Source organism: Ceratotherium simum, chromosome 13 (genome assembly GCF_057802395.1).
Source record: "Ceratotherium simum simum isolate JZ-2026a chromosome 13, ASM5780239v1, whole genome shotgun sequence".
Classification (NCBI taxonomy): Eukaryota; Metazoa; Chordata; class Mammalia; order Perissodactyla; family Rhinocerotidae; genus Ceratotherium; species Ceratotherium simum.
In genome coordinates, this window is record NC_141912.1 from 51,055,458 (window position 1) to 51,632,173 (window position 576,716).

General features: G+C 39.7%; 2 protein-coding genes and 1 long non-coding RNA gene across 5 annotated transcripts; 2 read left to right on the plus strand and 1 right to left on the minus strand.

Moving 5' to 3' along the window:
- Positions 1 to 35,857: 35,857 nt before the first annotated feature.
- Positions 35,858 to 466,899, minus strand: PKHD1 (PKHD1 ciliary IPT domain containing fibrocystin/polyductin). 2 transcript variants are annotated; one of them, XM_087438704.1, is made up of 66 exons: positions 466,848 to 466,899; positions 465,231 to 465,308; positions 464,449 to 464,593; positions 461,888 to 461,996; positions 458,298 to 458,355; positions 454,835 to 454,913; positions 453,477 to 453,551; positions 452,412 to 452,476; positions 451,870 to 451,909; positions 450,923 to 450,993; positions 447,898 to 447,999; positions 446,971 to 447,066; positions 444,453 to 444,594; positions 441,438 to 441,552; positions 440,149 to 440,427; positions 438,997 to 439,086; positions 438,814 to 438,904; positions 437,669 to 437,811; positions 436,215 to 436,345; positions 435,249 to 435,424; positions 432,380 to 432,518; positions 429,938 to 430,065; positions 427,426 to 427,610; positions 426,394 to 426,516; positions 425,047 to 425,152; positions 424,278 to 424,553; positions 417,311 to 417,441; positions 414,842 to 414,977; positions 410,383 to 410,578; positions 409,601 to 409,668; positions 406,581 to 408,188; positions 404,577 to 404,720; positions 399,181 to 399,400; positions 392,920 to 393,070; positions 346,832 to 346,988; positions 327,877 to 328,089; positions 303,578 to 303,788; positions 303,018 to 303,175; positions 300,548 to 300,739; positions 297,780 to 297,905; positions 295,293 to 295,334; positions 294,905 to 295,035; positions 285,490 to 285,602; positions 284,061 to 284,166; positions 278,637 to 278,771; positions 272,852 to 272,987; positions 270,249 to 270,495; positions 258,573 to 258,750; positions 256,967 to 257,162; positions 245,693 to 245,758; positions 239,229 to 239,357; positions 207,757 to 207,894; positions 194,764 to 194,877; positions 192,200 to 192,287; positions 170,570 to 170,724; positions 169,037 to 169,189; positions 163,580 to 164,458; positions 162,718 to 162,886; positions 160,992 to 161,149; positions 89,232 to 90,246; positions 78,528 to 78,663; positions 77,449 to 77,536; positions 65,325 to 65,432; positions 58,056 to 58,214; positions 54,316 to 54,438; positions 35,858 to 39,070 (listed from the first exon to the last, which is right to left on the minus strand). In XM_087438704.1, the coding sequence occupies exons 1-66, from the start codon at positions 466,897 to 466,899 to the stop codon at positions 38,616 to 38,618; spliced, it is 12,222 nt and encodes a 4,073-aa protein (XP_087294830.1). In that variant the 3' UTR covers positions 35,858 to 38,615. The 2 variants fall into 2 exon arrangements, with proteins under 2 accessions (XP_087294830.1, XP_014638035.2); XM_014782549.2 differs by lacking the exon at positions 295,293 to 295,334.
- LOC147915726 (uncharacterized) lies at positions 71,890 to 118,561 on the plus strand. Of its 2 annotated transcripts, none has more exons than XR_015554157.1 (6): positions 71,890 to 72,040; positions 108,444 to 108,618; positions 110,089 to 110,375; positions 111,895 to 112,139; positions 112,447 to 112,589; positions 117,389 to 118,561. It is a non-coding gene; the product is annotated as an uncharacterized LOC147915726 (long non-coding RNA). The 2 variants fall into 2 exon arrangements; XR_015554156.1 differs by lacking the exon at positions 71,890 to 72,040 and adding an exon at positions 107,064 to 107,209.
- Positions 466,900 to 554,725: 87,826 nt separating the features above from the next.
- Positions 554,726 to 557,569, plus strand: IL17A (interleukin 17A). Its single transcript, XM_014782866.2, has 3 exons — positions 554,726 to 554,752; positions 555,872 to 556,074; positions 557,332 to 557,569. The coding sequence occupies exons 1-3, from the start codon at positions 554,726 to 554,728 to the stop codon at positions 557,567 to 557,569; spliced, it is 468 nt and encodes a 155-aa protein (XP_014638352.1).
- Positions 557,570 to 576,716: the final 19,147 nt, after the last annotated feature.

The window sequence follows — 576,716 nt, forward strand, 5'->3', positions numbered from 1 at the left end:
CCCCATGAGCACTCTCTAATAAACCTCCTGTTGACAGATCTCCATCGTTGCCAGGGAACGTGACTAGCAATGGTACCAAGAGTCTGAGGAAGCAGATGCTGACATGGGATTCTGGAGCTGGCTCACCTGCCAGCCAGTGGGCATGAGTTCCCCATCACTGGTGGAAGGTAGAGCACGGATAACTTGGCACAAGGCAGCAGTGCAATTGTTAAAACTTCCACCTGAGGTGAATTGCAGTGGTATAATGGTGGAAGGAAATATGCTAGTGGGTGTAATGTATTAGGTGTTTGAGAAATACAGAGAAAACAGTAATTAGAGGCACAATGAAATTTAGTATGTTTTGCTGGAGATATTTGATTCTTTGGAAAACAAATAATGGAAGGCTGAGAGTGATTAATCAGACATGAAAGGCCAGCTGTGAAAGCCAGAAAACCCACTTGGCAACATGTAAAGATATGTCTACCTCATAAAGTTGAAAAGCACAGCAAACTGAGGACCAGCTCAGGATTTAATCATAAGAGTAGCAGAACTCCAGAATCCTGAGCTGGTCTGCTATGCCAAGGTCAGGGCCCTGATTAGGAAGGAGTGGGATCTTGAGATGAACAATAGAGATATGTAGCATTATGCGCTGAAAATCACGAATCCCTAAATTCCCCTAAACCAAGATTTCTCAACTTCTGCACTGTTGGCATTTGGGTCCAGATAGTTCTTTGTTTGGGGTTAGAGGGTGCTGTTCTGTGCATTGTAGGCTGTTTACAAGCATCCCTGGCCTCTCTCCACTACATGCCAGTAGCTGGTAGCCCCTCTCTCTGTTTGTGACAATCAAAAATGTCTGTAGATGTTGTGGATTGTCCCCTAGGGGGAAAAACCTCCCCAGGTTGGGAACCGGTGCTGTAAACCCTCTGTACTGGCAGGACTGGCCTTATCCTCCCTGTTAGAGACTAGCACTCCACCTTTGCTTGAAGATAGCACAGAGATCTCCAATTTTCAAATCAAGAAGTGCCCCACTCAGAATGTACTCTCACCTCCCTTCATGACCCCTAAACCAATGGTTAAGTTTAAGTCATATTCTAACTCAGCTGGGGAAATGTTGGGCCTGCTAAGGGCAGTAAAGGACTATACTGCAAAGAAGCTAGAGGACCTAGCCATCATGTACCAGCAGAACCCTAGGGAGCTCATGTAACACTGGATCCCAAGAATGCTGGATTAAAGCTGGCAGAACATGAAGTTGGATAAGGAAGAGTTTATTGATATGGGAGCACTCTCCCACAAAAGAGGATGTAATATCCTGGCAAGGACCCCAGGAAATGGTGCCAACATGTTGCTAGAATGACTTATGGAAGCTTCATCCAAAGTGAAGTATAAATGCCATAATTTCCATGGCTTATGGTGGACCAAGCAATCAAAATCTCTGAGAAGTGAGCATGCTATAGTGCACTTACTATGTAAGGCTACAAAATTTCCTAGATGATCATGATCCCACAGGAGGATCCAGGGGGATGCTTCATTTGTCAAAATAATAGAAAATATGCCGATGAGATGGGCACCAGCATCACTGAGGGCCTGACAGTAGGAGATGGGAGATGTTACTCTAGAACCGGACTCAGTGATAGTAATGGGGGTGACCGGCTCCAGCAGTAATATAGGCCAGGTGGTGACACAATTATCACAATGAGACTTGGATCACCTGGATATCCCACAGACATCATATGAGTCACTTCACTGATGGCATCATGCTGGTTGGACTGTATGAGAAGGAAGTGGCACATGTAGTAGTACACATGTACTCCGTGGGGTGGGAGATAAAGCCTGAGTATCCACAGGCCAGCTGCACCAGTGAAACGTTTAAGCATGCAGCAGTTTGGAACATGCAGGAACATCTCATCTAAAGCAAAGCACAAATTATTGTATTTCAAAACTCCCACCATGAAACATGAAGCAGAATGCCTGGTAGGCCTCATTGGGTTTTGGAGGCAGCATATTCCACACCTGACAACTCCTCTCCAGCTTATACACTGGTGACATGATTTGAGCTGGGCACTGAGCAGGAATAGCTCTGCAAGTGGCCCTGTTGCTTGGGCCACATAACCCAGCAGGCCGTATGATCTTGGAGATAAATATGGTAGGAAAGATGCCATGTAAGTTTATAACAAGCCTTCATGGAATCACAATATGGACCCCTAGTGTTCTGAAACAGGGCAATACTACCTACGTTGAAGAACTATACACCTTTCAAAAATCATCTCCTAGTGTGCTACTGGAGCCTGGTTAGGAAGGAGCACAGGACCTGTGGAATACCTGGTGACCATACATCCAGAATTGCCCATCATGAGCTGGGATCTGTCAAAACCTCTAAGTCATATGGTTGTCCAGGCCCAGTGGCAATCCATAATAATGTCATAATAATAATAGGATCAAACACAAGCAGAACCAAAGGGTGCAAGTGAGCTGCACGAGCAGGCAGCCCAGACTCTCCTGTTATCTATCACTGTTACATTGCACCTTTCCCTCAGCTCATACCTCTGGCTGCATGGAGTGTATTCCCTTATGATGAGCTGACAGAGGAGAGAAAAAGCCAAGCTTGGTTCTTGGATTAGTTGGCTTGGTATGTGGATGCAAACTGAAAATGGACTGCTCTACACTGCTGCCCCAGGGGTGGCCTTAATAGACAGTGGTGAGGGAAAATCCTCCTAACGGATGGTCCGCCTGGCCATCCACTATTCTGTGGACTCTAAGGGAGCAGGAGCCAGCCTTAGTGGTCTAGTGGTTAGGGTTCGGCACTCTCACTATCAGAGCCTGGGTTCGTTTCCGGTCAGGGAACCACACCACCCATCTGTCGGTTGTCATAGTGGGGCAGCTGCGTGTTGCTGGGATGCTGAAAGCTATGCCAGTGGTATTTCAAATACCAGCAGGGTCACCCATGGTGGACAGATTTCAGCAGACCTTCTGGACTAAGAGACACTAGGAAGAATGACCTGGCCATCCATTTCCAAAAAAATTGTCCCTGAAAACTCAATTAATAGCGGTGAAGCATTGTCTAATATAGCGCCAGAGGTAAGAGGATGGCGTGGAAAGATCAGACAGGGTTCTGCTCTGTGGTACACAGGGGCACTAGGAGTCAGAATCCACTCCATGGCACTAACAGCATGGGGGCAGGGACCTTGTCTACCTGCCTCACCACTGTATTCTAAGTACATAGAAGTTTACTCACAGAGAAAGAAGTACTCAATAAATATTTGTTGAATGAATGTGTCTATTCAATAATATCGATTGAGCACATACTCTGACCCAGGAACATAACAAATATTTGGTGGCTTCTTAATTAAGACTCCTTGCCATTGTGCCTGGCACAACAGGTTGCCAATCTAGAAACTAGGAAATGTGAAGAACCAGTAAAACAAAGCAATGGGTAGTTCTTGAGTCTTTACCTGAAGAGATAATTCATGCATGAATAGCCAAGATTGGGGAGGATGCAACATTACAGTATCCAGTTACAGAAATATGGGGGAAAAGAGTATTACCTGACACTATCTTACATTCATATTTTTATAATTCTAAAAATTACAAAACATTTCATTTATTTTGAGCTAGATGCGTGTACTGCCCTTATACTTCTTTTAGAAGGAAAATTACTTTTCCCAGTCATTATTCCAGTACAACCACTTGTATAACCCAAGAATTTATAGATTTCTCCTGAAATGAATTGAATTTAGTTCAATGAACATGCAGAAAAGACAATGCAACAAAACATGTAACTTAAATCAGGTAATAGTCTGGAGACTGGTAGAATCCAATCAGATTGGTTTATTTGTGGCAAATGTTGTGATAGTTCGTACCCCGCCCATAGATTGTAATATGGATAATGTGCACATATATGTACAGCCTCGCCCTTGCAAAACTTCTGTTCAGAATTCCGTATGTACAAATAATACTATGACCGGGCAATCACCCTGCTTGGTATTTACTCGAATGAATTGAAAACTTATGTCCACACAAAAACCTGCACAAAAATGGTTATAGTAGCTTCATTCATAATTGCCAAAACTTAGAAGCAACCAAGACATCCTTCAGTAAGTGAATGGATAAATAAACAGTGGTAAATCCAGACAATGGACTATTATCAGCACTAAAAAAAAATGTGCTATCAAGCTATGAAAAGACATGAAGGAATCTTAGATGAATAGGGACCTTAAACGAATATTACTGAGTGAAGGAAGTTAATCTAAAAAGGCTACATACTGTATGATTCCAGCTATATAACCTCCTTGGAAAAGGCAAAACTATGGAGACAGTAAAAAGATTAGTAACGCCAAGGCTTAGGGGATTGGGAGAGATGAATAAGTGGAGTACAGAGGGTTTTTAGGTCAGTGAAACTATTTTGTATGATACCATAATGGTAGACACATGTCATTATAAATTTGCCAAAATCCATACAATGTATAACACCAAGAATGAGCCCTAATATAAACTATGGACTTTGATTATAATGATATGTGAGTGTGGGTTCCTCTGTTGGAACAAATGTACTACTCTGATGCAGGATGTTAATAATGGGGAAGGCTGTGCATGTGTGGGGCCAGGGAGTATATGGGAATGCTCTGTGCTGTCAACTCAATTTTGCTGGGAACCTAAAACTGCCCTAAAATATAGCATCTATTAAAATAAGAAGAGGAAGAAGACTTAGCTGGTAGACTACTCTTTCTCATTTATCAATAGGACCACTTTATTAATAAGACTTTTTTAAAAAAGCATAAAACAACTAGATCTTGACTCAGGAAAAAAAAATTAATTTGCTCTATGGACACTTTGGGTTCAAGGGCAGGATGTTACCTAGGCCTAATAAGGTACTGGGGCAGAAAACAAGAAAACTACCCGGAATGTAGGCAGGCAATCTCTTTCTGCAACTAGATAACTGTGTGACATTGTTCAAGCTAATGAGATGTAAGCAGAAGTAGAAGTCAGGGGGTGGTGACCTCAGGAAGCTGTTAACGAAAAAACTCTAATGGCATGGACCTTTTTCCTTTCTGCCTAGAATATATCACCATGCCTGGAGATGGAGTAACTATCTTGTGGCTAAGAGGATGAGATCCACATGCTAAGGATGGTGGAGCAGAAAACTAGAAGAATTATGGGTACCTTACCAGCCCAAGACTGCCTATCTCTGCACCTCCTATTATGTGGAAAAATAAAAAAAGCAAACCACAATAGTTGAGTTTCTGTTTTATGCAGCCAACAGAGTCCCTAATTGATACAACATCTACTGGATCTTTCTTTCTTGGTAGATGGACGTTCTCTGTTGCTGTAGTCACTGGAGAAAGATGGCTACCAACGTATTTGCAGTTTAGATTATCTCAGTTGATGCTAACAGTCCAGACTGAACTAGAATCTCTCAGACTCAAGGTGAGCTTCATTAGAGAAAGAATATGATTAGCCTGGCTGTTCCAAGCAATTATATGCAGGGGCAGGATACCTATACCAGTATAGCTGCCAGGGCCCTGTCTCCGAGGGATTTCTGAGGAAAGGGTTGATCACGAACAAAGACAGCCCAACCGTGTGAATTGTTAGCACTTTATTTAGACACAGTGAATTCAACCACAGTACCTGACTCTCCTAATCACTTCTATTATTCATGTACAGATACAACTGTGCCTGATGATTTAAGTTCTTCTTAGCAGGGAGCATTTGTGGGTGAAAAGAACTTTTTTGGAAATTGAGTTGAGATCAGATATGCATATAGCAGGGTCCTTGGTTTGGCATCCATTTTTCAGAATGTCTGTGTGCACATGTGTGTGTTTTGATTTATACATAATCAAGGAGCTAAATTCAGTCAGGATACAGTCATGCATTGCTTAACAATGGAGGTATGGTCTGAGAAATGTGTTGTTAGGTGATTCCGTTGTTGTATGAACATTATCAAGTGTACTTCCAGAAAGCTAGATGGTATAGCCTATTACAACCCAGTTATATGGTACTAATTTTATGGGGCCACCATCGTATATGAGGTGCATCATTGATCAAAATGTCATTGTGTGGCACATGACTGTACTGTCTATACTATCTACCCTTCAGATGTGTGCCACCTGTATGCAAGAATTTGAAGATACTAGCAACATAATACATGGTTTGGTACTTATAATTTACCTAGGGAGGCAGGTTATAGACACAAAAGTAATTAATAATGTAAAGTTCTAGTTTCTCAACCCCAAATATGTGATTTAGATCATAGTTGTTATAAGAGATCAGAGGCAGAAGAGAAGATGGCTCCTTGTCATTAAAATTTGTTTGAAAAATGATAAACCAAGTTTTATCCCAAGTTTACGTATATGTTATAGACAAAAGAAAACTAAATGTGAATTTTCTCCATTCAACTGCAGAGTTAGTGTCTCATAGAAATCTTCTAAACACTTACAGATGTAAAAAGGAGTCACTCAGCATGCTGTCTTTTGCAACATACAGTGAAAGGGCACCCGGTACTCTGCAACTGTTTGATACCACTGTAGTACCTGAGCATAGACCAGGCAACCTAAACTTGCTATATGTCTATGAATATGTTAAATGAAATAACATCACATATCAGATGCACTTCACAATATCAGGGGCTCCTGGATTTATTCTGTGAGATGTACTTTCTATCACTGATGTTCACAGAAACATTATAGTGGTGGCTACTCAACATTTCATTTTTATATATTTTAAAGACTTTTTTTAGAATCCAAAGACAATGATCCCAGTATCATCTTTCTTTAATCAAAATTTTGATAGAAATTCTTTAGGAATCATTGTCTAAAATTTAGAATATCCTTCAAAATATTATATCCCCTGTTAATCATATTTTATTCACACATTCAGTGAATATTTATTGAGTGCCTAATAAATACCAGGCACAATCCTAGGCACTAGGAATGTGGTAGGAAATAAGAAAAATGAGGGTCCCTTACTCTAGCAATTTACAAATTAACGGAGAAGATTGACCTTAAGTAAAAATTCCAAATATAAGAAATGCTCTGAAAGAGAATGTACACAAACTATGATAGAGCGACCTAAAGCTAGTCATGTGGGAGGAGGACAGTAGTAAACATTTACACTCTTTCCCCATAACCCACATTTGAAGTGCTACATTATCAACCTTTGAAGCTATCTCTGGTCAGGGTAAGATCAGAAAATGCTAAGTTCCAAGAGCATTTTCACTTTTTGGAATGGTAACTTGAGCCTTTGCCAACATCACACCAAAAATAAATAAATAAGCAAGAGAACCCATCTATATGCAGCTGTATCGAAAATTGTATTCCATATGTGACAACATATTATTAAAACAGCAAAATCATAGCTTCCATCTGCCTGTTGAGATGCACAGCGTCACTCTTTTCCGTATAATGTTAGACTTTATTGCATTTGTCGGCAGCATATTCCATCTTAATATTTGATAAATAGATATAGGAGGAATTGTTTCGAGTGACAATCCTGTACTGCTTCAGCTGTTCACCTTCTTTCTGAAGCAAATTCTCTATCCTCAAACTAATATCCCCCCAAAAGAAAAATCAATTTAAAATGACTGTGAAAATGTGTTTATTTTTCTACCCTCAGGATTAAAAAGCTGAGAAATGATTAATAATAATTTGTCTGGAAAGATAATGCAGGCATTTTAGGGGGAGTCATGATTTTGCATCTTTAATTTTCATCAGTTCTAACATTTTATCATTAAAACTGCATGAATATATATAAAGAGAGATAAAAGAAAATGAGAGAGGTGGTAATACCTCATATCTCTTAGGCGGTATTTCCTCTGTTTCAGATTTCTACGTTGTCTGACCCCATTTCAGTCAATTTTCCATAGCCTGCCTGTCTCATATCCGCTGAGGGAACACACTAGTGCTGTGTTTATGCTAATTTTATGCTCTCTGAGTTGTGTCTGTTATTCAAAGCAGTTGAAGCAGTTATTGCCAGTAATCTTATTTCTGTGGGAGCCCCAGGGCAGACGAGGCCTCAAAATCAGGCCTGCAGACCGAGGCGAAGCCATCACAGCCTGCTGGTAAATGGCAGTTCTTTCCCTCCGAATCTGATATCAGTTACTTCGCAAACACAGTAATAAAATGAAACAAATCAGATTTTCAAGTAAATAAACCAGACTTCAGTGGGAAGCAACAATGGTCAGGGCAACAGGAGTTTAATAAGTGATACATAGGGGAAATGCAAAAGCACTCTGGCCTGTTCCTCCAGCCTCTTCATTTTAAAGCAGACCCCCAACCTCCTGAATGCTGAAAAAAGAAGGTGGTTTTAACCCAACAGCAAGAAAAGGGGAGGAGAGTCAAGCAAAACAAGCAGTAAGTCGATGTTGACTTTTTTCTTATCTAAAATCAAGCAACAATACTGGAAATTGTATTATTTGCTATTGAAGAGTGGCTAGGGATGTATAAACAAAAGATTTACAAAGACAAATGGACTTGTCTGCTCTCCTCACACATAAAAACTAACAGCCTTTAAAAAACTCAACAAAATGGAAACGAAGTTAACCAGTGTAGTTTCCTGATGAAGGGACATTTGTTTTCCAGTAACACAGTGGTAACATGGGGGCTTTGACACAGTAAGAGTGGTGACCAAGGTCTTTTTGCCAGATCAAAGAATCATGGACTCAGGAGATAATTCATTTTTGGCAATTTCTTGTTTTCCAAAATGTTCTTAACTCCCTTCATTCTAAGCTACCTCACCACTCTGTCCCCCTTCATTGTTATCACTCGTTTTTGTAAACAATTAAAATGGCTGATCAACAATAAACAGTAAAATGAGGAATGTCTAAAACTAAGTGGTATGACAGAATTCTTCTAGAAACCAATGGTATATATCTTTGACGAATTTGGATCCAGTGTTATGTTGATAAACTTACATTTGTTTTATTTTTCTTTAATCTGCAACAACTTGCCCCAGTCCTGCCCAACAGCCAACTCATTCATTCATTCATTTATTCATTCATTCATTTGGCAAACATTTACTATCTGCCTACTTTATACCAGGCATTGTGATAGGAATAAGGAATATAAACTCAGATTCCAGCGGGGAAGGAAATATACAGTATTGTAACACTGCTCATTCACCTAACTGCATGAACGAGGCATGTGGAAGACACTCTGGGGACACACAGAAGCACTGGTGGTTGGAGATGGGCTTTTTGAGAAGATGACCTCTGAGTTGAATTTTGTTAGAAGAGTAGAAATTTACAAGTTAGGAAAGAAAGAAGAAAGTATTTTCTAGGTAGAGGACTGAATGAATTTTGTTGGAGAATATCAGAGAGACCCAGTATGAATGGGGCACGGTTCAAGGAAACGACGAGGAGAAAAAAGTCTAGGAAACTAGATTTATGAAAGTTGGTATGTTAGTTATAAAGTTCCTACTGCCAGTGCACTTATGGGCTTTACACAGGGCGGTGACATTTTCAGATTTGGTTTTATAAAGATCACTTTTCCAAGCAGTATGAAAGACAGAAAAGAAAGACTTTGGTTGGAAACAGAAAGGCTATTGGTAAACAAAAAGGGAAGGCTAAAAACACAATGGAATCAGAGGAAAGAGGTAAAGGAAGGGAGGGATTGATGAGATATTTATGAAGATGTCTAGTTCCACATGCCATATTGAGCACAGGATTTTATCTCTACTTCTTCCAGAAAGACCATTAAAATGACAGTAAAGGAAGAAAATATCTAAGCCTCCACCGAAACAAAGATAACAGGAAAGGAGATGACAACAGATGAAAAATGTCAAGAAAATCTTGAAATGGGAAAGTAGATGTATGTATATAACTGAATTAGCAGAGCAAAGAAAGCTAAAACCTGACTTCTGTGGGGAAGCCAGCTGGTTTGATACCTGCTACAGAACCCTGAAAGATCTAGGAGTTGGAGTCACAAGAATCTCTGAAAGATAAACTGTGGTATGTGGTTGAAAATGAGGAGGATTGGTTGATAGTATGTAAAGGAATAGTTAGACCCTTAGATTCTTTTCCCCACCCCAACAGAATACAGAGAGTTTACTCTCCAGAGAGGTTGAATCAGAGCAAATTTGGTTCAGGCATACAAGTGGATGCAATAAAAAGTTGCATCCTAGAGGCTGATAATTTCTTAGCGTACTTTCCCTGTTCAGCTCTCAGAACAATAGCATCTGTGCTTATAAATCACAAGCAAAAATCAGTAGTACTTCTTTTTAGAGAAACTGTCACCATTCGAAATGAAAAAAAACCTACAGACACTACTAACGTGTTAGGGTCTTCAATACAATAGTCAAATCCCAGGCTGATCAACCTACAGTGAGCCCCACTGAGCTCACCCATGCGCACAGGGCTGCCATTTTTCAGTGCTTCATTTTAAATATAAATTTACAAAGACTACCAGAATTTTAAGCTAGACCTCCAACATACCAAAACAAACTAAAAATGAAAAATAGAAATAGAAGGAGAGAGAACTGAAGAAAAGTGTGTCGGTGTGTGTGTGGATGTGTGTATGAGTGTGTGTATAGAGAGAGACATTAATCTCCTAGGAGAACTAAGAAAGAAAGTTAGTACCTTCATGTCTTCATGAGACATGAACAGGATACTATCAATAAGAAATATTCTAAGAATAAGAAAGGTCTCAGAAATTAAAAATATGAGAGCAGAATTAATTTAAAAAATAATACAAAGTTTAAAGGGTATAATAGAGGAATAGCCTCAGAAAGTAGAAATAAGACAAAAAGAGGGATTTAAAAAAAGAAGAATAAAGTAAAATTGGAGAATTTATATTGGACATCAAATATCTAAAAAAAAAAAAAGAGAGAAAAAAAAAAAAAGAAGGAAAGAAATTACCAAAGAAGTAATTCATGAAAATTTGTCAGATCTGAAATTCATGAGCTTCCAGATTGAAAGGGTCTGTTGAGCGTTTAGTGTAACAAATGGGAAAAAAAGATTCACACTGATACATTTCAGAGTAACATTGATGAAGTGATTTTAAAAACTTCCTGAAAAAACAAGTGAGAATAGAATAGCCTCAACTTCTAAACTTTAACAATGAAAGCTAGAAGGCAGTTCAACAGCTTCAAAATTCTGAGATAAGGTGATTTCCAATCTAGAATTCAATTCCTACTCAAATTATAAACTAAATGTGAATGTAGAATAAACATATTTTCTGATACATGAGATGTCAGAAAACTGACCTCTCCATGCAGCCTCAGAAAGTCGTTAGAGAATGTGCTCCAACAAAACAAAGGATTAAACCAAGAAAGTGGAAGAGGTAAGGTCCAGGAAATAGAAGATCAAACACAAGGGAGGAAATGTGTATCATTGTTCCAGGATAATAGTGTAGATATGGCCCAAGGACTATAACTGTGCTGGTCTCTAGAATAATTCAGATTGGAAGAAGGGGACAAGGCTTCAGAAAGAGTGGTGCCAAAATATGTGGAAATGAAAGATATCTGATTGTTTGAATTTAGTGATGGTATTTTACAGTTTTATTGGAAAGTTTAGGGCTAGTTTAGTGACAGGACCATAGAAAACCAAACAAAGAAAACAGACAATTATTAATTTTTAGATAAGTGGTAATAGCACAACAAATATTTACTGCAAATTATAATAATAATAACCATGTCAGAGTGTTAGTTTGAAGACAGGAAGTAATACAACAATACTAATAATTAAGTTCCATTTAAGTGCTTATAATGTGCCAAGCCCTCTGCTGCATGCCTAATTTAGAATAGTTCATTTAATCCTCAAAGTAACTCTGTGAAATGGATACTATTACTGGCTTCATTTTATAAATAAGACAACTAAGGTAAAATGCCTTATCTAGATTTTTCCTTGGAAAAATTTACAAAGCCTTCAATCATTTTTTTTTGCAAAAATTACCCTCTTTGTGGGTACATGCTACAAAATTCAAATGTGAAGGATGTTGAATCATACTATTAAATAATTTTATTAGAAAAATTATACCAAAATACAAATAATTAATAACTTTAAGAATTAGTATGCTACTGCAATTGTAACATATTTTATAATTTATAAGATAAACACGTTTTCATAAAATAATAACTGTATTGTTAACTTAGTCCTAAATCAAATTTACTTCTGTACTCAGATTTATTATGCCACATTGGATAGATTTCATAATATGATTTTTAAAAAATACATGTATTTCAGAGTCTTAGTAATATTGCTTCTTTAGAGGACCTTAGAAGTGGATATGGGCTAGGCTTCAAGATATACAGTGCTCAAGACTCAACTCTGGCTCCCACGCCCAAGCAATGTGAAATGAAAAATATAGTTAATATTTATTGAGTGCTCAATAATGCTCAGTATTATGTCAAGTATGATACATTTATTACCTTAGTAAATGGTGGGCTTGAAGGCAGTAAATGAAGGCTTCAGAGATTATGCATTATTTGTTTGAAGGTGAGTTAGTTCTTATAAAAGAGTTTGTATGTGAATGGTGAACTTTTAATAAAAGTTGTTAACCATCACAAAGTCCTCATTTTTGAAACAGAAGTAACAGATCATCTTAATTGAACTCTGAAAATAAGCACGGGCTCATGTGATATTGGTCTAAAAGATTTAAAAATAGGTATTTTATAAATTAAATACTGTGTTGAAATGAAATCCACTCCTTTGTCTTTTAAAATGTACTTTATTTTATAATTTAAATTATCATATAATAAAATTAACTTTTTTGTGCAGTTCTATGAATTTTAACACATGAATGTATTTGTGAAAACACCATCACAATCAGGACACAGAACAGTTCCATCACCCCAAAAAACTTCCTTTTGTTCTATCTTCATAGTTGCGTCCTCTCCCAGCCCAATCTCTGGCAACTACTGATCTGTTCTCCATCACTATTGTTTCACCGTTTTGAGAATGTCATATAAACGGAATCAGGCAGCACGTGACCTTTTGAGACTGGCTTCTTTCATTCTGCATAATGACCTTGAGTTCCCTCCATATTGCACGTGTTAACAGTTGGTTCCTTTTTATTCCTGAGCAATATTCTCTTGTATGGATGTACCACAGTTTGTTTATTCATTGATTGAAGGACATATAGATTTTTGTCCAATTTGGGCAATTATGAACAGAGATGCTATGAACATTCATATATAGATTTTTGTGTGAACCTAAGTTTTCATTTCTTTAGGGTAAATATCCTGGAGGGGAAGTTTTGGATCATACAGTAAATGTATGTTTATTTTTATAAGAAACTGCCAAACCATTTCTATAGTGGATTAACTATTTTTTATTCCCAGTGGAAATGTATCAGATTTTCATTTCCTCTACATCCTTACCAGCACTTGGTATTGTTAGTATTTTTTATTTTAGCTATCTGAGTGGACGTACAGTGGTTTTAATTAGCATTTCACTAATGGCTAATGATGTTGAACATCTTCTCATGTGCTTATTTACCATTCCTTTGTTCTTTTTTTTTAGAAGTGTCTAATCAAGCCCTTTGTCCATTTTTGAATTAGATTGTTTTACTGTTGTGGAGAGCTCTCTGTTGTATTCTGAATACAAGTCCTTTGCTGGATATGTGACCGCAAATATTTTTTGTCAATCTATAGCATGTCTTTTAATTATGTTAATAGAGTCACAGAGCAACTTTTTAGAATTTTGATGTAATTCATTTATCAGTATTTTCTTTTATGGATTGTGCTTTTAATGTCATGTCTAAGAAATTTTTCTCTAACCTAGGTAATGAAGATTTTATCTTAAGTTTTCTTCTAGAAATATTATACTTTTACATTTCATTTCAAGCATCTACGATCTACTTTGAGTTACATTTTGTATAAGGTATAAGTTTTAGGTCAAAGTTTACTTTTTTAAAACCCACTTATGCCAACAGGATTTGTTGAAAATTCTATTATTTCTTGATTGACTTGTCTTTTCATGTTTCACAAAAGCAAATGACTGTATTTTTATGGACGTATTTCTGGATTCTCTAAATTGTTCCATTGATTTTATGTCCATGCTTTTGACAATACAGTCAGCCTTACATATCTGCAAATGAGAAACCAGCAGATGCAAAGGACCAACTGCATTCATTGTACTACACCATTTTATATAAGGGACTTCAGCATCCAGGGATTTTGGTATCCATAGGAGTTCCTGGAAACAATGCCTGGCAGATACCGAGGGATGAAAGTAGCATACTATCTTGATTACTATAGCTTTATAACACAGTGGTGTGATTTCTTTAACTTTATTCTTTTTTCAAAACTGTTTTAGTGATTCTATTTCTTTTGCCCTTCCATATAAATTTTAAAATCCTCTTGTCTGTATCTACACAAAATCCTTCTGAAAACTTTGATTGATACTGTGATAAATCTATAGATTAATTTGGGGAGAATTGACACTATTATGATGAGTCTTCCAAGCCAGGAATATCTTATGTCCCTCCATTTAGTTAGGCCACTTGTTTTTTTCTTTCATTGACATTTTGTAGTTTTTGGCATACAACGTTTGTACATGGCATGTTAAAATTATACCTAAATATTTAATTTTCTAGGAGTTATTGTAAATGTTTGTTGAGGAGGTCATTGAGAGGACGTGACCAATGGTTGACCCCAGAACTGGACCCCGGCAATTGGAGGCTCCTGACCCCCTCCCCTGTCTTTGGAATGTACGTTCTGCTCACCATCAGAGCCGTTTTCAAGGGTGTAGCCTTGAGAGAGCAACATGTTGTTGAGCTCATTGGATAGTATCCATGAATGAACCCAGGTAAGGCCTGTATGTAAACTTCTAAGATTCTGGCGGACAGGTATAGAGATCTACTCATCGTGCAGCCACCCGAGACAAGACTTGTATATAAGTTCCCTTGTTTATTAAACCTGCCATCTACCAATCTGGAGTAGTCTGCCTCTTTCTTCTGTCTCTCCTTGCCCTCCTGTATGGGGGCCAGTTTCAGATTTCACCTGGGAAACTGCCAAAACTTGCTGTTTCCAACCAACAATATTATAGTTTTCGTTAAATTTTGTTTTCAAACTGTACATTGCTAGTATGTAGAAATATGATTGATTTTTGTGTGCTAACTTTGTATCCTATGACTTTGTTAAACTCATTTATTAATTCTAGAAATTTTTTTTGAAATTGCCTTGGGTTTTACAACATACGCAATCATGTTTATGTGTATAGAGACAGTTTTATTTCTTCCTTTCCAGTCTGTATGCCTTTTACTTCTTTTTCTTGCCTTATTTCATTGACTAAGAGTAGCATAGAAGTTTTAAGAGTAGAGATCCTTGCCTTGTTCCTGATATTTGGGGGTAAATCACTCAGTCTTTCACTATTAAGTAAAATGTTTCCTGGAGGTTTTTGGTAGATACTCTTCGTCAGGTTGAGGAAGTTTCCTTATAGTTCTAGTTTGAAACTAGTTTTTATCATGAATAGATACCGTAGTTTGTCAAATGCTTTTTCTGTATCAAAGAATATGATCACATGGTTTCTCTTACTTATATTGTTAATATGGTGAATTATATTGATTTGTTTTTGAATGGTTTTGAACCAGCCTTGTATTCCCAGAACAAACTCAACTTGCTCATGGTGTATTATTTTCTTTACATTTTGCTGGATTTGATTTGCTGATATTTTATTGAGGATTTCTGTATCTACATGCATGAGGGCTATTGATCTATACTTTTCTTTTCTTGTAATGACCTTATCTGGTTTTGGTATCACAGTGATGCAGGTCTCATAAAATGAGTTGGGAAGTGTTCCCTCCTCTTCTATTTTCTGGAAAGTGTTTTCTAGAGTTGTTATTGTTTCTCCTTTAAATGTTTGGTAGAATTGCCGGTAAAACTATTCGGGCTTGGAGGATTCTTATTCAGGAGATTTTATTGAACAAATTCAATTTTATTAATTATTATTGGACTATTCAGATGATCTATTTCATCTTGGGTAAGTTTCAGTAGTGTGGATTTGGAGAAATGTGTCCATTAGACTGTGTTTTTGGGGGAACTGGTCCAATGAGCATTGAGTTGTTTGTAGTATTCTCTTACTAACCTTTGTAATATAATATGACACAATAAATACAATACAGTGCAACACAATGGAGTCTGTAGTGACATCCCCTCTTTCGTTCATTATAATGGTATTTTGTGTCTTATCTCCTTTTTCTTTGCCGGTCTTGATAGAGATTTATCAATTTTATTTTTCTTTACAATGAATCAATTTTTGCTTTCATTGATTTTTCTCTATTTTTTTCAATTTTCAATTTTATTGCCTTCTGTTATCTTCTTTGTTATTTCCTTCCTTCTACTTCATTTGGGTTTATTCTTTTCTTCTTTTTCCAATTTCCTAAAATAAAAGTTTAGATTACTGAGTTGAGACCTTTTCTTATTCTATTGTAGGCATTTAATTCTATAAATTTCCTTCTAAGCACTGCTTTAGCTGTATGTCAGAAATTTTATTAAGTTTTATATTCAATTTCACTCACTTCAAAATATTTTATAATTTCCTTTGAGACTTCCCTTTTTGCCCCATGGATTATTTAGAAGTATGCTGTTTAATGCCCAAGTGTTTGGAGATTTTCTTGTTATCTTTGTATTTTTTATTTCTAAGTTAATTCCATTATGATGAGAGATCATGCTTTGTTTGATTTCAGTTCTTCCGGGTTTGTTAAGATTAGTTTTATGACCCATCTTGGTGAATATTCCATGTATACTTGAAAAATAATGTGTATTCAGCTATTGTTGGATTCAATGTTCTACAAATGTCAGTTAGATCCAGTTAGTTGATGGTATTGTTCAGTTCCGTATTCTGTCTAATTTTCTATCTACAAGTTCTATCTACTACTGAAAAAAGAATGTTGATGTCTCCAAATATAATGATGGATTTATCTATTTCCCCTCTCAGTTTTGTCAGTTTTTGCTTTGTCTATTTTAAGGCTCTGTTGTTAGGTACATAAACATGTAGGATTGTTATGTTTTTTTGATGAATTAACCCTTTAACAATATGTAATGACTCTCTTTTCCCCGGGTAATTTTCTTTGCTCTAAAATCCAGTTTGTCTGATATTAAGATAGTCATTCCAGCTTTCTTTTGATTAGTGTTTGCATTGTATATCTTTTCACACCCTTTTTTTTCTTTACAATGCTTGTATCATTATATTTGAAGTAAGTTTGCTCTAGACAGCATATAACTTTGTCACGCTCTCTTCAATTTCTTAAAAAATGTTTTTTCTCTGTTGTTTAGATTAGATAATTCCTATTGATCTACTTCGAGTTCACTGACTCCTCTGCCATCTCCATTCTGCTATGGAGCCCTTTGAATAAATTTTACTTTGGTTATTATACTTTTCAGTTCTAAAATTTCTCTTCGGTTGTTCTTTTTTATCCCTATTTCTTTGCTGATCCTTACAATTGTAATATTTAATTCAAGTGTTTGCAATTGCTCATTTGTATATTTTATAAAGTTGTTTCTGTCAGATAATTCTAACATCTGTATTACCTCGTTGTTGGTGTCTGTTGATTACATTTTCCCACGCACATTGTGATTGGTTCTTTGTAGGCCTAGTAATTATTTTTTTGTGAAAACTGGACATTTTAAATATTATGTTATGAGACTCTGAGTGTTGTATAAACCAGAGGGAAAATGTTGATGTTTTAATTTTAGTAGCAATTGACCTTTTTAGGTTTAGACCACACATTCAATCTTCCTGCCATAGGCTGTGGTTCCAATGTCTCTTCTGTTATCAAAGCTTTTCAGCGCTATTCAGATGAGTCCTGTGTGTGTGCCAGTCTTGGACATGGGCAAAGGTCTACTTTTTAGCCCAATTCTCAAAGTCTTTTTTATGCTAATAAGGATCAGATATAGCATGTACAAGTTGCAGGTGAGCCCTTGAGTTCATGAAGAACTTTATGGGGTTACTTTTATAAGCTCTTCCCTATTTCCCATATCACAGTACTTTCCAGTTCTCTGGGTCTCCCTTTCCAGTTCTCTGGCCATAAACTGCCCACTTCCATGATTGCACCATGTCTGGTGCCAATCTTCAGGAGGACACACAGAGAGAAACCACACAAGATGACCATCATTTATTGAATGATTAGGGAAATAATAATAATGTTATAGGGTCTATTAAATAAAGCCCTCTTGTCTCAATTTCTCCCAAGGCATTAATATGATAGATATAAGAACCTATTGAATGTGAGGCATTTACCCACATGCAGAATTTACAAATGAAAAGTATCATATCCAATTTCATGACTCTTGGGCTTCTATACCAGAAAACCCTTGATCTCAAGAAAATGAAAGGCTAAGGAGAGACATGTGAGTTGTTTTCTTTAGAGAAAGCTATTCTCATTTCATGAGGCCAAATTTAGGGAGGGACAGGGCTGCTAACTGTGAAAGTGGCTTTTAGGGGACCACTTGGAAAGCCTGAAATATATATCCTTCAGGATAACATGGAGGATTGGAGCCTGATTTGTGCCTAGGAGAGTTGTAGTGGCCTATGTCAACATTACAATTCACTTGCATTTGCAAAGTTTGACAATGTATGCATTAGTATTTCCTGTGCACCAGATGTTGGCCACATGGGAGAAAGAACCAGCTTAGAGCTTTTTCAGTTCTATTCTTCCAAGAGTGAATACATTTTAACAAAGAGAGTCTGTGTAGCATGAAATTATGAAAAACTAGGCACTGAAGAGGGAGCAGGGAGTCACAGGGAAGACATTACCCATGAAAATAGAAATGTAGGGTAGAGGAGGTTTCCCAAAGCAGAAGGCTCTGAAGATCCATAGACCGTCCCCTTGTTAGGAACTATGAAGGGTCTGAGATTTTACAAGCTCATGAGTTCACTTTCCACAGTTTCATGGATGCTGGCAGAAGATGCAATACTCCTGGGTCAGACACCAAGGACTTTATTATTCACATCAGTAACAACACCCAGAACATCAGCATTTTCTTGCACTGGTTCCCGAAGCCCCAGTTTCCACAGAAAATTGTAAAAAAATGGTCAACTACAAAGTGACAACTACATGAGCAGTGGGTTGCATTACAGAAGAGGAACCCTGAGCTCATAGAATCTAAATCTTTTATACTGGACAGTAAACACGCCTATTGTTTTCTCTGGAGGGAGATACTATTTCTGTCTTCCAAGTCTGTTCACTGTACAAGCACCCTTGAAAAGATACTCTAGAACAAAGGCAGTCAGTGCCTCTGTTCATGAGATGTTCAAAAATGGAAGACACCAACCAAGAATTGTCTTCTAACACCATAAAAAATCAGCTATAAAAATCTACATAAAAGAGTGGCCCATGGACAGTAGAAGTCAACATCCAGTAGTACCTGTTATCTGGCCAATAGGTACTTTCCTGTCTTTCTTTAAGTATCACTTTGATCATAGCAGCTCTTAAAAGCAAGAAGGGTTAAGCAGAGTAAGAAAGAGGAAGCCAACCACACAAGGCAAACTGTCCACCAATACAGTCTAGCTGGAGGTAGGGAAGACTCTCACTTTTTAATGAAGTTCAAGGGTAGACTGGTATCTTGAACGGGACGCTTTTATTTTTTGAATAAAGGCTCTGTTTTATCATAAAGTGAACACAAAACTATCTAATACTTGTGGAAGGACAGAAAAATCATCTGGTCTGCTGAATTTTTGTCTAGTGGCAGGGGAAAGGTTTTCTCCAGCCCATAAAGTTTAAAAGGGTGGTAAAAGATGAATATGAGTTACCTTTTGATTATCACCACCTTCCATATTGTTCCATTTATTGGTTACAAGAATAATAATAATGACTACCATTTATTGGTTACAAGAATAATAATAATGACTACCATTTATTGAATGTTACCACCCTTCAGGCATGTTCTTGTTCCTTTACATAGGTGAAGAAATTTATAACCATCCACACGGTAGTAGCTGCTATTATGCCCATTTAACAGAAGAGAATAGTAAGGCATAGAGAAATTAAGCAACTCACCCGAGGATGCAGAGCTAGTAAGTGGTGAAGATTCACCACCCCAACTACTGATTCCAGAGCCTCCTTTTCTGACCAGTAAGGTGGTTGGTAGAACCTGCCTGTGTTAAGCTAAGCATGTGTGTAAAGAACCGACTGAAGAAGATGGGGAGGGAGCAAAGCTGCTTTATGGTTGAATCCATATAAAATTTAAGGAACACTCTAATGATTTTTGAAAGCCATCACTAAAACTATGCGAGTGGATAGGTAGAAGGCTCACTAATCACGGATTTTTAAATTGTCATTTTGCTTCGTTGTGGAATGTAATGATTTAATCTATTTAGATTTTATTTTTTATCTCTAAGACAGGGGTATTAGAGGGAAATTCTTAAGTTCCTTACAATTCTCTAAACCCATTAGTCTTGTGTTGTGAATCTGGGAAGGCAAATCAAAACACCTGTGACCTCAAAACTTTGTACACAAAGGGAGAGAAATATACTTAGATAAATACAACAGAAATAGAGAAAGTATGCAGCTATGTAAATGGATGGTATATATGTATTATGTTGTAGAATGAGGAAGTTGGCACAGTTTCAGGAAAGAATAAAATATACTTTAGTTGAGATATGATCTTGTCCCAAATGGACATCATTTTGGAAATACATTTGGGTAATAAAATTCATGACATTTTCCTCCAGAAATAAATTTTGGATCATGTGCGAGTTGAGCACACAAATCAAAAAGACGAGAGTGAGAGTTTAAGAGGCCGGAGGTTCTGCAGCCTTGAGGAAGCCACAAGAACACCCGGGCCTGTCTACAGTGGAACAAACGGATCATCATCATGCCATAGACTTCAGAGGAGCTAGTCTCGAGAATGATTTGAGTTCCCTTTAACCAAAGCATTGGTGTCTTGGGAGGTTCATGGTCTTAAAGTCAAGAGATCCAAATTTATTCAAAACTCAGAACTAGCACTAATGTCTCAGTCAGGCAAATCACTTTACATTTCTGAGCTTCAATATTCTCAGGAGCAGAAATTAATAACAATGTTGTCAATAATTATAGTAATAAAATACCTCAAATTGTATAACATAGGATTAATAATAGGCACTCTTTCTATTAAATGAGTTTAATTCCCACAGTGGATCAGCTTAGGTATTGTGATTTACAAAGCTTTTAAAAGTCATTATTATAATTATTTCTCTTTACAGAATATAAAATGATACAGTACCTTTTAAAAAGGTACTTTTTTAAAGCTTTATATTGAATCAAAATGCTTGTATTCAAAAGAAAGTATAAACTATCTGGTGTCCCGGGACTGGGAAGGCAGAAAAGTGAATATCAGGCAACATAATCATTATAATTTTGTTTCTAAGATGTACGGCCTTTAGTTAACTCTACTACGTTGCTTATCTGAAAAATGGGAATCAAACTATTTTGTTACTATATTTTCCTCATTGGAAAATATTTTTATCACTACAAGTTATAATTGTTATTTTTACAATTATTAATACAAAGCATTTTTTTTGAAGAAAACTATATACTTGTCAATTTTCCTTTAACTTGCATAATTCATTTCAAGAAACTTAATAAGTTTTCAGTATTCATATAAACATTTAGAAAGAGTAACAAGAAAGAAATTCACAGGGGCAATCTAATTATCACCAGCAGCTGTAACCTGTTGCTTTCAAGGCTGGGACTACCATAGAGGCTGCTCTAACCAAATGTTCAAGCATTTAAAAAGCTTCTTTTATCTTTCCTTGTGATTCAAAAGCAAATTACAGAGTAAAAGCCCTATGTAGGATACAAATGTGTTTTCTACCACATAGAAAAAAGTCTTCTTAACCCATCTCCAGTTAACTTTGACACTTTCAAATTACGAGGCTGCTCACCTCTCAAAAGTAATATCATCTCCTAGAGATAAAGATGTTAAGTATTGTGTACCTCATGGTTTTCTTTTCTCTGTTCTATTATCTATCACTTTTAAGAAGGCATCATTACGGGTTGTCTTACCGTACCATGATTGGAATAAATTGGCGTGGCATTTCATGAGAGAATGATCTCCTTCTAACCAAATAGGATCAGTAAAAGAATTCAGATTTGGGCTGATTATATGTTTTAGTTAAAAATCATAATTTATTTTATTTGAAAATCATAATTTAAAATAGCAAGTTGTCACAATTCATTTAGAGGTTTGATTTATACACACATATACAGTTTGCACTGTGCTTCTGATAACAGTTATTTCGTGAAGTGAGAGATTCTTCTGTTGAAGGAGAAATCAAGTTCTATTTCATTCTCTGGTTGCAATAGCTTGTGTCTGTCCCCCTAAGTACATCCCTTTAAGTAAGCTTACTTATGGCATATGAGTGGTAAATGAGCAAAGCTTCTTACAAAAGATTCTATTTATTATGAAGGATGCTCCACTCTCTTTAATGAAAGAATTGTCTTCATTCATACAAAGAGAATGGGGTGAAAGCAGAAAGAGGGTAGAAAGTGAGATGTAAGGCGAAAAAGGTATAAGAGATAGAAATAATTCAGACTTCCACAGATTCTTCTCTTATGAACAACTCAAACAACATGTGAAAACCATAAGAAATCTTGTCTTCCTTTGTTTTATTGAAATGAATTGTGATGTCTTTTTCTGGTAGTCATTAGTCACTTGCCTAACATAAGTCTTAATGATCTGATTTATAGAATTGGAGAATTGATGTTGTTCCTCTCTGGTTCCCTATAATTGTGCCAAAGGTCTGATAATAAAAGTGTTTTGTAGAGTGACTTTTTCCGTTCCCTCCCTCTTTCCTTACAATAAACTTGATTGCCCTTCCTAACCATAATAAAGCAGAAAAACATATATTATTGGATTTATTTTTTAAAAAAGAAACCCCAAATGTTATGTGTTCAAACGTTTCTCCCCTCACGTAGAGGCTTGGGAAGAATTTAGTGGTAAATAAACCCTGCCTCAAACCAGGCAAGATAAAACATAAATCATTGCATTAAAACCTCTAACAAGTCTATCTGCTTTTTGAAATGACTGGGAGATGAAAGTGAGGAGTCTCATTTAAGAACGCCCAGCGGATCAGTTCTGCATTTACATAGCTGTTATCAAAAGCAATTCATTTGGAGATCAAATAGACTGACAGATAGGAAAAGCAGGGGGGATCACCACTGCCTTCAGGCAGCCCAAAGCCAGGATTGCTCCCCAGCACCGCCACAAATATTGAGTCTAGTCAACGCTCATGTTTATTACCCCCTACATCCTCTGCAAGCTGCACATTAATGCACACTTCTTCCATCCATTCCCAGCAAGGCCACTGTAGGGACAAGAATAATAAGAATAATGTTTCCCGACTGGATGTGGTGGAAAAACCCCTCTGTTGTACTTTGGTGAGCAGACCACAGTCATCCTAATTTTGGACAAGGATGACAATGATGGAGAGGAACAAAAGCAGGAAATGAGCAGCCTACCAAGGGGCCTTAGGTTCCATGACCTCTTCATAGTTGGCATGTTCCCCATGACTTTTCCAGAATGGGCATTATGCTCAGTCCTCTCCAGCTGATTCTCCCACAGTGGGGCAAGAGGGAAGCATGTCAGTAGAAAAGGAATTTGCACAGGTGGGCATTTCCAAGGCTAGCATGGGGGAGATCTGTGTAACAGGGCAGAGGCTGAGGTCTCTAGTCCTCTTTTAAATAGAACTTCTGGATTTTTATCTGATTGAAAGATAACGTTAACTGATGAAAATCTGAATAAAACAAAAACAAAGAAGAAAATGAAAAATGCAAATAGAACTATCTTTCAGAGATAACGCCTGTTAACACATACACACGCATATATAAATATGGGCATAAATACGCACACACAAATTTATGTGAGATCAGGCTCTATTTGCATCCCATATGTTTGACTTAATATTAAAGGATAAGGATTTCTTACACAATTATTCTTTGAAAATATAGGTTTTTTTTTTTTTTGTGAGGAAGATCGGCCCTGAGCTAACATCTGTCAATCCTCCTCTTTTTGCTGAGGAAGACTGGCCCTGGGCTAACATCCATGCCCATCTTCCTCCACTTTATATGCGAGGCGCCACAGCAAGGCATGATAAGCCGTGCGTCAGTGCGTGCCTGGGATGCGAACCGGGGAATCCCGGGCCGCCGCAGAGGAGCACCGGCACTTAACCATTTGTGCCACCAGGCCAGCCCCTGAAAATATAATTTTTAATGAATCAAAATATTTTAATTATATGAGTGTACCAATCTTGATTTAATTATTTCTCTTTTGTCAATAAGTTAGGGAATTTGTTGTTGTTTTGGTATATGAGTGCAGTGTGTGTTTTGTCTGGATATTTTACAATAAATTATTTAAGTAAGATTTTTATTTTTGAATCACTTGTAGAAATATATATACATTTTAAAGTCTTTTGATAATGTTCAAATTGACCTCTGTCAAGTTTATACCAACTGATAGCCACACCAATAACGCATGGGAATGCTTATTAGGCTGTATTTTTGCCAGCATGAAGGGTTCTCCCATATACAAAGTATTATAATTTCTTAAAATATTTACCAATTGGATAAATGAAATGTGGCATCACCTTGTTTTAATTTGATCACATTGAAATGAACATTTTTATATGTTTATTTCTGTTTGTATTTTTTCTATTGTAAATAGTGTGCTTACCAGTTTAGTTGGGAGGTTGGCCATGGTCATGTTTTCCTAAACAATTTTAAGAGGCTTTTAATTAAGTATATTAATCTTTGTTTTACTTGTTACAAATATTTTTATCCAGTGACCAAGCTTCAAGGTAGCATTAAATTAAAAATTGAAAAGTGATGTGATAATGAAATAAATACATTATTGACTTTAAGCCATGGTATTTCTTCCAACGGTTTATGAAGCACCATGTGATTATACAATCCTTAGGTTTTAAAACAGTATTACACATGGTAGATGCATAAAGAACTTGTTTTTAACTTGCAGTGTTCAAGAGCAGAATAAAGGAGAAAAAATATTACTGTAAGCTCCTTCCTAAACTCATTTTACACTTAAAAGTCCAACCATTTTGGCATACAATATTTGGGAAAAATGAATATAAAGCTAGCTAATGCCGTTAAAGTGAACCCAGAATAATTTTCCTTCTGTAGAACTTAAGGTGTCAATCAATCAACAAACATTTACTGAGCATCTACTCTCCTCATTGCCTAGAAGAATCATAAATATTTAGAAATATTTATTTACAAATATGTTAAAAGCACAGGTCTTGCCTTAAGCCTGATTTGGGAAAACAATTTTTTCCTATACTCGTGTATTGAACATTCACATTGACTCTGTTACCAAGTCACTGTATTAGGAGCGTGGTGGAGAACTCAATGACACAGGAGACGCGGCCCCTGCTGTCACTATGTTTACAACCTGGTTGGGAACACAGGCATTCTCTAAAATGCCTGCAGCCGCTAATGGCGTAGGCATAGGCTTGTGTTTTAACGAGGCAGCACAGACAATCTCAGGCAAGGTGAAAGCTTCCTGGGGCATGAGAAACTAGAGGTAGGTCTTGTCAGGACCCCAAGATTGTATAGGACATGAATTGTGGAAGGAAAGGAAGGGAAAATTACACAGAAAAAGACAAACATTCTCTCTTGTATTTCTTGAGCTTCAAAACATACCACTTTTGTCTAGAGATCCAATAGGCCCAATGACTTATATCTTTATGCCTGTGGCACCTTTCCTTAAGCTCCTGTACCTCCATCCCAGCAGCACTGAGAGGGAGCCCTAGAGAGGAGTAGATAGAAGGGCTCCACTCTATGAGGTGTCCATTCTCCCTACAACAGGGAGCATCAAGTATATGACGGTGGTGGGTACCACAGTGGTAGATTCCATCCTCAGCTCCCAAATTGTACACTCAGCTGCACACAGGGGTAGGGTTTGTCACTGCTATAACTTTTCCTTCCTAGAGAGGCAATCTCACCCATAAACCTAAATAGCCAGAGAATGTTATTTGTGGTAGACTGAATAAAGGCCACTCAAACGATAGCCACATCCTAATACGTGGAACCTGTGAACGTTACCTTATATAACAAAAGTAACCTGCAGATGTGATTAGGTTAAGAATATGGAAATGAGATTATCCAGCATTATGCAAGTGGCCCCTAAATATAACCAGAGGGGACCTTAGAGAGGCAAGGGATCAGAAAAGCAGTAGGAGATGTGAATCAGGAAGCTGGAGCGAAGTAGACATTGGAGATATACTTTGAAGATGGAGGAAGGTTCACAAGCCAAGGAACACAGGCAGCCACCAGAAGCTGGAAAAGGCAAGGAAACATCGTCCCTTAGAAACTCCAGAAGGAACCAACCTTGACTGCAGTTTGATTTTAGCCCAACAAACCTTATTTCACACTTCTTGCCTCCAAAACTTTAAGGGAAAAAATTCGTGCTGTTTTAAGGCACAAAGTTTGTGGTAATAGCAGCAAAAGGGCACTAATACATTGTCAAAGGTTCCTCTCCTAAAATAGCCTTCTCCTGTAACTGATATTCCACCTTTAGATCTATTTTTATGGGCCCTGGCTTGAGAAATCTGTTAAAATGAAAATACCCCTAGGAGGTGTGATATATTTAACATTACAACATTAGTGTGAATTATTCTAAGAAACTATCTAGAAATTTTGGAAGAAATAGGTCACTGGGTAGGTAAGCTTGATGGGAAGGTTAGAGAAAGGATAGCTCCAGAGCCCTGGGATGAGCTGGTCTGAGCACAGAAGATCTGGAAACTAAGATTGGAGGAAATAAAATAGGACAAAGGTCAGGGCAAACCCCAAAGACATGTGTTAATAATTCCACAGTTTTGCCTTGAGTTAGCCCTGCTTTCATGCCCTTTACACATATAATTTGTACCCATTTCTGAAGCAAAGCACTCTAATTAATTAGCACACAAAAATACTGAAAAGAAAGAATAATTAAGAAATCAAATATATTTAATTAAGCAACCAAAGATTGTCAATTCCAAATACAATAATTCAAGTTAAATTTCACATTACCATATAAACTCGTTTATTGTGTACAAGGGAGCGTGGCATTATTTATTAATTCTAAATATAACATCTTCTCTCCTAGGGGCCAGACCTCTGCTAGGTGAGAAATGTTATAGCTGTTTTGGGAAATGAATGCACTGTTTAGCCCAACACTTGATTTACATTTTGAGATCTTAAATGCAGAAATGCATCTAAGCTGGCGTCTAGAGGCATTTGTTTATGCAGTATTGGTTGTGTTCTTCTAGCACACTCTGAAGTATCTGAAAAGCAAAACTTAAGTTCCTTTGTATTGACTATTTATAGCTGTATCAGGAAGAATTTTTTTAAGCTTAATCACAATTCAAGGAAAGGAGAGGATAAGAATGTCATTTTCTCAGATATCAATAGCAATGCTTGACTTGTGCCCACAAGTATTTTGGAAGCCTGAACTCTATCTGCCAAGTTTGACCAAATCTTGATCACTTGCAGATACAGCTGTAAGTTCATTTAGCTCAAGACTATTGCCCAAAAATAAAGTCTATAACACTAATAATTTATTAGAGTATAAGGAATTACTATTTTATATTATTTATACTGGTAATGTATTAGGGTAACCAATTCATCCTGGTTTGCCCAGGGATTTCTGGGGTTTCCTGGTTTTGACACTGACAGTCCCATATCAGGGGACAACTCCCCAGTCTCAGGTGAATCAGGACGAGTGGTCCAAATACAAATATATTCCTGATGAAATGTCATTTCAGAAATGGTTTTACCCACTAAAGATGAGCAAATTTTAAAAAGTAGATTAAATAAATTACCTTATTTTTTTTAACATAAAGCAGTATTTACAGTTTTCATTTAAATGTATTAAGTGGAATATGGATAAATAGAGTGTACATTTAAGTGATAGTGGTATTTTCAATGTTCATCATTGGCTCAAATTTTAATTTGTTTTATTTTTATTTCAATGTGCAATCAAAACGTGCTGTTTTCATTTTTAAGTTAGTCACACTTTTAAGGCCCCAAATCAAGATTTTCTCTACACACAGTCAGACACCACCTGTCAAAACCCCAGACAAGCCAGTAATTGTCCACATATTCACACCTAGAATGAAGCATCTATATTTCTAACGCTATTTCAAGGCAGTGTATCAGATTTAAGATCTTTATTATCTCTGAGACAGGACAGCATATAGATAAATGTCCTGATGGTCCAAGCTTTCAAAGAATGTCATCATTTATTCTGTGGATATGCATCCCTGCACAGCCACCAGACAGGACCATGCATGACACAGCTAAATACAATTCCGTTTTCCCAATCCCCTTCTCCTTCCCCTTTGCCCCGAATCTTCCCTCTTTTCTTCTCTGCTCCCTCCTTCAAATGTTCATTTTGAAGATATACTTTTCACTGGGATTAAAACATGGTTTGCATTTAATATTTTCATTTACCAAACAGAAAAATATTTTACTAGAAGGGAATAGTATTAAGGAGAAATGATTTTCCGTATGCCCCGAGGCCTGGCATAGACAGGATTTGATTTGCAGTGTTCGGCTGGAATCTGGATTGATACGCAGAGATGAGAGGGGGTGTTTAATAAAATTTACATTTCATTTTCTCACTTGACACCAGTCTCCTGTCACTCATGGAACTGATGGGAATGCCACAAATAACTTTTGTCAGAATCTAGTTGGAGAAACAGACTGGGAAATGAGAAGACAGAGGGAGAGAGGGAAAAAGAATAATCTGGTTTGTTTTCATCTTGTGGTTCCAGTGATGAGAACAAATCCACCTTGGCTGGAGGACCTGAGAGCTGGCCACCTCTACACCAGAAGGAGCGAGTGTGCCAGGAGAAACCTGGGGAAGACGCCTGACATGATCCAGCTGCCCACAGTGGGCAGTTGCGCTGTGGCAGGGGAATCTATCTATTGAATGAGGAGTTCAAGCTTCTGGGGGATTGGAAGTGATTCACATCAGCTGAAAAAGTGACCAGGAGACATCCAAGAGATGGAAGCAAAGACAAGAGGAGAGGACTGAGCTCCCATTTTTTTCAGTGAAACCACAGTGTTTGTATTAGTTTTCTACTGCTCTGTAACAAATTACCACAAATTTAGTAGCTTCAAACAATATCTATGATTTAATATTATTCAGTCATAAAAAAGAAGGAAATGCTACCATTTGCGACAACATGGATGGACCTGGAGAACATTATCTAAGTGAAATAAGCCAGACGTAGAAAGGCAAATAATGTATGATCTCACTTATGTGTGGAATCTAAAATAGCCATACTCATAGACACAGAGAGTTGAATGGTGATTCCCAGAGGCTGGGAGGAGAGGGAAATGGGGAGGTGATGGTCTAAGGGTACAAAGTTTCAGTTATGCCAGATACGTTCTGAAGATCTGCTATACAGCACAGTGCCTATAGCTAACAGTATAGTCTTGTATACTTAAGCTTTTCTAAGAGGGGAGATTTTATGTTAAGTGTTCTTATCACAAACAATAATAGTAATAATAATATTAATAATAATAATGAGGTAGAAGGAAACTTTGAGAGGTGAGAGATATGTGCATGGCCTCAATGGCGGTGATGGTTTCACAGGTGTATACTTATCCCCAAACTCATGGAGTTGTAGATATTAAATGTGTACAGCTTTTTACATGTCAATTACACATCAATAAAATGGTTAAAGACAAACCAAAAAAACACCCACTTATTAGCTCTTAATTCTGTAGGTTAAAAGACTGGGAAGGCTCAACTGAATTTTCTTCTGAGAGTTTCACCCGGCCAAAATCAAGGTATTAGTCAGTCTGGGCTTTTATCTGCAGGCTCTAGGAAAGAATCAGCTTTCAAGTTCATTCAGATTGTTGGCAGAATTCATTTCCTTGTGGTTATAGGACTGCAGTCCCTGCTTCTATACTGACTGTTATCTGGGGGGCACTCTTAGCTCCTAGAGGCTACTTGGATCCCTTGCCAGGTGGCCTGCTCCATTTTTCAAGCAGCAGTGGCTCATAGAATCCCTCCCATGTTTGGAACATCTCTGACATCCTCTTCTGCCCCCAGCCAGAGAAAATTATCTTCTTTTAAAGGGTTCTTGTGATTAGGTTAGGTCTACCCAAATAATTTCCCTATCTTAAGGCCAACTGATTAGTAAGCCTAATCACTACTGCAGTATCTCTCTTGCCACTTAATCATGGATTTGACACCAGGTGGCTGAGATAGTGGAGGTCATCTTAAAACTCTGCCTACCGTGTTGTCCTATGTGTGATCCATGGGTGCCAGCCCAGGGGAGACAGAATGCCATGTTGCCAAGGTTAGCTGGTGACTGAGAAGCCCAGAGATCCAGAAGGCTAGGAAGCAGGGCATTTGATGGGATCCTCTTTAGGGTGGCATCTGAGAATCAGGAGGGCATATAGAGTTGCTATGAATCCCAGATAGAATCCCGTTCGGGGCTTTTTTTGTTAAATCTCAGAAAGAATAAGGGTTATTTGGCACGGGCACTAAGGTCTTATTAAGCAGGTGAGGGCCTACTGAGCCAGAAGACATTTGAGTTACATATTCATGAATGTATTAATCTGTGTCCTTCATAAGAACAAAATGAGACATAGAACTTACAGTTACATTCTATTGATCACAAAAATGGTATCAACACCAGTTTGGCATGTTTCTCAGCACTATCTAACTCAAAGTGGTTCTTTTTTCACTTGACTTGATTTGTCAAGCAAAGGAGGACTCCAGAGAAACAGCCTCTGCAAGCCCTGGCAGAGGGCTTAGGGCTGTTTTGCAGAAAATTCAGTCTTGAGCACTCAATCAATGGTCTAGAAGGGGTGAACATGGTGTGTGTGTAGGCACATCCTCTTGGCTTCATCAACTCCCTGCCTATGTGGAGGAGTGGATCTAGGGGTGGGAGGAGGTCACAGCGGAGCCCTCTAGAGCACAGAGCCTAGGGAAATTCTTCTTAACCGAGTCTAAAGGCAGTATTGGCCTAGGGGTACCATATATCTTTGATTCAAGCGTTTTTTGGGCATATGAAGAAATAAGAGAATTTAGAGGACGTTTACTCTGTGATCTTCCATTATATGAATTAGACTAGGGAAGTAGCATTTAACCCTGCCTTAAACATCACAACAGAGTGATGCTGAAATAATTGTAATATTTACTGACAATTTTTTCCAAGCAACTAGAATTTTTTTCCTAATACCTAATCTCTTCATATATGGTGGGCATCATTCCATCTGGCCCAATCCAAGTTAAAATCACTTCTACCATTTTTTAAATATAATTTCACATGTTTAAAATGGGTATTAATTATTAATTTAGCCTTTTATTTCCTGTATTCAACAGTATTAACTCATTTCACTGAAGACACCATGATCTGGGGATGAGTAACTATTCTAGTCAAATTTATATATTTCCCCCTGCTTGAGATGTCCTCTTTATTTAATTTATTTTAATCCTATCTGTTCTCCTAAGTCTCACTTATGTTTTCTTTCCTTATGAAGCCTTTCTTCCTTTATTACAAATATTATTATCCTCTCTTTGCAGTGACTATTACCTAACATATAAAAACATGTATCTATAGAGATCATTTTCAAAGCATTTAAAATAATGTGCAAAAAAGACCTCATGGTCTTCCATTCGTTCCTAGACAGGAACAAAAGCCAGACTGGTTTCTGACATCTCCTCCAAAACGTTGAAGTCAGAAAATACTGGAATGATGCTTCCAGAGTTTTGCAAAGTAAAGGTTGTGATTCAAATATTTTATATTCAGCCAAGTTGTTTTTAATGTATGAAAATCATTTTCTATGACAAAGGGGCGCAGAAAAGATACATCCCACTTACCCATATATTAGCTCTCAGTTCTGTAGGTTAAAAGGCTGGGAAGGCTCAACTGGATTTTCTTCTTAGGGTCTCATATGATTTTAGATTAGAAACCAAGGTTTGAGCCTTCACTCTATGCTTACCGAGAAGGTGTGTCCAGTGACAAAAGAGAGACTTGAGGAGAAATGGCATCACCAAAGCCAAGAGAGAAGAGTGGTTTAAGAAAGAAGGGAAAGTCTGGGTTAGATGCTCTTGAGGTGTCATGTAAGATAAAGATTCGTTCTTTAGAATTGGCAATACGGAAGTCACTGGCGATGGCCACAAGAGCAGTCTCTGTTCTGTGGAGGGGCCAGAAAGCATATTGGGGGGCCTGGTAGAGTTCATGAAAAGGGAGGAAGTAATGAAATTGTGAACAAAGTCTTTCAAACAATTTGCTGGAATGGTAGGAGAAAATTTGGAAAGAGAGCTAACGGGACCTATAGAATCAAAGAATATTTTCCTTTTGTTTTATTTATTTATTCATTCATTTTTTGTGAGGAAGATCAGCCCTGAGCTAACATCCATGCCAATCCTCCTCTTTTTGCTGAGGAAGACTGGCCCTGAGCTAACACCTGTGCCCATCTTCCTCCACTTTTTTTTTTTTTATGTGGGACTCTGCCACAATATGGCCTGACAAGTGGTACGTCGGTGTGCTCCCGGGATCCGAACCCGGGCTTCCAGCAGCGGAGCGTGCACATTTAACTGCTATGCCGTGGGGCCAGCCCCGTTTTTGTTTTATCTTTGTTTGTTTATTTTTTAATTTTTATATCGTGGTAACATTGGTTTATGACATTATATAAATTTCAGGTGTACATCATTATATTTCGATTTCTGTGTAGACTGCATCATGTTCACCACCCAAAATCTAATTGCCATCCTTCACCGTACACACGTGCTCTTTGACCCCTTTCATTCTCCCCCCACCTCCTTCCCCTCTGGTAACCACCAACCTATTGTCTGTGTCTATGTGTTTGTTTGTTATTGCTTTTTTTGTCTTCCACATATGAGTGAAATCATATGGTATTTGACTTTCTCTGTCTGCCTTATTTCACTCAGTATAATGCCCTCAAGGTCCACCCATGTTGTTGCAAATGGCAAGATTTCGTTGTTGTTTTTTTTTTTTTGTGGCTGAGTAGTATTTCATTGTATATATATACCACATCTTCTTTCTCCATTCTTCCATTGATGGGCACTTAGATTATTTCCAAGTCTTGACTATTGTGAATAATGCTGTAATGAACATAAGGATGCATATATCTTTTTGAATTAGTGTTTTCATGTTCTTTGAATAAATACCCAGCAGTGGAATAGCTGGATCATATGGTATTTCTATTCTTAATTTTTTGAGGAATCTTCACACTGTTTTCCATAGTGGCTGCACCAGATTACATTCCCACCAGCAGTGTGTGAGAGTTCCCTTTTCTCCACATCCTCTCCAATACTAATTATTGGGGAAATGCAAATCAAAATGACAATGAAACATTACTTCATGCCTGTCAGAATGGCTATTATTTTGTTCTGGTTTTAAATGAGAGCTACTTAACTATGTTGGATAGTCATGGGAATAATCCAGTAAATGGGAAGAGATCGATGATGTTGGAAAGAGAGGTGATAATTGGGGCAGTGACATCCTTGGGAATAGAATAAAGATATGTGGAAAAAAATTCTAATGAGAAAATTTGGTATAACTAGACTTATAGCCCAAATTTACAGCACTACTAGAGTTGTCTAAATAGCAGATAAGCATGCAATTTGGGATTTTTTATGTATCCCAAAATTTAAGAAAATTTTGGAACACCTTATTTCTCAGGCCACACCCATTATTTGCAAATTAAAGCTCACAGCCTGTTGACTTAAGGATCTATCACAAAAGTCTGAGCCTCCGGCACCTGCCTAATAAGTGTGCTGCGAGAGCTGCTACCAATAATCAGCGCTTTGTGTTCAGGGTTATAATACTACTTGGTATGGGTTTAGGATAAGTTTTTATGGAGCTAGGCTGGAAGAAGTACACATGTGGCACTAATCTGGGGGGAGAGGGATGCTATCCCGTGAGAACTTCTCAGTGCTATGGGTATCGTGTTGAATCCACTCTTGACTTAGGGTGAACATCTCCTTCCCCAGTGTTTCCTCCATATCAGTGATGGAAAGGCAGCTCTTTTAAGTTTGAATCTTATTGAGAGTTGCTGAGTCCATAGCCATACATAAGTTTTCCTTATAGGCCTTTCATACAGATGGGACCCTAGGTGACATGACCTGCATGACATTCCACAGATACTGTGGTCAGAAAGCAGATTTGGTCACACTCTAACCACTGTCCTCCATGGAACATTCCTCTCCACACTTGGAGACTTTCTGTACTTTTATATCTCCTTGGCCTCTCCTTCTGGTCCATTCATCTTCTACTCTCTACCCTCTTTTCCTTCTCCTGTATATCTATCTTAGTCTTCCTTCAAGGACTAAGAGCATTTCCTATAAGCATTTCCTATCCCTGGATGAGATCTAAAGAGATTGCTAACCTCTAGTCAATGCTAGCTTGGAGAAAATATTTTTTAAAATTTGTTTTGGTAGTAATTTGTCTTTACACAAATATTGAAATACAAAAAGATATAAAATTTGAAGTGCAAATCTACCCATATTCTTTACTCCATTCCCTAAAGGTAACTATTGTTTTCAAAAATGTATTGGCTATCTCTCCATAATTTTTCTATACACAAAGTATAGGTAAAAGCATACTATATACATTGTTTTGTAATTTGCTTTTCTTTTTTTTTAGCCTAATAATATATTCTGAGTAATTTTCTACATCAGTCATTCTATTGGATGGATGTACCATTAAATTGAGAAAATTTTTGGAAAGAAGCAGATATAGTACAAACAAATTTCCAACTTTGCCTTGGACCATTGTAAGCATTTGGCAATTGACAGTTTCTTCATCTATGAAGTGGAGACACAAGTGGGCATTTCTCACATTTTTCAAAAGGAAATTATTTCTCTTTTCCCTTTTTAAAGCTACTAATTTTGAAATAAAATATATGGTGAGAATAATATATGAATCATCATTTTGAGATTAAAATAAGCAATGATATAGAAACAATCAATTCCTCATATCCCAATAAATTCTAGAAAGTCCTACAAACTCATTAAACAAAGCTGTCTCAAAACAGACAAGATTCATGGGCAGAATCTACTCTTTTCATGAATTGTTCCCAGAAAAGAGAACCCCAGTCATTTTTGAGATCTAAAAATAATAAATGCTAGAAGGATATTTGTAAACATCCAAATCTCTGTATTCTACCACTTAAGCCTCATTTAACTTTATAAAAATGTTTTATTTCTTTTTAAAAATTACATTCTGGAAATGTGATTTGTCTATCAAGTATATCTATAATTAGTCACCACGCTATAGTGTGGGTTGAAATCAACTATTCTACACTCAGCAGAGTAATTCCTTCTGCTTACAGCTCTTTCAGAATTGGCATTGAATACATTATAAATTCTGGAAACAAAATATGGAGTAAATGCATGAATTTTAAATGACAGAATTAATTAAAATCCTTACTGTTATTGACATGTACGATTTTATAGAAGCTTGGTTGAATAATATTTGCATGTGATTTACATTCAATTTCCCTATACTCATTTTTGCATAGAGTTTGCATATATTTCAATGTATGGTAATTTCATACATTTGGAGTTAGACTGCTGGACGGAAGGGATTCATTCAACTAAATAATCCTTGAAAGGCCTGGGCCCTGAGCGAGCTTGTGAGACCTCTTGGTACTCAGTAGCCTTACTGGGCAATAATATGGGCAAGTCTGTGGCAGGACACAACCCTGGTCAGATTGGCTCAGTCTGTCACTCTGAGAGAAACAGGAAGTTCTGTTAAAGTCTGGTACCTTCCCTGAACACAATCCTAAAAACTCAAGAGATGGTGGAAACTACCTTAGCTTCCTTCATTCTTCTCTCTCAATTTTAACATCCATAAATACTTACAAATATTTTTGAACTCTCTAGAATTTAGTTTGTTCTATATCTTAGGGGAAAGGAGTCCACCGTATATAGAGAATCAGAAATGGGAGGCAAGAAGAGATTCTTTAAAATAACACAGGAGCAAGACATTTTGCAATTATTTATTTGAATAAAGGGTAAGGTTTATTACTGCTGGGAAATATTTACCGGGTTACCATGTTCTTAGTCTGAATAAGTTCAGGGTTGGCCTATAGCAGTGCTGTATTTAATCGGCTCACCTCCAGACATGAATGAACCAAGAGCTACTCTCTTGGCTTCCAGTATGTACCCAATTCTTCCATTTTTTGATGAAGAAACAGAGGACTGGCTTAACTACAAGTTGGGGGATTCTGGCTAGACTCTGAAATTCCATGCCACATGCTAAAGCCCAGCAAGTTATTCTGGATGTCTGGCTGCTTTTCAGGCCCAAAGAGTCCTTCTGGCCTCAGGTATCCCAGGCTTTCCTGGGGGTAGAATTAATAGGTTAAATATGGTTGTTCCAAAACAGAGGGATAGGATCAAACTTTTCTTCTAGACATATCAGTCTTTTGGCACATGGAGGATGGATAAAAAGATAGTGAAGATTGGGAGAAGAATAAAGAACTAACATCTGGTAGCTGACTGTTTGGGAAGGGTGAGATAGAACATGGAGTCATGGTTGAGTTCTAGACTTCTGGTCTGACTACAGGGATGTTGTGCGTTGTTCTGGGGAAAGCATGAGGAGGAACAGATTTTAATGCTGTGTTAACCTCGTAGTGGCTGTGAGATAACCTTGTTGAAGTTCTCAGTGGGCAGCTAAATATATGGCATAGAGCTCAGGAAAGCAATCTGGGCTGGCATTTGAGTAGTGAAAGAAATACCCAGAGTGAAAGGGAGAATATGTAGACGAACCCTCAGCAGACAGAGCTAAGACTGCTACCATTTCATAATCCTCAAAAGCCTTAACTTCCGAAATGTTTTTGTACGAAAAGATTATAGCTCTTTGAGGACCCAATGTATGCACTAAAGTAAAGATTGCAAACACAAGTGACTTCACAGACCAGGAAGCTTATACAAAAATGAGATAAAGGACAGATTATAGCAGTAACTGTTTGAACTAGAGAAGGTATATTCTGCTGAAGCCATTCAAGAAATTTTTTGTTATCCTTTTAAACACTGATACTACCCAAACAAAATACAACTATAAAGAGGCTTTACTGTGCAGGCAGCCAGCTTGTAACTCCTGAGTAAACTTATAAAGGCCAGATTACCCTTAAATGCCCTCCTTAAACACAGATGGCCTGGAGTGGAATCTCTTGGAGAGCATCAACCTTAAGATCTACTCGTATCTCTCTCAGAATCCCGCATGGTGTCACAGAGAAGGCTGCTTACCACCTCACAAGGCAGCTTTAAGGTTTGAGATGTCCACAAGACACGTAAAGAATGGACAAAGAGGCTGAGAAAGTTCCTACCAACTCATGGTAAACAGTGAGACATACTCTCCCATTGACGCCCTGCAGATGATGACTTTCTGCCAGTACCTCCTATGGGGCTGAACCCAGAACATCATTATTTAAAATTCTGTAATGAAAGAGTGTGTTTCCTTCCTCTGTTCTAATTAAAACATAGGACAGCTTCTTAATCTTTCAGGAAAATCCTCGTTTTTATTTAGGGAAAAGCAGAGAGCAAGTTCTTTCCGGAAATTCTCCTCACCTCTGCTACCTTTACTTTATTCTCTTGGAGCACAAGGCCTTCTGGATCCAGAATGAAGGACACAGTTAGGCTGCTTAAAGTATCCTTTAGTGTGAACACAGATGAGCCCTGTGCAAATGCATGAATTAGGTGAAATTGCCTTTCGCATCCTTACTCAGTTTGTCAACACCAGTTGATTCTCTGCTCTGGTCTCCATTTGAACCCCTAGTACAGCCTAGAGAGGCTGCACACGATATAATAGTCTCTTTCCCCTTCACTGGGCAGCTCTTTGCATTATCTTTTCCAAAAAGCAGTTCTCTGACAAACGAGTTAGTTCATAATCAATCTACTTGGCCACTTGTTTATCTCTAGTCTCCCAACACAGTTTCCTTCCAGTTGTAAATTTGACCCAGTTACTAACAGAAAGAACTATCGAAAAGTATAATTTTGGTTCATGGACAATTTCCTTCCCCAAACTTGTTGGTTTTGTATCTTTGTCCTTAACTAAATCTCTGCAAAGCCCATGAGAATATCAATTTTCATGAGTCGATACTCATGAGGTGAAAACTTGATATGTTTGTTCTACTGTGGGCTCCCAACAATGATTGAATTTAAGCCATGAAGTAAAATCAGCTTATAAAAAACCACGAAGTTGCCTTGTGGTTGGAAGGTAAGCTCTGACAGATCACGGAGCGGGTCTTCTCCTGTCCTTCAAATGTTCCTAGAGGATAAAGAAATGTTTTGCTGTAACACTGCAGAAATAACTGTAGCCAACCAGACTTTTTCATGATCCCTTCCATTAGAGGATCCCAAAGCACTATGGGTGGTCATCCCAGAGGAAGCTTAATAACAACCCCTACTGGTATAAATCAGTATTACACCATTATTAAGATGGTGAAATCAGGAAGATAACTGGCTTAAGTTAAAAACAAGCAAAAATTTAACAAATATTTGGGAACCTATTATTTGACTGGCATTAGGACCAGGATCTATAGTAAATACAAAAGATATATCAGAGACTGTTTCAATCTACAAGCATTTATATGACTATCTTCCATTTTAAAATTGAAAAAAGAGAATTGAGTCCATATTCTTCCTTCTTCGTCTTCAAACAGGTCAGGCCTCATCTCCCCTGCTCATTTTCCAGAAGTATTTTGAACATTCTGACTTTCAGGCCAAATGCCCTCACCGCTCCTCGATCACAGCTGTTCCTGAATAGTTTCTGGAAGTACTGAATGAAGGGAGAATGCCTCAGTGGCACCACAGGAGGCTTTCTTCTCTTGGGAAAGCCCCAATCTGCCACTTTCCTTGTCCAACTGACTCTGCCCCTGCACTTGCTGCCTCTCTCGTCTGATGTCTGGGTAGAGGAGCAGCAGCTGATCTTGGCCTGCTAGCTGGTAGCTGAGCAACTGCTCTCGGGCCTCCTTCCAGTTCCCGGTCTCCTGAACATACACCTGTTGAGCAGCAGAGCCTGGAGCACAGGTGTGTCCATGGGACGTAACTCTGGTAATAGTGGGAGCAGGCACAGCAGCCTCTTCTTGGCTGCCATGCTCCTCTCCAACGGCACGGCGGCTAACCTTCCTTCTGGACACTCCGTTTAGTGACTGGTGGGGCAGCTGGTTCAGCTGGCCCAGCATGACCTTCATCCTCATATCTGTGAGAGAAAAGAGGTAGGACAAAAAACAGATTTAGTTCTCATTCAGTTGATTACACATTTTCCATATTTAGCATTCCTGAAAAGATATTTCCAAATAATTAAAGATTGAGTTATATCAGCTTATCGTTTCCAAATATCTTTGGAAATATATTTTTTCTAAAAAAACCCACTTTATCCCAAGCCCAATTTATACTTAATACTAATTATCTAACAAAAATTTGATAATATTGTTTCCCAGAAAAGCACTTTTATGATGTTGATAAGTCAACAAGGATTTTTCATCACAAGCATGACAGCTAAAATATGAAAACTGGACCAGTCAGGCCTTACAAGTGGGTTAACTCACGCTTGTATTAAGAAACATGAGCTCTAAAAACTCTAAAAAAAGTATTATCTAATACTTTGGCTTTTATGCCAAATTCACAATTTGAATATCTTTGATTTTATAAAAACATAAACATATGTCGAGATATGAGTGTGTATATGTAATTACCTCATTTCCCACCTCTAAGAATTATCTTAAAACACACCCTAGGCCTGAAATATTTTTTCCATCCTCTCTCTCCAAACTCTCTGCCTTCTTTTATTCATCTCCCCAAATATTTCACTTCCTTCAGAAGTATTTCATAACTCATTTTCATAAAACATTGTATATTGAAGGATGTATCATCAATCTATTTTTATAAACAATAAGGTATTATAGTTCAATTTTTTAAATAAATCTATTAAATTATAGTTTTTTTAAAACAAATTAAAGGAAATTCAAGATTATTCTATGTTCATGACACCTTTATTCACTTGCATTCCAATATGTGTTCTTTGAAGAGAGAAAGGTTAATAGTATTTTAAAGTAACACTTGTACAGCACTTATAGTAATCATCATGTTGGGCACTAAGTTACATATATATAATTTAATCCTTAAACAACCCTCTGAAGTAAGTCCTATTATTATCTCCCTTTTAGAGGGGAGGCCATTGAGGTACAGAGAGATTAAGTAACTTCCAAGACTACATACAAAGCAGTGACAGATCTTACTTACTTTACAGAACTCAAGATTTTTGGCTCCAGAGTTTGGACTCTAAGCACCATCCAATACTGTGTAAAGTTAAAGATAGCAATGGAGAGTTAAGAAGAATGTTCGGTTGGATACATGCACGAGAGTACAGCATGCATGCCTGTGAATGTCATCTTGCATGTGCCTTACAGTGAAGAAAAGGTTGAGAACTATCCTTAACTCCTGGGAGATAGGTGACAATACTGTCATCAACATTTCCCTTTCCTGCTTTTTTCACGTCACCACCAAATTCATTAGCCACTCTTTTATATACAATATTAACGCTAATTTATTAACTTTTGTATTATGCTCCTCTCTCAGTTTACTGAGATCTGTCTTGCTTTGAGTTAGGATACAGTAATCATGTCTATATCACACTATATATAAGAGATAGTAGTGGGGCAAACATTCCCAATTTCCTACCTCAATTTAATCTAACAATAAATGAGAACTGAGGTGAGGAAGAGAGAAAGTAATAACAACATAAATTTATGTAATACATTTTGGATTTGGAACAGTAAAATGAGATAAAGTAATCACGCTGTTTATGTTGTTTCCATGACACATCAATTAACATTCTGCCAAACTCATGCTATTCATATCTTCTCTCTCCTTTTCCATGGTTCTTTTGCCTAGCATGAATCTCCCATGGCCACCTAACTATGGGATAATTCTCTTGCTTAGAGCTATGAGAACTTTTAGGTTATCCTAGTTTCTCTTTGGGATCTTCAAACCCTTCCAGAACTGTTCCTTGACAGCTCAAACTACATTGATTTATGTCTCAACACTTGTTGACTGGAGTTTCTCACTTGACTTGTACAACTGCTTCTATTATTGGTCACCTTTCCTTGTATGAAAGTCTTGTCTTTCTTGCGAGGCTTTGAGTGCCTTCAAGGAAGAAACTCTTTGTGCCATCAACCTTGTCCTCCTATTATGCCCAGTTCTATGCCAAGTACTGAGGTTGGTGTCATCTCCATAATTACTGCTCCCACCAGGAAGAAAAGACATAGTTTATCAAGATCAGCAAATAACCAAAGAACAAGAATAATAAATTGTCAGGTAGAAGCAAACTTAAAAAAGGAAAAAACGATTTGAATTTTTTATCCCTTGGGAAAACCAATACTACTTCATACAAGAGGAATCAAACACTACAAGTCACCTATCTTCAATCCATTGAAGACATTGTTATCCTGTTTTCAAGAGACCGTCACTGGAAATCTGTTCCTCCTTGTTCTTCACGTCTGCATCTATTCATAAAAGGCTAACACAAGCGTAGCTTTCCTTTGCAGGCCCAAAAACATTAAAAACCTCCCGTGAATTATTTACATGGTAGCTCCAATCAGCAACACACCTGACAGACTCCCCAGCCAAAATGAAAGTGCACTGTGTAAAGGTGCCCAGGGAGGCTGGCCGCGTCCCACTGTGAGGTTATAGACAGAACTAAGTCAGCACACTTTATATGTCAGCGCCAACATCAGAAAGAATCAGATCTTTTGATCTTAGACCTCCACATGAAGCTTAGATCTCAGACAAATTAGATAAAAAATGAATTTATAGCAGATATGTGTCCTAAGGCATTCCGCTGAATGTTTGGGTTGTAGGGAAGGAAGAACAAAACATATGAATTGGCTTGCCTTCTCTCCACCTCCACCTTGTTGGTGAGTCCCCATTAAAATGGAAAGATAGGATTTCAAATTGCCCTTCCATGCCTCTTCGAGTCCCACTGGTGGGTTTGATCAAGTTTTAGGAAGAATGGGATAAAATATGGGCACATACGTCCCTTCTCTATGAAAAAGAGGCAGTGGTTTTGGGGCCTTCCAGGTTCACCAGTCAGCTATAACTTTTCCAGCTATCCTTAACTTCTTTTGGCTTCCAAAACTTCCTAAGACAACAAATATATGCTGTGCCTGTGATTTATAAAATTGGTGTGGGTACTGGTCACTGGCTTCTTTTGCAATAGGAATATTAACAATGAATCTCCCCTTCCCTCCAACCCCACCCTCACTGTTCATATTTTCTTAGCCAGGTCTCCAAGTGTTACATTCAAAGTTGGGTGACCTGGATTCAGGACAGATGACTCAACATAATCCCCTGGACCTCAGAGCCTAAACAGAGTCTGCAGCAGAAAGAGGGGTGGCTGATCAGCCAACATAAAAATGTGTTTCACCTTGGCTGTCAATATGGGCAACAGTCCTGCCCGCATACTGAAGAAGGTAAATGCAATAAGTAATAAATACTATTACCTATGTCCTTTCTAGATTATTTGTTCCTTTAAGTGAAAAGGTATCATTTATTTGTCATAATGAATGCTTGACAAATCAGGAAGGTATACAAATTTTAAAAAGATAAAGATAAAACACCTTTCATCCCACATTATATCATAAGTGATCTCCATTTCATTATTTTTGTAATACGCTAGCAATGGATATGTTTTAGTAAACCTAATTTAACTCATTAATCCATCTGGAGTTTACTTTGGTGTATTTTTTGAAGGGTGAATCTGTTGATAAATGTTCTAAATAGTCAAATCCACTAGCCCCATTTATAGACTACTGCTCTGTTTTCCTTTATTTTTATTATCTGCTTTATAATATATTACATTTCTATATCTAATATCTATATCTATATCTAATTGAAGTTATTTCCACTAATGTGCCCATATATTCTTGTGTCAGTATTGAATTGTCTTAAAAATAGTAACATAAATATTATCTCCCTGGTTGAGCTACCCATTCTCACTATCATAAAATCAATTTCTTGTAAAAAATTGCCTTTGTATCATTGATCTATATTTTCTGATAAACTTTAGAATCCTCTTATACTGTCTACTCTGTATAAAAATTTTTGAACTGCATTTAACCAAAGTTACTTTAAGAAAAATTGAGATCTTTGCAATATTAGTCAATCTAATTAGAAACATATTGTAATTCCTTATGTATTCAAGTCTTCTCTTTAAACTACTCGTAAAATATAGTTTATTTTTTTCATAAGTTCAACATATCTCTTGTTAAGATTTTTTTACAAGACAGAATATTCTTCGGTCACTATTGTATATTTCAGTATGTTTCCTGACTGTATACCATTGACTTTTATACAACATTATTTTGCATAGGTTGATATTATGTTTGAATAAATTACTTAAGTCATTTATAAATTATAGCAGTTAGTGGTGGAATCTTTTAAGTTATCCTTAAACAATTATATCATCTGCAAGCCTTCATGTATTTTCTCCAACATTGTCCTCTTAATTTTGTTTTCTATCTGTCTACGTTTCTTAGCATTCCAAAATATATATTACGAAATTGTGGTATAAAATTATGGTTATGTATTTTGTCCTCATTTGAGTATTAATTCTTCTAATATGCCATTGTTATATGGGATATTGGATCTTGGTTGCAAATAGTGTTGGAATTCTCCATCTTAGTTAGCAGGCAGGCTCTTATTCCTGGTTATGTTTTGAAGTTTTCTTAAGAAATAGTGCTAGATTTTATTGATGTTTTTAAATCAGGAGATGTTCATATCTCTTTTATTTTATCACATGGACATGCTATTTATTAATATATTAATATAATTAATATAATATATTTCCAAATATAGTTTTACTCTCCTGGGAACTTGGGTCAATTTCTAGTCCTGAGCTCTTTTGCTCTTCTCTGCTTCCAGACACCTTGAGGCCATCCCTCTCCTCCCCAATCCCTGTCATTCTCATAGATTTGTACTTATAAAACATAAAATGGTGGAAGATGAAAACCAAAGACATCACAGAGGTGGAATTGACAAACCTTGGCAGGGGCACAGGGGTAATATGAGAACTAGGAGTTAAAGATAACTCTGAGTAGTCTAGCCTGGAAGACTTGGGGCTAGCAACCAGATTAGGGGAATAAGGAAACAGTTGAGAAGGAATGATACAAAATTGAGCTTTGACAAAGCAAAGCAGGACTGCCTTCCTGGAATTTCCATGAACCTGAGTTTGTACAAACTAGACAGCCAAGGCCTTAGCAAAAGGAATTTGAAACAGTGTGACATGATTTAGGAGCTAGAGGGACTAAACTTGTAACTTAGGATAATGATATTCTTTCTCTCCTTTAGTATCCTCTCCTATCTGTAAATCCTTCAAATATATATTGTTTGTTGTGATTGCTTTACACCTAATTGTTTATTGCCAGGAATTGTTCTTTCATTTTCCCCCAAATATTATTCTTGTGTTCCAACCATATTGGTAACTCATAAAGGACAAGGGACAAGATGTCACTTCCTTTGTAACTATACAGAGAGGAACTTATAAAGTACTAAGTAAATATCAAGAGATAAATACATAATTATTTAATAGGGAGATAAATAATTACATTTGTTAAGTCATTCCAGCAGTGTCTCAACTAAATGTTACAAAGATGAACTGCCAGAGTTTCTCGACATTGGCATTATTGACCTCTTGAGCCAGATAATCTTTGTTGTGGGGTGGTCTTGTACATTGTAAAGTGTTTATGGCATCCCTAATCTCTTCTCACTGGATGCCAGTAGTTTCCCTCACCCCCAAGCTATGACAACAAAAATGTCTCCAGATATTGCCAATGTCCTCTGGAGGTAGAGTGACCCACTGTCACCATTTGTCTGGGACTGAGGGAGTCCCTGGGACACAAGTCTTTGATTTTTAATACTGGGAAAGTTCTGGAAAAACCAGAATGAATTGGCCACACTACGTGGGGGGCAAAATTGCCCCTGGTTGAGGACCACTGGCCTGTGGGACAGAGAGCCATCTATACATAAAAAATTCCCAAAACCCTAAGTGTTACTATGGAGGCACATATTCAGTATTCTTGGAACCCAAAGAGAACAATACTCATTTTCCTTGAGGTAAGAGGGATTGGGGAAGACTTTATGAAAAGAAAGGCATTTCAGTTGGTGCTTAAAAGCTTGAGGAGAAGATAAGCAATGTAATAGGAAGAAATTTTGCAAGCAAATGGGTGGGAAGGTATTAGACAAGTCTCAGGATGAGTGAGCTCTTATGGTGAGTGTGAGCAGGGGGCAGGAAGGTGACAGTCAAGACTAGAAAGAGAGGATGGAGTCAGGTCTTGAAGGGCTTTGAGTCTTAAATACCAAGAAGAAAAGCCAATGATAAATAACATGTACGCAGCACATGCACTATGCCAGGAATTGTTCTGTGATCTTTGTGATATTAACTCAATCTGTACAACAACCCCAAGTGTGCTGCAGTATTATCACAGCATTTGTCCTGATGAGGAAACTAAAGGGCACAAAGAAGATAGCTGACTTGCTTGAGGCCACAAAGCAAGGCAATGGGGGTGGGGCGGAGGGCGGGGGTCAGGATCAAACTCAGACTGTCTGACTCCTGGGTTTCACACTCTTAGCTGTCACATTGTCCTGCTTCTCCAACCAACGATGGGAATTCATTAAATCTTCTGGGTAGCAGAGTGACAAGAGCAGATATGAATTTAAAAAGCTGGCTCAGAGAAGTCAAGATGGCGGTGTAAGCAGACTCTGAACTCACCTCCTCCCACAGATACAGCCAATTTACAACTACTCATGGAAAAATTACCCCTGAGACAGAACTGAAAACTGGATAAGAGGAACTCCTGCAACAAACAACAATCCTAACTGAGGTGGAAGAGGCAGAAACTCCCTTCTGGAGAGAAAAAACACCGCCTTCACAAGCCGCAGTGCCTCATGGCCGCCGGGGAGCAGCCCACAGGTCAGCAGCCCTCCCTGGAGGAGGGGGGCCCTGAGCGGGGGAGCGCCCCCACTGTGGGCGTTTTGTGGACCCAGCACAATCGAGATGAGTGGCATAACATCTGACTTTGCCTGCTACTAAAACACCGGGGAGTAACCCCAGAAAAGCTGGTTCACAAAGAAATCAAAACTGGCTCATAAAGGGCCCCCACGCAAACTCACCCATTTCAGAAAGCAACCTAAAATCACCAGAAGGAAAGGTGTACAGTGCTTTGGTGAAAAGAGACTCCCCTGATAGGCTCTGAGTACATCTCAGTGAGGGGTGAGACCTCTCCAGGGACTGGGACATTGGCAGCAGCCATTGTTGTGGCCTGGTGTGGGCGTGCTGACACAGACGCCATTGGAGTTCTCCCTGGGGCCTGCTAGCCGAGAGTCTGCCCCACCCACTAGAGCACGGATTTAATCCAGCTCAGCCAGGGCAGGCTGCCCACCCTAGGGACTGGCCCAACTCAACAACAAGCCCTCAGGCAACTTGTGGGCCTGCATAGATTGGTGAGTGGATTCTCTGCAGCCTGGTGACTGAGCCCACTTCAGTGGGGCAGGGCGTGCCCAAGGAGCAGGTGCAGAGTGTGGGGTGGTGGTGGAGTGTGTGGGACTCCCACCGTGGAGAGACTGGGTCCACTTCAGGAGGTCGGGGTATGCACACAGGGCAGGACTGTGTTGACTGTGTGTGTGGACCTGTGGGTGGCGGGGCTTGTCAGCTGCAGAAGATTTGTGCTTCTCAAAGACCCACATAGGGGGTTTGCCCCACATTCCAAAGCCCGAAACAATTGGGTGCTCCCGTGCCTGAGGCCAGCCCCACCCAGTTGCAATCCTCAGAGAGCTGACAAGAGACCTAAAGGCTGGAGGCTTATAGCAATCTGGAGGCCTACTCACTTAAAAGAAATACTGGTATTAGAACTTGAAGCCAACTGTGCTGGGGCTCCCCAAACCCAATAAAGAGACTGAAGGGCCCACAAAAACTACAAGCAGCTGAGCATTACAACAGCTGGCGAGGAGCATAACGCAGCCTCCCTGGGCACCTACAGGGAGAGCAAACATGCCACAACAGAAGGACATACATAGCTCACATAGGGGTCACTCCTGGAACATGAGAACTGAGGGAAGCACGCTGCAGGCCTCCTAAGGCATCACTTATATAAGGTCACCTATCCAAGAGCAGAAGACGCAGCTGACCTACCTAATACATAGACACGAGCACAGGGACAGAAGCAAAATGAGGAGGCAAAGGAATACATTCCAAGTAAGGGAACAGGACAAAACCCCAGAAAAGGAAGTAAGTGAAACAGAAATGAGCAACCTACCCGACAGAGAGTTCAAACAAAGAGTGTTAAGGATGCTAACTGATCTGGGGAGATGAATAGATGAACTCAGTGAGAATATCAACAAAGAAATGGAAGATATAAAAAAGAACCAATCAGAAATGAACAATACAATACTGGAAATGAAAAATTCACTAGAGGGACTCAAAAGCAGAGTAGAGGATACAGAAGAACGGATCTGTGAGCTGGACAAAAGACTAGAAGAAATCACCCAAGCTGAACAGGTGAAAGAAAAAAGAATTAAAAAGAGTGAGAACCGTCTAAGGGATCTCTGGGACAACATAAAGTGCACTAACTTCAGTGTTATAGGTGTCCCAGAAGGAGAAGAGCAAGACAAAGGGGCAGAGAATCTAGTTGAAGAAATAATAGATGAAAACTTCCCTAACCTAAGGAAGGAAACAGGCATCCAGGTACAAGAAGCACAGAGAGCACCAAACAAGATAAACCCAAAGAGGCCCACACCAAGACACATTATAATCAAAATGTCCAGAATTAAAGATAAAGAGAGAATCCTAAAAGCCGCAAGAGAAAGAAAAGTTACATAAAAAGGAAACCCCATAAGGCTATCAGCTGACTTCTCAGTAGAAACCTTACAGGCTAGAAGAGAGTGGCATGATATATTTAAAGTGCTAAAGGAAAAAACTTACAACCAAGAATACTTTACCCGGCAAGGTAACCATTCAAAATGGAAGGAGAGGTAAAAAGTTTCCCAGACAAGCAAAAATTAAAGGAGTTTGTCACCAAGAAACCAGTACTACAAGAAATGTTAAAGGGACTGATTTAAGCGGAAAAGAGAAGACCACAAATAGGAAAAATTATCTATTTCCATGATAAGAGAGTAATGGATACAAATGCACAAAAAAGAGGTTAGATATGATATCAAAAACATAAAATAAAGGAGGAAGGGAGTTAAAGAGTAGAGCTTCCAGATGGAGGTCAAACTAAAGAGACCATCAATTCTGTATAGAAAAAGAAAGGAACAGAGAAGGACTACTAAAACACTGAGAAAAAAAAAATTAAAAAATGGCAGTAAGTACATACTTATCAATAGCTACTTTAAACGTCAATGGACTAAATGCTCCAATTAAAAGGCATAGGTTGGCTGATTGGATAAAAAAACAAGACCCATATATATGCTGCATACAAGAGACACACTTCAGACCTAAAGACACACAAACTGAAAGTGAAGGGATGGAAAAAGATACTACATGCAAATGGCAGTGAAAAGAAAGCTGGGGTAGCAATACTCATATCAGACAAAATCGACTTTAAAACTAAAACTGTAAAAATAGACAAAGAAGGGCATTACATAAGGATCAAGGGAACAATCCAACAAAAGGAGATATCACTTGTAAATATCTACACACCCAACGAAGGAGCACCTAAATATATAAAGCAATTATTAACAGACATAAAAAGAGAAATAGACAGTAACACAATAATAATAGGGGACTTTAACACTCCACTTATACCAATGGATAGATCATCCAAACAGAAGATTAATAAGGAAACATTGGCCTTAAATGACACACTAGAACAGATGGACCTAGTAGACATGTACAGAACATTCCATCCAAAAGCCAAAGAACACACTTTCTTTTCAAATGCACATGGAACATTCTCCAGGACTGATCACATATTAAGCCACAAAACAAAATAAATTTAAGAAGATTGAAATAATACAAAGCATCTTTTCTGACCACAAAGGTATGAAACTAGAAATCAACTATAGGAAGAAAATCAGAAAAGCCACAAATTCGTGGAGATTAAACAAAATGCTACTGAACAACGATTGGGTCAATGAAGAAATCAAAGGAGAAATAAAAAAATATCTGGAGACAAATGAAAATGAAAATACGACATGCCAAAATTTATGGGATACAGCAAAAGCGGTTCTAAGCAGGAAGTGTATATATATATATATATATATATATATGTACAAGAAAAATCTCAAATAAACAATCTAACAATGTACCTAACAAGTGCATTCTAAGAAGGAACTGGAAAAAGAAGAACAAACAAAGCCCAAAATCAGTAGAAGAAGGGAAATAATAAAAATCAGAGCATAAATAAATGAAATATAGACTAAAAAAACAATAGAAAAAATTAATAAAATCAAGAGCTGCTTCTTTGAAAAGATAAACAAATTGATAAACCTTTAGCTAGACTCACCAAGAAAAAAAGAGAGAAGGCTCAAATAAGTAAAATCAGAAATGAAAGAGGAGAAATTACAACAGACACCTCAGAAATACAAAAGATTATAAGAGAATATTATGAAAAGCTATATGTCAACAAATTCGACAATCTGGAAGAAATGGATAAATTCTTAGAATCATACGACCTTCCAAAACTGGATCAAGAAGAAATAGAGAATTTGAATAGACCATTCACCAGTAAGGAGATCGAAACAGTAATCACAAACCTCCCCAAAAATAAAAGTCCAGGACCAGATGGCTTCCCTAGTGAATTCTACCAAACATTCAAAGAAGACTTAATACCTATCCTTCTCAAACTCTTCCAAAAAATTGAGAAGGGGGGGAAGCTCCCTAACTCATTCTACGAAGCCGACATTACCCTAATACCAAAACCAGACAAGGACAACACAAAAAAAGAAAATTACAGGCGAATATCACTGATGAACATCAATGCAAAAATCCTCAACAAAATACTAGCAAATCACATACAACAATACATTAAAAAGATTATACACCATGATCAAGTGGGATTTATTCCAGGTATGCAGGGATGGTTCAACATTCGCAAATCAATCAACGTGATACACCACATCAATAAAGTGAAGAATAAAAATCACATGATCATCTCAATAGACGCAGAGAAAGCATTTGACAAGATACAGCATCCATTTATGATAAAAACTTTGAATAAAATGGGTATAGAAGGAAAGTACCTCAATATTAAAGGCCGTATATGACAAACCCACAGCTAATATCATCCTCAATGGTGAAAAACTGAAAGCTATCCCTCTAAGAACAGGAACCAGACAAGGATGCCCACTCGCACCACTCCTATTTAACATAATCCTGGAAGTCCTAGCCAGAGCAATCAGGAAAGAAAAAGAAATAAAAGGGATCCAAATTGGAAAGGAAGAAGTGAAACTGTCACTATTTGTAGATGACATGATTTTATATATAGAAAACCCTAAAGAATCCATCAAAAAACTTTTACAAGTAATAAATGAATATGGTAAAGTCTCAGGATACAAAATCAACATACAAAAATCAGTTGCATTTCTATACACTAACAACGAAGTAGCAGAAAGAGAAATTAAGAATACAATCCCATTTACAATTGCAACAAAAAGAATAAAATACCTAGGAATAAACTTAACCAAAGACGTGAAAGATCTGTACACCGAAAACTATAAAACATTGCTGAAAGAAATTGAAGAAGACACAAAGAAATGGAAAGATATTCCGGGCTCTTGGATTGGAAGAATTAACATAGTTAAGATGTCCGTACTTCCTAAAGCAATCTATAGATTCAATGCAATCCCTATCAAAGTTCCAACAACATTTTTCACAGAAATAGAACAAAGAATCCTAAAATTTATATGGAACAACAAAAAACCCCACATAGCTAAAGGAATCCTGAGAAAAAAGAACAAAGCTGGAGGTATCACACTCCCTGATTTCAAAATATGCTACAAAGCTATAGTAACCAAAACAGCATGGTACTTGCAGAAAAACAGACACACAGATCAATGGAATAGAATTGAAAGCCCAGAAATAAACCCACACATCTATGGACAGCTAATCTTTGACAAAGGAGTCAAGAACAGACAATGGAGAAAAGAAAGTCTCTTCAACAAATGGTGTTGGGAAAACTGGACAGCCACATGCAAAAAAATGAAAGTAGACCATTACCTTACGCCTTTCACAAAAATTAACTCCAAATGGATTAAAGACTTGAATGTAAGACCTGAAACTATGAAACTTCTAGAAGAAAACATAGGCAGTACACTCTTCGACATCGGTCTTAGCAACATATTTTCAAGTACCATGTCTGACCAGGCAAGAGAAACAATAGAAAAAATAAACAAATGGGACTACATCAAACTAAAAAACTTCTGCACAGCAAAAGAAACCATCAACAAAACAAAAAGACAACCTAACAATTGGGAGAAGATATTTGCAAACCATACATCTGATAAGGGGTTAATCTCCAAAATACATAAAGAACTCATGCATCTCAACAACAAAAACTAACCCAATTAAAAAATGGGCAAAAGACCTGAACAGACATTTCTCCAAAGAAGATATACAGATGGCCAACAGGCACATGAAAAGATGTTCAAAATCATTAACTATCAGGGAAATGCAAATCAAAACTACAATGAGATATCACCTCACGCCCGTCAGAATGGCTATAATTATCAAGACAGGAAACAACATGTGTTGGAGAGGATGTGGAGAGAAGGGAACTCTCATACACTGCTGGTGGGAGTGCAGACTGGTGCAGCAACTATGGAAAACAGTATGGAGATTCCTGAAAAAATTAAGGATGAAACTACCTTACGATCCAGCTATTCCACTGCTGGGTATTCATCCAAAGGACTTGAAAACACCAATGCATAAAGATACATGCACCCCTGTGTTCATGGCAGCATTATTCACAATAGCCAAGACTTGGAAGCAACCTAAGTGCCCATCAAGGGACGAATGGATAAAGAAGATGTGGTATACATACACAATGGAATACTACTTAGCCATAAGAAACGATGAAATCCTGCCATTTGTGACAACATGGATGGACATTGAGGGTATCATGCAAAGTGAAATAAGTCAGAGGGAGAAGGTCAAATACCATATGATCTCCCTCATTCAGTAGTAAATAATAACAACAACAAACAAACACATAGAGACAGAGATTGGATTGGTGGTTACCAGAGGGGAAGGGGGAGGGAGGAGGGCAAAAGGGATAATTCGGCACATGTGTGTGGTGATGGGTTGTAATTAGTATTTGGGTGGTGAACATGATGTAATCTACACAGAAATAGGAGTATAATGATGTACACCTGAAATTTATAGAATGTTATAAACCAATGTTACCCCAATAAACAAAAAAATTAAAAAAAATAAAAGCTGGCTCAGAGGGCTCTATATCCATAAACCCTCATAACAGTCAAATACAAGGGACATATGCTTTCCTCCCTTCTTCCCCCATCACAACTCTCTACCACCCCTATTGCATCCACACAATTTTTAGTAAAAGCTTTAACATGGTGAATTTGCAGTCTGAATCTACTGGACAGTGAAAATGCGCAATTCCATCGCTAAACAACATAGTGGTGTGGTGGTGCTTAGTGAATGCAAAGTGCTCGTGAGGGAGACAGCCAATCACTTTATCAGCAAATGCCAAAAGTTTAAAAACACAGAAGGACAGGGAAATTAAGGTGCCATGGAAACAATAAAATAAAACCAAATTTATTTAAAGCTACCAATAATTAGGTGTTTTTAGCTGGTAATAATTTCCAAAGAAAAGCAGGAGATGGCTCATTACTTGCCTTGGAAACAATGCTCTTAAGATTTGGACAAAACTTAGAAGATAAGGAAAGAAATTCGCTATAATCCCCAGGGGAGGATTCGGATAACACACCTTTCTATTTTTAACTTGGATGTCCTAATAAAATGGCCTCTGATACTCCCATCTCTTCCATGTAAACTCTTCCACAGGAGCCCTGTCTCTTGTCTCATTGCTGATAATTTATTAATAAGCCACCACATAAAAAATGCTCCTTAATAAAACAGGCATTGTGGACTGCTTAATGTAGTTAATTTAAGCAGGGCAACTAAGATTCATGTGGATGGCCATATGAGATTAGGGGAGAGATTAGCATCACTGAACAATCACTGAAGAATGCAGCTGAATATTCTGTTCTTCACAGAGCTGGGTTCAGATGAACATTTTCAAACACCTATCCTGAATTTGCTGCAATATTGCAGACAAGAGGCTTCTAGAAGGCAAAATTAAAGTAGTCTTAGATGGAATCTAGAAAGAGTTCCTGTTCCCTTATCTCTGTCTCCATTCTTCACACCTTCACCCACCTACACCCCCTACCACATTTTGATGCAGGTCCAGGGGCTGAAGTATGGCTGGCTAATTTGTTGGGAATTTTTTTTAAAAAAACTTCATTTCCTCCATGGGAAAAAATACAAACAGTCACACAAAGTGATACACACACACACACACACACACACACACACACTTGCCAGAGTTCATTACACTAGTTAGAGGCAGAACAACATTGGACTGCTATTTTTTGATTAAATACGCACTCAGAACCAGTAAGATTTATAGTCCTTTTCAAGCAGAAAATATCACAATAATTGGTTATTACCCAGAAAAAACAGAAATATTCTGCTCTTTAGAGTGGATGTTGCAAAATGTTTCAGACCCACGGAAATTATATGAATATTTTTCATACACCACATCCATACTTGGCAAATCCAGCTCATGCTCTGCCTACTGCTTTCCTATTTTCTGTGTCCTTAGAAGGACAAGGACAAAGCATTGGTCTGAGGCAAATACTTATCTTTTGTCTGCTTGGCCTTAATTCTAATTACAATTTAACATTAACAAGCAAAATCATCTGGTATAATGCACAACGTAAGCAAATAATACATTTTGCTAAAAGTATGGCTAAACAACAAATCAGAGCTTAACAAAGCTGACTCATTTCTGGGGGGTTCTATATTCAATCTAATTTGCATAGTTGGTATTCAGCAACTACATTCTTTTCTTTCCCAAATTCAATAATGTTGCCAACTGGCAGCTATGCAACAGCTAAAGATTATATGCCTAATACTCTGGTTTTCCCTTTCTCTATGTAATGAATTCAAATGTTAAACCAATAATCTTCTACTAAGAAGAAAATATATAAATGTCAACTTGAATAATTGGTTGGTAGTTGAGTGAATCAGCTGGACTTGTGTTTTCCTATGCTGCGGTATAATTTCCTTGAGAAGAAGTAACGAAGACTAAAGAAGGGGCTATAAACTAAATTAATTCAGAAACTGGAAGCCAAGGGGAGGCTCAGGCTAGAGTTCATCCACAATGAGACTCTCTTGTAGGAATCATCCCCATGGTCCAAGCTTACCTTCTCCTATCACGGTGTCTTCTTTTCCAGTCTCTACTTGTGATCCTTGGTGCTTGGATGAGACGTGACTCTTATTCTTTTGAGCATTACTCTGGGATTCAGAAATCTCTTCACTTTTTATTTCTGTTTTAATGAAAAAAAGAAGTGTTTTTTGTTTTTTAAGAATAAAATTGCATTTTTATTTGTAAATGGGCCCTAAGTGTTAACATGTTTCCCCTTTACTCTTCCACAAAATGATTGTGATATACACGCAATAGAATGCATATAATATATTCAGAACTTGAAGAATAACAAAAGAAAATCCCATATACTGACCACCAAATTTAAAGCATAAAACTGTACTGTCCAATATGGTAGCCACCATATAGGGCTATCGAACACTTGTAACGTGACTAGTTCGAATTGAGATGTGCTATAAGTATAAAATACACACCTGATTTTGGAAAAATTAAAATATCTAATATTGTAGTCTAATGTTTTTATATTCATTACATGTCAAAATAAATTTTGGTGTATTAGGTCAAGTGGCTACTAGAAAATTACGTGATGTGCCTCACGTTTGTGGTTCATGTTATATTTCAGTGAAACAGAGCTGGTATAGAATGTTACTGATATTTTTTTTTTTAATATTTTATTTTGAAATAATTACAGATACGCAGGAAGCTGCAAAGAAATGTACAAGGAGGACTCATGCACTTTCACCCAGCTTCCTCCACTGTTAATAACTTGTATAACTATAATATGATATCAAAACCAAGAGATTGATGTTGGTACAATCCACAGAGCTCATGCAGATGTGTGCTTTTGATGGAAGACTTTATATCTTCAGTCTACTGTTGACTGAAGAGATGCTTTACCTTCTATTCACTTATTTATTAAATACGTTAATCAAAAATATATTTACATTCTCACACCAGGCACTTTTCTAGGCAGTGTAAAGACGATGAGTAAGAAAGACCTGGTCCCCGCCCTCAGAGAGCTTTTATTCCAGTTTGGATGGCAGAGGATAAACAAATAAATTTGTAATATAATGGCAGATAATGCTATGCCATGACATATGATGATTTTCTCAAGGAAAACACTTTCGTGAATGAGGTTTGAGCTGAACTAGTTGATTTTTTCGTGGAACACCATTTTACGTTAAAAGTCCTTGAAACAATGATTGAAAGATAAATTATGGTTATCATACTTGGATATTTGGCAGATTTTTTTAAATTGAATGAAGTAAGCCTTCTTTGAATGAACTTCAAAGAAACAACTGACAGTACTTGTTGCCAATGATAAAATCCAAGCTTTCATGGGAAAACTTAGAATTTTGGAAAACTTGTATTAACTATTATGAGCTTCACAGATTTCTAATTCGGGAAGATCCATGTTGATATTAACAAATGTTATTTTTTAAATTGTAGAATGAAATACATCAACATTGAGAAGATATGAATAACTCAGTGAAACAATATTTTCCAAATGGCCAAAGTGTAAGTTTTCAAAATCATTCATGGATAAAAGCTCGATTCAAGGTATAGAATAAACTAGTGGATTTTCATATAACAGAATACGAAAAGTACATTGAGATGTATCTTTAAGTAACTACCTCTTGTCCAGTTTGGGTGCACTAACAAAGAGGAATATCCACAACTGTCTGTAAAGGCTATTAAAATACTCTTCCCTTTTCTACTATGTATCTGTGTGAGGCTGGATTTTCTTCACATACTTCAGTCACAACAATACATTGCAACACATAGAATGTAGAAGCTGTTAGGAAAATCCAGCTGACTTCTCTTAAGGCAGACATTAAAGAGGTTTGGAAAATGACATTCTTTTCACGATATATTTTTTGAAAACATATTTTTTAAGTAAAAAATATGTTAATTATGTTAGCACATAATACATGTATTATTGTTATTTTAAAATTAACTAATAAGTAAATTTTACATTTTCTCTTTTAACTTCTAGTTTGGAAATACTGATAGATACAACAAACATTGGCAGAAGCTCTTCGGGGTTTTCAATAATTATTGAAAGTGTAGCGAGGTCCTGAGAAGAAAATTTGTGAACTGAGACATAAACCATATAGCTGCATCAGAGAATCATCTTCTGTGAAGAAGATGAGGAACAATATATTTTTCTGATTCAAAAGGAATGAATACTAATTTTAGAAGTTTGAAAAATACAGAAAGATATAATACGAATTACTCATACAGAACTGACCACTGTAAATTTTTTCATAAAGTTCCTTCTGATTTCTTTACAATTTTAGTTTTTTGTGTTTTCTTTTTTTTAAAGAAAGTTAGGAGTCTGTGTGCAGTCAGGAAAATGTGGGAATTTAATACAGAGAAATGTGTTCACAGATATTGAAAGGTTTAAAGAGCAAAAAGAGGACACTGAGGGAACTGATATAGCAGTAACTGCAGGAAGAAGCTTCCTCTTGAGGTGGGGGAACAAAAGGGAAGAGATGGGGTGAGCAGAGCTTACTGGGAGGTCCCTCCATGCTAGTGGGCTTAGCTACAAAATGGAGGGTGAGAATTAAATCACCTACTTCACAGAATCACATGAGATTAAAAATTATGGAAAGTCTTTGCTTTTAAACCAGAAAGCACTATACACACACACACACACAGATAAAACTTCAGATTTTAAAACAAAATCCTGTGGTTCAACCAATCACAGACAACACCCAGGACGAGATCCCATTCATCTTGAGAAAGACAAGGAAGCCTAGAGTTTCCTTGTAGTTTGTCCAGTGAAATCACCAGGACAGGCATAGAGGTAGAGATATCAGGCTGAAGCTGGGTTCAAAATAAAGCGTGCATCTAGTGGGGCTGCCTGTCCCCAGCATCTCTCAGAAATCTAAGCTTCTAGTAGTGGCATCATGCTTCTTCCTCTTTCCTTCCTTTATTTTGACTTTCTTTCTTGGCCTCTCCTCATTTTCCCTCTTTTATACTCACTCTTGCTGATCACTTTGGTCTTTTTAGTATCCCCTAGTATCTCAAAGTGTTTCTTTCACTCATTTGACAGTCTGGGGAGTGTGGTGTGGGTGTAGTAAGGAATTTGCCAGAGCCTGATCTGCTCCTCTCTCCTCCACTCAAAGAATAGAGTGGAAAGACCGAAAGAAGCCTCTTTCACAGAATATTTTCTCCTCAGTGATTCTAGCCAAAAAAAAAAAAGATACTTCTGGGAAAATATTCAAGGATATACTTAATTTCTACACTCCTAGAGAAAAAAATACCAAGCACTCTCTTCTGGAAGAAAAGAGGACATTTCTCCCTGATTCTTGAACTCACTTCTTGGAGGGTCACCTGGGCAGTGGAGCACAGTGTTTCAGAGAGTGGGATCTGAAGCCGAGCTGCCCAGTTTCTTCTTGGTTGTGAGACCTTGGGCAAGTTACTTAGCCTTTCTATGTCTCATACTCCACCTCCGTAACACAGACATAGTATTTAGTACCTACTTCATAGGGTTGTTGTGAGGAGGAAATAAATTTATGTATCTAAAGTACTTAGAACCTGGTCCATAGTGACTATTCAATGAATATGAGCTTTCATTATGATTGCTATTATTATTTAAGATTAGGCAATCCTTGTCTCTTCTGTATGAATTGAACAATTTGGCTCCATGTGGTTTAGTATGTTGCAGAGGTTCACAAACATTTATCTTTGGGGGAAGAAAAAGAATCATTAATGTATTGTACATGATGGCATTTTTTCCCAATATTTTCATTCCAAAAAAATATATATACATACTTCTGCTTTTGCTTTTCTTAAACCAACAGCACACCAGACAGCACAGAGCCAACCATGAGACCACTGAGCACGTGGAAGCAGCCAGGATGATTGTCGACCTCTCTGACATAGTCACAGGTAAGATGGCAAAGGGCCTGGACCGAGCCGTGAAATTGGCCCCTGTGAAAAAAAGAAAGTCTCAATAATAACATATTACTAAGATACTATTATAATGAAAATATTGTGGAAAAGGTATGCCTACAGCAGTACCTGGCACTTAGTAGGTTCAATAAATATTTATTAAATTAAATGATTAAACAAACCAACCAATAATAAATCCAAGATTTGGATTTCTGAAGAACTACAAGAATGCAATTCCAACATTAACATACAATTGTTCTTTGCAATTTTGTCCATTACTGATGGGGAATTCTTCCAATTCTCCCCTTTTATTCTCAGACTTACCTTTTTATTCTCAGACTTACCTTCTCCACCAATGCAAAATTTCAGTTTCACCCTATGTTCCTCTGATTAGAACAAAAATGCTCTTAGCTCCAAAATGTCTGCAACTACTTGCTCTGACTTATCTATGCTATTTAAAATATGGCATGTAACACACCAAACAGGGGCTCAGGGACTCCTACTACAGAGCCAAGAGAATTTCTAACGTCCATGAGAATTTCGTTATCTAGAAAACTGGGAGCAAAGCAGTGGCTGATAGACAGAGCCATCCTAGCTATGGAAGACGGGGCAAAATGGGCGACTTCCTTTTCAGAGAGCATCTTTCTAAGAATTCATCTCAAACTCCTCCCCCCTCCTTTTTTTTTTGTGAGGAAGATCAGCCCTGAACTAACATCACTGCCAATCCTCCTCTTTTTGCTGAGGAAGACTGGCCTCGGGCTAACATGCATGCCTATCTTCCTCCACTTTATATGGGACACCGCCACAGCATGGCCTGACAAGCGGTGCATCGGTGTGCGCCCAGGATGCGAACCAGGGCTGCCAGCAGCGGAGCGAGCGCACTTAACTGCTTGCCATGGGGCCAGCCCCACAAACTCTTCCTCTTTTAGTAGACTAAAATTTGGTTCTCACTCCATTGTTATTTTTGAAACAAAGCATAAAAGAATCTAAAAAAACACTTGCCTAGACACACAAAAATCTGTACATAAATGTTTATAGCACTTCTATTCATAATCACCCAAACCTGGAAACAACCCAAAGGTTCTTCAACAGGGGAAGGAATAAACCAACTGTGGTTTATCCATACAAAGGAATACTACTCGGCCAAAAAGAAAAAGAAGGAAAGAAGGAAAGAAGGAAGGGAGGGAGGGAAAGAAAGAGAGAAAGGAAGAGAGAGAGAGAAAAGGAAAGAAGGAAAGGTGGGAGTGAGGGAGGGAAAGAAGGAAAGAAGAAAGAAAGGAAGAAACTCTTAATCTATAATGACTGAGGTGAACATCAAAGGCATTATGCTTAGTGAGAGAAGCCCATCTCTAAAGGGTACATACATAATGTATGATCCCATTTAAATGACCTTCTACAAAAGACAAAACTATACAGATGGAGAACAGATCAGAGTTATTAGTGGTAGTGGCAGAGGAGAATGTGAGGACAGAGGAATAACATAAGGGAGATTTTTTTGGAAAAGTTCTGTGTCCTGACTCTGGTGGTGATTACATGAATCCATACATGTATTTGAATTCATAAAAAGAGATACCATTAAAGATCAATTTTACCGTATATTATTTTTTAATAAATTTTTTTTTAATTTACCCATAATTTTGGAGATGATAAATATGTTCATTATCCAAATTGTGAGGATGCTTTCATGGAAGTGTACATTCATATGAACTTATCAAATGGCATGCTTTAGACATGTGTAGTTTATCATATGTCAATTATACTTCAATACAAAAACTAAAAATTAAAAAAATACTTCCCTATGAATTTTAGTTAGTTATAGCCAGCATTTTTGAGTAGCTCATTCAAAACAAACAAATGCCAAACTCTGTTTTCATCTGAATACCTCAGGCAAAAACAGAGTTTTTATTTTCTCTACTGGAGGAAACACCATGTTTTTCTTTACTGTGCTTTCTTTGGGCTGAACCTGACAATTTGATTGGAAGTCACAGTCAGGTCTTCAGTCTCTTGACTCCTGGCTGACTCAGTCCCAAATCTCCCATAATAAGATTAGCTAGAATGGTTCTCCTGTGTATACATCTTATACTTGAGCCACGTTTGGCTTGTTTGTTATCAATGAGTTGCTTTTTATGGGCATCTTAATAAGCTAAATCTAGCCCAGAGATGGGGGAATGGGTTTTACTAGGGATTCACAGAAGTAAAAATAAAATTCTTCAATCTTTTATCCATTTTCCAATAATTGCTCAGTGATTGCTTACTATATTAAGTGGATAAGTTACTGTTCTCATGCTTCAGATATTTACAAGCCAGTAAATGAAATAAGATACACATACAAATGTTGGTGATACAAATCAGAATGTGACACACCACCTGAATAATGCAAATCAATTGCGTTGGAAGGTTATTTTCCATTCATATGATCAGTAAAAGCGTTCGAGAAGAGGGAATATCTAAGCAGGGCTTTGAAGGTCGAGCAAATAAAGACTGAAAGGAGAAAAGAATAGCTGATGTTTAGGAAATTAATGCTGGGAAATACTTGGAATTGATTGAAAGCATTTTGAGACAAATTTTGGTGGGCATTAGATGTTAGCCAAAAGGCCCTTGACTATATTCTGAAGGCAATAAAGTGTCATAGAAGGGAAAATTCTGAGCTGAGAAGTGGCATGTGCCATGTGAGATATAGAAGATCAGGCCACAGAAGTGTTTAGAACACAAATAATGACAGAGAGGCTGAAGTCAGGGAGGGCAGTTTACAAGCCTGGAGCAGTAATCTGGGTCTAAAAAAGAGACGACCAGCTTTCAAATAGTTTTAACAGCAGAACACTTGTTAAAAATGTAATCTTAGACATAATCTCAATATACTCACGTACTCATAAACAATATGAATATTATTTATTTGTGCTTATGATGTGCCAGGTTTTTCTATACCCTGAGGATATAACGCTGAACTAAGTAGAAGTCTTCTTGTCCCTTTGGGAACTTAGGTTCTAATGGGAGACAGAGCACAGAGGCAACAGACAAACAAGCAGATACACAGATACTCTGATGCCAGGTAGTGCTAAGTTCCATGAAGGAGACTAAAGAGAGGCTGGAAGACAGAGAATAACTGGAGGTGGGAGCAGCGTTGGGGATGGTGTTGTAGACTGACTGATCCAGACAAGGCCTCTCAGAGGTGACATTTGAGAAGAAACCTGAGTGAACTAATGACTGAACCATGTGAATTTCCGCAGGAAGAGTATTCCAAGTGTAGAAATGGCAACTACAATAGAGCTTCTCTGGATTAGGTGGCAGGAGCATGCCTGGCTCCCTCAATCTCTTCCCAGCCCAGCAGCCCCTGAGAAGCCCCTAAGCATGTCGTGGGGCCCAGAAATGGTTGGAGAAACCAGAGCCTAGACCCCAATAATGATAGTGAATGTGGAAAGGCTGCATGGGCAGCAGTAGTACAAACTTATAGAAACCCTTCCCTCTTGACAGTGTCTCAGGAAGTTCAGAAATGGATAAATGGGTTGGATTAGTGAACATATCAGAAAGACTTATGAGGATTCCATACCCACTTGGTCAGACCTATTTAACTTCCCGGTTCCTCAATTCTTTATTTCTAAAACAGCATAGCAATTATAGTCAACAATGCTGTATTATAAATTTAAAAGTTGTTAGGAGACTAGACCTTAATTGTCCTCACCACAAAATGGAAATGATAATTATGTGACGTGATCGAGGTGTTAGTTAATGCTACAGGGGCAATCATATTGTGTCAAATCAACATGTTGCACACCTCAGACTTAACAATGTTATGTCAATTATATCTCGAGAAATAAATATATGTAAAGAATCTATATACATAAAGGAAATGAAATATCTTTATAAGTCTGTGATTTATCTATGGAGCTGAAGAAATGTATGTCTTTGTATACAGTGATTAATGAAAAATTGATTAAAGTGACATATATTTCCATAAAAAGATAAAGATATGGAAAACATTAGAAACTTTGGAAAGACAGATTGCCAATTTCCATGATCTAAAAGCAGGAATCACATCTGCCAATATCTGCCATTTTTGGGCATTAATAAATTCTGTCCTTTTTCTTCATTTTTAAGAAAAATAAATAAATAATATAGACAAAAAAATAATGAAATAAAATAGGAATAATGATGTATTCCTCTCTCTAAGATAGCTGTTCCTCACTCTAAGGGAGAAGAGTGAAAATACTGAAAATGATTGCAAGTTCTCTGCTTGATTTGTGGATGAATGAAATAGTAACAGTATGAACCAATGCTGGTCACATCATTATTTTGAAGCCTGCTAGAAATAAGAAATTTCATTGATCGGCATATCAATGTGTGAATGAGGGCTGCTTTCCCAAATGATTCTGGCACTAGAAACTGATATACCTGGAAACAAGGAGTTACTCTCGGGACCTGTACTGTTAAGAACATAATATCAATGAGTCACAGAAGTGCAGGCTTTTAGTGTTTTCTTTTTATCTTCCATCTATTCTCTTCCAATTTAAACTTTTGTAAATCTCATTCTGGTAGAGCCTCACCTCATAGACCTGGTCTTGAAAATTATGAAGAAAAATTTAAGGAAAAATCTTAAAGAAAAAACTTTTAAATGATTCCTCAGTTAGTCTACTTGACAAGTTATAGGTGGAACCTAAAAGAAAGTCATAGCCTAGCAAATGTGAAACCAAGGCCAGCTCAAAAGCACAAGTGTTACTGAGAAGTTTCTGTCTGCATTGCATTTTACATTTGGTTTTATAACTTATTCCTTAAGGTAACATTGATGAAGTATTTAGTTAGTCCTAGTTAACCACTGAGGAAATTAAAGGGCAAAAGTCTTTTAAATATCCAACAAGTCTGGGACAAAGTATCCAGCTCTGCAGACTCTTTAAAATGTTACTCTTTAAAATATGCCCCTGGGAATCCCATGGTCAATGACACTGACTGAACATGTTTCTCCATGAACCTCAACTTACATGAAGACACCTTCATAAGTGTTAAGAGGATATCTGCCCTACAAAATAATGATAATATTACCCGACCTCAGAAGATATTCCCTTGGTGAAGAAAAATGTTCCAAAACTTGGAATTAAGGGAAAAAAATGATTACAGATCACTCTGGAGCATTTTCAAACAGGCTTATCCAAGTTTTATCAAATTCTCTGGAACATACTTTTGTTTGACTTAAAATTTAACATTAATTAGGGGCCAGTCTTGTTAATTTGCAGAAGATTGGTAAGCTGCAAATGATTTTTGTCCAGTAAAGATGCAAATGATGTTTGTAGACATGTAACCTCAAAGGTTACCGTTTTATTGCCCTGTATCCAATTTGGCAAACTTATTTCAGCTGTTCTTTCCTGGCTATATAATCTATATTTCTCAAATGTTTTTAAACCAGCTTTGCGATCCTGCTGGTTCTTTTATTAATGAGTTAAGTAACTTGTTGACAAGTGCTCATTATATATTCATGACAGCCATATTTTTAACTTTTTAAAAGTATACTAAGACAGTGTGAATTTAAGTTTCATGAGGAAGGACTCATATCAGGCCTCAATTAAATATTTGTTGTTGGGCTTCAGATACCTCACATCAAAACATTTGATTTCCTTTGCTGTTTCCAATAACTAAGAGATTTAAATCCTGTAAAGATTATTTTAAGGTATTTTATAAAACTTTGCATTATCACACTTGTGCATTAACTGCTTCCCAAAGTTGCATGTCTTTTAAATATCAAACTAACTTTCCTGACAAAATTAATAATTGATTATAAATATCTACTTTTCAGGTCAAATATGATGTTTAGTATTTTTAAATCCTTTTAGGTACTCTCTTAGATAAGGAATATTTTCCTAGAAAATCACAGTAATGCATACAATATTTAAATTACTTTTTTCAAGTAGATAACTGTGTCTCTATCAGAATTCAATCCTTTAAAAAGAGGATGTCGGGGGGGGCGGCCGGGTGGCGTAATGGTTAAGTTTGCGTGCTCCACTTCGGCAGCCCGGAGATCGCAGGTTCAGATCCAGGGCATGGACCTATGCATGGCTTGTCAAGCCATGCTGTGGCGGTGTCCCATATAAAGTAGAGGAAGATGGGCAAGGATGTTAGCCCAGGGCCAGTCTTCCCTCAGCAAAATGAGGAGGATTGGCAACAGATGTTAACTCAGGGCTCATCTTCCTCACAAAAAAAAAAAAAAAAAAAAAAGAGGATGTCAGAGCCAGCCTGGTGGCGTAGTGGTTAAGTTCACGTGTTTAGCTTTGGCAGCCCAGGGTTTGCAGGTTTGGATCCCCAGCACGGACCTACCCACCGCTCATCAAGCCATGCTGTGGTGGTGTCCCACATACAAAATAGGGGAAAGATTGGCATGAACGTTAGCTCAGCAACAGTTTTCCTCAAGCAAAAAGAGGAAGATTGGCAACAGACATTAGCTCAGGGCCAATCTTCCTCACCAAAAACAAAAAAAAATAGGATATCAAAATTTGCACTCTCACTACTCCTCTGTAGGAGGAGATTGTCTCTACTCTTTGTAAAAGTGGGAAGTGGTATTTTGCATAGGCTCATCTGGCTTGGAGTTTAATTAACGTGTGATCCACCACAAACTTGTTCAATAGTATTACCCTCTAATAAAGCAAAAATTATCAAACGTATTTCAGAAGAGAGATATTTTTAATGTTTTGTCAAGAAGAACTGGATCATATAAGCAATTTAGACACACCTTATACCCGGATTTCTAAAGCACCAGATATTGAATGAGTGTAGTCACCACTTCCGGGGTGGGGAAACAGTGAATGAGGTGGGCAGGACCGAAAGAGAAGATTTCATAAGACTCAATATCCCATGACTCTATTATAAATTAAAATTTTCCAATTAATAGCCAACCACATGTTATCAAAATAAAAAAAGTAGAATATTCAAAGTAAATTTTAATAATTAGAGGAAAATGTACATTTGGGTTCTTGCTTACCAGGATTCTCCAGAGCCTTAATTTCTATGTGGTCTTGCTTCTCATATCTTAATGATATAACCAAGTGAATTTTTTTTCTGAACAATGATGACTTCTTATTCATGATAGGAGCTATTCCGATTACAAAGGGGAAGGGGCTATTTTTTTTTCAAGAAGCAGATAATAAAAACACACTGTGCCGAAATTACCTGGAGGGGAAATGACAGTAAAAATAAAGTGCCAATTTGACCCAGAGATCAAAACTGCCAAGTTGGAGAAGCTCACATAACCATCTTGAGTTTCTGCCTGAGTACACCCTACAACAAGCACAGAAACAGAAAGTAGATGTTAGTTACCTACTCAAGAGCATTTCTTCAAGTCTTCTCTGTGGATAGGCAATTGGACAACAAAGGAAAAATTTTTTTTTAATTAAAGGGGTTACTAAATCCATCAGGCTTTCCTTAAAAAAGTCTTGGAACCAAATAATTCAGGATAGAATAATAATAATAACAGCTAACAAATGTTAAAAGCTTACTATGCCAGACAGTGTGCTTTATATATATCATTGTAAATAAACTACACCACAACCCTATAATATACGCTATTATCTATATACTAGAGATTAGGAAATAGGCTCATGAAAGTTCGTATTACTTGGTGCTGGGCTTAAAACCCAAATATACTTGATTTCAATTCTTTTTTTTTTTTTTTTTTTTATTGCAGTAACATTGGTTTATAACATTGCAAAAATTTCAGGTGTACATCATTGTACTTCTATTTCTGCATGGACTACATATGTTCACCACCAAAATACTAATTACAACCCATCACCACACACATGTACCGAATTATCCCTTTCACCCTCCACCCTCCCCCCTTCCCCTCTGGTAACCACCAATCCAATCTCTGTCCCTATGTGTTTGTTTATTGTTGTTATTATCTACTACTTAATGAAGGAAATCATACGGTATTTGGCCTTCTCCCTCTGACTTATTTCACTTTGCATTATACCCTCAATGTCCATCCATGTTGTCACAAATGGCTGGATTTCGTCGTTTCTTATGGCTGAGTAGTATTCCATTGTGTATATATACCACAGCTTCTTTATCCATTCGTCCCTTGATGGGCACTTAGGTTGCTTCCAAGTCTTGGCTATTGTGAATAAGGCTGCAATGAACACAGGGGTGCATGTACCTTTGCAAATTGGTGTTTTCAAGTTCTTTGGATAAATACCCAACAGTGGAATAGCTGGATCATATGGTAGTTCTATCGTTGATTTTGAGGAATCTCCATACTGTTTTCCATAGTGGCTGCACCAGTTTGCACTCCCACCAGCAGTGTATGAGAGTTCCCTTCTCTCCACATCCTCTCCAACACATGTTGTTTCCTGTCTTGTTAATTATAGCCATTCTGACAGGCGTGAGGTGATATCTCATTGTAGTTTTGATTTGCATTTCCCTGATAGTTAGTGATTTTGAACATCTTTTTCATGTGTCTGTTGGCCATCTGTATATCTTCTTTGGAGAAATGTCTGTTCAGGTCTTTTGCCCATTTTTTAATTGGGTTGGTAGTTTGTTGTTGAGATGCATGAGTTCTTTATATATTTTGGAGATTAAGCCCTTATCAGATGTATGGTTTGCAAATATCTTCTCCCAATTGTTAGGTTGTCTTTTCGTTTTGTTGATGGTTTCCTTTGCTGTGCAGAAGCTTTTTAGTTTGATGTAGTCCCATTTGTTTATTTTTTCTATTGTTTCTCTTGCCCGGTCAGATGTGGTGTTTGAAAAGATGTTGCTAAGACCGATGTCGAAGAGCGTACTGCCTATGTTTTCTTCTAGAACTTTCACAGTTTCAGGTCTTACATTCAAGTCTTTAATCCATTTGGAGTTAATTTTTGTGTATGGTGTAAGGTAAGGATCTACTTTCATTTTTTTGCATATGGCTATCCAGTTTTCCCAACACCATTTGTTGAAGAGACTTTCTTTTCCCCATTGTATGTTCTTGGCTCCTTTGTCAAAGATTAGCTGTCCATAGATGTGTGGGTTTATTTCTGGGCTTTCGATTCTATTCCATTGATCTGTGTGTCTGTTTTTGTGCCAGTACCATGCTGTTTTGGTTACTATAGCTTTGTAGTATATTTTGATATCAGGGAGTGTGATACCTCCAGCTTTGTTCTTTTTTCTCAGGATTCCTTTAGCTATTCGGGGTCTTTTGTTGTTCCATATGAATTTTAGGATTCTTTGTTCTATTTCTGTGAAAAACGTTGTTGGAACTTTGATAGGGATTGCATTGAATCTATAGATGGCTTTAGGAAGTATGGACATCTTAACTATGTTAATTCTTCCAATCCAAGAGCACGGAATATCTTTCCATTTCTTTGTGTCTTCTTCAATTTCTTTCAGAAATGTTTTATAGTTTTCGGTGTACAGATCTTTCACCTCTTTGGTTAAATTTATTCCTAGGTATTTAATTCTTTTTGTTGCAATTGTAAATGGGATTGTATTCTTAATTTCTCTTTCTGCTACTTCGTTGTTAGTGTACAGAAATGCAACTGATTTTTGTATGTTGATTTTGTATCCTGCAACTTTACCATATTCGTTTATTACTTCTAAAAGTTTTCTGGTGGATTCTTTAGGGTTTTCTATATATAAAATCATGTCATCTGCAAATAGTGACAGTTTCACTTCTTCCTTTCCAATTTGGATCCCTTTTATTTCTTTCTCTTGCCTGATTGCTCTGGCTAGGACTTCCAATACTATGTTAAATAGGAGTGGTGACAGTGGGCATCCTTGTCTGGTTCCTGTTCTTAGAGGGATAGCTTTCAGTTTTTCACCATTGAGGATGATATTAGCTGTGGGTTTCTCATATATGGTCTTTATTATGTTGAGATACTTTCCTTCTATCCCCATTTTATTCAGAGTTTTTATCATAAATGGATGCTGTATCTTGTCAAATGCTTTCTCTGCATCTATTGAGATGATCATGTGATTTTTGTTCTTCATTTTATTAATGTGGTGTATTACGTTGATTGATTTGCGAATGTTGAACCATCCCTGCATACCTGGAATAAATCCCACTTGATCATGGTGTATAATCTTTTTAACGTATTGTTGTATGCGATTTGCTAGTATTTTGTTGAGGATTTTCGCATCGATGTTCATCAGTGATATTGGCCTGTAATTTTCTTTTTTGTGTTGTCCTTGTCTGGTTTTGGTATCAGGGTAATGTCAGCTTCTGTAGAATGAGTTAGGGAGCTTCCCCCTCCTCAAGTTTTTGGAAGAGTTTGAGAAGGATAGGTATTAAGTCTTCTTTGAATGTTTGGGAGAATTCACCAGGGAAGCCGTCTGGTCCTGGACTTTTATTTTTGGGGAGGTTTTTGATTACTGTTTCGATCTCCTTACTGGTGATTGGTCTATTCAAATTCTCCACTTCTTCTTGATCCAGTTTTGGAAGGTTGTATGATTCTAAGAATTTATCCATTTCTTCCAGATTGTCGAATTGGTTGGCATATAGTTTTTCATAGTATTCTCTTATAATCTTTTGTATTTCTGAGGTGTCTGTTGTAACCTCTCCTCTTTCATTTCTGATTTTACTTATTTGTGCCTTCTTTCTTTTTTTCTTGGTGAGTCTAGCTAAAGGTTTGTCTATTTTGTTGATCTTTTCAAAGAACCAGCTCTTGGTTTTATTAATTTTTTCTATTGTTTTTTTAGTCTCTATTTCATTTATTTCTGCTCTGATTTTTATTATTTCCCTTCTTCTACTGATTTTGGGCTTTGTTTGTTCTTCTTTTTCCAGTTCCTTTAGGTGCATTTTTAGATTGTTTATTTGAGATTTTTCTTGTTTGTTGAGATAGGCCTGTATCGCTATAAACTTCCCTCTTAGAACCGCTTTTGCTGTATCCCATAAATTCTGGCATGTCGTATTTTCATTTTCATTTGTCTCCAGGTATTTTTTGATTTCTTCTTTGATTTCTTCGTTAACCCAGTCGTTGTTCAGTAGCATTTTGTTTAATCTCCATGTATTTGTGGCTTTTCTGATTTTCTTCCTATAGTTGATTTCTAGTTTCATACCGTTGTGGTCAGAAAAGATGCTTGGTATTATTTCAATCTTCTTAAATTTATGGAGACTTGTTTTGTGGCCTAATATGTGATCAATCCTGGAGAATGTTCCATGTGCATTTGAAAAGAACGTGTATTCTTCGGTTTTTGGATGGAATGCTCTGTATATATCTACTAGGTCCATCTGTTCTAAGGTGTCGTTTAAGGCCAATGTTTCCTTATTGATCTTCTGTTTGGATGATCTATCTGTTGGTGTAAGTGGAGTGTTAAAGTCCCTACTATTATTGTGATACTGTCTATTTCTGTTTTTATGTCTGTTAATAATTGCTTTATATATTTAGGTGCACCTACATTGGGTGCGTAGATATTTACAAGTGTTATATCCTCTTGTTGGATTGTTCCCTTGATCATTATGTAATGCCCTTCTTTGTCTCTTTTTACAGTTTTTGTTTTAAAGTCTATTTTGTCTGATATGAGTACTGCTACCCCAGCTTTCTTTTCATTGCCATTTGCGTGGAGTATCTTTTTCCATCCCTTCACTTTCAGTTTGTGAGTGTCTTTAGGTCTGAAGTGTGTCTCCTGTATGCAGCATATATATGGGTCTTGTTTTTTTATCCAGTCAGCCACCCTATGCCTTTTAATTGGGGCATTTAGTCCATTGACGTTTAAAGTAGCTATTGATAAGTATGTACTTACTGCCATTTTTTAACTTTTTTATTTTTTTTTCCTCAGTGTTTAAGTAGTCCTTCTCTGTTCCTTACTTCTTCTATACAGAATTGATGGTCACTTTAGTTTGACCTCTGTCTGAAAGCTGTACTCTTTAACTACCCTCCTCCCTCCTTTTATGTTTCTGATATCATATCTAACCTCTTTTTTGTGCATTTGTATCGATTACATTCTTATCATGGAAATAGATAATTTTTCCTATTTGTGGTCTTCTCTTTTCCCCTTAAATCAGTCCCTTTAACATTTCTTGTAACACTGGTTTCTTGGTGACAAACTCCTTTAATTTTTGCTTATCTGGGAAAATTTTGATCTCTCCTTCCATTTTGAACGATAACCTTGCCGGGTAGAGTATTCTTGGCTGTAAGTTTTTTCCTTTTAGCACTTTAAATATATCGTGCCATTCTCTTCTAGTCTGTAAGGTTTCTGCTGAGAAGTCAGCCGATAGCCTTATGGGGTTTCCTTTGTATGTAACTTGACATTCTCTTGCGGCTTTTAGGATTCTCTCTTTATCTTTAATTCTGGACATTTTGATTATGATGTGTCTTGGTGTGGGCCTCTTTGGGTTTATCTTGTTTGGGGCTCTCTGTGCCTCCTGTACCTGGATGTCTGTTTCCTTCCTTAGGTTAGGGAAGTTTTCATCTATTATTTCTTGAAATAGATTCTCTGCCCCCTTGTCTCGCTCTTCTCCTTCCGGGACACCTATAACACGGATGTTAGTGCGCTTGATGTTGTCCCAGAGGTCCCTTAGACTGTCCTCACTCTTTTTAATTCTTTTCTCTTTTACCTGTTCACCTTGGGTAATTTCTTCTAGTCTTTCTTCCAGCTCACTGATCCGTTCTTCTGTATCCTCTACTCTGCTTTTGAGTCCCTCTAATGAGTTTTTCATTTCCAGTATTGTATTCTTCATTTCTGATTGGTTCTTTTTATATCTTCCATTTCTTTGTTGACATTCTCACTGAGTTCATCTATTCTTCTCCCCAGATCAGTGAGCATCCTTAACACTCTTAGTTTGAACTCTCTGTCAGGTAGGTTGCTCATTTCTGTTTCACTTAGTTCCTTTTCTGGGGTTTTGTCCTGTTCCCTTACTTGGAATGTATTCTTTTGCCTCCTCATTTTGCCTCTTTCCCTGTGCTTGTGTCTACGTATTAGGTAGGTCAGCTACGTCTCCTGCTCTTGGATAGGTGACCTTATGTAAGTGATGCCTTAGGAGGCTTCCAGTGTGCTTCCCTCAGTTCTCAATGTTCCAGGGGTGGCCCCTATGTGGGCTACGTGTGTCCTTCTATTGTGGCCTGTTAGCTCTCCCTATAGGCGCCCAGGGAGGCTGAGTTATGCTCCTGGCCAGCTGTTGTAATGCTCAGCTGCTTGTAGTTGTTGTGGGCCCTTCAGTCTCTTTATCAGGTGTGGGGAGCCCCAGCACAGTTGGCTGTAAGTTCTAATACCACATTTGTGTTGCAGTATCTCTTTTAAGTGAGTAGGCCCCCAGTGTGGCAGGTTGTTAGGCTCAGGGCCTTAGAATTGCTGTAAACCTCTAGCCTATTAGGTCTCTTGTCAGCTCTCTGAGGATTGCAGCTGGGTGGGGCTGGCCTCAGGCACAGGAGCACCCAATTGTTTCAGGCTTTGGAAGGTGGGGCAAACCTCCTATGTGGGTCTTTGAGAAGCACAAGTCTTCTGCAGCTGACAAGCCCTGCCGCCCAGAGGTCCACACACACAGTCAACACAGTCCTGCCCCGTGTGAGCGTCCCGACCTCCCCAAGTGGACCCAGTCTCTCCACGGCGGGAGCCCCACACACTCCGCCACCACCCCACACTCTCCACCCGCTCCTTGTGCACACCCTGCCCCGCTCAAGTCAGCTCAGTTGCCAGGCTGCAGAAAATCCAGTCACCAATCTATGCAGGCCCACACGTTGCCTGAGGGCTTGTTGTTAGGTGGGGCCAGTCTCTAGGGTGGGCTGCCTGCCTTGGCTGAGCTGGATTAAATCGGTGCTCTAGCGGGTGGAGCAGACCCTGGGCTAGCAGGTCTCAGGGAAAACTCCAATGGCGTCTGTCTCAGCACGCTCACACCAGGCCACAACAATGGCCGCCGCCAATGTCCCAGTCCCTGGAGAGGTCTCACCCCTCACCGAGATGCAGTCAGGGCCTATTAGGTGAGTCTTTTGTCACCAAAGCAGTGTGCACCTTTCTTTCTGGTGATTTTAGGATGCTTTCTGGAACGGGTGAGTTTGTGCGCTGGCCCTTTAAGAGCCAGTTTTAGTTTCTTTGTGAACCGGGTTTTCTGGGGGTGCTCCCCAATGCTTTAGTAGCAGGCAAGGTCAGATATTATGCCACTGGTGTCGATTGTGCTGGGTCCACAAAATGCCCACAGCTGGGGCGCTCCCCTGCTCAGGGCCCCGCGCCTCCAGGGAGGCTGCGTACCTGTGAGCTGCTCCCGGCGGCCGTGACGCTGGCGGCTTGTGAAGGCAGCATTTTTCCTCTCCGGAAGGGAGTCTCTGCCTCTTCCACCCCAGTTAGGATTGTCCGTTGTTGCAGGAGTTCCTCTCATCCAGTTTTCAGTTCTGTCTCAGGGGTAATTTTTCCACGAGTAGTTGTAAATTGGCTGTGTCCACGGGAGGAGGTGAGTTCAGAGTCTGCCTACGCCACCATCTTGACTCCGCCCTGATTTCAATTCTTAACCACTACTGTATATGGACTATTTTCTTATTAAATGTCTCTCAAGAAAGAAAGTCTATTAGCTTTCCAGGTGGTCACTTCCTAGGCTTTGCCTCTCTTCTATTCAAGGTATCTGTAATTTATCGGATAGCAGAATTAAGCTGCTAGACAAGGACCACAGCAATGCATCAAATCATGACGGATAAAGGCTACCCTGATTTAGCAACTTGGATTGCCTGGGCTATGGTTTCCCCACATAAAATGCAAAACAAAAAGTTTACGTCTTCCAACAGTAGGCTATCCATTTATAAAGTGAAAGAAGGAACTTAACTCAGGATCACATTCACAATGCCATTAATTAGTCTTCTGACTCCACTATCCTCAAATTACTTTGCCAATTAACAGCTGCTACATTTCACTCTGGAAATGTCACCATGATTGGTTTGATGGACACTGAGAAAGCAGAGTGGTCTTAAAGTTTATAAATTGGTTTGAGATCTTTAAGGCTGAAAGGTATCATAAAGATACAATATGCTTAGTGTTAACATTTTTCAATTCAATTGCTCCATCCTTTTTGTGAAAATATTGTCTTTCCTCATGAATTTTGCAGAGCTAACTAAAACTTCCTTTTTCAGAAACATCTTTTCCTTCATCTCTTCAGAGTCCCAAAATAAATAAAATGCCCAGAAAAATGGAAATAAATAAGCCAAGACTCAAATAAATGATAGGCGCCCAAGATAAATGCAGTTTATACTCTTTAAAACCTATATGCATCAAAATTATGGTCAATAAACTCTTGCAAACAATGAACCGCAGAGTACAGATGTTCAACATGAAATCGTTGGCTGCAGTTTTCCTTTGACAAACGTCCTTATTGTTCTCATCTTTGGAGGAATACAAAGCAGCATTTAATCGAAATGTGTCCGTGGAGCACAGTGAGCCTGCCTCGTAGAACAGCCGCCAAACTGCCTAATGGAAAGTACTTTAGCTCCAAATGAGTTTGCTTTTGTGTTAAATACCAGCTTGCCTCGGAGATCTCTACAAAGATTCCCATATATATCTATGATATTCTCAGATTTGAAGCATATGTGCCCCAAAGCTGAGGCGGTTGCTGCCGAGTACAGTACATTACTCCAGGGTTCATCATATCCCTGGAATGGCAAGTGTAAAATATACAAATGCCATTGACAGGCTCCCTGATCAAGCTGGAATAAACAATGGGATGAGATTGGGGTGTTGGGTTTGAAGCAAGATTGAAATTGATGACATGACTACCAGGGACTGCTACCTGAATGTGTTTCTGCAGGGCGTATGGCTTCTAAAATACCTTTTCAGCCCAAATTCTCCCCACAACTATCCCTCTCACCCCTAGCCACACACTAGCAAACTGTTAGATCATTAATGTTGAGACTTTATTTTTTCAAATATTAAGAACATATTTTTGTCTACAACTAAGATCTATAATTAAATACCAAAGGAACTGAAGGACCCTTTAGTAATAATCTTTGAGTATCTATTACTATAATCTATTAACTTTTTGTTAATAGATTATAACATCTTTTTTACTGAGGAGGATCTACTGAGACAAAAGAACATGAACTTAAATTGCAGAATGAATGATTTACACTAGACATATAGATATGGTTTTGTTGTAGCTATTTTTTTCTCCAGAAAATACTTAGAATAAGTTAGGTAATTCATCCCAAATGGTTTTGGTTCCATTCTTTCTGAAGTTAAGGAGAAGTACTTCATGTTGGTTTCAAGACACACTTTCAGTCTCATGAAATAGGGTGTTTTGGTGATGTGGACATTCTCAAAACAGAAAACTATACAAAATTTTCCCCCTATTTTATTTTATTTTCTTTTAATTTTTTGTTTATTGTAGTAACATTGGTTTATAACATTGTATAAATTTCAGGTGTACATCATTATACTTCTATTTCTGCATAGATTACATCATGTTCACCACCCATATACTAATTACAACCCATCACCACACACATGTGCCGAATTATCCCTTTCACCCTCCTCTCTCCCCCCCTTCCCCCTATTTTAGGGTAAAAAAAAAAAATGTGTGCATAGGAGACCACCTCAGCCCATTCCTGATACTTTCCTACTGAATCTCCCAAGCAGGACAATGGTGACAAAACTGATCATACAAAATAGATTATACCAAATCAAACGTGTCAATTATTCATTAGTAAGGAACCTGCCCTTCAACATGTCACCAACAAGTCTCAAAGGGTGCTTTATTACCATGACAGCAGTAACTCTGCATAAATAGCCAATACTTATAACCATATTTCTAGAAAGAGGAGTTGGCAAAAGTTAACCAGATTCCTTGCTTCTTCCCCCATTAGGATATGCAAAAATCCTGGTGATGATAGATGATTGTACCTAAGACATAACTGTTATTCCTCTTTTTTTGTTTCTTTTACCAATACTAAAATATACATTATAATCTTTATTTAATATGCATATTTTGAAAACATTTGTTATTTTCAAACAGCAACTGAGCTAATATTTAGAAAGTCTTTCTAATCTAAAACAGCAACACAATGTTTAGTTCAGAGATTTATTTTGATCCTAGCTCTTGGTTAGAATTATTCGAAACTTCTGAATTCGTGCAGACAAGGTAAATCCATTGGTTGGATTCTTCTAGATTGTCCTGTACAGGTTTTTGAGGAGGGCTGTCTGGGTTATAGGTTTTGGAGTGGAAGTGGATGCTTTCCTTTCTGAGAATATTTTTCATGACCTACCTTAAAAATCATTTTTAATCAGTTTGAATTCTTGGGACACTTTAGTAATTTTCCCATCAAAACTAGTTAGAGGGATTAAAGGGATTTAACAGGTCCACTTTTTCAGACATTATAATCTTTGGCCTGCTACTGGAATAGAGGAGATGATTTCAGAATGCCCCAGTGGACCATCCTGTTCTTGATTATATCAGGTTGATACAAAAGAAATTTCTCTTCACTTCAGAGTAAACCCCAGAGTTGAACATGATTGTCCATGATTGGGACTCCCTCAAATGAGAGGGAAGTACACAATCCCATCCATAACCAGAGGGAGAATCTCTGGGTGCTCTGATGACTATGAGGCTGCTTGTTCTGAGAGGACAGCCCTGTGCATTGAGCATTGAGGATCTCAGGCAAGATCTGCATGTTGAGAGATGCCCCCCTGGGCTGCACACATAGAGGAGGCCCCTAGAAGGAACAATGATTAATAATTTGTGGGGTGGGCTAGAGGGGAGCAGATAAGAGAACAGAAAGTCCTTTTGACTCTCTGAAACACAAATTGTAACGGTCATAAACCAGACACCGATCATTCCTGTTGTCTCCAAACTTTCGTCACACGTACGGAAAGACCTCTGTCTTAACGTGGCCCCAGCAGCCAGTGCTTCCTTACCTTTTCCCGTTTCTCCTCATCAAAACTCTTGCCTTTCGCTCTTTCTCCAGTCTTCCCCCTTTCGGTAAATAACACCAATATCCACCCAGTATATCGAGGTCAAAACCTAAAAGTCATCCTTAAGTCCTGTTTCCTTTACTCCCAGCAGATCCTGTTGATATTACTGCTAAAAGAGACTCTGGATCCACATACTTTGGTCTCCACCATAGTCTCTTGCCTGGCCTTCTGCGATCACTTCCCAACTGGCTTCCTAGATTTACTCTTGCCGTCCTCTAATCCACCCTCCACAGAACAGGGGAGTCTTCTAAACATGTAAGTCAGACCTCCTCACGGCCTGCTTGCAACCCTCCAATGGCTTCGCCTGTCGTGAGCGCCAAGTCCAAACTCCCTCTGTTGTCTGACTCCAGCCCACCTCTCTGACTTCACCTCCTCCCTTTAACTCCCTCAGTCGCTAGACTCCTTTGCCTTCTTTCTGCTTCTCAAACACATTCTCCTTAAAATATTTTCTGTGGATCACATTGTGTACTGTTTTAAAACATAACAACATAATGATTGAACCAATTCATAAGAAAATAACCTGCACTTTTTAAGCTCTAAAACAAAGACAAGACAGACCAGTGGCAGTGGCAGGACTGACCCTTGGGGATTCTGAGTTCCTAACCTGTGACAGCCCACTAGGGGACCTTCTCATATCTTTGAGTTGGTTGTATTCCAAGAGTTTTTTGTCAGAACTTAGAACTCAGGAACCATTTTTCCTATAAAAACCATGCATATCTGCTTGTTTCTTTCTAGGCCAGGCCCCCAAATGCACTTTCTGGGCCTCTCTGAAGAATATGTAATCAAACTTTCTTCGGCCAAGGCTAAGAATCTGCACTTTAAGTAATACCCATTTAGATTTTCATATACACAGGCTCCAGGGAAATTAAATGAAGCTAGCAGTGGTACTGGCATTGAGCAGGAAGGTAAGAGAGGGCAAAGAAAGATGGAGAGGGGACAATGAACTCTGAGGGCCTGCTCTGGGCTAGGTGCTTCACATTTGCCATTGCATTTATTCTTTATAACATTAAGAATGAGTGTTTCTGCTTCCCTACAGAAGCCACATTCTACCTGTGAATTGCTCCCTGGGCCAGTCCATGACGCTGTACCAGAGAACCTGTTGTCTTAGGGGGCCTGAGTAGTCCATAGCAAAGCTGGGATTTGAGACCCAGCTGAAGATTCCATGCCCTTTTCCTTACACCATATTGAGGATACGGGGATGACGAAAATGTTCCTTCATCATGCAAGGGAAGGGAGAGGAGGAGGTGGTTCCTTAGGTATTTACTGCCAGCCCAATCTTCCTTTTCGCAGAGACTGGCATTGTAGACTGGGATGAAGGAGATTTCTTTCAAATTACTGAAGATATTGAGTGTTACCAACCTTGCTGTGAATTCCTAATGGTTGCAAACATCTTCTGTGCAGATGCAGTGCTAACAGGTCTCTGAATGTCACAGATACCTACCTTTCAGCACTGAGTCTGATGTCCCTTCCAGGGAAACAGAAATGGCCCAAGGCTCTGAGGGGGCGCCCAAGGACTCCACTCTCTGATTCTGGAGATAGGAAAAAAGAAAGAAAAAGATGGATTCAGAAGAGAATTTTGTGAAGTTATCTAAAAAAGAATTCAGACAAAATCTTTCATAAAGCACATATTAGGTAGAAATAATAAGCAAAGGAAGGAAATTGATAAATAAATATTTTTTCTCTTGTTAAGAATAATCAAAATTAGCTTAATGAGAGAAGAGAAGAGAGATTACTGCATGAAAATTTAGGGCAGGGCAGTGAAAAGGAGAAAGGAAAGCTAAGTTATAGAAGAGGAGAGCGGCATTATGTGCTGAAGGTTAATAAGGAACGAAAGGTCAGGAGAAGAAAGCAGGGGAGAGTCAAGGAGTGCCAGACTAGATCGAAAGTGACAGGTTTCCTAGTGTGAACCTCAGTCCCACGGCCTTCTGCCCTCTGCAAACATGTCAGGGGATGCATTTTAAAAATAAAGAGTGGAAAGCTGATTTAACTATCACATTGCACTTTTTTTTTTTTCTCATGACTTTAGTAAATACAGAAAACATAAAATAGAAGTGGAGGACATGGACACTGAAATTAGAACTAAGCACTGAAGCCTCTTGTTGATGATTTACTTAACCACATATAAGAGAAATCATTTAAAATAACATAAGACTATAATGCAGATGTGATGGCATAAATGCCTTCATTAGCATATGAAATTACTCCTTCAGATATAGATATACTTCTTTGAGAAGGCTAGATTTCCGAGAAGATATGAGACCTACTTGAAGAATTCGCTTGGGGAGGAAAGGTATCAGAATTATATTTTTACCCTTAATCAAATTCTGGACTTTCATAGCAAGTGGAAGGAAAGTAGGCTGTGAAGGAAAATGAAGAGAGTAGTAACAAGTTCTAAGCGCAGCAAATGTCACGCAGTGGGCACTCTGTAAATATGCATCATGATGATGAAATGGAAAACATATGCTGAATACAAAATGCCACCTGGCTCTAAAGAAAGATTATTACCTGTGAACAAGTTACCTGCTTATCTAGAAAAACCAGTTGTGGTTGTACTACAAGTTCTTTTCCCACTTCTCCATCTGAAGGCTCAACTAGGACTGCAAGAGCATAGGGCCGAGTATATATCAAGTTCCCAGTTTTAAAGCTGCTTGTATTTCTGGCACATGTTAAAAAAAAATAGAATACATCCATGAGATTACAAATATCACTGCAGTAGCTATTTTCCATAATACATTATTACCAGTGAAAATATTCACATTTGCCTTTGTTTCTAGAAACTTAGTAATATACTGTACGGCAAACATGACCTTATAACCAAAGCATAATTATATGTTTATTTTATATGTTTGCTTATCCAAAGTAAAGGATAGACTGGGTGTATGTGTATGTGTGGGGGGAGCGGGGGGGGCGGCAGGGGGGGAGAAGCACAAATTATGAATCTAGGTTTTTATCACAGTTTATTAACATCAGCCCCAAAGCTTCAGAGAGGGAACTTAGCAGACTGAAATACTTAGAAGGTGGGATATGTTCAGTAGTATGCTCGTAAATCAGCTCTCCCCCAATAGGCCCTGATTTGTAGCGTTTTCCAGTTTCCGGAGTATACGTACTCTCACTATGGCTGATTCAGTGGTACCGAGATGACATCACTGAAAAGAATTGGGAAGACATGCCAGAGGGCCAGCTCCTGCACACCACTGTTTTATATGGAAAAGCTCATGGAAACCTCACAACAACCCTTTCATAGTTATATTCTCCACAGTGTGCTTGCACTAACTAGGTTCAATAACCGTGGGATTAATTGATTAATTTATTTTAACTGAATGAAGCCCATAGGGAGAATAATACTTATAAATATATGCTGAGCTCTTACTGTGTACCAGGTACTATTCTAAGCTTCCCACATATAAACCCATTGTATCTTTAAAATGACACTATGATGTAGGTACCCTTATTTACACATGAAGAAACTGAGGTCCAAAAAGGCTGAAGTCACTTGCTAAAGGTCTTACACATAGTAAGTGTGTGGCCAGGGTCTCCAGCAGTTAACCAATGGGCTATATTGTTTTTCACCTCTTTCGAGCACATTGATTGCTGATGTGACTTAGCAGTAAAATGCAATAAATAAAAAATAATAATAAAATGGTTATATAATTCACAATACCTTAAAAGGTCTTTTTCCCAGAGCTTTGGTATTTTTGATAACCAAAGATATCTTCATTAAAAGAACATTATAGATTATATATCTATTGTCCCATTAAGCTTATTGTGTATTACACACCATAACATGCAATTGATTTTTAGCAATTAAATAGAGATATATAGACATCATTTATCACATATATCACCCTAATATAGAGCATCCCTTGGTGATTTATACTCAAAAACAGCCTAGGTCGGGTCTAACAAGGCTTTTATTTTTTAAAAAAAGTATCTTATCCTGCCCTCAATTAAATGCCTGTGAGTCAACTATTTTATTCCCCCACCTTTTACTTATTTTTTTTTTTCTGTGAGGAGAAAAGGATAAAATATTTATCTAAAGTGGAGAGTGAATGTCAGGTAATGGTGACAATTAGTCCTAAAATGAGGCAATAGCGGAAGAGCAAATACACTAGATAACCAACTATGAAGTTTCTCTAGGAAGCAATTTCCCTCTCCCCTGAGAATCCTGGGAAATGGGGACAGAGTGGGAACATGTGGCTCTAACAACCCCCTTTGGTCATCTACCAGCTAAGGCCCTGACCTCTCTGCTAGAATCACTTACTGGGAATTCAACATACACTAGCCTAATCATCATTTATTAGTTTCCTTAGCCTGACTTTTTTTTTTTAAATGGAACAATTTAAATCAGATTTTTAAAATCCATGCTATTAATTCTATCCTTCTATGGGTCCTAGGTTACTGGAAAATTCTAACATTGTTACCAGATCCTATTTCTCCCCTAACCTCTTTCTGAAGTGCTTTCTGATACAGGACAGCATGCAGGCTAGCAGTGTGGGTTAAAGGAACCGAAAGACTCCATCAAAGATCCTGACATAAGTACATTGATGTCTAGAGATGAAGGGATGGGAACCGACTGCCTGAACCCCCGCTGAAAGGCCCGTCCCTGACACACTTTAAAGTTTATTGTGAGCAAACATCTCTTATTAAATGTAAACAGCATGGCACTGGAGGTCAGAGACTTGCTGCTAGAGCGTATCCCAAGGTAATACCACTTTAAGCTCCACATAAACTCTTAAGCAGTTTCTATCCTAAAACCTGACCGTAGGTGGTACAGTTTTTTACGATATGTTATAATAGTGCAATAAATCTGTTAGCTTAAAATCGAATCTCCGTGGCCTTTTAGAGAAATCATCATTAAATGCAGGGTCCTGTTAATGATGCCATCGAAGTGAAATTGTTTAATCTGCTAAGGGGGTGAAAGGTCACCAAATGAATTTTTTATAATACATCAACTTGACACGCAATAGGGAAAACTGTAATAGATAAAGGCAAAGGAAAAGGGCACTGTCTTCTTCTGATAGGTCAATAGCAGCCAAGAGAGTCACTCATCCACTTTCCTTTCACGATGGGGCTCCTTTTGCATTTAATATGGACACCCAATTAATACCTCAGCACCACAGACAACCTCATTTTAGGTGACTTATAGCAATTTCTCCCCCTTCCCTGAAATGAAAGTGATCACAATACATCATAGCATTGTGCGAATTAACGTTAATTGATTCAAGTTACCAAGCAATGATGGGCCACTTATATAATCTAGGCGTTATTGGGTGCTAGAAGGGATGGAGGGAAGATTAGATTCCAGTGTCCGTTGCTGTGACGACGGGAGTCACCTGACGCCTTGTTAGACAGTTGTAAGGTTCTATTGCTGGCCCCAGTGGGGTCGTCAGTAAACTAGAGAGATGTCCAAACATCATTATATGCTGCTCCGATATTAAAGCAAAGGGATTAGCAACTTATTGCAAGCAACCTGGATTTGTCATTGTGCTGTCGTTATCCAATTTCCAAGCGCTAATGTGACTGTAGCCTGCAGGCAGAAGGACCTACAGCCAAACTTTAAAAAATAGGGGAGGAAAGTTCCCTCCAATCCTCCCAGTTTTCACCACTATTTAACAGCTTCCAATACCCAGTCAGGTATGTGAAAGAATTTTTTTTTTCCTTCAATGCTTAAGTGCAGGCTAAAAGAGAAAGATGAAGGGCATATAGAAATATCCCAGTTTAGAAATCACCACTATTCACTTCAAGTCTTGCTTGTCAATCTGCCAGAGCCGAAATGCTTACTCTGGGGAGGTGGGGATTATTTCCATTTGCATGGCAAACCCAGCAAACAAATAAACAAATAAACAAATAAATCCTATTGGTGAAAGCTGGCTGTGGGCAAGACCTCTGGTGGGGTGAGGGTGTGGGTTAGACATACTTCCTCACTTCCTCTTTAACATTCATTTCCTGAAAGCTACTGAGTCAGGTTCCTGTAAAAGAGCCCCATGTTTTGATTAAATGTTTCAGGGTGTCCTGCGCATTTTCAATCATGCTTGCTTTAAATAGGCTAGATAGGGGAGAGTCTACGAGTGCCATTAGAGGACTTGAATTCCAAGGGAGTTTGCCAGATTCTATACCCTGGAAGAAGAAAGTAGTTCTCTAGTCAATTCAGTTTCACATATGTTAACCCTCCTACCATATACAAACATTGTTCAAGGCACTGTCAGGTACACAAAGATAAATAGAACACCACGACCTCTGTCCTTCAGGAACATTCTTCCATATAGTTTGTAAGACAAGAATGACTTTCCTGGCTATCTCTTAGTTGACAAACACCATTTTACTTATATTTCATAGTTCTTATGCTCCCTATTAAACCTAGCCAGATGTCCTTAGTGGTTGTCAACTTCTAAGAGGGAAGAAATGTCTTATGACCTGGTGGTTTCCTTCTGGTACAATAGCATAGTGATTCCAATCCTGGCACATAGTAAGCACCTGATACATGTTACTATAGTAACACTATGAAAAATTAGTACCCACCATGCTCTTCCTCTGTTCTTAGGTCACTAAATGCCTCTGGAAAGCCACCACCTATCTTGGCCTGGCCAACATCAAGTTCTGGTACACTTCTCAATTGGTGTGCTGACTGCCATGCTCTAATACTTATCATTAAACTCCTGTGATTCTATAGAATTATTCATTTCAAAGTGAGATTTGAGTAACCCTAGGTATAGGTTGCAGTGTGCCAGGAGTATATAAAGACATGGAATAAACATGGCACGTCTTCCAACAAGGTCAATTCAGGGTCAAAACCTAAGTACTGTAGTTGGTAAATCACTTAAAATAATGTGTTATAAATCTAGCATGAATATCTTATCTGGGATAATGGAAACTCTGAATACATTTTTGAAGATCATATACAAAATATTCAAAATTTCCTGTTTGTATTGGGGTGCTATAGTAGTCATAGTCTGACCAGGAAAACAGGAATCACTCAAGATCTTTCTGACGGAAGGGATTCAATACACGATATTGGTTGCACAGGTGTATCTGAATAGCAGAGAAGCCAAACAGGTTACATTTCACTATTTGCAACAAATATGTAATTATCATTTATTATGCATGACACTGTGCTAAGGTACTCTTGGGAATATAATAGTAAGTTGAAGCCTTGACCACCTAATAAATATTATAAAGATAAAAATATATTTAAGTTAATTTTATGAAAAACTAGATTAATGGTTAAGCAGGTTCCTATTGAATTAATGATTTCTTTGTAATAGACATAGAATAAGCATATTTAATATAACATATTCTTATTAAATAGTTGCATAAATATTTGTTTTGCCTATCTATTAATTTTAAAACCTATAGATTTTCATATGAGCCATACAAGTTTTTGGACATAATAACTATTCAATTAATGTTTGGGAAATCAAAAACATTGAAATGTAAGCTTTCATGAGTCTGTATTATATTTACCTACAACTTCACCATCTGCACACATAAATCTTAAATTACTTGATTTTAAGGTGGTGTGGTTCAATTTTGGAATTAGAACTACATGTGCATGTGGGTGGGGAACTGTTGGATGCAGATATATCAGCAGCCGCAATGGATTACAGTTAACATCTTGTTTATAAGGAACAGCAGAAAAAATATAAACTGCAGAAGTAGAATCCAAGATTTAGTGTTCTGGGGCCATTTAGTATGAGAACAATAGTCCCTAAGGGCATCACTGCAGAAACAGTGCTATGAAATAAATGATAGTTTTAATGATGACCATGAATCATCAATAAAAATGTGAATGGTCTATGTTATTCCCCATTTGATAAGGCTGGATAATGGTTTTTCTTTTTTTTTAAGTTTAAGAGATGAAAGCTTTTAAAAACTGTAGTGATAAAAGGAATAATTTTTAATTAAATGGAAAGTTTGCTTATGCAGAGCATCTCATTTTCCCACAAAGCCACAAATATGAGATACCATTATGACAATTTTGCCATCCACCTAACTCAACAAAATAATGAATTTGTCTTATAGCGAAAAGAAGAAATGGTGCAGAAACATTCTTTAACGGCAAAGCTATGGTTTTGCCATGAGGAGGAAAGAGACAAGCGGGCAGTATAGGAATCTCTTTCAGGATGAACATCCTGCCAGTCTTGGGAAGACCATCCCCCCATGTTGACAGAAAGATTCTGTCCTCGATACTCCAAACAGCCATTTCCTAGAAAGCAGCTGCCCAGGGGGCATGGAGAGGCTGCACAAAAGAAGATTCTAAATGAGACTGAGTGCCAATAGACTTGTCTCACCAATTGTCTTTCCTAGTTTTCTTCTCTATTCCAAGTTAGGGTGCTCCTTACACAGAGCAAGGGAACTTAAAAAGCTACTAATATAATGGATACGCACACAGAGGTATGCACCCCCACGGCGTCATGCTCACTCTCACTATAACCGTTTTCAAGGCCCAAGGTCCATGGCAATGTCAAAAACAAAGACCTTTCTGTGAGAGAGCATATTAGTTTTCTGTTGCTGCATAACAAATTACCACACACTTAGTGGCTTAAAATAATGCGAATTTATTATCTCTAGGTTGTAGATGAAGAATCCAGAGAGGCTGGGCTGGGTTCACTGCTTATATGAAGGCTCTCAGGAGGAATCCACTTCCAAACTCATTCCGATTGTTGTAGAATTCACGTCCTTGTGGCTATAGAATTGAGGTCCCTGTTTCCTTGCTGGCTGCCAGCCAAGGTCCACTCTTTACTCAGAGTCAACCCATTTTTTTTCTCATGCAGCCCCTTCTGTCTTAAAAGCAGTGACACTTCAAGTCCTTCTCACACTTTGAATCTCTCTGCCTTCCTCTTCTGCCTTCTTTTGCCACAGCAGTAGAAAGCTCTCCTCTTTTAAGGGCTCATATGTTTGATGGGGCCCATCTAGATAATCCTGGATATTTTCTCTAGCTTAAGGTCAACTATGCCACATTAACATAGTATATTCATGAAGTGCTATATGATCATATTCATAGGTTCCCAGGATTAGGGTAGCACATCTTTGGGAGGCCATTTTAGAAATTCTGCCAACCACAAATAACTTTGGCATTTCAATAGCTAAACTTCCATAAAAGATACAGATATATTTAATTTTACAATATGACAAAAAATATTGTTTGGAGTTAGGGTTTTTTTTGTTTCGTTTTGTTTTGTTTTAATGAAGCAGGAGAAAGGGAGGAGGAAGAAGAGAAAGGAGAGAAAGAAATTCAAGAGAGCAAAAATTAAGTGTGTACTGAAAGGAAGGGAAGTAACATAAAATGTGTCTTGCTAGGATTCCAGATAAAAGACAGAATACAGAAATAAGACCCCCGTGGGAAACCCCCAGTTTAAAAAGGGCAAATTGAACAAATGTATATCTCTGTTCCCTCTACTCCACTGAAATTACTTAAAAGAATAAAAATGGTGTCAATCGACAAGGATAAAGAAGGCAGGAGAGGAGAGGACAACTGACACCAGAGCTCAATGAAGCTTTGGAAGATGGAAAACAGGTTCATAGAACTGACTTAGCCAAGCAGAGGAACCTTAAATCCAGAGGCCTCTAGAGGAGGATAAAGACTCGGGTGAGGCCAATTGACTGTGCATTATTTAATTAAAAATTAGACAGCACTCCATTTCAAAGCAGAATTTGGTAGCTTTTTGAAAGCAGGTGAAAAATAAATTGTCCAATATGGCCTCAATTTATTGAAATGCACGCAATCCCATTAAATTCACAAGGGTGAACTTCTCAGGAACATCCTTGATACTTTTCATGGAAAGGCCTGCGTCTCTAGACTAATTTCTACTTTCTCAAGGTCAATTCATTAGCTTGTCAATGGCTCTCCAGTGAGTTCAATGGAAGTCCCAACTGACACTGATCAAAGCTGAAGGAAACAAGGCTGGCCTTGGGGCCTGCGCAGGGCTTCAGGGTTGTTTACCCTACTGAGTAATTCTTAGGACCATGGGAAACATTGCTAACTCTCGTTCAATCCCTTAGGACGTGGCATTTCTCCTTCTGCAGAGATTTATTCAGATATATTTAACAATCAGCCTTTCCTTATCTTCAGAAGATTTGCTTTTTGCCTTTTGTCTAGAAAAATCTCTCTTAAAATATTAGAGAAACAGAGAGAGATGGGGGACTATAACACACCCCAACAGAAAATTGACGGTATAATATACATGCTCAGCAGTTTCTCATTAAATCAGAAATATCTGAGTAAAAAGTGAAAATATGATGGCTATAATGGATGGTGGACAATAAAGGTGATCTTTTCTCTGAAGCTGTCTCACTTCCTCACGATAGAATGACATCTCACACATATGTCTGTGTACATAAAGTTGTGCTGGGTCCACTCTCTTTGCTGGATTTCCTCTGCTGCACCTCCATTGCTTCTACTCTTTGACTTTTCTCTCCTTCTAGTTAGAGGCTAAATATTCACTGAGTCTTTTTTATATATAATATCAAAATCAGTCATTTTGGAATGATGACCTACTAGGAAAGCTCAGTACTTTAAAACCTAAATGAAATTTATCAGTGGACTGGCCCTTTTTCTCCCTAGTCACCAGGACATAGAATATACTTATAAGAACCCAATGGGATCTAAATAAAATTGGAATGAAGGAAAGAAAATACACTTACACATAAGCTAAGATACATTAGTATAATTTTCTTCAGATTTCTGATTCTTGTATTCTCATGCATAATATCATAATGATACTGGCTCAAGACAAGGTTGACATAAGGGAAGCCATATTGTAGAAAAGAAACCCTGTTGTAACCTTGAATGACCTCTGACTAACTAGCTCAGCTGGATCTGCATCCTCCAGGAGACCTAACTGCTCTGTAGATTTTACAACCCCTGCTTTTGCGTGTACCTCCCAGCTGCAATAAGATGATAACTTTGTTCTTTTGAGGAATGTGATGACCCCCAAACAAAAAGTCTATGCTGATAGCCATCACCAATGCAAACCAAAAGAGCTAGTGTGGCACTCCCAGTCTGTAACACCAGAGGGTCAACATTCTTAACCCCTCCCCTGTAACCCACCAGCCTATATAACTGCTGTAAGATTTTGTGCCCCCTTAAGATGGTTCTTTTGGACATTAGTCGGCCATCCTCTCTCTTGCTAGCAAGCTGTAATAAAATGCCCTTTCTCTGCTACTATCTTGCCTCTTGAGGATTGGCTTTTGTCTCATGGCGAGCAGATCGTGCCCTTTGTGTGGTAACAATAATAACGTCAATAAGAGGGCCGGCCCCCTGGCTTAGTGGTTAAGTGCACACACTCTGCTACTGGCAGCCTGGGTTCGGATCCCGGGCGCGCACTGACGCACCACTTCTCCGGCCATGTCGAGGCCGCGTCCCACATACAGCAACTAGAAGGATGTGCAACTATGATGTACAACTATCTACTGGGGCTTTGCAGAAAAAAAAAGGAGGAGGATTGGCAATAGATGTTAGCTCAGGGCTGATCTTCCTCACCAAAAAATGAAAAAAAAAATAACATCCATAACATGGTGAACTTTTGGTGGTTGGTAAAAATATTCAAGATTTAATAGATTGGGAGAAATCATGCAACTAAGGGTACTTGTTAATTCTAAGCAAACAATTCCCAAAGCCCTTCAAATCAACCAGAAAACCCCCAAAAAAACTTCTTGAGCTTTCTTTTTATATCCTCCATAGGTATTAATGTACTGTAGGGAAGAGAAACACCTATCTTCATCGTAAAGACAGGTAAAACATGATACAAAAACAGTAGCTAAGTTTTCATTTGGATACATTTCTCTATGTATAAAAAGGCAATCAATGTATTAGTTGAATATATGCCTCAAGATGTAAATGTATCTCTCTTTGGTTTTGCTTTTCATTTTATAGTGAATCCCACATCAACTGGATATGGTTGTACACAAGTAACTAATACTCATTAAATATTAATTTGCTTATTTATTAGCACTACCATAAATAAGATGGAAAAGCAGTAATAGAATAATCTAAAGGAATATCAATGCTTTAAAATTTTAGCTGGCTATATAGCTCAGAATTTAAATAATTTTGCCAATTCCAGAGACCCAATATCAACTCCAAATGTGCATGGATTTGAGCTTATTTTTCCAGTGGTGGTGACAAATTTACAGGTAATATCCGTGTTTGCACATCTTGAGCCCTCTATAACCAAACAGCATGCATTTGTGACATGATTAGTTTTATATATGTTTGCTAAGCATTATGACAAGATCAAATTGTCTCTCAGTCTGGGGTATTTGGGTTTTTTGATTCCTTTGCATCTGTTAAAAAGTGGAGCCTGGGACTCGAGCAGTCTTGACCTCGTGACAGATGTCTTAGATGAACTTGGGCTGGTCAACTCATATCTTGGCTAACACAATCTATAAAATTGAGAGTAATTTAAACTTGTCTTTCCTTCTTGTGTACTTCACATACTTCTTCATTTACTAAGCACAGGGAAATATTCAGGTAAATTTACCTCTGAATTGTGTATTGAATAGAAACCTGGTGGAGGACTTCAAAATGCCAGCTTGTAGAGTCAGAATAACATAGCCCAAAGGATATCACAAATCACACACAGGTCTGTGCCATAAACAGAGCTGGCAGCAGTGATGCTCCTGCCTCACACAATTTGACAAAGGTATCCTTTCAGGGTTTTATAATCCTAGGTTAAATAAAACCCAATCAGGGTCACTGCTTTAGCCTAGTAAACTCTTGGTCATCCTTCCAAAATTTTCGTAAATGTAAGTCCCTTCCCCACTCCCTACAGGCAGGATTATTATCATCCCCCTCAGTACTCAACTTTTAGCTCATAGCTCTATGTAATTGTGATAGGTAGTGTTTTTGTCCCTCAAGGCAAAGATCATATCTCTTTCACCTTACAAACCCAGAATTTAGCCCACTGCTTAAATTCATTTCTTAAAGAAATGAATGAACAAATGAATTGAAAACAAGCTGCTTTAGAAAAATCTCTTCCTACCTGCTTTTCACCTTAAGGTACCAAAATATAACGTCCTTAACCACCCAGGAAATAGAATAATTATGAAGAATATAGATTTAATAAAGAATTTTAAAATTGAGAATTTGTCTATAAATGGCTTTTTAAGTTTTTTCTTATCTTAAGAAGCAGACAGGTCATGTGATTCAGTGTAAGTAGATTGACATTTGCAATATGCACCCAAGAAATCAGCCCTCATTTGGATATTATTATAATTAGTACTTACCCATAGCCAACGAGTCCCTTTAATTGAGTCACCAACAACCCCCCAATAGTTATATTCAGAACATTCTCTAGTACTCCAGTCTGTTGAGCAATGATAACCTGGTGAGCCAAATTCTGTAATTTGTTACTTGATAAGGATGGAATCAGTCCAGTGCTCCTTACTGATGGCAGATCCCCAATTTCAATGACCATCACTTTTGGGATAGGTTCCATAGTGGTTGGCGGTGGGACCCTATAAGAGCTTGTTTCCATCATGAGAGGTCTACGTTGACCAACTCTATACTGACTGGCACAAGTCACCGTTGGGCAATTGCGCTTTCTCTTTGCTCTACTGTCAGCAATGGCCTTTAAGGTTGCTTCATTGCCAGGCATCTCATGAATAAGTCTGATTTGGTTTTGGTCAACCTGTAAGAAGTCAATTAGTTTTTCAAGGATCATGATTTCCCAGCCTTCTTCTAGGATTGAAAACATCACAGTGAGGGCCAAATGAATGGAAACACCTGAGCGTATTTCAATGGGCTCCTGTCCTTGGAGGACAACATACAAGAGGTTATCCATGATGCTGAAATAGTTGGAACCAATAGCCTCATCCAGCAATGAGGAAGTTGATTGAACCAGAGTGGGAGGAATGAAACTTTCTCCTACGAAAACATGGGGGCTCTGGAGTTCATGGTAGAATACACCTAAGAGAAGCTTGGAGGTACTTTTGTTTCCCAATAGAAAAAAACGCAAAACTTGAGGAGTCTGATCCACAAAGCAGACCTTGGTGATTTCCCTGGTGGGTACAATGGAATAGAAAGTAGATACAGCCCCGGAAGTAGAGCAAGGAGTGTTGGCATTTATACCGCTAAAGGTGTCAACAAAACCACTAGTCACAGATACAACTGGATATAACTTCCTCATTGCCCAAGTGGCATCAACGGTGTCAAGAATTAAGATCACTTGGTCAGTCTGTTTGCAGATGTAGCCTTGTATCAGGGATCGGTACTTGCATTTCTGTTCTTCTCTAAATGTGCCTACAAAATAAAGGAAAATAAACAAGTGACATATGAACCACAACTTTTCAAAGATGATTTGCAACCCATCGCTCTCATCACATTTATAACTTCCTGAAACATTTATCAACATTTAAGTGTGCTAGACACTGAGAATGCAAGAAGTCTTGGGCAAAATATGGAAAGATACATTAAATAATAGCCATTTAATATAATTTAAATGTATATGTTACATGATATATGCTATTTAAAGTTAATGGATGTAATAGCTAAGTGTAAAAAGTATTGAATGAGTAAAATAATTAGGAAAAAAGAATAATCACTAAGGCCTCCATAATGGAAAAAGGATAGGAGAGAAGGCAGTAATAATATTTGAGTTAATGGAAAAGGAGGTAGATTGAGAGGCTGGAACAGAGAATTTATGGAGGTATATTAAAATTGAAGAGGTATATTGTGACTAGATTATGAAAGAAATGTCAGACTATATAATTGTCTCACACTTTCCTTTTCTCTAAACATGAAGAGGAAAGAACTACAAGAAGAGGAAAATAAGAAAGTAACAACTTGAGGAGTGTTGACTTTAAATAGAGCCCAAGCTGAGGATGATTGGAGCTGACAAAAACACTTAAAGAAACAGCATTATCCATTATTTCCACCGTTCCTAATCCTCCAGTCTATGAACCTAGAGTAACACTTGTTCTGAATCCACAGGTATAGTTTATCTCCCAACAAATAAAGAATTCTGTTGATTTAAAATTGATATTCACAGAGCCAGCCCTGACGGCCTAGTGGCTAAAGTTCAGCACACTCTACTTCAGTGGCCAGGGTTCGGTTCCTGGGCACGGAATCACACCACTCATCTGTCAGTAGCCATGCTGTGGCAGCAGCTCACATAGAAGAACCAGAAGAACTTACAACTATACACAACTATGTACTGGGGCTTTGAGGGGGAAAATGAAGAAAAAAAAAAGGAGGAAGATTGGCAACACATCTCAGCTTAGGGTGAATCTTCTCCTGCAAAAACAAACAAAAAGTTTAAAAAAATAATAAAAAAAATAAAATTGATAGTCACAAAATTGGATTGTTTTCTAGATACTTTAATTTGCCTTAGTACAAGTTCATTAAAGTAGCCTAAGGATTGGAAAAAAAATCAAACTATTACGAATGTAGGACGTACTACATTTGAGCACGATCTAGCCTCCTCCTTCATCCGCCTTTCCATATGATATGATTAGAAAACGTGTGCCAAAGTTGCCTATGATATCAATAAATTTCATTACCAAAATGTTGCTTCAGGAGAAGGGCACATGTTTTACTTGTGGCTCAACAATAATAGTGAGAACAACTATGGCAAAATTACAAGGGAAATTGTGAAATGTTTCAAACTGAATGATAATGAAATTTTAGCATTATCAAAATTTGTGGGATTCAGTGAAAACAGTGCTTTGAAGAAAATGTACAATGTTAAATGCTTATATTACAAAAGAAGAATTATCTAAAAGCAATGCCTTCTGGTACTATCTTACAATTTAGAAAAAGAGCAAAGCAAATCTAAAGTAAGTAGAAGAAAGGGAATACTAAATATAACAGCAGAAATCAATAAACTATAAAACAAACAAAAAACCAGAGAAAGTGAACAAAGCTAAAATTTGAGTCTTGTAAAATATCAACAAATTGATTAACCCTTCACTAGTCTGATCAAGATAAAAAGATGGAAAGCACAAATCACCAATTTCAGGAATGAAAGAAGGATTATTACTACAGATTCTACAGACAAAGGTTAAGAGACAACTACAAACTTTATGCCCACAAATTCAGCAACTTAGATGAAATAGACAAATTCCTTGAAAACCAGCACAAGATAAAAACAGAAAATTTGAATTATTTTATGTCTCTTAAAGAAATTGAATTCACTAAATTGAATACTAAATTATTAATTTAAATAGAGATTTAATTATCTAATATAAAAGAATGGCCACTTTTACATAGTGCTCTTTCTCCCTATGGTCATATAATACAGAAATGCTATTGTTAAATCAAGAATTGTCTTCGAAAGCATGGAAGCAGTGTGAAGGGAATTAATTGCATGATCTTAATAGCCATGGAAATTGTGCTTTGAGACCCTGATGCACCAGCTTCGACTACAGGTATACCCTTTTCAAATGAGATAGTGAGGTGGCCTTCCCTCACGGAAAACCCTTGAATCACACTGGTTCCCCTTTTCTAGACTCTACAGCTCACTCTCCTTCTTTTCACACATGTTTTTTCAGTCATGTTGATGCCATTGATTAATCATTCACATTCCATCCAGTTTTATAATCTCTGACTTTGTTCTTCCTTCTTCTCATCTAGGAGACATGACGTCTTTTAGAGTCGCCTCTATGTATTGCTAAATTCTTGGAACTGTCCCTAAATTAAATAATCATTCTCTTAGTTGATATGATTCTCAATCATTCTCCGCTATTAACTAACTATGTGTACTTTGATAAATTACATAAACTTAGTAGGCTGTCCTGAAGCAGTTATTTCTCAAGACAGGGACTATATCTCATATTTAAATTACCACAGAGTTACCTATCTCAAACACAGTAGATGCTCCTTACTGTCTATTAGTTGATTAACATGTAATGTCCTTTTCAAAACTCCTATTCATCAAATACTTTTTATCTATTCTTCCCAAGTGTCTAGTTATAAGATTATTATTCTATAGCTTGAATACATTTTAAACCAACTCATTACAACAATAATAACAGAATATACTACAAAAATTTATTGTGAGAATTTCCTCCTGAATTGATGCTAATAAATGATAACTCAATACTATTTGAGTGAAACCATAAGACTGAAATTATGGCTAATTATATTTATATGAATTTTCTTCTGTTCTTGGATCACAATAATTGATTTGTCCACAAAAAGATTCTGTTGTGAAAAGCATTTTTGTCTTGACTAATTCAATTCACTAAATAAACACACATGTAGGAATGTGAGTTTTTCTTTCTTTACTTCTATTCCTGATGGCAGGTGCCTTCCAAGGCTAAAAATGACAAAAATGGACCATTTATAATGTGATTCAAATACTCTTTTGGAGTAATAAGGAATAGGAGCTATACTAGTAGAACGCATACCTTCAAAGTGGTCCAGTGATAGAGTTCTTTTCATTTATTTATTTATTTTCATACATTCCTCCCAGAAGCTAGTCTACCAAGAAGGCTGGACCCCCAAACCATCTTTGCCCTCAGGACTCTATTCCCTTATTCAGCAGTGAGATTGGACGGAGCAGAGTATGACTGACTACGCGTCTTGGAGGCAGGATCTTGAGAGGGAGAATAGAAAAAGGGAGGAGAGAAGGCTTTCAATCAGGAAGACAGAGAGAAGATTTGAATGTGAGAGTTTGCGAGGGCACAATCTACTAAATATACGTGTTGCAGAGCATAGGTACACCCTGAAGAGTCTAGGACTCAGGCCCAGGGCCCCTGAGCAAACTCAGGAATAAAGGGATAGAGTATGAAGAGTCACTGTCAAATCTTCATAACCTGTTGGAATTCTGTATGAGTTGACTATAAACCCTAGAAACTGAGGCTAGGAATTCAATAAACATTTATTGGAATTCCTTGTGTGACTAACCTGCTAACAGTAAGAAGATTTGGTTACTAACTATATCACCTCTCTCTTCAGTGATAAGGAGTTAGTTGTCTTTTTATTATTATTAAGTACTGTGATATGATTAGGGATTCAACGCCAGGCACATACGGCTACTCAAATATATGTCAATTATTTGTTTGTATAAACTTAGACAGTTATCTTCCTGATTTCAGAGCAACTAGTGCAATGCCAATTACCTACATTGTTTCTATTCCTCATTTATTCCTTTTTTATGTTTTGAAGCTCTGTGTATGAATATCCTACCATGAAAAGGACACATGCTTCTGATATCTGAGACATTTGGTTGGTGACCTACCACTATGACCTTCATGAAGTCAATAATTAGTGTCTTCTAATTTTTTGTGTGTGTGTGTGAGGAAGACCAGCCCTGAGCTAACATCCGATGCCAATACTCCTCTTTTTTTTTTTTTACTGAGGAAGACTGGCCCTGGGCTAACATTCGTGTCCATCTTCCTCTACTTTATATGGGACGCCGCCACAGCATGGCTTAACAAGCGGTGCATTGGTGTGCACCCAGGATCCGAACCAGCAAACCCCGGGCCGCCACAGCAGAGCACGCGCACTTAACCGCTTGCGCCACTGGGCCGGCCCCAGTATCTTCTAATTTAAGCAAAAAGAGTTTCATGAAACATTGGTTATTATAAAATATTCTCCCCATGGCTTCCTTCCCATACTCCCATAAAATGAAGGACACGCCCATCTGATCCAATATAAGTATAAAGAATATTTAAATTACTTCTTTGGTTCAGCTCTTCTTGACAAAATATAAAACAAACAGGACACTTTCTCTCTAAAACCATATACTCTTTACAATTTTTGCTATCCTAGGAATAACACTGTGAAAAAACATCTGTAATAAATAATATATTAATTATATTTTAATGCTATCCAGACTTATGAAAGATACAGTGTTTCTCTAGTGCCTTGTGTCTCAGAAGTCAGAGCTGAAGTTTCTTTGACAATAGTTTGAGGGTGATGACTGGGATGTGACTGTCTCAACCTCCTTGTAAAGGAGATAAATCTGCATACAAGTAGCATTTGCCTACTAGGAAAAAGATGATTTACATAGTAGATACATTGTTATAGTTAACTAGAAAATTCTTCTTTTATAGAGGAAGACAAAAACCAAAAACAAAATAATTCTACTCAACAATTATATAGTCATCTCTGGTAGAACAAGCTTACTTCTAGCAGGAATTTCTACCTTAGAGTTTTAACAATGAGGATTCTATACAAAGGAAATGCCCTATGTGAGCTGAAAAGTAGGTTCTTTTAAAATAATTAATACTTAATTTTATTGAAGTAAATCAGTCTGGCATTCAAGACGAGATTGTGAAAAGCAGCTAATGCGTAACTATGATAATTCAGAGCTTCATAAAATGCACTAGATAAAAAAGTCACGTTGTATTTAGACACAAGCTGAAATTCTGCAGATAAGATGGAACCTATAAAAAGGGAGAGATTAATTAATTAATTAGAGGAAGTGGATGATGACAGAGTAAACTCCTTGCGGGGCTAAGGGAGAATAGAGTCCAGGGCCCTTTGAAAGTGGGTGGGATTTGATAAGTCGAAAGACCCCATCTCTCATGGAGTAGGAAGGAGGACAGAATGTTTATGCAGGTAGAGGTGGGTGGAAGATTGAAGGCAGTCTTATCTGCTGGGATATGTGAGGCAAAACAAGGTCATCAACTGAAAGGTAAGAGTGAGGGTGTGTGTTGGAGGCTAGGATGAAGGGAGAGATGGATGGAATGGTCGTAGACTGAGAAAATGGTGTGAAGCCATTTTGTGCAAAAGGGGTGAACCCAGTCTTTCTGAATTTTAGTGCTTATACAATATTGGGGAACCATTCTATAAAAGTAGATACAAAATTATGAATTCAAAATTAGGAATAAGAGTGAGTGAATATTAGATAAAAATGAAAAAAATCACAACACAATTATAAACACAATTACAAACCTCATAAATACCATAAACATGATAAAATCTAGGGAAAAGTCACCTTATTAATTAATTACCCAACACACTTCTGTATTACTTTTTTATATTTTTTTGTTGCACACTTTTGTGTTGCTTCTTTAGATGACAACAATGTTGTAATATTTTCTATAGAGGGGACAGAAAGATAACTCATCTTTCCTTTAGCCTGGATGATTGACATTTGTTTTCTATCCTGGGAGTTTAGAAGAGTTGCTTTCAGCTTCACAGCTCATGATTAGTAATGTATAAATACTTAGAATTGTCAAACATGGGAAATTTCCTAGAAAGTTTTTCTCAGGTATGAGCTGCAATATTTGAATAAATTTCCACAGAGTAACTTTTATGGCACTGTCACTTGAAACCTTACTTCTCCAACTTTCGCTCTCTTCTCATGCCTTAAGATATAGTCATATCACAGTGTGACCTACAGTCTGGCTCCTGTGTGTCACAGCATGAGCAAGTTGACATAGATGGCTAGCAAGAACTTTACAAAGAAGTGATTGTGAGCCACAAAAACCACACCCTCTTAAACCCACATCAAATGTACATCCAACTCAACTTCCCCTTAGCTAGATCCTAAACGTGTGTGGCTACTCCATTGTCGCCCAACCCCACAGTACTTATGACGAAGAAGAATATAGAGTGGAAAGAGAGTGTTATCTTACCTTTTAGTAAAAATATCTCAATTTTGCAAATTTTACAAAAACATAGGGCTATGAAAACATATTGCTAGGATTCCTTTCAGAGTCTTGCAAGTGGCCCATGTAAGCGAAGACCCTGAAATCTAAACCTCATCACCTTCACAGTAAATCAGCTTGTGTTGTGAAGAGTAGATGAACAAATGCCTTGGATATACCTAGTAAGATGGCATGGACAAATAGGATGCCTGTGTTCATTGAAGGTTGGATATCTTTCTGTGATTGAGAAGAAGAGACAGAGGGTCACAGGTATTAAAGATATTTGCAAAGAACTAATTATAACGAAGCATAGCACAGCTCAGCTGCATAAGGAGGGAAACAAAGTGGGGGTGTACTTATGTAGTCAAAAAATGGCATGTGGCAATGGATTTAATTAATGTGACAAGGAAAGGGTTCTTGAACAAGTGAGCTGCAAAGACATGAGCCATGATTTTAGAGTAGGATGCTTGAGTTCATGATTTTGAAAGTTGCTGGTGGTGACAATTTCAACGCTATGACTATGTCAATAAGTGGTAAAGTAGAAGGTGAAAAAAGCATACTTGAAAAAAAAATAACAACAGCTACAACTAACATTTATTGAGGACTTTCTCTGTGCCAGATATTCTCCTAGAGAAGCCTTGAAGATGAGTTGCGCAGTAACAGTAACTCTGACCCATAATCCGCAGTTACCAGGCCAAGAAGCCAGCCTATTATCTGCAGCAACCAGTCTAGGAAGTCAAATTTCTATCTGTAGCAACCGGTCCAGGATGATCAAACAATAAGCCCTGAAATAATCAGCCCCAAACAGCCAGTACTTGATTGATAACTGCCAGCCTCCCTAGTTTCCTTCCCCATTCCAAGTTAGGACCAACCAGAGAGAGCCAAATATATGCCTCTAACCAATCACATAGGATGCCCCATTTCTAGTTAGCCTGCCTCCTGCTTCCCTGTGCCAACAGCCTCCAACTAGGATACCCTGAAGTCTTCCCTTTGTTCCACCTTAAAGCTTTCCCACTCTCTGTGGGCCTTTGAGTGTCTGCCAAACACAAGTGATGGTGGCTAAATCCCTTGATATAACAAGTTCAGAATAAACAACGTTTGCTTGTTCTCATTTGGGTGGTCTTTGTTTATTTCCACATCAGTTAAGTTTTCAGATGAGTTATTCACCTGGATAAGAGTCATGGTAGAGTGACAGCTTTAGAAGACAGCTAGGTTCCAGTTGAGGTAAAAGGGTTAAAGAATGCTCTATGAACATAGAGAGGAGTTTGCTGAGTCCAACTTCAGAGTTCCACACAGCACCAGGAGCGAGATTTGGAGGAAGGCAGTAAGAGGTTGGATGATCCCATGAATAAATCAGGAAAGAGATGTATATTCTGGAGATAGTAGATAGTGTGTGGTGGACTTGTAGTAGTGACTGAGGCAAGCAGGGATGTTATGCAAAACACCACTGTAACAGTGTGTGGAAATAAGAGACTATCAGAGGGGTCCTGAGGGTTTCACAGTTTTCGTCAATGTGGGACTCTGGGTTACTGCTTAAACAGGTCTTGGGTGGCCAGATGGTGGTCATCCCATGGTTATTTCAACTAATACATAATGGTTGCTTAGGAGAGCTTCAGGTACAGAAATATTTGACAGGAAGTCCATATGCTAAAGGGATTGGTGCCTGGAAGGGGGACAGAATGGGATAAGGGTTAGAACGGCAAAGAGGAAGACTTGATCTCACTACAAAGATGTTTTCAAGCCATAAGGTTGGTGGTCCTTCCTGCCTCTCTTCCTCTCTCCCTCCCTTCCTTCCTTCCTTTCCTTCTTCCTTCCCTAATCTCCTGCACCTAAAACTTCCTAACGGCAAGTTAATTATGGCAAGTTTAATTATCTTTAGTTCATAGATAGAAAAATTGACTCACAGCATTTTTGACTCACATAATCACTTATTAATGAGGAAAAGGAGGAAGAGAAAAGTGTACTTCTAAATGTCCACCTATGCCTCTGGCAAAATGGAATGTAATCAAATAGCTTCATTTTAGGATTGTATTTAGATGTAGGGTCAGCTGTGATGATGAACACCTGTGAGAGAGGTGCTGCAATAATCAGGAGTTCTCCCTACACAATCTATTGATGGGAACTCATGGAAAGCTTTTTGGTTATTTGTCAAATCACATATTTGATGAGAAACCCCTTGCTTTTTATTTTTTATTTATTTTTTTGGTGAGGAAGATTGGCCCTGAGCTAACATCTGCTGCTAATCTTTCTCTTTTTGCTTGAGGAATATTGTCCCTGAGCTAACATCTGTGCCAAGCTTCCTCTAGTTTGTATATGGGATGCCACCACAGAGTGGCTTGATGAGTGGTGCATAGGTCTGTGCCTGGGATCCGAACCAGTAAACACCAGACTGCTGATGTGGAATGTAAACTTACCACTACACCACCGGGCCAGCCCCCATTTGCTTTTTTCTATTACCATTTGGCCTTTTTAATATTTTAGCATACAATCCCAGAAGTACATACAGATAGCCACAAATTTAACGAAGGCAATAGCCTAAAGATTATCAGCAAGCAACATTAACTATTCAGTTTTATAGCCAAACTTGCAATCCTAGTGTTCATAAATAAGAAATTTTATTTTCTTTCTCTAGAACTTACCAATGACTAAGAGACAGGGTGGTTTATCAGTACCTTACCATCTATTTTCCTATTTCATCTTCAGAGTTAATCAATTCTAGTATTTTAATTTTGATGTGAGGCAAAAATAAAGCACATGTAAGCAATGCATTGGGGTTCCAGAGCTTCTAAATGGATGTAGTTCTTAATTGTGGGAGCAAATACACATTAACTACTTAAGACAGAGCTGTGCACACAGCCAGACAGATGTCATTGTCACTCTCCTGGCCGCAGCTGGCAGAAGCCACAGTGACGGTCTGGCTTCCCTTCTAAACAGCGCTCAATCTTTTCTTCCTCTGAATTCCTTTCCCTCCTGCTTCTCTCAGTTGGAGAAGGTTTTGTTTTGAGTAATGATTATCTTTCTCACTTGTTTTTGACTTTTCTTTTCCCACTTCTCCAAATGGCCTTATCTGCCAGTCACAATTTTTGTGGTCTGCAATTCTGATCACTTTTAAATGAAACCCATGCTGGCTTTGGTAATCATAATGTCATTTACAATTTACCACTAAACACGTTTATTCAGTTAGTAGCCCAGTGGAGAAAGAGAACTCCATGTGAACTCACCGTGAAAGGGCTAATCTGATTATTTCCTCATGAATATCCAGGCAGGGGTGCTTGTAAGAGGGGCTGAGAGAAGAGGGAAAAAAAAAAAAAAAAAAAAAACCAGGGTCTGGGCACAGCTGACTTTCATAATAAATGTGAATAGATAAGTGACACAGCCTGTCAGGGGCAGCCGCCCAGTCACCCTAGGGCATTCTTCTCAAAAAGGCAAGAGTGGACAGGACTTAATAAATGCAGAGTGACCAGTGAGTATTGGCTTGGCATCTGCTATTGCATTCAAGATGGAGAAGAGCAGTGATAAAGTCCAGAAGCTCTTCTCTAAGTGGGGAAATTAGATTAAGCAGGTTGTATTTGTGTGTGCACATGAGCACTTGCTCTGTGTATACGTCAACATCCCAAAATACCCTAGACATCCAATGTGCCGTGTCCACGTTTTCCTAGATTGGAAACCAAAGACCTAAAAACCAAGAAAGGAGGCAAGTTAGGTATATCTGGTGGAGGAGGAGAAGGAGGAGAAGGTGTCTGTGTGTGTGTGTGTGTGTGTGTGTGTGTGTGTGTGTACTCAGGTTGCTTCCAGGCTTCTAACAAATATTAACTTTGTGTCAATATTTGTCCTTCCTGTCGTGAAATGAGGATTTTCCACCTCATTTCACGTTTGAAAAAGAAAATATGCCAAAGGGGTCGTCTTTGCTAGGAAAAAAACTAAAAGAAAAGAAAAAAAAAAGAAACAACTCCTATCCTTTATTTAGAAAAATGGATCAGAAGGAAAGAAAAAAAGTATTTTTAAAATAAATGTTTTGACTCAAAGGCACATAGAATCCTTCCATCTTCCCTTTCTCAAGAAAAGAGAAAAATTTATATGTTTAAAATTGAATGAAATACATCAACATTAATGATTTTTTTCCTCGAGGTTAACACCACCATTTCCCTCCATAATTTTTTTAGCCATTTTGTGATAGATTTCACAATTCAAAGTACAGGAGATTTTGAAAAAAACAAAATATATAATCATTCTCTTTTTTTCAAGAAATGAAAAGAAATCATTTACAATTCTTCTCTGTCAAACAAGATTTACACCTTATTATTTCTAATTTAACAAATATAAATGGCCACAGATCAAACAAAGTGAAGACAGCTTGAATTTATCCCCATTTATATATGTTGACATAGACCTTCAGGCTATGAGGAGTGAAACTCCAAAATCTCAAAGATGTGTTCCTAAATACACTAAGGGAGTAACTGAAATCTTGGAAAAAAATATTAAAGAAAAGATATTTTTGCAGATGCGAAATAATAGAGAACTTTCTACTTCTTTAAAATGGAGAATTCTAGCTAAAAATTATTTTTTAAAACTTTAAAAAAACGGGCATGTTATATTTGTAAGGTGAAGGTAAATTGAGAGTGCTGTTCTTATGCACAATAGATTCAATATAGATGACAGAAACACAACCTTGCTATTTTGAAGTCTAGAATTAGAGGTCTTTAAAGTCTACTGAGTGACCACAGTCTGGTAGTTCTAGTCGTTATAATAGAGATCAAGTACATATGTTTGCACATATACCCGTACACACAGATAGTTAGTATTATAAGACAATGTAATTTGAGAAACTTAAAGTTCATTAAATTGAAAATTTTAATGTATTCAAAGTTCAGGTCCCAGAAGTTCAAAATTAAGGCATTTCTTAATTTCTCAGGTTGGCTTTCGTAATTTATTAGCCAGAGGCACTCAGGAGCATAATCTCTTCTGGTATCATTCTTAGTGAGGAAGACAGCCCTCTAACAGCTGGTGATTGGTGTGGGGAAGTGGCTTCCAATGCTTAGAAGTCAAGAGAGGGTAGAAAAGAGATGTCCAACCGTGAAGATGGCTCTACAGGAATGAAGATACTGCCCAGGGACTGGGAGCTGCTAGATGAGGAATACACGCGTGCGTGGGCATAGTGGACTGATGGGCTTTAGGAGCTACAGATTACAGGATCTGTCACAATTTTATGAGCTATCGCACGAAAATTCTTGAACTTTCATTTATTTTCCGTGGGAATATATTTCCAAACTAATCTGAGAAAAATGGAAAACCACATAAAACAAACCATTATATGAGTAAGGATGCCTGGAAGGCTTCTGTGAAAGGCCTTTCTGTCTTGGCTAAGTTCTCTTCATGAGTATTTGAAAATATTTGTTCCCTTTTTATAAAAGTGTTATTTGGAGGGGAAAAAAATGATCAGGAGAGGAAAGTAAGTGAGGAAATGACAATAAAGATGAGGGAGGAGGGTCAGATATGTATCATACAGACCCTTCTTCTGAATCAACCATTTTTCCCTTTTTAAATTTAAAAAACCTTATTTTTATTGCTGAAAGTCCATTCAAACAAATTCTAGAAGACTATTTTGTGTTCTTTTACTATGCTGACATGTCATCACCTATACTTTGCTTGAAATAAATGGCTTAGAAAATGTCTTTGTACTTTTGTTATTTTGTTGTATTATGATTGGACCTACCAACATCAATGGGTATGGTCTCAATTATGACTTTTATTCTCTGAATACTGCATTGAAAACAGCCAAAGCAAATGCAAGTCCAGGAAGTACAGCTTAGCGGATGAGAGATCAAGATTTTGAGTCAGAGAGATTTGCATTGCGTCCTAGCTCTGCCATTTTCTAGCTGCAAAACCACCAGCAAATCACTTCTCTCTCTGACTCAGTTAACTCATTTGTAAAAGGGATTGAGAATAGGACCCAATCCATAGGCTGATGGACACGATTAAATGAGATGATACAGTCGTGAACAAACACATGCTAATAAATATAAGCTGTTAACATTCGCCTTAATCACCAAAGGAGTATTTTTTTAAAGTACTTCTCACTCTCGTTTTGCCTTTTTTGGCACAATCATCATCTCAAACAAATAACATTTGCCTCATAGTCTGAAATAGCACCTGTAAGTGTTGCAAGCATTCATAATAAACAATGTTGAAAGGGACAAGTTACAGGTGAAGAAAATGCTACAATGTGGACACAAGAATCTATGTTTTTAGAAAATATGGGCAAGAAAGAAATCCACACACACATACGTATGTGCACATGCACGCACACAAGTGTCCATAAGCAGGACACCTGTTTTTTTCCACTAATCAAAAAGTAAATAAAAATCTGCAAAATTCAAAATGCTTTCTTCTTTTCATCTAATCTTAACTTTCCCATCACTTCTTTTGTAATACTCTCCACCCCCACTCCACTCTTTCTCTCCACCCTCCTATTTCTTTTTGGCTAGCAAACCTTGCCTGCCAGCTGTGAACAAACTGATGTGCATGGGTAAGATTAAAGGTAGGGGCAGCCAACAGCATTCTTTACAATACAATTTGGACGCACTCTTTCCCCAGAATGATAAACTCGTCACCTCTCCGGCCCTCAGTTTGAAGCTGCAGCAGTAATTCTGTTGGATGCCAAAACTAAAATGAATGTGACTGTGCCATGCCCAGCTCCGAGCTGCGGCTGTAATGAGATTTGAATGGGAAGCCCCGGACACAATAAATCTGCGCCATATGTGACCATTTCCTGTGTCAGTTCCTTTCTCATAACCAGTGGAGATTTTTTTTTCCCTCTCATGACCCCACACCATGACTCTGAAATCTTTCATGGCTGCTTATCGGCCTCAGGCTTTTTACAGCAGTTGTATAAATAAATGAATTTGACAGCAAACATCATAACAGTTAGCCGTAATGTGTGTTTGCCACAAGTGCCTATACAACTCACTGGAGAAATGGCAGAGGAAACAGCTTGTTTTGTTACCTAAACAAAAGTAGTTTCGTTTGATAAGTGGTGAAAGAATTAGTCAAATAAACTTGAAATCCACTAGGACTATTTTTGCTGACTCTCCCCGCCAGTGAAATGTTCCCAGCAGCTCAATGCCCATGACTCACAAGAGATAAATTTCCCCCTTTTATTCTGAGATAAAGATCTGGGCTGAGAATAGAAAATCTTTGACTAATATTTTACATTAATCTTCTTTGCAAGGCCAGAGTGTCATGGATGGGAACTCAGGTACAGCAAAGTGTTTGCAAGGAAGTTTGTGGCAGACAAGCCAAGGAGGACAGTCAGGGGGGAAGGAGAAGAGGTGGAGAGAATGACCCAATGCACTGATGATCTGTGGAAAGCAAACTGGAGCCTATGAGTGCTTCCTTTTCTTTCACATTTTCCTTTATTCCAGAAAGAAAAATCTCTACACCAGACAATTGCTGAAAGAAAGGGAGTTAGCATTTTCCCTGGATCTCCTTAGTCCCGGTACAATGAAGTTGCCTATATCTGGTGAATTTGTGGTCAATTTAGATAAGTACAAAAAGAGCATGGATTTCCCTCAATTCTATGAATTGGCTGTTTATAACGTTTTAAATTTTTCTGCTCCTTCACTAGAATCTCAATGCCATTCCCATTGTCCCACCTGTGAAAGATGTAATAGCACAGTGGTTCTTCTTATGGACTCTGGTTATTTATATGGACGCTGGTGAAAACTGTCTAGGTTCAAATCCTGGCTCTGCTGCTTACTCTCTTGTGATCTTAGGCAAGTAACTTAATTTCACTGTGCTTCTGTTTCCTCCTTTGCAAAGTGGGAAAAAAAAAATGAGAAGTTATCAAACTCAAATAAATGTATTTTAAAAGGCTCAGAATAGCGCCTGGGACATAATAAGTGTTGTTGTTATTATTATTATTATGCCAAACAAAGAAATTGGGTAGTAGTCTCTTTAGAAACACTAGCACTCTTCTCTATGATGGCTTGATATTGGCAGCTAATCAGGGAAGTGAAATTAAAATTTTTTGAGGAAAAAACATAATAGCACCTTCATTTAAGCCAATTACAATTAATTTCAAGGTATAGTACAGCCCTACTTTAAATAAAAATATCATCTGAACCCTGAAAATATTCTTTTAGATGTAGGTTATTTTCACTTTCTTTCTTTCTTTCTTTTTTTTTTTTTTTTTGCTGAGGAAGATTCGCCCTGAGCTAACGTCTGTGCCAATCTTCCTCTATTTTGTACGTGAGCTGCCGCCACAGCATGGCCACTGATGAGTGGTGTAGGTCCACGCCCGGGAACCAAACCCAGGCCACTGAAGCAGAGTGTGCCAAACCTAACCACTAGGCAATGAAGGCTGGCCCTATTTTCACTCTTTTTAAAGTGGTACTCTCTGTCATGGTCAAGTAATCATTGCCTCTAGAATCTTCTCATATTCAACAGAAATATCACTGATTAGGAGAATGAAAGCAGTTAATACCAACCAATGGATCTGAGTTCAGGTATATGTTCTGCTCTCTGTTTTTATCTTTTTAAAATTTAATTATTAAAATGGTTCACTAAAGTGTTTTGTTTGTGTGATAATATGCAAGAAAGTACCTTAAAATTTTAGAAGGTAAGGATTATAATCAATATGCACAGATATCTCAATTTATAGAGAGCCAACTATCTACACAATAGATTCCTAGTGTCTCTGTTTTAACTGACAAATCCACTTAAATATACATTTATCTATATTTAATAAAACTATTTCTGTGGAGAAAAGTCAGAAATATTAATGAATTGAACTGTGTAAAAATAAATGGACTATTTAAGTTTTGTTCTTAGAGCAACACCAGTAAAATTTGAAAGAGGTGTGTCAACTGAAGGTAAGGAACCATTTGACTTCATAAAACAATGATGAACCAGGAGGAGGCAAAATGGAGCCGGTTGTGATTTGGGGAGAGGGCAAGTTTGCTAGAAAACCATGTATGTAAAGTGACATCACCCTGTGGTAAAACAGGGTTAGGTGAGACTCCATGTATAGTGAAATGAACTGAAAACCCTATCTTATCATTGCTCCGTGTGTACAGGCTACACTGCTACCTCTAGGAAACTTCTCAGAAATTGTCCCCCAGGCAAATTCACCATTGAGGAAAGTCATCTGACAAAATGCCTCCCTTGCTACTTCCAAATCCATTCCCAAGATCTGCTTCTAGGATGCATATCCTGACTCACCTTCGGATTCCCGAAGGTGAAGGTTACATGCAATGAATAACTCCAGCTAATTTTGCGCAACGTGGTCACCAAGGCTGAACAAGCACAGAGCTTAGCAGTGTCCTCTTTGATTGACTGGCCACTTCTATTGACTCTTAAATAGCAAATGAACACTGCCACCTTGGAAAGTCTGTTTTTCTGAGTTAAAGAGAAAACTGAGGGGGTAGAGAAACTCTAAAAGACCAGTAGGCTAAATCAAGCATTGTGGAGCTGTGAAAATAACCGCTCAGCTATTTCTTCATTATTTTCCAGGTAAGTGTGTGAACACATAAAAGGCTAGGCTTACCTCGGGAAGTGACAGGCTTGTACTTCCCTATCTTCTCATGGTTGAGTAGAATCATTAGTTAGTCATTATCCATTGAGCAGAGGTAACAAGTGACCCTTTTGGGCAATACAATTTAATTGAAAGAGTTGGCAACCTACAGGCCATAAGCTACTTCCAATGCACTGGCTATTGTTGTAAATAAAGTTTTATTGGAACACAACCTATATTCATTTGTTTATATCTTGTAAACTATCACAAACTCTGCTTTTGCGCTATAATAACAGAGTAGAGTAACTGCGACAGAAAATGTTGAAATATTTAGTATCCGGCCCTTTTCAGAAAATGTTTGCCAAGCCTTGCTTTAAGAGTTCTAATTTTGTCTCTGAGAGAGTGACCAGCAAAATACAAGATGGAGGCTGATCTCTCAGCCAGGGTCCCTGCCAACCGGAGATAGACAAGAAGTGTAAGAAAGAAATAAACTTTTCTAGTTTTAAGCTATTGAAATTTCCAGGTTGCTTGTTATGGCATCATAACCTAGCCTACCCTGGTGGATACAGCATCTTTGCTATTCTCAGATGTATCTTTTTCTCTGAATGTATATAATATATCCTGCTTTAAGGAAGGGAACAGAGAGCATAAAAGGACTCTTTTTCTTCTTCCTGAGGAGACATAGGATGAGGACATGAAGTGTTTGAGATCTCAGTCAACATTTGGACAGAAACTTTTCCTTTCTAAACAAAAATTTTCTTTATATAATTTATCCCACTGTTTGCTTCCTCTAATACCTGAGAATCAATTTTCTCTGTTAAAGCTGTTTGAAAAACTATTCCCGTGAATGTCTGCAAATCTGCCTTCCTTGCTACTGTGATATAAACATGAAATTTCTTCAATACACTGTGCACAGAAGGTTGTTGAAGTAATTAGGGGAAAAGCTTTCCATAAGCCCAGAATTGGCATGCAGAAGTCTTTCAGAATGAGTTCTTGCAGTTGAGCTTTGTAAGTTTTAATAAGGATGAAAAATGCATACAGCTGGCTCATACTTGCTCATTTCGCTCTGTTCAGATCATCTCCTTTAGAGGAAAAAGAAATAGGTCCATTTTTTGGAAGAAAACAACATGGTCCCTTTCCACCTCACAGAAGGGTAAGTTGAGTGGCAGCCTGCCGCTGCTGCTGCTCCTTGAAAGCAGGAAGTGATGGAGAACATAATGAAAGCATCATGTTCATGGTGTTAGCCATTGAAGGGAGAGACAGGGAATCTTGCCAAGAGAAGTACTGTGATGTGATGGATGGAGACATTAGTTGGAAGACGTCAATTTCAATTTATTTTCTTCCTACTCTTGTTGACCTTTGACAACAGACAGACTACCATGCACCTCAGTTTCCTTGTCATGCATACAAAGCAATATACATGGATATTTATCTACAGGGAGATTCCTTAAAAGTTAATTGCACTAATGTCTGGGAAACATGGCAGGGGAAAGTGGGTTGAATGAGGAGACAGCCACCCAAGCAATCTGCTCACTGAGGGCGATAAATATGAGCCGGGGGGAGAGTGGATGCGAATCATGATCAGATTAATCAGATACTGTTCAGTCATTTGAACAAATATTTTGTTAGAATTCTTACAAATAAGATATTGGGCCAGTGGCACCCAGGTAAGCTACTTCCAAGTCATCTTTTAAATTCAATGGCTCCAGTTGAAAACCAGTACAACACAATTTATCAAGTTGAAGGGGTTTTAAATTTTGGAATTTAATTTTGAACAACAAGACATAGCTAGAATACTGAGGTGTACAACTGGCACCAAACATTCAGACAAAATGACTTATTTATAGCAAACACTTGATACAAACTAGGAGGCAAAGTAGTGGCTGGAGCTCTAAGAACAGGTACTGCAACAGATGTCTAAAGATGCCAGCAAACACTATAGAAAACAGAAAATAATAACTGATTAAGCAAAATTTTAGTTATACTCAACCATATGTAAGATTTAAAAATTATAAGCAGTTGTGTATGGTCTGCATATAGGATATTTCAAGATGATCTCTTTGGTTTGGATGAAATCTGGTGTAGAATCAAGAAATCAACAGTCATCCGAGACATTATCTTATCATCTCGAATGTTTATAAATTCTGAGGGAAGAGTGGTTGATGGGGAGGGAAAACAGGAGAAAAAAATCTCATTTTCTAGTTCCTTCATTGAAAAGTTCTGACATTTTAAGCATTGATTTAATGCTATTTATTAAGAATTTATCATTATCCTGATAGTTTTCTAGATTTGGGGAACATGATATTTAAAAATAAAGAGAGATACAGTGCTTGCCTTCATGGAACTTAGAGCCAAGTTTCTAGTAACAAATGTCTTCTCTTTTATAGACAGTGAGCTCATGAGCACTTTGAGTACAGATATCAACCTTACTCATTTTGGCACGTCTATCTCCTCTCCCATACACTGGCATCGGTGCCTGATACACACAGTCAGAGGGAAGTACCATGTGTACACTGAGAGTCATTCATGTTATTCTACTCAATCATCATGACAAACTGAGAGGTATGTTTTTATTGCTTCCATTTTCCAAATAAGGAAACTGAACTTAAAGCTGGACCTGAAGGGCTCCAAAATGGCAAAGCGAGACTTTAGAAGCAGCCTAGATCCCTGAGTCACCACCAAGAGCACAGCTGCCAGGGAAACCACTCAATCTTCTCCAGGTTTAGATATAAGTGAAAAAAAGTTTTCCTTTTGTCAAACAATTGAGATTTAGGGGTTATCTGTTAACTGGAGCTAGTTACTTGCCTCACACAATATCCACGTTTTACAAAAGTAGATGAAGTAAATTTAAAAAGTGAATAAGTACACAGAAGCAAAGAACAAACAAGGCTAAGGTCCCAGTTGATTTAGAAGCAATATTAAGAGGAAAGGCCAGGGCCGGCCCGCTGGTGCAGAGGTTAAGTTCGTGTGCTCTGCTTCAGCAGCCCAGGGTTTGCAGGTTTGGATCCCAGGTGCGCACCTACGCACTGCTTATCAAGCCATGCTGTGGCGGGTGTCGCACATATAAAGTAGAGGAAGATGGGCACAGATGTTAGCCCAGGGCCAACCTTCCTCAGCAAAAAGAGGAGGATTGGCAACAGATGTTAGCTCAGGGCTAATCTTCCTCACACAAAAAAAAAAAAAAAAAAGGAAAGGCCAAATGCCCAGCCTTTCTGACCTAGACCACATCTACCATTTAGGAGCCTCCATTTAAAGAGAGTATTGTTGCTCTCATTGTGTTCTTGGAAGTTCACTGAGACCTGACTACAGATGAGTTCTGCCCCCCTAGGTGATCTCCACTTGGTGGCCAGCTCAAAACTAATTTGGGAGCCAATGACAGCTAAGGATTCAGAGCTTCACTAAACACTGGAATACAAGAGCTCAAGCAGCATACTGCACGCCAAGAAAGAAAGTCAGAAGCTACAAGCAGCTGGTTTGACCTTTGAAAAAATTTGGCGAAAGGGCAAGAGCATATTTATAATTCCTCAGGGATAGCTCATGTGCTTTCCATTGGACCTGCTCTGTGTCAAAGGCCAATTTCCATCCATTATGATACCCTAAGTTAGTTATACGAATATTATGTTTAGAGAAATTCACACACAGGGTCAAAAGCAAAATTAGACCATATCCATCATTGGAGAGTTTATCATTCTACCAATTACAAAATTCTTTTTGCTTGGATTCAAGGCTGATTTCCGTTGAAATACAGGATTTTCCAGATAAAACTAGCCACTAGTCTTTCAAGAATGGCTTTCCAGGTTAATAGGAGCTGCCTCCTGGGAAAAATATCACACCCCATAATGCATCTGGCCAATTCTTTGGTGCCATTCAAATTGTTAGGGGTAAGAGTGGAAGAATTCCTTCCTGTCCTCTGAGACGATCATTTCATGCCCCAAAGCTTCAACCTCATTATTCTTATCTTAGGGCATAATTACAATGTTATTATTGGTCATAAAATTAACCAGATTTTCCTCTCTTTCTTTTCCTCTTCAGCATTTGACTTCCTGACCTTCCACAACAGAAAAGTCTATGGACTGATTATACGCTAAGTGTAGAAGTATTTCCTTTTATTTGTTTTAAATTTTCCCACTGTTCATTTCATTGAGAGAATACTTGTTCTCATATTATGAAACAGGGTAAAGAAAAAATAAAAGAGAAGAATAATTTTTACTACTTCTATGAAATGTGAAAATTGTTACTCTTGTCTTCCAATGCTTCTACAACTGTTCACTTTTGTTATCTCACCATCCAGAGGTCCTACTCTGCATTTACATCAACCTGTAAGTACACGGTTCACCTTATAATCCAAGATCCTTTGCTCATTGCTCCCCTGTACTCTGTGCAAACTTCCTCTCACTATTGTCCAAAGCAATGTCTTTGTTCTAGCTAACCCAAATTGGCAAAAATGTTTCACTTCAAGGGCTGGTTTCCATCCGTGGCAGTGGCTGCCTAAATATTATCTTAGGAAGGATTATGGGGCCATGTAAGGACTCAGTAGGAAAAGTGTTGTGATAGATTAGCAATCTATTGGGGTGAGGGATGATATATACAATGGAGCCTCAACAAAACTTGCTGTCAGGACGAACACCGCTACACCTGCTGTGACAACACCTTGCTCAATAGCACTTAAGTGAGCTTTCCATGTTCCCATAACCAGAATCCCCCCCATATTCCATTATCCAGAATTCTATCCAAATTCCATTCCACCAATCGGCATCTGATAATTTTTAAGCTTCTAAGAAGATTTTTCTCACACTTTTTCTGTGCTGATCGCTGGCTGGCAAAATTCATTCTATAACTTACTCTAAAGTTGAAAATCATAATCACTGGCTGACAAGAATCATTATACAATTTACTCTAAAACTGAAAGTATTGTCCCAGATGGATGGCAGCTTTGGTTGACAACCCCTAAATCTTACCTAGCCTGAATTTAGAAAGGCTCTAGAGATTCAGGGTGAAAAGTCTTTTGAATCATTGATTCATGCTTTCTTTGTAAAGAAGGATGACTGCCCTTCTACTTTATATGTTAAGAGAATTAGACTTGGTGATCTTTAAAACACGCTAAAAGCTGGACTTTGCAAAGAACCAGGGTGCTTTACCTCAGACCTAATCTTCCGCTACTTGTCCTCTCAGTCACCCTGCTCAGACCACTCATCCCATTTGGGGCCTCTGCCAAGGCAGATCTCTCTACTCTTCTCCCACACATTCATGTGGCTCATTTCCACACTTTTTTCTACTTTGCTCACATATTTCCTCTGCCATGAGGACCACCTTGATCAGCCTATCCACACGTGCACTCTGTTGCTTCTTATAATGCTCGACATTTTTAATTTTTGCTCATAGCACTTATGGCTTTCCAACATAGCCGATAATTTACTTATTTTTTACGAGTATTACTTAGTATCTCTCTCCTTTAGAAGGTGAGCTCTATGAAGGCAGGAATCTCTGTCTAATTTTTACACTTATGCACTCCAACTAACTAGAAGAGTACCAGAAACACAGTAGACCCTCAGTAAATATGTGTTAAGTTGAATAAACTTAACACATCAATTTCTTTCCATTATTAACTCTAGAGTTTTTCTGGTTCACTCATATTCAGACTGAATGCTCACGTTCTGTTCATTTGCAGCTAAATTTCCTTTACATATGGAATGTGTATATATTTGAAATCTATAAGGAAATCTTTCTAAAAATGCTTCCAAGAAGGACTGGGTCTCAGGGTTACCATACGTCTTTCAGGCATCAGATATGAACTTACACTTTCTCAGATACTCCATTTTCCCTTGTTTTTCACAAAAGTTGGTGTTCTTGACCTCCTGAAATCCTAATACCACAAAGGAAGATGTAAGATATCTCATTGCAAAAAGTGAATGAGAAGGAGAGGGGCAAAGAGGAGCAGAGAAGAAATAGATGATCTTATTTCCAGTAGTTCTCCTGCCACAGAGAAGAATGAATTAAACATGAGGCAAGAAGGTCACGGAGTTAGGTGTACGAATTTCATCAGATTGCCTGAACTGCAACAAGATTTCAACAAAAATTGGCAGGTAAAGGGACAAAAAGAAAACTTTACATTTGTATCGTACCTTTTAATATCCAAGTAATTATAACTCCTGCTATTATATATTAATAATAGATCTTTTTATGTAACAGATATATTGTATGCATTATATATAGATACATCTATATATATATATATTACATATATTATAATTATAATATTAATATATCTTATATACAGATATATAATATTGGATATTATATCTAGATATCTATATAACAACATATACTATATAAAAACATACAACACACATCTTAACAACATGAAAGATAATCTTTGTTTATATTTTACAGATGATGAAACTGACAAGAGAGGTTAAATAACCACAGACACTCATCTATTCAGTGGCAGAGTCAGCACCTGAAACCCTATTTTATGTGATTTGTCACCATTTTACCTGCCATCATTTGCCATTCGTGACAACTATGAAAGGCAGGTATGGGAGGTGGTATTTCCATTTGCCTGATGAAAAAACCAAGTTTCAGATAGTTTAGTACTTTCCCAAAGATAGAGTGAATTGATCAAAAATACTATTCTCCTGACTTCTTAGTCCAATATTCTTCCCATATCATGTTGCCCTTTGTGTTGGCTACAAAACTAATATTTCTCAAATAATGGGTGGACTTATTAATGAATAAATCAATCAAGGCTTGACTCTATAATCTCTAATGTGGCCCTGAAATTATTTTCATGTTTTCAAACCATGTGGATTAATACTCAAAACTTTTTTGATTAGAACATAGAGGGTGACTAAACTATCAGACTGAATTCTACAAATAGTATTGCCTTGAGGTCCATCCACTTGAATTAACCAAAAAGTACCACTAATTAGCTAGACTAAGCAAGGGCTGGTGCTAGGCAATGTGACCTTCTTATGTCACATGTCACCTGGATTACATTTTCTCTCTGATATACAAGTCATTGGTCACAGCAGGCTGTCAGGATTTGACACCATGGATTTATTTGATGAAGTGTGCAGGAAGAGATAGGTTTGTTAATTTCTAAGCACAATCTTGAGTCATTTTATAACAGTGTTTCCACCTTCACTGAGCGCATCAGTACTTCAGTGTTTCAAGTAAGTAACAGGGCTGTTATAAACACAGCCCCCATTGGGGATAAGGGGATGTGGGGTCTACTGGCAGTTTTGCTAAAATTCACTGTTCTTAACAAGTTGCCTTAGCTCTCAGAACTTCAAACTTTCCATCTTAAAACTGAGATTAGACTAAATAAGTTACCGTTGAGATCCCTTTCAACATTCACCTTGAAAAGGATTTTATCACTTAGAGATCACCATGCTAGTACCCACTCTGATGGCTATACCCCGGGCCTTTTCATTTCTCAGGATCCCTCCATCTCTGACATCTTAAAAAGAAAACACGTCTCTCCAACCAAACCTCTTGCTTTTGTTTTGAAATCTCTTTGTATTTATACTCCTGCTGCACCTATTCCTTTACCTCATTGAGACGTTAGTCTTGGTTCATAAACCCTCTGCTGACTTCCTTCCATTTCTTATCTAATGGCTACTTACTTCCTCATCACTTCCTCAACCCTCTCATCAGTTTCCTCAGTCCTCCCAATCTCTCGTCCCTCATTCTTCTCCCATGTCCATACATAAAATCTCCATCCTTGACTAAGCCATGAATCCACTTCCACCACTAATGCTCCTGGGAAGTTTAAGAATTCTGTATAAAACATAATTGGAAAGAATAAAACCACACATAACTGAGAACTGTGTCATTTGGTGCTATTACAAATACTTTATCTCCAACCTCAACTGAGCCTCCAGTGTTACTCAACTCATCTTCCCCTCACCTCCAGTTAAGTTCTTTTTTGTTCAAGGCTTTAGCTCTCCCAATCCTTTCACTCCCTTACCAAGTCACTGACTTTACAAATAAATTTGGGAACACAGGGAATTATCTCTCCCACTTTTCCCACTAACATTTTCAAATATTCACTCTTCCTTATCTCCTTCTCATCTGACTCAAAGAAGTGGATATCTTTCCTCTTTCCCAAGCTGACTTCTACACGAGTGACATCATCCCTTCTCCTCCTCCTTGAATGTCACAAAATTAGCCTCATCAATTATTGCCCGTTTCTTGGATCTTCAAACTTCTTCCCAGCAGCCAGAAGCATGTTTAAGTTTCCCATATGATAAACACCACTTTTCTTTCCATTTACTCTCGAGTTCCTTGAAAAGATAGGTTTTCTTTTTATTTTGTTTTATGTCATTTATTATTTAATTTCTCATCTTTGAGACAGGTCCCCATCCACTGAAATCTACTTTTTGCTCCAATCAGTCTACCAATACCATTGTTAGTGATGTTATTAGAAACCTAAGCTTCTGTTCCAGTTCTAAGATTCAGTCATTTTTTCCCTGATTTAATTATATTTGACTTAATTATAGCATTTGTTTTTGCTGTTCTTTAAATGCTCTCTTCTCTTTATTCCTAGGACATCATTATCTCCTTATTCCTCTCTTATCTCTGTTTTTCCTCAATTGTTGTTGTTGTTTGGGGGCCCTCCCTCATCCAATCCTTTAAGGGAAGGTGTTCTTCAGGGTTCAGTTCTTTGCCTTCTTTTTATAACACATATGCCCCCAGACAAGCTGACACACATACATGCAAAAACAGACACACACACACACACGCACACACACAAGAGACAGAGAGACAGAGACAGAGAGTGAGAGAAAGAGAATGATTCATGTGCCAATGGACCCCACACTCATCATCTCTCCTACCTGACAGAATTGTGGGATCAACTACCCTCTCTTTCAAGCCATCTTGCACACACCCCAAACATACCCACTTCCCTGCAGCCCCTCCATGCCTCAGTATGAACTATGTGCTCATCACCTACTACTTAAGAATGATGAGATTTAAGAGACCCAGAAAGTCAATAGCTTACTTACCCCTTATCATGTATGCAGGTTTATAGGGAGGGGTCCTATAGACATTTCTAATATTTAAGCACTGACCGTGTGCCTCAGACTGTGTGGAGTGGTTTTATAAGGACTGTAGCAAGTCTAATTATCACAGTCAACTTTAAAAGTCTATGCTTTTCTTTTTTATTTGCTGAGGAAGATTAGCTCTGAGCTAACATCTGTGCCAATCTTCCTCCACTTTATATGTGGTTTGCTGCCACAACATGACTGATGAGTAGAGTAGGTCCGTGCCCGGGATCCAAACGTGTGAACCCAGGCCGCTGAAGTGGAGCGCACTGAACTTAACCACTACGCCACAGGGCAGGCCCCAAAAGTCTATGCTATTTTTATCTCCATCTAAAGATGTGGAGACTGACTAAAGAGAAGTTTAGAAATTTGCTGAACAAATAAGTGACAGAGACAGGAATCCCACCCAGCCCATCTGGTAGCAGAGATGTTCAGTGTGTGATTCAGCCCCCAGGAGACACATGTGCAGCTTCATTTAAGGCCCTGGAAGACTGTGGTATAGCCATTACCTCTTTTGTTAATTAAAACAATAACAACAATAATAATAAAAACAGCAGACTGTGTATTGAGTGCTTACTATGTGATAAACACTGCTTCAAGGGCTTTATAAGCATGAACTCTTTTAATCCTCATAATACCTCCATGGCATAGGTACTATGATTACTTCCATTTTACAGATGAGGGAAATGAGGCAAAGAGGGTTTCAACATGTTTTCCATTTTTAAATAGCTCGAGGAAAGTGAACACCAGGCAGTCTCTTCCAAATCCCATGTCCTTCACCTCTGTAGTATATTCTCTTGCTCTTTTAGCACCTTGTTGTGTTTCTTAAAGTGACATTGAACACTGGTTCCTATGCGTCCCTTCTCCCACCAGCACCACCACCACACCACCTGGCTTTGTCCCAATAATTAATAGCCCTGTTGTTATGATGCTTATTTTTTTCTTTTCTCCCCCTCTCTGTTTTGGCTTGTTAGTTTATAACAATGTCTGCAAATGTTTTCTTTCTCAGTTCCCCCCAAATCCTACCACAATCTGTTTTACTCTGGATAATCTAATGTTACTGATCTTTTTCGCAAGCCACACACTCTCACTACCATCAAAAAAAAGAACCATTTGATACCATTACCAATCTCTCCATATAGTCTTTTAAGTTTAGGGTGACCATATAACTTGTTGTTTAAACCAAAAAACTTTTGAGAGTGGGTGTATTACAATTACGTTAGGACAGCAAGTATGAACTTGGGTTGTCATGGGTGAACAAAGAGGTGTGGTCCCATCACTTCTGACCCCCAGAAGACAATGCAGCTGCACAATCACAGTGTTGACTGGAGAGACTTCCTAGCTAACAGCTTCCCCACTGGCAATGACATCATGGCTTCTTCCAATAGCACTGACTACAGAAGAATTGGAATTCTGCTGGAACCTTCGAATAACAACAAGCACAAAGAAAACAATCTTGCCCAAATTTTAAAACAGAAAATGAAGAATAAAAAAAATAAGTTTTAAGGTTCTAAGTCTATTATAACCAATGGCAAGCAGACAGAACCGAATAAAAATGGACTTAAAAGTACTTAGTAATATTTCTTTAAATCAGCAGGGTTTAAAGAACAGAGACCTCACTTCTTAAAGTCTTTCCAATAAAATCCTCAGTTTAATCTCATTGAAAACACTCGTTTTTTGTTAAACAAACATTATCTAATGAACAAAGGATTTTCACAAAATCCTTTCATATCTTGTTATTCTCAAGTATAAATTAAAGCTTTTAACTTGCCTTATAATACAATCTCAGTCTCAACCCTCTAACTTTTCTCCATAGCATTTAATACTGTTATTTCTGAAACATAAAGAAAAACCAACTTGCCAAAAAAAAAAAGGAAGAGAATATAAAATGAAATCCTGAAGTTCATAATCTGTTAAATTGGTGGTGATTGAGAAATAACTTTTACCTATTCAACCTATTTTTAGGGTTCATTTCTATAGTTCAGCTTGAAATAATGTTGCATTTACCTGAGTCTCAGAAATGAATATTTGAGAACATTTTTTTCATAGGTTGTGAAATCAATAACTGATGGCTATTTAATATCATTGGTTTAAAATACTAACGATATGGGTATGTGTGAATATCTCTGGGAATTACATTAATTATAAATTTCTAGGTTTTGTAGAGGCTATAACGTATATAAAATTCTATTATATAACAGTGAATTCTAGAATGGAAATCTTAATCCCTTCTCTTCCCTGCCCTCCTGTCTTATACATGTTGTACATCTGGATGTGAAGAGCAGAAGAAAAATGGCAAAAACCCAAAGAGAAATTTCAAAGTAGGAAAAGTTTGCCTTTGATGGCTTTTTTGGTTCCTGGAAAAACAACCTCTCCCACTTTTGGACTCCCAAAACTATCCTCTGTTCCTACAGAAGAAGAAAGAATCTGCTATCCTCATTTGAATTTTGATGAAAACTTGTTCTAATAAGCTAGCCCTTCCAGTTTGTATTCACAAGTTTGAACTTTTCAACTCGCAAGTGGATTTAAAAGTCTCTCTTCATGTAAAGGAATTATAAGCACCAAGTTTTAAGCAGTGCTGTGATTTTTAGAAAGGGGTCTTCCTTAGTCTGCAAACCCACAGCACTCTGAAGACTGGTCCGAGCCAGTTCTGCTTTAAGCATTTGGCAGTGAAGGACAGACGCTAAGTTAGCCAAGAACCGTTGCTGGTCTGCAGCCCATAGATGCTTTACTGATCCCCAAGAAAGGGGCAAATGCGGCTGAAGGTTTTAGAAGGACTAGTTCTCAGGAGCCGTAAGATTCATGAAAGGCAACATGAGCACCACCCAACTGAGCAAAAATCTGTCCAAATGTCCAGGACAGGGAGGTACCCGATCCTGTCTGTCCCCCTTGCACTCTTCCCTGAACAACCCACTATATAGATAATCATCTCCTGGTCCAGATACCCTATTATTCAGTATCTCATTATGAAGAGTTTATTTTCAAGATCCAGAATGCAGAGAGAGAAAAATTAACAGGATTTTCTACTCCAAAATCCTTCAAGTTTAAAGGTCAAACAGCTAAAAAGAGGATTAGCAAACTAAAAGATTAGAGATGAAAGAGAGAACTGCAGCCCTGGAGAACTGTCAGTGGGAGCAAGAGAACCCCAGCCAGTGGGACATGAGCTCCAGAAAGTGTGTGCCATTGGTAGGGGGAGACGAGGAAAAACTGATGACTGATCCTTGAAAACTAACTATAACAGAGAAGAGAACAATGCTTAGTCTCACAGGTTAAAAAATGATGCTAGTAATAGTCCTCTTAATGAGCTGCTTTGCATGTGTGCCTAATCAAACATGCTGGGAAATAATTGTAATGCATATCATGAAATTTGTGTTAGATTAACATTGCTAGGTGACGGGTTGTAATTAGTATTTTGGTGGTGAATATGATGTAATCTATGCAGAAATAGAAGTATAATGATGTACACCTGAAATTTTTACAATGTTATAAACCAATGTTACTGCAATAAACAAAAAATTAAAAAAAAAAAAGATTAACATTGCTTTGCAATTGCTTGATTACAATAATAAATACTCTCCCTCTACGCCCTGAGTCTGATTTGAGAAGGCCCTTATGAAAATCCCATCACTACATATTCTGCACCTACCAGGTTAAAGGCACGGTGCTCAATGCTCAAAACACATTCACTTTATAGAGTGGAGGCTGCTCAACCTTGGCACTACTGACATGTTAGACTGGATGATTCTCTGTCATAGGAGCTGTCCTGTGTATTTTAGGATGTTTAGCAGCATCCCTGGCCTCTACCTACTAAATACCAGTAAGTACACCCCTCAGCCCCCAGTTACGACAAATAAAAACGTCTCCAGATATTGCCATATGTAACCCTGAGGGGCAAAGCCATGGCAGTTGAGAAACCACTGCTATGGAAGGATTCTCTACACATACTGTTCTCAGGTAACTTACTGCTCATGTGTCATAGTTGCCTTCTTACCATAAAAACCTCAGCTAGAACTATGCTTATAAACAACAACAAATATTCTCATTGAATAGGATACCTAAACTCCAACTCCTGGGTGTTTGTAAAAGAGTTTGTCTCTCACCTGGCATTCATTAAAAAAAAAATCTTCATTAAGAAGCTGTAAATGCTAAATAAGTTGCTGTTGGCGCTAAAACAATGCCTATACATTTAGCATCGACCTGGGAGATAGGAAGGCAGAAAAAGGTCACATTATATTAGCCAATTAAACTGTTCCATTCTTAAGGAATCAAAGCAATGTATTAGAAAGAAAATGGTTAAAAGCAATTGCCTAAGGAGTTATCAGTTATCAACTATTTGGGAATAATTGGCTCTGAGACCATAGCACATAAAGTACTGACAGCCATATTACAAAGGTCTTTGTTGCTTTTTCTCCTATGAAATCTAGGACTTCTAGAAGTATAAGACCCATTCAATTACATGGGACTTTTATTTAGTCATTCTTGCAGCCTCGTAATAGAGTAGAAAACCAAATCTTGGAGAAATAGGTCAAGTGTATCACCAACATTCCTTACCGTTTGGTATCTAGCTAGTATCGTCAAAATGGTCAAAATAAAATTAGATTTTAAAAATACAAAAGAACTTAGTTGCACTGTATTCTTTATCTTCAGCCCAGGTTTCTCATCTACATCTCATCAATAAGAATCAACACTATGTGAAACAACGGTCAAATGCTTTATAAGGAAGATTTAAACGTCCCTCAAAAGCATCAGATAATTACCTAAGCCAGAAGCAAGACGTTAGACTAGCGGACTAATGATCTGATCTAGGATGGTAATTCCCATGGTTCCTAAGGAGCACAAACATCAATCATGTAATAAATATGTGGTTTCCATTGGACTCCAGACTGGGTGAAAAAAAAATCTCAGCAGTGAGAAAATTGCCCAAGTTTTCCTGGCATATCAATATGCGTGTCCCTTAAAGCAAGGCTATTTCTAACATTACACATTGCTAATCTTTCTTTCAAGTGCTGTTATATTAATTAATGCCAGAATAAGCACCAGAGGGGGAAATCTACATAACTGGACAATAAAGTGATGGGTCCCAGTAAGATCCCACAACTCTGCTTTTGGAATAATTATAGGCAAGTTTCCTTTTTTGATCATACTATTTTATTTCTTTTTTAAAAAAAATTATACTATAGCTGACTTTTCTACCTCTCCATCGCTCAGATATAGCTATGAGCTTTCAAATCCCACGATCGCCAGTTCTGATGTGCCTGAGAAGATACCACCCAACTGTATGTAAGTCTCAGTTGGTTAAACAATTATCTAAATCTTATAGACTGAGGGATTTTTTTATTTTTTTAATTATCAGATGGAAATTTTTTTCTTTTGGTGTACAGTTCTATGAAGTTCAATAGTGTATGGATTTGAGTAACCACCTCCACAATGAAGATATAAAACAATTCCCTCACACCCCAAAACTCCTTGTGCTACCCCATTATAGGAATGTTCTCACCACACTCATTCCTCTGGTAACCACTGATCTTTTCGCTGTCTTTACAGTTGTTCCTTTTCCAGAATATCACTTAGTTGGAATCATACAGTTTGTAACCATTTCATACTGGCTTCTCTCACTCCTGCATGTTTTTGAGAATCATCCAATTTTCATGTATCAATATCAATATGTATTAATAGTTTGTTCCTTCTCACTTCTGAGTAGTATTCTACTGTATGGATATATCACAGCTTGTTTATCCATACCCCTGGTGAAGGACATTTGAGTTGTTTCCAGCTTTTGACCATGACAAGTAAAGCTGAACACTCATCTACAGGTTTTAGTGTGAACATAAGTTTTCATTTCTCTAGGATAATTAACCAGGAGAAGGATTACTGGGGCAAATGTTAAGTATATGTATAACTTTATAGGAAACTGCCAAACTATTTCCGAGAATATCTGTACAATTCTACACTTCTACCAGCAATGTATGAGAGTTCCATTTGCTCCATGTCCTTGCCAGCATTTGGTCCTATGGGCTGACAGTTTTAATCTAAGAATGCTAGAAGGACTTTATTAAAAAATATCTTTATCAACTGTTATAAGATAGGATATGCTTAATATAAAGCAGCTAGCATCCCAGTTGGGAAATAGTATTATTTTATTTTCCAATAAGGTGTTTTGTAGAAAGTACTTTGATCTCAAACATTTGAAATCATAATAAAATGTTTTATTCAATACTATAAGATCCTCTAAAATTGCGTTATGTAATTTGTTAGGGGAGCCGTAATGGCCCTGAACTAAGTGTTTAATTCTTTTTGTATCTATGGTAACTATAAAAATGTTCTCCATGCTTTTTGGGCTGGTACAAGGAAGGACCAGAACCAAAGTGATTAATTCAACAAATATTTAGTGAGAGCTATTAGGCTGGGAATAATTGTGAATAGGACAGCTTTGGCTTCTGTCTTCATGAGGCATACATATATATGGAAAAACAGCAATCATCAATTGCATGAATAATTATTCATCTAAATATGTGCATAGAATATATTATCTGGGAATATTTTAGGAGACAACCTTAGTTTGATAAATGTCACGTACTCACTCATAGAATGTATAAATAGAAATCATGAACTGTGCTTTAATTCTGATTTCATAGTAAATAATGAAATTACCAAATGTTTCTGAGAAATTAGTACAAATTAGAAACTAATCAAAATATAATATGCAAATTGTGAATAAAACCCTCCAATTCCAAGATTCTGGAAAAAGCAGATCCAGAATGCAAACAGGAAAAAAAAACTGTGCACGGTATTTTAAAATATCAAAACTCTTCTGATAAATGGAGAGAGCGTTTGACTGTCATTGACAGCTATAACTCTGTTCCCCTCTCTGGCTGAGGTACGTCTCCAGGCTCCATCTCCTTCCCCTATTCTTTCTTTGCATGCTCTCTCTCATCCAAATTCACAGTTTTTCATCTCATTATTAAGGATCATTCCGCGGGTCTTATTTTCTGTTTCCTCTAGATTGCCGGCTCTGGATCATATCTGCAGCTTCCCAGTGGAAGACAACAGCCCACGAGGAACTGGATTTGTCCCCATCGCAGACTCGTAATTCACTGCACCTCAGCCCCTCGGCTGGGTCATCCAGAGAGGGAATCAGACATTAACAGCTCATGAGTGATTCACTAAGGAATGGATAACACGCCAGAACCATCCTTTCCACATGCACTTAACATTGCTCCCTTTGGTAAAATGCAGTCCATTACCTGAAAGCCGTGTGAAATTTGCGGGGAATTGAAAACCTCGTGCTTATACAAAAGGCTGAGTCATTTTCTAAGAGTTAGGCAAGTAACTCAGAGAGTTCAACTGCTGACAAGATTCTTCAGAAATGAAGCTGACTGAACATAATCAGTTCACCCTAATTGATTGCATACAGTTTTATTACATAACTGATGGTTTTAAACCCTGGCCAATTAGTTCATCAAACAGAGGTTAAATTCTTGACTGATTTATTCAAGCTAAATTTAGGCAGGATTTACAATACAACCTGCCTTATCCAGGCAGCCTAAAATGTACTCTCTTTAACAAGTGAAATTAGTAAGGACTTCCCCATAATGAAAACAGAAAACGACAGAGAAATTTCACTAAAATGTGGATCTGAACTAACCAAGATGTTAACTCTGGTTATCTTACCAGGTGCAATTCCTTTACTACGTAGTTACCTAATTTTGAGATCGTTTAAAATATTTTTATGGTTGGAGTTGGTAATGCTGGATTTGAAATGACTAAATTAGAATCATGCAAAATCAGCTTATTTGGCCTGATGTGTTAATTCAGAGAAATCTCTTAGGCTGTCTGAACTATCACCTCCAGTCCTTCACAGATTTCATCAACTTCTGCCGTTTGGCAGAGACTTAAATCTCTCTGAAGTTTCCAGCATTGATTTCTGAGCATATCCTTCACAGTGCAGCCAAGTCATTTAAAATAATTCTCATCATAAATATTTGTGTTTACATTGCACTATTGGGATTCCATAAATTAAAATTTTAATGGGATAAGGAAAGTCTTATCCTTAAACTGAGCAGCTAGAGAAATAAATCAATTAAACACTTTTTACTAAGCACTCCTTAGGCATTCAGCCCTAAGTCAAGACAAATGAGGTACAAAAGAAGGGTCGGACAGATAGAGTTGAGACACAGAACTCATGATTTCAGTGTCCAGGCCAGTGCTAAAATGTCTCATTAAGGAAATTTTTACAAACTAATTGTTTCTTCAACTTATATGAAGTATTTTATAGAGCAGAAGTCAGCAAACTTTTTCTGTAAGGAACCAGATAGTAAGTATTTTAGACTTTGCAGGCAGAGGCAAAATCAAGGATATTATGTACATACCTACATAATAAGAGAGAAATAAACTTCCACGATTTCTTATTGATGAAATTCAAAACGTTTATCAGATTTACCGTATCTCATACAACGTAATTAGCAGAAGTAATTGCTATATATTTTATCTTCTAAGACCTCAATAAAGAATAGAGAATTTGAATGTACCAAATTTTCTTGGGGACTCGTAATTATTAGAAATCCATTTTTTGCTTGGAGTTGCCTCCAATTAAATAGGTATCAATCGAGTATTTACTATAATTCTGAAATTTGTGCTGGGTGATAAGGACACAAAGAGAAATGGCCCTCTGCCTTCAAAGCACTAAAATTCAAGGGGAGACTGACAAATAGACAAAGTACAATAACGGTATGTAATGAGTACTGCAATAAAAGTGTGTATATAGTGCTACATAAACGTTTGTATAAAGTGCTACAGAAACACAGAAGGAGGACTTATGAAAATACTGTTGAAAGTTCTTCTAAAAATGTACATTTCTCTTCTTGCAGTCTTAGTAATAAGGACATGGATCTTCAAAATATTTAATTGATTGAGAATCCCTGTGTTGCCTCTGAATAACTATTCTGACCAATTTTCATCGTAAGCTTTACAGAGCTGGGTGTTCCAGGTCATTTGCCTGAATCAGAAGGGACAATAAGGATATAGTCAAGAAGTATTTGATTTGTGTGTTTTTACTGCATTTATCACAATAAATTTTCTTTTTTCCTGACAATTAAGATTCTGATAATTTGAGGCCTCTAGTTAATGGAGAATTTTCCCTAGCAGTCTCAAGAATTACAAGAAGGATTGACAAAAACAAATAAACAAACAAGCAAAAACCCAGATTAGTCAATACAAATCCAAACCAGGAGAAAGAGAAGGGAAAACTTTAGTATTATTCTTTTTTATCTTTCAAACTAGTGTACTATACAATAAGTAACAAACTAACAAAGCCACACACTTATTTTATAAATTCAGAAGGAAACCAAAGTCTCACGTCTCCTTTCTCCCAAGGAGGCTTGTGGGTGCACAGTGACCCAAAATGGGGCAACATGTCTGTTTGATGAAGTATTGAAGAGTCTTATAACCTTTGCCTCTTCAGATGTCAATAAGATGACGACTTTAGCATCCCCCTGTACTATACCAGAAGCATGCAGATAGCCCACATTTGGTTTTAATTCCTGGAAAGCTTATCCCACAATAAACATAAATACAAGGATCTAGAAGTCAAGGTGCTCTGCTGTTTGTGAGGAATGCAGGCTATTCATATCTCTGCTCTAGCGATCCTAGTTTGGAGGGTGCCTGGCACATTTCTGAAAAGTTACTTCTACCTCAGAGTTGTGATGGCTATGCCAATACCGATGGGAGGCAGTGGTAACTAGATGAGAAACGATACGTCCTCTACCTTTCTTTATCCTTCTCAATATTCACTTCAGTCAAACACCTGTAGAAAGGGAGTTTACTCTGCAATCTAGCAAGGAGTCTATTTTCTAGCAAGGAGTCTATTTTCTATATAAGTAGATAAGACATAGACCCTCATGAAAGTAAGAGAACGATCCAAAGAACACACTGTCCAAAGGTACAGAGACTTCAAGCAATGTAAAGTGTTTAGTTGTACTGTAAAGGGATGTGGTGTCTGAAGAGGAGGCCAGATGTGATGGAGGTTAGATCACAAAGCACATCAGACCTTATGCTAGCGAACGGAGATTTTATTTTGTAAAATAAATGGAAACCAGTTAACAGTTTTATGCTGACACTTACGTGATCAGATTTGCATTTTAGAAAGAGCACTTCTTCCTTGTGTAGACTGTAGAGTTACAGAGGTTTAGAGCTGTAAAAGGGAGAACAGTATTTACTGCTACAGCTCAGGTAAAGGCTCATGCTAAGGCAGTAGTGAGAAAATGGAAAAGAAGATGATTTAACAGCTGGTAAGAAGATGGACTAGGTAAGCCGTTGTGACTGTAAGCAGGAGGGGGCTGAGAGGACAAAGCCACCAAGGTGACTACTAACTTGGGAAACTGGATGGATAGAGGTGGAGGGCTGAAGACAAGGCATTCTAAAACAGGTAGAATGAAGATGGCTAGGTAGATAGGTCATTGGATATTCAGATCTGGAAGTGGGGTATGAGTCTAGAATAGAGGTCGAGATTTGGGACCTGGGAGTTGCAGGCCAAGGTATTGATAAAACCAGGAAGGGGGAAAAAGAGCAAAAGGAGAATATGGTTGATGGCAGAACTTTAGGGATCACTAACATTGGAGGTATGGGTAGAAGAGGACTCAGATGGAGAACACGAGGAGGAGGCAATGGCTGGCATAGCGGTGGCTCCAAAATTTCTATTTGGAAAGGACTCAGACCAGCAATCAGGTCAGGGGGGGCTTGAACATTCATTTGCATAGCACTTGATACAAGAATTGAGAAAACTCCATTGTCCATATCAAAGAATGGGGGGTGCTGTCGGACATTACATTCCCACCCCAGCCCCACCTTTCAATCACTGTACTACCGAGATCTTGGAGACCCAGGGGAGCACATTGCCTGGAAACTAAAGAAAGTAAGAATTTTAAGAATCAGGGAGCAGACTCAGAGTCAAATTCCCCAAAGATCATATAGATAAGAAGAAAATATTCAGTCAATTTTGCAATAGCTGATGTTGCCAGTGCAATTTCAGTGAAGTAACGGGGGAAGAAGCCACAATGTAGTGCAGAGAGACTGAATGCGAAGCAAGGAAGAGTCAGTGAGGGTAGACTTCTCTTGAAAGGAGTTTGACTGTGAAGAGATGAAGAGGGATATGGCAGTAGTCTCAGGGGGATGCAGGGTCAAAGGGCCTGAGAGTAGTTTGAAGACACAAGTGGAGACCCGTCTCCACAAATTGATGGCTGCCCTTCTCCAGAAAATGTCTCTCCCATTGGGCCCCATTTCCATCTAAAAGTCCACCATGAAAGATTCATTTAGTTGGGCCTTATAGGCTTTCTACTGGCAGCAAGTTTCTATTAAAGAACAAATACCCAAGTAATAACTGGAAATGAGGCCAGGGTAGACGCTTGAAGTAGAAAGGGGAAGTGAGAAGGACAATACCAAAGAAAATTTTGCGTGCCTCAAGTTTTCGCCCAAGCTGGCTCTCAATTCAATCACTAGTAATAACAGAAAATTACACGTGCTCCAGTGGGCAGAGAACACTGATTAACCACTGGTGCTGGTTAGCTGAAGTTATCCTTCATGCTCGACATGCAGAGAGACATCATACATAGATTATCAATTTCTAAGAATAACAATTCAACTTAATAAACTTAATACTAATTTGGATCAAAATTAAATCTATTAGGTGATATAGATAGCACTTAAAAATGTCAAATGCCCCAGGTCAAACTTATGGGGATCAATTGTAATTTTCCTGAAGTACAATTATAGAAGTGAAGAAAGGATGTGGGGAAACCTAAGTCTGACAGTGCCTCCCCCCAAAAAGCCACATTAGCATATTGATTATTTTGAGCTGAAGACAGTTGAGAAGTAGCAGATACAATAAAAGCTCTCTGCACTCCCCCATAAAAGCAGGACATACATTTGTAAAGTTGTTTCCCCTCTCCTCTCTACCAAGAAGGACTGAAGTTAACCATCAGACTCTAGACCCTGATCAGCCCAGAGATGGTACAGAGGAATCTATATAACAAACTTTACGATGTAACCCTTATCTATTATTAGTTTCTCCTTATATTTATCTTCCCCAGATTTGCCACTCCTAGATGCTCAGAGTATCTTTCTTTCTTTCTTTTTTTTTGGTGAGGAAGATTGGCCCTGAGCTAACATCCATTGCCAATCTTCCTCTTTTGTTTGAGGAAGATGTCCCTGAGCTAACATCTGTGCCAATCTTCCTCTATTTTGTATGCAGGATGCTGCCGCAGCATGGCTTCATAAGTGGTGTGTAGGTCCACACCCAGGATCCAAACCCATGAACCCCGGGCTGCCAAAGTGGAGCACACAAACTTAACCACTACGCCACCAGGCTGGCCCCCAGAGTATCTTTCTTTTGTCTTGTCACTTCTCCACACAATTATTGTTCTTTGCTAAGATGCTGTATAAGCTCAGGTTCTAACCACACTTTTTAGTTACTCATCACTGAGTACTCCCATGTGTATGCACGATGTACACATTAATAAACCTCTGTTTGTTTTTCTCTGATTAATCTGTCTTTTGTTGGCCTAAATTCCAGAATCCCAGCCAATGAATCCAAGATGAGTAGAATTTTTCTTCGCTTACACATTCTTCTCTTGATATTTCTTCAACAACTGAAACAACTCACTGGTGTTTGTGTCTAATTCCCTTCCCCATCCCAAATTCTCTTTTCTCTGATCACAGATCCACAGGAACAATATTGTTCTCTCATATATTGAAGGCAGGCTGTTCACAAGTCCCCATACGTGTCCCTATGTGCATAGGAGCAACTGGAGAAAACACTTGCAACCTGTCTAAGAGGTACTGCAGCCCCAAGAAGGACCTTCCTGTCTACTTCCATTGAATGTCCTTGCCCATCCCTGTTAAAGACAACTTCATAAACCATCTCTAATTCTCACCGCACTCCAGGATTGGTCTATGGTAGAAAATTAGCAGCATGACTAGTAAGTGGGAGGAGAAAGAGGAAGAGGAGGAGCAAGTGGAGGAGAGGGAGCCAGTGGACTAGGAGGAGGAGTCATTAAACACCAGAAACCATTTCCTATCTATTCAATCACCGATTCTCCTCTTTAGTCCCCAAACTCTGTCCCATTTCATCACCAATCCACGCACACCTTTTCTCTACAGTCCCATCCCAGGCCAAACTCTTAAAATGAAATGCCTAGGAAAGTGTGAATCTGATTCTCCTCTGAAATGAAAATGAATTTTACTTCAATTCGTTGAAAGCCAAAGAAGTACTGTTAGCTCTTGCATGTGATGTTGCTTTTCCCTAAAGCGGTAGTTGACCCCAGGACCCTGGTTTGTGGGTCTGAACTGTGGCTGAGTTGCTGTAAGTGGAATCCTCAAAATTGTTGCAAACAGAGGATTCATATACTAACCAAAAATTGTGTAGACTGTAAAAATAGTATTTTGACACATAGATTCCCACCTTTTTAAAAATTTACATAGCTGTATGGTGATTACTAAAACATGTTCCTTTAAAAAAATTGCTGAATATATAGTAGCTTTATGTCAACATGTATTTTTCCAATATTGATAAATAATTAAGAAATGATCACTACTGTGACAGTCTGCTAAGTTTTTTGACATTAAAAGTGGGGAGTATCCCAATTTAAAAGATTGGGAGCCACTCTAAGGAAGAATGTTGAACTGAAAATGGCATCTGAAAAGAAATCGACCAACATCTTCACTTATCTTTTCTGCTTTCTTTTGTCTCATTTGAGATCCTCCTATTCCTGTGGAAGGCCAGCTCTAGCCCAAAGGGTGCCTTTCTACAAGTGAGAGCAAGGAACTCCAGTATGACGCAGCCCAGCACCAGGAAGTATGTCTTAGTGAGCAGACAGGCTGGGGAGCAGCCGTGATTGGTCTCACTGGCAACTGTGCATTCTTCCATCTCTGCTCTGAATACTATATCCTCCTGGTTTCTCAAGTAGCCTTGTTCCTGTACCTTTTACTCTACGTCAACTGACTTCTCCTCATGAGCATTAGGACATGTTCAAGATCTCCCCATCCTAGCAAATCCTTTCCCAATTCCCACATCCAGCTTTACCTACCACCCTGTTTCCTTCTATTTCCTCCAGTCTTCTACACCTGCTGGACTTCTTGATAAAATGTCTTACTTTCACCAGCTCTATGTACCCTCACTCACTCCTCAACCCATTGTTGTCTCACTTCCAGCCCTACCACTTCTCTGAAACTGCTTATATCAAGATCACCAATGAAGTCTGTGTTACTAGATCCAATAATTTCTTCTTAAGAGTTATTTCGTTTTCCCTAGTTGCAGCATTTGATACTGTTATCATCCCACCCATCTTAAAATGCTTTCATACCTTGAATTTAGTGGCTATAATTTCCCGATTTTCCTCCTACATGTCTCTCTACTGCTTCTCGTATGCTTTGTGATATTCTCCTTGCCTAGCCATTCCTTCCACATTGGGAGGCTCTTCTCATTCTATACACATAATTTCATTCAGTCTCTTGGCCTTAGTTCCCATCTATATGATGTTCCGAAAATCTTTGAACTCTCATGTGATCTACAGAGCTGTACATCTAACTCCCTATGGGACAACACCACTTGGATGTCTAGCATATATTTCATATTCAGCATGTCTGAAACTGAATTCTTCTTCTTCTCCAAATTTGTTCCTCCTCCAGGGTTCTCCCTCAGTCAATGGCACCACCAGCCATTCAGTTGTTTAAGGAAGAACCTGGAAGTCATCTTTGCCTCCTTTCTCTTCATCATCCTCCATACCCAATCAATCAACAAGTCTAGCCAATTTCTCCTCACAAAATCTCACTTGAACCCACACATTTCTCATGTCATCATCCTGGTCTATGCTGCATCATTCTCTCCTTTGGACTTGGCCACCATACTGGATTCCCCACTTCCTCTCTTGCCCCATCCAATCTATTCTCTACAGAGCAGTCAGAATAATCTTCTAACCATGCAGATCTGATCATGATACTCCTTCATTAAAAATCCTTTATGAATGTGTCTTGACCCTCAGGATCAAGTCCAAAATCCTTAACATGGCTTATAAAACATCCTGGGAACAGATCTCTCACGTCTCAATGTCATCTTGGGCCATTCTCAGCCAGGTTGGACTTTTTTTCATTCTTTAAAGATACAATACAGCCTCTGTACTTTTACACACATTATCCCTCCATCTCATATCCTCTTTCCTACAACTCTTTACCTGGCTAACTCACTCATCTTTCAAATCTCAGGTTGAGTATCACCTGCTCCAAAAGCTTTCCCTAGTTCAAGGGTTGACAAACTATGACCTATGGGCCAAATTTGCCCATGGCCTGTTTTGGTACAGCCTCGAGTTAAGAATAGTTTTAAATTTTTTAACGGATTTTAAAAGAAGAAAAATAAAAGGAGAAAGAGACAGATAAAGAGGAGGAAGAGAAGAAACAGAAAACATACAGGGCCATTAAAGCCCAAAATAGTGAAAACCTAGGATATTTACTATCTGGACCTTTACAGAAAAGTTTGTTTACCCTTGCCTTCGACCATCAGCTTAGGGCCCCCTGCTGTGTGCTCCCTGATACCCTGGACTTCCTTAGTCATCACACTCAAGCTTTCTTACAATTAGCTATTTAATGTCTCCTTTTCACACTAGACTCTAAGCTCTGCAAAGTCAGGTATCATTTCCATCTTTATCACACTATATCCCTGGTATACAGTACATGGTAGAATCTTAGTAAACATTTGTTGAATGAATTACAGTGGAAGGAAAATAAACAACAGCTACCATATTGCTGTGTCCACAGATAGGCCATGGAAGTACTTCTAGGGGCATATGACTCAGACAACCATATATCCCAGTGCTCTCAGGACAAGGATGATTTATGCTTGTCATCCCAGCAAAATTATTAACAGTTTCCCCTTTTCCTCTCGAAAGTGTCCTACTTTGGAGGAGCTGGGAGACTTAAAAAAAGTTCATAGGTCCCACTGCCTGAGACAACAGAAGCTTCCTAAGGCCACTGGAGCACAAACCACAGTGGCCTTTGTATCGAAAGGCAGAACTCTTCCTATGGGGACGAGAATCCTTGCAACACATAGTGTTCAGAAACCAGAAAAATATTAGAAAAATACTGCATTTATGGAACATCATGATTAAAATAGACTTGTTCACTGACTTGGAAATTTGCCTATTATTTTTAACATAGTCATTGTATGAAAAAACAACCCAAAATTTGTAAATAACCAACTTTTGGAAATCAATCTATCTTGAGTTTGGAACAGCCAGTATAACAAAGTTAATGAATACACTGTGACAAGCTTTTTTTTTTGTCCATGACATATACAGGTGAGTCACTCTTTTCTCTTTTGGCATGACTGGGAAATCAGATATTCTAGCTAATCAATATCCAGGCATGATAAAATAAGTTATTTGGAGATATAAAATTTAAGCATTGAAATTAACTTCAGCAATTGTCTGATTCAACACCCTTATTTTATAGATATGAATATGGGGGACAAGAGAGCACATGTTCCTGCAGTGTATAAGGCTCCTGTGGAATCAGTGACAGGCCTGTTTAAATTTTTTCCCATAAATTTAAATAAAATTAAACACAGTTAATAATAAAACATCACATTTATATTTTATCTCTTTTTGTAATGATCTGGAATCCCTTTGGAATCTCCATGCCTGAGATTTCATCTTAAAGAACAGAAGTCTAGATTTCACTTTATGTGTACTGTCATGTCTCACTTAACGATGGGGATACATTCTGAGAAATGTGTCACTGGGTGATTTTGTCATTGTGCGAACATCATAGAGTGTACTTCCACAAACCTAGATGTCATAGCCCACTACAGACCTAGGCTATACGGTACTAATCTTATGAGACCACCGTCGTATATACAGTCCATCATTGACCGAAATGTCAATGCATGGCTATTCATGAATGTTACCTATCCAAAGAAAGGTACGAATCCTACATCTCTTTTAAATTTCCTCTTCACTTCTTCTCTAAATAGTGTTTTGCCACCATTGGTTTGAGCTGCAGGCCAAACTCATCAAATTTATATCTATTATTAATACTACTACTAATAAAGATAGTATTTATTAAATATGTACAATATGCTAGGCACTAAGCTTCTGTGATTTATTTATCCATTAAAACAACCAGATGAGAAAAGTGTCATTAATTTAAAAATGAGAAAACTGGGGCTAGGAGCAAATAACTTGCCCAGGATACAGAGCTGGTGATTCATCCAGATGGGGCCTCAGCTCATATCTTTGAGTTGACTATGAACCACCGCCCTATAATAACCAGTTCCTTAGGAGGCTGTTGGATACTGCTGCGTGCCACTTCAAGCCCTCTCAGTCCAGCCCCATTTTTTATTTCAGCCACTAATGCGGCTCCCAGTTCCAACCAGGAGAAAGCTGACTTCTGCCCCTGGGCCTAATGCTATGGCAGGAGATGAACCACTTAGTATGCATACATGTGCAATCAGGAAGCATTGGAGTTGAGGCTACCTTTGACCAATTGGAGACATGAGCCTATGGCTTCTCTTTTTGCCCATGGGCAGTAGTGAGATACATTTCATATGGGTCCTCAGAAGGCCGCACAAGATCAAGCATCTCCTGTAGGCATCTTAAGTTGCTTCCCTCCTTTGTTTCATTACTGCTGCCCCTACTCCTGCTCCCTGGGATCACCTCCCAAGTAAATAACCTATGTGCAAACTTTATCTCAGGCTCTGCTTTCAGTGGCATCCAGGACAAGAAGAGGCCGTTTCCCCCACCATCTGAAACCATCTTGTCTCTATTCCTGAGCTTTATAGTGCTAATATGCAAGAGCTAACATACTTTATCTGAAGAGGAAATCCCCTGTCTCTGACAGACCTGACTTCTTCATTTCCTGTGAATAGCAGAGCTATCTCCATCGGTAGGGTCTCAGGACCGCATTGAGAATATTTGTCTACCTCTGCTGAAAGCCCTTCTGATTAGTCAGGCTCCTTGAGCTGGAAACATAAGGATTTATAATGAAAAAGAATCACACAGTAAAAACAGAAAGAATGAAAAGAAAACAAACCAATAAAGAACCTATCCTATCATAACATTTGAGATTCTGGTATTTGCTAGCTTTGGAGGGAGTTCAAGATAAATGAAAGAAATGTGTATTTTATTAAATGCTAATATTTAGAAGATGTGGGGGGAAAAAGGAAAGATAAATGCTTCCAATCATATTTGCAAATATGAGTCGTCTTCTAGCCCCTTCAAAACTGTTAGATGTCTGCCTTGCATTTGAGCTACCTACTCAGTTTTGGAAGTAACGCCGGGGACCAACCAGAAAATTGTACGTGGAGTAGCAAAGTTGCACGTGCATCCAGCCAACAGAGATGGGCACCACACTGTGCTCTCAGCCCGGGCTGTAATACAATAATGAGCCCTTTGGAGCCAAGTTGCAGCTGCCCATCCGATTTCCTGCACAGGAAGAGCCTATTGCTTCTGACCCCACATAGATCTGCCTGTAATAAACTCTATCCTTCCCTTGCAACATCTGCTATTGTTAACATGATCTCTGTTTGTCTTGAAGTATAAATAGGCCCCAAATTTCGAGAGTTCAGAATACACTGAACCGTAACAGCATAGCGTCTTCCTTTTCTTCTTGGTAAGAGCCTTATCCCTCCCTTGGGTTTTGGAACTCATTTTAAGAACAACAATGAAATAAAGTGGAGAGGAAGAAGATTTGAGAGGATCAGGAGTACTCAAAGGGGTCAGAAATGAAGAGTTTTCCTGCTTTTGTTTTTCCTATGTTTGCAGTAACACATGTTATGACTGTCCATTGAGCCATTTTCTGTATTCTATTTTCTCCACACTAAAGTTAAGAGTTTGAGTCAAGAGAAGAAACTAATTTTATTATTAATTAGCACCCAAAGTATTTTGCAGTGTTCAAATTTACCAACTTTTTATTTTGCTTGAACAAGACACTTTCTTGTTCCTTATAACTAATGTGCTTGTTTTCAAGATGAGAAAACAGGGGAGCATTGGTCCTTTCCTCTGATGTAGAGTATTGGTAAAGAGCAGACACTGAAGGCCGACAGCCTAGATTCCCAGCTTAGACCTGCCATTAGGTGAATTGACTCCACTCCTCTGAATCGCAGTTTACTCATCCATAAAATGGATGAAATGAGTAATTATTTCACAGTACTGTTAAAGTAGTAAGTGAAATAATGCATGTGAAATGCTTGATAAGTGTGTTTAATAAATATTAGATGATCCTGATTTTCCAGTAGGTCTGATTTTATCTTCCAGTCCAGTTATCTGAACTACCTCAGAGAGAGAGGAATCAGTTCCATATGTGTCTCCAGCTGAGGGGTTAAAACAGACAAAATGCTTAGAAGAATTGCCTAGCATGCTGTAAGCACTTGATAAATGTTAGCTGTTCATCACCATCATCATTAATGTATCATTAATAATTTATAATTATCCTTATTATTGTAATAAGTTCACTGAAAGAGCTGGACTCAGCAGGTGTAAGAAAGGAAATTTAGTCTTTCTTACCATTTCTCATTTAAACTCATGCTGTCAAATGATTTTTCTCAGATCCTGGATGAACCCTAGGTAGATGACATAGCTTTTCTGATTACTTTCACATATGAAAAGTTCTAGTCCAATCCAATGCAATCTAAAATCCTTTTGAAAACTGCTTTCTTCCCTCAGCTTGGGTCTGCCTCAGGCTGAGAAATCTGTGATGGGAAAAAATATGGCTGGCTTTGCACCATTTCCCCATCTGATTCCTCTTCCTCCACTCACTAAGAAGCCTCTGGTTCTCCAGAGCTGAGCTTGGGCCCTGGAGTTGAGAGAGGCAAGAGCAATATAGGACAGAAGAGATCTTCCTTGACTAAGAACATTCATAATCTGGCATTGATGTCCTCTGAGTATTGCAGATGTCTAACACTGCCTTTGAGTCAGGCCCTCCCGTGGGTTCCAGAGAGATTTACACTAAGGATCTGCAGTTGCCTGTCTGGCATGGGTGATGCTTGTTCCTGCTAGCTGCTTAAGATGTATCTGGTAGCCCCTGCTGTCTAGTGTCTACCCCTCAATTGAGGCCACCTCACACCTCTCGGGTGGGTCTATAATAAAATGATGTATGATACACTCCCCTAACAGGCCCATACCTGGTCCACTGTTGGCCAGGCATCTTTGCTCAGCAGGTCTCTTACCTGTAGACTCTTCTTCACATGTCAGACAACGGTCTCTGTCTGAAAACTTCTCCTTGTGGTGCCTTAAAAACCAACTCATTTGGAGAGAGATATGAGGGCAAGCACTATGCTCTGCCCCTCTGTGAGAAGAGATGGAGAATTCATAGCACACTGAAAATTATCTACAATATGATGCTCAGAACAGTCCTCTTCCACCTCCCAATGAATTCTCCTCTTCTCGTACATACTTTGGGGGTACTTGAAGGGCTAGAAAGGCAGAGACTGCATTAGGTTTTAGCCACGTCCCTGGCAAGATCAACATAGATTGTCATAGTTTGCACTATCCAGCACAGTAGCCACTCAGCACATGTGGCTATGTAAGTTTAAATTTTAATTAATTACAATAAAATAAAATAAAATTCAGTTTCTCAGTCTCACTAGTCACATTTCAAGTGTTCAATACCCACATGTGGCTAGTGGCTACCATACTGGATAACACAGACAGAAAATTTCCATCATTGCAGAAAGTTCCACGGACAGAGCTGGAACTCTGGAAACTCATTTTAGAAGGTGAAGGTTTTGTCATCTATTATTTTGTTCTCAAGCCTTGGAGCCTCTCCTGAAGCTACAGTACAAGAGAAAATTTCACATTTCTCAGTTTTTTCTTTTTTTCATATAATCAGTAAGTAGATATATTTTGACATCTGGATTCTGGACTAGGGATGTGTCAAAGCAAATGAATATAAGATCATTTTTCACAATGCTAAAATCTTAGATAAAATGGAAATTATTAGAGTTTTTATGCTCAAGCCTCAAGTCAAAAAAACATCTACTCAACCAGAATAAGCCTCTCCACCATTTCTGCCCCCATGATGAGACACAGAAGCGCATTCATCAAAACTATTATCCTTTATATTTACGGTATTTTATAGTTTATGAGCCACATGAATTATCACATTTTTTTCTAAATGCAATTCTAAAAAGTAGGCAGGACAGGTATTATTGTACCCATTTTACAGACAAGGAAATAGGCTAAGGGAGTATAAATGACCTGCCCAACGTCACAGAGCCAATAACTGGGAAAGCCAAGTATACTCAAGCTCCTTCCACTTCATTATGCTTTTTTCTGAAAGGCAGGAAAAATTACAAAACCAATTCTTACTAACACATAGAGAACGTGGGAATTCAGAACTGAATCCCTTTGAAAGACCTCCACGATTTTGACTGATTACTCATGTATGTGCTTCCAGATACCTAGTATGCCTAGAATTAAGGGCTGTTCTATTAGCAGGATGTTGAGAAGCAGCTGGTCTGATGAGGAACATGAAAGACAAACAGCAGAGGTATTCCATTTCCCTCAATAAAATTGGGAGCTGGATTTTGTTTTCCTTGAGCACATTCCCACTTGGCCTGTTTGCATCTTCTTGTCGTTTACTCAACAATACTGATAGAGTCAATGCCAACCCCTTGGGAGGGCATAAGGAGAAATGTATCACCCAACATGGAGAGACATTTGAACACAGATCAGGGCAATAAATGTAACTGATACTGGTCCTACTCCTCTACAGGGTAGAAGTTTGTTTATTCATTTTTTGTAACCAGACTTAATAAAGAACAGAAAGCATCAAGAAATACATAGGAATGAGAAACACCAAATTCAAGATAGTTGTCTCTGGGAGGGGGCAGGGAAGTGGATTCAATTGGAATCAGGGAAGTGGCTCGAAAGGGCTTCAGTTGTCTTTGTAAGTTTGTAATGTTTTACTTCTAAAGATGGATGGTGGGTACATGGGTGTTCATTATGCTAGTCTTTATACCATTGAATGATAAAATTCCTCAAAATCAATTTTTAATAATAAAAAAGGAAAGTTACTAAAGGCTTATTTGCTGGAACACAGATTATTTTTATAGGCCCCTTCATCTTAAATCATTTGTTGAAACACAATTTTACTCACAATTGTTTAAAATATTTTTATGTAACAAGGCCAACAGAAGGCTGAGAGCTAGAATGTTCTCTGAATAAAGCTGGCTTTGCCCACATGGGCTGACAAAATGAGGTGTAGAATTACAATGACTTTTTTTCTTTTTTCTTTGGTGAGGAAGATTGGCCCTGAGCTAACACCTGTTGCCAATCTTCCTCTTTTTGGTTGAGGATGAGTAGCCCTGAGCTAACATCTGTGCCCATCTTCCTCTATTTTGTATGTGGGATGCCTGCCACAGCACAGCTTGATGAGTGGTGTAGGTCTGAGCCTGGGATCCGAACCTGAGAGCCCCAGGCCGCCAAAGTGGAGCATGCCGAACTCAACCACTGCGCCACCAGGCCAGCCCCTGAAATGACTTTCTGTTCATTTGGCTTGACCATGTCCTCCATATGAGTCACTAGTACACTCCTGAATCCAGGTGGAGGAGCTAAGGGAAGATGAATCAATTACTTGTGAACATTCCAAAAGCATCATCAACTTCAGAAGCTTACAGAAGTGTAAGTATACATAAATACACAAATATAATACAATGGTTCAGGTTTATCGATAGGCAGATAGGCACAAGGGAAGGATGCCCATTCCCATCGCAGGGTCAGGAAAAACTTCATAAATTACCTCTTCAGATGGGTCTCAAGAGCTGAGTATAGTACACGGTACAGCTCCTGTCTGGCTGCCCATCAAGTCTTCGCCATTCTCCCTTCTCCAGGTTATGGACCCTGACCTCTGGCCACAAGAGTGGGTCCATAACCGAGTTCTGGCCAATCATATTCCCCCATTTCTTTGGACCCAGTGATTGGTCTTGAAAGAGGCATAAAGACCAAATAAGAATTATCAGTATTTCCCTAGGCCTGATATACAGACATTGGGAGGAAAAAAATCTCTTTTTCAGCTAGGATTACTAAACTGGGATTAGTGAGGCAATATTCTCTTCCAGACAGAAAAGGTCTTTGCCTTTCGGAGGGAATGGGGCCAAGAGTCACGAGAGCAGAGTCAATCAGAAAGAACAAAGAGAGGGGGCTGACAGCATTGAATCCTTGGTCCCGATTCCTGGTAGTCCTCAAGGCCCAGGTTCTTCTAACTCTTTCTTCAGTTCTCTTAGGGATTGCAATATCCTCCCCAAAGCATAAGCCAAATAGTTATGTGTTGCTTAAGGTTCTCAGGGCAATGATTCACTTACTTGCCTTGATTAATATTTTGAGTAAATAATCACCTGATAGGTAGAGTGGGGAAGTGGATTCTGAGAAGAGGGTGGAAGGGACACAGGCACGAAAGCATGAGGCAGCATTAGAGAAGAAAGTAGCCTAGGTTCAAGGGCACTGGGTCTGTTATGAAATAAAGCCAATGCTGTAGGCAAAGTTCAGGTCAAGAAGACTTTCATTTGCTTTGACCCTCACCACAAGTACCTCATGCGTATCTCATTTTCAAAGGTCAAAATACCTCAGCAAGGTATTCCAGTATAGAAACCTTTGGTTAAATGAAACCTGGCTAAGTAGTTCCTCGCTACTGGCGAAAAATTTCTGCTTCATCTCAAAGCATTAACATTTTAATAGTGACCTGCTCAAGGCAAAAAATTCTTCACTATACTCAATGATCAATCTTTCCTCTTGGAACTTAAGGCTTGAGGGCTGCTGGGTTGAGTAGAAGTTGTAGGAGGGAGAGGAACCACTTCCCAAGGTCCTTCAAATCATGCCATGTGGACCACTGTTGACTTGGCCTACACGCAAATCCCCCTCTCTCTAACTGTGCTCTTGCACTGTGTACGCCTCACTGCACTCATCCAATGACATGGGGCATTCTCCTGCATTCCGATAACCATTAGCACCCTTATTCTATGACACTTACTTCATTTGAAGAATGAAAATGGGGGAAAAAGTTGTCTTTATGCAATTGAATCACAAAATATCGTCACTCACGTTCACAGCCTATAAATGTGGGTCTAGTCACTGTTGCTTAGGAGGCAAAATTTCTAAAGGATACATAGAAATCTTAAAAACTCCTTTTCAGATTATCTATTTGAAGTTTAAGCAATAAGAGTATTACTGGCGGGACTTGAAGTTGAGCACAGAGAGATTATGCTATGTCAGAATCATTAAATAACATCTATTATCTGCCATCTGATCTATAGATGAATAGAGATGGTCTCAATGCAAGTGACTTATGATATTTCCAGCTTCTTTCACATAAAATGAGAAAGAGTATAAATGGAGATATAATCAATTAAAAAGGCATGGAAACAGCATTTCAAGTTGATAATGCAGTTCAGCAAGAGGATGTATGTAAGCACACTGCGTCAAGACTAAGGGAAATTCAAATGCAACGCTCGTGTGTTTGGGGGTTATTTCTTATTTATGTTGTGGAAAATTATCGTCTAAGGACTTGTAATAGGGCATGGAGGTTATACTTTTTTGTGCTTAAGCTGTTCAGATATTTCAATGCTGTATTTAATTCAATCTATAGCCTACACCGGCTTGTGAACACTCTACTTGGCTAAAGTGACCAGCTCTTAATAGATTGATGTTGCTGCTTCATAGAAATATGCAAGAAATGGCCAATTTTAACTGCATCTATGAATACAGATTTCACTTGAATGCCACTCAGATACTAAAGCTTCTGAGATGGGTGATGCTGACTAATAGACAACGTGTCCATTTAGGAGTTAGATTATGTTTTAGGCAATTTTTTTACAGGTAAAAAAAGAAATAACTTAGAGCAGGGTTTCTCACCCTTAACATTATTGACATTTTACGCTGAATAATTCTTTGTCGTGGGGGACTGTGCTGTGCATTGTAGGACCACAGGCTATCATTGAGATCTAACCATCATTGAGAACCACAGGCTTGGAGGATTGTTGTGAGAATCAAAAGAGATAATATTTGTTACTATCCTTATAAAGTACAAATTACTTTACAAATATATCTCCTTATATGATAGTAGAACTAATTTTCCAATCTTTTAATTGGACTAATTATACTATACAATAAATAGCATTACTCTCTTGCAGCAAAAACTTAGTTATGTTCTTGGCAAAATTCATAAACATAGCAAGGGCTAGCAGCTCTTCCAGAGCAGGCTCATTTTTTATTCAGATTTGTATCCCCAGTGTCTATTGCAGTTCCTGACTCATGTCATATCTCCGTAAATCTTTTGTGAATAAAAAAGAAAATCTTAAAAGAGATCTTGCTATGTATACTTTTAAGAATTCTTTAACTTTAGTCAGTCTCAATGAATTACATGTATTTGGCATTTTAAAAGTTAGGAAAGTTTTCAAATGTACATCCATGGAGTCAGGGCAAGGGTGGGGGTGTTACCCAAAGAACAGAACATTCTTAATCAATTCTACTATCAGTCAAATTTTTGTATCTTCTATTAAATATTTTCCAAGTTATCAGAAAATTAGCAAATCTCCACTGCTACAAGAGTAATCCATGTCACTGTCCTTTCTCACCTGGATCACTGCAGTAGAACTGCTAATTCATCTCTGTCTTATCTATTCTTGCAAACCTCCATTTATTCCTCTAGAGTTTTACCAATGCAAAGTAAATTACATTAGTCTCCATTGCAACTCAAATAAAATCTCGTGTTCCTAAAATGTCCCACAAGGCTCCTCAGGATCTGGCTCTTGTCCACTTGTCCAACCTCATCACAGGCTACTTATTTGCATGCTCACCATTATTCAGTCCCTCTGCCCTTCCTTCCTCCAGCGCTCTCTCCTCCTGCCTTGAAGTTTCCACACAAACTGCTCTCTCTGCCTGGAAGGCTTTCCCCTGCTCACATTACCTGGCCAACTCCTACTCAATTTTGGTCTCAGTTTAAATATCTTTTCCAAGAGCAGCCTTCATTGACCCCACCACCACCACTGTTCTAAATCATGATGCACTTATGGCACTCTTACTTTCCTCTTTATAGCATTTATCATATATATAATTATATATTTGTCTATTTATTTACATTTATTTGTCTCTCATTGTTTACTTTCCCTAATAAGACAAGGGAGCAGGAATTATGTCATGTATACCCACCTTTTATCACAATACCTAGCACACAGTAGCTGTGCAATAAATATCTGCTGAGTAAATGGAGGAATGAATGCACGAATCTGCACATCTTAACACTGACTTTCTGAAGGAAAACCTCTGGCAGCAAAGGTAGCATTTCAGGCTAGAAAGGAGAAGGCAGCACGGGTAGGGGAAGTATTGCGGGGTCAGCAAGGCCCTGCAAGAACCAATCCCTGAAGTCACATTTTGTCTGTACCTACTTTCTCCGTCGATGCACAGGACGGGCCCAGCTTCTCCTCTCACTGGATGACACCCGACCCCATCTTTGTCACAGACTGTTTTCCTTAAAGCACCTCAGAACCCAGCAAGTAAGCATACAGTGACAGCATTTGCTCCCAGGGTGGGTAGTCCTACCTTTGTGCCCTCTCATCTCTGTGACAAATATTAGGCATTGCTTATCTGCTTGCACACTTTCAAACAAAGGCCCACCTCAATGCCATGCATTCCCCAAGTTCTGGCTTCAGTTTATTTTTTTTTCTCTTTTCTTTAGCAATCTTATTTGCCCTATTGTTTCACCTACCACCTAATTTCAGATAATTTTCGATTTTATCTCTAGCTGCAATTTATCTCCCAGTCTCTAATCCCAGAGATTCCAGCCACTAGCTGGATATCTGAATAGCTCCTCTCCCACGTAGTGGGCACCCCAAACTCCCTAAAGGCAAAGCTCAAGCAATCGTCCTCTCTGCTATTGGAACCTCCATTCCCCCAGATATGCTGCCTATGGACGAGAGAGTCACTGCTGATTTCCTCTCATCAGTCCCCAACAGTCAGGAGTAGGCAAGTCCTTTCTATGTCCTCTCTTTTGTCTTTCTTTGATCTGTATCATCCTCTCCATTCTGATTGCCATCAGTCTCCTCCAGATCCTCAATGCATTTCCTTTAATCTAAACAATTGAATGAGTATCCTAACCAGTCTTTCCATTTGGTCTATGCTCCAACCCAATCTTCACCCTGCTTCCTGCAGCCTGAGTAATATTTCTAAAGTACAGCTTCCTACAGGCCCCTCCTCTATTCTGAAATCTTCAAAGTCCCCTCAACAGCTACTGAAGTAAATAGAAGTACTTTTGTCTGGCATTCAAGGCTCTCCCAAAATGTTGTCCTACTCTCCCTTTCCTCTAAATGTGTTTCCCATACGACAGCCAAATGAAAATACCCCACACCTTGTGATACCTTGTCCTTTATTCTTGCCTCAAAATGGGAAATTCCTTCTTCCCTCTGTCAAAATCCCACCCATCCAGTCCGCTCAGAGTACTATTCATGTATTTGTAGGTGCTTATCTTATATTGCTTCATGTTATAGTCAGGTACTTGGATTATCACACTAAATTGCTATCTCTTTGAGGGTCAAAGATGGATCTCACTTATATATAACTTCCCAGACAGCCTATACACAGGACGGGCGGGTCATGGGCATTAAGAAAAAAGCATGGGCACTGAATTCAGACAACCTTGGACATAAATCCTGGATTTACCACTTGACATATCATCTTAAACAGAGTCCCTAGACTCTGTAAGCCTCAGTTTCATAATATTTAGAATGATGAAAATGAGGCTTATTTTCCAAGTTATTGTAAAGATGTGATATATAAAGCACCTAACAATGTCTGGCACGTAAGAGGCACCCACAAATGGAAGCTACTGTAACAGTAGTAACTATTACTACTTTGTAAGAAAGAGTCAATATATATTGGTTAAACTAAACCAAAACTAGCATAATAAATCTGTTCCGCCGTCCAGGAGGGTATAATCAAATTGAGGAAAGAAGTCACCACCACGTGCTAACATAATCAACCATTCTAAGCAAGATGTAACATGGATGATGACATCATCAGTAAGTTCCAAGGGCGTCTAAGGAGGAAGAGGTCACTCATTCCGGGAGTGGAGAGGGCATCCCCTTGACGGACACATAGATCCTCAGTAAACTCTTGAGAAATGGAATAGCCACAGAAATAGGCCTATGCTGAACAGTAAAGGGTTACTCTCGATTGTTTTTTCTTTAAAAAAAAAAATGAAGTATGTCTTAAATGAGCCATTAATCTTTTATTTACTTCACTAATTACTAATTTCTTTTTTAATTAACTCTTTATTAAAAGGCATTCTAATACAGGGGGAAATATACTGGCTTGAAAAGGGACTGAGAGTCTGGTCTGATAGGCTGTATGATTACAAAGGAGTCATTTTGCTCCTAGACCCTCCATGATATCAGCTGCAAATAGTAAAATGCCAGAAAGAGTGAGGCGATGAACCCCGTTTTACAACAGATTCAGGAGTGAGTTCATAAAGTAGGTCTAAATGCCCTTTCTCCTTGTGATGAACAGAGAATATCCTTGTACAACCGCCCACAGCATCCATTTCCCATCGTGCACGGCCCTGTCTGGAGAGGGGAATACGGGGCATTTACCAGTCTTTCTAATTACCAGGTGCTAACGGAGACCAGTGCCAGAGTTTATACCTACAAAACGATTGATTATTCAAGAATAATTCAGGTTCAAGTGGAAAAATTTGGAGAGAAGTGGGAAATCAATTGTTGACAATTTCAAATGGTGGTGATAAACCTACTTCCAAAACTGGAAATGAAAATAAAAAAGGATATTTAAAAAAATTGATGATGAGATGTTATTTTGGCTCTGTTGTGAATGTGTGTGGGATCAAGAGTGATTTGGGTGATTCAGGATATTTTCTTTCCCCTTTCTCTTTCATCCCTCTCAAGAGGAGAAAAGGAAAAGAAAATACCCTACGTCACCAAATCTGGACTTTCCAGATTCCAATCTTGGAATCTTGGAATCACTGAATATGTTATTCTGAATAATGGCCCCAAGATGGCCATGTCATAATCATCAGACCTGTGAATGTTGCTTATATGGCAAAAGGGACTTTGCAGATGTGATTAAGGATCTTGAGATAGGGAGAGTACCCTGTATTATCCATCTGGGCTCTAAATACAACCTCAAGTGTCCTCATAAGAAGGAAGCTGAGAAAGGGTTGGCTACAGAAGAGGAGAAGGCAGTGTGACCATGGAGGCAGAAATTAGAGTGATACAGTGACCACGCAAACAGCAAGAGGCAAAATGGATAGCAAAACATTCCAGTCATTCAGTGAAGGAAATTAAGTCAAGCCCCAGCTATGAGGTTGTAGGGAGAAAAGGGTCAGAGAGAAGAAATGCTATAGAAGCACCTTCCATGTCATGTGGCTCAGCGTTTCTTGGTTGGGGTGTTTAGCTATGAAGAAGTTAGAGTAGGTCCAAGGAGAAGGGGAAGTGGTTCACAACTAGTCAGACTTCTGGAAAACAGAGGGGCTTTGTGTGATTGGTGTGTGTTCCTGCTGTGGGAAGGACCCTTCCCCAGGCTGGTGAACGTGCTTCACCCGTTCACATGGTTGGCTTCCCCGCAGTGGTTACTCAGCAACCATTGTGGCAGGATGCGTGCCTACCCATCTGGAATAGGCATCTGGATCTTTTTTAAACAAGACTAAACAATCGCTCCTTGTTTTTAAAAACTTTTCTGTTTCTGTAGCTATTTTCATGTCCAAGGCAAATGAAGAGCCATGTGGAGGCTCAGCAATTGAAACCTTGCCTCTGTTTTGGAAGAAATGTAACTCAACGTGTCCTTCAAAGGAATTTCCTATCAGATACTCCATTATGTCCATATTCCATTTGAAGAAAGGGAGGGAAAGAGGAAGAAAAGGAGAAATACAAAGAAAAAGACAAAAAATAAAACAGGAGCATGGGGACAAGAAAGTCCGAGAAAGACCATCGGGTGCTTGTGCGTGACTCTCTTTCATATGGAATTAATGGTGGTTTAATGGGGTATGAAAGGATGTTTTACTGGAAACAATGAGGAACAATTGTCTAGCTCACGTTTCATTTCACAGGTCATTATTGCATTAAGAAGTAAATCGACCAAGTCCGGTAAATAACAGTCTGTGTATCGCCGAGAGCTTCAAACCAACAATTTTAGCCATCGCCAACTAATATCTCTGTCATTTTAACCCTTGCAGGGTAGTGCTAGGGGGCTAAACAATTATAGTCTTCACCCAACTCTAGCAGGTGAGCATAATTCATTGCCTCTCTAGTCCCTTCTTTTGCAAACCCCAGGAGACCATATTTTAGCATTGTTGTTTTGTTGATGAGCCAGCCTGAGCCCACTGCAGCTCTGGTGGCCTTGAAAAACAACCCCCATTTTAGTGAGTGCTGGAGGCATCTTTAAACATACTGCTTCCTCTGCAGAATTAATTGCTGCAAAATGCAGTGCTCCCTCATCTAAGCTTTTGCAAGCTCCTACTCAGCTATTTGGGTGGGCCATAGATGTATCTGAGAGAGCCAGGGAAAATGAGCTGCTTTCCTTTATTACAGAAGTTCACATTTGTGTCACCAAGCATCATCAGGCACTGGACATTCAGGAGTTTCTAATGCCTAAACTCTGGTTCCCTTAACTTAGGGGCAATTGGTGGATGAAGCAAATGCTGGCTGTATTTAGAAGTGATAGCATAGCAAACAAATATAGCAAAAATAGTTTATCTTAAATGGTCATATTTAAAATACATGTAATAAAATACATATTTCAATGCATATCAAAATAAAATATTTTATTGCTTCAATTTATAACAAAAATGAGACAAAAATCAGGTTAAGAATCATAATGTTACATAATCACATCAACTAAACCAGGTTATACCGATAAGTTTTCCATCGAAACCTGACGTTCATCCTGCAGAGCTGATGTGAAATCCTCCACATTTCTACGATAGCTCTGAAACAAGATAAACTAAGTCTTACTTCTTTCCTGAGAGAGAGGAAATCTTTCAGTGACAGCATCAGTATTCCAACTTAATAGTTCCTATTTCTTCTTCTTTGACCTTCCACGACTAAAACTAAAGCCTTACAAAGAACTATGGTAGGCTAAATAATAACCTCCCAAAGATGTTTATGCCCTAATCCTGAACATGTGAATAAGGCAAAAGGACTTTGCCAATGTGATTAAGGTTATGGATCTCAAAGTGGGGAAATTATCTGAGTAGGCCCAATCTAACCCTACAAACCCTTAAAAGCAAGGAACTTTCTCTGGCTGGAATCAGAGAGACGCAGCCAAAGAGAAGCAGGAGAGATTCAAAGCACGAGAGAGAGACACAATCCATCACCACTGGCTTTGAAGGTGAAGGGAACCACAAGTCAGGCAATGTCTCCAGCCTACAACAAGCAAGAAAATGGGGAGACCTCAGTCCTACAATCACGTGGAACCTAATTCGGCCAAGAACCTGCATGAGATTAGGAGTGGATTCGTTCCTACAGACTCCAGAAAGGAATGCAGTCCTGCCAACATCTTAATTTTGGCCTTGGAAGACTCGAAGCAGAGAAACCAGCCAACTCTACCAGACTTCTGACCTGCAGAACTGTGAGATAATACACAAGTGCTATTTTAAGCCACTAAATTTGTAATAATTTGTTAGAGCAACAATAGAAAACTAGTACAAGAACCAGTTAAGATATGATGGTCAAATGTTCAAGCCATCACCCCAGCCAGAGCCATGATAAATGATGGCAGTGTTGGCAATGAAATAGTGGTCACTAGTATTTACTTAGTGCTTATCCTGAGCCAGGCATGGGGCTAAGTATTTTATATGCATTGTGTCTTTTGTAACTCTAGGATCTGCTCCTTTGCCTCTAAAGTGTTCAAGCAGAAAGAGAATTATGGCCTAGATGTGGAGATTGGCTGGTTTCCACATGGGCACTGCTCAAGGAAAGTTGCATCCTACCAACATCACCCAAAAGGGAAGAGATTATTATCCACAGCCACACAGAAAAATCAGCTTCAACTCCCTTTCTCCATGGCAATTACTTTCAGACACTTATATTCAATTTTTATTAATATTTCTCCTGTGAGGGAGTTAAGCAAATTGGAATTGGGTCCTACAGGGAGTCCCTAATTCCATAGTAGAAAGATTGGCTTCCAGGTCTAGGAAAATTTCTTTTCTTCTGTGTCTCTTTTCTTGACATGCTTTACATAATAACCAACTCATTTTACAGGATTCCCATTTGTTATATAAATGAGTTTTACTATCATTATTCTTATTAAAATAAGTAATACATATACATGATTTAAAAAAATGGCAACTTCACCGTTGTTCCCTCTGAGCAGCAGTACTGAAGATCAGGATAGCAGAGCGTAACAGGCAAGGAGTCTTCTCCTTTTCACTATATATGTTTTACTGTTGTGTTTATTCATTCAACAAAAAGTTTTAGGATAATTTCTTAAAAGTGGAGATGCTGAGTCACAGGTATAGGTCTTTAGATGGTTGCCAGATGCCACAAGGCTACATCAAGTGACGTTCGAGAACAAGGTTGGAGAACTGTTTTCCTACACTGCGAACACTGAGATTATCATACTTTTATCATTTTTTATCATCACACTTCATTATAATTTGCAATATAATTGCTAAAATAATAGTATGAATAGTAATTATAGCGGCAGTGGTCATCACTCTTTTAGTAGTAGTGATGGACACTTTTGTTGAGCTTATGTAAGGGATTTAATCCTTACAGTAATCATCTGAGTATACAACATTAACGTTTCCACTTCCTAAAGGAAGAAACCGAGGCTGAGAGGATAAGAAATGCACTTAGAGGTGCACATCTAGTAAGTGGACACAATCCAGGTAGCTTGACTCAGTGTAAAAGCTCTTAACCTGTGCTTTGATTATGAGAGAAATTGAGCTTTTTGTATGTTTATTGGCATTTGTATTTATTTCTCTGTAAAAGCCATTTTGGAATCCTTTGAATATTTTTTGAGTTGGTTTGCTCCTTCTTGTTCTTAAATATTAGTAAGATTTTTTTTGTATATTAAGGCAATTAGCCCTTTTCTTTGTGAGTTGTAAATTTTTTCCTAGTTTTTCAGTTTAGTTTTTAATAATCTCTGCAGAACTTTTTAATTCTTATACAATCAAATTTATCAAATATTTACATATGTGTCCTAGATTTTTATTCATGCTCAGAAAGATCTCCATAACTCTAAGAGTATATATAACCTCAGAAATATTTTCTGGTAATTCTATAAATTCATTTTTTTCATCTTTAATCCATATAGAATTTACTTTTATAAAGAAAAATATATGAACTCCTAAATTTTTTTCCCTAAGTGATTAGTCAAATGCCTCAACATCATTAATTGAATAATTCCTATTTTCCCATGATTTAAAGATTTTCTTTATTTTATTTTTTTCCCCCAAAGCCCCAGTAGATAGTTGTATGTCATAGCTGCACATCCTTCTAGTTGCTGTATGTGGGACTCGGCCTCAGGATGGACGGAGAAGTGGTGCCTCGATGCGCACCCGGGATCCGAACCCGGGCCACCAGCATTGCAGCGCACACACTTAACCACCAAGCCACAGGGCCGGCCCCCTATTTTCCCATGATTTAAATGTCATCTTTGTTATAAACTAAATACTCAAATGCCTTTGGATCTATTTCTGACCTTTAAAAATTTTTGTTCCATCCATATACCTATTTCTAGGATATTTTTAATGATTACATTCAAACTGTCACAAAATAGTATTAGTTTTTCACATCTAGTGAGTGTGCAAAATATATGGAGAAAAAACTGAAAACTAGATCAAAGAATCTTTCAGCTCCATAATATTGAAATGAAAAAGTCTGAATCATGAACTTGTTTGGTACCCATTGGTAAGGCACAAGTGTTTTATTTATTGATAGGATATACTATTTATTGGTATTTCCTTCCGTTGAAATACACACACACGCACACATATACAAACAACATAAAATAATCAGACAAATAGACAAACATCTATCTGCCTTTAGGCATCAAATAAGCTAAAGTTTGAGCTTCTACCTTCTAAATCTTTAAATACTATTGTACCAAAAGAATGAAAGCAGCAGTGCAGGATTCCTCCTTTATCAAAAATTAAAGAATAGGAACACAGTTTACTATTCAATGAAGTCCTGGAAACAATCCAGGGGGTAGGGAGCTGGAGAAAGAAAGAAAGAAAGAAAAGAAAAGAAAATGCAAAAAAGAAGGAGAAAGGAGAGAGCCGGCATATTATCATGGCAAAAAGTCAAGTCATCATCTAGTTACAGGTATTCAAAAATAGCCCCTCTCATGGAACATTGATATCACTGTTTCTCATGCAACAAAGCGTAGAAATGTGAATAGACTTCTCAATGAAAAGTCATTACCTTGAGTAGTAAAATTCCTGGTCTCAGAAACCCTTGATGCTTTGCTTGGAGGGCTGGGTATTTAAACAGTAGCTCCTCCGAATGGCAGATAATGCAGAGCTAGGCAAGCTTCTTTCTTTTACCGACTGAGTTATATGCCCAGAACAAATTAGGTGGCCCCTAGAATGGTTTCTAATTCTGGGGTTAGTTTCTAATCCTAGAAACCCAAGACGCATCTGATAACCTATACAAATGACTTATAAAAATGGAATTTAACAAAGATGAATAGAGTCTAGCACATAGGTTAAAAAAATCATTTCTCCGTAATATTTGTTCCTCCAGAACAAGGGGAGAAAGATATCCATACGGTAACCATAGCTACATGTAGCTATTTAGCCCTTGGAATATGACGAGTGCAACTGAGGAACTAAATTTTAAATTGTATATAATTTTAATTTATTATAATTTAAAGAGAAAAACAGATTAGTTATTGGAAAATGTTTCGGTATATTGGAAACAATTTGTATAGACGAATCTACCTTTTCAATTGTAAAGTTTATGAAATCTAAGTACAAATCAAATATTTCTGATGAAAATGTAGTTTCTGAATTGAGATATCCTGTAACTGTAAAATACAAACAAAATTTCAGACATAGCATAAAAAAATGCAAAATATCTCAATAATTTTATATTGATTAATCTTGATAATATTTTGAATATATTGGATTAAATAAAATACACTATTAAATTTAATTTCATCTGTTTCTTTTAACTTTTTTAACCTGTCCACTAGAAAATTTACATTATACTTGTGACTTGCATTATTATTTCTATTGGACAATCCTGTTCTGGATAGGTAATGTTCTGGTTTCCACATTTTGGAAAAATCATTGACAAATTAAAGAATGTCAAAAATAATCCAACGTATGTATGTCAACTATACTTCAATTAAAAAACAAAGAAATGTATCAACAAGTATCAAGAATTATAAAAATGTTTATATCAATGGATCCAGTAATTTTACTTCTGGCAACATAAATTCTAAGGAAATAATCACTAAGAAGAGGAAAAACCTATATGTGCAAAACTATTTTTACGGCATTCTCAAGAATAGGAAATAATGTTCCATAATAGAGGAATGGTTAAGTAAATTATGATGCTACCATTTACCGGGTGGAAGGATGATGTGGCTGCCACAAAGAATGATGATTGTGGGGACTATGTAGCTTCCTTTTTAAAAAAAAAAAATGATACTTTTGTGCACCAAAGGACACAAGCAACAGGGCGAAAAAGCAACCTATGGAATGGGAGAAAATATTTGTAAATCATATATCCGATAAAGGATTAATATCCAGAATATATCAAGAACTCCTACAGCTCAACAACAACAGCAGAAAAACAAATAATTTGATTAAAAAATAGGCAAAGGACTTGAATAGACATTTCTCCAAAGATAATATACACATGGCCAACAGACATATGAAAAGATGCTCAACATCGCTAATCATTAGAGAAATGCAAATCGAAACCACAAGGAGATATCACCTCACACACATCAGGATAGCTACCATTAAAAAAAAAAAAAAGAAAAAAACCCAAAGCAGACAATAACAAGTGTTGGTGAGGATGTGGAGAAATTGGAACCCTTGAGCACTGTTGTCAAGAAAATAGTGCAGCTGCTATGGAAAACATATGGAGTTTCCTCAAAAACTTAAAAATAGAACTATCATATGATCCAGCAATCTTGTTTCTGGGTATATATCCAAAAGAACTGAAAGCAGGATTTTGAAGAGACATTTGCACGCCCATATTCTTTGCAGTATTATTCTCAATAGCCAAGACGTAGAAACAACCGCAATGTTCATCAATGGATGGATAAAGAAAATGTGGTATATTTATATACAATGAAATATTACTCAGCTTTGAAAAGGAAGAAAATCCTGACACATGCTACAACATGGAAGAATCGTGAGGACACTATATTAAGTGAAATAAGCCAGTCACAAAAAGACAAATACTGTACGATTCTACTTATATGAGGTATCTAAAGTAGTCAAATTCATAGAAACAGAAAGTAAAATGGTGGTTGCCAGAGGCTGGGGGAAGGGAGGGAAGAAGAGTTGTTTAATGGGTGTAGAGCTTCAGTTTTGCAAGATGACAAACTTCTGGAGATCTGTTGCACAGCAACGTGAATATGCTTATCACTACTGAACTGTACGCTTAAAAATGGTTAAGATGATAAATTTTATGCTATGTGTTGTATACCACAATCTAATTTTTTTAAAGACTCAATAAATATGAAGTGAGTGCTAAAAAAATAAAGCCAGTCTAGAAAGTGAAGATCTAAAAAACAATCTGTTACATATTGACTAACAGAAGGAATTTAGAATTTCTATGCTTGAAAGAGGCATGTTGGGTTATTATAAGATCACTATTTGACTGTCTTTGAATATGTAAAAGGCTGTAATATGGAAAGAATTAGACTTATACTCTGTCACACCAGAAGGCAAACTAGGTCACTGGGTAGAAATCATAGAAAGAAGATTCTAACAATCAAAATTATTCAAAATGTATTAGGCAGTCTTGTAAAGGAGTACACTACCACTTCCTGGGAAAGTTAAAGGTAGAGGTCATCTATGCAATGAATGGGAAGTGGAATATATTGACCTTCCAGGACCCATCCAAATTGAAGATGCTGTAATTTTCTTTCTTTCCAACTGGCATGTATGCCTGCAAACTAATGGATTAATATGAGGCAACATTTCCAATAATGCATTCTGAAGTACACTCATTCCAAGGGACACTAATGTGCAATATGAACAAGTATTCTCTAGTTAAAAAGTTGGAGAAATACTGGATAACATAAATTTAAACAGCATTTTTTAATTTAATTGCAGAACTTATCGGAAATTTTAATTTTTTAATGCCCATGATGACTCTCCAAAATGAAAATAGTCAAAGTTTTCAAAATTTATTTGTCTGTGGACCACATTTTCCACAATCTCCAGAGATTAGTGAGTGGGGAACATTCTTTGAAAATGCTAAAACAAATTATAAATTAAGCATATCCATAAAATTTACTTTGTGGAACAGTTGACTGGCAAACTAAATTTGAATTCTTGACTTGTTCACTCATTTATTCACCCCTTTATTCATTTATTCCCCCATTTGGCAAACATTTACAGAGCATATATTATGATCTAGGGATTAAACTAAAACTTCTAAGATGCTTGCCTTCAAGGTACTCACAGTCTGGTGAGAAGGCAGGCTTGTGACGGCAGTAGAGCATGAGATGTGTTATGATGGAATTGAGTGATAGATAAAGCAAGGGCATGAAGAGGCAGAGACCCAACTGCATGTGGAAGCCAAGGAACATTCCACTGGGCAGCTGCTACCCTGCACCACAGAGGACAGCCCTGTGTCTGCTACTTCTAATCACAACTCTTTTACTTGCCTCTTTCATATATGCCCTTTAAAGCTTTATCCAATGGCCTAGGCTCATGGCAAATTCCGTGTCCTTCCTAGAACCTTTGTCTGTATCCCCAACTATACGTGATCTCTCCAGTGTACTTTGTGCCAATTTTATACCAACTACTTTTCTCCATCTCATAGCCCAGACCTCCTGCCCCATGCATGAGGGCAGGAATGGTGCCTTATCTAACTTGATGTGCCTTCTAGGAGACCCCAAGAGTACATAGTGCTTTGCTCTCACTGGGCACTCCATAAACATTTATCTAAGTTGGAAAAAAAAAAAACCAACGCATTGAGGGAAAAGGGGAAGCTACAGAAAAATTACCATAATAAATTTTTGATCTCATGACCAAAGTTTCTACTCCATACTACTCTATTGTCATCACATAGCCTCCAGTAATTAACACTGGTAAAATGCTTTTCTTGGATGTGACAGAGTCTATTTAGTTTGTACACGGAAAATGGCTACATATATAATATATTATATATAATATATATATGAAGAAGAGGAACTTAAGTGAAGTTTTTTGTGGTTGTTATTACATTGCCTTTTAAAAATGTTACAGTAATTGACACTTATTTTTCAAGATCTATTTGCTACCATGTGAAGTGGAAATATGTGAATTATTGTGTAATTATATCTCTGTACAGCACCCCACCAGATTATTCAGACCACATGATGATAATTATCTAGAAGTGGTTACGAACCCAAACTTTGGAGTCAGACAAATATAGATTTAAATCTTGGTTCTGCACATTCTAGTTGTGGGACCATGAAAAATTAGTTAACTTCTCTAAACTCCTATTTCTTCAAATGCTGAAAGTGGATAACAATCCCTACATGTTAAGGTTGTTGAAAGGATAAATGGGAATTTCTATAAACCACTTAGCATAATGCCTGGCACATGGAATATGTTAGATAAATGGTAACTATTATTATTGCTAGTTGGAGTGGATAATTGCTGGAATAATTGCACAGTCTCAGTTCGCTTTGTTCTGTGTAGACAGAGCTTTGTGTGTGAGAAAATCTGATAGATCTAAGACAGCTAACATCGGAGAATATAGAGAAAGAAGGAAGAAAACTTAGAAGGAGCATTCCCAGTACAGTATAGCAGGGTGTTAAAAACATAGGTTCAGTCCTGAATCTTCTATTAATTAGTTGTGTGACTTGGGCAAGTTACCTAATGTCTCTATATCAGTTTCCACATCTATAAGATGGAGGAATAAGAATATTTATCTCATAGGGGAGATCCTGTTGATGGCATTAAATGAGATAATTCATCTGAAGGTCTTAGCACAGAGTCAGAAACATGGCAGATACTCAACAAGTATTAGATGTTAATGGAAGATTTGAGGAACAAGACAATCACTGGAATAAAATATCTAGATTGAAGAAAGAAAAAGGAAATTGCTCCACTGGATCATATGCCTTTTCACATCATCCTGTATGAATCACACATGAAAATCATTCCAATTCACAGTATGGACTATTTCAAAATGCAATCAAATACTGTTATGCCATTCACTGTGTGGAGACAGGGCCAGTCACGGGGGAGGGAGAGAAAAGGTGAGGGAAAGGTGCTCTCCAGCTCTTACACAGTATCACTGGAAGCTTTATCCTCCTCTGCTTGGGATAGAAATCCCTGCAGCCACATAGCCCAAAGAGTCTAATATTTTCTGAGACTCCACTGTGCCTTTATATTTTAATACCCTGACATCTGGAATCCTAAAAGTCTAATGTTTAACCATAAATATCTGCTGAGATTAAAGAGCTATATACCAAGTTTCAATCTTTGGGGCCTATAATTGCTTGGGAAAAGAGAATGGTATTTCCCCCTCTAGCTAGAAGAAAAAGACCTCTGCCAGCAGAGATACTGGCAGACAAATTTTCTAACAACCGTTTCCTCTCTCCATTCTCTCCTCTCATTTTCTCCCTCCCTCTCCCTTCTCCCATTTTATAATACCATCTTGCTGTCATTCCCAGGACAAATGGGAAGAAAGAGAAGCCTAGAAAGCTTAAAGAAAAGACACATTTCAAGATTTAGCAGCAAAGTGTTGAGAAAATGCTAGCCCCTCTTTGTCTGTTAGGCAGCTGAGCCCCGTCTCCACATTACTACAGCATTCCCATTATTCAGTTAGAGATCACTTCATCACTCCATGGCTGACAGTCAAATGCCAGCTTTATTTGCTTTTTTATCAACCTAATCTTTTATTTTTGATTTGAGGCCAGTCACTGTTAAGGTCTCCACAACGGTTTATAACTTTCTTTCTCAAGAAGCGTCCAAGAAGTAACACAATTTGAAAAATGTTTCTCACCCTTTCATGGTAAAGAATGGGAAACTCGCACCCACCCTGAAGGTGGATTTGGTCAGAAGTCCTGCTCAGACCACAGCCCTTTGCTGGAAATGATGTCAAGGCAAGTGTGGGAAAAGCTTATCACGAGTTTAGGTTTTTAATACGAGTCAATGTAGAATTTAAAAAATAAACTTATCATTGAACCCATTTTTATCCAGTGATGTATTATGAAAGAGACATTTTGAGGTCATTCATCTCACTTCAGTACTAAGAAAAGTAATCTATATTTAAAAAGGTTTAATGTATTCTTATTATTCAAAGACTTAATTTAGAATGTAAATACTCATGTATCTTTTTAGTTGATGTTCTTTTCCTTTTCAGAATATATCCAGTGTGTATATAAGCAAGAATGTTTATGTCTGTTGGTATTTGGCACAGAGAGCTAATTCTTGATTTTTCAAGATAAATTGAAACTGCCCACTTTTCAAATTAAAAATATTAATTGTTGTCTTAACATCCTGTGTATTGAGTTCAAAGGGAGCATATAAGTCAATAGTAGTGATTCTCAAACCTTAGCAGAGCAGAATCACTTAAGGAGGTTTTGTGTGTGTGTGTGTGTGTGCACGTGTGCACAGGTGTGTGCTTTTAAACACAAAGGCCTGGGCCTCACACGCATCTATTGACTCAAAATCCCCCCAACATGCAAGTGAATGTTTAATGTTCTAGATGATTCCAGTGATAAGCCAGCTTTGGGAGCCACTGTTCTATGCACATCAAATTTACCTACTAAACTGAAGAAATTTGGCAGGAGAACAAAGGTTTCTGTTTTGTTTTGTTTGTTTCAAAATTTCCAGTCTGCTGAGGACCAATTCTTGTAAAAACACAATATAAATTATCAGATAAATTACACATATATGATAAAAGCCCCAAGTTTTATTTATTAGATTCAACAGATATAAAATTACTTTGTCAAACTGCTATGTTTCTAAATGATAAATTTCTGTCATTATCTCATTGTAGACTGGTGCAAGAGTTCCTGGGCCATATCAGGTCAGCAGAGCATTCAGGGAGTAGCGCATCTCTATAGCCTACTGTCTTCAGCTTCCTAAGTGCAATGCCTGCTCCCAGTCTTGCTCCCATCCATGTTCCATACGCTCCACAGCAGCTTGTGTGATCTTTCCAGGGAGTGAATAAAATCCTATCACCACCTTTCTTAAAACCCTCCCACACCATCTTATTAAATTACTCTGGCCTATAAAGGAGCTGGCTCCTGGCTGCCTCCAACTACTCGCCTCTCATCAACTACATACCAGTTGCACTGGTCTCCTTTCCACCCATTCCTGAGACACGTTGAGGCCGTTCTTGTCTCAGAGACTGCTCTGGCTGGTCCCTCTCCCTGGAAGGCTCCTCCCTCTGCTCAGAGCAGTGACTCCTTGCTCAGGTCTCATTGGAAAGGTAACTCTATTTCAAATAACAACTTCTTTACATACACACACACAAACCCCCCCGCACACACATACCCCTCAAACTACCTCTCTAGCCCAAAACTCTCTTTTGTCTTCATAGCTCTCATCACTAGTGACATATTTTTATTTATTCATTTATATACATATATACATATCGTTTATATATATACACATATATACAACCCTTCTGAGAAAGGTTTTTCCTGGCCACAGGAAAGAGCAAGATATATATGTGCTCATATGCACATATATGTGTATATATATCTGAATGTATACCTCCACTGGAATATAAATTTGATGAAAACAGGAATGTTGTCTTGTTCACAACTATAGTCCCCATCCTTCAAAAGGCACGGGTAGACAGCAAGTGGCCAAAATGCATTTGCTGAATGAATGAAGATGCCAACTTCAGCACTTAGCATGCAAACAGTGCTCAAGGAATGCTGGCTTCCATTTTACCTCCCTTCTACTTTCTTCATCATGGCTGAGAAATTGCAAAATGTTATTGAAACTAAAGCTCTGATTCCTTTCAGTCCTCTCCCAACAACACCAGTCAGTACTCCACATGTATGAACTGGTCTAGAGGTTAGCCATCCATTTGTAGTCTGAGACAGACAGGAAATGAGTAAGAAGCCTGAGTGGAAAGCTTGAGTATCTATCTAGTCCCCTCTAAATGTGATATTAATTTGAAGACTTGTTATTCTAAATGATTTTGGATTTTTGGATTATCAGATACCTCCATAATCAAAAGAAATCCTTTCCAGAAAAAAACGCAAATGGTTCTTAGAGGATCTCCTGCTCGGATTAGCTGCCTTGCATTCTATTGCCATGCATGTTTCAAAGTTGGCTGCAAATGCAAACTTAAAGATAAGTACAAAACAAAATTAACAGCTCACTTTTCCCCTGGCTACGCACCCTGCCTTATACAGGTAGCAAAACCCACTGGTACAGTATTCCTCACAGCTGCTCCACATGGATAATTTTTGCCTGGACCTATGGATATCTGTCTGAGTGGGTAATTTCACATGTGAACTTATACGTGCAAACAAAAATTGTATTTTTCAAATTAAAAATAAACCTCATAGGTAATGGACTCCAAACTGTTAATAAAATAGAGAAAGAACCTAAGGGTGTGTCAAACTCAATGCCATTTGGAATACATATGAGAGTTGGTTCCAGTGTCTCCATTTCCATCTTTGCTGCACTGCCCTCTCTGTTTTACAAAAGATCATAGATTCTCGTCTCAAAGAGAGAAAATACAAAATAGACATTAATTCTCTTAAGATTAAATTTGTGCTTTTCTCATCCACAAGATTGTGGACAGGAATTGGCAAATAATATAGAAGAAAATGCTTTAAAAAATAAGAGAGACTTGGAATAGGGAAGGAGGGATCTATTCATATTTTGGAAGTCAAAGGAAATAAGTACAATCCTGTTACACCCAGAAGGCACCATTTACTATATGTTGTCTCCTCCACTGCAAAAGGACAAAGATTGTATTTTTAGTGCAGTAAACAGCAGATTCTACTGGGGGAATCCTTGAAGTTGGCACCAATCTCATTTAAAATGTTATAAAGCTTTAAAACATCAGGAGTTTAAGGCAGTCAGTCATATTCACCTTCCTATATACATTCAGCCACTCACATACACGCTCATGCTTGTCCACACAGTGATGGTACATGGTATATAATATTATAATACCTGCTGGAGTTTGACCATTGAATCACATTTCACAACCAAGACAGAGAGTGGTGAAAAATAAAACATAAAGCATTACAACCAGCAGCAAGAACATGTTTGTGCCTACACAGCATATTTACACCATGTGGCAACCACCTAAGAGTTCATCAAAAGAACACTATGATTCACACATGGAGTATTTGATGGACATTTTAGAGCTCCTGTTTGTAACAGACATTTTCAATGCCACACCCATACGTTTTTGGCAATCACCTTCGCACATCAAAGACTGCTACTATAAAAACCTACGAGGCCCTTCTGAGAAAGGATTTTCCTGGCCACAGGAAAGAGCACAACTGGCCTGTGTTCATGGACAGCCTAAGGGCTGGAGAGTGAATGACCCAGAAGCAGCCCTCAGTCAATGATGAGTAGGGATCTGAAGTATAAATACCTTAGCTTTTTCATGGCTTAGCTGGGATAATTTTGCGTCATGTCCCCATGGTCTCCTGGAGTTCCCTACCAGATCTGAACTCCAGCTGACCACAGTGGTAACCAGTTTGATAACATACCCTTTACTGGCTTCACTCCTTTCCCTGTCTTACCTCCCCACTTCTCTCCTTTCCTGAGTTCATGCCCCACATAAAATACCTGGATTCTAAGCCTTGTATCAGAGCCTGCTTCTGGGGCAACCCAAACAAAGACACTATCTTCAATCCTTATTCTTTTTTGAAATGTAATTTTCATTCAGTACTCTGGAACACATATCCCTTGTTACTGATTCCACAGAAATGTGATCCTCATCAAAAAGCACAAGTTTAGAAAAGCCTCACAATTATTCATGTACTTATTTTAAAGTATGAGGATGTTTTCTTGATAGCGTAGACACCTGTAACAGTGGGGGTGATTCTTAAAACAGAATTCTTACTGTTCCTTAAAAACCATTCTTACTACAGAAAGCTATTGGAGTAGATCTAGTGGTAAATGGGACAGTAGCTGCCTATCATTTTTTTTCCTTTTACTATTCTGCACATATTTTCTCAATATATACACTTCCCTGAATTTCATTCGTCTGTGCAAAAATATATTTGCTCATTATAATCAACAGATATAACCAACATATCAAAATGAATATTTACTCAGTATGTTCCATGTACTCAGCACTGACTTTTTAAAACTGTAAAATAAGCTGTAGTCCCCACAGCTTGTCGCTCTATTGCAAAGATAAGCCTTCAACCTATGAAAAAATTTAAGAGAAATACGAAAAAGTGTTGAAGCATGAAATTGTATGATAATTAAAAGACTTATGTAGAAACTCCTCTAAATGCCAAGTGCTATAAAGTAGCAATAGTTCAAATGGAAGAAAGGTGGAAACAAATAAAAAGATACCTAGAAACATCTTGGGTCCGGGATTCCATATCATAGATAAATCCTTAAACCAATGACCTGAAGGCCTCAATTTCTTCTGCGTGTTCTCAAATGGTTTGGGGCAAACGCCATTCATACTCTCTTTGGCTATCAATAATTCATTCACTTGATCAGAACATCAACTGATATTTGTTGAGCATCCCTCAACTATACAGCAATGAACAGGACAAAATTCTTGCCCTCATCAAGTTTGCATTTTCTAAAAGGGCAGATAATAAATTAACAAGTAAACAAGTACATTTATAATAGAATTCCAAGTAATGGAATTCTGACAAAAAGTAAAGCAGGCATAGCAAGGCTAGAGAATAATGGAGGAATAATTATTTTAGATAGGGTGGTAAGGGACGGCTTTTTTGAAAAGTTATTATTTGGACAGAAGAAGCCAGCTCTGAAAAGAAGTGAAAACAGGATATTTCAGGCAGAGGAAATAGCCAATGCAAAGGCCCTGAGGTAGAGATAAGCTTATCATGTTAATGGAAAAATAAGACCATGATGAGTAAGTAAAAAGAATGTCACAGAAGACAGAGTGAGAGAGGTAGACAGGAACCAGACACTATAAGGCTTGTAGTTTGGATTTCATTCTGAGGGGGTTGGAAAGCCATTGGAAAGTTGAAAAGATCACTCCGGCTATTGCGTGAAAAATACATTACAGAGCACAGGAGTGGAAGAAGAAATTTTGATCACAACCCCCCAGAGACAATTAGAAGATGGAGAAAAGGAAGGCAAACTGCATGCCATCTACTCTACCTTCATCTCTAGAGTGAGAGCCTTTAAGTCCTGAAGGAAGAGAAAGGTAGACTCAGAGGCCAGAGGAGCTAGTTCCATGCCAGACATTGTGAAATGCCGAGCACTAAGAGAGCTGCTTCAGGCCCAGGTGACGACTAGTGACGGGACTGTCCTTCTCACCTGCGCACAGAGCTGGGTGTTGGGAATCCATACCTTTGACACAGGCAGTCTCATGGAAGGCACAACAGTGATGTCGTGCCATCTCTTAATCACTCAACGTTCCTTGATACAGGCGAGTTGAGCAGCATGTTAGCACAGGCTCCAACTCTATAACTCAGTTCCTCTCCAGGATATTTTGTTCCCACTAGACAACACAAGCAAACCAGCTCCTTCACACACACGCCCTCTCTACTGCAGGCATCGCGTTCAGATATAACCAACCTGTGTTGAAGAAGGATCCAGTCCACTCGGCCTCGATTTTGGGAAATACAGAAACTGGTGGAGGTAGAGCCAGGGCTCTCCCATCCAGATCCTTAAAGAGATATTTTCTTGGACTTTCACAGTCTGATTCAGGGCAGACCAGTATTCCTAAATCTTTCCTGTGAAGATAGATAGGAAGTACCTCTCTCATTTTGTGATAAGCAGCAAAAAGAAAACATATGCTGTTGGTAGTGCTGACCTTACAAAAAATAAATTCAACAGGATTTAATTATTAATAATGTGTTATATGAACATGAAATAAAACTTTACAGAAAATGTTATTTCCCAGTTATATGGTCAAGAAGGAAGACATTCTTATTAACTAAATATTCTGGATATCTGGATATATAATCTTTACTTAGATTGCTCATTTTCTAAGAAGGAAGATACAATAAAATGCTCCTAACTCTAATATCTATTGAACATAATGTAATCATTTCTTTATGGAATTTTGAGGCCTTGAAGTACTTTAAGATTATCATCATAAATATCAATTATATTTGTCCTATATACAAACAAGGTAAAAATAGATATTCTCATTCAACAAAGATCTATTGAAAACCTACTCCTTACAGGTTGGGAAATACAACAGTGATAAACATAGACACGGTTCCTAGACTTTCAGAATTTGAGTCAGGCGGGGTATATAAACAAGTTATAGGCAATTATTACATTGAATTATAGAGAATTTATTTGATTTCCCCCAGTGTAATACTTTTAGGTACCATTAGTAATAACATCAAATATTTATTGCATTCCAACCACATGTCAGGTATTAATAGTACAAAGAATCAGATACTAATTTCGTTTAACTTCACAACTATTTCATCCCGTAGGTAAGACGTGAACATAAGGAAAATCAAACAGTAGAGGAAAAATGACCAAATAACACAAATTGCATACCTAATAATGTTTAGGCACCAAAAGTGGCTCAGGGATGGGCATCTAAAAGAGATTGGTGTTGGGTCAAACACATAAATTTTCTAATTAGGGTGATTTTTCTTGATTCTTTTTTTCCAAGTAAAGGAGTTTTCTCAATGGGAAAGAAAACGTAACTGATTATCCTTGCTCCTGACTTTCCCATTCCTTTTTATGGCAAAAAAAAAAAAATTCTCTATATAGTTTTCAGATCTTTGAATAAAACTCTAGTTCTTGAACTAGAGTAGTTTTTAGACATATGATCTGATCTGAGCGCCAATATCTGTCTAAGCCACATCATTCAGTTCAGGGATTCCTGACGGCTGACATAGTCTCCTTCTACCCACTGGTCTCTGCACAAGGGCTTCCAAGCTTCCTTCTGAAGACTAGTGACACCACACTCCATGGAAGATTCAAGAATTAGGGTCAATTTTTTTCCAGTGATTGAAAACATCCCAAAAAAGTATCTCTAATAAAGACAAAACAATAAAACAATATCAATAGAACTTGCACTCCATCACTTCCACCCCTTTTATTACCAAGAGAAAGTCATGTGGCTGAGCCCAGATTCAGAGAGAACTGACCTCTGCCTCTTTAGAGAGAGAGACTACAATGATCATATATCAAAGGGTCATTCAATCAATCTTTCCAGAAGGACTTATTTCTATTTCCATTGATGATTTCCTTCTTTTTTAAAACATATTTAAGGATTTGAAGAATTGACAAATATTTCATAAATATGGATTATTATAAATACTAAAGCTGGTACCTGGTTTGTAAAGCAGGAAAGTAGAACTTGTTTTTATCTTTGATCTTTAGCATCCTGGTCCTCTCTGCTGTTATTGGATGCATGATTCCTGTGTTCTCTGCATTGGGCAGAATGCAGACATCTAGGTCATCGCTATAGCAACTCTTCACAAAACCAGAAAACGTGACACCTGAAAATTTTTTTTAAGATTTCATAACATTAGATCATGTAAACTGTCAACCACAAATATAGACTACACAACTAAATATTCTTGTACTAATCTATGTCCAAGAATTAATTTAAGCTATCCAGGGTATTTCCAGGAGTTTACATAAAATTGACTTAAAATATCTGTAATTCTTCAAGACACTGCATGCAAAAGAGCAGAGTATTCCAACACATTAAAGTCTTAATAGCAATACTTTTCATCAAAGGTTTGATTAAAATCCAATGAGGAGTGAGTACAATAGTACAAAAGAGCTCTGATAGAAGATTAACTGCATCGGTTGTGATGTAACTTTGATTTTAAGCCTGGCTGTTCCGCCAACTACTAAACAAATTCAGTGAGGCAGAATTTCTGCATCTCAGTTTCCTCCTTTGTGTAATAGGAAAAATAACTCCTACCTGAAAGAATTGTCATATAATCAAATTAAATAATTGCCGTGAAAACTCTTCAACATGTATAAAGCAGTGACTTTTTAAAGGAATCATTCAGTGTTATTATAAACCACCATTGTGGTTATCAATACCAACAGGTGGTCAATTGGACAGTAAGCACTAGACTATGCCATACACTTTCGTTGATGTAATTTCAGAATACTATTAAAAATTCTATACACAGACGTATGAAACTACGTTGTTTCGATAAGCCCAAACATCCTACCTTGAAGTTTCATGATTCCTGAAACTGAATGGCCATTCCTCACTTTGTGCCATGGTTCCTGAGGCCAGCGATTTTGTTCTGAGGTGAATACAGGCCACAGAATACCAACTCGACCCCCTTTTGGGTTGGAGGGAGCTCGATCTGTTGATGTCGAGTTGGCAGAGGAAGGCTTAATTCTGTCCTGAATGCAGTCAAAAGAGGAGCTAGTGGCCACAATGACTGAATTCTTAAGCACAATCTGTACATTACTGATGGAACTCTGTGGAACAGAAGACACATATACTACCGCTAAAAGACCAACAGCATTGTCTACCAGAGTGATGTTCTCCATCTCCACACTGTTCTCCACATGTAGCATGGCACCATAGTCAAAGTTCTTGAAAGCCAAAAAGCCAGAGATACCAGTACAGTTGTCAAGTCCACTTTCCTTATAGAGATGAAGGCCATGAAGGCTTGAGTGGGCCACATTGGCAGACCAAAGAGCTTCAGGAGAGGAACACCTGTGGCCTCGGATGTGAAAGCCAAGTCTCTCTGATCCTGCCACAACGTTGCCACGGAGGTTGATGTCTTTTGCCTGGTTCACTTTGATTCCTGCCACCCAAACAGTGGACTGTGCTGACTGTGTCATCAGAACCACAAGGTTATTAGAGAGAGAATAGCCCTGACCCACCAAATCAATGCCATGACCAGCAGTGCCAAACACTATACTGTCATTTAAAATGACCCCATGACTGGCAACTGCATGAATGCCCCCACCGCAGCTTTGGTGCAGAGTGGAAGATACAATCCAGGATCCTGCTGACACATTAATGAGTTCAATGGATGAATAAAATGGCGACCCAAAGTTCTGAATTTCCACATTTGAAAGTTGAAGGACACCTGCAAACAAAATACATATTGTCAGGGATTTCCTTCTTCTCCACAAAAGGCAGAAGGATGGTCCATTTATGAGCATCAGGATATGCAGATTTTTCATTAAAATGTAATAGTTTATTCTCAGCACCAGCACAATATTTCAAGCCAGTGAATCTCACTAACAAAATATGACTCTTTACAAATATCACATCAATGCCTGAAAAGGTTTCATGTGCAGTCTGAAGAGTCTGGTGATAGGATGGGGAGAGAGGAAAGGAGAGATCGAGAAAAGAGATGGGCTTTAAGGATGAGCACAGCTAGCTTAAAGATTCCGTGCATTTTTCTGCAGGATTGTGTCAAGGAACTGGATAAGACTGAAGGGAATACGGAATCCTGGCCACTCACCTCAAAGTCATGTCTTTCTCTCTGTGTCTCAGTGACCCCATGTGAAAAGGTCATAGCCATCCCCACAAAGACATCGCATGAAGGAATATAATGGCTAACTCTATAAAATATTTCAAGCATTTCTTAAGCTATAATATAAGTGTAAAATTTACTTCCACTCAATTTATGGCCAGAAACATGATATTCAATAATTCTTGTTGATTAAGACATGATAGAGGCAACAACATATTTTTAAAATCATTTTAAAGACCCTATAAATCTATTCCGTATTTTTATCCTAGCCACACTAAATTCTCTGTTTCATTTTTGCAACAATATTTTCTACATCTTTTACACAGGGAGAGGATAGTGAATTATTTAGTCTTATAGGGAATTTTATTTGGACTGTTTTAAGTGGATATTGTTAACACAAAGTATAAAATACGTCCACTAGATTGATTTAAAAATATGATGGGGGGTCGGCCCGGTGGCGCAGCAGTTAAGTGTGCGCACTCCACTGCGGCGGCCCGGGGTTCGCAGGTTCGGATCCCGGGCGCGCACCGACACACCGCTTGTCAAGCCATGCTGTGGCAGCATCCCATATAAAGTAGAGGAGGATGGGCACGGATGTTAGCCCAGGGCCAGTCTTCCTCAACAAAAAAGGGGAGGATTGGCAGATGTTAGCTCAGGGCTAGTCCTTCTCACACACACACACAAAAATATGATGAGCACTAATATGTCAGTGTGTGTACTCTTGGTAAGACAGATAGTAACGTGATTATAGGAGAAAATGAGGTTATTTTATAACTATAACACCTAGCTCTCCTACAGCACTCATTATGTACCAGGCACTGTTCTGTTTTGTATATATATATATGTAAATTTCCTGCCATCAGACATAGCACACTACTGGGGAAGAGTCATAGAAATTCAGGAAAGAGATAAAATTTAAGTGGTCACTAAATTATCTATAATTTCAAAGCACAGGAAATTTCACTATTTATATATATATCACATCAACTCTTTTAATTTTCACAAAAATCCTATGAGGTAAGTACAATTGTTACCTCCTATTACAGATAAGAAAACTGAAGCAGAGAAGGGTTAAGTAATATACTAGGACTTGGAGCTAGGCATATAGATACAGAGACTATACTATTAGCCCTCACGCAGGCACACGGGAGAGAGAGGGACACACGGTGGAATAAAAGGAGCAGCTTCGCACTCGGCATCAGGTGACTGGACTATAGCCACGTGCCAATAATTAGTCACATGTCCTTAGCCAGGTAGGTCACAACTTTATCCCTCACTTCTTTCCTTTTTTCTTTCTTTCTTTTTTTATTTTTTGAAAAAAGTGCCGCCAAAGGTAAACTATACAGGTAAACTATAAAGTTATTTCTGTCTTTAAAATTGGGGGGAGCTATAATGTTTTAGTAATAATATTTAAAGCTCAAAGGTAGTCCAGCCTAAACTCTCCACCTTCCCCACTCCCTTTTCAAGATGAGAAAGTAGAACCCTTGCAAATCAGCAGCCGTGAAGACCCAAGCCCTTGTGAGAAGGACAGATGAAGTAAAAGACCATGTCTTTCTTTGTGGCCAGACAGACAGCAGGATTCCAATATGCCTAAATTTCTCAAATGACTCTGATTGAGAAGACACTGGCAGATAGTGTGGCAATTGTCATAGGATGATAAAACATCAAAAGCTCTTTGTCTGGTGATATCACTTTTGACATAATTTAAAGTGTCCCTCACCCATAGCGCATAACTGAAAAGGCCATCAAAACTGCCTCCCTAGAACTTTGGCACAGAGGACACTAAATGCTAGTGTGAGTCCACACATAAATAGCTTATTTTGCAGGATGGAAGGCGGTTCTAGAATCCCAGTCAAGGCACTGCATCAGTATTATTTTAATTAATATTTTTTTTATGTCATACTTGCACAGTTATAATTCATAGTTTTAAATTATACAAGATCTTTTTACTTGCGTGCATATTAAACAATGACTGAAAACTAATCAATAGTAAATACTTAAAATGTCTTGAGCCTTTAAATAGAGCATTAAGCCATGATTTTGTTCATAACTATTTTCCTATTTTTCCTTTTGAAAATCACAATTCTGAGTACAACTTGCTGGATTCACTGGTCAGAAGGAGAATGGCAGAGGTCTCTGATTTAAAAGTAGGAATTATAAGTCCTAGCCTCCTTTTCTGCCCTATGACCCTTCAACACCCATAGCTGGCACCCTTGACCTGTACCTGCAGATTCCAGGTCATCCATATTCCTACCTCTGGAGTATGTTACAGAAAAATGCAAGGGTTCTTAATACAGTGTGGGAAACTGGATTGGATTCTGGAACAGAAAAAGGACATTAGTGGAAAAACTGGTGGAATCTTATTAGTGTCTTGAGTTCAATTAATAGTTATGCACCAATGCTAATTTTTTGGTTTTGACAAATGTACCAGACTTATGTCAGACATTAACAGTTGGGGAAACCAGGTGAAAGATACACAGGAACTCTCCCTACTATCTTTGCAACTTTTCTATAAATCTAAAACGATTACAAAATGAAAAGTTTATTTAACAATGGCTTCAGAATCAGGCTTGAATTTGAATGTTACCTCTGCCACTTTCTAGCTGGATGACTTTTCTTACTCTTTGTTTATTTTATTCATTTACATTTATGGAGCACCTAATACACAGCAGTTACCACATAGGAAAACAGGGATGAGATCCAACCTTACCCTCAAGGAGTTCACATGCTCATTATAGAGTTTTACAAACAAGCAGGCAATTTTATTACAGACTCTGTTTCCTCATCTATAAAAATGTCTCTTTCATAGAGATATTAGGATTAAATGAGATAAAATAGGCATGAAAACCAGCATAGTTCCTGGTCCACAAGAAGCATACAATATAGGTTCCTTTCCTTTCCCCAGGGGATGATTTAAGAAAATTTAAGGATCAGCAACATCAGAGGTTCAAGACCAAGTCAGTCTTGCTGCTGGTTCTGCTCTGGTTTGGAGCCCAGTGGTAACAAATGGTAATGTCCCATTCCTCTGACCACGCTCCAGCTTGGCCTGCACCTCAGTTAAAAGGGGCCCTGTCTTGCTCTCCCTCCTGATTCTTCACCTTCATATACTGCAGGACAGTCTCATTTCTACAAGACCAGAACTCAGCCTTTGTCTCAGTCTCCTAGAGCAGGATTTCTCAACCTCAACACTATTGACATTTTGGACCAGATGACCCTTTCTTGTGGGAGGCTGTCCTGTGCATTGTAGGATGTTTAGCATCTACCCACTAGAGGCCAGAAGCTTCCCCAAGTTGTGACAAGCAGAAACGTCTCCAGGCATTGCCAAATGTCCTTAGGAGGGGAGGGAGGGACAAAATCACTTCTGTTGAGAACTGATGGAGTTAGAGCTTATGGAGAGAGAGCCTGTTCTATGGACCAGAAATCCTGAACCTTTTATTTAACGTCCAAACACTGGCCTTTACCATACTGGTGAAACAGATGTGCCAACAAAAAGTGTTCCATGCTCAACATATTTAGGAAGTGATTAGATCCTTTATTCCAGGCCTTCTCAGACCCTTTATCGTATTCATTTACACAATGACTTTCTAAGATGGAGCTACAGTGATAGCCTATCCCCAATTTTTTTGACTAGGAAGCAACTTGGAAATAATATTTAAGGAACACAAGTTTAAGAAATAAGGTACAAATCAGATAATTTTGCAGCATTCCATAAGAGCTAAAGCTTGAAAGAAACGAGAGAGATTGAACTGATCCTTAAAGTAGTCTAGAATATGGAAATCATTTTTATTTAAATTTATACTATTAATTTATGGCACGAGCTGAGGCCTGCCATCAGATATAGCACACTACTGGGAAAGAGTAATAGAAATTCAGGAAAGAGATAAAATTCAAGTGGTCATTAAATCATCTATAATTTCAAAGCAGAGGAAATTGCACATCTGCTGAAGATGTTTTCTTTGAGGTAAAAATGTACATATGTGTTGATTGCTAGTATATTATTTTAAGATCACACTGATAATTAAGCACAGATTCGAACTGAAAATTCGTAGCTTCTCAGAGCACAAAGGAGCCATCTGATTTGAACATTTTGTTTTATAAGTGAAAATTCTCACAGTTGAAACTTCTGAGTGTCCCAGATGACTGGGCTCCAATTGGTAATGCTTAGTAACTTAAAATTTTATTTACCTGAAAATTCTTCTCTGCTGGATTTCCTGAAGTACCCCACAAGTAGTCTCCCCTTACATGATATATCAGGCTGGATTCGTATATTTCGGGTCAAAAGTCCAACCTCAGCAGCCAAAGGAATGTATCGGCCATCCTCCATGACATGGACACTTCCTGAGGCAACAGGAGTTGGGGAAGAAAAAACTTTAAAAATCTATTTTGGAAACCACCAGCTGGAGACCCAGCAAACCTGAGAAATGAAAACACTCCTCTCCCCTTGGAAGTCCTACCAACACTGAGGTCTGCTTTTCCTCGGGCATTCTCCGCAAATGTCAGCTGAGAAATGAAAAGCCCGTTCACTTGTCTCTCTTTGGGATCTTTGAGCAAGAATTCATTTCTCCTCAATAACTGTGGGTATTGGGACAGGCTACTGGTGCAGGGATGTCAGGGCAGACCTGTCCAATTAGTGGGGTCCCCAAGCTCCTTCCTTAAATTCATCGGCATGAGACCACCATTCGGTGGTACATTGTCCAGGACCTCGCTCACGAGAGGGAGGAATCCCAGATCAACTGAGGCAGTGACAGAACAAAACCTGCAATGTCTGAATAAAGGGATAAAGACCAGTAGCAGCGTCCTCTCCTGGTGGGTGTCAAGCTCACTGCTGCCTGAAGGAGCCACCTCAGCTGTGGGAACCGAAGCACCTCACTGGTTTGTTTCACTGCCCTCCCATTTGCATTTCACCTTGCATCTTATTGGCAAGGATTGCTGAACATTTCTCTTTTCTCAGACATTTTTTAAAAAAGAAATCATCCTTGGAACTCTGACTTAGAAATAGCTCCAGATATAGTCCTGTTGAAAATACGTATTTCCCTCTCACGTGTCAGAAACAAAAAGATATTCCCTGATTCCTCTATTTCCATGTTTTATTACTTATTAGCTCTATTTCCCAGGTAAAAATCTATTTATTAGACTGAACCAGGAAACTTATGGTTATTTATTATTTATATGCAATATATTTTAACTGTGTATAGTGTATGAAAATACTCAATACTTTTTTGTGGGGGAAAGATACTTGGCTTTTTTTTTTTTTTGGTAGTAGTAGTAATCCATACAGGAAACGAACTTCATGTCAGAAAGGACACATTCCTAAGTATGGAAAAAGTCATTATTTACAATAACTACCACATTCTAAGTGATTGCACGATTCAATGTGCCAGGAAATGAACTGGAAACAGCTCCCACGAGGTTTATTCTGGCTTAGCCATGAAAATGTCCAGTGACCTTGAACAAGATTCTTAACCATTCTGCTTGCTTCCAGACTTGCCATTATAAATAAAAAGCAAAAAATCCCCATGCATCTAAGTATACTTTTAAAATTAGGCAATAAAATTAATGAAGGAATAGAGATAAAGCCTTCTAGGATGAGTCTAGGGCAGCAGTAAGGTATTAGCCATCCCCTCTTAATGGCGATTGGATCCAAGGTCCCCAGGCAGGTTGCTGAACACTTTCTTTCAGACTCATTCACTTTCCTTAACCAACAAACCAAAGTCTTACCAATGTGCCGGTGTTTGAGCCGTTCATGGAGACTAACATGGTGGCCCTTGACTTCTTTCACGGTGAGGACCTCTGTTTCGTGAGGCTCATAAGAAGAGGAGCTGAGGACAATTTTGTCATGGGGTTGCCAATCCACTTTGTCCTCTACTATAATTCTGTAACAGCATAAAGATGGCATCAAGTACACTGGCAACGTAACACAGATCACCCACTAACTCCAGAGAGAAGAGGAAATCCACTCAACCAACAATCCCATCAGGGAGGCTGAAGAAGAAATGCCAAGTCAAGACAGAGATAAAGGCTTTTGAGAAAAGTTTAATGTTAATGGAGTCAACCTTCTGGCTTATCTGTATACAATACAGGGATAGCAAAGATATTCTGTGGCCAAGGACAAAGAAGGACAAGACAAAGGAACAAAAAAGAGTCAAAGTTCCAGAGTTTAGTATACACCATCTACACATGGTTTCCTAAATGGAAATCTTCATGCTTGATTGGGAAACAGTTTGAATAATAAAGGTATTTCAGAAGGGATCTTTTCTCAACTTTTCTAAAGATCTATAATACCATTTTCAGACAATTTATCATCATGCTTTAAGGCTCATACTTTCATGGTCAGACAGACACAGTGCAAATCCTCGAGTTGTACTTACTAGCTGTATGACCTTGAGAAGTCACATAACTTCTCTGTTTTATATCTTCATCTGAAAAGTGACAATATTTATTAACATGCCACTGTTATTGTGGGGACTAAAGGCATACATTCCTTCAGTGCTCTATGTTCCAAGCATTGTGCTTTCATCATAATATGAAATAATGAGGGGTTTGTTCATTCTTTCTTTTTTTTTTTTTTTTTTTTTTTTTTTAATTTTTGTTTATTGCAGTAACATTGGTTTATAACATTGTAAAAATTTCAGGTGTACATCATTGTACTTCTATTTCTGCATGGACTACATCATGTTCACCACCAAAATACTAATTACAACCCATCACCACACACATGTACCGAATTATCCCTTTCACCCTCCTCCCTCCCCCCTTCCCCTCTGGTAACCACCAATCCAATCTCTGTCCCTATGTGTTTGTTTATTGTTGTTATTATCTACTACTTAATGAAGGAAATCATACGGTATTTGGCCTTCTCCCTCTGACTTATTTCACTTTGCATTATACCCTCAATGTCCATCCATGTTGTCACAAATGGCTGGATTTCGTCGTTTCTTATGGCTGAGTAGTATTCCATTGTGTATATATACCACAGCTTCTTTATCCATTCGTCCCTTGATGGGCACTTAGGCTGCTTCCAAGTCTTGGCTATCGTGAATAAGGCTGCAATGAACACAGGGGTGCATGTACCTTTGCAAATTGGTGTTTTCAAGTTCTTTGGATAAATACCCAACAGTGGAATAGCTGGATCATATGGTAGTTCTATCGTTGATTTTTGAGGAATCTCCATACTGTTTTCCATAGTGGCTGCACCAGTTTGCACTCCCACCAGCAGTGTATGAGAGTTCCCTTCTCTCCACATCCTCTCCAACACATGTTGTTTCCTGTCTTGTTAATTATAGCCATTCTGACGGGCGTGAGGTGATATCTCATTGTAGTTTTGATTTGCATTTCCCTGATAGTTAGTGATTTTGAACATCTTTTCATGTGTCTGTTGGCCATCTGTATATCTTCTTTGGAGAAATGTCTGTTCAGGTCTTTTGCCCATTTTTTAATTGGGTTGGTAGTTTTTTTGTTGTTGAGATGCATGAGTTCTTTATATATTTTGGAGATTAAGCCCTTATCAGATGTATGGTTTGCAAATATCTTCTCCCAATTGTTAGGTTGTCTTTTCGTTTTCTTGATGGTTTCCTTTGCTGTGCAGAAGCTTTTTAGTTTGATGTAGTCCCATTTGTTTATTTTTTCTATTGTTTCTCTTGCCCGGTCAGATGTGGTGTTTAAAAAGATGTTGCTAAGACTGATGTGGAAGAGCGTACTGCCTATGTTTTCTTCTAGAAGTTTCACAGTTTCAGGTCTTACATTCAAGTCTTTAATCCATTTGGAGTTAATTTTTGTGTATGGTGTAAGGTAAGGGTCTACTTTCATTTTTTTGCATATGGCTATCCAGTTTTCCCAACACCATTTGTTGAAGAGACTTTCTTTTCCCCATTGTATGTTCTTGGCTCCTTTGTCAAAGATTAGCTGTCCATAGATGTGTGGGTTTATTTCTGGGCTTTCGATTCTATTCCATTGATCTGTGGGTCTGTTTTTGTGCCAGTACCATGCTGTTTTGGTTACTATAGCTTTGTAGTATATTTTGAAATCAGGGAGTGTGATACCTCCAGCTTTGTTCTTTTTTCTCAGGAGTCCTTGAGCTATTCGGCGGCTTTTGTTGTTCCATATAAATTTTAGGATTCTTTGTTCTATTTCTGTGAAAAATGTTGTTGGAACTTTGATAGGGATTGCATTGAATCTATAGATGGCTTTAGGAAGTATGGACATCTTAACTATGTTAATTCTTCCAATCCAAGAGCACGGAATATCTTTCCATTTCTTTGTGTCTTCTTCAATTTCTTTCAGCAATGTTTTATAGTTTTCGGTGTACAGATCTTTCACCTCTTTGGTTAAGTTTATTCCTAGGTATTTTATTCTTTTTGTTGCAATTGTAAATGGGATGGTATTCTTAATTTCTCTTTCTGCTACTTCGTTGTTAGTGTACAGAAATGCAACTGATTTTTGTATGTTGATTTTGTATCCTGCAACTTTACCATACTCGGTTATTACTTCTAAAAGTTTTCTGGTGGATTCTTTAGGGTTTTCTATATATAAAATCATGTCATCTGCAAATAGTGACAGTTTCACTTCTTCCTTTCCAATTTGGATCCCTTTTATTTCTTTCTCTTGCCTGATTGCTCTGGCTAGGACTTCCAATACTATGTTAAATAGGAGTGGTGAGAGTGGGCATCCTTGTCTGGTTCCTGTTCTTAGAGGGATAGCTTTCAGTTTTTCACCATTGAGGATGATATTAGCTGTGGGTTTCTCATATATGGTCTTTATTATGTTGAGGTACTTTCCTTCTATACCCATTTTATTCAGAGTTTTTATCATAAATGGATGCTGGATCTTGTCAAATGCTTTCTCTGCATCTATTGAGATGATCATGTGATTTTTATTCTTCATTTTATTAATGTGGTGTATTACGTTGATTGATTTGCGAATGTTAAACCATCCCTGCATACCTGGAATAAATCCCACTTGATCATGGTGTATAATCTTTTTACGGTATTGTTGTATGCGATTTGCTAGTATTTTGTTGAGGATTTTCGCATCGATGTTCATCAGTGATATTGGCCTGTAGTTTTCTTTTTTTGTGTTGTCCTTGTCTGGTTTTGGTATCAGGGTAATGTCAGCTTCGTAGAATGAGTTAGGGAGCTTTCCCCCCCTCCTCAATTTTTGGAAGAGTTTGAGAAGGATAGGTATTAAGTCTTCTTTGAATGTTTGGTAGAATTCACCAGGGAAGCCGTCTGGTCCTGGACTTTTATTTTTGGGGAGGTTTTTGATTACTGTTTCGATCTCCTTACTGGTGATTGGTCTATTCAAATTCTCTACTTCTTCTTGATCCAGTTTTGGAAGGTTGTATGATTCTAAGAATTTATCCATTTCTTCCAGATTGTCGAATTGGTTGGCATATAGTTTTTCATAGTATTCTCTTATAATCTTTTGTATTTCTGAGGTGTCTGTTGTAACCTCTCCTCTTTCATTTCTGATTTTACTTATTTGTGCCTTCTCTCTTTTTTTCTTGCTGAGTCTAGCTAAAGGTTTGTCTATTTTGTTGATCTTTTCAAAGAACCAGCTCTTGGTTTTATTAATTTTTTCTATTGTTTTTTTGGCCTCTATTTCATTTATTTCTGCTCTGATTTTTATTATTTCCCTTCTTCTACTGATTTTGGGCTTTGTTTGTTCTTCTTTTTCCAGTTCCTTTAGGTGCATTGTTAGATTGTTTATTTGAGATTTTTCTTGTTTGTTGAGATAGGCCTGTATTGCTATAAACTTCCCTCTTAGAACCGCTTTTGCTGTATCCCATAAATTCTGCTATGTCGTATTTTCATTTTCATTTGTCTCCAGGTATTTTTTGATTTCTTCTTTGATTTCTTCGTTAACCCAATCGTTGTTCAGTAGCATTTTGTTTAATCTCCATGTATTTGTGGCTTTTCTGATTTTCTTCCTATAGTTGATTTCTAGTTTCATACCGTTGTGGTCAGAAAAGATGCTTGGTATTATTTCAATCTTCTTAAATTTATGGAGACTTGTTTTGTGGCCTAATATGTGATCAATCCTGGAGAATGTTCCATGTGCATTTGAAAAGAACGTGTATTCTTCGGTTTTTGGATGGAATGCTCTGTATATATCTGCTAGGTCCATCTGTTCTAGTGTGTCGTTTAAGGCCAATGTTTCCTTATTGATCTTCTGTTTGGATGATCTATCCGTTGGTGTAAGTGGAGTGTTAAAGTCCCCTACTATTATTGTGTTACTGTCTATTTCTGTTTTTATGTCTGTTAATAATTGCTTTATATATTTAGGTGCACCTACATTGGGTGCGTAGATATTTACAAGTGTTATATCCTCTTGTTGGATTGTTCCCTTGATCATTATGTAATGCCCTTCTTTGTCTCGTTTTACAGTTTTTGTTTTAAAGTCTATTTTGTCTGATATGAGTACTGCTACCCCAGCTTTCTTTTCATTGCCATTTGCGTGGAGTATCTTTTTCCATCCCTTCACTTTCAGTTTGTGAGTGTCTTTAGGTCTGAAGTGTGTCTCTTGTATGCAGCATATATATGGGTCTTGTTTTTATCCAGTCAGCCACCCTATCCCTTTTAATTGGAGCTTTTAGTCCATTGACGTTTAAAGTAGCTATTGAAGTATGTACTTACTGCCATTTTTTAACTTTTTTTTTTCCCTCAGTGTTTTAGTAGTCCTTCTCTATTCCTTACTTCTTCTATACAGAATTGATGGTCACTTTAGTTTGACCTCTGTCTGAAAGCTGTACTCTTTAACTACCCTCCTCCCTCCTTTTATGTTTTTGATATCATATCCAACTTCTTTTTTGTGCATTTGTATCCATTACGTTCTAATCGTGGAAATAGATAATTTTTCCTATTTGTGGTCTTCTCTTTTCCCCTTAAATCAGTCCCTTTAACATTTCTTGTAACACTGGTTTCTTGGTGACAAACTCCTTTAATTTTTGCTTATCTGGGAAAATTTTGATCTCTCCTTCCATTTTGAACGATAATCTTGCTGGGTAGAGTATTCTGGGCTGTAAGTTTTCCTTTTAGCACTTTAAATATATCGTGCCATTCTCTTCTAGCCTGTAAGGTTTCTGCTGAGAAGTCAGCTGATAGCCTTATGGGGTTTCCTTTGTATGTAACTTGACATTCTCTTGCGGCTTTTAGGATTCTCTCTTTATCTTTAATTCTGGACATTTTGATTATGATGTGTCTTGGTGTGGGCCTCTTTGGGTTTATCTTGTTTGGGGCTCTCTGTGCCTCCTGTACCTGGATGTCTGTTTCCTTCCTTAGGTTAGGGAAGTTTTCATCTATTATTTCTTGAAATAGATTCTCTGCCCCCTTGTCTCGCTCTTCTCCTTCCGGGACACCTATAACACGGATGTTAGTGCGCTTGACGTTGTCCCAGAGGTCCCTTAGACTGTCCTCACTCTTTTTAATTCTTTTCTCTTTTACCTGTTCACCTTGGGTAATTTCTTCTAGTCTTTCTTCTAGCTCACAGATCCGTTCTTCTGTATCCTCTACTCTGCTTTTGAGTCCCTCTAATGAATTTTTCATTTCCAGTATTGTATTCTTCATTTCTGATTGGTTCTTTTTTATATCTTCCATTTCTTTGTTGACATTCTCACTGAGTTCATCTATTCTTCTCCCCAGATCAGTGAGCATCCTTAACACTCTTAGTTTGAACTCTCTGTCGGGTAGGTTGCTCATTTCTGTTTCACTTAGTTCCTTTTCTGGGGTTTTGTCCTGTTCCCTTACTTGGAATGTATTCTTTTGCCTCCTCATTTTGCCTCTTTCCCTGTGCTTGTGTCTATGTATTAGGTAGGTCAGCTACGTCTCCTGCTCTTGGATAGGTGACCTTATGTAAGTGATGGCTTTGGAGGCTTCCAGTGTGCTTCCCTCAGTTCTCAGTGTTCCAGGGGTGGCCCCTATGTGGGCTACGTGTGTCCTTCTATTGTGGCCTGTTAGCTCTCCCTATAGGCGCCCAGGGAGGCTGAGTTATGCTCCTGGCCAGCTGTTGTAATGCTCAGCTGTTTGTAGTTGTTGTGGGCCCTTCAGTCTCTTTATCAGGTGTGGGGAGCCCCAGCACAGTTGGCTGCAAGTTCTAATACCACATCTGTGTTGCAGTATTTCTTTTAAGTGAGTAGGCCCCCAGTGTGGCAGGTTGTTAGGCTCAGGGCCTTAGAATTGCTGTAAACCTCTAGCCTATTAGGTCTCTTGTCAGCTCTCTGAGGATTGCAGCTGGGTGGGGCTGCCCTTAGGCACAGGAGCACCCAATTGTTTCAGGCTTTGGAAGGTGGGGCAAACCTCCTATGTGGCTCTTTGAGAAGCACAAGTCTTCTGCAGCTGACAAGCCCTGTTGCCCACAGGTCCACACACACAGTCAACACAGTCCTGCCTCGTGTGAGCGCCCCGACCTCCCCAAGCGGACCCAGTCTCTCCACGGCGGGAGCCCCACACACTCCGCCACCACCCCACACTCTCCACCCGCTCCTTGTGCACACCCTGCCCAGCTCAAGTCAGCTCAGTTGCCAGGCTGCAGAGAATCCAGTCACCAATCTATGCAGGCCCACTAGTTGCCTGAGGGCTTGTTGTTGGGTGGGGCCAGTCTCTAGGGTGGGCTGCCTGCCCTGGCTGAGCTGGATTAAATCGGTGCTCTAGCGGGTGGAGCAGACCCTGGGCTAGCAGGTCTCAGGGAGAACTCCAATGGCGTCTGTGTCAGCACGCTCACACCAGGCCACAACAATGGCCGCCGCCAATGTCCCAGTCCCTGGAGAGGTCTCACCCCTCACCAAGATGCACTCAGGGCCTGTTAGGTGAGTCTCTTGTCACCGAAGCACTGTGCACCTTTCTTTCCGGTGATTTTAGGATGCTTTCTGGAACAGGTGAGTTTGTGCGTGGGCCCTTTAAGAGCCAGTTTTAGTTTCTTTGTGAACCAGCTTTTCCGGGGGTGCTCCCCAATGCTTTAGTAGCAGGCACAGTCAGATATTATGCCGCTGGTCTCGATTGTGCTGGGTCCACAAAATGCCCACAGCGGGGGCGCTCCCCGGCTCAGGGCCCCGCGCCTCCAGGGAGGCTGCGTACCTGTGCGCTGTTCCCGGGCGGCCGTGAAGCTGGCGGCTTGTGCAGGCGGCGTTTTTCCTCTCCGGAAGGGAGTCTCTGCCTCTCCTACCTCAGTTAGGATTGTCCGTTGTTGCAGGAGTTCCTCTTATCCAGTTTTCAGTTCTGTCTCAGGGGTAATTTTTCCACGAGTAGTTGTAAATTGGCTGTGTCCACGGGAGGAGGTGAGTTCCGAGTCTGCCTACGCCGCCATCTTGACTCTTCCTCCTGTTCATTCTTTCTTTAACTCACATTGAAAATAATTTTTGTTCAGTCTTTCACTGCCGCCTAGCTTCTCCTCATGAATATATCTGCTTTATTCTCCATTCACAGTCATTACCAACATCAATGGCATAAGTTTATTTTAATTACCTGCCTCTTTTGCTAATGTCCAAATTTTAACAAGCTTTGACAATAGACTCTTCTCTCCCAGTAAATGTTGACAGAGCAACTGGCATGCACCAGACACTATAGTAGGTGCTAGAGACATAATGGTGAATAAAACACATGTCATTTGCATTAAAACAATGACAGCTTAGATTTTTGACTAGTAGACGTCCTTAAAGAGTCTACTGTGTGGGTGGGGAATTCACAGATGTTTACTATAGAATATTAACACCAAAAAAAAGAAACAAACAAATTAAAGGGCCAATGGTATGGATCTGTTATGAACCAAAGATTGCGATGAATTCAAATCTGTGCACCAGAGGTTAGAGAGAGAGAGAAAGAGAGAGATATTCAGAGAGAGAGAAAAAGACTATTGTCAATTGATGCAATTTTAATGAAAGAGTTGAGTCTTACCTTTGTTCTTGATTTGCTATGACATCCTAGAAAACTCACAGGTACAGAATATTAAAGCAACTACCCATTTCTGTTCCACTATAAATTTGACATAATAGATAATATTGCCTCGTAACTGAATTTGTACTTGTCTCTTCTGTGGCTATTCAACTTTTGATATTGTTAGTTAATATTTAATCAAAACATGACTACCTAGCTATGTAAACCCCATAGTGCCTACCAATGTTCTAGGCAAAGAAAAAAAAGAATTATTGAAATTAATAGTTCAAACTTTATATTAAAAACATAAATGAGGGCCTGGCCCTGTGGCCGAGTGGTTAGAGTTCCACGTGCTCCTCTTCAGCGGCCTGGGTTTGTGGGTTCAGATCCTGGGCACAGACCTACCCACCTCACCAGCCATGCTGTGGCAATATCCCACATACAAAATAAAGGAAGATTGGCACAGATGTTAGCTCAGGGCTGATCTTGCTCAAGCAAAAAAAAAAAAAAAAAAAAGAGGTGGATTGGCAGCAGATGTTAGCTCAGGGTGAGTCTTCCTCAGCAAAAAAAAACTTAAGCTGCCCTTTTCCATTAAGGCTTCCAAAACCTTACATGTTCATCACCACTTATTTCTCCTCTATACTCCTGAAGCCTTGGGATTCTATACCTCATAAGGACCGTACACAGATAGCAAGGGAACACGGCATCTTCCACTTCTATGTCCACATAGCAACAGTAGTAACTTCAGAAAAAATCATGGTCCCAGGATCAATAACCTAGATGGTTCTGCTAGTCAAGTATCAGTTTTCCTTAAATTCCAAAATCCACACTTCCCACTCACAGTCTTCCACCATTACAATTACCCTTCAACCATTTCAAGAAATCCTAACTTAAGGACTGCTTGAATCCCAGCTGTATTCCCTGTGTCTGATTAATACTAATAAGAGTCCTATGGCTACAGGGGTGAGGAGAGACCCTTGTTGTTCCGAGCAAAACACACCTAAAACAATAAATAAACAAAAAAATTAGAAGAGCTGCTTGCAACATAACTGGACCTAAATGGAAACCATATGAGAAGAGACAGGAAACTATGAATAATCACTGCAGAAGTCTCATGAAAGATAACTTTTAAAACAACATAAACAAAATATCAGCACAGTTTCCTTTGTTTTGGCATGAACATTTTATCTAGTTTAGAGAAAATATAATACTTTTGGTCAAAAGAATATAATTGCAAAGAACAAAAAAAATGCTTTCAAATTTGATTTAAAAAGTTTTTACAACCATGTATAAGACATTTATATATAAACACCTACGACTTAAATGCATTTGTTAACTAAACGTTGGGGAGGTCTTAATGATAATAACTGCATTTGACCACAGGTTCAGAGTGTCCAGATTCCAAAATGTTTTCCCCACAGGAATAAGATGGCCATAGATTTCTGAAGTCTACTAACATGGAAGCTATTTTTTGAAATTTCAGTTTAAATTTATTTTTTTGTTAGCGCCATTGAAATGTTCTGAGGACCCTCAGACTGCATTGGGCTATGCGAGGTATTGATGAAACTGAATCCTACAATGATGTTGGTAGTGATGACAACAAGAATAGCTGTCATAGAAGTCAATTATTTGTCTACCTTGCCTCCTTTCTCCTTTGTGCCAGGAAATCCACCACGTTTCTTCTGAGAACGGCTCTCCTCAGCCACCATACTAAGTAAGTGACCCCAGCAAGAGCTGTAGACCATAAGCCCACAAACCCTCTACCAAAGTGTGGGCAAGGGATCCAATCTGCCTTTGTTTGTCAAAATCCTTCCCCCAGACTTGATTGTTTTTCAGCTTTATTGTTTTGTCAGTGTTTTGTCAAATTGGTCAGCTTGAATCGACAAATAAAATTGTAAGATGTTTAAGGTGTACACTGTGATGATTTGATAGACATATACATTGGGAAAGGATTCCTCCCATCAAGTTAATTAACACATCCATCACCTCACATATTTGCTCTTTTTGTTTTTAGTGTTATCATCTGACATTATCGTCACCTGGACTTTTGAATTGAAACTAAGGGGAGAGAGTAATTTCCTCTCTGGTGGTAAAACTGGGAAAAGTCCAACAGCGCTGGGGTCGCTTGCACCCTACAAAGTGGGAAAACCCTCTTCAGTAGAAACAAATGAGGTTGAGATAGAGAAATAGGGGAGGTGGGGGAGGGCCTGGCACAATCTCTCTAATGGATTAAGAAAGGTTACTTTTACTTTCAACTAAAAAAATCCTGATTATCACAATAACTACCGTGTCTTGGGGCTTACTTTGTGCCAGAAACTGGCACTTTACATACATTAACTCACTGAATCCTTATAATTACTCTATTAGCTAGGCATTATTATTCTCACATTATATAAAAAGAAACTGGGGCTCGGAGGGGATAATTTACCCAAAACTATACATTCAGTTAATTGTACAATTAGAACTATTTTACTCCACCTGCCCTCAAATTTAAAGCTCTTTTTCATCATAGAATACTATTTCCATCTTGCCTTCCCAACTCATATGCCATTTTCCAGTATGGAGACAACAGCCAATCTGAGATTAGGACCTGCTAGTTCAGTGGACCAGAAGGAATAATCTTCTTTTAGAGGCTACATATGTGATCCAGATTCCTGCCAATAAATGAATAAGGCCACTGACTCTATATTCTAATACTTGAACTAAATTTTTATAGTATAATAATGAGATTTGAGCAATAAGCAAAATAAATTATAGTCATTTTTGAAATTAAAGATTCTCCTTTATTAGACAATATGCCATTGAGCCAAGAGGCTCCATAAGCTCTGATTTCTAGAAAAGACATATTAATTCAACGTAGAAAGCATTTATTAGAAGTCTTCTCTATGTTCTGCTGTGTACTAGATGCTAAGTAATATACCAAATCAATGAAAAACGATATTTTCCCCCTCCTGTAGAAGCCACTTGGAAGAACAGGACACATACTTTAAGCAGCTTAGTACCAGTCACTAGGAAGCATATTGATATTAAAATTACAAATTAGAAAATAACATACCATATTGGTTCAGAGGGTGGGAAAGTCAGTATGTGCTAGAGGGGAGATTGAAAGCCTTGGGGGAGAAACAATGGAATGTTTAAGGATAAGTTTGTTATCAGTGCTACCGAGTGTATTCTGACTCCTAGCAACTCTGTGTACTGCAGGGTGGAACCCTGCCTGGTCTTTTCGCGCCAACCTCTCAACTTCCAGCACTATATCAGATAACGTTCTGCTGCTACTCATAATTTTTTGTAGTTTTTTGTTTTTGTTTTTTGGTGAGGAAGATTGGCCCCAAGCTAACATCTGTTGCTAATCTTCCTCTTTTTGCTTGAGGAAGATTGTCACTGAGCTAACATTTGTGCCAATCTTCCCCTGCTTTACATGTGGGATGCTGCCACAGCATGGCTTGATGAGTGGTGTGTAGGTCTGCACCCGGGATCTGAACCCACAAACCCTGGGCTGCTGAAGCGTAGCATGCAAACTTAACCACGACGCTACCAGGCCAGTCCCATTTCATAGGGTTTTTACGGCCAGTTTTTTTGGAAGTGGGTGGCCAGCTCCTTCTTCCTAGTCTGTCTCAGTCTGGAAGCTCTGCTGAAACCTGTCCACCATTGGTGACCCTGCTGGTATTTGAAATCCCAGTGGCATAGCTTTCTTACAGCATCACAACAACACACAGCCGCCACAGTACGACAACCTATAGACAGGTGGTGACCAGGAATGGACCCAGGCTGCTACAGGAGAGCACCGAATCTTAACCAGTAGACCACTAGGACTCAGATAAGTAGGATAAGTAGGAAATGTAAAGGTAAAGAGGAGATGCATGGGTATTGACCCCTTATTTCATTTACCAAGTATTTGGGGAGCCAGAACAAAAGTTGTTACAGAGAGCCATGTGTGAAGAGCTGAAGTGAGAACGTAGCAGAAAGAAGAGGAATGAGAAATATTCCAAACAAGTAGACGCAAAGAACAGCATCACTAATTTGATATAGGAGATAACAGAATAGATATAATTAATGATGACCTTAGAAATAAAGGTCTGGGTCCCGGTGAAAAGGTTGAGGTAACAAATGACTTGTTCTTCAATTTAGAGCATTTCCTTGTAAATAACAGAGTAAGTTAATAAATTGCTTGAGAAACACAGAAAATAACAGGATGAAGAGACTGGATAACGCTTTATACAAGGTCTTTCTTTAAAAAAGTAAATGACGTAAGGAATAAGAAAAAAATAAAAACCCTTGAGGAAGGTTCCCCATAAACCTACTCTTCTCCCAGTTTCCCTCTCATGGGTAAATTATAACACTTTTGGTTGCTTAGGTCAAAAGTTTTACAGTGATCTTTGACCCTTCTTTCTCTTTTACCCAATCTATCAGCAAATCATGTGGCCTCTGTCTTCAAAGTGTATGTAACCACTTCTTTCCTCCTCCATCGCTGCCACACTGACCTAAGCCACCAGCACGTGTCACCCGAAAGATGGCAATGTTATTGCAACGTCTTAATGGTTAGTCTCTCTGCTTCCACTTCTGTCCCCACTAACAGTCAGTTCTCCACAAAGCATAAATCAGATTAAAACATAAATTGGACCCTCTCCTGCCCCGTTTGAAATCTTCCAATGACCAGGATAAAATCTAAAACCTTTATCATAGGATTGATTGATAAAATAACCATTTAATTTCAAAGAACACATAATCACCCTTGAAAGACTCACAGTAAAATATACACTTAATAGTTGTAATGGGTGAAAAAACAAATTTATTTAAATCTAAGCATAACTTCTTTTGACTTATCTGAAATCCAAAAAAGCCAAGATTTTTGTTCATCTTCCTAAAAGTCAACTGAGGCAAGCAACAATAAAGAGTAATTAAATTGAGAGATAATTTTATATAATAAGAACATAGAATAAAAGAAGACAATTTTTTAAAAATATTTTGCTAAGCTTACTTTGGTTGGTAGTGTAAGAAATGATTCTAAGTTTATAAAGTTAACACGAAATTTTCCTCTGAAGACTTCACCCTAACATTCTTCCTAAAATAAATCAATTATATACAAATAAGTTCAGATCTCTAATTCTGTTGGTGAAAGTTCATAAAGGGGTCCCCATAACAATATATTAGAAAGACTAATTAAACTGACAACATAAGGAAGACTATAGATCAATGTTTAAAGAAATGGTTTGAATAAGGTCTGTAGTTCAGTTAACACTATCCTAATATCCACTTGCTGGATTTGGTATTCCATGGTTATGTAAGGTATCATCAAGGAGTGAAGGGTGTACGGAACCTCTGTACTATTTTTGCAACTTCTTCCAAGTCAAATTATTTTACAAATTTTTAAAAGGTTAAAAAAAGAAAGGCTATTCATAAAATGAATACACTATGATAATTACACATCATTCATATGTGGTACGATTCATTGAGGTACTCCTCCCCAGAACTGATACTAAGACATTTTGTTTTTAATATTTGTAAAACATAGAACACAAGAAATGGAATCAGACAAACCACAAAAATCCAGCTTTAGGAACTTCTAGCTTTATGAACTTGGAAAATTTACATAACTTCACTAGCCTCTGTTTTCATATCTATAAAATGCAGATAATAATACCTAATTTATAGCATTGAGAGATTTAAATGAGATAATGTATGTAAATGCTTGATACAGGCCTGACATATAGTAAGCCTTCACGATAAGAACTCAATAAATCGTAGCTAGTTAATTACTATGGATGGTTTTAATTAATAAAATTGAGTTTCTTTCAAAATAGCCTGTAGCTCAGACTCTGAATGAGGTTTTTAACACATTCTTATAAGAAAAATCCATTCATATGGCTCCTGCCAAATTCCAACCTGCTAACTTCATAATAATTAAAGTTTCTTATTGGTCCCTGTTTGAAAGGCCTCCTTCACAAATCCTTTTCGGTATCAGAAAGGCACTTCAAACTCAATGTTACCAAATCTGGACTCATAATCTTTAACCTAAAACTTAATCCTCTTCTAGTGGTTGGCACCACCATATGTCTACACAAACCAGACACCAAGAAAGCACCTCACATCCAACACGTCACACAGATTTTATCTCCTATCTCTAAATCTGCCCACTTCTCTCCATTGCCACTTTAGTTCCCAACTACAAGTTACACCATCTCTTGCTTGGACCTCCTACAAGATGTCCCTAGATCCATTTTGACCCCTCCCGATGCGTGCATGTACCTAGAATGATTTTTTTAGATACAAAAATGTGATTCTATGTGCTGCCTTTCTCCCACATGATCCCCTTAGAAACCTAAACAGCTGCTCAACGCTCTTAGGGTAAAAACTAAGGTTTTTGATATTAACAATGAATATGGCCCTGACCACTAACTACTCCCTGGAACTCTGTCATGCTTGGTCCCTGCTCTCCAGGTCAGCCACCCTGGCATCTTTTCAAGTTCCTTGTGTTCTCCATTCTTCCTCCCACCATAGAGTCACCTCTCAGCCCTCTGCTTCTCAATCACCTGTGCTGACTCCTCTTCTACCAACTTCTAAAAAGTTAGACTGGCCCCTATCTCATTCCCAGGCTCCAATTTTCTCCTCTACCTGTTGTGTCTTCTTGATCAGGGACATCATCCACTTCCAGGATGACTCCTTGTCATTTTCTCTCTGAGTCTTAAGTTATGTATCTAATTGTCTTCTTGATACCTCCACTGGGTGTCTCCAACTTACCACGTCCCTGCCACCCTCTACTCTGACAAACCTTTTCTTCTCCCAGTCTTCCCATCTCAGTGTACATTTCCATTATCCACCAATCAAAAAACCTGAAGCACTCCCCTCACCTCAACATCCAATTCATGGGCATGTCCAGACAGCACCATCTTCTCTCCATCTCCACTGCCTCCTCCATAGTCCTAGCCACCATGATTTTTGGCCTCAACTGGCCTCCTAACTGATACCTCACTTCTGCTCTTGTCTCCACAATCCATCTTCTATATAGCAGCCAGAGTGGTTTTCAAAACAATAATCAGATTCCATCAGTTCCTCTGTGTAAAACCTTTCGGTGATTGTCCCTTTGACGTCTTATACTTAAAGAAGGTCCCACGCGACTTGGCATCTGTAACATCATACAACTTTGCCCTCTGCTCACTCTGGTCCAGCTATCGTGACCTCCTTCCTGTCCCCTGCCCCCCAAAGGCCACCTCAAGGACAATGCTGGATGACCCTCCTTCATTGAGCACTCTTGCCCATTCTCATCAAATAGCTGGATCCTTCTTACCGTTCAGATCTCAGCTTAAATTTCCCTTCTCCAGAGAGATCTTTCCTGTCCATTCAATTTAAAGGGAACCCCTCACACCCTCCAGCTATTTTTGATTGTACCTCCTTGTTTATTTCCTTACTAGCACATTTTATAATCTGCAACTGCGTTGTTTATATTTCGGTATTTGCTTATTATCTGTGTCTTTCCACTAAGATGGAAACTCCCAGAGGACAGCAGTCTCTTCAAATGTGCCTCTACATCTCCAGTGCTTACAACCACACCTGGTACATAGTAAGTACTCCTCAGATATGTGTTGAATGATTGAATGCTGTTTGCTCTGGCTACAGTGCTCTTCCCACACATACCCTGCCCTCACTTTGTTTAATTAAAGCGCACTCATCTTTCAGTTTCCACCTCTGAAATCATTCTTCAGGGAAGCCTGCTCTCACCTCCGTTACTGCCTCCAGTTCCCATATACATATGTTTTCAGAATCCTATATAGCCCTTCTTCATAGCATTTACCACATACGTAATGTTACATTTACTTTATATTTACTTGACTAACGTCTGTGGGCAGAGACCATGTCGCTTTTTACTTGCTATTGTATCTCTAGGCCGTAGCTCAATGTTTGACATAGGGTAAGGACTCACAAAAATCACATTAAACAAATAAATAATGATGTTAAAATAACTACAAAAGTAATAACTACTCAATGAAGAAAATCTGTACGTAGAGAAAAGCACACCAAAGCAGTAGCTACTAACCGGGATCCTTGTTCTGTTGGATGTTCCTCCAGACACTTCTCTATCCACATATGTGCATACATAAATATTATTTTATTTTATTTTGTTTACAAAACTAGGCTAATCTATAATATTCTTTCCTGCCTGAATGTCTACATCTCCTCCCTTTTGTCAACTTGGGATTCACTCTTTTTCACCTTTGCCGATTTAAAATTTTAAAGTGGTATAAATTATTGTTTTAATTAACATTTATTTTAATTCTAGTAAGGAAGAACATTTTTCCATATGTTTTAGTCAGATGTATGTCTTCTTTTGTGGCTCACGTATTCAAACTCTTTAGCGTTTATTCTTCTGGTGTGTTCATATTTTTTTCTTTTTATTCCTAAGCATTCTTTACATATAAAAAATACTAGCCCTCCATCTGTACTATTATATATTGCAAATATTTTCTAGTTTATCATTTGCCTTTATATTTTGTAATTGACATGCTGAAATACTGATTTTTTTATGCTGTGAAATCTATTATTTCTTACTGTTATAGTTGTTGTATTTCTTGTTACAATCAGACATGTCTTCCCTAGTTAAATATTACGTCATATTTACTTAAATTTTCTTCAAATAATTTTATGGTTTTGCTTTGTTACATTTAACTTTTTTAATCCATCTATAATTTATTTTAGAGTAAAGCATAAAGTGAGAATCTAATCCTATATTTTTCCAAAGCATTGATCAATTATTCCAGAACAAGTTTTCAACCAAATTGAAATGCTAATTTATTCAAATTATAAGTAATAATACATACCTGGGTCTATTGCTAGCATTCTGTTCTGTTTTGGTGCCAATAACAATAAAGTAATTATTCACATTAAAGGTATATATATTTTTTAAGTAACTGGTAATATTTGGCTATCTTCAAGTGTTTATTGTCTCAAAAGATTTAGAATTAATGAGTCAGATTCCAAATGCACATATTTGGCTTGTGGTTAAAGTTGCATTAGGTTTAACATCTTTAAAATACTGAGCCACTCCATTTATGTTATGCATCATCATTTATTCTAATCTCCTTTTATGCCTCCTACTAGAGTTTTATAGTTTTGCTTTTATAGCTCCTGTCATTTTTCTTAAGTTTATTTCTAGATATTTTAAGTTAAAATTTTAAATAAGATTTTACGTTATAATTTAAAACTTTATTGCTCAATATTAAAAAGCTATTGACTTGTGTATTTATTGAATGCAACTGACAGTTTTTTCAGATGATTCTCTAGTTTTCTAGGACAAAATGTATATAATCCACAAAAAAATTGATAGTTTGGATTCCTTTCAATAGTTACAACTAACACATTTTTTCTTGACTCAGTACATCAGCTAAAACTTTGAAAACAATATTTAATGATTGTTGTAATACACAGTAATTTTTAATGTCACTTTGTCCTTAAAATAGAAAGTTGCTTGTTTGAAAGGGATTTTTTTTTTAATTATTTATTTTGTATTATTATTTAAAGCAGTGATTCTCAACCAAGGGCTGAACTACCTTGTTAAGTAACCTTGATTTAAAGGAAGTATCCTGTGGTCTTAATTTGCTGTTTATTCCAAGAATGGAAGCTGAATTTTATTAAATGTATTTCTGTTTTGCACCAAATTGATCATGTTCTTAATCTTTATATCTATTGTTTAGATAAACTAGATTAATGGATTATTTCATTTCAAACCACGCTTTTTACTTGAATAAGTCACACAATCATGGTTTTTTTTCTTCTAACAAATTACTGGATTTTGTTTGTTGCTGTTTTATTTAGGATTTTTGCATTTTATTTACACTTGGCTGTTGCCTCTGTTTTCTTTTGTTGAGTTATCTCTAGCAGCTGTTTTAAAAATTATTTTATGCTTGCTTTCTAAAATTAATTGGAAAGCTTCACATATTTTCCTAAGCTATGGAATAGATTATACAGCATTCAAGTATCTGATATTTGAATGATTGAAAGAACATGCCATAAATTTATCTGAGCCAAATGTATTCTTGGGGATAAATCTTTGATAACTTCATGTCTTTCATTATTATTGGGTCTTCCAGTTTTATTCTTCTTTAGCCAATTATGATAATTTATATTCCTATATATAATTTATTTTTTTAATTTCAAAATGTCACTATATAGATATACACATTTTTATATTACAATTTTAATCTTTTCAGTATCTGTTATATTTGAATTCTCATTTCTGATTTTACATATTGTTTTCTTTGTATGATTAAAGATAATAGAGATTAAACCAGTATCTCTAAAAAAAGAATTCAAGTCTACCAATTTTCTACTTTCTAATTCACCAGTTTCTGCCTTTATCATGCACCAATTGGTTTCATTAGACTTATTGATCATTTTGGTTCTGCTTTCTCAAATTGACAGCTTAGTTTGCATATTTTTGTACTTTCTTCTTCAATGATGAAAGCATTTAATGCGATGGCCTGTTTGGCCATGTCTCATGCAATACTCTCATTATTGTTATTTCCCAAGTATTTTATTGATAAAGTTTTGATCTCCTCTTTGACATAAAAGTTATTTAGGAGACAGTTTATTTTTTCTTTTCTTTAATCTTTCAAGAGACTAAGATTGTTGGTTAGGATGTTGTTTTAATCTCTACATTTATTTTATTGTGATCATATTCTATATCATTTCTGTTTATTAAAATTTATTAAGGTTTTAATCATATATATTCTGGGGTGAAGATATATATATATATACATATATATATATATATATACACACATATATATATATATACACACACACACACAAATTAAATTGCCTTTATTATATTTTTCATGTTTTCTTTATCATTTTTAATCTAATTTGCAAAAACCGAAAGAGTTAAGTAAATGTCTTTCATTACTATTTTTGTTTCTGTTAATTTCCCCATATATTTCTTAGAGATTTACTTTATATATTTTTATATTATTTTATCTGGTGTAAAACTTTCCTGACTATTGGCATCTTACTAAAGATTGAAGTCTTTATTACTATAAAATGTATTTATTGGACCGATTTTATACATTTATTGTGTTACTTACCTTTCTTGTGAATAATTTGGAGGCTCTTGCTTTCATTTTGTTGATATTTCAATTATTTGTTTTATCTAATGCTTAATTAAAAATTTTTTCTGAATTGGTTTTAAGTTTTCCTCTGGTAAAAAAGTTAGATTACATTTTATTATCGAATTTTTTTTCCATATAGTGTCATTTTTAACAAGCATATTTTCTTGTTATAAATCGCAGACTTATTCTTACTTTCCTACTTCTACTGTCTTTTTACAAGTTTTTTGTTATTTTTGTTCTCTTACTATTTCATTTTCTTCTTTTTTTATATTTTACTATTTATTTTATGGTTTCTTTCATTCATCTTTTTCTCTGGTGATTTGGAAAGTATATATCCTATTTTAAATTCTGATAGAATTAACTCATATTTGCATATTTACTTCCTATGGCACTCTTACGTCCCATCTCCAGTTTCCTATGGCTATAGTCCCAGATTTTAAACCCAGATTTTTATGTGAGAATTATGGACTATGACGATTAGTTTATGTGTCAACTTGGCTAGGATACAGTTCCTGGTTATTCAATCAAAAACTAAGGTAGGTGCTGCTGAGAAGGTATTTTGTAAATGTGATTAACATCTACAATCAGTTGACTTTAAGTAAAGATTACCCTCAATAATGTGGGTGGGACTCATCAATCAGCCGGAAGGCCTTAAAAGCAAAATTGAGGTTTCCCCAAGGAAGAAATTCTGTATCAAGACTGAAACATTAGATCCTGCTCAAGACTTTGCAGCCTGCCAGCCTGCCCTACAGATTTTGAACTTACCAACCCCTATAAGCATGTAAGCCAATTCCTTGAAATATATCTCTTCATATATACTACATATATTAATACATACTATTTATATAATATATGATATATATATATATATATATATACCAGTATGATATATACATATGCATATGTATACACAACCTACTGGTTATATATTTTTTATATACATAGAACTCTGTCTAATATATTAACTTTACAAATTTTACATAATTTCGTTTACAAGAACAATTAGAATTTGTCTTATTTTAATAACCATATTTACAGTATTATATTTAACTTATTTCAGTGCTTACTTTTAATATATATGCTTTATGTGCCTTTATATTATTCCTGAATTTATTCTTATTCTCCCATTTTAGATTCAGTTTAATCTCTATTAGAACATTTTTTTGCTTTTTTTTTTAGTTTTACAATGCAAAAGATATCTTTTGTTTGCTTTCACATGTGAATGGCATCATAGCAGGGTGTCCAATTCTTTGGTCATAATCTTTTTTTTCCTCTAAAGGTTTATAGATTTTGCACCACTATCTTCCTACATTCAATGGTGTAGAAAATTCTAAGGCTAGCAAGTTTTATGCGCCTTCTTGTTTTTCTCTTGCTTTTTTCACTGCTTTTCTTGTTGTGAGGAAATGCAGCAATCATTATTCTTTTTTTTTTTTTTTTGTGAGGAAGAGTAGCCATAAACTAACATCCGATGCCAATCTCCCTATTTTTGCTGAGGAAGACTGGCCCTGGGTTAACATCTGTGCCCATTTTCCTCTATTTTATATGGGACACCGCCACAGCATGGCTTGACAAGCAGTGCATCAGTCTGCACCCAGGATCCGAACCTGTGAACCCCCCGGCCGCTGACGTGGAGTGCGCGAACTTAACCACTACACCACTGGGCCAGACCCTAGCAATCACTATTTTTGATATTACTCTGTTCAAATTAAATGTAATTACTCCTTGGTTTGCTATATGTATTTCAAGTATAGTTTTCATGATTCTTTCTGTTGTGGTTATGCTGGGCTCTTATTAAAAACAGCAATTACCTATATGTACTTTCTATATTCTGTTCTCTATTTCTAATACTTTCTCTTTTACTATTTTTATCTTCCAATCTTGTCTTCTGCATTCAGGTAGATTCTATCAGTTTGTTCTTCATATTGCCTATTCACTTTGAGACAGTGGTGATTTCATTCTTTACTGCCTCCAATGTATTATGAACTGTTATCGTGTCTTAAATTCCATAAGATTCTTCATATGCTTCGTCTCTTTCCTATCTTATTTCTGTCTATCTCTTAACCAGCTACCATTTCAACTCAGACTATTGTGGTCTCACCTCATACTTCATCAATCTCATAGAATTCATATTTTAGGATTTATTTACAGCAGTAAACATGTATTATCTAAAATTTACTCCTTAAATAAATGATATTCCACCCCTGCCTCTCACTTGTTTTGTTCTCCTTCTATTAAGTTACAGAGCTTTCTAAAATCCCTTATTTTTCCATTTGTTCATCCTTGAATTATGACTATTAATCTAAAATTTAATTTCATAACACAATAAAACCTCAAGGAGAAGGAAACAAAACAAAAAAGTACATCCCTCATTTACTCTCATTCCTTACCTCTCATTGCCTGATGCGATGTCAGCCCCAAGATGTGTCCAGGATTTCTTAGGATAAGCACTGTGAAGCTGAACTTTCCCATAAACCCCTGAAAATAAAAGGAACAATGGTGGGATAGGAAAATCCTTTGGAGGAATTAAGGCTACATACATAGAACTTATTATAGAGGTTATTGTGCAAAATATGTGGTAAAGAAACTATATATGAAGATGTCTACCTTATCAGAAAAAGAATATTTAAGTACTCAATTTTCAGCAGGTCAAATGTATCTCATATGAGTCTGAAACCTATTCTCTCAAAAGCTATAGAGAAATGATGCTACCCCACATCTAGTAATCCAAAAGCTGGGAAATAGACGACTCTGATGGCTAACTAGTTCTATTTCCACCATTAAGTAACTCCAAACCATTTGCAATTCTGTCGAAGGTTAACTGGTTTTGATGTTTTATGTTATACAATAGATTTTCCAAGGCAAGGGTAATTTTATTTCCTGAGGAAAGTGATTTGGTGCTATTAGCTTTGTTTTCAGTGGTTGGACCTCATATTTTGTTGTATTACAGATATCAAAGGATAGCTCTTTAGCTCCTTTGTTTCAAAATATAATTTATTTCAGACTCATAAATTAAAGTCTTACCAGGGACATGCTTGATGCAGTCCAGTTTTATTCCTTCAGGTCTTTCCTCTTACATGTTTTACTGCCATTTAAAATTCCTCATATTGCAGTAGTCCAAAAATGTTTTGAGCAGGAACCCAAATAGTAACAAAATGAGGATTATGCACTCCTAATGCTTGTATATTTATTTATTTTTAGATAAGATAAATATACATGTATATGAATATATTCGTATATGTTTGAATAGAAGTTCTAGTATTTTCTTCCTGCATCCAAATGGATTGTCTGCATACCCAAGATTGATACACTCCATTCTGCTGCAAATCACTAATCTTGAAATCTAAAGATTTCACAATTTTTAGCAGAAAAGTGTACAAGTAAAAGAAGCAAACATCAGTAAGGCACAAATAACATGCCTTGGATTTTCACACATTGTGAATCCAAACAGCCTCATTTAATTATAACCTAACCAACTGTTTACATCAACATCCATATGTTTTTCCATATTCTAATTCAGAAAAAAGTCAGAAGATAATAAAACTAAAATCAGGATTAATGGAAATGTAAAAAATACTCTCACTTTCAGGACATGCCCTGGAATCAATCTTTTATAATAATAGTCATATATATATATAAGTTTCATAAGATATCAGCATCATCACCATAAACAAATTCCATCTTTTTCACTATTGACTAAGTAAGCTAGGCAGGGGAGAAACATGAAGTAATTTAGAGAAATTTCCAACAACAAAGATTTTAACAAAAACCAATTTATTTCCTTAAATTTGAATTATCCAGAAAATTTAATTGACCAGAAAAGCAGATTTCTTGATCATTCCCAATCATCAAAGGTTTACTGTAAAATGACACCATCCCTTAGTTCTTTCAAGGAGATTATAATACTTAGATTAAAATCTGTCATTTACTTATGCTACTACAAAATTTTAAGCATATAATGAAACAAATATTTTATCTCTTATTCAATTTTGTATCAGAAACAATTTCAAAAGCACTAGTTTGGTCATATGGCTGGAGTCAGTGTTCAAGATAGGCATCCTTGTATACCCCTAACACAAAATTTAATCCAATGTGGCCCTCCAAGGAACAGAGTAGACACCACAGGAAAAAAGAGACAGAATGTTCCTGTTATGATCCATCAAGTTTGTCAACTTGAAAAAATTTAAAAATTCTTGAACTTCATATTCTTAAAAAGATAAAGCAAATATCATGAATGAAAAGTGCTTTGGAAACAATAAAGCACTATCAAAGTATCATATGGCAATGGTTATACAATATGGAACTAGGTTACCAAACTTCAGACCACCCTAACATGATTGTTTCCATTTTACTGAGTCACTGGGATCTTATAAAATTAGTAACGCCACACAGAGAAAGTGAGAAAATACCAGAAATCTGATAAACAGCTTCTTATACCTATCCTTTAAAACTGAGTTATTGTGTGGCTCTTACATCATGGTTGTACAAGGCCAGGCTCAGGTTCTGTGCTCTTATGTAGACCAAGTTTACAATAAGATTTGGTATTACAAATGCAAAAACTCTCAACAGCGAATGTTTCTTAGTAATCTATAGATCTATCAGTTTAAAAATTTTATCAATAACCACATAGTATTTATAACTGATAACATAGACTCTTAGTCCAGACTTTGGTGTCTGATCAATTCAGATATAAATCTAAGTTCTGACCCTATAAAGCTGTATGGCCTTCTGCCTATTGCTTATCTCTGAGTCTTAGTTTTTACATCTGTAAAATGGACCCTGCTTATAGGAGAGATGATAAGTGAAATGATAAACATAAATTATCTAGTGCCTGGAATTTAGTAGATGTTCTTCAAATGGTACTTCTCTATCAGGCACACAAACACACACACACACACACACACACACACAGACACACATTTCCTTTTTAATACAAGCTATATTTTACTCTTACCAATTGTTCCTGGATCAATACGAATTCCACTGAAACGGTCACAGAAGACTCCCTCTGAGGCTCTAAGGAGAATCAGAAGCGTTTGTTCTTTTTCTAAGGGATTTTCTAAAGTACCTGTTTACAAAGAAAAGCATATCATTTAAAAATTAATTTGAAATTAAAAGAGAGAGAGAGAGAGAAATTGTCATTTAATTGCAGGAATGTAAATTAGATGCTATGAAGTAAACTCTATACAAAAGAGACAATGGTCACATAGATGAAACAGAAATAGTGGGAAAAAACGAGATGCAGTAAACCTCTCTGAGGGAGATTGGATTACTATTCAGCAAATACTTACTCTTCATTCTGCATTAGGACGGAGTATACTTTTCTGACCTACTGATAGTTAGCCTGCTCATATGACTCATTTGGCCAATGAAATTTGGGTATAAGTGATAGTAATGCCAGTTCTGAGTTAATGCTTTAAGTTGCTTGGCAGTTTTCACCAGATCGCTTACAATGATGTCCTCTGCCATAAAAGGAGAATGCTTTAAATAACCTCTACTGCCTGAATGAAGAGCAGATCTGAATTGAACACACAAGTCGGAAGCAATTCCAACTGAGTCTAGCATAAATATCTGTTGTTGTAAGCCACTGAAATTTGGGGATTGTTACACACCGTTATTACAGCAAAACCTGGCTGAGAACATTGTCTGGATCACTGGCTGGATCCCCAAATTTCTTTACATGCATTTTGCATTTAATTCTCACAAAAATCCTGAGAAGTAAGTATGATTCTTATTTCAATTTTAAACATTCATACATAATGAGACTTAGAGGTTGAGGGACTTGTCCAAATTTATCCAGCTAGTAAATAACAGACTCTGAATTTGAACAATGGTCTGTTTATGCTAAGTGTTTTATTGAACAAGTAACAGGTTATTTTCTAAGCCTAAATTCTTTCAGCAGCATAAGAACCCAATCCATTCAGGCTATGATACTCATACAGCAGTTGGGAATTACTGGTGACCCTATTCTGTTGATGTCAACAGCAGTTTGGTCACTTTTACAGTATGAGAATTGTTTGGGGAATTTGCTGAAACAGTGCTGGTGAGTATGGACCTAATGAAGGTTATTTTCTTCAGAAAATATATCTTAGAGTCCAGAAAATATTACAAAGACTCAGTTTTTCAAGAAGCGACTGGTGAAAAGATAGTCTCCAAACTCTATACTGAATCAAACAAGTTCACACAAAAGAATCTGCTATCAAATGAGACTTTCCAGTTTAGAAATTCCTGAAAACATAACCAAACATGAAGTTGCCGAATACAGTATGAAGTAGATGGTAAACTTAAAGTTGCCTGGTTGTTAATTTAGTTAAGTGACCCTTCAGGGGGCATAAATCATGCTCCCCGGTTGGCACACCATATACACCTGCTTAGCCAAAAGGCTCCAGGTGAGTTTGCAGCTTGCTGCATACCTGTTTTCATAGGCCAGGCTTCACAGCCATTAGTCTAGAAGGGACTGCTGAAAGTAAGACTCAGAGAGGTAAGCAAATCTGCCTAGTCACACAGTAGGAAGGCAAGGATTAGATCCTACAGCCTGTGTTCCCAGCAAGACACTGAGGTATGCTGCTGCTCCGTGTAGGTAATGCTAACCCTCAGCTGAGCGACTCACGTCTCCTCTTAGCCAAAACCAAGATATGCTAGAGCAGAAAAAAGAGACGCAGGGGAAGGGGAGAATGTTAAGAAAATGTGTGTGGTGTTGTTCTTATCTTGCGGTCAGAAGTCTGTCCAGTAAGCTGTTTTCCAACTGTGATTTCATTTATTTCACGGAGGGTAGTTTAGATTCTTGAGGAAAAAAATGGCCTAGCACTAAACAGAAAAAAGTAGGACAGTTTTTGCCCTAGAGAAATGTATGCAAAGTCCCGCAAACAGAGTTCAGTGTTCCTCTACAATCAGAGATTAAATCAATTATGCAACCCAAAACAGCGGCACGTGTGGAGCTTTCGCCGAAAGTCTGGGCGAAATTAGTCAGCCTGCCGTGATCTTGCGGTATCTGAAATGACCCGAGTTTGGATTCTTTCCTGAGAGGTGGGGGAAGGGAAAGATGGAGGATTAGAGACTGAGTAGAAAGCAGGCAAGAGTGACCTAAGAGAAGGAAATATATGCTATTTTAACACTAAAGTGTGCATCTCGAATTCGTAAAAGCTGGTGAATGGAAAGCCCTAGAGGCTGGCTCCCCGTTTTATTCTCCAAGCTAGCAATCGAGAAAGGGGAGGTGCTCTACCAGATTGGGCTTTGTCCCTAAACGAGAGTAGCCACCTCAGAGAGGGCTCTCAGGATAATGCAGTTCCTCTCTGGTTTTCCTTCTTGAAGCTGCATCGAGCTGCTCTCAGCTGTCACCAAAGACGTTTTCAACCTGGATGAATTTCGATACTCATAATGGAGGGAAAATCCTTGTCATTGTGCTGCCAAGACATGCCAGGTGTTTTTGCATACGTGATTTCATTCAATTCTCACGACTCTATGATGGATATTGTTGAGGTTCTCATGGGGAAACTGAGACAGAGAGAGGTTAACCAACCTGTCGGCAATTACACGGCTAATAAGTGGTAAAGCTGGGTTGAGTACTTAATAAGTCATGTAATTAGTGACTTAATAAGTATCGTCCTAGGACACGTGGACATAGAGGAATAGGAAAGAAGCAAAGGGAAGTCACTATTAGGCAATGCAGGGGAAACAGAGTATGTTCCAGATGCTCAAGTCACCCGGGGAGGTGGAAGAAAATAAGTTCTGGTATATGAAAGATAACCATTACAATGATTTCAGGAATATGGTATAAATGGAGTCTACGAACTTCAAAGGTAAGAAGAAAGGAAAAGGACCTTATGTTATTTTATTAACTAAACGTCTTTGATGGAATCAAGTATAAACCTCATTTACACTTCAGCCCACTCTCTCAACATGACTCCCCACACCCCGTAGCTGAGCCAACCCATGCTGAATTACTCACCATTCCCTCCACTCCCTCTCCTCTATCCACATGAGATTCCTCAGGCTTTTATATCCCTCACCTTCATCCTAATTCCTAATCGTCCTTCAAAACTTGGCTCCACTGTCCCATTTATTTCTAAAAGCCTTCTATGATCTTGAATAAGATATCCCCTTTTGTGTATAAAATGCCCGTGCCCCTTGCTGCAGTAATTCTCCTTCAAGGAACTTGTTTTTAAGAAACAGTATGGAATACGAACAACGATTAATGCCAGAAGTTCTTCACTGTGGTGTTATCTACTTATAACAGCAAATATTTGAAAATGCTTCAGAATAGCAAATAATTGGAAACGCCTTTGCCCACTTAGAATCCCTTCCTTTTCCCCCAGTTTCCTTGACCTGCTCAGTAGCTGAACCTCACCAGTCCCCAGACAAGCCCAAACCCAGCTCAGACGCCACCTCTTCTGGGATCCTTCCCTGTCAATCAAGTCTGGGTTAAGTGGTCCCCTACAGGCTATGACAGCATACCATGTTTTACTTCAATACTTCTAAAACGGTTCTGTGCCTCTTACCCGGCTGCCTCCTCCTCTCAACAGTGGGCTAATTGTTGTTAGCCTCTCAATTATCAACAATTGACATCATATTAAAATAAAAGTTAATATATAATTTATTCATTCACATACTTGCAAAACGTATACAAATCCTTAAAACTTCATAAATAAGGTTGAGTTAATTCACTTCTATGAGCCTCGGTTTCCACAACGATAAAATAGCATGCTAATAGCGTCCATTTTTTGTGTGGGTTAAATGATTTAGCACATGTTAATGACACATGGCACAGTGTCCACATTTAATATAGGCTTTTAAAAATGTTGGCTCGGTAGTAATAATAGTAAAAAATAGTACTAGTAACAATGGAGAAATGAAACATTTCAAAATTAACATTTAAATTTGGAAATTAAGAAAAAGAAGGCAAGCTCTTTCTAGCAAGTAATGTCCTATTACTAAAGCACTAGAAACTAGACATTTCAAAGGTAAAAATATTAGATGATCACTTATTTGAATACGCAGTCCAAGGAACTGCAGGGAATACAATTAAATTCCTCTCAAACAAAGAGTTTTCTAACCAAGAAAACAAATTATTCATTCATTCACTTATTCACCTGTTTGTTCAAAATTATTTAGTTTTTCCGTGCAAAAATAATCAATTAATTAATATTTAATAATTATTTTATTATATAATTAATTATTTAATAATTTTAGAATAATAAATAAATTTCTAAGGAATTTTATGTTTCCGTGATAGAAGTTCGAGTCCAAAATATAGTTTGAGAAATACTGATTTAGAAAATCTTTAAGGAAAGATGATTACTGTAAATACATTTAGTAGAGACTAACTAAAAGCCCAACAAGACAGAAGAATCATTTCTTGTATCAGTGTTTTGCTTAAAAATACATACATATGTTTAAGGATAATGTGATGTTTATCTGTTAGGAAATCAACATTCATCAGAAAATAAACAGATATTTCTGTGCTTAGTCTCATTTTGAAATATGTGTTATTTAACTGTTGGCTGCCAAGGGCTTATAGAAATGGAGTTCAGTATTCCCTGAGCCTGCAAAGAACAAAGCTTTTACGTTTTTGCCCTTATAGTTAAATGAGTACAATATTTAAAAGTCACATCCCTTTGATGTCACCTTTTTATTTTATCAGCTAACTAGTAGTTTGATCAGGGAACTGTCAGTGTAAATAGAAACTGGCTTGTTGACTGATGATCCATATCAGCTAATTTATAAACCATTTATTTGGCAGATATCTATGTGCACTTATATTTACACATTATATGTGTCGTTATTTGTACTATTTTCTAACCATAGTTAACCTAGAAAGAGGATATATGTGTGTGTGTATATATATATATTATTTTTTTACTTAATATATTATTTTTAAACAAACACCATCACAAGATTCTCTCTGGCTACTCAATGAGTCTGACTACTGGGTATTGTGGCTTTAGGCTGGAGGATATGTTTTAATCTACACTTTTCTCTGGTTTGTCTCCTTCTTATTACTTAATCATCCAATGAGCCTTACAGAACTGTCAGTTTGGAAGGCAATAAACTGTGTATGGATTTTTCTTCTTCTTTAGGATTGAGAAAGTCCCAATCATGGAAGCAATGAAAGAAACTTCCATACAGCTAGTACTTCATTTCCTGACAATCAAAGTCATGTGCTAATGATGACCTTAGGCTCCTGGCTACAAATGTGAGACAGGGTTGACAAATACTCATCACTAGCTCTGCAAAACAATATGTGACAAGTTTTAGGATAAAAACCCAGTTCCTAGCATAATTACTGAGTGACTAGGCAGTGCATCATGTGACCTGGTTGTGACAGGCCAAAGGAACAATGAACTGCTGAGTCCTCAGGGACATTGATGTGTCGGGCATGTCGTTGCTTACTTAGGGATCAAGGATGGTTCTATTAAGTTTTAAGGACACAAATTTATTGTTACTAGTTATCCCTCTCTGAAATCTTCCTACAAACTACACAAGAGAATTTTCCATTTGTGATTTTAAAAGTATAAGATTATAACACTCCCCGTTGAGTTGAACATTTGGATCGATAGCATGTTAACATCTCTGATATCTAAGATAACAAGGAACACGTATTAAAACAAGAATGTGTCTCATCTAAGAAGGAACACTGAGGAAAGCTGTTCAGACAGCCATTCATGGGCATAGAAATCCAAACATTCAAAACAATCAGTAACCAATGTTTATTGAACAGGCTTTGAGTCAGGTATTTTAATAGCTTTCTTTGCTTAGACAATCTAAAGATTGAAAACATTTTGGATTTGTACAAGATCACCAACTTTTTCAATGTTTTTTATCCTTATTTTGTCCCTCTCATACAGGAGGAAAAACACTGTAGTCATTTATACACTAACAGAATAATTCCTTCCTCACAGATGTTGACATTTAAGTATAGGGAGACTGAATAACATGTTACAAGAAAAAGATAGTGAGCTGAAAGACAGTCTTAGAGGCTTCCATTCACCTATGTATACACTGATCAGTCACACAGCACATTATCAGAAGCCTATTTTGCCTTAGGTACTAGGGTTACACAATGTTCTAAAGAAGCCTATCATCTAATATAGAGAAGACATTCATGAAAACATACCATTTCATAATAATAGAATGAATGCAATAATGATGATATGAATGAATGGAATGGACCAGAAGAAAAGATACACTGAAACCTACTGAACAAAGACAGGAAAAGCTCATAGTAAATGTAGTCCTTGGCAAAGACTTGAAGGTGTCTATTTAAGGTGACTAAAATAGCCTCTAATCCTCGTCCTGCTCTTTACCAGCTATGAGGCCTTGGAACACATCAATAATCTCTCTGGATCTCAGTTCCCTTATCCATACAATGAGACAGATGATTCACACAATCTCTGAGGTCTATGATTTCACAGTTATAAATCTACTATTGGAGAATTTTCCAGAAATTGTATAAAGAGTTGCTAAACTAGAATTATAATTCAGGTCTCTAGAATTTCCATATTTATGAAAGTTCTAAATGAATTTCTGTCTTGTTAAAGCCATACTCATGAGGTTATCAAAAAGTAAAAATTTCCAGCACAATTTGGACTCATTTGTGTTCTTTAATGCTTTAGAAAGCAACACTGCATAGCTTAAAATCTAGCCTACATCATGAAACTTATGTCTGTTGTTCGCCACACTCATGCCATACTCTCTACCTAGTCTGGCTGCCTTTCTGCCTCACAACTATGTAAAGCCCATTCCCGCCTCTGCCTCGAACTGTTGCACTAGCTCTTCCTTCTGTCTGACACCCTGTTGTCCAAATCTTTGCAAGTCTAGCTCTTTCTTGTCTCTATAGTCTGAGGTCACGTTGATCTTCAGGAAGGTTTCTGCTAACTACCTAATCTATGGTGCTGAGATCCAACCTGGACCTCTCTTCAGCTCACTCTCTATTAAGCTTCCTTCAGAGCATGTATCATCATCTAAAATTATCTTCCCCATTTATTTTACTATTTCATTGCCTGTTTCCCCCAACAAAAGAATGCAAGCAGGAATCTTATCTGTCTTGCCCCCTGCTGAACACTCAAGTCCCAGGAAGAATGCTCAGCACTGAGTTGGCATTCAGTGAAAGAGAAAGCCAGGGAAGGAAGGAGAAAAGGGACAGAGATAGAGATACACCTATAAACGAAACTTTGGAAAATCGCTATATCAGAAGACTTATTTTCACCTTAATATCTACTTATTTGCTACATTTTATCATCCAAAATAAAGTTGATGAAAGCATATAAAGATCTGACGACATCATGCAATATGGACAATTGTTCTTTTTCAAACATGAGATTTAATACATTCAATTGTCCTTAAGATTATATTAAAGCCAAAAAATGAAGTTGTTAAAGAACAGATAAGTGGTGTTCAATTTATTAAAAATTACTGTGCCTCATCAAGAAATGTTGAATTTTTTCTTTGTTCCACATGCAAAGCAACATTTATGTCAAAGCTATCTTTGATGGCCATTATATAAAAAACAAAAAGCCAGGATAAGATGGCCAATTTCCTTTCTTACTTTCTTTGTTCTCCCTGCTGTATCTCACACTACTGACCACTCCCTCTTTCTTGTAAATTCCCTCCTTTATTTCAAGATATCATTTTCTTGTCATTTCATTTTCTTTCTTCCTATACAGCTGTTTCTTTTCCATTCTCCTTGCTGAGCTCAGCTTCTTCTACCACCCTTAAAAGACTGGTTCTCCCCAAAATTTCAGCTCCGGTCATTTATTCTTCTCTGCATCACACTTTTGAGTTCACATTTGGGCTGATGAATCACAAATGTATATATTTAGTGCAGACTTCTCTCGCACTTTTTCATAAATCCACTTGCCCTCTACATGTTCCCATGTACACAGTCCATTGAAATCTAAACTTTAGTTGTATGAGTCTACATATTCAACAAATCACTGTAAGGGCTTACGATGTGCCTGACACTGTTCAAGCACTTTAATAAGTATTAACTCATTTAATTTTCATAAAACTCTATGAAATAAACACTATTATTATTCCCATTTTCGAGGTAAGGAAACAGAGATAGCAGAGATAACTCATGTAATTTACCCAGAATCACTCAACTAACAAGTGATAGAAAGGAGATTCCATCCCAGCACCACCATCAACCCAGATCTCCCAACCTGAAATGGAAGATGTATCCTAAACAACTCTTTCTCAGCTCACATCAAAATTGCCACTAGGTTCCAGTGATTTTTTTTTTTTTTACCTCTTTAGTATTTCTCTAATTCATTCTTCCTCTTTAACTCTAGTGTCTTAGTTCAGTCCTTTATAGTTTCTTTGCTGAAACACCTCAGCAGCCTTCTCACTTTTCACTGTTCACCTCCCAATACATCCCCAACATTGGCAAGAGTCATTGTTCTAAGACCAAATCTAATCATGTCACTTCCCTGCTTAAAACTACCCAGTGATTACCCACTGCCTTCATGATAAAATCCAAATTCCTTAGCATAATATATAAGGCCAAGAATCTTCATGTGCCACTGCCATTCCATACAAATCCGGCAATGCAGACATACACATTTCCTACAATTTCTGGAAGGTGTAATGCTTGTCCACCAATATGTGCCTTTTCAGATCTCTTCTTTTACCTTTAAGCCCCTCTAGGTTGGAAGAGGCGACTCTTCCCTTATGTTCTTACTTGTTTGTCTCCACTATTTTATTGAGACATCTCTTGAAAGCTAAGTTCATGACTTCTATTTCTGTCCATCCAAATTTTCCCATGGTACTCGGCACATGTAGGCATCAGCAAACAAACGATAAAAGGACACACAAGTGAAATACTTTAAGCTTATCTCAAGTGTGTTATCAGACTAATGAGACAACCACTAAACAAAGAATGAAACTGAGTTTGGCATTTGTGATGCAGCTGTAGCCCTGTTAGCAAAGCTTTGATCTTAAACTTCCCCTTCTAACTCTAGCATTATAATTCTACTCTACTAAAAGTCAATTGATACCTTTTGCCAGCACCAGTTGCCTTAAAAGCAGGACCACCAAGAAATATAATTCCACAATGTTGGAACTTGGATCAAATGGCATCATATAGCAGAACTCTGGCAGTGCTCTGTGCCAATGTCCACATCTATTAAGTTTGTTTACTAACTAGTCTTATTATCTATTTCATGTTGGGATTTCTTTAGGGTGTGGTAAAATTTGACAGATGGGTTGAAAGTCTTCCTTCAGGCATAATACACATAGAATTAGGCAGATGGGTTCCAATAATCAACCTTTAAGCCTGGAACACATGGACAGAGCAGGAAGAAAAAGAATACACCATTGTTTGGTAATAGGTAAAAATACAGTTGAGAATGGACAAATTTAAAAATGAGATTTAAAATGTACAAATCAAAACCAGAAAGTGGCACAGTGTCACTTCCCTTCAAAGGTACAAATTTTCAGGCAACAAGTTTTTATTATAGCAATAACCTCAGAAACCTAAAAATAACTTACGGAAAAAGACCAATCCTAGCAATAGAAAATGTCAACCTGAAATAAGTTTTCTAGTAACAAGAATAAGGCTCAGTTTTATTTAATATTTCTATCAGTTAACTGGATGAGGATTTTATAGGATATTAAATAAATGGACAAATGATATTAATCTTGGAGGAAAATATCAGAATCCAAAAGGATTTCTCCAGTGTGTAAAGATGGATTGAAATAATAAAATGAAGAGATAAGTAAAAAAGTATTGCACTTATATCCCCCTAAAACCCAAGAGAAAACTAAATAATCTCTATACAAGTGTACAATGTAGAAAGATGTGTTTGAGGCAGCACATATAAAAAGAGTAAGAATTAGAGTTGACAATATAGTTGGCAGGACCGACAGCATGATATGGCTGGACAAAGAGGTCTGTTTGATCTTTGGCTGTATTAACAGAAGAATCCTATGTGTTACGATAGCTGGAAGCTGACTATGCTGGATAGCTTCCACTGACACCTCCATTTCCAAACTCTGCCCTTCCCTACGCTGCTCAGTGCCCTGGGATGCTGCTGACCTGCATGCGCTACATCAGTGAGGTCTCTTTTACTTAGAGTTCCAGTTGGGTTTGGCCAAATGGTAGCACGAGCAGGAGACAAGAGAGGAAAGAAAGTGAAATCAGGGTCTTCATTCCCATAGGTCCCTCCTGGTACTGAGTGAGTCCCAGCCATACAAGAGGTCATGCCGCTGCCTGGCAACCAAATCCACACATCACATCCCCCTCATTTCTGATTCCAGGAATGACTTCCTTTTCTTGCTTCTTTGGGGCAAGGGGTGGTAAGCACGCTCTGCTGTTACTAGCCTTGGGGTATGCCCCATGCCATTTGGATTTTTGCAAATGGTTCTTTCATTAAAATCTCAAGTTGTCCAATTCAGTATGATGTTTATTTTTTCCAGGCACCCTGACAGATAAACTAACATTTATTAAACACCCACTATTTTCCCAGTGATAGTAGTAGCTGTTATGTTTAGTGGTTTCCACAGCCCTCTGAGGAAGGTTGTGCTGTTGCCATACATTTTACAGATGAAGAAATGGAGGTGCCCAGAGGCTCACTTGCTTAAAGTCAAACAGCAATAGGTGACCAAGCTAGATCTGATCTCAAGCACCTGACTTAGAGCCCGTTATGGTGACTGCTATACTCATTTCACTCTGTTGAGAATAAGTCAGGGCCCACCTGGGAATAGTTCTTTATCCCTGGCTTCATACTTTCAGAGAAATTAAACAAAACAGAGATGCATTTAGAGGCAATGCCGGGAAAAGTGAGGGGATCACATAAGTCTGAGAAATGTGGAGGGAATGCAAATTTGTAAAAACCTTTCCGGAAAGCAATTTGACAATATGTATCAATGACCTTAAAACATGCACTTATCCTTAGGCCCATTAATTCCACTTTGAAAAATCTATTGTAAGGAAATAATCGGGGATATAAATAATGATTTAAGTGCTAAGATGTTCACTGCAGAGTAAGATACGAGGACAAAATCTGAAATAACCCAGATGTTCAACAATAGAAAAATGATTAAATGAATTATTATATACGTAGGCATGTATACATACACACACACACATACTCATATATATTATGGAATATTAAAGCTATCAAAATTGTGTCTTTGAAATATAGTGAATCGGGGAAATTCTCACATTGTTAACATAAGATCCAAAAGATTATCAAACTGTACACCCTACATGTTAAAGTCTGGGTGTGTATGTGTGCATGTACGTGTAGGAAAAAAATGATGTTAAGACAAGATACAAAATATTAACTGTGGTTATCTTTACATTTGGGAATATGAATGTACAACTTTCTATTTGTTCTTCTGTATTTCCCAGTTTTATACAATAGTTTGAAAAATAAAACTTATTGTAGAACATGAATAACTATGATTAAAATGATACAACTATAACTATATAATCATAACAATAACTATGATTAAACTAGTTATGACTTAACTATGGTTAACATAATAGGAACTGCATAGCCTAAGAAAGAGAAGATTCAAGAAAATGCAAATGAGGGGCTATCACGGGGAGGGAGTTTGACACTCATCCTGTGTGGATCAAATAGAAGAACCTGAACCAACAAAAATTGGAAGAAGACAGACTTTTACTTAATAGAAGGAAAAGAATTCTAATGAGATTTTTAAAAGTGGGAACAGATTGTCTCAAATTTTCTGTCACTAGAAGTACTCAAGGAGAGGCTAGACCAGAATTTTTCAGGAATTTTCCTACAGCAATTTAAACCTTGGACAGGTAGTTAGGCCTAGAATTCTCTCCCACCAGAGATTCTAAAATATGAATGCTACTGAACAACAATATCTAAATGTTTCCTTACCATCAGAGATTTATTTCTTTGGGGTGAGGTATTATCATTTCTGGGAATTCTCTTTTAATCTACTTTTTGGGGGCAAAATGGAATGCCTTACTAAGTTCAAAAGTAGTTCGTTTGGCGGCAGGGAATACACGTCTTTTCATCCTTCTACACTTACTGCCTACAACAGTTCCAAGTACACAGTCCACCTGTCACAACTTACGCTTTTTACTGAAGTAAGACAATGTACCAGGCTCATTAATACACTACCCCAGATCCACTCCATCCTGCCTGTCCCTCCGCCTCAGCAACACGCCTCTCTTCCCAGCTGGAAGAGCCTCATCTCCAGGCACCCTTGAGCCTGTGGCCCCTCCACTAGCTGCCCAGGGAGCCACGAAACATAACAAAGACACAGGAGTTAAGTGGTTTGGGGTGGACCAGATGAATTGCTTGCCTTCTCCCCAGCATTCTCTCCTTATTGTCCCAAGATGCGGTGGTTCTTTAAGGCTTCTCTCAAGGCATTTCACATAGCCAAGCAGACAGCCACGTTTCCTTGAGAAGCTGTGGCTACCTTGTGTTTGCTTTCCCTCCCTTTCTCCTTCACTTCTCTTTCCCTTTACTCACTGCACTGTGATCATTTGCCCCAGTAAAGCAAGAACACATAAGCTCTGCTCTCAGGACTGTTTTCCCAAGGGTCTGCACTAAGATAGCAATTGACATTTTATTGTAGTTTAGTTGATGGAAGGATAACAAACCATTCTACGAGATCTTCTTGAAAGAGTGAGCCACACGTAAGTTCTCATCCAAAAAACTAGAGGGGGAATTGATCTCAGCCTGGAGGAGACAAAAGGAAGCCTGAAACGAGCAGCACCATGAAGACCCTTCAGCCAGAAACATGGCCTGATGACTGTGGGTAGACACAGAGAATGACCAACAAAAGCCACCTCCGTCTGTATCTAAATCTTACCGAGGACAAGCTTTACTAGTAAACTCACCCTCTGCCTTAGCCCTCCCCAAACTCCATTAAGCAACCTGCTGGATGATACAGTCATTTCCCAAGGCCGTTCTCACAGAGCTTAATTCCCACTGTGCTCCCAATCCTCGTGCCCTTTACTCACCAACTTTCAGCTCCCCGCCTGCAATGACCATGCACGCCACACTCAGAATGTTGCTTCTGTCCACAGGGAATTCTAAAGTCCCCATCACATAGAGGCCTTTGAGGAATGGAAGATCTGTATCCACCAGGACAGTCCTGTCTGCAGAAGAAAAAGAAACTGCTCAGACATGTAACCAAAACAAGAATGCCGTCTCTCTTCCAGTGATTTACGCTGGGTTTCTCCACGCAATTCAGGTGTGGCCTACGTTGCTACCTATGCCAGGACAGGTGCAGTAACTGGAAAAGCAAATAGCTGGCCAAAGGCTAGGACTTAATAAAGAAGCGTGGGAAAAAAAGTAGGCATGACTAACAAATTCTGCCACTGTTTAGCACACTAAGAGTTATTCCCCAAATTGCTTTTGCCCCAAATAGCGGCCCCAAGGCTACTTTAGTGCAAACGTACAGATGAGCTCCCTATTTTTTGTCCCTGTCTCTTCACTTTGGCTCTAGTTTCAGAGAGAGAGAGAGAGAACCATAGATATGACCTTGGCCTCTGAAGTCAGACAATTGGGATGTGAATCCCAGCTCCGCTACTTACCAGCTGTGTGGACCAACAACTTTACCTCTCTGTGCCTCAGTTATCTAATCTGTGAAATGGGAATAATAAAAATACCGGCTTCATTCACAGGGTTTTTGTGAGGGATAAATGAGTTAATAGATCTAAAGTGCTTATACAGTACTGGTAAGCCATTCTCAATCCCCAATTCTCATCATGCAAAGCAAAGTATCTCAATAAACCCTGGATATTGTCATTATTTGTACTGTGTGTCCATTAGTTTGGCATGCTTGTAGAGCTCATCGGACAACTTAAAACCACTATTCTTCATCTCCTCTTTCATAAAGGTAGATTCCATACAACTTCAGAAGAAAGAATCATAGATTTTGTCTGCAAGTAACAATAGAGTAATACTTGAATAAAAATTCTCATTTAAAACAGTAAATATTTTATGTATGCTCAAGTATCAAGTGCTACTGTCTGAAGCTTAGTAGTAATTCAATACAAATTAAAGATATCAAATAAATGTTTCCGCTTAAATTTCAATACCATAATCACTGGCACATATAAAGATTTTTAAGGAATTTTATGAACATAATCTCAGGTCTTATTCTAGGAAACAATACCCTCTGCTGTTCTCAAGGACCTGCCCCTAACATTAACTTCTAATGAGTTGTCTTTTCTAGTCCCTGCCTACTTCCCTAGCTATAAGACCGCCACACCTTCCTGTGGCAGAGACTATAGAGTTGTAAACCAAACGTTTCCCTTTTCCTCCTGGCTTCATTCTCAGACTACCTTTTCCAGCCTGCTTTGTAGTTAGATGAAGTCATGTGACTGAGTTGTAGCCACTGAAGTGTAGGCAGAATTGAAGTGTGACATCTCTAGGCCTGGTCCATAAATTCTGGCGCTCCCTCCTTCCCCTTGTCTCTCAGTTGGACAGTAGAACAGTGGTTCTTAAGGTATGCTCGTGGTCCAACAACATCAGCACCACTCACTCACCCATCAGAATCAAGCCAAATTCTAGCTCTGCTAGTAAGCCATCCCCAGTTCCCCCATTGGATCCACCACACCCCCTGTGGAAATCTCTCTCTTTCACTCTCCAATGATACCTTGTACATTCTTATTACAGAGCCCTAAAACACATTTTTGTAATTATATACCTAATTACTATATGTAAGGAGGCAACTGTCACTGGGCTGGTCCTCAGTGTAATTATGTCTTTCTCTTCCACTGTTACTCCCATACGGGAAGAGACTATCCGTTTTTAAAAATCCCTAGTGCTTATTGTGGCATCAAAGATAAAGATGTTAAATAAATGTCGTCCAGATCTGTTGAGTTTAGTTCCCTAGACACCTTAAATTCAAAAGTTTATTAGTGACTGATACAAAATGAATAATCAGGCTAAACAAACAAAAATAAATACATATTTCAATTTAATCTCTGGTACTTTTAAAACATCCAAACAAAATAATAAAATATCTAGAGAATGTTCTAGATTTAACTGACATTTTATGGGTTCATGAATTTAATATTACTTCAAAAGCAAAATAGAAATTGTTTCAAGCCAACAAATTAAAAAACAAAAGTGTTATACAAATGGCATTTATCTGTTCCAACCTATGACCCATTCTCCCAGTGCTTGGCTGTTGTGGCTGATTGTACAAAACAATTAAATTGCTTCAATCAGTGTTTTCTCCCATCCACAGAGTACTCACACATACACAAAAGCATGATATTAGGCCTTTTTTTTTAACATACTTCTCAGTTAAAATATGACAATTACGTGGAATTTAAAATTTTCACTTTGCTCTTTATCACATACCCCCTTAAAAGAAATTTTTTCTTTTAATTGCCCTGCCCACTCCAAAATACCAGCAAATTTCCCACAAATCACAGATAGCCTAACTATTATAAGCTCCATGAGAACAGAGACCACGACTGCCACTCTCATTTTTACTTGCTCAGCACCTAGAACAATACCTAGCATATGATAAGTGCTCAAAAATAACATCAAATTATGAGTGCAAACACATACACACACACACCACACATGTAAAATCCAATAGCTATCAGAGGAAAAGTATAGGATGAAGACAAGAGTAGAAACACTGCTCTTATTTCTTTCAGTGCCACCTTTCACTTTGAAATTTCTGGAATCCATCTATTCGCCTTTTCTTCTTTCCTCCTTTTCTTCCCCATGATGTGTCAAATCTCGTTGGGTGGTGGGAATTCAAAGATGAGTGAGACATGTTTCCCAGCATCAGACAAAGACAGATAAACAAATGAACACAACGTGATATACTTGAAATGATAATATACTTTTTCACTCCTCTGATTGACTGGATTGTCTTATTTTTTATTATAAAGAGGTGGATCTCATCTTCAATCCTAGCTACCATGAAATGGAAAGTCTATCAATGTGCCTATTATAACAAAATTCTGCTAAGATAAAATAAACATATGTCCTATAAAGATTTTTATAAAGGAATTCTCCTTGTATCACAATAACAGAGATTACAGTTATGATTGCAAATGACACAGGCAAAAGAATTCATCCTAAGGTAGTCCCTGGAGCAGATCAGCTGTAGGTCCAAACTGACCAACCATCAGCTATAATGATAGCTTGTCAAAGATTTCTCTCTGTTCCAAGTATAGAAAGTTAGGATCAATATGCCACATTCTCTAGAAGTAGCATCCCTTCCATGAAATTACTCAAGACATTTCAGAAAAATCACTCAGAAACAGTTACTTATATAACCCACTTAAAAACACAAATGATAAACCACCTCTAATTTAACTGTGGCCCGATGCTTTTCACCTTGCCTTGACTTGGCCAAGGCTATTCCATCCTACTCTGTCAGTGACCAATCTATCCTACTTAAGAGAATGAGTACTGGCATATGGAGGGAACCATCTGGAATTTCTGTTGCTCGATAGGAGGCTGATGGGGGAACAGATCTGGAAAGAGACTCCAAAAAGAATTAATGAGTACCAGATGTAATTAAAGACTGCTTTTCTCCCCAAAGGAGCTCAGGACCAGCCATGGGGTGGTGCCTTTTGGTTCCGAATTACACCCTCTTTCCACTTGTTCATCCATCAAGCACTAAACATCCCACCATCTTTATTCTAGTATCTCTTGCTAAGCAGTGTTTTGTTTTGTTTTGTTTCCCTGAAAGGGTTGTATTTTGACAATTAGAAGGATAAAGCTTTAGAAATAATATCTGGAAAGTTAACGCTAAGGAGTAACCATCTGAATTTCCCCATGTATCAAATGCAACAATAAAAATAACAACAACAAAGAGGCTTTAGTCTTCTATAAATGCATTAGCTACCCTTAAGACCAGAAAGCCTGAGCCACAGCAAAAGGCAAATGTCTCTGACAGAGGGCTAGGGCTTCTTTTGTATCAGGAATAATCTGACTACCATAGTTACAAAGCATTCCATATAATTTTAACACTTGATTTAAACTCAATTTTTTTTCCAGCAAAGTCCAGGAATCAAGGTCACTATTGTGTAGCATTCCAAGGGCCTGACACTTGCCTAAATCCTGTAGAAATGAGATCAAGGGCGAAGGGCACAGATCCTGGGAATAATGACGGGGTCACATGAACAGGCATAATTCAGAGCAGGCAGACCCACTGCTTGTATGGTATTCACTGTATCAGGCCCCATAACTTAGGTGGTGAAGACAGTTTCCACTACAACCCTGCTATTGTCAGGAGCACAGTCGACACCAACTTTGGACATAGCTCAGACTTCTGAGGGAGAGGGATGGCATGCAAGGGCAGAGCAGAACATACAAGGACTATTTGTAGGCTTGTTATTTTCTTGTACCTTCCATAATTAATGGGTTGGTTTCTACATCCAATCTTGGCCCCAATACTTTCTCATAAATATGTTAACCAATGGAAAAGTAGGTTTTAATGCCATTTGAATCATTATTAAATGATGCAATCTTCCTTTTTAAAAAGAGAATATTTTTAGTTCTGAAGTGACTACTTTAAATATACATATTTACACAATGATTGGTGATGTTTTCTTTCCTTTGTAGTCTCATTTAACTTTTGGTGAATCTAATGATTTATCCAAATATTCTATCTATCACAATTTATGAGGATGGCTGATAGATCCAAAAAAAGTACTCCTAAAATAGAATGCAACTTCTTATACATAAATAGTTCATAGGAATGAAAGGTTAACATGATTGAAAATTAGTGTCAAGTAGGCTAATTTACAGAGATGATGGTATTCGTTTGCCAAGAATTCATTCTCTTGTAGAAAACGCAGAACAAAGAAGTGCTGAAGATAAGGATGTCTTCTTTCTAGAACTAAATTCCTCTCAAAGAGCTGCTAACTTTACAGTCTGCCTTTTTAATCAAATCCACACAGGTGGTTTCTTTATTCTACCCTGCCTATCTTTTTTTTCAAACTGGTCTTAAAAATAGGCAGAAGAGGCAGTTTGCAAAGTGCCCAGAGGCGCATGATTCAAGACTGCAAGCCGGCTTCCTTACACCTTGAAGAAAAACCATCTGCCTGCCTGGTGTGGGGGAGGACAGCTCTCCACATTCTCACCTCATGAGAAGAGTCCAGTTTAAATTTTGGATAATAAATTCTCATCCACTCTCCCCACACACTCTCTTTGTGTCTTTCTCAATCACGTATAGACACGCGTGATTCCCATAGTAGAATCAACATTTTAAATTATGATATTTTAATTGATCAATAAAATGTTTAACATAACAGTGTTTATCTCTTCCTCTACTCTATGCCATCTGCTCTTCAAAAATATTTTGAATCCATTTAATAGGGATGTCTTTAAGTAAAATTACCAACTGTATCAGATCAATCCTGTGAACGCCAAATTCTGAAAGTAAAATACCAGAAGGTGCTGTTGTGTTCATAAAAATAGAAAAGAATCTGTGCCTTCTCTCATTCCAGGCTTTCTTTGTTTTGTTATTTTTTAATCTTGAGATGGTCTTATGCTGCTGTTCTCTCCATAAAACCTCAAAGAATTCAGAGTGGCCAACTTGGTGTTGCCTTTTTTTTTTAAACAACTTTGATATAAAAAATGTTGATGTATAATTGACATACAAAAAGCTGTACATATTTAATTATACTACTTAATGAGTTTGGAGACAAGTATACACCCGTCTAACTATCACCACGATCTATGCCATAAACCTATCCGTCCTCTCAAAAAGTTTCCTCCCACCCTTTTAATTTATTTATTATTATTAATTTTGTGATAAGAACACTTAGCATAAGATCCACCCCTTTAGCAAAATTTTAAGTACTATATAATACATTATTGTTTATTATAGGCACTCTGCTGTACAGCAGGTCTCTAGAATTTATTCACCTTGCATAACTGAAACTTTGAACCCCTTGACTAATACCTGCCCATTTTCCCCCTCCTCTCAGTCCCTGGCAACCCCAAAAATTAAAAAATGGGCAGAGGAATTGAATAGACATTTCCCCAAAGAAGAGATACAAATGGCCAACAGCTATATGAAAATGTGCTCAGTATTATTAATCATCAGGGAACTGCAAATCAGAATCACGATGAGCTATCCGCTCATATCTGTTAGGGCATCTATTATCAAAAAAAAAACAAAAGATAAGTGTTGGAGGAGAAAGGAACCCTGGTACACTGTTGGTGGGAATGTAAATTGGTGCAGCCACTGTGGAAATCAGTATGGAGGTTCCTCAAAATATTAAAAATAGAACTAAATATGATCCAGCAATCCCATTTCTGGGTATATACCCAAATGAAATGAAAAGAGGATCTCAGAGAGATATCTGCATTCTCATGTTCATTGGTATTGCCATTTGAAACAGGTCCAGGGTGCTCTGCTTGCTCAGATGGCTCACATCTCAAAAAACCCCTAGACTTTGCAATCCCCAGAAGACCTCAAAATGAAGAGTATGCATTTATTTTTTCCTCAAGCTTTCAATTGTTTATTTTAACAGGGAAAAAAAAAAACACCCATTAAACTCCTTAAAGATAAGATGCTTGTATTCTATTTGTTTTAAAAATTTGTATTCATTATTTCATAAATGCATAATTGATGCTTCAGAGAGCTTAGAATATAGTATCTGACTAATAAATATTGAGTAAATAACCTCTATTCTACATTTTAATATGTTGTATCAAAATTTGTAATTTCTGAGAAAACTAGTCTATATTTTATGCTCCTAAATTCATAAAGTACTTATTTTATATAAATACAAAAATTACTTCTGTACAGGTTTTTATTGTTCTCATTTCCATATTTTCCATGATGATATTTTTTAGAAATTCCCAAAGCCTTTAAAAGTTTTTTTGTAAATTCCAATAAATTACACTTATTCAATGCAAAGAGTTCTTATTGGGATTTCCAAAATAAGTTCCTTTCCTCTTGAATTAAACACTGTCCCAGAGACCATGAGGGTTCCTAGAACTTTTATTCACAATTCTAAGTATTTCAGCAATAATATCCAGATTTTATAACCTCTGCTGAAAGTCCCAATACTCTAAAATAACTTCACACTATCTGGCAAAGACATTGAAATCCCCATCCTTAGTGTTAAACCCTCTTGTTAATCTAGGGTATCTAGAAGTCCTCAAGAGAAGAATGATATATAAGGAAAAGCATTACCACTGACCGATAAATGGATTCCTTCATCCATTCATTCACATAGCAAATATTCTGGAGTGCCTTGTCAGATACTGATATATGCCAGAGAAAGAAGTACAAATTTAAAAGGCTCCCACTCCACATAGAGAAGTAAATATTTTTATGAGATTGATCAGGTGAGTTTTGGGGGGAAGGAAGAAGTAGACTGAATCCTTTTTAGTATTGGCTTCTGATGCCAACCAAAATAATCATGGCAATGTTTCAACGTAAGGAAGACTGTATCTGTTTCTCCCTTCATTCTAGTGCCCATCCATCCTAGAGAACCCAGTGCCCTCATTTGTTTGTAACTCCCTAATGGCCAGAATCCCACTGATGCCCCCAACTACCTACACTCCACATATAATCAGAGTCTGAATAGTTCTACAGTTCTTGCCATTTCTTAACTGTGCCCCCATTGTCCCCAGGATCCAGTCACTGATACTTGACTAATAAAGAATTAGCGTAGGACAAACACACTGGCCAATTCATCTATTACTGTTTTCCCAAGACATAATCTGGGGCCATGGAATGCTCACCAGATTTGAATTCAGACAGAACTAAGTTTGAATCCCAAATAAACCATTCTTTGGGAAAATTACTTATCTTCTCGGTATTTCTGTTCCTCAAGAGAAAAACAAGAGAAATAACATTTCATGGTGGTGATAATAAAGATTAGGTGAAACACCACATATAAAATTATTCCAGTGCCTGGCACATAACAGATATAATAGTACTAGCTATCACTTGTTTTGTGTATCCAGCATACATACAATATACATATGTGTGTATATATATATATATATATTTTTTTTTTGCTGAGGAAGATTTGCCCTGAGCCAACATCTGTGCCAATTTTGTATGTGGGTCACCACCACAGTATGGTTGACAAGTGGTGTAGGTCCACGCCCGGGATCCAAACCCACAAATCCAGGCTGCCGAAATGGAGCACACTAAACCCAACCACCAGGCCATGGGGCCAGCCCTCCAGCATATATTTTTGACTGTTCACTCTCTACCTATCACTCTGCTGTTTATGAGCCAAAGAGACAAAGTCCTTGCTCTCATGAAACTTAAAATCTTGTGGAGAAAATAGACATTTAAACATAATCACACAGAAAAACTACATAGGCACTAACTGTGCTAAGTGGTAAGAAGGAAAATGCATACTGTTATGGGGATAGATGCTCTAGAGAGAGTAGTATACAGGGAAAAGTGGGAGTGGTCAAGAGCTCCATGCATTCAAAAGACTGAAAAGCAGCATGAGTGCCTGGACTGCAGAATCTGGAAAAGACGGTGAGAGGTGGGGCTGGAAAGGTAGGAAGGAAGCAGATCAGAACAGGACTTTGGAGGCCACATACAAAATTGGAGACTTTATCCAAAGAATGACATTAAGCCAGTAAAGCGTTTTAAGCAGGGAATTACATAACAGATCACTCTGGCTGCAGTCGGGGAGAATGGAGCAGATGAGGGCAAGACTAGTAGGAGAAAAAGTAGGAGACATTCTATGGTTCACCCAGGAGGTGATAATGCATCGATGAGAGTGGTGAGAGGAGAGATGAAGAAAAGCACACAGACTTGAGAAATACTTATGAATAGTATATACAAGATTGGTTAAAGTGTCAAGAACAATTCTGAGCAATCGGTGATGGGAGATGATGCCATGTCCAGGAGGAGGAAACGCTGGAGGAGGGGCAAGTGGGCCACTGGAAACAGCAGACGTGTGGGAGAGAGGACGGGAATAGACGATTCTTCCTGGGTTGCTTCAGTTTGAGATACCTGTAAGTCATCCCAGCAGAGATTTCAAGTTGACAGTTGGACATATAGGTCTGATACTTGGAAAAAGAAAAACATTTTCCTGACTTCAAATACTGTCTATAGGTTGAAGACTATCAAATTTATGTTCTCAGAAATCACCAAGGGAGCAAAGACACAATGAGGAGAGAAGAATCAGTGTATAAAAGTCGACAAGGGCTCAGGGGAATTTTTTTAATCATATGGACATACAAAAAGATGTGTGTGTGCTGTGAGGAAGTATCCTATAGGAGGGAAAGGCTGCAAACAGAGAAAGAAATGAGACAGCTGAGGTACCTGAAAAGCAAGACCCACATAGGATGCAGAGAACACCAGGTGAGACTGACTTTTGAGAGAAGGTCAACACTTTCTCTATTACATCAGGAGAAAAGAAGATAGGGGGACGTGCAATCTACGCGCACTCATCTCCTTTCAAGAGGAAACTGAGGACCCGTACGAAATGTAAACACTGAAATATCCTGCAAAGCTTGTGAACTTGGGGCACAGTTTCAGGTCGCCTCTAAAGCATGTAAACATTAGACTCCACCCACCAATAACCAATCAGAGATGATCTCTATTACAAAACTTATGTGTGAAATAAATCTATGTATCTGGGCATTTGGCTTTGTGTCTCCCTAAGAAACTGTATTACTTTAACTACATCTGAAGGAGATTCTTTAAGAAGTAATTGATGAGAGTTAATATATAAGGATGAGGGACTGCCGTACAGACACACGGAGTAGTTAATGTTATTAATGCATGTGTGTCTGTGCATCCATATATCGAACTAAACAAGTATTTTACATATGGGGTCTTTTTAGCCATCTCTTCATTCTCAAGTAGAGACTGGTTACTTACTCCATCATGGATGAACCTTGAAAACATTATGCAAGTGAAAGAAGCCATTGTGTGATTTCATTTATATGAATAGGCAAATCTATAGAGACAGAAAGTAAATTAGTGGTTGCTTGGGGCTGGGAGGGATGGAGGGATTAGAGAGTTACGGCTAAGGGGTGTGGGGTTTCTTTGGTGGGGGGTAATGAAAATGTTCTAAAATTGATTGCAGTGATGATTGCACAACTCTACGAATATACTAAAAGCCATTGAATTGTGCACTTTAAATGGATGAATTGTATGGAATGTGAATTATACCTCAATAAAGCTCTTAAAAAATGAAGAAGTACTTAATGTACTAATAAAGAACAATCTTCCAATTAGTCGGCCCTCTGTATTTGCGGATGTGGAACCCGCGAATACAGAGGGCCTACTAAGGTACTTGAGCATCCGCAGATTTTAGTATCAGAGGGCATCCTGAAACCAATCCCTCATGGGTACTGAGGGAGGATTATATCTTTTAAAGCAAGGTGCAACACAGTTTGCAATATGTTATCATTTTCATAAAGGAAGTGGTTAAGGAAAAATATATCTATGTATGTATAATTAAAAAAAAATGTATATGTAGCACAGAATATCTGTGGAAGGATACCCAAGGAACTGGTAACATTGTTGTTTCCAGCAAATGAAAGGAGGTGGCTGGAAGACAGGAGTGAAAGGAGAATGTTCAATGATTATTTTCTTGTGCCTGTTGAATTTTGAAGAGTGTGAATGCGTTAATTATTTTTAAATTGTTTTACCTGTAATTGAAATTAAAAACAGAGACTGGTTATACTTTTTATTTGCAACAGGAAAAAGTATAGGCGTGTGTGTGTTTGACAAAGAGAGAGAGATTGAGAGATTCTTTTCCAATTGCAGAGAATCATGAGAGAGAGAGAATGAATAATCAATAATTAATTCAATAATTCCAGAAACTAAGAATATTCAAACACACAAAATAAAGCAAATAGAAGAATCTAACTTAAGCGTATTTCCAGAGACATTTTAGAAACTATATCCATGAAAACAATTAGATGTATTTTTTTAATTATCAAAAAAAATTTTATTCATTAGATTGAGCAAATAGCAAAATGGATAGCGATAGAAGTGTGAACTGGAAAATCAAGCTCATAGATTCTCCCAGGAAAAAAAAAAGAGTAGGGGCCGGACCCATGGCTTAGCGGTTAAGTGCACGCACTCTGCTACTGGCAGCCGGGGTTCGGATCCTGGGCGTGCACCAACGCACCGCTTCTCAGGCCATACTGAGGTCGCGTCCCACATACAGCAACTAGAAGGATGTGCAACTATGACATACAACTATCTACTGGGGATTTGGGGTAAAAAAAAAAAAAGTAGGAGGATTGGCAATAGATGTTAGCTCAGAGCTGGTCTTCCTCGGCAAAAAGAGGAGAATTAGCATGGATGTTAGCTCAGGGCTGATCTCCCTCACACACAAAAAATAAATTAAAAAAAAAAAGAAAGAAAAAAAGAGTAAAAAGATATGAAAATATGAAAAAAAGTTTATAAATCTTAGTAATATGCCCTAAAATGCTAATATCCATTTACTTGAGAGTTTCAAAGAAGAAAACACAAAATATCAGAGAGAAAATTATCAAAGAAGTAATTCATCAGAGTTGAAGAAAGATATATCCTGCAAGTAAAAGGGTCCAGTAATTAAGAGAAAATCCTTAAAGTTTTCCAAAGATTAAAACAAATTACCTACAAAAAATAAAAATAAAATGGATTTCAGACCTGTGTTCTCAAAAACAATAGATGAAATTGTCAAAGTTTTTCAGTTGCTCTATGAATGAATTACTAGATGTATGTTAGCAAACCAAATGCAAATCCAGGAAAGATGTGGTATGCAAAAAGTGGTATGCAGAAAGTCAATTAAAACTTACAGATAAGCGTAAACAACTATAAATGTATAATGTTAAAAACATGTAATAATTTCAACTAAATTCTCATTTGTGAAGTGTGGATGATAACTGTACATATCTAATAGGGTTATTATGAGTTTGAAAATGTTAATGCGTAAAGTATATGTATCGCAAACAGCAAGTGCTCAATAACTATTAACTTGCATAATCTCTTTAATTTGTGCTAATCTGGTGGCCAAAAAAGGATATCTAACTTTTTTAAATTAACATTTTCCTGATTAGTAGTGAAATTGAGACTTATTTCATGTTTATTGGCCATTTTATTCATTCCTCTGTGAATTTCATTTTTCTCTTACATCATATGTGTTTTTCTTCATTAAGAAAAAAATGTATAGGAGCTCTTTATATATTGTAGATAACATCATGTACTGTCATGTACTGTGTATTTCAAATATTTTGTCCTTATGGCTTCAGTTTTAGCTTTGCTTAGAATTTCATTGATGACTGAGAGGTTTTTAATTTTTACTTAACCAAAATTTTTCCATCTTTTCTTTTATGACTTCTAGATCTTCTGTTTCGTTCAGGAAGGCCTTTCACAGAATATATAAAAGAATACAAAAAATACTCTCCCATATTTCCTTTCAATTAATTTATATTTAATAGGGAGCTTTTTAATTTATCTGGCATGGTGTCACTTGATAATACAACAGGAATTTTTTAACATATGGGTAGACAACTTTTCCAACATTATTTATTGGAATTGAAATGCCATACTAACCACCAGGTAAATTCTCATATATCCATGGGTCTGTTTTTGGACTCTGTTTTGTTTCATTCATTTGCATCTCTCTGTTTTTCTAGTTCTAGGACCACACTGTACCACTTTGATTGGTGAGATTTATCTAGAGCAAGCCTCCCCAAATTAACCTCCTCTTGAAAAAAATTCTTGCCTATCAATCATTGTCTATTTGCTTTTTCCTAAAAATGTTAGAATCAGCTTCTCATGTTCTTTTTTTTTTTTTTTTTAATCTAGCTGCAATTTTAACTGGGGTTACTTGAATTTATAGATTCATGTTGTGGAGAATTTTTGCAATATTGTGTCTTCTTGTACTGGTGTGTCATTCCACTTATTCACCAAAGTTTTGAGAGTTTTGGTTTTTTTCATAGGATGTATGAATGCTTTGTTAAGTTTATATGTAGGTATTTTTTCTATCAAAAGTAGAGTCTTTTGTTTGTTACGTTTTCTAATTGGTGATTGTTAGTATATAGGAATGCTATTGCTCATTGTATGTTGGTATTGTTTCCAGCCATTTTACTGACCTTTCTTGTTTAATAGTATTTCACTTGTTTCTTGTATTTTTCTAGTAAAAAACAATGCAAATTTACCAATAATTGTTTTCCTCCTTCTTTCTAATGGTTATGCCCTTTATTATATTTTTTTCTTGTTTTATTGCATTGTCTGTCATCTCCAGTAATAAGAATGATGGTAGGCATTCATGTTTTGTTCCTGACTCTAACAGAATGCAATGAGACTTTCATGGTTATTTATGATGGTTCCTGTGGATTTCATATAAATATTTTATATCAAGTTAAGGAAAATTCCTTCTATTTTTAGCCTAATAATTTTTGTTGTTGTTGAGTAGGCATTAAAATTGATCAAATGTTTTCTCTTTTATATACTGGGAAGCCTTTTGGAAAAATCCTCTTGTTACACCTGCAGAATCCTCTTCATGCCACCTTGTAAACATTTTTCCTTCAGGTGTGAAGTAGATACGTTTGACACACTGTGATTATTAGCATTTGCCCCTAAGCAATACATAAAAATACCTCTGTGCCCCATTCAAGAGGGAGACTGCTTTTTTCCCCCACACCAAAAAAAAAAAAAAAAAAAAAATGCAGGACATGGAATGCCTTCAAAAATCTTGTTCAAAATATCTGCTTAGATTTTATGTTTATTTGCTTTAGATGCTTCCATGAAATAACTTGGAGAAATTTCTCCCTCAAATATGATGAGAGATCTTTGACTGGATACCATTATAAACCCATAATTTCTGTTTTAAGTTTATCTGCTCCTTACTTGGCCCTTCCTATTCCATCCTTCTTTCTGCCCCACTGCCCTAGAATAGTTTTCTCTGCTCACACAAACTTAGCTCCCTAAAATAGACAACACTTCCATCATTCACCCCCATGACTCTGTGGTCTCTGCAGCCTTGGACAGTCTAGGTACTCAAGAGGCCATCCTCAGGTAGAGAGACAGAGTAGTGTAGGTGGAGACTGGCGCTGTATTTGATAAGAAGAGAGAGAGAGTTAAATTTTTTTAAGCCATTCTCTGGCTCTTCACATATTGAACAGTGTGCTTTATTATTATAAAAGCAAATCAAAGTGCAGTCTTGGGGAGAAAAGAAGAGTTCTGATTTTGCCTTAATGAATTATGTTCATAGATTTTTTTCCTGAAGTAGAACCATCCTTGCATTCTGAGGATTAAACCCTATTTAATCATAATTTATGATTCTTCTAAAGTGCAAGTACATTTGATTTTCTAAGACTTCTCATCAATGTCAATTAGATTAGCCTCTAATTTTCTTTCTTTGTGCTTCATCTAATTTTAGAATCAATTCTATAACCTTGAGTATGAATTAGGAAGCTGTCAACCTTTTTCTGGGATCTAAAAGAGTTTACAATATGGTGATTATGTGTTCCTTGAAGGTATTGTTTGCATTTTTTAAGAAGCACTCTGGGTGATTTCAGATGTAGTTAGGCTATGGACTCCACTTTGGAAATCAACTGGCCTGAGAAATTCTCCCACTTGTACAATAAGGTATAAATATTTTTGCTGTTGCATTGTTCATAAAAGTGAAAAATTGAGGAAAAAACTTTAAGTGTTCATCAGTAAGATAGTAGTTCAATGAATCATACTACATTCCTACCCTGGAATACTATGCAGTCATTTAAAAGGCTGCAGTAGATTTCTCCTTACTGATATGATAGTATCGCCAAGATATATTGTTACAAAGTGAATTCCTCTAAACTTCTTATGACAGATATAGTAAAGTGCTCAATTAATATTTTGAAAAGCTATACATCATATAAATAAATACACACATTAAAAAGAAAGCATAATTCCAATTGAGAATAGCAGTTATCCAAGGGAGGGCAAGAAGAAAGGGTTAAAGGGTTCTTTGATATTTTGCTTTGTATGTCTTTATATTATTTTGGACAAGACACATTTCATGTATTATTTAAACTTTTTTTTTTTTTTGGTGAGGAAGATTAGCTCTGGGCTAACATCTGCTGCCAATTCCCCTCTTTTTTGCTGAGGAAGATTAGCCCTGGGCTAACATCCATGCCCATCTCCCTCCATTTTATGTGGGACGCCTTTCACAGCATGGCTTGATGAGCAGTGCATAGATCCACGCCCAGGATCCGAACCTCTGAACCCTGGGCCACCAAAGCGGAGCACATTAACTTAATTACTACGCCACCAGGTTGACCCCTATTTAAACTTTTTTTAAAAAAATAAAATTATAGAAGCCTAATACTAATTGTAAGGATATCCAATAGTCATAGGGAATTGGATGTATGAGGCAAGGAAAGTATTGTTCCTTCATTTGGGTACAAAGCAACATGAAGGAAAGTACAGATGGGCAGCAGGAATGAGACAGATCTGGATTCAAATCCTGGTTCAGTCTTTACTGGCTGGTGTCCTGGGAACATTACTCTAAGCCAGGGTTTCTCAAAAGTGTGGTCTACAGTAGATACCCTACTTCAGTACCAATTGCAGAGTTGGTTCAAACTGCAGATCTCTAGTATTTTAAAACCATCTCATTTGGTTCTTATGCATAGTAAAGTTTGAGAACTTCTGCTCTCAAACTTGGATTCCTTGTGTGTAAAATATGGTGCCAATGTCACAGCACCTTTATGAAGCTTCAGTGAGATAAAATAAATACTAACACAAAGCCTGGCACATAAAAAACTGAACTCACATCATTATCTTATACTAATGGACATATTACCAGTTGTACTACTAGTAACACTATACTGTAATTACTGTGACTATTTTTAAATGAAGGATCTAAATATCCTCAATGTGCCACATCTTTCTATTGCCTTATATTTACATAATTTATTTCTTTTCTTGGCTCAAAAAATTAAATCTGAATACCTCTGCTATTTCCCACATCATTTTTTTGCTGATAATATTTTATGGCCTTCTGATTTTAACCAGACTCTCTGACCATTAGTAATCTGAGATCTTGAAAAGGCCAGGTCAGGGCCGGCCCCGTGGCTTAGCGGTTAAGTGCGCGCGCTCCGCTGCTGGTGGCCCTGGTTCGGATCCCGGGCGCGCACCGACACACCGCTTCTCCGGCCATGCTGAGGCTGAGTCCCACATACAGCAACTAGAAGGATGTGCAGCTATGACATACAGCTGTCTACTGGGGCTTTGGGGGAAAAATAAATAAATAAATAAATAAAATTTAAAAAAAAAAAAGAAAGAAAAGGCCAGGTCAGCAATTGGCACTGAATTTCTGGCATGGTCCTTGTTAATGTGATGTGATTTGGGTCTGCCTATGGTGGGAGATGGTGGAATTAGAATGGGAAAAGAGAAGATACTAAAACAGTAGAGTTTATAAAAATTGTGGTTAAAGTTTTCCTCTCTGAGTGAGGCTTAAAACAAGCATGGTGTGCCAAAAACTATGTTATCAATAAAATCTATTTTCTGAGTACCTGCCAGTCTCCCCCTCCTCTTTGTTACCTGGAAACCTTGGCACGAAGCTACATGCCCCTTTGGTCCTAGTTCTCCTTTGCTCTTAGGGGGAAGAAAAGTCCACATTTCTCACACAGCTTTGGGGAAGAGACTCATAACCATACTTAATGTATAAAAGCTGTAATTTCCATGCAAACTGCTGCTTTCCCAGAAAAATGTAAAAGCCCTCTTTAGCAGTTTAAAATCCTTTAACTGTTTCCTTCCCTTTCCACTTGAACTACAGAGCCAGCTTGCTCTGGTTAAATTCTCTTAAGTGGCACTTCCAGATGAATAAGATAATTTAAGAAGTGTTAGAAGCCTTTTTAATTCAATCAGATTCACAAGATATCATTCAATACACACCAGGTACACACTAGGATACAATACACACTAGGACCTGCAAGACTTACTGCACCTCTCGATTCCCTCTGTGACAAATGATTCCCTCACCAGCACTATGATTTAGGCCTTAACTCTTTGCCAAACAGCAAACCGTGGGCCCTTTTGTAGTCGCCAATGTCATGGCTCTAAGCAGGCACTGAGGTGCTCTCATTTACACTCTTCTTTTTATAGCTTCACCAAAAAGGAAAACAAACAAAAACAGGTGCATCCACATGATGCAAATGAGAAAAGGTAACCTCTGAAACGATTTCACAGCAAACAGAAGACCTCAAGCTGCTCTCTAGCTAAAACCACAGGAGGTGTGTCAACCGCCTAGATGCTACACCACGGGAGGCCTGCAGGCGGGGAGGCAGTAAATCCCCAGAGAGCTCTAAACTCCTGATTGGCAAGCCACACCAGGCCCATCAGGTCCTCAGGTGCTCATCCACGGGAGGCCCGTTAAGTGCTCAGGTGAAAGGTGCAGGGAGGAGGGAGGAGGCAAGCTGTGTGGAGGAGTAGCTTGAATGAAAGGCCACCAGCTCACCAGGGGAGAAAGGAAATGAGAGGCACCTACTGGGAATACTAGAGTTCAGAGAACACCTTTAAGGAAAAGAATGAACCCACTGTTGCACAGAGAATCTTCTTACCTGTGGGAAGTACAACTCACAAAGAGTAAGTTTCTGGCCCAAGAAACCTAAATAAATGCTGTTGTTGGATGATGCTCACGTCAGGTTCTGCAGCAGACCACCCGGGCTCCCGAACACGATCAGCACCTCCTAGTCAGTGGCTAGGAGTCACCTCCTAGCCTCCACCTCCAGTGGAGTCACCACCCTCCACCCATCCCTTGTCTGCCAAGATTCTCAGTGTGACAGTGACGCCTCTCTCTTCAGCTTCCAAAATCTCTAGAAATACTTTCGCAGGGACTGATTGGGAGTCCCTGCATCTTGCTCTTTCATTTGCTCACTCCAGCGTTCGTGGAGTATCTTCCACTGCCAAATCCTGTGTTTCCCACTGGAGATAAACAAAGTCAAATAAGGTATGGTCTCTGCCCTCAAGGCGACATAAAAGTAAATATAATTATGGAATAAGGGTATATGAGAGAAATACGCCCAAGGTGTTTTGGGAACACAGAGAAACGAGAATTAAATCAAATGGGATTCAGGGACAATTTGTGGAAGAGGTGACACTAAGTTGAGTGTTAAAGGACAAAAAGGAGTGAGTGGAAGAGAGTGTTAGGGTGGGGAAGGAGAGGAGAATGGGGAAGGAGAGGTAGGGAAGTCACAGGCTGGAGACAAGCAAGTGCAAATGACGGGGAAGGAGGAATAGTTGGTCCATCCAAGTACAGTGAGTAGATGGGTGGGACAGGCAGCGAGGCAGGCAGGGAAGTGGAGGACAGGGAGGCCAGATCACGAAGGACTCTGGAGTCCAAACAGATGAGTTTGAGCTTTACTCTGAAAGCTTTGGGAAGCCCCTGAAATATTACACAACATTGACACGCAAGACCAAGGCCTTAGGAAAACTAAAACTTGCTGCTTTTGACGATTAGGTTTCTCAGGTTACCATTAAAGTTAGCCTACTTTCAAAATAAAATAGGTACCTGAAGTCAAATTTCTAATTTTATATGTCACTTAATTTTAAAAGCATATAAAGTCATATACACACAGAATGATGTGTACCGTTTATAGCACATATTTTACTAGCAAGTACTTTTAAAGGGGTTAGTAAACACTAATATGGTATTAAAATTCAAATAAATGCCAAATATTCCTTCTCTAGGTGAGTAAAATTTTAATCATATATTCTCAATATTACATATCACAATACTAATACACATATCACACATCACAATACTAATGCAATTTATATTATCTATATAATAAAACATAGACAAAGAGAAAACTTTTAAAGGATGGGATAAAAAATAAATAAAACTAAAGGTTCTAATATTTTCTATCTGCTCTTCAATGTGTTATCTTTCATATCCGATTTTGGAAGCCACTGCATTAGACAGCTAGCAAATGACTAGATCCCCCTTCCCTACCCTCTCACGTACATGCATGTAGATAGATTTCAATATGCCGTTCATTAAAGCAAATCAACTAAATGAAGATAAACAGAGACAAGGAGATGGTGATGGTGATGACATAACACGCCCGGGTGCAGGTAATAGCTGTGTAGCTGATAAGAGATTGAGACAATAGATTAGGACTTGCTGACAATTGACACCCTTCCCTCAGCTCCCTGAGATGATTATGAGGGTTAAAGATAAGACAAATTATGAAGCAAGCTCTTGATCTCCTTTATACTAGAAGAAAAGCAAGCTGGGAGAAGTCAGAGGAGTAGAGGCAAGATATTTCCCCCGAGGAGTGAGAGGGAGTCATGGGGCTTCCTAGATTGCCTCTGCTCTCTCATATTATCAGAACTCTGGGATCTCAGAGACATATTGGTATTTCTAGGGGCTAATTCTCCAGTTGTCCCTCAGGAGGATGTAGGAGTCAGGAACCACTCTACTTCAGAAGCATGTATCTGTATTTCCTTGCCAGAGTAGCATTGCTAAGCTGAAGTCCTATTTATAACATATGTGCCAGCATAGGATCCTGCCCACTTCCCTTTTCCACAGGGTTTTAGTGAGAAAAACTGCCATTGTCGTGAGGATTGGAATTATTAAAAACCTGAACCTGTGGGAGGAAACTCTGCTCTAGCCACTCATTCCCCTAGATCTCTCCAGAAGAAAGCACTTCCACATACTACCACCTGCCCTATGATGGTCTGAGGAGCGAGGAAAGGGGCCTGGTTTGTCAGTGTCAACACTCTGTTTCAGAACTACAGCCATGTCTCCAGAGCAATCACCCCAAGGCGTTCTGCCTCACTATGCCAACAACAATCATTCTTGCTGATCCACCACAGGTCCAGCAATTATGTCATCAATATGAATGGAAGAGAGGGGCTGAGATTTTATCACATTCCATCCGATTCACCATCCATTCATTCACTCACTCACCCACTCACTCATTTAACAAATATGCAGAGAGCATCTCCTCTGTCCTGGAGGTATACTGGACACTGGGAACGCAAAGATGAGAAGTTCCCATCGGTACCAATAACATGCTGACAGCAGAGTGATGCCTGCCATCTGCACTGCTGAGCAAGCCCAGCCAGTCCTGGCACACTGCAGGAAGCTCACCACCTTTATGCAAACCCTCTGCGTGGGCTTTGTAGACACCAGCCCTCCACATGCTACTGCTGCCTGAGAAATGCAGTCAGAGGGGTTACTCCGTTATCGTTAAACCAGACAAAAATCTAGCACAATGTAGGTAAGAGCAATGTTTCTTATCCAGACACTAAATTGCCATCAGGTGATGTTATCATGTAAATAAAGAGAGGCAAACAGATGGCTTCAGATGGGATCAGGGCTTGACGAGCATCAGTGATGTTACAAACGAAGAAAAGGGACGACGAGCCATGAGATACAGAGCAGGCTCTGGAGCGCACACAGCCTGACAAACAGCATCCTGGTCTGCACAATACATCCATGACAAAAGGCAGTCGCATCCCACTCACAGTTTTTTGTTAATCAAGTGCTGTTAATTTCCAAATATGGGGCTATACCTCTAAAACACATATTCCTACCTTTCTCTTTACAGTGGGGTTATCTGTTCATGTCACCAGGACCCTTTATATCACAGCCTTTGGAAGGCTCCATTTTGACCCTCCCACGTGTTTAAATACGGATAGCATAACGAACTAGAGAGACTCAAGGAATCCGGAGGCTGAGATTTGAGTCTGTGCTGTGTTTCTGACCTCTGAGCTCTTTATCAGGCATCCCCCTTTTGGACCTGTTTTCCTCAGCTGTACAATGAGAGACAACTGTGACAGACACCACTAGTTACCTCCCAGTATTTTTTATCTCCTTCCTTAGTAACAAGAACTCCAATTTTTAGCTAAATACATTGTCACCTAGCCAAAAGACTACATTTCCCAGCCTCCTTTCCAGTTAGATATAGACATTTGGTTAAGTTTGGCCAATAAGATGGAAGAGGAGGAAACACGTCCTGCTGCCTAGAAGGTGCCTGCAACGGCTGGAGCTCCAGCAGACATACTGGAGCACAGAGTGGCTTTGGGAATGGACACAACCCGCAGTGGAGCAAGAAGATAAATGGAGTCCAAGTCTGACACCGTGGAAGAGACTTCTTCTATGTAAGAGAGAGATAAACTGCTAATTTTCAGGTCTTCGTTATTCACAGAAGACATAATGTTACCTAATACAACTGGGTATCCAACCTCATGGAGTGGTTGCACGTGTTAGATTAAGTGTGAGAGTACTTCGTACTCAGAGCATTTCCCTAAAACCCTGGCAACATGAGCTGCTCTCTGAATAAAAGAGTTACACGGTTCAATATCCTTGAGAAACAGCACATACTATATTCCTCTCCAAAAATTACGCAATCTGTATTATCATATAAAAGCCTTTGAAAAGACCGGATTCAAAGAAATTTATTTATCTGGTAACCTCAAATTTCCCAAACTCATTTGACTTTGCTTTCTTTCTCCCATGTGATGCTTATAAAGAGACAGTTTCATAGGAAATAATTTGAGAAATTCCGGGTAAATTTATTACTAGTAGTAGTTAATATCTAAATGTTGTTTTTAGCCTTACAATATGTTTTACCTAATTGGATTCACTTCCATTCCAGTCCAGGCCCTCATGGTATATGCTGTCATAACTCTCTAAATGTTTGCTACAGCACAGTTGTTAATTTTATTAGTTTATAATTCTATGTGTGATTACATCTCTGTCTCTCTTACTAGGCAGGAAGTTCCAGGTGGGTACTGGAACTGTTTTGCTCACCATTTTATCCTCAACATGAGGCAAAGTGTCTGGCACATAATAAATCGTGTGCCCAGTAAACAGTTGCTCAATATATGCGTGATGTCTGAACTCTGCTATAACAGCAGGCACATTGTGCAAAGGGCAGTGATCGAATAAGTGTAAACCAATTTTGTAAAAGAAGAGACAATGCTCTCTTTGAGGAGGAGTCTTAATCTCTTTTCGCTCTCTTGGATATCATGTCAGCCAATTAACTCCTCCAGGGCCCATGAGGGATCCTAATGAACTGAACGTTGGAATGCCCATTCTAAGGGAACATTGTTTAATACACATTAGAAATCTTGAGTAATATTGACCTAAAGATAAAATAGGATATTTTTAATGTGTTTTAAAATAAAGGGAAAAAACCTCAGAGTTGTCCGTAAGACCCCATTACTGGGCTCAACTGGCCTGGATGTACAAGATAGATCATGTATGTGGCTGGAAATTGATGTTGGCCACTAGCTAGAGCTTATCTGGGGGTGCCAATCAGTTGAAGAATGTGGCCTTTCCATGTAATTTGGGATTCCCATAGCCCGAGGGCTGTGTTCCAAAAGTGAGCATCCCAATAGCAAGTAAGATATCCAGCCAAAGGTCTTCTCATGCAAGGGTTCTTGTGACCTAGTCTTAGAAGTCCCAGAACTTTGCTTCTACTACATCCTATAGGTCAAGTGACTCAATAAGGACATCCCAGATTCAAAGAGAGGGGAGCGAGCCCCCCACTTCTCCAGGGGAGGAAAAGCAAACATTTACAGGGAGGAGAGGAATTTATGGAGCACTTTTTGAAGAATATCTACAATGACAACATTTAAATTATGACAGTAATTAGAATCAGCCCTAGATATTGTTATTTAATGCTCTAATAAACAAGTATATATATTGTTATATCACAAATTTGATTTTCAGTATTTTGATAGCTGTATCAATATAACTGATTTCTTTTATAATCCTATTTTATTTTATGTATTAAAAATATTATTCTGAGAATTGATCTAGGCTTCAACAGACTGACAAAGGGACCTAGAGCACACAAAAAGTTAAGAACTCCTAGGTTGTGTAAAAGTGTGGTGACCCAAGGGTCAACAGAGAGCCACCTATGCTATTCTTGCCCCTGCTGGCTGGGATGCACCTCTAATGGCCTCGTCACTGGGCAAACTTCTTATCTGCAAAGCTCTGCATAGGAAGAGATTCCAAAAACTTTCTCAAAAAAGTATAATCAACTCAAGGAATGCCAACTATACCTAAACAAATAATTGGGAAATCATGAATTATTTAATTCCACATTCCAAGAATATCTGCATGGAAAACAGCCCATAAAGTAAAGAGAAAAAGAAGTAATTCAATTAGAGCAAGTGAAAAAAGCCCTGCTCACCATTAAGGGCCCCATGGGCAGCTATTCCTTACTTGGCTTGTACTTCCTCAACCCCAATCAGGGGGGTAAAATACATATGCAATCACTCAGGTCCCCTTCTCCTGTAAGAAATGCCTGTGTCTCCTCAAAGAATATTAATTCCATGAGACAAATTTCTTGGGGGAATAAAACTAGGTAAAATATAAGTTCACGCGTTAAAGTCAAGGAAAAATTTCATTAATTCTCAGCCAATATGTTGCAGTGCAAATCACGAAATATGGTATTGGTAAGAACTTTTAAGGTGATTTCTTAGTAGGGTGACCAAGTTGTGCTGGTTTGCCTTGGACTTTCCATGTTTTGTCACCGAAAGTCCTGTGTCCCAGGAAACCTCTCAGTTCTGGGTAAACCAGAGTAGTTGGTCACTCTACTTGCTAATGACTTTAAAGAGATTCGTTCCTAATATCAATATCCTAAAATAAATACCAAAATCTCTGGATGCTGCTTTCATGATTCCGAAGTTGAGAGGACTTAACCAATGTACTCTGATGGACTCCTGCTGCCTGTTCCAAATATGACCTTCAATTCTTACCTCCAGAACCGAACTTATTGTAACAATTGTATACAATCCTCTAAGTACCAAAATATCCCCTGGGTCTCTTACATACTTCATACCTGCCAATATCCCCCTGCCTATATTATGATCTGAAAACCCTGGAGAAGTATGTCCCCTTCTAGAAAATTGCTGTGATACTAATATTAATGCACTATGACAATGAGTGTGTTTCTCAGGTGAGTGAGGACAGAAAAGGGTTTGAAAAACCCTTCAATTAGAGTAAAACTCTAATTAGTTCCAGCAAGTTAGCAAGCCATAAAGAGCATCAGGGTCTACATGACTTCGGGTCCCAAGAGAAGGTTCTAAGCAAGTTCTAATTAGCCCAGAAACAAACACCATGATTGAGTCAAACAGATTGAAAAATTGAGATTAGAGAAAGGGTATCAACCTACTTTTATATATATTTTTATGTCACATCGTTTGTCACTTATAGGAAATACAAATCTCTACTATTTTATTTGAAATTTAATTTTTATGGGGAAAACATATACAATTGTAAAAATACTTTTGAAGAAAAAATTCCAACCCCTGGCACTCTGTCCCAGGCCGTGGTCAGTAGTTAGGGCACTCTTGCTATTCATGTGGAGGAAGCCACTGAATCATGGTCATTGCACCTAGAAGGAACTGCCTAGCCTCTAAACGTGTCTTCCAAATGTAAACCCATTTATGGACAGAAATCTAAAGCATAACAAATAAAGCAACAGGATTCCTTCTTATAGATGTCAGGAGGCAATTTGCAGCACTGGGTTAAAGCAACGAGACTGAAATTCTACCCTTACCCTTGGTACAAAATGTCATATAAGTTTCAGCAATAAAATTAATGCACATCATAGTATTTTACAGTTTATGAAACACTTGCATTATCTCACCTCACTTTAGTTGGGTTAGATAGCCACTAAATTTCCTACCAGCTCAACGATTCTATGTGTCCATATTTTTATATATTTATTAATATTTACTTAATACAAATAAATCCATGTAAAAACACTCAAAATGAAACAAATTGCTAGATAACCATTCGATTCATCAAAGGACTCCATATTGCAAAGGATTTTGCACTTAAATTGCTTTAAATAGTAAGTTTCTATAGTATATTCTTAAGTAATTGGATATATAAAAAGTCAATTTACATTCAATATTTCAAAACTATTTTGGGGAGATCTGTGGAAATACCTGCTCCATGGAGCCTGAGATCCTGATTTTTCCTTTTCGTGGGAAGGACATGGCCTTGATACTCTTTACCATTAAGCAAGGTTCCCTAAGGTATATGTTCCCCTTGAAGAAACTGCCTAAAAGGAAGGAGAATTATACAGTATCTAAAGATCCTTTGATCTTTGGTTTCAGATTTTCTTTTATTTCTTAATTTTTATCTGATAATAATACTGATTAAAGTTTCCATGTGAAAAGTGCCTCTTTAAAAATCATAGTCGTCTGTTTTCCACTATAGTATCTTGAAGAATAGCTTTCCCATTCATGTTCTAAATAAGGTAAAAGATAATTTTGACTGTTGTCCCTGTGGACTTTTAATTTCTGCCATAGAAGAAACAAAATGCTCAAAATATTTGTGGTCCATTCCTCCCCTCACGTCACCACACCCCTCTCTCCCAAAAAGAGGCTCTGCTCATGCATGTAGAAATTTGGCCACAGGTTGAAGCCCAAACACTGTAGTCTGTCTCCATCACAGAGTGAGCAATCCCAGATCAGGGGCCCAATTTGGAGGGCAGAAGAATCCCACTTTCAATCAGTGAAGAAGCAATGCCATAACACCGAGCATTATAGGTAGTAAAGACTAAAGAAACTAAAATCCTTTGACCAGTCTGTCTCCTGGTGTTCTTCAATTTCTGACTCATGTAAGCCAACAGAATCTAAATAAAATCTTCCCAGAGAGGGAAGACAGCACAAATTTACCAGACCCTAAAACACTCAAACCTTTTGAATTAAGTCAGGTACATCTGCTCTTAATTACATACATGCATACACGTTCGCACACATAAACACATACACAGTGGAGATTAAAGACAGCTGCAAATTCTTTGCTATCCCTCCCATTGAGAAGTGGAGCCTAATTCTCTTTCCTTGAATCTAAGCTGGTTTTAGTACCTTGCTTGACCACAACAATGTTGTGGTCATGATATTCCAAGGCTGCTAAGGCTGGCTTGGAAGACATGCAGCTTCCATCTAGGTCTCTTGGACTCACTCTTGGGGAACTCCATCTTAGGCTGTTCTGTCTTGGAATCCAGCTGCCATGCCATAAGAAAGCCCAAGACACTCCACAGAGAAACCCTTGTGGAGAGAAACTGAGGCCTCTTAATTGACTGCCATGAGTGAGCTCCCAGCAAATAACCAGCATCAACTACTAGCTATGTGCGTGAGCCATCTTAGTCCACGCAGGCAAGTTGAGCCTTTAGATGACTGCAGCCCAGCCAACATCTGACTGCAATGCAAGGAAGCCCCAACAAGGATACCCTAGCCTAGCCCTTCCTCACAAAATTGTGAGCAAACTAAAATGTGTGTTTTAAGCTATTAAGTTTCTAAGTGGTCTGCTAAGTAGTGATAGATTTCCAGAACATGTACGCTCCAGCAGCACCATTCTGAGGCCATGCATCATACAAAGAAGTCCACTAACTCAAGCCTACATTTCTTCCCCTGCCCACTTGCTAGTAATCCAGAATGAATGGGGGATGGTTTGTGCGACTTTTCTGTCTCATCCAAATGGGAGAAGACCAGAATTTTGAAAACTTCTCAAGCTGCAGAGACAACACTACTATTTCTAATATTTAGTTTCTAATTGATGTTACAGACCTAAATATCTGCATTACATATATCTTGCCCTAAATTAGTTATAATCTCAGGTAAGAAAATGGTAAATTAAGCTAATAATGCTATATTTACCACATTTTTAGAAATTCTCCTCTCCAAAAATTACTTCTCGATTTATGATCATGTTTATCTCATATCATCAACCTTAATGCCTTGTGACTTAAAAGGAAATGTGTTAAATATTTCCATCTTTAAGCATCACATGGCTTTGATGAACCTCTCTACCATTTAAATTACCCAAGTACTGAAAATCAGGGCAAACAGAAGAACTATTATAAAAGAAAAACAGTACTTTCCCATTTATCTCTTCAAATAAGAACAGTTCAAAGTAATACAGAAAATGGAACACAGTGAATTCTACCGTGCACACACACACACACACACACACACACACACAACATGCTGGAGGCTATATGATATCATATCTGTACTCTTCAAAACAGAATCGTATCATTTGGAATTATAACACATTTTCCTTTCATTAAGCTTGCCCTGTGTGAAAAGTGTGTCATCCTGTCATGGCTGTAACTGCCTCAGAGAAAGCACTGGAAGCATCTTACATAAATCCTCTCAGGTCAGTTCGGGACAAAATATGGAGTACAAGTTAGTAGAATCATTTTGCCCATTGACCAGCTCTCCTTGTGAAGGTTTGAGATTTGCATAGTATCTTAGACAGAACTTGTTCCCACTCTGTAAGAAGTCTAGACCATCTTAGACCAATTCTTTAACATATAGATCAATTCTCCCAATATTTAGAAGGCAAAGACAATTGGATATACTTGTTTGTGTGAAGCAAAGTTATCATAAATGAAACTACAAGAGCAAATTCTTCATGATTACCTCAGCTTACTCCACATAATACCACTGAGAAGAATTTAAAATCTTTCAAAATCCAATGTCTATAAAGACAGAACACCTCAAAGGAATATGGTACCGTACTTAAGATAGTGATATCTTTTATTAGTACAGTAAAGTCCTATTTTTATGGAATAGGATGGGTCTGAGGTCATTCCATAAAATTGATTTCCCAGAAAATGGAAATAGGCAATTTACCCTAAGAATTTTATTGAAAAATTATGCTATTCTATTTGAATAATGATGGGAATGTTCTACACATTTCCTTTATTAATGAATTAAAATACACAAAACACCATAAAATTATATTAGAGGTTCAAAAGTATCACTTAAATCTTCTTTACCAGTCACTTTCATTTTGTAAAATCAGCAGTTCCATTAAAATCGTATTATGTAAAAATGGGTTTTTACTGTAATAATAGTTATTACCTATTTAGCTCCCAAGGATGTTGTGAAAATTAAATAATAAGCCATTGGAAAGCAAATACAAAGTGTCACTAATACCAGAGGCCAAGAGGGGCAGCCAGATGGAAAAATGAAGGAAAAGAACACCTAATACATTAAAAATCACAGCTTTCATCTATAATTCCATTACTGCCAATACTCTATGTAGTAGTCATGTGGGTTGATGCTATCTCATTTAATCTTCTCAATATTATGATATATTAATTATGACTCTTATAGATGAAGGTCAGAAACATTTAAAACTTGTCCAACGTCACACAGTTGGTAAATGTCAGAATCCAAATGCAAACCCAGGTTTATCCTAGTCAACAGCTCGTCTTACATCTACTGAAGCATCACTACCTCCCCAATATGCCCTTGTGTCTCATAATCGCCCCTCCGATTCTTCCCCCATCTTTGAAGGTCCACTTCAAATGCCTCTTCCTCCATGAAACCATCTCTCTTCTGCTCGCCTGAGACACTTTGATTCTAAACACTGATGTTGTTGATTACAATTATTTGTTGTATTATTACATATTATGTGTTTTATTAACCCAGCTAAATCACTAGATGTTTGAGGTCATGGCTATATCTGACTTGCTTTTGGAACCCCAGATCAGGAGCACATGGTACAGTGCCTTGAACACACTGAGTGTTCAGTAAATGTTGGTTAACTTGGAAAGGAGTTGATTTGCAATTACATCTGCTACCAGATACAAAGCAAATGCTTTTGCCAATGTCTCATTATATCAGATACCTCTTTGGGAAGTTCCTCTAGTTTTTCCATGTGTATGTATCTAATGGGGATGTGGTAAGATTAAATTCCTCAGGTAGAGTATCTGACATGTGCTAGATACTCAATAAATAGTAGCGTTTTCTTCATTTTAATTCCTAGTGAAGGGAACAATTTGAACGGCAAGCAGAGAAGTATAAATTCATTATAATACATAGTCTGATGTGGATCAATCAGAGCAGGCAGGGATGGTGAGTTTTAAAAAATGATATGATAAAGAGTTCAGCCTCTGGAATCAAACTGATTTCTTGCCCCAGCCTCTTTACTTACTAGTTGCGTGAAACTTGGGCAACCCCACTGTGTCCCAGATTCCTTATCTACGAAAAGGAGAGTAACAACAGAATCCACTCATAAAGTAGTTGTGAGAATTAATTAAGAAAATCCATATAGAACATATAGCACAGTGCATGACACACACCAAGTACTCAAATTGTGGTTGCTGCTATCATCATCATTATCATCATTATCAAAATCTTAATTTTTAGGAATCTGTTCAAAGGAGAAAACTTTATTTTTTCACAGATCTGTAAAATTTTATAGTTGTATTGTGTCAAACCTGTCAAACCCCAAAATTTATTTCTGGAATTAAACTATGGATGGCAGCACGGAGGTTGTACACTTCATTCAAGCCATACTTATTGAGTGTCTATTTCGTGCCAGATGTGGGTATACAGATGTACTTGATTCAAAAGAGGCTGGAAATGAAAGAAACCAGGAGAGCCAGAAAAAGGTCAAGAATGCAAAACCACAAGTAGAAAGAGGAGGTAAATTCAACTCAAAGGTCCATCAGAGGTCAAAATATCAGGATTTGCCGAAAATCCGTAGGGATTAGACTAAATGGAACAATGGATTAAATGCTGGCCACTACAGGATAATTTACTGGCGTTAAAAGAGGGCTTATTAGAGAAGAGAAGAGAGGCAACAAGAAGAGAGTAAAGACTTCATTTATTATATATTGCATGTCTGTTTTCATTCACTTATCTGTCCATTTGAAAACTAGAAATAATGAACAATAACTGTGTGTTTTAAAAATCTTAACTTCTGTGGTTCTGGCAATAATACTGAAGGACCGACTGGGAGATACTTTATACACCCAATGCCTGTACCACTCCCCCACACATACACACTTTTTTCTAAAGCACTGTTTTGTGCTATTTAAAAGCAAAAGGAAAATTCAGGCCCATCTTATAAGCTGACCGTAAACAAAGGAATGAAGGGGGATGGAGAATGCCAGGGGCTCCCGGCAGTGGGGCACACAGTGGATACAGTCAACTGCAATGCCAAGAAAGACAGCTAAGATTACCCCTCACTCAGCATAAAAGTCCCAAGGGATACTAAAAGCTTGGCAACCTTCAAAAGCTTCTCTTGCTTCCTGCATGGAGTGGCGGAAACAGCTTGCTTGGTGGGAAAACCATAGCCCAGGGCCAATCCGCTGGCTAGATTCATCAAAGAGATGGCTGAGACAGAACAGATTTTTCCCTTCTGTATAGGAATGACTCATGAGCTTGTTTATTCGAAAAGTTACATCCTCCATTGAGAGAGGTGGATGATAGGGGAGTCGGATGATAATAATAGCTGAAGTTCGTATTGGGCAGCCCGCTCCCTTGTGCCTCTCGTCTCTCTATGCACAGTTAGTTACACAGGCACACCCCAAAGTCCCGAAGGTCGTCAGTATTTTTTGATCACTCTGCCTTCATTTTTCATCATAAATAAAACAAACAACACAACTACTCTCTTTTCATTTACTCTTTGTCCTTTTAGAAAGGGAATGTATTTGATTGGTCAAGAATATGGACTTGGAGTCAGACCGCTGGGTTAAAATCCTGACTCTTCTGAATTGCAAACTGTGTGACCCTGGGCAAGTTACTTAACTGCCCTGGGCCTCTGTTTCTCCGTCAGTAAAAATAGGGATAATAATATTACTTATATCACAGAGTTATTGTGAGGATTAAATTAGTTAATAGAGAGAGAATAATTCCCACCATGTTGTTAGTTGTCAACAAATGTTTGATATTATTATTATTATTACTTCACAGATGACTAAATGTTCTTCTTCCAATACAGATCTTCTTTTATTCAGTATTACCTTAATAAGTTCAAATTAAACCATAAATAGAATTAGGTTTTTAGGGAAAATATATTTGTTCTGTGAAAAATATTTTCTTCTCAGGCTAGAGAGATTTTCTGGGAGTTTCAAGGACTCTCTCTTAAAAAAGAAGAATTTTATATGTATGGATGTGTGTTTCTGTTTATTTGAGGAATCATCCTTCTTCTATATATATGTACAGGAAGAGAGTTCTAAATAGATGGATGGATGGATAGATGATAGATTAGACAGCTAGTTATATAATACATATGTACACACATAGATTTTTTTCTATTTTATTTATCTGTTCCTTTTCCAGCATCTTTGAAAAATCATGGCAACAGTAGAGTTTATTCATCATTTTCCTCAGTCCTATATATAAAAGATTCACAAAGGCAAAAGATAAGGAGGTATTTGCATATTGCTTCCTTCCATACACCCTGTATCTTTCATACATAAGGATACTAAAATTTTCTGTACATCTGTTCTCTGACACATAAGAAAAATTATCCAGTTAGTGGATTATTCTAACTCCTTCTGGCATGGTGACTACTGATTCCACCTTTAATGAAGGCAGGCTGAGCTATTTTTTTCTGGATTTCACTGGATTATGAAATTCCTCTCCTGAATTAGCCCAAAAAAGAAAGTTGTAAACATACAAGCCTACTTATTTCCATATTCTTTACTGTGTTGTATAATACTTTTAAATGACGGGTAATGCCCAATTAGGTTGGCCTGGTTCAGTCTGTCTGCGATTATTTAACTCATGGATTGTTTTACTCACTGGGTAGAATCAGGACGTCATCCCCAGGGCCTGGAGTGGTATGGTTGTGTCCTCCCCAGCCCTCTCCAACTCCTGCCCATGCTTCAGGAAAGGACCATTTTAACGCTGACTCAGGTACAGAGGTAGAAGCTAGAAAACAAAAGGAATATAGCAAGAATAAGTATGGAAATCTGATTCACTATGATAACTTGCAAATTCTATCATTATTTTAGGATGCTGGTGAGATTTTCACCTCCCAAAGTAGTTGCCTTTCGATATTTTATAATCTTCCAAAAAGACATTTCTCAGGTATAAAGCAAGTAAGTATTCAATTCTTCGATTACCTCCACTTCTAGGAAAAATATATTCTACTCTTGTTATTAAACATTTGTGTTTTGCTTTATTATAAGTATTACATATGCTTATCATGGAACATTTGGAAAATACCAATACAGAAAGAAAAAGAAAAAATAATAATTGCCTACAATCTCACCAGCTAGAGATAACTGCCATTAACTTTTTATTTGTATTTCCTTACAGAAGTTCCCAGCGTTTTTATATAATTGAGATTATATCATATATGCAATTTTATATCCAGCTCTTATTTTACTTAGCTTAGCAGTTTTTAATATGCATTTTCTAATGTTATTAAAACTCCTTGTAAACATAATTTTAATGGCTACATAATATTCTATTATATAAAAAGTCCATAATTTATGTAATCCCTAATATTTGGTATTAAGTCTCTTTCTACTTTCTTTTTAAATGATAAATAATGCAGTGTTAAATATCTCTAAGCAAATCTGCCAATAATACTAATTTCTTCTTAAAATAAAATCTTAGCAATGGAATTCCTGAGTCAAAGGGAATGATCTTCTCACAGCTCTTAATGCATATTAAAGTCAGCCTAACAATATGGACTCGTTTCATTGCATTGAAACATACAGTTTGTATGTTTCCACTGGTTTTTATTGATTTGGCCACTGATGATCAAATGGCATTTTCTTTTCAACCATCCCACCACTGACCTCTTCATCAGGGAATTGAAACATAAATCTAATAATTTCCAATGGAGACTGCCCAGTATCACATCATGTACAACACCATGTTGAACTGTACCCACATGTTCTTTTCTGGAATGTGATCCCTAGTCAGAGTTAGAAAGGCAGAGAAATTGTCTCAAAAGAGGATGAAAAAAATTCACAGATGACTAAATATTCTTCTTCCAGTACAGATCTTTTATTCAGTTTATCTTAAGAAGTTCAAATTAAACCTTAAATGGAATTAAGTCTTTTAGGGGAAAAATATTTTTATTCTATGAAAAATATTTTCTTCTCAGCCTAGGGAGATTTCCTGGGAGTGTCAAGAACTCACATGATGGGGGAATCTCACATGATGAGGGGGGCGGAGATCTCATCTATTACTTGTTAATTTCACAAGCATAAATAATGATTCCCTTCTCTATCAGAATTGTCCTAAAAAACAGAGATACAAAAAAGGAATAAAATGTCACACTTGCCCCCAAGGAGCTAACAGTGTTGTGTAAGTTGTGTAAGTAAATATTGGGAGGATAGAGCTCTGGAGGGAGTTCTCTTTAACGGCACTCAGCCAGGGGAGAACGTGGGACCTTGTCAGGGGAGGCTTCCTGGAGAGGGAGCATCTGGGCTGCATTTTAAAGGTTTAGGAGCTACAAAGAGAAATAGGGGTGGGGAGTGGCGGCAAAGGTATGTGCTGAGAGTCTGCACTCCAGACAGAGGGATGAGCAAGAACAATGGCAAGAAATAAGAGACCAAGTGGAGGAACTATAAGCAATTTGGTGTTGCTGAGCCACAGAGCTGGAAGGGGGCAAGTGACGAGGCTGGAGAAATAATCAGAGGTCAGAGTGTAAAGGGTAACAAAGATGGGGGAGCCAAGGATGACCTTTGAGTTACCAGCATGGGTGGTGAAGGGCAGAGATGTCCTTTAAGACATACACTGATGAATTCAGTTTGGGCTATATAGAGCTTGGGGTGTCCTTGAGGCCTCCAGGTGGAGCTATACAGCAAGGAGGGCAAGGATATAAATCTGAAGGGTGGGAGAGAGCTCTAAGTCAAAGAGATGGAGTTTGGCTTATCTGCCAAAAGATCATATCTGAAACTCTGAGGATGGTTGTGATAGTTCCAGGGGATTACAATGCGAGAAAAGAAAATGCCTGAGGTCAGAATCATGGGTAACACCCGGTTATTTTGTCTATTCAAACCTGACTCCCCAGTAGTCATGGTCTAATTAGAGCCCCAGGATAACGTAAAAATACATAGATTGTGGTCAAGTAGAAATCCTAGGCAATTTATACCTCACACCATGGAAATTAGGCATTGTCTTAGAACAAGCCTCAATCAGAAAGAGGCTTTATAAATATTTTATAAACACCAATACCATAATACCTTTCTAAGTTTTCTCCCAATTGTCTTCCTTTCCAATACTATACTCTAACTAGTCAGGTGAGGATGGGATTGCCACTAACTAGCACCACAAAGGCCAGAGAAAGATGCTCTGATGCCTTATTTCCAGTAATATTTCAAACAGGTAATGACCAGGTTCTTTAAAACTTCATGCCAAGCCTCAAAAACCTTTATTTACTTTAATTTCATATCACAGGTGTTAGAAACAAATGTTCTTCACTTTTGTCATCTTCACCCTTGTTTATAGGTAAGCTGAAACTGTCTTTAATTGAAAAAACTAAATCTTAAAGTAGCTATTCTAAGGGATGTTATTATGAATGAATTTGATCATTCTATACCATCCTGCCTTAAGATAAGAACACTTAATGGAGAAGGAAACAGTTTCAGCCTCCTGCAGTTATCAGATTTCTATGCAGTTAATATCAGGCTTCTATATGACTATTATTAATATAGAAAGGTGGGGAAAGAAAAGCCTAGAAGAGTGAAAGAAGAAGCAGTCAAAGATATGTAAGGAGAACCAGGGGAGAGGAGCGTCTTGGAAGCCTAAGAAATAGAGCATGTCCAGAGGGCAGAAGTGATCTTGTTAATAGCAGAGTTCCGATAAGAGAGGGAATAAGAAGTGGCTATTGAATTCGGCAACCAGAGCATGGCTGATCAAGATGAGAGCAGTCCCAGTGGAGTAGTTGAGGTGGAAGCCACTACGCATTGCAGTGGACTGAGGAATGCGCTGGAAGTGAGGAAGGGAAGACATTAAGTCAGATCATCCAAAAAGATCATCGAGGAATGGACAGCTTTAAGATTTGAGACCCTCAGCCTTTGATCTATCTTCCGAATCTTTAGATAAATTGGACTTATCTTAAAACCGAACTTTACAAATTTTGATCAGGAACAAGATTTGCGATGAAGCCTCACCCTGCTTTCCTCTACAAATTTGTCACTCAACAACAGCCACAATTTGAAGTGGTCTCCAACTTGATTTCTGAGCCAAATGTCGCCCTCTCCACCTTGGTCCTTCATCCACCCTAGCTTTTTTTTTTTTTTTTTGGTGAGGAAGATCAGTCCTAAGTTAACATCTATGTCAATCTTCCTCTTTTTTTGCTGAGGAAGACTGGCCCTGGGCTAACATCCGTACCCATCTTCCTCCACTTTATATGGGACATTGCCACAGCATGGCCTGGCGAGCGGTGCCTCAGTACGCGCCTGGGATCCAAACCCAGGCCGCCAGCAGCAGAGTGTGTGCACTTAACTGCTACGCCATGGGCTGGCCCCACCCTAGCTTTTTATGGCTCTGCAAGAGGAGCCTAGTCTTTGAGAAGTTTTCAGGAGCAATATCAACTAGAGGAAGAGTCAATATCCATGAATTTTGTTTTGTTTGTTTTGTTTTAATTGAGAGGCACTGAACAGAAGGAGCCAGTAAAGAAGGAGAGGTTAACTACACAAGACAGAGTCATTCACTGATGGGACAAAGTTAAGAAGATGCTGAAAGGGATGGGTTGACTTTAAACAGGAGAAGCGCTGACAGATTCTCAGAGACCAGGGGAAAGGAAATAAAGTTAGGTCTGTGGGGAAAGGGTTGGCAAATATAGGAAGAGAATATCTGATCATTTGCATGTCCTCATATGACTCTGGACGGTATTTCCAATCAGCCCCCACTGAAGAGACAACATGGTTGAGGTAAAAGCTGTTCAGAAATACTTTTATCTTTCTCCAAAGGGGGTTGCGTCCCCCATCCTCCCTTCTCCCATCTTTTATAAAGCAATGTGGACATTGAGAGGAAACCAAAACAGCCAATGTTGGAGGAATGTAAATGACCTGCATCGGGGTATTCAGAAACTTGGGTACCATCTTGACCCAAATTAGCATAAATCCTCACCCTGAACCAACTAAGCATCCATACAACAACTTACATCACCACCACCTCTTCTGTCTCTCCCCAACATTGGCCCATATGTACCCAAATTTCTGCTGTTTCTGGAATTTCCTGTCCATAATGCCCCCACAGTGACAAGCATACTCTTGTACACAGAATAAGCCCTCAATTAACTGAGTGAACTAAGAGGCTCTCTGCAGCAGAACACCCTAAATGTTCCATCTGCATTACATACTCATATGGAATTTCTGAATGGGTTAACATATAGATAGAACTGCATGAATCATTCCAGTCTCATTTTGTCAAAGAATTTTTGATACTGTAATAATTTTACTGCTTTTCCTAGAGCTCTTCATTAAGCAAAATACATACTCATATTTAAATTTTGACATTGGCACATACACCACACAACATGGTAATTGGGCAATGTTTTAGAAGCATATTAATATTTGAAATTTCTTCCTGATGAATGATAATGTACTAATTCTGTAACTCTTGTGTTTTAGTATAGTTTTCTGTCCCAAACTATATAGGTTAGGAAAACTGACTACATATGTTAGATTTTAACCTAACTCATAAATTAATATATGCCAAAAAAGGCAATGTAAACACCTTAGAGTTTACATGGTATAGCAGAAAGAACACTGGACTGAGTTGGGAAACCTGGGTTCTCATCCAGGCTCCGCTGACTAGTAATGTGACTAAGTCAACTGTTTAATGTCTAGGCTTCTATGTCCTTATTTGTAAAATGAGGTAATTGGATAGGATAGCCTGTGAGGCTCCTTCCCTTATTAAAATTCTACAGCTCTACGAAGCATCAGCTTTCTATTTATTCAGCATGTTGTAATTGACAGGCCAAGTGAAGCATCTCCCAGTTAAACAGACCCCTGCTGAAAAGCCCTGGATACTGGCCACCCACAGTGTCCTTCCAAAGAGTTCTTAATACAAAAGTCTTCATACTGAGTACTGAGTGGCATGCCACCCTGACTACAGCTGGTTGAACCAGGAATGGCCACCGACAGACGATCCAGTGTCCTCTGAGGGGGCCTGGCATGAGAGCTCCCCCAAAAGGTATGTTCTCTACAAAATGGGGACTGACCCAACCGAGTTTCTTCTTGAGGAATCTGAACACAGAACTTTCAGAAAGGAGAGAATAGTGAGATACTTTTCCTTGGTAACAGTTATTTTAAAGGAAATTTATCTATTGCTTATTTAGCTAGTCATTTGATTGACATTTCCAGGTGACCATAAGACCCCATGAAGTCAAAGACGACTGCTCATCATTGTATCCTCCTGCACCTCGCACTAGAGGCACTCAATAAACAATGCATTTTCAGCCACTTAAAGGAAAAGAGGGGAAAAGGACAGGGAACATAAAAAACAAAATGCTATGGCACCTCAGAAACAGTTATGAGAACAAAGAATTACATTCTTTCTAGTCCAGTAAGCATGGAGTAATGAGTTCTATCAGAACTTCTCATTTATAGTTTTAGTCCCGTACCTTTGCATCATTTATTTATCAATTTAAGTGGAGGAATTCGATCATTTTCTGATTAGCATGGGCCCTACTCTGACATAATACAAAAATGCCACTGGATATCAAAGGAAAATTCAGCCTTTGAAAAGATTTATCCCTGCTGCAAATGCGTAGTTAAATTGACTCAGGATAAACAAAAACAAACCATGAAATACATTAGAAGGTGCTTATGAGTCATTTAGTCTTTGAGAATTTGGCTTTTATAAGTTAGAAAGATTTCACAGAACCATCTGACTTTTAGGAAGGGTTTGTTTATCCTGATTTTCTGAAATTACCGGGAACAATTAAAGTTTTGAGATACCCTGAATTCTTCCTTCCATTTGTTAGGGGCCTAATGGCCCATCTGCAGACCTGGACTCCTGTGTGCACATATGATCCATAATTTATGAAATGTGCTTATTTACATGTTTTAATTCTTACTTTTCAATGTTTTGAAATGTACCCTCCTTATATCTGTCTTTGACATGCAGACACATATTTTAGCCGTAAGGGTGACACGATAGAGAGTGGGTAGGCATACAAGCATCAGGGCTGATATCTGCCTATTTATAAACAATATGATGGGAGGAATTGTAGAACCATTATTGGAGGACATACTGCTGTACTAGACACTTCTATTTGGTGGGTTAATACTCACCTGAAATAGTTGGGGGCACACCTTCCTTCACATGGAGAATCACTCGAACTTGGCCTTCACCTGAAACTTAATATGGAAAGCCACAACTTGAATGTAATGCAAAAATCATCTTAATACGAAAGATATTCATATGTGAGAAAGGTGCCTTTATGTTAAATTCTCCACAACCAAACTAAATTTTCAAAATAAAAAAATAAAGTCCTTGTTAGTTTAACGATTGATTTCCAATATTTGATTTTGATTGCTTTTATTTGATTAAACTTAATTGCAGTAAGGTCTCCAAGAAAGTTGGCACATAAATAACTAGGTGAAAAAATCCTTGAGCCATGTGTTCTTTGGAGGCCAATGTTGGTCAGCAGGGCACACCGCATATCCTATTTCCTCTCCATCATTTTGAAGGCTCAGCTTTTAGAATTCATGTGCTTTTCACCACTAGAATTCAGATCACCCATGAAATGTATTTGCTTTACCTTCATCCCAACAAATTGTCCTTTTAATGAAGGCTTTTCCCTCCTTTCTCCTCCCATCTTCCAAACCAACTGAGCACATTTAAAAGGCCTGGGGTTCATTAATTTTAAGTGTTCAATAAATTAGTGGAAATAATCAAAAGGCCTGATTCTTTCTGATAATGACAATTTGATGTCAGTATAAACCAGTAGATTAAGCTGGGAACATATGCTCCTTTGCCAAGAGAGGCTGCTATAATTAAATAGTGAATTCAGCTACAAGGTGCTCTCACGCCTGATTAATTAGTAATCAGGTGCACGAACTCTGCTTTTCAGTAACACCTTGTCTCTTATTGGTTAATTACCTTTCTGCCTTCTCAGATGTCATGCAAGCCAGCGCCTCCATCACTGGAGGATCCAATGCTTGCTGAAGGATGCAACCTTGAGGCCTTGGTCAAAACTATGCTCTCCTTTTGCCTTTCCCTGGAACCCTGAGCCCTTTCCTCCATCACAGGATGGAATAGACCGAGGATCATTCTTTCTAATTACAAAGCATAAGCTACAGAAGATTACATAGAAAATAATCCCCAAAGGGATCCATGATGAGCCCTCTTCTATTCTTCTATTCTTATTTTGATCATTATTCTCATTAAAAAAAATTTCCCATTACAAAATGCATGAGTCTATGGCTTTCTCCTTACACTCTATACATTTTGAGATCAGGTACAGTGGCCAACGTGTTCTTTGTCTGTTCTACTTTATCATCACTTCCAAGACTCTGCTTATATTGTTTCCTTATCATATTTTGCCCCCTTTTCTAACTTAAATAATAATAATAATAAAGCCACTAGCCCAGCATCTCATCTCTTTTTTTCTCTAATGTCTAATTCATCCACTTCCGCTCACACCAATCTATGCATTTTCTAAAGTTGAAAAGCACTTCTAACACCACACTGTGATATTTATCCCAAGCTTGCTCTCAATTTAGCAAATATTTATAGAGCATCAACTGTGGTGAATTTAGGAATGCATCAATCATTAGCTGTGTCTCTAAATCTTTGAGAGAGGGATTTTTCTCATGCACCTTAAGACATAGACATTGCTGGACATATAGATACTTCATCTTCTGGACCAATCTAGAAATCCTGTCTATAGTGCTCCCTACTCCAGATACCCAGTACTTAACTGACAATTTCAACAAATTGAACAAATGGAAGCAGGAAATACCTCTCTTAAAGGAACCAAAAGACAAAATGGTAAATGATTCTCAATCAAAAAGAAAAGCAAAAGAGAATATGAACAGGATGACACCTGAAAACATACAAAAGGTAACAATAGAACACCCTCCTACAAGAAAAAGGAACTGAATACTGTCATAGAATCAGACTCTAAGAAAGGGTAACTAGAAAAAAATTCCAGAACCATTTGGAAAGGGAAATCAGTTCATTGAAAGACGTTATAAATGTCATCCTTGTTAATAGTTTCCAGGCAGTTGTAGATTTCAGTACCTCTGTGTCCTCTTTCTTAAGACACAGCACTGAGGGAAGGAAAGTGAAAAAGGAAAGTTACACATAAAAAAGTCTTTTTCAAAGCCACTGTAGTCATTTTATAATGATTTATTCAACCAAAATAAGTACAATTTATATTTTTAAGAGGAATGGTTGGGAGGAGTAAAGAATGGAAACATGATTTTCTTTTCCCAGTAGATAGATGAGGAAATTTGAAATGGAGGGAAAACAATCAATGTATTCAAAACCCCTCGGGTGAAAAGGATACCATAAGTATCACGCATTGCAGTTATCATCGTGATGATTCACCCTAACACTGAACAGGCTGACCCTCGACATATCTGACTCCCATTACAGGCTGTTCTACTCGTCCTCTCATTCACTAAATCACTTGCCCAGGCGCTGTTCTTGGTAAACCAAGGCTTCCTGGCTCAGCGTGCTGTCGTGTCTGTAGCTCTGCGTTGATGGTTTCTAACTGAGTGACCACTGATTTTGTTCAGCCTCTATGTGTGCACAAACGGTTCCCACCTCCTGAGGAAACTCTTCCCCAAAACAGACATTGAAACTAAAATATACCTGGAAAAGCTATCACTCACTTTATTAAAGCAAGTGTGTGAATACCATTCAATCTGAGACGCAGTTTCAGCATCAGAGCAAATGAAGAAAAGTTACCTAAAGTAGGAAAGACTAGAAAAGTCTGATTCCTATACCACCACTTGTACATGCCCCTCTGTGGGCTGGTTCTGAGCCTGTGAGCATGGTGCAGAGGACTGTTTCTTCCCAAATATCATTTCTACGTCGTGAGAGTGGTAGGGAAGAATGTGGGGGCTGGAGTTCCACAGCCTGGATTTGAATCCTGGGTCTTCCAGCTCCTAGATGGGGGTAACTAACAAGTTATTTACCATTTCTGGACTTCATTCACTTCATCTGAAAATGGGAATAACCTACTATCTACCTCATAGGGTTACTGGGAAGAAAAGATAATTCATGTAATATGCTTAGCACAGTGCCTGGCATGTAATAACAGTAAATGTAGCTATTATCAATACTGTTATTATGGCATGCTCATTATTCTGGGATCTAGTTAAGAAAACCCAAGAAATATGCTTTTATTCTTTTTACTCTTTTTACAGCTGCACCTAATCATGAGGAGACACAGTATTCAAAGCTGTAAGCAACTTAACCAGATCTGCTAAGTGCGTTGACGCTACAAAAGACAGTGTAGATGTTCAGTGTCATTTCCAATTTGGATAAATACAAAGAGAGATGAAAATCATTTGAGAATAAAAGTATTGACTCAGGAAGAGTTTAAAAGCCTTATACAAGCTGTGACATTGTACATATGTGTTCTCAGTGCTTATGATTTCTGATTTTGTATTTGTAATATGAGAATGGCTAATCTACTTTGTTTATAAATGAAGACTCACTGCATTTGATCCTTCCCAGATTGTAAGAATATCTGATTGGTCCTCAAAAAGAAAAGAAGTCTTTGGGTCAATCATTGCCAAATTATTCTGACAAGTGCTATATGATCTAAGCTTGCTATAAACACAGACATCTAATAGGAAGAGAGAAATGTGCTAAGAAAATGGCTCCTGGTAAGAGGAATGAGAGTTACTCGGCTAGATATGATGCTCATGCCTGCCAGAGTAAGGCGTTGTGCCTGGCATTAGGCAAGAAAAAAATTAATTAATTCTCTCCCTGAAGAGGTCCCAATCTCTCTTGGAATTTTGGAGGGGGAAACAAGTACCTATCCATGTAAAAGGAAAAAACACATGGCATCTTAGCAGGCTGTAGACTCCCTTCCTATTTTATTCTTCATTCATATTCCCATTCCCACTCTGCCATTGAGGTCTATGCACATATTAGGTCCTCTCATTCAGTCCATGTTTATCTAGTGGGAGTCAGCCATTGACAACACACAGAGAGAACGTGAAACAGCAATTGCAATCTGTGTCAGAAAATTTCATCCAGTCTCATCCTGACTCATGCATTCTCCTTCTGTCTGCCTTGGACCCAGACTCCAGCTGTCTTCACGAGCCAGCTGTTGGATTTGATCCTCTCTCTGCATTTTCACCTTAGCTTGCCCCATCCTCTACCCTCACCTCTTCTCCCGGATCTGCCTCACACACCTGCACACTCCTGCTCTACTTCCCCCTACCTGTTCGGTGAACTTAACCTCACTCCCCAGAAATTGACCTCTTTCACTAAGCCACAGAGAAGGCTTTCTTGTCAGTTGGTCCTTGGGCAGCTAAAGCTTGATTCGCACGACCACACTCCTCTCTGATTCCAGCCTCACATAGACAGCCACAGAGTCACCTTGGCCCTCGTAACACAGGATCTTTGCACGACCTTCACAGAAACACTATATGAAAATCCTGTGATCCCCTTTGAGTCTTCTATTCTCCCCAGTAACATTCATTCATGGAAGAGTGTGATTCTTTTAAGTGTAAAATAACTTGATCAAGATGCCGGCAGATAGATACATCAGCATTAACCACAGTCCTGAGAGTTAGCTCAATTAAACCTTCTGAATTAACTCAGAGAACAATTGTTGTTCTGACTCAGAGAGATGTTTGCCACACTTGCATGGTGCACTTGTGATTCCCTGGGCCCTGAACAGATCTAGAGAACTAGGACCTCCAGGGAGGGGCCTGGGAACAAGCATTCCAACTGTTTGCCCATGGGGCATGTTTAGAAAGCACTTATTCAAGGAATTTTACAATTTGTCTCCTATCATACTCTTGAAAATGTGCTTTGTTCTCAGAAGCACGTGTCCTTAGCAAGTAAGGAGAGAGACCAGATAAAAAAGAGACCCTTGTGTCCACACTTCTTTTCATCAGTTACACCCAAAACTTGCAGACCACATTATATGCCCAAAATGTAAAACGTGAGGTGATGATTTTAGTGGCATAAAAAGTTTTATTTTAGTAGCTATAAATGTTAATGTATTTTAGAAAAAGCAACCAAGTCATTAAACCCATGATTTTATGGGTATTACTGCTTAAGACGAGGTTAGGTTTTAAAAATAAGACAGTGTGGGAATTTATTAAGAAAAATCTTAGGTAAATAATAGTGCAAGAGGCATAAGGATGTGACAAATTGTGAAGGTGGTACACAAGTATCTAAAGTTTAGAAAGCACAGAGTTAATAAGTGCAGGTTTTTCCTACAAATAGAAGAATTGGTTTAGAAGGGCAAGGACATAAGCTTAGATTTTTAAAAAACACTAGTATACTAGAAAAAGCACTGAACCAAGAGTCAGAAAAGCCGAGTTCGAATGCTGGTTATACCACTTACGCCCTGCATGAATTCAGGCTGGGCACCAGCATTGCTAAGAATCAGCTCCTTAACCTGAGTGATTCCTAGAAAAACTATTTGATTCTAACATCTAAGTTTTCCTTCTTTTCTTCTTTTTTTCCTTTCTTCCTTCCTTCTTTCTTTTTCTCCCTTTCCTCTTACCTTTTCCTTTTGGAGAAGTTTCTTGCAATCAAGAGGCAAAATCTCTTTCACATTCCCAGCTCCTGTTCCATTCTCTATATTTTTACCGTAAAAGTTAGTGCATTTCCCTGAAGTCAGTCCTCTATATTACTGGTGAAAATCCTTGGGGATCTTTGTGGAATGAGTTTTCTACAAGAATGTAAATTAATTTATTAACTAGAATGCCATAGATTGCCTTAGAGGGCCTCAGCATGGGAATGGTTGCCGAGCTCCAAAGGATTATGATTCTGCTCTGCTTATAAAATCCTCCCAAAGAGCCCTAGGGAGCCAGTTGAGTCCTCTCTCCTCCTTAGATCCTCACAGGATTCCTTCTCAAGGAGTTGCATGGGGTCTTCTGAACAAGCTGAAAAACAGAAGGGTCTTGGCAGCAGCCTGCTCCATCCAGCATCCTCAGCGCTTTGAGAAAGAGAAACCTAGGCAGTAGCCATGAGCTCTTAGCCACAAACTAGGAAAGGAAAACATTCCTTATTTTCAGAATCTCCCTAGTTAACAGCATCTTTCCCAAGCTGTCTGCATGATGTGACTTGAGTTCTTTAGGGCAACTGGTACAGACAATAAAGTCCATCTGTCTTTCTATCTACAGCCCTCTTGCCCTCACGGACAACAGCCCTGGCTTCTTGCCAAATAGCCTGCCTTTATCTTGGAGGGGGACATTTGGAGACAAGCATTGGCCAGCCTGGCTAGACATGTCCTTTCTCAGTCAGATCAGAAGGAGGTGATACGCAGGAGCCTCTGAGCCTAGCAGGCGGACTTGCTCAGCTGCCGCCTCGCACAATATCCCAGCTCGGCTGCCTCTCCACTGCGCGAGCGGGGGCTGTGTGAACTCGGGAGGGCAACTGTGAATGGCTCAGCATCTGATATGAATTTATCACTGGCTGCTGGTTGGGTGGGGGATAAAACAAGGGGAAGGGGCTGTGAGTGTTTAATGCACCCTGCCACAACCCAACAGTTTGCCCTAAAGAGCCTTTTACCAATATAAAAGGACAGGGTCAAAAGTAAGTTGACCCCTGACAGAATGTACAATTATTAGAAGAGGGCTGTGCACGAGCAGCTGCTGGAACCCCACTGGTTCCGCGTTGGGCTTCCAAGAGTCAGAATATGAATAATCAACTCAAGATTGTTTCTCCACCCCTCTTAACCCCCACCACCTCCCCCCAACCTTGTCCTCCTGTTTTGGGCAAGTCCTATTATATTTCTACAGGAAGAAGCGTAGCCCTCCCCAGCAGCTGCAATAATTGTGTTCTCATTGTGAGGAAGACCTCCTCCTGGCCGCCCCCCTACAAGTGGCCATTGTGAGTGGAGAGTCAGTGATTACACGCTCCGCCTGATGCTTTCGGGGACCCAGCTGCCTAAGTGCTGACACACGAGCGTGTGGAAAGCCAGGGAGGGGGCTGGTGGAGGTGGAGGCAAGAGGTGGGAGGATCCCGTGTCTGTGAGATGGGACTCTGACATACCAGACCTTTTGCATAAGTCAAGCCCAGAACAAATGAGGCTTTATCAGGCCCCAGTGATGAGGGGTCTCATCTCCCTTTGAAGTGGAGCTGAGCATGGGGCCTAGCAGCTTTTCCTCCTTTGGACCAAGCAAACATCCTTCTTTTGATATGCTACATGCTCATTATCTCTGCCCCATTTAATGATTTTTGATTGAAGGGTGGCGGCTGGGATGCCAAGAAGATCGTTAAAGTGGCTCCATCCAGCCAAGCCTGCAAGAAAGGCTTTCCTTGTGCTTGGGCCTAAATTTGGAATTTCTTAACAGTGTGCGCTTGTTCTTAGAGGCAGATAAGGGCTGAGCGTGAAATTCTTAATTAAGCAATAAATAGAGAGTGGGGTGTCAGCAGATGTAGCCAGTAGCCATGGCAACGGGAATCACATGGGCAAGAGAGCTGAGACTAGATGGAGGCCTCAGGCCTGGGCCTGACTGACAGCTGAAGAATCCTACAAAGCTTGTAAACCAGATTAATTAGCTGACTAATTATTTCATAGCGTTAATGTAACTAAAAAATAAAAATAGTTGTCCATGAACTGAAACATCCCTGGAAGAAACAGCAGGGAAAGAGGCAGTGGGAAATCGGCTGTGTAAGGCAGAGGCCAGGGCGGCTGGTGAATCAAATCGCATAAACGGCAAAATCGGCTGGGGATTCGCCTCCGACTTTGAGAATATAGACAAACACTGTTCTATAGTCATACCCATTCTCAAGCATGGCATAGAAGTTATAGTTTGGAACTGCCATTTGTGATAGTTTATCGCATCTAATATTGCCCCTCCTGGTCCCAACACAATACAGCATGCGTACACTTTCCTTGTGGTCTGTTTCGTAAGTGGCTCCTTGGGCCAAATTCTCAAGGGCTTTAGAAAGACAACCCGAACCAATCTCCTTAAAAGATATTTTTGAATGACTGAGGTGATCTTATTCTGTGGATAACAATTGCTTAAGTGGTATTAAATTTCAGTCATCGGAACATATCACATATGTCCTAATATCACGGATCTCAGTTATCTTACAGAATCTGGTCAAGGAAAATACAACGAGACCTTGTCAGAAAGGTTATGATGTGTATCCTGATTTCAAGGCACGTGAGATTGTTAATCTTCTGGGAAAAAAAGAAAAATTCTAGAGAAATAATCTACTGAGAAAATTTGTAGTAAGCTACCATGGCATGCTAATCACACTTGAAGACATTTGGGTGTTCTGTACCACAGTTCCAAGAGATAAGTAAGTATTCTTAGCCTCCTTGCATAGATGGAGCCACTGAGGCATGGAGAATTTATAATTCCATGCCCTGAGTGAAAGAGTCAGCCAGCCGCTGATTAAAACCCTGAGCCCTAAGCTCTGGCCACCAGCTTTCCAAAGAACCTGAATTCCATAAAGACGTCTGCTGAACAAAGACAGAACTCACCTTGGTGGAGAAGAGAAATGCAAGGTCAGACCCACTATACGTGCAGGATTCTTTTCTGTCACTGGGGCTTGGTGAGAAGTTTTCTCCCACAGCCCTGCCCAACATCCCCACCCTGTGGGTCAGGGATCAAGGATTACTTAGTGGGCAGCACACTCTAGTGGAGAGAGCCATAGCCGGGAGCTAGAATGCCTGGGTTCTGGTCTTTTCCATGCTCAGTTGGGTCTAAGATTAGTCAGGTATCTTAAATCACACACAAAGTAGCCAAACGGAGGAAATGAAGATAATTGCGATTTTTTTTAAACTTCCTCTCCTGGAGGATGTGGTAAGGTTGCAAACAAAAATACAAAAGATGGTCCACTTAGAAGTGGTCAACAAATGGGTGAAACACAGCCAACTGCAGGTAAAGCAGCGCTCTGAATGGGACGCCAGCCAGGAAAAGGAGCAGGACCCCCCACACCCCCGAAAGCCTGACAGGAAACTCAAACTCCATGGACCTGAGGAGATCAAGAAGTTTCTCTACAATAAAATAAAACTTATCTACAGTACACAACTCTCCCCATGTTTTTTCATTGCAGGAATATGTCCACATAGACTGTGAGATCGTGACTTATGTTCTCATTTTAGATTAAATGCATTTTATGTAAATTATCTCAGTCACAGACATATAAAGTCACATGGTCCAAAAAAACAATTAAGTGAAAGTAACAAACTAATCAACACGTAAAGTGCATGGCAGAACTGGAACTCTATTGCTTGGGGTCTTGTTGGGGTACCAACTGCAATTTCCTCACTGCCACTATGGCATCAGTATTCCTAGAGATGATGTAAATTTGAGACAGAGGATATCCAAAATCATAGCCAAATCCACAGGATCCAATTGAGCTGTGTGGACCACCACCACAGAGGAGCAGTGCGAGCCTCAGTTCCCCCTGAATCCTCATATCCTCTCTGTGTCAGCCCAGAAACGGGAACAGAAGTGGCTCTAGCCACCTACCTACCCCATTCACTCAGAGGACAGAGGAGGCACAAATGACCTCGAAGCCATTACCTAGGAATCCTCCTAAGGGACAAGGGTTTCTAAGTTTATTAAACATCCAACCAATCCTCTGCTACTTCCTGTTCCCTTTCCGACTCATATTAATTGAAGGTGGAAACACTAGGGTATTCTGGTACAGAGAATTTTTTTTTAATTAATAAAGGCTATCTAACTAAAAAATGTTTTATACTGAAGTATTCATCTACATCCTGCATATGCACATATTTACACACAGATGTACACCTACATATAAATATATGTTTACACAGATGTGCGTTTATACCATGTGTGTATATATAGTAAAATAATACTACTTGCTATTAATTCAATAAATAACGCTATCAAAGGGGAAGAAAATCTGTAGCTGTATGACTTGATTTTTTTTTCCTTATATCGCAAATCTTCCTTTATGATGCTCGGCTTATGTGACTCTTCAAATTAGTTTGTAGTTCATGAACAGAATCTGACCAATGGACAAGACAGGCTCTTCAGAAGCATGCTAAGTAATAGAATGAGAGCAATTTGAAATTAAAATTTTCTTCCAGAATATTTATCAAGTGAACAGTCATAGTTAAAGTTAACGGCACTGATTTGCTCCTACTTAATGTCTGCATTTGGCTCTAGCAGTAAAACACTCTCAGGATCTCTGTCCATCCTGAGTTTTTATAGTTTTAGGTTACATTTACGGTTGGATGAAATCAGAAATAAAATTTGAATAGCACAATTCAGTGCAAATAAAATATACAACAATCCATTTGGAAAAGACTTAAAAAACACCAGAGAATCACCATACTCTCCTTTCTGGTGCTTTTAAAATTTACTAGTCCCAGGAGCAAGTGCAGATCAGACTCAGTTGACAAGTGAGAGGGACAGGGGTGCAGGACAATTGCCTAGCTCTCTAAACCCTCAGGGCCCAGTCTGGCTTCTGGCAGGGGCTGGCACTTGCCATGCTGATGAGGTCCCCTGAATTTGACCAATTAATAACAAAATGTCATTCTAGTGACCCATTTGGCCAGATTCTCCTTACAGAGCACAACTGAGCTGAGGTTGGTATAAGAGGACACCGTGGGCTCAGAGTGACCAATGCTGACACGGTGTGGAAAAGGAATATGAGACGAGCACCAGGAAGTCAAAAGAAAGGTATGGTTCTGACCCACACATTGGGCTCCTGTGAAACCCGCACAGTAAGCAGGTAAGGAAGTCCTTTTGCCCTCTGTTACTCTGCAATCACAGTACAGTCCCTGGTCTTACGAAATGAGGCTCCTGGATCCTTCATCTTGATGCTGCATTCTGACACAACTCAGAGATAGCCCATCCCCAGTCCTCAGATCAGCCCTCTGTGCCACCTCATCTTCCTGGCCTCAGCTTCCCTTCCAAGGCTTGCCTTCTCGTTTTCCACATTAACTTCACTCTTCATCCCTCCTCTCTCCGTACCTGTCACCTCGTCTTCCCTGCTGTTCCTTGTATCTGTGGCCATACCCAGCCGTCTTGTCTTGACCTGTGATCTTTCTACAAATACAGCACTGCCTTAAAGTGAATTAAAAATATTAATAACAACATGTGTTAAGCACTGTCTGTGAGTTAGGCACTCTGCTAAGAAGTTACACATGTTATCCTTTATTTAATTGCCTATCCTTTGAAGTAAATCCTGTTATTATCCCATTTTACAGATGAGGAGTCTTAGAGTGAAAGGGTACCTGACCACTGTCCCATAGCCAGTGAGTGTGGAGCTGGGATTTAAACCCAGGCAGTCTGATTTCACTGGACCATAACACACAGCTGGCCCCTTCTGTTCCGCATCACTTCATAGCACTGAAGTCTCGAATTCAAGAGTGAATAGTGGTTTCTGATCATGCGCCCTCAACACGCTCATCCAATTACACTTACCCAGATAGGTGAGTTGCCTCAACTGGTTATCGAAGAACCAGTCACAGCCTTGGTCCTGACCAGGTGATGGAAGAGATGGAAGGGACTGCCCCACTTGACTCCCACACTTTATGAAGACGTCAGGGTAAGGCCACACGCCTGTGTGCATCAGCAGGAGATAATTCCCAGGAGCAAAGTTGTCAAATGTTGCTGAGTACTTGAAGTGAGAGAAAAGCACAAGAGTGCTCATTTAGGAAGGAAGGCTCCCCCCCAAAATGAGCTACAAAGAAGGCAGATGGAATAGTTTAGAAATAGGGCAGTTCACACCTAGACTACTTTTCTTATGGGAAATGGGCTTAAATAAGTCCACTCCATAATAAATTCATAACTAGAGCTACAAAATCATAGAATGTGAGTTCTATGAAAGATGCCGTAAGTTTCTTTGTTTTAAACGACCTGAATTAACAGGAGAAAACCAAGACCCAGACAAGTGAATCAACTTGTCCCAGGTCAAACAGCTGGAAAAGACAGAGCCAGGTCTAGAATTCCTTTCCCATTCCCATAACTTAAGGAGGCAGGCAATGATGGGGGCCATCCATTTATGACAGTAACAGCTAACACTGTTGGAGCATTTGCTATGTGCTCACATCAAGGCATTCGATCCTTGAGAGACCCCTGGTGATTGATGCTATTACTGCCCCCATTTCACAGATGAGGAAACTGAGGCAGGAGAGGTCCAGTAACTCACCCCACATCACAAAGCAGGAGAGTGCTGAGCCAGGAGAGAAACCCAGGGTGTCCTCCTCCAGAATCGCCATTCTACTGCCTCCCCTTATGAAAATTTCCCAGAATGTTCTCATGGGAACCCCAAGGGAAGGAAGGAGAGGTGTACATCCTTTATGAGAGCCATAGTGAGAGAATCAAAAAGGATTCTGCTTTGAGTTCCTCAGAGCTATGGCACACCTAAAGCAGCTTCTAGCTCTCTAAGACCTGTTCTCGTGACCTTCAGGGAGAATGTATATGATGAGATAGGAAGAAAGAAATGTATTAAAAGGAAGAAAAGAAGCTTGAGGGAATCCATTAGATTGAGGTTTGTTTTTTTTTTTTTTTTTTTCAGAAAATGCACCCACTTTCCACATGGTTAGTCCTGTCTTCCTTCCCCCTAACCATTTGACTCCTTCACCCTTGCAAATGAGTCTAGACCCTCATTTGCAAGTTAATCCTTGACCACAAGGTGGCAGTATGCAATGTAAAAATGCCTTGCTAAGGCATTTTCTCTGGCTACAAACACTTGCCTGAGGTTAGTTGGTTCTTAACCCATAATATAAAAATACAATTCTACAGAATGCTTAGAACTATTTTTCATCGTGTTAATAAAGTTAAATTTTCAGGCAGAACCATTCTGCGTTCAAGGTGAGATTTAAACAGATTCTAAAATTTTCAAGTTAAAAAACAATCTCATATTCAGTTTACATTCATCTAGCCAAATGCTGCTGCAGTTTTCTCTCTCAGCACCAGAAGAGGCTCACATTTACAAACTATTATTTCACAGAAGGAACGATAAGAACTCCTGGGAAATGTGACACACCAATGAATGAATGAATGAATGAATGAATGCCTGGGTTACCTGCAGAGATCTGTTGATCCAAGGGGTCTCAAACCGCAGTGAGTATGTCTCTTGATCCAAGAGCAGAGCCATCCAGCCATGATGGTTAGACAATGTGTCCCACACATAATTGACAGTGGTTGTCTTATTTCTGCTGTCAGTCACAGTTAAATCATAAGAAACATCCGGAGCATTAGCTCTAGGGTGATTTAAAAAGAAAAAAATGGTTTTAAGTCACTTGTCCAGTCTGGATCTAAGGCACTTCTCTTCCATTGGTTATAGTTCATCTTCTGTTCTCCCCTTCTCTGTCTCAGGTCCTTTTGGTCCATGAGTCTATTGAGGTTTTCAAAAGAGCCCAGTGAGAAGATGGCACTGGATGGTCTGTGCATTACACTGGCCGGGGGGTTGAAGTAATGCTCCAATCTAAAGCCACTAATAAATGCCATCTTAATGAGTTCATATAAGCCAGGATTAAATACCACTATTTTCAAAAAGAAATGTCTATGGCCAGAATTTTGCCATAGACTAGGTTTATCAGCAGCAGAAAACACATTATATTGGTAATTAGATAGATATTCCTATGGGAAACAATGACTGAGACCCAGAACCTGATGTGCCTCTACTCTCAGAAGCCCACCTCCAGCCACCCAGCAGGAATGGTTCAGTAGCCTTCCCTAGAATGATGAGTAACCTGACTCCTCCCCTGTGGGCTTGCATATGCCCAGCGCTCACCCCTGCTACAGCGTCTCAGCGCTGTTAGGTTTGCTGTTTTGTTTGTTAACATAGATTATAAGATCCTCAAGTTAGAGATATTTTCCCTTTTTGGTATCCTGCACCCTGACACACGGCCCTGCACACAATGGGCCCTCAAATCATGTTTGTTCTGTGAAGGAAAACTGCACGCATGAGCTCTTCCGAAAGCAGCTAGTGCCAATTCCCTAATTTGCATACAGCATTTCTAGAAGACCCACATTTTACCAAATGAGGAAACTGAGGCAGAGTGTGGCAAAATTATTATGTGAATGTCACAGGTAGAACTAGAAATTTTCTAATTTCTATAAATTATTCTACACAGCCCATCCCAGAGAGCGATTTTTAAGACTTCGCTAGAACATAAATAGATTTGGCCACATGCTAAGACCCTCAAAGAAAGTCAAAGTGGACAGAAAAAAACACAGCAAAAGTTAAAAAAAAAAAAAAATCAATACACATTATGACTGTCCTTCCCGCTTTGGTTTAGTTTTCACGAGAATCTAACTGTGGCATTTTGCTACAGGCAGATAATTAAATTCTCAAAGTAGAGGGAAAGGAGATGAAGAAGGATGTTGGGTTTTCAAAGTGAGGTGTGGCATGAGCAGATCCAAAGGCAATTTACAATCCAGTGGCATATTATAAAAGGAAGCTGTTTTCAGTGTTAAATGCTTGTGCTCTATAGTCAAATGGGTGTAAATTGGAAATCTACACCTGTATGCACTAGGTGGATGAACTTGGGCAAGTTACTGACTCTCTTTTAAATTTAATCTCCTTTTTTTCAAAATGGAGGCAACAATAGCATGTATCTCATATAGCTACTGTAAAACACAGAGAATCTATATAAAGTATTCAGTCTTTCACCAAGGCCAACAACATCTACCTACAACTCATTTAAGAAAGAACCTCAGATGTGCCAGATCTGCCATTCTGCACTGCTTATTTTAACATCTAGAGGTTTACCCAGGATATTTGGTCGTTTGAAAACACCTTTCACAGTACAGAGACCTGGCCCTGACAATGCAGTACTTGATACATATTTCTCATAAGATTAAATGCATTCGTCTCATCCGCTAATTAATAAAATGAAAAGGATGAATGCTCAGGGCCTTCGGAACAAAAGAACTACTCTTTCCTCAGACTTCCCTATGCAGCATTCACTGAACCTGTAGAAATCTCGGGGTCAGGGTAGGGGTACTTCTTCCTCTCTCTGGGCTTGGGATACTTAGGGTTTTTCCATCAGGATTTAAACTAGAACTAAAGGACAATCCTTAACTCATATTCTTAGAATCAGACTGGACATGAGGGTCACCTGTTCTAACTTCCAATCCATTACAGGAATTTCTTCCATACTTTACCGGGGCCCCTCTTCCAGTTATGTGGCATTCCCATCCTCAAATTCTTCCTCCATTTATGGAATTTATTTTTAAATTTTAATCTTTAGACAAGCTTTAAAAGCTTAATTTTCTTCCTTGTATTTTCCAGCCATTTGTCCTCAATTGTCATGGCTCTCTCTTCCCCTGACTGAAACCATGTCTCAGAGTCCCAAGAGATCATCCAGAACAATCTGGCCCAACTAGTATATGTAAGGAATAAAGATAGGCTTCTGGGAAATAAATGCAAAACAAATGTGATGAGAAGAGATAAGGTGGGACTAAGAAATACCAAAGAGGCAGAGAAGTGGGCTGCAGTGGCTACCACGGTCAGTATATAAGGTGGGATTCCCCACAGTCCAGAGAATGAGTCTGAGTGTTTTAGGTTCCAAAAGTGCATCCTTTCAGATATATGGTATATATGGGCTCTGGAAAATGAATCACAAGACCTAAATCCAAGAGAGACTAATTGATAAGTCAGAATTTCCATTTAATAATTCACGGTAAGAAATAAAACTGCGTTTCACATAATGGGTCTTCAATAAATATTTGCTGAATGAATAAACAGGGGTTAAATGAACTAGAACACTCCAATGGACTACTTAGTGGTGTTTCTTCCCAACAGGGAAGTCTACCCAGAAAACCACATAAGTGACAGGAGATTTCTTGTAAACGTATTAATCAAAGGGGATAAGCAGTTGATCATAAGTTATCAGAGCTTGATACAGTCAACCGAAGTCAATAGCATAATTGCCAAGAGGACTTAAACACTTACGTTTGGTGGTCAGAAAACTTCTCCTGGGTGTATACAAGCAATCTACACTAATAGTGGGCCCTGGTTTAAGGTTTCCTTATGAACTTATATCTTTTCTATCCTAGTCAAGTGCTCTCAGTTAAACCAATTTTACAAATAGTTTTTTTAAACTATAGACCCAAAAAAGAATTCTATTTGTTCAAAAGCATCCATCTTTTCACATCAAATTCCTCCAACCCATATTTTGTCACTCACTTTGCCTTGCCAACCTATATTTTGTCACCCTTTTCTTAAGACATCATGCATATTTCCAGAAATGCTTCTTCATTCTGGCAATATGGCCCTAAGAATCCCCCTAAACACTTTGACTAGACTTAATTATGTCTCAAATTTCCATCAGCATCACATTGATAAATCGGTTTTCAGGATATGATTTCTTCTGGTTCCGTTTCTACAGACTGCAATTTCAATTGTTGAAGGAGCCGTTTTTCAGACTGTGCTCCCCAGTCTCTGAAGGCCCTTATCAACCTGACCCTCTCTTCAAATATTGTAAAACTGCTAAATGCTAACAATTATTCAGGTCTATTTGTCTTTGAGACCTTTGTACCTTCCTTTGGATGCCCTTCTCCTTCCAACTAGCATCCAGTAATCTAATGCTAACCTCTTGATCAACCAGAAACTCGCCATAGCACATCATGATCCTAAATTACCTCTCCTCTTCCTTCTGCACTCATCGCCCTGATCCTGTCAAGCAACCCCATCCATCTCAACCAAGGTTTGTGTGAAATGCAATTTCACTGGCACTCATGTGCAATACCAGCTTTCTGCGGTGCAATAAGGTATAGAAGGAGGTTATCACGTATACCTTTATCGCAGCTGGTAGTGGAAAGGGTTACATGGTTTACTCTGGAAAGCAAATCAAAATGTAAAAAAACCCATCTCCCAGTAGGCAAGAGCCCTTCTGTTGGCCATCAGTGGGGGCGAAAAAATTCTAAGTCAAATCAGCTCCCATCCTTCTAGGCCAAATGCCAGCAGTGACAGTGGTGGGCTCTTCTGAAAAGCAGCAAAAGAACATCAAGAATCAAAGAACACCATGAAGAAAATTTACTAACCATAATTACTACAATTTTCGCTTGCCCTAAATAGCCACCAATTTCCCTGTGCCCTAAATAGCCACCAATCTCCCTCTCTTTACTGTTAAGGAAGCAAAGGAGCACAAAAGTATTTCTAATTTGGAGGAGCCAAGGGAGTCTGCATGGGCCATTAGCAGCAGAGAGCTTCATTACTAGGGGAAGAAGTCTCTCCCTGAACTTCTCATGGCTTTATGTGCAAGAAATCAGGAGGCAACCTGTCCATTTTAAATGTTAACTCTCACCTCTGCGTCAGTAATAGCTCCTGTATACAATCAAAAAGGCAACAGGACTACAAGCCTTCCCTGTTCTGTGCAGTGTCTTAATTTTTCTTCCTTTTTTTTAATAACCAAGCCTGTTTTCAACTAAGAGACATTTTCCTCTAGAAATATAGCACTATCACTCGATAAAACTTCCCAACCTAAGTACCAATTTACAATACTAGTTGCATAAACAGTTATGTCATTTAGTGCCCATACACTGTGCAGAACTGTTGAATGTATACTGCTCACAAAGGATTTGTTAGGCAATCAGCAATATCAGTGAGAACAAATATTAACTCCCTGGTTTGTGTTTACCATTAGCTTACTTTTCCTGAGGGTTCATATCTCTGTGTATTAAGACAAACATTGCATTGAGCTCTAAATGCTCTCAGTTCGGAACAATTGTGAAATAAAGCCTTTACAATTACACATCTCCTAAGCCAGACACATCATAATAACTAGCCCCCAAAGGTGCTGCTCGCATCTATTGAATGCTAGTGTCTGCTATTGTCGCTCTCATCTTTTACTGCACAAAGAGGACAAAGTCAAAATTCTGAGCACAGCCAACAAGTTTTTGGGGCATGGCTTGCTTGAGCATCCTTTAAAAATACACTGGGCTCATACAAGTCCTTGTCAGAGAACCACTATCCTACCTGCTGATCTGCCATCATCCAGTAATATTTTATGTGTATCAGTAAGGGTTTTTTAATATATACCCTTATTAATTGAGAAACACAAATATTTCTCCTTCTGAGTAAGAGGAAAGAAATCACAACATTCAGTCTTCCCCCCAACTTTTAACAATCTTTATATTCACAAACTAGAGCTGGTAGGCAGAGACGCAAGCCTTATAACCCTTGTGTGTCTGGCAGGCACAACCTGCCACCACTCCTCCGTGACTTTGCAGGTGTATATTTCTGTTTATCTTTTTTCAGAGTTGGCTAAAGCAATAATAATTTATTGTAGAGAAGCCCCAGAATCAACCCAGCATCTCCTCAAAGGTAGTGTCTATGGTTTTTTAACATTAGGACAATACTCCTCACTTACTCTATCTTAATCCATGAAGAGAAGCAATATATTCTATCATCCTTTCTAAGATGATCCTTCATACACTTGCATCTCCTCTCTGGATCTGCTGAATCCAGCTGGAGGCTGCCTCAGCACATGAGAATAATACCACTGGAGCTATATAACCCCAAGGTAGACAACTACTGGTCAAGAATATTGAAAAACAATTTTATGCATCAGGAAGGGAGTTAGACTAAGAAAGGAATCTTCCCTTTTACACGTGTACACACCTGGTGCTTTGGTGGAACCGACTGACCCCAGCTCTCAGGCTCATTGTCAGTCCCTCTTCCCAATGCCGTGTTCTGTGATATCACGATGGTAGCCTCTGTGGGTCATGTGAGAGTATTTTCGCCATGGAATTAGGCGAATGCTACAAATCAGTGCTTTTTATTCTAGAGAGCTAGTTGTTAAACATTTACCAGCACACTACTGAACTCTTTTATTATTCATGAAATTTCATAACCATGTAGTATTGTTGATGCTTTCCTCAGTTTAGGGTCCATTACGATTTTTAGATCTTTTTCTATTTTACTTCTGTAACTTCTGCTGCCAAGAGATGATAATACTTCTTGGAATTTTCCTGCTTCACATGGGTATTTTTTTTTTTTTTTTTTTTTTTGAGGACTGAAAAGATACTATTAGTGATGCTATGCCTATTTATCCCTAGGAAGAAGAGTTAGGCGATTATTAAAGGAAAAGCTAGGCCAAAATTTCCATTTGAACTCTTCTTTACTTTTGCATTCACAGAGGCAGGGGTGCCTCACCCTTTGAACACTGACACATTAAGAGCAGTTAAGTAGGTAAAAGCTGAACGCTAGCGCTACAGGAGAGGATATTAAGCAAGATCTAAGAATCAAGGTGATCAACAAACATGTTAACCTTTTCTCTTCCAGGAGAAGTAGGAAGGAAGAAACAGAAGGTACTGGGGCACAATGAATCAAAGACTGTGTCCTGAACGACTCCAGATTCTATGACTACCTGGGGAGGTTTTGCTGGATTGGTACAATGTCATCTGACTATTGGAAAGTACTTCCTGTTTTTCAAGAATTGGATGAAGTTACATTTGAGCAAATTTAATTCCCTTGCTAGGCATTTGTTTCTCAGAAACATAAACATATATAGTATTTTATTCAATTAATAGGACATTTATATATCATTTTGTACATCACAAATGTAGAGATTTTTAAAGACAACATTTATTGGGCACTTATACTACATATCAGGCAATGATCCTGTGAGATAAATACTATTATGCCCATTTCACTGATGTGAGAATTGAAACAAAAGAGGGGAAGTAACTTGTCCAAAGGAATACACCTAGGAAGGGTGTGTGTGTGGGGGGACTATGACTTGCACCCACAAATGATTCTTAATTAATTCTCTATTCTTCAGTCTTTGAAAAATAATTACAAATATATGTGTATGTCCTGACTTATTTTATGTACATCCTATAAAAACTTAGAAGGACTGGTTGGCCAACCTACAACATCTTATAAACTCTTTTAATTTCCCCTTCTGTCAATCGAGTCAATAATTGGAAGACACATCGAGGTTTGATTTATTGTTATCTGAATAAGTCTATGACAACTGAAGGAGCTCTAGAGTGCTCTAGACCAAAAAATAATAATAATAATTCCCAGATGACAGATGTAAGGGTTGAGTTTTCATTCTCCCCATCACAGTTCTATGCATCCATACCACCAGAGCAAGAAGACAACTGCAAATGTAGGCGAACTACTGACTTAGTGGGGGTGGGATAGGGGCAGAGTGGAGAAGGGATCAGCTGTTAAAGTAAATCATCGGGTCAACTGATAGCTCCAGGAAAGCAAAGCCCAGAAAACATTATGAAAGGAAATTCTTAAGTATTAGATGTTCCGGGGAATTTTAGAAACAAAGACTGAGGATAGTATTTTAATTCTTGTCTTCTGAAGAAAAGTTGAGGGCCATGGACTCCTCATAAGCATATCCTAAGAGAAACGGACAATACGGACACTAGAGGAAGATTTGGAGAGTCTACAATTTTTTTATTTATATCCATTTATTCAATACTAATCTTATTGAGTTACTATGTGTTCAGCATGGTATTGAGCACTATAATACAAACAAATACACACAAAAACACTATTCCCATCCTATTTACTATCTATGAGAGGAGAGGGACAATTTATCAAGCTATGCAGGAGCTATGAGCATTGGTTAGAGCAAGTATAGAGAGCCAGCACACAGCAGGGATACCAAAACCTGTGCAGGAAGCTCAGGGAAGCTTGCCAGAGAAAATGACCTTCATGCTGAGTTCATGGAAGCTGAACCTTATGAATTGGAAAGCACAAAGAAGTTGAGTGTGGCTGCGGCATAAAATGCAGGGAAGGGAGGGCAGAGTGCTGAGAGATGATGCTGAACTATAAATAAGGAGCAGGTCATGAAGGGCCCATGAGACATTAAGGATGTTGGACTTTCTTTAGAAGGCACTGGGAAGCCACTAAAGTTTCAGGCAAGGGAATGAATGAATGGCAAGACTAGATCTGCATTTACAAAGTTTAAGGAGGGGAGCACAGCAAGGCCGCAAGCTAAGAGGCTGTTGTGGTTATACAGGTGAGAGGTAACGATGGCCTGGACTAGAGACGGGAAGCTGGGAGGGAGAGAAGTAGAAAGACTCAAGAGGAATTTTTTAAGGAGATAAAATGGACTAGACTTTCTAGGTGATTTATGTGAGAAATAAGATAAGAAGATGAGTCAAGGATGACTCTATGTTTCTGGTTTAGATAACCGAGGCATTTGCCTGAACATCTAGGGATTCTGAACACGCAGGGAGGAACAGATATATGGACAAAGACTATAAGTTCAGTTTTGACAAGTTGAGTTTGAGATGGCTATTAAATACTCTAGTGGAAATACTGGAAGCATTTCTGCTCAATAGAAATACAATGCAAGCCATAAAGGCAAGCCAGCATGAAAAGAAACAGGTGAAATTAATTTTAATAATATATTAAACATAATATATCAAAAATATTACCATTTCAACATAATCAATATAGACAAATCATTGAGATATTTTACATTCTTTTTTATGTGAAGTTTTAGAAATATGGTGTATAATTTACACTTACAGCACATCTCAATTTGGATGAACCACATTTCAAGTGTTTAGTAGCCATGTATGGCTAGTGGCTACAATAGTGGACAGTGCAGATCCTAAGATCAGTTGGATAAATGGGTCCAGAGTTCAGTAGAGCAGTGTAGACTGGAGGAAAAAAATCTGGAATCATCAGTGAATGTTAACTGAGGCCGTGAAATAATCGAGATCACTTGGGAAGAGTATGACTTGAGACGAAAGAAAAGCTCCTCACAGAACCCTAAGGAACACTAGCCTTTAAGGGACAAGGAGAAGAGCTTAAAAAGGAGATCTAGAAGGAGCACATAAAAGTCTATGGGTAACATTATCCTTATTCCATGTAATCACCTCTATACAGAAGAAAACAGAAGAAGTTTGGGGATCGATAAATCCAAGAACCATGTGAGGCATGTCATCATTATGAGACCTCTGGAGAAAAGGGTCACGGGCATTTTTCTGAAATGAGGCCCTGAGTTACATTAGTAGGGCTACGACCACCCCCGTCTTATCAGGAAGGATGGGGTTGGGAGAATGAGATCAGTAGAAACAGAAGCTAGGAAAGGAACACTATCCAGAATACCTGTGGCTCCTAAAAAGAGCATGTTTTTAGAACTAGTGAGTGAGAGAGAGAATAATATAAGCAGCACTCATGCAGATCAAGCACGTGGTCATTTTAACAAAAGATAAAGTAGACTCTGTCTTGTAGAGCGTGCGAATTTTTTCTTCACCTAAATATTAAACATGATCGCCAACTTCAAATATTTATATACCTCTGTCGACCCAACTGCTAAGGCTGAGGCAGAGGAAGCTGTAAAACAGGACATGTTACCAACGTGGGCACCCATCAGACTTACACAAGGTAGTGAGGGACAGGGCGCCAAACAGAGAACTTACAGTGAAAATGGACCAGAGAGAGGGCCCTCCACGGAAGACATTACACTCCAACCACTTGGTTGTTAGCAAACAGGGAAGGGGTGCCTTGTTTATGCAGCTATGTAAGCCTTCACGCCCTGCCCTCTGGAGACCCCGTGCTGAGGGAGGGGAGTAAGTGAGAACAGCAGGGTGCCTGTGCCATTTCAGATCTCCATCAACATGCAACCCCAAAAGACCATGACTGTGAGAGCTTTGTAAATCAACTCTTAGGGGGCTTGCTCCAGGGCAAACAGCACAACAAATTAATCCTTTCTCCATGAAATGCAGTAAAGTTTGTATCTATGCCGAATTCAAATTGCTCATTAGCTCTGACATGTTCCTAATGAGGTTATAATGCTCTGGGACAAAGATCAAGTCACTGAGCACAAATAGCTAGGGATAGAATCATAGAAAGATAAAGTTAGAAGGACCTCAGAGCAGTGCTTCTAAAATTTGACCATAGATCACCCAGGGATTCTGATTCAGGATGTCTGTGGTGGAGCCTGAGTCCCCAGGTCCAACAAGCTCCCAGGTGATGCTGATGCACTTTGACCAGTGAGGCCTTGGAGATCATCTCATCCAATCACCTTATCCTTCAGGTGAGGACATTGGGGCCAAGAAACTTATAATTGGGAGTGTGCTGAGACTTCCCTGGGGCTAATTTGGGTTAGTTGGGCATTTGTCCACAGACCTATGGGTCAACCTGAAAATTTTTAAATAGAAGCCTAGGAAGTAGGGTGACCAACTATCCTGGTTTTCTGAAGACTGAAGAGTTTCTGGGACATGAGATTTTATATTTTAAAACCAGGAAAATTCCAGATAAACCAAGACAAGTTTTCCACCCTAGTGGAGACTTTAGAAACTACTGAGACTATTGTATCAGGATTATTGACCTTATCAGTCCCTGAGTGCCGGGATTGTGACCTCCTGCCAAAGTAAGCACCTAACTATCCTGTCCCAAAGATCTCAAAGAACAGTTGATCAGACAGGATCCCTTCTGCAGAGTCTTCTAACACCACATTGCTATGTGCCTCTAAGAGATGGTCTCCCAGTAGGTCTCAAAGTAAGGCACAAAAAAGGAGTATTAAAAACACAGAGAAATAAATATCATATAAGCACTTAATGTTCTTTTTAACTACACAAATTTGCTTTAATTTTCCTCATTTAAAAAAATTCATATAAGAAATAAATCACTGACTTTGGTAAATCTCAAAACACTCATTAAAACATCATTGGTAAAATCACTAAAATAACAATAAAAATTAGGATGCATTCCTGAGAATGAAAAAAAAAAAAATCATGCTTGGCACAATCAAAATGATTAGAAATGAAAATATATCCCTCCACGTTGCCATGTTACTCACTGGAATTGAGCCCGTTAACATTAGATAGAATAATAAACAATCTTGGAAAGCAACAGTGGAAAATTTTTAGACTATTCAATGCTAGTGGTGTATTAGTAAGCCTTCTAAAACAGAATGTCAAGATACTGATTCCATATGCATTCAAAATGCAGACTTACTGCAATCCTAACCACACTGACTCACTCTCTGGAGTTTACCTGTTTAAATAAGCCAGCATGGTCTGGCTGAATCATTTGACTTAATATTCTTGCAGTCAGGACACTTAAAACAAAGGAAGGAAAGAAGTGTGGCTAAATATACACAATGCATTTGAAATAGGTAAAAGATAGAACCCTAGCCACTCAGCAATCATTACCTGGAAATTAAAGAGAGCAGAAGCAATCCTATTATGCATTATAAACAGCCCAGCTGCTGACTTAACGGTAGTTCGAGTAGCATAACCAAGGAGTCCTTGCTCCAATATTAATAGGAAATGTATTGTACGAATCCAATAGTTCATGAAATTAACAAGGAAAATGAACTGGAGAGAAGCAACTTTGCAACTAATAGGAAGGCATCAGCAATTGCTTCCCTGGAGAATACTGAACACTTAAAAAGAGCTTGGGGAGAGTACATGTATATAAATGAGAAGGGACATTACTGGAATTTTTTAATAATACTTTTATTTTAAATACATTTCAAATTCTCTGTTGGTTGCAAGTCTTTTCAAGAGGAAGCTACTAGCTCAAAATGTCAGTAAGAGGTCAAGGGCTATGAGCTCTGATCTACTGATATTGAGAGTTAACTGCCATTTGAATCAGCCTAAAACTATCATAAACTTGTGATTTGACAGCTGTCAAAATTATTCCCACATCACTTTTGTAGAACTTAATTAGAATCTAGAAAACAATTTCCCTTCTAAAAACATCAACAGTCTGAATGATGTATGCACACACGTTGGCAAGCGAAAATGTGAAATTAATTCAACTTACAAACCAATAGACATGCGATGAAAGAGAACATCTTCCCCACAGACGCTGCCAGGGACAACCTGACCAAAGCTGGTATTGACCCAACAAGAAGCTGAAAGTGTTTCCATGGCAGCAAGAATGTGACTTCTATTTTTCCCAGACAGAGACCCATCCAAGTCTTCCAAAACTGCTGCATGAGGAAATGGAAATACTACTAAGTTTGGAGAGTTTCTAAACTTCAACTGACTGGTCTTCACAGTAAATCCACCTACAAATTGGAAGACAAAAAGACTGTTACACGATAGTACAGAAGACTATCATAACAAATGGCAGCTGAATTCATGGGAAATGTTCAGTACTTTAAATTGCATATTTATACACTTTTACAATTAAGTCATTTATTCAAGAAAAAAAATATCATGAGTGTTTACTGCATGCCAGGCTCTGCGGTATGTGCTGCAGATGCAGAGGAAAAGAAGAGCAGTATTGGCACTGTCTTCGTGCAGCCTGTATTCTAGGGCAGTGATTCTCAGCCAGGGGTGGTTTTGCCCCCCAGGGGACATTGGCACCACTTGGAATCATTTTTGACTGTCACAACCAGGTGGATGGCAGGGCTATTGGCATCTGGTGGGTAGAGGCAGGGATACTGCTAGAGATTCTACGATGCACAGGACAGTCCCCACAACAAAAAATTACCCAGCCCAAGATGCCAATAGTGCCAAGGGTGAGAAACTTGTCTAACAGGAAATAGAGACTCAGAACACCAATTTACTAATCCCTAAATACTAAAGGTCCTGTGGGTTGGTCTTGCAATCTTTCTGCTCTAGTTCTTTTACATGAGTCTAACCCCATCTCTTATGAGATTTATACTTTAAACATTTACCCTCAAAAGCAATATTCAATCAATCATGTGGGCAAATAGTAATAGTAAGACACTTTTTAAGTATTAACTCTCGGGCCACACTTCTCAGCAGTCTTTCCCTCACGCCACCTCCAAGTGATTCATCGGTACTGCTGCTAGTCCACCTGCCCAGGTCTTCTAATACCCACCCCTCGTCATTAAAATTTAAAAATTCAGTACACATCTCTCAGTATATATGCTACTGTATTATGTACATTATAGAATACACAAAAAGGAAAATAAAAAAATAAGATACAAACAAATAGAGGTCCTAATGTTTTCATTCTGCATCCCAGTAGAGTTCATGCAGTGAATTAAGTCGTGCATTTAAGACTCCATGATTCCACCTCTTGCAACTTCTCTAGGCCGTCTAATACCACAGCCACCTGCAGCTCTACGATGCAGTCATATTGGACTTCTTCGTAATTCCCCAAGCATAACTTGTTGTTTGGAATTTCTATTTTTTGCATGTGCTGTTCCCAATACCTAGAAACTTTTCCCTGCCTATTCCTCCTTGCAAGTTTCTACTCACCTTTCCAAACCCTGCTCAAGTCACCTCTATGAAATCTTACCTGAACCCCTTCCTTTCTCTCTTATCTCACCTCATTCAATCCTCTACTAGTGTACTCATCACACTCTATTACAATGGCTTAGACATTTATTTTTGTGCCTAGATCGAGAGCTCCTGGAAGACAAGAACTATGTGTTTTTCATCTTTGTAACCCCCCCAACCCAGTTCCTTAAACAGAATCTGGAATAGACAGTTTTTAAACAAATGAAAGATATAGCTTAGCCAACATCATCCAGTGAGAAGAGATTAGAGCTCATAAGGAATAATGTGCTTTTTTTCGGTGTCTTATGAATGATTTGAAACAGTGAAGCTATTAAAGAACTGAGGAATTGTGATTTTAAGTGATTTCCATAAGGCAGTTTTTATTCCTATTATTATTTATACAGTCTTAAATTCAGATGCCACCCAAATAAAAACAATCTCTGGCTCTGTCTATATAGGGAAAAAAAAAGGAAAGTGGAGACTTGCTGATTATTCATTTAATTAAAAAAACAAACAATTATCTAAATTGGTGATTCAAACCACAAGAGCTTATTTACTTGAGTTATTTGGTTTGTTTGTTTACAATGATCAAATCAACTAGATTGCTCTCTGCTTCTTTTCACCTTGGCCCATGAGTCCTCTAAGGTACTTCTCACCACCTCTGAGACGTGGTTAACAAGTGAGCAAGAATTCCTAGGGTTCTCTTTGTGTATACAACAAGCTTTAGGCTTTTGAAAACTTAAAATACCTAAACTCTGGCTCTTTCAGGAAAGATTACACGTGTGTTAATTTATATCCATATGTCTACTCATCCAACTCCATTCATTAATATAATCCAGGAACCGACCAGGTACCAGGCTACTAGATATTAATGACAAACTGAGCAAAAGAGATATAATCCCTGCCTTTATGAAGCTCACAGTCCAGCAGAGATGCAGCACCATATGATAGAGTGTGAGAGGCGTCATAAGAACGAGGAGCTGCAGGAGCCTCATTGGGAGCCCCCGGCCTCCTCTAGGATTTCTTTCAGGAGATTTGAGCAGCAGTTTCTACTGATGCAATCTTATAACTAAAAGAAATAATGAATCACAACAGCTTTGCCACTATTTATCATATTTACTTGAGTATTGTCTTTACTTACTGTCTGTCTTATCTATTCAAACTACTTACCCTGTCCTGGGGAACAGCCCGAACAGGTCCTGATGGCCACACAGTCAGTCAGATCAAAGTTAACAAAGGTTGTGTTAGATACTGTCAGTTCCCATCTTTTGGGAGTTTTGATCCCAGCTGACATACACAGGCTTCCCTGTGATTTAGAAAAGAATAAAAAAGGAACGAAAAATAAGAGGACTGGCCACATGAAATACAATTTATAACATACGAATGAAAACAAAAGAATAAAAAGACAAGCTACGGACTGGGAGAAAATAGTTGCAAATCACATATATGACAAAGGACACAATAAGGTATACTACACACCTATTAGAATGATTAAATAACAAATACTGATGATACCAATGCTGGTGAGGGTAACGAACAACTGAAACTCTCCTACCATTGCTAGTGGGAATGGAAAATGGTACAGCCACTGTGGAAAACAGTTTGGCAGTTTCTTATAAAGTTAAACATATTCTTATCATTTGACCTAGCAATTCAACTCCTAGGTATTTACCTTAGAGAAATGAAAACTTATGTTCATATAAAACCTAATGCAAATGGTTATAATAGTTCCATTCGCAATCACCAAATCTGAAACAACTCAAATGTCCTTCCACAAAGGAATGGATAAACATAGGGAGTTTCCATACAGTGGAATACTACCCAACGATAATAAGGAATAAAATACTGTTTCTTGAAACAAGTTAGATGAATCCCAAAAGCATTTGGGAATGAAAGACGTCAGTCTCAAAGATTACATACTATCTGATTCCATTGTTGAAAAGACAAAACTATAGTGACAGAGAATAGATTAGTGATCCCCTGGGGTTAGATGTGAGAGGAGGATGTGGCTACGAAGATGGAGACCGAAGTTGCTCTTTTGGGTTGATGCAACTGTTCTGTATCTTCACTGAAGTGGTGGTGGCTACACAAATCTATGCATATGTTAAAATTCACAAAAATGTACATCAAAAAGTCAGTATTTGTTATGTTAATATAAAAAATAAATATTAAAACATCTAAAAAGAAACAAAAACTGCTTCTAGGATATTCCACAAAATCTCTTCAACAAATTCCGTCTAATTAAGTTGCTAGTACCTCACAGTTCCACTGTTAAAAATAATTGTACATCTGAGGATCACTAGAAATTTGTCAGGGGCCTCTAATAAGAAAGATAGTGATAAAAGAAACAAAAGAAGAAAAGAAACCCAGTGAAGACAAAGCCAGTATAGAAATCAGAAGAAAATTTAGACACTATCATTAATAACCTCAGAGAAATAAATATATTATACCCATGAAACAAGAAGAAGATTAAAAAGGGATTTTTCAGAAAAGAAAAAAGAACAAAAACAGGAGCGCAGAAATAATAAATTCGAAAGAAAAATTGAGAAAATATCCTAGAAAGTAGAATAAAAAGGCAGTTGGAAAATCGGAGAGAAAATTAAGAAAATTAGAAAAGCAATCCAGCAGGTCCAATATCCAAATAAAAATTGTTTCACAAAAAGAAAAGGAAAATATAGAGGAGAGAATTATCAAAGAAATAACTGAGGAAAACTTTCCAGAAGGGAAGGATATGATTTTCCAGCCTGAAAAGACCCACCCAGTGCCTAACATAGTGGATAGAACAAAAAGCTACACCAAGGTACCTCATATAGAAGTTACAAAACTCCAGGGAGAAAGACAACATCCTAAAAACTTCCAAAGAGGAAAAACTACAAGGTTACATATAAAAGACCTAGAATCAGAGGATCTTAAAAAACTATTCAACCTCAAGATTAGAATCTAGAAGACAACGGAGTATTGCCTTCAAAATGTCAAGGCAAAATGAACTCCAACCCGGTGTTCTATAACCAACAACCTATCAATAAGGGAGTCTCCATTTGTAGCTCAAAATCTTTACCTTCCATAGACCCCCATTTTGGTAAGCAAGTTACTCTAGCCTACGCTCTAATAAAATGAGGAATTAAATCAGAAAGGAGGAAGATGTGGGAATCAGGAGAACGAATTCCAACACTAGGGAGACATGAAGGAAATCTCCAGGACACGAAACCCTTCTCTCACACTGTGGGTGCAAGGGTACACACTCAGGATTGTTGTTTGGCATTATCCACTAAAGCTAAAGGGATATTCTCTGAACCAGCAGTTTTACAACTTGGCATATATTCAACAGAAATGCATGTACATGAACACCAAGAGACATATAGAAGAATGTTCATAACATCAGTATTTGTAATAACCCAAGACTGGAAACAATCAAATGTCCATTAATAGCAACACAATTTTAAAAAACTGTGGTACTATCATAAAATGGAATACTACATAACAATTGAAAGAATAAATTATTGCAACATATAAAAACATGGATGAATCTCAGGGACATAATGTTCTGCCAAAGAAGCCAGGCACAAAAGTTACATGCTCTATGATTCCATTTATAAAAAGTTCAGAAACAGATTTGAAATTAATCTATGTTGATAGAAGTCTGAATAATGGTTCCCCTTTGGCTGAGGGGCTGGGGGTTGAAATTGAAAGGGAGGAGGCATGAAGGGGCCTCAGAGGAGCTGGTCACCTTTTATTTCTTGAGCTGGGTGGTATGGACATGTCTTTTTGCTTTATAAAAATCCACTGAGCTCTTTATTTGTGATTTGTGCACTTTTCTCCATAAATGTTATATTTCCATGAAACATTTATTTTAAAAAGTGGAACAAATACTAGAGCAAAGTAACATACAACATGGGAGGGTGAAAAAAGAAGTTAAAAGAGTTTAAGGTCCTTGCAATGCTCAGGTGTAGTTTAACAGTGCTGATGTAATTTACATTTCGTTAAGACAAGCAGATGTGTTAAAAAAAAGTTCAGTCCCATAACTAAAATAATCATAACAGAATGAACAACTTCCAAATGAGTAAATATAAAAAAGATACTATTCAATGCAACACAAATCAAGTTTGGAAAATAGAAAAAAACAAACAAAGAAAACTGATTGCAAACTGAAAACTCAAAATACGATGGTAGAAATAAATGCAAATATACGGGAGACACCAGCATGTGGATGGTAATTGAAACCACTAGAGAAAATGAGATTTCTCCCAGGGAGAGCAAGTATATTGAGAAGAGCAGGGGCTCTACAACAGAATTTAGAGACACAAAAGATGAAAGGTCTAAATTGAGGAAGACAAATCCACAAGTGAAAATAGGAAGTAACACTGAGAGAAATAGGAGGAAGAAGGAAGCAACTCCATCAGTGTCCGTCTAAGATATTTTTTAAAGTATCATCTGCTCAAATTAATTACAAAAACAACGAAAAGACAACCATCCTACAGATACTTCCAAAAGTAGAGTGACCATAATTTACATCCAAATCAGGGCATTTTGAGAGTGTGAAAGGGGATGTTCTTTAGATAGAATGTTAGAACAATGGGTGTAAAAAACAACACAACCAAACCAGGATGTATGGTGATGGCACGGCACATCTCTTTTTTTGTATATGAAAGCCATCCTCACTGAAAATTATTCTACCCATTTCAACACAAAGATAATGTTGGGTGTGAGAGTGCCTACATACAAAAGTACGCTTAAAGGAAAAAAAACATCCATTTCTAATAAAAAGTTCCTCCAGAAACTAGTGTTTGTTTTAGGATATGACTCACTGATAATTGTGTGCCACAATTTACGTATGGGTGGAAGGTCTAAGCACAGATAGGACAAAATCTCTGAAAATCTTAATTCGTAAAGCACTAGCAGGTACGAAAGATAGGGACTAAAATCATTGAGTTCCACAACTGCAGAGAGGTCAGGCATCCTCTTTTTTTTTTAACAACTGACACACAGTTTCATATGGCAATAAAGTGGTTCCCAAATAAATCTGGGAAATATTGTGTGAAATAAAGATTCAGAGATATTTTTCTTGTTTGTTTTAACTCTCGGATTTCCCAGAGCCTTTAAGCTGTTAATATATAATGCGAATTTCAGGGGATGGGAGATATGGTAAACAGCATACCCTAAATGTAATTAACCAAAGAATCTTCCTTTCCCAGACCTTCTCTTGGGGCTAGCCTTCCATGGAAAACACTTCAGGGAATTTTGGAGTCAGCACTAATAAATGCTCATTGCCAAAGCTATTTTTCCTGTGTAATTAAAAGAGTGTTTGAGCAGGACAGGGAGGATGTCCAGTGGCCCTCGCTCCACAATACAGGCATGAATCTCGAACTATCACTTGACTTCCCACAGCCTCCATTTCTTTACCTGTAAATTCAGGAGTTATAACCATATCAACTCTTAGGTAATATTTAGCTCTAAAATTGCGTGGTTTTATGAAGCCTAACCAGGATCTAGATCTCTCCTAGAACAAACTGTTTGACATTTTCCATCCAGGGACTTTTGTCCTGTACTTACTTATTAAGAGACTGAGAGACTCTCAGAGGCATTGCATTCCTGGTGAATCACACCCCAGGGGTGTGATTATTTTTTATTATCTCATGATCAGCACCCTTTTGTCATAATTTATATCTTAATTTATGTCACTCTCCTGTTAATTATGATGTCTATTTGGCATCAATTAAGATGATGTGACATTAATTTACCAGGACAGTTAGTCACTCAGCTTGTTGGGTGTTTTGTTTTTAGCATCTTCTCTAAGGGTATTTCTGGGAAATTTAAGGGCCTTGGATCTCCCAGTATCACAGAATCTAAATCTGGGTCCCATCCTCTCTTGAAAACTATGCAGTCTAAAAAGAAGAATCGTCTCTCAAGGTGGTAATCCTCTCAGAGAAAAGGAAAAGCTGACAGGTATTTCCCTCCTGAAAAGGATGGTTCAAAAGAGATTTAACTAAGTTTGAGAATTAAACATAGGAAAATGCAGTTTAGTAAGAAGATGATTTTTAATCTCAGTATTTATATCTATAGCTATGAAATAATCTCAAGGGAAGTTCAAAAGTCAATAATTATTTAAATTTCAGTTGGCCAAAGCATTCAGGAACAAACTAAAGAGAATGCTCTTTCCTTAGTTCCTAGAAGTACTGTAGGTCTCTTCCATCTATGATTGTTATGACAATGTGATACTAAGATGTATATAACTCTTTTAAAAACAAGAACTTGGAAGACCCATTGTAGGTCTGAAGCCTACTGAGACCAACGGCAGCTGTGGACTTCCCTTAAGGAGAACTAGTACTTGTCATCTGGGAAGTCCTCTTTGCCTAGTCTACATTCTGGGACTCTGGCCATGTAGTGGCAGAGAAGTCATCTACAGTCTGATGTTTATCGTGTAGAAACCACGCTTCGGCAAGCATTAGAGAATCACCTAAGAAACCCTAGTATACTATAGTAAACAATATAAATTTATATCACCTCTTTTAGGGGAGGGGTGGCCCCGTAAACAGAGTAAGAACCCTATGAACAAAATGTTGATGTAGAAACTTGGCAAACTACAATGCAGACAGACATAGAATAGTTCTAGTCCATAATCCTTGGGAGGTTAGAGTAAATTAACCTAAAGTTATTAGGTTTATTATTGAATTGGTATGGATAACAATGCTAAATTGCAACCAGATAAGAATTCTGCAAGCTACACATGACTTTTATGACTTATACGGACTCATAACATTGAAACTTTGTGTCTATTTGAATTTTATTATAAATATTACCACTGTTACAAATAAAAAGCTCCTCCAACTTTTACCAATTAAATGCAAGATTCACTAAAGAATACTATTAAAATTACATATCCTGGATCACCAGGGAGCCCAGTACGTATGATTCTGTTTTGATGGACAGCCTAAAACAACCAAACTAAGGCACTTACCTTGTGGGCAAAATGACCAAGTAATAAGCTGTCAGCAACTGAAGTGTTTGCATCACTTTCCAAGATGTCAATTCCAAAATCTCTGCATGAATAAACTTGGAAATTTTTCAGGAGAAGATTGCTACTTCTAAAAATCTATAAAATAACAGCATATGTTATGGCAAAGGTCTGAGGCTTGGTTTTTCTTGCAGACTTCCCGTATCTTCTTTAATTATTGATTAAGTATAAATAAGCATGCTATACCATATTTAAGCAGCTTTTGTCCATCAGTATCTGTACAGACTTCCCAAAGTTGCCGTGAGGTCAGCACTAACTAGGCCCCTTTGGTAACATCCCCTCTGTACTTTTCATGTCTCCTCGTAATAACAGATACATTAAAAAGGTCAGTGTGAATCCCTCACACATCTAAAATCAATTTGTAGTTGCCGAATCACACAAAATTAATGGAGAAAAACAGAGCATCCAAGAATGCCAGAGCATCCAAGTACTTAACATTTTCCTCAGTGTAGTATATGTTAACTAATATTGTCAGAAAATTGCAAATATGAAACAAGCAAGTAATTTAGCATGACTACAAACTCAAAATATGTTATGTGCATAAATATTTATGACAACTTGGTTAGTGGGCCCAAACAGGGATCAAATATTAACAAAATCAGCTTGTTAAGAGTTGAAAGCATCCCACCAGTTTGAGGACAGAGCCCTTGGTTTTTACCTAGCACTGACATTAACTGACTATGTGATCTGGGGCCAGATATTTAACTTCTCCTAGGCCTCAGTTCAACCAACTTTAAAATCAGGGTGGAAGTCATGACTAGCAGTTAACCTAACACAGTCATTCCTTTATTCATTTAATAGGTTCACGTTTACATTCATATCTTAAAGTGGAAGTTTACTATTAATTAAGACCAAGTTAGCCGTGATTTATCATAGTATCGTGCTTCCATCTGTCAATCAGTTTTTGTGCTTGAATTTTCAAGAACTGAATGACTTGCATTTCCTACTATGTATGCACTAACAGCTTTTATAAAATGATAGATCTTTGAAGACACAAAGGTTTATTTAAACGAATTAGGTATGATCTGAACTGATAACTTGACAACACTTGTTAACTAATTACAAGCATCAGCCCAAGTTTTGGCAAATATACTCATATTCACAAACAGCTAACATCTGGCATTAGCTGGGGAACCTGGTAATTTTAAAAGGAAACTAACACACAATAGCAAAAATCACCTATTTGTCATGTGAATACAGCTTTCATAATGCGCTGTCATCCTTCCCTCTTCTAAAAGGATTGCTCTGCATTTATGAGACATGGTGAGGAGAGGGTATTTTCCTCAACTCTTATTAACATACATGTAAAAGCGTCAGATTGCCTGAGTAGGAATCCACCAATTCTTAGCTGTGTGACTTTAGCAAGTATTTTACCCACTATCCAGAGAGTTTTCTTAGCTACAAAATGAGGATAATAATGGTACACCTCCCCCAAAGGTTATTAAGATGATTAAATGATAAAATACCTAAAAATATTAGCTATCAATATCATCAAATAGATATAAACTTATGTTTACACACAATAGGAATTTTGCCTAATGGGATATTCTGTTCAAGGATCTATGTACATGACACTTCTCTCTAATGACCAGCATACAGTCAGATATATCTAATAGTGAAAGTTTATGAAAGGTAAACACAATGTACTTTTTGATGATGCAGAAGGCGTTTCTCAATGTTACAATTTCCAGAGATGTTACTATCAACATCAGTCTATCAGCACCCATCCTGTCTACTAACAATGATAATAGTAACAGCTGTTACTGCATATCCACGAAGATCCAGGCACTCTTCTGGGCACTTCACAGGCAGGCACTTACTCTCAAAACAAACTTACCTTCAGGTACTATGAGTATTTCTATTTTACAAATAAGATGGGAAAAATTAAGAGATTTGCCCAAAGTCACACAGATAGGAATTGGGAACATTTGAGAGTTTACATGGCTATATACATAGGAGGGTACTTTTTTTTAACAGCTTTATTAAGATATAATTCACATACTACACAATTCATCTACTTAGAGCTTACAATTGAAAGGTTTTAGGATATTCATAGATATGTGCATCCATAACCACAGTCAATTTTAAAACATTTTCACTTCAAGAAGAAACCCCATATCCTTTAGCCCCAAGCAGCCACTAATGTTCTTTCCATCTCCACAGATTGCCATACTTTGGACTTGCATATGACTAGAATCATATAGTATGGCCTTTTGTGACTGGCTTCTTTTACTTAGCATAATGTTTTCAAGATTTATCCATGTCGTAGCATGGATCAGCACTGCATTCCTTTTTATGGCTGAATAATATTCCATTGTATTGATATACCACACTATATTTATCCATTCATCCATTGGTGGATTTGGGGGTTGTTTCTATCTTTTGGCTATTATGAAAATGCTGCTATAAACATTTGTGTATAAGTTTCTATGTGGATATTTGTTTTTATTTCTCTTGGATATATACCTAGGAGTAGAATTGATGAATCATCTGGTATCTTTATGTTTAATCATTTGAGGAACTGCTGGACTTTATTCTGAAGCATATAGACTGTTTTAAACTCCCTCCAGCAGTATATGAGAGCTCCAATCTTTCCACATCTTTGCCAATCAACATTTGTTATCATTTCGATTCTAGCCATCTATTGGGTGTGAAGCAGTATCTCGCTGTGGTTTTGATTTGCATTTCTCTAATAACTATGTTGAACAACTTTTCATATGCTCATTAATGATTTGTGTTTCTTCTTTGGAGAAATGTCTATTCAGATCTTTTACTCTGTTTTTAATTGGGTTATGTGTCTTTTTATTGTTGAGTTGTAAGAGTTCTTTGTGTATTCTAGATACAATTCCCTTATCAGATATGTGATTTGCAAATATTGTCTCCCATTCTATGGGTTGTGTTTTCACTTTCTTGATTGGATCCTTTGAAACATTAAAATTTTTAATTTTAGGGCCGGTCCCGTGGCGTAGTGTTTAAGTTCAACACGCTCCACTTTGGCAGCCCAGGTTCGTAGGTTTGGATTCCCGGCTCAGACCTACACCATTTGTCACCCATCCTGTGGTGGTGACCCACATACAAAATAGAGGAAGATTGGCACAGATATTAGCTCATGGTGAATCTTCCTCAGCAAAGAAAAAAAAATAGAGAGAGAAAAAAAAGTTTAATTTTGATAAAGTCTAACATCTATTTTTCTTTTGTTGCTTATTCTTTTGGTGTTATATCTAAGGATCCTTTGCTAAATCCAAAGTCATGAAGATTTACCTTTTAATTTTCTTCTAAGAGTTTTATAGTTTTGCTCTAACGTTTAGGCTTTTGATCCACTTTGAGTTAATTTTTGTAAACAGTATGAGGAAAGGATCCAACTTCATCCTTTTGCATGTGGTTATCTAGTTGTTCCCACACCATTTGTTGAGAAGACAATTATTTCCCCATTGAATAGTCTTGGCATCCTTGTCAAAAATCAGTTGACCATTGGGCCGGCCCCGTGGCTTAGCGGTTAAGTGCATGCGCTCCGCTGCTGGCGGCCCGGGTTCAGATCCCGGGTGCGCACCGACGCACTGCTTCTCCGGCCATGCTGAGGCCGTGTCCCACATACAGCAACTAGAAGGATGTGCAGCTATGACATACAACTATCTACTGGGGCTTTGGGGGAAAAAAAAAAATCAGTTGACCATAGACATGTGGGTTTACTTCTGGACTCTCATTTCTATTCCACTGATCTATATGTCCATCCTTGTGCACATATCACACTGCCTTGATTACTATTGCCTTGTAGTATATATATATATTTTTTTGTGAGGAATATCAGCCCTGAGCTAACATCCATGCTAATCCTCCTCTTTTTGCTGAGGAAGACCGGCTCTGAGCTAACATCTATTGCCAATCCTCCTCCTTTTTTCTTCCTCCGCCAGTAGCGGAGTGCGCTCACTTAACCGCTAAGCCACGGGACCGGCCCTGTAGTACATTTTGATATAAGGAAGTATAAGTCCTTTTACTTTATTCTTTTTTTCAGGATTGTTTTGGGGGAAGTTACTTTTTAAATTCCCTGCTATCGTGTTAATTACTCTCCTTTACTCTCCTCATAAAAGTGAAGTTCCAAGAGCATTCTCATTATTTGAACTTTTTGATTCATTAAATTTGAACGAACAAGAGTTCAATCTTTAAGGATCTATTTCTTCTTTATGGGCTTAGCATTTCCGATTACAGAACTTGAGAAAACTGACTTTAATGATTATCTTTTAATATTTTTGCTTTATTCAGTTACTTTCTCTAGAACAAGGCTGTTCAAGAGCATGAAGACAGAGTTTAAGTCTCTGCAAGGCATGAATTGCTTCTCTGCACACGAGGGCACTCTACAAACGTTCCTAGGGGATTTGTCACCCCTACAATCATAGTGCTTATGGGAAATAAAATACTTTATAAAATTAAATGAGAACAAAATATTAAACACAATTGTAATTCTTCCTGTTAGCTAAACTAATTATATATTTGGAGGCTTTCCACAAGCACAATTGTCTTCCTCTTGTGGATATATGAAATAAATGTCTGACTTTTTTATTATGACTTAACTATATGTTTTTATTCTATTTCTTGGATGCCCTGTAACATATTTCTTCATCAGTGTATCTTAGGCTCCAGATTTCTAAGTGGTAGAGACCAAATGTCTGTAATTTTCAGTGTGTAGAACCAAACAGTGACCCTGGATAATTTTTATGTATTGCTGTTAACAGTGAGCATGCAAAGATTCCTAATAAGAAAATCATTGTGACAATGAAAAGTAAATGATTCAACATAAACTTTTTTCTTTTGAGGAAAAATAGAAGAAAATTCAGCTCATTGATAAAGGTAAGAATGGCACTTTGAGCTGGAATTTTTGTGTTCCAATGACGAATAGCACTTTTTCTTAAGACTGGAGTATGTATTATTCAGGATATTAGGGTATCAAACGCACAACATTTGGAGTCTGCATTCTGCACCTGGTTGTGCTACTAATTAACTGTGTGACCTTTGGCAAGTCCTTTTACTGTCTGAGCCTTAATATTTTATCTCTAAATAAGCATGGACGTGGAGGAATGGATGACCTCTACCATCCGTCCTGGTTGTAAGTCTCTATGATTCTGTTGTTCTCTATTAGAGCTGCTGAAAAGTCACCCTAGAGAAAATGGACTAACCCTAGCTTACTGATTAGGAAGTTGTTCATTCAACAACTATTCCACCCATGCGTATGATGCTGTTGCTTCCTTGAAACAGTAGTAACATTGCAATGCTCCTCCCAGCAGCAAAGCATCCCCCTTTAAATAGAGATGCACAATTAATCACTATGAACAAACAAATAATGGTTTTAATGGAAAAACTAAAGAAACTTACCTGAGCACCACCTGTACCTCCCCAAACCGTGAAGTTCTGGAATACTGTGGGGCCAGTACCATTATCCCAAGGTGGCTGAAACTTAGGGTATACAAAGAGACCATACCTAGAAAACAAAACAAAGAGTGAAATTTAGCCAATTTTTATGTTTCAAATGACCAACTTTTTCTCATTGGAAAATACAAAAGTAAAGGTAATGGATAAGGGAGAGTGGAGATGAGACCTGTGACCCTCCTCTCTGACTGTCACTGCCCGTCCCTCAGCATTTCCACTCTGTCACCCTCTGTGACCTGCTCCTGGATCTCAACAAGATGCAGATTGCCATGATCCCATTCTATTCTATCAGCGCCCCCCCAGGGTGACTCCCTATCCTAGGAGTCTGGATACCTTCATCTAGCCCTTCGGAACATTATCCCCGCTATACTATCAACCCCCTTCTAGAGTCACTCCTTGCTAGGAGAGTGGATACCAGCACCTGTAATCCCTCCAACTTTTGTTCTTCTACTTGAAATGCTCTACCATTGCTGTGTTCTGGATGCCTTCTTCCCCATGTTCCAGGCCTGCTGAGAGCTGCTAGGTAAAAACTTCATAATAATAATAATAATTTCACAACACATGTACTAATCCCTGCCTTAGTTGGCACTTCAACATTGCATGGCAATTGTTCTTAATCCTTATTCTACTCTCCTTCTCACTTTCCATCATAGCAGTATTACTATACTATTATTATCATTATTATTTATAGCTATCAATTATTGAGTTACTACCGCATTCCTGATGTTCTCTTAGGTGCATCACATAAGTCATCTCTAATTTTCACATCAAACTTTCAATGTCAATCTGTCCTCGTTTTACAAATAAGGAGTCTGACTCTTAAAAACAAAAGGCAATTTACTAGGAATAAAGTCAGGATTTGAATCAGGGCCCAACTGACCTCTGAAGTCCATATTTTTCTCATCTCCTCAAATCTCCTACTCCACCTGTTCCCTCTGCCCTTGCTCCTAGCTCCTTACTCTCTACCTAACAAAGACTTTGAACAGTCCCTTCTCATTCTAGAGTGTGCAAGTCACAGGCGAAGAACCTCTACTCCAAGGCTCACCTTCCCGCTCAGCTCCTGAGCCCAAGCCCTCCAGCCCCTGGGGCCTCTGCGTTACCAGTTGCTCCCAATCTCTTGGAAGTTCAATTGCTCTCTCTGTTGAATTCTCCTCCGGACAGCACACTCTGTCTTGCGGCCCTCTCAAGTGACTTCCCTCTCCCTTCCCTTCCCTTCCCTTCACCACCAAACTCCTATGATCCAAAATGCTTACCCAGGCGCATCATCAAATCTCACTCAGATGCCAAAAATTATACCTCTTTGTAAGTATTCTACACAAAAATGCTAACTCATAAGCTTTACACCCAAAATACAGATGAATTTCCCCAAAGTTACCTTGTACAAGAATGTGCACTATTCCCAGTGAAGGAGAGAAGTGGAGCTCGTGACGTTTGGCTGGTCACAAGATGAAAAAAGTAGCCATAACCAGCAGCACACACTCTGTTCCCCTACAGAAATTAAGGATATTTAAATAATAGTTATTCCGTATACAGTAACGTTGCTGGAAAAACTCTTATTTCTCCTCACTCTGCTTTTTCATTCACTTCCTGTCAAGGCATATTGACGCTTTTATCAACTCATTTACTCTTTGTTTTTCCCCCTGGGGATCAAAAATATGTTCACTCCTCTTTCTCCAGGCAGCTCAATGAGACTGTAATTTGCCCACCTCACTAACTGGCATCTCATGGTAAAGCGTCATTGTAAGCTTCCACAGTGAGAAGTTTACATGCGACATCTAACCCAAGCTCTCCTCTTTGGTGTACTCAAGGACATACAGTGGCTCTCAAGGAGTAAAGCCAAGTCTACACAAAGTCTCTCCAATTCTTCAAACAAATCAATGTTTTGGCTATGGGCTGAAGGCCAGTGATTGCACTAGGCAAGCCTTAGTTCTGAGACAGTGGCTGAGTTCAAATACAGCTCCAATCTTCTCAATGTACTCTTATCCCAAGTAGATCATTTTAATCATCTTAATAGTTCTTTATAAGATTTATTATATAAATAATTGAACGACTTTTATATGTTCACATAAAACCTAAATTCTCCATGGGACCATATGGGTTTCGACTTCTAAATCTGCTCAAATTAAACACAATGAAATCATCTTTATAAATTCAATGAAGCACCTACAATATATCCATCACTATGTAATATACTTTACACAGAGTAGAAAACTGACTCCCTAAAGAGTCTAATATTGTACACAGGGGTATTTTGCTTGGCCTACCCAAGCTTTACAGAAAATTTTATTTTGTTTCTAACATTTTAAAATCAGGAGACTTGATATAAAAATTCAGACTTTCAGTTTTTTAAAAATACTGAGCCCAAATTCCTGTGGAGTAGTCATGGATCAGCTGGAGCTAAGAAGGGCCTGCCTTTTTGGATTATGGATTATTTTGCCGTAGTCCCCACCCTTCCTGCTTCAGTTATTTATGACAGCAGCCTAGTCCCTGCAGGCGTTTGAATTTGCAACCTCTTAACTCCAGACAGTAATTGACATGTTGGTTGCTCTACATTTTAGTGAGAGGAATGAAAAGCCAATAGATCAGATGACTGGATAACTTCCTATATATTTGTGCGCATCTGTCCAGCCTGAGAGGCTGGTCCAAGGCTAAGATATTCATATCTACCTAGAGAATAGAAGTCAAGGAACAGTCTGCTCAGCCTGCCTCAGGCTAAACCTTGTGCTGCAGAGATACAGGGAACCCCCAGAGGGTTCCACATGGTTCATCTCTGATCAGGTGGGGGTTTGACATGGCCTAGATCGTGTGAGAAAAAGAATGTCAGAGTGTCCTCTCTGTGAGTAACTCAGTTTCCTGGGAGCACACACCATGGGACTAGAACAGCTCATCCTGAACATTGGCATCAGGGACAGAAAAGAGAATGTGACACTGTGCAACCCAACAAGGCATTAAATATCTTCCTAAAAAACAACATTTCAGTGCCATAATTGCCTTAATATAGGGCTCAGTGGGACTATGCCATGAGCATCTTGCTAGAACAGTTTCTTAAACCTTAGTGTACACATCCAGGGTTTGCCAGATTTAGCAAATAAACACACAGGAGCCGAGTTAAATTTAAATCTCAGATTAAAAAAAAAAAAAATAGTTTTTTTAGTATAAGTATGTTCCAAATATTGTATGGGATATACTTATACTAAAAACTTATTAGTTGTATATCTGAAATTTAGATTTAGCCAAGTATGCTGCTTTTTTTCTGGCAACCCTAACCTGGGCATATAAAATACAGATTTCTAGGCTCCACTACCAGATATTCTGATTGAGTAGGTGCTGGGCGTGACAGTGAAGGGATGGGGGGAAGTATTCTGCACTCTTGAGCACCACAGGTGCTTCTAACGCAGGTGATCTTCTGATCCCATTTTGAGAACTTCTTCTCTAGAGGTGACTGAGATATTAACACTGTCTAGTCATCAAGGGTCTTAGAAGATGTTCAAAGAGGAGAAAGGCACTGGGAAAAATTCATTTCCTAGTGATTTTGCCATGAGCTGCTTTGGGAACCCAGCGCAAATGGAAGCCACCACTGAAAACTAAAGGAGGATAGAGATCTAGAAAATCAGGGTGGGAATCTATTACCAGATCTCCAGCAAAAAGACTGCCCAACTCAGTGCAAGTGATATTTAGGTTGAATTTTTTTCTTTTCCTTAGAAGTATTTATCTGTTTTTAAGTTATGATCAAGTATAATAATAATACTCATAGTAAAGTATAGAGAAGCTGCTATAGTCCAGGTACCAGACTTTAGTCTCATTTATCTTCACAACAATTCTGAATTATGTATTATTATTATAATTTCATAGACAGAGATATTGAAGCTTGGAGATGTTAAGTAACTTTCCCAAAGTCACAGAGTTGATAACTGTCAGAGCCAGCTCCATTCATGTCCAAGCCTGGAAGTGTCGGAGATTGTAGCCTAGGACAGAGAAATGCAGGCAAGACCCAGAACCAGGATGCCAAACAATGGGGTGCAGGTGAAGAAATGTGAACAGTAGGATGTAACGCAAAGTCACGTCACCAGGTCAAGCTAAGAACAGGAGAGTTTGCTACGGCATCCCCAATAATGGACAAAACAGACTGAGCAACGTTCTTTGCAGAAGTCAATGTATCACGGACTTTCAAGCAAGAGAAATTCCAGAGAGAAATTAACCGTCCAAGTAAGCCAGCTCCTTGTGGTGTGCATCTATACACATAGTCACTAGAAAAAAGTGACCCTTCAGGCACCGGGTAACCTGGTGGGCAAGACTGGGCTAGTGTTTGATATTACTACATAAATATAGGTTTCCTCAAAATTGAGAAGAAGTTTTCAAGTCAGATTTAACTAAAGAGTTGCTCTTTTCACACCAAAATCCCAGACAATATAAAATCCCTTCCAACCCCATCATATGGAAAAAAACATGCTTAGCTTAGGGTGTGCAGAGACCCACGTGGGTAAGGAGGTGGGCCAATTCCCACTAGCAGGTAGGAAAAGACACGGCATTTTGAAGAGTATGTTTAAGGAGGATGAAAGTTCTGATACTCTAGCATTATAGGCATTGAGCGTTATCAAGGCTTAGACAGAAAGTTAATGAGGACTGGCTACATGAGATTTTTGAGTAACAACAGAGGAAAAGACTGAGAGTGTCCGCCATTGTTATTTAATATCAATGTAGGCAGTGAGGGATATGGATGTTGGGATGTGACATAGAAAAGGGTTAGAATTGAAAGAGGAAGTTCTGACCTGCTCAAGCATGGAGCTCTTTCTTACAGCCTTTTACACAGCTCAAGGCTTTTCACTGCATTCTAAGTAAGGAAGGATTGAAAGGGAAGACTCCAGTCAGACCCTTTTCGTTGTGGATGTTCCTTGTTTATCCGTAGTTTGGGTCAACTCACTTCATCCCATAGTTTCACTCATTGTAGATTAATATTTTCTTGACTCTAATTCTTACATGAAAGGACTTCAGGTACAATTAAAAGAAGCTCTCTGAACCTGGGCGACCCACTGGCAGTCGTAACATAGCCATCCTCCCTATAGACAGGGACGTTAAAGAGCCTGTTTCTCTCTGGGTGTGCCACATGTTCCACTCGAAACACACATGCACACGCACACGCGCGAGCACACGGAACCAAGCAATCAAGATGGAAGAAAAACTGAAATAGGTTGTTTTAAAACCAGCAAGACCCAACTCTCACCTGTGTGAGAGGAGGAACCAATTTCCCAATGCCCCAGTCCCTGCAGGTCTTCTGGGAAGTGTGAGCGAAGGCCAGAGTTCACCCTGAGACTGGAAGCCTGGCCAGCACACAGCAGCAAGGACTTCATCAGGGGAGCCAGCACATGCTGACAGAATCGTAGGTGTTGTTTCCCCCACTTTAGCTTGTTATTCACTGTGGGCCCCGAAGGCTCTCTCATCCTGGGTATTTGTAATTAGCCAGCCATTCCTCCTTTTTCATTTAGTTACAGAACGTTTTCTTTCTTTGTGGACTAGCGGCCATTTTCTACCACACTTCATTATTTTGGATTCTGAGCATTTCCTGAGGCCACTTAATGGTCTAATCACGTCTTACCTACCATGCGGTACTCCGCAAAAGTGATTTTAGGATATCATTGAATATGAAGTTGAATTACTATTCAAGACGCTAACATGATTTCAGGGAACCCGTGCCGTCTCTAAGACTCCACTCATCTTGGGGTGGTATAGTCTAGAGCTGTGATTGTTAATCAAGGATGATTTTGTTCCCCAGGGAGCATTTGGAAATCACTGGAGACATTTTTTGTTGTCACAACTTGGGGGAAGGAGGTGCTACTGGCATTAAGTGGGTAGAGACCAGGCTCTCACAGCAAAGAATTAAATGGCCCAAAATGTGAATCCCACCACAATTGAGAAACCCTGGTCTACAGTCTAGACTGGAGCTATGAGTTGTCAAAATAACCCATGCTCACTTTCCAGTATTCCATCTCCAAATTTTGATGGAAAGACCAACCTAAATATAAAAACATGGTTAATCACAATAAGAATACTTTGATAGTCTTTACTAGGAAGGTATTTATATCTTCTTAAGCTATCAAATCTGGCATTAGGCATTCCCCAAAAGAACATTTATTAGCAATAAATCAGTTATCCCAATTCTTCCCTCGTGCTAGAAAACAGGACATGCACTCAGGATTCTCGGCTTCAGGAAGAATCACTGTCACTGGGTTGGCAAATACAGGTGCCCAAGACATCTCTTCAGCCCCCATAGAAACACAAGGAAGTCACATGCTGTTGATTCTCAGTTCTGATTACACAACTGGAACCCTCCTCAGGAAAGTACATGTGAAGTTTCACCTTCCACATAGCCTGCGTTGAGTGGCTATGTCTCTACCATACCTACAAGCCATGGGAAAGGCTATGAGTATATAAGAATCGAGGGTTAAGGAATGGGGGCTTCTTAAACACCCACCTTTTCTGCAAGTATACAAACAATGAGAGAGGTGCGCTCAAGGCTAGAAGCGATCATCTCACTTGGATGTATACCTCTATTTCATTACCAATGAAATGCCAGTTTATTACCAAGACTCTACCAGAAGAGGAAAGATCCAAATATTTCAAGGATATATTCCAAGGGCTATATCTTTATTCATCACCTTTGCCAAATAGGTGCTCAGAGAACATGTATTTGGAGCGAATGAATAGATTTGTTGAATCACCTGCCCTAGTGTCATTAGTGTTTGTGAAGCATATAGGGGATCATATATAAAGGCTTTCCAAGTGCATTTATAGTGGGGAAGGAGAGTGCAACTTTGGTCTTCTGTTAGCCGATAAGGCTCACTTTTCTTATAAAAGAAGCACTTGAGCAGTTGGATCACATTACTTTCCAGCCCGTTTTACTCTCCATTCCAATTGAGTATGCTACAAATGATTCATGAGGAAACACCACATATTTATGCAGGCAGCCGGCGGCTTGTGGGGAAGGGTTTAAGGCAAGCAGGGAATTTTGTGTGGAAATCAATTCTTTGCGGAAGTCAATGTATTATGGACATTCAAGCAAGAGAAATTCCAGAGAGAAATTAACTGCCCAAGTAAGCCAGCTCCTTGAGATGTGCATCTGTAGTCAGTAGAAAAAAGTGAGTTAACCCTTCAGGCAGCTCTTAAATATACATTAGCTATTGAGTGGGGAGAGCTAGAGAACTGAAATTGGCCTTTAAACACAGAATTCCTTACAAAATTGATTCACAAACCAGAACAAATTCCCTTCAAATTAAATGGATGTTTCCAAAGGGCTCGTCTTCAGGGTTTTTCCACAGACTATCCTAAACAGGAGTCTGGTCATAGGAAATTTCCAGTGTCTACATAAACATGGCATACAAAGACTTTCCAGCCTGAGGTTGACACAGGATTTGTCTACTGGGAAGATGGAGCCTCTGAACAGATAACAAGCAATCTCCATCAAAGGAGTCAGAGACTCAGACGCCGGAGGGTTGAGGGAAGAAAACCTGCAAATGGAGTGCTCTAAATGCTACTGGTGATGCACGGAAGAGCCACCACCGCATTTTTAAAAAGCATGGCAAAGACCTCTCTAAGGAGTATACAAGGAATACCGCAAGTTCCTTGGACAGTCACAGGAACATCACACTTGAGTCCTCACCAGCAAGAAAGCACAAAGCTCAGGCTTTGCTTCTCAGAGAAACTGCCCTGGACTTGGCTGAGCTGCAGCCTCAACAGGGAGGCAGGCAGACCACTTGTGGCTACGAAAACTAAAACAAAAATCTCACACCTGAAATGCCCTTGTACCACGCAGGGTTGACGGTGAGTGAACTGTAAAGATGGCTGACTGGAAGCCCAGGTGAACTCCGTGCGCTGGGGCAGAGCATGTGATCCTAGGCTCTGGGTCAGGGCCATTCGGGAATAATACACAACCACAAATCACTGCGGAGACTTACAGATCAACTCCGTTTCTTCCCTGACTGCCTGCCACACCAGGGATTTCACAGTCAGACTCGTGTACGTGGGAGGGAGGGTTTAGGCCTTCAGAGTTGGTTGTCGGCCACCAGGATTAGGTCACCTTCTTCTAGCCTAATATGGGCTTTAGTTTAGTTAATAGCTTTGTCCCAATGTCAATTTCCTGGTTTTGCTACTGCTCTATGGTGACAGTTATGGTTACGTTGTCATGGGGGGCATTGGGGGAGTGAGCCCACAGGAACTCTCTGTTACATTTTTGCAACTTCTTCTGAGTCTAAAGTCATTTCAGAATTAAAAGTTTAAGAAAACAAAAATGAAAAAATCTAAATTAATCACACTAATACAGTGACTTTTAAAAAATATTTTGCCAGACTGCAAGAAAACTGAAAAGCAAGTCAGGAGAAAGGTCACAAAACTCAGCACACACAAGTCTTGCCTGCATTCCCTTAAGGGGTGGTCTGCCTCTGAAGCACTCACATAGCAGGATATAGAAGCCACCACCCACGAAACAGTTCCTCAGAGTAAAGGGATGCCTGTCTCTCCAACATCAGAACCACCCTAGAAGAGGGCAGGTTTTGTACCACATCTCCTTCTGTTCCACATGTTACACACACACACACACACACACACACACACACACTCTCCACACATCATTGTTGTTGTAGCCTCCTTACTACCCCTTTGGAATAATGATGTATTTCCAAAATATATTTTTCAAAGTACACCATGTATCATCTACATAGGACACATTTAATAAACACTAACTTACTGTTCACTCAGTGACTGAAATGACCTTCATTGGCCCTAAATGTCGAAAGAATTTCACAATTTTTAGGTTTTGCCATACATGCCCAGTTATCACCTATGTCCTTAGTTGTGGCACATTCCAGACAATAGAATATGTAAGAGACAGCATAGCAGAACACCAGCAGCACAGTTGAAAAATTGGACTGGACTGTGCACGACTGAACACTGAGAGATGAGTCCCATGGGATCTAAATGCTGCCACAGACTAAACATCTTATTTTTTGGTCATCAAAATGATTGTGGAATCTAGGAATCTATTCTTTACTTTTCTCTTTCTTCCTCCCATTCTTTGGTTATAGAATTATACCAACATTCATTCATTCACTGTGTTCAATTAATTTTTAGTGAGCAACTACTATGTTTCAGACACTGCACTAGCGACTAAAAGCTAATAAGCTAATGAAAAGAATTTACAGAATTTTAAGGTCATTGAAGATGAAAATGTCAAGAATATACCCAATGAATATATTTAATGAATCTACATTACCAGCTTAAACTAAAACCTGTCTCAAAACACATGCATTGTACTTCTTTTTTTTTCAATTTGTAAAGTGGATATAAGGGGAAGGAAGGAAGTGAATGGAAATGCAAGGCATCTAACGGGGAACAACAGCTTATTTTGGACTCAGTTTTTCCATTGCTGGCAGTATTGTTCTGCAGGTCAGTCCGCAAAGGCTCAGGTGACATATCAGCTTTTTAGATGGTCTCTGGTTCTCTGCACCTATAGCCAGCTCAGCTCTTCTTCCAGTTGACTAGCGGCCAGGACACTCGTCAAGGAGACAATGTGCTACCCAGTGAAGCAGTCAGAGAGACAGCAACCCTGGCATTCAATGCGGGATTTAGATACATTCCCGTCGCATGCAGGAGGATGAGCTGGGCAACACTGATGGTCTACTTTCCTTTGGGTATTTCGACCTAGTCAAGATTATGCTACCCAAGAAAGTACGCAAAACATAGTTCTTTAGGCCCCAAAGCTTTCTGGCATAGCTGTGCAACAAGCCCTGGAGGTAGCAACAAGTTAAATGTCGCTTTCCTGGTTCTGGGTCTAGAGTTTGGTCGCCTTCAGTCCTCGCAGTTCTGCCTCCTTTCCTCACTGGCATATTAGCTGCCCCCATTAGGCACCTAAAATGGTGTGTAAGTGCTGTGCTTGGAATAAACGCAATTAAGAGTCTGGAGGAGGGTTGAGGAGATAACCATGACTTTTATTAGGGGTTATTCAGCTGAAAGTAATTAAAAACAGACAATGAGAGAGAGACGAGGAAGCTCATTCTCGCAATTCCTCAGAAACTTGGCATAATTGCCATGACACAGTAAATGCTCTGAGGGGTGTTCTGGAAGAGTGAGGCCCTTAACCCTTTGGTAGATGATCCAGGGGATAAAATCATTGGAAAAGGGGAAACCGAATGGCCTTCCCACTACTCTGATGCAATTTCTCATTCATGGGTCTATGGCTAAACTCTGCCACAAAAATTAATCTCTTAAGTTGTTTAGAGAGAAATTTACCAAGAAAAAGTAATATTAAGTTGTACTAAATGATGGGATAAAATATCAAGGCCATCGGAATGTACTTCACTCGTCCTGGAACCTGACATGATCTCATGCACCTCATGACTTTGCTGACCCCAGTTCTGAGCACTCTTAAAGGGCAGCAATATGACCGCATGAATGTAGGAAGATCGTGAAGATTTAACAAGTAATTATTATTGGAACTGAGATAAAAACCAGCAACCACAGTGGATAGCTCAGGAAGATTAGTTTGCATTAATCTAAAAGACCAGAAAATAATCAATATCTGCTTTGTTTTGCTCCATATAGATACTGCTTCAAAGAGTGTTCACAGGAATTCTAAGAGAAATGATTACATTTATCCTAAAGCACTGGTTTAACACAGTAGCATAAAGTAGTTTCTTGACACCAGTATACAGCAGGTAAACATTTTACACCACACCACTGAGGCCGCCACTCCAAATAACTTCTGCAGTGGACGTTATGCCCGACAGAGCTGCAGACCTTACCTCTGCAACAATGGTGGGATTGCGGATGTAGATACCAGCCGGTGTCAACACTTCTGCACTGGAGAGTCCCTCGACGCCAGAAACACTGATGATCACATTGTTTCTTATTGTACTTCCCTGTTCTGACCAGTCTAATTGAAGAAAAGATCAATCAAACCCAGGGGATTCACAGACATAGTTAAAATTTAGCCAACTCAACACTCTTATTTCTACTAATACTCATTATATTCCACATAACGCATGTACATGTGTGTGTGTATATATATATAAAACATTTAGTATGTTCAACAAATTTAAGATATCTAACGTTCTGCCATTACATTTGCCCATAAAATATATGACAACTAGAATGGATTGTAATAGATTTAAAACCAATCTACATATTTACCATTTTTTCTTTCAGGAATATATCTGATCTCCATGTATGTACCTGAGAACAAAAGATGGTGTTACTTCAGCACATTTCATGCCACCCGGGAAAATGAGGGACACTGTAACACTATTTCTTCTTTTGGGTGTGGCTTGTTTTGATTTTGTTTTTGTATTGTTTTTTTAGCAAGATTGGCCCTGAGCTAACACCTGTTACCAATCTTCTTCCTTTTTTCCTTTTTTCTCCCCAAAGCCCCAGTAGATACTTGCACGTCATAATTGCATATCCTTCTAGTTGCTCTACATGGGAAGCCGCCTCAGCATGGTTTGGTGAGCAGTAAGTAGGTCCGCGCCTAGAATCCGAAGGCGAACCCCGGGCTGCTGAAGCAGCACACGTATGCACACCGGGCCAGCCCCTGTTTTTGTATTTTTATCTACGAACCTGACAAGGAGATACAGATTATATGGACTTTTTAGCTCTACAGTATCATGGATCAGAAGTTCATTTTAAATTAAAAAAAAAATAAAGAAATAGATGTACTATTTTACTTCTCAGGAAGAGTCCAAGCGACTGTCTCCATAGGCAAATACCACACCCCCTTGTGTCAGCTCCAGCCCATCCCTCGCTGTTCAAATTGGCCACCAGCTCTCTGCACGCCCCCTTCTTCTCCTGGAAGATCTGGAATGTCCTGGAGGAACAGGCTGGACAGTGCCTGGGACCCTCACACCCAAACCCCCGAGGTTTGGAATAGGAGAAAATATAAGAGCATGAGCCAAGCTTCGGAGAGAGAGTAGCCACTTAGGTGGCGTCCACAGAGAGCAGCCCCACAGACCCCCTCCTTTCTAGGTCTTTAGGTATCTGGGCTTCCCATATCGTTTCATAAGTCTTGGCTTGCAAATTCGTTTTGCGTGAAGTTGAGTACTTTATAATGCACCAATAAACAAATATTCTAATTCCCTCATCTGCAGGATAACAGACATCAAGAGCCTCCAATTCACAACATCCAAGCACTAAAGGCTCAATTCCTCCTGCAGGTTTTCATCCTTGCCTAGTTAATGTCTATTCTATATAACTGTTTTCTGCTAAATTATTTGGGTACCTCCCTGAATTTCTGCTCCAGGTTTCAGCAAACTTTCCCCTTACGCAGACAAAAGTAGGAATTAACAAAGTCATTTCTCCATCTGTCAGTTTGACTGCCTGTAGCCGTCTTTTTCCAGTCAAAAGATTTTCCTGCACCTGATCACGTCTACTGTCTTTAGCTCTTTGCCTTCCAGAGCTGGTTTGCTTTAAGCAAGTTCATATGATCCATATTTTCTCACTAACAGATTCCCTCTCAGCATTAGAACATTTACAGATTTTTATCTCAAGAGATCGTTCCTAAATGAAACACATACATGTTTCCACTGATGATATCACAGAATTAATTTAAATATAAAACACTGTTTAACAAATACAGTTATAGTATTACTTTCAGAGAAAACTTCTGATTTGCTTTTTTATTCTGATATAACCAAAGACCCTGTGTTCATTAACTTATTCATTTCTTTCAACAAATATACCCACAACGCACTAGTTAATATGCTAAATGCTAAGGAAACAATGTTCACATGAAATCTGGTGGTAAAAACAGACATTAATCAAATGATCAGAAACATGATATACAATTTTAAAGCAAAGAATAACGATTAGTGCTAAAGAGCTTAAACAGAGGAACTTGACTTGGGAGTGTGGGGAGAGAATCTTACAGGAGGAGAGTGAGTGGTATGAACAGAGGGAAAGAGCTTGTACAAAGGACCTGAGGCAGGAGAAAGTGTAGTCTTTTGAAAGAACTAAAATAAAATAAGTCAGTGTAGCTAGAGTGCAGAGGGAGACAAAAAGAGCAAGACAAGTTTACAAAGGTTAATAAAGGCGAAATATCTGATGGAGTCTTTTAAGTCGGGTAAAGAAATGTATAAGAGCAATAAGAAACTCTTAAAGAGTCTTGAGGAAAGCAGTGATATGATGAAACTTGAGATTTTTAAGGACAATTCTGGGTTCTGCAAGGGGAATGAACTTAGAAGACAGAAGTGGACACAGGTGACCCATTAGAAGATTCTGAAATGTGGACTTCTTCAGCAAGCCACAGGAGCAGCTAAGAACAGAATTCAAGATTTTTAACTACTTGGCCAACATTCAGGTTTGACAATCTATGAGACTGCACAGAGACATATTTATGTGACTTTCAATTGTGAAAATTGCTGAGTATAAATTTTAAAATCTCCCATTGTACATTTATTAACCTGAACTGAAACGTCACCTTTAAAAGATCAGTTTCCTGTCGGTAAAGTTCAGTAAGCTAATTAGTGATGATTGAATTTAAATTCAGAATTTTTAACTATAGCCTATTTCTAATGATCAGAGGCTAAAGTTTTTATAAATTGGGAATTCAAATTTTGGGACAATTCCTTTTGAAAAAACTATGCGTCCTACTCAAGAATGCCAAAATATAACCAGCTCCTCACTCACCCACGAGCAGGGCATGGCCTAAAACATCGTAGAACACGTTACTGTTCACCTTCAGGCCCAAGGTTCCGGACATGCTGAGGCCTCTGCTGAAGGAGCCCCACACTGTGCAGCCGTGTACATAGGAATCTGAACAAGAAAGAGTGAGGTAAAAATTTGAAGTGAATCTCAAAGGCTCCTCAGATGCTGTTGATCATCTCCAAAGGAAGCCATAGTATAACTAAGAATATTCTCCCACACAACAAGGAAACTCAGGAAATGAGGAGTAGGAAGCAGAAATCAAATCAAGAAAACAGGTCACTCAGGCCAATGCACCTCAAAGATACCAAAGATAAGCAGAGTGGAATACAAGGCTCAAGGGCTAGACAAGAAAACCATCTGAGAAAAGAGACAGTACGGCCAAACCACAAAAGAAAGCATGGCTGTCAAGATTTCCAATTGGCCACCGTCTTTGGTATCAACTTTCATCACAATATGGCAGACATTTAGAAAAAGGAAATTGACATTTAGAAAAATCATTATACCGGCTCCTAAGCATATTTTATGACCCCCAAATCAAGTTATGTGGACTTGATCAATCAATGAATAAATATTTACTAAGTATCAATCATATCTTTCAGGAATTGTGCATTGTGCTAGAGATATAAAGATGAACAAAACTAAGTAAATTCTGCACTTCACAAGTGTAGAAAACTTACATTAAAATAATTAAAATTTATTATGTGGATAATTAAACTATAAAGCCTGAAAAAGAAGTTCTGTATTATTTCCAGGTAATGAGAGATATTGCATGGTTGTCAAATGTTTAGGGTACAGGAAAAACTACTTTGGTTTATGGAATACTTTGACTGTAAAATTGGGACTATGCAGAAAATTCTCAACTATAATGTTGCTGTAGATACTGGGCTTCCACATTCCCCCTTGATCTCAGCTCCCCTAGTACCAGATGTCCTTACATTACTCACCAACGATCCACCCAATAAATGAACCCATCCATATCCACTTCTCCATATCTCACTGCCTGCTGAAGACTTTTCCTGACTCCAGATCTCCATCACATCACTCCATCAGTGTATGCCTGCCAATCTGAACAATTGATAACTACTAATGTATTTATAGAGCTATTATGAGTGGAGTTCAGGGATTGGTAAACCTTTAAAAGTTGCAAAGATTCCATCCTCTAACTCCTGTGGCTGCAGGCAATTGGCCACACAGGGCATGAGGGCCTTTAGGGCATGAAACAATAAAAGATTCTTTGGCAAGCATGCTTGAAGTTTCTAACCTCTGGGTTAATGTGTTACCCCCTCCCAGGAAACACATTTGCATTTTAACAGAGACCTACAGGGGATAACGTATTAACTTAGTGGTTTTCAAACCCTTTTTATAAGCACTGAACCTTTTTTCAAATAAAACCTAACATATAAAAATAGATAAAAGTGCGGCCACTCTGAAGCAGAGGTTGGGGAGGCAGATGAGGTGAATTTTGTGCAAGGGAGGATTTTGATTATGTTCAATTGATAACTTATATATGACTGCTACCCTCACTTATACTGGAGCTGGCCCCCACATCAAATATTCTGCAGCATTATAAGCACCAGGAGACCAAAGAACCAGAGAAAAGGGCACAAAGATACTGATTGTCCCAATATACTAGGAAAGGAGCCATGTTAGGAACTATCCCCCTACATGAATGTCAAAAATAAATAATCTGGAAGAGATCTGAAAAATTAGGATAAATAGACATCCTTAGCATGCAGACAATTTGAAATAAGAAAAAATGCTGTAGTTAGCTAGCCAGGATCCTGCTCTCAATGACCTCAAGGATTACTCTGTCATTACCTGCTGAAATCCTAGCATCAATCAAGGGCCACCTGAACCAAGTATGCCCTGATATCCTGCCAGGCATCACCCCTGGAGCACCACCCCTTTCTAGGAAGGCAAAGCTTGAATGTGTGGTTGCGGGAGGTGCTGAGCAATGGGCAGGACAACTCAGAAATGGAGCCACTGTCCTCATTACCTAGCATCTGGACCCCAATTATCTGACTCTCTGCATGTCAGCTTCTGGTATAGGGTCTTTGCCTGGATGTTTCTACGTCTCTCCAACTTTGTTTTCAGACCTTTATCAGCACATCTGGTCATATTCTTCTTTTCTGTTCCTGATCTTGTTTTTCACCTAGGTATTCTGACCTGCGTTTGGTGTTTCCTGCTCCCATCCTATCTCTTCAGCTCTGGCCAAGATCAACACGCTCTGCCTGCTCCATGTTCTCATGGAGCCCATTCTCAGCCCATTCTGCCCCATTTTCCCAGACAGAAGATTCCTCTGAGTTAGGACAACCTAACATAGAAGTGCTCTCTGCTGTGCCTGGACTCCCACAGCACTGGTTAGAAGCTAGTAAATGGTAGAGGCAGGATTCAAAACACGGATTTGTGTGGTTCACTCCACGTCTGTTGTACCTATAGTGATGTTTCTCAAAGTGTGCTCCTCAGACTACTTGTTCCAGAATCATAAGATTTGCTTGTTAAAAATTCAGACCCCTAGGCCCACGTTAGACTAGAATTTGTCAAGGCAGGCTCTATAACTCTGAATTTAGTAAGCTCCCCAAGTGACTTTTTAAGTGTACTGAGTTTGAGAACCACTAATCTAGAGTATAATTACCCATCTCTAAACGCCCCACATCCAACATAATCACCTATCATGATCCCCTACATGTAGTGCCTTGAAAATGGAAGAAGAAAGAAAAATGAGAAGTCATAGGCCTGGACCCCCTTACCTTTCATAGCTCCCACCAGAGTCAGCGAGCTCAGATGCTTATGGAAGGCTTGCCCCAAGTCCCGGAATTGCACTCCCTTCAACTGGACTTGGCTGGGCTCCTCTGGGAAGGACTGAATGATGACTCTGGCCCCCAGATCCCTGGACCCCAGCATCTTCTCACTCTTGGAATATAAACAATTCTGCAAATTACCTGAAACACAGAATAAAGTCAGGGGACCTGAAGCATGTACAATGTGCTTCTAGACAAATCCAGTTTGAAAGGCACTGTCAGCACAAAGGACAAACCATTATTGTTTATTTCATTTAATAATCTTACTTCCCTTTTACTTTGATTCTCCTCTTTGGATTATTAATTAAAACATCCAATAACTAGGACATGATGTTGCCTTCACTGTATTATTTCCAGAAGCCCCCAAATCAATCGCCTTAATTACTGTCAAAAAGAGGCTGACTCTAGCCCACAAACCCAAGCTAAATAGATGCTTCTTTCAATCCAAAAGATCCCCTGGAGGGAGCGTGCAATAAAATGACCTTCTCGTGGTTGATAATTGTAGGGAAGAGATGTGAGCGCTGAATATAATCACTGCTCTTTTTGGTCTTAAGCTGCCCAATGGGGCTTCCCCTTTACTTTGCTGCCTTATAGTCTGGGGGCTTAGCTACTGCAGAAATGGTAAAAGGCTCCAGAGAAGTGACTGAGCAGCCCCCACACCAATGCCTCCTTCCCAGCCAAGAACAGCAAACTTCATGAACATAATGCACACAATTACTATAGCTACAGAGTGTTGTGACCTCAGGATCCAGGACACTTTCTGTGGACACGTGGCATTTGGTGGTGTGAACTAACCTCAGAATGGAGAAGAAATCATCACCTGAATTAATTCTTTATTATCCATGTTAATAAACCAGAGAAGTGTCACTAACACAAAATTATGTATCATTCCACAGTAAATAACCCACAGTAAATTTCAGGATTCAATCATTTGCTAACACCCAGAGAATGAATATATAAGAGGTGAATGAAGAAGAGTTTTATATTTGTATGCTTTATCACAATTTTGATTACTTATGCCAGTGATCCATAATGTTTTCAAGCAGTCAGGTTTATTATTATATTTGGCTACCTCGTGCCCACACTTCAGCCTCACACAAAGAAGAGGTAAGTGACATATCATTTTTTTAATAAAGTTCTATGAATTTTGTTTTATTTTGAGAATTTTGTAATAACATTTAAGAGTTGTGGTGAAATCAGGGATTTTTTTCTATTAGGAGCCAAAAGATTTATAATGGCCCAAACCCTTGAAGCATGGTCTCACTTGCAGCATAATCAAATGCAATGTTTTGCACAATATGATCTCAAAATACCTATATGAGAACTACCAAAAGAATTTGAATAGATTGAAGATCTGATTTCAGCAGAATTGTTAAAGTTGACAGTCACTGGATTTGAACCCACTGTATCCAAACATTTTTCACAATGACATATTGTGAGCTAGATGGCTGGGGTTGTAGAGAGTGGGGTCAAGGTCCCTCTCACCCAACCACATCCCAACATTATACCCACATGCATCTCTATGTAGACATGACTCAAATCTTTAACTCCAGCCTTGACATTTCTTCCAGGCTTCAGACAGTAACAGACACATCTACTCAGATGCTGGCCTGGCATCTCAGTGTTGACACGTACAAAATTAAACTCGTGATCTCCACTCTCCCACCCCAAAACCTGTTCCTCTTCCCATCTCAATAAATAGCCTCATCATCCATCCAGAGCTCATGCCTGGGAGTCATCCTTGACACCCACACCATCTTGGACCAAAGTTGACAAATGATGTCTTCACAACATGTGAAAGCCTCATAATCTACAGCCTGGGAAACCAAAACATAACCTACTAAACTAACCATCCCTGAAATAGATGTTTAATAGGCACATCAGTGTGATTCAGTGCCTGTTATTCTTCGAGAAGATAAATTGACTTTTTCAACCACTTACTTAAAGTATGTGGTGGTTCACTCAGAAAACAAACTCCAAAAGTGGGAGTTGGGGGTAGGGAAGAGCCCTACAAGTCTAGTCAGTAAGAATGTGCTGCCTGTGCCCATGACTCTGGCCTTAAACAGTTTTTCTGAGAATTTTAGAAGGGGCTTGGAATCAGAGTTAAGACATCATTATAACCTCTAACTTGGAAATTTAATTCAACTCTCTAGATTTAATTATTTAACAGGAATTTTTTTCCCCAGAGAAATAATTAATTTCTCAAGTGGATACTACTATCTATCTCTTTCACAAGGTTGTTGAGGGCAGGAGATGAAATGACAATTTATCAAGAGCATTCTGAAAACTACAGAGTATTACGGACATGCAAAGATTAAAGGTTTTTCTATTTTGAAAGAAGTCGACAATACCACATATCATTTGACGGTAAGAATATTCTTTTTTACTCATTCGACTTCCCAACAAAATACTTCTCTACCTTCTGAAGCATTGGCCTCCTGGCATGAAGCAAGGAACTTCATCCTCTCGTTAGTGAGATTTCCTCGTATGGTAATACTCCTGCTGAGGAGGGCCACTGTGACCTTCAGAATATAGTGCTTTCCAGCCACCCAATTCTCCGTGAAGTTGTGAGAATACCTGAAAAAAGAAAAAGACATATCTGAAAATATCACTCTGAATCTTATTAGGAATAGCAAGCCACTAGATTAGTGTAATTCTCCATTTGGGGGTCTATTTCTTTAAAAACCCAGATACAGAAGAGTGAACTGCGGGCACAAGGATGTGAAAATTAGGAACTATGCAGATTATTGCACTGACCACCTACTATAAGATGGAAGTTCTAGAGTCTTACAAGAAAGACTTATTTAAGCAGTCTAAACCTTCAAAATATTTCATGCCTTGTAATTTTCTTGTCAAAAAGTCTGGCATTATTTAATATGAAAATATATCATTGAAAGACAAACAAATGTCCAGACACCCCAGACACAGGTAAGACCTCATCCTCTTCCATCCAAAGGGAGCCAAGCTGACACTCAGTACCTCAAGGGCGACCTCAGATGGAGGTCTGCATCGTGCACAGTTTCCACGATGACAACCTCTTCTGTGGGTTTGGAACCTTCGACACCTATCCCACTGATGATGACAACTTCATCCCCAGGGTGCCAGTCCACAGCATCTTCTAGAGCCAACACTGTGTCACGGGCATAGGCAGCTGCTCGAAGATGGGTGACAGTTACTTCTGGTAGCAAACCTAAAGCAGTCCAAGGGAAACTTGCCTTTAGACATTTTAATAGTTAATATAAATGTGATGCTCTCCAGCCAAAGAATCCTGAGAAAGAAGAATCCGGGAAAGAAAGCTTCAGGCTTGATAAGCACCAGTGCCTTCACGTTTTTGGATATTAGTTTTCTCATCTGTCACATGGTGCAATAAAAGTAATGCAGGATTGAACAGGGCATGGTATGAAAAACACAGGAATTGGAGTCAGACTAAACTTACAATCGAATCACAGTTTTACCATCTTCTAACCATGTTTTTTTGGGTGATGTACTCAAGAGTGGGCTTCAGTTGCCTCATTTACAAAGCAGAGGTAGCAAGGCCTTTCCCCATAAGTCTTTAGGAGGATTAAAAGAGATAATATTTATGAAACATCTAGCTTGGACCTTGCCATATGATAGCCCTTCAATATATTTTAGTCTTTTGTCTTCCTTCCCTGCATCACCCTGTTTTAAGGATGAAATTTTACCACCTCTTTCTTATTCCAAATAAAAACAAAAGGCTATTAGACTCTCTGATATAGAAGTCCATAACGAATTTCTAATATGAAGATTTCAACTCACTTTACATATAGAGTTAATAGAGTCCAAAATCAAAATTACCTCTGATTGGCTGTCCTAAATCTTGGTGTATTAAATGATCCCTTCAAACTCTAAACTGGATGTATCCAAGATAGGACTGCTAAGCAAAGTTGAAGAAGGGTATAGATATCTTGGTTTGCATTAGGCTCCAGTGCATCCATCTTGTCCCAGCCCCCGCCCCATACAGTACGCTACTCCTTAATTAACAAAGATTCAAGACGGTAGACTGTCTCACAGTTTACCCTGGCTTTTCCAGCAAGAGTCAAAGCAAAGATTTTTTTCAAGCCATTATCTGAAGCAATACTTCAGAAAACACATGGCTTACTCCCAACTCCTTCTTCTTTCTCAGTACATTTCCTTCCTCCTTTGCAATAGATCATAATTTACCTTTAGCCCACAGCAACTTACTGTCCTCCCTTGCTGCACAAAAGTAAAGTAATAATACTTGAATCTCTAACTACAGAGGTGGTCGACAATAAATCACTTTCAAATTATTTTAAACCTCTCTCTTTATTTATTTGTCTGTGTGTGTGCAGGCACTTGTACCAATAATGTTGTTCCAGGCTTAGAAAGGTCTCTGGGTTAATGATGTAATTTCTGAAGTTTACTTGGGCTATAATTTTATCTTAAAAAAATTTACAGAGTTCAAAATTTCTAATTATAGGGCAGGTGAAAATTAAGGCATAAATCATCCCAAAAGAAAATAATTTTAATTTTATTCCTTGTTTGTATGTTTTAACCTTTAGGAACAAAAAAATGAAATAAAGTCTATTTATATGTATATGCATATATATGTGAATTTCTATGATCTGTTCTTGAAAGTCTGCACAGAAAAATCTCTACCAAGCATGGAAAATGTTTATCAAAGATAAAATGCTATTAAATTCTGTGATCAGTTGTTCACAATTCTTAATCAACAGGCAACAAACGCCGACTATGTACCTATCAACACGCAAGCTACATGTGGCAGAACCAAGAGTAGGGACAACAAAGATATTTCTCAACTAATCATTGTTATAAATAACAGCCAAGTCGGAACAAACGAAAAAAATCACAGAGAATCTTTGAAGTGAATTTTTAACTGTTAACCTAAACTTATGTCCTTTCAAATGATGACAGAGCCTCTAGAAAGCAGTAAAATTGTCTCATAACTTATTCACTTTCCTTGCAAAAATAACATCTCTGTGTGTATGACTAAAACATTAAGCCTGGGTATTTCACAAGGGCCAGCCTCATATTTCTAGCTACATAGTCGATATTGACAATTGGATGAGTTATCATGATCTCAAACTCAAGAATGTGAAAATAATTTTAATAATCACCTGAGCTAGACCCTCTCCAAACAGATTTTATTCTTCTGACCATTCTGCACTGTTCTTTTTTTAAACTTTGCTGAGTTATTTTAATTACATCCCTTCTTTGTTCATTAAGCTGCAGTATCTGCCTACAGTACTCAGAAACAAAGCCCCAAATTCCCTTCCTGACTTTTGAGACTCCCCATAATCTGACGCTACTTTATGGTCTCTGAGTCCTTAGTAAATTCTCCATCCCAGGAAGCCCAGTCTCTTTATCTCTTCTCTTTTAACAGAATCATTCCTCCCTCTATCCCTTTGCCTATTCTGTCCCTTCCATCTGTGTTCCCCAGCCTTCTTCCCCTCACTTATTCTTCCAAAACACAGCTCAAGTCCCACCTGTGCCATCAGATTTCAGGGAACACTTCAGACCATGCTGATGTCTACCTCCTCCTGCCTACCTTGTGGTTATATGGGTTCCTCCTTGAGCTAAAAGTCTGTGCACATCTGGGAATTAGGCACCCCCAAGCATGTCTGGCTAGTTTGTGGGCCATTTGCATTGCTTTGCATGGGAGAAGCTTACACAACGGAGCAGAAGAGAGAAAAAGAGGATGAGAGAGAAGGCATGGGGTCTGTCGCAGGTATGAGTCCTCTCTCCTGACCACATGGACTCATGACTGAACCTGAGGAAAGAATCTGAAGGAACTTTCCAGATGGCTTTTGTACCTGATGTTCCTCTGCCTGGGATTCTCTTATCTACTCCCTCTGCCTCATTCTTCAGAATGATGTTCAATCTGATTCCTCAGAGAAGCTGCTGAGAACTCCTAACCAGGTCAAGCCCTGTGTCATAATCTGTTGTATCACTATGTCCCTCTCCTTTCTAGCACTGAACACGCTGCACACTCTATTACTGTCAATTTCTGTCTCCCTTATTAAACATGACAGCAGGAATCACACCTATATTTTCTCACTATCATTGTACCAATGCCTATCACAGTGTCGGGTATACAGTAGTTGTTCAATAAATATGTACTGAATGAAAAAAAGCATGACCGAGACATGGAAAGAAAAGCACCCCAAAGTTTTGGCATCCAGGCAATCAGTCGAGACCCCAAGTGGCAGAGAGAGGTGGTCACCACACTTCATCATGGAACATAACACACTCCCACACCTGAGGGTTTGACCACCTGGGCAGCAATGAAAGCCTGCGCCCTTGACAGCCATGTGTTCAGTATTGTCATGGCAGGTACCAGAAGCAGGGGCAGCAGGGCAGCCCCCAGCACCTTCCTGAAGGGAGGACAATGACCCAGAAAACCAACATAGGAGGAAAAGTGCATGAAAGATGCCTCGTGGTGGCTATGGCAGACAGACTAGTTGCTGAACTCACATGAACTCTGTCACGAGAACAGCTCTAACAAGCAGGCGGGAGTGTTGGAAAGAGCTGGAGTTTGTGCGAGAGTCAGGGGAGGCGGGCAGTAAAATTTTTATCATCACGACTGAAATATCCACAGGCTGAGAAGGTTCAGGAAGGCCTGGGGAGACCTGAATTATATAACCTATAGCCAGTGCCACATATTTCAGTACTAAATGATTCTGTAATTAGTACAGTACATACGTCTCATCTCCCCACCTCGACAGCACCTTGACTGCAGGGCTGCTGCCTTATGTTTCCTTCACATATGTCACAATTCCTAACACAGTCCTAGGTTCACAGTCAGCATTCAACTCATAGGGATTTAAATTAACTATTTTGATTATTTTCTACTGGACAATTACTCACAAACTCTCAACAGATACATACCTAAATGAGTATATAATATCCAATATGTAAAAAGCAGAAAAAAACAACACAAATTTTATTGAGAAGTTAGAATAAACCCAGCCTATGCTAAGTAATTATACTCTGAAGTAAAAATTATCTGTTTTCTATCATGGTTTTTTTTTTCTCCTAACAGATGGTACCGATTAGGAAGCTAAGATGCTTCAAAGACAAGATTACACAGTAACGAGATGTCAGGACCAAGCTATGGAACTGGGTCTTTGGAATCCAGAACCCAAGAACTGGACACATAACGAAATTCTTGGCCTCTGGTAATAACTATATATTAACTGTACCCAATTAGCTTTGTTACTCAAAAAATTATATTCCTTACTTTATAAATATTATTTAAATGCCACACAAGGTGGACCAACCGACTTCTCTGATGAAGAAAGCATTGCATACATTTCACTTCACAGAAATCTTAAGAAACTTAGATTGGACAGCCCCCTTCCTTTCTGTAACACAAATCAAAAACCATATAAAAATACAGTTTAAAAAGCTCAATAATTTATGAATGTGCTTTAATGAAAAAGGGCTATGCTCTTAACTTGTAATTTAATACAATGTTTAACCACTTTGGGCTTTCAACATTGACCTGTTAACCAACAAACTATTCATTTACTCCCACTAATGACTTCTACTCATAATTGTATTTCCTACAAATTATTGTTCAAGCATTTCAGTGCCATTCATCCATAATTACACAGTCCCAGAGAACCATTTTGCCAAATGGGCATGGAGAGAAAGAAAATAATCTTTGTGGGTTAACACACTTTAAAATCACTAATTGTCCTCTGTTTATTTTGTAAGACTTCAATCTTTATTCCAAGTGAATAACTGCCAAGACCTTTCCAAATCAGTAGAAAAAGAGAGAGAGAAAGGAAGGAAGGAATCATTTCATTAAAATAATGTTCACATCAGAAGAGAAATATGAAGGAACTCACAAAAGAACTAGAAATATTTTTCTCAGATATATGCAAATTATTTCCCCCTTATTTCTGCATGCATCATTACCATTGTCTATAGCAAAATAATGCATGTTATCTTTTCTTCTGTGTAGATGAACATTTGTCAAGCACTGGGAAGACAGACATAAAGGGAACAGAGTCCCTGTCCTCCAGGGTCCATGACTAGTACAGGAAATAGACAGACAAAAATCACAAATGTATCCTAAGTGTTAAGACAGAAGGATACCCAGGGTCTGCCGGTGAACAGACATGGAGCATCTCACTCACATGAAGGAAGGGGTTGCTTCCAAGTGACAACTGAGCTGGGTCTTGAGGGATAAGTCATAGTGGCCAGATGACAAAATGGGCAGAGTGCTCTAGACAAAGGCAACAACATATACAATGGTGTGGGACAACATGACACATTCAAATAACTGCTATACACGTGGCATGGCCAGAATGCAGGTAAACAGAAGGGATGGGGACCTGATGAGCATCAGTGAGGGTTCGCCTGAAAAGGTGAGCAGGACCCAGCCAGGAAGGGTCTTAGAGGTCCTCCCAAAGAACTTCAAGTTTAACCCAAAAGTGATTTGGGAACCACTAAAGGAATATTTGAGATGATAACTAAGAAATCATACTGTTGTGAGACTATCAATATTTTAAGCCTATAAGTACACGTATCAAACTGAGGGGAGAGAATCCTTAGTGAGAAAATGTATTTACTGCATATTGGGGAGAATGAGAAAAAATCTGAGTCAAGTCCTGAGATGAGCAAGAGCCAGCTAGTGGGGAAAGAGGGAGCTTCATGTGTTCTAGGAACTAAATGGAGATGGGAGTTTCCAGAGCAAGATGAATGAGATGGTATGGTGTGACTTGGCAAAATAATGTGGGACCTCAAAGTTTTAAAGGATCTCAATCTTATTCAAAATAGTTACAAGATCAAAACCCTGGGTACTGTATGAAGAATAGATTGCAGTAAAGTGCATGAAAGTGAGAAGACTATGTTGAAGCCTACTGCAATATTTTTATTGTTGCTAGTGCCATGGATTCTGACTCCTAGCGACCCTGTGTACAGCAGAGCAGTACCCTGCCCGGTCTATTGCACCATCCTCTCACCTTCCAGCATTATATCAGAAAATGCTCCACTGCTATTCACAGGGTTTTCATAGCCATTTTTTTAAGTGGGTGGCCAGGTCCTTCTTCCTAGTCTGAGTCTGGAAGCTCTGTTGAAACCTGTCCACCATGGGTGACCTTGCCGGTATTTGAAATTTCTGTGGCATAGCTTTCAGCATCACAGCAACACACAGCCACCACAGTATGACAACTGACAGACAGATGGGTGGTGTAGTTCCCTGACTGAGAAATGAACTCCAGCCATGGAAGTGAGAGTGCTGAATCTTAACCACTAGCTGGCTACTGCAGTATGTAGAAGGCTAATGTAGTAGTTCAGACAAGTTTTGGAGTTTTGAACAAGAGTTAGGCAGTGGATCTGGAGAGAAGTATAAAAATCTAAGATATCTTTTGGAGAATCAAGAGCACTGAGTGATTGGATCTAAAGGTAAAGGAGAAGATGTCAATGGTAACTCAAAGGTCTATAGCTGATGCAAGTTGGTAAGTAAATGGGGACAATTGGGGAAGAAGATAAAAAATCCATTGAGGAAGTATTTATTGAGCACTTACTATGCGCTATGGGCCATGTGCTAGTCTAGGTCATGGGAATATAGTAGCAAGGAAAACAGTCAAAAACCCCCTGCTCTCATGTAGTTTATATTCTAATGGTATTCAGTTTTAGACATTAATTTTAGATGACCACTTAGGTTACATTTTAGATAGTAAAGAAAATATACAAGAGAATAGTTGAGTCTGGGGCTCAGAAGAGACGTCTGAGGCTAGATATATAAAGAAATATGTAAACAGAGGTTAATCCATGGGAGTGAGTGGGCTTACTTGGGAGAAAGTACATAGTTATAAATGAAGAATACCCAAGACCAAACCTATGGGAACGTCGTCATTTGAAGGTTGGGTAGATGGGGAGAAACCTAAGAAGAGCAGAAGAAGGAAGAAAACCAAAAGATGAGGACACACATTCACTCATAATTAAACAAAATAATGCAGAGGAGAGAACGTCCTATTCCTCCACGCAACTGCTTGAGGACTCATTCCTCCCCATCTCTTTGCTCTTCTTTGCTATTTTTCAGGTCTGGGTACTCTGCCCAGCATTTCCTGTACTTGAGCCCTGTTCCCCACTGTTCTTTTCATCCACCTGCCAGTAGAAGGCAGGTGTATAGTAGCAGGATTTGAGCTTGGAGAGGGAAGGGATGGAAAGAAAACCCTGCCCTTCTACTGTTTCTCATTTCCCCCTTCTTCCCGCCAGCACCTGGCCCTTATCATCTACCATCCCTAACAAGAGTAGGAGGTGATAAGTAACAGAAGAATTAGAGAAAGGCTGACTACTGCTGATTACTCCATCTTGCATCTCAGCTGGCGCTCTCTGCTCCCAGAACCCACATTGTGCCAGGCTATTGTGCTGTCTCTGGGCCACAGAAGCCACTTTCAGGGCAGAGAGACTGAGAGCACCCTCTGTTACTAGTACTCAACAAGAAAAGAGTTGAGATAGTAGAGCCCAAATGGAGAGAGATGTGTCCTTGGTGTCTCACGTTGGAAATGGACCTACTTCCCAATACAATTATTCTTATGCAGAGTGGTCAGCTGCTATACTCCCATTAGCATTAGACAGCAAGGATATTTAGGTAAAATAAACTTTTGAGGGCTCACCTAGGTCCTTAACCACAAGGTTGGTCAGCATTTCTTTGAGACAAATGTATTCCGAGTTCTAAACAACCAATTTAGAAGAGAATTCTTTGAGCCCAAACCATTGGTGAATTGGAGGCAATCCAATTTACTGCACTTCAGAAGAGAAGACTGTGACATTAGCATGAATATAAGACTATATGGCAGACCAAAGAGATGGAATGGGGGCATTTTTCACATATCATTTCCCTCTGCCCTTGAGAACCACTTGCTGTGATATCTCCTTTGGTTGAAGACAAAACCTGGCAGGGGAATCCATATGAGCCCAGCTCGGCATGTGCACTGTGAGCCTTCTGCATCATTAGTGGTTAATCTCCGGTGGTACTGACTGAGCAGAGAACATGTGCCGGCAGGAAGAAGAAGGCACACCAGAGCAATCCTCTAAATGTGCAGATCAGCTGGCTGCATCCACAGATGATCAGCAAATATTTCTACACTGTGATGAAAGAGAATTGGGCAAAAAGTCTGTTCCCAATGCTAAGTCTACCATTCTTTTGGCCCAAAGGTTTAGACCAAGGCTAACCAAGGTCATTTGGTTGGTGCAATGAGCCGTACTCTGATTGAAACCCTTCTCTAGAGGTATAAAAGAAAGGCTAAATTTTGTTTCCAAGCAATCTGAGCTCTACTGTTGTTACTGTGATTAAAATGTGACTGAGAAAAATCAAAAGATAAAGCTCAAAATACCCAGGAAATAGTGTACTGTAAGATAAGTGGAAACACCTGGAACACTGTTCCTAGCTCCTGTGAGTATTTCATGCCAATTCAACAAATGCCATTCTTAGGCCCTATAGAAGTGTAGTGGAAAATCCTGTAGTCAGATGTGCAGAATCCATTTGGTCAGAGCTAAAGGCTTCTTTCTGTAATGTCTTTAACACCCACTTCTATTCATTGCCCAAAAAATACCTAAAAATTCAGATGTATTTCTGACCAGATAGATTACTGTTTTGTTAATCATTGTATGGTTAATGCTTTGGAGGAAGGTGACAGTGAGGAGAAGAGAAAGCGCTAATTTTTTTTATTTTTTGGTGAAGAAGATTGGCCCTGAGCTAACATCTGTGTCAATCTTTCCTCTATTTAGTATGTGGGTCACTGACACAGCACGGCTTCATGACTGGTGTAGGTCTGTGCCCGGGATCTAAACCCATGAATCCGGACCGCCAAAGTGGAGTGCGCTGAACTTAACTACTATGCCACTGGGCCAGCCCTGAAAGGGCTAATGTTTAATAACAATTTCTTTTTAGAAAATCAATAACTGTATAATGTTTAAAATAAAAAATATAGAGAAGCAAAAGAAGACAATAAAAGCATCCATGATCTTAATACAACAGATTAATGTGTCTTTCCTGTCCTTCTTATCCTATGTTCATATGTTGACAACATTTCATATATAAACAAAATGCTACAATTCTGTGGATACCATTTTTATAAATTCTCTTTACCTAATATAGTAGGAACACCTTTCAGCTATATTATATATTATTTAACATCATGATGGTATCATAGTATCCCATTTAAAAAATGTGTATTTTATATACTAATCTCTTATTTCTTTGTATCCAATTTTTCCCAATATTTTGCTCGCATAAACAATGCAGATGTGAACATTCTTGAGCATAATGTTTATGCTTACTCATGATCATTTCCTTAGTATAAATTCGTAACAGTGGTATTGCTATATCAAGACTTATGCCTAGTTTTAGGCCTTTTGATATTATTACCAAATTGTCTTCCAGAAAAACTGCACAGCCTTCTACACCCACTAGCAGTATATAAGAATGCCAGTTCCTCAGACTTTCTATGACTTTTGCTTTTTTTAATATTGACCAATTTGTTAAGGGAAAAAAATCACCTTTGTTTTAATTCTCATTTCTTTGATTACTAATGAGGAGAAGGTAGGAGAAAACTCATAAAAATAAAAAAGAATCTCTTCCTCACTGTGAACACAGGATAAACCCAAGCTCCCTCCCCACGCGTTCACATTGACTGGCCGTTTGCATTAATTATACTGATAAGTCTATTCACATCCGTGGCCAGATTTTAAATTTGTTCTAAAAAGTTCTTTATTTATAAAAGACATTAATATGTATCTGTATCAAATAAGAATTCAGTGTATGTTAAAGGTAATACTTAAAATTCCCAGAGAAATGTTGCTATATTAGTTTCCTATTGCTACTGTAACAAATTATAACAAATTACCACAAAATTAGTGTCTTAAAACAACAAAAATGTATTATCTTACAGTTCTGGATGTTAGAATTTTGAAATTGGTTTCACTGAGCTAAAATCAAGGTGTCTGCAGAACTGTTTCCTTCCAGAGGCTCTGAGAGGAAAATTCATATCCCTGACTTTTTCAGCTTCTAGTGGCCACCTGTACCCCTTGACTTGAGGCTGCGACCCCTCTTTCATCCTCAAAACACGTCCTTCCTAGCTCTGCTTCTTTCATTACATCTCCTTCTCCTTGGACTCCTCCTCTGTCCCTCTGACAAGGACCAACATGATTACATAGGGCCCACCTGGATGATCCAGGATAATCTCACCAACTTAAAATCCTTAATTTACTCACATCTGCAAAGTCCCTTTAGCCAAATAAAGCATCTTCTGTGGGTTCCAGGAATTGGGCCATGAACCTATTTGGGGGCCATTTTTCAGCCTATCACAATTGCTTGTTGAATAGTGTTGGGAAAATTGACTATCCATTTGAAAGAAAATTATATAACTGATTTATACACTACATCAAAATAAATTCTAGACGGATTAAAGTAGGGGTTGGCAAACTTCTCTGTAGAGGTCCAGATAGTAAATAGTTTTGGGTCTGTGTGCCAGGTGGTCTCCACTGCAACTAGTCAACTTTGCCATTGTAGCATGAAGCAGTCAGAGATAACACCTCAATGAATGGGCATGGCTGGGCTTCAATAACATTTTGTTTACAGAAATAGGCAATGGGCCAGATTTGACCCATGGGCCTCAGTTTGCTGACCCTAGATTCAAGACACTGTGACGTCTTTAATGTGAAAAAATAATTTAAAATAAAGTACCAGGAAACAAATAGATAAATTTTTATAGAGTCTTTGCATAGGAAAGAGTTTTCTATACATGAAATCAAAGGCAGAAACCATAAAGGAAGGCATTTGTGGATTTGTCATCAGAGAGATCAGAAAACACCATAAAAATACTGAAAGGTGAGTAACAAACCGGGTAAGAAGCAAGTTCTTTGTGCCCTATCAAGGATGTTACAAAGAAGTCGTAAGGAACAAAGCTCCACGTGGGATCCCAAAATAACCTGAAAAATTTAAAATTGAGAAGACTGTTCCAGAAACCTGTAAGGAGCATCTTCTGTTTGTCTTTCTGCCACAGGTAAGCACCAGCTATGTGTATGCAAAATAGAAGCCAGCCCATGTGCATCTTAAGTGAATGAAGAGGATGGAAGGAATATTAGTTACTTCCCCTTCTGGGCCCCATTTTCATCATCTGTAAGATGAAAGTAGTAATCCCAGTCTTTCCTACTTCACAGAGTTGTGAGAGTTAAATGAGAGGAAAGAATGGGAAGCAGCTTTGAAATTATAAAGTGCCAGGATCTAGGTAAAATCCAATTTTAACAAATACTGAATATAATACCCAATTCAATGATACTCTTTCTCTACAACCAGGCTGAAAGATATACTATTAATAGTATTTCTTTGATGATACCTATGGAAGAATTCTCTTTGAAGGAAAAATCACAAACTCCTGCCTGTGTAGCATTCCATTTACTTAACAAAGTTGAATTTCTTTTGGTACTCAAAAATGTAAAATCTAGACTATATTAACCATTTAATAAACTAAAAGTTTACTAAGACTGGAGCACTGTGGTGGGGGTGGGTGGGAGAGGTTTAGAAAACAAGGCAGGAGGTGTAGGCAGGGACCTCCATCAGATAGGGCATTATAACCGTGTTAGAAATTTTAAACTTTATCCTAGGAACAGTGAGAAGCCACTGAAGAGCTTTGAGCAGTGGCATGATATGAACAGATCTGTGTTTTTAAAGATCACCTTGGCTCCAGGGTAAAGAATGAACTGGAGAGGGACAAAAGTGGAAACTAAAAGATGAATTAGAAAGCTTAAACAATAGTCCAGCCACAGGTTGATGGCACCATGAACTAAGGTGATCGTAATGGAGGTGGAGAGAAATAAATGGGCTCATGAGCTAACCAAGAATTAAAATCAAGACATGGTGATGGACACAATATGGGAACGATAGAGAAGGGGATGTCAAGAATGACAACCAGGGCCGGCCCCGTGGCTTGGTGGTTAAGTGAGCGCGCTCCGCTGCTGGCGACCCGGGTTCGGATCCCGGGCTCGCACCGACGCGCTGCTTCTCTGGCCATGCTGAGGCCGCGTCCCACATACAGCAACTAGAAGGATGTGCAGCTATGACACACAACTATCTACTGGGGCTTTGGGGGGAAAAAATAAATAAATAAAATCTTTAAAAAAAAAAAAAAAAAGAATGACAACCAGGTTTCTGGATGATGGCTTACTGGACAACAATAAATACCATCCCAGGCTTCTTAGAATAATAATGAAGCAGCTTCATCAAATCAAAACTGTAGGCATATAACAGCAACGACAAAAACTAACATTTACTGAGTAGTTGCTCAGTGCCTGTCCTTGTGCTAAATGCAATTAAATCACTAAGCACCAATTTATAGATATGGAAACCGAACCCTGAGGAGCTGACTTTTTCCAAGTCCACCAGCTAATTAGTAGTAGAGATGGTATCTGGATCCAAGCAGCCTACTTCCAGAGCCCAAGCTCCTAAGGCTCATCCAGAGGAAGATGAGTGAATGAGTGCTCTATGACTGAGCAAGGTCAAGATCACCTGGAGAAGATGTAGAATGTCAGCAAAGATCCTCATATCCAGGAGAAAGTAAACTATAGAAATCTTAAAAGGAAGAGACAGATCTTGGAGCTAGTTATTCCCCCTTGGGAAGCTTTGTGTCTAGACAAGAGGCTTGCTATCTTTCTGGATTATGTGTTCAAGACAGGATACAGAGTCAGTTATAGAAAATGGGATCCACTTTAGTGACTGCGGTGGTTAATTGTATGTGTCAACTTGACTGGGCTACGGGGTACCCAGAAAATTAGCCAAACATTATTCTGAGTGTGTTTGTGAAGGTGTTTCTGGGTGAGATTAACATTTGAATCCATAGATGGAGTAAAGCAGATTGCCTTCCCTAAGGTGAGTGGGCCTCATCCAATCCGTTGAAGACCCAAATAGTCCAAAACGGCTGAGTAAGAGGAAACTACTCCCTGACTGCTGAGCTGAGACATTGGTCTTTTCCAGCCTTCAGATTTGGACTGAAACATTGGCTCTTCTTGGGTTTCAAGGATGCTAGCTTTTGAACTGCAACTTATACCATAGGCTGTCCTAGTTCTCAGGTCTTTGGAATCAGACTGGACCTACACACCAGCTCTCCTGGATCTCCAGCTTGCCAACTGCAGATCTGGGGACATCTCAGCCTCCATGATCACATGAGCCAATTCCTTATAATAAGTCTCTTTATTATATGTATATATAAATACATAAAGTAAATTATGTATAGATATATATATATAAATAAGTAAATTAGTGAATAGATAAGTCAACATATTAGTTGGAGTTCTCCAGATAAATAGAACCAATATGATACATATATACATATCTAAATTGAACAACACTGTCAAAAGAAAACACAGAAAAAACTTTGGAACTTTAAGGGCTTAGATAAAAAAATTTAAGGTCTCAGGTAGTATTTTCACTACTTCATTCTATCAACAGTTGGGATTTTGGAAGGAAGTAGTTCACAGTTTAAAAAAATCTACTGTTCTAATTTGAGAAATGCCTCCGCAATTTATCATTTTGTGTGATCTAAATAGTCTACTATAGTACTAATATTTATAACATGCCAATGACTCTGCTTTTTATAGGCAAGAAATCTTCTTATTAGCTAAGAGATACCCACAGCTTTCTTCCCCTGCCTCTCCCCTTGATCCCACAAAGAGGAAGTGTGTTGCTATCAATTGGTCATTTCTAGGATATACTTGGCACAGTCCCAGGGAATGGAAAATTCACTAGGCCAAACAAAGGCAGGTCTCTACTTTTACTCTCTCCCCCCTCACAAGGATAGGGAAAAGGATCCAGGAGGCAGCTCCCTGGAATCTGTCCCTTAATCTAGAAAGCCTCAAGTAGGTGAGCCAGACCAGTTCTATCCTGAGCATTGGGACAAGTTTGCTGTCTTCTCTTCTTGGACTGACTGGCTATTCTGGACTTACCTTCTGTCAAGTGGCAAAATCCTCAAGGTCTTGTGTGGTCTTATGGGTAAGGAAGGAAAGCAGGCTGGTTGTCCATCCCCTTCATACCTTAGTCAAGAAGAATTAGTCAATGATACATCATTGCTCACTAGAGAGTCTCTTTTTGGCTTGGGCCGAATCCTAATACTCGATATTGATGCCTTTGCCGGCCGTTGCCCATTATGTACATATTTACACAAGAGTGGCCAGTCCAGATCAAGATTCACGTCGTTCTAGATCCCCTAGCTAAAAACTATTTTAAAATCAACCTCATTCTTTTAATAACACTTTCTAGACATAATCAAATCTAGAAAATATCACAATGGTATTATGTACTTTTTAATTCTAAATTTTCTGTTAATTGTGTTTCTATCAGTTGTGGCTTTGATTTTGCTTAGTGAAGTGAATGGGTTTTTTTTCCAAACTTATTTTTAAACTAAATAAGTTTGAAATATATTAGTATAGGCTATCCAGTAAAATCTTATTAATTTTCAATTCCAAATTAGTAAAAGTATCAAAAATGTTAGATTGTCAAATATTTTAAAAAGTAGACAAGCTACTGCTTTTACCTGCCCTTTCTCTTATTCTGATAGAAAACACATGTCTAATTTTAAGAAACCATCCTCCCTGAATCTCAGACCATGCAGTTGGGTTGTTGTCCATACCCATGCTCCATCCTGGCCAATCAGAATGCCACTTCCCTAGTCATAGCAACAGGTTCAGTGACAGGCTTATGACTCAAACAGGGCCAAAGTTAATCCTGAGGCTTTTGCTCAAGGTTTTCGTTCAGTTATGCACACAAAATATATTTCTTGAAAGCCTACCTTCAAGTCCAGGCACTGTTGTAGGCAATGGGAATGCTGTAAATGAAAAAAAAAAAAAAAAAACAGGAAAATCCTTGTCCTCATGATGTATACATTCTACTGGGGAAGACACTAGAATAAGCACAATAAATATAATAAATAAACTGTATATAATATACTAGTAGTGTTAAAAGCTAAGGGGGAAAAACAGAAGAAGGGATGCGAAATGTTGATGGGGGGAATGCTGGAATTTGCTCAGGGGTCAAATAGCCATTGGAAAAGAGTCACTCTTTCACCTGGAGTCATAGGAACCCATTTCTGCCTCCATGAGGGGAGAGCTTGATTGAAAATGAAGCCACCTCAGGGGAAAGCAGAACCAAGAGTTGCAGAGAAACAAAGTCCTAACACCTTCATTGGAGCACCTGGACTCAGCTGTGCCTCAACTTTTTTCAGTTATATGAGGCAATAAATGCCCTTATTATTTTGTTTGAATTGGGTTTTCTGTCACTTGCCACCAAAAAAGACCTGACTAATGCCAACACTTTCAGGTATATATAGAAACTTAAAGTATCCTACAATGTGTTTCTAAGTGGGGTTCCCGCTGTACTTGGATTATTGAATAGCTAGAACTCATTTCTAATTAACAGTATACATTTACATGCAAACACCTAAAATCCTAAAGACCTTAAAAACAGCATGTTTGCTTTAACGTCTTTAAACAAGTTCCTTAAAGTGTGGTTTATAGTCTTAATTTAAGGAACTTTTTCTTATAGATTGTTCCAAGGACACTTTCGTTCAGATCAAGCAATTTCAAATTCTAAGTTATCTTACTTAAAAATCAACAAGATTTTGGGGGCTGGCCCAGTGGCATATTGATTGCGTTCATGCCCGATGCTTCGGCAGCCAGGGTTCACAGGTTCGGATCCTGGGCGTAGACCTACACATCGCTCCTGAAGCCATGCGGAGGCAGCGTCCCACATAGAACAATTAGAAGGAAGTACAACTATGACATACACCTGTCTACTGGGGCTTTGGGGAGAAAAAAAGTGGAAGATTGGCAACAGATGTTAGCTCAGGGCCAATCTTCCTAAACAAAAAAAAAAAATCAATAAGATTTTACCAGATACATTTCTGCCACTGTGCCTAGAATTGTATTTTGGACTTTTCTGAAGCATTATTTGACAGAACAGAGAAAATTTCCACCTTCCTTTCTGTTGGTGGTGTTGGTTATATTTTGAGAGATGTATAGTTAAGGGCCGATCCTCATCTGCCCTGAAGGGAGAACCAGTTGTCCAGTCAGTGGCCACCCCACCATGCTGAGGATTCCAAGGACACTAGGACCATGCTCACTAGTGTTAACTCGACTGTGTAATTATGATCTGTCACAGCATACCAGCAGACCAGAACCCCAAAGCTGTATTGAAGCTTGTTTGAATTTAAGATTACAGAAAGCAATGAATAAGTTTTAAATTTTCTTCATCCTTCTTCCTGCATTTCTCCCCTCAATTTGATCTTACTTCCTTCCCAACCCTAAATCAAAATAAAACACACACACACACACAAACAAAACAAAACAAGAAAATCGACAGTTGTTCTCCCCTTCAACCCACCATCCCTTTGGAGCATCCTTTCACAAATGTAGCAAATGGTTGAGCAGGACTTCTGCTCCCCCAAACCAACCAAAAGGACTCAAGTAGGAGACAAGGATGTGATAAGCACCCCACTTTGTAAGTGAGCTATGAACAGTTAGGGAGGAGACATTTCCTTGGGCTTATTAAAAAGAGGCTAATCTAACTCTGCCATCTGAGTCATCCCTGGGCAGACCCCACCCTAGGCTATATGAGCAACAAAGAGAGGAGATGCAAAAGAATTCTTGGGGATAGGGGTGAGTCATTGGCCTGAGTGAACTGGCCATGGCCTTTTCCTCTCCTTCCTGGAGAGGGAGGTTTGAGGATCCTTCTCTCCACTCAAAGAAAAAGAGCTTCAGAAGTACCAATTATAGAATGGCCTGCAACAAGGGAAAACTGGTTTCTTTTTCTCAGGTTGGATGTTTACATATGTAGCATATTTGCTGGCTGCCCATGCCTATCTGAGCAGGTGAAAGGAAAATTAGAGAGAGACAGCAGAGCAGAGAAAGAAGTGGTGAGTGGAACATCTTTGGTGTGGAAAGACTTGTAAGCTTCCTCTAGATCAAGTAGATTCTGGGGTAGGTAGCTTGGCTGGAGTCAGTTTTCTGGTACTCCACCCAAAATGGCCCCAAGGTGGAAGCTAATAGGATTGCAAACCCAGGTGTGGCTTCCACACTGGGAAACAGTGGGAACGTCTCCTACAGGGCTCCAATGATCTCACGCAGGCATCTTTGGAGAGAGAATCAGCAGTTAGCCAGTATTATCTAGAGAGGCAGCAACACCCAGCAGAGGGAACAACTACGCAGTTCAGTAGAAAGATTGTTAACCTTCTTGCCTCACCTGTCTACCTGCCCCAACCCGGAGAGAGTGTAAAATAAGAAGGATGGGAAGAAGAGGGAAGGAGCAGCATGCCCCTGCCACTCCAAGTGCCTCAGACTGGAGCCTCGATGGGGAGGAAGGGAACCTTAGATGAGTGGGAGACTCAAGTTTTAAACCGGATGAACTAAGACTGGCCTTTTTAATATCTAAAATTGACTGGAAAGCTATGGGGCCCAAGGTGTTGTTAAAGGACAGGAAAAAAAGATCCATCAAAATACAGATGAAAGCAGTATTTTTCAGAGAACAATAAGTCTGTACTGAGTCAGACTTCTGTCTAGAAGGTTTGAGTCTCTCAGACATCCCTAACACTGTACCTCTTCAATTCTATAGCCCTATGGCCCAACTACACCCACACCAGACCAAGGTTCCCACAAGATCCCAGGCAATATATTGTAGAGATAAGTGCTAGAGGAAGGCAAAGAACCTCTTCACTACTGAAGAAATCCAAGATCCCCGGACAGGAGGAAGAAAAACCATAGCATATACTGGAAACTTAGATTCCATAAGACCACGAGATAAATAAAGCTTTTAAATTTGGGGTAACACAGGGAGGGGATGGCCCATCAGAGCAAAAGTTTTCAACTGTATATTCTTTTACCTCTTCTGCTATTTGATGGGATCCTTCTAGGTTCTAAGCTCTGTGCTAGGAACTTAGTGGGCATTTTTGTTTGCCGATCTCACACACCTGTTTTATTCAGCCTACATGCAGCTGAAATGACAAGTGATTTCAACTCTACACATTGAGTCAATACAACAGTAAATATTGTACTATATTTGAATATTTCTGCCTGTGGTTTCAGTCATCTTGAGATCTCAGACACTGAACTAGAAGTCAAAAGCCCAAGATTTTAGTTTAACTAGCTTAGAGGACACCTATGGTTTTGTCTGCCCATCAACACTCCTTCATGGGACTGGCTACCATCCTTTCTTTTAGTGATCAGCTCCCCAAAACATACATTCACACAAACATATAGACATATACATGCATGCCACACCACCTCCCTGGCCCCTGGTCAAGGCATCTTCTCACGTGGCCTTCTCTCCTTGGCCTTGATGGTTGATGAAGTAACTTGAGCTGGGACAATCACAGTGCCCTACTCCCCTGGGCACCATGTCCTAAGCCTGGTAGGTAATTCAAGCTGGTCTTTGTGAGGTCTTCCCTGGTTATTTTTGAAGGTAACAATAGAACACAGAGCTCTTTTCTTTGGTGGTGGAAAACAAAGTCCATGTGAAACCAGGAAATGCAGTGGCCCTATGGAAGAAGCCATTAAAGAATAGGAGGACTAAAGCCAACACATACAGAGACACCCAGAGGTGAGAGACTGAGAGTGGGTCCTGAAGGCATTGGGACTAGAGTCAGTCATGCCCAAAGCCAATTGCCTTCCTGCCCATCCTGCAGTTTGATAATAAGCTCATAAATCCGTTGTTTTGTCTAAGTTTGTTTGCACTTGATTTCCATCCCTTAAAACTATACAATTTATGAGTAGTAAAGCTACATATAAAAATGCCATGCCGCAGCTATGGTTTATACTCTAGCCCAAAGAAATGAGAGACAGAAGGTAAGGGAAGACTTGTGGTCTAGAAGAAATCAGTACAGAGCAGGGGCAAGAGGAGATGTTACAGATGTAGAGGAGATAAGACTGGAAGTGATTGAGCAGGTGACAAAAGAGCAGAGATCTGAAAACTTACTGTTGGATATAGAGAAACTGTTCTAACATGAAAATGGGCTCTGAAAAGCTTCATCCTACATTGAAGAACAGACAATAGGAAATGTCCTTGAGCTTGATCTGTCTTGGGGAAATAACAAATCACACAAAAAGAGGCCTTGAAGTCCTCAAAGGGATCCACACACCACAGTTAAAAGGATGAGCTAATAGAGTTGTTTTTAATCACGATTTTAGCAATGGAACTCTTTCTTCTAATGAAATATTACTTTAACACAAATATAGGATATAGATCAAAGCAATGAGTCAATTACTTGAGCAATTTAAACCTTCATTGCCTGACCCCCAAATGCTTCACTGTTTATGGAACTTCTGAAGCTCCTCCAGGAAACACTGGGATTTTGTGGAGCACAGTATGAAAACCACTCACCAGGAACACCCTACACGCATGTCTACTCCACACACACGATACCGCGCTTCACGACAACCTGACACCCTTCAGCAACTACATAACAGTGCCCATGTGCAGTACCTATAAAGAGGCACAGATGGGGGCTGGCCCCGTGGCTTATCGGTTAAGTGGGCATGCTCCGCTACTGGCGGTCCGGGTTCGAATCCCTGGCACGCACTGACGCACCACTTGTCGGGTTATGCTGAGGAGGCGTCCCACATACAGCAACTAGCAGGATGTGCAACTATAACATACAACTGTCTACTGGGGCTGTGGGGAGAAAAAGGGAAAAAAAGAAGCACAGAATTTAAATATAGATACTTGCTACTTTAAGAAGGGAAACAAACCATATCTAAATTCGCTTGTTTAGACTACGTTTTTCCTATTTATTCTTACCAAATTCTTATGTTTATAACAATTGCTCTAGTGTTTTCCTCAATCGTGCCCCCACACCCTTGCTTTTCCCAGAAACTTTCATTTATATTTAATGCCTGGATCTTGTAATTTCTTGAAAAGGACAAAGACAGAAGTCCATTCAAGGCTGTAAGACTGCTTTTCCTCCTAAGAAACTGTCAGCCAAATTTCTCAGGGAGGAACTGGAAATGAAGTGAGAGACATTGATAAATTTCCCTGCTGAACAATCAATAAAAGCCCCCCCATCCGTGCAGACTCCCACTGTGGAAGCAAGGGCCATAATTACATTGTCAAAAATTCACTTTGCCCAGGCTGACAGTGACCCCCTAGAACAGTGACATGTGATTGGCACTCGGTTTGGGATGGTGAACCTGGATTGGCAGATGGAGTGGGGAAAGCAAAAGGCAAGAGTGAAATTTCCTTATTGATTACAACCACCCAAAGCCCAGACCGCCCCTCTGGAGCAATCCTGAGACCCTTGAGTCATATTAACATATCAAAGTGAGCAGCCGACAGAACTTACTAAACCATCTGATCTCCACCAGAGATTCAGAACATGCCTTGCCCCAATGCACTTCCAAACCCAGAGAAAGAGAAAGACAGTGCTGCAGGTGGGTGTGCATTCATGCAGGTGTGTGTGTGAGTGTATGAGTGTGTGTGAGCTTTTCTACATTAAAAGAAAAACATGATATATGCTTTCAACTCCATCTTTCCCTGTGACAGCTGAACAGCAAAGCCTGTTTGCTTAGCGATTTTAATCTATGATAAAAATTAGCTCGAACAGAAGGGTTACCAGGGGCAGAAATGAAGAATGAGGTGGGAGGGAGAAGGTGGGAAAAGCTATATTACTGACATGCAGACCCATCTCTATGACCCGCACTGGAGTTAAATGAGCATCCATCAGTCAGTCCTCTGACTGTTGGCTGTTAGGAATAAAATGCCTGCAAAAGGCCTCCTATACTGGGCAGTGCTCTGCTTCTGGCTAAACTGCGGCCCATGCAAATTGTTTCCAAGAAACTTTATTGTAACTGGGGCCCATGCAAATGGTTTCCAAGAACCTTTATTGTAACCACACCCGAGAACGGAGGTTATCCACTGCTGGGAAACAGCTGCACCAAGAGAGATTAAAATCAAAAGGTGTTTGCCAGGTGGTGGGAACTGAGCAGAAGATGTCTGGGAATGTCATCATCAGCTCATAATATCCAAAGCTAAGATCTCTCTCGCACTCTGACAAAAAGAGGTAAACAAAATTAATAAGGAGAAAAATCTCTAGGCAGAGCTGGCCCCATGCCAAATTTTGAAATAGCATCCCCTCCCTTCTCACCCTAAAAGAAAATATGAGATCATTGGCACTGGGTACTCAGCGCCTTGGTGGGCAGGGGGTGGGGTGGGGTGGGGTGGGGTGGTGGGGAGTGGGGAAGAGTACAACCAAAATAGCCATAGGCAACACTGCTTGAGTGCTACCCTGTACCAGATATTCTGGAGCTGTTCACAAACATAAGTCTATGAGGTGGAGACTGTGTTTTCCAGGGTTTTGCTCAAAGCCATAGCTGATAAACGGAAGAACTAGATGATCTGTGATTCCAAAACTATTGACCACTAAAAACAGCGTTTCTCCAAGTGTCGTCAGTGGGCCGCCTGAATCAAATCACCTGAGGGTCCCATTGAAATGCACATTCCTGGGCCCACCTCAGGCTCACCAGTTCAGACGCTGCGGGAGAGGCCCAGAAATTTGCATTTTAAAAATCTCCCCCAGAAGATTCTTCTGTGCCCTAAAGTTGGTGAATCTCCTCACTACATCATCCTGGGAGGCTGAGTGAATGCTGGGTCATTAGGGACTTTCTGGGTGCAAAGCAGTGAATCAAGTTGCTCACTGTTTTGCATATTTGACAGCAAAAGAAAATTAGTTTCTCCCTAAAGCCCCAGTGTCACCAGACCCACCTCTGGCCCTGGAAAAAGGCCAGTGAAATTACGTAACGATTTTAACCACGATATACCACCGTGCCTGAGGGGCAATCTGTTTGAGACCTCAGGTGGTGAGGGAGTGAGGCGAAGGGAGCGGATTGACGAGCTGCAGGCTGTGTGTGACTGGGGTTCTGTGACAGAGATGTAGAAAGGAATCTCGCCCACCTGGTGGCTAAGCTCTTTTCTACATAGTATTTCTTTCAAATGAACGAGATGCGGCAGCACCCCATCAGAGAGGAAAATCGCTTGATTTTGCCCGCGTTCCTTGTGGAAGCTCCGTGGTTCGCGAGAGATCCTGGTCGCTCCTGTACCGGCAGGGCTTTGGGGAAATGGGTAAAGCAGTTTTTGATGACAACCTATCCCTGGGAATAGAAGAAAGGAGAGGAGGAAAAGGAAGACGAGGGAGAAGGAGAAAGAGAAGTAGAGGAGGGAGCAGAGGGAGAGGAGGTGTCTGCACTCTCAATATCCAGTAACATCACAGGGCTAAAGCAGCAACATTTTTTTTTTTTAACTTTCAGAATTCTCAAAACATATCAGAAGCAAGTACTTTGCTTTAATTGCCCCATAGTGACGGTAAGCAATGGCGCTAGAGATTTTCTTAACTTGACATCTGTTTAAACACAAAGGCTTAGCAGCACAGGGTACATTTAAAGTACAGGCACATCAAGGTATATTTACGAACTCTTTTGCTGATCCTTCATAATAGAACCTGAGAATGAGAAGGAGTTGGAGTGAAAGAAGTAAAGTAAAAGAATTAGGAGTGTTTTCCCTCTTCCTCACTTGAATTTCCATTTCTAGCAGGAGTTGTGCCATCTGCATTGTATAGGACACTGGCTATCAAACCAGAGGATCCTGTTAAGCTTCAGGATCCTTCAGATTGATCTGTGCCATCTTGTTCTCCGGCTATGTTTTTTTTGGTGGTAAACAGCAACACATTGGGTTGGTGGCCTAAGTGGCTGTTGGACTAGAACAAACATTTAAAGATCATGGCTGATGTGTGAACGGATAGAAAACTATCATGGATCCTGGGCTACAAGATCAATCTAAGTGCTTGCTGATGAAGATAGAGAAAAAAGTCCTCCATAGAAGTAGAACATAAGAATATTACAGGCATTTTGAATTTTTGTCCAGATAGTTATGGGTTTTTTAAACCTTATAAAATTTATCCCCAGTGTCTAGCACTCTGGCTGGGCCCTAGTCAATACAAGAAATACTTGACAAAAAGATCCCACTTCCTCTCATAGTAAGCCAAAAGAGGCAAAGAGTGCTTTTTATTAGACAGTGATTGAGGCCTACAGTTCATAGTAGAGCCTTGATGGAGCAAAATGTCAGACTCCTCAGCATAGATACATGCCCAAGTCTAGAATAATTATTCTATGCTAGGCAGTGGGGTTTTATCTTCTTATGCCAATATAGAAATGCCAATGCAACATCATGTTTTCTGGAGATTGGGCCACTACCTGGAGCCCACATTTTGATCTACCTTTGGCTCATGCTATGTAATCAAAAGTATATAAGTATCCACTGAAAGATATTTAAAACTTATCATTTTATACTTACATTTTCCAGTTGATGTTAAGGATTATCCTGGGACACAGAAATTTCCTGAATCTCAAGGAAAATAAAAATGTCCATTTTGCAAAGTGGGATTAGGTGATCAAAAGGCAAATAAAATTGGAGCAGAAACAGTCTGTAGCATAATTGCTGTTTTTTCCCAGAAATCCATAAACAACCAACCCATCTGTAACAGGACTCTAAGCAGAACTCTAACTGAACCCTGTTCACAGGAGGAGAACACAACCACAATAACAACCAAATGGAGTGGTCTCTATTGGTTTGTGATGCCATCAGTGTATACAGCCCTTAGTATATGCTCAGTAATTGTATCAGTCAGTTTTCACTACATTATGCTACAGTTACAAACGCAAATCTCAGTGGCTTATAACAACAAAGATTTATTCCTCACTCACATGCGTGAGAGCAGTAGGTAGGCTGCAGCTCCGCCCCTGTTGTCATTCAGGTTCCCAAGCCGAAGGAGCTGCCCCTATCTGGGACAGGTTATTCTCAAGCAGAGGGAAAAGAGCAAAATGGCCAAAACATCGTAACAGCTCTTAAAACTTCTACTCGGCCATGCAGTACATCATTTCTGCTCACACTCCATTGACCAAAGCAAGTCCTTGGCTAGGCCCACTCTCAGTGGGGCAGGGAAGTGTGGTCCACCCCCATGGAGGACCTGAAAGTCACCTGGCATGGGTGGAAGTATATAATCCTTATAGGAAGGGGAGCAAATAATTGGGAACTATAATGTACTCTCCCACAGGAATCATAACAATTAATATTTCTTATTTAAGGAAATAGTGCCCATGCTCTAATAAACTTGGTTGCCTCAGCAACTAACAGCCAAATAGTTTTAGGTAGTTTTATCATTTTCCCCACTGCCCATTGGGCATTGGCTAGACACAGCTCTCTCTCATCTTCTCTGGTCAATGGCCTCACTCACCATGCAGGGAAAGAGTTCCATTCCTCACAGCCAGGAACTTGACACCGTAAGGAAAGAAGGGGGTAGAGTGGGAACTGCCATAGAGTTTGATCTCAGCTTTGCCTTGGAAGGGCTTGTCCTTGGATCCAATCCGGAGCTCTCCACCATCAGAAACAAGGATGGAGTGTGCCCTGAGCTCGACAGGTCCCGGATCCATGAAAATCAGCTTGCCTCCTAATGGCCAAAGAGAAGATGATCAGTCCCTGAGAGGGTAAGGCTCACCTCCTTTTGACAGTTACAATGTCTAAAGAAATCCTCTTCATTTATATACTTCTTCTGGAATTAGACTCATTTTATCTTGCCCTTTCTTCTAGAAGCACAATAGAGTGTCTCAGACACCCAGGAGTAGAAGGACTACATTACAAAGCCAGCTTAGGTTAGCTAACACTATTCACTACAGCTGTATTTATAATACATATATTTTTTTTTTTTTTGAGGAAGATCAGCCCTGAGCTAACATCCATGCTAATCCTCCTCTTTTTGCTGAGGAAGACTGGCACTGGGCTCACATCTGCGCCCATCTTCCTCCACTTTATATGGGATGGTACCACAGCATGGCCTGACAAGCGGTGAGTCGGTGCGCGCCCGGGATCCGAACCCGGGCGTGCGTGCGCACTTAACCGCTACTCTACGGGGCCAGCCCCTATAATATTTTTAATGACAGTAACCTAAATATCCAGCAATTTAGGACTGCTTAAACAAGGAATGAGAAGCTAGTCATTTTTACCATCTAGCAGCAGATAAAAGCAGCATATAAAATCAAGTTAAAAAAAAAATCTGGGAAACAAGTCAACAGGAAATAAGAATAGAATAAAATGTCCCCAAATTATAAGGATTAGGATAAAAGGAAGTGTAATTAGGGCCACCATCATGACATTTGTAGCACTTTAGCTGACCAACATCCATTGTACTTTTCTTCTGATAATAGACTCTAATTTCCTTAAGGAACTGCTCTGCTCCGTTGAATAGAGTGGGACTGTCAATCATGGTGTCCTGGCCTACCATAGCCTAAGTCATGTACCCAGGCTTCAAATGGAAATCTGGAGCAAAGAGAAGACTGGAGATGTTCAGATCTCAGTAATCCCAGTGGCGGTATCTTAATGAGCCTGAGAAGAGTTCACGTTTCTGAGACCCCTCGCCTACCAATCTCCTTCAAAATGCCCTGATTGCTATCACTTCTACACCTGACTTGCCAGACTTTCCACCAATTATGTAAGATACTCAATACATCCCCAATAAATTTCCTTTTTAAAAGAAAGTTGGTTTCTGTTATTTGCAATCAAATAACCTTAACAGATATGGTTACTGTTTTGCTCTAATATCCAAATTTTCTGTAACATAGGAATATTATTTTATAATAAAATTATTTTATATTGTGAGAATAAATAATTAAGATATTAAAACAAACTTTCATCTTTATCACATTTTTCTTTAAAAGGATTTAGAATATTTGCATTTCATGCAGCATTTTCCCAATTATGCCAAAATAATTAAAGCATCCCATATAAATACTTTAACTTAAATGAGCTATTAAATCTATCGCCCTCCTGTACGTGGTTTGCAGAAGCACCGGACTAGACTCTTCTATCCTGTAATAAAGTGGTCAGAGTTGTGCTTTATACTGGAAACAGCAGGGGTCCTCTTTTCCAAACCCTACAGGAGCTTCTAATCTCAACCAAGATAAAAGCCAAAGGTCTTACATTGGGCTACGAAGGCCCCCCATGATTTGCCACCCCATCTCCAGTAACCCCCCAACATCATCTTCTAAAACTCACTTCTTCACTCATCTTCTCCAAACACGTTGGCCTGCTTGTTAGTCCTCAAACTAACGCTTGTGCATCTGTCCTTCCTTTACCTGCGATGTTTGCCTGTCAGACATCCACGTGGCGTTCTCCCTCCTGTTCCTATTCAGATGTTAACTTCTCCCTGAGGCCTGCCCCATCTAGTCTATACAAAATAGCATCCCCAAACCCCTTCCCAAACATATTTTTCTTCATAACACTTAACATCAGACATATTATATATTTACATGTTTACTGTCTGCCCTCCCCCCACTAGAATGCATGCTTCATGAGGGCACTTACCTGCTGTGTTCACTTCTATATTCCCAGTGTCTAGAACAGTGACTGATAGGCAGTTGGCACTCAATATATAATTGTTGAGCAAAGAAACAAATGGTTATATCTTTTTAGAGAATCTGATTTAAGAGTCTGAACTACCTAATGGACAAACACACACATACACGTACTCCCATTTTCTCAGAAAGGATGTTGTTACGTTTAATCTCTAAGTCCATACGTTGTCTCAATGAGCTAAAGGTAGGCAAGGAGGTGGAGAGGGCAAGGTGTCAGAAATGGCTCCAAAAGCAGATTCTATTGTAATAAGGAGGGTCTTGGTGAGGGGCAGTGAAGAGCAAAGACTCTTCATCTGCTAAATTTAGTCCTAAATCCAATGTTGTCCTAAAGCCAAATTATTGTGTTAGATTGTTGTTGTTTTCTAGAAATCTCAACTGGAAGTACTTAAATATGTACTGGAAGAATGAGAAGGAGACAAGAAAAAAACTAAGATGCCTTTAGTCATTTTTGTTTACCTCCATCTCAGTGCAGAGATAGTGATCAATAAAGATTTGACCCAATAGTCAAATGTGGAGGGCACTTCTTCCCTGACCTTCTGTTCTCACATTCCTCTTCAACTTTCCTCAGCTCCCTTCATCAAGCCTTCTAGCCTTCAATCCTAAAGCTCGAGCCACACACCATCAGTAAGAGTCATAAGATGTTTACTTGGACTCAACCCCTTAAACTGCCCTTTCCTTTCAGCCACGGTTTAGAACACACTTCACGTGGGTAACCAGTTCACCACATGGATGTGCATGGTAAGAGTTCTTCCCTCAGAGAATTATGGCGACACTTCTTGAAATGATGCTTGTAGATCCCTGGTCTCAGGTCTGACACCTATGAGACACTTACTGCCACGGTGTCTGCTGCTATCGTCACACTCATCATCTTCTCTTCCCCCATTATTGCTATTACTGATCAATTTCCACAGCTGCTCCATCCCTTTAGCACTACTAGACCACTTCCTTCCAACAGCTCACCATCGGTGTCCTGACTTCCCTTCTGAAATATGGCATATAGATCATATACTCAAAGGTAAACTTTCCAAGAAGCATGAAACTATCCTTTGGTGATCTATAGGCTTGATGCTAGAGTGGCACGACACTGCCTACCAGACTTCCAAAGGACCCACTGGCAATTTTAACTGTCACTTTCCCTTCCATTGTCATTACAATGACAAGAATAATCACTAGAAGTGCAATAATAATCATGACTCCTGCTGTGAACAAGAGGGAAGAACTGTGGCCTGTGGTACAGGCCACAATCTTATGTTTACTGAAACTTTTTAACTCACAGCTACATGTCATTAATGTCCCAACTAATTATCTTCAACTGGTGGGCCATGGATTTGCACGGCAGGACTCCTCCATCATAAATAGTCAGGAAATCTGAGCTGACCTTGATGAACAACTGTTGGAGACAGGGCATGGAATCAAGGTTCCTGTCCTGACTCTGATATCAGCCTCTGAATGACCCTCAGTAAGTCCCATACAATTGCTGGGCTTCAGATTACTCAGTTCTCAAATCTGTCCTACTCAGTGCCTAGGGATTGTCTGTTTTCTCATCAGTGGAGGGTAGAATCATGTGTTCTCATGAGGCTCTTTCCAGCTCTAGAATATTTGACATCTACTTCTTCAAGAATGCTGTCAGGTGTGCATTTGACAGTGAATGGAGACATGGAACTCATGTTTTCCTGACCTGCCTATGCTGCAGTGAACTTTGAATTTCACCTGAGAAAGGTATTACACATACAGTCAGGAATTCAAGTAAGACTATGGGGGAAACCTAGAAGCTAACATTTATTATGCACCTACCATATGCCAGAATTGTTAGATATGTTGTCTGAAATGACCTTCAAAACAAGCCTATGAGGTTGATATCACTCTCTGTCTTTCGCAGAGCAGAGAGTGGGCTGAGAGAGGCTGTGTCAGCCCGGAATAGGCAGAGTAAGCATTAGAACCCAGGACCACCTGGCAGAAAAGCTCACTGTCTATCTACTTCTGAAAACCCTCCCAGGTAGCTTTTTCATTAATTAGGGTTGTTATCATTGTTACATTTAAGGAAAAACATGTATTAACCTAAGTAAGTTTGCCTATGGCTTGTTTATATATGATTTACTTTAATTTTGTTAATGTAGATATACCATGCCTCATTCCCGAAAGGAGTTGAGACAGATTACAGGGATTACTGGGTAAATTTATAAACCTGGACTTTGTCCCTCGTATCATCAAGCAAAATATTAAATACACTGAAACAAATTGGTAGAAATTTTAAAACGTCATTTACTGATGGGAACTAATAATGACGCTAATGAAGGGAGAAAAGATCAGCCCAAAGAAAATGAATGATTTGTGTTGGCAACAGTACTATCAACAGGACTGATTAATTAATATAATAATCATTATTCCCCACCAAAAAGCCTTCCCTCCTCACTTGATCAGTGGCAAATATAAAGAAATCTAGGTAAATTAAGAAGAGAGTTTGATGAGGAATTTGGCTATTTTTGGTTGAAATATTATAAGTGATAACCAAAGTGAAGCCTTCTTGGTGTGAAAGAATGTAAAATTTATATTTAATCTAGCTCTGTGCCGAGTCCCCAAGTGATTTATCCTCACACTTTATTAGCTTAAAACAAATATACAGTGGGCTGCTTTAAAGAATAGTTACTTGAGTATGGGAGGCCAGTGGGAGGACTTTATTTCTCCACTTTATGGAGTTTGACCCCATTTCTGAAAGCCGAAATAAAGAGCAGGGCTGAAATCAGCCTTTGGCTGTGACCCTTAAATTGCTTGTTATGATTGTTCATGAAAGCTGAGTATGCCCCACAAGTGACCTTGGGTAATTTTATAAAAATCAATCAACCATCATTATTGTTACTTCCCCTCTAAAATAAATAAATGAACACAACTTTTTACATGTAATCACCTCTTTCCATTAAACATCTCCTTTATTTCTTTTAAAGGGAAGTAAAGGAGACTTTTAGCAGCTAGCTAATGTTTGCAAAGTACATCAAAACCTGCTTTTGGCTAACCCTACAATTAGACATCCTCTGTAATAACCACAAAACGATTTCTTGTGTGTGTGTGTATGTGTTCTAAGAAAAACAAATACACAGTTCTAGCTATTTTCCCCCTTACGGAAAAAAATTTAGAGTATGAATATTTTATCATACAACAAGACTCTTCAAAAGAACTAGCTCTACCTCCTATCTTCAACTCTCTCCCTCCACTCTCTTCAACCCTCCCCTGCTGGGCTTTAGCTTGACAAGTCCATCAAAACTGGTCCTGGGCACCAGTGGGAACCACATTGCTGAATCCAAGCCTGGAAGCTCAGTTCTCACCTTTCCTGAGTGGCCGGCAGCATTTGATACACTTGGTCACTCCCTCTTTTTTGAAACTCTTTCCCATCACTTACCCAGCACTGTGCCCTCCTGGTTTTCCTCCTACCTCCCCTCTTGGCCTCACCTACCTGATTTCTCCTGATTGTCCCAACCACTGACACCTGGAGTGTTTCAAGACTCGGTCCCTTGATCACTTTTCTTATCCTTCTATGAACACTGCCTTGGTTGTCCCATCTTGTCTTAAGGTTTTAAATACCATCATATACTAATTGCTGAAGACTCCCAAATTTACATCTCCAAGGCCAACCTCTACCCTCATCTCAAGACTCGGAGATCCAACTGCCTACTCAACATCTCTTCTTGATGTCTCATAGGTTTCTCAACTTAGCATGTCCAAAAAGTGAACTCATCTTGCCCCACGGTCTTCCCACAGTCCTTCTCATCTCCCTAAATGGCAACTCCATCCTTCTCGTTGCTCAGTCTGAAACTCCTAGAGTCAGCATTCACTCCCTCTCACACGACATCCAATCCTTCAGGAAAGGTTATGTATTCTTCCTTCAAAATATCCCCATGATTCAACCACTTCTCACCACTTCCACATCTGTTGCTGGGGTCTAAATCATTCTCATCTCTTCCCTGGATTATTGTACAGCCTCCTGTACTCAGCTTCCTGCTTCCACCTTTGCCCCCACCCCAGGGTCTAGTCTCAAAACAGTATTCAATGTGACTTTTTTTCAAATGTAAACCTTATCATGTCACCTCTCTGCTCAAAATTCTCCAATGGCTCCTACCATACTCAGAGTCAAAGCCTACCAAACCCTGCAGGACTGGTCCTCTCTGGCCCACTCTCCCTCCACTCTCCCTGTGGCTCACAATCCTCCTGCCACCCTGACTTTCTTGCTTCCCTGCCTCACAGCCTTTGCCCTCACTGTATGTAAATCCCTCAACCACCACCAAACCCCCTACCCACCTTTCTTGCTGCGTTTTTCCTCCATGCTGCTCAGCAAATCTACCAAAAAATATAATTTTCTTATTTGACTGTTTTGCTTATAGAAATCAACTCCATGAGAGCAAGAATCTTGGTCTATTTCGTCCACAGCCATAGCCCCTGTGCCTAGAACAGTGCTGGCACATGGGCACTTGGTAAGTGCTCACTAAATACTAGATGGACAAATAGGAGTTCAAGTTATAGGAGTGAATGAGGTCTCCCAAAGAGAACATGAAGAGTGAGATCAGAACAGAGATAAGGGGAACAAGCCGTCAAATTTTAATAAAGACTAGAATAAGGAGAAGTAGTAAGATTCTTGAATGTGGAGGCCGGCCCCCTGGCCTAGCGGTTAACTGCGCGCGCTGCGCCACTGGCGGCCTGGGTTTGGATCCCGGGCGCGCACCGACGCACCACTTCTCCGGCCATGCTGAGGTCGCATCCCACATAGAGCAACTAGAAGGATGTGCCCCTATGACATACAACTATCTACTGGGGCTTTGGGGAAAAACAAGGAGGAGGATTGGCAATAGATGTTAGCTCAGAGTCGGTCTTCCTCAGCAAAAAGAGGAGGATTAGCACGGATGTTAGCTCAGGGCTGATCTTCCTCACACAAAAAAAAAGAAAGATTCTTGAATGTGGGTCAAAGAATTAGGTGAATCAGAAGAAGAATCAGAAAGTTGTAGAGACGTAGGCTCTAGGAGGAGATTTAAGGACCATGAAGGTGATAGATGAAGATGGCAAGCACTTAGTGTCATTTTTAGGAGGCTCTTGGGAGAGAGGGTTCAGAGCAAGAGTGTGCTTGGTTAGGATGTGAATTGAATGCCAGGTGATGAAATGGACCCAAGGAGAGTGACTCCAGTTTTAAGCAGAGGGAAAGCCAGAGGTGAATGGAGGCAAGATCCAGGGAGGGATCTGAGAAGCCCAATTAATCAGATCAACCTGTATCACCAAACTAGATAATTCACTTACTCAAAGCTTGAACTATCTAAACTTTTATATGTGAATTATCCAATTTACTTATCTATATTGATTAATCTCCATTCAGCTCTTTGTGTCAACACTGAATAATTCCTTAAAAGTTTAGCAGCCTATATCTTGTTACCTTTCCAGTCGTTAAATAGTCAAAGAGACAGAGAAGCCAGTGGAATTCCTTTTCCTTGAAAGATTATAGATGATTATCCATTCAGGATGGACAGTTCCCACTCTGCTTGGATAAGAAGGGCTGTCTGAGTGATCTGGGCACAGCTGGGGTACACGGCTGCACCCTACTGCACCACGTTGCTGTGGAGGTGGGCGTCAGGAGGCGGTGAGAACAAGGAGGGAAGAGTAGCATTCAGGGAAGGCAGCCACAGCCCGAAGCCTGCGCTGTGATGGGGATGCACACAGCTTCCTTTGTTGGCAAGATCCGGATTAGACTTGTGCCTGATCCACTGGAGCAGAGCCTGGAAGCCTTCGAGGTGGGCTTGTCCCTGGCCAGAGAGGCGGAAAATCAATTTGGCTGGCAAACGAGAGCCCCCAAGAGCTCAGTGCACGCTCCATAATCCTATCCACTAGCAGCTCAGGAAATAGATGCCTGAGCCCTCACATATTCATGGGGGATGTGAGGCATAAATCAGGCTTTAAGGATTGGGGGCAAAGGGAATGGACTCTCTGGCTGGCTACTAATTAATCAAGCACAGAACACCTAAACCTAGCAACCTGAGAGTGAGCCACACACACTCAGGCACAGGCTCTGCTGCTGCTTTTCCCGATTTTTTTTTTTTCATTTCAATTAAAATAGATATCCGATGAAATTTTCCCCTTTAGCTGATGCTGCTTATGCACCCCCCTGTTCTTCCTTTAATTAAAAAACATGCTTATTGCAATACTTGCCAGAATCACTTTAACGGTATTTTAATTGTAATGTCTCTGCCTGATTACAAAAAGAAAATATGAACTAGAAAGTGTTTGCAAAATGTTCTCAGGATGCCGGAAAAGAATCACACACCTCCCCGGATGGATGCCACATGCTAATTCCTTAATTAACCTGGAACTGCAGTCAAATGGGCAGTGTCGAGGAAAAAACATCTGAAATAAAATCACTGACTCAGAGCTGTGAACAAGAGCAGTTGGGAGAAATCGTTTTCATCAGCTCAGATTTCCCTAGCAGGAGAAAGAACTGCATCTAACTAAAAATGCCATGCTCAGGATAGGCCCATTCAATGTGGCCAGCCAAATTTCCATCATTCTTTGCAAAGGGTTGCAGAGCCTTTAGGAAAAGAGTAGCTGGGCCAGGTTAATTGGCTTCCAGGCCTGACAATTCTATATGGTTCCCTTTATTGTCTTAGGCTAGTAGTTCTCAAACTTGAGCATGCACCTAAATCACCTGGGGGTCTTAAAACAGATTGGTGGGCCTCATCCCCAGAGTAGGTTTGCTGTGGGGCCCCAAAATTTGCATTTCTAGCATGTTCCCTGCTGATGCTGATGCTGCTGATTGGGGACCACACTTTGAGAACCACTACTCTAGATAAATCAAGCGACTGCTCTAGGTGTCCATAGTCTTGTGTTGTTTGCTATTATCTAAAACAGGCTTAGAAATATAAGGCTGGAATTCGAGATTAATTCACTTTGTCATTCAACCAACATCTGCTGTTTTCCAGCCTTTCTGCTACATGCTGAAATAAAAAATGAACACAATACAGTCTCCACTTTCAGAAGGTCAGGATGAAGTTTAATTACTCCAGATGAATAGAAATACCCTGGTTTTAGTGAATTGGCCAACTTTACAGATAACTGAGAAAGAAGGTAAAGAGTGTGACTCAGGCTTTTACTTTTTCTGTAAAACATCAAATTCATTAAGTTAACCTTATAAATGGATTAACTCTATACTAATTATAGAAGTGTAAACATATTTGTGGAAGAGAAACTATACAGAAATATTTAAAGGAACTCAAACACTGGGATATAAATAAATGCCTTTGTCATTATAGCCACTGTTATCGATTATTACTTAACTAAATTTGATCTCCTTTATACCTTCAGAAAAGCATTACTTCCTTTTACCAACAAAGCATCTGGTATTTAAGTGCTCATGGCCCTCAGCTGTTCATGGATTTCTAAAAAGTCACTTAAGATATCAGAAAGAAAGCTGTTTGTGAGGACAAACAGAAAAGACTAAAAAAAGCCCCACAAACAAACAAAACCTATCTTTTCCCCAAAGTCTGTACCAGGCCATAAAAATCTCCCCAGCTACCAAGTTACTCATTCACATAATCTCCTTCCTTCTCTTTGTCAAAGTCCAATTAGCATTGACCCAATCACATTTTTGACCAGCCCTGCAATTTGATACATTTCTCTGAGCAATCTGTTTATTCAAAAGGTTCCAAATATAATTATTCTCTGGATATTATAAACATGATTTAGTTGTAGCATAGTAATTTTAGAAATTAAAGGTAACAGTTATTTCCTCATAGTATTCATTTATTAAAAAAGCAAGAATACCTCCTCCCTTTACCTGACCCCCAGGAATATTACATTACATGAGAAATAATGAAACCGGCAAACAGTTAGCCACTGATGATTAAGCAGCTAGTAACTATGGGGGCTCGGAATTGGCCACCTCAAAATATGTCTCTGCCTGAAGGACACTTTGACCCCCACCCCCAGTAACTGACCAAAAGAGTTTGGGATGGGAGGCCTTCCCCCAGGACAAGCCATCACCATAGACATCTGCGGGTATCTGGGAGGGTCCTTGCTAAGCCCATTCTTAGTCATGGTTACTCTTTGTAAGAGACATTTACATTTGTAAGGGAAATCTCCATTTGTAAAGGTATCTTCTTCCCTGTACCAGGAAGAAGGGGAGGTGCGGGGTGGCCTTACCTAGAAACTTATCAGAATAGAAGGTGAGGATTTAAATCTGCATGATAAATTTACCCATTGTTAACTGTGCTGTTTGGACACTATGCTATCTGACTCCTACTAGGTTCTGGGTAGCATGTAGTGGGTGTTCGAGATATTTTTTTCAGGAATTGGAACTCCTTGTCCACTTCAGCCCAGTTGAGACCACCAACTCATCAACTGGGCCCACGCAGACATATGTCCCATAAGCGACATTTTGCCATCAAGAGGTTAAAGCTCCACCCTTAGGGCATGCTAACACCGCCATTCTGTGAACATGCATCCCTTGAAGAGGCGTGAAGCCTGACCATGCTTACACAGATCATCAATCACCTCATTTCTCCTCCCCTCCAATCATTTCAGACCACCTTGTCCCTACCCCGTAAATATCCCTGAGTCCCCATTTTTGGGGAAGTGGATTTGAGATTCAATCTCCCGTTTCCTCAAGTGGCTGCCTTGTGACTAATAAACGCTCTCTCTGTCTGCAATCTCATCCTCTCAGTGATTGGCTTTCTGCATGGCAGGCAAAAACGGACCTGGTGTGGTAACAATAATAGTAATGAAATGCTTAGTCTCCAATATATTTTAATGTGAACAAGAATCTCAGATACATAAGCATTCCATATTTCTAGCTCCACTCCCAGTTTGGATAAACAGGATGTGGGAATCATTAATCAACAAATGAGGTAGAGAGGTAAGGTGAGACCAAGTCCTGAAGGACGCTGTAAGCCAGATTCAGGAGTTTAGACTTGATGTTAAAGGCTAATGGAAAGTCAACGAAGGGTTTTAAGTAAGGAAGTTTGAAACATTTATCTTTCGTTACTAAAAATATTATAGCTTCTGTGCTAGGAAGGGACTGGTCCCTTTCGGTAGCATTTTTCATGTTACCATATCCAAGCTGTCAAGACATAAAACTGTAAATTGTTTAATATCTATCTATCTGTCTGTCTGCCCATCTATTGAAAGCATGTCCTTTCTCACAGCATTGGCTTATCTTTCATTTAAGGCTAATCAAGTGTGTCTGGGACTGTTCTCTGGAGGTAAATAATGTAAGTCATTGTCTGATTGGGAAAAATAAGGAGTTTCAGAGCCAAGTGTCCCCCACATTAAAAAGCCTTTGTCTCTGATCTCCTGATACACAAATAGTAAATGGAATTGGTCACTGTCTGGACTAATTCACTAACATTTGAGGATACCAGGAAGGGCTCCGATTATAGAGAAATTCACAACTAACATTAATCTGCCTCTTTAGGTCAGAAATTCATTCATTAGTTGATTCATTCAACAGTTATTTGAATACCTACTATGTGCCTGGAGATATAATTGTCCTGGCAATATAAAGCTAGGCAAAAACATAACTGGCCCCTGTTTTCATAAGCATATAGCCTAGGACACATCTTCCCCAAAAGTAGAGGGAAGAGAAAAATGCACTCTAATGTTAAATTTGTAAAGAACTGATATAAAAGTAATTCAGATTCTTAGCTGATTAAAAATTCTATCCATGATCCACTTAGCTTTGGATATAGGAAAAGTCCTCTCCCATTAAATAAGTAACACCAGCTTCTCACCAAGGAAAGACTGACACACAGAGACACAGGGAAAAGTGCATTAAAGACGGAGTGCAAAAAAGTCAGGTTAATTCTTTCTGAGGCTGACTTCTTCAGCAGGCTTCTCCTTTAGATTATTGCACAACCCAGACCCTTCTGGAGCACCAGGCTTGAAAATATGGCAAGAAAATTTACTAACTCCTTTATTGCACTTCCTCCACAGGGTTGCACACACAAGCAACATTAACATCCAGTAGAGATTTACACAAGCCACTCTTCTCCGACAAAGGGAAGAGGGTCACCATCATTTCCATTTTGCACATTGACTTGAGGACAAGAATCTTACCCAAAGCCACAGGAGGGTCTGTGGCTGCCTCAAATTTGAAACCCCCAGTTTGCTGACCAAACTGCAATGAATCAACCCTGTTGCGTTGTCTGTACATAATCAAACCATCTCCTGCCTTGAAGAAGCCATGTTTCAACTGAGAGAGGAGGCAATTTAGTTGATCTCTTTTTAAACCAACTTGCAGATAAATTATTTTAAACTTAACAATTTGCAACAAATTTTACCAGCCCACAAAACCCTTTATGTTGACCAAGACATTCTATAGTTATGAGAGAAAGAAATATTAATGCAGAATATTTCATTTTTATCAAATCTCCAGCCTTCCTTTAGGTGGATTTCCTTTAAATCTAAGCTGACATCTGTAAAGTCTTAAAGCTGGAGGCACAGGGTAATCTGCCCAGTGATTCGCATGGTCTTGATGCACACAGAGAACACAAGTAATGTCCTGGGAAGTCCTGTTTCATAGCACTCTCAGATCATTGCATTGTAAAGTGTTATCGGAAGCATGTACCTAGTGAACCTGAGGCTGGTTCGGTGCTAACCAGGAGGAACCAGGTGTACAATCCCTGGGATAAAAAAGGCTGTGCTGGGTACAGCACTTAACACCTCACTCTGAAATCCTCAAACCCTTGCTAAGGATGAAGAAACTCTACAAAGAACCTGACAGTGAGTCAAGAGATGATGCTCATCTCAATAAGCCAAAAAAATTCATTTCTATGCTATAGAAATCCCAAATATAATAGACTACAGGGAACTGACTGTCCCCAAAACTGTGGACTAAAAAAAAAAATTTGGAGAAAATGAGACCACATTCCCAACTGAACCACAAAAACACGCTTGCACAAGTCAAAATAACAAGGAGAATGGAGGCAACCAAATGGATAGACTCTACTGTGTCCACCTCTGTATCCTTCCCTCTCTTGTCATAGAAAGGAAAACACTTCAATATGCATTTTGAAGATAACAGAGGCAAAAGCAATCCAAGGCCTTTATTACCTAGATAATTCTTTCAGTAATCCAGTTTTCTTGTATATAGAAGCAGCTACTATCTGTAAATAAAATTGTAACTTAGACCTGATATTCAGCCATCTCTTCTGTTATCCCCTTCAGTCCAAAAGAAATAACAACTAACATTAATTGAGTGCTAGTCTAAACCAGTCCCTGTGCTAAGAGCTTTATAAATATTCCCTTATTTAATGCTCAAAAGATGCATGTGAGTTGGGCAGTACATTGTAGTGTTGCCACACAATAGCAAACAATAAATGTTAGCCATCGTCGTTACGGGTTGCTGTCACTGTAACAGGCATCACTCTGATGAGGAGAAATCAGAGGCTTACGGAGGCTACTCAACTCACCCAAGGTCACAGAGCTGGTAAGAAGCAGAGCCCGGATTCAGACTCAGTTCTTTCTGGCTCGAAAGCCTGCCAAGAATTTAACTGCTTTGGTATACACCAGTAGACCAAGAAATAGAAAATCACATTAAGGGAAACTATTAAGCAGCAATGGAGACTGGAATCAAGTCTCTGCTCAAGCATTTTAAAGTGATGGCATTGTAAGTACTAAGAAACTACAAAATGTCTTCCTTTTGAAAGCCCAACACTAAAGGAAAAGGGGTTGCTAGAGTTCATCCTCCTCTAACTGACCCTTTATTAATTATTATCTCTAGGCCACTTCATGTCAGGCTGCTTGACCACCAGACAGAGAGAGATTCATTGCTTCATTCAGAAAATATGAATGCTTCCCCAGCTACAGACCACAAGCCCAAGATCCTTGCCCAGGACGCATAATGGCTCAGACAAGAGGGTAACATTCTTTCTTTGTTATTATGGCTCATCATAATTACTTGGAATAAAATAATAAATTTTAATTCAGTGATGCCTATGGCCGTTGGGCATCTTAACATAAAAGAACAAAAAAATATAATTAACTAAATCAAGGCAATATGCCTATTTCCATCCAAGCTCATTAGTATTAATTGATGGGGTTAATTCTCTTTTGTGTTTAACAGTACCCCCTAAAAAATAATTGTTTTTAAAAAAAAGGAGGGAGAGAAGAAGTAGAGAGAGTAAGTAGACAGAAGTTCTGCATCTTTTGCTAATTAAAGTGAAATAATAATAAATATAGCTGAAGTTCTTATCATGGTCACAAAAACTCTGCTATTTTTCAATAAAGTTCAGGAATCAGTACACATAGCATCATAAATAATGGTGAAAACACGGTCTTTGGTGTCATTTCCCAATTGCCTCTAAGAAATTTCTAATCCTCCTTTCTACTACATAAGTTGTACTGGTAAGAAAAAATATCTATTCTATTTCATAGATGGAAATTAGTAAGGCACAGAGTTAGAGACTCTTGAGGGCCACATGTGGAAGTGTTGATTTTCCTGATGTAGGAGCCTGCTCCTGTATATATTAGGATGCTGCCTTCCATGAATGGAAAAATAATATACAAGATGCAGTATTTTCATAGAGTAGTTCCAAACGTAGTTCTTAGGTGATCTAGTTGCACTTTTATTTAGCACTAATCCTTTCAAAGTGTGTGCATACTGCATGTAGAATGTACTCTTTGTAATATTGTGGAAATGGCTGAGAAAGTACTTCCACTATAATACTTTATATTTTTTTTGTTAAAATCTTTTGAAGATATTCCTTTTTGGCTTGAAATTTTTTATGCTTTATCTCAGTTGGCAGATGGTATCAGAAAAATAAAGAAAATTCCACTTAGCTATTTGTCTGATACCAGGAATGGATATGAAAAAGATAGAGAACAACAGACATTCAGAGAGTGAATTGCTGTTCATGGTGATGATGGTGATGATTCAATCTTATATTTGAATACCTTTTTATTATCTTCGAGTACTTTCACACATATTATCGACCAAGAGAAGACATTAGAGGTTTTGAGCTATGCTGTATCAACCAGATATTTGAGAGTTGGACTTCTTCACCAGTGAAGGCCTTCTTCAAAAGCCTTTTAGAAATGGAAAAATAACTTACCAATAGATTTTATATTCCTATAAATCATAATGATATACATTTATACATAGGTGTGTGGATGTATATATGTGTATGTTAATATACGTATATTAATGTGTATATGTGTGTACATTTGTACATATGTGTATGTATATATATGGATATATATACATGTCAGTGAGCACAGCTAAGGATGGTGAAAGTAAATTAGTTGGGAAAAGTGATATTTAAGAGAGCAAAGTTTAAAAATTATACTGCCAAAATTTCATTCAGGACTTAAACTCTGCACCCTTTTACTTGTCCATTAATTCAATAATTAGCTCATATTCTTTGAGCCCTCATCATGTGTCACGCACTGTCCTGGACAGTGAAGAGACAGTAGTAAATAAATGAGTGAAGTCCTTAGCCTTTTTCAGCTTACACTCTCAGAGGAAACAGACTGTATACAAACAAGTAAATTATAATATGTCATGTGATGATAAGTCCTATGAAGAAAAGTAAGGTAAAATAAAAGGATAGAGAGTAATAGGATAGGGAGTGGTTATAATTTTAGAAAAGATGGCCAGCAAGACCTCTCTGAGAAGTTGACATTTTCTAGAAGAGTAAATGAGATAAGTGAGCCAGTCACATGAACACTTGGAGAAAGAATGTTCCAGGCAAAGGACATTATGTGCAAAGGCCCTGAGGTAGATGTGTGCTTGGTATATTCATAGAAGAGCTGGAGCAGAGTGAATGAGGAAGACAAGATCAATGAATGGACCAGAGGTTTGACGATCATAAGGACTTCAGGTTTTATTCCTAGTGAAATGAGAAGCCACTGGGGGTTTTTGAGGAAAGAAGTAATAAGATCTGATATATTTTTAAAGGACATGGACAATAAACTATTGGGGATTTATTTTAGCATCTAGCATAAAAGTCAAATGCCAATGACAAACACATGAAGGTTTGTTTTTCTATCACAAAAAGCAAATCAGAGGCGGAGATCCAAGTTGCCATGCTAGAATGGAAACTCCAAAGTCATCAGCCTCCTGGGTTTCTTCTATTTTTTGACTTTCCCATCTTTAATGAGTCACCTCATGGTCCAAGATGGCAGCTGAAAATGTAGCCATCACATTCACATTCCAGGAGGCAGGGAAGAGAAAGAAGGCCGGACAAATAGGGCATGCCTCCTCCTAGGTCACCTCTACTTTAGGGAATTTCCCAGAGGTCCTGCACCACACTTCCCCTTACATCTCATTGGCCAGCCCTTAGCCACAAGCTATGTCTAGCTACAAAGGAGGTCATGAAATGTCACATTTTATCTGGGTACATTGCTGCCCCAAATAAAAACTGGGGTTCTGCTACTAAGGAAGACAAAGAATTAGAAACATGGGAACCAGTTAAGAGGCCTTTTGAAAAGGTCTCAGGCAAACATTATGCTGATTAGGACTAGGTTGGAATCAACGGAGGTGTTGATATGTGGGACACATGAAGACCCAGCCAACAAGATTCACTGAGGCACAGTTCATGGGATGTGATTTTGGTCTGAGCCTTTGGACATGCATAGTTCCATTAAGTGAGGTGGGGAAGTTCCTCAAACCTTGATTCAGCGTATATTGATATCTACATGATCAAAACATGTCTCAGACACAAATGATATGCTTTTCACCTCTTCTCCACTATCCAACTCTAATCTTACGTCCTCGACACTCTCATTACTTCAGTCTACATTCTGCCCTGCTGCCTACATCACATATTTTAGAGCTAGAAATTTTACTCTTTACATTTGTTCTCTAATGATTTCTTCTTTAGTGATAATGAACTTTACTGACATTAAGTATTATTCTTCACTTTTTCATGTGTCTCACAAAGAGTTCCTAGGCCACTTAATAAGTATTCACAAGTCATCTGTTGAATCAAATTTGATCTGTGTCCTTTCCCTGTTCTCATTCTTTCTAGAAGCTATGACCCACATCTCTATGATAAAAATCTCAGAGTTTCACTTTAGGCAACCTTGCTTTCTGTCAACAACTCCCACATCCTATTTGTACAGAAACTGGTGTCCACTACTTACTCTCACATTCCTACCAATTGTCCTATTCCCCAAGAGAAAGAGGGGATCCTTCAGATAACTCAGTCTCCCTCACCACAGGATGAGGATTTGCCCTTCCTAACATAGCTCACTTATTCTAAATAATATGAAATATTGCCTGAACCAGGAATAAAAATCACTATTGGAAGGTGACAGATTGGGGCCAGTATTTAGGTTGGTTAGATCTTGAAATCTCCAAGAGTGAGAAGCCAGGTGTATATTCCACATGTCCCTGCCTTTCTCTTACTCTTTGCTCTCCCTCGGATGCCTCTTCACCTTCAGTCTCTGGCCATACCAACACCATTCTTTGATTGAGCATTTACCTGGAACTCATAGGACATCCAGAGACTCAGCTGGGCTGAGTCTGAGGACCTTTAGCTGAGAAACTTCTCCTAAATGGTATCAATGTAAGGCAAAGACCCTTGAGAGCCTGAAGGGCATGCCATCCTCCAGCAGAATTTGACTCCTGTGGGGAGAGTCCTGGTTAAAGGCCTGCAAAGAGCATCTTTCCTCTGAGCCGAGGTTTTAAGTCTGTAATTTTCCTTTGTCATTGCCAGTCCTTAGGAAGTTGATGGCTGTCAATAAATCAGCACTCTCCATAGCCACTGGCTACGCACACAAACACACACACACACCACAAAGACAGGTCAAGAGCCCAAGCTCACAGACCATTTTTCCTAAAGGGTACTAATTAACTGATTTTCCCAAAAACTTCTCCTTGCTACTAGAGAAAAAAAACAGCTTCCAGAATATAGAAAATAAAATGCCTAATCAGAGAAACCTGATCCCGTCTGTAAGAAACAGGTGTCAAAATGGTATCAGTTTATCCCCTTCAAAATATTTTATTTTTGCTCATATAGCTATGCTCTTACTCTAACAAGAAGAAATGCTCCTGTAAGTGTTAAATATATTTACAGTAAAGAATAGTGTTTTAGTGCAGTTTTATAGATATCCATAACTAATCACATTTCCCAAGCAATTTTCATTTGCCAATGAACAGTGTCACTTTGATAACCATTCCTTATTATCTGCCACTGAAGCAGGCAATGATTTTTATTCTCATTTAACAGATAAGGAAACAAACGCACAAAGAGCTGAAAAAACTGACTTAGTCACTTGGCGACGTGGTGGAGGAGCTGGAATCTGAATTCTCCGTCTTTTCCAACTTCCCAGACCCTAGAGCTATGTGGCCGGTTTTGCAATAAGGAAGCCTATTTATATGACTTTCCACGGGACCAGGAAGTCAAAACCACAACAGGGTAAAAGCAGGAAGACATGGCTTTCTTGGCAGGGAATTTCAAAGGCAGCAGCACATTAACCGATTTTGAAGCATTTTGCTATATTGTGGGGGCTGCCCTGGACAAGCCTGACTACAAAGGGCTTTGCATAAAGAAGCGTATTCTTTGAGAACACTGTTAACCTTCTTGTATTTGAAAAATTAAAATAATCAAGCTCTGTGCTTTAAGAGTCAAAAGAAAGGGCTTTCCTTTTGAACCCTCTGACCACTTCTTCCTTTCGTGGTAAAATCCCAATTTGGCCCGAGAATAAATTGTCAACCACGTGCTGGTACTTTTCCAAAAAGATCCCCTCCCTCCTGCCCCCTAAAAGTGATAGAATTATACATAACAACACCACCACAGACCTCCACCCTCCGCAAACCTTTAATGTGCAGTAAGTTGAGGATACTCGTGTTGGTGTCTAGCTGGAGCAACTGGCCTTTCTCCACCGTGACATTGTCGCCATCTTGTGGCACTCTTGCAGGAAACCAGCTGTGAGCCCTCGACCACCTCCGGCAGAACTGAAAGGAGAAGGTGCCCTGGAAAACAGTTTTGTTGTTTTGTTTTGTTTTCAAGCAAGATAGTATGGGTGATCAGTCAAAACAGAAGCTTCTTAAACTAAAATTAGTTTAAATATAATTTTAAATGTCTCAAAATTGGTCACCCACACTTCCTCATATAACTAAAAAAGGGAAAAATACTGCAGGTGCAAAGTTGAAGTGCCTCTCTGCTCGGCCTCTGGAATTCTCCAACGACATGCTGGTAATGTTTTCTTGCCTTTTTTTTCCCAGCACAGGCCCCCTTCTACGTAACAGATGGGGTCGATTCCATTTTTTATTTTTACAGACATGTATTGAGTCTTGGACAAAAAGTCATAAATAGCCTGGAATAGAGAGAATTAAAATGTTCTGCTTGATGGGTGGCATTTTGCTTTATGTAATTGGTATCATTTTTCACTGGCTCTACTGCCAAGTGTCCCTGTTTTATAGGAACATTCCTCTTTCCAAGTGCTCAGATCCATCCTCCCACTCTGCCTCCTTTGATTTTCTTGCCTTTCCCTCTGTGCGTGGTGCATCAGTGCTGAACAAGCCCATGCAGGGGAAGAACGCCAATTGACCTGGGACGAAAACTCAGCACCTTTGAGTGAGGGGCAGGGAGCGAGACTGAGAGGAGCCCAGGGGAGGAAGCACCCCTCTCCATCCCGGCCTTCAGTCTCCCTCTCAGAATTTTTGGCTTTCCTGTTAATTTATGGTCACACTGAAGTCATGTGTTTTGCAAAACAAGCACGTAATAATCACATAAAACAGTATTCAGCTCATGCAAGAGGCCGAGATCACGTCTAAATGTCTTGTGCAGTTATGGGACTGTAATTATGATAGATATAATGGAATCAGAAGAGGGAAGGTGAATCCCTCAAGGTATTACATACAACATGTGTATGCCTCTCTCCACACAGTTCTTCTTCCCACCCAGATTCCAACCAAATGTGAAGCCCGAGTTCCTATAAAATAACTGCCTCCCGTGAGGTGTTAGAGGCAGATGGGAGAAGATCATTAAGAAGGGAAGGCATGTTTATAATACCAATAACAACACCTACACAGAGAATAGTGCCCTCAAGATCTCTGGGAGAGAATGGAGAGATGTGTTGCCAGAAGAGCCGGAGATTTTCCAGGAGAATGTACTGACCCCCAGCTCAAGAGTCCCAGGTTACATACCCAACCCAATCACCAACAAGTCTTTGGGATAAACAAAAGCAGAATCTTTTCATTTTCTGCATATACAAAGGAGAAATAAAAGTCAGTGACTCATCCCAATTTAAAAGATGGAAAGGCATAAGGTATGGTGATGAGCAGCCCCAGCACCATAGAACAAAGAATGTGTGGTACACGAGCATCGTTGTGAGCTGTATGATCCGTGTTCCCATGATGACTATCTGTAGACTCAAAAAGTAGGAGAGAACTTTAGCTCTCTACTGATTTCACCCAAAGCTAGGTATAGGGAGATAAAATTATGAAAAGTGCTCCTTATACGGCTACGCATAATACATTCTTAGAATCCCTTAATTCACTCCTGTATAATCCATAAAGAGAAGAGGGAGGTGAATAGAAGAAAACTGGAGTGGAATAAAGTGGTGAGAAGGTGGAAAAGACTGACCCAGATGAAGATGGTAAAGACAACTGCAGAGAAGGGTGAACTTGGTTATCTGTAATGCCAGAATGGAGTTCACTATAAAAGGACATTTGAAAGAGCTTGGATTTCCAGAAGGTCAGAGATGGAAAGGACTAGAGAGAAATCCTATCACTTCATTTTAAAGATGATGTTTCACACAGTGTTTCTCAGCCTAGAGCCGTTTAAGGTGCAGATTCCCTCCGTGCCACCATGATGGATGGAATCAGAAGCCCAGGAGGCGGGGCCCTGGGATCTGTCACTTTAATGGTCTCCTCAGATGACACTTCTGCATCAAAGTTTGATGACCAATTCAAGGCAAGGGCTGGAGGGGAGGGAGATAAGTCCAAAAAAGGAACCAGGAAGTTTCCTTCAAACCAACCCCTGAAGCTCAGGGTCTTAAGGAAGACTAGTAAACAGGGTGAGATGGTGTGCGGATGAGCTGTAAGAAGTTTGAAGAATCCAGCAGCGTAACTCTTTCTGAGACATTAACCTGGTGGTCAGATCCATAGCCCAGCTACAGAACTACAAAGAAAACCAGGATTCATGACCCTCACAGCGGAAGGACCCTCACAGTGGAACAACTAGACATTAATTAGGTATAAGGGGTCAAAGGAAGACCAATCCGTGATGTCTTCCATTAATTAATTTAAGAACATTTTAAAACTTAAAATTGGCACCCATACCCATTATCTAGCTCTAGGCAAACTTTAAAGACTTCTCTCTTGCTCTGAAGCAGCTGTGTGTATCATTACCTGCCTTCCACGTGTTATTCATTTTGGCCTGGCCTGTCAACCCTCAAAAATTGCTAAAACATGGCCGGCCCCATGGCTTAGTGGTTAAGTGCGCGCTGCACTACTGGTGGCCCGGGTTCAGATCCCGGGCGCGCACTGACACACCGCTTCTCCAGCCATGCTGAGGCCATGTGCCACACGCAGCAACTAGAAGGATGTGCAACTATGACATACAACTATCTACTGGGGCTTTGGGGGGAAAAAAGAAGGAGGATTGGCAATAGATGTTAGCTCAGAGCTGGTCTTCCTCAGCAAAAAGAGGAGGATTAGCAAAGATGTTAGCTCAGGGCTGATCTTCCTTACAAAAAAAAAAAAAAAATTGCTAAACTCAACCCCAACCCAGCAAGGGGAAGGTCAAATATCTCCTCTCTACAGTTGAGGAAGCAAAGGCTCAAAGAGTTTAAACGTTGTGTCAAAGGCCATCGGGGTGGAGACAGACTGGACTCATGCACAGCAAGCACCCACTTCAGGGCTTTTCACTCACTGCGGCCTCTCCTGGAACACTCTTCGCCAAAAGGTCTGCATGGCTCACTCTCTCATGTCATTCAGGTCTCTGCTCAAATAACATCTCCTTCCCTGTCACCTTTTAAAATAGTACCTCCAAGCACTCCCTCTCCCCTAAGACAGATTCATTATGGTATTAGACCATATAATTCCTTGTGTATTTGTCACCCATTGAGCTTACATAAACGAAAAGCAAGGATTTTTGTTTTGGTCATTGTCATATCCCCAACTTCCTAAAAAGCATCTGACACACAGTAAATGCACGATAAAAATTGATAAAATAATTTCTTAAACGAATCATCCATCTAATTTCATGCACACACTTACAGCTATCACACACACACATACACACACGTACACGAGCATTAATACCTTCTTCATACAATAGGTGGACAAATTCTAAAATACTTAAAAATGCTACATTCCCTAGGTCTCCTGATCCATTGGGTTTGGCCCACATCCTTTCACATTCCTTTCTGTGTTTTCAAACTCTATTTAAACTTAAACCAAATGATGGAGAGTGTGTCTAAATTAAAACTTGAGACTCAGATTCAGTCTCCCTATGAAATCTTCTATGGATTTTTTTCTTTCACTCTAAGTCTCTCATTCAATCTACACATTGATATTGATATTGACATTCATCTTAAATGAATATGTGTTAAGCATTAAGTTTCAAGAGACCTAAGCTTCCCTGTGTCCAAACTTCTCCTTAGCATAATAAAGGTGTCTTGAAATATATAAATATTTATTGATGATTCATGCTTTAGTACATGAATGACTAAATACTAAAAGTCCTAAAAAATTAATGCATCTTCAACTGTCTAACAGCTACCTGGGGAAGTAGAAGAGCAATGTATTTCCCTGATTGCAAGTTGTCAGTGAATTCATGATTACACATATTCTGCCATAAGAATCTTAGCTCTTCGACATTTTCATAGTGGACACACTGGTAGCATCACACCCTACACAGGACTCCCAGGGCAATACCCTGTGAAACAGCAGGGATGGCTCACTTTCCAACATCTTTACCCTCTAATTCCTATCACTTTGATCCAATCAAGCAAAAAAGGATGCTGACAGCATTGATAAAATACTTCTTGTCAATATATTTGAAAGCCTCTCAGTTGATACCAACATGGTGTTTTTGGTGAAAGCCATGCTCTGTGTCACCAACCCAGCTCGTAGGTCAATGTAGGTTTTACTTCCACCGACTATAAACTCTTTACACTACAGTTTCCAAAGTGCTCAGCCTTTAGCTTTGGTGTTCATCTTTGAGATAAACAATCACTCATTCCCATTCTGCAGATGAAGAAAATCATTTCCGCATGAGCACGGGAGGGTGGGTGTGAAAATAGAGATTTAAGAACAATCCAGAACATGCCCTCATCTTAACGTCAGTATACAGTCCCAAATAAACCAAACAAGAAAAATAAAAAACATACACAAGCAAAAACTTTCCTGCCTCAGCTAGGAAGCTTATGCAATTTGTTTTCTTCCTACAGCATGTCAGCACTTCTCTGAACTTCAGGGAATGTGCAGTGTCTGCAAATCTCACATGTCACCTTAAATGTACTTGCAACACCACCAGAGTTATCTTGAAAGAAGTCATTGATCAGCAAGTTGGAACACCAGCCAAAGCAAAGACCTCTTTGTGAGCGTATGTGTTAAGTTGGGGTAGTGGAGGAGGTAGGGTATGAGAATTTTTCTAGTCACAGTGTCTCCTGGATGACAAAGATAAGAAAGAACTGTTTTGACACCTCCCCAGAATGCCTTCTTCTTCAGCATGCAAGCCCTGAAAATAGGAAAAGACAAGTCTCTGTAACTGGCATTCTCTCCTCCCTTAGCCTGCTTTATTTTCTTCAAAGCCCTTATCATGACTGAAACAATTTGTATTTGTTTATAGTCAGTCAACTCCCAAGAGAACGCAAGTTTCATGAGAGCTTCTTGGTTTTCTGCTATATCCCCAGCAGGGCATGTAGTAGGTACCCCCAAAATATGTTTGGATGAATGAATGATCAAGTCTTATTTGGGCTCGTAATCACTATGCCATAATTTAAAAAATAATTTGATATGGAGGTGCAAATTTTTTCACTTTTTTTCATTGCTTCTTTACATAGAAATGTTTTGAATTTTTATGAAACCAAATGTATTTATCTTTTCTTTCATGACATCCTCCATTATTTTATTCATAGGACACCCTTCTTTCATTCTGACATAAGTATCACTTACATGTTCTTCTTGATTTGTAAGATTTTATATTTGCATGTTAATCCTAAACTAATTTAGAATATATATTGGTGGGAAGTTTTCCATTTTTCTTTGTTTTTATCTTTGCTTTTGTTTTCCAAATTGTTAACTTTCTTTGCACTAGTTATTAAATATTTGCTCTCCTAAGTCTTGGCTATTTTAACAAATGTATTATAATGTTGGGTATTAAACTTGTTAGCCAACTAAAATCCCAAAACTTTGATGTATGAACTAATGTAAAGGTATCTCTCCAGATATGTGTGACCTCGTCCTTGTTCTTAAAGTGCTCATATTATCAGTGAGAGAAAGACAAATAGCCAGATAATTAATGTAAGTGTGATTAATCCAATATCAAAGGCATAACCCCCGTGCTATGCGAGTTCAGAGGATTAGATGGCTGACCCTGTAGAGACTGCCTTGCAGGTGACAACCAGTGTGTTAATCATCTTTTTATTTTAGTCTGGACACTACAGATAAATTAACACAGGCTGAGATTATTTCAGCTGATTACGAAACAGAAAATGCTCATTGTAGAAAAGCCAATCATCCCCAAATCCAGGATTACGAATAGATCCCCTGACCTATAATCTAATAACTCTTTGGGGAACAAAAAGGAAATCAAATTAGTTTGGCATAATTTGTTCTTACTGAGCTCGTGCTCGTTCTAAGTGATCACTTTCTTTTCTCAGTGCTTATAAACCCTTCACGACTGTGAGATAACACAAGCAAGTCCTTCCATGCTGCCCAGCATACTGACTACCAAAAGAAATGTCAACGATGCCTTTTGCCAGACACTTGTGCCCAATTCTAATTTACTCTTTGTCCCTATTAGAAAACCAGGCAATTCACTAGCTTCTCTCTCACTTCCGTACACCTCCTGTACTCTATGATTTCTCAAAGAAGACTGATATTAGCTCAACACTTCATGCATGTAAGTTATTTTAGCACTCGAGCTTCAGGGGACTACAACAGTCTACAAACAGAACGAATTTACAGAGCCTTTCTTTATCTTCTCTTCCATTGAAATCTTCAAATCTCCTCAAACTATGTCTCTTCTGAATTATAAGCCTGAAGATCATTCCATTTGCTGGAGAAAATAATAACGACAATGATAGCTATCGATTACTGAATGTCTCTAATGTCCCAGGCACGGCGCTAGACATTTTACGTACAGTATCACTAACCCTCACAACTGGAAAACATGCATATCACCCTCTCCACTTTAAATTTTAAAAATTAGTAATAGTGACAAACATTTTTTGAGTGCACTAAACAGGTATTATCTCACTTAGTAATCATAGACTCTTTTCTTGCCCGGAACTACTGAGCAGATGGGTCTCTGAATTCAACAAATATTTATTGAGCACCCACTACCCACTAGGCACTGGTCTAGGCACAAAGCTAAACAAATCCCTGACCTCATGGAGCTTATATTTTAGGGAGATAGAGTTGAATATATATAACAAATAACGCGCTCTGAAAAAAAAAAGAGTGGAGCAGAGGTGCCAGGGTGGGAGGAGCTCTTTCATATTGAGTGATCAGGATCTGCACCTCCGATAAAGGATTGGAGCAGAGAAGTAGAGTGTGAGCCAGAGGCCATCTGAGGAAGAGCAGGCTGGGAGGACTCAGGGTCAGCACGGAGGACAGACAGGGCGGCCGGGCCAGAAGGAAGGAACAGGGTACTGCTCTATCCTCTTTCTGCCGATGCAGTGGGACATTCGCTTTTCCCCCTGCATAAAGACCTCGAGTTCTTCATATGTCACAGAGAAAAGATACAGGCAACATACTCAACATTATATAACAGGGTCAACAAACTATAGCCCAAAGCTGGCCCATCTACTGTTTTGATAAATAAAGTTTTATTGGAACATGGCTTCGACCATTCATTTGCATATTGTTTATAGTTGTTTTCAGTTTGTGACAGAGACTATATTGTCTGCAAAACCTAAAATATTTACTATCTGAATCTTTATTGAAAAAGTTTGCGGACTCCTGGTATATTCCAATTCATACCATCAGTATAGTAGTAAGGACTGATATTGTCCAAGTGCCCAGAATATGCTCGGTACAGTACACCAACACTCCACTAACATTGAAATATGTTCAAAATGGAACTTTCTATAAGGAAGAATAAATAATTATAATACAGCTACCTAAGAGTTTGAGGACTGGCAAGCAAAAACAGCTTAGTAAAGAACATACATTGAAATACTGGAAACTAGTTTCATTCTCCTCATTTCCCAGCAAGCAATAAAACAGGTCTCTGAAGGTTACATGGGCAAGTGGAAGTGTGGGTGTGTGTGTGCGTGTGTGTATGCGCGTATTCATGCCACACACATGCGCATGCAGCCCTACACCCATACAGCCAAATCAGAAGATTGACAGATACACGCTAGCCTTTTCCACAGAGCTGACACACTGCCATTTAACCAGCGAGCATAGAGCACGTGTTTCTGTTCCCAGTCACCAGTAAGAGACAAGGTTAACATTTTAAGTGATGGGCTACAGCGTGTTATTTCCCCATGCAATGGACCCGTGACTGCACCGCCTTCGAAAACACTTAATTTCAGTGATTGAATACACGGAGCGCACTTTCCCTGCTATGAACCTTTGACAGCTCCTCAGTTTCATACACCAGGGGAACCTTTTTTTTCCTCCCCTTTATACCTGAAGGGAAACGAAATGAATATGTGGTGACAGAAAAGCAGGAAGCCCAGAGAATGAAAACCAGTCTATAAGCCTCGGTGTATTTTACAATAGAAGTATTCACTGCCATCTGCTCTAATTACCGTTAATGTTTGGGCTACCATCTTCATACAATAGAAATAATGATCTCTTCGAGGGCAAAAAAGAATTTTTTTTTTTTACAGAAACAAACAAAAGTTGATTACATTTGGCTCCCAGGCTAAAGGAGCATCAAGCTACTTTGTGGTGAACAATCAATTAGGAAAGTGGGTAGGTTTCTGATTAACACAAACAAATTGGGTCCCCTTACTGGCTTCCTCCTCCTTTCTCTGTTTCTCGCCCCTTTGGAGGGGTCATGCCGTGCCCACAGCTCACAGAAGGCAAGGAGCTGACTAGGCACATTTCCAGGTCTGAGATTATTTCACATCAATTCCTTACATTTGGATCAGAACCAGACAAAGCCAAGTCTTCTTTCAGCCTTTTTGTTGGCATCAGACAGGCCCCAGCTTTGAGAAATACTGAATATAGAGATCAGTATTCTACCAAGAGTACAGATCCTCTCATAGGGTGAACCTCCGGAGGCCATCCCAGACATAAACCCCTCATAAGAAGCTAGAACTAACAGCCTCATTAAAGCCTCCAGGAGCAGAATGATCCAGACTGGGTCCATTCCTTAGTACTTCAGGAGAGCCCAGGACTAAGGAAAATATGTAGATTCCAGCAAGACATGGAAGAGATCTTTACAATGCCAGCAGAGACTTGACTTCCACAAAGGCTGTATCTAGGACCTTCTCAAATCCCCAAATTTAAGCATGCTACCTGCATTAAGAAGAATTCGGAGATGCCCCCAGGATTCCTGACCCCTGGTGTACACACCCTGTGTAATCCCCTCCCCTTTAGTGGGAACATGATGAATATGATGGCATATCACTCCCATGATTAGGTTACATTATATGGCAATAGTGAAGCAATTTTGCAGGTGTAATTAAGTTCAGAAATCAGTTGACTTTGGGTTAATCAAAAGGGAGATGGACTTCACCTATTCAAGTGAGCCCTTAAAAGAGAGATTTCCCCCACTGGCCTTGAAGGAGCACACGGCCACATTATGGAGAGAACCATGTGACTAGGAACCATGAGCAGCCTCTAGGAGCTGACAATGGTCCCTGGCCAACAGCCAACAAGAAAATGAGGACCTCAGTCCTACGAGTGAAAGGGACTGACTTCTGTCAACAACCTGAATGAGCTTGGAGGAAGACCTTGAACTCCAGATAAGAATACAGCAAGGCTGACACCTTGATTTCAGCCTTGTAAGACCTTAAGCAGAGAACCCAGCTACTCTGTGCCCAGACTTCTGACCTACAGAAACTGTGAGAAAATAAATAGGCATTGTTCTAAATCGCTAAGATTGTGGTTATTTATTATGTAGCCATAGAAAATGAATACCCCACCATAATGACCTTCTTTGGAGAGTAATTCTCACAGAGAATGTGTTTGCAGTTGGGTTCTCCTCCCTTCATTCAAGTTACTGATCAAAAGAGTAGAGAACAACGAGACATAGTTGGGGTGGCAGTGCTGGGCAAAGGCCAGGTTGTTCTCTCACTGCGTAAGTGACTCCCCACACACAGGACACGCGACATAGAATTTTTTAATTTATGATGCCGAGAAGTTTAGATGATGACCTGCGACAGACCTTTCATTTGCTCAGGAAGAGCTAAGACTACTAAAGATAAACAGCAGATGCCACAGGACTGCCAAGTCTTCACAATCACTCCCTATTTAGGCTGAAGGAACGCAAAAATTTCCTGATCCTGGACACAGCCCTGATGTCTGTTCTTTGGAAGATACCAAGAATTTTTAAAAGCCCATATTCCAACACTACTTCTGAGAAAGGAATTGGAATATAATTGGTTATAATAGCACTACTCTTTTGCTTGAATTGCTTTCTGAGGAAAAAAGAGGATTTGACTTTTTTATTCCCTCACTAAAAAACAAAAAAAAGAAAAGAAAAGAAAAAATGCAATGTTTTGCAGAGGAAAGCCAAGCTCAGCAACCAGAGAAATCCATCCTGCAGTTGGTATCTTCACTGGCCTTAACTAAATAACTTATCCCTCATTCTTTAAGCTTCAGAGTGGAGATTAATGCATTTTTTACGGAGGACAAAGGAAATGTTAATTTAGATTTTTAGATCTCCTGGTATGAAAGTAGCATCACGTTTTATCATTAGCATTCATGCACGTATTGCCTGGTATTTGATGATGCAAAAGGTTATTCGTTTTAAGGCTAATACTACAAAATTATCAGTCCTACTTGCAGAATGAGGCAACCCACAAAGATGAAATGATGTGTTTTTTAGAGCTGGGATGAAATCTCACGAATCTAGAATTTGGGGACTTGCCTGTCCTCTGCAGAGCAGATGCCTTTCTTGTATATAGAGGTTGTGTTGATTAAAATCAGCACCATCAGGGGCTGGCCGGGTGGCGCAAGCGGTTAAGTGCGAGCGCTCCGCTGCAGCCGCCCGGGGTTCACCGGTTCGGATTCCAGGCGTGCACCGACGCACTGCTTGGCAAGCCATGCTGTGGTGGCGTCCCATATAAAGTGGAGGAAGATGGGCATGGATGTTAGCCCAGGGCCAGTCACCCTCAGCAAAAAGAGGAGGATTGGCAGCTGTTAGCTCAGGGCTGATCTTCCTCACACACAAAAAAAAAAGTCAGCACCATCACCACTGTGAACATTCACTGGGCACTCACTATGGGCGAGGCATTGTGGTACCTCCCCTCAGACCCATGAATGCATAATTGAATTTCTAAGCTCTTAGAGCCCGGTTTCAAACGCATTGTTCTCTTTATTCCAAACACATCCGCCACACATTGTCCCTTTTCTGCCAAACCCTGTTTATTGGTTCCAGATGCAATGAATCATCTACTGACTTGAGCGACATTAGAGGTAAACACCAAGGTTAAAATGTAGAGATAATTGAATCACACCAACTACCAGTAACAGCAGTCCAGGCAAAAGAGGAAATAGACCCGGAGATTTCAGATAGGGCAGTCTGATGGAAACCCTCCACTCTCAGGATCAAAACCACATGCCATTTTGACATGATGGAAAAATATCTGCATTTTATTTTTCCAAATTTTCACATGCCAGTTATCAGTATGGGTAGGAGTGGCAAGCAGGTGGTGGCATAATTTAAATATCCCCATGACTAAAAACAAAACCTCCAAAAATCAACTGCCTTCTCATTAGTATATCAAAGCAGGCTGCTTTAGGCTGTTTTTCTATATATATATATATATATATATATATATAATTTATTTCTTTGACTGCTGATAAATAAGATTAATGAAATATATGCATTTTCCTTTCCAGTAAACTCTTCTTCAGAGAAAACCCCATAAAGCAAAAATTTTCCAAAGCCTTTCCAAAAATTCATAAAGGTCAGTATAATTTCCAGATAGCAAAATGCACTTTAATCATTTGCTTTATAGTCACCTGGAATTCATTGTATACAACGCACATAATGTATAAACACAGGCATATAACATATACACATAAGTTTATACAAACACTTGGAAAACTTTCCTTATTATGTGTCTTTAAAGGCAGAAAACTCAGATCCCTTTACAAATACTAAACAGTCCACAGGCAGAGTTATCACCCAAGAGGCTCCTCAAAATTTGGAAGTTTAGAAGCCACAAAGACCCCCATGAAACAAACCTTAAAGAAGCAGTAATCATCTCTCTAGGGATTCAAAGCTGGATTAATTCAATGCAACATTGGAGAGTTATCAGAGGACCCACTACCTCTCAGAACACAGACAAAACGCCTTTCCGCAGAATTCTTCCAACTTTGGGGAATTATGCCCTTTCTGGAAATCAGTACCTCAACTTGCTGAGGATTAATTATTCACATGGCTCTGTTTTGCCTTAAGAAGATAGAAACTTCTTCTTTCCCCATTTTCCAATGAGTCCCTCTATTACTTCAGGGTTAATGAAAGCTTAGAGATCTGTTCGAATATCTCATTTCAAAACTCTGAAATTAAATGGTTGCTGCAAGATTTCTCAGTGAATTGAGCGGGGGTAGAGTCAGAACAAAGGCCAAATCAAAGTGACTTGTTTTTCCACCAAAAGACATGGGCTTCATTTTAAATTAACACAGTGTAAGGAGCTCTTTTAAAATTTCTTGATGGTGTGATCAATACGCATTCCGGTAGGTATGAGCCACATCAATGGATCACATGAAAAAGCTGGCAAACTTGCACTCAGCCTTCTATCATTTCTCCTTTCCTACTACTTGACAACTTTCTGACACTCCCTCTCCAGATGAAGTTTCCCTTGCCTGGGATCTACCCAGTTTTTGGCTTTGTTTTAGAAAATTGAGAAAAAATTACTTCACCTCTTTATCAATCTCACGAAGCAGAAACAATTAACTTTTCCTTCTTACCTCCCTCCTTTTCCCATTATACTCAACTAACTGGGGTGGGAGGGTAGTTTTTAATCTGCAAGTCTTTAAGTTTCTCATATGGGCAGACCAAAGCAAACCTAAACCTTATTTAGTTTAAAACAAACCTTTTGAGCATATTGAGAACACTTATAGACAATGTAATGGGCATAGACAATTGACACCTTGCCTGACTCCCTAAGCAACCAAGATGATACGATGCTCAAAGCATATTTAGAGAACAGGAGGAAAAAGCAGAAAAAAAATGAAGCTTAACTACATTCTGCAGACTAAGCAAGAGATTTGAATTTTAAAGCTAGAACTTAGGCCAACATAATTTATATAAAAGACGTTTTTTTGTTTTTACATAGAGGAAATCATGACATTGGATTTGGCAATGATTTCTTGGATGTGACACCAAAAACACAGCAACAAAAGAAAAAACAGATAAATTGGACTTCATCAAATTAAAAACGTTTGTGTATCAAAGGACATTATCAATAGAGTGAAAAGGCAACCCATGGAATGGAAGAAAATATTTGCAAATCATGTATCTGATAAAGGATTAATATCTAGAATGTATAAAGAACTCCTACAGCTCAACAACAAAAAAACAGTCCACCCTATTAAAAAATGGGCAAGGGGACTGAATAAACATTTCTCCAAAGAAGAAATATAAATGGCTAACAAGCATATAAAAAGATGTTCAACGTCCATAATCATTAGGAAAATGCAAGTCCAAACCACAAAGAGATACCACTTCACACTCATTAGGATGACTATTATTAAAAACAAACAAATAAACAAACAAAATAACAAGTGTGTGAGAATGTGGAAAACTGGAACACTTGTGCATTGCTAGCAGGAATGTAAAATGGTGCAGGCACTTTGAAAATAGTATGGCATTTCCTCACAAAATTAAACACAGAATTACTAAATGACCCAACCATCCTACTTCTGGGTATATACCCAAAAGAACTGAAAGCAGGAACTCGAACAGATATTTTTACACCCACGTTCATAGCAGCATTATTTACTGTGGCCAAAAGGTAGAAGCAGCCCAAGTGTTCATCACAGTAAATGGACAAACAAAATGTGGTCTATACATACAATACGATGTTATTCAGCCTTCAAAAGGAAGGAAATTTCTGACACCTGCGACAACATGGATGAACTCTGAAGACATTATGCCAAGAGAAACAAGCCAGCCACAAAAGGACAAATATTCATAAAGCAGAAAGTAGAATGGTGCTTGCCAGGGGCTGGGGGCAGGGGGAATGGGGAGTTAGTGTTTAATAGGTATGCAGTTTCAGTTTGGGAAGATGAAAACATTCTGGAGATAGTGATGATGGTTGCACAACAATGTATTTAATGCCACTGAACTATACAATTAAATGGTAAATTTTATGTTATGCATATTTTACCACAATTTAAAAAGTGGAAAAAAAGATGCTTCATTGTTTTTAATTAAATCACCAAACTTCTTGGGTTCTCTAGTTCTCTAGACCAAAGCAACAGATTAAAAATTAAATTTACCCAGCTGGTTCAGTGCTCCCATACAGCCTAGCTAGGAACTGAGAAATTTTAGAGCACCCAGTCTCCTCATTTTTCAGATGAGGGCCCTGGGGCCCAGAGAGGTTACATGACTTTTTTTAAGGTCCTAAAACCAGATGAAGGAAGGAAAAAACAAAAAAGAAGACAAGCCTCAGCATATATGCTTGCATTGTTGCTCTGTGGAGTGTGGGGTCATCCACTTTGTGAGTGAGTGTGCATGTGTGTGCCTACAAGGCCTCTGCGCTCTAGTCCCTGTTCATCTCTCCACTCCCTATGTGACAGCAGACAGAAATCCCCTGTAGTTCCCCACACACACACTGCTATTTCACACCTCCACGCCTTCAGTCCTGGAGGTTACCTGGATTATCTTCATCTAGAAGGCCCTTCAACCCCACTCCATCAGGCAAACACTTGCTCAGTCTTCAAAAGCCAGGTCATCTCCCTATCTCTGTGAAGCAGTTGCTAGTGTCCCCTCACCCTAAAGCAGAGCTAACTGTCTGCTCCCCTAGTAGTTCTGCTTCCCCTGGGCTTTGTACTTACTGCTATAGTACTTACCCCACACCACTTCACAGTGTTTGGTATCTTGTAACATTTTCTACCTCCGTTCCCACCTCATCTAAGACAATGAGAGGGGATTCAAGGGAACGAGTGGGAGAGCTTAATGGAAAAGGCACTAGCATTTGATTCACATCTGAAAGCCTGAAGGCAAGAGACTGTGGCCAGAGCTGCCCCTGCCCAGCAGCAGAGGGAAAAGAGGGCACTGATTTGGGAGCAAGCTGCATGTCACTGCCGGTGAAACAAAGGTGGGTCCTACTGAAGGGAACAGATCTGGGCTGATATACAGACATTTTTCCCAAGAGGTAGACTGGACTATTGGGGAAGAGCAAAGCCCTCCACCCCAAAAAAGCAATGGGCCAGGCAGTCAGAGAGTTACAGGCCAAGGACCTCAGCAGGAAGATTTCTGATAGACCCACAAAAAGCCCATCAGAGTGCTAACAATTGTACATCTCCCCTTGAAGGGCACTTGTTGCCTTGTTGCTGTACCTGCCACACACAATGTGTCCTTTTACCCTGATCCTCCCTCCCCCAGGGCCAACTCTAGAGAAAGTAGGGAAGAGGACAGAGAGAAATAATGATTCCCCACCACAGGCTTCCAAGCCATCTGGGTGTGGGGGAGTCTTTAAAGATTGAATAAAAGTTTGAGATATTGAAATTACACTGGTCTGAACTGGACTTAGGTGATTATTAGAGCCCATCAAGACTAATGCAGTCAAAAGCAGGTCATAAGATAAGGACTTAAAAGTAGTCCTTATTAGGTAGGAGGTTACAGGAGCCCTTGGCCAGGGGCATTTCAGTGCTGAGGGGCTGTCAAGGCCAAGAAGCTTGGGGGAAGGGTGACCAGAAGTGAGGAACTGGAAACAGCCAATGGTGTTTCAACAGGCATGGCTGTGAAGGGAAGGCGAGAACTCAACCACTCTGTAAAAGGAGCCGTAGGGTCAAAGGAAGATTAGGGGGAGTTTGGAGTTCTTTATTTAAGATTAAACAGCTTATATACTGAGAAAAATGAGACAACTGAACAAGAGAGATAGAAAATGCAGAAAAGAGAGGGAGTCATTGATGACGTCAAGTGCTACGAGGTGGGAGAGGAGGCAATTTACAACACATGGGCAGGAATCAGCCTCCTTCTCTGCTCATCTCACAAACACTGGCGGTCCCCAAGCATCCATCCCCTTCTTCCTCACCTGCACATTCTTCCTGGATACTATCACCACCTCCTTTAGCCTTTATTATCATCTACCTTATAACAACTCTCAAATCTGCATCTCAAATCGTGAACTCTCTCCTAAACTCTAGATGGCTGGATATCTCCATTTGCATGTTACATGGAGCACTCAGCCATAACATGTATAAAACTGCATTCATTATTTTCCCCTTCCCACAAACTTACTCACTTAGCCATCAGTACCTGAAATATCGCTTAATGACATGACACCACCATCCACCAAGTTTTTCAGTTTCCCAACTCCAAAAATACAGTTACCTAAAACTCCTCCTGTCCTGCACCCCTGACAGGTCACCAAATCGTGTCCATTCACCTCCTAAATGCCTTTTAGTTCACTCTTTTCTTCTCCATGTGTAGGGCTACAGGAGGTGCTCATCTCTCACTTGCACTTCTTGACTATAGGCTCCATGAGGGCAGAGAGCAGGTCTGTTTGTGCATCTAGAGTTTAGCACAATACTTGGCCCACATGAATGTGGCTTTTAATGAATACTTATTAAATGAATAAATGTCGAATGAATGACCACTGATTGCAATAGCCAGTCTGATCTCTCTGCTTCCACTCTGCACACATTCTTCCACTCTCCTCTCTACCGCTAATACTGCTAATATTCTCTTCCTAGAAAAATTAACCTCATTAATTTGTATTCTCTCTCTCCTTCCCTCTGTCCCTCCCTCCTTCTTTTCCTCTCTCTCTCTCTTTCTCCTCCTCCTCCCCCCCCTCGTTCTCTCTCTCTCACACACATAGACATTCACACATCTGGCCTGCCCACACACACTTAGAATACACAGGTGTGGAGCTTAGAAGAGAGGTGATTCTCCATGCAGAGAGAATAAAATCCAAATTCAAATGAGTACATAACCCGCACCCTATAATTGGTCCCCCCAGCCTCATCTCGCACTCCTCCCCAGGCCTCCACTGGGACATGCACCATCCTCAAGCTGTATCAAAAGCCACACTGTCTCCTACACATATCATGACCATGCTTATGCATATGTTCCTTCTCTTGGACAATGCAGTCATCTTTCAAGATCTGGCTCCATTTTAAATCTCCCTGTGATGACTTTCTTGGGCCCTTAAGAAGCTATTGTTTCCTCAGTATCTGCCCTGCACTCTGCTCTCAGTGCTTTGGGGTCCATGTTTATATCGATGTTTTACCTGCTAGATTGTGAGTTGGACAAGGGCAGGGGTTACATCACAATCACCTGTATATTATAAGTTACTAGCACAGAACCTGGCACACAGTAGGCACTTACCAGGTTAATTAGACCAAATTAATGAATCAGACCAGCTATGTGGAACAGGCAGCCAACAAACAGTAGATTGCAATGACACCAAAAAGCTTTCTCTTGCCTAAAATTTTAACAATTTCTTTGTCCTCTGTTAAAAATTATTTAGTGTTTTTGAGAAGATTGCAGAATATATTCATCAAGGCATAACTCAAACTGCTGGTGCTGTCTGCCAGCAGAGCGCCTCCAGACCCACTCCAATAAATTGATAGCACCAATTTGTAATTTGCAGTGCCCATTTGCATGCAAATAATTAATGTGCTAGAGTCCATAAAATTGATTTTTCTCTTAAGTTAAATATTTCACCTACAATCTTGTTAGTATACCAATTAATGAAGTTTTACTATATTTAACCAATAAACATTTATTGAGCCAGGTACTGTGCTAGGCACCAAGCATAACATGATAAATAACAAAATTCCCTGCTCTCAGGAAGCTCACTGTCTAGAAGAAACCAACATACAAGCCAAGGCTTACAATACCACACACTCTTATTTCTTTTCTTAGAAGGTCAAAGTCTGGATGATTACAAGAAAAGCTAAAAGACAGTATTCTTAGGAATACTTCCCAGATTATGATCCTGACTGCAGAAACTGTAATTAGTTGGCTTTTAAAAAGAAATCACGCAAACTTTTAATACTCTGAACAATACAGCCTACTCAACACGATCCCATATTATTAAACCTATATCTGTGAGCCAAATATCATTGAAATCTATCAACAATAACTGAAACACTCATCCATTTAAAGAATGTAACTAGATTCTTTTTAATTTCAAGATGGAGGATTGTTCACAGTTAACGACTTTTGGTAGTATAGCAACATTTGTCCAAATCAGTCAGCTTCTCTAAAAATCTAAACAAACTGTTAAGGGGGAAAAAAAGTAAAATTCTTTTACTTTGATGGAAAATGGAAAAAAGTCACAGGGCTCATAAACCTGTGTTTGGCCCCTGAGCTTGCCCCCAAGGGAGAATCGCCATAAATCCTCAGAAGAAACCTCCGATACAACACCATCCTGAGACACCCTCACCCTGAGTACTCTTCCCACTACTCTCTACTTCTTCTCTAGAGTCACACAAAACCCTCAGTGCAACCCAGGCTCAAATTCCTCAAGGCAATTGTGGCCACAGAGTCCAGTAAGAGAGGCTCCAAGATATCCACACCAGACTGCCGTGGAGGCATTTGCCCTGGCTCCTTAAGCCTACTGCACCACGCCCCGAAATGCAGACGTTGCTTACTCGGTGCCCAGGAAGCCTTTGCAAGATTCAGGAAGGGAGCACAGAAAAGTGTGAGCTAGCAAAATCTAAAATCACAAAGGAGGCCGAGTGGATGTCGAATTTGTAATTGGTAGCTCAATTATTAATTAGTCATAGAATTTTACACAGCAGGCCAACCCACAGTCACAACTGTAAGTAAATTCAGACCAGGTTAAAAAAAATTTTTTTTTCATTTAATTTTCCAGGTCACCACAGGGGTGAGAACTGGCCCAACTATAAATAATGGGGGCTTGCTTGTATGAATATTTTAATTTGAAACATCCTTACTGTGTGAACGGAATCTCCTTTTACATTTGTATTCAGACCAGGCTGGAAACAGCATCTGAGCACATAATCATATCACAGTGTGTTTCTCTCACTCAAAAGCTGAACCTTCTGCCTTAACACTTTCACAGTCTCCTCCAGGCCTGCTTCAAACAGACAGAACACTCCTCCTCAAACTCAAAGAAACATCGCAACACCTTTGTAATAGGCCTATTTCCCAAGGGGGGGATAAAAGGATAAGGCAAATTAAGGGAAATGCGAAATATAAACTTGAAACCTACTGTCAATAAAACCAAAAACAAACTCGAAGCGGAGGTGAAGAAAGCCGGGGGAGGAAAAGCAATGTTAAATGGTCATCTTTCTTCTCATTTTATTTGAGGAAGTTAAGTTTGCACAGCTCCTTACAAGCTGTCTGTGGCTAAAATCACTATTAATGAGCTTTGACATCTGAAATTTAACTGAGCACGGGCTAACAGCTTCCAGCACTGCACCACCCATGAAGGCAACTGGAAATATTTTGCTAGGGCCTAACGGTGTGTTTATTGAAAAGACACAGCTTTCAAGAGAAAGTGTTTATAGCACCCACTTTATCTGCTATCCCTGCCCTGTGATGTCTGTTTGGTTTCAGGGTTTGGGGGGTCCTCTTTAACTCCTTCTAGTCACCGCTCTAATTGTTTTAAGTCTAGCAGGAAAACGTTAATGAAGTTCTTTGCTCCACAGCAACCTGCGTTATGAGGACAGATTTGAAAACTTTGAGTCATGACGAAGGAGTGACTCAAAAGAAATAAGCCCATTCAGCTCATTAGAGAGGCAAGATGAAAATATTTCTTTTTTTGGCCATGCCATCAAAATTATCCTTTTCCAAAACAGTGAATAGATCACAAGGCTAGGAAGATGGTATGCTTCCTTCTTAGCTAAAATCCTATTTCATTGAATAAAAGTGAATCTATCATTAACCAAAGTAGTGTCTCCAAGAGAAAGGCCTAGAAGGATGTCATTCACTTTACTTCTCATCAAAGAAGGCTTTAGGTACACTGACTTGTTTAAGACAGAAGTACAAGGAAGAAGAGGGGATGAGCTTGAAATGAAAGGACACTCACACATACCCTGCTCTTGCACAAAGTTTGCATGTCGTCAGTTTCCACCTCTACGATGTATTGAAACAGACTAGGAGCGTCATTCCGAATCTCTCGCCACAGCCCTAAGAACAATGTCCTGTGCTCAGTGATCCTGTACTGGTTCTTGATCTTGAACACGTCTGGATGCCAATATCAGTATGAAATTCAGAACCAGCGCTCTTTCCCTCAAACCAGTGTTACGCTGGGGAATTTAGGGGTATCCTTTGCCTGAGGCATTCCCGGACTGAGTAAAAGTAAAAGCAGAAATTATAACCTAATCTGGAATGCCTCCGAGGAATGCAGACGAAATCTCAGTGACAAAGAAAAGGAAGCTCAGAATCTGAACTAGAAACCACGTATAATTTCAACGTTCTCATTTACCGAACCAAGGTTAGTCCTCTCCTACAACACACAGGAGGAAATGCTCGAGGATGACACCAAATCATGAAGATAATTCAGAGGTTACATCCAGAAGAGTGAGGAGAAAGAAGTGGGCTCTTTGTCCAAAGATATTTTTGTCATTCCTGGATATTTTTTCCATAGATAAGCCAGATATTTTTGGATTATTATTTCATTTAAAATACCGAATTGAGGTGCCGGCCCCGTGGCTTAGCGGTTAAGTGCATGCGCTCCGCTGCTGGCAGCCTGGGTTTGGATCCCAGGCGTGCACCGACGCACCTCTTCTCTGGCCATGCTGAGGCCGCATCCCACATGCAGCAACTAGAAGGATGTGCAGCTATGACATACAACTATCTACTGGGGCTTTGAGGGAAAAATAAATAAATAAATAAAATTATTAAAAAATAAATAAATAAAAATAAAATAAAATACCAAATTGAATCTCTACATGTTCTCTTATTCTCATGTTACATGACTTCTAAATTATTTCTAAAAGTTATACAATGAAGAGTATTTTAAAAAAAATAATAATCATTCATGAATCAGAGTGTACTTTTGATAGTTATTACTTAACACATGGCATAGATCACATTAACAATTTATTTTTCATCTTAGCGTATTTCCAGTTATAAAAGTGAGAGAGTGAAGTCAAAACTTAATGATAAACTGGCATAATTGTATTTGGGGAATCTGTGTAGCTATAATTGTCTTGAGTCTTAAGTTTAAAAAAATAAAACAAATGTAAGTAATACATAGCATTTGGCTCTAGTATTCTAGGAACACTGTATTAGATCTTGATGGTGGAGAGGAGCATAGCTGATCTCTCACAATCCCAGCCATGAAGATGACTAACAAGAAATGGGGGAGGGGAGTGTGTCACATGTCCATGCACTAAACCTGATGCACTTCTTCAAGAAGGGTCTTTCAAGGCTACACTCAGAATCTTGTTACTCTGACTTTGCATATATATCTATTAAAATTTCGTTATCTTGTCAGCTAGTGAAGAAGAGAACAGAAGGATCAGATGGATGAGAAGGAAGTAGAGACTGCTGATAGGAACCAGGAGTGAGCCTTGCAGTCAGACAGCAAAGGAAAGGACAGAACACATCAATACAGTCATGGGCCACTTAGCGAGGGGCACACACCTTCCTGCAATTTCAAAACTACCTAGGGTAGAGGTACTATTTATAAAAAGTAAAATAACAGAAGTTTATGCTGATGATCAAGAAGCATCAGGAAATATTTGATCCTATTGTCTATATTCAGTCAAAAAGGCAGAAAAGCTTTTGCTCTGTTTTAGAAGATAATATCTAAAATAAACATGGCTTGATATTTTAGGGGAAATTTTTTGATTGCCCAGAAAATTATTTCTATGTTATTCCTCATTCCCTAAGGGAAATAGAAGAGTGGGGATTTTGGTCCAGAACGAAATTTGGAAATGTCATTTCTTCCACAAATAGTGGAGCACCTACTAAATGCCAGGTGTGGTGGTGGGTACTCGGACTACCCCCCAGGGGCACATACCCTAGCAGGAAACAAGGGTAACAGCAGGTACTAGGTCTAGCAGTGGGTACAGGGGATATATGGGGGCACCACAAGAGAGCACAGCCAGCGGGACTCGGGAAGCCCCCCACTGTTGGGGGCAAGGCATGATTATGGCACAGTGTCAGACTCCAGCTGCTTTTGCATTCACTCAGATCCCCCCACTTTGGTAGCACATTAGATTGATCTGAATTTGGAAAATCTCAAAATAAAAATCAAAACAATTAAAATGCTCAGGGCCGAAGGCATGAGGCTGGGAGGACTGATAACAATAATAGTAATAATGGTAAACACTGACTGAGTATTTATTAGACCCAGGCACTGCACCAAGACCTTCACTTCCATAGCCTGATTTAAACCTCACAACAACCTTGTGAGGGATCTATCTTGCTTGATCTACTTACAGAGGAGAAAACTGAGACTTGCAGAGGGAAAGCATCATACCCAAGGAGAAAATGCCGCAAAGTGGTGGAGCCAGGACCTGGGAGCTCTGTTTTCAGACTTTAGGAGACTGTGCCCTAAAGAACAATCTAGACGAATACAAAAACTTGTCTCAATAGTGGTGTGGTTTTCAGAAATCTGAAATTATGAGAAAAAATATAGCCCCGGAAACAGAAGGATACTCAAATTAGACTGAATCGCCAATCAAAAGTTGTACCCAGTCAGTTCTCTTCCCTCGTGGGGGAGAAATTCTTTTACTTCAGAGTTTTTTTCTGAAAATGTGGACTTTCAATATCTCTGATTCTGTGGCAGACCCTCTAGTCTTCAAATCATAGGGATTGATTTCTTCTACCAGTTGAAGAAAATGGATTTTAGAGGCAGCAAAACATTCAAATCCCAACTTCCCCACATACTCGCTGTGTGACCTTGGCAGCCACCTAATTTCCTGGAAGTTCAGTCCCTCAGCCATAAAATGGAGATTTTTCAAGGGCCATTATAATGAGGCAATTAATATATGTGATGATCAACTCAGTCCCTGACAAACAACAGGTGCTTAGTAAGTGTCCCTGTTCATTCCTTGCCTTTCTCATACTTTTCCTTAAAAAAAGGGAAAAGATAAATTTCTTAAGATTCAGTTGTTGAATCACCATATGGCAAAAAAATAAAAACAATTAAAGCAAAATCAACTTTTTTGGGTGATGAAAATGTCCTATCTTGATTTTGAGGGTAGACTTCACAGTATATACATATGTCAATGAACTACACACTTAAGACAAGTGCATTTTGTTATATGTCATTTATAACTCAATGAAAGAGACAAATTCCTGACAAAATCAGCTTTAATTTTAAATTTAGTCTCTCAAACATATTAATACTATGAGCAAACCAAATTACTCAGCATATATTTCATGTTGTCAAACTAGAAATGGTTAAAAGCAAAAAAATACACACTATATATTTTTCATCTGGCCCTAAAATTTCATTCCTCCACCTTGCTCCCATCCCACTTTAATCAATCCTATGTAAATTTCCAAGAACCACTACATCATTACTCTACTCTGCAAGGACCACATGATAGTTTCTATGCAGGTGTTTGGCTACATTACAGCCAACCACCACCACCGTACGTCATTGGAATCCACATTGATATAAGAACTCTAAGAGTTGAATGGTGCTTTAGTACTTTCAGAGTGTTTTCACATCTGTAGACTCATTTAAATCTCAAAAACTTTGCTGGAAGATATTGTGAAGCACTACTGTCATCATATACCTGAGGGAAATTACAGCTCTGAGAAATTAAGCCAGGAACCCAGGGCCTGTTAGTATGATCATGTTGGCAGAGACTGAAAATCAAGTCTTGCAGCATCAAGGCTCATGCACTCTCCATCACTCTGATGCATTTGACAGAGAAAGGGATGGCAAAGCAAGTCCTTCAACTTGTGCCAACTGAAGATGACCCTACACAATGACGTAAGGCCAGGGAGTCACATTGTTAAACGCCTCTGGCCTTAGAAAAGGACAGAATCTGCCTAAAATACATTTCTCTACTCTTTCCAGAGTTGTTTTTGGGGACCAATGTTTTTCTATCTGACATAATAATTCTCAAAGGAGAGCATTAATGCCATGGATCCACTCCAACCTTCAGATCTCTTGCCCCAGAACCAACATTTTATCTTCTACAAACACTTTATAAGGAAAAAAATCTAGATTTTTTTTCCAGGTCAAATAAAAAGAAAAAGTTCATACTAATTAAAGCCATACTCTTTTAGACGATAAAACGATCTCAGTTCTCTCTTCTTTTCTTTTTCCCCTGCAAAATTTGTTTCAAGGCTAAAAGGAGCCAATTGAAGTCTCTATCATAAAATAGAATTCTGTTGGTGTAGCAATACTGAGTAAAAGCAGTTTTATTTCTGCCTATCCAAAAGTGTGCATAGGGGCTTGTGAAAAAAACTACGCATGTAGGCATGCCTGAGTGTTTGTGTGCACACGTGGTCTATAGCTCAAAGTCTATCTTAATTTAAAAGAAAAGAGGAAAGGGAAAGGAGAGAGAGATGGAAGGAAGGAAGGAGAGAGGGAGGAAGAAGGAAAATAAGGAGAGAGAAGGAGAGGGAAGAGGAGAGGGAGGGAAGGAAGGAAGGAAAAAGAGAGAGAGGAAGGAAAGAGGAAGGAAGGAAGGAAGAGAGGAAGGGAGGAAGGGAGGGAGGGAAGGAGGGAGGAACGGAGGCAGGGAGGGAGGAAAAATAAAAAAGAAAGAAAGGAAGAGACAGAGGAGAGAGGAAAGAGAGAAGAGAGGAAAGAGAGGAGGGAAACAGCAATTTTGCTTATCCCATCCATGCACCTAGCAGCCGCTTTTATTGTTATTTATTTATTTCCTCCCCTTTTGAGCTAGATCCTTTTTTCTCATTTAGTCCGACAGAGATTGTCCTCCTGGAGTGACCTTTTATTCTTTCCTTTTCCTTCACCCCTCCGGGCTATTGCCCTCGTGCCAGTAACTAGATAACACACTCTATCAAAGATTTTTTTTAAAAAAATCATTGGGAAGGCACTAGGGCTGATAGTGGCATCAATCGTAGCCTGACACGGGCTGGGGTCAACCATTTATCTCTCCACATAGCCTGTGGTTACTGCGGCGGCCATCTTGACTTGCCACATCTTAACAACCTCGTGCAGATGTCGCCTCTCCCAGCACTGATAATATCTGCTCCCCGAGTTCTTTTCTTTCCTTGTTTGGCATATTTCTTTGTTTTATTCCAGTGGACATCTTTTCACAAAATCAAGGAGGAATGAGTGAAGCTCCTCCCTTTTTTCAGAGTCCTTCCATATTCTAGGGCCAGGGAAACAGTTATGGGTGCAAAAAGAACCTTGCTTTTAGGGCCAAAATTTTCCAAATAAAATTCAAACACTTTTGTTCCTTAGTAAATACAGCCACGTCCTTGAAGTTAGACTGAACTCATGTAGCATTGCTCTAATTTCACTAGATGTGAGATTTTATTGAAAGATGTCTTTTGATTAACTCAAATTTATTTTTCATACTTCATCCTTTTCCCATCTGTTCTTCTCCCCACCCCGACATACCATTTTGCTACCATTTTTAGTAACTTATTCAGCAGGCAGCATCCTGGTTAAGAGAAAGTTTAACTTTAGGCAGACTGCATTTCAAAATCTCAGCTCCAGCATTATTAGCCATGGGGCCGTGGGCAAGTCTCTCAACCTTCAGAAGCATCCATCTCCTGATGTGTAAAATGGAGCTAATAGTATCTATTCCACAGTGCTGTGGAAATAAGGTATACAAAATAGTTATATGCCATGTGCATGTCACATATAAAAGGTCAATATACTCAAGCTACTATTTATTGCCTTAAAATTAATGAATAATCAGTTAGTTCAATCAACGGAATTTGATGGGACACTAAGCATGCCCCAACCCATAGACAAAAATAATCTTCACTGCCTATTTTTCTACCATTATAACTTATACATTATTTGAGTTTCCACGAATTCTGTTATAAATGCAAATATATCTGGAGCGTTTTAGACCTTACAAACTTAAACCTTACATAGGAGTTGAAGTTGAACAGGAATGGAAGACAGAAACAAAAGAAAGAAAAAATAAAAGGGCCTCAAAGGAAAGCTTTGTGTGTGTGTATAAAATTTTTAATTTAATTTTTAATTTAACCCAGATGCCTCATGTTTCTATAAATTCAAATAAATATGAAATATAGTCATCCTTCTCAAAGTATTTTATACTCTGTATAAAATACTAACCTGTGAGAGATTCCCGGGTTAAAACTTGCTTTCATCCTTAAAATTCCCATTAGCAGATTCCCCTTTCAAAAGTAACCCATATAAAATAGTTTTCAATTAAAAGTCAAAAAAACAAAAGTAAATAAGTTGATAGCCATTGAAGATGGGTGATGGTCACGTGGGGTTCATTATGCTATTCTCTCTACTTTGATATATTTGAAATTGTCTATAAAAAGTTAAAGAAAAAATAGGCCCCAATAAATATATTACCTTAAATAGGCCAGTTGCACTGTTTCTCCAATTGTACCATAGAAGTATGTGATATCCTAGTAAAGAATAGAGTCAATTTTCCATAATGCCGAAAGGGAAGATTTCTTAAGATGAAACAAAGAAGTCTCAAAAATTGTCTTCATGGTGGATTTTATGGATAGATACATAGTCACAGACGTAAATATATCACCCCATGCAGTGCCAATATTGAACTTATGGCCCTTCCAAATTTATTCATCCAACATACAGAGAATGTCTTTTAATTACTTCACCAAATTACCATACTTCTACACCCAGTGCCTGTAGACATTGAAATCAGGAGTTGCCATCTCTACACTCTCCAATTTGAAGGTTATAGGGTGAAGGTGCCAAGGAAGCTTTGAATGGCTCATGACATCACTGGTCAACATTTTCTTGGCCAAGAGCAAACCAACTGGATGCTGAAATTATAAAAGATCTTTGTCTCTTTCTATTACTTCTTTTTAAATTTTTTACTGAAAACATGTATCTTTTTTTTTTTTTTTGGTGAAGAAGATTGGCCCTGAGCTAACATCTGTACCAGTCTTCCTCTATTTTGTATGTGGGTTGCTGCCACAGCATGGCTTGATGAGTGGTGTAAGTCTGCACGCAGGATCTGAACCCACGAACCCCGAGCCGCTGAAGTGGAGCATGCCGAACTTAACCACTAGGCCACTGAGCCAGCCCCAAACATGTATCATTTTCGTAATGAAATGATGTTTTGTCTTGTTTTGTATATTAAAGCACATAAATGATATTGTGAAGAGGACAAAATGGTAGAAAGAGAGAAGCTGGAATTACGGGGCAATATAATATTGGCAAGTGCCTAAAAATTATGAATCTTCTGTATCTCTCACACCAGCACCCTCATCTGTACCTTACAAGATACATTGCCTTATTACCCAGAAAAGTGAAAAAGGAAAATTAAACTAAACATCCTGGAACTTCAAATCTGGTCTCCTATTACTTCACTAAGATAATACAGCAAAGGAAATTATGAGTCTGTGCAAAATAAGTAACTTTAAGTAATTTCTACCAAATAGTACTCCCATTATCAAGACTTAATGAAAGAGTTCAGGAAGATACCATGAAAATCACCTGCGTGAAGCATATCTCCACCTCCATAACCTACAGGAAAACCCAGGTAGCAAATGGCAAAACTATTGTGGTTTTTGAGGCCAAATGCCTTCTTTTGAAGTGGGGAGGCCTTTCTGAGTAAAACCACCCTTCCTGTAACTTGTTTCTTGGATAAGAGTATGAGTCTTTTGTGTTTCCCATTGTCTGCAATCTCAACAACAGTTTCTAAAAGTTTCACATTAAAAGTCTGAGAACTGATTTCAATCCAGTGACCATCAGTTTTAATTATGTCCATTCATGTATTCATTCAACAAAACTTTACTCTTGTAGTAGTTATGGAGAAGATACATATATCAGGCCCTATGTTGCACATCATTACCCTACCAGCATAAACGTGTGCACGTGCACACACACACACACACACACACACAGACACTTCCACTCAAATCACTGTCAGAACAGCATAGAGGAAGCAGAAAATCTTCCAGGAAGCATCTAGAACACAGTGGTAGGACAATGCCCATGAGAAGGCAGGAGCTGTGGTGGGTGAGGTGGGCAGAACCAGACCCTTGCTCACAGCTGAGGTTGAAGCTCAGGAGGTAACTTTTAATATATTTGCACTGTCTCCGCCACCCAGAAATCTACTTCTACAAATTTATATTGTAATTTCATATATTTGTCTTGGGAAATATTTACAAAAGAGAACAGATTTTCTTTCTTCTTTTTTGAAACTTTTTTCAAGGGAAAATCAACAGTGTTAGCACAGGCTCTGGACTTCTATCTCTGAGTCTCTGTTCTGCCACTTACCAGCTGTGGGTCCTGAAACAAGCTACTGAACCTTCCTGAGCAGTTATTAATCTGCAAATTGGAGATGATAATAGTAATCACTTCAAAGCTTAATTCTGAGGATTAAATGGGTAGCTCAGTAAAGAACTTCACTCAGTTCTTGACAAGAAGAAAGCATTCAGTTAACGTTACCTGTGTCCATTGTCACAGCAGTAGTGTTTCTTTATGATAAAATACAGAATACACTTCTCTAGATGGCATCAGACCTCGTACTGAAATGCCTTATTTTGTTTTTCCTTCCATTTTCCTCAGTCTTCCCAAAACAGTGATTGTATACTTAGTTGTTTCATTTTAATGTTTGGAAACTATTGATTTATCCAAGTGAAGTGATGAATTCTGTGAGCAGAAGGGATTTAGCAAAGGAATGAAGAATCGCCTTCTGATGCAGTGGCCCCTGCGTAAGAGGGGGTACACTGTGAAGATGAACTGAAATGCTGGAATGGCTCTCCAAGAGCTCTCACACAATCTCCTTTTCAAGAAGCTCCCAGTACAGGAAAGTTTTAGAACAGTTAGCGTGAGGAATTGGGAACTGTTCCCCCTGCGTTTTCCAGTCTCCCCTCAGGCATGGGCACTGAAGACTTCAATCAACGTGAGGCTGGAGGACTCAAACAGTAGCCCAAATTGTGTGCCACGTGGCAGAGTGAGGCTTTCTTCTGGGAGCAGTGAATTGTTAGCATAGAAGAAACATTAATAAATTCCTATCTCTGTTGTGCAGAAACCTCACACAAAGAGAGAAGCAAGCTTGTGCGCTCACAGCACAGTCCCAGCTCTGGGTTGAGAAGGTACAACTTCCAGTGCTGCTGGTTCAGGGTCCCAGTTCAAACCTCGAGTCCCTGCCCCCATTAAAATTTAAAACCAGATTCGACCCATCACGGAGTGGCACCAGAGGACTGCAATTTCATCCGGCATGATTTTTATTAGCCTTGCAATTTCTTAATGGGCTCCCCTGAGGGCTGGCTGGTAGAATCCTGCACTACCAGTCCGGATTTGCTACAGGCAGCTTAATAAACATGGCATCTGCCCCGTGACAATTGTCATAACATCCGACCAGGGTGCAGAAGGCAGAGCGAAAGGTTAACAAAACCACCGCTCAGGTGGCAGGGAGGTGAGTGGGGAGAATAGTGGAAATTGTAATCTGAAGGAAAAGACTGCTCGCTGGGTCCACAGTTCTTCCAGCCTGGCCAGAGTTCCCAGGAGCTGAGCAGGCAGCTCGCCGCCTCCTGCAATCAGCATGTTTTACACATCTCATCAGTGTCACCGTTCCTGACATCTCATTATGCACCAGAGGTGGAAGTGGACAGGTACGGAACACCCGAACTTTTCCCTTTCTTATTATTTCTGCAGCGCACCATGAAGCTGGGAGTTAATTAAGTCCTGTGGGACAGACAATCAGTGTCTTTTTTGCTAGGTTAAATTACATTATATACAGATTCAAAACAGAGAAGAAAAAAATAATCCCTCAGCTCTTTCCCGGTTAATAGAGAACGTTAGAAATATGATGATTCCAAACTGGAAAGCTGAAGTTGAAGGCTCCTTAGCATATGGGCTTGCTAATGAAGTCATATGACGAAGCCACCAGGGACCTCCCTCCTTAGAGGATCTCAAAGCACTTTTAAAAATACTCTTAAAGAACTTCTTGCCTCAACTCTGAGAGGAAGTTGATTGGGGGCTGATAGTCTTATAGTATAGGTAGGAAAATTCACTCCACCAGACTGGAGGAGCAGACTTCCTTAGGATTTGTAAAATCCTAGACTGAGAAGAAATCTTCAACAGTAACACAGAATCAGGGAATGTGAGAAGGGGACTTTTCCCTTAAAACGATCCTATCCAGCATTTCCCGAAGTGTTCCACAGGGAGCCAATAGGTGTTGCAGGGAAGAAAAAAATAAATAATCTTATGACCAAAGAAGTTTGGGAAAGGCTGAGTTCAAGAGAGTAAAGCTGCCTTCCCTCCTGCAGGGCTCTCCAAGCTTTTGACGTGTTACTGGACGTGGTGACTCCCAGGGCGGAATCGAGTCTGCGGCATTTCCCAGACTTGTTTGACTACAGACCCTTGTGTTCTAACGGGACATTCTTCATTACTAATCGTCTACGGAACTCACCTTGGAAAATGCTGATTTAGTCCAATTCCTCATTACAGATGAGGAAACCGAGGTTTTCCAAGGACTTGCCCATAACCACACAGGTAGGTAATACCCAAGCCTGGCACGTTGGACCCAGAGCAACCACTCTTAGACCACTACACCACACTGCCTCTCTCTGAAACTTACCAAGAATCCAAAACACCAAAGAGAGTCACTTATGCTTCCTGCCATTCAGTAAGTCATTCATCATTTCTCCTCCTGAATACCCATCCTCAAGCCTCTCTCAGCTGCAGCTTTAAGGCTCAGCTCCTCATGCTCATTAAGCCTCTTTCCCCATGCTCTTGCCTCAGCGTTGACCTTCATCTATTTGGATCTGAGGTCCAAGAGAACAGCAGCCACCTGTGTTAGGACTAGCCTGGCATTGGCCACGCTTCAGCCAGACAAGCATTCAACTCGGATATGAGCTCAAAGGGATATTTCATGAGACAAAATGGCAGCTATGAAATTTATAAAGCCTCTAACAGCTCTACATTTCCTCCTGGATTAAATCCACATCCTTAGTTTGAGGCTCAAGACCACTCATGTTTCCCAACCTTTGTCTGCAGTTATTCCCTTCCCCATTACTTCCTTTCAAACCTTACACTCCAGACAAATATAATTACTTATACAGAAACCACATTTCCCAGCTCTGAGGCTCTGTAATACCTGTCTCTTCACTAGTATACCTTTGCTTCTTATCTCCCTTTATCCTATAATCCCCATAAATTTAGTCCTAGGTAAAATGCCACACCCTCCAGGGAAGTTCCAGGTGATAATTATTACATCCAGACAACTTCTTGGCCTTCACTGATTTTCCACAGTAAAATACAAATACCTTTATTATCACATTTATTACATTTGGTTATAGTACAGTTGTTGGGTTTTTATATCTCCCCTATCAAACTGTACATTCCACAAGGTAGGGGTTGTATCTTATTCATCTGTAGATTTAACACCACTCTTTCAAAGTTGAGCACATAATTTTATCCAAGCCCTTCATAGTTTCATAGTCTTCCGTCATGTCTCAAAGTAATCATCTGAAAATCCCATACAGGAACTAATACAATGACTGGGGGCCTGGGAGTGATCTGTCAATAATATTTGATAAGGATTAAAGGACAATGATTTCATTTTCCTGGTGCAGGAGTATGAGGCGCTCTCTGCTGGTCACCTTGCTGTATCCGTTCAACATCTTAGTAAAGTCATCAGGTAGTGTCCTTCAAACTCATATTAATCGGTTCCAGGCAGACACAGAACAAAACAGATTTGCTTTTGTTTGGCTGTGCATACTTTTCCCCTCTGGGAAGGGAAAGAAGTTAAATGGCAATGCTCTCTGGTGACTGGCACTGGAGCTGTGAGCCCCAACAGCCGAGGTCCTTGCTTTTGACATTAATTCATGGAGGGGGCTTGCTCAGTTGAGTCTGTCTACTCTACTCCATATAAATAGGTATTCATTACACAGGGCTGCTAGAGGGTTTAATTAATCAGAGTGTAAATATGTAAAGTGTTTGGGAAGACCCAGTATGAGAAACAAACACAATAACAGTCTGTTTCTTTCCCTAGATTGCTCTTTTCTTATCTTTAGAGGAGGGTTGTCTCGCATGGAACTGAATGATGAGCCATCCCCATTGGGAGCCGGTACATCATAAAAACAACTACTGTCATTTTGAGTCAGGAAGACGCACATCACGAAGAAACACATAACTGATTTGGAGGTCCTGCAGGCTACAGAAGGTTTGTGTGTTTGATGTAGTCATTATGCTTTCTCAGTTGCTTGTTTATTTGTTTGTTGTTAAAAACAAAGACTCCACTGAATTCTAAGGGAGGTTTACTAAAACCTTTGTTTCCTTTCCACTGCCTTATACAGAAAAAGTGCCTTGCTTTACCTCTGTCAAAATTCCATGCAACAACGTCTTAAGCTATCAAAAGAAACAATCATGAAGATCAGAGGAAAAGGCTTTAGTTTAGAGCCATAAAGAGGAATGCGAGGCCATTGTGGTCAAGAGTTGGTTGACCCCCACAGTGTCCATTCTCCAGCTTCGTTTCATCAACAGCCCCAAGATTTTCCTTCCAGGCCTCACTACTGTCATATTCTATTCTTACCCAGGTGTTTGGGATGGGATTAGCTATATTCTAAAGTCCACAGTGGACACTAATTAACCAAAACCACCAGCACAGACTATCACCCTGTGCACAGGGCACTGTGGGCAAGTAACTCAATTTGAACCAATAAGTCATGAGGAGACATTTGTTGGGGGCTTCTGGGAAAGAAATTTCCTCCTTCTGAGACCGTGCCCATAAAAGACCCTTTCATTCCCACGCAATATGAATAGAGGAGCAAGTAGCCCTGAGAGCTATTGGCAACCATCTTGTGGCCACAGAGAAAGCAGCCTTAGGTTGAATCTGACGCTACGGAAGGAATGCCAGAGACATGGAGAGAGCCCTCTCATTAGTGGGCACTGAGCAGCTCAATCAAGCCATGCTTATGACTCCTGAGCTTTGCCATTCTGTGAGCTGCTCTGTGAGACTCTTTATCAGTTAAGTCCACTTGAGTTGTGTTTTTTCCCCTTGTGACTGAAGACACATAGCAAGATTTTTTTTTTTTTTTTTTTTTTGGTGAGGAAGATTAACCCTGAGCTAAGATCTGATGCCAATCCTCCTCTTTTTGCTGAGGAAGATTGGCCCTGGGCTGACATCGGTGCCCATCTTCCTCTACTTTACATGGGACACTGTCACAGCATGGCTTGACAAGCAGTGCATTGGTCCGCTCCCAGGATCCAAACCTGCAAAGCCTGGGCTGCTGAAGTGGAGCACACCAACTTAACCACTATGCCAGTGGTCTGGCCCATAACAAGATTTTTAAAAAGAAAAATTTAAAGAGAGAAGTGAGAGACCATGAGTGTATGGAAAAATACCTATAAACAGATCATATAGCACTATGGATATGGATATAGACTATAGATATAAATATACGCTCCATCTGAACAAATTTTCTTTATGCATAGTGTTCTGGAGTGATTCTTAGGAGGAAATAAACAGAGACTTAGCCCAGGCAGAAATGTCAGAAATAGCCATGTCTCCCCACAAACTCCCATAGTTTGTAACAACACTGCAAAAGAAGGTGATTAATTTCTCAGCACTAGAAAATTCCACAGAGGATCTTCAGGGCATAGGGACTGTGAGTGAGAATGAAAGCACACTGTCAATGGAAGGGGAGGAAAGTGGGAATCCAGAGTATGGGAAGCAGCTGATTTTATCCCACTAAATCCCACCAGTCCATAATTTCTGCCTCATGGTCCCATCTCATAGTCTAGCTTATCATATCTACCACCAATGATATAAACCAGGTCATGATTCCACGTGGACTCACAGAGAAGAATTAAAGATACCATGTGGAATGCAGTGGATCAGTCCCAAGACTAAGGGTTAAAGATGGTATCATTAGTCACTATCTAGACGATCACTATTACTATCTAGTCACAGATTATGTGCAGTAACAAACAACCCCAAATCCTCATGGGCACAATACAATAAATGTTTATTTTTTGCTCACACAAAGTCCACTACAAATGTTGGCAACTCTCCAGGGTAGAACAACTGTCCTCTGTAAGTTGACTCCAAGCTCTGGGCCATTTAGTCACCTTGACAAAGGAAAAGAGAGGGCTGGAGTGTTGAGCCCTAGAAATTAAATGCTTCCACCCACATTCTAAGCAAGTCATATGACCCATCAAACTTCAAAAGCATGGGAAGCGCAAAGCTTCCTTGTGCTCAAAATAGATAAGAACTGGATTTGGGAGATGGCTATCACAGAGGGGACAAACTGCAGAACTGCTATACATTCTCTTAGTTAAAAGAGAGAAACAGTTCTTGAAAATCTGTTAAATATCCATTAATCTTTGGAAGTTGCTAGCACTTAATTGGAAGCAAGGAAATTCTTCACAATGATTCCTTCTGTGTCATATCTGCATCTCCCATCAGGAGGAGAACCTGAAGAAACTAGCACAGTGATTACCATACCTTAGAAAGGCCAGAAGTTCCTTTGGCAAATCAACAGAATTTTTTTCTTTTTGTTTTGTTTGTTTTTTAATATACTAGCTCCTACGAGCAATTTATTTCCTCATTAAATGGCTGCTTCTACACACTTCCTTCCTCCTCTAGAAGGAACACATTTCCTTCATTTTGTGGTAGCTGAGATGATACTTTGGTGTAGATTTTATGGAAAAGCTTCCCTCATCTACACATTCTTCCCTGGACTTGCATTTTGTTGGTTCCATAGAGAAGGGCAGCCAGAGAGATGCCTTGAACCACTGTTATGACACTCCTCCATCAACACCTCGGCCAGTAGCCTACCATCAGCTAACTTTAGCCAAGGACAACAAAGGACCAGAAGAGGTCCTGCCTCATCATCCTACCAGTGATCAAAGCAATCCACGAAGACAGCAGGAAGACAGTAACTAAATGAGCCATCAAGCAGAGTAGGGCACGTGTACCCTCCATTGATCTGCCCAATGAGATCAGGTCAGTCCCCTCAAAACTGGAATGAACCAGTAGGAAAAGAAGCAAAAAGTCTAAAAATTATGAAGGATAGCCTATGCCTGAAACAACCATTTTATAGACTCAATAACAAGGTGACATCAATCTACCCACACAGATGCTAATTCTATAAAGAGAATCTCCATCTCTGAGTGACGGTTTTTATCAAAAACCAGCTCAATACTCTCTTAATTCTACCCAACACCCCTGCTTCTCTCCTTCTGGTTCCCCCTCTCTTCTCCTCTAAAACAACCCCCTGACAGAAGGGAGTTCGTTCTCTCTGAGCTGAACGTTCAATTTGATGAAGTCAGTTTCTATTACACTTTCAATGTTTCACCAACCACTTTCTCCCTCATCCAAAATGAGATGTCCTTTCTATTCACTTTTACCCAAATTTCTTCACTCTCAGAAATCCACCTGCTACTGCAGGTACCTAGTCAAGGCTCCCTACGCTTCTCTCACAAAAACGTGCATTTTAGGGACAGCTATTGTGGCTTTTTGAAGTCAGAGCAGACCTCAGCCCAGTGGTACTTACAGCAAGGACCTTGGAGAGAGAGATGAATGGCTGAGCAAATAAGATTTAAAAGAGGATATCACTAGGGAGAAACCCAAGTTTTCCAAATTAACTGAATTGCCTATTGTATTTTGAGACTGAGATGATTATTTGCTGTTTCAGATAGAAATGCTTTATGTATTAGAGTCAAAACTGGTAACATTTCATAGCTTTTAGCAAAATTAAAAATGTTTAACATGTCTATCAAGAAACCACATATCCAGGGGCCGGCACCGTGGCGCAAGCGGTTAGGTGCGCGTGCTCTGCTGCGGTGGCCTGGGGTTCGCTGGTTCGGATCCCGGGCGAGCACCGACGCACTGCTTGGCGGGCCATGCTGTGGCGGCGTCGCATATAAAGTAGAGGAAGATGGGCACGGATGTTAGCCCAGAGCCGGTCTTCCTCAGCAAAAAAGAGGAGGATTGGCAGATGTTAGCACAGGGCTGATCTTCCTCACACACAAAAAAAAGAAACCACATATCCAAACACTTATGAAACTCAGATTGCTCCTTCCACGACACAAATACAACCACACCATTACCACCACCACCACACCACACACACACACACACACACACACACATACACAAAGTAGAACTACATCTAATTTCTGAAACCCATTCAACTTCTATCTGAGACCCTTCACACCTGGGCAGGTTGCCTACTCACAGTTTAGAGCTCTTAATCCTCCACGAGGATTCAGGGAGATGGTGACTTACTATAATGTCTCTGGGAAACGAACTAATGGACCTCTGAAAAAGCAAGCTTTTCTCTCATGAAGAATTAAATATACTGATAATGTAACATACTCATACATCACAGTTTTCATGTTCCATTGCCAAAAATTTCCGTATAATCCTTTCCTGTCACGGAAGTGGAAACTGAGACATGAGATTACAAAACTGAGTTGTCCAAGGTCACCAGTGAGCTGGTAAACAAACTAGCTTGAACATTCTGGTTCTTCATTCACCAAGCCTCACAGCCCTGTAGAATCCAAATATGCGGCCACTCCACCACACAAAGCAATTCCATAGCCCTCACACCTATCTGTGGGCTAGCTGAAGTCTCATATTTGGAAAGGCTCAGAAGAAATCTGATCATTACATTCCCACAGTCAAACCCAAAATAAGCCCACGTATTTCTGCATGATATTAGGTTTCACTGAGAAAATTCCACGCAGTATTTATTTAGACCAAGATGGTTTCGATTACAAAGCTGTACTTTAGAAGGAAATAATCATATCATGCCCCGATGGGACTGCTGTCTGCCTGTCACTAATAGAGTCATTTTCACAGGGCTAATAAAGCTCACTGTTTTCCACTGAAAATAGAAACTGTTATTTTAAAAGTTAAGAGCATTTTACCTGAGATGATTCAAACTCCTTTGTGTAATGTAATAATTAGTGATATTATAATAACTAGGAATGATAAGGACTTATTTTGGCCAAAATATGACAGAGTCTTCAAAATCAGAGCCTCGTTTACTGTTAACATACCTCAATGTGAGAGGAGCAGGCTGATGCCATGAACTCATTTAATACAAAGAGTCCCTGAGAAACAGAGGCACAATTAATTTGTTCAGATGACTTTAAGCCTGCATTCAGGCTAAACATTTCCTGAACTCCCTCTTTTTAAGGCAAGAGCAAGAGAAAGAAATGGATAACATCTTGGACTCAAAAAAGTGACAAAGCCTCTTCACACAGCAAGTTCTTGTTATGATAACATCACCGTAAACAATGCCATGAATTCGAACACCTTAACTTTGCATGACAGTTTGCAGACTCACACACTTACCATCTTTCTTAATTGCATAGTCCCAACGTTATACAACAAGAAAGTAGAAGGATCAGCCTCAAATCCAGTTTTACCCCAGAACCCAAGCTTATAAGTATTCTATCGAATACCTTTGTTGGACTTTCGGGTTCCTCCTCCTACTACACATTTATATGTATTGTCTTCCTCTCTCCAAGAGCTGGAAGTCAGGTGGTACTAACTTTCATCAGTCAAAAGGTTAAGTGACTTGCCAGACACTCGAAGTCAGACAGGGGCATTGCTAGAATTAGCAGCCCGGCCCCAGGAGTCCTGTTCACTGTGTACCCTATTTATCTCTGCTACCTGCCTAATTATCCTAAGGGGGTAGAGCCCCTTTCAGATGTGAAACCACCTACCTTCCCAGCTCCCCCTGCCCTCACAGTAGATAACTGGTATACATTATAGCCTAATTTCCCAGAGAAAAGGTAGACACAATGGACTCAGTAAGTCTCCTCCAGGTCAGGGAGGAATGGTTGAGTGCCTACATCTTAGGTCCCTGGCCTAACAACCAGCCTAACCCTGCTTTCAACAGCACCTCCCTCCACAGGTGCACAACCCTGAAGATACACACTGGATAAAAGAGGTGGTTTAAAAGAAAGGAAAGGAGAAAGGGAGAGGAGAGAAGGAAAGGGAAGGGGGAGAAGGGGAGAGAGGGAAAGAGAGGGGAGGTGGAGGGAGGGAAAAGGTAAAAGAAGAAAAGAAAAGAAAGAAAAAGAAAAGAAGAAAGAAGAAAAACCAAAAGGAGAGGAGAGGAAAGAAATCAAAAGTGAAAAAGTGTTTTGGATTTCAGTAACAGGAGGAATGAAATCAATTAGGGGATGGAAAGTGCTTTCAAATTTGCCTCTAACTACCTATACACATTATAAAGAAAATGTGAAATTCATCACATCACTGTATTGCACCAATTTTCGAGGAGAATCTCCTTAAACAAAAAGTAGAGATTAAATTAAGCAGTGTCGTTTTGCTTTTTTAATAGTAATTTAGTGCAGATAAATGCCCCATCCATCTATCCATCCAAGAGGAATCCAATATGGAGTCCACCGTCAGAGAGCTTAATGTCTACATGGGAGATAAGACATTTAAATAAATGCACATAATTTAAATGCATAAAAAGATAAATTCCTTAAGATGAGTCTGATAAAGTACTATGAGATTTCCCAAGAGAAAAATCCTTCAATTTTTAAAAAAAGAAAATCTTCCTGAGGGAAGCACTCATTGAAGAGCCCAAGTAAATTGAAAAATATAAATATTTCAAAAATAAATGGTGGTGATTTAACCAGCTACACATCAGGGGCATCTGAGGGCTCTTTTGTAGTCACTAGAAGAGTGGATGGGGTGAGACCCCGTGGAGCCTTGGTCTTGTCAAATCCAGTAACACACTTGAAGACCACCGCTTTAATCCAGCCCCTTTGACTTAAGAAACCACCCCCAGCACTCATGGCAGTGATGAGTATGGGCAGGAGGAAGGGGCTGCACCTTTCCTTTGTCTTCCTGCTTGTGATCTACACCAGCTGCCTGCATTTACCTGCCCCTCACTCCTTAACCCCACAAAATCTGGGTTTTCTCCCTACCAATACAGTCCTGCAGCCTCAAATGTCACTAAGGATCTCCTGATCGCCATCCTTTTGATATACCTCACAACACCTTTCTTCAATCTCTCCCCTCCTCTGGGTTCCATGATGTCACAGCAGGAGTTTTCAAACATACTCTTAGCAATAGAACCTTTCTTTCAAATGAGATCTTGCCTAGAACTCTGATTGGTTACCGTAGCTTTATAATGAAACTTGAAGTCAGGCTCTGTAAGTCCTCAAAATTTGTTCTTTTTCAAGGTAGCTTTGGCTATTCATTTCATTTCCCTAAAATTTTTTAATCAGCCTGGACATTTGTACCAAAAAAAAAAAAAAAACCACCTGGGATGTTTTATTGGCATTGCATTGACTCTAAATACTAATTTAGAACTTATATCTTAACTGGAAGAACTGATATCTCAACATTACAATGTTAACATCTTAACATGACTTAGAACTCCAGTAATGGATCTCCTTATGTATCCTCTGATTTGGATTCATTAAGCTTCTTAGATCTGCGGGTTTGTAGTTTTCATCCAATTTGGAAAATTTTTGGCCATTGTTTCATTAAATATTTTCCTATCCCTCCTACCTCTGCCTCCATTTCCACACCTCCTCCTACATAAGCAGCCCTGAACTCCAATCTCTGCCTGCTCCACCCAGTGAGACTGCTTCTCTCTGCTTGGGTTCTGTTTCCCTGTGCAGTGTCTGGAATAGTGTTCCCAGACAGAAAGCCACTCTCCTTGTGTGTTTCCCTTCTCTCAAAGATCACAGCCTGTGCTGTCTGTTATCCAACACCTGAAATACATTTTGACAAGTTTTATAGTTGTGTCTGGCAGGAGAGTAAGTCTAAAACTCATCACTCTCGCATGGCCGAAACCAGAAGTCTGTCCATTCACAGTTAAGAGCAATGTAGTAAAAATCTAAGGGGACAGTCCATGCAAGTGGGACTTTATGAAGCTTTCAAATGTCAAAACTGTGGGATTTTACTGTGGTTAATCTCTCGATAAAAGTGTCTTCCAGTCTCCTTTCTGGAAGCAGTAGAACTTGGATTACCAGCATTTTGGAGCTGGGCAGAGGAAAGAATTTAGTTGGGGTTGGGTGGGTTGACCTCTCTTCAAAAGAGTAAGCAGATATTCCATTCATCCTCCATATTTCAGGTGTTCTCCATCCCCATCTCCCTGTTCTTGGTATCAAGCACCTAATTAATAACTCACTAATTCAATTTGTCCAGAAATTATGCCTTGTTTCCTGGAGGGAAAGGTAGGAATAGATGTCTGACTGGATCCTGGGATCCTGCCCATTTCCTGATACCTAAATTTCTCTAAATCCAAAGCTTTTCTAGGTGTAGGACAAATTGTCTTGTCTTTTTGTCTAAATTTCCCTTTGCAGGAACTTAATTTTGACTTTCCTCCACCCCATTAAGTCATTTACCATTCTCGAATTTACTTTCCATCTTCACGTAATGTTTGTGTTTTTGTTACAAATGTCTCCTCATTTTATCAAAGAGGGGCTTATGCCTCTGTTTCTTGTTCTCCTTTTATTATACCCGCTTGAAACAAGAGGTTCCTGCCTCTGTTTGGTTAGGAATCCGTTCTTAACTATATTAAGCTTCTCAGTCACATTATCAACAATTTTTACTGTTTTTGCTGTTTTTCAGGTTCTTTGTTCATTGCTGTTTCTCGTATCCCATACCATCTTCATTCTTAGATTCATTTTACAGTTTGCCAGAGTACATCATTTCTCATAGCATGCACAAAGGTGATAAACTTTCTGAATTTTGTATAGCATATATGTCTGTATTTTGTTTTTACTCCAAACAGTATTTGACTGGATATAGGATTCTACATTTAAAATCATTTCCCAGATAACTTTAATAGCATTGTCTCAGACTTTTTTTTCCATTAATCTGGCAGATCAGATGTTCAGAGAAACCTCTTCAAGTTATCACACCTCAAATTGCTGTGTAAAACATCTGGATGGGTGGAATGAAGATAAAGGAATTCATTGGAGGCAGAAATGAGGAGAGCACTGTTTCTCTGCCTTTCTTCCTTCCGTGAGTCTGTCCTGGAGGCCAGAGTCACCATGCGCTTGGCCAAGTTTTACATCGGCCCCGACACCCACCTTGGACCAAACCCATCTCCTGTTCCCAAGCAAATAATCCCTCTTTGTTTTATGAGCTTCTCTTAAGACTCCATCTTGAGAGCCATGGATCCAACCACTCCGTGTACCCAGGGACAGAGAAAAAGAAAGGGAGAGAGAGGAGGAAGGGAAATGTCCACCTAGCAGCTCCTCCAAGCAATCGTTTCGTAATTACCCTGATATCTGCCCTATCTGACTCTTAAGCTTGGGATTTCTCTCAGAGCTCCGCTGAAAACTATAGCTGTACTCTTTCTATCCATTTTCTCTCAACTTGCTCTGCGCTGTGTTTATCCTGCCGTGGTTTCTCCACCCATCCAACTCAATCTGCTATTTGTCCTTCAAAAATCCTTCAAAACCTCTGGTTGTCTTATGGCACCACATTGTGTTTTTCAGTATTCTTTTAGATTTTCTTTTTATAATATCTTTTTCCTTGTTTCAGTGTATCACAGTGTCTGATACATAGTAGGTATAATCAATGTCTTCTGAAGAAAAGAAAAATGGACATGTCTTAGATGAAAAGATGACCATGATGTATTCATTCATTTATAAATCCATTCATCCATTCAATGATTTTTAATGAGATCTGCTGTGGACTAGGCATAGTTCTAAGCATTGGGACACAGCAGTGACAGAACAAAGTTCCTCTTTTCAAGGCGTTTATATCCTAGAGTGCCATTAGGTTTTTTTACAAGTACAAATGCCATTTTTTTACAAATACAAGTGCCACTTATATTTTTTAAAAAAATACAAGTTAAAGAAAAATATAAATAATACAATAACATCTTTGTGTGCAAATGGGTGTGTACACCTGCGTGTGTGTATATATCTTTTCAGATAAAATCTTCAGGGGATAGGATTGGAGAAGCAACACATGAGGAGGCCTGTTTTAATTGCATTTCTTTGTGTTTCTGTGTTGTTCATTAGTATGATTAATTCAGGCTCTGTTCTAGGCACTAGGGATACATCAGTGAACAGAACAGGCAAACCTTTCAGCCTTCTTGGACATCATATTCTAGCAATAAAAGTCACACACTAAACAATAAACATAATAAATTAGTACCTTATGTGGTATACTAGCAGGTGATAAGGACTATGGTACAATAGAACAGAGTAAGGGAAGTTGCAAGTATGATATATGGAGCGAGCAGCACTGGGATGCAATTTCAAATAGGGTGGTGAGGGTAGACTTCAGTGAGAAAGTAACATATCAGCAAAAAGGCAAAGTAGAGGGTTGTACTTGAAAAAGGAAAGGGAAGAGTATTCTAAGGAGAAGGAACAGCAAATACAAAGGTCTCAATGTGGGAGCAAGCTTGGCATGTTCTAGGAGTAGCAAGGAGCCAGCGGGCCTGGAACAGAGCTGGTAAAGGTAACAGAAGTGGTAGGTGAAGGCAGAGAGGAATTGGAGGAGGGGGGTTGGTGCAGAGAATGGCACTTTGGGTCAGTGTAAGGAGTTGGCTTTTATTGTGAGAGAATTTGGGAGTGAGGGGAAAGTTTTCGAGAAGAGTGAAATTATTTGACATACTTTGAAATGATCATTGGGGCTCCATTAGAATGGACAGAAAGGAGGCAAAGGTACAAGCAGGGAGACCAGTTGGATGAGTCTTATAATCATCAGTAAAAGGTGATGGCGGTGGTAGTAGCAGTAGACTTGCTACAAAGTGGTCAGATTAAAGGTACAGTCAACATAATTTCCTGATGGATCTGATGTGGGATTTGGAAGATCACGGATGCCACCATGACCTGAGCAACTGAAAAGGCAGAGCTGCCATCAGCTCAGTTCAGGACTATGGTGGGGGGAGCAGTGGAGATCAGGAGTCCAACTTAGAATTGGTTAGATCTGAGATGTCATTTTGATACCCAAGTGAAGACATCAGTAGGCCATGAGGTTCAGGATTCTACAGTTCAGGAGAGAGCTCTGGGATGGAGATTACAATTTGGGAGTCATGAGCATGGATATATAGATATTGTTCAAAAATTGGAAAAGATCATTTTGGAAAGTTGGCATATAATTTTCTTACCTACTACATCTAATTGTCTATGTCTTTGAACACTTTGTCTAACACAAGTTATCAAGGGTTGACTACTATGTGTGTCCCCTCCTCCCCACTCCCTCTGCCAATTCCCTGGCTCAATTATCCCTCACTTGGTTGAGATGCTCCTGCCTCCATGGGTTTCCCACAGCATCCAACACCCAGCCACCAGACCAGTGTGACTAAAGCATACCTGAGATCATGCAGTGACTCCTCAAGGATTACTTGACACTTGATGAATTAAAGGACCAAATGATTAACCTGCCATCACAGTCCAATCCCAGCCCACCTTCCCAAACCTACAACTCACTAGTCCCCTTCACACACACCATGTTCTTTGCACTATTCCTAAGGGCTCTTGCCTTAGGGTCCTGTGTATACTGGTTCCTCCACCAGAAATACCTTTCCTCTGCGTCCCCAAATGCCTTAACCCTGCCCGTTCTTCATGGAATGATAGAAAGACCACCTATTGCAGTAGACCTCAGCTGACTGCCCCAAATGAAGATAACCTTTCCCACCTCTGATCCCTCACTCTCGGATAGGGGAAGAGCCTGGCCTGGGCAACATTTCCCAAAGGGAGGGCAGCAGGGCAGATACCAGCCCCAAGAAAAATTCTGGGAAGGATTCCACGGACAAACAAGTTCAGGTAATACTCCACTCCACAGCCCTCTCTTAGAAATTAGCATTACGCATTCACGTGTTGAATGCTCTCAACAGTCCTTTGGTAAGAAAAAACTATAAAGCTTTGTTTAACCCAGTTTTCACAAATGTATTTGACTTTCAATCCCTTTTATCACGGAATGCTTACTAACTTTCTGTGGAACCAGCGTTCCAAGGTGCCCACAGAGTACCTGGAGCTGGAGACCTGAATTCTGGCCATGATTAAGCACCTCTCAGTGCTGGTTTACCCCAGGTCCAGGCCCAGATAAGGCCATTGTGTATCCTACAGGTGACATGTTGTCCCCAGGCCCAAGCAGGGAACCCAGACATCCCAGAACTGGACTTTCCTAGACAATGGCACTAGCCTCACAGGTTTTGACAGGCGTGCCCCTCTGGTTCCTAAAGACTAAATGGCTTACTACCCCCACAATGACTTATGGCCACATGGGTTACGATGCCAAACTACTAGCTATGTGACCTTTACCAGGTCATCTCTCTTTACGGACCTCAGTTAACTCATCTCTTGGTTGAGGGGCTGGTCTGGATGGCGTCCAGTGCTCCACCCAACTGTGATGAATGGACTCTGCGTGTCCTTCTTTGAACTTTAGCTACTCTGCCATGTGGCCTCTCTTCCCTACTATCCCCTAAATCTGGGATCTCTTTCCACGTTATTGTTTTATCTCTTCAGAGTAAGGCAGAGGACGTTGAACATGGTTGGAACTCAAATAAATATATGCTGTATAAATATTTAAAGATGACTGAGGCATTTGAGACTCCAAAAAAAAATTCAAAATTAGTCTTCGAGAGGATGAAAAATTAAATGAAATCTAAGAAGCAAAATGATCTGGTCAAAGCAGCAAGCACTACAGAGAACTAGTTCTGTACCATTTTCTAGCATTACCACTAAGGAAAGAGCACTGCCAACAATGGCTACCAGTGGACGTTTACTCTTGGTAAGGCGCAGTTCCCAATGGCTCACAAGTTACGATCCTCACACCAACCCTATTAGGTGGCTACTATTATTATCCCCACTTTACAGATAAGAAAACTGAAGCACAGAGGGGTTAAGCAACTTGCCTGAAGTCTCCCAGGTGACAAGTGATGTATTCAAACCCCCAGCAGTCTAGCTCAAAGCCCACCCTTAACCACTGTACTAACCTGCCTCTCCCTCCCTTCCTTTCACTAGTATTTGCTCGCTCCAGTTTATTACCCAGATGGAAACTGAGGCCCAGAAAGGCTTAAAGATTGTTCAGTGTCCCACAGCTCTCTTTCCACAATACAACACTGATTCAGCGGTCCCATCTCACTACGATAAACCTTTGTGATGTCACCTACAGCCAACCACTGAGGAAGGGGCACGGGAGTGAAGTGAAGGCCGCAGTTCAGGGACTGTATGCTGGAGATGAGGAATTAAACTGGCAACGAATGGAAAGGAAGAGGACTATTCAGGGGATACAGTGAAGGAAGAAGTGACAGCCCTGGGCAGCCACCTGAAGGGAAGGTAAAGGGGCATGAGGAGCCTAGGGAGGTGACAGAATGGACAGCAAGGCCCCAGAGGGTGGGAAGGCAGACAGGGAATAGTCTAGGAAGGACAGAAAAATCATGTTATTTGTAATTGCACACATTTTCAGAACTCATCCAAAAATTATAGAAAAACATGCCTTACAAACCCAGGAAGTATAGTTTGGGACTGCGAAGGTTGAACTGAAGCAGCATTCGCGAGAGAAACTGGTACAGTCTGTGACATATAATAGGCACTCAATAAATGTTTGTTCCAAGTAAAAGAGACAAAAAGAGGAAAACCTGAGAATTTCTTTCATAAAGAGAAAGGCACCTAAGGGAGTAGGTGCTCAATAAATACTATTTTTTGTCTGTGTACTGTGAGAAGCCTGGAGAGTTATAAAAGATTATCTGATATATTTCCAAGGAGCCCTTAGCCTCTGATTTTAATTCTTGAAAATTCCCTGGGGAGTCTGTGGACGCTCTCACTGGGGACTTTCAAGAGCATATTGTTAGAAGAGCCACTTGGAGGGGGTGATCTAGATGATTGCAAAATGGATGAGTTGAGGTAGAGAGGCTAGACCCAACGACCCCGCAGTCCTTTTCAGTTCTAATTTCCGTGTAATCAGTCCCCTCAGAAGCTGAAGTTTCCGCTCTGCTCTTTACGGAACGGAGATGGACTGGATGGACCAACAGACACTGCCATCCCACCAGCTGGGAATGGCTGAGTGATTTGGAAACCTTCCAGAAGGGCCTGGTTAAATTGTAGGCCATTTACTTATTTCATGAAGAAATACACCACAGAGAGCCCTTTTCAAACATGCACGCGGAAAGGGGCCAAAATGCTGAGGAGGTTATCTGTTCAGAATTTACTTTAAAAGAGCCTAGGCAGCCCTCATTTATTTTTGAGAAAATATATGATTAACCATAGTTAACCATGAATTCAGATGTTGTGCATTAGACCAGCTCCTCAAAGTTTGAGAGCATTTAATATTATATATCGCTGCCATTTGGACTAAATTGTTTTTTTAATGTACACAATATTACAAATTTAATTTGAGCTGTTTGAATCAGTCTGTAAAAAAGATTTGATTATACCTGAGTGTTCTGGCCCCGGCTTTCTCGTATCTCAGTAATCTTGGCGGTAATTGGCTGATTAGGGCTCTCACACTCCATCTTTGCCTCAGTTTCCATGGTAATGTTACAGGAGCTATTATAGATGAGAACTTCATCTCTTTCCACTTTAGGGCTGAAACGAGAGGGGAGGTTAAATGGGGTGTCATCAATCTTAATGAAATGCAATTATTTTTACTCTTATTAATCATTGCAAGCCATTAGCTTGTGGCAACTACAGGCCACCATTTGTCAAATTTTGCAAATTTCTGTAATTTTGTTTCCATTCTTTTATTGTTTATTTGTTTTCCCTTTATCTGCACACCCTGCAATGAAAATGCACATGGTAAATATCTTTCACTGAAGCCTTTCTCTTTTCCAAATCTATTAGGAACGTTAGCAAAAGCTTCTCCCAGCCCAACTTAACAAGCAATTCACAGACAATACTTCTAGTTCCAAAAATGGAAGCAAATGTTGGGGAGAGTTTTTTTCCTTTTCCCCTTCCCTCTTCCTGTTCTTACTCACACTTAGTGCTGGGGGAGTGAATTGCCTGAATCCCCCCAGGGCAGATGGAGAAATTGGAAAACCCACACAACTGGCTAACTGGTCCCTAATTCCAACTGTGAAAAAATGAGCTCATTTAGGCTTGCAATTCCCTCTCCCCAGCTGATGGCAATGAGGCTCTGTTGCTAGCAGTGGAACATTAACTTAGTAAATTAATTAAACTTACTTAACAGCCCAGACTAAGGAGATTCGATATATGTGCCAGTTATACTACCAGCCACTTGCTTTAAAAGTCCTCTTGCTTTAAGGAGAGAAGCCAGACTGGATTTAAAATGAAAAACAGCAGTGTAGCATTACAGAAAGTCTAAAAGTATGCGGTCTAGAGAAGGCGAGAGGTGGACATTGCAGGGTACTGTCCCCAACAGGTGTGATATTTATTCGAGAATAACCCCGGCTTTAGGCATTGTCGCAACTAACAAAGATTATTAGTAATACCAATGCACGATGTTTTATACTCTTCAACAATTTCATATGTATGATCTCATTTCAGCCAGTAAAGTAGGTAAAGGCATAAAAAATGTAACCCAAAGAGATCAGAGGATTTGCGTAAAGTCAAACACAAAAGTACAGCAGCTCCAAGATTAGAACCCAGGTGTCCTGTCTCCTAGAGCAGTACTCTCAACTTTTGAGATGCTGACTGAACACCAGCCACAAAGATGGTAGATCCCATGGGAAGACCAGGAAGGGTAGTGGAAAGGGCAAAAGGTCACTGCTTGAGAAACTATAAATCATGTGGAACTAGAGCAGTTTTTTTCCAAACCAATGTCAAAATGGTTTCTCCCACAATGTGCTAGAAATAATGAGCAGGATAACTACCACATGCACTTAATCTTCTCCTCTTCTTGCTCAAATATTCCCAGCTCCGTATCCACCCAAGCCGTGACTTCCGTACTCACTGTCCCCTAGACCTACTGTAGAGTGCCAATATCTTAACATCGTGTGGCTCCAAACTGAACGCCCATAGTTTGGACTGCCATCGGGGCTGGGGTCTCCATTTATCTGAGCTCTCCCTCCATGGCACCTAACATTGTGTTCAATTTGTAGCCACCAAAATGCTCAAATTAAGATGGTGGTAAACTCAAATTCTCAGAGTGCCATTACCTGAGGATTGCTCCATGCTGTATTTGTTCAGCTGATTTTCTGAGAAGCGTTAGCAGGCAGAGGTTAGGCTTGGAAACAGACCAGCTAGATTTGAATCCCCAAGCTGAATCCCCAAGCCATGTGAAGACATGACTCTCTAAGCTTTAGTTTCTGTGTTCATAAAATGGAGTTACTAATCATTGAGTCCCCATTTTATAGAGGTTTTGAGGAGATGGAGCAAAACGAAGACTACAAAATGATTTGTACAGAATCTGGCACACAGTAAGTGTCCGATGAGGGCAGCTCTTGCTATAGCTTTTGGTGGTAGTGGTATTGGTGGTATTGTTATTGAAATATAAATGTGGGAATTTACATTCACTATTGTTACATGTTATCTCACTGAGGCGAACCCATTGCTCAAATACATTTTGAATCTGGAGCCTGTAATGTAGCTACAAATCCATTTAGCTGAGCCATGATCCAGGGCATAGACAAAGCACAGGATAAATATAGCATTTGGTCCAGAGGTGTCAGTTGTACTCAAAGATTCAGAAAGGAAAAGCAAAGTAACAAACTTTTAAATTAAAATAAAATATAATATTTAGATAAATATGGAAATATGATGGAATAGAATGGCAAAATTCACATGGACTTTTCAAATAAAACATTTGACTTCAAAGCAACTTGATGTTTGTATCAAGCCGCTTTGGGCTCTGCAGCTCGAACCTTTCTTTTGCTTCTGGGGGTGGGAGAGGTTGTTGGAATAATTTAAGAAGCTCTCCCTCTATATTTCTGTCGTAAATTGCTTATAAATCCATCAGAAAGGAAATGAAGTTGGTTTAGCACACCATCTCATTCCTTGTGAATCGGTTCCCAGAGAGCTACTTCCATTTCTGAAGGCTGATAAACCATCTTATTAATAATTCATTCTAGAATTTTGTCAGGAATAACACAAGCTTAGTTGTCTAAATTTCCAGAATCCCCTCTTTTCACTTATTAGGCAAGTAAAAGAATACTCGCCCATCACCTCTGTCTGTTGTGTGTCCCCCTCTCACGTTCATGACCAGCAGTGGATCCTCAACCGTACGAGCAAGTTTTTTGGATTCAGTATATGAATGACCTGGGATACCGACTTGAACTCAAGAAAAGAAGGGACCAACTTCCTTTACAACCTTTAGTCTTGAGCTTCCACTCTCCTAGCGAGCCTTCTTCTGCCCTTTCTAGACTCTTCATCAGCAAAGGTTAGAGTAAAATGGAGTAAGTCACTCTGCCCTCTTTTGTTAGCCTGTAGCAATGCACTATCTTCCATCATGTTCTTCTTGCTTTGAAAGAGTTAAAAACCTCTTTCTGCTAGTTCAGATTTTTTACAAGCTTTAGCTCATATTACTTTTTGTATTTGTCCCTGATTATCTCACTAGAGATTTTTTTCATTAAAAAGTCATCATCAAAATTAGCAGAGACACCAGGATATCAAAAGACTGAAATTTACAAAATTTCAAAGTTTCTTGATAGCTACTATTCCATGTTTTCTTCCACAATAATCATATGAATTAAGTGGTACAGTTGGCCAGATTTAAATAGAAATCTAAACATATGTGTATATAGAGAGATACATAGAGATAGATGATGTAGACAGGCATGCACACATACATGCACACAAATATTTATTTTGAGGGGATGTGGTAAAAATTGTTGGTTGAAATGGTGGCAAAGATAGTTCTAGAACCTGAGTTTCCTGACTCCCAATCTATTGCTCTTTCAGTTGGTCTGATCAGATCAAAAAGTGAGCAGGTAATCTTCTTACGTGTGCTCTCTAGGATGGGCAATAAAACACTCACAGTCATTCTGTCTCCCTCACTTTGCCTGAAATTGCTTCCTATGACTCTGAAATCTCATTGAAGCCACACAGCTCAGCCATGGCTCTCATCACTGATGCTGACAGCCTGGCATCGAGCTAAGTACACTGCGAGTCAGAAGCCTTGGGTTCCAGTCCTGACACTGCCAAGGCTTGACTGTGTGACTCTGGAAAGATACTTAATCTGTTCTTAGAACAGAATCTAAACTCCTTACTATGGCTTTCAAGGCCTTACCTCTACCTCCCCGGGCTCATCTAGAGACTTTCCTTCCTTCTTACTCCACTCTTGAGCTTCTGGCCTCTGGCATTTCGTAAAACTTGTTGGGTCCTTTTCATATATGCTGCCCCCACTATCTGACTCCCCTTAATGACATCTTCTTCTCCTTAGCTCAGCATAAAAGACACTTCTTCAGAGAAGCTTCCTCTGAGCACATTGTGTAAAGTAGACCCCCATTATTTTCTATCACTTTATAGCCCTTATCACAACATGTGATCCTCTCATTTATTGTCAGGCTTTCTCCTCACCCTGAAGCTCAGGGACTCCGCCATCTTATTCAGCACTGAGTCACCAGCTCCTGGCACGCTACCTAGAACACAATAGGCACTTTATAAAAACTGGATGGATGGATGAACTGGGCATATTTTTGCCACAGATACGCATGTCTACCTTTGCCTAATGACATCCATAGTAGTAGTGGCTGGCAGGGGACTAAAGCAGCTAATGGAAATGGGTTCCTTGCAAAGATCCTGGAAAGGAGTTCTCTGGGTTCATAAGCATAAACTTAAGAGGAACCAAGGTAAGCCATTTGGCACATGATTTTCTTAATGCCCCTTGTATAATTTATAGTGCATTTTCTAGTTATTAAATTAGTACATATTCACTGAAAAAAATAGAGAAAAACTCAATGAAGAAAATAAATATGATCAGTACTCCAGCCACCTGGGGATAGGCACTATCAACATTTTAGAACACATCCTTCCAGTCTTTTTCCAATCCCCTGTTATATGTGTTTACAAACATATGTACTATATACACCATTAGGATTAAATTGATCCACTATTTTGTGACCTGTGCTTTTCACTTTCCAATGTATTATAAGCATTTCCCTCTTTGGTTAAATATTCTACATCATGATTTTTAAAGGCTTCTTTGTATTATCATTTGGATGCAATCTCTATTACAATACACTTATTTCATTTCAAATTTTTGTCATTATACCTAAAACTTCAAAGAATATAGTTTTTCATAAATATTACATATTTCTAACTGCTTTCTTAAAATCCTAGGAGTGAGGGCCGGCTCCGTGGCTTAGCGGTTAAGTGCGCGCGCTCTGATGCTGGCGGCCCGGGTTCGGATCCCGGGCGCACCCCGAGGCACCACTTCTCCGTGCAACGCGAGGCCGAGTCCCACGTACAGCAACTAGAAGGATGTGAACCTATGACATGCAACTATCTACTGGGGCTTTGGGGGGAAAAAAATGAATAAATAAAATCTTTAAAAAAAAAAAAAATCCTAGGAGTGAAATTGCTGGATCACAGAGTATGAAGAATTATAAGGTTATTAGTGCATATTGCTAAACGATATTAATAGATAAGAGCATAGCTTTCAGCAGAATCTGAGGCTCTCACCTCAGCCACCTCTTAGAGTGAAGAAGAAGGGCGTAGAAGAACTCGGAAGCATAGTTTTGGGGATCTCGATAAGTCCTCAAATTCATGGAGCCAGGAACTGTACTGACATGTACTTCTTGGTCTCTAGCATTAGTGAGTTCTCAAATCCGGTCTCACCTGAGTACAACCTCCAGCATCCCGCTTCCCCTGTGACCTAAACAGGGCTCTTCATGCTGTTCTAGAAAGCAAATGGCCACAGACTTCCTCTCTTCCTCTGGCTAAACATAAACCTCTGGTGGCAAATTCGTACACAGGCTGTCTCAGGACATCCAAAGTCAGACTGCCATGAGAAGGGCTGGTTATCTCTTTCATTCTGGGTAATCAGTCTTGATTAGTTATTTTTTAATGGGAAAATAGGACTTCACTAAATAATCAGATGTAACTACTCCATCTAGATAAGAAATAAAGAAGGATGCAGAGGAATGTCCAGCACTGAGATATCCCACTGCAGAGGAAAAGAGCTGCTTGTGGAAATAAGGCCATCAGAGTTACCAATATGGTCACACTTTTCTTTTTAATTTGTTTAGAAAAGAGGGGTTTTACCTGGAAAGTTGTGGTATTTAGTTGTTTGTTTTTTAAGTTCAAAAAATCCTTACAAGCTTACAGCTCCTAAATCCTAGATCTGCAGTGATTCCGCCTGTGCATCCCCCCTTCTTTTGAATAAACATTGTACAATCTGCTGGATTTCTCTATGACTTTTTTTCATATTTGTGAATCTGTTTGGAAAGAAAAGAAAAAAGAAAGGGGGAAAGAGCCTTCTGTTTTTCATAACGTCTAATCTTTCTCCCCATTGGCATTCACCAGATGTTGCTCTGGATCGGAAGATAAATATTAAAACCTCAGCAAGAACAAAGCGGGCTGTTTACTGGGTAAATTTTTCAGATGTTCTCTTGAACACTTGAAAAGACAGGAGATGCTTTGATATGCAGGCTGGCTGGAGTTCACAATGGAACGTCCCTCCAACAAGAGCGGGGGGGCCCCTGGGGCCACGTCCACCCGGCCTGCAGTTCCTAATGCCTCCATCCGTCCATCAGCCATGCGTCCATGGGGAAGGGCAGGGAGGGAGAGGATGGGGTTACCTGAGGAAGAGGCCTGAGAACCATGGAGAGACTGACTCTGTCCAATGACCTGGTGCAAAGAGGCATCGGGAACTTTCTTCACAAATGTAGAGGTAAGGCCATGATCGGAGCAGTCTCTCTGTCCCCATGGTGACCGTCAAATCACACTGCACATAGGTGGGGCTGGAGGCTTCACAGCTCTCCTCCTTGTGCTTCAGGCCACACAGGAAAGCCAAGGACACTGCGGGAAATGGGCACCATTAGGTTAGGTAACAACCACAGGAAGAACTGAAGCCCTCACCTTGTTACATGGGTGAAGTTCATGTGTTACCCTTGATCAACAGGGAAATGAAGTTATCAGTTCACTTTTTTTAAATGTATTATGTATACATAATACACACAGAAGAATATAAGTAACATTTTTGTAAAATGTAAATCGTCATCATAAGACAGACTCGTGAATCTACCAGCCAACACAAGATGTAAAAAGAGTTGTGATCATCTCCAATCTGTGTGCCCCTTGCCAAGTCCACCCCCTTCCTCCTCATCCTCAGAACAGCCACTTGCATTTTTTAAATAGTTGTCTCACACCGGTTTGTAGTCCTAAACAAGAAATTGTTGAGTTTGACTAGTTTTTGAACTTTATAAAATAGAATACATGACATAATATTCTTGGACCTGCTTTTTTCACTCAATATTATGTTTCTGAGATTTATCCATATTATTGCATGTAACTACTGCTCGTACGTTTCCACCGCTGTTCAATATTGTGTTATGTGAAGGTACTACAATATATTTATCTATTCTCTTGCCAATGGCCTTTTCGATATTTCCCAGTTTTTGCTACTATAAACATGCACAAAATTTTCTCTAGGGTATATGCCTTAAAGAAAATTGCCATTTCATAGGGTAGGTACCAGTTCAACTTTACAAGATGGTGCCGTATTGTTTTCAAAGTGGTTGTGTCATTTTACATTCCTCCCAGCTGTATTTATGAGTTCCCATTACTTCACATAATTGTCAGCACTTGGGATTATCAGAGTCTTAATTTTGGCCAGTCCAGTGCATATATAATGGCGTGTCATTGTGGCCTTAATGTGCATTTTCATCATTACTTTTTAGGTCAAACAACATTTTATATGTTTAGTAATAACTCACATTTCCTTTTCTGTGAAATTCCTATTTCTGTCATTTGCCCCTTTTTCAATTGGAATGTCCATCTTTTTCTTATTGATTTGTGCTCTTTATATATTCTGGGTACTTATCCTATAGAGATTATATAGTTACTTATACTTTCTCCAAGTTCGTGGCTAGACTTTTTATTCTCTTTATGGGGTCTCTTAATTAACAGAAGTTCTTGGTTTTCATATAATTTTAACTGCTAACATTTTACAAAGAATAAATGAAATTATTTGAAGCCCTTTGACCGTTAGGCCATATCTTTCTGGGTCATGACACACAATGTAAAAAGCATCAACAAGGCAATTTGGCAACAACCTTTAACAGGAAGATAAACAAGTCTCTACGTGAGATGGTTTTGTAGAAGCTATGTCTGAAAACCTTAACAAAGCAAAGGAGAAAAAAACCTCTCTAGCCTTCTACCTCTGCAGCTAGCCTTCCATGCAAGTAATGCAGGTACGCAATAAATGTCGTCAAAGACTGTGGGCTTGAAACGAAGCTGCCCTGCCTGCACCACAGCTCTGCATGCAGCAAGGGGCCAATGAGATAAGTCCGTGTGAGAGGGTTTGCAGCTATTCAATCACACACAAGTATTATCATTGTTGCTGGTACATCCCAAAGCACCTGACACATAGGAGGGTCCCTGTGAACGTGTTCCAAAGGAATTATAGCAGTTAAAGTGGTTGTCAGTAGGACTCTCATATGGATAGACAAAATATGAGAACTTTCCAGTTGTAAGGCCTATGGCAAATAAAAACAGGCTCAACACCGATAAAATAATAAATGCATGACAGGTGATGAGGTGGATGCAAATTGACAAGGTGGATTACAAAAAGTACCCAGGGCTGGGGATACAATCCATGGATTTTAATCAAAGTTCTGCCACTAAATAGCTGTGTGAGCTTCATGTTCATGCCTCACGGAAAAATTAAAAGTTTCCGTGAAGAAGTCATGCGGTATAATTTAAGGTATAAATGCAAGAAATCCAAAGATCAATGCATTTTACAATGCATTTGTTTCACCTAACAAGATGTTTTATCAGCCCATCATATGAAAACGCACAACTCTTCTTTTGTTAGAAGTACAATTTGGGGGGAAAGGTCAAGATAGATGACACCAAAAGCAGCACAAGCACTATTTTTAGAGCTCCACCTTTAAGGGCCCTGCCCCACTGATGAAAAGAAAACACATTACACTGTGGCATCGGGACAAGCAAAACAATAATTAGGGAAGTTTGAGTCGCAGGTCGTCCTCCACAACCCGGAAAGTGAAACACTGCTTTCTATAGTGTCTAAAGTCAAACCAAGGAATAAAACTCAAAGCAAGCATCTGAATTCAAAGTGACCCTGGTCAATTAGAGAAGTTAACAGAAATAAATAAAAGACTGAATGAATATAGTAAGGCAGTAAACCACAGAAAAAACAAAAAAGAAATCATATAAATATGAGGAAAGCCCAGCTGTGCACAGCCGCGTTAGAAAGAAAGAAAAACACAGAGAACACCTTGGAATAATAATAGGTAACCGAAAGATTGTAAACCAGCAAGACAGCAGTGTAATTTTAAAAACAAATACTAGACCAGATTATATGTAGGCATTTTAAGATGTTACCCAATATGGCCAGAAGTTGCTTACATAGAGGAGCTACCTACTTTTGGGTTTCAAATTAGGAAAGAATGTTGGAATTCAGAGAGGGCTCAGGAGAGAAATACCAAAATTGCTTGCTGGAAAGTTGCTGATTCAGTAGGTCCCAAGAATTTGCATTTCTAACAAACTCCCAGGTGCATCTGCTGTGGCTGCTCCAGCAACAATCATAATAATATTATATTTTCAATAATAATCTGATTCTCAATAATAATCTCATTGAGAACCACTGCATTAGAAGGACTGAAATTATTTAGCTTCTGAAGGGCCGCCAGCTGATTAAAGTTGGAAAAAGTAGAGTAGGGGAGCGTTTTAGTTAGGTAAAAACATGGATTTCTCTGAGAATGGCAACTGTGAAACATTTGTAAGGGCTGCTGTTGTGAAATTGCCCTCTAAAAAATCTTTTAAAATATAACAGATTCTTACCTAAGCTGGTTATATGTAACGCTATCTGAAAGTAGGAGAATTATTAGTAGTTTCTAATAATTTCTGAGACGCATTCCCTTTGACCATTTGATGTCCATTATGGACCTACTTCTCAGGAAAAAAAAAAAAACACAATCATATACTCAAAGCGTTTTATTCAGTTTTAGTGAGTTGATAGAATCCTCAAATCTCATCCTGGATCTTAAGTAAGAAACCAATGGAGGTGGCTTTCATTAGTTCCTCTCCACATTTAGACACTGTAATTAAAAGTTTTTAAAAAGACTTTTTTTAATGAAAGGAACATAAGTCAAATTATCCATTTCCCTAAATGAGCAGCCCTTCCACAATCAATGAGTGTTTGGTGACACCTAGTGGCAATAGTAAGTTATAGCTTCCAACTCATGTTTACCTCTTAAAAATCAAGGAATTTTGAGGAGTCCTTTTCTAAACTTAATTAAATCTTTTAAAATATAATAATTTCTATTATTCCTCTCCTAGGAGTTATAAAACTTCCAATATCCCAATTTACCTGACCCTGAAACCTCACTGACTTTTATTTTGTACTTCTAGTTGAAATTAAATCTCTTGAAAGAATACCAAGGGGCTTTAAAAAGTTGCTACACCCTGTGGCGTAGCAGTTAAGTTCACACGCTCCGCTTTGGCGGCTCGGGGTTCCTGGGTTCCGATCCCAGGTGCAGACTTACACACCATTTATCAAGCCATGCTGTGGCAGGCCTCCCACCTAAAATAGAGGAAGATGGGCACGGATGTTAACCAAGGGCCAACCTTCCTCAACAAAAAGGGGAGGATTAGCAATGGATGTTAGCTCAGGGCTAGCTAATGTCCCTCACACACACCAAAAAAAAGTTGACTAATTTAAACCATGTATATGTGAAAGCCTAAAAAAAAAAACTTTAGCAGTATTAGTCAAATACCAGAACCTAGAAACGTGGAGTCTGGGTTTTCCATTTCCACTGTTTCCCAATTCCCTCATTTATTCCTCCATCAAGCATTAATTTTGCACACACCCTGTGCTGGCACTCTTCTATGCAGAGAACAAAACAGACAACTTAAACTTAAATCTTCTACCATATCTTAAGTTTCCTATTGTGGATTCTTAAGTGGAATAGATCTTCCATAACGTTCTGCTTATATACATGATGATAATAGGAAACTCAATTTCTAGTAATTTAAACAAGGATTGTTTCTCCTCCCCCTCCTCCTCCTTCATATCTGAGACAATCCGTCATGGAATTTTTGTCCAAGCTCGGATGAAGTGATGCTTTTATCACTTTGTAAATCCTTCACCCACATTCAAGTTGCAGACACATAAATTAGGAATATAACTTAAAGCACTGTACAGAAAGCATGCAGGCAAATGGTGTTTAAGTGTACAGGTACAAGATCTATGGTTATGCAAACAAGGTAATCACCTGCCTAAGTTGTTCCTGGAATAGTAATGGCAATTTCTTCCCTCTGACTTTTTTTCCTGAAGCTCAATGGGTAATTATCACGTGTTGTAAAGCCCCATCGTGGGACTGTCAAAGCTTTGCACCTTCCTTTCTAACAAAGACATGGCTTCCTGTACCACAATTTACATGATGGCTGCGAAGCTTAAAGCAATGAGAGATGTGGTGTTTCACTGAGCAAGGGCTCAGGTAAGCACCTGGACAATACAGAGTAAGAGGATAATGTTAATTTTGGTTCTTTTGCCTATAAGAATTCAGGAACTGAGTACGGGCTAGGCAAACGTACAAGAGATACCCAGCCTGGTGATCTAATTCCTTCACCAGGCCCTCCAGGAACCAGATGTTTTCAGCATCCTCACCTCAGAACAAGACCAAGAGATTGTTTTCCTCATGATGCCCAAGGCTGCCATTGAAACTTATTCAGAACTCAGAATTACTTTCTCCATCATCATATGACTGCAATCAAGAGCAGAGGTGATAAATTTTTTGTTGCCATTATATGACAAAAGTTATTATGAACCATTTTAATAGGCCGTCCCTGATTCTAACTACCATTTTAGATAGGGAGTAGAGAAATTCTTTTCCCAGGAACACATAGAAAAATTAGGAGTCAGTACAGTATTAACTACAAAAATGGAGTTAACCAAAGAATATCATTTTCATATATGCTCTTTCAAAAAAAATGCAGCATTTTTACTGACCATCCAGGGGCATAACCAAGCAGCTGAAGGCAGATGCTGTAGCGTTAGCCAAGACCTGGCAGGGAGCACCACACACGGCAGCTGAGATGTTCTCTGGAGAAAATCCTGCTCCAAACACGTGCACGAGCCTTCCACCCAGGCAGCCTTTAAAACAAAAGTACAAGCTCATGTTCATAGAGGCAAATCTCTTTTCTTTACTTAACTCAAAATTCAAATCCGTGCTTCCTTGCTGACCATCTTTCTTTTTATGTCCTCCAGAACCCACACAACTGGCTTTAGGTCCCTGATATCCTGTTTCTTCTCACTCAGCTCTGGCCTCCAGAGTGTGGAGTCCTTGTTCTGTCAGATCCCAATCATTCAATGACCTCTAAAAAATGTAATAATTTTTATATAGAAGAGTAATGCTTATTTACAGTCTTAAATTTTTTTGTATAAAAGAGTATGAAAAGAAAGTAAAAGTTCCCCTAACCACCTATCTCATTCCCTAGAGGTAGCCATGTATAGAGTTTCTTTTGAATCCTTCCAGAATTTTCTAAGTATATATTTTTTATAGAGAGAGATCTTCGTATACATATTTTTCTACAATGTGTTTTTTTAGTTAAAGTTATAGCATAGACATTTTTCCAAGTCTATATATGTAGACCTGGCTCATCATTTTAATAGCTACTTAGAATTCCGTGATATGATTATGCCATAACTTATTTAGCAATTTCCCTATTGATTGATACTTCCATTATTTCTCTCCCTTTGCTATAATTATTGGTGCTGCAATGAACTGCAATGAACTGAATTTTATATGAGTAAAATTGTTGCAAATTCTTAGAGGTGAAGTTGCCAGGTGAAATAAAGGTAAATTTTTAGTTTTGAAGGATATTGCCAAATCTCTCTCCGAAATAATGTTGTACCAGTTTACACTGCTTGCGGCACAGTATGAGAGTGCCCGTGTCTGATGGGTACAAGCATGACGATTCTTAATAGACATGTTTTGCTTCAATTTGAGAACCAATAAAGGTAAATGTTATCTGGACTCTCAGGCATAGGGAAACCGCTAGTCCACACTGAGATACAGAGTTCCAGTTTCCACCGCCTTCATGTCAAGACCAGGTGGCACTTACACAGCCACCTGACAAACTCAGGAATAACCCTTTCTGCCCGGGTGCATTTCATACCTCTGCTCTCTCACCATCAAAATCATGGGATCTTAGAGAGTAGAATGGAGAACTAGGGAGCATCCAGTCCAAATCCCTTAACCAGATAAGGAAGCTGAGACTTAGAAAAGTTACCCAGCTAAGCTACTGATGTACTCAGGACCAAACTCCCCATCCCCACAGCTGAGACCGGACAAATTCGTCCTAAGAAATGGCTTGGTTAGTGCTTCATCCAGCTAAGATTCTACTCCCATAATTTCTTCCATACTTCCTGAATCACAATCAAATTTAAGCTATCTCAAGTACAGCGAGGCTTTAAGTGAACAGAAACCAAAACCATCATTGGAAGAAAAGGCAAGGCAAATTTCAGTACAACTAAAAGGAGAAAAATGCAATCATATTATGCAATTGACCTATAATTGGTGGAGTATGAATTCATCTGTGAAATATTACAAAATTATAAAAATTAATCATATTTAATAAGTTTAAAATAATTCATATTGGCATATAGGTCTAAAAATAGGTGAAGACATTTATGTTCTACTAAAATGATCAAATTATGAGCTCTTACAAGTGGTATTAATTTAAAACAAATTAAATTGGGTTAAGGCATCAAATTAAAATACAATCGCACACTTAGAGAATACGCACAATTCCCTTGATAAAAAAATCAAAGCCTCATTCACGGAGCATTACAAAGACAAGTTTTAGGAGGAAACTGGACTGTAAGAGGCCAGTCAGGCTCCTCTCTCCTCTATCAGTCAGATTGATGTGCTCCTCTACCTCCTAGAGGAGTGAGAGGAGCTATCAATCCACTTACATAAAGAAAGTGCTCTATCTCTTTTGCTCTACTTACCAAAGTTCTCAGTCACTGTCGTAATAGTAACTCTGGACGTGAACACCAGCTCAGACGAGGCCCACCCTCTCTTGCGGTCGTAACCTCTGACTTGGTACTCCCCAGCAGGAAGGGAGGGGACCACACACTGGAGAACAGTACGGTTGCCAGAGACACCCCTACAGGGTGACATCCCGATTAAAACGTCAACATTCACAGCTCCTGAGATCTGGGCCACTGTAAAGGTTAAGAAGTCATCCGTCTGAGAAATAGAGAGCAATTCTGGGGTGAAGGCATGGCTGTAACCAATGACTCCCATCTGATATGAAAGTCCATCCACCTCTATGTTCAGGGCCACAGTGCCGTTCCCTGCGGGAACAATGCACCGGATGAGCTCAGAGCTGATGTTCACCAACAGGCAGGCCAGCTCGCCAACGTAGACTACCGTGGTGTTCCTTCCTCTCAGGGCTGTGCCTTCCATGGTCAAGAGGCTCCCACCATGTATGCTGAAATTCTTGGGGAAATAACGAAACACTTGAGGCAAAATGTTGAAGTGTCTGGAAACGTTACCAGAACAAGCATATCCATTTCTTGTATGAAAAACTGATAGGTAGTGAGGTCCTGGGGTCAAGTCACTCATCCAGCATGCCACGTGGCTTGCATTAAAGAAAGTTACATTGCAAAGAAGATGATCATCCACAAACACCACTGGCTCATCAGTGGTGGTGCCTAACCTCTGACCCCTAATCATCACTGTGGTCAGAGACCCACTGATGTTAGTGGCCAAGGAGTCCACAATGGGAGTTGTCTCTTCCCTCAAGAAAAGAGCACAATCCCCCTGACACTTGCTGGGGAGCCCATTGACCAGGACTGTGACGTTCAGGGTGAAGGAAGCGCCAGGCAAGGAGTCACCCACCAGGTGAATCTGGCAGAGGACTGTCTGGTCCCCCAAGCTCAAAATCACACAAGTAAAAGGACCCGAAAGGTCCACCTGAACTGACCTCCTCCTAGAGTTGAGAGCCAACCCCCTCACTGTGAGCACTGTCCCACCACAAGCAGACCCGTGTGCTGGGAAGATGGCCGTTATCCGAGGTGTCACCACAAATTGCTGGGGCACCGCAGACATGTTAGCAAACCCCATCTGCTTGTGACGTACTTGGAGAGGATGAATGCCCGCCTCCAAACTGTGAAGGGGAAAGGAGCACCCAGACAGGCTTGTGTTGCTCCCAAAAGACTGTGTCTCCAGATCACAGGTCAAGCCCCCCAGAAAGATCACTGAGTTGGAGAGGTTACTTCCTTCCACGTAGAGCCTCAGGCTGCTGTTCGTGATTTCCCCTCTCAGGGAAGTGACCACTGGTGTTGCCTCTGCTTCATATGTGAAGGTAAAGCCCTTCCCCACCAGGCTTGGAGGAGGTCCTCGGGTGAGAGACATGTTGCCAGCCCAGACCTCCACGGGGGCTGGGACAGTGAGAACGTCCGCATCAGGCAGCAGGGGCACGGGCGAGGTCTCACACCAGACGTTCCTCTCCGTTGAGTTCACGATGTCGCAGGACCGATTGCCCACAAGCACCCAAACCAAAGCGGGGTCCCTGCCGAACCCTATTCCTGAGATGCTGAGGATGGTTCCACCTAAAGCATGAATATTGAAAACAAAACGTAAAAGGTGATATTCAGAACTGGGAACTCACAGCACCTGTGTAAGGCCCTATGCAATTAAGTGGAAGGCGAGGTAAGTGTAGGTGAAACCTCAGTTATTTCACCTTGCCCTGCTGATGTTAAAGTTGTGATCACTTTGGCAGGAGTCAGATGGGCTGAAATTCACATAACTGTAAGACAACATAAACTGTTATATAGGAAGGATGTTTATAATATTTATGACAAAATTTTCTAGTATATTTATAGATCCTAGAAGCCACCACTTCTATCAACTTATACACTAAAAAAACAAATTTCTTGAAGTGTTCTTGTCATCTGCTATATTATTTGACATTAGTCTATATTATTCTATATATTATTATATAGAGAAAGTTCATGTATATTATATGTATACAATACATACATTAATGAAAAATCAAATTCCTTAGTCTTGTCATCTGCCATGTTATTCTATATGTTATTATGTAGAGTATATGTATATTGTTCTATATATATTTAACTTACACAATAACGAAAAATAAAATTTGTTGACTCTTCTACTTACCCTCTATTATTCTACATAATATTCCATATTCCCTATATTGTGTAGTCATATGTGTGTGTATATGTGTATATATATGTGAGGTATCAAGAGCCACTGAAACATTGAAACATGCTTGTGATTTTGCTGCTATGCTCACAGACTTTGTCTCATTGTCTAGTTGAGGGACAATCAAACACCATCTTCAGGACAAGGATTGGAGCAACGTACCCTATATCATTACCAAGTCTGTAGTATAGCCAAGCAGCCTTAAAAAGGATTTTACTATACTCAAAAAGGGTAATGTGCTATTTCACACACTATCACAGTGATTAGTCACATGCAAATATACAGCTTTCCATTTTTTTCTGAAAATGAATAGCTTTCTAGATTTCTCTATTTGTCTTGTCCTTACATCTCCCATATTGGCATTTGTGTTTCTGACTTCTTCTGGTCCTTCATCTGTATCCCTGGAGGAAGGTGAAGACACCCAAGACTCATTCCTCCTTCCCTTGCACACGCAGTATCTGAAAGGCTACAGCAGGAAGCTCTTCCCTTGTGTTTCTAATACCCACGCGAGATGTGCCACCTATTAGATGTTTCAGCCTCTTTCCATTAGAAAAAGAAAACAGGCACAGCTCCTTTTCATAAAAATTCTTTAATTTCCTGAGCTTACTGGGCTAAGGAATCACTGAGTTTTCACACCCTTCAAAGTACGCCACTCAGTTTCCGGAGGATGAGGAAAGTTCCTCTCCTCGCTGCCCTGTCTCTGGTGTCACCAGTTAATTAACTCGAGAACAAAGTCTGAATATCCAGGGAGTAGACTTACTGGATAAATGATACCAGGCATGTCAGAGCCACTCACCCAGAAGGGACCCACAGCAAGGCTCAACACCGAAAACTTCTGTGATGTAGTGGATATGAAGATCAACCCTATAGAACATGGGGAGATGGTTATGAAATAACTGAGAGAGTTAGAAAAAGAGAAAAGAAGGAGTAAGACAGAAGAGATGTATGTATTTGAGGGAGAAGAAGAGAGAGAGGGAGCAGTGATGGGGAGCATGTGTGAATGACACTGCCTAACAGAGAAGAAGGAAATGGTGAGGGAAGATGTTGTATGGGACATTTTCCTGGGCCAGTATCATGTGGTAGCATCAGTCCCACATAGTTTAGATAACTTTCTGGAATGAGGAGAGGGAACTTCTGGAGAAATATTGAGCAGAAGGGCTTCAGGGCAAGGAAGATATGAACATGGCTTGTGCAATAATTGTAAGCCATTTATTCAAAGCCCAGGACACAATCTTATTAAAGGTCTTATTTAATCACAGACTTTATTAAAGCACAGACTCTCCCTCCTTCACATACAGATGCCCACCCCACCCCCACCCCAAGCAAGAACCATGACATCTTAATTCCAGAAAGTTCTCTATTCCCCAACTAGTAAGCCAAAACTTTCCCCTGGATTGGTCTTGAAAGTGAACTGTCCTGTAGGGTGTCTAAAATTTGTTCAAATTTTATGATTCTCATGTGTTTATCCCCTAACTTCATAAGAAGAAAAAAAAAAGACCTAACTCAAAACTGGAATTCCTCAACTGAATTGCTAGACCATCAAACAGACCTAAAATTAATGGCAAGTGTCCACCTCACCCTTGTGAGCAAACGCTGACCCCATTGATGGAGACTGAGATTCTGTGGAGACCAGCTGGCAGCGAGGGCAACACCACCTCCAGACCCTGAGCCATTTGCACATGAACCGGAGCCAAGGTATCCTGAATGTGGACTTCCACATCCAAATCTGTGTAGTTCACCAGCAGCGCCATTCCAAGGAAAAGGGTCTCACCTCCTGTGTTGAAAAGAATCCATTAGCCTCTGAGATGTGGGTTTGTAGCCTCAAACACCTACATACTCAATTCTAAATCTGTCTTTTAGGATTAAATACATGGTCAGCCCTGTGCATAATATTCTAAGAGTTTTAATGCCAACCTGATTTTTTTAACGAAACTTCTCACAACTTTTTAAATAGAGCTACAGCCTATAACCTCGGGAGCACAAAGAGCAAAATTGTCAGGACAATTGTACTCAAGAGGCACTAACTTATCTACACGCCAAAGCAAATCAAGAAGTAGTTTGGAGGTTGCTGGTCTTCATAACTAGCAAATAGTACTCCATGCCCCCCCCTTTTTTTTTTGCTGAGGAAGATTGGCCCTGAGCTAACATCTGTGCCTATCTTCCCTTGTTTTGTATGTGGGATGCTGCCACAGCACGGCTTGATGAGCGGTGCATAGGTCCATGCCCAGGATCTGAACCTGCGAACCCCGGGCCACTGAAGCAGAGCACGTGAACTTAACCACTATGCCACTGGGCTGGCCTCTGCATGTCCTATTTTTCAACTTCCCCTTTTCTACTGATAAAAGTCTAAAGCTATACTTCAGTGTGCGCTGAACCCCATAATAATGCTGTATATGAGTACAGTACTTCACAGTTTACAGAGGACATTCGTATGTATTATCCCATTTGATACTCATACTATCCTGATGACATATATGGGGCAGTTAGTAGGACTAGCATTTAGCTTTTGAGGAAACTAAGGTTCAGCAGCCAAGGTCTCATAGCTAATTGATGGAAATGTCAAGTCCTAAGCCCAGTCTTCTCTTATATTTCAATACCTTTTTAGTTTAATTAGCAACTCTACTAAAATGCCATGTATACAATGGATACTTTAATTCAATTCCTTTTACCTCAAATATTTATCGAATCCCAAGAGGAAAATGCCACAAGGGTACAAATATAAGCTAAACACAGACCCTGTGCTCAAAGAGATCTCAAAGGTAGTAAAACCAGTGACGAAATAGCTTCAGTATAAGACCTCCCATCAGAGAGGTGAAAATTAAGCATGGGGGTTATCAAATCAGAGCAACATTCTGAATATCAAGAAAGGCCTTACGGGCAAGATGGTGATTGAAATTCAATTTGAAAGATAAATCCCAAGAGGAAGTGATAGAAAATAGAGGATTTACAATTCAATTCTCAAAACTTCACAGTTTTACCCAAAGTCTATTGTAGCACTTTCTCACTTAATCCTCCAGTGGCTTAGAGAGAAGAAAAGAGAATTGGGTGACTTTCTGGAAGACCAGACACATATACATACAGTTAGGGACTCTATGGGAATAGGCTAAATTGAAGGTGGTTCTATGGCTAAAGACCAAAAAAGGCAATCCTGAGGGGTCTCTAGTTAACTCAGTGGACAGTGGAGACTTCTAAAGGTTTCTAAGCAAGGAAAGGAGATGATTGAAGCCTTCTTCCAGTCTATAAGAGCAATTGGAGAGATGGAGGAAGGGAAATCCAGTCTGCAGACAACTAGAGTCTTAAGGAGAGCCAGAGATCAAGCATGCAATGGCAAGAGTGGAAATAAACATCCTTACCTTTCCTGTGTCTCGATGTGCCATAAAGCATCTCTAAAGCTCCTTTAGCCTCTAATGTTTGAGACCTACTACAGAGCTGGCATCTATAGAACACTACAACCAATTAGATGGGGAGAAGAGGTTACTCGAAAGAGAAAACTCAAAGAAGAGGGATTGTGCCATCTTGAGAAAACTAGATCTACACTCAGATCCTTGCTCTACCATTTAACTACTTGTGTGACTTTGGGTGACTCACTTTGGGATCTCAAACCCTCAGAGTTTTCATCAGTAAGATGGTAACAAAGCCCACCCATGTGGTTTGTTGTAGGGATTAAGTTAGATATCCTATGACAGCTTCTGGTATAGTACACCATTCAAAAGCCCTCAGTTAACTTCATTTTCTTCCTTGTTCCACATTCTCTTTACTTCTTCATGTCTTCCCAACCTCATTTCTACTGTGAAGTCTGAAGTCACAGTGTAGTGACTTAGAAGGATTTCAGGGTTGAGCAAAGAAAAAGACATGACCTTGAGACATGACAGAGCACAAAAATGAGCTTTGTACGGGTGGTGCTTGACAGGTTCACAAAGGTGCAGAAATCTCACAGCGTGAGAACTTCCAGTAGCAACAAGAGGAGACCAGCACTCAGAAGTGGAGGAAGGTTAGGGACCTCCTGGGGGAGAAGGGAGGAGGGGTCACGTGACTTGACGATGGCCCTCAGCAGCCCAGCGGGTAGAATCTGGGTCACAGAGCTTTGAAGGGCATCAGTGGCTTAGTCTTCTATAGCCCCCAGGTTTATTTTATCTATGGCTAGCAGACGTTGGGTGCAGTTTTACAGGATCTGTAAATAAGGCAGACTCTAAAGGGTTAAAAATCTGCTTATCTGGCTATATTTAAAACAATTGGGTGTGTAACTATTTGAATTTGGCATTGGCGGGCTTTTGGGTCAATGGATCCCAGCCTGCTGTGAAGAAGTAAACAACACAGGGCCAGTATACAGAGGCCATCTCCGGCTCATTTACGTTAACACTCAGTATCTGGCAGAATTATGACATTCACTTCAACAAAGCATTTATTGAGTGCTTACTCTATGTTAATCCCTGGGCTAGGTACTTTTACCCACTTTACCTCCAACTTTTACAATAGGCTTGAAAGAATTATTCCCACCTAACAATTGGAGAAACTAAGGATAAAGGAAGTTAAATATCTTGCTGGGATTCATTCAGACTGACTGCAAAAAACACACTAATGGTCCCGCATATCAAGTTCTTCCCTTCCTACCCCTCTCCTCCTCCTCTATTCTTTGATTTCATCTTGGCTTCATTGTCATCATCAACATCATCATCTCCTGGATGGAGGTGTATAGCACTCCCAATTTCAAAAGAGACTTTCCCAATAGGCTACGACTGTTTGTGGATTTTATAACATGTTCTTCTTTATTCTGCCTGTAGAAAGATTTAAGTGTAAGTGTAAATTCTGCAAATAATGCATCATGTTGTGTATATCTATAACATGAACTCCTTGGGCTCTTGGTCAATTGTCAAGCTAATCCTAGATGCCTTTAAGGCACTGATGCAATGTATTTATTCTTTTCATTATAGGGAGGAAATTTTATTAAAAGCCAAAATCATTGAAATCTGAATAGAACACGGAGCTCCCTCCTCCTTTTTCTACTTCGTTGGGAAGAATCTATACCACTAAGGAATTTTACACACTTTGGTCACCTGAGGCAGCAAATTCTTCTTCTGCACGATCTGAACTGAATAATATTGAGAAACTAAAGGACACTTCCTTTTATTTATGTACTCTTGAGCAATGGAAAATGAAAATAGTACCAGAAAAATCAAGTCCAGGCTTTTTCTTTGGGAAATTTGATGGTCTTTTGTAATAAACCCTTAGATATGGCTGCCATAAACGCTCTGTTATCTGGCATTCAATTAACCAGAAAGGTGTGTTTCCAAATCTATACAGTATGGTACTTTTCCAAATCTATATAATATGACATGTTAATAAGTTGTTGTAATTCCATCCTGTCATATCATCTGAATTATCAAAGGAAGATTAAATTGTTTCCTGTAGTTGGGTGCTAAAGGATTTATTCTTTTTATACATAGTATTTCTCAAGGAACAAGAATTCTTGGTTAATCAGAACACTCTATTCTCTAATCATATCAAATACCTGTTACAACAGAACTTGATGCTCAAAATGGTATTTTATAGCAAACTATAAGTGGCTAACTGCTTCGAATATGCTACCAGACTGTCTGGGTTCAAATCTCAGCTCTGTTACTTACTAAAGATAGCATTTTAGACAAGTTACTTATTCTATCTGTTCCTTAGTTTTCTTACCTGTAAACTGAGGCTAATAATCCTACAAATTAGTGGCAAGGATTAAAGTCTATAATATGTCTGTGCTATTACTGGCACATAGTAGGTGCTCCATAAATATTTATTGAATTGTTACCTTTGAATTCCCATGTCATTTTCCTGATGGAAATGGTCTCAATTTTACAGAGGGGAAAAATAGATACAAGGAGATTTATTCAATGATGGCTAAGATGATAATACTAGTCTCTTGGTTTTCAGAAAAATAACTCCCATTCAAAATATAATACTATCTTCCGTAAAATTACTAGGCCATCATTTCCCTTTATTATAGGATCAGTGATCTAAAAATAAAAAGATGCTACAGTTTCATACATTTTACCTGCTATGTTGCTTCTGTTTCTGCTCAGAGATGTGATCACTGGATTTAAAGAAGAGTTATACGTAAATGCCATGGGAAGAACTGCAGAATGGTCCCCTCTGATCACAGTCACATTCACAATGCGTCCATCTTTTCCCTGCAAAATCAATTTTTAAAATCAAACATCTGTAAATAAGATTGACTTGAGAAAAGTTTATTCAGAATTAGTTTAAAAGGTTACTGTCAAGAAAATTATTTTTAAAGAGTGTATTTGCTACTTTCAAGTCTCTCTCTCACTCTCACATACACACACAGTGACAAGTGCTTAGAATAGGCAAGTGCAGCATCCAACAGATTAAAGAGTAAGTAAGAATGATTTGTAGTTAACATACCAATTGGTTCTGCAAATAATGGCAATTTCAAGGAAATATCTATACCTAGCTAAACTATCCATCAAGTGTGCGAATATTTTCAGATGTGTAAGTACTCGGAAAACTTCCCTCCCACACAATCTTTCTTAGAACATTTCTTAAGGCTATGTTCTCATAAAATAAACAATAGCCAAAAAAGAGAAAGACATGAATTCCAAGAAACAGTGAATCTACCCAGGAGAGCAATCAAGAGAATCTAGGATGAAACCTGTAACGTGAACCTGGAAAACACCGAGTTAGATTGAAGCAGAACAGAGATCTTCAAGGAAAAAGAGTAACTGATAGGATGGAACTTTTTTCAAGAGGGAGAATTTTTATTTTAAGGAAGATATGTTAAGAAAAAAATTAGAAACTAAGAAAAAAACAAACTATAAAAGAGAAAAATATATTACGTGATTCTGCCGGCATCATTTAAACAGTTATAATAATGTAAACGAGGTTTATTGATTTAACAAAATAATGGTACTGTAACTATATTCAAAAGAATTAAAGGTGGTTGTTTCAGAAAGGAGGACTTGGAGAAGGGGGAAGAGGAGAAGGCAGGAGAGTGTGGTTGTTTTACTACTTTCCTTTTAACCTTTGCATGTATTGCTTTGATCAAAATTAAAAGTTTGTTTTTAACACCACATGATTTCCCTCATTTGTGGAAGACAAACTAACACAGACGGAGAGAATAGTTTGGTGGTTACCAGGGGGAAGGGGGTTGGGGGGTGGGCACAAGGGTTGAAGGGATGCATTTATACGATGACTGACAAACAATAATGTACAACAAAAATTTCATGTTATAAATGCTATGACACCAACAAAAAAAAGTTTTTTTTTAATGTTTATTCTTTATAGTAAAATGTTTAATGTTTATTCTTTCTAGTAAAAGAAATCCAAACAATAAAAATTTTACCCATTAAAATGCTAAATATATATTAAAGTGATAATACCCAGTGTTGGCCAAAGTGCCAGAAATCATACACTCACACAGTGATGGTGGGAGTATAAATCAAAAAAGAATTTCAGACAACTGGATACTACATATCAAAAGTTTTAGAATTTAGATTAATTTATCCTAAGAAAAATAAATTTGCCCAAAAATGTAGTTACTGGGATGATCAAAGCTCTATTGTTTAAAATAGGAAATTTTAGAAATTATCTTAATGTCCAATAATAGGGAAAAGTTAAACAAATTACGATACAACCATAGATTGGAATTGCATGCAGTTTATATATAAAAGCTAACACTTCATAATATTTGAGTAACTGGATAAGATAAAAATGTGGGACAAGAGATCAAAGATTATTCTGAACACTTTCTTCCTGAGATCTTTATTTGTTCAGTAAACAGCCATCTTTTGGGGTCATGGATGTGCTAGGAATGTTGATGACACTGAAGTCAACTCTGAATAAAAAGTTCAACCTCAACTGTGGGTATGACTCTCACAAACAGCACCAGGGAAGGACCTGGACTCAAATCTAATTAAAATATAAAATATAATATAATGTAAAAATTAATAGGCTATGAGATTGCACTAACTGAAGAAGAAAGGGAAAGCTAAGGGACTTGTTTTTAAGGGAAAAAGGAAGCAGTAGAGAATAACTAGGAAGATATTTCACAGGAACCAGACATTCTAGAAGTTTTGAAGAACTACCATTCACATCCACGCCAGAAAACAAAATTGGTGGTGAAAACCATTATTTTTTGTTTGCTTGAGAGACAAGTAAGATTGCAAGATATGTAAGTTTTACAAACAAATACCCAGAATGTGCACTACATAAATTTATTTATTCTGTGGCACTAGTATCCATTAAGAGTGTGGACTGGGACTGCCTGATTGTCTTCTCTTAAAAGAAATTAACTGCTATTAATTACAAGCCCCATTGGTGGAGTCAGCTTCCCATTTCATAGCAGAACAGGCAATATAAACATATAAACATAAGCATACTCTCCTGATGAAAAAGTCATGTCAGTTAATTTAGTTCTAAGAAATGATTCACTGAAAACCTTACACTACATGTTAATAATGGTCACCCACCCAGAAAGAAGAAGAGGCTGAAGGATTCCACTTACCCTGGGTGGAACTTTGCACTGAATTCCTCGTGAATTGCTTGTGGTGATGTTGATGGCACAAGACTGAGATCCAAATAACACCAGGCTAACATCGTCCAAACTAGAGCCTCGGATGGTGGCCCAGAGCCCTCCTGTAACAAAAACAGCATTTTTAGATGGGATAAAAAGCCATACAGGCAGACAAAAATTAATTACCCACAAGAGAGAGAAAATGAAATTAAAATATGAAGCTCCTTAGTCAAAACACAAGGCATGCTCAAACTGCAGAAAAAGACTGAAGTTAGATATATACACTACTATATAAAGAGAGAGAAATGGTGACTAGAGGGCATAGAGAATTCGTAACACATCCTGGAAATATTTAAGAATAAAACAAAGAAACACAATACTGCCATGAGTCAGAGAAGTAGAGTAGATGGTCTCCGGAAACTCTTCCTGCCCCAGATTTTTAAATATCGCCCCTGCCAATCCTATAAAGCTTATTCTTTTCCTCAGAAATCAAGTATAAGAGAGCATCAAGGTAGAAAAAGCAGTGGACCCAGAATGAGGGCCACAGATTACTCTGCCACTTAAAGCAAATCATTTGTAGTATTGTCCCTGAGTTCACTGGTTCTCACTTCCCTCATCTTTAAATGACAGCTTTAGCCCTTCCAGCTTTGTGATTATACCACACATACTAGGTTCTAGTCTCCAAGATGGTTCTAGTCTCCAAGATGGTGTAGCAGTGACTGAAATCACTACCCACGGCCATCAGGATTTGTCTACTGACTGCTGAAGAGCAACCACAGAAACCTCTCTCTCTTCACTGCAGACATTGTTAAGAAGAGGCATGGCACCAGTCACGCTGATGTTATGGCACGTTTTCCTATTTGGAGGAGCAGCCTTTGATCCAGCTGATGAACAGAAAGCCCACTTACTATTGATGAGGGCAATGATTCTGGTCAGCCATCTCCCCAGAAGGGAATACAAGCAATGTAGTAAGGCCACCAAATAGAGACATGAACCCCTTGAGAGTGGGAAGTGAGTGCAGGAGCGAGGTTATCTTTCTCAAGCGTGTCAGGGTGAGAAAGAGGAACTTATTCAACCTAATGAAAACTTTTCAGAAGGGTATGACTGGGTGGAATAATACCCTGAAGCTAAACATATAAACTTGTCCTGAATATTCAGGGCAAGACTACAATAGACTACATTGAAAAAAGTGGGCTAACGAGAAGAATAGATAGTTCACTGAAAAAAAAAAATACAATGCCTCTTAAACACATGAAAAGATATTCAATTTCTCTCTTAAAATAAATGCAAAGTAAAACTACAATGAAATGTTATTTTGCTTCTATCAGATCGGCAAATATCAAAAAGTTTGGTAACACACTGTCTTAGTAGGATGAGGTAGATAGATACTCAAATACATTGCTACATAGAGAATAAATTATACAACCTCTAAAGAGAATATTTTGGCATTATCACAATTTTAAATGTACATAACCTCCTGACCTAGCAATTTCACTTCTAAGAAGTTATACTACTAGTACTTTCAGACATATGCAAAATGGAACAACTGCATATCCAGATACAAAAGAATGAAGTTGGATCCTGTTTTGGGTTGAATTGTGTCCCCCCAAAATTCACATGTTGGAGTCTTATCTGCCAGTACCTCAGAATGTGACTTTATTTGGGAATACAGTCATTGTAGATGTAATTAGTTAAGTTAAGATAAGATGAGGTCACACTGGAGTAGGGTGGGCCCCTAATTCAATATGACTGTCATCCTTATAAAAAGAGAAAATTTGAACAGAGAAAAGACACAGAGAGAACACCATGTGAAGATGAATGCAGAGATCAGGTTGATGCTTCTACAAGCCAAGGAATGCCAAAGATTGCCAGCAAACCACCAGAAGCTAGGGGAGAGGTATGAAATAGATTCTTGTCACACATTGCTTCAAAAGGGATCCATTCTGACACCTTAATCCTTGACTTCTAGGCTCCAGAATTGTGAGACAGTAGATTTCTGTTGTTTAAGCCGTTTAGGTTGTGGTACCTGGATAAGCAGCCCTGGAAAGCTAATACAGACCCCCACCTCACACCATATGCAAAAATTAACTCAAAATAAATCAGATATCTAAATGCAAGAGCTAAAACTATAAAACTCTTAGGAAAAAATATATGCATAAATCTTAGTGACATTGGATTAGACAATTGCTTCTCAGATATGACACCTAAGCACAAGCAGCAGCAACAATAAAAAAGATAAGCTGGACTTCACCAAAACTGAAAACTTTTGTGCTTCAAAGAATACTATTAAGAAAATGAAAAGAGGGGCCAGCCCCGTGGCATAGCGGTTAAGTGCGTGCGCTCCGCTGCTGGCAGCCCGGGTTCAGATCCCAGGTGCGCACCGATGCACCGTTTGTCAGGTCATGCTGTGGGGGCATCCCACATAAAAAACGTGGAGGAAGATGGGCACAGATGTTTGCCCAGGGCCAGCCTTCCTTAGCAAAAAGAGGAGGATTGGCATGGATGTTAGCTCAGGGCAGATCTTCCTCACCAAAAACAAAAGAAAGAAAATGAAAAGACAATCCATAGAATGGGAGAAACATTTCCAAATCACATATCTGATGAGACTCTTATCCAGAATATAAAAAGAACTCTTACAACTCAACAATAAAGGGACAAATAACCCAATTTTTTAAATGGGCAAAGGATTTGAATAGGCATTTCTCCTTTGGATTTGAATAGGCATTTCTCCAAAGAAGATATACAAATGACCAACAAGCACATGAAAAGATGCTCAAAGATCATTAGTCATTAGGAAAATGCAGGTCAAAAACACAATGAGATACCGTCTCACAGCCATCAAAATGGCTACTATCAAAAAAAATAAATAAATAAAAACTGTTGGTAAGGATGTGGAAAATTTGGAACCCTCATATATTGCTGGTGGGAATGCAAAATCATGCAGCCATTTTGGAAACAGTTTGGCAGTTCCTCAAGAAGTTAAACATAGAGTTACTATATGACCCAGCAATTCCACTTCTAGGTATATACCCAAGAGAACCGAAAACATATATCCACACAAAACTTTGTGCACAGATGTTCATAGCAGTATTATTCATAACAGTCAAAAAGTGGAAACAACTCAAATGTCCATCATGAGATGAACAGATAGACAAAATGCGGTTTATCTATACAATGGAATATTATCTAGCCATAAAATTGAATGAAGTACTGATACATGCTACAGCATAGATGAACCTTGAAAACATTATGCTAAGTAGAGAAGCTAGACACAAAAGGTCACATATTATATGATTCCATTCACATGAAATGTCCAGAATAGACAAATTCATTGAGACAGAAAATAGATTTGTGCTTTCCAGGGACTGGGGGAAGGGAGAAATAGGGAGTGACCACTAATGGATAGAGGGTTTCTTTTGGGGGTGATAAAAATGTTCTGGAATTAGATAGTGGTGAGGTTGCATAACTTTGTGAATATACTGAAAACCACTGAACTGTACACTTTTAAAAAGTGAATTTTATGGTAAGGAAATTATATATCATTTTTTTTTTAAGTTAAAAAGAAAGAAAGACCTGGGGCAAAAAAAAATTTCCCCTAGGGCAGCTCTATATATTTATAAGATATATATACCCTGGTCCAGCCCAACGCTCTCTCTCCCCTGGGTGACTGCAGTAGCTGCCTAACTGGTCTCCCTGCTTCCATCTTTGCCTCCCTGCAGTATACCCTCACACAGAAGTCAGATCATGTCGCTTTTTCACTTAAAATCTTCCAATGCCCCCCATCTCACTCAGAATAAAAGTCAATGTCCTTTCATAGTCTCTAAAGCCGTATAATCTGCTCCCAATCTTCTCATACCACTCTCCCCTCGCTCAATCTATTCCAGCCACAGTGACCTCCTTGGTGTTCTTGGAATAAGCTGAGCTCATTCTGACCTAAGAATTTATCATTTGATGTTTCCTCTGCCTAGAGGTCTCTTCTCCAAGATTTCCCCAGGACTTATCCCTTCACTTCATCCATGTCTCCATTCTCCAATGCCATCATGTCATTTCTCCAACATCAATGACCATCCCATCAGAACCATCACTCCCTCCATCACTCTCCCCTTGCTTAATTTTTCTCTTACACACTTAATCATCACCTCCATGAGAGCAGGGACTTTGTTTTAATTTACTTATCCCCAGCATTAATAGTGCCAGGTACATAATAAGAGCTAAATAAATTGCTGTTATAATTATTATTGTTAATGATTAAAAGTTGCAGAGGTGGTGACACTGTGCCATTCCCATTTGAAAGTTGAGGTGCCTCACAAGAGTCTATACCTAACGAGAAGGCAACTCTATCTCAGCACAGAAATGGGCCAAGGAAGTACATTAGGCAAAGTCAAGATTTTCCTCAAAAACCCTTTCGAGCGTGCTTCTGTGTATGGGCAAGCGGTGATTTAGAATATTATTGATCACATTATTATATGTATTAGTCACATATAAGCTATTCTGTAAATTCTTTGCCAGTAGGCCTTGGCCTGGTTCTCTTTAAATCCCCAACAGCAGCATTTCTCAAACTGTACTATTCGTAGAAATTGCCTGATAACTCTGTTAAAATGCAGATTGATTCAGGAGATCTGGGATGGCACCTGAGACTCTGCATTTCTAACAAACTCCCAGATGATGCAGATACTGCTGATCTCGAACCACACTCTGAGTACCAAGATCTTCAGCATCTGGCACAGGGCTTTATGCAGGGCGGCTCAATCAGTGTTGATTGATTGATTGATTGATTAATTGATTAATTGACACTGGTTGATATTGGGTAGGTGGCAGGGCAGAGGAAGGGTTAATAGGGAAGCTTTAAATCCAGTAATAAGGAAAGTAGCAGCTAGAGCATCTCCCTCTCTCTCTCTCCTTTTCCCCTTGGTCTTACTAAAAGTACATTTGCACCCACCTGACATTACCCCTTCTCTAAGTTTTCTATCTTTTACTAAAATATAGAAGGATGATGTACAATCCTCCCAGACAAATCCCTTCACTACGTATTGTTGGTACAGCACGCCATGATAGAGTGACCAACTTATCCTGGTTTGCCTGAGAGTTTTCAAGCTTTAGCACTAAGAGTTCCACATCCCAATTTAAAATGGAAAGTCTTGAGTCCTGAGAAACCACTCAGTCCCAGGGAAACTGGGACAGTTGGCCACCCTGCCTGTGCAAGGCGCTCTGTATGGGGAAACAAAGATCACTGAATCGCGTGTCTCCCCTTGAGGTGTCTGCAGTCTAGTGGGGGAGCTAAAGAAGGTTTGCGCAGCCTGAACCGCACAGGTAACTTATAAGAAGATCAAAGCCCCTTACAAACCTCATGAGAAGACTACTATAGGCCCTAAACTCAAATCAATAATTATTGGGTTGATACAGAATACGATCTTTCATCCTGAGCACCTCATATCATCTGGCCCCTTCCTGGAATCACTGAGAATAAGAGCAAGCTTGCTCTGGTTTTTGTGTAGAGATGAGGTAGTGTGGGCCTTGTAACTCACTCTTCTAGGCAAAGTCAAGTCAGAAATGAGCTGTTCCTTTGAATGATGAGTCTATGCCCAGGAAACGCCACTTCAAAAAATGTTCTTAGCAAGCGTCACTTTGGGCTGGCCCAGTAGTGTAGTGGTTAAGTTGGCGTGCTCCGCTTCGGCAGCCCTGGGTTTGAAGGTTTGGATCCCAGGTGCGGACCTACGTACTGCTTATCAAGCCATGCTGTGGTGGCATCCCATATACAAAGTAGAGGAAGACGGGCACAGATATTAGCCTAGGGCCAATCTTTCTCAGCAAAAAGAGGAGGATTGGCAACAGATGTTAGCTCAGGGCTCATCTTCCTCACCAAAAAAGAAATAAAACTGTTCTAAGCCACAGTTCTTTGGCCAACAGAATAAACAAAGACAAAATTGAAGGCATTAAGGAAAGGAGTTTTATGCTCTAAAAATCATACGTTAACCCATGGAAGTGTTCCTGAGATTCGTGCAATTTTGACTGGCTGTGTCCCTCAGAAAGCATGGAGAGATCCTTGGTTTCCATGGCACTAAGATCCAATGCATGGGGCTGATGTCAACAAGCCCCCCTACCCTCTGTACATCCCTCAAATGGTAGTTGGCTCTGCATCCTCGCCAAGTATCCAAGTGTACATCAGTTTACTAACATCTGTGAAACACCTGCCACATGCAAAGCTCCCAGTGGGTAAGCCCTGTGCTTCACATTTGCAAATGTTTTTACTTTTCAAGGGCCTTTCCCACCTGTTGGCTCATTTTAATCTCACACAAAGCTAGAGGCCTGTAAGTTAAGCATAATTAGGCCCATTGTGTAGCTCAGATTGCATGGCACGGTAGAAGCAGCAGCAGCCTTGGCATCCGGCAATCCCAGTTTACATCCTAGCTCCACCTCTTTCCATCAGAAAGCCTTGGGCAAGTCATTCTTCCCTTAGAACCACCATTATCTCATCTGAAAAATATGGATAATAATTCCATCTTCAGGCAGCTGTAAGCATTCAGGTGTGCGACTATCTAGGAGAGGTACTCAATAAATGATACTGTGCCTATCTTCATCATTATTAGGAAACTAAGTTCCATAGAACTGAAACTTCTAAGGTCACACATCTGGCTTTGGTCGGAAGAAAACCCAGGCACATGTCCTAACTCCCAATCTAGTGTTGTTTCCACTAGACCGCATGGTCCTGGTGACTCAGTGACTGACCCAATTATGCCTGACACCATCAGCCAAACAGTGATCCTTTTTGTGGGAAGTGAGTTCATTTAAGGGCTCAAATGTCTGTTACTCATTAGAAGAAGTGCTGATGGCAGAAAACAAAGAGCTGTGAATGATAGTGGATACAGAAGTTATTACACGGCAGGACTAGATCCCTCTGTATCACTGAGAATGCTAGCTTCAGAAGGTCAGATGCAATGTGGGGTCCTCCCCAGATTACCAATCTCTGCAGCTCTGGAAGGCTCCACAGCATCCAATCTGGGTTCCACATTTAGGAAGAGGCCTCCTCCACTGGCATTGATGGCGCGACCAGAGGGTCTCACCAACATCGAGATCAGATGCGCTCCAACAGGTAGCAGGTCTGCCTGACAGACCACATTCGTTTGGTTTGAGAAAATAACTTTGCAACTTGTTTTGTTCACTGTAACCTGCAAGGCCTGGGAGTCATCAGAGAAACTAGTTCCAGTAATATAAACCAGCAGGTCCATGTCATCATCTTCATGGAGAAAAGAAAAGAACAAAATCATTTCTCAGTGATATCACTTCACTTAAGAGAATTCTCTCTAACATCAAATGTTCATTCCCTCTCACCTTCCCCTCCCTAAATTCAGGGTGTTGAGTGCTGACTCCAATATTGGACATCTGCATTTATTATTGTAGCACACAGCCCCCATCTTAAATTTTCTCAAACTAGTAATGAGAGACCACTAGTCAATAAAAAATAGGGAAAACATCAAAATAAAGAATATTTCAAAACAAGGGACAAAGAGAATAAAACATTTTAAGTCATCAAAATCCACGTGTCTCCATTTCAAATCATACCCATATCATTCACATTGGCCAAAAAATGTTCTTTCTGCTGCAGCACTAAACACTTACCCCATGAACTGACACACCTTCTACCCACCCATCACCAGGTACATGGCCTCTAACAAATCACTCTGAGTCTAAAGTTTCTGACCATTTCAATGCCAAGTCACAAATCATACCAAGAGAATACCATACAGAATGGACCCGGGGAGTCGACTTTTCAAGGTATTGGAAAGAACAGGAACCTGAGCAGTGAGCAGGTATGTCATTCACTTGCACAACCACCTGAAAAAATGCAAAAGAATTAAAAGCAAATGTATGTATTTCATATGCTCAAGAGTATTCATAAAGTACTCGTGAAGTCTGCCCAAATTTAAATGTGTTAATGATTCACTTATTCTCTTTTTCTTTCTTCTATTTCCTAGTAATAAACCCTAAATTGTAATGAATGACTCAAAACATGTTAGGCTTTATTAAAATGATGATAGGTATGTTGAAACCTAACATTTCTGCAATTAAGTTTGCTAAATCTAGAGTAAATTCCCTCTCTGTCATATAGAAGTAAATTTAATAAATTCAAACTGCACTAGGACTTTTTATCACTCTATATTTTCAACTGGGTACCTACTTCCTGTGAAAAGCCCTTTCTTTGCTGGTAAACGCCAACAAAGTAGGCACCTTCCTTCCGCCATCACTACATGGATATACAATCGACGATTAGGGCATATTTGGACATTTGGTTTGGGGTCTTTTTTGTCCTAGAACAGTAGGTCCCCAAGAAGAGACTATATGTCTTTCCATCTCCCTGGGACTAGTGTTAATCTAATAGAACTCTACAATAGTTGGACATGAGGAAGGTGAAAAAGATATGACTCATTTTATTCTCTACGTATAAAACATGGATTAAAAGCACACTTTATGATAGTGTTTGCTTATGGAGTGAAGGGTATTGGGATGGCATGAAGGCATATGTGATAAAGAACACTTTGATTTTATCCATAATGTTTTATTTTATTCATAAAGGGAAAAAAGATAAAATAAATACATCAAAATGTTGGAAATTGTTAAACCTTGGTTTGAGTAGCCAGGTGTTGGTTATATTATTCTTTATAGTTTTATTATTTTAAAATTTTCTCAAATTAAAAGCAGATGACTCGTAACAGGAGTATGGGCAGATGGGAATGAGAAAAAGACATTTTAAAGAGAAAAGGAGAGGACTTAGCTTATTTACTTTCCAATGCCACTGTGTGGAGGTATAAGTCATATGTAGCTATAGAGGATCCTATTTTTTGTTCCACAATAATAGCATCAATAAGTATAATAATGGAATGTTGTGTTTACAAAGCACATATATTTTTCTGAGTACTTTCCATACCCTGTGGAAGCAGAAAGAGGACAGCCATAACTGTCTCCGTTTTATGGATTAGAAAACTGATCCTTGGGATTGGTCCACATTACAAATCAGGGAGGGGCTGAGATAGACTTGAAACTAGCACTTGCACTTTGGGTGGCCCATCAACTCTCACCTGAGTGCACTGGTTGGCAGTAACCAACATGTCTCCAAATATGGGTCCAAGAAAAACTCCACCATCATACACCACCCGAGTGGTTGCAGCAGGGTTCACTCCAGTTAGATTGTCATCAGAGACCTGAGATGGTTACATTTCTGGTGAATTCTGTCATGGAATAGAAGTCTAATCTTGATTAAAACAAATGATAAAGGGTCTTCTCACATTCTGTTTAAGATAATCAGATAGCTAGAAAGTGAAAATAGAATGACAGGAGATTGATATCTAGAAACTTAACAGTAAGTAATGGCTAATGAAAGCTCCAGTCAACTACAGAAATATTTATTTGCAAGTAGAGTTGCCAAAAAAGGCCCAAAAAAACAATCTTCTCTCTAAGTCTTGAGATATTTTGTTTCTATATGCTTTTCTGTTTTATATGTTTGCAATCCAAAATATTGAAATAAAATGTAAGGAAACAGTGCTATGAGATGACTCTCATCCTTCTTCCATCTCCACCTAAGTATTTTGTTTGAAAACCAGATGACCCACAATACCATAAAACAAGGATAAAATTTTATCCTGGGTTTCATTTTATAATAACCAAATGCTAGATGATTTTTAGATTATTTTTTAAAACCCTAAATATGCAAGAGCATCTGGTTTTGTCATTATCCAAAGACAGCAAATCCTTTTCTAAACTTCCTTCTGCTGTGCCATCTGCCTGCATGATAATCTAAGTCAATCACATCTGTTTAAATTATCCAATAACAGATGTAGAATTATTGAATGGTGGACACTGACCAATGACTTCTCTACCTACACTGAGTTAGGAAAGGGGAGGTTGGGTTTAAATTGCTTTCCCAGGGATATGAGATACAAAATACATCTTGAAAACTTCTAGAAAGAAAGATAATTGAACCCCTTTACTTGAACATTCCAACAAAACTAATAATTCATGACAGTTTTCATTCATATAATCCTGATTATTTTTTTTTACAAAATTGCTCCAGGGCACCAAATCTACACCACCAAAAGGGACATCATACATACCCTGATGAAATTGGGCAAATCCCCAATCTGAGTGGACCAGGAGAGAGTCCACACATGTTCATAGCAAGACTTTAGATCCTCCATCACAGCGAAGTCACTGACATTGAGGTACCTGGCTGTGAAGTCGTCAGCATTGTTCTGCAAGAGCTTGCGAAGGTGACTAGCTGAAATATGCACAGGGACACCTGTGGGAGAAAGTTTTCATACAGAAAATACAAGATGCTAACTACTCCACCTCACAGTGTCTCATCATCAAGATAGCAGAGAATAAATGTCAGGATACCTACTAAATATGCAGGAGACACTCGAGTTCAAAATATAGCTTCAAGAGAACCCCCGCCCAGTTAAACCATTTTTTCCTAAGGCCAATACAAGTAGATGCCCATGTTTTATATTGCGATACCTTTAATCAGTATCACATCTCAGAGCAAGCAGAGAGCACAGTCATATCAGACAAAACTATCTCAACTGTCAACTCAAAATGTAAACTCCAGGCACCCCAGTAACGCCTGAAAGCCTAATTAAATATTAGACTGGAAAAACTCAGCTGGCCCTGTGAACAAAGAAAAGTTGGTCACCTTTCACAGGGAGTAGGGGAGGTATACAGCAGCTGACATCCATAAAAACTTCTCCAACCCAGCTGAGGAATGCTGGAGTGTAACTTCGGTTTCTCTATTAGAATTTCGTTTAAGCCCAACCACCTGCTTCCCCATTCCACACTCCCGCAGAGAAATAACAGCACTCTGTGTTTAAGCCTTGCTTGTGTTTGAACCCTGTCTCACGCTTGACCAAAAGTTTCCATTTCATTAGCTACTCCCAACAGCCCTGAGAGGTGGGTCACTTGGGGATCTTAATGCCTCCTTTAGAAATGAAGAAAAGGAAGCCTGATGAGATTCGGAAGCTTGCCAATCAAATGAGATAGGTTTAGATTAAAACTCAGGTTGCCTTCTACCTACTCAAGAGCTTTTCTCTTGAATCCTACACTGTCCTGGAGTGTTAATAAAATACCACTGTATTTCTAAAGGCAAACAAAACTCTCATCAGTTTAAAAAAGACTGTCCCACATGAATATATAATTTGAGAGCCACTGTCATTTCAAAAGGCCAGGTTAAGGCTGGCCTTGCCCCAGCTGTTTCGCAGGCAGTGATGTGAGGAGCATCAGCAATAGAATGTGGTGGCAGGAAAAGTCTCTCTACAGACAGGCTGCAGCTCTCTCATTCATGAGAGGGGAAACAGCACAGCGATGGACTTCAGAGAGGCAGGGCACTGTTGGCCTTTATTCACCCACTGATCAGACTCCAATAGCCCAGGAGCCAGCAACTTTTCCCAAGTTGCCCTATTAGAGTAAAAACACCACTCCATTCCTCCCACCCAAGAAGATTCTTTGCAAGCCTGGCATCTTTCTGCTTGGGAGGACAGAAGACTTTTGGACCAAGTACCAACTTTTATACTGCCACTGTTGAGGTCTCCTGAGCCTCCTTTCTGATTCCCCTATGTTTTCAGCAAATAAATAACATATAATCACTTCTAATCCTTGTCTTTTGTGAAATGTGTCTGTTCTTGAAGATTTAGAAGCTGTTCTACTCTCATGGCATCTGAAAGCTCTTCCTACATTTGTTATGACCACTAAAATCCTCAATAGCACATGCTGTCACCGTGGAGTTTAATTCAGAAGGGCCATGGCTACCATGGTTCTTGGCCTAGGAAACTTTAGAGAGAAGAGGAATGACCTGAGAATCAAAGACCCGAGTTCACATCCGGACCCTCCAATCGACTATTTGTATGACCTTTGGGCAAACCTCAGTATAGTGGGCTGAATGGCGGCCGTCAAAAAGATATGCCTATTTCCTACTCCCTGGAAACTATGACTGTTGCCCTATAAGCAAAAGGGTGAATATTACCTTATAAAGCAAAAGATGTGGTTACGTTAAGGATCTCGAGAAGAGGAGTTCAGCCTGGATTATCCAGGTGGGCCCTAAGCGCAATCATATGTATCCTTATGAGAGAGAGGCAGAGGGAGTCTTGAGACAGCAGACAGAGAGGCAATGTGACCATGGAGGCACAGGTGGAAAGATGTAGCCACAGCCAAGGAATGCTGGCAGCCCCCAGAAACTGGAAGAAGTGGGAACCGGGTTCTCCTCTAGAGCCTTTGGAGGGAGTGCAGCCCTGCTGACAACTGGATTTTGGACTTCTGGCCTCCAGAATGGGGAGAGAATAAATTTCTGTTGTTTTAAGCCACCAAGTTTGTGGTAATCTGTTAGGACAGCCCCAGGAAGCTAATGCACTCAGTTTCCACAACTATAAAACTAAAACGTTGGGATCATACCAACAAGGGTATGTTATTGTTATTGTCCAGATCTTTAATTTCGAGAAGTCATTTTCAGACACTGGAAAATAAACAAAATAGCTTTAAGACTGTCACCCTGCCTGACAATCTCGCAGGATGCTGTCTGCCTGGGGAAGCTCCTGAAAATGTAAGTGAGAAATGTTGCACCCCCAAGTGCCCCTTTACCAGGAATCACTATGTTAGAAAGTTGGATGCGAAAGTGTCCTCCTAAAGGCGGACTTGTCCTCTGTAGTCTCTGTGTTGTCACCTGGACCAGCCCGGATCCTTCTTCTGCTCCTTCAGTGGGCACAGAGCTGTGGTATGTCAAAAACAAAGCATTAACTGCAGAAACCATCCAGAGGAGCCACTCCAGGCAGAACATAACTCCGTCTCAAAGACCAGGTAGTCTCCCATGTTTGCAGACATTGAGCTCAAGCTCCCAGAGCTGCCCCTCTCCCATCACAGCAGGAAACGTGTAGGGTAAATGTTAGCCTTTAAGAGTGTTCCAGCCTTCCCCTTCACTGATCCTGGGAGCATAGGGACCCAGGTGAAGAGTGATGACTCTGGCCTCCGCTGCTCTGGTCCCGAAGCACAGAGTGAAAGGAGAACTTGGTATTCTCTAACTCCATTTGTAAAGCTCAAATGAGAAGTCAGTGCCCTGTTCCACAGGTACTTACCCACCCAGTATCCCCAGCTGACACAAGGGCCACTCCATCTAGCCAAGCTCTTGTCTAGCGACTGTGTGCAAACACACTGCCTGCCCAATCTTGCTTTTAATACCAAAAAATGGGTCAAATAAATCGTGACACACCATGAGATGGAACACTGTTCAGCCATTAAAAACCATATTTTAAAAGAATGTTTAATGATATGTGAAAAAATTCAATTTATACCATCAGGTGAAAAGGGCATGTTGCGAATATATATGTAATTTATGGTCCCAATTTGAGGTTTAAAAAGTAGTTATGTACATGTATATATGTATACAAAAAGGCAGTTAGAATATGAATCCAATGTTATAGAAGTTATCTCTGAGCAGAGGGATTATGAGGGATTTTTATCCTCTTCTAAGTGTTTTTCTGTATTTTCCGAATTTTCAACAATGAACATATATGATCTCTACAAATAACACTATTTTAGTACTACATGTTGATGTGCATACATACAACCCTATGGAAACAGAGCGATACTACGTGTGTTGGGGAGGAATCTAGGAGCGGCTAGTCTGGAGGGCATCTTGTCCTGCTTAGGTGGGAGGCTTCCAGAAGGAGCTAAGGGACTTGATGAAAACTCAGAAAGGAAGGCTGTGAGGACCACTCTAAGTGCGGACGTGTTCAGAGTAACCTAAATTAGCCTCTATCATTTCAGAGTTCCTAATTTGGCATTTGGAGCACAACCGCAGGCTGGCTGACACAGCGGCTCCATCTCCACCACTGAAGCTCTTTCATTCCTTCATACTTTTGATGGCTTTCGCGTATCTTTGCTGCCCAGAGGACCATGGGACACTAAGTCAAGGAAAGCGGAGCACAGATTCAAGCTTTCTGCGCCTGCCTTCAATACACCGTCCCAAGCGTGGTATTAACTATGAGAACTCATTTTGGAACGTGTTAGAAAGAGAGAGAATTAAAGAAAAGGAAATTTTAAAGGCAGAGCGTTTCAATCCTTCCCATTCTACTGGGGTTTTAGTAAAAAATTTAAAGAATGAATTAGAGCATAAAAGTGTTCCAGGAGCTTGGAGGAGCCCGATCCTTAGTTACTGCTTTGTAAACTGTGTCTGGGAAGGTTTGACTAGTAAGACGAAACGCTTACGGGACTCTAGTGCCATCTGGTGGAGAGATCTTAGAAATAGCTGTTTTTGTTCCTTGTTTCATTTCACCTCCAAGGATTCCAATAAGATTAATATACCAGAAATAGAATGAGCCGAGCAAACAGAAAACAGTGGTAATGTGAAGCTCTGAAAAGCATAAAAAGACAACTATTTTTAAACAAATTCACTAGAAACTAGTTCTCAAAGTATAGTCAGACCAACAGAATCAGCATTGCCTGGGAACTCATCATAAATGCAAATTCTGGGGCCTGCCCGTGGCTTAGCGGTTAAGTGCACGCGCTCCGCTACTGGCGTCCCGGGTTCGGATCCCGGGCATGCACCGAGCACCGCTTCTCCAGCCATGCTGAGGCCGCGTCCCACATACAGCAACTAGAAGGATGTGCAACTATGACATACAACTATCTACTGGGGCTTTGGGGAGAAAAAGGGAAAAAAAGGAGGAGGATTGGCAATAGATGTTAGCTCAGAGCCGGTCTTCCTCAGCAAAAAGAGGGGGATTAGCATGGATGTTAGCTCAGGGCTGATCTTCCTCAAAAAAAAATTAAAAAATAAAAAAATAAATAAACGCAAATTCTCAGGCCATGCCCCAAACCTACTGAATTAGAGCCTGTGAGGTTAGGGCCCAGCAATTTGTGTTTAACAAGACCTCCAGGTGAGTCTGATGCTGCATTCTTAAGATTGAGAATCCTTGTTTTAAGCAACAAGACAGGTAGCTTTTCCTGATAAAAGTCCCACCTTTGTGTTTTCCAAGGCCAACTAGCAATTCTTAGGAGGGACAGGTGAGCAAAATGGCTCCCTACCTTGCGGTGATGAGCGGGAGCTCCAGGCCACACCCCGCCAACCACGACGTGACATTGTAGACTGGAGGGGATCCCACCACAGAGAGTGATTCCACCAGATTCCCACCAGGGCGAGCTGTTCCAGAATCAGCTTGAGAAACTAGAAACCAATGATCCAATTATTATCAAGTAAATCAAGATGGAAGACTGGCTGTGTGGAAAGTCCCAATGGAGATGCTGAGTTACTTAGATCTCAGTACACACTTAAAGCAGAGATGCCTACCTATCTGCCATGAAGAGCAAAGGGAGAGGAGGCAGGAGTTTAGTATCAAAAGGAAAATGCAAGGTCATGGTGTAAGGAGATGAAGGCAATTCCACAGCAAAGTTCATTAAGCTCCAAGCCAGTCAAACATCACTCCCTACACCATTGTAGCACGCCCCTCCCCCCCACCCCAATAATCTGTTGTAGTGTGAACTGCCACCCTTTCCTCCTTTCCTTCCCAAGGTCCCTGACAACTGATCCTCCACTGAACACTCGAGGCACATACTGGGGGTACTTGAGTGTTTATCCACAACGTGGAGTCAGCATGTACGCAGGAAAAGTGCAAGCTTTAAAACAGACCTCTGCTCAAATCCTGATTTTCCACTTCTATTGGGTTACATTGGCTAATCAACATAACCTCTCTAAGACTCTGTTTTCTCATTTGTAAAGTGGAGATCATGACAGATACCAATCTGCTTGGCAGGGAGAGTTTAGTGAGATGGCAGATTTAAATGACCAGCACAAGACATTTCAATATCCTTTTCCCCTCCTACTAGGCACTGTGTAAAGGATAGCTTCTTCCCCAAGATTGTACAATCGAGACAGTGAACAGTCTAAAGACAGAGTCTTTGCATGCCCAATGATTTGCACAACACCAGGCACAGAGTAGATGTTCAATAGATGTTTATTTAATCAGCTGGCTAGAGAGTCATTGAAGGTTTGGCTCTGGGGTCAACAATCTCTGGGTTCCCATCTCCCCCACACTCCAGCTGATTTGGGGCAAGATGCTCAGCCCCTCTTAGCTTTGGCTTCCTCATCTATTGAGTGGGGATAACAGGACCGTCTCATGGGTTCTGAGAACTAAACGAGAAATAAATGGTAGCTCCCACTAGATAAAAAGAACTTTCAGAGGACATTAGGTGGGAGAATATAATCAAGTGCTAAATTGATCAGATAAATGTCAGACATTATGAATATTGAGCCCAATAGTGTAGCGTTTATGTTGCCATTAAAGGATCCTCAAAGGAAAATTGTTGCCAGCAGGGTAACTAGACAAAGTGGGAAACAGATGATTTTACCCAAGCCACCTCCAGTCTTCCTTTTTGTCTCTGACCTCTCCCTCCCACTTCCCTCCTCACCTCACTGCTAGATGGTTCCAGATCCTACAGCATTTGGTGGCAGAGGTGGCGGCAGTGAGAAAGGGCTCTGGATCCCGGGCTGTGAGGATTTGGAGAGGAGAAAGGGAAACAGCACCTACTATCTAGTCCTGAGTGCCCCAATCAGTGGGTTCAGTGTATGAAATATTGATCCCCTCAGCCCTCCGGGAATCTGGGCAGCACTTGGGGTTCACCAAAGGCCCCACTAGTTGTCTTAGGCACCAAGAAATTCAGACAGTCACCCCAGCACACCGTTTGAATATTATTTTCTAAGTGTGCCGAAATACAAACAGAGCTTGAAATAAGCAATGACCCATTCTGATCCAGATGCCCCCAAAACATTTAAACCACTGAAACAGACAAGAGATAGAATTTTGATGAGGATCAAAGATGAGGTAATTTCAGGGCTGAAAGGGAGTCCTCTTGCCACCCACCACTAAGCCCCCCTGCCCTCAGTTCTGTAATTTTCAGGCAAAAGATTAAAAGGTTGCACATTTGGAAATCAAACCCTTTTCTCCTTGGAGAGAGAAAGAAAGAGAAGCTATGAAAAGCAGGAAAGCTGAGCCCCAAAGTCATAAAGGATTTGATGGAAAGGAGAAAGTGAACAGAAGTTGGAAGTCTGGCGGCCCCGGTAGCAAAGTGCCCCATTCTGTCCTGGTCATGGGCTTCTCTTCCCCTGGGTGAGCATGATACGTGGCCAGCCTCAGGAGGACCCTGATGAGTACTTTGTCCCTAGATTTTTGGACAAGCAAAGCCAGGTGAGATCACTGTGCCCAAGAGAGGTCAAGGGAGAAAGGGGCCAGGCCTGAGCTCTGAGTGATGACGTAGAGGAGTCTGGATGGACAGAAAGAAGATGAGCCTATTCTCCGGAGGATGTGGCTACCCTCTAACTCGCACTGAGTCTGTCCTAAGGGTCTTAAGTCAGACCTTTAGCCCACTTACAGGGCCAGATATTGCTGTATTCCTTCTAGTACTTTCTATGACAGATATTAACTGATGGAGAGGTGTAGAAATCCTGCTGGCCTAATAATAATAATGATAATAGTAATAATAATTGCTTATATTTATTGAGCATTTACTATGGTCAGGACCTATGGTGATCGCTTCAGTTAATTCATTATACTTCAGTTCGTCTTCACAGTAATCCATTGAGATAGGGCCCTCCTTATGCCCATTTCATGGATGAGAAAACCAAGGCTTCTCAGCAAGAAAGTGGTAAATTGGCATAAGAGCACAGGCACCAGAAGCAAGGGCAAGCATCAAGGTAAACAGGAAAAGAGGTGGTCTAACAAGGGAAACACAGGGGCCAAGGGTACACCATCCCAACTCCGTCTTCTTTCTAGGACCCAGACAGGCAAGATGGAGAACCACCTGTTCCCTCTTCATTAAAAGAAAAGCAGCCCCTAGCAGAAAAGTTTGAGGTTGCCGTTTGATGGACAGGCCCATGGAGGAGAGTGGATTCGATGATCACCTGTTAGGTTTGTGTCTGCAATAATAATTTCATCCACATAGAACACGCCCAGCTCCTGAGACAGCAGGAGGAGGTCAATCCGACGAACCCGCGCTGGGGAGCTTGCCAGAGGCGGCTGCAGATCCACGGAGCAATGCACACAAGTGTTCCAGAGGTCAGTGCAAGTGAATCGCCAGCTGCAAAACAGGCGCAGAGAGGAAATGGGCCTCTCCGTGTGCTCCTGCAGGCCTCTCCCATTAGCGCTCCAGTTCTCGAGCCTGAGGGCCTGAGGACTGTGCAGGCAGGAGAGAGACCCCAAGAACCCCTGCATCCAGACAGTCCTGTGTGCCACAGGTACAAACGTCCATCCAAGACAGGCTCAGCTCGGCTTGTGATGTCACACCAGTGAGTCACATTTTAAGTCCATCATTCATTCATGACACTCCATGTCAGTAGTATTTTCAAATTACAATGTAATTGTGTGTCTTAAGCAGATCATATGTTAGGCTCTAACCACGGAGATTAGTACTCCTGGGCATTACCGAACTTGTTTAGGTTTAAAACCACTTAGAAAACTAGTAAGAGAGATGTGGAAAGAGCACTGAATCAAGGGATCAAGACGCCTGAATTTTATTCCAGTCTTCGTTCACTCGCTAAATGTATTTTGGTTAATCACAAATTCTCGGCGCTAATTTCTCTCATCTGTAATGTCAAGGAATGCTCTCTAAAATCTCTTCCCAATATGATGCTCCACGATCCTATCTCTATGAGAAATGTCAGACTCCTTCTAGGAAGTATTATATTCCTAACAACTACCTGCTCTTAAATCAAACTTCTTTGTCAAACAAAACGTGTTCACACCCCCAAGTTAGTATCCGAGGCCCAAATATAATAAAGAGTTAGTACCTTAGGTGGGCTACTGTCCTCAGGAGAGTTAACCATCCCAGCCGGCTGAAGTCCCCCCACACCTCCCTGCAGGGTAGCTACCTGTGGGGACTGGTCCCCTCGAGACTCCAGTTGCAGGTGATGTTCTTCTTAACGATGTTTTGAAAGTCGACTGTGAAGGACACGGTCACCATCAGGATCTTATTCACGGGGCCTTTGTAGGCCATGCACAACTATGGACACCAGATAAGTGCTTCAGCTCTATTGGTGCAAGAAGCGGCCTTTCAAGCAACATGTATGAGGAGAGTCCACCCCCCGAAGCCCTGCGTCAGGCTGTGAGAGAGAGAGCCAGCCCAGTTCCCACCCCCTAGAGCTCACCAGCCTAGCTGGAGAGACAAAGAGTTTAGAGTAAATTGTGATTTCTCTAACAGAGAGTTATTAAATGCCTAGCATTGTGCTTGGCAGTGAGGATTTTAGAGTATCTCAATCAGAAAACCCTTGTTCTGACCCCCTTACCTGTGCAACCTTGAGCAAGTCACTTAACCTCTCTGAGCCTCAGTCTTTTAATTCTTAACTCCCCAGCATCCTTGGTCTCTAAATTGTTTGGCACAAGTAGACTTGAGAGCAGGATTTTTCAACTTTGGCTCTACTGACATTTTGGACTAGATAATTCTTTTCTTTGAAGGGCTATCCTGTGCATCGTAGCATGTTTAGCAACATCCCTGGAACCTACTCACTGGATGCCAGTAGCACTTCTCCAGTTGTGACAAGCAAAAATGTTTCCATACTTTACCAACTCTCCCCTAACAGGAAAATCACCCCCGTTGGGAGTCTCTGCTGCAGAAGAAAGGCTGGAAGATGGGCGGTGCCCCCACCTGAACCGTTTAGTCCCGCTCCCACTGCTGTTCAACTAAGAAAGGAACCGAAACCACTGCCATGAGGTCAGCCATCTGAGTGAGGCTCACCTTGGTTCCCAAAGGGCAAATGAGCTGCATTCTTTTATGAAGGATGGCAGAGCTATTGATGCAAAGGATATAAGAGGTATCCAAGAGATGTCTCAGTCAATCCATCAATAATAACAGCAGCTATAACAAATAACAATCACTAGCCTTAACTGAGTCCTAACCACTGCACAAGCACTTTACTAGATTATCTCATGTAATCTTCACCAATATCCTGAGAGGTAGACCACATTATTACCCATTTTACAGGTGAGGAAACTAAAGACACTGAGGGCATGCAGGATGTACAGTCAGAATTCAAAACCAGATAGTCTGCTCTCCCACCTAGAGAGCAAAGAAAATATTGGAGCATATGAAAACTTCCACAGGTCTCACAGCTAATACAAAGGCATTTCCAGGTAACAACTAGCTAACGGAGGACTGGAGGTGTCTGTTCACACCGGAAACAGCAGTTAAGAAACCTAGAACCTCAGCCAGAAAAGCCTTGGGCAAATCATAGCAGTCACTCCTTTCGCTCCTATTTCTTCAGTCTCAACCCCAGAGAATAACCCGTCCCCACCCGCCTTGCCTGGACGCATGAGGCCTGCTACTTACATGTGTGTGCTGATCTAGCCGGTAGCCCTTCTGGGCAGCCGGGGGTGTGAGGACAAGGTGTCGAGGCTGACAGAGGCTGAACCTCCCACAGAAGGGCTCTGTCCCACTAGTGAGGTCCCCATCAGAGCTGGAACCTTCTGGGCCTGGATGCGCTTCAGATAAAATTGGAAGAGAAGGGTAGATGTTAAATAGACAGAGCTTCCCAACGAGTGAGCAGGGAATGGATTATGGGTTCGCCGTCATATTGGCCCCTCAGCCTTTGGGCAAGCTGGGCAGGGCTTGGGGTGGCCGGCATCCCCCAGCTTGAAGGCTCTGGGTTCTGTCTGCCCTAGAGCATCAAAAATATATTATCATTTTCTATGTGTACCATGACATGGAAAACTGTTGAGAAGCAAAGAGACAAGGAGTGTCAACTGCAACTTAGTTCACCTTAGTATGTGTTTGTTTTTTTTGTGATGAGGAAGATCAGCTCTGAGCCAACATCTGTTATCAATCCTCCTCTTTTTGCTGAGGAAGATTAGCCTTGAGCTAACAGCTGTGCCCATCTCCCTCTATTTTGTATACGGGATGCCAGCACGGCATGGCTTGATGAACAGTGTGTAGGTCCGCGCCCAGGATCCTAACCTGTGAACCCCGTGCCACCAAAGCAGAACTCGCAAACTTAACCACTATGCAACCGAGGCCAGCCACTCACATTAGTATTTTAAAAACATACCTTCACATTTTTAGAATTTGTTAAGACTACTGCCTTATGTAATAATTCCTTTATTTGAGATGCAATTTGAATTAAACAAGAATTGTACTGTTTTATTGTTTCCCACCTATCGTTTGCCCTTCTCCCATCGTCTGGCATGTGACACATCTCCTTACCTCTACCTCTCAGCATCCTTGTGTCTAACTGCTCCACCCGACAGCTCAGGAGGGATGCTTTTTCTTTCTCTGATACTCACACCAAGCAGCCCCCTCCCAAACACATAACCACTCTCTTGGACACTCAGTGTCCAAATCCAGTTCCCATGTCTTCATTTGACTCTGTTAGCCCCTTGGAAAGGAAATGAAGATTATTCCCATTTTACAGAAAAAAAAAAGAGACAGAAGTCAATGATGGAGAAAAGAGTCAGAATTTGTCAAACCAGGGACAATACCTTCTTCAAATCCAAGCCGGAATAGAAGGTTAGCTGAAAGGGGTTCCAGTTTGCATTTGACTGCAAGTAACTCCTCAATGGCTGTTTGAATCTGTTAAAAAGAAGAACTACCGGGAGTTCATCCCGTAGGCATATTTGGACTCCTCCGTCCCTCACCTCTCCTTATTTGAAGAAGGTTCCCACCTGATGGGCTGTAGCATTTGCAGGGATTGGCTGGCTAGAGACATTGTCCCAAGTAAGGAAGAAGTTCCCTCTGCCAGACACAGTCAGCATCTAAAAAGTCAAGAGTGACAGGATTAATGGATGTGTGTGGATTAAGCCAGAGAGACAGTCTAGGAACATAGGACATACTTCCTCAGCTTGTTATTTTCTTTTTATTATAATTTCAATTTTTTAAACTATCATATAGAAATTTCTGGAGGACACAAGTGTCACTTTTCTTGGAATAATATACGTACATATGTCTGTCTCCCTATTTACCCATGCTACCTCCCCACTTCTCTTTCAAGTGTGAGACTTAAATGTTGCCATTGACTGGCCCACTTGCAGCCCTTCTTACCAAGGACTCTCTCCTGGGGTGGCCTGGTGGGCAGAAGCAGCCACATGGCATGCCACACTCTCTCAGAGGCTTATTCAATCTCTGCTTTGCTTTCAATACATTCCCTGCCAGGCACATTATATTTTTGTTATGGGGTAAGACTTATCTTTTATCACTTGTTATTTTTAATCTCTTATATCACCTGTCATTTTCTACTTTCTTCCATGGTTATTTGTGTACAGATTTTACTATTAGGCTGTAAGCTTTAAAGGGCCAAGTCCATATTGGTCATCCTTGTACACCAAAAAGTGAACAAGGAAAAGTACACCAAAATTGTTCAACAAAAATATGGGGCACAACTGAGAGACCCAAAGGTCTTGACCTTTACAAAGTAGACTTAGAAAACAGAGCATATGGGGAAATAGGACCTGAATTGGTCAAAAAGCTATGTAATCTGACGTGCATGTACACATACGTGTGCACATAGGTAGGAGTGGGTGTCCAGATGACCTTGTCTCTACTTTGGGGAGTAAGTTTCCAAAAGAAGATTTACTTGGAACTTAAATTCCTAAAACCAAATCCACAAGTAAGGTCATCTCCATAGTAAGACTTTGCATTTTTTTTAAATGTCCTCACAACACTATTGGATAGATACCCTATTTCTTCAGCAGCAGAGTTATCATTACAACTCAAGTCTCCTGGCTCCCAGCTAGTGATCCTTCCACTGGGAAAGACTATATTCCTTCCAGAATTCAGCCTCTGAACCAAACCCCATGGGACAGGGGAGAGACACAGACCTGGATTTCCGGAAGTCTCTGAGCATGGGTTCGGATCTGATGCTTCTCCCGGAGGTAAGTGCTGACCACATCGGGATTCAGCCAGGTGTTGTGGATCTGAACCCCAATTCTCATTCCCTTGCTGGGGGCTCTCCCATGATGCTCTGCTTCCAGGTAATACCTGGCTCCACCGAACAGCTCCAACTTGGGGGTCTTCTGTTGCCAGGTCCCTTCATTCCCATTCTGCTCCCAGGAGTCAAACCAGTCGGCAGTGCCCACCATGATGGAGGCCACTTTCACCTGTGCCCCAAGAGACTATCATGATCAACACTATGACGTTTCTGGGCACGTCTTTCTCAAACAGTAAGTGTCTAGACAGCTACTAACAAGGGGTTTTTGGATCTGTCTGCCTTTTCCAACAAGTCAGCCCAGTCACACTAGGGCCTGTGGCTGTTTACGCTTCTCCACCCCTCCTTCTCTCTCTCTCTCTTTCTCAACTGAATAGTATTCAGATAAGGCTGGATGGGCCACATTTAGAGCAGAAACAGCCAACCCGAAACCCCAGGTTTACATGATGCTGTGGATAAAGTAGTATTAAGCCCTTCAAGAAACCTAGAATGACTTGACCACATCAAAATCTATGATGTTTCTCTAGCCAACTAACAAAGCAATTTCATAGAAGCATATTAATAATTCGAGACAAAGATATTGTGGTACTTTGTCAATGGCACTAGTGAATTTTGGCTGTTTGTTAAAAGCACCTTTTCTTATCCTTCAAAGCTGATTAGGAGATTCCTACATAAGACCGGCTACATCCCTACCCAAAATTAGTGGAAAAGGCACAAGTTTTGGAGTCAGACAAATCTGGGTTTGAATCCTAAATATGCCTCTTATTATCCAAGTGGCCCTGGATTGTCCATACAATCCTTCTAAGCCTCAGTTTCCTCATCTGGATAACGGAGATAAATATACAGGGCTCACAGAGATGCTGTGAAGACTAGAGACAAGGTATATAAAAGATGTAGCATAACGCCCGGCTTACAGTAAATGCTCAATAAACAGGCCAACACATTCAGCCACATTCTTTTTCAACAGTTAAAATCATGTCAATTATATCTCAATTCTCAATTTAAAAAAATGAAACACCCCCCCACACACACACACACACATAAAACATTAAAATCCCTGGTCTTAATAGCGAGTTACAACTGTTAGTAGAACATGAGAGCTTTAGTTTTGATTCTTTTTTTTTGTTTTCGGGAGTGGAGGACTGGGGACAAGAAAAAGGAAAATGATAGGAATGTGAATACCTTGGTCCTTGGGTCCTCTGACCGACTGAAATACAGCACAGCTTGGCTGTCTGCCTGGATCCAGAAAGTGTAATTATTTGTCTCTGGGGCCACAAAGAACCCACTAAGCCGAGCTCTGTAAAGCAGAGGAACACAGAGGAATGAGAGCAGCCAAGGCCTGAATCACTGACCCAGCAAATGGCTGCCCTTGGACTTTATTTTTCTTTATGGTCATGAGGAAGAAACACTGACTCTTGTGCCATGTGATTGGCCAGAGTTCTCTGGAAACAGCTACCCTGTGGTGCCTGCCTCATCTCAGTATCTCAGGCCATCTCTTCACACCGGCCACAACTCCCCTGCAGTCTCATCATCTTCAAGAAAGTTGTAGCCGCAGCACAGGGCCATCTGGAGGCTTAGCTGAGAACATCTACCTAACACAGCCAGTGCAGGGCCTGGCCCATGGGAGGAACTCAGTCAATAGTAAGTATTATTCCTATTATTAGAAATAAAGAGAGATCACAGATTAGAACTGATTTGACTTGGTCTAGAACTCTTGTTCCTTGTCACCTACTCCAACACATTCATATGTCATGAGGTATATTGGCTCACCCATCTGGCCGATGTCAGACATTAGCCGTTTTACATGTGTGTGCGTGTGTAGCTGTAAGTGTATGCAGATAATCATAAATTAGCAAATATGTTCCCTGCCAAACAATCTTACCTTGCTTCTGAACACATTGTGCAGTTCTTTATGAAGGGAGTAAAGTGATAGAGCTGAAATGGCCCCAAATGATATTAAGAGGGGCTTGTCTCTTTCCTCTCCCTCGTGGCAGACACTAACTTCATAGAAGCGGAAGTGCGTCTGCACGAGGTTCACAATACTGGTGTGTCCTCTTTACAATACCATATTCCTATAGGTAAAGAATGATGTGTCTCGTGATGTGGCAGAGGTGGACTTATGGAGAAATCACAAGACTTGAAATCAGAACAATTCAGAGCTTGGTTCTGTCACTTGATAATTGTACAAGATTGGAAAAACCACTACCTATCGAAGACTACAGTTCCTCATCTGCAAACTAGGTTATAAATATTCCCTCAGTTGCTGTATGTCATGAAGTGATATACCTTAGAAAGCCTGGGACATAGTAATAAGTCAATACATAAGAGCTGAACTGAATAAGAAGATCAGGAAACACGCCCGGATGCACTGAAGGAACTCCCTTCATGCTGTCTTGCCTTGCTCTGTGGCTGTACACGTGCCTGACAAGGCTGGTCACTCCTCAAGGATAATGGCCTTGCTCTAGACCTTCTGACTCTCACAATGCTGAACATGGTGTTGTGTTTAATATAGGTGGTCAGCAAACAGATTTTACTTGTTTGGGGTTTGTTAATTAAATGATATTTCACACGCACAAAAAAGGAATTTGCTCTGAGCTTACCAGATACCTCAACACCTGCAGAGTATTTTTCCAATTAAAAATAATATGGTTCACAGAGAAAAGTCAACTGAAGGTGTCAACAATTACAAATTAAAAGATATGACCTGCAACTTTGAAGAAGATGGCAGGCAATTTTATGGAACATTTTAAAAATAACCTTATTTTTTTTAAACATTTAAGATAAATTCTAATGACCTAGTACTAGAGACAGATATGACTAAGACAATGATTAAACTACCTCAATAAATACCAAGAAGATTTTCTGAAAATAGTTTTGAAAATAACTATTTAAAGGTCCATCATTATAATAATTTATCAATCAATAAATATTCCAGTGTTTTTATTTAAAAATTTTGAATTTTAAAGAAATGAATGTCAGAAAGAATGGAAAGAGTTATTATCTGGTTGTGTCTCCTCAAAATGGCAAAGAGACATACCCTACAGGTTGTATCACACAGTCAGAATGGCCTGACTCTCTCCTTAACACTCCCAACACACTGAGTATAGATGAAAAGTTTTCCTTTGAACATTACTGACGGTCCTCAAAAACTATGATAAAGACGCATTATTAGGTGTCACAAGGGACCACAAATTATTGCCACTTTAAAACCATATATTGGAGGTTAAATATCTAATTAGCCAGGCTTCCAGGACAATAGAAACTCTATTCTGTTCACAGGTTTCCTTCCCTGCTTGGCCTCTTCAATGTCTGAAATTCCCTGAACGGGAACACAGCCTTTCATTCCATCATTGAATTGAAGTTTAAAATGGCCAGATCCTTGGAGAGGTCACAGATTGGCTGGAATTCACACTCAGGAGTCATGACCAGCCTCTTTGAGAAGAGTTTTGAAAGAATAGATCCATCACACAGTAAAGGATCCATCCCTCTCTCTCTATATATATATATACACTGAAAGCACACTAAGGAAAGTGTGTCTAAGCAATTCTCTAACTACTTATATCTTTAAGCCTATGTTAGAACACTAGAAATTTTGGCCACATCCTTGGAGGGATTAAAAAGACTCAAAACAACACTAAACAGGAAAACCGTAATCACATTGCTGTCACTACTACAGAAAACCATGTCTCCCAGAGCCCATAGGAGGTCCCTCTGCTATACACCAGCCATTGAGTTGACCTTCGGCACTGGGTGGTCATTCCAAAAGAACTGCATGCTGTCCAGCCTTTGCTCTCTCATATGCCCAGAGGGCAAATGCTTGCGTCTTCTTTGTCATCGGCCAGATATTAATTTCGTCTCTCAATCATGTACCTGCAGCAAGTTTCGCCCTGCTCTCTACCCACTCCCCTGGCCTACCTAGTTCAATTTTCCAATTAATAATAGTCATCTTCAAAGCAGATTGTAAACTAAATTGTTGAAAATAGAAATTTTACCTACAGATCAAAACTTATAGTGCACCTATAAAGGGCCTGTGGTACACTAGTGTGACCAACACCAGTTTAGAACAGTGGTCCAACTCTGTTGTGGTTGAACTGGTGGATGTTATCAGTTTTCCCCTGGAAATCTCCTTGCTTTCTTCTCTGTCTCCTAGCCTCACCTAGGCTAGTGACATGGACTGCTACTTTTCCCACAACATACCTGAAAGGTTGCCCTTCCTTTGACCAAAATCCAAATGGAGAACTGGCATTAGGAACAATCTGCCACCTGTACCCAGGGGTGGCTTCAGTCAGGTCCAAGCCCTCAGCAGCATCTCCAACTTCAAAGAGAAGTCCTCGATTGCCTGCAAGACATGCATATGTCGTCAACATCAGGGGGTTCCTCCCCAGATCAGGGAACCACTTTACCGCAGATTACAGAGTGAAGACGATCCAGGCACTATCTAGAAAGGTGAGTCAGCTGAGACCCAGAGGGAGGGTGTATAGATAATACAAATGTTCTGGAAAGCAGAAAATGCTGCTTGGTGTAGGGTTTAGCCTCTTGGAAAGAGAGACTTGATAAGGAACAGTAGGGGAAATATTCTCAGAGGAGTAGGGAGCCCTTTTTAATGGGAGTGCCTGGAGAAGAGGACCAAGTCCTAGAGAAAATGTGAAAGAGTAACCAAATGCTCCTGGAGCCCCAAATGGACTTCAGGGTCTTTTAAGGTCCAGTTCAGCCTAGGAATTCTATTCCCTAAGGCCCCTTTCTCCCAAAAAATTGGGAATCTTTAAATTTTTCATGTCATGGCCTCAATTTGTGAACCCGCACATAGAACAAATTATGTGGCATGCTGCTACTACATGACATTTTAAATTATGCTGTACTTATTAATTTGTGTTTTATATTAAGCAAACCCTGAGACTAAAGGCATGTGTGCGATCAATAGCAGATACTAACTTGGGTTGAGAGTAAAAGCTCTGGGAACATACATTTGTGGGTTCAGATTCCATTTCTGCCACTTCATAGATGTGTAACTTTGGGCAAATTACTCAATGCCTTCATTTTCTCATGCATCAAAATGGGGCCAATAATAAATAGAGATAATATGCTAAAGATTAAGGGAGCTTGAGTTACATGTCAATTATATCTCAATAAAGCTGGGGGAAAAAATAAAGCCAACCTGACAATTCTGGCAAAAAAAAAAAAAGACTAAAGGAACTTGAAATATGTGCACAAAGAACCTGAAATATAGTAGGCACCCAATAAAGGATAGCTAGGGTAATTATCATTATTTTAAACTGCTTCTGTTGTTCCTTCTTAAATTCTAAAAGGAGAAATAGAGGAGGAAGCAGCAGAAAAATAAGAGCATATTTTAAGAATATTACTTTAAACCAGGTTTTCTCAACCACAGCACTATTGGCATTTTGGTCTGGATAACCCTGTGGTGAGGGCTGTCCTGTGCACTGAAAGATGTTTAGCAGCACCCCTGACCTCTCCCCACTAGAGGCCAGTAGCATCACCATCACTGTCCCAGTTGTAACAACCAGACATCACCAATGTCCCCTGGGGACCACTGAGAAGCCCTTCTTTACATAATAATTTGCCCCACTTCTATGGAAGAAATTTCAAAAGCTCTCCATAAAGGACATTATTAAGTCTCAGGAACAGCTGCATTCAGGAAATTATCCTACCACAACCCAGGGAGCTAAAGCAGAAACCATTCAAAGCAGAACAGGCTCCCTCTTTCCTGACACAGGAAATGCTTTCTCTCCATCACTTGCTTCAGTAGTTTTGTTTCCTTGGATGGGACCCTTCCCTGAGCAAAAACTGCAGATCCAGGACCTGGAGGATGCTCAAGTCAAATCTTTACATGCCTTTTCACTCCTGAATGGCCTTTCTTTAGAAAGAGTTCTCCTCCTGCTGGGCAACTTTCCTTGTAAGCACTGAGCCTCTGAAGATGAGCTCACTGCCTAGAGTTGAAGCATGAAGTCAGCCCTTGCGGGGCAGGCAAGGAACACAGACGCGCAGCCTGTGGCTCCCAGCTGCGTAACACTGCAGCCACCCTTAATCCCTAACTACACTTGAACCTCCAGTTCTAATGCTTACCAGGAAAGTGCTCCAGTGTGCACTTTTAATTTGCAGCCATGAGGTGGAAGTTTTAAACAGAGGACGGGTGGAACCCTCCGCCTTGCCTGCTCCGTTTCTGCCCACTTAGGCATAAACTGGTGGCAACATCACAATACATTCCGATATTTCAAAGTAGAGAACAGCTTCCCACAGGGAAGAAAAAGTATCATTTACATGCACCCCATTGTGCCCCACTCTCTGGCCTTGTCTAATGCAGTCATTACAAGCATAGAAGAGCGTGCTCTGATGCTCCCATCTGCTTAGACAACGAGCATGCAGCTGACCCATAGCATCAAGGGAGGCAGCTTAGGGGTTTCCTCTAGTAGCTGTAACAATGTCTCGATTGCATTTATGCTTCCTGGGTCGGTCATGGTCTCCGCTGAACCCTGCTGGCCATTCATCTGGCTGGGGCTAGGAGCTCAGTGTCAATAAGCATCTGAATAAAGCTAAGAGCCTCTCTGAAATGAAAACACTGACAGCGGTGTCATGGGCTCACTGAGCTAACCGGTCAAACAGATGAGACAGAATTCAAACACTTTCATTTCTACTTCCCATCCCCTCGTGGCTAAAAATGTAACCGGAGGTCGTTGAACAGCTGCAGTGACTTCCTTACCTGCCTGAGGAGCAATGAGCCTTGTACCTTTTCCTGGAGCCCTAGTGGTGCACTCAATCTTCCTGGGAGATACATGTCTAATGTCACATGGAATGCCTGAGGAGAATGTTAAAAATTAGATACAGATTTCAATGTTGATATCAATATAGATATACAGATGTGACGGCGGGACCACAGGACCGCACTGAAGTACACAGGCTCCTATCCTAAGGCAAAGGGCTGGAAGTGGATAGCATAGCAAAAATTGTCACCTCAATGGAAAGAGACCAGGAAAGGGAGAGTGCAGAGTAATGGAACACAGGGCAGCTTATAGTAATCAGAAAGAAAGTAACATTATGCAATGCCATTTACTAAAGATGAGCTGAACCACTCAGCTGTGCTTGGGAGGGTAGGTGTGACATGAGAGTGTGTGGACATTTTCCTGCATCCTTGGTGTCACCAACTAGAGGAGCATCCCACGTGGCAGAACAAAAGGTTCTACACGGGTATCACAAAAGGGTTTGCCAAGGGGGCATTCTAGAAGAATCTGCACAGCAAATGCCTGCCCTCTTCTGCTTGTCCATATAGAGAGGGCTAATGGGGGAGAGTGGGGAGAGGGATTGCTTTTTAGTAGGAGCAGATCTTTGTGAAGAGGCAGATCTACTTTTCCCTTGTCTTCACTCCCAAGATGGGGACACCCAAGAGAATTGCCCACGAATTGTTGGTGTGTCTATGGGACCTCTGATTCCTGTTGCACATTTGCAGAGCTGCAGGGCTGTAGTCCTACCTGGTCCCCACCAACACAGGTAAAAGATCTTAGAGCAGGAGGGCATGATGAGTCAGAAAAAGAAAAACTGCTGCCCCCACCCTCTCCCTGCCATAAGAGATACATGATCTCCTACAGCATTTAAAACCATGAACTATCTCCAGCCGTTTCCACTTAGTTACCTGCAATGGTAACCTGGGCCGGATTGTCAAAGAAGTCTCCCGTAATCGTGATGTCTGTTCTTCCCCCAAGGCTCCCAGTCTCTGGAAACACAGAGAGTATTTCTGCAAGAGAAAAAAAAAAGGTAAGTTTCTGAATATAGACCAGGATGTGACCCAGATAATAATATAATAATAGAAGCTATTAATAATATATTTCTTTAACTTTCTAAGGCCAGCAACAGTTGGAATTTTTCTAATAATAGTCATTTAAAAATGCACATAATAAGAAAAGTACCCATATATAATAGTATATATTATACAGGATCAATATTTTTAAAGAAGTGGAAATGCAGTCACTCATGGTATCTGCAAAAACCTCTGCATACCCTGATGCTTCCTTAGGAAATCTGTCTCCTGACCTCAAGTAGTCTATTTACGAGCCACAGAACAACAGGTTATACTTTACGGAAGAATCAACTTCGGATGCACCAGGCAAGGTTTCAGTTCACCCATATGAGTCTGCAATTTGCTCTAAGCAAAAGAACAAATTACACTGCCTCAGTACCCTTCCACTCCTCCCCATCCTGCGTGTTCCTTCCTGCCGTGTGCACGCAGCACCACATACTCAGGTCTTCCAAGCTGCCTCCTGATGGCTTCAAAACCCTACAGTACGATGCCACATATTCTCAAGAATTTAACTCTTTCTGATCCTTTCCTCTCCTATGATCAAACTTTGACAATTTTAAGTTTCATTCCCTCAAGGGGAAAGAGGAGCCATGTTCTCTGATAAACCAAAGATGTGAAGAATCTAATCATGAATGGTTACCACTTCAAGGGAATTTCTTATAAAATTTCACCCATGAGACAAAACAGAGGAGATATTTGGGGGCAAAAATTGATCCTTCACACTTGAATATCAAAATTCAACACTAATATATAACCTCCTTCTTTTAACCTACTATTTTATAACCCTTTCCAACATTCATGGAGCACCTACGATGTGGTACTAGGGATACAAAGACGAATACAAAATAGGTCCCGTCCTCAAGGAAATAAGAATGGTAAGGAAGGGCAGGTACACAAAAGTATAATTATCATTGGTCTAGTGAAATTAGAGAGAGCGTGTGAAAGTGCAGAGGAGATGTTTAGGAGTGGGGTGGGGGTATGGTGGAGTAGACAGAAATTTCTGAAATGACATCTAAGCTGAATCTTAAAGGATGAATTAGAACTAGCCAAATGAAAGGGAGAAAGAAGAGAAAGGGCTTTTAAAGCAAGTGACAGCCTGCGGGTAGAAGAAGGAATTGTGCAGTGCGTTTAAGTGTTGTTGGATTATAAGAGAGAGAAGGAGCTGGAGAAGCAGAGAAAGAAGGAAATCAGAAGCTTGTACTATTTCCTGTAGGGGATGGGAAGCCATTAGAGGATAGTAGCAGGGGAAAGGCATTATATGTGTGCCTGATGTCGAGAATCGTGGTGGCTATACAGAGCATGGATCAGCAGGGGACAAAAGGCAGGGTGGGGGCCCCCAAGAAACCATTGCCCATACCAGGCTGAGATGATGGGATCAAGAATTAAGGCAGTGGTTGTAGAGATAGAGTAGATACATCTTCAAGATGTATGTGGGAGGTAAAATTGCCAGAAATTCGTGATTGAATGGATGTGGAGATGAGAAGAGTGGAAAATCTTGGATGAATCTCAAGACTCTTGCTCATCTACTTCTTCCGACAACTTTTGGAGTTAGGACAAACACCGTTTTGTCCAGTTTATAGATGTCTACAGCTCTGAAAGTCCAAATGACTTAGCCAAGCTCAACTAGTAATTGAATGCCAGCCCTCGAGGAGCTCAGCCCAGAGCTCTTTGCAGTTGCCCATCCCCTCTCCCCACAGCCTCCTCTGCTATGAAAAGGTTCTGGCCTGAGAGGCCTCATCCCAAGAAGACACTGGCACTGGAAATATGAAATAGCTGTGTGATCAGAGGTACCTGTGAGCCTATCTGGCATTCAGGGTTCAATATTGATGGGCAGACTCACAAAGAAGCTTGGGAAGGGGGGCAAGGAGAGTATACTTCCCATAGTATATTGGTTCCATGCACAACATTTGGAATTAGATCTGGACTTTCTAGAACTAGGACCTTTGCACAAATGCCTCTCTGAGTCTGTTTCTTCATCTGTAGAATGAGGCTATCATTACCTATCACATCGCTGAGTGAAATAAATATCGAGATTGTATGTAAAACACTCAAGAAGGGCCAGCCATTCTTCTTGCTGCTGTCACTACCACCATCACCCCAGGCGCTTCTTCAAACTTACTCTAAAAGAGACTAGTTACACTGTTTAAAGAAAATAAAGGCAAGGGTAGAAATTCAGCTTTTGCAGAATTAGGCTATCTAGAGAGTGAATGCCATTTTCCCCAAGACCTACGGAATTTCTCACACTTTTGGCAAAGGTAGATTCTGCTGCCTCTGGAATCTGAACCAACCTCACAGGCATTTCTTCAGTGGCTCTGTGATTGTATTCGAGCCTAGAATCTAAGTGCTCTTCTTCAGTAGTCAACGTTCTATTACTGAATTGAGTTCACAATTTCATGCAAATTTTCAATTTTCAGCATTCATTGTTTAGTGTGGAGGTCTACTTATCAGATAGCAACACAGTAGTTTAGCATCAGTACCAGCAAGTCATAAATTGTTGAATGAATGCTCAGAGGTGACGTGTTAAAGTAACTGGAAAGATGTGCTTTCAGGTTTTTCAGTGCCACCTCTTTTCTGTTATTTCTCAGAACATAGAACAAGGATGATTCCCCTTTCATTCAGTCTCTATTCATGGACTTTAAATAGAAGTCTATGATCAAGCCTTTTTTATTATAGAAACCAAAGCTGATATTCATACAAGCAGCTTATTCTCATCCAAAAGCAAAGGGTCATCCATGATTGGAGGGCCACCGTCATATGTTAATGGTCATAGAGAAATGGCCAGAGGAAAAGGAAGGAGGTCCAACGTTCAGTGAGGGCATAAGGGAAGGACTGAGGAGTTCGGAGTAAAAGGAAACAGTACCTGAGTAGGTCTGGTACAGGAAAAGGTCCTGTTTAGCACTGATCAGCCAGGCAGTCTTGTGCACCATTGACCTTCAAAAAAGACAAAGTTGTATTTTGGATGAAAAGAGCATCTAGGATTGCATTTTTAAAATTGATTTCCTGAAAGGCAGATCATGGACTAACCTGTAGTGCCCTTTCGAACAGTTTGGATACCAGCTCTCTTTGATGACCAGAGAATGATACCAAGGGGACAAAGTTTGTTTTCTGATTTAGAAAATTTTTGTTTGGGAATCATAATACCCACTTCACAGCGTATCACAAGCATTAAACAGAATGATGAATGTGAAAGTGTCTGGGATGGAGCTGGCCTGTAGTAGATGCTCTCTATATATTCATTTTATTCTTTCATAAATTAAAGAGAGAGACAGAGAGAGAAAGTCTCCATACTTTGGACTGTGTGGCTGTAGGTAATGCGTCACTAGCACCACATGAAATTCATATTAGCTGGACAATGCACTTTTAAGGAAAACACCTGACAAATTATATAGTGGCAGAACTGAGGTAAGTCATATAGAAATGCAGAATCCTAATTTATCTCTCCAAAGCTCTATAAAATTTGGACCCTTTCCATCATAAAGGAGGCATTTCCTGGAATACTACAGTGTATTTCGTGGAGCTATGTACTGTTGTAAATTTACAGTATTGTGAGATTACTTAAGAGGCAATTCCCAAAATTCTGTACCATCACCACATTAAAATATTTACATTGCCTCAAGATGAGTGCATAGAACTCAATTATACTTACCCAAGTAAAAGAAATCAAGCAAGTACATGGGGATTCATTATTCTATGCTGTTCATGTATATTTGAAATTTTCCATTATAAAAAGTTAAAAAAAGTAAGCAAGATGAGAGAGAGATAGATGATATAAGATGAAAATAAATTTGCTTACTCTCAGGTACTTACTTTCCTTTGTTAAACACTGAGAAACTAACATTCTGGGAGCCTGTAACAAAAAGAAACAGACATTAACATAGGGTCTGCAAGAATTGCCTGGGCCAGGCCATTGCTGCCATAAACCCAAGGACTCCAGCTATCACCAAGTTATCAATCTGTAATTTCTCTAACAGTGCCCAAAATAAACACCTCCCAGACCTAGCACCATCAGTAATGTTGACGTCCAAGAATAAAAGGATAAATTAGCAGTGCATAGTGGGTAAGAGCCCAGACTTGGAGTTAGACTAAGCATGATAAATCCTGCTCCACTGGTATTAGTTTTGATTTTCTCACGTGTAAAGCAAAAATAATTCCACCAACCTCACAGGCTTATTGTGAGGATTAAACTAGTTTATATTTAAGCTGCTTCGTATAGTGTTTTTTCAGGAGTTCTCAACAAGTGGTAGTTATTGTTATCATCCTCATGAGAGCCAATGCTTGAAAGAGTTTTTTTCCGAATACAGAGAAAGAAATGGATAAGACTTTAAAATTATGTTACTTCTCACACAGACCAATGTAGTTGCCTTCCACGCGGCACTGCAGAGTCCCAAGACCGTGGTCTTCCTGAAAAGGATAGCTAGGGAAACAACCCAAAAACAGAGGTGAGAATTACCAGACAACTTAGTTAAGAAGTTCTGACTCTTTAGCCAGGAAAGTAAAAAATAAAATAAAAGGCAAATTAGCCAGAGAAAATTTGTAGGCTCACTGGGGCAAATGCTTAGAGCAGTACTAACTAGACTTGTCATCAATATATGTTACCAGTTGAACACAGTGAGAGACAAAATTTAACTCACTCCTAACCTCCACTCAGTCCTTTCTTTCCAAAACCTATTATATGACAAGTATAGCAAAACCCTTACCAAAAAAAAAAAAAAGTCTATCAAGTGTGAACCCAAAAAAAGGACAATCCTGAGCAACAATCTGAAGTTATCAGGAAAAACTACATGATAGAATTTGGCTCTGCTAAAAGCTAGTCCCAAAAAGCTAAGCCACGTAGTATAATTCTGCGACTCCTCAGAGGAGGGTGAAGCTACCCAGTCCAGGGTGAAGTGAAAATCCAGAAAAATGTTGGTTATCTGAACTGTGAGCATGTAGCCACTCATTTAAAAAAAATGTAGTTGTTGTTTCCTTTGGCTAGGCTTTATAGCATAATAGCGGTTAAGAGCATGAACTCTGGACTGGTTAGTTGGCCCGGTTCAAATCTCAGCTCTGCCACTTGCTCTTTGTGAGACCTTGGGCAAATTACTTAACCTCTCTGTGCCTCAGTTTCCTCATCTGTAAAATGAGACCAATAACTATATATACTCACAAGGTTATTGGCTGCCTTAAATGTAAAGCTTCAGAGCAGGGCTTGGCCAATAGTTAGCAGTTAGTAAGTATCAGCTATTTGTTTTCAAGAAAGCTTTCAGAGTCCACTTCAATTTGCATTTTGAATCAATTACTGTGTCTTTTCCAATAAGTCTAAAGATAAGGCAGTCAACAGTCATGGGTGACTTATATTAAAAAATAGATGTGTGTGTGTGTGTTACACTCACGTGGAAGAACCAAAAGCACATATGTTTGCAAGAAACACTCACCGGCTTCCTGTCTGCCTGTTTACAAGAGAGCAAGGAGTGACCCATCTTTCTCCTTGAGCTTCCAAGATCAATGGGCTGGATAAAAAATGGAAACAAATGACACAAGACAATAGTACAATGCACCCAGCAAATATTCCTTGCAAAACTTAGAGGAAACATTTTTATGAACATTCCCCTCTGAATTTGTGGGACACCATTGCAGGTGGCTGCAGGTTGTCCCCTGAGGAGATGTTGAATCAAATTCTCAGCCGGAAGGCAGGGGTGCACTACAGCGTTTCATGGCCCACCCTTTCACACTGCATTTCCCCTTTCCTGAAAAATCTTCCTCATCTCCACGTTGGCTATATTGGGTCTACACAGCTATTGTGGAGTTTCTGCCTTTGTTCTTCCCTTCAAAGGCTGTATCTTAGACCAACATTGAGATGGGACCAAGTAGTGAATATGGCATATTGTCAAGGATGTACTTGGGGCTTCTCTCCTCCACAGAAAGAGTAATTTCCCTTCAAGATAGGTTGACCATTACTTAATGCCGGAAATGTAGATCCTGAGAGTAGTCAAATCTTGTTCTCTTCAACTAGAGCAGAATCAAAGAGATGGAACAGAACAGAGGAGGACACCCCTATCTTGTCTAGAAGTGAAGGAAAAATTAGACACAGTATAAAGACTCTACTCAGCTGAGCATACAGTAAGATTATGCTCCTTCTGCCATATAAATCCTCACTATAATTGCTTCATATGTGGAATAATCCCAGTTGCTAGGGGCTCCCCACAAACACAGCTTCATCACTTTCCCTCGTATTCTCCTCTCTCCCTAGCAGAGATGGCTTCACAGCACCACTTCCCATTTAAAAAGTCTCCAGTGAAGAAAGTCATGTTGACATCCCAATCATTCCCAGAAAACATTAAAAACTCAACGGCTTTCATACCTTCTTCCACGTTTTCCTCTGATCACACCATTAGAATTTCTAAATGCACAAATGGATAAGAACCAAACGAGGAAGTTATAATGCTCCTTTGGGTTCACACATCATTTTACAAAGAATTTATTTTGGACTAAGAAACAAGTGGGAGAAGAGTGAGCCTCGGAAAAGAAAATCCACAGATGCAATTACAGCACAATTCACACTGATCCCAGAGTGACTAGTTGGCAGTAAATAAATGGACCAACTTAATCGACCAGTCACAATTACATTAACAAAGTTTGCTGAAGCCCAGCTCACCAGGGACCATAGCCACAAAGAGGAAAATGGCAATTCTGTGCCAACTGCTTACAGTTTATTGCTATCAGGGAAGCTGGCCCTAGGAAGCGATCCAGCTTGTTTGTAACTAGTCAAACACAGAAACAAACACAAGCTTACCTGTCAATGTACTCGGCATCAAAATCAAAGGTTTCTGATCTTCCGGTGATAATCCAGCCGTACACTTGTATTACTTTTCCTGTTTTAAGAAGATTTTTTAAAAATCTAATATACTTAGTTCAAACTCTAAATGTATAATGTAAGCTGTATTTCTTTTCGGTTATATCTAGTCAATATGGACAAGCCAGTCAAAAGTCAGAATATTAACACTTTTTTATAAACTGTACAACAGGAAAGGATCACCAAGTATGACCCAGTGATTGATATTACACATTAGAAAGTCTACAATAACCAATTATTGCAATCATAGAGTTAACCATCCACGTATGGAGGACGGAAGAAATAACGGGTCTCCCTCACAGTCCCACGAGGCGTGAGGCTTTCAAAACGAAGGGGCTGGTTTCCACACTCTGCCCTGATACGTTCTCTTAGCTGTGTGTAGACCATCTACCCATCGTGGGATTTAAGAACAGTGTGGATTGGGGTGCTCCACATTTCATGAGACTTTGCTCTGGACTTTTGCTAATGTGGACACATGAGGAGGCTCATATCACAAATCTGGATGGGTATTCAAGGATACTAAACTTTTTTCCATATCTCAGAGTACAAAAGATAAATGTCATGAGTGACCCAAATGGACAGGAACTAAGAAAGAAGGGCACGAGATAGCAACAGAGGTATAGCTTAAAGGATTGGCAATTGCACATCTCATCCATTCAACAAATATGCTCATTTTCAAAGACAGAGCAAATTAGAGACATGCAAACATTTGGTGTCTGCCTTGCTCACTGATAAATGGATGACTTCTACTGCTGGGTCTCCTCTAGGTGATTTGTAGGGATTTCCATTGGGTAACAAATTTTTCCCTAACAGTTCCCTCTTTTGAGTTCGCAAGAATGGGGGGGCAGGCATCAGCAATCCACTTTCAGCAAGGTGCACTCTCAGTACTACCCCCACCGCCTCTGCTCGTAGGAGGTGGGAAAGAAATCTAAAGTAACTCTTTCTCAGAAAGAGTTTGGGGGCCCCTACCGGATGCTACATGAACTGATTTCTTCCATAGTTGAAAAACACCTGAACTCAGTTCTGTGGAACTGCGTGAGGCAAAGTTTAAAGCAAACGTCCCACAGCAGGGTGATGTAGTTAAAGTTCACCACACTAACCACAACCTGGAAACCTGTGCCTTCCAGATAATTAGAGAATTTAACTATCTAAGCTGTAACCTTCCAGCCTCACAATGTTGAGAGATGAGAGAGGCATTGGTTAATGGAGTTAAAACCCCAAAAATGGAAGAGAAAAGGGCACCTATGGGGCTCATGTGGTCACTGAATTCAGAGGACTTTGAGTCCCTTCATGTCCACATTTAGGGCCACAAAAGAGCATTACCGAGAAGTTATTCCCTTCGCATTACTGTTTTATTAATACGCAGTGCTTTTCACCTGCAATCATTGAATAACTGGCACTAAAACAATGGGAACCTTCCAGGAAGTATTAGAGCCACTTTACAGATGAATGGGTAGAAAGAGAGGAAACCTAGAGACTTAGACAAAGGTCAGAGAATTAACAAAAGCCCAGAGTCTGAAGTTCTCTGCTACTATTAACAACTGGCAAAATAATTGCCCTTCATTTTAGTAGGGCTAAATTATTGATCTCCTGGCTTTGGAAGACATGATTTCTAGCTTTGATGGGCATGATTTTGAAAACTATTAACAAATTATAGAAATTAGCAATTCCTGTGGGGTGGTTTTTTTATTATTATTATTTCATTTCAAAGAAGCCCAACAGAGGCTGAGAAATGGCTAAGCCAGATCACGGTGGTGCTGGGGGACTCTGAGTCACAGTGGAGGACTGTTAACCGCATACAGAAATTCAACTGCTCATAAAACGTCGTCTCTCCTGTCCCCACCACCTCCCCCATCTCCCCAGTTGCTACTCTGGGCAGGCATCCCAAATAAAATGAGAGTAATCCTCTGGAAAGTGATTTCAAAGACGTAGCCATGTGGATCCTGCCTGGAGGGACCACTCCAACCAGGCCGGCCACCAATCATCCCCCTAGAAGGTGGAGGAGACAGTGTGCTGAACTCGAACTCAGTGGGAGAAACGGGCTTGACAGATCTAGGTGCCAGGTGACATCCCACTTCACACCTCTAAAGGTTGGCTCCTTCCTCCTCCCTCACCCTAAGAAGACTTCCGCCATCTAAACAGGAGCTTTCCAACACCAGAGCAGCAGGGACCCAAACGTCTGCATGTGATTTTCACAGACCGCATCTCTTTTCAATAAAATATTATTATGTCTTGATTATTCAGACAAATGGAAAGGAACAGATCTATGAATAACCTGCACTAATAAGATAAAGCTGAAGTCATAGACTTCAGGATATAATTTAAATACACACATACATAATCTGCATCAGTACACACACACACACACACACACACACACAAACGTGCAAACACTTTTTAGTAATTCAGGTATTTATTTTGACATTCCTGAGCAGTCAAGCCATTGTAACAACTTGGTCAGTTTATGCATTTAGACACAACCACATACAAAAATTTAGCAACTTGTATTCCCATACTTATATCATCTGGAAATCCTGAACAAATGAAAAACTTGAAATAGGTGTAGGAATTTGCCAAGAATTAGACAGCAAGTTATATATAATCCTAGCTGTGTTTACTACTTAGTTTTAAGGCAGGTTTAGCAGTTCCTGAATCCATTTCTTAGTCCGAATCCCTTTTGTTATGTAAATGCCCCAGCTTTCTCTGTTTTCTTCTCTTTTATCCTCCTGACCTTTGCATATCTGTGGCTCCCTAACTCATAAACAAACACCCAGGATAAGGATCAGGATTAATGCCCTTCCAAGTGGTACCCAATACTGCTCAACACAGGACAAAATGTTGGGTCTATGGGCCCACTCTGCATCTGACCATCTGGGTTCCAATCTCAGCTGCACTCTTATTAGCGGTATGACTTTAGCCAAGCTACTTAACATTTTGGTATCTCATTTCTTCATCTGCAAAATGGGAATAATAATAGTTCCTATATCACTAGGTTTTCATGAGGATCTAATAAGATAATATAAGCCAAAAGCTTAGAACAGAACCTGGCTCACAGTAAGGTTCAATAAAGTTTTGCTATTAGGTGGATGATTACCAAGTTAAGAGCGATAATGATTTCTATTTCTTCCATTCTCTGGCAGCACCTGGTTTGAGTTTACTTGCCTCTTTTTCTTTTCATGTTTGGATTCCTTTTGTCGTCAGTGAAGTCATAGAGTACAAGTGCCCAGAAGTGAAGCCAAACCAGGATAAAAATGAATCAGAGGTTGACACATTTTCAAAACAGCACCAGAGAAGAAGCTAAATGTTCTCCTTTATAGAGACCACTCACCTGGGTAGAAGAGTTTGCAATAAGCTTTGGCTAAGAGATTCATAATTCGTCCTACATTAATAGGAGATTTCTTACCTGGAACTCCACTTGGTGGATTAACTTGGTAAACCATGGGTGTCTGTGCCCTGGAAAACTGTTTAATAAATGTTATCATAAGTTAGCATTTCTTTAGAACATCACAATCACAAACACAAGAAGCACAAGTCATTCTTTACGGAGCATTCATCTAAGGTAGTAAATGGTTACATTTCCTAAAATCACCTTACAGCTATTTCTTTTCATCTTCATAATATTTCCATGAAACAGAGATGACAGATATTATTATAGTTCTTCCATAGATGATGTAAAGGGAATTTGATCAAGGTCATATAGTTCTCTCTCCTGCACTGTATCACCCAAACCGTCGCAAGCCTGTTTCTACCTGCCCTCCTGCCATACCCAGGAACAGCTTTCCCAAAAGGCAAAGTAGGCAGGCCATGCTTTAGAATACCAACCTTTAATTCCATTGTTGTAAACTGATATCTTGGGATCTTGAGGGTTTTTAATTTTTTTCTAGATAAGACTTTGTTTATTTAAAGTGAAAGATTGCAATTTAAATTATGATCAGCAGCACCTTGGTAAGGATTAGCAAGCTACAAAAAATTGGAAGTGGGTAGGCACAGAAGTGAGGTGTTTGTTGGGAAAATGGAAGGTGCCTGTTGGGAGGAAAATGATTCAAATGATTCAGGGAATGAGAAGCAACATTACTCTGAGAAGAAGGAAAACAGCATTGACGGGAGAGATGGGAGCCTGTGAAAGCCTGGTCATGGCACTCCAAATCTTCTTGTGATGCCCCCTCCCCCGGAAGCACATCATCTGTTAACCACAAGCTCCAGCAAGTCAGGGACAATGCCTGACTCAGTCGCTGTAGATCCCTGTTTATAGCCTGGTATGTAGAAGACATTCAAATTTTTGTGAATGAGTAGAGTGGCCACATCTGAGATACCTGATATACTGTCTAGAAGCAGAAGGGAGAAAAAGACAATTTCAGGAATTCCATCTCACCTATAAGAATCTGGGTTAGTTCAAGATTAGGGCATTTCAAAGTCAAGGGCAATGTAAAGAAACAAAGTATAAAGATGGACTAACCAGGCCAAGGTTTGACCCCTGAGCTAATGACTCACCCAGGAAAAGACTTAGTCTCCCCCTCCTGCTCCCTTCCCCTCAACCTCCTCAAGACACCTAGATCACCTTCATTCCCCACAACCTGCAGGGCTTCCCGTCTGCAAAACAAATGACAGCAAATTGTTTTGCTTGGTCTGCTTCCAGCACCCAGGAGTCCACCTTCCCAGAGACAATATCACCCAAGAATAACTCCCTGGTTAATCAACAACCCTAATCAGACATTGAGAATCCATAGACATTTCAACAAAGCTGATGGCAGCTTGGCAAGTGTGGGTTTTCAGTATTGATCCACATGCTGTACAGTCTGCCATCAAGTCTACTTTCCTCCCCTCCTAAAGGAAAGAGTTAGAAGGTAGTTCACAGAAAATATGTATGGTCAGGGGGTCAAAATAAGAATGCTGTGACCTCACCGATTGAGAGCTGACTCTGATCTCACAAGATAAAGATTAATGCAAGTCCACAGGCACCTGCCAAACACACAATCCCCACCTGGCCTCCCAGCCTTCTACTGCACCCAGGCCCTCACCACTCACTGTGACGCCCTTTGTACCGTTGTCATTTCACCGGAAATTTTATCATAGGAGCCTCATGAAGTAGAGTGGTGGTTATGGCCCCTTCTCACAGATGTTAGAAACTGATGCAGATGGAACAACTGAGTTTAAACCAAATAAAGTAACATGCCTCTCGACTGCCAACTTGAAATATAAGACCCACCACTCAGTCTGTAAGCCTTCCACCAGAAGTGTGGGGGGAACAGAATGATGCCTTCATCGCTCCCTCCCAATCCCTCAGATTGGAGCGTGGGGCAGGCTCAGAGGTAAACCTCAAAAAAGGCTTCACTTCTGATTCTCTCCAAGCTGACATGACATAAAATGGTACATTTCTAAGAGAAACAGGCCCCTGGTCACCCACTAAGCTAGAGACAAGACAAAGTGAAAAATTAATGAGCTTCCGAATCAAGCTTCCCTCACGCTGCTCCTTGAGCTAAGTGAGGTCAGCAGCAGCAAGACGGAGGAGAGGAAAAACCGGGGACTAGAATGACAAAGCCACAGCCACCAGCTGCTTATAAACCTTCCGTGACTCCTTCAAACTTGTCAGTGCCCACAGCAGGCTCTTTGGAGTGGACTGGAGAGACGGGATTAATTTTTAATGCTCACGGTTCCCCCAGTCCCAGTCCCAAAGCAAAGAGACACACCGTGTTTTACTTAGTCTGGTATGCCTCTCATTAACTGCATCCCCTGGTGATTTTTCATCAACTCACCAAGCTGGTTGAACCACTGAAGGGCTTGCTTTCTTTAATGTGCAATTTTAGGAAGCGTTTCTCCTCTTCCCCTCTCTCTCCTTTCCAATCTTTAATAAGCAGGAAAACTAGTGTCTGGGGTGAAAGAACCATCAAAACCAAGAGCAGTGTGGTGATTAAGGAGCATGCCCGGCCATCGCTTTTCTGTTATATTCACTGAGACAGCGTAGACGTGGTGGTGCAGGTCTTAACAAGAAAGAATGAATTTTTTCTGTCTGCTGCATATGTGCAGAAGCAAAATGCCAGAAAACTAGGTTCTCTTGGAGTGAGAAACAAGTTGTTAAATGTTAATTGACAGCAAATTCCAAATCTGAAAAAGGAATTGCCTATATAAAATATGGATTGTATTAGAGATGAATTTAGAGGATGAAGTCTTGTTCTAAAGGAGCATTAATTAATGACTAAATTGTACTTTTCTGAACAGCTCTTAAATAGAGGCGCCCTATGAGAAATACACACATGTCACAGAGCCCTGTCAAACGTTTGCCTTTTATGAAAAGTCTAGGACTTACCCTTTCAGAGATTGTTTCAGTGTAAAACTAATCTGAAATGGACAATAGACTGAACCAAACATAAAATTAAGCCCCAGTATGCGTATTGCATCTCTAAAATAAGTTAGGCATTGGCTCATAAACTCTCTCTCTACATCCTTGTTAGCTCTGAGCTTGAAGGAGAATTCCACCAGCAAATGCCCTTTCAGTCTAGGGTGGCAAAAATCAACCATGAAGCAGGCAGGACGGTGGAAGTTGAGTCCCTGAGTCCCGTCACCATGCTGAGACTAGGATGACCGCAGCTGCAAAATGAAACATGATGCACAATGGTAATCTTTGTGGCTCCCCCACGGGCTTCAGTTTAGGTGAAGATTCAGAGTGAGATGAAGGTTCAAATCCTAGTTCTGCCATTTACTACCTGGGCAAAGTATTTATGACACGGGCAAATTGTTTAATCTCCCTGAGCCTCAAGTTGCTCATCTATAAAAACAGAAGAATAAATAGCTACCCTATAAAATTGTTGCAAGCATTAAATTAATGTGCTCAATATTTATCTTTTGTTAGTCTCGTCTCAGAAACCCCATAACTACCATCCACTTTTCCTCTTACCATGGCAAAGCAGACTCTGGCTGATTCATAACTTGCTTATCAATAGCACAAGCACACCCTCAGACCAGGCGAACACACATTCCTCCATCCTTAGAACCCACCTTGAAAGTACAGCTCTCTCCTAGTCGTGGACTTGGGCTGCCTGCCACCTGTCCCCCAGAGTGCACTTCCAGGTGGTACAGACCCTCCTGTGCTTCAGACAGCGGACATCTGAGGGCAGAAAGTGATAATCCTCGTGAATCAAAATTCATGAAGTGCCCAAGCAACCCCACTTGACCTCTTCAAATCTCCCTGCACCTTGAAACAGAGCTAACCCAGGATTCCTGGATTTCACATGTCACCTCCTAGATCCACTCATCCACTAGACTTAAAGATTGTATCCTTCAGCAAAAGAAGTTATGAACTTTTTTTTACTAAAGTCCCTAAAATTAAGGAAAAAAATTGTCCTGCTTCTCAGAATCATAGGTTCACAGGACCTTAAGAGTTGGAAGGGACATTGATAGATAACCTAATCCTAGTTTCCATTAAAAAAAAAAGTGACAGTTCCAGATAGATTAAGAGGCTTGTGTGTGTGAATACTACAGGTTAAGGGCAAAGTGAGCCTTGAAACCTAGGCTCTTTCTGATAAAAGGCGTTGATTTCACATGTTGCCCCAAAAGTTCTTGACTTCATGATCATCCAGGGAGCCCGTAAACACTTCATGTATCCATCAAGAAAGCACTAGAACTTCTCTCCTTTTCACAAATATCAGTGATTTATTTGCCTCTTCGAGGCTGCCATTCATGTTGATTTTTGTAAAAGGGGGAATATGATGAATAAGAAGCTAGATTTAAGAAGTGTCTCGCCTCCAAACCTTTTCACCAAAATCTTTAGTATGACCTTAAATACTTAAATCTGCTTTGTCTAATGTGTTAGCCACTAGTCATATGTGATTACTGAGTACTTAAAATGTGGCTAGTCCCGATTAAGATATGCTGTAAGTGTAATATACACACTGGATTTTGAAGACTCAGTATGCAAAAAAGAATATAAAGTATCTCATTAATAATTTATATATCAGTTACATACGAAATGACAATATTTTGGATATGTTGAGTTAAATAAATGTATTATTGAAATTAATTTCATTTGTTTCTTTTGAGGTTTTAATCTACTGGAAAATTTTAAATTAAATTTGTGGATTGCATTATATTTTGACTGGGCACTTCTGATTTAGACACTACACTGCCTGTTTTGCTGAAAGCAGATATGTCTTTTTATGACAATGAGTATGACCGTATTTCATTGATGATAAAATGTACATTTTTTCACGTTTGAATGTTAATTGAACTTGACATTCATCTTTCAATCAATGAGTACATTTAAGAGGGTAGTATTTCTTTTTCTCTAAAAAGATGATATAAAATCAAAGATGTGTCTTAAAATCATTAGTATGTAGGGATTTAGGAGATCGAACATATAAATCTTCAGAGCTTTGACTTATTTCATGGCAAACTCTTGTAGGAATTCTATGCCCAAATATAGCAGAAAAGCTAAGGAAAGCGCATAACCCAGTTTTAAAACAAATAGCAGTGCTATAAGGAATTTCAGTTCAACAGACATCTATATTGAACATTTTCTACTCACGAGGTATTGTGCTCAGCACCATAAGGACTACAAGGGTGGGGTTAAACACGTCCCCTATCCTCAAAACATTTAATTCTATAAGTATGAGTCCGACAAGTGGGCAACTGACATAAGTGTCATGAGAAACATAGGGCTGAGGAAAGAGACCCTCTAAGGCTACACGTTATGCCTTTGTGTAAATTACAAAAAAGTCCCCCTTAGAGGATGAATTGACCAAAAATGTATGTGTGTGTGATGTGTGTGTGTGTTTGTGTTCACACACACACATGCCTTGTGGATGAATTACTAAAAGGTGCTCTTTCCTCAAAGCTGTTGCAACCACAGCCTGGATTTCAGCCCTTACTTTCAAAGAAAAGAAAGATTACACTCAGTTGGATGTTCAGGGAAGAGGTGGCATTTGTAGCCTGGTTGGTTAGGATTTCAACAGGCAGAGATGGAAGAGAGGGAGCCTTCCTGAAAGGGCACAGAAAATAAAAGGAAATGACAATGTTTTTCCTCTTAACCAATGATCCACTTTCATGCAGCATCTCTAAGACATGAGTAAAGAAAGAATGAACTAGAGTAAACTTCATAGGCCAACAAAAACTTGAGTAGGACAGTTGATTACCTGGAATCCTGTACAAATTGTATCAAACTCAGCAGATACACTGAAGACTAAAGCAAATTTCCTTTCTAACTGATTTTGGGTTTATGCAAAATCGTTACAATTATGGCTATTCCAAAAGATGAGTTCTTTAGATAGAAAAATGGCACCATTTATTGAAATCTTAATAGCCATAGAGCTCCTTGTAAAAACAAAAATCTAAAAACACAATCCAGCCCCTCCTTATAAATATGTCAAAATTCTTCCCCATATTCTCAATCTCCCTTAAGCCCTGTTAGGGACCTTTTAAGAAGCATATTCACATGGAACATTTTTTAAAACTATAGTTGATAATTGCAGTCACGGTAAGAGTTGCTCTAATTTGCCACCAAAAACTACTGAGGTAAGCAAGCACTGGTCTTGTCTGATCTTCTCATTCCTGGACAGGTGTACCTGGTCCTGCACATCACCACTGGCAAATCCAAGAAGACAGGAGAGATGTCACAGGGGATACTTGGCAGCACAGGCATAGCCACATTCACCAGGTGTATCTCCAGCTGAGAGCCATTGGTGGGATAGAGGAGACCCACATCCAAATCTAAACAGAAGGGAAAGGGGAATCTCAGGCTGAGCAGAGTTGTAATCCACACAGGAGAATATAAAAACACTGCCACACGGGGGCAGTGTGAGACACTGAGTTTGCCTAAGGATTAAATTAATACTCCTCATTTCCAAAGTCATTTATGACTGCTATGTAAATGAGAGTTCTCACTTATGAGTTTACAAAAAAAGCTTCCTCCCTTCAGGTCCATTCACTTAAATCCAAACCCTCAAAATTACCCTTTACTGTGGTAGAAATGGATATGCTAAGCCATGGTTTAGAATCTCCCACATATAGAATTATCTACAAGGAAGATAACCAAGATTCTGAGGAACACATTGCCAAGTACTATGCTATGCACGTCCATATCATCTCATTTAGGGTTCTTAGCGTCCCATCCCACAGTTTGGGTATGATACAAAAGTGGACACAGACATATAATGGTGTGATGGGCTCTACTTCCACTTCTGCAAGTGAATATCTGGAAACACAAAAGCTGGTCAGTTGGTCCATCTCCCTTCAGGCCCTCTTTTACACCTGTCCTTAGACAAGGAACAACACCAAAGACTCATATTCTTTAAGATTCTTTAAAGCAATAAATAAGAAACATGTATTTGGTAAGACCCAAACCTACCATCAAAAATGACTGTGATCCACGTTCCCCCTGCAAGGCTACCCTCTTCAGGTTCAATGTGAAAACTCGGGATAGGCACTGTAAATAAGTAAGAAAAACACAGGTTTGGACGTTCGGATTCAATCCACCAGCTTCCCCAATGTTATAAAGCAAAATCTAGTTAGCGCTCCTCCGAATGACCAGAAGGGCTTGACAAAACACAGATTGCTGGGCCCCACCCCTAGAGTTTCCAATTCAGTGGGTTTGGAGGGGGGGCCAAGAATTTATGTTTCTGATCAGGTGCTGCTGGGTCTACCAGTCTGGGGACCACACCTTCGAAGCTCCTATTTTAAGGAATTGATTCTCTCATCTCATCATATCTCATTATCATCTCATCTCATCTTAGACACCCCAAAACCCAGTGTTTACAGGACAATCCTGAATTTCTACTTCCTTTGGCCTCAAGGACACATTTGGTTCCTAACTGAACCTATAATATCTCCTCTCTTTCCCGCTCTTCAGTCAGGTGGTCATATTTAATCGTAAAATCACCACTTATTTCTTGTACTTCTACTTGTCAGAGAAGAGGAGAAACTTTTGGAAGCTGTCCCTATTTCAAACCTCCTTCTCAGTACACCATCCTCTAGTTTACCCCTTTTGAATACGTGATCAGAGTGACTCCCCAAATAGATACAAACTTCTCTAGATTTTTGCCTTGTCTCCTCAGAGAGGAGCTGAGGCATGGTCAGTGCTGAAATTTCCTTTAAAAAAAACCCACTATAGACTCTACATACTAGCTAGATTGAGTTCTCCTGTAGAGACATCAGCTGAGCATAACCTTAATCAATCTCTCATCTATGAAGATGCTCTTGGACTTGACTTGGCCGACGTAAAGCCAATTCAAGGAAGCAAGCAAAATCAGTCAGCTCCTCCATGAGGTCGTAGACAGGGAAAGTGTTAGCTACAGAACACTGTTCAGTTTCTATATCAGAAAAGTTAAAGGATAATCCGGGCTACCTCCGGCTAGCCCAGGGCTTCCATGTACATTTATGCACGTGGAGCACTGCACAACCAAAGGTGGGGGGGAATCATTCACATCAACACGATTATTCATGGCAGCCCCGGCCAGACCAGCCCCTACTTCCTCCTCAAAGGTGTTTTAGATACTTCTACCTAAAGAAGACCAAAATTAATGCCATAAAAAGATACAGAGGATAACCAAATTCACACAGAAAATTAGAGACGTGATTTGAGAAAAGGAGATTTAATACCAGCAGTCATTAATCACTAAGACAAGATAAGTTACTCCCTTTGAGAAGATAAAGCAATAAAATCTAAAAAGAACTACATCATATAGCTCAAAAAGGAATTGCAAAAGGAAGGTTATAAGTTATTATTAAAAGCTCTATACTGTAACAGCAACTTCCACTGGCCATTAAAAATTGAAGATATATTCATAACTATTTAATATACAATCTCAACTAAACAGAAAAAAAATAATATTAAGCAGAGAAAATTTAAACCCAGAGCAAAAACTTCAACACTTTCCCCGAAATAATATTTTAAACATCAATAAACTAGTTCTCAAGTAACCTGTTGTGTTCTGCCTATAATCTCTTCAAAACATATCCTACTCACCTGCCAAAAGTAGTATTTCAATACTTGTCAGAGAGATTAGCCAGACACTCATCTTGTCCACTTAAATTAATCCTCTCAAAATTGCTCAGACATTAAAAGCATTGTCAATTTTGATTGGAGCCATATAGATTTTGTGCTTTGTGAAAAATAAAATGAAAAATTACCATCATTTTTTGCTTACATACTATTACTTTGCTGTGTTAAAACTTGGGAAGTTAAGGAAGTGATATCAAGATGGCCCTGGAGCCTTCAAAGGGACCCACCATCCCAAGCTCAGAAAAAAAGGATAATCTAAGAATTGTATATAAAATCACTATTCCACCCCATCCCCTTGTCCCACCAATTTATGTTATGCATGTTTAAGCTGGGTAAATAATAATAACCTCTTTCATTAACTCATTATTGAACTAAAGCTTAATTTTAAAAGATAAATTCTAGATATCAAAATACTAGCTACTGGTGGTTATGGGGGCGAGGTTGTTTTGTTTTGTTTCTGGAAAGGTCTCAGTCCTCCAGGAACCAATCAACACAAAAAAGTAAAGAGCTTAACAAAACAAATGTTAAGTACGGAAATGGGTTGAAAAAATGGTATTAATGAGAATTTTGGAGAAGTTATCTTATCCTTACCGCAGAACAGAGAGGAAAGAAACAGAGGACTGAAAATCTGGACCTCTCTAACCCAATCCACAATGCCCCGTCTGCCAGACCTGTCTTCCTTAGACACTGCTTCATTGTGCCATTCTTCTGCTTCAAGCTTTTAATTCGATGCAAAATCTTACGTATTACTAAAGGTACATTTAATTTACACTTTTAAGAAAACACTGAGACTAGCAAAAATAGTTATACCATTTCAGAAAATCTAAAAGCCACAATAAATGCCCAGAAAAAGAATATCTGCAAAAAACTTAGAATAAACTTATAAGTATGTCCTATTTAAGAGAGTACAGTGTATAAAATCATCTACATTTAGTTCAACTCCGCAAACATTTATTTTGTGCCTGATATATGCTGGACGCTGGAGCTGTAAAAAAAAAGGGACAAATAATGGGTATACTTGCCCTCTAGGCCCTGGTGGATGTGGTAGGGGTGAAGGCTACCTGGATTTACAAAAGGAGCTCTAGAATTTTCAAGTAGATTCAGCAGGTGTTCAAGTTGCAAAATTCCCTACATTTTTAAATCTATTTGGAATAGAATTCATTTTAAAAACACTCAATTTTCAGAAATACGTCTGCTGCGTAGAGAAAGGTACTCAGGAGTATTTGCTACTTAGTCCAAAAGCACAGGCTCTGACTTGCTTGTTACACCTGACAGAATATCCTTGGCACGGGAAAGTCTATTTTCAATCCGGCTGCATGATGTTAGCAGTTCATTTCAGCGCCTACTCCCAAGCTTAGAACAACGGAAGTAAACATTCACACATTGGTTTTCTTAAAGCCCTATGTTCAGACCTGCATCTTTTCCTCTAGAATAGAGCAATCAAATCAATAATAAATGTAATTTTTCTTAACGTGATTAATCCACTGCTTCTTCCTAAGGATAAACTCAGCCTCCACTTAATTCTTTTAACCAGAAAATTTTCAACCAGAGGAGAGCTGTATGCATTTGGGCAAGTCTTCTCTCTCTTCTTGGCTCCCTCTTCTCTCTCTGCTCTCCTTCCTCCTCTCCCTCTCTTCCTCCCTCCCCTCACTGCAGATCCTCCATTTCCTTTTGTTCACCACAACGTTGGCAGGACATGCAATATCTAGAAAACAGAGAGCAGAGACATTTCTAAATCAAACAGTACCTTTTCTCTGCTTCTGTCTCGTTGTGACTCAAGGGAGAAATTATCTTCCCTTTCTAAATGATCTTGCTCCTCTCTGCCAAGAACCGATGGCCTGTTATCCGGTTAGAGCCCAGCCTGCAGCTACAGTGCAGGTAACTCACTCATGTTGGACTGTAACTCACCTAACTCGTTTGTGTCCCAGCCAAACGTGTGCCAAAGTAAAAGTTCAGAGCTGACCACAGGGCAAGCTTAATGATTAACACAAACTACTTAGGCTTTTCCTCAGGGTCTTTTATTAATGACCAAAGAAAGAGTATCTCGCATTTTTCTCCACTTACTGCATGTGCCCTAGACAAGAATTTTAAGTAAAAGTCCACCCAGTGAGATAAACAGGCATTCAATGATTGAAAGAATTTGCCAGTAAGTCAGTGACCAAACACAGGGCCCAAGAAAAAGGACCACTAGAGGGCTGACCCCCCTTCGTGAGCAGTCTCTGCATTTTCATCAAGAGGAATGACTTGTAAGCAGCCTGCTATGGCTGAAATTCTCACTCCACAGGTGTGGGTCTAAAGAAGCAGACAAGGGCTGACTTGTTCAAAGTCTTGCTAAGAAAGGGCCAACTAGCCCTCTTTGTTTTTTGACTCTCCTCCCTCCCTCCTGACCTCACTTTCTTGACCAAGAGGAAGTCCTTCACTTGTACCCATCACCTACTAGTAGGACCTAGACCATGGGTCTCAGTCATTGTTTTGACTCTATTGATAAAGAATCAGAGAACCAGTAGGCCTAAGAAGTGAACACCATCTTCTTACTTCTCGTCTAATTTCTCTATCTCCATCTCACCATCCATTCCAAGTTACATCACCAGCTTCCTGATCATGTCAGTCCATGCCTGGTGGCTGTTGACCAGAAGACATTCTCATCTTCTTTTCCCACCCTTTATTTTGGGAGAGGAACCTTTCTAGCAGAATTTGATAGCCCTGAGTCTCCATCTCAAAGGACTATCAGTCCTGAGAACCTGGGAAGCAAGACCAGATTTAATCCATAGAAATACAGCACAACTCTGATGAGAGTATTGGAACTATCCTCTAGAAAGTATGGGAGTTTACACCAAATCTGCTGTATATTACAGCTTGGCAACCAGTGACAAGCAGAATGATTTTCCTAGTGCTGCAGTCAGTAGTGTTGAGAGAGGGTCAACTAGTGAACCTGCCTGGTGAACACCAATTTCCACTCTAGATCCCTCCAGTGCAGGTCAACAAGCATCATTTGAGCCACATTTGTGTGCCTGGCGCATGAGTAATGGGGACGAGGGGAGTTTGGGGGAGATCATCAAATGTGATTTAAGAATTGTTGGTAATTTTTTATTTTTGTAAAGGAAATTATATTCATGAATCACTTAGATGATTCAAAATTACTTAAGAATATAACACAGTTTCTGCCCTCAAAGTGCTTGCTGTCTGGCAGAGGAGACAGAATCATGATCAGATTGATTTACTATGTTGTAATCAAGTCTCCTGATTAAGACTTAACTTGTGTTTTATTTCCTGCCACTTTAATAAGAGGTTTCCAGAAATTAACCCCCTCTATCCTTGAGGAAATAGCCTATAATGGACATTTATAATTCTTTTTGGCAGCCTAGCTGTCAAGACTCTATCCTAAAAGCACCCCAATTTTCTTGTGGGTAGATTTACCTCTCCATTCTTGACTAAAAGAATCCTAATGATACACAAGACTTTGGTTTCTGTGCTCCAGGAACTTCCTGGTGGGTAAGCAAGCTCTACTGCTAAAGAAATGGAGTAGAATGAGCCATTTCATGCTCCAAGGCCTAAAAGGAGAAGTTGTAGAACTCTGCAATCCATGGCTCTGCCCAGGGAAGCTCGGCGAGCCTCAGGTACTCCTCTCTGTGATCTCCCTCATCCGTCTCAAGACCCCCAACTCTAAGCACAGATCTAAGTTTGTCATGCGAACACAACCTCAGACAAGGCCCCCCTCCTCCACCCCTTTTCATCTAATCATACTCCCAAGTCCCTTTCATATAGAAAATCTAAATAAAGTCTTGAGCACAGGTCTCTGACCCAATGATAAAGACAAATGCTCCTCAGAAGGCAGCCTGAGCACGATTCCCCTGCCACCCCAAGGTAGGTAGCCAACCCCCCCCCCCACACACACACACACAGATACTGATACTATTCCACAGGAAGCTATTTCTAGGAGAGCTTGTGAAATTCTCTCCACAAAAAATGTTGCTCAGGCCTATGAAGCAAAGTCAAGGAGGTCAAGGGAGGAGGTCATCCTCTGACTCCTTTCTCTTGGATTTCAACACCACTCTGAAATCCTGGGGACTAGCAGCTTTGGAAATTTGGCAGGTGGTGCACATGAGAGCTCACCTCACTGATCTCCAATTATGGGAAGCATAATTGGCCAAGGGTCTAGCTACTGTGCTCTGAGATTCATCGCCACATTTGAACCAAAGCCACTCTTCTACAGGCTGCTTCCAACCAAAGACTGAACATGGCAGGGATAGCAAGAGAGCTCCCTTCAGAGGAGGCATGGGACTCCTGTGATGGAGACTTTGGCTTGAAGACTCCCTGACAACCTTGCAGAAACTTCCTCGGACTACATGGCAGGCTAGGATATTTCCCCTCTCTCCTTCACTAGAGGTCAGTCTGATAGCTCTCCCAACCTTTCCAGTTCCATCCCCATTTTCTCTCTTAGGCACTTCCCCTAATAAAATCCTTGCATTTAATCCTGTCTTAGCTTCTGTTTCTTGGAGGACTCAGACTAACACAGGTACATGGGAAGAGAACACCATTGGCAAGGACTTTGGACTTTTTATTAGTGGCCCCAGGAGCAGCATCAATGGTAAAGATCCTTTAGATAGCTTTGCAGGCCATGGACCTTAAACAAAGGAAGCCAGAACAGAAGAGGAAGGACAAGACCAGTATCATCTAAGGACCTTTCTGAAATCAGTGTTCTTGACATCTTCCATGTGACCCTCCAGATCTACTCTCTACCCTTCTCCACTCTGCTCTGGGCCTGGAAAGGTGATCTGTGTGGAGCTTCCTTGCCTACTAGCCTCTGGTTGGTTTCCTAAGTGGGGGCACCACTAGGAGCCCAGAAGGAGGTGCAGAGGGGCAAGATGTGATAAGGGTATTTTTCCCCCAGTTCCATCCCTACTAATCTCAGCTTCTGACAAAGAACCCTTTCCATATAGCATGCTCTCTTGCTCTCTGACCCTCTTGCTCTCTCTGCAGGTTCTGGTAACCCTTCCTCTCTTTGTCACTTCAGGCCCAAGGGTAACAGCTCCTGTTGCTGCTAGCTTGCATGCACTGCGCCATCCTCTATTGCTTTTCTTTAACCTTGACCACACCTCTGAGCAATAGTCCCTTTGTTAATTTTTCAGCCTGAAAGTTCCACCTGTTTCCTACTGGGACTCTAGCTAATACATAAGCTCTAAGAGATAGCTAACTTCCCACATGAGCAAATATAGAGTTCCAGGTCAGCAAAATTTGGTGCTACTGTAGAGGCAAACTCATGAGTAGGTATAGGCTGGTGAGGCCTGGCATCATCTGGATTATACATGTCATTTCCAAACTAAGATGTTGCATTTCTTAAGGGAAAGAATTATCTTTGTTCCTCTATACCGCAGAACATCGTGCACTCTACCTTGTATGTATAGAGTAGGCACATAATAAAATGAATAGGAAAGCCTTGTGAATCCATTTGAGAAAAAAACACCCTGGAGTGGACGAGGTGAGGGCCACAAAAGCCAAAACTACATTTTAAATACAAACTAAGAAAGCTCAATGCATTTTTGATTTTTTTTTTTTTTTTGCATTCTCTTCATCAAACTTGTTTTATGTCCTCTTCAAATGTATAAGCGTATTTCTGATAGAAGAAGACCACAGAGCAGGACACTAACATGGCCCTTTCATGTTAGTAAGAACTTCATTGAGCAAGCATTTCTCTGGAGCAAGCTTTTCTCTTCTTCTCCAGATGCACCTCTTGTGTGACTAGCCATGAAGCTAGGGCCTGGCTACACGCCTCATAGTTTCTTGGTTGTCAGAATCCTCCCCAGGAGTTCCCCTTTCACCTGTTTATGATTGACCCAACTCATCCTCCTTCCTTCTCCTCAAGTCTTCCTAGTCTCCCTTTTTCATAGAGAAAGAAAACTAAAGCAATTATATGCTCTCTGGTTTAATATCATCTTCCTGATTAAATTGAGATTCTGAGGCTAATGAACACATGGACTCAAATTTGGAGGGAAAATGCATCTGTTCCACCAGAGTCTAAGCGATGAGTGAAATTTTGCTTCATAGCTTCTTTAGACAAGATTTCTTCCCCATTGAGTAAATTACTCAAAAATAATTTGTCATTATTGCCTCTGTTCTGAGTCAGTTTTGCTCATTAACTTATTTTGATAACAATGACACCATTTATCCAGAAGCCAAACTGTGGTGCCCTCCATCATTCTGATGAGAGTCTTGAAAACCAACCAGGCCCCCATGTGGCACAAGTGAAAATAACTTACAAAGCCCGTGCACTTGGGAGTGACATTGAAGTACAGGTGGTTCCTCACTCGGAAGAGCAGGGTGACTGGTTGCTCCAGCATCGCCTAGTCCGGGAGCCCATGGTGCTCTACACCTCAGTCATCCTGAGGGCATCACTGGAGCACAACGCTCAACAGAGCTGGGTTCACACTGACAACACAGCATAATCAGGAAGCCGTGAAATCAAGTTTTCATCTAGCTTGTAAGGTGACCACCTGTCCCAGTTTCTCTAGGACTAAAAGCTTTCCCAGGACGTGGGATTTTCAGTGCAAAAACAGGGACAGTTCCAGGCAAACCAGGATATTTGATCACCCTACATCTAAGAAAACAGGGAAATGAATGTAATACACTTTACACAGATCTTATTCCCCCAAAATTTAACCTCTTCTAAAACACTTTGGCAGTCAAAGAGGGTAGACTCAGTTGCTCATAAAATTCACTTATATGGAGTAACTCAACTCCTGCCATGTCAGATAAAATAGGTGTTGCAATAGCCAGACTTTTTTTTTTTTTAATTTTTTGTTTAATGCAGTAACATTGGTTTGTAACATTGTATAAATTTCAGGTGTACATCATTATACTTCTATTTCTGCATAGATTACATCATGTTCATCACCCAAATACTAATTACAACCCATCACCACACACATGTGCTGAATTATCCCTTTCGCCCTCCTCCCTCCCTCCTTCCCCTCTGGTAACCACCAATCCAATCTCTGTCCCTATGTGTTTGTTTATTGTTGTTATTATCTACTGCTTAATGAAGGAAATCATAAGGTATTTGACCTTCTCCCTCTGACTTATTTCACTTTGCATAATACCCTCAATGTCCATCCATGTTGTCACAAATGGCTGGATTTCATCGTTTCTTATGGCTGAGTAGTATTCCATTGTGTATATATACCACATCTTCTTTATCCATTCGTCCCCTGATGGGCACTTAGGTTGCTTCCAATCTTGGCTATTGTGAATAACGCTGCAATGAACACAGGGGTGCACGTATCTTTACGCATTGGTGTTTTCAAGTTCTTTGGATAAATACCCAACAGTGGAATAGCTGGATCATATGGTAGTTCTATCCTTGATTTTTTGAGGAATCTCCATACTGTTTTCCATAGTGGCTGCACCAGTTTGCAGTCCCACCAGCAGTGTATGAGAGTTCCCTTCTCTCCACATCCTCTCCAACAGATACTGTTTCCTGTCTTGTTAATTATAGCCATTCTGACGGGTGTGAGGGGATATCTCATTGTAGTTTTGATTTGCATTTCCCTGATAGTTAATGATTTTGAACATCTTTTCATGTGTCTGTTGGCCATCTGTATATCTTCTTTGGAGAAATGTCTGTTCAGGTCTTTCGCCCATTTTTTAATTGGGTTGTTAGTTTTTTTGTTGTTGAGATGCATGAGTTCTTCATATATTTTGGAGATTAACCCCTTATCAGATGTATGGTTTGCAAATATCTTCTCCCAATTGTTAGGTTGTGTTTTCGTTTTGTTGATGGTTTCCTTTGCTGTGCAGAAGCTTTTTAGTTTGATGTAGTCCCATTTGCTTATTTTTTCTATTGTTTCTCTTGCCCAGTCAGACAAGGTGCTTGAAAATATGTTGCTAAGACCGATGTCGAAGAGCGTACTGCCTATGTTTTCTTCTAGAAGTTTCATAGTTTCGGGCCTTACATTCAAGTCTTTAATCCATTTGGAGTTAATTTTTGTGTATGGTGTAAGGTAAGGGTCTACTTTCATTTTTTGCATGTGGCTTGCAATAGCCAGAGTTTTCCAGATCGCAGAAACATCCTTTTCTTTGAATTTGGAACATACATGGGAGATGTGGGCAAAACAGCATATGTCAGTTTCTGAATTACAGTATAGCTCCTTCTCCCTGGGTTCAGCAGAATTTAAAATAAATCATACCAGCAGGGAGCAACAAGACAAAAGCAATTAATTTTTTTCTAGTTTGATATCATCTTACCATCTAAGTCCAGGAGCCCAACTGAGATTTCTGAAGTTTATCTCACACTTTATTTTAAAGTTATGAGTGACACTGAAGTCATACATTTCTGCAGCCCAGTAGAATGCCAGCTTTAGCAGCAGAATTTTATGATACTATCAAGTTCTATGTCTTAGAGGAAGTCATTTTAAAAATGGAAGAAACGTTTGCCTCTTTTCTGGCAAATGTTGCACAGCTGATAAAACAGCAGATACTCCAATACCGGAAATGAAGGTACTCCAAAAATCTAGAAATAAATTTGCCTTCAGAGAGACACAATGAAAACAAGTAATGGAACAAATTGCTCAGTAAGACTTAAAGCTCTTAATATATTTAAAGAAAACCATTCAGATGGACTATTTGTGAAGATTCATAGTGTGTCAGTTTTTAAAAAATGGTCACAAATTCTTTGTCAATGATCTCATTGGAAGGAGGGCCCATATCTCCCTCCTCCTGAATCTGGGTGGGCTCGTGACTTACTTTAAACCAATAGAAGGTGTCAGAAGCAATGCTGCCTGACTTCAGAAGCTTAGTCAGAAAACACAACGCAGTTTTCCTTGCATGTTGGAACACCCGTGCTTGGAGCTCTGAGCCACCCCATGAGAAGCCGGGCTACCCTAGGGCGGCCATGCTGTGAGGCCTCACCATGCGGAGATGCCTCCTGTAAGTACTCTGGGTGGCAGTCCTGGAGTTTTCTCCTCGCAGCCCAGGCACCACACCCATGAGTGACTGGGCCTTCACACCATTCCAACCCCAGGCATCCAGCCACTGCCAGCCTTTGCATCCTCCCATCTGAGGCCTCAAACATCATGTATCAGAGACAAGCCTTCCCTGCTATGCCCTTTCTAAAGTCTGGACCCACAGAATCTGTGAGTAAAATAAAATAGTTGCTGTCTAATGCCACTAACATTAGGGTGACTTGTTACACAGCAATAACTAGAATCAGCCCTGAAAGCTTGGCAATAGGACACTAACACCTATGTGATCCTCTAAGCTCTGAACTGAGAACCGCCCTGCACTCCTGTTACCTAGTTGTTAATTCCTGCTCATCCTGAGATCTCCAAATGGCTATCCTACAGAAATCTTTCTCTTCTAGACCAGATGAGATTCCCCCATTGTATATACTTGTTAAATCTTTTTTTCTCCATTGTAGCACTCCACCCAATTATACTTAAATAATTACTACTGATGTGTTGAACTCCGTATACATCGTTACTGATGTAGGTTAAATGGATTTTTCTCCTTTCACTGCCTTCAATGGTGCTCATCAAATCTTTTTTTTTTAACAGCCCCTCAGGCAAATTTCATAGCTTGCAGCTTACTTCTGTTAAAACAAGTCCAGTCCAGGTGAAATCAAATAAGGTGTGCAGTTGAGGTAATAGTATTATATCAATGTCAATTTCCTAGTTTTATAAGGTACTATGGTTATGTAAGATGTTGTCATTAAGGGAAACTGGATGAAAGATACAAGGGAACACTCTGATTTTTGTAATTTCCTGCATTTTAAACTATTTTAAAATAAAAGTATATATTTTAAAACTCTGGAGGGCCGACCCAGTGGCACAAGCGATTAAGTGCACTTCAGTGGCCCAGGGTTCGCGGGTTCGGATCCCAGGCACGCACCGACATGCTACTTGTCAAGCCATGCTGTGGCAGTGTCCCATATAAAGTAGGGGAAGATGGGCACAGATGTTAGCTCAGGATCAATCTTCCTCAGCAAAAAAAAAAAAAAAAAAAAAAAATCTAGTCCATCCTAAGGTGTTCCAGCTTAAAATTTCCATCTCCAATCTGCCCGTCTACCTGCTCAACCTTTGCCTATGGCCCCAGGGGCTTCATACAGGGGAGACGTCGTCAGTACTTTTACTCCTTTCTCCTTCCTTTGAGACCCTGTCTGTTCTGAAGTGTCAGGGTGAGGAGGAGGTTGAGGGCAGGGGCTCACATATGTCTTCCTCAACTGACTGGACTCCCTCTTAGAGTCCTCCTCTGGCTCTGGCCGCTTCCCTGGCTGTCACTAGTGGCCTTTGAATCCCTCTGCAAGGCGCGAACAAGGAAGAAGAACCTGTGAGTCCTTCCAGAGCCCTGGATGGGTCTCCCACTGTACGGTTCCCTGACCTGGGCGTTCCCCAACCTGCTGCTCCAGCCCATCCCCATCCTGCTGGCATTCCTTCCCACGGCTTCGTCCTACTGGGGTCCCCTCACCCCACACTGAGGAGAGAAAAAGGTCCAGTGACAGCTCAGGCCACCAATAATGCTGAGAATCTCCTCCTCCCATGGTCAGTTGCTTGTCGGAGGGAGTCAGGGAGCCCATGGTGGTCAGGTTAGCAAGACCCTATTCAGCCATATTTAATTAAGCCTGAGGAGATGCATGACCCCATTGGGGGGGGCGGGTGTCCCTTTAAAATGTTGAGTATTTGACACTTTTTTGGGCTTAGCTTTCAGTCACAGTTAACCAAACTCTGGGCAAAAAAGGACATTCTCATTCAAAGTTCTGTTATATTTCTCTTTCATTGTTTAAAGTCCCTCTCCCCCACTGCACTGCAGGCTCCAAAAGAACAGGAACAGTGTCATCTTGTTCACAGGGAATAGGACACAGTCGGTACTCAGTAAATGTCTGTTGAACGATTGAGTTAATGAATATGACCAGTGTGCGACCATGTCAGATAATTAATACTAGCAATTAACAATTTCTAGCCTCTATTGAGTTCTCTGTTAACTTTTTCTTGGACTACTTCATTTAGTTCTCACAACTACCCTACCAGGTAGGCTCTATCATTTTTCTCCTACACATGGGGAAAATGGGACACAGAGAAGTTATGAAAGGTGTTCAAAGTCACCCAGCTAGTGAGGAGTGGAGCTGGGCTTGGGAACCAGATCTGTCTGATTCCATTCCCCTGAGCCACCTTTTGTGGAGAAGGTTGCATCAGATATGCACCAGATGCTCTTAAACATTCGAATCCTATAACCAGCCCCCGGTTCTGATTCCATGCCACCAAGCAATTATCTGATTACAGTCAGGCTTTCAGGTACAGAGATAGAGAGGGAGCTACACCAGCTGGGATCTCCCAGATCACAAACAAATCAATGAGCATTGGGAAATAGTGTAGCAGTCTTTTAGGATTTGGCAAAGGAGATCTCACCTGACAGGTAGAGCTACCTTTGTATGCTGGCCAATCGGATTTCTGAACCATGCTTCATCCTGGACTTGGGTAATTTGCCTGTGAGAGTACTGCCACCAGCGAGGACTTGTCTGAATGCCAACCAATCTTCCCCAAGAAGGACACTATGTGCTGAGTGAGCTTTTTATTTCAGTACATCATATCTGGTACATTATAGGTATTCAACAAAGGAAATAATGGATGGATGAATAGATAAATTAATAAAATTACAAACCACGAACAAGATTTATAGCAAAACACCTGCTACATTGACTACGTACAAGATACTGAGACACCATGCTGGGAACATCCTAAAACAACACCTGATAGATTTTCTTTGCTTTTTCAAGATTTTCTCTTTTTTTCACATGTTAACTCATGTGAAAATCCTTACTACAGTCCTATGGGTTATTATACCCATTTATTGTGACACCCAGAAACACCAAGCAGTTCTTCTAAAATCACAGCTAATTAATGTGGAGTCAGGACTAGAAACCAGATCCCTGGATCACAGACCCAAACGTGTTTCCTCAGCCATAGCTGGTATACGCATTCTGCAGTCTGGACTGACTGAATAGGCACTGAGGCCATAAGGGAGCCTTGGGGCTGACATAGAAAAATGAGAGGCACTTAGAAAGAAATCTCTTCTCCAGCTCTCGTGAATATCCCCAGCACAGATGGACATTCAGCAACAGTCCTACAGAACCGACCTGTCAATGAAAATGTGCTGTCGCTAATTGCATTCATTGATTTATCACTTAATGAAGAAACTGAATTAAGGGATGGAAAATCAGAACTTCTGATTCTAATTTGATCCAATTAAGCAAAAAAGCAGACGTTGATTGAACACCTGTGATGCTAGCTGCTGTGAGGGCCACAATGGAACCTCTGCCCTCCAGAAGCTTTCAATCTAGTTGGAAAAATAGAACAATTACAAACAAAGCAACATAAGGCAGGACATAGGAAGCACCACAAAAGAGGGACTAGAGATAAATTCAGAGAAAGGGGTAGTCAGTTCGTTCTGAGATAATCAGGAAGGATGTAGAAGGATGGGTGAGATTTCTATAGGTAGAGAGAGGCAAAAGACTATTTTTTAAAAAGGAATAGAAATATTAAAGTGCAATTGGAATATTGAGATGTAATGCAATCTACATATTGAGAAACAGAGCGAAACAAAGCTGCAGAACTAGGGCTGAGGCAGCTGGCCTTGGGGAGAAGCTGACGGGCAAGGTTTAAGTGTGCCCATTAAAGCTTCTTGGTGTGGTCTTGAGTTCCAAACCACAGCCCCGTGCTTTGTCAGAGATTTCTGTGGTCAGATCCAAAATCTGAACCTCCGTGGATCTTACAGCTATATGTACTGCAAAAAGAAAGAAAAGATCTTTGTTTATGAAAAGAAATTAACTTATACAACATTTCTAAATAGTAGGTTGATATATATGGAGAAAAGAAAGCAAGGAAGGAAGGAAGGGGGGGGAGAAGAAAGAAAAAGAGGTACAATTTGACCCCATCCAGTTTTGTGTAGCTTCCTCCGAACCCGAGGCTAAAGCTTTCCAGAGTCTGCTTCCTCAGTCTCCACGAACCTGTCTTTATCCACCTCTTTATCTATCTGTCTCTGGTTGCAGACTTATTCACCCAGACCTGGTTTTCACCCTCTGGCCCCCTCCAGAGCAATGCTGAATCTAGATGGCTCATTTGGTGCTGGATCCACACTCACCTTTGGGGAGCATCTGCCACGTCATTCTTAGCTTCACACCTTGTATCCCTCAGCCAGGCCCACCCACTCCTAACTGAAGCTGTAGGGAAATAGTTATACTTAGCTCTTTATTATGTTATGCCCTCAAATATCAGTAATATCACCTTAAGAAATAAATTATTTTCCCATACCTTTTCATTTCAGACATTGATACACCAGTTTGGATCCCCAAACCTAGTTGAACAAAATGAGTTCATTGTGAGGTGGAAGAAAAACCTGGGCAGATTCAAAATAGGCATGATTCTGATTATTACAGAATAATCTCCAACCTTCTAGTATTTAAAAAGCAACCAAGCAAATAAACCTTAATCAGGTAAGACACTCACTAGATTATTTTAAGTTAAAATAAGTGGAACATAAAAGAAAGTGGAGCCCATACCGTGGTAGCATATTTCAAATCTGGAATTAAAAGCAGACTCCCCGTCCCCGTATCCTGGTTTTCACACAGTCCCTCAGAAATAGAAAAATTCTCCACATTAATCTGAAGTATAAACCTCCGTACAAAACCATCACTCCTCACTCATTAATTCATCCAACAAAAAATTGAGTGGGTGTCTGAAGAAGGATGAACACCCCCATGTGACTCTGAGATGCACTAGGAGATTGAGAGAGAGACCTACTGATAGACACATGGGATGGCCAATTTGTGAATAGCATTTCAGGCCATCCTACAGAAATAATGATTTTATCCAATTGGCCTTGGAAAGCTGTCAATGCTTTCAGGCCCTCAGATGACATCAACAGGCACAAAGGATAACTGGCAGCTGTGTGGATTGGCAGAGGGGAAAATGGATGCAGAAAGAGAAGTGAGGAGGCCTTGGGAATGGTTCAAGGTAAATGGACTAGCAGGAAAATGAGGATTGCTTGAACTCCAGTAACAGCCAGAAGCATGAAGAAGAGAGAACAAGTTTGAAAGGAATTTCTGATACAGATTCAGGAAAACTTGACCAATAGCAGAAAGAAACATCAAAGATGAGTCTGAGGTTTCTAGTTTGGGCAGCTGGACAAACAGCGGTATGATGACTGAGACGTGTAGTGGAGACTGTTGATGCCCAGCTCAGATCCACTCACAGCTGCTGTGAGTGTGGGTTCCCTTATAGCTACACCATTCTCCCGAGAATTACCCTCAGCCCTGGGAGCCACCTTGCCCAGGAATGCCTAGAATATTACACCCTTTCCCCAAAGCAGCCCAAGGCCATTGACTAACTGATGTAGAATTCAAAAGGCCAGCCCACCTGCCTCAAAGAGGACCAGCCCTGCGGTGCCGTGGTACTCCAGAGCTCCCCGAGGGATCAGACTGAGGCTAGACTTCAGCTCAACCACACTTTTGCTTGGCTTCCTCCCTGGCCCCATTCCTTTACAGATTATCTCCTGAGGTCACTCCCCGGTAAACACCTTGCTCAAGAGTGCCTGTTACAGCATCTGCTTCTTGATAAACTGACCTAAGACAGACAGCAAGATAACTGTGAAGAGAAGATGGTTTAGAGGCAAGGTGATGATTTCAGTTTGAGATGCTTCCAGAGAAGCTAGTATTAAAAAACAAGAAAGGAATCTGGAATCAAGAATTAAACAAACATGGGGCCAGCCCTGGTGGCGTAGTGATTAAGTTCCACACTCTGCTTCAGCAGCCTGGGTTCAGTTCCCAGGCACGGACCTACACCACTCATCTGTCAGTGGCCATGCTTTCGTGGTGGCTCACATACAAAATAGAGAAAGATTGGCAACAGACGTTAGCTCAGAGAGAATCTTCCTCGGCAAAAAAGAGGAAGATTGCCAACAGATGTTAGCTCAGGGTGAATCTTCCTCAGGGAAAAAATAAAAAATCAGACAATCATGGATTCAAATCCATGACTTCCTAGTCTTGTAGTCTTGGACAAGTTTAGGTGTGCTGAGGTCTCTTCCGCTTCAGCACACTGCTGGGTGGTACTTTGGCAGCTGGAGACCAAGGCCCATTACCTCTACCTTGAGCAGCTCTATCGATTTACCTCAGGGTGAAATTGAAATATTATTTACTATGTGTGCCTAGAAGTGAAACATTCGAGAAAGCGCTGCTTAACCTCTGCAGCCCCAGGTCTTCACCCGTGAAATGGAAGTTCCTATAGACTCCAATTCCAGGGGGTGGTCATGAGGGTGAGATGAGATAACCTGGCACAGTGGAGTCAAGAGTAAGCCCCAGTAAAGGTAGTTATTATTACTGTGACCACCTGGGAGGATGCCCAGGAGGCACTGCTGCTCAGGGAAAATCTGAACTGATGTGAGCTACTGCGCTCTTATCCAAATGCTCGTGTCTTTCTTCTTCCTTCTTGTCAAAGAGAAGCAAGAAAGAGTCTGTCAAGTGTGACAGAGCTTTGATTATTCTCTCTGGGGCCTTCCTGTATTTTTTACACAAAGTTAGAGGTGGGAGAATTGAGAAGAGGTGGGGGAAGAAGATTCAAACCAGGATCTCTCCCTAACATTGTCCTGCACCTTCAAAGTTCTTGTAAGTGAGCCGTGCCCTTCATCTCAGAACTCTGATGGCACTGGGCATGCCTTATTTATAGACGACAACTGCTGCGCCACTTCAAAGGAGGCACATAGCCAAGTCAGAGACGCGGAGGGAACACTCTGAAGTGCTAAGTTCTCAGATACAGAATGGAAAGGAGGGTACACAGCAGCTTCTGGGATCTAGCTCTGAACCGTGATGCCAAGAATGCCCAATTGTCCCCTTGATGCAGTAGATGGCCAAAGCCCTTTAGGTCAACCCCAGAGGGGCAGCTTTCAGCCAAGGCAGGTGATATAAGTGGGCTTTATTTGACTTTCTGCCACCATCTGAAAAACTCTCATATTTACTAGATTAATCCATGGCCTTTAGAGGCCGTGACTTCCAGAAAATGAATACCTAATTCTTACCTTAAGTTCTTTAAAAAAAGAAGAAGAAGAAGAAAGAAAAAGCCAGTGTGATAGACTGAATAATGGCCCTCTCAAAGATATCCACATCCTAATCCCCAGAACCTATGAATATGTTACTTTACATGGTAAAAAAGACTTTGCAGATGTGATTAAACTAAGGATCCTGGGATAGGGACAGTATCCTGGATTATCCGGGTGGGTCCAATGTAATCACAAGAGTCCTTATAAGAGGGAGACAGGAGGATCAGAGTCAGTAATAGGAGATGTGATGATAGAAGACAAAAGTTGATGTGTTATGGGAAGGGGACCACGAGTGAAGGAATGCAGGTGGCCGTTAGAAGCTGAAAAGGGCAAGGAAACAGATTTTCCCCTCAGAACCTCCAGAAGGAACCAGCCCTGCTAACACCTTGACTGTAGCCCAGTGAGACTGATTTTGAGCTTCTGACCGCCAGAACCGTAAAATATTAAATCCGTGTTGTTTTACGCCATCAGGTTTGTGACACTGTGTTTCAGCAGCCATAGGAAACTAACACAGCCAGGAAAGGTGGTCACTTGGTGCCGTGTTCTTCTTGGAAGACACTGAGACAATTATCCATCAACATAGTGGGTTACTGAGCTCCTGAGTGACCTCTTCAGTACTTCACCCTCTCTGTCCTCCTGCCTCCTTCAAAAAGACCAAAACTATTCAAGGAGCAGGTTCTAAACTGAGGTTCAAATGAAATGTACAAAATTAAAAAAGACTGGAAAAATATTTTTTAGTTTAGGAGCAGGAAAGGTATGAATATTTATGTACATGGGTAGATAAAAAAGACTGACAGGATATACGTGTCAAAACTATAATAGTACCTTTTAGCAGTAAGGTTATGGGTTATTTTTATTGCCTTCATTTTTTTCACCTTAATATTCTCATTCTGAAACAAGCGCATATTATTGTATCATAAAAGTTTTCGAGTGGTATCATGTATGATAACAGTATTATCTTTTTTTGTGACTTTAAAAGATTTTATTTTGTAGAAAAAGCCAAGGTCTTTTCCCAAGTTTAGGACAATTGCACAGAAATTCAGGATCTGACTGGACCCACTGGGGGGCAATATTAAGCCCTTAAAGATTAACACAAAACCAGACTAGTGTAAGCAAATACTAACTGGAAAAGATGGCCACCCAAAATGTAAAATTTCAGTCATCTCCGTGCCCAATTTGGCCCAGCTCTCTTCCCACCAATCAACTACACAGAGCAGCATTAGAGCAGCTTCTTTCATTTGAAGGAGGCTTAAAAAGTATATTCTGTGCAACTCAATAATTTAGAAAGACAGTCCATGAAAAAACAAGGTCTGTGGTCAAATAAGTTTGGAAAATGCTAAGAGCTTACACCCTTCCTTAAAGACTTACAAAGAATATCGGTTTACAAAAGCCTCTGAGAAGTCCTGCAGGAAGGAATCCTATCTTAAGTTGTTCAAATATTTCCCAAATACTTGCTTCACCACAGATCCATCATTTTGCTTGGAACTAGTTTTTCTGAACATTCTTTGGGAAATTCTGGTGCAAAAGTGTGATTTATAATAGGAAATATATATTTGGTCTTCCACCTGTTTCTGACACAGAGCTCCTAAAACCCTTGGAATTTCCTAAGCAATAAGAGCAGTAAAGGTGACTTTTGATATTCATGACAAACCTCTTTCAACTACACCTGAGTTTATATTATCGAGATAACTTATGGACAGCACCCAAGGATCAGGGCTGGCTGCCAAGGGAACCAACCATATGATTAGAGGAATGGAACTTTCAACCCCACTTTCCTGACCGCCAGGGAGGGGAGATGGGCTGGAGATGGAGTTCAATCACAATGGCGAGTGATTTAATCAATCATGCCTATGAAATGAAGCCTCCAAAAACAAACCCAAAAGGACTGGGCTTGGAGAGCTTTTTCGGGTCGGTGGAGATGTGGAGGAGAGTAGTGAGCCCAGAGAGGGCATGGAAGTTCCACACCCCTTCCCACATGCCTTGTCCTGTGCATCTCTTCCATCGGGCTGTTCCTGAGTTATGTCCTTTTATAATCTAGTAAGGTAGATTGTAAATCTATAATTTATAATAGATTTAAATCTACAGATCTACAATCTACCAGGTAATCTAGTAAGTAAAATGTTTCTCCGAGTTCTGTGAGCCACTCGAACAAATTAATTGAACTTGAGGACGGGATCATTGGAACCTCCAATTTACAGCCAGTTGGTCAGAAGCACAGGTAACAACCTGGGCTTGTGATTGGCATCTGAAGTGGGGACAGTCTTGGACTGAGCCCTGAACCTCGTGGGATCTGACATTCTATCCAGGGGGATACTATCAGAATTGAGTTAAATTGTGGGACACCCAGCTGATGTGACAGAATGGCTTGATGTGTGGAAAACTCATCCATCTGGTGTCAAAAGTAAGATAGTGGTGTAGTGAAGTGTTGAGAGTAGAGGAAGCACCCAGGAGAGTGTTTCTTGTCACATCTGGTTTAGAGAGTTGAATGCAAAAGGCCCCAATATGTTACCTGAGAGAAGCAACACATTCCACAAACACCAGTTGGGATTTCAGAAATTGATTTTTCTGTAGTTTGGTAGAGTTCAATCATTTCCAGAAGAACTAGCTACTTGGTCCCTTCTGTTTACCCTTTTGACTACCAATGTATCCTTTATTGACCAAAGAACTTATGAAATGCTGTAGGAGCAGAGAGATTTGTTCTCAAAAGTTCTGGCAGGTAGGCCCAATGAAAGAGCTTAGAGATATTCTGGGAAGTAGGCAAGGGCGCCATTGTTTCCTGCAAATAGGACTCCTCTCACGGAACTCTGAGCTGGAGGGACCCCATGTGTTTAAGGACACCTCTGCAAAGAGCTGATCACAGAAAGATGTGCTGGCTCCAATGTGTTTCTTCAGATGGTCTAAGTTAGGAACTAGGCCAGATTTGCCTCTGACTCCAACCTCCAGGCAGCCATGTCTCCTTCTTCCATCTCTCCTGCCCCGCACTTGCTCTGGAAAAGTCTGCCAGCAAGAGCTGTATTCCCAGGTCTTTCAAAAGATGTGCAGATACGCACCATCAGCTGAGGACATCTCTGGTAAATGACCTCCTTTTGCTCTGTCTCACTCCATGAGACCCTCTTGGAGGTCTGATCCTCCTCTCTGCGCACATGGAGGTAGGTGGGGAAGCTACTCTAGAGGAGATGAAAGATCCTACTTTGACTTCTGCTTCAGTGTAGACAGAAGCAAGGCCCTCAAACTCTCTTTCAGATTCCTCCTCTGCCAGATGAAGGTCATTTATCTGTTTCATTTGAATATCAGATGAGAGGATAATTGTGAATACACTTTGTAAACAGTAAAATGCCCTCAAACGCAAAGGATTGGTGTTATTTGAATATTTTACTAAGGTGTCTTCATGCATAATGTGTGCGATTAAAAAAAACAGAGATGGATGGTGCTGGGAATGAAAGTACTGATGATATGTGTCAGAGTCAAATGACGATAAGAAAGAAAATGAGCACAGTGATAGTCTTATGTGTTCAATTAATTTTAACAAACTATTAGATTTAAATAGATTTCATAATTATTTCATATTTATTAAATAACATGAGATATTTCATATTACATAATTTAAATTTAAATAGATTTTATATATTTCAAATTGGGTTGGAAACTAATTGAAATGAAATGAAAAAGTTTAAAGAAAAGGAAAAATAAGATTAAATGAAACAAATAAATAATTTTTTAAAGTGTAAGTTATTATTTTGATAATTCATCTCCATGAAAAGTTGAAGTGACAGCTGGAATTATCTGACCACCCTCCACCCCGCACCCCGCCAGAAGGCCCCCCTCTCACTCCAGTGCCTCCTGACTCATCACCTCTCTTTGGGGCTTTCTTATCCCCTACACACACTTGACAGCCATCCGCACGGCTTCTCAAGGGCAACGCGAGATTCCTGAAACATGATCCCGGCGTGCTGTCTCAGGACAGTTGTTCACTGTGGAAAAAATCTCCCTGTGGTATTCAGCCCCATTGGCAGCCTCTGCCAAGGATGGAGGAAAATTTGCAAGGGATTTGGTGGCATGTGGCCCTCTTGCCCCACCTGCTCCCTCTCCTCCCACAGGGAGGCAGCTGCCTGTCCTCCGAGCACGCTGTCTCCTGCCCAGGAATTAAAAGATCTGACTGTACTCCCAGGTGCTTTGCAGTCAAAAGCTGCCCGGAGAAGCCGCATGGAAGACCCCAGCACAAGCAAGATATTCATTCATGGCAAACAGCTGCTGCAAAGAAACCTGAGTGCAACCAGAGTGAATCACGCCAAGTTGCTGAACCTAACTGAACTTGAATTGAAAACAAAATATTACAGGATAATCAATTGAACCAGTTTAAAAAGAAAAAAAAGTGGAGAGGAGGAAAAAGGGCTCATATTTTTCACTTACACCCTTCTCCACTGAACTTTTTACCATAAATATGTAATTTAAAAATATATTTTAAATAAAAAAGAGGGAAAAAAGAAGCCAAAAATAAATGCATGGTTTCCTATAACTGTTAATTCAGAATAAAACAGAGATGCAAAGATATCAAAATATTCACGGAACTAAACCAAGATCTTTGTTCAATTTAAAGCACTTCCATTAGTCTTGGGCTTTTCATTTCTTAAGCCATCTGTCCCCCTGCTCCCATGTAACACTGAATGACTGCGGTCTGAGCACAGGTCCAAAACCTTCAGGAAAAAATTGCTCCCACTTGCAGCTGGGTTGGTGACTGTCACCATCCTGTTGCACCTTCTGCACAGCGAGGTTGGTTGGAGACGAGGCAGGGGTGCAGAAGGGAAACCCAAAAGCAGAACTGAGTCTAAAGACAGAGTTGCAGTAATGTCCAGAGTAACCGTGATGCGAGCGTCACAGGCAGGACTCAACAGAAAGTTTAAGGTTCCAGCTGGAGACAGCGAGTACTCTGACACTCACTACAAGAGTGACTTAGCAAATGAGTCCTCCCAGAGGAAACAATGGTGCTAGAACCATAAACCTGTTGGATGAATTCTGGTCTCACAGGTGCAACCTGATAACAATTTTTGTTTATCATCCACTTCCATGGCTTCATGCACTATCTTTGTGCTGGTGACTCGAATCTTCTGAGCTCCTGACCTGAATATCCAACTGCCAACACAGTATTTCCACTCAGCTATCACTCAGACACCCGAAACTCAGCCTAGACCAAAGACTTTGAGCCCTTGATCTTCTGCCTGAAATCTCTTCCTCTTCCAGAGTTTCTGAGGAATGGAACAACCATTCCTAAGTACTCACACTAGAAACTTTAGATTTGTTCTTGACACAGCTTAGCTTCCCATTTCTAATCAATCACCAAGTCTTACAAATCCACCCCCTTTCTCCAGCCCCACTGCCACAGTCCTGATCCAGGCTATCACTATCTCCCTCCCAAACCACTGCAAGATCTTCCTGACTTGTCACTCAGTATCCACACTTACTCACCCAATCCATTTGTCCCAAGTCTCCAAAGCCATCTTTTTTCAGTAGAAAACTGTCTGACGCTTTTCTCCTTAAAATCATTCAATGGCTTCCCAATAAAAGCCAGAATTTGTAAGGGGACCTACTAGGTTCTCCTTAATTTTTCATTTACTCAATAAATGTTTAATGAGAACTACTATGTGCTAGGCACTGCTCAGTCACTGAAATATAATAGTAAACCAGACAGACATAAACCCTTGCCCTCAGAGAACCTACAAACCAGTGGAGAGAGGGAAAATAAACAAGAAAAGTAAATAAAATGTGTAACAGGTTAGATTGTGTTAAGTGCCAAGGAAAAAAATAAAGGGAGAGAGGAAATGTCAGGGTGGGGACTAATATTTGTGATAGGAAGTGAGGGAAGACCTCAGATAAAGACATGACAGAATGAAGGAGCAAGTCCACAGATAGCCCAGGTGAGAGAGTTTCAAGCAGAGGTACAGCAAGTGCAAAGTCCCTGAGGCATCTGCTTGGTGTGTTCAACATTTAGCAAGCAGGCCAGTGTGACCAGACGGAGTAAGAAAGAAGAGGAGCTTAGAGCGGTGGTGGTTGAGGGGCAGGGAGGCGTTGCAGATTGTATAGGACCTTGCAGGTCATCAAAAGTATAAGACCTTGACTCGGACTAAGATGGGAAGAAGTGAAGAGTCGTGAGCAGAGGAGTGACTATTGAACACCCACTGTGTGCCAGGCACCATTGTAGGCACTGGGATTAGGTATTAAATAAAACAGTTAAAATCTGTGTTCCCGTGAAGGTTACATTCTGTTGGAGGAAGGCAGACAATATACAAGTAAATAATAAATGAACAAGATAATTTCAGATAGTGAGAAACACTAATAATAAAAAGTAAAACCAGATGATGTGATGGGGGTGACAAGGTAACCCAGCATCTTTAGATGTTCAGGGAAGGCCATTCTGAGGCAATGAGGTATCAGCTGAGACCAAAATGTCCAGGAGGAGACAGCCACGTGAAGGTGTGGGAGCAGAGGATTCCACACAAAGGAACTAGTGCAGAGGGCCTGAAGTGGGCACGAGTAGGAGTGTTCAAGGAATGGGAGGGAGGTCAGTGTGGCTGGAGAACAGTGCATTGGTGCATTGGTGACAGGGGGTGACGTGACAGAAGCTGGCAGGGTTCATATCATTTATGAAGGAAGTCTCGTAGCAAGGCTTTTAGATTTTATTTTAAATAAAATAGGACTCTGTTAGAGGGTTTTAAACCATAAAACAAAATAAAATAAAAATGCTCAGATCATGATTTTAAAAATCTTATGGCTAATTAGGTACAAATTAATCCGAGGGAAGCACAAGTGGTCATGGCCCAGACAGGAAATATTGGTGGCTTGGAACAAGGTGATGACAGACTGGAGGAGAGAGAGATGGAATATATTTGGGAGGACTTGCTGGAAGACTGGATGTACAAAGTGAAGAAAAAGAGCAATAAAGAGGACACCAATCTGGATTTGGGGCCTGAGCTACTGAATGTCATTTTCTGAGATGGAGAAGAATGAGGGAAGAACATAAAGTGGAGGTGAGGATTAACAGTTACAATTTGGCCATGTTAGATTTGAAGTATTCTTAGACTTCCAAATGGAGAAGTCAAGTGGGGAGTTGGACACATGAGGCAAAAGTTTGGGGAGAAGTAAATCTGCAGTCATGTGCATATACGGATACTCTGTAAAGCCGTGGGACTGTATAGGATCACCCCCGGAGAGAGTATAACTAGAGAAGAGTTGGGGGTCACTAAGGTAATCTAATATTTACAGGCCAAGCAAAAGAGAAAGAGTCAAGAAAATACCTGAGAAGATGCAGCAAGTGAGCAAGTAAATGCTGCTGAGATGCCAAAATGGGACTAGAATAATGGAAGCTGAACTTGGTGATGTGAAAGTCATTAGTGACCTTGCGAGAGTAATTTCATTGCAGAGAGGAAAAGTCCAACAGTTAAGGAGAGGAGAGATTAAGAGGCGAAAATGTGGATGCAGAGACAATAGACAACTTTTCCAAGAAGTTTTGCTATGGCAGGTTTTTGTGGTCGTCCTTCATGGTGATCTCGGCACATGCTTGTATGACAACAATAGAAAAGATCCAGGAGAGAAAGAAATTGATTCTCAATAAGGGATATAATCCTATTGCACCGTTCAGACCTTGTCCTAATTAATTTCAATTACCCAAAGTTGGATTCCGGTTGGTTTTCCTACCTCCAGAATCACAGATTGTGCCTCCAGCTGTGGCCAGTCATTGGAGAAAAGAGTGTCCTTAGTCACCAGGGGACTGGAAGATAGAGTGTGGATGGATCAACTCAAATCCATTAGCTCAACTGGGAAAGAACTCCAAATGCAGGCCACCAAGAGGGTAGGTGAGCAGTAGCACCACAGTAATATGGAGCTGGTTATTGTTGACTGGCATGCAGAACAAGCCTGCTTCTGGATTTGGGGCATGTTCTCAATACACAGCAAAATGTAGACAACTCCTCAAGGAAGGAAGTGCCTCTAATTCACTTCAATATCCACAGCACATAGTATAATAATAGCCACTTAGGAACTATTCAATAAATGTATGTTGGATAGAGGAAGGAAGGAAGGAAGGAAGGAAGGAAGGCAAGATGGAAGCAAGGGGAGGGAAGGAGGGAGGAAAGGAGTGATGTAAGATGTAAGATTACTGTCCTTATCGTAGTTCTAATGATGAGTGAGAGTTTCTATATGTCTCCTTCCTTTAAAACGCTTTGATAACAGGAAGTAAACTAAAGCACTTGTTAAAATTCAAGTTTATTAATAAGCCACCCCTTCTTAATACACACACACACACACACACACACACAACTCACAGGAAAACACACAACTTACATATGGTGTATGGCCCTCTCTTGGAGACAGGCATGGGACCCCACCTGACTCACTGAGATTTTTATTTGTAATCTGCAAGGAATAAAATGAAGTAGAGACAAATTCACAGAGTTGCTTTCCCACATCTGTAAAAAGACATGTATGATGCTGTAAAGATCAACTTGATAAGAAGCCCCTGGAAGGCCTAGAGAAGGGAGGCCTTGTAATTGACGTCACAAGGGGGAGGCTCTTCAATGCTCTCTTGGGAATGGGAGTCAGCCCAGTGGTGGAACCTCTCACCAGCGTGGTGGAGATTGCCTGCCTGACCCTGACTAAGGGAATCTAAAGGAAAATACAGCCCACAGACTTTGTCTCCAAGAAAGAATCTGGAATCCTGCAGCTCTGAGCTGGATGAAGAAACCAAATGGAAATCCATCTCAACTGTAGCTGCTCCTGTTTCCCTCCCTCCCCTTAGAAAGCCACTGGGGCTGCTTCTACAAGCAATTTATGGCTTATGCAGCTGCTCTGACAACAGGTTTGGGATTTCTTTGGTTTCAGCCATCAGCTCAGCCCCGTGCAGCCCTCCTATATCTGTGGGGCTTAGGAGGTGTGCTCCTGGCCACCGCCATCCTAAGGGCAGCAGATGTTCTGCGTGTGGGGAGGAGTGAGATTAATGAGTCTCTCCTTCTCCACCCTTGCCAGCCAAACAGTGTGGGGTATCAACTGACTTTCTGCAGGTATGGTAAGAAATAAGCTAGGAGATGGACTTACAGCACTCAGTAACATACAAAGTGCTCCTCACCTTTTTGTTTATTTTGTGACACAGGTGCGTGGAAATGGAAGAGAGGACCAGCCAACTTCCTTGCCTTATAGTAAAGCAAAGATGTTACCGATTCCTAAATATTCATCTTCAAACGAGTTCTCTCTCATGATTCAAACCACTTATCATGCATCCTACTGGATATCATCACAACATGCTATAACTGAACCCATAATCTACCCTCTTAATTCCCCCCACAACCAAGTGAGTGTTTTCATAAAAGTATCCCTCCCCTCCAACCCCCTACCGCAGCTGAGTCTGTGAGGTCCTTTTCACTCCCCCGCACCCAGCCACCCTCACCTTCTCCACAGCCATTACCTTCGCTCAGGCACCATCGCCTTTTGCCTGAATTACCTTCCCTGTCTCCTAACTGGCCTCAAGCCTTGTCTCCTTTCAAGGCCTTCTCACCCCACAGGCAGTGTGGTCTTTCTCAAGCACAGATAAGATTTTGGCTCCCCCAGCTCCAACCCTTCAACAGCTCCCCAGGGCCCTCAGATTGAAGTTCAGTTTCCCCAAAACGGCTTGTTCGCATTCGCCATTAGGACTTTGCCTGGCTATTGTTTCTGTCTGGAACTCTTATTTCCCCATCCTCTTCTCTGTCGCTGGCTGGTTCCTACTTATCTTTTAGTTCTCTGCTTAGACATCACCTCCCTGTCCCTCTGAGTTCTAACAGCCTTCCTCTGTCCCCCTCAGGATCTCTGCTCCCACTGTCTCTGCACTTATCAGACTCTATTATAAATTCCCGTTACCTGTCTGTATCCTCAGCAACGACGACAGAGCAGAATGAACACACAATACTTATTAAATGAACGAATGAATGAATGAACTAGCCTGCCTACTCTCCATATTCCCCAAATCCAGAGACAGAGTCAGCAGAATATGCTGATCCCAGCCATCCACCACTTTTCTGGTCAAAACTGGCAAGGATGAAAAAGAGTAAGGAATTACCAGAATATCACAGCATCTGAAAACACCTTCATAAAACCCCAAAGTGACTTGATATCTTCCACCTGTGCTCTTAATCTCAAAGCTCCTCATAAAACTTGTTCTATCAATTACCTGTCTATTACAATTAACTGAAGAGTTTTTAAAAAATACCAATTCCCAGAACCGACCCCCACCGCCCAGGCACAATAAGTCAGAATCTCTGGGAGCAATGTGCCACTAGGGTTAAGAACCTTGAATTTGGTTTTCCCTTCCAATACTGGCACCTCTTCCTCTCTGCAGACTGATTCTGCTCCACTTACAGCCATGTTCAGATCTTGTCCACAACAAAACAAAACTCTTCCCTGTTCTTGTGCTTTTCTGTAGCCTCAGATGCATCTTTGCTTCTCTTCCTATTCAAGTTTTCTAGAAGAGCAGCTTATGCTGGCCAGCACTTTTTCCTTTTTCTTCCCATCCCAACTGCTGCTCCCACCACTCCATTGAATCTGGTCAGGCAAAGAGCTTCAGTAACACTTATACTGCTGAAGATTCAGGTCTTACCTCACTGGAAATCTCTGCATCTAACAGTTCTATGGCAGACACACCCTAAGTGACCCCAATGCACTTATATAATGCCCTCCCCTTGAGTATGTGCAGAACCTGTGACTTGTTTTTAACTAATAGAACATGGCAAAGGTGATGGGATGCCAATGCTTTGATTATGTTGCATTATATATGAATCTGTCTTAGCAAACAAAATTCTCCTGCTGACTTTGAAGAAGCAAACAGCTATGTTGTAAACTGCCTATGAAGAGGGCTATAAAGCACAGAACCGTGTGCAGCCTCTAGGAAATGAGGGAAGCCTCCAGCTGACAACCAGCAAGAAGCATGACACTCAGTCCGACAGTTGCAGGGAAAGAACTCTGCCTAAAACCTGAATGAATTTGGAAACAGACTCTTCCCCAGTCAAGGCTTCAGATGAGAATGCAGACCAGGCAACACCTTGATTGCAGCCTTGTGAGACCCTGAGCAGAGGACCCAGTTAAACTGTGCTTGACTTGTGAGATAATAATTGTGTGTTGTTTTAAGCCAATAAGTTTGTGGTAAATTGTTACACAGCAATAGAAACTAATAGAAGCACTGATCATTTACTTCTTCAAAACCCTTATTCTCTTGACTTCCCTCCCCTACTCCATTCTTTCTGAATCAATGAGGGCTCTTCCTCTAGCACCTGTCCCTTAAACCCTAGTACTTCCCACATTTCTACTCTTGACCACTTCCCTACTGGCTCTTCGTATTCTTCTTAATCAAAATCATCTCCTCCCACTACCCCTGTGCTGATGACTCCAAATTCTGACCTCTCTCCTGAACTGCCTGCTGGACATTTCCAGCTAGATGACTTATAGAACCATCAAATTCAACCTGTCCCAAGGTAAAGCTATCATCTTTTCTGCTAAACCTATTCTTGCACTTCTATTCCCCTTCCCAATTTATGATCAAAACCTAGATTCATTCTAGACCCTTTCTCCCCTTCACACTATGTCTAGTCAACCACCAAGACCCACTTGTCTTCCTTCCATTTCTCTAATGTCTAATGCATCCCATTGTCTCCTTATCAATCACCCTTGCCCTGGCTCAGGTCTTCATCCTCTTTCATGGAGTATATCACAATGGCCTCATAATAGATCATTCTGTTTCCAATCTTGCCACCCTCAAATTCATCCTTTGCATAACTGCCAGAAGGGGTTATATAAAGTAGAGTCTTCCCACTATTCAAACTACTCGGTAGATAGCATCATCTAAAAGATGATGGCATACAAGACCTCCACAACCTGGCTTTTGCCTACCTCTCCAATCTTCCATCATTTTACTAAGCCAATATCTTTAATGAAATATAATTGACATACAGTACACTTACTTATGTAAAAGGTAGTTTTATAAGTTTTGGCATAGGTATACACCCATGAAACTATTATCACTATCAAGATAGTGAAAACATCCATCATCTTCAAAAGTTTACTCTTCCCCTTTGTAATACCTCTCTCCCATCCCTTGCTAATTCCCCTTCCCAGGCAACCACCAATCTGCTGCCTGTCATTATAGATTAGCTTGCATTTTCTAGAGTTTTAAATAAATGATCTGTCTAATACATATCATCTGGAATCTTTCACCGGCATAATTATTTTGATATGCATCTATATTGTCACATGTATTGATAGTTATTCCTTTTTATTACCGAGTAGTATTCCACTGAATGTCTATGCCATAATTTGTCTATCCATTCACCTGTTGATGGACAACTGATGGTTTCCGATTTTTGTTTTTACAAATAAAGCTGCTGTGAACTTTTTTTTTACAAGTCTTTGAACGGACAGATGCTTTCTTTTCTCTTGGCCGAGGAGTGGAACGGCTGCACCACAGGGTAAGCGTGTCTTTCTAGGAAATTGCCAAACTGTTTTCCAAAGTGGTTGTACCAATTTACATTCCCACCAGCAGTGGACGAGAGTTCTATTTCCTCCACATGCTCACCAATATTTGGTATAGTTGGTATTTTTTATTTTAGACATTCTAATAGGTATCTCATTACATTTTTATTTCACATGTCCCTAATACTTGTTAAGATTAAATATCTTTTCATGTGCTTATTTGTGATCCATATATCTGCTTTGGTAAAGTGACTGTTCAAATCTTTTGCCCACCATTTTTTTGAGTGGGAGACATTGTTTGTTTTTATTGTTGGATTTCAAAAGTTCTTTGTATATTCTGAATATAAGTTCTTTAAGAGATATGAGATTCTGCAAATATTTTTTCCCAGTCTGTGTCTTATCTTTTCATTCTCTCAACAGTGGGTCTTGAAAATGCAGAAGTTTTTAATTTTGATGAAGCTTAATTTATCATCTTTTTATTTTATGAATCATGCTCTTGGTATTGTACCTAAGAAATCTTTGTATAACCCAATGTCACAGAACTTTCCTTCTATGTTTTCTTCCAGAAGTTTTGGAGTTTTAGATTTTACATTTAGGTCTATGATCCACTTTGAGTTAATTTTATATTGTGTGACTATTAATCAAAGTTCTTCCTTTTTTTCATGTGCATATCCAGTTGTTCCAGTATCACTTGTTGAAAGACTATCCTTTCTCCACTAAATCCCCTTTGCACCTTTGTCAAAAATCAGTTGTCCATATATGTGTAGGTTATTTCTGGACTCTCTATTCTATTCCATTGGCTATCTTAATGCCAATATCACATTGTCTTGATTATTGTGACTTTATAGTAAGCCTTTATTATAGGTGATGTTAAAGGTATATTACAGGTAGCGTCAGATCTCCAAATTTGTTCTTCTTTTTCAAAGTTGTTGCCACTTCACCCTTGTGAATTTTGGAATCAGCTTGTCATTTTCTACTGGGATTCTCATTTGCTAATATTTATCTGGGATTGCATTGAATCTATAGATCAATATGGGGAGAATTGATATCTTAACAATACTGAGTCTTCCAATCCATTAACAAAGTATGTCTGTCCATATGTTAGATCTCTTTTAAGTTCTCTCAGCAATGTTCTATAATTTTCAGTGAAATATAGCCATCTTCGTCTCCTAGGACTCTTAGCTCTGTCTCCTCAACTCAGGGAGTCTACTGGGCTCTACTTGGGTTCCCCCTCCCTGCACTGCAGCCTGGTAACTATCTCAAAGCAGTAAGCTGGGAAATCTTAAAACTAACCTCATGTATTTCCATCTCTCAGAGATCACTGTCCATTGCCTGATGTCCAGTTTCTTGAAAACCATGTTCTACATATTTTGTCTGGGTATTTTGGTTTTTTCAGGCAGGAGGGTAAGACCGCTCCCCTGTTACCTCATCTTAGCAGAGATGATAGTCTCTACTAAGCTGATTTTATTTCTCCTCAACATACTACTCTGTTTCCTGTTTTCATGCTTTGCTCACACTATTCCCTCTATTTGGAGGGCCTTTTTCCCCTTATTCACCTGGGTAACTCTTACCTATCTCTCAAAACTCAATTTAAATGTTTAACTTCTCTAAGAATATCTCCCATGTATCCCAAGGCTGAGTGACACCCTCCCTCCTCTTTGCTCCCATATTATCCTATGAATGTATCTGCTACTCCCCTTTTACCACCTTATATTCAAATTACTTGTTTACATAACCATTTACCCACTGGATTATAAGCCCCAAAGAGAGGAGCCAAGGCTTATTCTCTTTCTATCCTCAGTGCCTGGTGAAGACCTCAGCACACAGTAGGTACTCCATAAATATTTGTTGAACGGCATCTGAGACCCAACTTATGAACAATGAATAAGAAATGGCTATCTTCCTTTAGAGACTATCACCTCCAGGAGAGCAGGGATGGGGGTCTCCTTCTGAAAAAAACAGTCAATTTAATTCACTACCATTAAGCTGCTTCTAGAAGCTGGATTACCGAGTGAAAGAGTATTTTTAAAATGGATAATTACTGCCAAATTATTATCCAAAAAAACCTATCAATTTATACTATCAATAATGAATGAGAGTTCCCACTTCTTCCCATACTCACCAATACTATATAGTATACATTTTTTCAACTTTGCCAGTCTGATGTGAGAAAATAGTATCTTATTGTTAAAATTACATTTCACCTCTCATTAGTGAAGTTGGGTTTTAAATAAAGCAAATGTTTATTTTTTATTTTTAAACTGTGAATTCCTATTTATGATTGTTCTGGTTATTCTGTTTGCCCCTACCCCCATGCTCTACCCTTGTATGTCCTGCTCTATGCCACATCTGCATCACTCCAGCTCAGATCCAGGAGGGACGATCCCTCGTCCAGATCTCCAGCTCTCTCCAAGCTCCAAGAAGCTGTTTCTTCCCCTTATGCCTCCAGATCTAGGAGTGGTAATGACTTCCTGATCCTGCTAGTACCTTTGGTGTTTGTCTTCAACCCTGGCCTCATCTTTGTAAATAGTCCCTTCATTAAACTCTTCTTCACTGAAATCTTTGAGCAAGTCATTGTTTTCGTCTGGGGTCTGACTGACACAACAACCTTTGTTTTTACATTGCAATCTTTACTATCTTATTGATTTGTAGGTGCTCTTTATATATTATAGATATTTTATCTCTTTGCTGATATATATGTTGCAAATATTTTCTCCCAATTTGTAATTTGTCTTTTAAGGTTGTCTTTGTATTTCTCTACCACACATAGAATTTTTTTTTTCTGTTTCTTCCCTAGGTTTGGTTGTAACACTAAACCTGAGCTAAAAATGCACCTGACTTACAACCAGATTTTATTAGAAAACTTCTTTATATATCATTCTTCATTCTTTTCCTGTGGTCAGGTTAGATCTCTCCTAGAGTTAATATAACCTGATTACATCAGGCTAACTTAGCACAAAAGTGCTCTCAGCTTTTTATTTATAGATTCCTTTGGAAGAATTCACAAATTGCCATAGGCTTTCTAGCTATGTATAATTCCTCTCTCTTTAGTTGTCCACTGGCATAGGTAGGAAAAATTGAACTTCCCTGAAAGACTGTAAGCTCCAGAAAGACAGGGATCTTGTCTCAGTTTTACCACTGCATCCCCAGCCTCCAGCAACAGTGCCTAGCACAGAGTCAGTGTGCAACAAATATTTGTTGAATGAATGAATGAATGATAAAGGAGAAGGAATAGCATTTCTTCTCTACTTTCCTGCTCCCCAATTCTGTACCATTACTTGATATATCATGACTCATCAACCTGGCTGATGCTGAGACAATAATATTCCTTATGGAATGAAGCTTTGTCACTTGTTCTATCCCATAAAATACCCCATAAAAAAATCTGTGTTCCCTAGGAACTTTTAGAAATGCAATGCAGGGTGGGAGCACACAGAGGGAGGCAGTCAGACCTCACACGCGGATAATTCATTTGCCCTGTAGAAAATATCCTGACGGACTATAAAATGGTGTTCTCATCTCCTTTTCTTCATCTTAAACTATAAAGGTAGCTCCCCTTTGGCGGGGGTATATGTCGGGGTCAGGGCAGCTACCCTAAATCAGGAAGCAGGAATGCCATCAGTTGGAAAAAGAGGTAGAATCGACTTTTAGTTGATTTTTAGTGTGAGAAGGCTGAGATGAGGGGCAAGAGGACATGGCCTGGAAGGTGCAGGAGCAGTGCACTGGGAAAGCCACCACTGTGTGAAGCACCGTGTGTCCAGAAGCTGTGTCACCGTTAGCAGCTGTCTATCCCATCCTGTAAGTAGAGCCATTTGTTGAACAAATACTGTTGCAATCATTTAGGATACATCCGTGAACACAATATGGCGTTAGTATTTAGCCATCATCTTCTCTGTGCACAGAAACCTCACCTACCCACTCTCCAGGAATTGTCTATGTGGGAATACGACCCTACAGGCAAAAGTCCTCCAATAACTATTCATTTGTCCACCTGTGGGGGTCAACCCTTGATATACCTCATGCAATTATAATCCTTAAGGCGACCACCTTTAGCCTCCTAGCAGAGTAGGGAAGGGAGGGTGCCCATGGGGTCTGCCAGGGCTATCCAAGCTGGAGATGAAGGAGTGTGAACACTCTTATTACATGTTCTTTCATTCTTATCAAACAGTTCAAAATAAAATACGATTTATTTCAGTAGAATCTTTCATTGCCTCCTCTCTTCCAGATCACAGGCTGAAAGTCAAATATTTACTTAGTCTTTTCTCCTGTTACCCATATTAACCACATTTAATCAAAATTCCAAAACATTCTTCCAGTGTAGTTAGGGCTGGTTAATGATTGCCTTATCACAAAAATGCTGACGGGATAGCCCTTCTCAGAAACGCTCTGACTGACTCCTCCACTGAACATCCAGCTGTTCTGTGGACCCACCTCATGGCCAACCTTATGGCTGGTTTGTGTTCCAAAGACCCAAGACCCTCTTCTGAGCACATTGGTGTCTGGGGTCCACTAATCTTCTCAGTGCCCCCCTCCCCTTGCCCTAAAATTCTGGGCTTTTCCTCAGAACTTGATTCTTTCCTGACCTAAATGCTAATAATATTCTTCCCCGAGAAGCTGAACTGTCCTCTCAGCAAACATTACTGGAGATAATACATCTAGTATTCTTTGCCCAGGAGAGATTTAGGAGGGGGTTTCAGTGGGAAGGCCTTTTGTGCTTTAGGGGAATTTCTTTCTGTTCAACAGGTTTTTGTTTTAAACCTTAACTAGGCAACCTGCCAGCCTTGGGCTTTGGGGCAGGGCTAAGCTGAGTGTGAGTGTCGGTGTCGATGAAGTGTCGATGAAGTGTCGATGAAGAGAAACCATCATTTTCTGCATTCATCACTCACCTGCCACCATGGTAAAGACCACCCTCTCATTTCTTCTTCAAAAGATTTCCAGGAGACATGAGGATCTATCTCCACTAGTCCATCAGAAGGCTTAGAGAGGAGATTCCAGTTTCTGCTCTGGAAAAAGTCAAAAAGAAAAAAGCTTGCTTCACCCAGAATTATTGCAAAAATATTCCCAGCCCTAGCCTTTTGTGGAGCAGAGAGAGCCCCTGGGGGTAATTCAAGAGGCAGTTGATAGGGAAGAAGGGAAGGGTTTCACCAGTTGCTGCTCAAAAAGCACTAAAGTTTTTATATGTAACCTGAGTTCCCACCAGACTCCCTCGTACATCAGAATGTGGTGGCAAATGGGGTGTCATTAACCCAAATGTCATGGCACTTGCCCTTACCTACACGCTCAGCAAGACTTTAGCGTCCTACTTGTCTCCCCAAATACATCAAAATTTCTGAGCCTCCTCAGGGAGGTTTTTATTTATTCACAAGTAAGTGCACCAGCTACCAAAGTCCTCTGCTAAGAACTACTGACACTTCCTTGGGTACTGCAGACCAAATAATAGACGCCGTACCACTATGTGTCCAATATAATTAAACACCCCCTCTGGGGAGACCATTCCCCAAATTTAATTTTTATCTCTTTTACATACATGAAGTATTAGTAAAATACTTACACACATTGAAATATGGCTTATTTATACCATGTGATAAGTCTTCCAGAAGGAATTAGTGATATATGAAACTATCACTCCATTAACTTAAAGAAAAAGTACAATTCAGAACAGTGGAATCCAATCTATGTTTTGAATAGTAGATTTTTCATTGTGATTGAAAAACGTAAAAGGCAGTCACTGGGACTCTCCCTCCAGTTGAGATCTCTGTTTGCCTGTTTTTGTGCCTTTAGATATTTTCCACTGGAGTCCACTTAATTTACCATTTATATGCAAGTACACTGACTTTTATAGAATCTGTGGCTCTCAAATTTCATGGGATCTGAGGATGATAAATACTTTCTTCACTTAGCCTCATGCCATAATAGTGTAAGCCTTTCACTTGAAGGAAGTCAGTCCTCAGACTATGAGAACAGCCACTTGGTTCCTCAACTCTTCTCTGCCCCCACCCCCAACCCCAAGCAAACACTCTTCAGTTGGTTAGGCCAAAAGTCTGGAAAATGGAGTAAAAAAAGACCTTCTCACAGGTACATGAACATAGAAAGTTCTAGGGGAATCACTTTCCAGATCCTTGGCTCCCACATATGCTCTCTGCTAAAACTCATCTCTTCTTACTACCTCAATCCAGTTTTCCCTTTCTACTTCTCCTTTCACAGCCCTACTTCTTGAGCTTTACTAAAAGACATATGCCTTTAATTCCTCCTGATTCTTCCTAGGGTGCACTATTCCAAGGTGTAAAAACACCTCTGGAGTGACAAAGGGGCAATTTGAAATGATGGAGTCCGCAAAACCTGCTTCAATCAGGCCCCATGACAGTGCACTAGGGCTTCCTATCTTTCCTTCTTTGATATATTTCTATTACTGCAAAGCATGAGAAATGGGTATTTGGGCCAATATTGGGATGTTTTGAATTTAGATATGTAGTGGAATGGTGACGCTAGTTTTAATTTAATGCCCTCACATCATTCATTAATTCAATGATTCATTTATTCAAAATATACAAGTACCTACCACGTTCCAAGCACTACTCATGGTAGTTAGGATACATTAGTAACAAAACAAAGATTTTTGCCCTCATGGAGCTTATATTCAAGCAGGGAAAATGTATAGAGGATATGTTGGTTATCTGTTACTATGTAACAGATTACTCCCAAAATTTAGTGGCTTAAAAGAATAGACATTTTTTTTTTCACAGTTTCTGTGGGTCAAGAATCCAGGCACAACTTAGTTGGATCCTTTACTTCCCATCTTTCACAAAGTTGTAATCAAAGTGTCAGCACAGCATCTGTGGGCTCATCTGAAGTCTCGATTGGGGAAGGATCCACTTCTGAGTTCCCTCAGAGGTTGCTGGCAGCATTCAGTTCCTTGCAGGTTGTTGGATCAAGAGCCTCAATTACTATCTGGTTGCTGACCAGAGGACCCTCAGTTCCTTGCCACATGGGTTTCTCCCACACAGCAGCTTGTTTCATCAAAGTGTGCTAGTCAAGAAGGCAATCAAGAAATCTGCTAGCAAAATGGAAGTCAAAATCTTATATCATCTAACCATGGAAGTGACGTCTCCTCAGCTTTGCCATGCTCTGTTAGTTAAAAACAAGTTACTCAAAGGAAAAGGATTACACGAGGCTGTGACTATCTGGAGGTAAGAATCACCGGGGTCCATCTTAGAGGCTACCTTACCTGCCACAGAGGTTAAAGGGGAATTGGGAGTGCTAAGCCAAGGAATATGGGGAGCAATTTTTAACAGCATTCTCAGAGTATGTTTCATTGAAGTAACAATTTAACAAAGACCTGGAAGAGGTAAAGGTATCAGCCATATGAATATTTGTGGAAAACATTTCAGGCAGAGGAAGCAGTGACTATGAAGACCCCAAAGGAGGAGTACCCATGGTATGCAGAAGAAACATCAAGAAGGCCAGTCAGCTTGGTGAGGGGAGTGGGCAAAGGGGAAGAGTAGCGAGGGATGAGGTCAGGGGATTGTGGGTGAGGGGTGTGGTGAATATCATGTCGGATCTTGTGGGCCACTGTAAAGATGACTTTTATTCTGGGTGAAAGGGCACCATTGCAGGGTATTGTGCAGAGGATTGACATAATCTGACATACGTTTTGAAATGATTACTTGGGCTGCTGTGTTAAGAATAAACTGTGGGACGACATAGGCAGAGCAGGGAGATCACTAAGGAGGTAACTGTAGTTATTCAGACAAAAGAAGGCAATGTCTCAGAACAGGGTAGAGATAGTGGAGGTGGTGAGAAAGAACCAGATTCTGGATATATTTTGAAGGCCAGCCTACAGGATTTCCTGATAATTTGGATATGAGGTGAAAATGAAGACAAGAGTCAAGGATGACTCCAAGGATGGCTTTTGGCCTGAATAACTGGAAGGATGGAGTTGCCATCAGCAGAGATCGAGAAGACTGAAGATAAAATGAGTTTACAATTGAAGATTAGGAGTTTAGTTCTGGAGATCTGGAGTTTGAGATGTCTATTGGAAAGGTAGAGGGCGATACTCACCAGGCAGGTGAACACGTGGTTCAGGAATTCAGGAAACAGCATTCCTGCAATTAAACTGATTCTCAGATATCCTGGAATTTCACTGAAAAGTCATTCAGCAGATTGTGGCAAAAATTGCAGTAGACAAAATATTTTCCTTATAGATTGATGAATCCCGGGATATTGCCAACCAATCCCAATTAATAATTTATATCCACCATTATAGCACAGGAAATAGCATTACTGTTAAAAAGTATAGCATGCAAAGACTTTTCTAGGTTTAAAACTGGGAAGTGATTTTCAAATTTTCCTACTTTTATTTGTGTTGACTGGGCTTTCTTTGGAGAGAGTGAATAAAAATGTCTATCTATGGATCTGTCACAATGCCCGGACACAAGAGGGGCTTCTTTGGTCAGATCCACGCTTTCAACCTTAATGAAACCCTGTTTTATTCATGAACAAGTGTGAGTTGCCAAAAAGTTGAGTTGAATTTACACAGAACATTGGATGTTGCCTTTAAGACGGCAAATGTTATGAAGTTAGGGGCACTGAATTCCATTTTTTTTTGAGATGTTTGAGATAATACCCATTTATCATTGCATTCAGAAATAAAATGGGTGTCCCAGAAAGGCATATTAACATGTTTAATAAAGACAGGTAAGTGACCTTGAATAACTTTATTCTGGCTGATTGGTTTGACTATAAAGACTGGCCTTGCCAATCAGGTGATAATGGCAGATACTCCTAAAAATTGAATGAACTAAATCTATAGCTCCAAATTTTTGATGAAGATATATTTAAAGTACATGATGAGACTTTCAAAATGTTTTTCAAAAAAATTATATTGACAAGTGTGCATGGAAGTTAACAATATTTTTCTAACACTTTGATTGTATGATCATAAACAAGATGCCTCCGTGAGGAAGAGTAGCTGCTAAAATTAACAGTCATTTAATGATCCGTGATAATGCCTTCTTGTTATTCTGCCCAGAAATTAAAAACATACCTATGTCAGCGTCTGTGAAGGATCTGGGATTTTACCCTACTTAAAAGCTAATAAACTACTCTGCCAAGGTTTCATGGATGCTGGAAAAGACATGAAACTCGTGGGTCAGAGACAATGACCTTTATCACTCTTGGCACAGCAAGAAGCCTGAGCGTGATGTTGGTTTGCATTGGTTTCCTATGTCGTTGAAGTCCCATGGAGGCAATGCAAGTAGATGGACGGACTTAGATGGATGCTAGCTACATTGTGGGTTTGTATTACACTGAGTTTGGGGGATTTAACACTTTTATAGCAAGCAGAAGCAAGCTTGCTCTTTGTCTGGGCAGAGATGTTACCTCATCTCAAGGTTGCTCACTGCCCTGAGAAATGGCTCAGATAAAAAGCAGCCAGAGCCTTGCATTCCAGGCATAGTCAGCAACAATGTGCAGGGACACTTAGGGCCCATAGCGGATTGCCTCTCCCAATAAAATGCTCTCATAACAGGGTAACAAATTCTTCTGCAAATCATGTAGTTCCCATTTTTTAGCTTTCAGCAAAACTGAAGGAGAACCTCATCAAGATGCAAGTGACAGATCGTTAATAATAATTTTGATAATAAAATACTATATAATTTCTGGCATCAAATTCAGCTGTGGATCAAAGAATTTTGAGAAATTGCCATCATAAAATTCCTCCCATTCCCATCTTATTTGTGTGACCAAGTGCTCTCAGTGTTCATATCTATAAATGGAAAAAAAGAAGAGTCTATGCCAAACCTCCACTCTAACAAAGACTAATATCTATCCATGGATGTATGAACTCATGGAAAAATTTTAAAAGCCCTATCAATTTCATAAGAGAAATGCTTCCAATAAATGTAAATTTTTATGTATAGTAGTTATTATTTGCAACATATTTACGCCATTTTAAGTAACTGTGTATTAGTAATAATGATAATTCAATCCAAAAGAAAAATTTTAATACGTAGCTCTGTAGTCACAGGAAATTAAAACAATTTTTACTTTAATTTTTAATTAGAAAATTTTCTTTTTAAATTTAATTTCAGTCTTTGTATATACATTTGTTGTAGCAAAATCTGCTAGGGTAATAAATAAAATACTTTCAAACATAATACACACATGGGATAAAATTTGTTACGGGAAATAAAACAGAGTAACACAGGTTCCAGGAATAAAAAAAAGAAAGAGAACATCACAAAATTCCAACTGTTTAGAAGAGCTTGCTTTTTCATTCTTTTAATGAAAGATGATGAGTGCCAAATTGCTATGGATTTGGTTTCATTGGATACAGTTAAAAGAATGATATAATATTTGAACTTAAAATGTTAATACTTATACCAGAAATTGTCTTTCAAGTAATTATAACTTAAAAACTCAAACATAAATTTAAAAATGTGTTAGGGAATATAAGTCCTTTTTCAAAATTATTTTAAGTAGTGCACAGACAAAAAAGACATAGGCTACATTTTTTAAAATAATAATCTGAACGCAGAAAGCCATGACAGAATATGAAAGACGAAGAAGACAATCCTGCCATTAAGGAGTTTAGCACATCTATTGGGTCTATTTGGGGGCAAGCAGTACTTTTGTGAGTATTAAATGAGAAAATATGTGTAAAAGCATGGAGCTTTCCCAGGCCAGGGATCTGATAAAACTTAGTTTCCCTTACATTTAACTAAATTTTTTTGTCTGCATTAAAATCACACATCCTCTTGTTATAGAACAGGAAAAAAAATCACATGCCTGGTAATCAACTTTCATTGAATCTCTCTTCATAAGCTGAAGAGAGTTAAATCATCTTTCTAGTTTCTTTTAAATTCTGAATAAGCCTCAAATGTTAATTTAAAAAGAACAAGTAAAGGAGGGAGGAGAGAGAGAGAGAGAAAGAAAAAAGAAGAAGGAAGGGAGGAAGGGAGGGAGGGAAGGAGGGAGAGAGGGAGGGAGGAAAGAGAGCTTTTAAACACTACGTGCACTGTCTTTCCAAACCAAGCAACTGTGATAACTTTTGTGTTGATTTAAGCATACATTTAACAAAATGAATTTTCCATTGTTTCCACCTGTTTGCCACATAGCTTCAACTGTTCTGCCTTTGACCTGCTTTGGTTCCATCCCACACGGAATCTGCACTCTTGGAATACCCCACCCCTGGGGTCCTCCACCACAGAGTTGGCCTTAGCAGCAGCTGGGAAAACCTCCTGGGGAACAGCTGGTTTCCAAGGCCCCACATTTCTACCACCACCCAGGGTGAACAGAAGTTTTCTGCAATAACGATATTTTGAGGACACATTTCATTAAAACAACCACTTCACAGTTATGTAATAGTATTCCGTTAACAGATAACTGTCATAGTCATCATCTCATTTGGTCTCACTTGGTCTTCAAAGCAAACCTGGCAGACTCCGTAACATCCTGGGTCAGGAGCCAGAGGTCCGGGCCTGGGGTCTGACCCCAGCTCTGATGCTTAGCGCATGAATGACGTTGGGCGAAAAATCACTTTAACCCTCGGGACTCCAACTCCTTAGAAAATGAGAAGACTGGACTACATGATCTCCCTTTAAAATGAACATTTATGGACAAATGCCTCAGAGCATCCTTTCCCCAGTCAACTCCGTCCACTGCTGAATGAAATTCAAACTGATCCCTTACCTCCATGGCACTGCTCACTGTTGACCCTCTCAAATACAACCAAAACAAACCAAGAACCACCTTGCAATATCTCATAGCAACCAAGCTACTTCATTTAATCCTCGCAACACACCTAATAAGGAAGGTAGTTCAGCTATATCGTTACCTCTAGATTTTAGATGAGGAAATTGAAGTGACAATCAGTGATTTCTGGCAATCACACAGTAGGTAGCAACGTCCTGCCTTCTAGTTCTGAGGAAACCAACCCATCTTTGAAAGGAAAAAGTTAACACAACTTTATTGCTAACACTACCTTCATGGGCATCCAGCTCCATGATGCTGACAACTGTCAACCGTTTGGTTGAAAACAGGATCATCCACAGGGGCACATGATACTTTATCTGATCTCTGATCCGCAAACAAACCAGCTCATGGAGCCATACAGGCCTCTAGGTCAAACTTGACATTTTGAGCTCATTTCCAAATTGCTAATTCCTTAAGGGCAGAGATGGAGTCTAAATTGAAACCTTCACCTCCAAGTGGCTCTGCCCTGTGTGTGCCCTGAACATCCTTGTTGATTTGTTTCTCCCGTATCAGGGTGGGTCTCTCCTTGACAACTGGGGGCCACATTTAGCCAAACAGCTGCCCACTGGCGTCTAAAGCCTGCAATATGTAGTTCTGGCAGCATCTCAAAGGATTTATTATTATCATCCCATGATTTCATTATTATTATTATCGCCCTTATGAAATTGGGTAGCTGAGCCCACTACAAAGCATTAAGCCCATGTTTCACATGCGGCAGTCTGTTTTCTGCATTCCCTGCACAGTTGAGGGATTTTTTCCCCCAGTCTCTGCTCACTGTTGGAGGGCTCTAAGAGGTGGCCTGTAGCCATAAATAAGTCGGCCTGAGTATTCCCTCCATCACTACTGCCCTGTCTCGGTGTCACCTTGGCTGGGAGAAGGCTCTTCAAGCGGCTCTTTAGCAAATAGGAGGCAAATAGAATGCAAGACAAGGAGCACAGACCTAGGGGTCAGGAGATGCTAGTTCTGTGACCAAGGGCAAGTCTCTTTGCTAACCTGGGCCTTGGTTTCCTCATATACTAAATGAGGTAACCAAGTGAGATTATCTGGAAGATTAGTCTTGCAGATAACCTTGCTCAGACCAGCTCTAATTTTACCCTTTTCCTGGCTTCTGGAGAGTTCCACAGGGAAGAGAATCCTTTTTTTTTTTTTTTTTTACAGTTTTATTTATTTATTTATTTATTTGTGAGGAAGATCAGCCCTGAGCTAACATCCATGCTAATCCCCCTCTTTTTGCTGAGAAAGACCGGCTCTGAGCTAACATTGCCAATCCTCCTCCTTTTTTCTTCCCCCAAAGCCCCAGTAGATACTTGTATGTCATAGTTGCACATCCTTCTAGTTGCTGTATGTGGGATGCGGCCCCAGCATGGCCAGGGAAGCGGTGCGTCGGTGCGCGCCCGGGATCCGAACCTAGGCCGCCAGTAACGGACCGCATGCACTTAACCGCTAAGCCGCCGGGCTGGCCCCAGGGAAGAGAATCTTGTTAGGAAACTCTCAGGAAAAGACCCTCCCCAAGCCTCACTTCCACTTCTACTGCACTTAACAACTTGCCTCATTAAAAACCAACCTGGTTTACACAAGACTTTGGCGAAAACAAAAGTAGCTCTTTATCAGGGAAATCAGAATTCCTCACCTAAAATGTGCTACAGCCGGAAAAAAAAAAAAAAAGAAAGGGAATTGATTAGGAGCCCTCAGACTTGGGTTTCATCCCAGCTTATCCAATAACTAGCCATGTAGCCCTGAGCAAGTCCCCTCACTGCTCTGTACCTCTGACGACTCACCTTCCAAATTCAAACACCAATACCTCTCTGTTTTACCTACCCAAAATAGTCTTTGAGGCTCACAAGAAAACATGGCTTGAAAATGTAAAGTACAACCCTACATATAGATAAGTCATTAAATTAGGGTCACTTCTCTCTTTCAATCCTAGATAAATCTCAGAAGAACTAAAAGATTGATATAACATTAAAAAGATGTGTATCTTCCTATCAGTAGGGTGGCTGGTGGGTTTATATTTTGTTGTAGAGTTTTAGCAAACCTCTTTATCCAGTTTGATGTAACAAACATTTATTAGGAGCCCACTGTGTACCTTATATTGTGCTGGAGACAAGGGAAGAAATCAAGATAAGTATAAACTTGACTTCCAGGAGTTTACAGTTTTGTAAATTCAAGACTTACACAGACACAAAATTGTAAAACGAATTTAAAAACAGTATAATGACATGTTACAGTGTATGTAGACCTATAACAAATGCTTGATGCAGCCAAGTTGGGATCTGAGCCTTCAGTGAGGGGAAAGACTGGTGTTGACTAGAATTTGGGGCAGGATGCATGGAGGAGACAAAACTGCAGACAGACTGTGAATGAGTGGGATGAGCAGTTTTCTACATTTATGACAGCAGATCTTCAATAACAAACACCAGAATTAAATAAGAAAAAGAATTTTAATATTTTTGGGTTTGGAGAGAAATGTTTATTTCCCAACACTCAATAGCAACAGATTTCAGACCACGGTTTTCCAGCTGATAATTATCAAAGAATCCAAATTCAAATTCATTTAAGTTACAGAAATCACAACACTATAGCATTACTCTTTTTAACTTAATATAAATGTGTGGTCTAATCTAAAGGAACTCTGTAAGAAAACTGAGATCTCCTGCTATGAGTATATTTTCTCAAAATGGCTGCTTTGCACCCAAGGCCTTCCCTAGGCTGACCCCTTTATAAAACATTGGATCCAGCCACAGGTTGATTAGTATTTGCTGAAACGCACTCTGCACATTCCTGCTTCTATGCCTTTGCTGAAATTGTTCACCCCTCTGGGAAAGCCCTCCCCTCACCTCTCCAGGTATGTAAGCCCCGGCTTCCTCAGGACACAGCTGAAACCCAACATCTTCCATGAAGCTGTCACCACCCGGTCCACCGCTTCTCACTCTCTGCTTCTGGATGCCAGTTGTACTTGTTTCCTGTAACATCAATTTGCAACGATCATATTCTTTTTTTTCCTCCCAGATTCAGGTTCTGTCCCCAAATGAACCCATTCATTTAAGTCTCTTAAGGCAGGGAACATAGATACCTCTTTGTATGTCCAGTGCTTGACACGGGACACTGTGATTTGGCAGGCACTCACTAAATATATATTATTGAACATCTAGTCAAGTCCCAAACTAGCCACATTTTCCATCACTCCACCACAACCACCCTCCCATATGAAAAATGGCCAAAATAAGTTAGAAACAAGCTAAAAGGGCTGTATCTGAGGTGGCATATAATGACATAACCTAAAAGAAACACAGTAGCAAGAGATGGGGACTCATTCACTTGAAAAAATTAATGTTCTTACTCTTTAAAGTGATACAGGCATCATTTCAGCATATTCCATAAACAGAAGCATTAATATAGATCTGCCTATCTGAAAAAGGATTTAGCAAAGGACCTTTCTCCTTGCAATGGGACAGCTGAAGAGGTGTAATTTAACAGCTTTCAGAGCCCCGTCACTGTGGTGATTGAGGTGGACAGAAGGCATGGACATGACCAAGGCCCTTAAAAGACACAAACAGGTGGGAGAGTGTGTTGGGGGTGGGCAGAGGGCTGCAGAGGACAAAAAGGAGGAGGCTCGCCTTCGGAGAGCAGAGACGGGAGAAGGCAGAGGGCGAGACTGTCCAGGGAACAGACGAGAGGAGAGGACAGGAGATCTGAAGCTAGCTCTCGTCTAGACAGGACACAATACGAGGTAAAGCTAGAATGAGTGACAGAACTAAAGGAATGGAAGAGAAATGAGCAGGCAGGGCAGAAAGAGGGAGAAATGACAGTCAGGAGAGGGAATGCACACAAAGGAAAGACAAAGATGATTTCTCTGTGTGTGACCAGAAGGAGAGTGATTAAAAAGAGTGAAAGAAAAGTAACAGGGAAGAGGGAATAAGTAAGGAGACAAAATGAGCAATCAGCGCACAGGTACCAGTTAAATGCTTAGAAAATCACCAGGCTGTTGGGCTGAGCTGGAAGGAGAACCACAGCCGTACCCGAGAGGGGACCATCAGAAAGACAGAGGCAGGCAATTTAAGTAGCTAGTTATTGAGGTAAAAATGAAAAAGAAATTGAAGATGGAAAAGGTGAGAAGCAGAAGAGGGTAAACCCAAAGGAGACACTGGCCCAGAAACCTTTTTAACTTTCTGTGAGAATCTTCAAGGCCCCAAACTAGGCCGAGACTCTGACTGACAGTTCTGAGCTCACTGGCTGCTGTTTCCTTGAGAGAATTCTGACAGGAAGGCAGAGAAACGCAAGCCAACACTGGCAGCACTGAAAAAAATAAATAAATAAGAACCCCTGCTCCCAACACCTCGATGGGGCCGAAGCTGCCAGGGAAGAAGGCACACAGAGGAGGAGGGACCCGCCTGCAACTTTTCCCCAGGTATGTGCTGAGCTGCCCCGCCGGCGGCTTTCTCTTCTAATTGTCCTCTGGCCGTTCCTGCCTTGCCCATCTGTCTTTCTTTCTTTGTGAATTTTTGGGAAGCCCTGCGGGCAATCTGCTTCTGTCATCTGGAGCCAGCACGGCAGCATCTATAGGAGCAGGTGAAGCTCTACGTTCTGCATCTCACACAGGCGGGGGAGGACCACTAGAATCCAGATCCATCAGGCAGAGCTAGGCGAGGGGAAATGAAGGAGAGAGATCGCCCCCGCCCACGATATTGGTGCACGGGGATGACTTTGTCGGCTGGTACTGACAATGGACTTGTTTCTGCGAGCCATGCTGGGGCTCGAAGCAAGGGCAGAGGGGAAGCAAGGTGGGCATGGAAGACAGAGGGATAAGGAAAGCTCAAGGGGAGAGATCACGCATAAGCACCCTAGTGGCTGGTCAATTACCTAAAGAAGAGAGCGCTAAGGTTTCAGGAGGGATGGATGAGAATTTAACAGCGCATGACCTTGAACTTGTGGCTTGCCTTTTCAGTGCCTTGGTAAAATATTTTGAATGTATGTTCAAATTTTCTTCAAAGCAACTCGAAGGAAATTATTTCTAATCTATAATTTATCTCAAATATCAATCGTTGGATGGGAGGAGGTTTTGGATGACCTCACAGACGTCCCCACTAAGACAATGTGACATGTCACATCTTTTTTAAAAACTAAGAAGCTAAGTCCCCGAGCAATGTATTGCTTTTGAAAACTAGGACAAGAACCAGATTCTCTGACTTGTTCCCTGGACCTTAAGCAATTCTTAATCCTCACTCAACTTAATAGGTGCACTTAAAAAAAAAATTAAGAAATTTTGAAGCTAAAAAGCTTCATCATCAATCTGTATTATTACATTATGTTGCATGTATTATCACCATGATTCCTCCATAAATACGATATGAGGTCGTTTGAGTCAGTGGACCCTCTCTTGGGCTATCTTCTCAAGGCAAACATTCACCTCATTTTATATCCATTCTTCACCAAACCCCGCTTAAGCTTTCTTGGTAAGAATCGGGAGACAAAAGGATCAGTCCCAGTTACATACAGCCCATCACCCGGAAACACTTGGTAACTTCACAGTCAGGCCTTCCCTCTCTTTGGAGTGTTGACCGTCTGTCTGCACCCTCACTGGTGAAAGCTCCTCCCACCAAACTTCTGAAGACGGCTCACTCCTTCCTGGCTTCTGTAATCTTCTTGCTCACCTTCTCATTTTCAGGGAGCTCAGAATGTAAGAGTTCATTCCTTGCCCTGAACTGTTGAATGTCAGAAACATTGTGCTAGAGCAGTGGTTCTCCAAGTGTGGTCCTCAGACCAGCAACATTAGCATCACCTGGGAACTTGTTAGAGCTGCATATTCTCGGACCCCACTCCAGACCTACTGACTCAGAACCTCTAGGGGTGGGCCCGGCAATCTGTGTGTTAGCCAGCCCTCCAGGTGACTCTGGTACACTAAATTCAAAGGTTAAGATTTTTTGTGGTACGATTTCCGGAATCCACAGAGCTCAGATCTCCTTACAGGTGTGACTCTGGTCACCTACAGGGCTATAGCTTCTGAAGGAGACCCGTCCACAAACCACCACCTCTCAGTAAGCGCCAATGTCCTTCATCTGTAAGACAGGAATATTTATAGCATAAGTTACCCGTTACAGCACTGAGAACAGTGCCTGCACACAGTAAGTGCTCTCTAAGTGTGGTGGTGGCGGTGGTTTTATCTGCTCCACCCTTACTGTGCAAAGGCCTTCACCGAGTGGTGTGCGAAATCAGAAATGAAGCAGTCAGGACCCCAGCTCTTATGAGAGGAGACGCAGGCGTTATGGGTACACAAGGAATCAAACCACAAGGTAAGATGTGATATGTGCCTAAGTATAGGTACAAGGAAGAGGAACTACACAACAGAAAGAAAACTTTGTGGAGAAAATCTTTTGAACTGAGCCTTAAAGAGAGAGTAATTTTAACCGGTGAAGATGGATAAAAAGAAAAGAACATGCCAGGTGGAAGCTAAGCATAGAGAACATTGGAAAGATAAGATATCAGAGGTGTGGACAATAGTGCCTGCTCCCTTTCTGTTGCTAATTTGTTAACTGTTCATGTTGTGGAGAGGGATCCCCCTGTTGTGGGTCTAACCATTTGTTACCATGTTTGCAGAAATCCTTCCTTTAACCCAAACTAAATCGTTATCCTTAGACTGTTGTAAGATGAGTCCTTTCCCGTATTAACGATTTCATTACTTGAGCATCCATATCTCTCTTTCTCATTTATTATTAGATCAATGTTTTTCAAAGTCCTCTGCCCACTTGCAACAGAATAAATTGGGAGTGGTTTCAAAAATGCAGATTCCTGGGCCCCAGCCCAGATGGCTTATTTCAGCATCTTTGAGAGCAAGTCAGACGAATCTGCATGTTAACCAGCTCCCTTGTGATTCTAATTTTCACTCAAGTTTGAAAGCAAATCTCCCAGAGCTGTTCTTTCCCAAATTTGCTGAGCATTGAAATCACGTGGGAGTACTTGTTAACACTATGCACACCTGGCCATTCCCACAGAGATTCCAATTCTGTGGCTCTGGAGTGGGGTGTAGGGAACAGGAGTTTTAATAAGTGCCTCTGTGGCACTAAGGATCGGGCAAGAAATACAGTGTATTAGAATGAAGATGTGTTTTGGGTTAGAGAGGTAGGTCTGCCATTTACTAGCTGTGTGATTTGGGTGAGTTTCTTAACCACTCTGTGCCTCCAAATTACTTAACCTGCTGGGAGTCAGTTTCATCCTGTGTAGTAAGAAGTGCTTCACAGAACTGCTGGAGGCATACGTAAGTAAATAGCTTAGTATGATATTGGCTCCCTCTCCACCCCTGGCCCCATCCTCCCCCGAAGGGCCTGCTCCAGCTCTCCAGCTGTGATGAGAGGAAGGGCAAGGACAATAGTGATGGCAAAATGCCCCCAATATTCACCTCTTCTGAGAAAGGTGGCAGGAGGCCTGCAGGGAGAGAAGCTGGCCTTGCTCCTGGCTGCCCCTTGGAGGTTAAAATGGGACTCATGCCCACGACTGAATCAACCTTCAGAACTGGCCAATCCCCTAAAAATAGCAAGACGTTCTGGCTGAGCCTTAGGAAAAATAAGGTCCTATCTCGACATACTATCCCACGCTTGCCTTAAAAAGAGGGGCCTCTGCTTTATTTCCTACCTCCTCAGCCAGATAATGGTAAGCCCCAAATAATTTGGCTTGTAACTTGGTGAACTCCAGAGTTGCCTGTGTTTCACGGGCAGCCACCAAGAACACCAGCAGTGAATCCAGTGCACAAGGTCACAAGTGCTCAGCCCTTGGGGTGGATGCATCTGTGCAGACCACTCCTCCTGCAGACACTAGAGGGTCCTCATCCCCTAAAAGCATGCAATTCTGATCACAGTTAAACAACTGTTATCGGTTGGTTAAAACTTCCAGGCCCGACTGTGGGGCAGGGAAGGGATGAGGAGAGCTAAGATGCCTCTATGCAAAATTCAGAGATTGAGACACAGGTGATTTTTCTGCAGAAAGTCCTGGTTTCCTCTCCTCCTCCAGCATAGGTATGGCTGACTGAGGTCAGATCTGTTGTCAGAGGGCAAAGGCCTGTGGTCAATAAGGGGACACTCAGAGCATCTCATCATCTGTATCTTTTCATAAAGGTCCTGAAAATCTTGTCAGAAATGATTCTGATGGATACCTTTCCTTAACAAATCCTTTCAAACATACCAAAACGTAAAAATCGTTTTTTAAAAAATGGGAAACCAAAATTGTGGAGAAATATTTTGATAATATTTAAGCTTTCCCAAGTATCTTAGAACCACCCTTTGCATAACAATTGTCATCTGAATGAAACTCTACAGTAAATCAAATATAAGGATTTCCATGCAGTGAGTAGTTTCAGTTGCTGTATTAACATTAATATTAAATATATTAGATAATAATGGTAATAGAGACTATTAGAGGTCTAATACTGTGTTCACAGCACTTTACATAAATCTATCACATTGAAGCCTCTTGTTGAGTAAGTATTCTTATTCTCACTTTACAGATGAGGAAACTGAGGCTCAAGGAGGTTAAGTAGCTTGCTCAAGGTCACAGAGCCAGAACGAACAGATGCCCCAGCCACGCTCTTCCTCCCTACATCCCTCTGCCGCCAATACCCTTGAAGATTACATTGTGTTAGTCTATAATTCGGACTTCTCCCTGTCTCAACCCATCCTTGATTTTTCCCAAATCTGAGAGGCTTTCTGAGGACCTTTCTTGTGAAATCACCGTCCTCACTTCTCTGTAATGTTGTGTCCGAGACATTTATGTTCAAATAGTCCCCTGCTCAGAGAAAGAAATATGAAAAAACTGTGACTGCTGTTTACACTTTTGATTCTACTTTTACCGTGATTTAAGTTCTGAATGCTTTAAAAATGGTACTTGCTTCTCAGGATCAAGGGAAAGGACAATTTATTAATTCAAGGCTTTTGAACAATTGTCTGATTACAGAATGGAGAGAGGGAGAAATAAATCTTGATTTCAATAACATGTTGAGTGACATTTTATATTGCCATCGGCCTGTTCTCCTAAGAAATTCAAGACTCTCATGCATGTTAACGCATTAATCTTCAACCCCCTCCCCCCGATGAGCAGATGGAGTTACACAACCACTATTTGCAGATAAATGGTGTGGGATCTGGTACAAGGACGAGGGACAGAAAGGTGGGGATTTTGCCAATATCACACAGCACACAAGTGGCCAGGTGCCACAGCAAACCTCCCCATTTTTCCTATTAACACCACCTGCCAAAGTCAGACGATTTGGACTGGTAAGAAACTAAACTACAAATAATCTGGAAAAAACCTATATCCACCTGCCATATCAACGCCCTTTGCCCTGTGTAAAATTCAGAGAAACGTGTCTTTATACTCCCCATCCTAGACTTTTTTCTCCCATTTATGCCTGGTCTGAAACATTTTGATTTTGTTGTAGTTGTTTGTTTTGTTTTTCCAGCCCACCTTTCCTGCCATTTTCCAACCTGTTCCATGAATTTCCTTCTTGCATCTTGTTATATGACCAGGGAAACTAGGACAAGTGTTTAGATAAGACTTTTGTCATAGGTATTCCCATTTCAAACTTTCCCTTCAGGTTCAAAATTCTTTGTGTGTTCTAAGTTGATTAGAATTTAGTTTCCCAGAATCAAGAATGATCAAGTAATTGGCTATTAAAAGTTTTTTATTGTTGTTTTTTTCCTTCAGATTTTGAAGGGAAATTTTAAGTAACTTTTTTGACCACATCAGATTGGGCTTGACAAAGACAAAACAATTCACACCCAAATGTTGGGGACAGTCTCACAGGTGGGTGGTTAGCACTGTCTTGGTTATCTCACATCATTTCCCTGGAAATCTATTTCTTTTATATTCTTACATGAATTAATCACCTTCTAGACCTTAGCCGGCTCACGAAGGGCAAGTCTTTTCAAGCTGGCTCTTTCTAGTTCTCTGGACCAAAAATCCCAGTGGTCTTTCTCATCTATGCAAACCCTCACTTCTGAAACTCCCATGCCGAACACTTCGGAGGATCTAGATCTGACAGATTTAACCAGTTACAATGAAACTTTACTCAGCTCTTAAGTTTCCTGGTTCCCTGGAAGAGATGAGACATCCTAATCTTCTCAAAGGCACAGCCACACCTTCTCCTTGGCCCTCCTGCCTCTCCTCCTCATCAGCCCCTGCTCTTGACTGACCGCCATCCCCAAACGTGGAGGAGGAGGAACAGCCCCACACTCTCACTCATATGAAGCGCGCACGCCGACTACGGGGGAAAACATGTTTTCATAGCAGAAGCTTATATAAGCACTGGATTGGATTATGAGTTACTGGATGATTCCCAAGGTCAGCCAGAAAGACTTCGGTGTGCCCAGGACATTTTCCTGAGAAAAAAGTATGGTTTCTAAGCCACCACCACCCCCCGCACCCCAAGTGCACAGCTGCAGAGGAACAAATGTGCAAGAGTGTAAAGCCCAGGAGCGTTGTCTTCCCTCCCTTCCTTCTCAGCTCTTGCCTTCCAAGCCTACTTCCATGGGTTGATCCGAGACTGTCCCTCCAACTCGATTAGTTTTCTTTAAAGGATTACTATTTACATATATGAAAACCAATTCGTTTCTATGACCCCCATCTGTAAAGCCAGATAAAAATAATGGCTATTTCATAGAGTAGTGAGGATTCAAGGAGCCTGTCTATAGAGAGTAGGCTTGAAAAAAATTTGTTCTTATATTTATTACTTTTATTATTAGACTCCGTGAACTGCCCTTGTCAGTGCTGTGAGTCTCAAACCTTCTTTGGGGTTCAATTCTTCTCTTGGCACACTGCCTGTTTCCTGGCAGAGAATCAGATGCCATGAAGCCAAAAACCGCACCTCCCTCCAGCCGGGGTGGCCCGTCCAGACCCCGAGGGGCGCAACAGCTGCCAGCGGCCCTCGCTCTTTCGCGGCTCGGGCCTCACAGATTGCGGGGCAGGTGAAGGGCTAGAGGAGCAGAAGCCGAACACAAAGATCCTTCCCACAATGAACAATCGTGCTTGGAATGCTGCACCAGCAGCTGCGGCCCATCCCAGGCGCCCACGACAGACATCCAGTAGGAAACAGGAGGGCCTGGGGCTTTCTGAACGGGAGTTGCTCTCTGCGCACAGGCAGAACAGTTCTCTGTTGGATTCTCTCTCTTTTTAAATTTTTGCTTCATGGGTTTCCAAACGTTAGAAAAGCTTCATATTGAAATATATAAGCAGCAGCTAATAAATTAATTAATAGTAATAACAAAGGTTATAACTGCACCAAAATAAACCAGTGAGAGTTGGGTGCCATTTATTTCTGAACAAACAGTAGGGGAAGACATTGGGTCCCACGAAGCACTGCCATCCTTCACCACAGCTGTATTCCAGGATGGTTTGGGGATGACAGGATGGATGGATATGGTCCCAGTGGTCCTGCCCTCTAAGTGTTGCCCACCTAGAGGACAAGGAAGGATGCGAGCGCCCCACGCCTGAGATGCCGGGCTGCGTCTGGACAACAGAGGAAGCCAGGCCGGGGCCAAGACTGCTTCCCGAGGCCACATGCTTCTTTATATCCCCATACGGATTACTTTGCTATGGAATGTAAGGAAGTGTGTGGTTTCAGCAAGTGCCTCTTCACCGGCCCCACGGTCCCCCCCAGAGCGCAGGTTTGACTCTCTTCCTCATCAGGGCTTTGCACCAGCAGGCATCTCCTTCACCAACGCGGCGAGAGCCTCTGAATCCTGTCTGGGGCCCTCTCCCACCCGCCCTTCTCTCCTTCTTGAGGTTTCATCGCTCAGCCCAAGGGTTCAGGCACACTGACTGTTGTCCCAGCCTCTCAGACCTCACTCCTCATGCCCGCTTCACGGGGAGAGGCCATGTCACCTAAAGATTTTCCCCAGAATCAGCCCTGGCCCTCCTCGCTCCTTCCTCCGGTCATTTTGCTCCTGAATGAGATGTTCCTACCAACCAAACTGAACTGTGATTGCTTCAGATCCATCGGCATCACTTTCCCTTATACTCCTCTGCGTCTGTGACAGTCTGCACATTTCCAAGGGCTTTCATTGAGATAGGCAGGTGCCGTGAGGCTCGGGGGAATACAGTCTCGGGTCACAGTCAGTCCCTGGGCCCTGCTCTGCTCTCTTTTCCACTTCACATCACAACTCTGGCACAAAGCAGCACTGGGTGAGGCTGTTTGCGGAAAAGTTTTGAGGTTCTCAAATAGTGATTCATTCATCTAATTGGCTAAGTTCCTTTCTCCTCTCTTCCCTGAACCCCTTTGTTCCCAGCCCTGACCCTAAAGGGCCTGAACCCACACCAGAAGGAGTTGGACTTACAGAGGGAAGCCCTGAGCAAGAGGAGAGACAACAGTCACCCAGGGCTCAGGCCATCGCCTACCCCAGAATTTCAGAACGAGGGAGGAGGCTGAGGGGTCTCCCTCCCTCACTTACATGCCAGCTCCTGGATGACTTCATGCATTCCACAGCTCTGCTTCCGTGTCTTAGGGTGAGTGTGTGTGAGATGAGGGCTGGGACCACACGAAATTGATACTATGAGTTCTTAAGCAGAACCACGCAAGGAGACACCACAGGATTTGACCGATGTGTGCCGAGATGCACAGGAGGAGGCTATAAAATAGATCTGAGAAAGAGCAAAACGAGGCCATAGGAAGAGGTGGAAAGGGAAGGATGGATGCAGAGTGGCTGGAGATGAAGGGACCATTCCCTCAAAGGTGACAGCACCCAGAGCACACCGGACCAAGCCCCCACCAGGCTGCAGCAACACAGGTGACACCGCCCAGCTACCTCTTCCAGACACCAGGCAGTTGTCTAATGGCCTTCAAGGGCATGCCAACCTGTCCTCCTGGGGGTTTGGGGGGAATTAAGAAGAACAAGGGGGAATTACTAGAGATAGGGCAGCTACAGGACTGAACACAGAAACATAGATCAGTGGTTCTCAATTGGAGGTGATTTTGCCCCTCATGGCAGATTTGGCAATGTCTGGGGACGTTTCTCGTTGTCACAACTAGGGGGCTCTACTGGCATCTAGTGGGTACAGACCAGAGATGCTACCAAACACCTAACGATGCACAGGACAGCCCTCTACAGCAAAGACTTATCTGGCCAAAAATATCAATACACTGAGATTGAGAAACCTGCTTTAAATAGAGGTGCTTTAAGTGAATAAGTTCTCTGACATCAGCATATTAGGGCACACTCTATCTCCCAAAGAAAATTATTGCCCTTCTCTTACCAACACAAGTCGGTCTTCATGTCTGTAAAATAGGCAGATGCCTCAAAGTTGTGCTTCTTTCCATTGACAAGACTTTCCCTTTTCTAACTCATACCTGCTCTAAAGATAGTTTTCCCTTTCCTACCCTGAGGTTGATTTCAGGTCATCTGCTCAGAAACTGGGGGTGCGTTGTGTGGGTGGGGCAGGATGTGAGCAAAGGAGACCAGAGGTAAGATGACGAAGCGCAATGTCCTGATTGAAGACATTGCACTGCAAGAGGCTTGTCTTTCTGACTGATAAGCTGAACATACTTACTTTTTCCGTCCTGATGTCAGACTGTCTGGCTGACCTCCACCCCGGCAGCTACCTACTCCCTTGCCTCCCAGGGGGAACTGGAGAAGGATGGTAGGCTAGGACGAGGTTAGCCAGAGGAAGAGCTGTTGAGCAGTGGCCCCAAGACACCTAAGTCATTGGGAGGAGGAGGAGGAGGGAAGTAAGATGCCTGACTGCAGAGCCAGCAGGATGCATGCCAAGGAGGAGGGGACTCAGCACAAGAGAGAAGCTTCGACATCATCCTGCACAAACAATTCTAGAACCAAGCCATAGCTGATGGGGCCCCGGCCTTCCCACCACCACCATCACAGTGTGTTTTACCTATTCCCCACTTCTACGGTGCCTTGTTGAGTGGTTTGATTTCTGGGACATCTTATTGATTCCAGACAGAGCTCTCAAGCTGGGGTCTATCTAGCAGAAGTCCACGTGGCTGAGAAAACAAGTTCTGCTTTTCCTGATCAGTGGTTTCAACAACTTAAGGGATGAAATGAAAATACTTGCAGCTGAGGGAAGGGAAACACGTGACGGACAGGCTGGAGTTGAGAGTGAAACTCTTGGCCTCAAAAGCAGTCAGAATTGTCTCTAGGACTTTCCCACAACCCCTGAAAGTGGCCACTGTACCCATGGGTGACTTAGAGTTTGACAACTTTCTTTGATATCACTAAGCCTTACAACAGGCAGGCAAGGTAGGTATGCTCCTCCACTGTACAGATACAGAAACTGAGGTTTAAAGATGTTATCTAACTTCCTAAGAGCAAAAGAGCCAGGAAGCATAAGTGGGTTCAAACCCAGAGAAGTGTGACTACAAGGTCACAGATTTTCTACTCAATTACACTTCTCTTCATCAGAGAGAAAAAATAAAAGGGCAGGCACATCTACCCCCAAGGGAGAAGCACAGCTTTCTGGCATCCTATAAACTATCCTTTCTGCCGACCTCTTCCCCATCTGCTCAAATACATCCTGACGATAGCCAGGGCACCTCTCAGGGGAGTGTCTCCTTCTTAATCAGGACCCTGCCCCCTTGATCACACTTTCCTAGAAATAGGGGGAAACCAGTGAGTACCTCTGCTAGTCCAGTGGTTCTCAAATTTTAGCTGTTTCAGAATCACCTGAAGGGCAGGTTACAACACAAATGTCTGGGCCCACCCCCAGATATTTTGGACTAGTGAATGTTGCTTCTCCTTTGCAAGGTCAACCTACAAGTTCTTACATATTGGAACCCAGACTTCTTCTTTAGAAGTCTACAAGAATCAAAGATTTCCCCACCTACCTTGAGAAACCATGTAGTCAATTCTGCCCATTTGTCAAATCAAACAACCTCAATGTCTATCGCCAGGAGAATGACTAAATATTGTAGTATATTCACATAGTAGAAACTATAAAACAATGAAAATGAATAAACTGCAGCTGCCACATCAATATGCGTAAATCTTACAAACATCATTTTAAGTGAAAATACCAAGTCACAGAAGAATACCTATGATAGACTACCATTATATTAAAAAACAAGCAATATATTTTTGAGGAATATATGCATAAATGGTAAAAACCATAAAGAAGAACATTTAAGTTATAAGAAAAGAAGGAATAATAGTTACCTGTGAAGGGAAACTAAAGAGATAAATTAAGAAAAGCATTCAAGAAGCCTTAACGGTGTTGGGAAAGTTCTTTTTCTAAGATAGATGGCTGTTTGTGGGTATTGGTTTTATCATTATGTGTCATAACCTACACATGTATTACATATATTCTTTTATAAATATATCATATTTGAACAAAAAGTTATAAAATTTGTTTTAAAAATTAAGATGTAAGATACTCAAAATATATACACCAAAATGCTCAATTTATTTTGAAAGATGAGAGGAGAGACATTTATGGGAGACTTTCATTTTTTCATATTCTACAATTTTATACCATTTTGGTTCTTCACAATGTTCATATTTGAAAAAGGAATAAGGATCAAAGAAAGAAAATAAAGTCATGCAATGCAAAATACAAATTATGTATGGTTTTCACAAATCCTGTGAGAGGACGCTCTGGGCAAGGCAAGCTCTGGGATTGTATTCATGCTGATGCTGGTTCTCTCTGTGTTGCAGACTTGGACAAGTGATGCTCAAGATGTACCAAGGAATCCTCACACTAGAGGCTACAATCACCTCCCAAGGAGCGGCCCCCTGCTCTGGCTGGTCAAACGGAACCAAGTCCGTCTTCCTGAGAGGTTTGGTCCCCTTCAACCAGCTACAGCAGAGCTGGCAATGCCCAGTCCTTGGAGAAACAGAAGAGACTCACCTGTGGCTGAAATTATCTACTGATGCTTCCCTTAAGGAAAAGACTCCGATCTTGTTATTATATTCTCATGGGAGAAAAGAGGAGCCCTGGGTTCAAAAGTGAGCAAGATTTTTATGCTCAACACAGAGACCTCTGTGCCTTTGCACCCACAACCAGACCCACTCACATGCTCTTGACACATAGCCAGTAAAGATTTTTGAAAATGGAATTTGTGCCAGCCCTGGTCCAACCAGGAGAAAAGCATGAGATGCAGAAGACAGGGTTTCTGCTCACAAGGGGTAACAGTCTTAAGTAAAGAAAGTGGATGTATGCATACGGCATGATTCAGTGGAATTCCAAGTCAAAGCATGGCTAGTTCCAAGACATAATTCTTCTTACAGAGCCCACCAAACATGCCTGGCACACTGTGTACCATCAAGTTTCTATTGACCCATTCAGCCCAAGATATCTATTCACTAAGAAATATACATGTGACTCAGTTTCCTGATCCTTAGAATGGGGATAATAATCATAGCACCTATTACATATGGTTTTATGTGGAATGAAATGAGAATACAAGCAAAAGAGTTAGGAAGCTCTCAATAATTGTTACCTGTTATTAAGAGGGGATCCTCACCTGCCCTACCAATTTCTCTTTCAAGATTTGTATCTCTGACAGTGGACCTAGGACCATGCCCAGAACTTAGCGAGTGAGTGCTCAGTAACATTTGTTCAAATTCCATAAGACCATGTGCTCACTTGCCATCCTCTGACACGAATATGGTCACATGCTGCGTAGAGCCAAGCACAGTCTCCACGCGGGGGAGCCTGGGGCTCACCCGCACGTGCCTTGGAGTCAGGAAGCCTGGGTTTGAACCCTGCCCCTCTCATTTGTCAGCTGTGACATCTCCTCTCTGAGCCTCAGTTAACATTGTATAAACCTTAGTTTCCTCATCTGTAGAATGGGGACAATGATACTTAAAGTTGATCTAAAGAGTTAAAAAGGCAATATTTGCAAAGAGCCAAATATAATTTCTCAAGAGACGATAGCTGCTGTTGTTTTGCTGTTGTAAATGGCAACAGCTCAAGGACAACGTGGTGTCCATTCCCCTTCCCCACGAAAGGGTAAGACCAGATTAAAAAAAATAGAAAAACTCAAAAACTGAAACTTGATAACACGGTAATTTTATATTCCAACTATTAATTCTACTGTCATGTAGCGTGCATTTACCCTTGTATGGGTTACTAGTATGTAATAATTTTTACTAAAAAAAAAAATGCTTCATACATTAAACTGAGAGTATCATCTTACAGAAACATCATGCCTGGAAAGCCTTCCTTTGAGAGCACTGTTGAGGTGCTGGACTGGAACCACGTGTCCTCCTGAGTACATAAAGGCGGCGGAGCGGGTTTTCCAAAGGTGTGGAGTTTAGACATAGCCACTGGAGCCAGACTGCCTGGACTCAAATCCCAGCACTCTCACCCCCACCAGCTGTGCCACTTTGGGCAAGTTGTTTGACCTCTCTGGGCCTGGATTTCCTCATATGTAGAATGGGGATGTTAATAATAGTATCTATGTCATAGGGTTTTCATAAGAATGAAATGAAAATACATGTACAGATATAACACTAGTGCTGGATACATCATAAGCTTGTAAGAGTTTTTATCTTTGACAAAGTACCTGAAATGTTCCTGAAACTAAATTGGTGTTTAATAAAAAATTATTTAATAAATGATTATTTTCTTTATTTTCCTATTCTAAACGCAAACTATGGGATCATGTAATTTCTGGTTCAACTATTTCTGCTTTTCTCTTTAAATACAGCACACTGTGCAGACCAGGAGTGCAGGGTGGGATGCTGACCAGCTCTCTCTGCCTCCCCAGTTCTGCAGTGGGATGGAGCTTCCCCAAGAGCTAGATGTACGCCCCTGGAGGTAGCGGCAAGGGGATCTCGAAGCACGGTGTCAGAGATCTCAAGAAGACACATGGAGGGACGGAAGGGTTAACCAAGGTAAAAGTAAATATGACATGGTTAAAGACCAGACATACTTAACAAGCGGGACCTTTTCCATCCGGGAGAGCAGAGGTCATGTAGGTAGAGAAGAGACGACCAATGGCAGGCACAGGCAGTATGAGGCTAAAGAAAGGGTCACTTCGAATTTGGGATTTTATGGCTAAAGTACCTGATGAAACTGGACAGAACCGTATAAGTCTAAGACTAAATAATGTCTTCCCTATGTTAGGAAGAAGGCAACCCACACAGCTTGACCTGAAGGACACCTAGCTACCCCCATCTACCGAGTGGTTTTGGAAGCGACTCTTCATCTATGGCAGGTCATAGGACTTCCGCCAAGAGTCAGAGAACACGGGGTAAACATTACCCTTCATATTCTTCCACGCTTGCCCTTGACCAGCCCATCTTTGAGGGTCACAGGATGGAAGCAGTTCTAGACACAGCCTGTGTCCGAACTCAAGATACCATACCAGCCCCTTGTACTTGGCCCCTGAGAATACAACTGCAATTCCAGCTTCTGTCTGATTTTCATGAGACCAGAAGAGGAGTGAATGCATCTCTGCTCCCACTAGCCACTAAAAAGAAAGGCAGAATCCTTAAGAATATGTATGTTTTCTGGCAAGTTTGAATGGTCTTGATATCTTTGTCCAGAGGTCCCGCAAGACCAAACTCTGCATTTTAGAAAAGAATCAAGTTCACTCAAAGAGCTGGGCATCGTGCCCATGGGCTGCTCCTCTCATCCTGCCACAGCTCCTTTTCAGGGCAGAAATCTAGGTTAGGCCTACCCAGCGAGGCATGTGGTTTTGTTACTGCTGCTGTGACCCTTCGTGTGTGTTCCTGTGTAATCATCATCCCTGTACCGGGAAGATGCAGCACATGACATCACAGTGGTCAAAATTGACAACTCTGGATCACCTTCAAAATGGACCCCACCCCCACATCCGGTGAGCGTTATCTCTAAGAGGGAAAAAATGATAACACACAAGGGCTGAAGGAGCTCTTTCTCCGAAGAAGTTGATGGAAAATAGTGCTGGGGATATCTAGCTTGCAGGAATTCAGAGAAAACAGGAAAATCCCATTAGACGAAGTTCATTACAGATTTTCTTTTTGATGTTCATTCTCAGTGTTGGCAAGACTATTGGCCAACAGGCAGCTTATTTTGCCGTACCAGGTCTGTTTTTGCCCACTGCACAGAAAGCCAAACACAGAGAAGACGAGATTACAGCAGAGAGAGAGCGTTTATTAATCACAAGGCGGCCAAGTGAGGAAAAGGGAGAATGAATCTCAAGTCCACTTCCCCAAAAATAGAGACTCAGGGATATTTATGGGGGAGGGGGCAAGGTGGTCTGAAATGATTGGAGGTGAGGAAAGAGGAGGTAATTGACGATCTGCGCAAGCGTAGTCAGGTTTCATGCTTCTTCATAGGATGCATGTTCATCGAATGGTGGCATTAGCATGCCCCAAGGGTGGAGTTTTAACCTTTTGATGTCAAAAGGTCACTTATTGGACATATGTCTGGGTGGTCCCAGTTGATGGGCTGGTGGTCTCAACTGGCCTGAAGTGGAGGGTTCCAATTCCTGAAAAAAATAGCTCAAACACCCATTACTATGGTGACCCAGGCACCAGGGAGATGTTATCTATAGGAACCTAGTGGGAGTCAGCATATTATCTAAACAGCACAGTTAACTAAAATGGGTAAGTTTATCATGCAGATTTAAGTCCTCGCCTTCCGTTCTGATAGGTTTCTAGGTAAGGCCATCCCCCCCCCCACCCTCCTGCTCCTTGCTGGTACGGGGACGGAGACATCTTTACAAACGGAAATTTCCTTTACAAACGTAAATGTCTCTTACAAAGGGTAACCTGAGCTAAGAATGGGCTTAGCAAGGACCCTCCCAGACACAGAGATGTCTATGGTGATGGCCTGTTCTAGGAGCAGCCCATCCCAAACTCTTACGGTCAGTTAGTGGGGGTGGGGGTCAAAGTGTCTTTCAGGCAGAGACATATTTTGAGGCGGCCAGTTCCTATCCCCTATAGTTACTAGCTGCTGAATCATCAATGGCTGTTTGCCGGTTTCACTTTTACGCTGCTGCTGGGAGTGAATATCGGTATATACTCTCCAGAGCATGACTTACCAACACGTCTCCATTGAGGATGCTATTATTTCTCTGCCCAGAATCCTCCCTTCTTCTGTGAACAGCTCAGTCTCCTTCTTGGCCATTCTTCTTAAAATTCTTCCTCCACTCCATTCACCAGGTTTCTATGAGAACCTGTCATGACCACACACCGCTGTGGGAGCTAAGCAATCCTAGAGAGCCCTTTTATGGGAATTTGGACTTGTGGTCTATAAAACTCAGGGATATATTTCCCTGGAGAGCTAAAATGGAAAGATGTGAAGCTCCACAATTAGTCCCAGTATTTCCTGCCAGTGCTCAGTAAGAGAGAATGAACCAATTACATAAAAAGAAACCAAAGAGAGAAGAGAGGCAGAGTCCTAGAGGTATTTAAGTCCTGGACCCATTTATACCCAAGGCTCAGTTCCCATATCCTGTATCCCTTTTTACCTAAGGCACTTAACACTGAAATTCTGTCACTTGGAAACAAAAGGATCCTAACTCATATAGTATCAAATGCGTACCCTTCGACTTAGGAGTTTATTCTAAAGCTTTATTGTTAAGTGACAAGAGCAAAATAACATGATCCATTTTTGTTTAAAAAAATACATCTAGGTATATGTTGAGAAAAATATGGAAGGATCTAGAACGAAAGTCAATAGTAAATACTTCTAGACAGTGGATCTTGAGAGTGGTTCTCTGAATTTTCTAAATTTTGCCCAAAGAGTATATATTACTTGTATAACAAAAAGTGAGAAGTAGAGGTTTTTTAAATTTTTATATTTTTTTATTTTTCTCAAAGCTATACATGTGCAAGGTTTAAATTTTTAAAGCTTTTAAGGAAAAACAGTAGTTTTCTACTCCACCCCCAATTTCCACTCCCCGGTGGTATCCACATTCAAAACAATATAAATATTTAGAAGAGAACATAGACCATGATTGGAAATGCATGTGAGTCAGATCATGCCATCCCTGCTCTAAACATGACCATTACTTAGGGTAAAAGCCTGATGGCTCTTTGAAAGACAGGGCTGAGTTCTAACACTGATTCCACCTCCGTGGAGTGCCCCCCTAAGTCCCTGCAGGCAGAGGAAGCTGGGAGAAGGGTAGGTGGGGTACTGCAGAGGACCCTCTGTTCAAGGCCCAGTGTGGACCCTACTCTGACCATCCTATGTCTTAGGGAAAAAAGCTTCATACACTTCTTGACAGAACCTTGCTGCTGAAAACTCTCCTTGATGCCCCACATAAATCCCCCCTACAGAGAAATTCTACCCAGTGGCCTAAGCTCACGGTGATGTCCTTGTTACTGCCTGACCCTGCTTCAACAGCAGTTAGCATATGTGACAGCCACTGTGGCCTCTGTCTCCCCTGTCCATCCCCCAGCCTTTCATATCCTCTTCCTGAGGCAGCAACTGTGTGCACCTTAGAGAAGTGGAAAAAGGCCATCGTAGAAAACCAACCACCTGTCGACTGGCTTTTCCTGGCCTTCAACCCCGAAAACTATGGTGCTCAGTAAAGCATGTTAGCCAGGGTAACCCACCGCTGCTTGACTCATCCAAACCGGAATGCTCCACAGCGGCAAGGGGCACATCACAAAATAAAACACTTACACCTACAACAAATGAAACCTCTCCTGCCTGTGGCAGTGGACACACCACACACACACACACACACACACACACACACACACACACACACACACACACACACACATATATGTATATGGTAGAGAAATGAAGTGCAGAGAAGGGAAGAGAAAGGGAATCCTTAAAAAAATAAGCTTCTTCTGTTACAGACATTCCTTTGGCTCCCAGTCTTTCCAAGCGGCAAACGACATTTTCGGTCACCCTCCCTTGCAGCCTATCAACTGCTTTGTTCATCACCACCCACACGTGTGCTGGGAAGGGTGCGTGCTGGGACACGAGGGTATGAAAGGAGGTGCAAAAAAGCAGAGAAAGAAGGATGGAGAAGAGCATGGAGGGAAAATAAAGGGAATTTTGTTTTTAAATATCGAAAGCAAATAGTGTAATCCTGAATATATATCTTCCAAATAAGTTGCATCTTGGGCAGTTTCTATGCAGGAGGCAGTAACTCCTTCTCAAACTCCAACAATGGAGGGTATTTTTATTTAATCACAGAAGTGCTTTTTGAGGAAGAAGGATTTCAGAAAGACCTCTAGGGGAACTGATTTGGAGACTTATGGAGAGGCAGACATTTAGAAAGGAAAAATCCAATGAAAAGAGTAAAGATTAAAAATTCCATACGCATTACTAGTCTCAGATATTTTTCTTTGTTACTTTATTTCCTTCTCTCACTTCTCTTCGTCCCTCCCTGCCTCCTTCTCGTTGCATTTTCCTGGCTCCCTGGAAGGCCCCTGCCTGAATTCTGCACATCGTAACAGGTTGCAGTTTCATCGGACGGGGCTGAGTCTGTGAGCATCACCCCCGGGGGCCCCACCTGGCCCTCAGCGCTTCAATGATTTGCAGGAACGTCACTAAGTCCCCCAAGTCAGAACTGCTAGGCTTCAAACTGGCTGACACAGTGGAATTGACCCAGCAAATCTTCCCTTTACATCAGCTTGAAGGGGAAGGAGGGCAAATAAGGCCAGAGCAGGAAAAGCCAAGAGCATCCTGGGGGCCAGAGCTGAGGTAAGCATGAGTCGGGGCCTCTGCAGATCACCCATTACTTCCGTGGCTCTCAACGGAGATATGTGTGTGCTTGTCATTTATGCCACTCCTACTCCCCCAGTGAACACATACAGAAAACCTTTAGCATTCACCGCTTTGATTCTTCATAAGTGACTCTAAAAGCCCATGACGTCGTAATTTATAATTTTGCTGACACAGGAATTTGGCTCTCTCTGAGGCTGGCGTGTGGAAGTGAGTCATTTAGGAAGTGAGAGAGCCCCAGTGGCTGCCCTGCATCCGCCCCTCACCTTAGGGGTCCTAATTTAGTCCGCAGTCTCACATAATCCTCATACCAACATAGTGAGACGGGTGTCCTCATCTCTATTTTAAGATAATGAAACTGCAAAAGCAAATACTATAATCAGGTACTTGAGATTTAAGTAGTCTCAAAGGTTCAAGAACACTTAAAGACAGAGTCAGAGAGTATGATCTGAAATATGTCCATGAGGGAAGTAATTCAGAACTTGGGAAAAGATGGTCAACGCAGTTGGGCATTCAACTTCACCAGGAGCATCCTGGAAGGCAAGGCAAGGAGGAAATACAACAAAGTTCAACAAACTAAATAGCTCAACATTTCAATCTTTATGTTATTGCTTAAGGTATCATCTGTATTTGGTTGTTAGATAGGGACATGCTGAAAGACATTTCTTCAAAGACCGAGGGCACCATTGGAGTTAAAGTTTCTCTGACTCATTGGAGTCCAGAAGGCAAATCTCACCTTCTACCTCACACTAATACATCAATATTACCAGAAACTGTGTTCTCATCAGTAAAATTACTTATTTCGAAGATTATTAAAAAGGACTACTTTTTAGTATTGTTTTCATTAAAAATAATAACAGAATGGTGTTAAATGTACAAAAAGAACATATACCTCAATCAATGGCTGAGAAAAGAAACAGACCAATTCACCAACATCTAATATGCCAAATGATTACAAAAATCTCCAAAGAATATATTCTTCTTATCAATACATTTTTTTCTCATAAACATATTTGTGATAAATATAATCATGAAACAAGAAAGTATTAAATAAATGTAAATGGTATTCTAAGACCACCAAAAAGCCAAGAAACCTCTACAGATGAACATTACCAAAACAGATTAATTCTCACTTTAAAGAATGCCCAGAATATAGAAAAAGAGCAAATGTTACTTGGTTCATTTTATGAGATTAGTGTAATCTTGATTCTAAAACCCTTTATGAACGGTAAAAATAAACTTCTACTATCATTTTCATTTATGAATATGGATGTGATAATACTGGGTAAAATATTAGCTAAGCAAATACAAAGGGTAATAAAACAATAATGATATATCCTGATCAGGTAGACTTATCCCCCAAAGGAATATAAAGATAGTTCAACATTTTAAAAAATTTATCAATATTATTATTGTATTAATAGAATAAAAGAGCAAAATCATCTGATTATTTCAATAGGTGCGTAAAAGGCATTTGGTAGATTTCATCAACTATTTACAACTTTAAAAACAACTGTTAATAAACTAAGTTATATTTCAACTTGATAAAAGTTACACGCCAAAAAACAACAGCAAACAATACTCGATGGAGAAATACACTTTTGGTGTATTTCTTTTAAGATAAGGAAGAAGGTTAAGAAACCCCCCACACCACTACTGTCAAACATGGCACTGGAGGTTCCAGACACCATAGAGGGGTGAAGGAGTGGTTTAAGGATTGGAAAGGAAGAGATAAAGCTGTGATTATTTGTAGATGATATGATTATTCCCCCCCATAAATACCAATACAATCAATAGACTAACTATTAGAAAAGAAAAAAAGAGGGGCCAGCCCAGTGGCATAGTGGTTAGGTTCAGTGTTCTCTGCTTCGGCAGCCTGGGTTCATGGGTTCAGATCCTGGCGCAGACCTACACCACTCATCAAGCCATGCTGTGGCAGCGTCCCACATACAAAATAAAGGAAGATTGGCACAGATGCTAGCTCAGAGCCACTCTTCCTCAAGTAAAAAGAGGAAGATTGGCAACAGATGTTAGCTCAGGGCCAATCTTCCTCACCAAAAAAAAAGAAAATAAAAAAAGAGCATTCAGCAGGGTGACAGACTATAAGGTAAAGATTTTTTAAAAGAAGAAAAAAAAAGCCACAGCATTTCTCAGCATCAGCAATAACCCACTGCAAAATAAGTTTTAAAAATAATGTGCCATTTGGAGTTACAGTAAAACTATCCACTATCCCAAGTGAGAAGTTTTCTTTGAAGAAAACTTTTAAGCTCAATAGAGGACACAGAGAATGATTTCAATAAGTGGAGATGACTTCTTTGCTCTTGACTAGATGGCTGATATCATAGAGCAGTCACATCTCCCCATTAACCTATACATTTAACGTCATCCCAAATGAAATTACACTTGAATTACTTATTTTTTTAGGAACCAGTTGCATTTAGTCAAAAATTAATGAAAGAATAATTGTTAAAAAATGGTTAAGTCAACCTAAAAAGCGAGATAGGTATCCTGCCCTTCTGGATATTAAGACCTATCAGGCCGAATTCTAGAAACAGAGAGTAGAATGGTGGTTGTCTGTGGGTGGAGATTGGGGGAATGGGGACATGTTGATCAAAGGGTACAAATTTTCAGTTATAAGACGAATAAATTTTGAGGATCTAATGTACAGCATGATAACTGTAGCTAACAATACCTGGGCCACCAAAGCAGCGCACGCCAACTTAACCACTAGGCCACCAGGCTGGCCCCATTGCATTTTTTTTTCCTTTTTTTTTTTGTGAGGAAGATTGGCCCTGAACTAACATCTGTTGCCAATCTTCCTCTTCTTACTGAGGAAGATTAGCTCTGAGCTAACATCCGTGCCCATCTTTCTCTATTTTGTATGTGGGATGCCACCACAGCATGGTTTGATGAGTGGTGACTAGGTCTGCACCTGGGATCTGAAACTGTGAACCCCAGGCCTCCAAAGCAGAGCACGCAAACTTGACCACTACACCATCAGGCCAGCTTCCACAATGCATTTTTGATAGGCAAAAAAATTGCTAGAAACATTAAGATAATACTACATGATTTGCTTTGTTTCTTTTCTGCTTCTATTGAATTAAATCCTCTCCCTTCCCAAAGACAAAGCTTTAAAAGATCTTAAAGTAAAAGTTTTGCCTTTAAATCTGCATCTATTTGAAACGTAAAACAGCCTTCCTCTTAGGTCCTCTCCATGGACAAAGATATTTGCAATATTTTAAGCAAATTATAAATATATATTCTAAATATTCCATAGAAGCAACTGTATTTCAGAATGCTAGGCTGGAAGTGTCCACTTAGGAGTAGAGTTTCTCTTGCTTCTCTCCTGAAGATCAGTGGAACTCTGTCCCAGTGACTCTCCCCACCCACAACTGTCGGCATTTTCTCTCCACTAACTATTTCTGGAAGTCCCCAGAAGAGTTTGGCCCTGTTGTTTCTACATTTTCTTTTGGCTATTACATATCGCTTGTAGAACCAAAACTTTAATTAGAAGCCTATGATGTAAAAGAAGTAAAGGAGGTGGCAGTGGCAGGAGTGAGGGTCCCAACCCCACAGCCAACCACTCCCTTCCTTTTCATCCCTCTCTCACTGGCCCCATCCTATGTAGAACTTCTTGCACATCACAAATCCCGGTTTGAAAGCCAAGGATCTTGTTCAGTCCCGTGATTTTATAGAAGAGAAAATGGGACCCAGAGAAGGAGAGCATGACCGTGGTCAGATGCCTGCTGATGTAAGTCTTTTTTGGAACAAGAAATTATTACTAACTAGGCAGCAGTAGAGCTAAAATTCATACCCAAATCTCCCACTTCCGGTCTGTCTTCCCTCGCTGGCCATCTTAGCTTGCGTCCATTGTAAAACGTTGTTTCAGCAATCAGATCTCTTGGGTTACAATTCTGGCTCTGCCACTTATCAGCAGTGTGATTTGAGCGAGTTACTCAACCTGTCGATGCCTCAATGGGATAAAATGAAGACAATAATAATATCCACCTCATAGAAGTCTCATAAATATCAAATAAGATGATCCAGCTAAAGCACCTAAAAGAGGTCCTGGAATTAATATACTTTCAATAAATATTGGTTATTATTATTACAACCTGAAGAAAGATGACCTAAGGTGTCAGTTTATAATAAATCCTGGCTTCATCAAGAACCATTTAATTTGATCATATGATAGAGGCAAACACAGTGAAAATACTCGACTGACTTTGTTGAACAGAAGAGAAAATTATTGTGGATACTGAAGGTTTCTGCTGTTCCTCAGGTTTGCCACCAGATGACAGCAGTTGATAATAGAAAAGATTGTTCAGTCAACTAGTTGATTGATGCTTCCTCCTTTGAAACATCAATAAGAGCATCCTTTAACAGTCTTTATTAAGCACATACCTTTGCAAAGCCCTGTTAAATAGTAAGACAATGCCTTTTTCTCTCTAGAACTTCTGTTCTAAAATGTATGCTGATAACAAGGGTTTAAACATGATCTCACTCTAATAATATACATGTGACCGTTACTCAGCATTTTGAGGGAATAATGCTAATAAAAATTTAGGAATTATAGGATTTATATTGAACCAGATTTGCACAATGAAAAAGTTATGTCCAAGCTAACAAGAGCAGTTGTGCATGAAATAAGATCCCAAGTGTCTGAAAAAAGATCACAGATTCCAGCCCTGTTTGACTTTTAATTGACATATGAAGAGTCAGTGGTAGGGTTTAAGTAGAACAGAGGGTTGTGTAAGTCTGAGTAAACCCCAAAAACTGAGTGAATCAGTATCTTGCTGGGTCTTTCCAGCCCAAATTTTGCTGCCAACGGCTACCTGCATACCTCAGGAGAGTAAGAGAGAAGGGGCTGGAAGGATTGCTACAAAGAGTTGGTATAAAGAAGTGAAAATTAGCCTCCTGAGTCCTCAGGCCAGAAATGAGGAATTCTAGTCTAACAGGTCCAAGGTCCCGCTGGAGGACACCTTTCACGCGACACCCACGTGAGGCGATCCGCTGAGAGGGGGAGCTCAGAGTCAGACAAGTCGGGTTCAAATTCTGGCTCTGCCATTTGCTGTCTGGCTCTCTTTGCAGAATTTATTTCACCTCCCGAAGCCTTAGTCTCCTGATTCATGAAATGGAGATAAGAGCATCTTCCTCAACAGCTTATAATTGAGGATTATGTGAACTTTAATTAAGGAGTGCTCAATAAATGTTAGCTACTGCTAATACTATTTTTATCATTATACAAATATTATATGCCAGGCTCTGAGGATACAGTGAAGAACAAAATGGAGATATACCTTCCCAGGTCAGATACAGACGGCAAATAAACCTGTATAGAGTGATAAGGGTCACAAAAGGAAAAGAGCAGGGTGCTGTGGGAGCCCAAAGGAGGGCACCTAAACCAGTCTAAGAAGGAAGAAGTGAAATCTAAAGTGGGCACTAAGGGATGGTAAGCATTATCCAGGTGGAGTGCCTGCAGCAGAGGGAACAGCACCCTCTAAGCCCTGGATTTCAGAGACGGCATCCAACTTGTGGTTAATAATAACAACAGCTAACACTTTCCAGGAGCTTAGCATGTGCCAAGCACACTTAGAAGTACTCTACAGGTATAAATGCATTAACTCCTCATAATAATCCCCATTAAGTACTATTGCAATCCCCATTTTACAGATGAGAAGACTGAAGCATGAAGAAACAAGGTCATGTGCCCGGGTCACATATCCAGTAAGTGGCTATCCAGGATCTGGCTCCTGAAACTTGACTTTTAAGGAACTACTAGGATTTATTGTCTGGAAAGCACCAACTATAATGGGGTATTCTCTAAAGGAAGTTTGGAGAGACCCCAAAAAGACCAACAGAAACTGAAAAACAGATCTCCAACCCCATTGAACAGCACCAAGAATCAATACTACCTCTCTGACGTCCTCAGGTCTGAGAATGAACCAGGGATTACTCAGAACCCCCAGGATATCTACAGATCAGACTCGCCCCAAAGGGAATGGCAGGAACCGTCTGTCAACACAAGGGCCTCTCGCCAGGAGCTCTCAGAGCTATGCTGTCCAATGTAGTAGCCAATAGCCATGTGTTCCTGTTGGGCGCTTGAAATGTGGTCAATGGTGAGGAACTCAAATTTAAATTTTATTTAATTTTAATTAATTAAAATTTAAATATAAAAATTGAAGCAGCATAAAATATTTCTGTTAAACAACACATTTGTTGTTTTGATAGAACTGCATTTCCCTTTATCCACTGCATCAACTAAGACATTGTATTGTAGTGCGTGTGTTGGCACATGTTGTCTTTTCTAATATCTTATTAATGATTTTTTATATTATTGCATGTTGAAATGATAATGTTCTAGATGTATTGGGTTAAATAATATATATTATTAAAATTCACTTCACCTGTTTCTTTTTACTTTAAAAAAATGTCAAATTACATATGTGTTTCACGTGCTATCTCTGTTGCATGACGCTGGTCTAAAGGATTCCTGGAGGTTACGTTCAGAGAGTCTTCATCTTATCATCAGGGAAGAGTCTGAGATGGAGGTCCCTCACATACACTTCTTGGTGCTGTGCCCTGGTACTTGGAATGTATGAGTTACATGAGCTTGAACTAGAACAAGGCACAAAAACTGGCTTTAAATTCCTTAGCACAACTGGTTAAATCCATGCCTTGTGGTGGAAAAAGCACTGACTAGGGAGTCAGACACCAGGAAACTCATAAACCAGCCCCAGCCTTGAGCACATTCTTCAATCTCCTCACTGTGACTCCCTTACCCCAGCTGGGCTAGATGCTGCCTAAGATCTGTTGACATTGTAAAGTTTCATGATTAAACCAGGTTATCAGGATCCATTCTGCTTCAGGTCAGAGAAAAGCCAGTCCACGTTCAGGGATTCAGCAAGATAGCAGCAAGGATACGCCCTTGGCGATGGAGGAGGAATGTGTGGACAGAGTGTGGGAGGACCAGCATAGGACCTTCAACTCTGAGAAAAGGTCCGCCCATCCATGCACCACCTGAAGCCCATCCATTTGGTTTCTCACACCCCTCCCAACCCCCCACCCCCTCACCTCTCATTATCTGACCACGCACAGATATCAACCTGGCCCCCAGCCAAACACCCACTGAAAAGATGACGCTGATCTTGAGAATATTCATTTACACATCTAGCAAACATGTAGTGCATATATACTGTCCACAAGCACATGATAGATGCCAGGGATAGGATGTTAGTAAGACTGAAAAAATGCCTGCCCTCAGAGAGCTTCAATTCTAGCAGAAGAGACATTTAAGAAAAAACTGCACAGATATTTTTAAATTAGTACAAAGTATGAAGAAGAAACAGTGGGTGTGAAGAAGGCTTAGAACAGGACACCCAACTCGTCTAGGTGATGATTCTGACATGCATGGTGAGCCAATGCAGCTTAGTAGAGAAGAAATCACACTCTGTGCAGACTCTTGGCTTCAACGTCCAACTGTGCAGCCCACTAGTGGTGTGATTCTAGGGACGTTATCTAGCCACTCTATTCTTTAGGGATGATAATAATAGTATCTACCTCTGAGAGTGGTTGGAAAGAATTAGGGGTCAATACAGAACACTGGTAGGTCAATTAGAACACCCCTGGCAAATAGTAAGCACTATTTCCCAAGGGTTTGCTATGATCATTGGAGATGCCAATGGATTTTGGAGACCTCTCTGGAATATCCATTTGCAGTCGAGCCCATTTTAGAGACTTTCTTTATTCACACCTAATAGAGGAAGATTCTCTTTGGGGCTTGAGCCAGTCTCCCACGTTCAAATTACAAATGCTAACCTACCCCCAGACAGTCCCAGGTGTCAGCATAGAAACAATGCCTTCCATAAACTTCCAGACCCACAAAAGTAGCTAATAATTCACAGAAGAGGAAAAACCAAGGACTAATAAATGAGAGAAAAATTTTCCACATATACCAGTCTTCAAGGAAATGCAAATTATAACAGCTAAACGCAACTCTTTGTGTATCAATTAGCAAGATAGGTACTGTTACTGACGTCATTGTTGTTTTCTTTTAGTTTGGATTGTTCATGATGACAGTGCCAGTAAGGATTCAAAGAACATGTAGTTATCATACATTTCATTCAATAAGTTAAATAACATGTATACTAGAAACTGTACTATCCTTCTGTGCTAGTAGGGGTATAAATTGAAACCCAGGTTTTCAGAAAGTAACTTGAAATATGTAACATGATTCCCAAAACTGTTCATACCCTATAAATTTCACTTTTAGGGTCCTACGAAAATAATTCAAAGCGGAGAAAAAGATCTATGTGCAGAGATGTTCATCATAGTATTATAGCAGAATACTAGAAAAAGCCTAATTGCTCAACAATATGGAAATGTTAAATTATGGTATATCCACAAAAAGAAATTTTTACAAAGATTTTTCACAAAATTTTTACAAAATATTTACAAAGATTTTTAATCATATAAGGAAATATATATTATACAATTTTAAATTTGAAAAATATCAGATATAAAATTGTACATCCAGGCTAATTCAGCCACATATGACAGTAGACATAGAGGGAGATACATCAAAATACTAATGATATTTATTGTGATGGTGTTATGAGATGATGGGATGATAGGTGAATTTTTTTAATCATACGAATATTTTTCTACAGGTTCCAGTTTTTCAAAATATGCATAGAAGTATTATTTGCTTTAATCTTCCTCCAAGTCAGCAACAATAGGCAGGGGTGTGTGACTGGAGATTCCCAGGATTGCAATTGGAGCTGAATTTGAAGCTACAGGTCATGGAGCCCCCAGCCAAGCCTGCAACCCCAGGGGTTTAAAAACACAAAACATGGGTCTCTGAGCACACAATGAAGTTGGAAGTTTTATCTCCTTTGCCCTTTCAACACTCTTCTCTGCACCCTCTCCTCATCTCACCCACACCCCCAGGCCTCCTCTCCTTGCTTCCTAAGCACCCTGGGAGTATCAGAAAAGACTCTTAGCAAGTCAGCCACACCATCATATGCTTAATTTAACATCACTTATTTTAATAAAAAGAGAGTTCCAAGGAATGGGCAAAGCTTGTCTGCAGGCAAAGAAATTTACCTCTGACAATGGTGTCTCAAGGGCTACAGTGACTGCCTGGTGATACAAATGTGACCATGGACCACATTTTGAAGATGTTATGCATTCAGCATCCTTAAATGTAAATGCAGCCTGGGCTTGGCATCTGGAACTTTAAACCTTCTGTCTCCTTTCCCTATGGGCAACAAGAAGCTTTCACTCCCCTGCAGTTTATCAGTCTTGACCCTGATCCTTAGGACTCATGCAAATGTGGAGTGAATCTCAAAAGAAAAACTAACTGTATTCATTTTCCTCACTCCCTGCTCCACTTCAGGCTCTTTCTTGTTACAGCATCAGACCTAAGATCCATGAACCTAATCGGCTATGTCAACAACAAGGTTTTCACTCATCTGTAGCTACCTGAGAGTAACAAGATGGGTGTGGCTTTCCAAGAGGGTTCCCAGCATCTCAGAAGATTGTTTTTATCACAGAGGCATGTATTCTGATGACCAGGAGCGCTACCTGTAAACCACAGCCTCTGGGGCCTGGTGGTCCTTGGCCGGAAGGGCATCCAAGAGTGTCCTAGGCCTCCTACTGTGTCATATGCAAGAAAGAAGATGATTTTCTCCTGTGCTGTGCTAAGACACAGGACTCTGCAAAATCCTATGTGGGGTATCAAAATTGGCCACCCCAAAATGTGTCTCTTTACCTTGATGATTTTTAAGAACAAAAGACTCTGAAAGAAACTTTGGCCTTCCCCCCTACCTGCCTAAAAGAATTTAAGATAAAAGGCCTGTCCCCAGGACAGGCCATCACCATAGATAACTCTGGGTGTCAGTAGACTGTGAGGGTCCCTGCTAAGCCCATTCTTATCCACCAAACATTTGCTTTTCCCTCTCCATGTGAATTGCCTTCCTCCCCTTTGAAGCCCCGAACCACTACCCCCAACACCCTCCTTTGTCTTTAGCTGAAAATGGTATTTAAGTTGGCAGCTTCAGCCATTCTGACAAGTTGCTCAGTTTTTCTGGGTTTCTCCCACGTATACATGTTATAAAGCTTTGTTTGATTTTCTCCTATTATTCTGTCTCATAGACCAGCCAGAAAGATCTAGTTGGGTAGAGGAATTCTCTTCCTCTCGTACACCTACGTCAAAGACATCTGAAGAACAAAGATCACAATTATATCCATTTTCATAAAAGATCCTTAAAATTCCAGTTACAACTCCATTCCTTCTTATATTTCTGACATTTATCGTCAATGCATTTTCTAGGATGTCTTTTCATTGCTGTTTTGCTGGAGACATAAATTTAGAATCATTAGACTCTTATTATTCAATATATCTTCCCCATTACATGCTGTTCTTCTTATATTCACAAGTCTTGAAAGCTTCTAAACCATCCGCTAACTTTTCATCAATATATATGTTTTTATTTCCTGTAGAGATTGAATTGTCAGAGTGTTTTTTGTGTTTTTTTTTTGGTGAGGAAGATTGGCCTTGACCTAACATCTGTTGCCAATCTTCCTCTTTTTGGTGAGGAAGATTCACCCTGAGCCAGCACCTGTGCCAATCTCCCTCTATTTTGTACGTGAGATGCTGCCACAGCATGGCTTGATGAACAGTACGTCAGTCCGCACCCGGGATTCAAAACTGTGAACCCCTGGCCACAGAAGCAGAGCCCACGAACTTAACCACTATGCCACCGGGCTAGCCCCTGAATTGTCAAATTTTTAACTTCAGTGGGAAAATCTTTTTGTAGGGAAATTACAACCCTTTTACTTCTCTCATCCTGTCAGTTTGTCATTGTTGAGTTATGATCTCTTTCACTTGCGTAGTTTCTGTAAGTAAACTTGAAACTTTATTTCTTAGAAAATAGGTCATAAAATATTCTTAACTGAATCCATCTATTTTACTAACATCCAAAGATTAACATGTCATAATCCAGCAATTTGAATTATAGTATTAACCTATTTTGTTAACAACACAGCAACATTTGATCTTCCTGCAAGAGGATATAAACTATGGATCTGTCTTCCCTTAATAATTTTAATAATAGCTCTTAATAGAAAAACTATATATACCTCCTCTCCCTGTCTTTATTTAGATTTGATTGCCTGAAATCTATTAGACACTTTCTTATTATACCTTATAGTTCTAATATGGATCTAATTTACCAAAGAATTCCATTTAGTTAAATTTGGATTCATTTATTTCTGAAGCGTCTCTTTGAAAAAAAAAAAAACTTACTTTTTTATGATATTTAGTAGATGGGGAATTTAGGATACATTGTTTCAGGTTCTTCAGTCTTAAGCATGTTCTTTCTAAGTTTAAATATTATCAACCTCAATTCTTCTCAGTATCCAATATTTTTAAATGCCTGCAGTGAGTTTGTCACATTACCATCTATTAGCAATTAATCAATTAAAGACGAAGAACTATGGTGTAGCAAGCTTGTGTACTTTATATTAAATAGCACAGATTGTAGAAGAGCCAGGATTTGAACCCATGTGTCTGACTCCAACAACCCTGAAAGAACTTAGAGTATTGCCGGGGAAGATAATCCACACAAATTCATATCAAGTCATTTTTTTTAACAAGTAGTACACTCAATATGTGTTCTCAATTGGACAGTATGGTGGGAGTTTATTTTGTAGAAGCTCCCCAGTCTCCTCCCTGGCTAAGAACCACTGCTCTAGGAAGAGAGAGTGACAGATTTGTCAGAGGTTCAGTAGCGGGTGATAGCCTCATGGTTTTGAATATGATCAAAGGACAGTCAGGCTATGGATATTTGAGGTGGGAGTGCTGTACATGAAGGACCACCAAAGCATCCATCAATCAGAGCAGCAGAAAGGGAGTTCTCACCAACAGCTGCACCATCCGTTGTCCAGCTAAGATAGTACCTCTCACCCTCCCCATGAAACCCTATCACTTTCCTAAGTTTCCTCTTTTTCAAAACAGATCAGATTCACATCTTCGAAATATCTTTACCAAAAACTAAAGATTACAATAAAATATGAAAGAAAAAAAGTGAACATACAAGATAACAGATATGAAACTTAGAGAACTAAACTCTAGTCACGAATTTCTTAATCAGCAGAATGTTCTAAATACATACAGTCCCCGTTCTTCTTTTCATCTACAAAGATGCTCCTAGTTGAAATCATTCAGGATGGCCCTGTTAAAAAGGATCTCAGTTCTTTCCAGAATCCAGTTCTTAGTCTTTCAGCATGTCCCACATGGTCCTAACCTCCTCCAACCAAACACTTCCATCCTACCCCCAAAATCAATGCCCATAAGCCCAAGACTGGGGTTGCTTGATCTCTGACTTCCTTAAGTGAGAAAAGCCCTTTTCCAATCTGGGCCTAAGTCTTGAGCACTCTGACACTCTGGAGGTTCTAGGATCATCTTGTACATATTTCTCCTGGCTGGTGCTGGTGCTTGGCTCAGCCTTTAGTGAGACTTGGTTTCCTCACCTTTAATGTCTCCATAGTATCCAAGCAAAGAATTCATCACAGTGATGTGGCACAATGTGACAAGTTTCATCTAGGCCTGGCTCAGTCCCAACTTCATCCTACCTTCTTTTGGCCAAACCCCTAACTAAAGCTTCTTCTTGTCAAATGTCCTATTTCTCTTAACGAAAGTGATGGTTCCTCCCTCCAAAAACAAATGCATATACACATGAATCTTTACTTGTAATTTTACTAAGTTCACAGGTCCCTTGAATCCCATCCATAGACTTTCTAGAAATCCGTGGACCCCAAATTAAGAATCTCTGTCTCAGAACCTCCCATCTTTCCCAGGTTCTGGTCTGAGGAAACCACACAGTTCCCAGCTTATGTGTAAGGAGTGTTGACGTCCACAAATCCTGTGTCATCCATTTATCCTCCCTTCTCTCCTATAATGAATTGCTAGCAAAAGTTTAAACCTTTGTAATTGTGCAGTTTTCAAACCATTTAGTTATACGACAGTGAAAAAGTAAGGGGTTGTCTAGTTTCCACAGAAATAATTTACAGAGCAAAGACTTGCGAAAGAATGGGAGCACTGTGTTTGCAAGACAGAAAGCTAGCTGAACAGAAGCAGAGCTGGACATTATAAAGGATGGGGCTGGACAAGGAGGGCAGTCCCACCTGCGGATGACCTTGATGCACAACAGAGAAGTCCAAACTTTATCTATCCTATAACAACTCTCCAGAGGAAAACCTTTGAGGAGAGCAGTGGCTAAGGAAGATGGATGTGGTTCTGGTGAGCAAGATAGGCTGCAAGGAAGAGGATCTGGAAATAGATAAGTCCACAGCAGGAGGCGACGACTATTCAAAAAGCATGAGGGAATGGGGACCCGACCAAAGATGAAAAGAACTTCTCCCACTACATGGCAGAAGAACACTGTAGGACTCAGCAACAAATTACAATTGGTGACAGGACTCAGAGAGGAGGCAGCAAGGGAAGAGAAATAGGCAATGAAAAGTCAAAGACAATGAAAAAGTTTGGACCTCATTAATTTGGAAGATATTGCTTAGGATAAAACAAAACAAATTAATTGAATTTACAAATGGGGGGAGTTCGGTTAGAAATAAAGATAAATTTCCAAGGCAGTTATCACGTCTCTGAATGTGTTTTGATAAAGCATAGATATTTAGGCAAGTTTTCAAAAACACCTATTGATGGGATGAGCTCTCTGGATTATTTCCATTTTTCATTCTGTAGGTCTCTGAGGCTAAATCCATGTCTACATGCTGTCCAAACCTACAGATAAAAAGTGAAAACATTAGCCCACTTGGATATAACAGGCAAAACATCATATTTGGCAACAAATAGGCAAAACATTCTGATAACCTGGATTTTTCTTTCTTCAGATGTCTTATTATTTTATGGAAACACCCCACATGAAGAAATCTCCTTATAGTGACAGCTTGTGGAAGGCAGACTTCTCTTCTTTCTATAGATTTCACAATGCATACAATTTTGAGCTCCTATAAGAGCTCATTGCGTTTAATGATGAATATGATTGTGGAGATTAAAAATAATAATACATAATATTTATGGCTCTGTGCAAAAAACACTACTTACAGCACCTCTTCTAATCCTTAAAATAACTTTGTGATGTAAGTACTATTACTATTATTGCCATTTTAAAGATGAAGAACTTGAGGAGGACAGAGTATTAAGTAACTTGACTAAGGTCGCATAGCTAGTAGGCAACAGAGTGAATCCAGATGTGGCTACCACAAAGCTCTCCTATTAATTGGTGAACTCTGAGTGTGTCCCAACCAGTACTCCTTCTAAAAATATAATTCTTTCTGCTTTTTATACAGTAATTGTTCAATAAATGTTTACTAGAAGGACTGATGGGATGGATGAATGGATGGATGGATGGATGGATGGATGGATGGATGGATGGTTGGATGGGGATCTTTGATGAATTAGGACAACCAGTGGGCAATATACTTCTGCTGAGACCCAGGCTCCCAAACAAAAGCATTTCTAGAGCCTTTCTATGTATACACCAGGCAGCCTGCTGAAGTATCTCTTTTGGTAACAAGCATAAAGACGGGTGAGTTTCTCACCTCGGTCAAATGGTCTGACAACCACTTCCTTGATGACTGTTTACTCATCATGTCTAGCAGATGCTGTGTTCAGCCCACATAGGACCCTGGCTCCCTGTCTCTCACTTTCAGGTGTTAAGCTCACCACAGTTGGTCTCCATGCTTTATGCAGCAGATCTTATCAAATAAAAGTTTAAAAACCACATCGGTTTAGCAGGATTCACATACACTTACATAAAACATGTAACTATTTTTTAAAGTGACAGATAATGGGTCTGAATCCAGCCTTTTCAGACAGGGAGTCCATCTTGAAGAGATATTAAATAGGTGCGTATTAAACATCTACCATATATGCTTTATACGATGCTAAGAACTGTGACTTAATAGGTTTAAATCTATCATAGATAGACAAAAAAATTTTAAACATATATAAATATATATAGATACACATGTTACATATATAAATTATGTAATACATATATACATACATATATAAAGTATATACATATATATTTTAAAAATAATGCCATCAAAAAATAAAAACTATCATATCACTCAGGTTGAGAAGAAATAACAAAGCTCAAAGAGCTAGAGGCATGTTTGACAAGATTTGATAGTATGGAGGAAAGAAACTACTTTGCCGCCTACATGTATTTCCTCTGCCGTAGGAGGAAATTTACTTAGAGTACACACACCATTTAGAATATCATCCCAGCCCACACTCCTTTTCTTCGAGAACAAGGCTAACGCAACCACAAAGCTGGACCCCAGCATCCCTGTTTGTACAACACGATCTCGCTCAACCATAGCTGATTAGACACATGACTCGAGGTAAGCCAGTGAGACTCTCCTGAGACTATGGCTTGGAACTGAGAAATGCCTATCCATGGACCTGAGACCATGCGAACCTGAGAGAGCCAGAAGCACTGGGAAAAGGAATCATCCCAGAGAGCAAACGACCTAGCTCAGGGAAGAGGGAGTCTGAAAGCTTGAGAAAGTAACTGCTGGACTCCTGTTTGTTTTTTAGCTCTTGATCCAGTGTTCTCCTGAATTCCTGCTGTCATTCCTGCCCTTGATTTCTTTGAGCCATCTTTATGTCCTTATGATTAATTCCACATTTTTGCTTAAGCTAGCTCAACTGAGTTTCTATTACAAAGAAAGAAAGTATACAATCTTCAAAATTTCTTAAACATAGACAATGATACAAAAACCCTTATATATCCTATAGTTATAATATGTATTTGAACAAAGATCTAACTAATGAGATATTTATCGCTATATTGATTAATAGTGAATAATTTGAAATGAATTTAAAACCCTGACTCTTGCAAAGTTTTTCTTCATAGATAAAATGTATTATGACTGTAACATCCTAGTTCTTCAGATCAAAGAAAAAACCAGTCTGATTCACAGCTTTCATATAATATTCCCCTATGTGGTTCTCATGCTTAAATTCTACTTTTTCCAACCCTTTTTGTTTTTTTAGAAAAATAAAGAAAATGTCACTAATCTTTTAGTCCAGCCAGGAAATTGAGCACTAATCCTCTTACCTGGGTCCTCATTGAAACATAGACATAGAGACACATCTCTTTGCTCCTCCCTTATTTATTTTCATGGAAATCTCCACTTCCAGGGGATCACAAAATAAATACATGTTGGGGATATCTTAGTCTAGACATAGTCCTAGCACTAGACCGAGAGGAATTGTTAATAAAACAGAGATAATGGACGAGGATAAACCAGAGATGATACCATCAAACGTAGAACAAAAGATAATATGATAATTTTTAAAATTTCAGATTTTTGAAACTTCAAAAATATCAGAAATTCACCTTCAGAAAGTTGGAAAGTCAGTTGCAAAAAAAGTTTTAAAAGTGTTTCCAATATCAGTGTTTTCAGTTTGTCATAGTGAAAAGAACACAAACTTGAAAATCAGCCATATCTGTGATTCATCTCAGGGCCACCACTGCAGACTAGACGACCTTGGACTAGTTACTGAAACCTGCCAAACCTTAGTTTTCTTTTTTGTAAATTTAGATAATAGTGTCCTATAGGATTGTCGTAGAGATTAAATGAAAGAAATAAATGGGTAAATACAAAACAAATCTTGCTCTGTGACATTGCAAAATTTACATCATTGACATTTATTTGACACCTACCATATGGTATACCACTGTTTTTCATACCATCATAGGCCTTTCTGTTGTAAATATTTTTGTTAATGCCTTTAATGGCTATTGCCCTTGTAACAACATTACCTAGAATTTTTAACGAGCTCCGTAGATGCCTGTCAATTTATTTTAAGCATTATTTTTATTATTATATTTGGTCTTCATGCATCTGTGAATAGATTCCAATAATTATATTCATGTTCATGTGGACAAGATAGCATACTTTCCTTAATAAAGCTGTTGATATCAGCACAATTTCTATTCATTCTTACCAAGCAAAAATTGGTGGGAAACTGTTTTGAACCAAAATATTCACCCCTTTCTCCACCATGGGAAAAAGCAAGCTAGAAAATTACAACTTAGACTTGCCTGAACAGGGGCCGGCCCCATGGCTTAGCGGTTAAGTGCGCGCGCTCCACTACTGGCAGCCCGGGTTCAGATCCCGGGCACGCACCAATGTACCTCTTGTCCAGCCATCCTGAGGCGACGTCCCACATACAGCAACTAGAAGGATGTGCAACTATGACATACAACTATCTGCTGGGGCTTTGGGGAGACAAAGGAGGAGGATTGGCAATAGATGTTAGCTCAGGACCGGTCTTCCTCAGCAAAAAAGACAAAGATTGGCGTGGATGTTAGCTCAGGGCTGATCTTTCTCATAAAAAAAAAAAGAGTTGCCTGAACAAATAAATCTTTTCATTTAATAATTTACCTGCTAAATTTTTCATGCTACTATAATTACCTAGGAGACCATTTAGTGTTCTCCTAACCATCCTGTTGGGCCTTGTCGCTAACTTGTTTTTTTTTTAACTCTTGAGTTGGAGTTGCTTCCTTATGAGTCAAGCCATCATTAAAAATAGTTGTAACTTCCCAGTGTTATGAGTTCAGGAAATTCACTCCACTCATGCAACCAAGCATGTATAACTCTGTGGGTCTTTCTCTTTCTTTGCTCTTATGTCTTGACAACACTGCTCTTCAGCCAAATTCAGTCACTTTGCAAATGTAGAACTCTACAATAATTCTACTGGGCACCCAGGTGTTAGGATCATTACTGCTGTGGGGAGATGACATAGAGAAGTTGAAGAAATAATGAAAACTTGGATGTAATCAAAACATCTAACAGTAGGCAATTAGTTAAATGGTCTGCTGTTCATTCATTTCGCAGAATGTTTGGTAGCCAATCTATTTCAAACACACAAAAAAATAAAAAAAGGTTTAAAAACGGCAGAATATTTATAATATATTGTAAGTTGAGAAAATGGGTTGCAAAACAGTATTATAATATGGCCCAATTTTGTAAAACAAAATACAGTTTTTTAAATGTATTTTTAAAAACAAGAACAATACACTTCAAATGATCCCAATTTTGTACAATAACAAGAGCAGTATACTCCAAAAGCTTATTTCTAAGAACTAAGATTATGGATTAATTTTTCTTTCTTCTTTTTGCTTTTCTTCCCCACCCTCCCACCATTATTTTGTATAACAAATGTGCATATATCACTTTCATGATCAGAAGAAAAACTACATGTGTATCTGTGTGTGTGTGTGTGCACATGTGTGTAGACAGATAGATAGGTAGATCTCTATAGAGATATAAAATATCTACATACACACACAAAGGGGCCAGCCCTGGTGGCCTAGTGGTTAAGTTTGGCATGCTCCGCTTCAGTGGCCCGGGTTCAGTTCCTGGGTGTGGACCTACACCACTTTTCTCTCAGCAGCCATGCTGTGGTGGCGGCTCACATACAAAAGGAGGAAGATTGGCAGCAGATGTTAGCTTAGGGCAAATCTTCCTCAGCAAAATAATAAAATAAAATATACATACACACACGTATACGAGGTGGCAGTTCTGAGTTAAGTTCAGTATAATATATGGTAAACCTTGAAATGCCCTTATTGTCAGTGCAATAAACATAAACCAGAAGGACAAACTAATAATTTGTAGCAGGGACTCTTCCTTTCCAGTAATCAGAATGCCTGTGTCTTCTATCTAGGGCACTAGTTGCCAGGTTATCTAGGTACCTAAGAAGCCTAATTCATCATCAGCAAACAGCTTGGTAATAAAAGACCTGGATGACCCTCAATGTCAGCTCCTGGTCGCTTGTGCCCTGCTGTGTCCCCAGAGCTTAGCACAATGCTGGGCACATAATCAGTGCTCCAGAAACACCTGTTGAGTGAAAGGATATTTCATCCCTGCCATGTGGAAGCCTGAAGAAATCTCCCTCCTTCCTCACCAAGTAGATATTCAAATAAGCAGATAACTGGTACCCCTCAGATCCAACGTCTCTTTTTTCCCAAAAAAGTTTGACAAATTCTGACAGATTCCCATGCCCTGACATTCCTAGAAAAGTTAATCTTTTATCCACATTCATCAAACGCCGAATACATGCCAAGCCACGTACATTATTTAATTTACTCCTCATAGCTATCTATGAGTCAAGTTCTATTGTTAGCTCTATTTTATTGATATGGAAACTGAGATGCAGGTAGTATAATTTTACCAAGGGCACTGGGAACTGAGCTAAAGTGGAGCTGAGATCTGATTACTGGAATGTCTGATGCCAAAAACTTGTCCTTAACTAATATACTAAACAGAAGACTTTTATAAGCCCCAGACAAAAAGTTTATTTCAAAATGTAATAATAGGAAAAAACTCCATCTCCTCTAAGGAATTAGCTGGCCTCTTCCTTCTTGACAATGAGAACTATGTAACTGAACATATCTATCTTTTTTCTTTGGCTGCCATGAAGCTCAGAGAAACATGTAGACCTCAACTAGAGTAACTATATTGAGCCTTGTGGATTACGACTTGGGGTTTTCTTTTCCTGAATCTTGACTTTTCTTTTTCTTTTTTGGTGAGGAAGATTAGCCTGAGCTAACATGTGTTGCCAATCCTCCTCTTTTTGCTGAGGAAGGTTAGCCCTGAGCTAGCATCTGTTGCCAATCTTCCTCTTTTTTTTTTTTTTTTTTTGCTGAGGAAGATTGGCCCTGGGCTAACATCCATGCCCATCTTCTTCTATTTTATGTGGGACACCTGCCACAGCATGGCCTGATGAGCAGTGCGTATGTCTGTGCCCTGGATCCGAGCCTGCACACTCCGGGTCGCCATAGCAGAGTGTACACACTTAATCACTACACCACCAAGCCGGCCCCTGGATCTTGACTTTTGGCTCTATGTTCCCTGGGCCTGATTCACACTGTTATATCTACCTTATTACTTGAATTTTTGTTGTACACCATCTCAAACCCTTCAAAGGATTTTGGAATAAAGGAATATAGCATCGTCATGTATTGATGTTATCATATTTGCCATTTGCAGAGCAGCCACCTCACCATAGCATCCTCTAATTGTCTAAAGAAGAAAAACCAATTAGCAATTTGTTCCAGGTTCATATGCTCTATCTTTCCTTTTAAATACATTCTGTGGTTTTCTCTAAATCATATTAACTTCAAAATTGCTGAAAAGAAAATAAAGCTGATAACTTGATAGCCCAACCTCGGTGTATGGTTTGGTTTGCTTGTTTAATTTTAGACCTTACTTTTCAGTGACATCCGTTCAGACTTGAAACCTCAGTCATTTGCTGACCTTAATTCTCAGGGTATCAGATGAAGTCAGCAGTACCAAAGGGAAGGACACCCATAAAACAAATTTGCATGTGCCTGCTAACGTACAGGTATAGAATTCTAAATTTATTTGTTTGAAAAAAAAATGGAAAGTTTTCTGACCCACTTTAAATCAGTGTTTCAGTAAAAAGCTAGTGAGAAACCTACCTAAGGAAGAGACTTGGTTTCCATGAGGTTAGTAGTTATTACTCAAAGGAGAAATTGACATGCTCATATGATGTGTTTGATTGCAGATTTTAATATAGGGATTGGGGAAATGGGTGATAGGTTGCGGTTGTTTTAAGATGACGTGCTGTGATGTGTCTTCTATCTTGCATGGCTTGGTCTCTTACACAGCTTCCACACGTTATCTCAGTGCTCTGGGGTTGGGAAGGATGTGTAAGAGCAAGCCTCGTTTACCCAAATGATAAAGGCATTATGCACTACTTGGAAGTCACCAGGAATAGAATGTCTTTCAATCAAATACCTCACATAGATAATGTAACGGCTGTTCAATGTTCTTTTGACCATATATATTAGATTTGCTTTTAAAAGATGTCCAAACAGTTTTGTGGTCTGATTCCATCATATAAAAATATTCTAATCTGGACTAGATAGGAGCAGCATCAAAAACCAATAGCAGAAGAAAGAAAATTAGTTACTCAAAGGAGCTGTTCACAGAGAGTCTTCATCAGGGAAGAACAACCCACCAAGAGTTAGAATGACCAATGGAGGAAAAAAAGAATCCAAATGTTGAAAAAGGATTCTGTCTCTCGTCTCTAAGCCCATTAACAAGGACTCTGTTCAAATGTCCTCATTGTTAATCATTCCTTCAATTCATCATGTCATACAAGGAGAGGAAATTCCTCCACCAAGGCTTCCAGAGGAAGCTGGTACCTACCCCTGGATTATTCCCACCCAACAATTCATCATTCAGGATGGCCCTCAGAAACACAGCCACAGTGAATACCTAACAGCGTCACACAGGAGAGGAAGAATAATACTATTAGGCTGATATCAAGACTGATATTTCCTAGTTAATAAACCATGTTATTTTCATATATATTAAGTCCTCATTCTCCGAAGACAACAGCTTTAACTTCAGAGCTGAGCCTTTGGCACATAATGCCAATAATACTTTGAAGTCGGGGATAGGCGACCTAGATCTTGATAAACTGGATCTAAATCTGGATCTCAGTTAAATCCTGACTTTATCAATTCCCCAACGCCCTCCAGATGACTCTCTATTGCAAAAATTCTCCTCCCTTAGTATCGTGTCTTTCTTTTAAGTGTCTGACATTGTTTCTTGTATGCCAGCTCATTTTCAAAATATCAGCCACCAGATTTAAAACCCAAGAATACTCTCTGCAGCTACTCATTATCCTCTCTATACTAGATCAAAATCAAGAGAAAAGGAGTCTTACTGGTGATGTGCACAGCAGTAAATAAAACGCCACCCACTTCTTTGAACAGCCATTGTCTTTAAATTAAAACACACATTAATTACTATTGACGGCACACTGCCTCTTCCTATACTGAGACTATTATTTTTTATTAAAAAGGCTGTAGAATAGAAATAAAAAAAGACAATAGTATCTCAATGGTAACCCCCACCTAAGCAAGAAATTTTTTTAATTAATTAATTTATTTATTTTATTTGTTAATGACAGTCTCAATTTTCCATCACACTGAAACAAAAGACTCCACAATACTCTCTCCTAGATACAAAAGGAAGAAAATTTTCTTGTATCTCTTGCATTATTCTCTATTGTAAGTAGAAAGGAATACTGTTTGATGAACTAATAATGTCAAGGAGCCTTGAAAATAATTTCCCTAAATCAAGAAGCCCACAAACATTTCGCCAGTATCATCTCTACAAGTGTATGTCTGGCTCCCAGGAATATCTCCCAGTCTTCAGCTACTCATTTCTCCCCGCCTCACCCAGCTCCCAAATCCCAATTTGTAGTTCCCCATTACTTGTGCATATCTGTTTCCCAAGCCCTCAAAGAAGCAAGATTGATAAACCTGAGGAAAATGGACATATGTCTTAAACACACTGTTTCTAGTCAAATAAATCACAGTACAAAATGAAGCAAAAGTTACTAGAGAGGTAGGTATAAGCTATGCCTTATGGGAGCTTTTCATTCCAACTAAGGTAATCAGGAGAGATTTCCACACATAGAAGACGCATTTGAGCAGGATTTGGAAGGAAAAGTAGCATTTTGATAAACTGAGCATGGAGAAGGGCATATCAGAGACAGTACCTTAACAAAAGTCATGTAGGCATTGGAAGGAGGACAACTGAGACCCCGTGAGCCCAGGTCATGGAGCATGGTGGGAGGTGAAGCCAGAAAGTTTGCAGATCTCAAATATTAACTCAAAATCTAGCTCAAATACAAATTCAAATGCTAAGGGGTTTGCATTTTAGTCTATACACAAGCTAACAGGACAAGAAGAGGCACAATCAGAGACATGCTTTAAGGATCGTTATTGCAAGAACATTGAAGATGGGTGGAAGGCAGCAACTGGGAAGAGCAATGGTGGCTATTAAAACAGTGCAAATGGGTGAGAGTCTAAGTTAGAAGAATGGCAATAGGTCTGAGAATAGAGAATAGATGTGAGAGACACAGCAGCTTCTGAGATTGCTACCTGACCAGATGTAGAGGAGGGACAGGAGAGCTCACAGTGACTCCGTGTCTTCAAGGGAAGATGGTGATGTCAACATCAGAACTAGGAAAACCAGGAGAAGCCACACCTTACTTCCTCTTCTATCTGTATCTGCTTCACCTATCAAGGTCATCTACCATCTCCACTGAGATTCAGCTGCTCATGGCCTCCTTCACTCATCAGTCAGGGTCTATCTAGCCAGGAAAACAGAAGTCACTTCAGGCATTTGCATCGGAGGAAATTTAATGCAAAGAACTGAATTCTACGGTAATTGAGATCGGCCTCAGCAAGAGGCTACTACCAAGACTGGAGGGACAAAGAGAGCAAGCTGTGTTACTTCAATGAAATAATATATCCTGTCATCACTAAATTATTTATTCATTTTTTGTTTGTTTGTTTATATGGTGAGACCTTGAGTAGTTTCTGGAATTGTCTGCACAACATCTGGCTAGGGAATCTGGTGAGGAAAGGAATTATCAAATGGGAAATCAAAGACCCTTTATTCTCCCTCCCCTTCCTTCTCCCTGCTCCCACTCTTCTGCTGTCCAATTTCCCTTTGGCTGAATCCAGCTGAAAGGCAGCCAACAGCGGAGTCTGAGAAAGCTGCCTGCAAGGTCAGTCCTCTGAGATACAGAGTAGAGCAGGACAAGGGATCTCAGGACCAACAGGCCCAAGATCCAGCAAACTTCTTCTGCACCCCAACTGTTGAGTCAGAAGTGCTAGTCAGCCTCCCTGCGTTACCATGTATAACGTGCGATACCAGCTAAGAGGACTTGGGAGCCATCGTCCACCTCACTGGAGAGAGGGGGCAGAGAGAGGGCGACATGTTGCTAACCACATCTGTATCCACTGACCCCTCATCTTTATCATCTTGTGCTAGTCCTCAATGCCCTGAGGAGGAGCTCTTCTCAAGGACCTGAAATCAAAGTTCATCTCACTTAGAGAGTGGAGAGAAAAGGAAGGAAAGAACCATTTCCTCCTCTCTATGCTTCTTATCCCCTCATTCCTCCTCTTTCTTCTTGTCCTTATCATTCTCTACTCTCCATTGTCCTCCTGTCCTGTATCTCCACCACCTTTCTTCAGTCTCCATCTCAGTTTTTGATTCCTTCCTTTGCGTGGCTACATATCCTCACTTCTTCATCTCCATCTCATTCCTCCTGAAGAACTGCATGAGTCAACAAGTTGCTCGGTAACACGCAGTTTCAGACATGCCTTTAGTGGTCTATCTCACATTTCTTGATCCTAGTTATTGAGCAGAGTAGACATTCAACAAAGCAAATGTTAATTCAATGAAATAATATGTACTGTCATCATTAAATTATTTATTCATTTTTTGTTTTTTATATGGAGTAGTTTCTGGAGTGGTCTGCACAACATCTGGCTAGGGAATCTGGTGAAGAAAGGAATTATCAAATGGGAAATCAAAACACATGACACCTGAACACTTGAATGATATATCAAATTTTTATTTCCTCGTGAGCCATTAAAATAGAGCATAGCTCTATGGCAGCTTTCTATATGTCCATAAATAAATGATATCAGCTCATAAGTAAAGCATCTTTGCTCAGTTTCCATCAAGTAATAGTTCCTTGAAGAATGAAGAGTGGACACAGTTCTTTAGAAACGTAAATTTCTGCCCTTCCCATTTTCCTTCAGAAGCAGGTATTACCCGTCATCAAGGGGAGGTTCTTCTCTGACCTGATTTGGGGATGGAACTTTTAACCAAAATGGTGTCACCCCTGAACGTACTCTGACACGCCAACGTAAGTGACCACAGAAGCAAAGTCCTATAAAAAGAGAGAAGATAGCGCTACACTTCACCATCTCTCAACAGGCACGAGCTCATCCATCTCCAGTTAATCGGGAGAAACTGCAATGACTCCTCTGAGAACTTCATCCGTGGTGAGTTCTGCACTAGCGTGCAATGTTCTTGTTAATTTGGACCAGATAATACTGCTGGGCTGCGGACATGAAATTCTGGATTCTAACTAGGGAGATCCAAGAATACTGTATACATAGGATAGGAAATTAAAGCTTCGGGAGATTTGTCGATGTATAGCATTTTCAAGAACTGATACACATCAGTTTGAAAGATAAGATTAAAACTGAAAGATAGCTATATTGGGGCTAAACCACACAAGCATCACATGATGCCGTGCAGTAAGAAAGAATGTTTATTGAAAATCTGTTTTTCTGAGTACAAGGGGTTTAATGTAATTCTCCCACAGCATTTTTCTTTAATCTAAAATAAGATGGGTCACTATCCTTGAGGATTTAATAAGTTGTGGCAGTGACTTTTCTTTCCATTATCCTATTACTATACCATAGTCTTGGTACACAAAACCTATTTATTCTAATTAGATATATGTATAGGTGTGGTTCAGAGTAAACAGTTTTTATATTTTTAAAATATTTAACTTAAAGCATCTTTTTTGAAACCCAATTTGATTATAGAATCAATGTACATAAATTTAGGAAAACTGGAAAATATACCTAAGAAAACATAAGGAAGATCCAGTTTTTGGTTAGATGTTTGCCAATGGTACCAACAGCATTTCTAACACTAATGCTGATACCACATGGATTTTCTACAGCCCTTCCTTCTAAGGTGCACATTTGACTGCACATAGGGTTTCACAGAATGCTAGGACAGAGAACACCATGGTTCTCTGTCCATTTCCTCCTAGAAAATTATTATTATTAATTATCCCAATAACCTGACAATGATGCATGTGCTGACAGGATGATGGCTTGCCGTATTTACTAGAAGTACTGACAGTCAATGAATAATGTGCCTTTCCTAAGTCAAAATCAGAATGTTCAAGACTAGTAAAAACTCCATGATGTTAACATTATTTTGGTCATCTAACCAGTTTTTCATTTAACTGATCTGAAAATTCAGTATAGGTTATCTTGGCACATAGCATGTTCTCTATGATTAGTAATACGACCATAGTCACAATTTGTTAATGAAAACCATATGCTAATCCAATCTCCCCCCCTCTCTCCTTTCCCATTCAGTTCCAGTCACTGCTGCTGCTGCTGAGTCTGGTGGCTATAGTGAAGGCAGGACTAGCAATCCCACAAAGTCCACTTTGCCCAGATACTGAGGACAAGGACTTCCCTCAGAATGTGAAGATCAACCTAAACATCCTTAACCGGAAAACAAATTCCAGAAGGCCCTCAGATTATCACAAACGCTCCACCTCACCTTGGGATCTCCAGTACGTAAGGGCGCCAGATAAAATCTCTGTATTCTTCTACCTTTTATGCATCAGATTGTCAGTTTAATCACCTTGAAGGTGATTTTACTCACTCAGAATCATCAGTCAAACTTGGGAGGACCATTGTGCAAAACAATGATCCTCAAGCTTTCCTTCTACAGACTTCTTTGGGACACTCCCCATCCTGATCCTGTCCATAACACCTATCCTATTAGATCTCATTGTCACTGACACCAAAGCCCACCCAAATTAATGTTGGTCATCATTCTCATATTTATGATACCCTGAGTCTATTGTTTATTTTTTTTAAGACTTTTATCATAGGAAATTGATGCTTGAATTCTGTTTACCAGAGCTACCATAGAGAAGATTTGTTGAAATAAGTAGTAATTAACTGGGATTTTTCTGCATTTTTTTTTTTTTTTTTTGTCATGTTAGCACTGGGAAAATATAGCTTGAATACCAGCAGAGGAAGAATCATGTTGGATATATCTACCCCATTTTGAGTTAGATAGTCTTGATCTACATTCCCAACAGACCTGTATTTGCTGTGTCCTTAGTATATCTAGTATTTAGACCCCATAAGAGTCAAATACAAAATGTATTTTGATAATTTGATTTTATGCAAATAAGCCTCAGTTCTATGGATCCTACAGATTCACTGACTGTGGGATTTCTTCTCCTCTTCCCATTACTAAGAATAGTTCAAATAAATCAATTTAAAAGTCAAAGCAAATCATTCACTCAGCTGGAGGAGGGAGGGAAGACAAGGTTCTAGAGGGACTTAGCTTTTGTATCCAGCCCTTCATATCAGCTCTGGGCTCTGTTCCAAGAACATGCTGTCAGATAGAATTTTGATACATTCCCTGTTTCAAAGACAGACTTCATTAAGTCAGATTAACAGCCCTCTTATTCCTAGATGATTCCCCTGGTCTTTTTCCATGTATGTACCCTAAAAATATTATCATTTGTGTCAAACTTAAATCCTTTCTACAGTCTCAGTCTATCTTATTTTGTTCATTCTTCAAAGAAATTGGGAAAAACAGATCATCGTCTTCTTTCTCTATAACATTGTATGTCCTTAAAAATCCAAGTTTTCTGCAAACTGCTTCATTTTCAGACTAACAGCATTTACAGACTTTGCAATGTCTATCGATTGTCATTCTGCAAATTTGCCTCGCTTCATTTACTCCTGTTTCATCGCCTTCCTGCTTCACCTGGAATTCACCTTCTTCCTGGCTTTTGTCTCCCCTGCAGCCGTAATGAGGACCCTGAGAGATACCCCTCTGTGATCTGGGAGGCGAAGTGCCGCCACCTGGGCTGTGTCAACGCTGAAGGGAAGGTAGACGTCCACATGAACTCCGTCCCCATCCAGCAAGAGATCTTGGTCCTGCGCAGGGAGTCTCAGAACTGCCCCCACTCCTTCCGGCTGGAGAAGATGCTGGTAGACGTGGGCTGCACCTGCGTCACCCCCATTGTCCGCCACCTGCCTTAAGAACTTCGGGTCTGACCCTAGCTCCCCAGAGCAGTTAGGCTCTCTGGGAAGCAGACCCAGTTCCATTTCTGACCAAACTCACTGGGCTTCTCAAACTAACTGAAGTTTCAATTGAAGTTTCAGAGGTAACACTTTGGTTGAATCATCTTTCCCTCTTCCCAAGGAGGAGGTTTAGACTGAGTACCAATTTGCTGCTTCTTTGCTTTTCTAAGGTCTTTAAGTTATTTATGTATTTAATAGGCCCTGAAACTACTTTGGGGCATAAGATTCCATGTTAATGAATTACATGCCTTATTTTATATTTGTTTTAAGAACACAAGATTCCAAACTTGGGAATTTTATTATTATTTATAAGGTAAAAACCTATATTTATATGAGCTATTTATGGATCTATTTATATTTCTTAAGTCTTTAGAGAAAGGTAAAATAGTATGGTTATCTGTTCTGCCTAGAGAAATCCTAGATAGGATTAAATAGCGGTTGAAAATGTCTGAGTTTGTACTAGCTATGGATATAGGATTTTCGCCCCTTTATCTCTTAGGAGTGCATGACATGGCTGGAAAAGAAAGACTAGACCTAGACTCATATCTATTAACTTAATTTCATAAATTGTTGAGGTTTCACAAGAGAGACAGCAAGTCTAACTCTCTGCTCTGTTAAACCTTTGTAACAAAAACAATTTGTAATAATAAAGTTTGGGAAAAACATTTGTTTCCTAATTTTATCTCATTAAAACTACTTCAGCGGGCTCAGCTCTTCCCTATTTGGAAGAGTATGAGAATTCACTAACAGAGCAAAACAAGGCATGCCTTTGAGTAACAACACCCTCCACCTACCCCAAGTCCAAGTTTTCAATTTTGCAAGCCTTCAGGACAATTGAGGACCAAGGTTCTCATTCTATTAGCCAATGCTGTGAACACAAGCATTCTGAAACGAATTAAGCAAATAAAAATAATGGCCCTAGGGAAATGGCGTGTCATTATAAAGATCACACAGGGAAAAGAAAAGACTGTCCCAAAAATATGACCTGAGGTTTGACAGGAAGGAGGAGGTGCTGGGAGAAAACGTTATCTTCAGACTAAAATGTCCAGTCTCTCCCCAAACTTAGGCTTATTTTGAAGATTAATGCCAACTAGAGACCGACAGAGGACATTTTTCTCTTCCTCAGTCCACATCCCTAGGATGACCCCCTCCTGCTCTTGGCTCTCATCCAAAGTACCCCAGGACACAGAAAAGTGCCAGTGGGGCAAAACAAACTTGAGTATGAGAATAGATCAGCCCAAGTAAAATAAAAACTGAATCACATTCAATTCCAGAGTAGTTGCAAGTTTCAAGTCATAACCATTTTCCCCCGTGATGGCCCAGCGTCCTGTTTTGCCCTACTTCTGGAGGCCCCTGGAAATTCTCAGCCTGGTCCCACAGGCTCCTTGCTTCTTGAAAGACCATCTCCTGCACTCCTTTACTTTCCTGTATGCTCCAGCCCCACCAGAAGCCCATGGCTTTCCTCTGCTTCTTTTCCAGTTCCAAACCCAGGGGTCTACTTCTCCAACCCCTCTCCTTTCAGTGTCATTTCAGGCATTTACATCTTGATTCTCATGGCCATCTCCTGTCACGATCATCATATGAGAAATCCACGGGCAGCCACCACTGACAGTTTCTCACAGCCTTTATGCTTTAAAACCTGTTGCTAAAATTCTGCTGCTCATTGCCCAGTTTTCCCTGAATGGTGGCGGTGAAAACAAAAATTTGTTTTTGTTTTGGAATAGAGGGCAAGAAAACAGCATGTCTTTCCTCAGTCCTGAACCATTATTTCCCACTAGGTTGTATTTCTGGGAATTTCACGGGTGGAAGGAGGCCATTGCATTCCATGTCTTCCATCCCCTGCTATGCACTGCTTTTATTTCATCTTCATTTCCCCCAGTCAGCACCATCATCCACCCAGACATCTACTCTAGAAATCTATGAGGCATCCCTGACTCTTCCCTCTTCCTCTCTCTCACTCCTAACACCCACACATCACCCAACTCTTTACGCTTCACTTCCTTAAAGTTCTCAAATTAGACCCCTCCCTGCCCAGGTTTGGGACTTCATCTGTTCTCATCTCTCTCCTCAGTTACTGTGACCGCTTCTTACCCATCCTTGCTGCTGTTGCTCCTGTCCCCGTCTATCCATCCTCCAACATCCATCTATGGCACAAAATCAGACAAGACAAAACACACGCTCAGTAATCTGGCCCTGTGCCTGCTCCCGCCTTATCTCATGCTGCTTCCTCCTTGATGTTTCCCCTGTAGTCATAGTGAAGTCCTTGTGACCACTATGCTGTTCTTGACCACAACGCCTGTGGCATGTGGTCCCCTCTACCTTGAATGCCTTTACTACCCTGTCCCCTCCTGTTACTCAATACATACCCTGCTGTTATGCCTGAGTATTTGTGTCCCCTTAAAATTCATATGTTGAAACCCAACCCCCAAAGCAATGGGATTAGGTTGGTGGGGCCATTGGGAGGTGATTAGGTTCTGAGGGCAGAGCCTTCATGAATGGGATTAGTGCCCTTATAAAAGAGGCCCAGAGAGCTCCCTCGCCCCTTCTGCCGGGTGAGGCTACAATGAGAAGTCTTCAACCCAGAAGAGAGCCCTCACTCAATCATGTTGGTACCTTAATCTTGGACTTCCAGCCTCCAGAGCTACAAGAAATAAATTTCTGTTGTTTATAAGCTACACAGTCTGTGGTATTTTGTTATAGCAGCCCCAACAGAATAAGACACCTGCCCTCCCCCCTTTGCCCCACCCCCACTGCTCTACCCATGCTCTAAGACTCCACTTAGGCAGCATCTCCTCTAAAGAGGCTTCCCGGACCCATCACTCCAGTAATCCCAGATTAGGTCCCTCTCTTCTGGGCTCCACAAGCACCGTGGGAATCGTTTATCACTACTCTTACCTACCACATGAGCTTTATCTATTTAACTAACTTGAGGTCCCTTTCAAGCCAGACCATCAGCACCTGACCTGCCACGTGGCAGACAGTCAATATTAAAGCAAACTTTAAGCCAATAGTCCATAGATACCTACAAGTCAACAGAGACAAAACTAAATTCACTAGCTCTACTCCCAAACTAGTTTCTCCTACCGACTTTTTTATCTACTCAGATGATATCACCTACTCATCTGAGTGAGAAACCTAGATTTCTCTCTGTCATTCATCCCCTCATCAAATCAGAGATCAGAGACAAACTCCTCGTCAGTTCTCTTGTGTCCTCTCCCTCCTCCCTATCTCCACAGTTTCTGTTCAAGTTGCATTGTAATATGATCCTCACTGGTCTCTCTGCTTTGCTTCTTGTAGTTTATAATTCTCAAAAGTCTCAAAACTTTTGAGGAGCCTGGGCAGGGTAGATAGTTGAGAGCTGCTGCAACAAACAAAGCTCGAATAAACAAAGGTGTATTTCTTGCTCATGTTACTGTCCAGCAGAGATCCTCAGGAGCTTTGCTCCACTCAGACATTCAGGGACCCAGGCTGACAGAGGTTCTGCCTTCTTGCAGCAGGACCATCTAGAACTGCACTGCCTAACACAGTGGCCACTAACCACATGTGGCTATCGAGCCCTTGAAACGTGCCTAGTCCCAGTTGATGTGTGTTATAGGTGTCAAATACATACTGATTTCAAAGAATTTTTGTGGTTATTTTTGAGAGTAATTCTTTGCAAGAATTCAATTATTAGTTGCAAGGGTCATAATTTGAATGTGCGGCTTACACAGAGAGGCTGCTACCAGTACACTTAGCATGCATTTTTCCTTGGTACAGAGCATGAGCAGTCTTATTACAGACACAACAGGATATAACATACCAGGGGGACTGTGAAAAACTATTCTTAATACTTTGAGGGAGTTGGGGAAGCAGAACATGGAAATACTTGTTTTTTATTCTAGCTTCTTAGTTCTAGGGATTCTGATATTCCCCCCCCTCCTTTTTTTAATTGACGTATAACGTTGTATCAGTTTCAGGTATACAACATAATGATTTGATATATGTATATATTGTGAAATGATTGCCAGAATAAATTTAGTTAACATCCATCATCACACATAATTACAACTTTTTTTCTCTTGTGATGAGAACTTTTAAGATCTACTCTCTTAGCAACTTTCAAAAATACAATATAGTATTGTCAACTATAGTCACCATGCTGTACATTACATCTCCAGAAATTATTTATTTATAACTGGAAGTTTGTACCTTTTGACGACCTTCATCATTTAAATATTTTTTAAATGTAAAATATCTTGCTAATTTTTATATTGGTAACTGTTGAAAGGATAATATTTTAGGTGTTTTGGGTTAAATATATTACTAAAATTTAAATTATTAGAAATTCACCTGTTTCTTTTTACTGTTTTTAATATGGCTACTAGAAATTTTAAATTAAAATGTGGCCAGCATTATATTTCTGTTGGACATGCAGCCAATGAAAGAAAAGAGAAGGCTGAAAACTATATACAGTTTTTAAGAGCCAAGCTCATTGGTCAGAACCCAGTCACACAGACCCAAATTAACACCTATGAACACTGGGAAATGTAGTCTTTCTTCACGTCCAAAAAAAGGAAAATTAAATGGGATTTGATGAGCACATAGCATTACCTCTGCCACAGGATATATGAATGAAGGCTCATGCATGACATACTCCCCCAGTTACACATTTCCAAATGGCGGAGCTGTTACACGGCCACTTTCTAGTGTAAGATAGCCTCGTCTGCACTTGAAAGTGATATTATTATAGGAATAACCTTGAATCTGCTGTAATTTTTTAAAAAATATTCCTTACAAATTTGGGCACTTTAAAACAATACAAAACAAATAACTTACTTGTGAAATACCTTACAACCAACTAGAGAACACGTATGTTTTATGATCATGCAATAATAGTTGCTCTGTTCCATCTCTCTCCATGTTTCAAGTGTTCTCTCTAAAATGTAAACCTGATCACATGAGTCCCCTGATCACTCCTCAGTAACTCCCCCGTGCCTTAGGATAAAGTGCTACCTCTCTTGAATAACATAAAAACTACTCCATGACGTGGCCCAGCCCCCCTCTCATAGTGCTCCAAACCACTTTGTCCCTCTCCACCACAGCCCTCAATGCCATGCCTTACTGGTTCACACAGATGGGGCTTTGCCTATGTTTCTTGTTTACCTGGAAATTCCTTCTTGGTCTCACCATTTCTCCTCACCATTAAACGAGTATAAATATCTCTGGAGATGGGGTTTGAGAAACTGTTCTTAACAATAGTTAAGTCACCCTGGGCGATTTTGGCACATTCTATCTGGCAACCGTCCACAGACCAGCCTTTGGGAACCACTGTTGGAGAAGACTGTTGAGATGTTCTCTTGGACGAAGAATAGCAAAGAAATAAATGGGTGATAAATATAAATTGACTGTAGATATAAAAGATAGGGAGCAGAGATGAAATATGTGAACAATAGAAATTTCGAATAAGAAACCTGAATAAATTAAAGAGATACAATAAAGAAAGTTATAATAGGAGAAAAGATTCCTGGGTTAGGGAATTTTTTTTTTAAATGAATCTGAAAATGGTTTGGACCAAATTAAAAGAGGATATACTCAAATACATTGAGCCATTTTTTTTTTAATTTTCAAGAATAAAGAAGATATAAGACTTACACCCAGGAGGAAAATATAAAATACCAAATCAGGCATGAAAATTATATTGATGTCAGACTTTCCCACATCAAACACCAGGAAGTCAGGGAGTGAATTCCTCAAAGCACTGAAGGAGAGAAAGTCCAGGTCAGGCAGCGCCTGCTCAGGCAAGCCTTCTCTGACCACCAAATGAAAAATTTGTGAAATTTTATTGAGTTGTGCACTTAGAAGTTTCACATTTCTCTGTATGTATGTAACGGTTCAGTACAAATGCACAGCTTAAGGAAAAAGAACAATGTTCAGCACGTGTAGGTTCTCAGTAAATATTTGTTAAATAAAAGAATAAATGACTCAACCAAAAATTCTCTATCAAATAACATTCTGTGAAGTCAACAGATCTTCTCGAGCATGTGAAGACAGACAAAAAGGGTATGTGGGCACCCTTCTTGGAGAAAACAATATTCAGAGGTATACTTTAGCTGACTGAGAGATGAATCAAACCTAAGAAATCAAGAATGGGCATCTTATTCCTTATATGCCTTAGGTGCTGGACCCTCTGTGAGCATCGAAACGAGGTATACATTGAATTATGTCTAAATAATTGTTATAAGTACTTTTTAAATGAATCCAAAAGCCAAAATAAATTGCAGAATAAGTGAGATACCTAAAAAATAAGCCAATACTAATACAATAGTCATCATCATCTAGATGATTGCACAGCAACATCGAGACGATCTGAATAATCATCATCATCTGGGTCTGCAGTCCAAGATTCGGGGAGCCAAGCCCAAAGTGACTCAAGGAGAAAGGCACAGAATTCCTCAGCTTCATTAAAGTGAAGTCAAAAGTTATTGCTCAGGGCTGGCCCTGTGGCTTAGCGGTTAAGTGCGCGCGCTCCGCTGCTGGTGGCCCGGGTTCGGATCCCGGGCGCGCACCGCCGCACCGCTTCTCCGGCCATGCTGAGGCCACGTCCCACGTACAGCAACTAGAAGGATGTGCAACTATGACATACAACTATCTACTGGGGCTTTGGGGGAAAAATAAATAAATAAAATTATAAATAAATAAATAAAGTTATTGCTCCATTCTTGGCTTCAACAAGTAGACAATTTAAAGGTCACCTAATTCGATAAATAGGCTAAAATTGAAAGGTAACCATCAGTAGATGTAAAACAAACTGTAAGCTCTGGAAGTCTCTGCAAAGGATAAAAGACAAACCAAATAACTGATCAGAAAGCAAAAGTCAAAAGCAAGAACAGGAAACTATCAGAAAAAAAAAAAAAAACACATAGCATAAAATAAGGGACAGTATGAGTAAATGTTTTTAAGTCACCTCTTAAAAAACTGTCTCAAATTTAGTTTTTAAAAATCTAAGTACACTAGAAATAAGAAATATCCCTAAAACCAAATGATGTAGAAAGCTTAAAAATGAAAGGATAGACAAGAAATATACCAGGCAAATGCATACTAGAAGAAATCAGGGATAATATCAATATCAGGAAAAGTTAAATTTATTAGATGCGAAAAAAAGTCACTTCATATGAATAGAATTAAAATTAATAATGGAAAAAATGTTATTAAAATTTATGCATAGGATAACATCCAAATGTATAAGTCAAAACAACTTTTAAAATGCAGAGACACTACTGTGTCACATAACATTGTCTGGAAGTTTTCTGTCCAGCAGTGAAACAAATGTGGGAGAGGAAGAAACAAACTCATAGTTATTTGTAGAGGGTACAATTATATACCTAGGAAAAAAAATAAGCAAATCAATAGGGAACCCGTTAGTTGTAATGAGAATGCTCAGAAACTATCTAGCTACAAAACAAATATTTTTAAAATAGATTTTCCATCTATTAGTAATAACAAGTTCAAAAATATAATGAAAAAAGTACCATTCATTATAGAAACACAAAAATCTGAAAGACCTAGAACTAACCTTATTGAAATATGAGACAGATTTATAGAGAACTATAAAATGTTGATGAATTATTAAAAATAACTTAAATGGTCAGAAATACAATGTTCAAAGATGGGAAGACTATATACATACACAAAAGAAAACAATTATTTCTTTTTTTTTTTTTTTAATTTCTTTTTCCCCCAAAGCCCCAGTAGATAGTTGTATGTCACAGCTGCACATCCTTCTAGTTGCTGTATGTGGGACGCGGCCTCAGTCAGCATGGCCGGAGGAGCGGTGCGTCGGTGCATGCCCGGGATCCGAACCCCGGGCCGCCAGCAGCGGAGCGCACGCACTTAACCGCTAAGCCACAGGGCCGGCCCAACAATTATTTCTTAATTTATTTCTCCCTCCCCCAGCTTAAGTGAAATATAATTGATACATAACATTGTGTAAGTTTAAGATGCATAATGAAGTTATTTTATATCTGTATATATTGCAAAATAATTACCACAATAAGGTGAGTTAACACATCCATCACCCATGGTTACAATTTTGTGTGTGTGATGAGAACTTTTAAAATCTACTCTCTTAGACCTTCAAATACACAATATAGTATTGTTAACTATAGGCACCATGTTGTACCTAATTTATTTCCATGTCTAATGCAATACCAATCAAATCCTGATAAATTTTTTTGTGGTAACATAACAAATTTTTATAACTCTTCTGAGGCTATATAAATCATTGAAGATTTGTCCTACCAAAGAGTGAAACTTAGCTAAAAGTTGGCAATTTTTAAAATAATGTGGTTTGAGAATAGGAAAATCAATAAACAAATTAAATAACCCATGAATGTATCATGATATATATAAGGAATCTAAAATATGGTCAAAGTACACTGTCATCACAAATTAGTAAAATGGGGGATTATTTAGTAAATAGGTTTGGGTCTATCTACTGATTAACTATTTGGAAGAGAAATAAAATCAAGACATAGTTTTCCCTTATATCATACATCCAAAAGAACCTCAGATAGATGATAAACTAAAATACAAAAAATAATAACCACAAATTATAAAAACTGAAAAAAAAAGCCTCTCTGGCCAAAGATTGTAAATAATCTTTATTTTCATTACACTCTACTGTATAGTCAAATTTTTTAGTGAGTACATGTCACTTTAAAAACAAACAATAAACACTTTAAAATTTCTCAATACTGAGAATTAAAATACAACTGAATATTGAATACTTATCAAATATCTGTATAGCAGAAGAGTCCATAAACTTCACAGAAATAAAGAGACTTCCAAGTAAGCAGGATGGATTAAACATCTAATTTTTCCTCATCTTGAAACTGCACTAAAACTACAATAATGGTTGTCATTCAGAATGGAACGAGAGTGAAAGAGTTTTCCAGACAAGCAAAAATTAAAGGAGTTTATCACCAAGAAACCAGTCCTACAAGAAATGCTAAAGGGACTTCTTAATTTAAGGGGGAAAGAGAAGACTATAAATAGGAAAAAATCATCTATTTCCCTGATAAGAGGGTAATGGATACAAACACACAAAAAAGAAGTTAGATATGATATCAAAAACATAAAATGTGGGAGGAGGGGAGTTAAAGAGTAGAGCTTTTAGAAAGTGGTCAAATTAAGAGACATCAACTTAATATAGATTGCTATATACATAGGTTATTATATATGAACCTCATGGTAATCACAAACCAGAAACCTATAATAAATACCCAAAAAAACTAACAGAAAGGAACCCCGACATAATACTGAAGAAAGCCATCAAACCACAAAGGAAGAGAGCAAGAGAAGAAGAAAGCAACAGAAAAGAACTACTAAAACACCCAGGAAAAAAGTATAAAAATGGCAGTAAGTACATACTTATCAATAGCTATTTTAAATGTCAGTGGACTAAATGCTCTAATCAAAAGGCATAGGGTGGATGATTGGATAAAAAAAAAACAAGACCAACATATATGCTGCACACAAGAGACACACTTCAGACCTAAAAACACTCACAAACTGAAAGTGAAGGGATGGAAAAAGATACTCCATGCAAATGGCAATGAAAAGAAAGCTGGGGGGGCCAGCCCGGTGGCGCAAGCGGTTGGGTGCGCGCGCTCCGCTGCAGCGGCGCGGGGTTCGCTGGTTCGGATCCCGGCGCGCACCGACGCACTGCTTTGGCAAGCCATGCTGTGGCGGCGTCCCATATAAAGTGGAGGAGGATGGGCACGCATATTAGCCCAGGGCCGTCTTCCTCGGCAAAAAAAGAGGAGGATTGGCGGATGTTAGCACAGGGCTGATCTCCTCACAAAAAAAAAAAAAAAAAAGAAAAGAAAGCTGGGGTAGCAATACTTGTATCAGACAAAATAGACTTTAAAACAAAAACTGTAACAACAGACAAAGAAGGGCACTACATAACGATCAAGGGAACAATGCAACAAGAGGATATAACACTCATAAATATCTATGCACCCAATGTAGAAGCACCTAAATATATAAAGCAATTGTTAACAGACATCAAAGGAGAAATAGACAGGAACACAATAATAGTAGGGGACTTTACACTCCACTTACACCAATGGATAGATCATCCAAACAGAAGATCAATAAGGAAACATTGGCCCTAAACGACACACTAGACCAGATGGACTTAGTAGATATATACAGAATATTCCATCCAAAAACCAAAAAATACACATTCTTTTCAAATGCACATGTAACACTCTCCAGGACTGATCACATATTAGGCCACAAAACAAGTCTCCATAAATATAAGAAGACTGAAATAATACCAAGCATCTTTTCTGACCTCAATGGTACAAAACTAGAAATCAACTATAGGAAGAAAATCAGAAAAGCCACAAATATGTGGAGATTAAACAAAATGCTACTGAACAACGATTGGGTCAATGAAGAAATCAAAGGAGAAATCAAAAAATACCTGGAAACAAATGAAAATGAAAATACCACATGGCAGAATTTATGGGATACAGCAAAAGTGGTTCTAAGAGGGAAGTTTATAGCAATACAGGCCTATCTCAACAAACAAGAAAAGTCTCAAATAAACAACCTAACAGTGCACCTAAAGGAACTGGAAAAAGAAGAACAAAAAACACCCAAAATCAATAGAAAGAGGGAAATAATAAAAATCAGAGCAGAAATAAATGAAATAGAGACTAAAAATAAATAGAAAAAAATCAATGTAACCAAGAGTTGGTTCTTTGAAAAGATAAAAAAAAATGACAAACCTTTAGCTAGACTCACCAAGAAAAAAAGAGAGAAGGCTCAAATAAGTAAAATCAGAAATGAAAGAGGAGAAATTACAACAGACACCTCAGAAATACAAAAGATTATAAGAGAATACTACAAAAAGCTATATACCAACAAATTGCATAATCTAGAAGAAATGGATAAAGTCTTAGAATCATACAACATTCCAAAACTGAATCAAGAAGAATTAGAGAATTTGAATAGACCAATCACCAGTAAGGAGATCAAAACAGTAATCAAGAACCTCCCAAAAAATAAAAGTCCAGGACCAGACAGTTTCCCTGGTGAATTCTACCAAACATTCAAAGAAGACTTAATACCTATCCTTCTCAAACTCTTCCAAAAAATTGAAGAGGAGGGGAAGCTTCCTAACTCACTCTACGAAGCCAACATTACCCTGATAGCAAAACCAGACAAGGACAACACAAATAAAAGAAAATTACAGGCCAATATCACTGATGAACATCAATGCAAAAATCTCAACAAAATACTAGCAAATCGAATACAACAATACATTAAAAAGATCATACACCATGATCAAGTGGGATTTATCCCAGGGATGCAGGGATGGTTCAACATTCACAAATCAATCAACGTGATACACCACGTTAACAAAATGAATACTAAAAATCACATGATCATCTCAATAAATGCAGAGAAAACACTTGACAAGACACAGCATCTATTTATGATAAGAACTCTTAATAAAATGGGTATAGAAGGAAAGTATCTCAACACAATAAAGGCCATATATGACAAACCCACAGCTAATATCATCGTCAATGGTGAAAAACTGAAAGCTCTCCCTCTAAGAACAGGAAGCAGACAAGGATGCCCACTCTCACCACTCCTATTTAACATAGTATTGGAAGTTCTAGCCAGAGCAATCAGGCAAGAAAAAGAAATAAAAGGGATCCAAATTGAAAAGGAAGAAATGAAACTGTCACTATTTGCAGATGACATGATGTTGTATGTAGAAAACCCTAAAGAATCCACCAAAAGACTTTTAGAAATAATAAATGAATACGGTAAAGTTGCAGGATACAAAATCAACATACAAAAATCAGTTGAATTTCTATACACTAACAATGAAGTAGCAGAAAGAGAAATTAAGAATACAATCCTATTTACAACTGCAACAAAAAGAATAAAACAACTGGGAATAAACTTAACCAAAGAGGTGAAAGATCTGTACAGTGAAAACTATAAAACATTGAAAGAAATTGAAGGAGATACAAAGAAATGGAAAGATATTCCGTGCTCTTGGATTGGAAGAATTAACATAGTTAAAATGTCCATACTCCTAAAGCAATCCTTACATTCAATGCAATCCCTATCAAAGTTCCAACAACATTTTTCACAGAAATAGAAAAAAGAATCCTAAAATTTATATGGAACAACAATAAGACCCCGAATAGCTAAAGGAATCCTGAAAAGAAAGAACAAAGCTGGAGGTATCACACTCCCTGATTTCAAAATATACAACACAGCTATAGTAACCAAAACAGCATGGTACTGGCACAAAAACAGACACACAGATCAATGGAATAGGATCGAAAGCCCAGAAATAAATCCACACATCCATGGACAGCTAATTTTCAACAAGGGAGCCAAGAACATACGATGGAGAAAGGAAAGTCTCTTCAATAAATGGTGTCGGGAAAACTGGACAGCCACTTGCGAAGAAAATGAAAGTAAACCATTATCTTGCACCGTATACAAAAACTAACTCAAAATGGATTAAAGACTTGAATGTAAGACCTGAAACCATGAAACTTCTAGAAGAAAACATAAGCGGTATGCTCTTCGACATTTGTCTCAGCAACATATTTTCACATACCATGTATGACTGGGTAAGAGAAACAATAGAAAAAATAAACAAATGGGACTACATCAAACTAAAAAGCTTCTGCACAGCAAAGGAAACCATCAACAAAACAAAAAGACAACCTAACAATTGGGAGAAGATATTTGTAAACCATATATCTGATAAGAGGTTAATCTCCAAAATATATAAAGAACTCATATATTTCAACAACAACAAAGCTGACCACCCAATTAAAATATGGGCAAAAGACCTGAACAGACATTTCTCCAAAGACACAGAGATGGCCAACAGGCACATGAAAAGATGTTTAACGTTATTAACTATCAGGGAAATGCAAATCAAAACTATAATGAGATATTACCTCATGCCCATCAGATTGGCTATAATTAACAAGACAGGAAACAACAAGTGTTGGAGAGGATGTGGAGAGAAGGGAACTCGCATACACTGCTGGTGGGACTGCAAACTGGTGCAGCCACTATGGAAAACAGTATGGAGATTCCTCAAAAAGTTAGGAATAGAATTACCATATGATCCAGCTATTCCACTGATGGGTATTTATCCAAAGAACACGAAAACACAAATGCATAAAGATATATGCAGCCCTGTGTTCATTGCAGTGTTATTCACAATAGCCAAGACTTGGAAGCAACCTAAGTGCCCATCAAGGGACGAATGGATAAAGAAGATGTGGTATATATACACAATGGAATACTACTCAGCCATAAGAAACAATGAAATCCAGCCATTTGTGACAACATGGATGGACACTGAGGGTATTATGCTAAGCGAAATAAGTTAGAGAGAGAAAGTCAAATACTGTATGATCTCACTCATAAGTAGAAGATAAAACAACAACAAACAAACACATAGAGACAGAGACTGGATTGGTGGTTACCAGAGGCGAAGGGGAGAGGGAGGAGGGCAAAAGGGGTGATTAGGCACATGTGTGTGGTGATGGATTGTAATTAGTCTCTGGGTGGTGAACATGATGTAATGTATGCAGAGATAGAAGTATAATCATGTACACTTGAAATTTATATAATGTTATAAACCAACGTTACCGTAATTAAAAAGATAAATAAATAAATAAATAAAAGACAGGCGTTGAAGCCTGTTATCAGTAATATCCCCTATGCCATCGAGCTCTCTTTTGAATCTGAGGACAGAATGGCCCGGTAAGCCTATCCCAGATTCTTATTTGTACTTGGCCTCTCTTGATTATGAGCTGACGAATTTCCTCTTGTCTCCGGCTCGTTCTGCTGCCTGGATTAATTTAGGACACTCATTTCCCTGCCACCAAAGTGTCTGTTTTGATCTACCTTGGAAAACTGGAGGTTGGGCATGGTAGGCTCAGAAACAGAAAATACAAAGCAGTTTGCTCACCTTGACTATATTTCTTGGGGACATCGAGAACCTGCAGTATCAGTTAAGGTAGGCCAAACAGCTGAAGAACAGATCCAAAATGCGTAATAGCGGAACACAAGTATATTTCTCACTCACATGCTATAGACTGAATGTTGGTGTTTCCCAAAATTCATATGTTGAAACCTACTCCCCAGTGTGATTGTATTTGGAGATGGGGCCTGTGGGGGGTGTTAGGTCATGAGTGTAGAGCCTCATGAATGGGATTAATGCCCTTATAAACGAGACCCCGGAGAGCTCACTCACCCTTTCTGCCATGTGAGGACACGGCAAGACGACTGCCCATGAACCAGAAAGTAGGCTTCTGCCAGATCTTGATCTTGGTCTTCCTAGCCTCCAGATTGTGAGAAATAAGTTTCTGTTTTTTATAAGCCATGTAGTCTCTGGTATTTGGTGATAGCAGAACCCGAACGGACTAAAACATCAAGTAATAGTTCAAGTGAGGCGCTCCTGGCCAGCGGGCACGTCTCCTCCGTGTGGAGATTCAAGAACCCAACCTTTTCATCTCATGAATGGAAGGGGTGCTGGGAAATGAGATCCCTGGATGAGCAGACTCATCCCAAATACAACTCCGCCTCTGGGGAGGGCCTGCGTGAGACGTGGGAAAACCGAGAGCTGGGTGGGGGTGGGGGTCGGGGGCGGTGGGCAGTGACTCAGAGCTCTGCACGTCTCAGGCCGGCCCTCCCCAGATGCTCTCGCAAACTCTCAGGGAAGCTGAGGCCGGACTATGACAAGACACAGGATTCACGCCGGCTCCTGAGAGCCTCCCCCAACAGGGGGATGTTGCCTCGCCTCATCAGCTAGGTTTGTGTTTGCCACTTGGTTTTTCAAAACTAAGCAATACATCACTTAAGGACGCAAACGTAAGTGCAATACAACTATAAAGATAAGCGGGAGAAAGGTAAACACAAAAGTCATGACAGTGGTTCCTTCTAGAGAGAAAAGACGGGGAGGAGAGGAACACCAGGGCTTCAAGTCCTGAAAATATTTCACTTCCTAACTTGGGTAGTGTGGTTTCAGGGGTTTTGATTTTGTTTGTTTTTATTTAATTCTTTACACTGTACATTTGATTCATTCTTTTGTATATATGATGCATTTCACAACTAAAAGTTTAAAAAAAATGTGGGAAAAAACACAAAGGATAAAAGTGATAGATTCAACCGCACAAAACTATAACTCTTGTGTAGGTTAAAACATTAACCTGAAAGGCAAACAACAAACTGAGAAAACATTTGTCACCAATACCGCAAGAGGTTACTATCTGGACTGTTAACCTGAGTACCAGACACTCTCCCACCTCCAGGCCTTTGCCTTACTCTTCCCTCCGCCTGGTACACTCTTCCGCTGATGGCCTCATGACCTTCTGTCCTCTTCTTCAAGTCTTTGGGCAAATGTCCCCTTCTCAGCGAAGGCTTTTCTGACCACTCTGGACTCCCTCGCCAACGTCCCTGATTTATTTTTCTCCATGGCGTTCACCTCCTTCTAATAAACTATTTGACTCATCTATTCTGTTTTTCCATTCTCTCCTCACTAGAATGAAAGCTTCTTGCAGGCAGGGATTTTTGTCTGCTTTGCTCAATGCTGTATCCCCAGTGCCTAGAACAGTGTCTGGCACCTTCTGGGTGCTCAGTAGACATTTGACTGAATGAGTATGAAAAGCTCGTGTTGATGGATAAGACAAGCAGTAGGAACATCTACTCAGAGAACAGAAGATAACCTGACAACGTACCAAGGCTTCAACATGTCATTGAAGCACATGCAAAAATATTTACTATCATTAATAATCAAATAAATTCATATTAAACAATTACCTACCTTTTGCCTATCAAATTAGCAAAGTTTATTTTTTAACTATAGTAGTGTTGGCAAGAATGTGCTAAATTGAGCGAATATTCACTGCTAATAAGTGTAAATGGGCACAACATTCTGAAAAGCAATTTTATAATTTAATTCGAGAAACTTAAAAATGTTCATGTTCTTTGGACCAGTAACTACACTTCTAGAAAGTTATCAGAGCAAAATAATTTAAATATATATAAACAAAACTCTGTGTACAAAACTATCATAGCTTATCATAACATATCACAAAAACTTTTTAAATGTTTAAAATGTAGTATAAACACTTGGGTAAAAATCAAGATGAGAGAGACAAAATAGTTCAACTATTTGAAATAATGCATTAAAAAAAGGAAGGAAATACATAAAAATACCGACAGGAATTACTCTGGGTTGCGGGGAACACATAATTTTAACGTTTTCTTTATAATTTCCGATTTTAAATGAGAATCTATTTCTTTTTAAGTGGGGGTGCCTTCATGATCTGAAAATTGGCAGCTTTAAAAATAATAGTAGGTTTGGTAATTTGAATAAGTCATTTCCATTTTTAATGAAATAGCGTAATGAACAGAAAATGTAAGATTTTAGGAAAATGACTCTCTAAGAAAGAGTCAATATCTGAAACCTAGAATCTCAGACCAAAAAAAAAAAAAAAAATAGCAGGCCACCATGGTTATGGCCCACAGCATCCCCTTGTGGCAGCACACCCAAGTCAAGAAACTAAGGGAAGAACCATTCCAGCTGGAAAAATCCACAAAACCTAGCAAATAGTTCACCCTAAAAACAAAGCTTCACAGTCAAACCAGCAGGAAAAATGTCTCACCCACACAGAGCAACACTGAAATAAACACATGCTTCCATCCTTCTTGTGCCATCATGTCAGTTTCCCAGGATTAAGACCTGCAGCCAAGTCTGTTGTGTTCCATACCACTATTAAGGAGCTGTTCACGTTGAAGGGCTCGATAAGTCTACTCCAGGGCATAAATTATCCAAATGGACTATTTATCTTGATCAAATTAGGTCATTGCTGCCACATCTCCATCACTTGCTCAGCCCTGTGGTATCGCAGATGAGAAATCAAGTCAGCAGGATCAAAAATAAGTTATGGTGGCAGTTTAGGTGGAGGTTGGGAACAGGAGGAAATTGGGTTCAGAAGCTATTAAATGTCAAAATATCACAAATTGAAACGCTAAGATGGTAATAGTAGTTTTCCACCTCTCACGGTGGGAAAGATTTTAAAATATGACAAGACCCATTCTAAGCAAGCTTTCATTCCCATCGTTCCCCCAGAATGGCTCCTGTCACCAAGACTTCCATATTGCTAAATTCCATTGTCATTTCTCAGTCTTCACCTTACTCCACATCTCGGCAACATCTGACACAGATGAACATTCCCTCCTTTCTCTTTTAAAACTATTTTATTATTTTAATTATATTGAGCACTTATTTGGGGTGAAACATCATGGTAGGGACTATGGAGATATTCAGGGATGCACAATGACGTTCTCGTCCTAGGAATCTACAGTCTAATAGGCTCAGGGAGAGTGGGGATGGAGGATAATAAGTATGAAGAAAGAATTGAGGTCTCATGGCAGGACATAGGCTACATTAGTGGGACAGATTATAAGTGCCAAAGACTTTCAAAAGAAAGGCACTTCACTTCTGGATGGGATAGTCAGGAAAGGCTTCATCCAGGAAAGGTAATTTGAGCTGTGCCCGGGGAAAGTTTCAGACTGGCTGGAGAGGAAAGTGATTAAAGTAATTGAAAGCTTAGGAAACCGAGATAGAGAGAGCAGGAACACGGCATGGGTTTTTCCTGTTTCTTTGACTACAAAGATACATTTAGAATCCAAATGCAGAAGCTCAGAGCCTGTCACACAAAGAGCAATTAGGAAGGGTAGTGCTAATGCTGACAAAAGAGGCCTGGAAGCTTCAAGGGTGGGTGTCTGTCCCCACACTTCCTCACATTGTCAGGCACCAGCTCTCATCAGGTGTATAATTTAGGGCTGAGCTGACAAGGTAGATTCTCAAAGCACGTAGCTCATTGATGGTGACTACTACAGGGAAGTCCATATATGCTTGTGGTCAAAGACAAGCGACCTAAAAAGGCTCCTATCAAAGGTGACCCATACCCCACATGCCTCGAGCTGGAATGCACAGGTAGGCCAATCTGATGAATTCCTGGAAAGAGCAACAGTGTACATACCCAGATGTGTGCCAAAGGTGGATGATGGTGATGGTGACAAGGATGGCAATGAAGATTTGGTCCTAAACTAACATTTATTGAGGACGCCTGTGTTCATTACCTGGAAAACAAAGGTAAAAAGGCTGGCCCGTTCACCTTGACCAGCCCAGGGCCTTCCTGGAGGAGTGGGGCCTTAGCTGAGTCTTATTCGATGCTTACAAGCATAATTATGAAAGTTTATGCTGGAAGAAAGTTTGAATGGTCTTCCAGTCCACTTCTCTATCAAAAGATAAGAGAAAGTGATACTATGCATGAGCAAAAACATGATCAAGATTAGTTTTAAAGAACTTTAAATACAGAAATATCACAGTCCAGTGATTCATTACCCTAAAATGTGAGAAGTCCTTCTTATGTCCAACTGAAATCTTTCTGTCTTGAATTTGGATCATGTACCACTGTATAAAAATTCATTACAACTATTACCTCATTTGGGGGGAGATGCTTTGGGATATCAAAGAAGCCATAATAACCTTACTTTTTAATTAAGAAAAAAATAAACTCACCAAATTGATTCAGGAATAAAGCAACATTGATCATAATGACATCATATGATGATATGATACTATGTTAAATTGTATTCAATGAATTGCATATTGAGAAGTGGCATTACTCTTTTGGGGACATCTATGGTAATTTGAATAAAGCAAGAACTAAAAGAACCCTTTGTAGGGAAGAATTCTGGAACTATAAGCTTGAGTTGGGGTACGGGGATGGGAGCCAGTGAATAAATGGAGGAGTCGGCCTTAGCTCGAAGTACAGTAGGGTCACCCAGAGTAATAGGAGAGTAGGCAGATCCAGGTAGGCATGTATATCGGTAGGACTTACAGAAGTTCTCTCCTGGTTGCTTTTATTTTCTCAATAAAATAAGAAGCAAGGTCATCTACCAAGAGTGAAGATGGTGAAGGAGGTATTGGAGATTTGAGGAATATATCAATCAAGGTAGATTTGGAGATGAAAGGCAGCAAATTGGT

Bases quoted from the DNA above. Each gene is read 5' to 3' on its own strand.
- PKHD1 (XM_087438704.1), bottom strand. From the start codon at position 466,899: ATGAGTGTCTGGCTAATCTCTCTGACAAGTATTGAAATACTACTTTTG. The intron at 270,496-272,851 runs GTAAGTAGTTTG...TCCAATTTGTAG, and splicing joins GGGCTGTTCCCCAGGACAGG to GTGGATTTACTGTGAAGACC. The intron at 65,433-77,448 runs GTAGGTATCTGT...TGCTTGTTGTAG, and splicing joins ATCAGACTCAGTGCTGAAAG to GGTGTACTCAGGCAGAAACT.
- IL17A (XM_014782866.2), top strand. From the start codon at position 554,726: ATGACTCCTCTGAGAACTTCATCCGTG. The intron at 554,753-555,871 runs GTGAGTTCTGCA...TTTCCCATTCAG, and splicing joins CTCTGAGAACTTCATCCGTG to TTCCAGTCACTGCTGCTGCT. The intron at 556,075-557,331 runs GTACGTAAGGGC...TCTCCCCTGCAG, and splicing joins ACCTCACCTTGGGATCTCCA to CCGTAATGAGGACCCTGAGA.